The sequence below is a fragment of the Enoplosus armatus genome, chromosome 6 (assembly GCF_043641665.1).
Source record: "Enoplosus armatus isolate fEnoArm2 chromosome 6, fEnoArm2.hap1, whole genome shotgun sequence".
NCBI lineage: Eukaryota > Metazoa > Chordata > Actinopteri > Centrarchiformes > Enoplosidae > Enoplosus > Enoplosus armatus.
Genome location: NC_092185.1, coordinates 22,227,685 through 22,714,193, shown reverse-complemented (window position 1 = coordinate 22,714,193; position 486,509 = coordinate 22,227,685). Strand labels below are relative to the sequence as shown.

General features: G+C 42.7%; 19 protein-coding genes across 26 annotated transcripts; 12 read left to right on the top strand and 7 right to left on the bottom strand.

Annotated features, from left to right (window-relative positions):
* The first annotated feature begins 25,657 nt into the window (after positions 1–25,657).
* pskh1 (protein serine kinase H1) lies at positions 25,658–30,106 on the top strand. 2 transcript variants are annotated; one of them, XM_070907726.1, is made up of 4 exons: positions 25,658–25,726; positions 26,141–26,198; positions 26,232–27,064; positions 29,798–30,106. In XM_070907726.1, exons 1-4 carry the CDS (start codon positions 25,658–25,660, stop codon positions 30,104–30,106), a joined length of 1,269 nt encoding a protein of 422 aa, XP_070763827.1. The 2 variants fall into 2 exon arrangements, with proteins under 2 accessions (XP_070763827.1, XP_070763826.1); XM_070907725.1 differs by having other exon boundaries at positions 26,141–27,064.
* Positions 30,107–34,696: 4,590 nt separating this feature from the next.
* mbtps1 (membrane-bound transcription factor peptidase, site 1) lies at positions 34,697–57,318 on the top strand. Of its 2 annotated transcripts, none has more exons than XM_070907294.1 (23): positions 34,697–34,779; positions 38,694–39,289; positions 40,401–40,664; positions 42,871–43,086; positions 43,456–43,566; positions 43,865–43,974; positions 44,424–44,540; positions 45,067–45,134; positions 46,351–46,453; positions 47,188–47,339; positions 49,053–49,214; positions 50,601–50,745; positions 50,972–51,160; positions 51,592–51,764; positions 51,872–51,987; positions 52,149–52,305; positions 54,141–54,265; positions 54,392–54,469; positions 54,629–54,769; positions 54,864–54,995; positions 55,088–55,214; positions 55,723–55,853; positions 56,290–57,318. In XM_070907294.1, the coding sequence occupies exons 2-23, from the start codon at positions 39,088–39,090 to the stop codon at positions 56,523–56,525; spliced, it is 3,255 nt and encodes a 1,084-aa protein (XP_070763395.1). In that variant the 5' UTR covers positions 34,697–34,779; positions 38,694–39,087; the 3' UTR covers positions 56,526–57,318. The 2 variants fall into 2 exon arrangements, with proteins under 2 accessions (XP_070763395.1, XP_070763396.1); XM_070907295.1 differs by lacking the exon at positions 34,697–34,779 and adding an exon at positions 42,757–42,766 and having other exon boundaries at positions 39,121–39,289; positions 40,401–40,657.
* A 4,509-nt stretch (positions 57,319–61,827) lies between these two features.
* Positions 61,828–72,949, top strand: slc38a8a (solute carrier family 38 member 8a). Its single transcript, XM_070907934.1, has 10 exons — positions 61,828–62,031; positions 66,007–66,205; positions 66,473–66,629; positions 66,965–67,069; positions 68,033–68,090; positions 70,181–70,295; positions 71,458–71,605; positions 71,880–72,082; positions 72,157–72,208; positions 72,772–72,949. Exons 1-10 carry the CDS (start codon positions 61,828–61,830, stop codon positions 72,872–72,874), a joined length of 1,344 nt encoding a protein of 447 aa, XP_070764035.1. The 3' UTR covers positions 72,875–72,949.
* Positions 72,950–79,701: 6,752 nt separating this feature from the next.
* necab2 (N-terminal EF-hand calcium binding protein 2) lies at positions 79,702–181,269 on the bottom strand. Its single transcript, XM_070907956.1, has 13 exons — positions 180,943–181,269; positions 175,632–175,656; positions 149,775–149,883; positions 146,427–146,452; positions 146,039–146,136; positions 128,262–128,398; positions 127,794–127,915; positions 116,336–116,415; positions 109,618–109,674; positions 89,878–89,990; positions 82,335–82,412; positions 81,424–81,515; positions 79,702–79,730 (listed from the first exon to the last, which is right to left on the bottom strand). Exons 1-13 carry the CDS (start codon positions 181,267–181,269, stop codon positions 79,702–79,704), a joined length of 1,293 nt encoding a protein of 430 aa, XP_070764057.1.
* An 823-nt stretch (positions 181,270–182,092) lies between these two features.
* hydin (HYDIN axonemal central pair apparatus protein) lies at positions 182,093–247,504 on the bottom strand. Its single transcript, XM_070907073.1, has 90 exons — positions 247,409–247,504; positions 246,294–246,419; positions 244,571–244,690; positions 244,069–244,203; positions 242,710–242,909; positions 242,214–242,338; positions 234,485–234,690; positions 234,007–234,198; positions 232,970–233,069; positions 230,820–230,941; positions 230,361–230,584; positions 230,087–230,154; positions 229,660–229,901; positions 229,147–229,247; positions 228,208–228,343; positions 227,359–227,523; positions 227,109–227,261; positions 224,152–224,390; positions 223,756–224,041; positions 223,477–223,620; positions 223,025–223,168; positions 221,829–221,921; positions 221,158–221,378; positions 217,206–217,356; positions 216,694–216,903; positions 215,589–215,810; positions 215,288–215,462; positions 214,707–214,837; positions 212,681–212,808; positions 211,994–212,130; positions 211,226–211,353; positions 210,997–211,110; positions 210,325–210,405; positions 210,023–210,172; positions 209,623–209,862; positions 208,891–209,020; positions 208,322–208,492; positions 208,052–208,156; positions 207,459–207,601; positions 207,169–207,247; positions 206,989–207,003; positions 206,726–206,884; positions 206,457–206,598; positions 205,940–206,106; positions 205,440–205,548; positions 203,931–204,063; positions 203,276–203,485; positions 202,949–203,152; positions 202,452–202,693; positions 202,184–202,366; positions 201,653–201,772; positions 201,386–201,545; positions 201,089–201,261; positions 200,713–200,911; positions 200,503–200,608; positions 200,252–200,345; positions 199,993–200,161; positions 199,821–199,903; positions 199,340–199,495; positions 198,665–198,773; positions 197,696–197,900; positions 197,218–197,450; positions 196,985–197,133; positions 196,624–196,819; positions 196,296–196,404; positions 195,959–196,198; positions 195,651–195,793; positions 195,007–195,231; positions 194,750–194,910; positions 194,369–194,457; positions 193,975–194,203; positions 193,635–193,835; positions 193,417–193,543; positions 192,785–192,950; positions 191,595–191,742; positions 191,192–191,399; positions 190,867–191,082; positions 189,927–190,096; positions 189,613–189,811; positions 188,329–188,481; positions 187,257–187,427; positions 186,982–187,091; positions 186,605–186,827; positions 185,469–185,678; positions 185,182–185,345; positions 184,903–185,053; positions 184,574–184,804; positions 184,254–184,478; positions 182,794–183,075; positions 182,093–182,459 (listed from the first exon to the last, which is right to left on the bottom strand). Exons 1-90 carry the CDS (start codon positions 247,502–247,504, stop codon positions 182,250–182,252), a joined length of 14,610 nt encoding a protein of 4,869 aa, XP_070763174.1. The 3' UTR covers positions 182,093–182,249.
* Positions 247,505–250,212: 2,708 nt separating this feature from the next.
* Positions 250,213–257,486, top strand: pnp6 (purine nucleoside phosphorylase 6). 2 transcript variants are annotated; one of them, XM_070907485.1, is made up of 6 exons: positions 250,213–250,247; positions 253,113–253,276; positions 253,386–253,489; positions 256,205–256,380; positions 256,480–256,670; positions 257,290–257,486. In XM_070907485.1, the coding sequence occupies exons 1-6, from the start codon at positions 250,213–250,215 to the stop codon at positions 257,484–257,486; spliced, it is 867 nt and encodes a 288-aa protein (XP_070763586.1). The 2 variants fall into 2 exon arrangements, with proteins under 2 accessions (XP_070763586.1, XP_070763585.1); XM_070907484.1 differs by having other exon boundaries at positions 253,107–253,276.
* A 5,130-nt stretch (positions 257,487–262,616) lies between these two features.
* Positions 262,617–277,842, top strand: calb2a (calbindin 2a). 2 transcript variants are annotated; one of them, XM_070907602.1, is made up of 11 exons: positions 262,617–262,710; positions 266,840–266,916; positions 267,001–267,090; positions 268,134–268,214; positions 270,232–270,288; positions 272,441–272,518; positions 273,898–273,953; positions 274,093–274,132; positions 274,319–274,372; positions 276,563–276,634; positions 277,729–277,842. In XM_070907602.1, exons 1-11 carry the CDS (start codon positions 262,617–262,619, stop codon positions 277,840–277,842), a joined length of 813 nt encoding a protein of 270 aa, XP_070763703.1. The 2 variants fall into 2 exon arrangements, with proteins under 2 accessions (XP_070763703.1, XP_070763701.1); XM_070907600.1 differs by having other exon boundaries at positions 277,726–277,842.
* An 8,637-nt stretch (positions 277,843–286,479) lies between these two features.
* On the top strand, positions 286,480–289,768 carry LOC139287083 (C-signal). Its single transcript, XM_070908061.1, has 6 exons — positions 286,480–286,632; positions 286,871–286,922; positions 287,433–287,620; positions 288,805–288,978; positions 289,226–289,336; positions 289,655–289,768. The coding sequence occupies exons 1-6, from the start codon at positions 286,480–286,482 to the stop codon at positions 289,766–289,768; spliced, it is 792 nt and encodes a 263-aa protein (XP_070764162.1).
* A 2,295-nt stretch (positions 289,769–292,063) lies between these two features.
* On the top strand, positions 292,064–299,996 carry syt19 (synaptotagmin XIX). Of its 2 annotated transcripts, XM_070907690.1 has the most exons (10): positions 292,064–292,212; positions 292,477–292,625; positions 293,788–294,022; positions 294,133–294,206; positions 295,091–295,210; positions 295,868–296,053; positions 296,197–296,337; positions 296,553–296,672; positions 297,379–297,490; positions 297,582–299,996. In XM_070907690.1, the coding sequence occupies exons 3-10, from the start codon at positions 293,821–293,823 to the stop codon at positions 297,887–297,889; spliced, it is 1,263 nt and encodes a 420-aa protein (XP_070763791.1). In that variant the 5' UTR covers positions 292,064–292,212; positions 292,477–292,625; positions 293,788–293,820; the 3' UTR covers positions 297,890–299,996. The 2 variants fall into 2 exon arrangements, with proteins under 2 accessions (XP_070763791.1, XP_070763790.1); XM_070907689.1 differs by lacking the exon at positions 292,477–292,625.
* A 2,738-nt stretch (positions 299,997–302,734) lies between these two features.
* Positions 302,735–313,765, bottom strand: LOC139286745 (myosin heavy chain, fast skeletal muscle-like). Its single transcript, XM_070907647.1, has 39 exons — positions 313,559–313,765; positions 313,340–313,483; positions 313,087–313,243; positions 312,975–313,002; positions 312,789–312,894; positions 312,596–312,688; positions 312,434–312,497; positions 312,257–312,355; positions 312,061–312,164; positions 311,797–311,935; positions 311,540–311,658; positions 311,206–311,355; positions 310,950–311,120; positions 310,554–310,854; positions 310,345–310,421; positions 310,152–310,239; positions 309,906–310,023; positions 309,702–309,825; positions 309,127–309,263; positions 308,783–309,038; positions 308,455–308,697; positions 308,192–308,368; positions 307,966–308,111; positions 307,783–307,873; positions 307,294–307,683; positions 307,059–307,185; positions 306,853–306,971; positions 306,571–306,767; positions 306,075–306,258; positions 305,810–305,975; positions 305,546–305,670; positions 304,648–304,956; positions 304,349–304,552; positions 304,130–304,255; positions 303,870–304,040; positions 303,673–303,777; positions 303,494–303,589; positions 302,884–303,015; positions 302,735–302,755 (listed from the first exon to the last, which is right to left on the bottom strand). The coding sequence occupies exons 1-39, from the start codon at positions 313,763–313,765 to the stop codon at positions 302,735–302,737; spliced, it is 5,811 nt and encodes a 1,936-aa protein (XP_070763748.1).
* A 3,698-nt stretch (positions 313,766–317,463) lies between these two features.
* Positions 317,464–328,003, bottom strand: LOC139286747 (myosin heavy chain, fast skeletal muscle-like). Its single transcript, XM_070907648.1, has 39 exons — positions 327,797–328,003; positions 327,578–327,721; positions 327,315–327,471; positions 327,203–327,230; positions 327,017–327,122; positions 326,821–326,913; positions 326,659–326,722; positions 326,482–326,580; positions 326,286–326,389; positions 326,022–326,160; positions 325,763–325,881; positions 325,429–325,578; positions 325,173–325,343; positions 324,777–325,077; positions 324,578–324,648; positions 324,395–324,482; positions 324,136–324,253; positions 323,932–324,055; positions 323,479–323,615; positions 323,118–323,373; positions 322,797–323,039; positions 322,534–322,710; positions 322,308–322,453; positions 322,125–322,215; positions 321,636–322,025; positions 321,401–321,527; positions 321,195–321,313; positions 320,913–321,109; positions 320,417–320,600; positions 320,152–320,317; positions 319,886–320,010; positions 319,088–319,396; positions 318,799–319,002; positions 318,580–318,705; positions 318,322–318,492; positions 318,132–318,236; positions 317,930–318,025; positions 317,701–317,832; positions 317,464–317,484 (listed from the first exon to the last, which is right to left on the bottom strand). Exons 1-39 carry the CDS (start codon positions 328,001–328,003, stop codon positions 317,464–317,466), a joined length of 5,805 nt encoding a protein of 1,934 aa, XP_070763749.1.
* A 3,773-nt stretch (positions 328,004–331,776) lies between these two features.
* Positions 331,777–342,490, bottom strand: LOC139286744 (myosin heavy chain, fast skeletal muscle-like). The gene is made up of 39 exons (XM_070907646.1): positions 342,284–342,490; positions 342,065–342,208; positions 341,812–341,968; positions 341,700–341,727; positions 341,514–341,619; positions 341,318–341,410; positions 341,156–341,219; positions 340,979–341,077; positions 340,783–340,886; positions 340,519–340,657; positions 340,262–340,380; positions 339,924–340,073; positions 339,668–339,838; positions 339,272–339,572; positions 339,067–339,143; positions 338,891–338,978; positions 338,645–338,762; positions 338,441–338,564; positions 337,866–338,002; positions 337,522–337,777; positions 337,195–337,437; positions 336,932–337,108; positions 336,706–336,851; positions 336,523–336,613; positions 336,034–336,423; positions 335,799–335,925; positions 335,593–335,711; positions 335,310–335,506; positions 334,810–334,993; positions 334,545–334,710; positions 334,281–334,405; positions 333,383–333,691; positions 333,084–333,287; positions 332,865–332,990; positions 332,605–332,775; positions 332,413–332,517; positions 332,212–332,307; positions 331,984–332,115; positions 331,777–331,797 (listed from the first exon to the last, which is right to left on the bottom strand). The coding sequence occupies exons 1-39, from the start codon at positions 342,488–342,490 to the stop codon at positions 331,777–331,779; spliced, it is 5,811 nt and encodes a 1,936-aa protein (XP_070763747.1).
* A 4,617-nt stretch (positions 342,491–347,107) lies between these two features.
* Positions 347,108–377,502, top strand: nlrc5 (NLR family, CARD domain containing 5). Its single transcript, XM_070907204.1, has 55 exons — positions 347,108–347,435; positions 349,487–349,537; positions 350,276–350,356; positions 350,970–351,155; positions 352,794–352,948; positions 353,777–353,908; positions 354,861–355,176; positions 355,947–356,421; positions 356,699–356,855; positions 357,137–357,267; positions 359,086–359,317; positions 359,429–359,670; positions 360,999–361,082; positions 361,226–361,309; positions 361,446–361,529; positions 361,660–361,749; positions 361,842–361,892; positions 362,016–362,045; positions 362,278–362,361; positions 362,709–362,792; positions 363,027–363,116; positions 363,456–363,536; positions 363,827–363,910; positions 364,130–364,213; positions 364,591–364,680; positions 364,907–364,954; positions 365,042–365,074; positions 365,164–365,247; positions 365,343–365,426; positions 366,058–366,147; positions 366,258–366,317; positions 366,796–366,879; positions 367,015–367,098; positions 367,696–367,785; positions 367,894–367,962; positions 368,412–368,495; positions 368,884–368,967; positions 369,126–369,212; positions 369,338–369,397; positions 369,741–369,788; positions 370,181–370,264; positions 370,373–370,441; positions 370,527–370,610; positions 370,993–371,067; positions 371,264–371,347; positions 371,483–371,566; positions 372,372–372,470; positions 372,588–372,671; positions 373,548–373,631; positions 374,734–374,817; positions 374,934–375,017; positions 375,137–375,214; positions 375,363–375,446; positions 375,672–375,755; positions 375,883–377,502. The coding sequence occupies exons 1-55, from the start codon at positions 347,108–347,110 to the stop codon at positions 375,962–375,964; spliced, it is 5,838 nt and encodes a 1,945-aa protein (XP_070763305.1). The 3' UTR covers positions 375,965–377,502.
* Positions 377,503–382,413: 4,911 nt separating this feature from the next.
* Positions 382,414–418,375, top strand: cpne2 (copine II). The gene is made up of 15 exons (XM_070907933.1): positions 382,414–382,590; positions 388,735–388,914; positions 389,240–389,314; positions 389,487–389,558; positions 390,143–390,226; positions 390,477–390,566; positions 391,207–391,305; positions 393,411–393,497; positions 395,254–395,313; positions 405,075–405,208; positions 405,922–405,976; positions 406,379–406,430; positions 408,804–408,937; positions 415,028–415,264; positions 418,268–418,375. The coding sequence occupies exons 1-15, from the start codon at positions 382,414–382,416 to the stop codon at positions 418,373–418,375; spliced, it is 1,644 nt and encodes a 547-aa protein (XP_070764034.1).
* Positions 418,376–421,585: 3,210 nt separating this feature from the next.
* psme3ip1 (proteasome activator subunit 3 interacting protein 1) lies at positions 421,586–431,515 on the bottom strand. Its single transcript, XM_070907512.1, has 8 exons — positions 431,419–431,515; positions 429,706–429,842; positions 429,509–429,607; positions 428,642–428,763; positions 424,752–424,891; positions 423,988–424,079; positions 422,591–422,797; positions 421,586–422,031 (listed from the first exon to the last, which is right to left on the bottom strand). The coding sequence occupies exons 2-8, from the start codon at positions 429,830–429,832 to the stop codon at positions 422,027–422,029; spliced, it is 792 nt and encodes a 263-aa protein (XP_070763613.1). The 5' UTR covers positions 429,833–429,842; positions 431,419–431,515; the 3' UTR covers positions 421,586–422,026.
* A 2,486-nt stretch (positions 431,516–434,001) lies between these two features.
* LOC139286326 (involucrin-like) lies at positions 434,002–436,832 on the bottom strand. The gene is made up of 2 exons (XM_070907072.1): positions 435,483–436,832; positions 434,002–434,058 (listed from the first exon to the last, which is right to left on the bottom strand). The coding sequence occupies exons 1-2, from the start codon at positions 436,830–436,832 to the stop codon at positions 434,002–434,004; spliced, it is 1,407 nt and encodes a 468-aa protein (XP_070763173.1).
* A 3,302-nt stretch (positions 436,833–440,134) lies between these two features.
* LOC139286096 (cytochrome P450 2F2-like) lies at positions 440,135–449,269 on the top strand. Of its 3 annotated transcripts, none has more exons than XM_070906776.1 (11): positions 440,135–440,296; positions 441,278–441,440; positions 443,044–443,196; positions 443,417–443,577; positions 444,777–444,845; positions 445,102–445,197; positions 445,376–445,511; positions 446,796–446,881; positions 447,198–447,299; positions 447,462–447,603; positions 447,704–449,269. In XM_070906776.1, the coding sequence occupies exons 1-11, from the start codon at positions 440,135–440,137 to the stop codon at positions 447,889–447,891; spliced, it is 1,458 nt and encodes a 485-aa protein (XP_070762877.1). In that variant the 3' UTR covers positions 447,892–449,269. The 3 variants fall into 3 exon arrangements, with proteins under 3 accessions (XP_070762877.1, XP_070762874.1, XP_070762876.1); XM_070906773.1 differs by having other exon boundaries at positions 445,093–445,197; XM_070906775.1 differs by having other exon boundaries at positions 445,093–445,215; positions 445,391–445,511.
* A 2,139-nt stretch (positions 449,270–451,408) lies between these two features.
* Positions 451,409–458,456, top strand: LOC139286089 (cytochrome P450 2D15-like). The gene is made up of 11 exons (XM_070906765.1): positions 451,409–451,570; positions 452,463–452,625; positions 453,459–453,623; positions 453,847–454,007; positions 454,326–454,394; positions 455,533–455,637; positions 455,781–455,919; positions 456,644–456,729; positions 456,910–457,011; positions 458,015–458,156; positions 458,263–458,456. The coding sequence occupies exons 1-11, from the start codon at positions 451,409–451,411 to the stop codon at positions 458,454–458,456; spliced, it is 1,488 nt and encodes a 495-aa protein (XP_070762866.1).
* A 2,253-nt stretch (positions 458,457–460,709) lies between these two features.
* Positions 460,710–477,272, top strand: hsf4 (heat shock transcription factor 4). Its single transcript, XM_070908047.1, has 12 exons — positions 460,710–460,835; positions 464,403–464,511; positions 464,616–464,743; positions 465,332–465,456; positions 468,837–468,912; positions 469,780–469,847; positions 471,090–471,189; positions 472,631–472,749; positions 473,029–473,259; positions 473,386–473,503; positions 473,707–473,772; positions 477,213–477,272. Exons 1-12 carry the CDS (start codon positions 460,710–460,712, stop codon positions 477,270–477,272), a joined length of 1,326 nt encoding a protein of 441 aa, XP_070764148.1.
* The last annotated feature ends 9,237 nt before the right edge of the window (positions 477,273–486,509 follow it).

Sequence of the window (486,509 nt, the reverse complement as noted above, 5' to 3'; positions counted from 1 at the left end):
TTGACAACTTTTGTTATTCTTGTGACACAGAAGCTCGAACAGAAGTAAACCTTTGACCCGTTTTACATCTCGACCCTGGATTCGTCACTGGAGTGTTGAGAATAAAGCCAGTCGCTATAGGAGCCCATTGGCAGAACAACCTTCGAGGTAAATCCAAGTGCAAGGCTAAAGGGACTGTGCAGAAATAAAGAGAGGACTCTTTCAAAATGGAAAAAGAAAAAACCTCCAATCAGCCCACAGCTATTTTTTACATAAGAGACTTAGCCCAGAGATATGCTTGGATGGTTTAAAGAGGCTGCTGTAGTTTTGAACTTTAATTAAACTGACAGAATTAGCAATTAGAGGCCTCAATGGCTGATTCACCAACGTGCAGCAATTTGACCTATCTCTGCGGAGCTCAGATAAGATGTTGTCACTGGAGGCTAAATCTGAGTAAATCATAAACCTGAGGCTACATAGGAAGATCAGATTGGACGTGTTTGTATAAATACAGGCCTATAGTGAGTCCAGTCGTCAAATCCATGCTTTTATGCTTCAGATTAGATTATAGTCTATAGTCTTAGTCTGTTTTGCGCAGAGGTGCTCTAAAACTTTTATGAGAAGATATGTTTCATGTAAGGCAGGTGGACAAATCCGATTTCAGAGTGGTTTTCAATACCGCTGCAGGGTAAATGCGGGGAATTATTTTCCCACTCTGCGATGGAGACCGTACATCTCTTCGCCTCCGGCAACAGCTTGGTGCTCTGACAAATAGGTTAAATTGGACAGAAACGACTGCAGGAGAAAGGGAAACATTCTGTAAACACCAATACATCAATGTCACATTAACGGTACAGTTTGTTTGCTGTTATTACAGTGAGCCAACGGCAGAGACGATTGGTAGCCTCTATATCGCGCGGTTGTAAGTGCTAATGTTCCTTCACATTAAGACATTTTACATAAACCCTTTGCTGCGTGTTGCAGCTGACAGTGTCTCCCTCCTCTGCAAGACTCTGTGTTTAGGGTTGGAGGTTTGATAGCATTTTATTGAATCCAAATCCCTTATCAAAGATTCTTACCCCGGAAAATTCAATTTCGATGGACTCGCCATCGTCGTCTTACCGAGTCGAGTTTGCTTCGCTAACAAACTGCCAAACTGCATCAAACATCATGTCACGCTCACCGACCCGAGACTCAACAGCACTTTTGACCAGCAACTTTGAGTGTGAACAAACACAAAGTTAGGCTTGGAGAGATGCAGCAGATGGCAGTAGTGAAAAATGCATGACATTTTGACCGGAGGTTTAAGTGGAACAGCGAGGATCCGACTCGAGGCAAGACAGACAAGACAAACTCTCACCTGGGAACCAGATTCATATACTCGCCTCCAGCAAGTGGCTGCAAGCACAGCTGTGTTTCACAGACTCAGTTCGAGCCGGTGACCTCCCAGTTTTAATTGCTGATAAGACAAAGACAAATTGCTAGAGACTGACAACTTGGGAAAGTAATGCACAAGATAAGTGTGGCGCTGACCCATGTACGCCGTTGAAGATGCATTTTGTGAAGATTGAGGAGGGCGATGATAGAAAATACTTTTTACCTTTTCATCTTAATTTTACTGCTGGTATAGAGGAAGAAGAGAGAAGTTAAATACATTTAAATGGCTCCTTTCTCCTTTTTACACACACACACACACACACACACACACACACACACACACCACTTAAATAAACTGAAACAGCTATTTCTAAATATGGAAAGTCAAATTACTGTTTTATGACAAGAAACGCACAGACTAACAATGAGTTAGGTCACATCACTGTGTATAGTGTGAATAATTACAGCTCTATGAATATCAATTTATATAGCAGTAAAGTATTTCATATGTACATAGACATATATGTCATATATGCCCTGCAAGTGCTACTTTTAAAGCTTCAACATTTTCTGTCCGTTGTGCTTTACACCTTATCCACGTTCTTCGTAGGCCCAATATACCCTGCGCGAATTATGGGTGGGACTTCCCTAAAATGCTAAAATGTTATGAGTTTGGGGACAAGTTGCACTGTTCACTGCTGCACCAACAATCAAACTGAAGTAATGCTGTCGCACGCGGCAAACGGCAGTTGAGTGAACAAGGCCGTCTGCAGAGAGCCGACGTTCTGTTCCAGAAGTAAGGCGACTTCATTTAAAACCCGGCTGACGTTTGTAATTATGCTGAGGACTAAACATCGAGCCGCGGAGCAGAGCCCTTCTCAACTGTTTTTCGTGTGGCTCGCTTCATATATGTGTAAATCAGGACGAACTTAAAACAATCTAATATTGCTGTTTATTTAATGTCTAATATTTAATATCAGGTGTCGCGGAGAGAAGCGAACGCTGTACAAGTTGGAGAAATGGCTGCGGAAGAGAGCTGTGGTGAATTTTATGTACATGAACGACACCTAGTCACGATGATTTACGTGCCCGTGCAGCCACGCCTGTAGCTTTCCATGGGAGCTGTAGTTTTTTTCTGTGCTCACAAAGTAATCGTTGCTTAACTTTAAACATCACGAAGGCTCTCAGTTTCTTCTAGCGGCTGCTGTAGTGGGTGCCATTTTGTTTATTTATGATATGGACAGGAGCACGCAAAATCTTTCAAGAAAGACAGATTGAAGAAATCCTGAATGGCAGATTACATCGAGTTACAGAAGCTAGTGGAACAGAGGTCGGCTCGGACGTGACGTCATGACTTCGGCTCTCTGTAATCCACACATGGTGTCTTGGGGCTAGGAATAAGGTGACATACAACTAGTCTAACGGGAAGTTAAAATCCTGCCACGCACTGGACCTCCACCTTTAGTCAAATGCACAGTAAACTGTTAAAAAAACAAAACATAAACTCTATGAAGATATTTAACTTGATTGTCCTTTTCTCACTATATTGTCGTCTTTGTACCGCAGATGGTGATTGTTTTCTGTGCTCAAGGTTGTGCGCAAGTGTGTGTGTGTGTGTGTGTGTGTGTGTGTGAGAGAGAGAGAGAGAGAGAGATCAAATATCTCACTGTGGTGTAAATTAGCTTGTGGAATCATCCACACAACACGCTGTACATTTCATTGTTGCTGATTAAACCGCTCTTCTCCAGCGCTTTCCGTTCCAAATGTCGCTCCCTAGCTTTTGTTTGTTTGTAGAAATAGCATGCAGTGCTGAGCGTCTTTGCCTTCTTATGTGTGACAAACAGGACTAAAGCCAGTGTGCTCAAGTATGATCCTGTGACACACACGTTAACTCCGCACATACATCACACACCTATGTGAAGCTGACAGACAAAGAGAGTGCGCTCCTCTGGATGAAAAAATATCGCATCCCGGGCCGGCTTCAAAGTGGCGCCGCTGTTGCTGCTTTGGGCCTCCCATCAAACAGAATGGGGATCCAAACATCTGGGATCACGGATGAAGGATGGACTTTTCCTGGGATGAAAGCAGGGCGCTGTGTGCACATACAGATGACATAGCTGTGTTTTTCCTGTGGACAGTAACAAACGCTCTGTATTGTACGTCAGCACATACAGCCAGGATTCCTTTCAAATGGAGCAGACGCAGCACTTTGTGCTTTCAAAAGGAACTTTGTGAAGACTTTCTGTATTTGTCCTTGGCTGTCTTTCATTATATCTGCTATTCTCCGTCTTTTACCTCTTCATTCCTTCCTTTCTTTGCCCTTCATGTCCCATCTCTCTGCCCCTCTTACAGGTATTTTCTCTACCCCCCCACCCCCCCATCCTTCTATCCATCCATACGTAGTAGGTTTTGCTACCTTTATAGAAAATCATTAAACTGGTGCTGACTGACTGACTGACTAATTGAGTGTGTTCACATTGCTCTCTAATATTCAAATGAATGTTTCTGGGTAGGGGATTAAGTGCTTGGGGTGGAAACAAGGTTACTTACACTACAAAAAAGAAAGAATATTATTTCATCTCCTAAAAATGGCAGATATAGCTCACCAGAGAATGAAAAATTGGAGTGGTTCGTGACAAGGTTTTATGAGCTGTATTTGGAGTATTTTTTTTTGTTTTTTTTATGGACCGAATCCTTTCTAGAGACATTACTTCCCTGAGTGTGCCTGTTTGTCCTCACCATCTAAAGCTCTCGGGTGTGAAAACAAGGACAAATATGGAACCAAAGTGTGGAAAGAGCACAAGACAACATTTAAACAGAAAACATCTGCAAGTCAACATTGAGGAGGAAAAGGACAAATTTCAAGTTTTGAGAGAAAGAAATTCCAACTTGAATACAAGCAATACAATACATTTAAGCCTGGACGAGGAACAGTGTTGTTACATTTATACCATTAATGCAGTACAGTAGGCATTCCTTTGTTCAGCATCTTCAAAGCTGCCTACTCTCCGTTTTAGCAGTGCTGTGTAAGTCAGATTCATTGGATTTGGACCAAAAACAAAAAGTGGCACCCATCTATTCAAAGGATAATTCTGGTTTACTATAACTCTGGTAATTCTTTTTGTAGTTTTGGTCTTCATTTTGGTACATTGAACTCACCTTGTTAATTGCTGAGATGTGAGAACGTGGCACCATAGCTAAAAAGAAATCAGTCGACCAAGAACCACGGACAGGTTTTAAAGAAAACAAAGGGCACAGGCCAACTCCCTCACATTTGATTTAATGTACTTAACCGAAGTTGTGCACCCATGGAGAGAGCCAGGCTAGCTGTTTCCAGTCTTTATGCTAAGCTAAGCTAACCAGCTGCTGGCTGTAGTGTAGCTTTATATCTAATAGGCAGATATGAGAGTGGCGTCTCATATCTGTTGAACTACAGTGCTGCTCTAATGCACACTGCTGTACATCTTCACCTCCCTCACCTTTCAATGTTTGTGTCACGTCGTCGAGACTTGGATGTCCCCGAAAAGTTGTTCGACCTTTTTTTATTTGTTTATTTTTTATGTGACATTTCATAACTCCTGATTAAAGCGTGACCGGGCAGCATGTTTTGCAGCAAGAGATAAGTGCTTTTGAACTTCAATACCCAGAAATCCTTTAAGGTGACATCAGTAAGCAGAACAACATTCTCGTCTGCCATGCTTTACACCAAAGGAGAGCAAAGTGATGAAGGTGGAAAAGGTCTTGCATTGCTGAGTGTAGCCCTTTTCCGGACAGAGTGCCGCTCTCTCTGCTGCGTGGGAGTCAGATTGGATTTCACTCTTAAATTTTGATTCTTCATTTCCTGTGGCCAGAAAAGTCAGCAGCACATCCAAGAGCAGGATTTTATTTGGGCAGACAATTCTTTGTTGTAGCCACACTTCATGATTTATTCTTATAAATAAAGAATATTTGTCGCTTAAAATTGCGTCCAGTGTTGTATAGCACAGTGTTTCTGGATGGATCGTTTTTTCGCAGGCAATTTGTAGTTGAATTCGGAGGTCTTACTGCACCAAACACCATGGAGGAGTTCTGACCGAACGTGTTTGGAATAAAGCAAATGAAGAAGTGAACTCGCAGCATGCGGCTGACAATAATGAGTGCCACCAGCTGAAAAAGGGAAATGTTCTGCTTCTTTTCTGTTACAGCAGCTGAATATGAGCTCTGAACACATGGCTTTAGTCTAGTTGAATCTCCTCTCAGTCTTCCTGCTTGAGCGGTTTCTCTGACAACCTAAAGATGAGACACACACACAACATGTTGTGTCTTTTTCTTGAAAATAAAATAACAGTCCCCCCCCCCCCTTGGGTTGGCGCTTCAGACTGGATTCCAGGAACACTATTTTTGCACATTATGGTGATTATGTGAAATCTGATTCCAGGATACTTACACACTGCCTCGACTCCTCATGTTCATGCAAAACCACCACAGGGATAGTTTTACTCTCAGGGCCTCCTAAAATATCTCCTGTGTGAATGTGGTGAGAGATGTTGTCCTGCACTGGCCACGCTGCCTCCTGGCCTCTCACTCCTGTTTGCATACAATTGGCCAAAGATGTGGATTGTAATGTAAGCCATACATAAATATATGATACATAGGCATATAGACATTTACATAGATGGTGCATATGTATGTCTCTCACCAATAATCCAAGGTCACATAAATGTACATATTTTATATACCACATGTATTTAAGTCTAATACATTTCTACAGTCATACACATATATATTTTCTGAATGCAAATGCTGATATATGAGGTGTGAATACATTGTTTCCTATATTATTTACACATTCATCCACCCAGCTTGTTGTATCCCAAAATATGGACATTTCTAATATGTGCACTTAAAGCTGCAACATACTGGTTGATGTAATAAACCTTTTTATACCTTACCTTTCATTTAAGCATTGCAGTCTCCTTAAAAGGAGTACTCTTCACCCCTGTGTAAAAAAAAAAAAGAAGAAGAAGCATGCCTTAGATAATAATAGATAATTTCATGATACTTAAAACTGCGTATATTAAGATTTTCGTATGGGGAGTCTTGAACATTAATTCTTAATTCTATTCCCATTTGAAACTTTATTATTAAGTCGTTTATTAAGTCATTACAATAAGTTCATGGGTTAAGGACAAATGGGTAAATAGAAATATTTTTAAGTACTTTTTAATTTTGAGCTGTGAGTTAGAGGGTATGTTTCTGGTTTGTGGAGGTGTGCAAAAGAAAAAACAAATGTGTATGTGAAAAATGCATAGTGCGTATGATTCTGGTGAAAACAAGACTAAGAGTCCACAGCCCCGCTGGTCAGCACTGTGAGGCTGTGCTGACCAGCGGGGCTTTGAGCTAAATGCTAACACGGGCATAGCAACATGCTCCTAATGACTATGCCATCTTAGTTTAGACTGTTGTCATGCTAACATTAGCTAATTAGCACTAAACACAAAGTACAACCGAGGCTGATGGGAATGTCATTAGTTCTGGTCAACATGATTACAGTAATTGCGATACATCCCGAGGGGGACATGAATGTGTGTACCAAACAATCCCATAGCTGTTGACGTAGCATGGCTAAAAACTGCAAGAAGCAGCATCTTCGTGATCTAAATTTGCAAGTCCTGGAAGATTTTTTTTTTTTCCTGGTAATTCAGAGGTGGTCCCTCAAGCTGTAAATGCAAACCTAAGAAGGAAAGAAAGACAAGGGTGCAGGTGCCACTGTGAGTGTGTGTGTGTGTGTGTGTGTGTGTGTGTGTGGCCCTGGTTCATCCCTGCCCTGAGCTTCATCATCGCCACAGTGTGGTGTGAGAGAGCGTGAGTGAGAGTCTCAGGTGAAAACCATGTATGTTATGCAGGAGTTGCTCGCAGTTATTTGGATGGTTTTTTTTTTTGCAGATGAATATTTTATCACTGCCGGATGCCTCAGTAAACAGAGAAGCAGCAGCAGTTTATAGAGCGAAGATGAAGTCCCAGACCTCTTCGGGTTTACACAGTAAGTGCATAAGCACGTGTAAACACACACTCCACTGGTCTGGGACACTGGCGCACAAATACGGACTCAAACACTTCTGCACTTATAGACACTGTGAGGGTGTTATAATGTTGGATTCGGACTCAGCAATCAGCTTCAAAGGTCATTTTCCTTCCCGCAGTTTCCTCAGTTTTTCCAACAGGCGATGAGCAGCAAACCTCCAGCTCCAGTGGCTTCAATTATAGTGAAAGCTTCTTCTCTGTGGGTAGAAATCTGTGTCAAAGTTCGTTATTTATTCATTGTGACCTTGAGGTGCAAAAGTTTCCGACACAGCGGCAGCTCTCCGGCGCACACATATAGGAGGCAGCTGTGGGAAGCACAAGATAATACCTTTGATGAAAGCCAGCACTAAGATGCGGCAAGATGCAATCCTAATAGCAATTAATTGTGAGGGTTTAAAGGGAAGTTAAAGCACTCTCAAGCTCACTTACACTCATGTATTGTGAATGATGAAGAGACGTTCAGTTGAGTTTAAAAACAATCATCAGGAGATGTAGTTGAAGGAGAGATCTTACACTAATGAGACCCGTGCTTTACAATGAAACCCACTGATCTGATGAAACTATTGATAAATGTAGCTTTTTATTGAGAATGGCCACGGCACATGTAATTAAAGGCTTTCGGTCTAAAGTATCCATCCGTATATATTTTCTATATCTGTCCTTTTGAGCATCATGGAGCGCTGGAGCCTTTCCCAGCAGGCATTCGAGCAAGAGGCAGCATACACCATAGAGAGGTTGCCAGTCTATCATGGGAGTACACACTGGCAGAAAAACTGAAAAAAGCCAGTTACCTAACATGCATGTTATTGGACTGTTGGAAGAAACCCTCACAGGCACGGGGAGGAAAAAGAAACTGCAGAGAGAAGCCCCAGATAAGTAGCTTTGAAATATTTCTACAACTTACCCACAATTGCGTGCTTGTATCGTTTTGTAAGATTATTGTCGTCTTCTATTTATTGGATGATTTGATGGATATCTGATGGTGAAGTTGAACAATTCCATTACACAGAGGTCTATTCGGGTTCAAGACGTATCCATGGTTTGAATTACGGGGGGGACTGGGGTGTTTCACCCACCTAATTAAGACTTTTAAGACATTTAAGCACTCACCCCTTGCTGCTGCTTGTCTCTCAATATTTTGAGTGGTGGCAGGACGGTAAGAGGACACTTCTTTACCTGCTTTGCCTTTGATGAGAAAGAAATATGATGCATTGGTATACATAGCTAGACTATGTAACTTTGACCAGCAGCCACTGAAAGTCAGTGAACTGACTCCATAATGTTTGCTGCACAGCAATATCAAGCGAGATTGCTAATATATACCTCAGCCACCATAAACTGCCGGTGTGTTATTGCTCGTGAAATTCAACTTTTCACTTTCAAAAAGATTGTGTTATTTCATCTTTCAAAAGTTACATAGTCTTGAGTGTTCCCTTCAATAACTTAAAGGGAGCACTCCTCAGCAAGAGTACTTTTTCTCCTTCTGAGCGTCAACATTCACAGCAAGTAAAAAGTACAGCGAAGAGAAGGCTGTGAAGTAGAGGTAATCAGATATATTAAATGTACAGTTGTCAGAGGGAGCAGCTTGCCTGTTGCTCTCAGTTTATTTTGCTGATAAAACAACATTGTTTGAATGTATGTTGAGCAGGGAGAGTGAAGGAAGCATGAATGGATGGGGGGAGTGTGGTGACGAAGAGAGCAAAGGAAAAACAGAGAGGGGAAGAAAAAACATAGTGAGGGTAAACGAGGACTTGAAGGACAGATTATGAAGATATATGCATGGGAGGAGTGAACACGGGGGAAAGAGAGAAAGAACAGAAAGCGAGTGAAGGTTATACTAATGAATGGTTATACTGGGGAAGCCAGAGAGAGGAGGAGGAGGAGGAGGAGGCGATAGAAGAAAGCAAAGAAGAAGAGAGGAGAGGGAGGTTAGCGAGAGAATGTGCTGGTGTCAAGGGATGTTTAAAGAAAGACGGTTTGTTATAAGAAATAAAAAAAAAAGAGGAAGGTCTGTTTTTGTGCGTATGTGACCTTGAGCCACCAAATCAGTAGCTACATGTAACTGAAGACGTTTTACAGAAGTGCAGAAACACACACGCGCGCACACACACGCACACACACACACACATACCCTGCTGTTTATCTGATTGTTCTGAACATTGGATCAATCCTCCTCATGTGTAATGAGCCTTGCAGACCAATTTACCACTCAGTTAGATCATCTTCACTGACACCGAATATGTGTGTGTGTTAACATTGTTTTTTCTCAGCTTGACATGTTAAGTTCTGCTCCTCCGTCTCTATTGGATATACTGTGTGTGTGTGTGTGTGTGTGTGTGTTGGTCTGTCTCCTAGAAATTACGTTTATATATTTGTAATTTGCAACAGCAAATACGTTTTGAGGTTTTCTATTGCCATAGTGAGGAAATGTTAATTAACATTCCTGGCAAAAATATTGACACTTAACGTATCATTAAATTGTAATATCCGCTCGCAGTGGCCACAGCATTATGCAGCTGTTTTACGGTTATATTTCGGCACTGGCAGCACTTGGTTAAGGTAAGGGAAAGATCGAAGGTCTGTTTTAATACAGAAAACGTCCACAGTGACTTGAGACATACGATTTTCTTTTATTAACATTTAATTTTAAATCACAATCTCTCCATAAAAATAACCAAAGCGCCTTTGTTGCCCAAACCTAACCACAGACAGGAGTCTGGACTCAAACCCAACGTAATTATGTAAACAATTTAGTAATATATAAACATAATTTCCGGGAGACAGGGTTGGTTGGTTTGATCCCGCATGTGTGATGTGCAAGTGTGTGTGTTTTATCGCTGCAGTAATCCCAGTGACAGCAGCCTTTTTGCCCCAGCTGTGGCCTGACCTTTTCTCTAATTGACTCTAATCAATTGAGCTCTATCCTTTCTATCACGCCGCTCTAAAGGGGGATGATGCTCCTCTTCACTCCCTGCATGTTCCAATCAAGCACTTTAAAGAGGGATGCCACTTAAGTCACCATCCACGCGCAGTGTTCCTGCTCCAGAAACTGGACGACTCCACATAATACACTGCCGTTTGGATCCGAGTGCAGCAGACGAACTTCACTGAACCCTCAGCAGTTCTGCGGCTACGTGTACTGAGGAGCAGTAAAGTGGCGGATTTATTGTCCATTCGTGCGAAGAGAGAGTTCTTTTCCAAGTGCAGCTTTCCGACACTATTTTGTTATTCTATATTCTGAACCCTCTTATATCCCCGTGGGTAAATTAGTTCACGCTCCTTCTCTTCAGAAGGGAGTGACACTAATTGCAGTGCAAATGAAAGGTTGTTTCCCTCAACTCAACTTTTTCCTGAGAGCCAAGCTCGCTGTGTTATTCTTCCTAATTTTGTCCTTGCAAAATCCTTTAAGAGTATTTACTCAGTTGACAAAACAATCTCAACTCGAGGTCCACTTGTTCGCTTGTTCTGGAGCTTTCAAGCGCATCGCGCCGTCTTCATCAAGCGTAACTTTAAAGCCAACATGGACGACAAGCACTGAAAGCATTCAGAGTAACAGTTCCTTGACAACTGAGCAAACTCCATCTGCTGATGACAGCAGTGTGATCTGGTCAAACGCTCCAGAAGAAGTGAGTTATATTCAATAAAACTTATATTTGAACGACATGACGTACAATCCTGAGAACAGCAAGCCTCGTGAATCTTGCCATCTTATAGAGCATCTTTGGTTACATCAAATAGAGAGAAGCCAAATTGTCGTATATTTACGTTCAAATGTTACGGATTATTACTCACATGTAAGTAAGTATAAAGATGAAACAACTTCTCACTGCATGCAGTTGATGTGTGCTTTAGTTGCAACATGTTACACTAGAAAAGAGGCTGTTGATAAATTTGTAATGCAGGCAAATCTCAGCAGACGTTCCCCTATAGCTGTGTATGGTAGCTGTGAAGTCCCCCCACCTCTCTCTGTCTCTCTTTTACCCCTACACACACACACACACACACACACACACACACACACACACACACACACACTTTAAGTACTAAGTAAATGTGTTTGGTGACATTCACTGTGCTCCCAATCCCTCCTCTGGTGCTCACACTGAGAGCCACTCGATCCCTGATCAATACACTGCTTTCTCCTCATTCACACACACACACAAACACACACACACACACACACACACACACACACACACACACACACAATACTGTGCCTCTGCTGTATCTAGTCGTAATGGTGGAAGCCTGAAACCCTCCCACCCCCCTCCTATGTTATCTGCTCTCTCTGTCCTCTCTTCACCTTCTCCATCTTCCTCTTCACTTTGCCTTCCTTCATCGTATCATATCGGTGACAACCGGATTACTGCCAGTCAAACAATCTCCTCCTCTTCCTCTGATAACAAAAATATTCTGATAAGAAATATCTGATAGCTGAATGCCATGTGGAACATCCGTCTTTTGGTCTAAAAGTATGTCTGCGGGTGTTTTAGATGTGTGTGTGTGTGTGTGTGTTTTAGGTGTGTGTGTGTGTGTGTATGTGTATTCGTCCGTTATCACGATCGCTGCTAGAGTCCAGGTACACTGCTCAGCCACTGGGGACACGACGGATCAAAGAGAGGCTGCTGGTGTGTGTAAGTTTGACATGAAGAGTGTGTGAAACCACAAAAAAAAAAAAAAAGTTTGAGAAAGTGTGCCTGCTTATACGTTGTGCAGCTCCCTAAGTCTGTGTGTGAAAGTGTAAAGTGAAGGAGAGTTATAACAAGAAGCAAGAGAGGAAGTGTGTACGAAAAAAGAGTAAAGTTAAGAAGAACGCTCTCCTGTGCGTGCGTGTGTGTGTGTGTTCATGCGTGTGTGTGTTTGAGTATGCGGGTTAGTATAAGGTGGCTGTGATTAATTTCCCTCCATAGCCGTGGCTCTAATTCCCGGCTGAGGTGTGAATGGTCCCTGAAAGAGTCCCAGTGGAAATCACAGTCGGCAGGCAGGCAGACAGCAGCTCTGAGAAACACTGATGAATTATCCATAGGGGGGGAGGGGGGGCTGATGGTGAAAGAGATAGAGAGGGGGGGGGGGGGGGGGCTGAGGTGTAAAGAGGTAGAAGGAAAGCAAGCAAAGTCAGGAAGGAGGTTATAGAAAGACGGAGAGGAGAAAGTGCGAAAAAAGCAACAAAAAAACAAAAAAAAAGGATGGAAGGATAGTAAATACAGCAGGGAGGGAGGGGAGGAGTGTGAGAAAAACAGAGTGGGTGAGAAACATTTTAGAGGGGGAGAATGTTTGCTGATGGATGGAGGGAAAAGTGAAAGCCGCAACATGTTTTTCCCTCCTGGAAAATTCACACTTACACCCCCAGTGTGTGTTCCCTCTCACTGCTGGATCAGAGTGTGTCTGTTCCGTTGTATTACACCTCAGTACCAGCGGCTATCCAAACAGTCTCAGGTGCAGCTCAACTGGGAGGCAAAATCCACCCTGAAGCTAATTCACCACAGAGAGCAGAGGTCAAGCAAAAAACTGACAGGAAGCATTCAGACCCGAAATGGAAAAATCTGCTTCCATGACATTTCTTTTTTTCTTTTAGTTTCTCACCTGTATGTAATTAGTCAATAGAGCCAGGGTCCAAATAATTTGTGGCAAATTATATGTGATGGACGGACTTGTAGCTGCAGGTTTCAAATTTAGTGCTTAAGTGAAAGACATTTTTAGTTCTAACCTGGAATTAAATCTACGACTAATTTGAAAATAAATCAAAGAACCAAACCTGGCAGTGCGAGATAATTTCAGACTGGCTAATGAAAAGCCTGAAACTATAAATGGGCAGGAGTGAAAAAAGGAAACCAGGAAATTAAGGACTTTTGTGTTTAGCAAGGCTGATACCATGAACAAATCAACACACATGTGTTACAGGTTGTACAGCCAGTGGTGGACTGTAGCTAAGTACATTTACACATGTACTTCTGAGGCACTTTCATGTGCAAATATGGTACTTTTTATTTTACACGTTTCACCTATTTGACCACTATACTGTATTTAGCTACTTCCAGATGGATCTTTTTCCCAGAAGACATTTTGACCAATCCCAGTAGGAAAAGCACATGTGTAATTAATAGCGATGGCTGAATTCCATTTAGTTGCTTCCGTTCAGTCCAGGGGTATTCTGCATGCTTTTAGCTGCAAGCTAAAAGTGAGAGAATATTAGACTTAACATTCGTCAGGTGACCAAAAGGACAATTCTGCATCTCTGAATTTGTAAATGGGCAACCGTTTGTTAACACGTTGGCCAACACTATTTTATAATGTGAGAATATGCCAATGTGTTGTTTACAGCCTCCCCTGCCCCCAAATAGGCAACACAATAATAATTCTATGAGGCTAATGCTGCTTTAACAAGCCAGTAATATATTGAATAATAATAAAACACTCTCAGTGGGCATTTTTCTGCATTGAAATCACTTTAGTACTTTAGTATACTGAGTACGTTTTGCAGATAAAGGTTATGTACTTTTCCTTGAATGTGTATATTTTCCTTGTGAAGGAGTATTTTTATAGTGTGGTATTGCTACTCATACTTAAGTAAAGGATTTATCATTGTCTTCCATCATAGTGTATAAATCAGTATTAAGCTGTTTTAATGTAAGAGTGGACAAAGCAAACTGTCATGATACAGAGGCACAAATGTGTCATAACGGTCATCTCTATGTATTAGCGTAAAGAATAGTAAAAGATTAGATTGACTTTTTTAACACATATAGGGATCAATTATGTGTGGATGTGTGTGTGTGTGTGTGTGTGTGTGTGTGTGCGTGTGTGTGTGTGTGTGTGTGTATCTTCGTGCATGCAGCATCTCCCCCATTTCAGAATTCACAGGCTAACACACTCTGAGCATTGCAAACATATCTTCTATTCATATTTAATATTGCGCAAGGTCTAATGTATGTATTTTTCATATCCCTTGAAATACTGCCTGTCTTGATAAACATGATGTTCTTCTGTACAAAAGATTTGGAGTCGTAGAAGGTGCTGTGAGTGAGTGAGCAGCATGTTTGTACATAACATGTAACACCCGGTAGTGACTTCTGCCATTTAAAAGTCATTTTCTGGACATTATGCACAGTGACATGGACGTAATTAAACCGCATCGTTGACCTGCCACGTGAATCATTTCAAATAGAATGCGTTTGACCAAATAACAGTTGTTTATGGCTCTCTGGTTATTTCTGTATGACCTGAAGTCCTTGGTTTACATTGAGTACACTGCTGTGTTTCATTATTAATACATCTCAAAGTTACATACAATCTGTCACCACATAATACATTATAGATCTGTAATGACTGTGTTATGAGGGTGTTGCCCACAGAGTTCCTTCAGAAGGTACTCACTGCCTCGAGGTCTTAGACATTGTGCAAATTGCACAGAAGATTATTATATCATGATCATTATGCCAGTAATGAACTCATAAGCTGCTTTAATGTCTCATGGCCAGTGCCGAGAAGAGTAGGGCACGGGCATTTACCAAAATACAGGGCGTGAGGTATTGAGCTCTTTTGTCAGAGCTCCACAGATGTGACAGGAAGAAACTTTACTTCTCGCCGTGGGGAGATGAGCTATATTTTTTAAAATTAACCAGCAAGTTGAAGGAAGTGGTGAATACAGACATGTCAGTATTTTATTCCTAGACTTCCATGACAATTGCCTCACCAAATTATGCACCTGACACCTCCTTATTTTGGATGGTGGATGCCTTTGTGGCCTTCTCAAATCCCTGACCACAAATCCTCCACTCCCTCAGTTATGTAGATGGGAATATGGCTACAAAGCTGCACCACCCAAACAGGGTTTACGCTGGCTTTTCAGCCTGACGTTCAGCCTCAGCGGGTACCTTGTTGAACCGAAGCGTCTTCCTTTATTATGCCTCATCTAATACACCTTCCCATGACATGGACACCCCTACAAAATAAACAGTCCTTTGAATATTGCGCCAGGATACTAGGTCAAATGTTAAACTGGTGCCGACTGTCCCTCATGGGAATATACTGGCCTAAATCTACCAGTATTCCTCGATCCCTGGCTTACCACATCTGTCCTACAAAACACCCCGTCCAACATTCAAAGCCAGTGTTTCAGGTTTGCTCTCATAACTGCACAATAATTCACATTTGTTTATGCATCGTCATGTGCTGCCGTCAAAGGCTTGGCAACTCTAACAGCAAAGACTAACTTTGCATCCTCACAAGACAAAGTCATGCGTTGCAGTTGTTGAACATGGGTCACGTGGGAATTCAGCATCATGAGTGCCCTCACCTTTAGACAGACCCAGGTAGCTTAACTTTTTCCCCATTTTCAGGCTTTATGCTAAGCTAAGTTAACCAGCTGGCTCCACCTACAAATTTACCACACAAACGTGAGTGTGATATCAATCTTCTTCTCTGACACTGTGCAAGGAAGCGAGCGTATTTTCCAAAAACGTCTTGACTGACAAGCGGCCTCTTACAGTCATGCGAATTATCTCATGTGGCAGAAGTATCGTGACGTTGTTCCCGCAAAATATCTTTTGAGGAGTTGGGAGTAGAAGGTTTGATGCTAGATGCCTTGATGCCACTAGAAAGCACTCATACGAATAGTTTTTGGTAATGGCCTTATGGGTTGTTTTAGGAGGCGCAGATAAAACGGAGCCTCGCGTTAGTTCAGGCTGGCACGTTTTATAGCCACATGTTCCATACGTCCTCCAGTCAGGCGTATAAACACTTGGTCTGCGTTCAACAACACTGATCTCTGCGCTGCCGCCTGCTATCAGAAATTGAACCTCCTAGCAGCGACCCTCCTGTGCCTGCGACCTCTTTTCTAATCGCATCGCTTTGTTTAATGCAGGTTAACCCTTTTCCAGGCCAAGATCAGCACAACTTTGCACTTGTAGTTTCACCCTGTGCAAGTACAGATTGTGATGAACGGCTTCTTCCAAGTTTGATTTCCACTCAGTAATGAGATCATGCACCCGTACTGTCTACTATCTTTCCACTCTGGTGGCATCAATTCCAATCAAACTTGAATCTCTCCATTCAGCTATACAGAGGTAACTCAAAGACCATACTCCAAATGAAAACTGTGAGCCATTTATGAACAAATGCGATGATCATTCTCTAATCTACCATTGACCTCTCTGCGGCACTAAAATCCTCTCCTTTTCTATTTCATACTTTTCATATTTTCTGATAGGTTGAGGAAGGCTCACGTAACTCTTTCAATACCAATTGGATAATGTCAAAAATGTATTATCATCCAGCAAAAGTAATGCTTCTTTTGTGATGTGTGCCTTCTTCCCCCACCCACAGCTCACTTCTACAACTTAACAGTTACTTTGGTTTTGGAATATCATGCTGTTGTATAACAAGCATTGTATTGTATGACTTGAAAACACTTTAACTTTAACTTAACCAACTTAACACCGGCCCCCGGGACATCATCTGCCCCCGGGACATCATCTGCCATGCCCTCTACCTCTAATTCAGTGCCTCTCTAACCTGCTGCCACTCCCTGAGTTTCTCTCTCCCTCTTTCCCCCTATGTGTCTGTGTGTGTGTGTGTGTGTGTGTGTGTGTGTGTGTGTGTGTGTGTGTGTTGTGGAGACAAGTGAGCTAGCAGAGCTTTTTTGGTTCAGAGTTCTCTGATATTCGACCTCCGATCCAAAGCTTCACCCGTGTGCATTATTTTTCTCGGAAGCCATCATCTGCAGAGAGAAATGATGGCATCGGTAACCAAGACCCAAGTAACCTTGGCAGTCAAGCTGGCGCATGAGCAATGGTGTCACTGGTTGGAAGCTTCTGTACATCCCTTCGTCTTGTGGAAAACACTTATCCTACATCCATACCACCAAACTTTCATTCAGATTTGTGAAATTCTTGCTGTTCTATTACATTAAAAGGGGAACTGCGCATATTTTACACATCAGAGTCTGTTTACAGGTCTTGTGAAGTTGCTCCAGACGGAGCTGTGCAAAATCTGACAAACTGCCTCGAGTGATGTTGCTTGAGTCAGCGTCGGTTGGGGCTGAAGTTTGAAAAAGAAAAAAATCTGGGGATGTGGAGTTACCAGACCTCTGCAGCCTACTCCTCACGTCTGCTTGAGGCTAGTGGCTCGAGGCTATATTAGCCGCGGACTGTGGATTTCGTCCCATCTCTTTGTGCTAAGAAGGGAGGCTTTCACAGCCAGTATGAAGAGGAGGAATGATGACAATGACCAGTAACTCTTTAAATGTACATATGGGTGTTGTCCTGTAGTATGAGTGTTGTATTAAGAGAGACTTTCATGTCGGAACTTTATCTTTTCTATATGTAAAAGGCACATGAGCTGAAACTGACCTACGTCTTAATGTTTATGTTGGCGTCCACTATTATCTGACTTACTTGTTTCTTCCTTGCTGCTTTAATGAGCCTCCATAAAAATCACAAGGCATCTGGTGCACTGTATACAGGACAGGAGACTCCACTGGGCACTGGGACAACTCTTATATGTCCTGTGCCTCATTTTGCACCTCAGGATTCAAAGCCATTTAGGTTTTATTAACATATTTCAAGCAATCCTTGTTCAGTGCCTTGAATCCTCTATTTTTCTTCTTACTTTCGAAGAATTTCCTCCCACCTAAATGCTATCAAGTTGTAGCAGAATACAACAAGAAGATATTGCTGATACCGTCTTTTTCATCTGTTTCCATAACACTTGGAGAAAACGAATCTAAGATCATATAAAACTAATTTAAACCAATCCATGCTCTAACTTCAGAAGTTCCAAAAGCTTTTCCTTTTGACAGCTTTAAGACTATACCTGAGAGTAGTTTAAAAGTAACCTCTGCGAAGACAAAAACAGAGTTGAAGATCAGATCCAGCTCAGTGGGTTGTTTCAGTGTTAACAGGATGGCAGATGTCAGCTTTCAGATTCTCATCTACCACCTCAGCTGAGAAACAGTAAGAAGAGAGAAACATTGATGGTGGAGGGTCGTTCAAAACATCCTGTCAGGCCTGACTTTTTGGTCTTTGTTTGGACATTGCTGCCTGTGCAGCAGTTCAGCAATCACGCACATTTTCCGAGGTTCGCAGCCCAGTCAAGCATACCATGGAGATACAAATGGCTGGACACAAGTAATAGTTTGCTGCCAATGAATCAAATGGCTTTTACCTGCTGTGGAGCTCATATGAAAGTCTCAAATTTGTATCTAGGCTACTACCTGCCGAGTAGCGGAGTAAATTTACCTGTGTAAATCTGGTCCTTCTCCCCAACTGTGTCTGTGGTTTCTGAAACCCGTCTGATCCATTTATCTCTGCCTGCCTGTGGATCCCTCTGTGCCTGCCTTCCTACTCCTGTCTCCTAAGCTGAAAGCTAATGAATTAACATCTACCCACACTGCACTGTCTAAGGAGCTCTTAAGCACTTTATCGCCACAGTAGTTTCTTATTCACTTGAAGTGGTTTATCAGGCCTTAAGTTTAACTGGAGTAACTTGTTTCTTTTACTTAAGGGCATCTAAAATAATGCTCTCTCACCTCCGCTCGTCTTCTCACTTTCCAGTGTTGTCATTGGACAGAAGTTGGTCCAAACTTGGTTGCATTCGTCATTGTCACTGTGTCTGCCTGACACTCTGTTAGCTCTGTTGGTCTGCCATTCAGTCCATCTTAACTGTCAGCTTACAACTCCATCTACCAGCTGTCTACCTGTCAGTCTTTCCAGTCTTCCTCTCCATCTTCTTCTTTTGATGTTTTCATTGTGGAGAGATTAGGTTTTGGGTTTCCATCTATCTTTAGCTAAAGTATTATCCATTCCATATGTTTTTATCATCTATTCATCTTTTATCCATCGTCTATTCTCTCATGTGTTCTTGACTTTATATCCTCCTCTATCTGGGCCATAGTCAGGATTTCAGAAATATTGAGGTCATGTTTCCATTTTTATTTCCAAACATGAGAGTTCAAAAGTTTAAAATTCTGGTGGAGTCCTTTATCGGGCTGGGTATATATATATATACGTATATATATATATACGTATATATATATACACACCATATGTAAATGTATATTTATTGAATCCTTCTTCAGATTCTTGCTTGATTTATTTTGTGATCAGAAATGTCCTGATCAGGAAACTTTATTCATTTTAGGCAAAGCTTTTAAACACTGATGCATTCAGCAGTTTGATATATTTCAATTCAAACCCTGATTATATTCCCCAAAGTAATGTGTCACATCAATATCGATACCCAGTTCTTTATTTATTTATTTTTGTCAGAAAGGTACTAAAAGTAGCCCAGTTTAACGCTGCTGCACATTGCTATATCCTGTTAGATATATTTACACTGGATCAAATGACTACATGTAAAGTGAAAAGGGGTCACTTGTAGCAACTTTACTATTTAGGTTCAGTCCCACCGCTCTCATCCGCATCTTTTCGGCCTCAGAAGGGAGTTGTTTCTGTAAAAAAAAAAAGTAATAAAAACCCATTGCACGCTACCTGCCTAGCACTAAACAGCACATCGACAAAATTAGAAACTAGCTGGTGAACATAATGGAGCTTTTTTATTATTATCATTATGCTTCCCTCAGGAGTAGGTGGAGGGCTAAAAGTAGTGAGTGAATATTGGACTTAAACTCGTCAGGTGGCCTGAAACACAACTCCAAATGAATGATCATGTCGGTCAGTAACTGCTGGATGTGTAAATAGGCAACTGTTAGCTAACGTTTGCCAACTTAATTAGATGATAATGTGTCAATGTTGTGTTTACAGCTTGTTTCCGCTGACCCCAAGTGGCCAAAAAAAAAATCAGTATATCAATATATATAAATACATCTGCCTGTTAGCCTCCCTATGAAGCCTTCTTTGTCTTTCAGTGTGTTGGCTGCTCTTTTTACATTCCTCTGTAGTGAAAGATGCTTTCCCGCTGTGAGCACCTTGGATTTGAATTTCAAGGACACCAAGGACATTTTATCTGTTACATGGTGATTTGGAGAAATTTCCAGAAATGCAACAAAGAAATTTGACACCGCAGGAGCGGTAACGTATGGACCGTCGGCTGGACCATGAAAGTTAGTACCACAGGTGTTCAACAGGGACCAAATAAAACCCTGCTGTCTCAAAGGCCCCTGCCATGAAGACGCTGCACCTTCTGACAAGAATAGAGGGAGAAAAAATCACTGTAATGTTCTCATAATATTCCCCTGGAAACTAATAGCTTGCCTGAGGTGGTCAATAATATCCCTACAATGAGCGTGACGTAGTTTATGATATTTTTATCTCCTGCGGTGTCAGTTTAGTATAGTCACACAATATTTCTTCAGGGAATTATATGCCTGGAGTAATCAATAGTTTGAGTTTATGACCTGATTGTACTGATGACATGCAGCAGTGGTCCCTCTCTGTCTTTTTCTCTCTTTGTATCCCTGGACTCTCTGGGGGAGACCCCTGCTAGAGTAAGGGGGAGAAGGGGGGGGGGGGCACAGAAATAGCAATATCCTCCAACTGGGATCATATCTGACATAGGAAGTCATTTTGTGTATCTGCTCTTGTCCCACTGCACCGGGCTGACTGTAAACACACACACACACACACACACACACACACACACACACACACACACATAAAGTTGTCCACTCACTGTAAACCTTTCCTCACTTGCTTACTCATCCTCTGCAGCCTTTTCACAAACACACAGAAACGCGTGGCACACACACACACACACACACACACACACACACAAACACACACACTTTAAAACTCTTCTCTCTCACACACGCACATGCACACAAATGAGGGGGAAACCATCGTGGGGATATTAATGGAGCCAGAGACACAGACGGAGTCAATTGAGCTTTTAATAGAGCAGCTCCTCTTCCTCTCTATGGATAAATAATACAGCAGTCAGCAAATCTAGATCTAATAGATGATATTGACCTTTGGGGGTGGGAAAGGGGAGAAAGAGAGCGACACAACAACACCAGCGGTAACGGAGAGAGAGATAGAGGGGGAGAAAACAGAGAGTTGCGACGCAGAGGAATACACACACACACACACACACACACAAGTGTCAATAGAAGCGGAGCGCTCAGACAAAGCATCTTAATCAGAGTGCGACAAAGCGGTGATCAATCACGAGGATGACGATGTAGCAGCGAGTTGCAGAGCCGGAGAGGCCCTGACCTCAGCTGCACTGCAGATAGAGCAGAGAGGCTGGCCGGGCAGCGCTGGCCCTCAGAGACTCTCTCTCTTTGTCTTTTCTCTTTCTGGCTGCATTGTGTCTGCCTCTCCTCCTCTATCTCTCCGCGTCTCCCTCTTTCCATTTTGATTACTCTCTGCCACTTCATCTCTCCTCGCCCTCTTCCTCCTCCCTTCCTTCCTCCCTATATTTCTGTCTGGTACCCACCATCTGTCATCCGTTGTCTTCCTCTGTCACCCCCACTCCCCCCCCCCCACCTTCTCCCACTCATTTTCACTCCCTCAATCCAATTCTAGGAGCTTTATTGGCATCATAAGATGAATTTTTACTGTCTCTCTGACTCTCTTTCTGGAACATTTGTCTTCCTCTTACTAATTTCCCACTTTTAATGATACTCCCACAAAACTCTGCTGCATCCTGCGCAGGCCGCACAAGTCATGGTCAGTGTACAATGAGTCCAGTACACTCTGTCACATCAATATTGAAGTCAAGGCCATGCATTCTTTATGTAACCGTGCTCATGAAGAAGCAGGGTGAAACTGAGTGCTGCTCATCCCAGGCTGTTTTACAAGCGCGGTGGAGGTGTTGGGATGTAAAGGCACAGCCAGCCTAATAAATGACTTAAAAGTAGCCTCACAGTGATGGCTTTGAAAGAGACTTTTATGTGTACAGTGACACCATGTGGAAATGCCCTGCAACACCAGTATGCTACGATGTGCTGCCCATGCTGCAGGAACTGCAATTGCATTTTCTTTTTTTTCTTTTTTTTTGTTGCTCTGTCCTCTTCTGCAAATTAACATCTTTAAATGTAACCAAAATATAGCTTTTAACCACTTGAACGATGTTCAAAATAAAAAAAACACATGTGTATATGCATAGACAATTTAATACACCGTGAAACACATGTGTAAACATATGCTTGAGTCCCGTATATGTGATGTTTTCAGACTGGAGGCCTTGTGAAGTGGCTTTACTGTGTATAGGATCCATCTGCATGTCTGCTGTGAATTAAGTGGCTTAGTTGATCCCCAAAAAGAGGCCCATGGACCACCAGGGGTCCCTGAGAGTGTCCCAGTGAGACCCCACCACATAAGGGAATAACAAAATAACAAAATGATATATGTCATTTTCATGTCATTATAGTTCCATATCATCCATATTTTGCTCAGATGTCTGCAGATGGATGTGGCACTGTGCTTTACATCACAGATTCTCTCAGATGTTGTTTCTTGAGGCATGATCATATCAAACGGGGGTCAGATACGAGTCACTATGTGCAACTCGTCTAACTTGAACTTGTGAGTTCGCTTGAAGTTAGTGCCTCCCAGACTTTCTAGTACTTTTCCAAGAGAGAAGTCAGCACTTTGACAGAGGGACTTCTCTCCGTATCCAGGAAGTGACGGCGAGGACTTTAATGGGGTCGAAACAAGCCGAGGGAGGTCGTCCCGTCTCTACAAAAGAAGTTGGGTGGAAGAGGAGCTCCATCATGCTGGCCAGAGGCAGACAGGAGCACACGGGACGTTGAATAGTCGGCCCTTCAAATTAAGAGCATACAAAGTGAGAAGTGGGAAAAACAAATATATGTATTATATGAGTTATCCGCTGCTAAATTACTCAATTTATATAATTTTCCTCGCAACGGTAAAATAAATAAATAAATAAATAAATATATATACTGTATATATATAGGCTTAATATCTGGTGATAAGTAACGTTGGGTAATTGGCTGAGGCGGAGGGCCCTCTGCCTGAGGCACAAATGACCTGTTGGGTCCCCTCCTGCTTCCTGTGAATTTTTTTTCTCTCTCTGGCCCGTGATTTGCTTTCTGGCCATTTGATTCAACACGGGGATTTATGTATGTGTGCAATACTATGCAACATACACGCACAAGATTGACAGAAGAAGGTCTTCAACGCCCTGTCAAGATCGTGTAGTATAGCAGGACCCGTCATTAGGTATCATGGCATTTATTGTGCTTAGAGGCTTCCTTATACCGAAACTACTTTTCAATGAAGGAGCACAAACCAGGGGCCCCCGGGGGCAGTTGTCCGCTTTGCCCTGTTGGTAGTTCGGCCTCCTCACTAATGTGACTTTTCATTTTAAGTGTGTATCTTTAGTGTTTTGGTTTGCTTTCTCCTTGAAGAAAACCATTTCGTTCCACATAAAATCCTTGCGAAGAAGTCTCACTGCGAGCGTTTTACTTTGAAAATGTAAACCGGAACAGCTGGGTCGCGTTACGTCTCTTGCCGCTTCTCCCTGGCTGTGGGAAGGTGGTCCCGGTCGAAAAACACCGTTCAGCGAAGCAAGCCGACGGGGCAACCTTGCATGTTTTCGCACTGTCCCTTCACACTTGAAACATCTCCGAAGCAAGCCATGAAAGTCCGGAGTTGACACAAAATGTTGCCAACAAGGGAAGTGGCGGATTTGACTTGTTTGTCCTCGGGAATAAAGTTGGGAAAGTACGAGGTGAAAATGGAGAGTCCAGCTGAGTGAGAGTGGGGTGAGGAGGCTGGATTTGGCAAAGTTGGGAGTCCTGCCCTGCTGCTAGCAGGCTAGCTAGCATGCTCAGACACTTCGCTGTCTCGGATAAGTAATGAGGTGAGAAAGTCATTTTTGCACTTAAAATGTCGCCGGGTTGTTTTCGGAGGTTTATGAGACACTGTCCTGGCGTTAACCCAAGTGTTGCCGAAAAATAACGGTCAACTGTGTTTTTGGCTAAAGAAAACATTGACATGAGAAAGGCCTGGCCATTTTTTTCTTTTTACATCTCAACTAAACTTGTACATTAAATTTCTGATATGAATGTATGGATGTGTCATGGTTTCTTCGGCGTGTACAGTACTTTGAAATGTCTTTTTAGGGATGTTTCCAGCTCATTTTCTGTTGTTTTAAGAGAAAAAAAAGTTGATAAACATTTTGTACTGGAAACTTTTAACAGCATATCAAGCAGACTTCCAACACTCGGATATAAGTGACCATCTGTGATGGTGCAGCTATTTCCCACAATGGCGAAGCTGTCCCTTGTTTTCTTGGCCATTTCAAAACATGTCTGGAGAGCTGTAATCATGTTTTGGCTGAAAGTTTCACAATATGGCCTCATCACGCAACTTCCACACACACATGAAAAAATGGTGTGTGTGACTTAAGTACTAAACTCATCAATCTGTTTAGGTCAGTCCTGCCTTTGAGTGGTTTGGCCTGGATGAAAGCTGCCCCCCCCCCCCTCATGGCAGCATATACTCAGACGGGGTGCCCATGTGTTTGGTGAGCCTAACCATAATCACGAGACATTCATGTGTCACTTTTGTGTTCTGCATTTCAGGGCGTCCCTCTGCTGTTCTGCAGCCTGTGATTCTCCAGGGGAGCTGCTTTATCTGCGGCGAGGCCGCTGCTGACATTGCAGCTTCTTCCCAATGGAATCGGAGCAGAGTTGATGATCTTATTTTCGGTGGAAGCTCTGCCTGAATCTTTCTGCATTTCTCCTAAAGGCAAACCGCACTTAAACTTGTTTCAGAGCTCCCCTCTCCCTCCCCTGCCCCCATCAATCATTTTTATGTCATGAACATCCATACTAACTATACTTGTGCAATTTCCTCTCGAACCTTCAACACATTACGCCATCTGAGATGGGGCCCTGGTAGGTTCTATAAGGGGCTCGAGGGTACCCCCTGCCTGCCTGCTGTGCAGCCTGGCTGTGTGAGCGGCACAGGCCTGTAAAAGAATATTGTTACAGAAAGACAAGCAGTAGCACAGTACTTGCTGATGGAGCCGAGACACACAACGTGCTTGCCAAAAATATATTCATGAACTCTTGGACTTTTTAAACTGGACTGAAGTGGATGTATCAGGTGTATTCATGAACTGTGACGGCTGATGCCAGCTCTTTGGGGCTTGAGTGGGTGTAATCGGCTTTATTCATGAACCCTCTGTCTGAGTCTGGGTGCAGCCTGGATGTTGGATGCCCTGACTGTGTTGAATCAGCTGTTGCGGTGATGAGGCAGGGCTCCTGGTGGCCTGTGTGGCTGGCTGGGCAGTGGCCCAAGGTGATGTGATGGGGTGCAGGAACAGTAAGGTCCTCCCTGAGCCTCCAGGGGATGTTCAGTTGGACCTGGTCAAAAAGGTCAGTAGGACAAAGTTGTTACTGTTGTACTGTTGTGTTATACTGTTGTTATCCCCCAGAGATACCGTTACTATTCTTATCAGCAGCAGTAGTACCATCACTGCTACACTATGTGCACTACTACCAGTAGAAATATTGATAATATTAAATAATATTCTTATTATTATGCTATTATTATGATTATTAGTTTATGTCATGTTTTTATGTAGAAAATAATTACCATTTAAACTCCCAAATATCGATATCAGTATTGGCTTCAACAATCCAATATCAGTCGGGCTATACCAAGTATAGACTAAGAAGCTATACATCAGTGCGTCAGTGTTTTTACACATGACAGGTATTTAATCTTTTGTTGTTCTACTCTGGTTTGCAACTTGCGTCTGTGATGAACTGTTCTCCTGTATTTTTCAGGTTGATCCTCCCCAACCTCCTCAGACAGATATTTATAAGCACTTCATACGAGGGGATGGTACTAGGAGCAAGACGGGTGTGGCCGGTGGAGGGGGAGGTGACAAGGCTGACTCCACCTCCCCGTATCAGGCCCAGGCCCAAGCTGCCACTCCCACCGCTTCCGCTCAGCCCCCTAAGGACCCATCCGAACTGTCGGACCCTCAGCGGAAGAAGGTGGCAAAATATCGAGCCAAGTTTGACCCCCGGGTCACAGCCAAGTATGACATCAAAGCTCTGATCGGCCGCGGGAGTTTCAGCCGGGTCGTTCGCGTGGAGCACAAGAGCACGCGGCAGCCGTACGCCATCAAGATGATCGAGACCCGGTACCGGGAGGGGAGGGAGGTGTGCGAGTCAGAGCTGTGCGTACTGCGGCGCGTTCGTCACACCAATATAATCCAGCTGATGGAGGTCTTCGAGACGACGGAACGTGTCTACATGGTGATGGAGCTGGCCACTGGAGGAGAGCTCTTTGACCGGATCATTGCCCGCGGCTCCTTCACCGAGCGGGACGCCACGCGGGTGCTGCAGATGGTGCTGGACGGCGTCAAGTATCTCCACACTTTGGGGATCACTCACCGAGACCTGAAGCCAGAGAACCTGCTCTACTACCACCCCGGGGCCGATTCCAAGATCATCATCACCGACTTCGGTTTGGCCAGTAGCAGGAAGAAGGGGGACGAGTGTCTGATGAAGACCACCTGCGGCACGCCCGAGTACATCGCCCCCGAGATCCTGGTGAGGAAGCCCTACACGAACGCTGTGGACATGTGGGCGCTGGGGGTGATATCGTACATCCTGCTGAGCGGAACCATGCCCTTCGAAGACGACAACCGCATGAGGCTCTACCGGCAGATCCTCAAGGGGAAGTACAGCTTCTCTGGAGAGGTGAGGAGTTAGATCTCGTACACACTTTAGCTCACACACACACACACACACACACACACACCCTAGCAGACTTCACCCATATTTGGAATACATTCCTCACACCGCATGAGGCTTTGTCAACAGATTTTCCAAGAAGTTTGTCTTATGAGGTGACATGGTTCAACACAGACACACACTTTCACACCCCTAACCCTTTGCACTTCTCACCTCCCAGTTCCCGTCCACATACTGCCACTTACCTTTTACCTGGCCACACTGGCTGTCATTTATTTGTCCTCCCTGAGTCAATATGCCCCCCCCTCTTAAGTATGTGTATGTGTGCCCAATAATTTATGCACCGTCTGTGTCTCGAGTTGGAAGAATGCTGAGTTGCTCCGTTCCTTTGTTTCACAGCGTGGGATGTTTACGTTGCCAGTGAGCTTTACAAAAGGGGCCCTTGGTTAATGTTTGCCCCGCATACAGCCGCTCCGGCGCAAATAATAGCTTTTGTAATATTTAATGAAGAGCAGTTGAATCATCTCGGTTTTCTGGGGATGCGTCCAGATTTTAACTTGTCACGTGTCTGACAGGTGACCCAAGGTCAGATCCGACACTATTTAATAAATTAAATCACTTCCAGGGAGCCCATATTTTAGCTGAGGTCTGCAGTACTGTAGCAGAGGTGCTGGATGAGCACTAGGTCTGTCCAGCAACTCTTTCCTGGATTTAGCGGGAGAGCTTTTCGCTGGAATCAACCATTACGCCTTTTTAGGATGACCTGGCTATTGAGTTGATGTTGTGGTTTTAGGCGTCACATAAAAGGCTGTAAGTGTTAAAAAGGAAGAAGGGTTCCCACGGGAGTAACGACAGAGCAGTCATTATTCTCTGTCAACATGAAAGTTGACTTTTCTGTTTGAAAAAAACAACAGGGCGAAATGGTGGCTTGATATGACAGGTTTGTGAGCAGATGTGTTAGCACGCCGCGTTGTAGCTTCCAAGGATCCAAGTTCAATGCCGTGCCCCTTAAAGCTGCAATAACCGATATTTTTGGCTACTTGGCAGCAGCAGAAACGAGCTGTAATCACAACCCTGACGTATTCCAACCTTTTAAGTTGATATGGCGAAGTTGTTAGCCAACTTGTTGCCTATTTACACATCCAGCTGATACAGAACGACATGAGCATTCATATGTGGTTTACAGCCAGCCGGTGACTGTAAGTCCAGTGTTCTCTCTCTTTTAGTCCTGGTTTTGGTCTCCGTCTGTTTTGCAGCTAAATGCTCCACTATGCTCGCCAGCTAGTCGCTAACTTAATCTGTCCGCTGGTGCTGGGCAGGTGGTGTACGGTGGTTTTATCAGACCTTTCCCCACTGAAAACAGCTGCCTGCTGCAGCTGAAAACAACATTTCCCTCTGTTTTATTTCATTGTGCATTGAATATCTTTGGGTTTTGGACAAAACAATTCCAAGCAGTATAGTCCCTTTTTGGTATTAGTGTTGATTCTTGGTTAAAATGAACGCTTTCAGATGCATGCCATAGAACTGCGATGTTTGCTGCAGGTCATATACCTTTCTGTTGTCACCACGTCTCCTGTCTGTCGCTATAAAATAATGCCAAAACATAAATATATGCTCTGCTGTGTGACGCTTGTGCATTGATAACTTGTGTTTTACAGCGTGGCAGAGAACTTAAGGAAGCCCGGTCCTGAGGGTAAATGAGAGGTGGGGCAGACTTAAATGCACTTCCCATGGAAACATGTGTCTTTACAGCTGTGATAAATAATGTTCACATTTACAGCTGCAGTCCAAGAACTAGATCTCACAGCCCGGACATTGTTGTAGGGGGAGGAGAAATGTGTGTCTGAGGGTTATATATGTGTCATGCATCTTTAGCCAACACTGGTGATTTACCTGCTGTGTGCAGGGTGGGGGTGGGGTGGGGGGGGGGGGTATGCTGTCTACTGGGAGACTGAAAACACAGCTGGTAGCCAAGCAGGACATCATGTACAAACTGTGGCATGCTGCGTTGATATTCCCAATTCCTGTCTAAGTAGGGGGTAGAGTTTGACTCACTACCAGTCACTCATACTGAAGAGAGCGCGTGTCTCAGAGAGAGAGTCGAGAGCAGTTGTCAAGAGCGTTTGCTTTAAAGGACGTTTTATTTCACATGGAAACAAACAGGCGGAAGAACGTCAAATTCACTACCCCACACCCGTGATTGAGTCTGACAATATCAGAGGACCAAGAAGACTCATTATCACATCGAGTGGAATAAATCAAACACCTAACGTGGTCAAATAAGCGAGCTTTTTGTCCGATCAGAGCTCAAAGTACTGTCCTTACTCTGTCGTCGACAGTCTCAGCTTTATATCACTCTGCTGCCCTCTTGTGTCCAGGGGACAAAGCTCTACTGTTGCCAAACAAACTATACACTTTTACACAATTACTTAAAGCCCCCCCTCCACTCAAAAAAAGTGGTTTGTTTATTGTTGCTTCACTTGGATGTTTGAGCTTCGCTGTGAATGTTGGATGTGCTCAGAGTTAAACACATTTCCATGGTAGGCCTCTTATTACTTCCTTCTCTCTCTCACTTTATTCTTGAGTGTTTTCTCCTTTGTATTCCTCAGGTATTGTCAGATTAGACATTTTGACTTTTATAGCAGAAAGAGCACAGTGGTTTAGACTATATAGAGTACAGACATTGTACTGAAATGCACAGTGTACAGTTTTAATTACAGTCTTGTCTCCCCTCTCCAGCCGTGGCCCAGCGTGTCCAACCTGGCCAAAGACTTCGTGGAGCGGATTCTAACGGTGGACCCCAGCGAGCGGCTCACAGCAGGCCAGGCCCTCAAGCACCCCTGGGTCGTCAGCATGGCCGCCGCCTCCTCCATGAAGAACCTTCAGCGCTGTATATCTCAGAACCTCCTGAAGCGGGCGTCTTCACGCTGCCACAGCACCAAGTCGGCCCAGTCCACTCGCTCCACCAAATCCAACAAAGCCCGGCGGGTGCGGGAGAAGGAGCTGCGCGAGCTCAACCGTCGCTATCAGCAGCAGTACAATGGCTGAAACGGGGGGGCCATGAGAGCCAACGACCGTAGCGGACCTGATACTCTTGGGGGAAACAGCACTTCAGTGACTGAACTTTTACAATGGCTACCACCATGCGAAAGTTGCTGCCGACGTTAGAGTCCCAAAACATTGCCTTAAAAAAAAAAAAGAGGACAATGACTTGACTCAATCCATGGCTACCAGCAAAAGTAGAATGAAGGTTGAAAACTGCTGCCAGTTCTGACTATTGAACAAGTGATCATGAAGACAATGTAATCTATGAATTCCTTTGGCAGCGTGTCTCCTGATGAGCACAGAAAAGGACAGACCAGTAAAGTTCTGAACCCAAAAGGTTACATCATCTCTCCATCCATTCCTTCTCTTTTTCTCGGGCAGGATGGTGCCTTCCACTCCTTTTTGCTTTTGTTCTTTCGATCCCTGTGTCTCTACATATTTATTTATTATTGTTGACATGATTATTAGTCTCCATTCAAATGGTCACTGGATAATGACCTTCCACGAGGATCTGTTGAACAGAGTTCTGGGTACTGAAGTTTCTAAGAAGAAAGGAATACTTTAAGAAGAGGGCAATTGCCCTCGCTCATTCCTGATTGAAAATTGCTGTGAATTTATTATTGTACTAATTGTACAGACCTTGTCTTAAGATGTGGGTAATGGAAACACTGCACCAAAACCACACCCTTGGAGGTCAAAATGAAGGCGTATTTTTTATTAGTCAATTTTAAGCTCATCTAATCTTGCCATTACTGCTCTGTTAATATCATTGTTCTAAAGCTGTCAAAAGATTGTGAAGCTGTTTTGTGTCAGTGTTAAATCTTTAATGCATTGTATTCGACAACAGGCCACGCAGCACCGCTCCCAAAGATGTTTATAGATCAATAGATTCACTGCTGCTGGTTGCACCGGCTCTTGTTAAGTTCAGACTTGGCTTCGTTATAGCACGCGTGCTTAATTAGAACAGGCTGCAGCTCATAAACAAGTTCTTACATAGAAATGAGTTGTTACTAAATATGAACTACTACAACTTAACCGTAGTTAACTGGGAAGACTTCAAATTGCATTTGACAAATTAACATCAGTTTATGTTTGCCGCCTAAAACATTTTTCATTTTTGGAAGTTATGCTACAGCTTTTGATGCTACGGTGACTTCCTGTTTCCATGCACATTATATAAGCTTCGACAAGCTTAATGGTACAACCTGCTCTAGTAAATCACTTGTTGAAACTAGCTAGCAGTTAGCTAATGACTTAGCTAATAGCTGGTGCAACCCAACTAAAGTCCTCTCCAAGCTAGCCTCTGTTCCGTTAGCATTCAACAGCAACATATCCCACCAGTATCAGCCATGCGCATGCTGTCACAGTAGTTGTAATTATTTCTTTTTCTAAAACGACAAAGTGTTCAAACTTCAACTAGCCATTGAAAGGGGTAGCAGATACGCATTCAGAATCAGAATCAGAAACTGTTTATTGCCAAGTAACATACATTATAAGGAATTTGCCGTGGTCTGATGGTGCTATTGTTTTGACAACAAACATGTAAAAATAAAGGTAAAAGATAAAAGCATTAGCACGACATGTGGAGAGGAAGTCCCGGGAACATGACTCTGCTAGTGGAACAGAGGCTAACTAGCATTTTGGGGAGTGGGGAGTCTGCAGAAAAACAGCCGTCCTAAATTTGTGTACTAGTCTCATGACCAAAATGAAGGAAACCAGTGAAGATGATGAGGAGCACGTAGAGGTGAATGAAATGACCATTAGTATATATGACTTGAATGAAAGATTCTGAATTACAAACCGAGCACATGCAATCTTATGCATACGTTTTCTTAATTTTGGAAAGGTTACCCTTTGTCTGTAAGTGCACTTAAATCTGAATAAATTCCAAAGGCTTGCTTAGAGGTGAACCCCAGTTCATCAGATACACCACACTGATAAGTAAAAGATCAATAGATCTTAGTTCTGCCTTTTTCAGTCTGAATCATAACTAGTCCAACGCAGTCCAACACCTATCATGTGTGTCAATGACCTTATAAGGCTCTGTGACTACTGCATTACTCAGAGCCGCTGAGATGATAGCAGTAATCTGAAATGAGACTAGGGACTTTGGTTTTTGTAATGTGGTATAGTTTAAATGGTAAAAGGCTGTGTTACAGTAAAGTCACTTGCTGAAAGGCCACGTGAACTGAATAATGAATGCCATCATATCCATGCTTAAATGATTGATTGCAAGTGGTTCGCCCCCAACTTGGTCAAAATGATGGGATATTTGATTTCCCAGATAGCACGACGACAGAAAAATAGTTGGGGATTATTTGCCTATTTTGCCTTTGTTCCCACTTTAAGCTGGCGAAGCACTTCTTCCATACAGTTGAATTGAATTTTGTTAGTTTTTACAATTGCAGTCTTTCTCCTCAACGGACCTGTTCACTGCGTTGTTACATATTTTGTCCCTTCGTTGTAAATCAGTTGCTACAGTGTGGTCTTTTCTTCTTTATATGAGCATTTTGCTGTGATCTACTCCAGACTTTTAAAGTTGCTGTTGTGAACTATTTAACACATACTGGAAACCTAACCGAGCCATGTCAGCTGACCTCAGTTTTTCCTTTCTTTTTGTCTTTTGTCCTTTGCTTGTTCCAGGGTGCTCTGTCATCTTTCTGACGCTACTCTTTCCATTCTTCTTGATGCAAGTCAGATTTAAAAGCTTGTACTCCTTTGTCCTACGGCTGTTATCTGTCCTGAACTCACACCTCTTGGTGGGACTTAAGTGCTTAAAAAGTGAGGCTAACATTGGAACTGGTATTGGTACATTCAAATGTTCATATTTTGAGAGATACTCCACCCAAAATGCGTCTTCTTGATATCAAACACACTCGGTAGGCTTGAAAAGGTGCATTTTAAAAGTCTGTAGTTGATTTCTTCACAGAGAAAACAGCTGTGGTCAGATCATATTTTGGGTTAAGTATCACTTTAAGGTGTCATACTTTCTGCAACCAACAGCACAATGAGGTGGCCTTAGTTCTGATTGCTCCTAGAGCATAGCATCTATGTGAAAGAAACATTTTTAACCTGTTCTAAAATCTCAGCTCAAAGACTCACAGTCTCAAAGTAATCATTTGGACTCAAAGGAATTGCTGTGGTTGAATTAGTCAGCAACATTGTTGAGTGCCTTTTGTATACCAAGTTCAATGAATAACCAAATCAGTTCATTAGCCGTTTTGCAGAATGTCAGCACATTTGTAGACGTGTTTCCTGTCATGTTTTTTTATATATCTGTGTGATTTTTATATAAATGCTTTCGTCCTAAATGAAGTAGCCAACTCAACGCTGTTGCCTGAAAACAGTTGTTCATCTTTTGTTATTGCGTGTCTAAATGAATGATAACACTTTGATTCTTCTACCATTAACGTTTTTTTTTTTTTTTGTTAAACGGTGAGTTGTATGTGCCAATAAAAACACTCGAACCTGACTGGCTGGATTGCGTTTGGATTTTAGCACAGATCCCAGGGAGAGGCAGCAGGCTCGTCTGTGATTGGTTTGACAGATCACAGCAGTTTATGTGCAAGCTGATGAGTCAGCGTGCACAACAAGACGACATATTAGTTCTAGCACAAACTGTGGCTGTTTTCAGGTTAATTGGTAACATTTGTTATTCCTTCTTCCACCTCTGCACATTTACCATGATGTGTTATAAAGCTGAAACACAACTGTGTACATCAGTTGTCTTTTTCTTTAAGGATTTTATACATTTCCACATTTTTTTGTAATAGAAATAAAATGTATTGAAATTTCATTTATATGCTTTAATTGATAATCAAAACTCAAAACGCTAGACAGCTAACAGCATATGGCTTTTCTTTTGATTGTTGAAATCTACTGAGCTATCAACCATTTTTGGAATACACATTACCTAAAGTGAGGCTGAATGACAATGAAAACACCAAACTGCTCAAAGAGTCCCACTGTGTTTGATTGTATCTTAGCCACTTGGGACAGTACAAGATCCATTTAAATGTCTGACTACTTAAACGTTAAAGTTATAGTTGAAGTATTACAAGCTATTGTGCAGCTGTGCCATACTGCATCTGGGTTAGGGTTAGGGTTGGGGTTAAGTACTAGCAAAGATACTTTATAACAACTCTATAACTTTCTAAACTGTCTCTGGTACTAGTGCGATGTCCGTCGACAGTCCTCTGTTCTGACGGTAAACAGCGCCCTCTGCTGGCAGAACCGCAGCATGACCGTGAAGGCTTAGACTACTACAGGCGGCCTTGTGGGTTGCCAGGTTTGATACAAAGCTTCACGCACTATGATCAAAGGTGCCTCTGAAAGGCGAGGAAAAAATCATCATGACATCAATTTGTTTGTGCGAATTATAGTTAAGTTTCTACAAAAACAATATGGGGTCACAGTTATCTCTTCACGATGTCTTTAATCTGAACTGTGTGAAGGTGCTAACTGTGCTCGGCGGTTTAGATGGATAAGTTAACCACACCTGGCAACCCGTCATAAATAGACGTCAGTGGTCTGCGGCTAAAGCGTTTAGTGAGTTTGCTGCTAGCTTTTGTTCGGTGGACATTAAACTAGCAACCGAGTAGCTATCAGCTCACGAATACACGGGCAGTAAACGATACAAACAGATAACTGTGACATGTGAGCCGTTGTTCAGCTCGGTGAGTATAATCAACACACAAACCACCGGCAGATGCTAGAAAATACTACTAAGCTAGCTAGCTAATGCTGTACATGTGATAGACTGCTGGGTCTAAAAAGTCTGTTAGCACGTCTTCTTGTTTACAACACCAATTTCACATGGATAAGCGTAACGCTAGCTTTGGCGACATTAACACGTACGGTAATGGTTTTCAAATAACGCTATTTAATGTCGATAAAAATAATTGGTCTCAGCCTCCAGCATGTGTCTGCTGATGCTTGCATTGTTTATGCCGATAAAGTCGTCACTTCTGCGTCTACATAGCTTTGTTACCAGGCTTAGTTAACTAACTAGCTACAGCTAACGTGTTCGGCTTTTAGATTCCGTGTTTTTGAGTAAAGGCTGTGTCGCACTGGATAGCAGTAGACTGTTATTTAATCGCGTGGCCCTATCGACGCTGAAATTGTGCATAACGTAACGTAAATCCTGATAACACGACCTTTTACGCACCATCCAATGTAAACTATAGGTATTTAAACGTGTGTGTGTTTTGTCGTGTGCTTGGTTTGCTCAGGGAGTTAACCACGAGCACTACACAGAACAAAATAAAGTCTGTTATATTATTGAAACAGTGGAAGTAAGGATGTTGTGTGCCATGCACCCCAGAGACCCTTTATGTGAGTCACACTGTAGACAGATTCATACATGTTTTCTTTATCAACAAAATATCTGTTGTTAACCTCTGGTAGTCTATCTTTCCAATATTTATTCCTGCTTTTGTCTCATTGTTTTCGGAGCAGGGGTGGTTCCTGACAAATCAGTTGCAATTACACCAAATGTCTGCAATATAAAAGTCCTTCTGCTAACATCCACTCCAAACCGACTCCACTTCACTGCCTGTAGATGACCAACACTGCTGGGGATCTCTCCTCTGATTGTGGTGGGGGTCCTTTCCCTAGCTACTAATCTATATTCGCCTGGAGCTTTGGTGCCATTTTTGTGGCTTGGTGTTATGTTGACACAGGTAGTCCCAGCCTGTCTTTTACAGCCCTGCCCTAACCAGTGGGGCTATTTTTACAGCCCTGGGTCTAAACCACTAGTCGTTGGCTTGTATTGTTTGTCGCACACAGGCAGGGATCCTGCCCCGAGTCGGAACTAGCAATTGAGACCAGACCAGCCAGGGGCTTTTAATTGTATCACTTGTATAGGCCCATATCTGCAGGTATTATCTACTGTATCATTAAGGCTGAACAGGAGTAGCCATGTGACCACACACATACAATGAAAGTAAGGTTGAGGATTCTACGCAATATCTGATGAATATAAACATATTGAGTATTTCTGTTTTAATGTGTGCTCCAGTGTGTCCCTCACAACGCAGGAAACTCACTTATACTTGAGCTTTCGTCATAGTTTTATTAATATCCCCCTCAGATAGTATACTACTACAAAAGCATTGTCACCGTGTTCGTAGAAAAGCCACATTTACTGTAGTTCAGTCAGCTCACCCCTCTGCACTTGGGCACTTTCCAACTTCATGCATATTATGAGCAACTTGGTGCTAAAGCTTAAGAGACTGAGCCAAATTATATGCAAATTAGAATAATGTCGCACAATGAACATAATATATCATGATAACTTGAAAGGCCAGCTACAATGTGGTATACATAATGTTTACTAGTGTTACTACAGTCTCCACAGAGGAGACGAGGGCATCAACAGGAGAACCAGACGGCTTAAATGATACTCAAGCGACTTGATTGTTTAATAGCCAGTTTAGATTTCATCACCATAAGTACAGCCTGTGGCTGAACAGAATCTGGACTTGTTTATGCACTGCTGTGTCATGTAAATCAGTTTTTTTGTTTTTGCCTCTCTCTTAATCGCAAGTCGAACCAACTAGTACGCCTGCTGTCAGATAGCGCACACACCTTTACAATAATTGATGGGGTGGTTAACTTGCTGTCATCCTTTTGATGGGAGTGTTTGATTTGTAATGACAATAGATAAATAGACTAAAGGTATACACGCGCGCATTGCTTGCTGCATAACTGCACACTCAGCTCTGGAACATGTTGCACACGTGCAGCGATAAAGCTCAGCCCTCAGAGAGCAGCTGGTCCGCAGCACAACAGTCGTTGAGTGGGGTTTGTGAAGGCTAATCAATGAAATCAATCCCTAAAATGTATGAGACTGGAAGTGAAAGCCCGTCCTCGGTGTCCCTCTGGTGTAAGGCAGGAGGCAGTTACAGGTTCTGCAGGAAGGGAAGGTTGTCTTATGTAACCTGGGCTGGACCCTCAGTCAGTGTGGTGGAGCTGGTTCTCATGAGCTCTCATGAGGTGTGCGTGTGCGTGTGTGTGCGCGTGCACGTGCCTTTGTGTTTTGTAGTTAGCGGTGTGTCTGTTGATGTGTATTTTATTACTGGTTTGTCCAAGCCTTGGGCCAGAGGGAAATGATCCTGTACCTTCCCAGAATTTCCCTTTGGATTCAGCCCAGAAGGATACTGTGTGTGTGTGTGTGTGTGTGTGTGTGTGTGTGTGTGTGTGTGTGTGTGTGTGTGTGTGTGTGTGTGTGTGTGTGTGTGTGTGTGTGTGGGGAGTCATATATCACACAGTGTCAGGGCCGTCAAGGCAGCCTAGCTGATTCTTATTGCGCTGGTTGGTGTTTTTGTGTATTTGTGGCATGTAGGTGCTGCGTGTATCTAGGCGGAAAGATCTCTGTGCGATGTAGGATGAGTTTCATTGCAACATAAAGATGTTTCTAATGAGAGCTTGTTTTAAAGCAGCTCACTGTGTGTCAGTTATGTGTTGAGTTTCTTCAGTGGCTCTGCAGTTGGTTGTAAGTAAGCCATCCCTGCAATCATGCTTGCAGGTAAGATAAAGTTTTATCTCGGTGTACGTGCTCTATCTAGTAACGGAGTTGTTCCCCCGAGGGCAGCACAAACTCTTCCGTGGTTGAATGAGGAGGGAGTGGTGAGCACCACATTCTACATCTCTCTCTCTGCTCCCAACTCCTACCTCCCTTCCCCTTGGCACAACAGAGGCAACACTCCTTTCTCTGAACGCTGCACGACGGGATAGAAACGTAAACAAAGCCTCTGTAAGGTTGTGTTCCTAAACCCTGGTGTTGTAGAGGGTTAGAAAATAAACTCATTTGCTAAATCTGCAAAGGTGATGTTTTTGCCACGAGTTTGGTTTGTCAGTCAGCAGCAGATCTCAAAAACATATGAACAGATCTTCGTTACGTTTTGACACACCGACCTGAGGCCAGGGACCCGCCGAGCAGAGTTTGGTTGAGAAAGATGAAGCCTGGCTGATGTGCTGTGCAGAAATACATGTTTATAGGCTATGTTGTTATGCTTATTTGAATGTAGTTTTTCTCAAATCAATTTTCAAGTGAGACTTTGTAACTTTTGAAAGAAAGAATAACACAATCTCCCTCTAACAAATGAAAAGTTGAACAGATAAGCAACAAAACTCATCCATGCTCCATTCAATACACCATTACAGCTTTACTTGGTCTGGTATAACCAGTGTCTAAGGTTGCTAATGTTAGCTAATTTAAAATATATGTTGCTGTGTAACTGACATTACTGATTAAGTTTGCTGACTCTTTTATACTTGTGCTACTGTTACATTATGTTTTGGCGTTTACCATCCTGTAATTCCCACTGTTCAGGCTCACTTTAATATGTTTTTGTTTTATTTTTATTTATATTTATTATTATAATAATGTAATCCCAGTTGACTTAAATGTGAAAGATTAACTTTGTGTTATATGAACTGTGACCTTCATCTTTACTAACAGAACTTTTATCTCTCAGCTATAAAATGTTCTGCCCCAGACGTGTCTTTATAACCCCCTAAGTGTTATGTGTTGATGTTTTGAGGTTTTAACTCTTCATTCTGGTTGTTTGTCTCTTTTCCTTTTTAGATAAAAACAAGAGGGACAGCAGTGGAACTCTGAATAGGCACCCGCATCTTCCTCCATCACTGCTCCCGCTCTCCTTCCATCCATCCACTGCTCTTACTGGTTGCCTCCTCCGGTTCTCAACATGGCGACTATGTTCCTACTCTGGCTGTGCCACTGACCTCCACCCTGGACTACCACCATGGAGAGAAAACGCAGAAAGAAATTAATCTAGCTGCTCAGGCCCGTTTGCAGTATGGACTCATTTTTGGAGCTTTGGACCTGAAATGCACTGTCCCAACCCCTGACCCTGAACCAGGTTTTAGCTGCTCATTTTTCATATGAAAAGGCACACCTGCTGCTAGAGTGTCAAAGGGCCTGGTCAAACTTGATAGTCCGCGCTACTTCACCGCTCAAAATGCTCCTGCTTCCTGTGTGGGCGTCCATGCTTTTGGGGCTGCTGGTGGGCTTCCTGCCTTTGGTCGGGATGGAGCCAACGGGAGGAGCCAAATCTGGCTCTGACCCCGCCCCCAACCCGGAGCCCCTCCCTTCTTCACCTGGCTCCAACTGCTCCCAGTTAACCCTTAAACTGGAGTTCTCCTCCAGAGTGGTGGAGCACGGTAAGAGGAAATTGTTCAAAGTGGCGGATATGTTTTTGGTTGTATCTTTGGAAGCCGTGGAAACCCTGGTCCCTCACAGGAAAGTTCTGCGGGCAAGTCAGGGAAAATCAATGATAGGGATGTCCTCATCATGTCTTTTGCCCCTTACCGGCGTGTCTGAGTCAATCAAATACATTTTTATTTTTACATAATACCGCAAACAATGCACAATTAACCTCGGCCTACCTTAAGATTAGGAAAATCTGGTGGGAATACTGCTTTACCATTTGACATACTGCTATTTCCTCAAATGAATTGCTGACTCGGGTCCATCTAATGTTAGGGAAAATCTGGGCAGAGACTCTTTCTCTCAACAGTCACCTCTGAAGGTTGATGGGGAAAGATGCTTCACCCCCAACTGCTCCAGTGGAGTTCCTTATAGTTGATGATTGCACTGGAGGAGAAATAGGTTTTGAATAAAAAAAAAAACTATGGAGATACAAAGAAGTGCTTGGGACTTTGTTGAAATGCAGTTAAATTATTCATTTTTTTTGTGACTGAAATTCATTCATGAAGAAATGCTTGTATTAATTCTTGCTGACACCACAACAATGTAAGCGAGAGATCAATATGAAATGCAGCAAAGCCTGATCATGCTGCAGGTACTTAATATGTGCCTTTATCTGCTGAATATCAGGACGCAACCACAGCCACAAGAGCCTTACACACCCAAGTGTCAGTCACATCAAATCATAACAATGTAGTTGTTCTGCTGAGCTGAGAGCATACCCCATTCAAGCAAGTTGCACAACATGCCTTCAGTACTCTGTCCTGGTATTATTTTGATACAGATGATGTAAATACTGACAAAGGAATACAACCACGCTTGTTTTTCCTGTTTGGAAAGCAAAGATGCTTTTGTTGTTTTTTCAATCCATCATCTGTCTGTCATCTGAAAGGAACCAGAAACTTACAAGCTAATATAAAAGCCTGGTACCAAAGTGTTCATAATAACTGACAACAGGCACTTGAACCTGCTTGAATTGGTCTCTGAATACACACTGTGTATGAGCACATCTCCTGTCCTGTCTGTTCTTTAAAGCCTTCTCCTCTGCCCTCCCTGTCTCTCCAGAGTACATCATAGGATTTACAGGGTATTTCTCGGCCAAAGCTCGCAGCATGTACATCAGCAGCGCCCTGCGGAACGCCGGCGACGGAGCGCTGCAGTGGCACATCGTTCCCCGAGAAAACCCAGCCTCCGACTTCCCCAGCGACTTTGAGCTGGTCCACATCCGCCAAGCTTCGCCCAGCAGCCTGCTGACCTTAGAGGACCACCCTTACATCAAGAGGGTGACGCCGCAGCGCAAAGTGTTCCGCTTGCTCAAATACGTTCCCTGTAAGTCTGACAATATGGTGTTATTATGTGGGAGTGGGGGGGTGGGGGTGGGGGGGTAAAAAATAAATAAATAAATCACAGTGTCTGTAAGGTTGGCACGTCCACCCAAGAAATGTAAAACGCTGGGACACAGAAAGCTGTTTGTCTGCTACAGTTCACAGAATGTCTCTTTGTTTGTCGAGTCAGAGGATGCATTTCTGCCTCCACTGTGTCTGTGGTGTAAGAAAGGATTGTATATCTTCACGAGAAGTGCAGGCCAACTTGGAGGTGTTGATGCTGTGTGTGTGTGTGTGTGTGTGTGTGTGTGTGTGTGTGTGTGTGTGTGTGTGTGTGTGTGTGTGTGTGTGTGTGTGTGTGTGTGTGTGTGTGTGTGTGTGTGTGTGTGTGTGTGTGTGTGTGTGTGTGTGTGTGTGTGTGTGTGTGTGTTGGGGGGATGGGAAGAAGGACAGAGAACGTCTGTTTGTTCACCCTGAGCGGGAGTAGGTGAGTCAGAGTAGTGGGGGCAGGGGGGGACACCTTGTGCCTGGCACTGGATGAAAGACTTCAGTGTGCCCCCAGCCTGCATATACACATGCTGCATCAGTATGGAGGCCATGTGTCACACACCAAACCTCTTTTTGTTCTGAAGAAGTTCTGAGTCGGTGTCTCTGAAACGCAACTTGTTCAACTTAATGAAAGGGAATCTCCTGTGCAAAGCAATCGAGATAATAAAACATTTATGTTAGTCATTTAATAGGAAGAGTTTATTAGTTTTATAGCTTGTCGGCTGTGTTTCAGCTGATTTAGGACATAATTGCAATTATTCAACTTATATCTCTTTCATACTTTCAGCTAGAAACATTTTCAGCAACTTTTAAGTACCCTTCGTACTTTTCAAAATATTCAACCTTGAACTTCAGTTACCTTCAAACCCTTCCTTCAAACTTCAAGCCGGTCGGGACACACGGCACTTGCAAGCATTAGTTTTACTTACTTGCCTTTTCATAGATTTTCTGTCATCTCAGTTCAAGTTTCATGCTTTTTATACTTTTCTGTTTTGAACAGAATGTTCAAAGTTTTCAAGTGTTGCACATTTTCCAACAAAGTTGTCCTCAACCTCCTCTTGCTCCCACAATTTCCACACACAAAATGTCAGCATCAAGACAAAGACGAATAAGTCTTCTCTCTCACGATGTAATTATTGAAACAACTGGAATTACATATTTTGCAATTCTTTTATATGCAAATGCTCTAAAAAAAAAAAAAAAAGGCTACGTAGATAATGCTGGGGACTGCATGCTGTCGCACAACGACAGATGCACATAGCTAAGGTTGCTAGGTGACAGTACCACTGATTAGCACTCTGGAGTAGCTAATGGACATACTGCAGAGCAAGTCTTTCCATGTTTAGCTCAGTAAGTAACCAAATGGTTTGTTTATTAAGTGAAGTGTGTGAATTTGTTCTGAATGCACGACAGAGCGTGAGTGCATGTTGGAAGTGATTTACATTACGTGCACTGTAATCAGCGGTTGGAAAGTGACTGAAGCCTCCTGGGAATGCAGATTGCTCTAGATAAGCCTTATAACCTGGTTATACAGTGGGGTAGCTGACACTGGGTACCAATACCAACACTGGATTTGTATTGAGTCCATGAAGCAGCTACCTAGTGAGGTAATTAATTAGCAGGAAAGATAAGAGAGAAGACCTCGCCCCTGCTTTTCACTCCTACATTAAAGGCATAAAAAGCCCCGCAGGGCTCTGCTGCTGTTTGCTAATGACCTCGTGATCATTTGTTCTGTCCAAGTGATCCAAATGGTGATAAGATTGGCTCAAATGAGGCTGGTGTGATCAGCCTCACATCACAGCTGAAAGATGGGAGGAGGGAGGGAGGCAGAAAGAAAGTACGAGGGAGAAATGACTTTAAATGAGGGATCAGAACATGATAAGCATGATTAGGTTAACAGGAAGATTGTGGTGTCTGCTGGAGGGGCTGAGGTGGCAGACAGCAGGAACAGGGCTTGTCATTATTAGCTGCAGCCCTTCATGGAAGATTGTTCATTTAGCAACACTATAAGTAAAAAATATTTCATCTAGAATTTAAAACCATAAAAGCAAGATAGCCGTAAAGTCTAAAAATTGACACCTGTAGTCACCTGAATACAATATGTAGAAGACTTTTAATCTGACCTTTCGCTTTCACACGTTTGCTTGTGTCTGTCTCCGTAGCACCCGAACCTGCGGCGCCCTGCAACGCCACCCGAGGGACGCAAAAATGGCAGTCGTGGCAGTCATCCCGCCCTTTCAGACGAACCAGCCTGTCACTGGGCTCGGGTTTCTGGCACGCCACTGGTCGCCACTCCAGCCGGCGTCTGCTGCGTGCCATCCCCCGCCACGTCGCCCAGATCCTGCAGGCAGACGTACTCTGGCAGATGGGACACACCGGTTAGACCATGGACCTTTTGGCTTGACTTCTTGAGGGCTGGGATAGCGGGGACTCGGGCAAACATCTGTCACTAAATGTTTATATGGTCAAACTGAAATGAAGATTTTCATTTAAATAAATGTCTGTTGAGCCTCAGAAGTGAGGTCCAAAATTACACCTGCAGTTACCGCTTATCGCCATAGGCGCCGCCAAAGAGCGATTGTTAATGATTGTTAATGAAAGAATGCTCATGACTAAGAGAGAACATCTTTATCTGTTTTTGGTCTTTAAAATAGTGCGCACTTGTCGCAGCTTGCTGCTGGAGTTATTGGCAACACCTTTTTTTCTTTAAACGAAATCCATTTAATCTTTCTCTTCTGCGTGTGCAGGTTCTGGTGTGAAGGTGGCAGTGTTCGATACAGGCCTGAGCGAGAAGCACCCACATTTTAAGAACGTAAAGGAAAGGACCAACTGGACGAATGAAAAGACACTGGATGATGGTGAGGAGGAAAACATAGTGACGATGATGATGATGGCTGATACGATAAAGACAGCTATGTTAATAATGTTATTACTTGTCATAAATTATCAGGATGTACTGTGTATGTTGTGTATTGGAGCGTTGTGGAAGCCCGAAAGAGGTGTGTGTGTGTGGTGTGTGTGTGGTGTGTGTGTGGTGTGTGTGTGTGTGTGTGTGTGTGTGTGTGTGTGTGTGTGTGTGTGTGTGTGTGTGTGTGTGTGTGTGTGTGAGAGATAAAGATGGTTGGATGATCATCACTCTCTCGTGCTGTTTTTCAGGTCTGGGCCACGGTACGTTTGTAGCGGGAGTGATAGCCAGTATGAGGGAGTGTCAGGGCTTTGCCCCCGACTCAGAGCTGCACATCTTCAGAGTGTTCACCAACAACCAGGTACACACTTGCTCTCAACACACCAAATATTTTGGAGTAATACGTATGCTGCACATAACCTCTGCAAAACCACAAATGATTCTAGTTTCTGAATGGATTAAAACAACAAGGCTAATTAGTGAGCTTTAGAGGTGGTGGTATGTGCACTGTTTATCTTGTCTACCTTCAATCTTCTCATCTAACTCTCGGCAAGAAAATTGTAGTTCCCAAAATGATATCAGTGTCATTTATTACTCATAAATGTCAGGATGCACTGTTGTGTTCAAGTGTCGTGAATTCCAACTTGCTTGTTGTACGTCAAGGCTGCGGCTTATTTAATTTGTCGTGACATGCTCCAGTGCAGCCTCATGCACAGTAGTTCTGTTGTCTGACCCGACAACAAAATAACCAGGAACTATGGTTAGCCTCCTGCACAAGTCAGTGATGTATCAACGTCTGTCTTAAATCAGGTATCGTACACCTCGTGGTTCCTTGATGCTTTCAACTACGCCATCCTGAAGAAGATCGATGTACTCAACCTCAGCATCGGGGGGCCTGACTTTATGGACCACCCCTTTGTTGATAAGGTAAAAGACACCAGTTCTGATCCAGATACGGGGACTGACGAGAACTGGTAGCAGATGTTTTGATGTTTATCTAGGCAAGAAATGGTTCCCCAGCCGCCCTTCCTCCCTGTGAGTTACACCCTTTTCACAATGTGTTCGTGAGCCGGAAAATGAGCGAACGTCAACTGTCGGCGTAAAACGGGTCAAACCAGGTGAGTAGACACGTGCACGGCGACGCTTTGAACTCTGCTCTGCAACGTGTTCGCTGCGCACAGATGGGCACAAAAACACCATGTCGTCTGCTACGTAAAACGCTGAATGTAGAAATGTCTCATTTTGTTGTTACAAGTTGAGGCATTTGCCCATTTACAGGTCCTTTTGGGAACCACGTACTGAACGACAGGAACGTGGATCTGCATATCATTAAGATTTAAATGTAGAGAGTGAAAGGAGCAGACCCATGACCCTGGAAACCTTCCACCAGAGTCAGTTGTCTCGTACAATGTTCTCTATGTGACCTTATTTCATTTTCTTGTTTGACTGATAGGTGTGGGAGCTCACCGCCAACAGAGTGATCATGGTCTCTGCTATTGGCAACGATGGACCTCTGTATGGGTATGCTAATCACTTCCTGACAATGACATTTGTTCTTATGACTCTTAATCCAAACCTAAAATATTCTGATCTCTAATCATCTCATTCCCGTTTCGGTCACGGTGTCTGCAGGACTTGAAAAGCCTTAAAAAGCATTGAAGTCAGTTCCCTCAAAAAAAAAAAGGCCTTCTGTTTTTAAATGTCATTTACAAATATCTTGCCTGCTTGAGACAGCAACATTAGTGATACAGCTCTTGGGGGACGTCTATAAAGTACAAGTGAGACTGGTGCGACAGTGGACTGGGCACGCAGGAGGCTCATGAATCCTTTTTTGTGTAGTTTCAGTCAGCTCCATCAGACTTGTAGTAAACACTGTCGATTTTAGCAAACATTAACATGAATTTATGCTAGGTCACGTTCATTGATTTTATTATATCAATGGGAATCGATATTATACTGCTGGGCCATATTACTGTATTGTACCTGTACCTGTTGTAGCTGATATGACAATGAAAAAGGTCTTAACTTGCTGACCCCCTGCAGAAACCCCAGTCAATGGATACTGTAATGTTTAAGTTTGTAACACCACTAAAGATACAGCAAGGTAGCAACAGCTGTTGACATCAGTTTTCTTCTGGGCAACTGAAGCGCACGTATCTCTGAATAGTTAAAGTGAGAAGAAACGCATTCTTATGGTGGCTAATGTTAGCTAACCCCTGTTTAACGCAAATTACTGAGTCAGTTTGTCGACTTTGTTTTCCACTTGTGTGACTTTTGCCATAGCTTAGCATTTTAGCTAATTGCTAAACGGTAGCAGCATTATCCCACAATTCTCACTTTAGCCGCCTTTTCAGCAAAAGTAACACACTCTCCCTGCAAGTCTTGCGTTTGCAGCCGAATCACGTCACCATTAGTTCAAATGGATATGTTCCTCAGTTTTAAGTGTTCTCATTTTAGAAGAATTTCTCTGTAGTTGTTTAATGAAATCCGTGTTTAATAGCACAAAGATGCTTACCTCCATATACCACTTTGACCGCTTTAATTATCCAAATGACCCCCTGGCCAACTGGGTTTTATGACTCTGCTGAATATCTGCTGACTCTCTCCCTTGTCTAGAAAAGATCATTAAAAGGTCAAAAACAGGAAAGAGAGATATCTCTTGCTCTCTGGTGGTGCAGTGCTGAGATGAGTGAACTGTGCCTTTTGAAGTCTTGTAAAGTAAGTTTCTGTCCCTCAGCACCCTGAACAACCCAGCAGACCAGATGGACGTGATCGGGGTCGGGGGGATCGACTTTGAGGACAACATCGCTAGGTTTTCCTCCAGAGGCATGACCACCTGGGTGAGTATACCCCCCCCACACAGACACACACCTTATCATTTATCAGTTTCAGAGCAGACATCTACCTCACAGACCTACCCTCTGCTTTAGAAGCTAGTCAACCATAATGTAAGCTCCTGATCCCTCATCCACATCCCATCAGCTTTCTCACACACACACACACCACTTTTATTTTATTTTATCAGTCATAGCCCAAAGCAGACATCTGATTACGGCTTCACTCTCTGATCCAGTCAGTCTCTCTGCCCCCTCAACCACTGTCAGCCAGCCGTGAAGGGGCCAGAAGGAACAGACAGCACCCGCTCACCCACTCAGCTCTCCAACCTGAATACATCAAAAACAGTTCAAAATGCAACCTTTTTAAATGCAGTTTTCTCTACTTTTGTTCTTTTTTTTTTTCTCCTGTCTCCCTTTTTGTTTCTCTCCCTCTATTCTCCTAATCATTTTTGCTGTCTGCTTTTCCTTTCTGCCTCTGTTTGTTGGCTTTGTGTGGCGTCCTGTGGCTTGATGCCCTTGTTTTCAACAGTTTTGTCAGAGCTGTATGGTGGCTTTAAATAGCCTCTCTGACTCTGGGCTTGACGTCATTGTGTAGGTGTAACGACATGAACTGAAACAAACATTTAAGTGTGTGAATAAGAGCTATTTTAAAATGCTGAATTACAGCTTTAGTTCTTGCTGTCCAGATCACGACTGATGTGCGTGCGTTAAACTGTCCGTCTCCCGTCTCTGTGCAGGAGCTGCCAGGGGGCTATGGCAGGGTGAAGCCCGACATCGTCACCTACGGCTCAGGTGTCCGGGGATCGGGGATGAAGGAGGGATGCCGCTCTCTGTCTGGCACCAGTGTGGCCTCTCCTGTGGTGGCTGGTGCTGTTACTCTCCTGGCCAGGTCAGTATCATGAACGGGACTGTGTTTTCATTAAGTGTCCGGAGTTCCAACTTTTTATACTTGGTAGAAAGGCAAGAATCTTAAACTGCTGGAATTTTATTTGGTTATTGTTGCACTGTGTGTTTATCTGCGTTTGTCTCGTGGCTCTTTCAGGTGTATTTTATCATAAGGTTAGTTGTTAAGTTGCAGCTGGAGCTGTAGATGGTGATTTTATTTTATTATTAAACATCACAACTCTAGTAACCACTAGTCGGTAGGACTGGTTTACTTTTTGAAGTTTTTAATAATATAGAATATAATACCAGAGTTTCAGACTATTAGAAAAACATAACTTTTTTCACTGCCATGCTTCAAGAAATAACACTATTTTAGCCATGCTAGCGGCATGGCTCTAGTGTCGGTGTGTTGATCAGTTGCTCCAGACTAAAAAATGTTGACTGTTGGATAGATTGTCCTGATGTCGACATTGTGGGGCTAGGACAGCAAACTGTCATGATTTTTGTTGAGCAGTGGCTGGGTCCCCCCTCATAGTGAGGTAGTAGCAAGCTGATTGGAAGTAGCAGATCATAGTGGACGGGCTGGGGTGTATAGTGTGACCGTGCCCTGGATGTAGGATTGGCCTCAGCCGTTCGCAACATGGTAGGCAAGTACCGGTGTCTTGAATCGGATTGGAGCAGCCACCAGTAGCCAGTGCAGGGTGCGAAGGAGCGGTGTCAAATCAGGAACTATCTGGTCAAATATTAACGATAATTACTCATTTGACCAGACCATCGACGCCAGCTTTCGTTACTTGACAGTATTCGACACTCTTTAGTCGGTACGTAAAAAGTATTTAGGTTCAATACCTGAGCTTAGCGCTAGTAATGTACACTATATTTGGCTTCCAGGGGCCGGGGGGTCAGATGCAGAGCAGCAGCCCTAAAGCTGATACAGAAGTAGTGTCTCCTACTCGGGGACCAGTCAGCAGGACTGATATCTGCAGTTCTCTGTTTGGAGAGCGGTCTGACTTCTAATTAGAAAACCCAGCTCTCTGCAGTCTTGTGGGCTTCTAAAGATTTAAATGTCAAATATTTCATATGTAAAGCAGCCAAAATGTTGAAGTTGTATTCTGGCAATCTAGTCATGAAAACGTGTCTCTTGTAGCGCGGAGAGTCCCTGGAAACAGTGCTGGGTAGTTTTAGATGAAGCGTGGAGCTCGCCGAGGCTCTTCTGTGGTGGCCGAAGTGACGGCTCTCCAAGTGAGTGTGCCGTTACAGCTGACCTGTAGAGGAGTTTGACATCGGAGGATACATTTTAAAGCTTGATGTGGTGTAATTACTCTTCTGCTGTAATACTACAATGAGCAGGCAGTGCAACGTGTCCCAGGGGAGGGAGGTGTGCCGCTGATTAATGTTGGGTATTATTCTCAGTCTGTCAGTATCCCGTCTTTACATGGTGAAAGCCTTCCTGTTGCATAGCTGTAACTGAGCCGATTTAGTGAGCTCATGTTGCTGATTTAAACATCGTACCACCCTTGTTGACAACAGGCATTTCTCCCTTTCTCCCAGGAGAATGACACACACACACACACACACACACACACACACACACACACACAGAAATACCAGCCCATCCCTCTTTCCTCCCGCACTGTTCTGAATTACAGCTGTGGAATCTGACACCATCCGACTCACAGATACAAACTCATCCAGTCTGTCCTTCTTTGTCTCATAGCACCGTCCTCAACAGGGAGTTGGTGAACCCAGCCTCCATGAAGCAGGCCCTGATCGCCTCGGCCCGCCGGCTGCCAGGGGTCAACATGTTTGAGCAGGGCCACGGGAAACTAGACCTGATCCGAGCCTACCAGATCCTCAACAGTTACAAACCTCAGGCCAGGTAGACACGTCTCAGTGTGCACAGATACAAAAATTAGGCAACATGAACGGGTGTTGGACACTAGTGCCTGGCTTAAGACGGCTACAATGATCTAACTGTGTCCATAAATGTAGTCTTGCACATGTAGGCATATACACAACAATTACGTAACGCTAAAGGAGACCACGCCTGTGCTGTCACAGCCTTCTCTCCTGGGAGGAATGGGACTGGCAGAATCACAGTTGTCCACTTAGGATCAAATACTCGCCGCCTATAGGCTGGCAATGTGGCTCTGACAAGTTTGCAGCCGGCTCCGTCATGAAGGACGGCAGCTTTGAATTACAACAGTCACAATGGATTCCAATGGGGACCCAGAGTCACAATAAAAGTAGACATCGAAATCCATTATGGAGAAGTGGATTATCCTACTGCATACCAGAGTAGCACCAGCGCATTCATCCGTTATTAAAGGTTTAATAAAAAGATTGAATGCCTCAATTAAGTTTTTATTATTGTGTCATGCATGCAACTATTACCCAGCCTGTGAAGGCTTACAAAACGCCAAACATTCATGTGAGCCACATCCACAATGCTGCGCGTACATTTTCAAACAAAACTTGGAAAAAGGCCAACAATATAGAAAACCAATTTGAATAATTTTGACAATGTTATCTTATCATTAATCACTCACAAAAAAACAGTTACTTGAAATACTGAAAAAACCAGAGTAAATACTAATGATATAGTCCATCTTTTGCCTCCTCTCCCCGGCTTTTGTTTGGTCATCTGTATATTTCAGTGTTTTGTCAAGTCATTGCATGGAAAATTGACATTCTTAAATCATCATAGTGTGTACAACACAAAAGAAAATGGCACTCCACTTCTCCAAATCACACAGCTCAGACACTCAGTTTTCCTCCTGAATAATTTTGAATCTGTCAACCTCGACGGTCAGAGCAGCTCTCAAGTGTGCGACTAAAGATCTTCGGCATCTAGATAAGCTAGAAGTTTTTATTTAATACACAAAAATGCTCTTAATTTTGGCTTTGACAAGATACTTTGAAATCACTTGTCTTACATAATACGTATTTGCATATGTATTTGTGTATGCTGTTTCTTTATCTTTATCTTTACATTAACACATAGTATATATTAAAATATATGGAATGCTATCAAATATTTGTATTTATTAGTTTCAACCTAGAAATACTGACAGGGATATAATGACCAGCACAGTGGTGGAATCACCCCCCCCCCCCCGTCACTGTCTTCTTATGTAACCTTGTTTCTGCAGCTCTGGTGGTTTGTCTCAGAAAGATAGCACATAACAAGCTGGTTTCAGAAACGCTAATGCAATGCAAATACAGACTTATCCAGCATCCTTTTCCCGTCCTTGTCTCCTGCCAGTCTTTCTCCCAGCTACATCGACCTGACAGAGTGTCCGTACATGTGGCCTTACTGCTCGCAGCCCATCTACTATGGAGGAATGCCCACCATCGTCAATGTGACCATCCTCAACGGCATGGGTGTCACTGGCCGGATTGTCGACAAGGTGTGCACACAAATCAAGAGAAGTATATCTTTTTTCCTTTAGCTAAATGCTTCTCTACAAAGAACACGAGTTACTGATTATTTCCTCAAGTTCTGTGAGAGGACAAGTGAAGGACGAGGTTCATCCTCGACTGACCTGGTTTTGCGTCGTGATCAACTCATGACATGTTATAAAAAAAAAAACATCTTCCCTATAAGCCTTCTAAAGGTTGCTCTCTCCTGTTCAGCCCATCTGGCAGCCCTACCTCCCCCAGAACGGCGACCACATCGACGTGGCGGTCTCCTACTCGCCCGTGCTCTGGCCATGGGCCGGCTACCTGGCTGTGTCCATCTCCGTGGCCAAGAAAGCGGCGTCGTGGGAAGGGATCGCTCAAGGTCATGTGATGGTCACTGTGGCGTCGCCTGCAGAGAACGATGTGAGTCACTGCAGCAACACCTGTCTTTTAAGCAGCTGTAGCTTTTAGCAGTGGTTCTCAAACCCCCACATCCCCACCCTTTATCCTTTTCAGCCAGTTACTTCAGCTGTTTGTCCATTACTTTTTTCTGACTTTGTCAACTGTAAGTTACTTTTAGCTATTACAGCTGTTTATCCATTTAGTTTTCATGCACTCTCAATGGCAACATTTGACTTCAATGTGTTGCAGCTGACTCAGGTTTTTTGGGTGGGGGGGGGTTACTGTGACAATACATTTACTTTGAGATCAGCATAACACAGATTTCTAAGCCTATTAGGGTGTTTATTTTTCTCTTACCCCCGGTTTTTAATCACTGTTCTAGCTTGTGTAATTAATTACTCCTCTGCAGTTCTGATGACCCATTTGTGTTGTTGACCTTTGACCCCCTGCAGTCAGAGGTGGGAGGTGAGCTGACCTCCACAGTCAAACTACCCATCAAGGTGAAGATCGTGCCGACTCCCCCGCGCAGCAAGAGGGTGCTGTGGGACCAGTACCACAACCTGCGCTACCCGCCCGGCTACTTTCCCCGAGACAACCTCCGCATGAAGAACGACCCACTAGACTGGTGCGTGTGTGTGGATGTTTACTTGATGCCTGTAGCCTCTTTCACCACAACCATCTTATCTGCCACCTCCGATTTGTGAAGGTGTATTGATTATTTCATGTTTGCAGGAATGGAGACCACATCCACACCAACTTCAGGGACATGTACCAGCACCTGAGGAGTATGGGATACTTTGTTGAGGTGCTCGGAGCGCCCATCACCTGCTTTGATGCCAGCCAGTATGGTAAGAATAGAGAGACTGAAAACAAACAACAACAGAATTAGAAGATTACTACCGCTCCAGGCAGTTAATGAAGCCTCTTTTTTTTTTCTCAGAGTGCTGTTTGCTTACGGTTGAGCAAAAGATAATGAGCTAATGGGCTGTTTGCCGTCGTGTATCTGCAGGCACTTTGCTGATGGTGGACAGCGAGGAGGAGTATTTCCCTGAAGAGATCACCAAGCTGAGGAGAGACATTGACAACGGCCTGTCGCTCATCGTCTTCAGTGACTGGTACAACACCTCAGTCATGAGGAAGGTCAAGTTCTATGATGAAAACACCAGGTATTCAAGTCTTTTTGATACTACTGCTGATTATTGATATCATAGCAATAACACCGGCTAATGTTAAACTCCTGAAGTCTTACTATGAGAGATGGGGTCACACATAAACAACACCCTTGTTATTAGACTTTAAGGATTTCTGTATGTGTGTGTTGCTCTTCTCTGCGGTGGACTCGATGACAAAAAAAAGTGACGCCACGTTTTTCTGTGCAACCATCACAAATTCATCAATATTTGAACCAAATTCTGAAGTTGTGGGGTTGTTTGCTCATGTTGCTAATCGTGATGAAGCAGGTTAGCTGAGTTTCTGACTGTTAAACTTAATTGTTAAGACACAAATACATGTTACAGTGAAATACTTGAGATTTGAAACCAAGCTGTCGGAGACTCAATCAGTCAACATAAGCAATGTGTAGCTCCACTGCAAGAATTCAGTGACAGTTGCTGGACTTTGACAGAAACAGCTTCTACTGTTGTAAGAAATTCCATTGTATCAGTATATATAACATGCAGCTAACTCCTAATACAAAATAGTCTAAATAAATAACATTGAATGCATTTTCTTTGTCACACATGAACAATAATGTAGGAAAAAAGAAATAACTGTGAAAGGTTGAATCAGTGTCTTTTGGTGCAACCAGTTCTAATTTCTTTTAGAAAACATGTCAAATCTCAAATTAATAATTAAAGCCCTGAAAACTTGGCAGTAGTGCTCCCCGAGACCTGGAAACAGACTTTGAAGTGTAACATTCACTCGAAAACTAAGTTCATGTGCTTCATCACGACTTTGTTGGTGTGCTTCTGTCAGATTTGACCGACATTTACCAAACGACGCACCCACTGTCATCCGATTCTGACTCAAATGTTGCTAAATTGCGATTGGTGGACAGACGCCAACTGAGCCTGGACCACTTTAGACCAGTGAGCGGAGCAGCGACAAAAAAACAGCCCAAGCTGTTGGCTGAAAATAATGTGTTCTTGAGCTTGAACCGTATCGCAGTGCCCCAGTGCTCTAAAGTCCTCTCTGACTGACTCCTCTTCCCCGTGTCTGTTTCTTTAAAATGATCTGTGTGTCCTCTTCGGATCAATGATTAAACAGCTATCACCTCAGAAGCTCCTGCGTCCACCAGCAGCAGCAGCAGCAGCTTTATCACGTTATAATGATAGCAAGATAAACTGCGTTGTGCAGTTAACGGCCTGCTCTATGGCAGTGTCTGTCCGACTCGCGCTCTGCTGTGTTAGACTCTATTTATGCCCCCTCGCTCAGTAATAGATGTAATATATCACGACTGTCCACGTTCGGAGCTCCTCACGCAGAGCTAAGAATTACTCATGATTCCTTGCTCCTCCATTCACATCCCACTCAAGCTGTCGCACAAAATCCACAGGATAAGAAGTCTTAAATACAGCTGAATATAGCCTTTGTGGCTTGAAAAAATATTGTGATTCAGTAATTCAGTTTTAATTGAATGGCAGTGGTTCATTTGAGATTTGTTCATTCACTGCTGCCTTGTCTGGACAAATCAACTCCGATGCAGAACACTGAATTAGGAGCTCAGCTTCACATTATGAATGTTCTGCTATTGTTAAAGTTTTTCCCATATTGCCCCCTTATGCTTTTTTAAAGCTGCCATTGTATCCTTGTTAAACCTGCTGACAACCTTGAGCTCTTTTGAGCCAGGTAGGGCTGGATGGCCTTTTATTTTCCTTAATAAATCTTCTGTTTGTGTAATTTACGATAGTGGGTGATTTCTTGATTGTTATTATGCACATATTATATTTTGTGTTGCCTAAATGAATAGTTGTAGAGAGGATTTTCTTGGTCTAACTTGCAGGCAGTGGTGGATGCCAGACACAGGGGGTGCTAACGTACCAGCCCTGAACGACCTGATCTCGGTGTGGGGGATGGCTTTCAGTGATGGGCTGTACGAGGGAGACTTCACCTTGGCTGATCATGACAGTAAGACACACACAAACTTCACATTATGGCATTATTCCTCTGGTCACCCTAGCATTGTTTTAGTCCCACAGTTTTTTTTTTGTTTTTTTTTGATAATGAAGATGGTTGTTTCTCCCTCTGTCTCAGTGTACTATGCCTCTGGCTGCAGCATCGCCCGTTTCCCAGAAGATGGAATAGTGATTGCCAAGAATCTAAAGGACCAAGGTACCAGCACCCCTTTTAAAGTATTGAACCCAGCTTAGTGCAGCACAGTGCTGGCCAGTAGCCATGCAGGCTGACGGGCAACTTTTTAATCTCTGTGTCTTTTAGTTCAGATGTAACACCACTGTGTCTGTGTGTGTCTGTGTCTGTGGTTTTTCACAGGTCTGGAGGTGTTGAAGCAGGAGACGGCAGTGGTGGAGGGGGTTCCCATCCTCGGACTGTACCAAACGCCGTCTGACGGGGGAGGTCGCATCGCTCTGTATGGTGATTCCAACTGTATAGACGACAGCCACAGACAGAAAGGTAACACCTCCTCAGTGTATGCTGGTGTGTGTACGTTTTGTCCCTTTTTACATAATAATACTAACATAATATGTTGTTGTGTCTGATCTCTCAGACTGTTTCTGGCTGCTGGACGCCCTCCTCCAGTACACTTCCTACAGTATGACCCCCCCCAGCCTCAGCCACTCCCACAGCAGGGTAGCGCCACCCACAGGCGCCGAGCGCCCACTGCCACAGAGACTGGAGGGTGAGGAAGGAAGTTACACACAAGCATCTCAAATACTGTATATGTCCCGGTCCTTGTAAGGCATATAAAGGTATATTCTTTCATTCGTCCAGGCAACCATCTTTATCGCTACTCCAAGGTTCTAGAGGCTCACCTGGGAGACCCTAAGCCCCGCCCACTACCAGCCTGCCCCCACCTGTCTTGGGCAAAGCCACAGCCTGTCAACGAGACAGCACCCAGGTAGGTCTGATGAAGCGCTTAATGCATTCTCTTCTAATGACATCTGTATTTGTGATGCTGAATAATCGCTCGCTCTCCTCCCAGACATCAGCTGTCAGTGACAACAGCCAAACGAGTTTCTGTGTGTGGTGCTTGGCGGCGTTCTCTGCTCATTTCCCAGGTGTTATATTTCTCAGTGTGTCTGAAGGAGATTAAAGCGAAGTTATCTTGTTTGTGCAGTAAATATTTTAGTTACTTCTCCTTCAGCCGCAGCTCTATATAGAGGAAAGAGACATGTCTCTCAGTAGGTGGGCAACACATTTCAGTGGCACAATGATACTTGGAATCAGTCTTTTCCGCAGGCCGTCAACAGAGTGAATCCAAGTAAAAACAAACTTGTGAAGTAAAGCTTCGTTTTTTTGACAGACTCGACACACACACACACACACACACACACACACACACACACACACACACACACTTATTACACTGTACACATGTCTCACCCTCGTCTCTCTCTCCCTCTCAGCAACCTGTGGAAGCACCAGAAGCTTCTCTCAGTGGATCTGGACAAAGTGGCTCTACCTAACGTGAGGGCATACCGTCCCCAGGTCAGACCGCTGTCTCCTGGGGAGAGTGGGGCCTGGGACATCCCTGGAGGTAACGCACCGTTCAGAGCGGTAACTTTAAGCAATCTGACTTGGGATTAGTTTCAGAGCCAATTAGTATTGTACACTGCATTTGACTACATTGTTTCAAAGCAGCGTTTGCAGTGGAAATGGTACTAATATCAAACATGGAAGGTTGCATTTGTCTCTCATCAGTTTTTCTTAAATTTTTCTGGTTTATATAGATTATCAATAGGGCAGAAAGGTTGAATATTCTTCCAGCATATAGTTACATAAACAAAGAGATCTTTTTTTTTTTACAACAACTTGGAGCAAACTTGAGCATGCTTCTTTAAAAGCGGCACATTTGTCAGTATGTATGAACTAATACAACAGCACATAACAGGGCATTTAAATGAAAGGAAAGACTACAGTGTGTAAGAATAAAGGTGTGTTATGTGACATGCGCGCCCCTCTTCCCCCCTCAGGGATAATGCCCGGTCGCTACAACCAAGAAGTGGGCCAGACCATCCCCGTGTTTGCCTTCCTGGGAGCGATGGTCGTCCTGTCCTTTTTCGTGGTCCAGCTCACGAAGGCCAAGAGCAAACCCAAGCGCAGGAAACCCCGCATCAAGCGGCCCACATACCTCCAGCAGCAGCAGCAGCAGCAGCAGCAGCAGCAGCAGCAGCAGCAGACGACGACTGGGAAGAACCCCACAGTTTGACTGGGAGTGCAGCTCTGGACTGGTGCTGGAGCACTGGGTTCACCTGCATAACTGAGACGCTGTTAAAAGGCCAACGTGTGTTGAGCAGCAACATTGGAGATGTGGAATTACACGGAGTCTAACGAAGTGTGGAGGCTCTTAAACTCTGCCGGGCGCCAACGCACTGCGACTCTAGGTGTCTCTTGGATGCTGTTTTTGTGCCTCTCGTCTGTTCAAGGCTGTCCGTGGGTGTTTTGTGTGTGTGTGTGTTTGTGGACTAATGAACAGTATTAGACAGTGTTACACACATGATGTAAAACACACAGTATACACACACCTGGCCCTAAATATGCCTGTTTGAGACGGACATGTTGTCTACATTTCCCACTCTCTTCTTTGACCAAACAGTTTCTTTATGACTGAAATGTGTTCGACTTTTATATTTATTGAATTTGTTCATACCCTAACACATACACACACACAGAAAAACAACACATACTGTATGCACTTTAAGAACAAGGAATAAAGTTGGCATACACGCGGACAGAAACACACCCCTCTCACACACATGCAATCATATCCAACTTGAGGACCATCGGATGATCAAGCTGTCTTCACCCTTCCGCTGTTTTGTAAATCCTGTCCCGTGTCCGTTTAAAATTGCTGTCTTTTCATTGTTTTTATATTTTGTATAATGAATGAACTCTGGCCAGGCATTCTGTTGATATCCTCCTCCATGATCTCACGGTCAGTAGTAGCATTGACAGACTTGTTCCAATATATCTCATCAATTAAAAAGCATAATCAAAGTGATCTGCTTGGTTATTGCTGCATTGTTTCTGGGGTTGCTTTCAAAGTCATTTCTGACGGAAATTCAAGATGAGAAAGATACAGCCCTCTCAGACATGAGATTTGTGAATCTGTGAAAGTGATGATTTTTGTCATTCAGACAAAATTCCATGTTGAAAGTGGTATGAACATGTTACTGGTTCCATGGCCTGTCCGAGTTCAAATTTCCTCTGTCAGTAATGATATACCAGTGTATTTTTGTTCCACACTTTCAGGTATAGTATCTTCTCCACCCTCTAGGGCCCACTGTTTTTCTTTTGTTCATAAAAAGCAGCTAAAGCATACAACTGTGGCAACAATTATTTTCCTCTCTCTCGTTTTTTCCCCCCCTCCCGTGGGTAAAGTGGAAATCCGTGTGCTATTCTAATAACCGCTGAGAGTTAGGTCAAAACCTGAGAGCATAGACGCATCTCCCACCACCAAAAAGTAGAAAAACCAATTTTCAGATTTCAGTGGTTATATCATGAAGAGTGCCAGCAAAATGTGATCGTCGGAGCAGAATCATTTCGAGGATAGGATTGTTGTATCCAACAGTGGGCAGGTGAGAGGTGACGGAGGGGAAATGACGTGCAAAAAGGTCACCTGCCAGAATTGAATTAAAGGTGTTGGGATTACCGTATACTGTATGCATTTTAACCACCAGGACGCCCTGAAGATTTAGTGTTTGGGGGTTTTTTTTTAGGAAGAGCTTGCAGTACACATGTAGACTGAATAAGCATTATTTATCCAGTTATAATGGTAAATAATTGGGAATTGCTTAGTCAACAATAGCAATCACTATCATGCTTACAGTTTTAATCGTTATTTTTCTTGCAAAGTTGCTCATGACTGCACTGTTGGCATCCCAAAGATGTGATGGAACCCTCCAAAACATTTGGCTACAGCCGCCACAGGCGAGGCTGAACCGAAAGGTGGAGGTTAAACTTGTGACATGAGCTAATTCCTTTTTTACTCTGCAGGTTTCTGAAATGCATTCCTTGGCGGACTTTTGAGAAGGAGTAATTGCATATTTTTCTCTGGAGTAATTATAGATTGAATGGACTAATTCCATCTCACTTGTGGTTTTAGTGTTGGTTATGGGCTGAATTCAGTGATGCAGGTTGATTTCATCAGAGGTGATATGTGTCGGTGTGCTCGGGGGGGTCTGAGCTTTGGCTCTTTATCCGAGCCTAATAGGCCAGATCAGCCTGTGAATCTGTCACCCGTCCTCTTGGATGACGGCCCCACTGGAGAACTAATCTCCCTTGGAACCTTGGGAAACTGGGAAATGACCCCAGAGCCAGCTAGCTGCGCTAACAAGATTTGGGAAAGCTGGTGGTGAGTGGAGGTCACATGCCCTCTTTCCCTCCACGGTTCCCAGATGCCAGGACTTCTTGTCGGGCCAATCGGGTCGCCTGCTCACATCCTGGACAGCAAGTTGAAAGAGACACCGCGGCGGCTCTGAGCTGAACCCTGAACCCCACCCCACCCCCACCCCCTTCCGATTCATCAGTTCTTCCCTCATCATATGTCCTACCAGCCTGTACCGCTCCCCGTCCACTTTATCCAACGTATGTGGGCATGAAAGGCTGGCTAACATCTACACTCCTGCTTCCCCTCCTGTCACACCTGTTCACGTGTCCTTCACACTGCTTTCATCAGTCCTCCAACATATCTCCAAGTTGTTCCCTTATGACCAAAGACTGTGTCGCTGATCTGAGTTTTAGTGAACAAACTTTTTAAAAAAGAGTCGCGACTCGAGTCAGACTTGTGGCATGAATCAGATGACTTTAGACCTGACTTGACAAAATCAAAAAAGACTCAACGTGGAATTTAACACAAGTGACTCGTAACTTTACTTGGACTTCAGCCTTTTAGATAATTGTAATTGTTTGTATCACAGGAATAAAATAGAGTTTTAAAATGTCATTAAATTTATTTGAAAGTAGTGAATGCTAATATTAACAAGACAAAGACACGCTAGCAGCTCTGTGAGGCTGTAAAACTGAGCTAAATGCTAATGTCAGCATGCTAACATGCTCACAGTGACAATGTTATCATGCTGATGTTTAGAAGGTATAATGTTCCATCGTAGTTCAGTGTATTAGCATGCTAATATTTGCTAATTAGCACTAAACACAAACTGCAGAGGCTGATGGGAATGTCGTTAGTTTATCAGGTTTTGGTCATAAACCAAAGTGTTGGACAAATGAACATTTTTGACCTGATGATGACACCAAAGTGTTGGACCAACCAAGTGACAGTCCCTGGAGCCATTGAAGCCAGCGTGGCGAATTAAAAACATTCATTATTTCTGTAGATTTAGTAAATGAACTGTAGTTTAGGACCTAATTTCCCTACCCTCTGAGATCTTAAGGTAGGTCTGCAACACCAAAGCAGTGAAAAGACCCCCATATTTACACTACCCATGATCTCAACGCGTGAGATTCATTTTCCTCACTCACACCCACACTTCCTTTAAATTGTAAAGGTTATGCATGCAGATCAGCATGTTACTTCCTGATTCAGTCCATGTCCTTCCTTTCCTTCAGAAAGCTGGCTTTGACCTACGGGGCTACAATTTGTTACCCGGTGACCGTACTGCAGGAAATTGATTTGTGTTGCTTTTTCATTTTCATCCATGAAATTAAAAGGCAGGAACTCAATTTCACATTTCACCAGTGAAATAAAGTGATGTTGATGTATTTCTTTTTTGGGGGGAGGGGGGACTCAAACAAAAGTGTCTTTGGCTTTTCTACCACCACTGCTGCTGTGCCCGTGTTACTGCTACCCGACACTATTCGACTATCATTGTCCTCTCAGTTGAGTAATTCTGACTGCTTCATGTTTACTTCTTCCAGACAAAGCTGCACAACGATGAGTCATGGACAAAAACAATCTTTTTTTGTGTTGACGTCAAAAGACCAAGAGGATGAAAGCTTTTAATGCAGAGGGAAGACGGTGAGGGGGACAGGAAGTCGGCGTATTACCCATTAAGTTGTTGAAACTTTCTGTGAAGATGAATAACACTAATGGAAAGGCTTTGTGCTTTACAGACAGACCACATTCACTGACCCCTCTCAACAACTTTTCCTCAACCTTTAAGTCAAAATCTTGTTTGAAATGAGCAACCCCCTCCTCCCCTGACCTACTCGACATCGTTTATGGCAAATCTTGCTAACATTTTGAACCTTTTGTGGATTTAAGTTTTCATCACAGCCTGAAGTTGTGAGAAAACAACCAGGACAATCTGGCCCCACACAGACGTCCTCTTGTGTCCCCCACCCCACCCCTCCGACACGCTTCTCATACCTTTTTAACTTCTCGACTTTTCAGATTCTTCCTTTTATATGTCTGAGCTGTTCTTTGCTGTTTTATCCATGCAGCTCCCTCCATCCCTTTCCCATACTGACATCAACAGATTTGACAGTGAGCCAGGCAGCCTAACACGCCCCTACACACACTCCCACACAAACACACACACACACTGTGTCTCTGAGTTATATGCGCACATTTGAAGGATTTTGACAAAATTCACAGCCAAAAGATTTTATTATATTTGCTGTTTAACTTCTAACACAAAAATATCACAATTGTGCATTTTGTTATGACACACAGACTTGCTCTCAAGTTATGGGAAAGTTGAAGCACTCTCATCCATAGAAGATCCATTGAAGCTCGTCTATTACATTTGGTACACCACTCCACTGCATCTTACTGTGCCACTTATATTCTTATTCTCATTTGTGCAGTGGTGGAATGTAATTATGTACATCTTAAATACTAGTACTGTATTAGAGTATCATTTTGAGATTTATTTTTTACTCCACTGCATTTATTTGACAACCTAAGTGACTAGTAACTTTGCAGATCCACATTATAGATACAAAATATAAATCAAACGATAAATGATGATACATTGTTATAGAGCGCTGTAGCTGCCCAGTACTCAGTTGAAATCAGCTCCAAATTTGCCAGTTGCAACATTGAGGAGATTCTTACACATAATGCATCACTACTTACAACCCAGTAACATAATATGTCCTGCTGCATAGTGAGGACTTTTGGTACTTTAAGTACATTTTGATGTTAATATTTTTTTTTAATCAAAAGACATTTTGAATGCGGGACTCATATTAAATAAAAGTTCTGAGTACTTCTTCCACCACTTTGTGTATTAAAATGTAATTAAAAATGTAGCACAGACAGCCCCATGTGGTTCTCCCTGAAGGGTTCGGTACAGTTTCCGAGCAGCACCTGAAGGGAGCAGCAGCAGCAGCAGCAGCAACAGCAGCAGCCCTCCGGCAGGCCCACCCCTCCCTCCTCCTTCCACCCGGCTCACCTTGCTCAGTGAGCGGCCCGGCCCACAGAGAGCAGCACCGTGCCCGGGGAGTGATCGAGAGCTGGCCGCCAGGTCGCGTGGGTGTATGTACGTAGCCCCTGAGCGCGCGTGTGCGTCAGTGTGTGAGTTTGTGAGTTTCCCGCCGGTTGAAGCATGGAGGAGTTAGCCAGAGAGAGTATCAGCCTGCTGGCTTCAGCCTCGGCCAAACCCCCGCTGGACGTGGCCGCCGGGCCTCGTCTCGGCTCCATGGGGGCCATTTTCATCATGCTGAAATCCGCCCTGGGCGCCGGGCTCCTCAACTTCCCCTGGGCCTTCGAGAGAGCCGGGGGCATCCGCAGCGCAGTCACCGTGGAGCTGGTGGGCATTTTTATTTTTTAATATAAATAATAGATATTTCTACTCTTAGAAGATACGGTTTCTCCGCGTTACTGGGTTCTGGCAGAGAAAAGTTGATAAACCCAAACTTAAAGGTTATTTACCGAAAGTGGAGGTCAGGTTTTTATATATATTTTTATTGGAAGTTTGTTGAAGGGAGAGAAGCATCTTATCTACTGAGGGCTGAGGTCCACTGAGATCAATTAAGCAGATTGTGATCTGTGACACCTGACAGGAGAGGCCATGTTAGACTTGACCTCAGCACCTTTTTTAGATTCACTTTGTCCTTATCACCTCCTTTCTCCAGTCTGCCACCCACACCACTGCATGCATGTTGAAATTGTTTTGGGGATTTTTATTGCGCACTCAACCTGTCTCAACGTTTTTAGTTTTTATTCCTCTCCAGTGTGGATGAGGGAAATTCACTGTAGGTTTGGACTAAAGTATGTGTTCCCTTTTTTATTTTTACTTCTTTTTGTATAACTCTAAAGATCAAACCACCGTCAAATAGCCGGATAGAAAAATATAAATCATTCCCTTTATTCTCCCGGTGTCACTGCCACTGTCCTCCTTTCTAACTTCCACTGGATAAATCACCCAGCAGTAGTCCTTCTTTTTCCTCATCTGCTCTGTTTGAAAAGTCCTCCGTTCACTGTATCTGCTTCTTTGCTGCTTCTTCCTTTATCATTTGCCTTCCTGCAGACTTTGATCAAAATAAGGCTTGAATGTGTTGTAATATACGTTGTCTGTGTCCTCTGATGTGTCAGTTGTAATGTTTTCTCTGCTTGTAGGCTGTTTTGATTTGACACTAATATGGTGTCCTCCAATTCTGAAACAAAGAACGTTTTTATCCACCAAAACTTGTAAGACATAATTCAACAACAATTTAAACATTCAGTTTAAAGCTGCATGTGTTTATTTTTGGCCACTAGGGGCCTGAAAAAATGTCAAAACAAGCGGGCAGATGCACAGCCACCACATATCACAAGCTCATAAAAATGTTAACATGGCTAACGCGTTAGCAAACAGTTGCGTAATTACACGGAGCAACATTAGCATTCATTTACTGTTGTGTTTCTGGCAACCTGATAATGTAAGTCCAATATTCACTCAGCTTTTAGCTCCGTTTACAAACTCCTGAGGAAAACGTGTCTCTTTAGGTGCGAAATGTTTGACTAGCTAGTTGCTAACTTTGTGTGTCTGCTGTTCGGTGCTGACCAGGTAGTGAATAGTATATTTATCTGAGTTATTCTGCTGGATGCAGTTGTTTTTCAGGTAGTTGGATTAACCACTTTAGATGTTCTGTAAAACCAAAACAGAAAAGCTTAATAGCCCCTTGGCAAACACCCCTCGGTTTTATGTAGTGCCATTATGAGAAACCTCTTTCACACTACAGTCTTTTAACTCTGTCGTATTAATATTAATATTAGTATTAATGCAGATGTTTTTTTTATTGTTGTTATTATTATTTATTCCATAAGGTTTCAAAAGATTTGCTAATTGGCTGGTGTTTTGCATCTTTTAAATGAATACTGTAAAGTTTGAGACTGTTGTTCAGACAAAATGAGCAGTTTGATGCATCACTTGGGCTTTGGAAAATTGTGACAGGAAAAGGACATTGTGACAAAATTACACGATCCTCCCCGACACACACCGCCCTCCTCTGAAATGAATCCTCTGCATCTTGATCTGGGACGATGCCCTGCACTGCTCAGTGCCTAAAGATTAGTACCTTTTGTTTACACATTTCGGCAATCAATATCGGCATTAAAAATAGTTGCCGGACAATCTCTGCCAGTAAACGTTTAGCTTGTTGAGCTCTGGCATGGTTTTACTTGACAGTGTAATTGGTGCTAAATGAGGTCAAAGACCAGAATTTTCTTTACTTACCAATTAGGCCAGACATTACACTGCAACGATTCTACATACCTGCCTGGACACTTGACAGGGACTCTAGAGTTTAATTGGATCACAGACTTTTGTGTCCGAGCTTTCTCTTTTACACTCTTCTAAAGTCACTCCCAGATATTTCCCCCTCAGATCTTCTTTAGACCTTATTTAGTTAATGTTGTCATTGGTATGTCCATGTTGTGATGACTAACTCCAGACTTTGACTTCATAACTGTTCAGCAGGGATCTTTAACCCTGAAGGATGTCTCCTCTCTCCTGTGTTTTTCCCTTCTCTTTATTTAGGTTGTGTAGCTGGTTTTCTTATTGTTATTGAGGAAACACTTTATCTTCCACGCCTTTCATTAGAGTTCAGTAACTCACTGCTTCTTATCAGCATATTGACCCAGAAGACACTGACATTAATCCTGATACATAGCAGGGATGGAGGGGTAGCCTCCTGGTGAAGGTAGTTGCTTGTTACATGTCTTACATCCTTTTGATGTTATGTCATGGCAGCTGTAAAAAATAAAAGCCAAAATTGGTTAATATGGTTAAGTTGGCCTTGTCGGTTAATCTGTATCCGTTCCCTTTTCTCTATCCCAGGCCCCCGGCATCCAGAGCAAGCATTTCTGAGAGCACAAGGGTTCACAAAAGACATACACTACATATTCCATAGGGAGGCCTCTTAAATAGTTCCTATCCTTTTTGTATTAGTTTTCCTTAGTGTCATTTTCCAGTATCATCAGGTTCTTTCACAAAAGCACTTTTCATTAAATCGGCTCGTCGCACTGCTTTACTGCCGCAGAACGACAAGCAGCCATCCAGGCATTCACTAGTTGTATTAGTGTCATTTGTGTTATTAATCAAAACTGGCTGCCTTAAATTTAGATAAGCAATAACAAATGTGAAGACCAGACAATGGAACATTTTATTTTTACAGAAAAATGTGAAACTTTTTTTCTAGATTTGTACATGCAAACAACAAATGACTACCATCTCAACCTGTGCATAACTGGTGGCCTCAGATGGGAATTAGTTTTTAGTTATATATGTGGCACAAACGTAGTGTGCATTGTCCCTGTTAAATAAACAAATGAATAATGAAATATACAATCTATCTAGAATCTCTAGAAGCAGTTTTCATTCAAGCCACTGCTCTGTGTGCAGGATTTGAAAATGTATGACTTTGACACCGTCCGGTCGTCAGACTTGGTATTGTTTTTCGAATGTATCCTGAATACGATTCCTGGCATTCAGTGTTGATATCAAAAATGCTTTTTTTCCCCATTTAACAAAAAGAAGAATATTGTTCTAAATGAGAGCTAGACCGATAAATCCGGCTGACACATGAGGTTTTGAGTGAAATGTATCAACAACTATTGGATGGATGTCCGTTAAATTTGGTAGGGACATTCAGATGTGTTCACCTCCAGGATAATAATAATAATAATAATAATAATAATAATAATTTGGTGATCCCTTGACTTTTCATCTAGCGCCATCATCAGGTTAAAATGTGTCTATGTATCTGTATGTACTTTACTTTGGTTTATGACTAAAATATCTACAAAACTAATTACATCAGCCTCAGCTGTACTTTGTTGTTAGTGCTAATTAGCAAATGTTAGCCTGCTAACTCGCTAAACTAAGATGGTGGACACAGTAAACATCAGCTAAACGTTGCCATGTTAGCATTGCCATTGTGAGTGTGTTAGCATGCTATCGTCGGCTCAAAGCACTGCTGCTGTAAGTACAGCCTCATAGAGCAGCTAGCATGGCTATTACAAATTAAAACTGGAGTCATCAGAATGATTTGTAAGATGCTACGATCAAAAGTTCTGCGTAAAGTAGCTTTAAGGGATGGGTTTGTGGGTTGCCTGGTGTTATTTCATTTGGATCAGGCAAATTGGTGGAAAGACACGCTAAGGCAAAGTGATAATTTGAAGCTATGAGGTCAAAGTTTCAGTGTGTGTGTGTGCATACAGATATACAAATATCCTGCCTTTTTTAAAAATGTTTCAACTGCATCTCTCAGCTCCGTCATTCTGCTCTCCCTCATCCACTCAGGTCTCCCTCGTGTTCCTGGTCAGTGGTCTGATCATCCTGGGCTACTCCTCGTCCATCAGTGGCCAGTGCACCTACCAGGCGGTGGTGAAGGAGGTGTGCGGGCCGGCCATCGGCCAGCTGTGCGAGATCTGCTTCGTCTTCAACCTCTTCATGATCTCTGTGGCCTTTCTGGTTATCGTGGATGACCAGCTGGAGAAGTGTGAGTCGTAGAGCCAGCAGAGTGTGCAGGCCTTAGCGCCAAGTACTTTTTTGTAAAAATCTTTTTTAGCTGTATCATTAATATTCATTTTTGTAAATAACCCGTTTGAGTTTGAACAGACCTGCGTTCTAAACTGACTTGTCGTGGAATCCATGAACTGTTGAAATGAGACTTTTCTGATCATTTAGCATTTTCTGTGCTTCCTCCAGTATATTTTGGTTGCATGTGCTTGCATGTCATGTCTGCGTGTTGTCGTTGACCCGTCAGTGTGCGGCTCCCTGTATGAGCTGGTGACTGGCTTGCCGGAGTCAGAGATGCCGCACCACTTCTACACAGACCAGCGCTTCGCCCTGGTGCTGCTCTGCATCCTCCTCATCCTGCCGCTGTCCATCCCCAAAGAGATCAGCATTCAGAAATACATCAGGTCAGGCGTCGCATGTGGGAGTGCGCTGCATGCACAATTTGTCTTACATTTGCAAAGATCTTCCACTTTTTTTAGTTTTTGTCACAATGTTTTTGTTGTTTTTAACACATACTGCGTTTATGCTGAGGCTTCTAGTCGTCTTTGTTTCCATTCACAAAGCATTCATGTGGATAAATGGCCGGCTAACGTGACCCTATTGAAGGATCTGACCCCTGTGGTCAGTTTCCAGTAATCCACTCATCCATTGCACTTTGGCTTAAATGTGTCAGCGTTTTTGGGGGGTTTTTGTTGTAATTTCTGTCTGAATCCGGCGTTTTGTCTCTGTCCTCTCACAGTGTTCTGGGCACTCTAGCTGCGACCTACCTGACCATTGCCATCATCATCAAATACCACACCACGCCTTCTGTTCTGGTTCACATCACCCCTCTTTACACCAGTGGGTACGTATGCGCGCGCGTGTGTGTGTGTGTGTGCGTGCGTAGGAGGGGACAAATGATGGCTCCAAACAATCTATTTGCTCCACTGGTCACAATGGCTTGTGAACTCAAAATTAGTCTTGAGAGTAGATGTGTCCAGTTGCAGACAAATTGGTTCCATCAGGAGTGCAATGCTGACGGCTTCCCCCTGTTACCAGCCTTTATGCAAAGCTAAGCTAACCGTCTGCTGGCTGTAGCTCCATATTTAGCGAGGAGATAGCAAGGAGCGGTATTGATCTTCTCATTTAACTCTCGGCAAGAAAGCAAACGGCAGTATTCCTCAAAATGTCAAACTATTCCTTTTTAAATTTGTTTTGCTTTCTTGTGACGACAACAGAGTCTGTAGCTGTCAAAATAATTTTCTGTGAATATATATGCTCAGTGATCTGTATTTACTCTTGTCTGCATGACTGAAGCAATGTGTGTATAATCTGCCTTCAAACCTCAGCAGTTTGGGAGGAAAAAAACTAAAGATAATTAGAACAAAAAGCTAAACAGTAGGTTTTTGTGTCTTTTTTTAAAAAAAAAGTAAAGTTTTGTCTTTGAGGCAGTCTTTTCTATGCAATAAATAAACTTAATCACCAGAGCAAGTTCATGTTATGAGGTTGCTTCCAGGAAATATGACTGCCATGACTCTTATCCATAAATCTGCTTTGAATCCAGGACAGACAAAGTAGATCAAACCCCTCTGCTCGCTCCTCTCCTTGAACCCCTGTGTCTCTGCCAAGGTGCTGTGTCTGGCTCGCCGACTTACCTCAGCTGCTCTTGTCAGCTGTGCGCCTGTGATTGACGGATGAACTCCGTGGCGAAGTGTCTCTAAATGCCACGGCATTATGAATTGTGCCCTAATAATAGCTTATTTTTTCTTCTCGTGGTATGTGTGAACCCCCGAAAATGACTCTTGTGTCTCCTCCCGTCTGCGTGCAGGATCAGCTCCTGGGCCTCCATGTTCAGCGTCATCCCGACCATCTGCTTTGGTTTCCAAGTGAGTGCAACAATTTGAAATGTATTCATGTAAGACCCTGTGAGACTTGGTTAACATGTGTGTGGAACATTGCTCTATGGTGAGGCTGGAGGCCACTGAGTGTGCAGCTGTGTGTGGGAAGGTTTATGTATACATGCATGCTTCAGTAACGGCTGCAAAATTGCAAATACATGCATGTGACTACATTTAAAAAGTGATTACCCAGCAAGTTAGGAAGGTATTTTGTTTTGGCCTCGAGGATAGTTTGGGTTTGAGAGTATTTATCCAGGTCCATCTCAGATTTCTGCCTCCACCCTGAAACAATGGAGGTGAATGGAACATTTTGAATGAAGTTGCATCACTCTCCAGAAACCTCCTAATGGTCTCTTCACATTACAACAGAAAAATAATGTCAGTGCAGCTTTATGGGGGCAGTGGGGGAGTCTATGGGATTGGAGTTTTGGATTCTTAGTTAAAGCTGGAGTGTGGAACCTTTGGCTCCCCCTTCTGGCGAATGCCCACAGGTTTTTCCGTAACCCAGAGCCATGTAGAGAGAGAGAGTTGCGTCAACTCCATTCTCTAACTAATTAGTAAAAATCAGTTCTGTCTCTGTATTTGTATGTATTATATTTACGCGTTCTAATTGAGATTCACCTGGCGGTGATAGGGTTAATCAGCATTGCGTGAAGCCGTTTGGGAACAGCTTGAATGTAACTGACGTTCGTTTATATGTAAAAGTCCCGCGCTACAGCTTATAAACTGTTAAGACCTAGCTTTAGAGGTGCTGGTAGATAGATTTTGTTATCTTTGAACAGAGCCAGGCTAGCTGCTTCCAGTCTATATGCTAAGCTAAGCTAAGCTAAACTCAGCCCTCTGGCTGTAGCTTCATGTTTACTGTACAAACACGTGAGTGTTAGCAGTCTTCTCATCTAACTCTCGGCAAGAAGCGAATATGTAGGTCTGTCCCTTTTTTTTTTTTTTAAACTCGCACTCGCAGTAGCCTTCAGCCATTGGCTGTGCTCAAAAAGGTCAGTTTGGCTCGGTGTCAGAGTTCAACAGGTTTGGACTTTCGGCTCTGTGTGGCTTTGCACATTGCATCGCACACAGCTGGACGGGCCTGGTACCAAAGAAAAAACACCCCACGTACACAACAATAGAGGAGGCAAAATCTAAAGATGTGTCCGATGTGGTGATGCTCTATGCTTTACTCTTCTTCTTTTTACCTCCATTGTATGGGGGGTGGAGGCAGTTAATGAGGAAATAATTTTTGGAGTTTGGTTAGTGCTTCATCATATTTCTATGTTGTAAACAACGGCAGACATTGAAGTGATGCCGAGTGGGTTTTCTCAATAGTCTTCAGGACCTGGACTTTCTCAGGAGAGTGTGTTTAAGTGTAGTGTAAAGGTCAGCAGGCTGGCGCTGCTCGGGGCCGCTGTGCTCCGCGGGAGCTCAGCAGAGGTGAGCTTTTCATATTTAATAGCAGGGTAGAGTACGGGAAAACGATCATTCTGTCAATCTAAAGCAGGACTGACTGATGTGTAACTTCCCACGTTGCCAAGGTGTAACCCCTGAGGGATGCTGGCGGGATCTAATAAAAGGAGGGGAAAGTGCGAAAGGACTGATGCATGTCCTCTCACACAAACACGCAGGGACGCTGCCTCAGGGTGAGCGATTGCCCTGCAGAGGGTTGAAAACAGAGGTGATGAGATCCTGAGAGGAGTGGAGGAGGGGAAGGCAGGAAAGGGGAAGCGAGATTTAAAAAAAACGGGCGATGGCAGCTGGGATCAAGTGGAGACGAGAGTCTGCATCCTGACCTCTGTGATGGTTTAACTGTGCCCCTCCAGGAACCGTAGCCTTCATTTAATTCCCTATCTCATCTCAGTTCATCACACCGGCAGAGAGGTCAGAGATAATAAGACCTCTGAATCCTCACGCTGCACTGCGAGCTCCAGACAGATGAGAAAAATCCAAGGATGGCGGCTAGAGAGGCACACAATCTGTCTGACCAACAACCTCATCTGTCCCTGGATCTGTAATTAGGCTCACCCTGGAGTTTCCTCCAACAAATCTGAGATTGTTAGTTCACTTTCTCGTCTGTGTGTTTGTTCCAGTGCCACGAGGCGTCCATCGCCATCTACAGCAGCATGGAGAACCAGCGGCTCTCTCATTGGGTCTTCATCTCTGTGGTCTCCATGATCTTCTGTCTCGTCATCTACTCCCTCACAGGTCAGACAGGTTTCTGCGCCCCCCCTCTCTTCCATCCACTCTCCCATGATTATAATGCTCTGATTTCACTCCATGCATTTCCAGCGCAGCATCAGCACCAGAGCAAACAGGAGAGAATAAGAACTGTGTGTTTCTGGGTGGTTTTGATAGAGAAGTGTGGTCTAGAGGTATGATTGCACCCCCCCCCCCCTTTTTTTTATGTTAATCTGTGCAGGCCACATCCAGGCGAAGTGAGGCGAAGTCACAGCCTCTATGTTGTAAAATGACACTTGAAAGCAGTTGCGTCCTCATGAACAATATTTGGCTCGGTGTCGCTCGGTCCAAACTGAAGAATCTCTACAACCTTTGAATGGATTGCAGTGTAATTTTTCTTTACAGATATTCAAGGTTTCCAGTAAATGAACCGTAATGGTGTTCCTGAACCCCTGACTTTTCCTGTAGCGCCACCATGAGGTTGACATTTGTGGTTTTGAGAGAAATGTCACGACAACTTCACTGAGAATAGATTGTTGTGAAATGATCAGCAAGTTAGCTTTACATAGTGTGTTCACACTACAATAAAGTATACTCGTAACAGGCATACTAAAAAAAAACACAACTTTTGAGTGAGCTGTTGATGGACACTCGTCTCCCAGGAAGAGTGAATCGCAACATTCAAACTCATTGTGGATGATGATGATGATGATGAAACAGTTCCAGGAATATCTCAAATATTTCTGCTGTGTCTTTATTAACGTAAATCGTCAGTAGCACAAATTACATCATTTCCTGTTGGTATAAAAGAGCTAATTTCTTTCTTACTAACTTCCATATGTAGATACACAAGATAAGTGTCCATACAGTTAGTATGTTGTATAGAATTGGGACACAGCTTTAGTCTTATTTCCTCCAGATGGCACACGTTGAGACATTCTTAGCTTCACACCTATAAGTCATGTTCTATGAGACAGATTGCTCATGCTTCAGGCACACTGCTCCACTATCCAAAATCCATTTAACTTCATTCATACACCCACCCAATAAGAAGAGTTATGTGTCTGTTGATTCACGTTCAGACAAGCATGTTTTGTGAGTGAAAATGTCAGTTTTTCCATTTGGCTTTAGATACACCGCATTTGCTGCTGATGGATAAAGGAGCGGCGTGCTTCTCTCTCTGTTGCAGGGGTTTATGGGTACATGACATTTGGAAAGGACGTGAAGGCCGACATTCTGATGTCGTACACCGGCGATGACATTCTGATGCTAATCGCCAGGCTGCTGTTCGGAGTCTCCATCATCACCATCTATCCCATCATCCTGCTGCTGGGCAGGTCAGGGACACGGCCTCTGGGAATTCATACCGCTTCAGTTGAATCAGACTCAATCTGTCTCACTGTATCTCCTAAATGAAATCATCCAAAGTCAAGATAAAGTTTAAAAGTTTCCTCTTATTGACAGTATTGAAGTAGTACATATAACCTCTGACCTCCTTCAATTCTCTGCCTGGGTTTCAATGTTTACTTTACAAAGACAATGTTTTGGCTGCATGAAAGCTGTCTGTCTGTAGCCGTACTGATCAAAAACACACCCGTTCCTGCACATCAGATCAGTGATCCAGGACCCCCTGCTGAGCTGGCGGCGGAGGCGTGACGGCGTCGCGACGCCCGAGTTTGAAAGCCGCAGCCGCTACGCGCTGACAGTCCTGTGGATAACGGTGACGCTGCTCATCGCCACGTTTGTACCGGACATCAGCAAGGTCATCAGCGTCATCGGAGGGATCAGCGCCTTTTTCATCTTCATCTTCCCAGGTAACATTCCGGTTATAGATTCATATTCTCCCTTCTGTGTTGCAACCCTTAATCCCTGTGATGTGTTTGAACAGGACTCTGTTTGATGTTTGCCATGCAGTCTGAGCCAGTGTCCTTTAAGACCAGGTGAGGGGGAAAAAAAACTTCATTTAAATGTTAATGTAATGTAAATATGTGTCTGGGTGATAATCCAAAGAAATGCTCAAGAGACAAAGAAAGAATGAATGGAGTAAAAAAAGTTGTTAATCAATGTCCTCACTTAACAGTAAAACTGTACATGTTCAAAGTTTCTCTAATTTAAACTTTTAAGTGGCTTCTTTGAAGCATTTTAAAGTAGTATTTAAGGGTTCTGTAATTAGAGGTAAAAACCTTTTTTCATTCTGAACTGCTAAACCTAGTTTACGTTAACATTGCATAGACCAGAGGCTTTCAAACTGTGAGGTGTGCCTCCCCAGTCAAAATGTTCACAAATTTAGGCAAAAAAACAGGGCTGACGTTGTAGCCCGCAGCTAACTGACTGACTCCATAGTTGGTGCCGCAGATTTTTGTCTTAAGAGAACGTTCACAGTGTCAGACCCAGAATAGACCAAAGGGATACATTTTTTTTTCTAGTGACTGATCGAAGAGATGCTTGCAACATTTGCTTCAGTTGTTACATGTCTCTGACGCTCGTGCCTTCTCCTCTCCAGAGTCATCCTCACGCTTTGGGGAGTGGTGACCCTGATCTGCGGAGCTTTCATCTTCGGCCAGAGCACCACCATCGCCGTCATGCAGGTCCTCGGGAAGATCTGATCGGATCTTTTCCTCCTCCCTCACCGATCCAGGGTTATTTTTCATGGAGACAGTGGTGACTAGATCTTAACTTGTACCCCCCCCCCCCCTTCCCTTCATCTAAAAAAAAAAAAAAGCCCATGGAAAAGGCCGCCATGGACTCTTTAATAATGGACATGACCCCTGAACAATCAAGAGGCCCCTCAAATCTCGCAACTTATGGCCTTTATCACGATGGACTAAGCCCGGTACAAACAAACAGACCCCTCCCGCCTTCAGTGTCGAGGTATGTTACTTTCATTTGGGTTAATTGTTCTTAGCTGCACTCTGGTGATGAGATCTGGCTCTTGAAATCCTCAGGTATTTCTGCAGTTTGTTGTATTGTGGTTGATCTACAGAGCATATCAGTATTAGACCTGCCTGTATGCAGAAACCCTATTCATACATACAGTCTGTGGGTAAGATGGAGAGCCTTAAACTGATAGTGGGCAGGGTGTTATATTGTTACTGTTCTTTGAAGTGATCATGTTCTTGAGCACTATATTTCACTGTAATGGTGGTCACTGTTAAAATTTTTTAGTGTAACGTAAAAACCAGCTAGAACATTGTACCAATGTGAGATCAAATCAGTATCATGTGTGCCAAACATTTGCTACCGTTTCAGTCATTTGCACAGTCTGCGTGTTACCACTAGAATATGTGATGAATTGGGCCTGAAGTCCTGTTGGTGTCCGCTGTAGAGCCACATGAGACTGAGTTGACAGAGGTTGGGGAGGATGGGGAGGGAGGACATTTAGACGTTATATTTGCGTGTGTGTGTAAATAAGTCTTGTTATATCTTTTTTTGTTTTGTATGTTTAAAAAAAAAAAAAAAAAGCTGCATTCTGATGTTTGATAAGTATGTAATGATGTGTCTAGTAGTCACGTTAACAGTGAATATTGAGTTAATGAAAAGATAATTGAATAAAATAATTTTTATATGAAACCCTTTTGTTGACTGTGTGGAAGTGCGGCAAGCGATTCCAACATTGATGTTTACACAGGCGCTACAGTGATTTAGTATTGCCCCCACACAAAGTTGGGGGACTCCAAAGAAACAGATTTTTTTTTTGTAAATGGTCAAAAGCTGAGAGATACTACATACTAATCATACTGTTTTAGCAGTTGGTATACAAAAAATATGATATACTTTGCCATTTCATACTAACAGGAAATTGTACATGTGACATTGCATGTCAATCAAATGGGGTCTTTGTAATGTCACTGCCGATTTAAACTTCACAAATGAGCTGCAAAAAAAACCCTTTTCTTGAGACTGTATCACATCCTTCCATCCATCCTAATTTGAATGCGCATCAAACCATAAATGAAGCATCCTCCATCAGGACAGAAAGTCCACCAAGTTCAAATGATTGGCGGATCTGCTAGAACCGTTCAGCGTGAAGCGAGCAGGAAAAACCAAAGGCACCAAGGAGAGTTTTCAGTTTTATAGTTTTATTGAATTGCATCACTCTACATCGTCTAGAATTTCAACAAGATATTCTTTAAAGACCAAATATAATACTTGCATCCCTGCAATAAGTCTCTACACTTAAGAAGAGAAAGCTGTTTTACTGAAACATACATTAAGAATTAATATTTCATTAAACATTGCCATAAAAGTGAATGTTCATTCTTGTATGCCATTTTTCTAGTCATATATATTTCATAGAATAGATTTTAGTCTCTGTCTCCTTCATAGGAATACTAGAAAAGAAAGAAGAAGGTAAGAAATGCACAAAACCCATTGAAGAGTAGCATGGCCTAATACTACAGCAAATAAGTTACTGGACATTCAGTTGACATGCACTCAGTTGAAGGATAGAAAAGAACACGGCCATAGAAGGGAAGAGTTATGACCTTGACGTGGATCAGTTTGGCAAATTCCTGATTGACACTTGTTGAGGTAAACCTGGTGACACGCTTCCTGTCCACCAGCTCCCCTACAGGAGGCCTCGTCCCCACACACTGTGTGTCCTCCCGTGTTTAATCTTTTTCATGTTGCCAGGAGACATTTCAAAGACATAACTCTTTCATTGTATGACGAAGCACAGGTTGCACTGAGGAGTAGGAGGATAGAAAAGAACAGGTTGCACAGTCTGAGGGACATTCAGGAATGTATCAATAGGAAATAGTATTGGCATTTCTGACAGTTCACTCACTATCTACCTCATATACACAACCCAGGCTGGGCACAATGTACAGGAAAGACACCCTCGACCAGAGCGTGTGGGCTGCATTCAGCTGGGCACTCGAGTACTGTAAAACTATGGCTATCAGTATAGTAAGTCACTGACATGTAAACACCAATCCATGCAATATGGCTTTATGTTTCTATTCAGAGTACAGCAGCTCCTTCTTGAACGCAAACAAGATTTGACACAGTTTGTAGTGGCACAGGACTGCAAGTAGTTTTATTTTTTTTTTAAAGAAGTGAAAGGTTAAAGGTGCCCCCGTGGAGTTTTCTTGTAAACCAACCAGACTCGTGTTTACATTCGGCGTTCCCATCAGTCATTAGCTTAGCTGCAGTTTAAGGTGTAGGACGAGTTTAAACCTCTGTTGTCTGGAACTAAACCACGTGGTCTCTTAACCCTCGTTGCTGCGTCCTTTATGAAGTGAAATGTGAAAAACGAAAATGCAGCTTTTTTTTTTTTGGACTACTGACAGAAGTCAGACAATTATACAGACCTTTATGATGTTGTGTTTGGGCTGATCTTAAGCTAACCTCATCGTGCATCTGATTTAGCTGCAGGTTAGCTCCGGCTCAGCTGAACTTGTTTTGACACAGCAATTATGTCCAGTGTAGCCTGCAGCGGCATTTTAAACCACTGCTAGTTCCGGTTTAGCTGGAAGCGTTCTAAGACGCAGTGAAGCTAGTCGCATGTGAAGTGACAGCGGTGTGCATCCTTGACGTCTAACAAATGACTATTTGAAATCCTTCATTGTTTACATCCGTGTTTGCTAGCTAGCAGCCTTCGTCTTCCTTGCCTTTGTTGGTGCGTCGCTACATTTCCGCCACTAACTGTTGATCAGAAAAATAGCATGAAACCAGCAGCGAGAATGTTAACCCTGTCACCCACGCCGTACAAACAAATCAGGGACACGCTTGTAAAAAAAACATTGCTCTTTAGCGCTACTAGTGGTGAAAAACTCCACAGGGTACCTTTAACACTGACACAGAGATTAGTAGAGACATTTCACAGATAAAGCAGCAGCGCCTTTGCATGCCTGTTCTATAAGCCTACTGTAATACGTGTTTCTGTCACAGTATATCTAACAATATTCAACACTTCCACATTCCACGCAGTCCTGCCCTGCTCAATGCAGCCCAGCGCGGTGCTGGATCGATGTTAGTTATCAGTGTAGCTGGATCCCCACTCACTGCTACCACAGTACTGCTAGATGACAGACTGGCTGTCATTCACAGATGAAAATAGAGAAAATAGACTCAACAGTGAGGTGGATGGTAAGATGGCACCTTTTGAAAGTATAGAGCTATAAAGAAGGAGTGATTCATCAACAAACCTTCAACCAGATAACAGTAACATATATATATATATCTAAATACTCTCATACTCAACAACCTCTAATATACTCTTTAAGTCACAATATTCACTCATTTTTACATTGTGCTTTCTGAGTGACAGTCTGATTGTTTTACAATGGTGGGCTTATAGTGGTGGTGAGGTTAGGTGAAGCGTCTGGGGGTATTCAGTTGACCTCAGTTCATCCCAGGGTGAACGGATGAGATTTCAGTTTCGAACATGGTGAGATTTGTTCCAAAGATCAGAACACACGCCGGGGTGGATCTGATCGATTTTCAACAAATCCGCCAAAAAACACAGGCCAAACACAGAAAAGGTGGCGATAGACTTAACCTCGATTGATTCAGTTAGTTTCTAATCATTTTTCAGAGTGTATCCCAGCATGAATTGGGCTGAAGGAAGGAAAGCTTGTCAATTTAGCCAATTTGTAGACACATGGTCACATTTATTTATAATTTACTGTAGAGGTTTCAATCTACTTGTATGTAGTTGGATCATGGAAAGAAACCAAGGCCAACATGAAAACTATGCACAGGAGTCATTTGAACAATATCATCACACGGTCTTATTCTCTGACGGACAGCTGATCAGACCTATCCCACATGTGATGCGGATGGTCGACATTTTTCTGTAATGTCCTCCAGTTGAGCTGTAGGTATTGTCTCCTGTAGTTGGGGTTAATGGTGGCAAAATATATGATCATTGTGTGTTACAGATATCGATGTTGAGGTGGTTGATCTATCAGCTACTGTGTGCTAAACTGATGTGAAGTCCTGTTCTAAAGTCAAGGTTATTTTTCCAACTGAAAAAGTCTGGTGTACAGAAATCTAATGCAATGGTGAAACTGTCTTTGCCTCAATAATACGTCGATGCAACACCAAACTGGTGCTGCGTGATCTGATGCCAACAGGTCCAAACTGAAAAGACCGCTAGTGGGCGTTCCCCCGCTTACTGGGAGTTTACATCACATCGAAAAAGAAAAGTCATCCTCTGAAAACCCTCAAAACCTCCTCTACCATGTGGTGATGTTTAAGGCTTCATATTCAAATGTCATTCAGGTGGGTGTATCTGTCTGAAGTTTCGGATGGTAGGTATTTAGATTCAAACAAACTGTTTACGAGAAGCCGCAGTGCCTAGAAAGCTACTGCCACTTCCACTGAGGAAAACTTTGCACCATAGCACTAAAAGATACAAATATAATCATAATAGAACAACATTTTCATATGTACAATCTCTACTAGACATACACAGCTAATATAAGCTACCCATCGCCAACTCAGACAAGGAATACACAAACAGGAGGCGGAAATAAAACAAACTTCAGCTGCATGGAGAACAGTGAGGTGCTGCCTTCATCTCTCTACTTAGTCCCTTCTGTCTCAAGGTAGCAGCAGACTCTTGTCGAAGTCGGAAATGATCCCTTGACAGCAAAACTATTTATCTCACCTCTTGCATGACCCTGATGTCAATGCTTCGAGATTCAACTCTTAACCCAAAGTGTTTCGTTAAATAAAAGCTGCATGAAGAAATGCAAATCACAGACAGTTACGTGTCTGTCAATCAAAAACTGGCATCTACATACCCAAATACAACCTGTGTGGTGTTAACACATGCTAAATAAGGTCATACCATCGTAGAAATTACTCCCACAGCAGCCATTGGTACTTGGGGTGAGGAAACTCGGCAAGATAAAGCTCACACAACAGAAGACATGAGTCTGAATAAGAATAAAGGTTTGTAGTTTGAGGTAAAATAACGTGCCGATATATATAAGAGAATGTTCCCCCCCCCCCCCCCCCCGAAATTACGCCTGAACAGTGCCGTCATTCATTCGCAGACTGGCATAAATGTAAGTAAAACCTAAAGTTACGACCGTAACCCTGGTTCTCTGATAGCATGAGTGTGCAGAGGACTGTAACCTATAGTGAGAAAACCTCTCTGTCTGTCTCTCTCTTGTTGATAAAAATACCTCAACTAGTCCAACAGGTTCTCTTTGAGATGGTAGAACAGTTTTATCTTTTTAATTAGATACATTTAAAAGATGTCTGCCTTCCTTGTATTAGAGCTTCAAAAAGCTTTGTTGTTTTTTTTTCCTCCAAAAACAGGGGTTGCAAAATAGGGGTTGTCTTAAATTCATGCTTATATGACATTTGGCCTCTTACAGCCAGCTATCACAACCTAACGATGATGCTGTCTTCAGGTCCTTCTGGGAAACTCCTGCTTGCTAGTTGAAAATTCCCAAATTGACATTATGTGGTACGTATGAATATTGTGTGTACTAGTATATTGTATGAATAGATACAAGTTAAGTCAAGCCACTAGACGTGCGACTATACTGCTTTTTGCTAGATCTTGTCCATGTGAGTGTAGAAAATCTTAAACCACGCGTTTTGCACTTTTTCATTTCTAAAAACACGCTCACTGCTTGCAAGGCCGTCATGGTTTTCACCATAATATATCTTTTTTTTTTTCTTTTTTTTTTTTACACAACCCCAACCACACTTACTTAGTCTGACAGCTAGCTAGGGAGCTAGCTAACCTTCAAGCTAAAATTCAAGCGTTCAGTTTTCCTGAGATTGCAAGCTAATCTGGCAACTAGGTCTGTCGACAGTCCTCATTTTGCTCAACATGTTGACGTGAGTTCGGAATGGCTGATGTGAGAATAATGTCCAAAGCATTGCGTCAGTTACAAAACAAAAGAAACTGAATTATTTGAACACTGTGTGCGGAGGCAAATGTGGAATGAGCAGCTGCTACGAAACAACTGCTAAACAGATGAGCTGCCTGTTGTAAATTCAACCCCAACAGGAATGTAGAAATAAAAAAATGCCACATCCCAAATGCACTACCCCAAAAACAGTAACTGCTACATGAAAAACTCAACGCCAGGGTCCGTGCTACATGACAAACTCCACTTAACAGTGGCTCGAAGCTACTTGAAACATGAACATGACCTAATCCAATATCTTGAGCCAGCAAACTACTATGGTGAGATGCAAACGCATGTCAGTAATCTCACACTGTAAAATGCACTGTTTGTTCAATTTTCACTGCAGTTGACACCATTCATTTGCACTGTGTAAACATGTACTTACAAAAAGAGTTGAGGAATGTGAGGGTGGATAGAGGAGGGGTTTGGGTTGGAGGGTGTGAGAGCGGGTGAAATGCAGGGGTGGGGGAAAGGGTTTTTAGGGTTGGAGGGGGAGTTGAAGAGGAAGTGGGGAGTGTCCGGGAGTCTTGGCGTGTAGTTGAATATCTTCATGCTCAGTCCCTGTTCACACTGCACCAGGCGGCTGCAGAGAGAGAGAGAGAGAGAGAGAGAGAGAGAGAGAAAAGAAAATGAGGGGAGCAAAGAGAGAAAGACGTGCGAGGGAATGAGAGGAAGCAGATTGAATGGAGATGAGGAGACATTTGGCAAGACAGAAGACAGAAGACAGAGGACCGAGAGTGAGAGGACAGGGTGAATAAAAAAAAAAGAGAGTTAGACAAGAAGAAAAGTACAAATGGCGGTCTGCCAAGCACCACCTCGAGTCACTGACGGCCCATGCCTCAGAGCGGGGATGCGTGCCAGAGTCAGACGTTTCAAATGGTGCCAGGCTGCTTTAGTTGTTCAGAATGCATCTGAGCTTCGAGTAATCACACAGCCAGACGTGCTGACGAAACGCTAATCACTTTCTCCGGATTATGAGGAGACGGTATCGCTGTTCAGCTCTGCTCTGTAATTGGGTATTTTTACATAATTTCCTGTTCATCACTGACTAACTTCTGTTCTGTTTTGTTCTATTGTTTTCTACTTCAATTGTTTTTTTTGAGGGATAATTGGTTAATACTTTAAGTCACTTATCAAGAAAAAAAAAAGCCAAGCAGTCCCTTTTTTTTCCAGCTTCTGAAATGTGAGTATTTTTTTTATAGTTTTATATCTTTATTAGATTGAATATCTTTGGGCTTGGACTGTTGGTTGGACAAAACAAGCTATTTCAAGACGTCACCTTGGGCTCATGGAACACAATTTTCTGATATTTTATAAACTAAACAATGAATTAAGTGAGCAAACTAGGCAGATTAAGTAAATCAACAATGCACTCCATTGAATTTAGTATTGCACTCCCATTGGAGGTCCTGCCAGAGACTGAGGCTGAGATATTTGGTCTGTCCCAATACCCAAACTTGTTTTCTCGAGCAGTGTGTGTGTTCATGCACGGCCAGGTAGCAGGAAAGCCTCCTGTCTCAAACAAACCTACCATACACTTAATTCACAAATACTCCTTTGGAGCAATATTTAGAGCTAAGTGTAAATCATGTTATGCCTCTTTTATGTACAGTGGGTCTACAGTACATGCTTCAAGACAGCAAGTTTACGTGCTTTATTAGTCCTCCTGAAGCTGAATTTGTTTTTCACTGCCATCTGATTGTAACGGCAATACTGTACACTTCACCCTACTCCATCTCTTCATGTGGAAATAAAATAAAAAATTGATTGATTGAGTCATGTGTTAGAGTGAGGACTCACTGACCATGTCTGAGCAAATACAGCAAGCGTGGGTGTTGGAACAGACCCAGTCTACTACTTTTAGTCCCTCGTGTGGATCACTCACTTCCCCAGTGGTGGAAGAAGTGTTCAGATCTTTTACTGAAGTAAAAGCAGCAACTCCACAGTGTGGAAATACTCCGTTACAAGTGAAAGTCCTGTATACAAAATGTTACTCGAGTAAAAGTACAAAGGTGTTAACATCAAAATGTATATAAAGCACCAAAAGTAAAAGTACTCATTATGCAGAATAATGTAATTGAGTAAATGTTACACCACTGCACTTCCCATGATGCAAATTCTCATGTGTTTCAAACCCAGACCCTGATTTGACCCAGATAACAAGTAAACTGGTCTAGATGTATAAAATCATTGGACTGCTCCTTTAATTGACAATAAAAACAATGTCCCTTATTTCATTCTATTACTGTTTCATTGTGTAGTGTTTCACCACTGACCTGGCACGGCTACAGAGGACATGGCCTCCGGCTGGCACAGTGTATCCACCTTCACATGCTGAAAGGCTTTGTTGGGGGCCGACTGGAGGTGCCTGGAATCAGAAGGGAGAGTGAGAGAGCGTGCGCGCGCGCACACACACACACACACACACACACACACACACACACACACATAACACGTACACACGCATCTGCACAGGCACTCATAAACGCACGCAAGCACACATAGCCTCCAAACGCTTAGCACGGCCCTTAGCCTTTACTGTAAGAGTTGAAATATTAATGGATGCAGCGAGCAGTGAGGCAGAATCTCTGATCAGCGGGCAGCTACATCAGCAGCCTCTCCTCATGCCCAGCACCGGCACTACATCACTAAATCATGATGGCCTGACGCAACTCAAGTGCCTCAGCCACTCCGGGGGCGAGCGGATGGCTGAAGAATGATAATTAAATGTGGATGGAGGAATTTATCCAACAGGCTCGTGACAGTAATGGAAGAAAAGTGAGCGCCCTCTCTTTATTTGGCGATCGCCAATCAATGAAAACAATGGCAGGAAGGAGCGCTCAGCTCCAGAGAACTTTCAGAGGAGCTGACGCAAAGGCATTTCCAAAAACAAAATGAATGGCCACACTCAGTAATGACTTTTCATACTTTTAAAGCAGATCAGCACTGGGAATGAAACGGGCCTCCTCAGCATCTACAGATTCATTTCACTCTTTTTTAGTCTCACAGCAAGACCGCAACTTTAACTGCATTAACGCTCTTATGAGAAGCTTGTTCACACAAGTCACAGAAAATCAAAAAGCTCTTAATACTGGCATGAGTGACAGGTATTAGCCAGGGGCTTGGGCTTGAGATTGAAATATTATTCTTTTTAAGTCCATAAAGCCACATGCGATTGAAAACTCACCTCTTCCACTCCTCCTCTCCATCCCAGAACTCGTAGACGACGAAGGACAAACCGTCCGGGAGACGCACCGCAGTCACACTGGGGCAGAGACGGAGGAGAATGGGGATGAGTGGATAACAGAGGAGGGAAGGTGGCGTGGAAAGTTAAGGGTGAGGAAGTGAGAGTTGTGACAGAATGGTTAAGTGGATCATGGAGGGGGGGGGGGTGAAAAAAAGAGGTGCACGTATACAGAAGATTGATGGCATGAGTGATGGTAGAGGAGGGCGACAGATAGATTCGACATGGCAGAGGAGGGAGTCAAAGAGAAAGATGGAGGGTGGAGAGGAAACGTAAGTCATCACAGGTGCACATTAAAGGCATATTATTGAAATGAAAAATAGTTTCCTCGTCCCGCACAATATTGATGTCGCAGCACTTAACACCAAGATGAGGGCTTGGAAGTTGCCTCCTATCTGTAAAAATGAAACTTGCAATAATACAAGTAAACAATGTGAGACCAGGTCAGTGCAAACGGGGGAAGTTGGATGTTATTGGCCAATTCTATGAGGCACTTTACAGGGTACACTTTGCTGTAATGAACAACGGCTCCATATTGCCTCTGGAGCAGCGTGAATGTGTTGAAGTGAGGGTTCAACAATAATCCACATGGGTTCCTTGTCCATGTTTACTTGCCAGTGTCACTCACACAGCCGCACTTAAGCGCTGCGGGGCTAAACTGGAACCACTTGTCACGTTGGAGCAATCTTGAAACTCTGAGAATATGAGATGGTGCAAGAAATGTCGATTTGACAAAAATTAAACAACCCACAAAAAGGACTGCATCTGGTCAGCAACAATGTTTTAGTGTCTGGGGGCAGAAGAATGGTGCTCAAGAGTTGATATGAGCCCAAATGGATGCGGGCACTACCCACGTCATCAAACCGCATGAGCTGGTTTTTTGCCACTTGGGGGCAGCACAAAAAGACATAAACACAACACTAACACACAGTATTATCACCTCATATGGTTGATACATATGGTTGATACATTTCTTGCACTTTAGCAGCCAAACACTTTGCTCACCGGCTAATTGCTAACTTTGTTTATGTGCCGTTTGGTGCTGGGCAGGTAATGTAGCGGGTTTTTAGAGCATTTCTGTTGAAAACAGCAGCCTGCTGCATCTGGAAACAACACTGAAGAGAGTGAGCCAAACCAGTAAAGTCGAACGGCACTAAAACTCTCCGTTGAGCTGAGCACCCTACAAGTGACTTCTTTCACATTACACAGTCATTTGATCCATTCTTCATGTAGAAATATTTATTATAGCAGCTTTAAACCACCACTGTAACCTCATTCCAATGTTTGCAGTTGGAAGAAGTCAGTGGTGTTCCACTGTGTTATGAAGCATTAGGTCATTAGGAATGTCTTCTATGTAATGAAGCCTTTAAATCAGTCTAACCATTTGATACAAGACTGCTGTGAACTACTCATTATAAAAGACAATCCTGAGGTACAAAGACCTCTGCTTTAGTGCCAGTAGAAAGCGGAAAGTTGCACCAACGCATGCAATCCCATTTTCATTGGACTCAAGTCCATTATTTGCACCTGCTCCTGTTTGGTCATTTTCTGTCTCTAAACGCATCGAGGTGAGAGGAGTGGAGCAGCTGAGGTTGTGTTTATGCAGATCAGGCTGTGCAGTGCAATTTTGGTACTTGTTTCGGCATGAAATTACACTTGCTTTTGTGCCTGCTCAGGGTGCCTCTTATCACAAACACAATTTCCATTTCAATTTTCAAAGCAATTTTCATGGTGCAAGCACTAGACCAACCTAAAATCGTAAAAAAACAAAACAAAATCACCTTTCGTGCATGTTGAGTTTTGCCTCTTTCCCATTGATTTTTTTTATCTGACACAAATTAAAATAGACAGGTACATGACCTTTTTTTGTTTTTCTACACAGCAGACTGGTGAACTAGTCCACAGAGAGTCTGTACAGTGAATGCAGGTGGATTATAACAGCCATCCTGAGCTTTTCATAATCACTCAAGAAGATTTTCAGAATCAGGTTTTTTGCCAAGTAGCTTTACATATACAAGGAATTTGCCTTGGGTATTTTGGTGCACAACAATAAACAAAGTAAGTTGAAAAATATAAAGATAGACAGTAATAATGCGAAAATATTTCACTGATAAGATCAAGATTCTTAAATAACTTCACATCTAGGTGAGAGGAAAATTCAACATAAAAGGGACATTGTTTGCACAAAGCGCATTTGAAGTGCTGCATATTAATATTTGTGGGCTCCCCTACCGACCCATAAAACTGTCTGCTGCTTTTAGAAGGGACGAGAGGAGCTGATGTGATGGGCCATTATCAGAGATCACTCTCATCCGCTGATACTGTTCCTCCAGCTAATAATGTTTTCACTCAGCTGTAGCCTGATCGTACGTCCTCAGGTACTCTGTATTGAGAAAGGCCTTCTGTCCTTTTGCTCCTCACAAGGTTATGACTCTTTGTCTGAGTAACAAGCTGCTGAAGTCACTCTGAATAAAGCAGCTAGCTGCTGCTGCTAACAGTCCATGATCAAAACCTTACCTCGCTAATTAGCCGCCCGGGTGGGTAGCATGTGTAGCCTTGTTATGTAAAATAAGGTTAGTTACTGTGTCTGTGGACTGTGTGCTTATCTACAGCAACAGACTCCAGCTGGTTGATTCAGGTTTACTGTGGCACCGTTGTTGCTCTAGCTAACAGGAGCTAGTTGGCTAAATTTGGTAAAATGTATTGAGCCGGCTAAGAGAGGCCCGAGGCATAGCAAGGGGAAGGGGTGGTAGCTCCATGAAGAGTGACATTCAATAGACGTGGAAAAAAGGGCATTTTGAAATAAACATTTCTAGAATGAGATCAAAAATCAACTCTGATTAAAATCTTGTTACTTCAAAAATAAAAATAAATGATGAAATAACATTTTTTTTAGAGTTTTAATGATTTCTCAAACGATTTCAGAGTACTTTTTTTTGCGCAGTTTGTTAATATGATTATTTATCATCATTATTATAATATCGAACACTTTGGGCCTCCATAATACACAACTAATTCATGATGAGGGAAATATGAAATGCTATGCTGTAATGAACAACGGCTCCATATTAAATGGTATTCAGTCCCTCTGGACAGACGACTATGACCAATGACATATAGAATACCAATAACTTGCAATTCCTTGTAGTTTCTGTCATCGGAAGATTGGACTTCATCACTTGGCCTGCGTAGTGTGCACACAGATTAAAAGGTAGTTCTTCCCTGAACCTGAGGAGGGCACTGGGGGGACAGGCTGCTGCCTCCCTGCTCAACAGTTTCCACGGGCTTCAAAAGAAATAACTTGAGTTGTGTGAGCTCTGCTGGAGGATATAATAAAGTGTTTGCTCATGTAATCACACGTTCACCCTAAAAGATAATGAGCACGGAAGGCAGAGACTAAATAAACTTTATATATTACAGTTTGTTTGTGCAAGATTAAATGAGGAAATGAGGAGCGAGTAAAGGAAAGACATGCAGTGGCACAAAGTGAGAAAGAACGACAGAGGAGTGAAAAGTCTATTCAGAGGTAATGAGCAGGCTTCCTCCCTCAAAGCTCCTTCTCCCTGGTGTATTATTTACCTCAGCTACCTATAAGCGTTGTGCTGCCGCCACGTGTGCTGATAAAGTAAGAGAATAATAAAGGTACCAACAAGACAGTAAAAAAGCTAATGCTAAAAACAACTAACGGCATCATCAGAATGACTGACGTGTTTGTATGTGTGTCTATTGACCTCAGCTGAAACATTTAATGGCTTCATTTCGTCCTTCAGGACCAGAGCGTGAAGTGGACTGAGTGTGTGACTTACTGCAGTTGTTATCTGTCGGGAAAGGGGTTGTTAAGGTTCCCACAGACCTTGGAAGTTTGTTAATTACAAAAAACTGTGTTTGAAAATGGACGGATGACAAAGTCCCTGGTCGTAAAATATAGTATCCAAATCCAAATCCAAAAACGGACATGCATACTGACCAAAAACAATCAATGACTTCATGTTCCAACTTCATGTTCACCTCAAAATACCAAAAATGCACGAAACAAAACCAACGTTCTACAGGCACACTAGCAGCTCTGTGAGGCTGCACAGCGGTGCTTGGAGCTAAATGCTAACATAAGCATGCTTAAATGCTAAAATACATGCTGCTGTTCACCATCTTAGCTCAATGTGTTAGCGTGCTAACATTTGCTAATTAGTGCGGCTGAAGCTGATGGGGATGTCATTAGTTTTGCAGCTATTTGGTCATAACCCAAAGTATTGGACAACTTATAATTTGGACCTGATGATGGCACTAGCTTAAAAGTTAAAGGATGACCAAAGTTACAATTCATTCTGAAAGGAACATGAATGCCCGTACCACACTTCATGGCAAATCCACCTTATAGATGTTGAGACATTTCACTAAAAAACACAACTGTGAACCTGAAGAAAGTGGATCAGTGGATCTCTAAAGTCAGCAGGATTTGTCCTCTGGGGACCATGAAACAAGACTTTTTATACACATACACGTACAGGTTCTCCACAGGTACATGATATAGAGCATGGTCATGGTGGTCTGTCCAAAATGTTATACCAATCCATCCAATAGTTGCTAAGATATTTCAGTCTGGACCAAAGTGGAGGGCCGACCGACTGACCGACCAACAAGGACACCGCTGCAGCCACATGGCTAAAAGGTTATTTTAAATTGTCCTTGAGTTTGATGTCTATCACACTGAGAGTGGCTACTGAGAGTGACATGGTTCCTGTTTAAATTTATATCCCTGGTTTTAAAAATTCTGCTGTCTCAATAAACTAATTACTGCATACTGTAAGCAGACTGATTATTGTTTACATCACAGACATACAATCAAAGTATTTGACAAACAGCGATACTGGAGCAGCTTTTTATAAAGGAGGTAAATGTGCTTGGAAAACAGTGCAGGGACCAGCATCAGTAAGTCAAGGAGCCAGTTGCTGAACTTTCACAGGAGCAAAAGAGGTTTATAACATAGAGTTTCAAAGGTCAGGACATGCAATTTCAAGCCTGTCCCTTGACAGCCGGGGTAGAGCCATGGGTCACTACAGGGCTTTGATTGTGTGGGACCAATTTCTCCCTAATAGTGTGAGCCTGCGGCACTACGGCACTTCATAACCAAAACGATAAACAACAACCTGCTCGGACTCCAAAACCTTTGCTCTGTTCCACTTTCCAACATCTTCCATCCAGAGGATCTTAGGACATTATTTGCTCTGAACCCCCCCCCCCACAGTCACCCTTTTATTACAAGATATGGTGGTGCTATTCTGTTGGGAGGTCACAAAAAATGGCAAACTAAATTGGAATCAGGGGAATGCAAACATATAAAATATGGATTTATCCTTTTGCTGCTTTTCCTTTGTTCAGTTGTTTGCTTCTAAATGTAGGTCCTCTGAAAACATTCTCACCATTAGACCTTTCATGGCACTTGCCCAATTAGAAAGCCACTGCATGTATTCACCCCTCTTTAGATTGAGTTCATGTGGATACTATACGCTTGTCTCAGCTTTGCACATCTGCACACTGTATTTCAATTCATTCCTCTGACAGTCCTGCCATGAATTATTCTGGACTGGAATGAGGTCTGGACTCTGACTTGGCCCCTCCAGGACATGAACTCTTTCTTGTGTCGATGTCATTGCTGTCTTGCTGGAAAAATAAATGTCTTTTGCAGCAAGTTTTCCTCCAGAATTTCAGAGTCTGCTGCAAAGAACCAGCCTCACAGCATGATGCCGCCACCGCCAGGCTTCATGGTGTGGATGGTGTGTCTCTGCTGCGTGGTGTTTGGATTACATTTGTTTAGTATGATTGCCAAAAAGCCCACTTTTTCTTTGTTTCTCTTTGTAGTTTCCTACATGTCTCTAGCCCTAAAGTTACAACTGGTAAAGCACCCGGCCAGCAGTTATCCCGTATGCACAAAGTCTCCCATCTCAACCGCTGCTGGTCTCTAGTTTGGAATAATTGTTTTGAGATTTGTTTTCAGTTTGACGTTAAAGAGTCTTTTTACTGCTTTGAACTCTGTAATAGAAATGGTCCAGCAGTGCCTATATTGGAATTTTAGCTTATTGTGATGTAATTTCTTTGGAGTATCTTCAAATGCTTCATATTCCTAAAATATGTACAACCTAAGCTAAAAGATAATGTAAGTCTATATACGATAATAATTGATTATCGTATTGTTTTGAAATTGTGTCATAAATAAAACTAAAGTCTGACATGTTTTTTTCATCATATAAACACACAAAACATTTTGATCCAAAAGATTTCTAAATGTAGAAACATGATCACAAATATTAACACTCTATAAGTTATTTGAACGATGGACATTTTTTAGTTTCTCAGTCTCTCTCTCTGACTTTCCAATCAACGCAGCCACCGTGCGCCATGCCACGTTTCGCACCGCACGTAACGTAATGACGTCATCACGAGCGTGACAACATGACGCGACATTTTTATATTAACAATGGATCACATGAGTACTTGCAGTGATGAACCCTCAGAGAATTATCACCCTACTCTGCAGTTCCTCTTAACTCTGCGGAGCGTTTTAGCATCTTTTAGCTAATTGTTTTGATTTTACAGCCCGCAGCTGTACTGTTTCGGTTCAGTCTCGCCGCTCTCAGTGTTCTATCCAGACTCAAACAGCTGTTTTCAGTGACAAAGCCCTGATACACCCAGTGTGCACTACCTGCCAAGCAGCTAAAGAGCCAGGTATTTCTTTCAGGAGTTGGGAGAGACCAAAAACAGAGCTAAAGGGAGGGTGGATATAGGACTCAACATTCATTAGGTGGCCAGACACACAACTTCAAATGACTGATGGTGTTCTTCTGTGTCTGCTGGATGTGCAAATAAATACTGTTCACTAATGTCTGATGTCAGTGTCAATGTCGTGTTTATGTTATTTCTGTTGGCCCCAAGAGGCCCCAAAAAAATCAGTTAACCAGTTGAACAATGTTCTTTTTTAGGCCTTGAATTACTTGAATATTATGCAAGAGCACTATACATACAGACGGCACTAACTGGTGGAGTAACACAAATAGAAGAAATGCAGTAGAGCCAAAACCTTGAAGTCTTGCCAAGGGCATATTCAGAATATGACTCTGGACTATGCATACAGCATATTAAACCTGGGATTTGGAGAAATCTCTCTGGATATTAGACTGTTCCACAGCACCCTGAGGCGCCAAGTGGGAGGCACAGGAGGTTTGTAGTAGGTATGGCATGTTTTGTGTGTGTGTGTATGTGTGTGTGTGTGTGTGTGTGTGTGTGTGTGTGTGTGTGTGTGTGTGCATGAACACTTAAAAATACTGACACAATCCAGGACCAGAGAAGGGAATATTGGAGGTAGTGCTTAATAAAGTGAGAAAAACAGCGAGGTCCTGACACATTAAATATTAAAAATGATTAGGGTTATGGTGCTGCACTCTGCAGCAGCAGAGCAGTTGTGAAAATGTGGAGCAGCAGTGAGACTTACTGAAAGCAGTCTCTCTGAGTGGAGACATTCTTCAGGTACTGCTTCAGGGCCTCGCAAAACTCGCCGAGCTTCTTCTGGGAAACCACCATCTCTTGACGAATCAGCAACAAGGACTGCAGAGGAGAGGGAGAGAGAGAGAGAGAGAGAGAGAGAGAGAGAGGTCAAATTTGTACTGATATTTTAATATTATTGTAAGCCATTGTGTTTGTTACAAGCAGACAGATACAAATACAAACAATAAGGTTCGGTACCAAACAATGAAGCTTAACTTGACTTTTTAATTGGCTTACTGTTTGTCTTTATTGGCTGACATTTCTCATTTTTCAACCCAAAATACATTTATATTCTTGTAATCTGCTTTGCCAAATACATTTGGGAGGAAATGTAATTACTGCTTGGATTGCGGTCACTGCATCATGTGTCAAGCTTCAAGTCAGCCCTGACTTTCTCAGTAATAACCACAGTCTTTGCCTAACCGCAGCCAAGTGCCTACACAGAATTACATGAATGTTAATCATGCTGTGGTTTCCAGGAGTGGATAGTAAACTGTAGGAAAAGGAATAAAATGGCGGTATCTGAGTTGGCAGATACGTTTCCTACTTGTACAGTATTTGCTAATGCATATTAGATTAATTTGCTTAATTTATCAAATTTGTTCATTTCCAACAACTATTGGATGGATTGCTATGAAATTTTGCCCAAACGTTCATGGGCCCCAAAAAGATGAATCCTAATGACTTTGTTGATCCAATACTGCGAAACCCAAACACCTGTGAAACTAACGACACGCTGCACTTTGTGCTTAGTGCTATTTAGCTAATGTTAACATGCTAATCTTACTGCCAAAGTAAGACTGTGAACATGGTAAATATTACCTGCCAAACATCAGCATGTTAGCATTGACACTGTGTGCATGTTAGCATGCTGACGTTATGACACCTCGCATGACACCAGCTTGTTAACTGGTTGTACTCTCAATACCAGCCTGTTGGCGAGCTGCAAAGTGGTCAGCTAACAAGCGTGCTCTTGCTGTAAACACATGTCATTTGTTAACATATGTCATCTTCAGCTATCTGCTACTGTGTCGTAGTTGCATGTGCAGTTATGTGTTGCAGTTACCAGGAGATCTGCGACTGCAAACTGCCAATCCTGCCTTCATCTGTGGCTGAACTGTTATGCCTCCACTACAGATAGAAGCAATTTCCCTGATGTTGAATTGCAATGGGAGGGCGAGGGCATGAGGAAGCGCCCTTCCACGGTCCCTGTGAACCGCAGGTAATAGCAAAGTGTTCATAATCTCACACAGCCTATAGAAATGTTGATGGAGGCTTTCTGGGGACCCAGCGGTTTGTTGTGTGTGTGTGTGTGTGTGTGTGTGTGTGTGTGTGTGTGTGTGTGTGTGTGTGTGTGTGTGAGAGAGACTGGACAGATCTTTTGTTGCATCATTTCGTTTTATCTTAACTTTCTGTACAGTGCAGTAGCTCGCATCCCAGTAGAAGCTTTAGTGTGTGGAAGGTGTGTGTATCTGCGTGCGTGTGTGTGTGTATGGTGTACAAAGTGCTGTACAATTAGTGCCTGGAAGATTTTTTGCAATTATTTGTTTAAATCCACTTGATAACAAGCAGGACCAAAGAACTGCTGCTGCATTGGTTTCAGACCAAGACGAGTTTAGCTGCTATCTGCGCCATCTTTACTGTAGCTCACTACAGTACAATTAAAAATTAAAAACATCCACTATGACCTAGATAACTCCAGCAGTGTTTCACTGAGGCACACACACACACTGACGGTCACGCTACACACATTCTCCCTCTCTCTCTCTCTCTCACTCACACACACACACACACACACACAGTCGACTGGGTTATAGTTCTTTAATAGTATACTAATACACACACACTGTAGCAAACATACAAACACACAGCCACAGTAAATCAGCCTGCACACACACCCACACCGGTGCGCTGTGGAAAAAAACCTCTGTCCTCAGATAATCTTATTCTGTTAGATATAAATTCATGCTGCTTCCCTGCAGTTGACTTTAAGTGTTATAATTAACTTTCTTGCTACGCCTACTTTCTCTTATTCTGCCATGTCTTCTTCTTTCTTCTTCTTCTTCTTCTTCTCCCCTGATTATTTCCATTTTATCCTACTGTTATTGTACTTTTTACTGCGCTACATTTACATTTGTCACAGCTGCAGTTACTGCTCACTTTTCTTTAACATAAAAAACATACCGTAAGCTAATAAATCCAATGCATTGTTATAGATTACGGTTGGTTTGTGAACCCCTCAAGGGCCATTTCTCTGCAGAATGACTACATTTACTTTTAATGACCACAATTTGCTGATAATGTATTTTTACTTTACTTTTTTAGGTTATGAATGCAGGACGTTTACTTGTAATGTAGTATTTTTACATTAATGTATTTTTTACTTATTAATTATGTAAGAGAACACATTTCTGGGGACTTGTTCGGTGCATCTTTGTCGAGAAATATGTTGTTGTTTCTTTCTGGATGACGGATAACCGTTTGTGTAAAAAGCCATGCAAGAAAACATTGCTCTTTGCTTTTAAGGGACTGGCACCACAGTTGCACCCAGACTGCACTGCACGTATTTACAGTAACGTCACATATCTCAACAGGTTTCCACGTGATTTGTGTTTGCCCAGTTTTATGCACAAATTAGCAAGATTGTAAAAGACTCTTAATGTGCTGATTGAAGTTCGGGTACTGATCAACTCCTTTCTGCCGCTGACCCTCCTCCAACTCTTCTTGTCCTTTCTGGACTTCTCTCTCTGTCTGTCCTCACTCCTAGTCTCCTCCAGGATACAGATGTGATTAAGTCCTCTTTATCTGCACGGAAAGCACTGCTGCTCCATAATTCCTGTTGGCTGCTCTTTCTCACCACGGTCTGGTTCTGGTTTTAATCTTTCACTCCTTCTCCCTGAGACATATTCCAGATCATCTTTAAGATACTGGCAGTGACTGCAGACACAGGAGGTGTTGTTGCTATCATCAGGACAGATATTAGATATCAGATTATGTAGCTGTTGTGTGACAGGAAATAGCTTGCTGTAAAACATCCCAAGAAGAGAGCTCTCTATATTTAGCAGACATTAGCGACAGCTCTCGCTGCTTGTGCACATGCAGGCTCTAAGTATTCATCACATCTGCATCCACTTGTGTGCTTGTGTGCCTCTGTCACTTTGTCTCTTTTATTGGCATGCAATGACAGTATATCTGCTGCCATTAACTCAAATTGCTGTCATGAACACCTGGCTGTTCGTCAGTGAAGATTATTGTGTGTGATTTATGAGGCAATGATTACATGTGTGTGTGAAGCACCCGTAACAGTGACAGAACGTGAAAGCCGCCATACATGAACACTCCCACAAATACACGCAGACATCATACCAACTTAATTAGAAACACTACATTGCCCTGCAGCCTCTGTTAATCTAATGACTACCACTCCATCGACCCTCCTGCCCCCCTGACCGAATCAGTGCGATTACATCGGTTACGCCGCGGCCCTGCAGAGGTGATAAATCTGGAGCCGCTAACTCTCCGGCTCTGTTTTCACAGTACCACTAACCTGCGTTAAGGGTCAGCATCAAAGCTACATCCATGACGGGAACAGACAAGAGTTAGATGAGGAGGTTGATATCGCTCTCATTGTCTGTATGCTAAATAAGTAGATGGCGCCTGAAGACGGTTAGCTTAGCTTAGCATAAAGACTGGAAATCTTGTAGTTCCAGGAAGTCACTGCTCCCGGACATTAAATAGTTACAGCACATAATCCTGTAAAACCACACAACCTTTTGCTTTTACTATTAGGGTTTTTGTACGAATTGAAAAACAAGATATAGATGTTCATTAGTGAGCTTTACAAATGCTGGTAGGAAGATTTTGTTACCTTTGCACAGAGTCAGGAGGATAGCTGTTTACGCTAAGCTAACCGTTTGGCTAGCCACCGAAGAAAAGTCAGTAAATCTTTTTTTTATTTTGCACATTTTCTATATTCATTTGACTGCTAACATATTTTCTGTAAATACCATATCCCTTCACTTGTACAAATGTCTTCTCCACAATGCCAGAAATACCCCGATTTTACCTGATTTTATGGCTACCAGAGTGAAAGTGAAGAATATTGACTCTACAAACTAGTTTTCAGAATCAGCCTTCATGTCTAATGTGTATAATTGTGGAATATAAATGTCCCCAGTGTGGTTGGTTACTGTATTGTTTGAGACACACATCAGGCACCTAACTGATGCCTTCATTTATTTTATGAAATCCTTTCAGCAAATATGACCCATTTACGGAAACGGATTGAGACATCAGTTGAAGGCCTGACATGAATTTTCATCATTCATTGCGCCACTGCGGCAAAGTGTTTGCTAAATGCTGATTTCCTGAAGTAAAATGTCAGACAGCATTTTCCATTTTCTTTCCGAACACATGCATCAGAATACGACTCCTCAGGAAAAGGAATTTATGAGATGCACTTACAGGAATCGTACTGCAAGAAGAAGAGTGAGAGGGACTAAACAATAACAGCTATATTACACCTATTATGGACTATTTTCTTTGTTTTCTCTGTCCACCATTAGTTGTAATATCTCTGCTGGTATTGAATATATATGAATATAAATTCCAACAAAACAGATACAAATTACCTTTTTTTTTGTTGCAATAACCGTTAACAAACAAGTTCAGTCTCAAGGCTTTAAAGTCTGATTCAAGTTCAAGTCCCCCGTCAGGCCTGTAGCTCTGGGCTTTGGTGAATGAAAAATAAAAAAAGCAATAGGATGAAAGGAACAATATTGAAACCTCTTCCCTGAGATCAAGCCAAACATTTGAAATGATTAACAAGATTGGTGCAGTTACAGCGGTCGGCACGTTTGAGAGTGTGTACGGGGGGATTTTCCCCACCAGTTTTGAAATATGCACAGACGCCTGTCAGAGGTTTGCAGCTCATTACTTTCTATTGTTTAAGAACTGCCTTGAGCTTTCAATACAGATCATATAATGGCATTCAGCATGTGTGTGAATGTGTGCTGTGTCAGCAAGAACATCTATAATGATTCTTCTTCTTGCACCTATAAAGCCTGCAAATTATTACATGCAGTGTGTGTTTCTATGACAGTATTGACTCCACAAGTCTGTTTGATTGGACAAGTGGCTGACCATTACACTATCACCATGTCGTAAAGGTACGTGGGGCCTCGTTCATAGGCTCATAAATATCATTGATTTCTGTCTTTTCCTGGGCTCCATCAGCGTCCTTCCACCCTGTTTTTTTTCAGTCTTCAAAAGGACGAGTTCTTCTCCTGTTGGCAGCAGTCTATCTAGAGGCTTTCGTGATATAATGTTGACATTCTATGTTTTTGTACCCTCTAATTTCTCAGAGTCTGATGTTGAGACACTCGGCTCCCCAGCAGGTGACACTTTCTCTATTCAAACTGCAGCTAACAAGACTTTAAAAGTGAAAAAAAAAGGAATCCAAACTGAAAGTGATCACCAAGTTTGACTATAGAGTTTGGGTTCGTCCCAGAGGAAATGGTTTAAATACATTGGAACGTCGGGCAAAGGAGCTAACAGACTGAAACATGGCACCAGTGATATTTTCTTTCTCTTCCCTGTTTCATTTCTTTACATTCCTCCTGTCCGTTGTTATAGAAACAAAGTGTATGAATTCTCTGTCTTTCAACGTACAAAAACATAAAGTTACTTCAGGTGAAACTGTACTTTCAATAATCCTAGTGGTGTACTATCTCTCAGTGAGGTGTATTGTGGGGTGTTATTGATGGACTGCATTTAAAGACACAGTGTCCCTGTCATAATTTTCTGTGTGTCTCTCTTTTCTCACCCAGCACTGGGGGCGTGTATATATAAATGTGTCCAATCAAACGAGGTTTGGGGCGGTGAGCTAACTCCGCCCATCGTATAAAACTCCACTTAACTGTTGGCTCGTGGATCGAAGGGGCTAGCAGAGCGATATCATGGATCATCGGGTGGCGAAAACATTAACATTTCCAAAGACCATGGTTGAGGTTACATTTATTTCTCCCTCCTGATCGGACAACATGACAACATAACAACTCCCTCCCTGCCACCAGTGTCAAGGCCCCGTCCACTGCTCTCTGATTGGCTCCATCTCTATACATCTATCTTATGGACAGGGTCAACATTTGCATCAAATAAAGCGTCTGCATTCATTTTGACTTGTGTCTGACCTGATTGAGCTAAAAATAAAATAAAGGGTTGTATGCTCAAGCATGAAGCACAGCAGCCAGGGACACATTCTGCTCTTTGCTTACGTGATCATCATTGAAATCCACTATGCGCACGATGAACATGCGTTTGTAGCATCTTTTAAATGACTCTTAAGGCACCGTGATGGTTTCAGTGCCTTTGAAAGTTGATGCAGTCCATGTTGCTGCTTTCAGCCCACGCAGAGTCATTTTGCACAGAACCTCTGGGGGGCGCCAAAGTCAGAAATTCCACACACACACACACACACACACCATGGGACAAACCATCAAAAACTTGCTGTACCAGAGTGAGGACACACACTGGCAAATGTGAGTGAGCTGAAAGTATGTCACATGTAAAGCATTTAAACTGATTTCATGCTCTCTCTCTCCTCACATCTGTATGCAACCCCCCCAGTGAGGCTTTGCACTGACAACTGTGTAAAATATGCAGAGATCATCACCATCTATCAAGGACACATACTGTTCTATATGTGTTAAGCATGTGTGTGTGTTTAGCATGTGGTAGTGTGGGATGTTATACCACTGGGTATGAAAATGGGAGTAGCAGAAAGATGTGTGAGTATGTTGTAGAGAGAGGGGGGGGGGGAATCAGTCTAGCGTTACCATGGGAACTGGGAAATACCAGTTACCCACATTCAGGTCTTCTTCTCTCATTCTCGACCCCCCCCCCCCCCCCCCCCCACACACTCTGTCTTCTCCTCATGCCTTTCTTCCCCACATCTCTTCATTGCCCCAGTTCTTGTTTTTGACATCTCAAGGCTCTGCCGCCCTCTCGCTTCTTCTTTTTCTCCCGTTTTTTTCCCGACCTCCCAACGTCCCTATATTTTCTCACTCTTATTTCCTCCCCTATACGTCTCTTCTCTCCCACTCATCCTTCCTCTTCCTTCATCATCCCTGTCTCTCCTCCCTTTCCCCCTCTCCTCCTCTCCCTCCTGCGAGCTCTGGGCTCAAGGAATCCCTCATTTATTCAAACAAAAGAAAAAGGAGCCCCTTCATTAGTTCAGGGATGATTTGCATATCTCTCCTTGGGCTACATGAATAGATGGATGACTACAGTATGCCTTACAGTGCCCCGACCTGCTGACTGCAGCAGCGGGAGAAGAAGAATAAATACCTTACAATAAGCAGCGGCAGTACACTTACAACAGTGGCTGTCATCACTTTTGGCCGGCAGTAACTTGCCAAAGGATGTTGCTCTGTGTTTTCAGGATGTTTGACTTAAAGTAACTGGTGTAGGTTGCCTCAAAGTAGTAGGTATGTAACAAGAAACGAGTATGATTTTAGGTTTGCTTCATTCCAAGTCAGTGGACCAATGTAATTCATATGGTAAGTTTCTATTCAGTCAGTAGAGGAAATGGCTCATTGTGTTACAAATAAAGCATGCCAGTTTTGTGTAAAAAAGCATTTTGGTATAGCTAGTAGAGGAAGTGGACATTTAAAGCTGCACTGATATTTGTTTTGGGTTTTTTTACTGGAAGGCAGGACTACAAAACCACCTGAAAATCCCACGTTTGACATATTGTGTCCTTATGAAAGTTGTGATGACTATCGCCTTAGCAAACAATTGGCTGTACACAACTACCGAATATTTTAATCCTTATTTTAGCTCTGGTTTGGTCTCCACCAGCTCTTTAGCCGCTAAATGCTAATGTTATCTGTCTGCTGTTACAGTGTACAGTGGCTGACAAAAAAAAGGTTGATGAGAACAATGAGACTGAACCAAAACAGTGAAGTCGCGGGTCGTAAAACCAAAACAACTTGCTAAAAGACGCCAAAACGCCCTGTGAAGCTGAACTAATCTGCAGTCGGGTGATAATTCTCCGCGGGTTTAGACCGTTGATCCATCTATCCTTTACAGGGTCACGGGGGGCTGGAGGCGATCCCAGCTGACATTGGGCGAGAGGCGGGGTACACCCTGGACAGGTCGAGATTGTTCATTGCTCATACAAAAATATGAATTAGTGGAGCTTTAACTTGAGTAGCCATCATGCCGTCTGTAGGTTTCCTTTGGGTGTTCCCTCCCTCAGTCCAAAGACATGCGCAAGGAAATCTAAGGGAAAGGGAATCACTATCTGGGAAGTGCCATGCAGAAACAGCGATCAGCTCTTAGCATCAAAAACAAGGCACAAAAGCAACAGCAACACAGATCACTTGTGACTTGGAACCTTCAATCGCAGGCTGTATCTGTGGTGTGCAGCTCCCATGTTATCATGTGTATTAAAATCCCATCGCTGAGACTGTTGCTGCAATTATAAATGGGCCAACTTGCCTGGTGAAATTAGAGTGAATGGCTGCACGGAACACTTTGAGGTTTCATAATGTACTAATGCGCTGCGGGACAGCAGATCCACTCATTCATATTTTGCCGGATAAAACAACAACAAATCTCTTTAGACACGCTGCTATTTATAGGGCAATTACAGAGATGAATGCTTTACCTGCACAAACCACTTGCATACAAAATGAACATCTAAAAAGCTTCTGGAAAATTGTAGAATAATACTTTACACACTTTTTTTTTTACCCAACTTGAATGCATGCTCACATGTTCATTAATGGTAATTCATTTCCACTCAGTGGTGTATTTGGGGGTGAATCCCCGTGGGGCCATGAAGTTGCAAACCTCATAAAGAAGACAGAAAATGAAACGGCAGCTGCTGCTGATGCCCTGATAATGCAACACCATCTGAAATATTTCCAAGGACAAATTCTTCTTTATTGCCGCCACCTTCACTCAATCTCTTTATCTGTCTCTGCCTGACAGAGACGACACTAACACATTCTCTCTAAAGCTGCATGTCTCTCTTTATCCCTGTGATTGTCTCTCTCTCTCTCTCTCACACACACACACACACACACACACACACACACACACACACACACACAGATATCTTACATACCAGCTCCCTGTGAGCTCCACTGATGCAGCCTGCTCGTATATCTATTCAGCAGCAGGAGTATCACTGTTCTGTAATGCTCTCTCTTCAGTCTCACTGCTACATAACTCACTCTGTCTTCTTTCAGACTGCATTGCCTCGATTGTTCCTCTGCGAAACACAATTAGCTATTTTACATACTGTAATGACTTCTAGGTAGCGGCCATCATGATGCATAACAACTGATTTTTAAATGACTGCATGTATTTAATACATCAGGACTCATTTAACGTCTGCCTCTTGCTTATCCCAGGTGAATTTCTCTGCTTATGGATTCCTCCCAACATCAATAAATGTACTCTGCCTCCTTGCTTTTCCATCTATCTTCCAAATTATTCCTTTAATCGACGTCAACATCTCTTGACGAGGGATGCACTTTTTCGCTGTGGAACTTCTCTGTGTGCGTCTTAGGGCACGTTCACAACCAGCGCGTTTCCGGAAAGATTTGAGAGCTCTGAGGAGTTCACGCCTCCAGCTTTCAGGTTTGTTTACGAGAACAATATGATCTGAATTTTAAAAAGAAGCCAAGTACCTGAACCAGGCGTTGGTCCTTATCCAACAGAGCTGCGGTGCAGTTCGGTAGGAGTGAGAAAGTCAGGAAAACTTGCAATGTTCTCAAAACACGAGGTTTTAAGCAGACAAATGACCGGAGGATGAAACACAGTTTGGACTGATGCTCATATTACATCTCTCCCTGTGGTGAGACTTCGTAATCACAAATGAAAAGCTGCATTCATAAGCAATAAAATGCACCTTTGATCAATCGAATACCCTCAGAAGTGTTACAGCTGCTACAGCATGACTTGCTCTTTTATGACCAGTGCCTAATGTTTAAGGCAAATGTGTATGAAGCTTACTTTATGAAGCTAGAGCATGTTTTTAGGCAATTGGAGGGGGGGGGGCTCTCAAATCCAATATACATCTGCAGAACCGCAGTATGGGGTCCACACAACAATGTAAATCACGTCTTGACAGCACCAAAAGATGTCACGTCAGCAAAACAATATAAAAACAGCCTAGTTAAGAAATTGAATTAAGCAATCGGGATGAGTAGGCTGGCACACTTTCCACAGAGTATTTTGTTTGTGCCGAGAGGCGATGGAAACCCTGTCCAAACCTTCCTGCCACAACACAGACAAAATACAAGGGTCACTAAACAAAACATTAGTGGGAAAGCTTACGCTGCTCCCAATAATTACACACCAACTATTAACCAATAGTTACACGCTTATTCACTGTGGGAATTTTACGCCTTGGCTGATAGTTAACAGTAGACGTGACAGTTGTCAGACGTGAAGCAGGGAAGTTTGCGGTTCATTATCGGCGCCGTGAGAAGCCCGAGGACCTACTTACAGAGACTGTAATCAGTGTGTTACAATCATTTGTGTGTGTCAAGTGAACAGCAAATGCAGTGTCTTATTCACTATGCCTCCGACCTTATCTGCATTCACTGTAATGAGAGAGAGAGCTCTGTCTCTCTGGATCTATACATCTGCCTCACTGCCCAAACTACCTGACTCTCTCTCTCTCTCTCTCTCTCTCTCTCTCTCTCTCTCTCTCTCTCTCTGTCTATTGTCCACAGTACCTTAGTTACACTGACATGGTGATTCACATTCATTGAGCCCGACATGTGAGTGAAATAATGCTGTGCCGGCTCCAAGAGACGATTATATAAAAAAGAAGAAGACAAATAGCTGACACTATACTGTGTGTGTATATGTGTGTGTGAGAGAGAGTGTGTGTGTGTGTGTGTGTGTGTGTGTGTGTGTGTGTGTGTGTGTGTTCAGGGCTTTGATCCAGATTTTTTTCCCTCCTCCTCTGGGTAATTCTCTTGTTTTGCTGTTTGCTTCTATACGCTCTCACCTTCTGTTGCATTTACCAGGATCTTCGAAGAGTATTCTTGTTAGTCGTGAGGAAAGGAGCCTACAGTTTTGCTTTTTTATTTGGTTTACACTGTTTCAAGGTTTGTTAATAATTCAATAAGGATCATAAAATGTGTTATGGTTGCAGAGAGAACAAGGTATGGCTTCATTTGGAAAACAAAAACAGATTAACGGGGCCTTTCAGTACAGTTAGGTAAGTAGTCGGTTGGGTAAAAGCCTGCAACAAAATGGCCAATGAAGTCAATTAAAGAGAGAAGGGAGGCAATAAAGGCAAAATATGTGGAATTGGAGGAGAGAGAGAGAGCGCTATCCACACACACACACACACACACACACACACACACACACACACACACACACACACAGAGCAACAGATACAGTGAGCAAGCTGTCAGTTTTGCAGGCTAAGTGGACTAAATTGTGTTGCAGTAGAGACAGAGCGAGGTGGGGGGGGGGGGGGGGCAAACAGAGGGAGAGAGAGAGGCAGTGTGGGTTGGGGTTGATTAATGCACGTAGGAGCGGTTATTGAATTTACAGAGAAAATCTCCAGCGCCGCAAACACACAAACAGCCACCAGGGGATTGGTGGCCATTCAGGGAACGAGTGCAACCGCTCATACAAGACGGGAGACAGTGAAAAGATCCAGATCTCATAAGACACTCTTCAGACCAACAGGCCTGTCAGACAGGACTGACTCTGATGAGGTTTATACGACCCAGTCACATGTTTCTTTGGTGGTTTTTATAGTGTACAGGCTATTCATGCAATGCGAATAAGCTCTGAATTTACACATAATCCGTCTAGTACCTCTCACATTGTTCCTTCAGATGTGCTACATTAGCGTTAGTATACCATAAGCAGATTCATTTGGAGATATATTTATGACTGTAAACAAACAGGACTGGCCTCCTCGGGTCTTAAAGTAAAAGTCTGGCGCCTTCCCTACGCTGTCTGTGGCACTCACCCCCCAAAGCCCATTCATTCTTACTGAAGACGTAAGTCCTCACAGTTCACAATCATAGAGTTTCAAATCTAAATCAGGAAGCTTTCTAAGTGATGTTGAGTTGATTTTGACAAACTCTAGCACTTACGGTGAGCGAGATAAGACTTCTAAAGATATCACATTCGGTTTCACAATGACACAGTGAGATTCAAAATGCTACACATGACACCATTAGCCGAAGCTCATCCTGCGACGCCGTCAGCAGTCCTGCGCTTTTCAATGATAGTCCATATAAAAAAACAGATGTACTGATCCCAGGCAGAGAAAGTCTCTTTCCTCCCTCCACTGGGAGGTCAGAGGTCAGACCATGCAGCAGAACCTGTAGCTGATTCGTCTTGCTCAAGGACACTTCAGCAGGGGAGGGGTTCTTGCTAACGAAGAGTCTTGCAGCTATAGCTCTCTGAGTACAGTTCACCACCCTGCTGCCCTCCCGCCTCCTTTAACGCTTGATGTGGTTTGAGCCGCAGGTCTGACACATGAGCACTGTGGTAAATTCTTTTGAGTTTCCAACCAATCACTGTTCTCCTCAATATTTCAAGAGTTCCTCTGCCGAGGGCTGACCTGTCTCTCGGATGCTTTCTCACTCTCAATAATTCACTGTGTCATAAAAAATGGACATAAATGCTGCCAAAGCGTCGCCCTCTGCAATATCCACAGTGATATTTGATATAAGACATCAATCTGAATTCAATAAGGAATCATCTCTCATTCTTTTGTGTCGCTTCCTTCTTCGCTTTGACATAACCTTCAAATATTAACAGTAGTGCTTCACATTAAAACCCACAGAAGAGTATCAAGCAACTGACAGGCCGTTGTGCTGAGAAACACCTGGTACCTACTCTTCATCGCCCATGTGTGGCTATTTTATGAATCATCTCTTAAATAAAAGCACCTTGTATTCATAAGAATGCCCACACGAGAATGGCTTGGGTTATTTCAGTAAGGTTTTTGTGAGTTGGGGAGATGACAGGAGAGCTAACTGAACCGTCACCTGCTGCTTCACGACAGGAGGGTGATTGTAACCTGACGTCCAGAGAAGTGGTCAGAACGGGAGGATGTGGATGGAGTAAATGACTGTGGGGGGTCGTCTTTACACAAGCATCTTCACCACTGATGTTAAATCAACTGCTCCACTGGAGTACATCTGTAGGCTTCAGAAAGCCATATGTAATACTTTTAAGACCTTTTAATGCTACATAGAACTGCAATTAAGATTAGTGTAAAACCCTGAATACAATTAAATGTACAATGGTAAAATAGTCTGTCTCTGATTGAAAGGTCTCAAAACATCACTGGGAAATACAGGACGAGAATACATACATGCCTTATGTATTTCAATGAATAGTTTGACATTTGGGGAAATACACTTAGTCCCTTTCTTGCAGAGAGTTACCACTCTCATGTTTGTACGCTAGATATGTAGGTGGAGTCAGCAGCCGGTTAGCTTAGCTTAGCATAAAGACTGGAAACAGGGGGAAACAGTTAGCCAGGCTGCGTCTCCAAGTAACAATATTTGCTTACCTGCACCTCTAAAGCTCACAAACGTATTGTTATTATTATTCATTGTTGTTTTTTTTTGTGTGTGTGTGTGTGTGTGTGGGGGGGGGGGGTTAGTGAGCTTTTGAGGTGCTGGTGGGCGTTTTTTGTTACTGTTGGACAGAGCCAGGCTAGCTCTTTCCCGCTTTTCAAGTCATTGTGCTAAGCTAACCAGCTGCTGACTGTAGCCTTGTACGTACAGAGAGCGGTATGGATCTTCTCATTTTACTGTGGACAAGAAGGTGAATAAACAAAATTCCTACTAAATTCCTAAGTAGATGAAGCAGATAAAAAAAAAAAACTGGCATGCTTTATTTATTAGTATTTTTTTGTGGATTTGATACTGTGCCTGTACATATTTCGGAAAACAACACAATTCATGGCCTTCATTCTTTCATCTTCCAACTCTGCAAATAATTATTCTTATATTTGAATTTTACATTACACAAGGACGTCTGCTGAACGAAATGTACGAAGCACCATTATCCAACATTGTCCAGTTGACCTGCGGTGGGGGACCGATTTCCCACTGCGTCTCCATCTTGTCTGAGTCAGCACTGGTGGTGTTTGAGAATTATGGTTAATTCAAAGAGCAGGCCCATCTGAGGGAGAGCTGCTGTAGAGTGCGTGACCCGTTCATATGGTAATATCCATATTTATAACCTCTTGATTTATTTTTCATTAGGGTCTCCACAGCGTCCTGAATGTCCCTCCGTGAACTTCACTTCCTCCTCTTGCCTCCTGTCTGTTCCATTTATCTGCATCTTATTGGAGCATACATTATATATTTGAGCCTATACAGAAGCTCTTGCTCATGTATCACACAGTACGAATTTGCTTTCTCAATTGACATCTTTTCTTCCTTGATCCCATTCTTTAGCTTTAATTTTCTCACTATCCTTCCTCCCTCTCATCTCTGCTTTGTGTATCTCAGCCTCCGACAATTATTTTTAAATGCTGGCTTGTCACTTAGCCTTTGTTTTCCCACACATTCCTTTCATTAATTTGTTATTGTTTTTTAATTGGTCTGTTCTGCTAATGAATTTGGAAAGTAGTATCATCTTTGTCTGCTTGGTTGTTGGCAAGATATCTCAAAGTGCTACAGAAAATTTGGCAGAAATATCCGAACCCAAAGATTAGTTCAGTGCGATAGATTTATGTCCACATTTTTTTTAGCCAAAGCAGTGGGTTAGTCCACCACTTTGGTCGTTCAATCTCGTTCAGGCTTTCATGGTGCCAAGAGGATGATTCCTAATCGTTTTGGTGATCCCCTGACTTTTCATCAGCAGTAGCGCCACCAGCAGGTCCAAGTTTTCACTTTGCCTGCAAAACTAATGAGGTTCCCATCAGCCTCAGCTGCACTTTGTGTTTAGTGCTAATTAGAAAGTGTAAGCATGCTAACATGGTAAACTAAGAGTAAACATTATACCTGCTACACATCAGCATGCTAGCATTGTCATTGTTATCATGCTGACGTTCGCATTTGGCTCAGAGCACCACTGTACCTAGTACAGCCCATAGACTGTCTACAAAGATGGACGACATGACAGCTGAAAGTGAAACTGAAAGTGAAACCAAAACGTCTCGATCGCCTCCTGGTGGCTGGCTGCAGTATAGGTCATAAGCCCCGCCCCATGGGCCAGACTACAAAATCTAAATACAGGGGCCACCCTGGTAGCTCACCTGGTGGAGCGGGCGTCCAATGTATAAAGAGTATTACGGCAGCGGCCTCGGTTCGATTCCAGCCCAGGCCCTTCATATAAAAAGGGGGTGAGACGTCATGAATGGCAGCTGTGATTGACAGTGGTGATTGGGTCGGGCGGGTGTATGGGCGGGACCTTGATACCGCGGCTCCACCCCCGACCCGTACTGCACAGACTCGTCGCGTCGGCCATCTTTATATACAGTCTATGGTACAGCCTCATAAATTTGCTGCAGTGCCTGTGGACTCCTGGTGTCTTGATGTACTGTATGTGCTAGTGGGCAAGTCTACAATATCCAGGTCAGCTGTTAAACATCACTGCATTCATGAGGTGGACAAACGGTCATTTGGAGGCTGCAGCTTTGCAAGATGGGAAACAGTTGAGCGTTGGCGTGGGTTTGTGCTCTGTGCTGAGTGCCTTCTAGCTGATTATGTGTTTTATTTAGATAAACATAGCTGTGCAAAGATATTGGATGCAATGGTAAAAAACAGAGGAGGAACGAATGACAAATTTGTGCTGCTGAGATTTAAAAAAACACCTCAGGCGCTATTAAATTAACATCCCTTCTTAAGAACAGAAATGCACTCGTATCCCTTTGGCCTTTTCTCTTTCTCATTCCCTTTCTTCATTTCTATCATCTCTCTGTTATTACACTGTAATTTTCCCCTCTATCCCACTCACCCTTTTACATTTCCTTATTCTCTCCGCCTCAGCTTCTCCTGTTCTTATTGCTTCTCTTCCCTTTCCTGATGTGCCTCCAGAGGATCAAAAGACTGACAAGATACAGTGTATGTGATTGATTTGCCCACTTCACATGACAGAAATCATTGTCAGCCAGCCGCTCACTGCTCACGAGTGTCCACTACAAGTGAAATGCACATGCTAATTCAGCTCCACGACTGCACTTTCAAAGTATCTTTGTGTCTCTCATACAGTGCATGATCTTATTATGATCCCCTGTGTGGTGATATGACTCACCAAGGCGTCTTTGTGCAGAGAGGAGGGATGATTGCTTTGACAGAGAACTGTAAGGGAGAGGCGGGTGACGGCTAATCGCGTCTGAATCTTTCCTCCTGGTGGAGAATGGAAGGTCAGAGGGGATGGATTGAGCCTGCTGTGGTAGGAAATGTGAAATTATGTAAAGGTGAGGAGGGGCATGACCTTGTTAAAAGTAATCTGTGTTTAGAGGCAGCAGAGCGGGGTTATCGAGGAACAGAGGGCTCAAGGGGTGATGATACACTCGGTTGCAGGATAAGAGGGTGAGATGGAGGGGCGAGGAGAGGAGGTGAAAGGTGGATGGTAGAAGCTTTAAAGGAAATTGTAATTGTGTTTCACTTTTTAGTACACATATATCTCTTTTTGAGATTGGGAATAAAAGACCAGATTTAATAACCCTTTTCACTTGGTTGCAGAAGCATACCGTGCCTACAGACGTGTGATTTATTTATCAAACAGGCACACCAGTGATCAGTGAAGTGTGCCTCTTTTTAAGGGAAGATGCAACTAACAGAAGGAAATATGATACATCTGGCTGCTTGATGCATTTCCCTGGATTTATTAAGGTGCGTGCAATCTACGCGGGTCAGGTTTTCGTGGAAATATTTTCTGCCTCCACAAAGCAGATGTAGATTTGCGCTGGCAGGAGAACCAGAAGGTTGCGGTGGGGGGAAAACAAAACAACTTATTTGAAAGGAAAAGAAAAAAAAAATAGAGGATAATAAATGTGCACAACAACCAACCATTCCATAGGACCAAACAACGAGCAGAGAGGGAGCTGTGGCTCTGAGCTTATTAAACCTGAACCTCTGGTTCACCGGGCCGCTACATTTACATTGCGGCGGTTGCTATTTCATACACTATCTTTTTCTTTGAACGTGATTTCATCTCGGGGGGGGGGGGGTCTGTGTCAACCAAAAAGTTACGTTGTTTTAAAATATGAAGCTAAAATCTGCACAAAATGTTAGTGCTTTGAATCCATGTGTTGGTTTTCACATCTAAAAGCATTTAATTGGACTGACTGTTTGGTATCCGATAAGCCATCGACTTCAGAGCAAGTCAGATGAAGCTCCTGCTGCATTACCATGGGAACTAAAGCAGAGTGTTTTCCCAGTCTGTGTGTATGTGAGTGAATATGATAACCTCAAAGGCAAAACATTCTCTGCTTGCTCTGTTTTTGTAAACCACCAAACCACCTAATGGACCCTGGAAAGCGAGGTAATTGCTGAAAGTGATTCAGGGGGATGTTTTCCTTTAAGACGGTGGAGTAATTAAGCTTTCCTTGTTTAAAGTTCATTATTTTTACTTGTTCCTCAATTTAATTTTCCTGTTTCTGACTTTTGCCGGTTCCTTGTCTTCTTGTCCTTATAAGTGCTCCTTGTTGGGTGTTTTAGGAGCGTTTCTTTGAGATGCATTTTAAAGGCAAAACCCAACTTGAAGCGTCTCCCTCTCAGTGCATGCGAGCGGCCTCTTATAATAACCTTTCGGTGTCCGTGCCCATGACAACTGGACAATTTAGTCAGGGCTCTCACTGCTCTCCGGCAGCTAATGGGGAGACATAAGTGGCCCGACTGCTGTGGGTAAAAGTGCAATAGGTGATTATTACACCGGTCTCCTGCAGACAGAAGAAGATCTGTTTTTTTAACTCCTTGTGGCGCAGATCTGGGGCCAGATGTATTTCACCGATAGAGTGATTTCTTAGCCACACTAGCAGCACGGCTCTCGGGATGGTGATGTTGGTCAACTGATCCAGACTGAAATATCTCAGCAGCTATTGGACGGATTACCATGACATTTTGTCCAGACATTGACGGTCCCCAGCAGAGGAAGTGACTGTGGTCATCCCTGACTTCCTCTAGCGCCTTCATGAGGTTGACATTTTTGTTTTTTAGTGAAATATCTTGACAAATATTGGATATGGAATGTTAGCATGCTCACAAACAAGATGGTGAACCTGATAAACATTATACCTGGTAAACTTCAAGTTGTTAGTATTGTCATTTTGAGCATGTTAGCATGCTTTTGTTAGCATTTAAGTAAGTACAGCTTCACAAAGACACTAGCGTGGATGTAGACTGACAATTTTGCTACTTGTCGGTGATCAGCTTTGTCATTTTTTTTGCAATGGTGACGTCATTTTCAAGTTTGTCCGTCTGTGTTCAGCGTTTCTCTCGTTATGTCCCTTATTATGAAGCACTGTTTTGATAGCGGTTCTTTAAACTGAATTATTGATTATCTTTTCTGACGTACAGATCACAGGTACATGTGATGAATTCATAATATGCCCGCTTTAAATAGCCACGGCCGAGAGTAATGGTCTCTTGCACCTCTTTGACGCTCTTTCCGTTGACAGGTCTAATGAGCGTCGACATGCAAACGGATGATTGAGAGTGTGTCTTGATCCATTTGCAGCTAGCCGCATGTGAGAACATGTATACACAGCTTTATATTTCTGATGGAGTTTTATGCATGTGACTGATGCTGCAGTGATTGTTCATGTTTATAGAAAGCACATGTACATATTTCCAGGATCCATTCGTCACTTGTTCAGGTTTAAATGCAACTAAACCTATCTTTATACTGGTGCCAGTGATCCCACAGCCTGTTTCATAAGCAAGAATCTTCTTTGCAATACAGCAGGTTTCATGAAAAGCACATGTGAATACAATAAATCTACATTCCTCTAAGGTAAAGATTGCTTATGGCTTTTTGCAGGCATTCAGACCTGTCAGATAGTTTTTGACTGTATCTATTGCACTCTTGCACTCTTATCTCCACTTCACTGCAGGCATACAAGAGCTGTATGTGATAGCAGTCTTGGGTGAAATTATATCTGAAAAAGGTGTCAAATAGTTGAGACTCTAACAAAAAAAAAGAAATTCTGATTCATGATTCAATCCAAACACAGCCTGAAAAGAAGAAGTCCACGCGGCGCTGGTGGCTTTTCACATGAATCATTGATCACTATCTCATTGAATATCACACACCCTGAATATGCTGTATGTTTCTAGGGCAGCTGATATGTTGTTTTCTCTGGGTGTTCGATATTGTAAGATAGTGTGTGAAGCTATTCATTCTTCCTGCGAATACTCAGAGTTATTATTCAGGTCTAGACAACTAAACAACATCAAGCACATTTCCTGGGAAATCATTCAAAAGATCGGCGCCCATGGGATGGGCACTGAGACCTGGATTATTTTTGGTCGGCGCTGGTCGGGCAGAAGTGCTGTCCCGTGTTAATTACATCAGAAAGTCGTGTCTCAGCCTTGTAACACTACAGCCTGAGGCACTGCTGCAGTGGCTGTTGGCCTTTGTAAGGCAGCAGTAAGTGATGCTGCACCTGGGGCTGCGTGTTGCAGTGTAATGTACAACGGTTATTCATTTAGTGTCTACTTACTGCGCTGGTAGTGCCATCTGTGTCTGTTAGCCTCTGGTGCAGATCAAACCAGACCGTCTGCAAGGAGAAGCACAACAACAACAACAGCAGCAACGTGTCAGTCAACAAGACCAACGACTACAACAACCACAGCTTGAAGCAGACATTAGTCACTCACAACGAGAGCTATTAGTGGCCACGGTGAGAGCAGAAACAGGCATGAAAGCAGGACATGATGCCTTTTTTAAGATGAAAACAAAGTTCAGCAGGGATTATGGGAGGAGGCTTCAGAGAGGAGGTGGGTGCATGCCAATAAGAGAAGCCCGAAATGAAACAGAATGACTTACATCAGCATGAAAGAAGTGAACATCATGATGTAGGAGCTATCGACGGCATGAATTGGTTGAAATTCATAAGCCTGTGTGCAAAATAAGGGGATGTAGCTTGTAATGTTATCAACTGACCATCGCTAAGCCCCAACCCTGTAGTTACTGTTGCTATGCCTGTCAAGCTTTCCATTGTTGCACATATGTGCAGATTCACCAAAATTCAAGTAGTAGTAAAAAAATAAAATAAAAATGGGTGTTTGATTTCAGACAGAAGTAAACAGAAAGAGGCCCCTTGTTTCTAGCCAACACCTTTGGATGTTGTCTGCTGAAATGACGACTGTCGCTATGCAGTGCGCATGCATGTGCGTGTGCATGAGCATGCAGTGTGGGTGTTTGAAATTATGGTCACCCTGGGCTACATGCATGATATATATCTATATATAATACCAAAAGATTGAGGCTAAAGCTACATGTAGGCCGAGCTGGCAAAAAGTCAAAGGAGCTGCACTGTTAGAGTCAGCACTGGTGTTACTGTACTACTAAAGTGTTTTTCCTTCTAATTTAAACCTTAGATGATTTTGAATTAGAATTTTGCCATTGGAAATTACTACTGTAGGTCGTAAGCGAGTTAGCAAGACATGGTTGCAGCTTATGTTAGAGGAACACTATGTAATCCATTTCTTACACTTTAGTTCTTGTGGGGGTTTTTTTGGTTTTGGAAAGGCTGGTAAAGACACCACCCTCCAAGCTCTTCAGATAATGACTTTTGCTCTTATTAGATCCCCGTGCTTCAAGGGAGGGGTTTAGCGAACGGTCACTTAACAGGCTCACATTCAAGACTTACGGGGGCACGATTAACAGTTCAGTTCAAACATGCTCTTCAGATAAGACATCAGTAAAGCCAGGTGGGCCAATGGTACGGCGTGCTTCTGTGTGTCTCCGTGTGAAGATGACGAGACATTGATTTCTAGTTTTCTCCTCCTCTCTCAAAGCCTGTGAGTCAGAGTTATATAAACCTGTTCCAATAAATCACAGTGAGCGCTGCGGGTTCCTGTCACCAAGGTGACTGATGAGTATCACTGTTGCTACTGTGAATGAATAGTGTCTGCATCGCTTGCAGGGGAACAGAGTTTTACTAAACGCAGCAGGGAAAGTCAAGGCAATGGGCTCTGGCACAGTGGGCAGGTGAGACACACACACACACACACACACACACACACACACACACACACACACACACACACACACACTGTAAAAACTACCGGAAACATACTGAGCTCCAGGATGAATGATTTGAGCTTGATGTGTCACAGTCTGGTCACAGCTGGACTGAAATGGAAGTTGCTGTGTTTTGTTGGTTGTGGCACATAAAAGGCGGGAGAGGCGAGGACTCGCTGTCTGCTATTTTCTGTACCAACCTACAGCTGAGCAGTTCAGCCAGTAGACTTTAGGTAAAGTCAAAGTCAAAGTCAATCACCGGTGCAACCAAATAATTTGGCACACCCACACACAGTGCAGCCAACTGTCATTAAGGAGAGCAGCGCTGCAGCTCTGGCAGGCTGAGGTGGACAAACACAGTACAGTTAAGTAAGGATCGGATTTTGATCAGCTTTAGCCCATAACAATCCATTAAAAAAAAAGCCCCGGATCGACTCAGATACTGCTCCTTAAGACCGGCCCGGGACAGAAAGCTTCTGGAGGACAGTGTAGTTAACGTTCACCAGTTCATCAAAGGCAGCAAAAAGAGAAGAAAGCCGCATCACTTTGCTTGTCAGTATTCAGCCTCAGTATCACCTATACCAGATGTGCAGCTGCAATCAAAGGCTGTCATCCTGAGACAGACTTTTCCAACGGCACACAGAGAGCAATAAATAACGATATTTTGTAACCAAAAGAAGGAACAAACTCCCCGGGGAGCGTGGAGGAAGACAGCGGGGGAACCTGAGCGACAGAGGCAACGCGAATTTGCCACTTTGAGGAGGGTTTGCAGGTAACAGGATTTCCAGCGTGTTATCACAGAGCAGTGGCGCCAACAAAAGGCACTATTTTCATCTCGCCAGGCACCACATCACTCAGTGTGTAGCTGGCTTATTATTCATTCAGTAAACAATTCATGATTCACTCTGACGCAGTGTGATAATATCATTTCCTCTTCCAGACTCCTGCACAGGCTCAATACTGAGATCCATGCAGGTAATACCAGGCCAAACAGAGAGACGAAGACAAAGCCACGTTCAATGCTCCTCCTCAGAGCCATACTTTGCTTTGATTACTGCAGTACACTGTCTGATCTTCTGAAAATGTAATCCAGCAGAATGTCTATTCATTTGCTCTGATTATTCTGAAAACACACTTTCCAACATAAAAGTTTGGTGACCTATTTTTTTTCCCCCCAGTGTGTTTTTCTGCTATTCTCTGTTCTCTGTCGTTGAAAGGGTAATTTCAGGGGTAATTTCTTCGCTACACAAACAAACTCTTTCACCAAAAATCATATGAAAATGCAGCAACGTTGCAAGACCTCCACGTAAAAGTAGGACAGTATAATGTATCTGAAATAAGCTGTGCTGTGTTCTTGGATGGATTCTAAGTTTGGAAAGAGAAAAAAAAAAAATCAGCATTAAGGACCGAGATGCTCAGAGTCATCCTTGAAATCATTAACAATCATGACAATTAGACTTTCAGCAGAAGGGTGGTGGACTTGAAAGAAAAAATGTTTTACTCTGGTCTTTGAAAGACATGTAGGCGATATTTTCTTCCAAATTATTAGCCGTTATATTCATTAATTATCTTAATCTTTCTGCCTTTAAGGCTTTGAAAGGTGCGGAGATAATATTTGAGGAAAACAAATACAGGAATATTTTGGGAAATACTGCTATTTGCTTTCCTGTCAGGAGTTACATGAGAGGTTCGACACCACTCTCACGTTTCTGTGTTAAATACAAAGATACAGCCATCAGCCAGTTCGTTTAGCTGAACATAAAGACAAGAACCCGGGGGAAACAGCTAACCTGGCTTTGCCTAACAGCACCTCTGAAGCTCACTAATTAACACATTAGATGTTTAAGCCGCACACAAACAGAAACACGTAGTTATGCGTGGAACCATTTCTCGGCCGAAAGCAGTGACCTTCTGAAGTCTCGTTGTCACCGTTAGGTTGCCAGACAACCAGCAGAGACTCCAGGACGTGGTCCTGGCCAGGAAACGGTCCACAACAAGATAAAATGTGTTAATTAGAGCGCTTTACCTAGCACAAAGCCAGGCTAGCTGTTTCCCCCTGCTTCCAGTCTTTATGCTAAGCTAAGCTAAGCTAAGCATCTGCTGGATGTAGCCTTTACCATACCGATATGAAATCTATCTTCTTACTCTCAGCCAGAATGAATAAACCTATTTCCCAAAATGCCCATGTTTTCATTTAAAGGTAGGACTGGATAAACCAATAAAAACTCTCAGTCCGACTTTTCCTTCCACCTCAGCTCTCCGACCTGGTTTAAATATCAGAAAAACCAGGGCCGTGATTGCCAAGGTGGTTTTTGGGAGCTCAGTTGCCAGGAAAACCAAGACCAGACCCTATCAGAAAGTCTCCTGGAACTAATCACATCCCATTTCCCTACTGTAAACCCCCAACTAGGCAATAGATCTTCAGTGATGTGCGGCCTTTTGAACTTGAAACCGCTTCACCTAGCAAACATTTCTGACAGATGTCGTCTCTCAAAGAGAACAATAACTGATTCTATATGACAGACAATCTTGAAATGCTCATGTTGAAACCATAACCTACATTTTGAGAGGAATTCACGGGGAAGGATACACCGCAGAGTGATTGGACTTTCATTTGGGAAATGCTTTTGTTCAAAGCCACTTAACCTGTTTTTCCCCAACACACACACACACACACACACACACACACACACACACACACACACACACACACACACACACACACACAGGAGCAATGTGGGGTTCACTGTCTTTCAGGTACAATTTGACAATGGACCCCAAAACTACATGACTGATATTTTATTATCATTTCAAAGCTTTAGCTACAGCTTACAGGTACACCCTTCTTCTGAGCCTCTGAGTTTTGTCCCTCTGTAAAAACAATAATGTACATTATATTAATAATATTAAGGGCACCATATTTAAAAATGTTATGTAATGTACAAAAGTATTTGTTTATTGTAAGTCAATCATGTTGCTTATGACTGTCTTGTTACCCAATAACAAAAGTACTGTAATTAATTACAGGGCACTTATTCCCTTGCCTCTTGTCTTCTAACCTTGTACTTATATATTCTGGTATAGATACCCAGTAAGTATCTTAGTGATACCAAACAATTACACTGTAATGTAAAGCTTAATCTAGACTTTTCCTTTAATTTTACTCTCATTCACTTTGACTTCATTGGTTGGTTACTGGGACAACGTTGGGAGCTGACTTGACTATAAGACGTCGCTTTGGATGTAGCTTGTTGATGAGATGGAAAAAACACTGGATGAATTAAAGCAGCGTCACGGTCATTTCTTCTCCCTTTGTGCACATTTCAGACTTCAATTTATTACTGGCTACTTTTACAAAAAATAGAAAATAAGAAAATAAAACTAAACATAAAAACAAATCATTCCTATGGAGTTCCATTCTTCTTTCCTGTCTAAACAGGTAAAAATCAAACTCAACCGTGTTTAGTCGTCCGTGAGAAGATGTGCCTTTGTGCATCAGTCACTGTAAACAAGCCTCTGAGTAGAGTAATGGGCTCTCAGGAGGGCTTCAGGGTCACAGGCGATTATTGAACAATTCTTTAGTGGAAGGCGTTTCGATCATTTCTTCTAAAATGGAGGTCACTCGACTGAGTGAAACAATTCTACTTAAACCTGGGCAATCTGTTAGAAGTGTATTAAATTAGCATCTAGGTGGAAGGGCTAAAGGTCGTTTCTGAACAGGGATCAGGGTTGTAGACACAGATCTGTTCCCACAAACTGGTATTCGACCATATAAAACATGATCAAACATTCAGTTTCTCTCTTCTTTTTATTCTTCTCCTCAATTTCTATTTTCTTTATGTGATTCCCTTTGTCTCATCCACAATCCTCCCTCCCTCCCTTCCTCCCTCCCTTCCTCCCTCCCCTCCTCCCTCCCCCCTGGCAGTACATTGCGTTTAGTTATTCTTAGATCTTTCTGCTGTAGTGGCCCCGCTCTCCCAAAGACAGCTGAGTCGGTTGGGGCTCCATTAGCCTTAACATGTTCAGTACTGGACAAGAAGCGGGCAATGCAGAGAAACGGAGAGACAAAGAGGGAGTGGGAGGAAGGGGCAGGAGGAGGGGAGGAAGAGGGGAGTAAGGGAGGAATGACATATGTAAAGATGGAGGAAGGGAGGGAGGGAGGAGGACGACGCGGCATCTGGGACTGCTACAAAGCGGAGGAAGAGTGGAAAACGGCGCATTGCAATAGTTTGAAGGCTTTTAATTGCCTCCTCTGTCTCTTTCTTCATCCATTCCCTTCATCCTTTCCTCTCCATCACTTAGTGTTAATTAACTCCTTATCCAACCCACTCCTTCACCTCCTCCTCAATCCCCTGCGCCTTCCTTCTTCACCACTTTTCCTTTCTGCAGACCTTCAACTTCAGTATGCTGCTTCAGCATCGCCCAGTTTGGCCAATGTAACATCTCAGGCTACCAAATCCTCCACATGCTGACAAGTTGGTAAAAGAGTTTAGAGAGAGGACGAGATCACTGGCTTGTGCTGTTTGCAGACGATAGAGGAGTTGCAGCAGTCTAAGGGATGAGTAGGGCTATAAATAAAAGGAGAAACCAACAGTGCAACAGAGTGGGAAGTCCACCAGTCTGTCTGGTTAAAGTCTGGTTGAACTCATTTTTTGTCATTTCTTTTGTAATTTATTCTCTGCAGAACGTTTAATCCTTTTAAACAAACTGCACCTATATCCCATGTACACGTATATTCTTTAATTTATAGTTCTTTACAATATGGCTACTAAATAAGTTTATGTACATTTGATCTCCTTTAATGATGTTCATGGTAATGGATGAACATGTCACCCAGTGCAACAGTGTGACTCATTTGTGTGTTTTTGGACAACAATGGAGCTCTATGGCACAGAGGAATAAGATCAGGCTTTGGTACACACACAATACTTGTTAACACACTCAATTAATTGTTGGTTTGGTTTGGTTGACAATACGAATATTGAATATTGCCGGCCTTATCCTTTAAGACTTGGGCTTTTGGCTTACGGTTCGGGTTGTTTACAGTCCGATTAGCAATCTCAGAACCCAGATAAATCAAATTAAAGCTAATAAAAAGCTCATCTCTAAGCTAAATCGCCATCGGACAATAGCCGATGGGTTCCGTGATTGCATTTCACCCAGTGTGTGTGTCTCTGCATAGTATATCTTACCTTATTCTCCAGTCGTCCGATTAGCTCAGCCAGGCGGTTGATCTGAGCCTCCAGACCTTCTTTCCTCACCTCTACGGCACCTGCAAAACACACAAACATACACCAAGTCTAAATACACTGAATGAACGAGTATGAATACACATTTACTTGCATTCACTTGTTGACTAGTTGATGCAGCTGGATTACATTTACCCATATATGTTTTATACATATTGAATCAGATTATATATATATCAGATTTCCTCAAGCCTAACCACAGGTTGTAACCTCACTTCCTCTTGCAATACGTATGTCCTTTAAACCTGAGAACAAATAGCTCGTCCATGAATATACTGTCAATTTATTTCTGACAAGTATGTCACCACCACGTCTTTCTCCTGTTTCATTTGTTTTTATAATTGGGTATCATGCTTGCATGACAGTAGCATGCATTTCTCTGTACAGCTTCAATCTGTCTCATTCTGAAATACAATCATATGATCAACAAACTGCACACAATAGGTACAGTAAAACCACAGCTTCACTGAAGCAGGTACTGCCCAGTACATTAAGAATTATACCGCCTAATACTACACTATCTTTGCTCTTTCCTTCTCATCTTTCTCTCTTTTCATTTCCATTGTAATGAATATTGAATATTTCATGTAAAGTGGGAGTTCCAAAGAGGCTGATAAACAGGCAATTATACCTGTTTATCGGAAGGAACTTTCTGTCTGTTCAAAGATAGTAAAGAAATGGACGGATGGGAATCCAGCTCCTTTGAGGTGCCCTGCTTAATTGGCTCTGACTCCGGCGTGATTTTGGGCTCTTCGTAATTAGCGTTTCTTAAAGCAAAATTTCACTTTCACCGAAAATGTTGACTGTTTAGAAAGGAAGCCGGTAGAGGAACACGTCTATCATTCGCATTGATGCTTAATCTCATTATCAACAACTGTAAAACATAATGGAATGATATGACCTCTCCTCACCATGTAAGTGTGTTAAGAGACAGAAACTTTATCAAAAGAATTAAGCTCTATTTGCAACATCTTTAATTGGTGGTACAGATTGGTGCTTCTTGTAGCATTTTATGGACACAGTATATGATTAATTATAAAGTAGAATGATTTATGTAAAAGAAAACTGACACTAACTAAGACTCATATGTCATAGGGCTTGTTAGGGTATTAGCAAACATTTCTCAAAATTAAGACCACATTTCCCATTAAAACTGGACGCCTCTTGTTGTGAAGAAGATGCTGCTACCTGTCCCCCCTTGCATGACACTCCTCTGCACAAGCACGTGGACGACCCAATACAAAATTCATGCCCTTGGCTTCACGCTATACTGCTGAACAACTGTCGGTGGCGGTAACGTGCCAAGAAATGTAGCAATGCACCAATAAAGGCAAGGAAGGAGAAGACTACCAGCAAGCAAGCAAGCAATGAACCATTAAAAAACAATCAAATGTGTTCAAGATGTTGTCAAGATGCTGTTAGAGCTCAAGGATACACTGAATGTAAACATACAGTAACTTTTGTTTGTTTACAAAAAAACTCCACAGGGGTCCTTTAATGTGTTTACAGTGTATTTATGTTAAAATGCTTCATATTGCACCTTTAACTACTTTTTAACTCCCACAGTGAAATGTCCAGTGTTCCTGTTTTGTTCCTCACTGTCTTTGTTGATGATGGTTGCCTATTTGTGTGTGTTTGTGCGACTAAAAAAAACGGTGAAAAAACCCTAAAGAACGCTGAGAAAACACGTCGTTTCCCTCTCATTCACCCCATTTTGGATGAGCGCCTCTCTTTTCACCCTCTTGCGCCCTGTGATTCTCTCTCCCCCCCTCGGTTCCTTCGTCTTCTTCTTCCCCCTCTCCTCCACTCTCTCCTGAGCTGCCGTCCTCTTTTCATCCCCAGATGGCCTCCTCACAGCTAATTGGAGAGCTGGCTGCCCACTCTTCATTAAAAGCTTTAACAGCCAGTCAATTAGGAGCTACCTCCCTCTGCCCCAAACACACACACTCATCCACTAAACCATAGTCTGTAACCATGGAGACAGTTGGAGATAAAAGCCCAGTGGTCATTTCGATGGACTTAAAAAATAAGTGTCCCGGTCAATTATAGAAGTGTGAGAGGAATTACAGCCTTCGAATCTAGCAGCGGGATGAGGGGCAGGAGGTCTCTATTGACTTTCTCCTCAATTAAACCTGATTTGAGTTATTCCACATTCACCTAATTTAACTTTCCATTCTGTGTCAGCCAGTATTTAAATGTGTTGACACGAATCATGACAAAAAGGTCCACTGTCGTCACAGTGCCTCTCAAATTAAGTGACTGAAAAGTTCACAAACGTTTGTTCTGTTCGTCTTTTATAGGACACCATTTACAGCAGTCACTACACACCAACTCGTTTAGGAAATAACAAATACTTTGAAAATGATTTCCCTTTAGAATAAATGGTACAGTCATCATTATTAGTTGAACTGCAAAGCCAATTAACTCTCTGGACCTGACTGAACAGGCAGCCTAGTAATGCTAGAAATTATGGTCACGTGTATCACCTTATTTACTTTAAATGCCAAACTTCATTGCCAAAGCTGCACGTTGTGTGCTGCATGTCAAAACGTTCTTTATCTGACTGCATTCATTCTGCATTTTCTCTTGTTGAAACTGGAGTTTCTGTAGATGGTGAGTTCTGTGATACTAACTAGCAGTTTTTTTTTAAATCATATTTATGTAAGATAATCTCTTTCTCCACAGCATAAGAGTTTATTTTGCTGTTAGGAGCTGCCAGATATCTAATTACACAAAACAGAGTAGGGAGCCAACATTTACTTTATGCACATTACTGTAACTAGCCTTTCCTCTGCCCTCCTCACACTGGCCCACTCACCCACTGCCACCCACTCAAACACCGTCTCCAGCTTTTCCAGGACTGAAGATGTCTTGTCATGGATAAAAGCATCACCCCAGTGGTTCAGAACAATTGATTGCTGATTTTACTATAATAATCAACAGTATCTACTTCTAGGCCCGTGCAAAAGAGGAAGGATGATCAGCTTGTTGTTTATGAGATCAGATACGTTACATTTTTAACAACAGTGTGCAATATATTATATCTTATTGGTATTAATTACCAGCTACTGTTTTTCCTACTCTTACAGACATCTCATCTGTCTCAGCAGGTGGGAAAACATATGGCAGCTCCATTCTGTTCTCCATCCCAGTCACATATTGTCGTCAGGCACAGCTGGGCACACACACACACACACACACACACACACACACAAATGCACACAATGCACGTGTGCTTAAAGACTTCAATCCGTAGATACAATACAAGGAAGAAGATTAACGTACGAAGACCAAACAGCAACCACCATTACTAGGTGTTTGTTGGGGGAAAAAAGACAAAATGAAACTAAAACATTTTTTTGACAGGCCTTTTCAAATGATTACGTTTCCCTAGTGTCTGATTTCTCGGGATGTTGAAGCGGTGTGCATGGGGCTGTAGTAAGATACTCTGCATTTTAAGATTCTGGAGGGCGGTGTCTTTGCTTTTAGCCTTTCTAAAACCCCCAAAACAACAAGACAAGAGCAAAAGTGTGAGGAAAGAACTGTGTGTGTTTATCTGCTGTAACGTCAGCCGCAGGCAAAGGGGCATCTCATTAACTAACTCCATTTGTTTGTGGGCTTAGGAGTTATGTTTAAAAAAAAAGGCCTGTTTACGATTAGCACATTCACTGTGTACTATTTCCCCACTGTGTGGAGGCCAGTCCTGGATGCTGTTAGATTTTAACAGCTCCGTTATGCTCTTTATCGGAGCGTTATGTTTCCTTAAACTCATTAGTTAGTCCGCATCCTAAATATTGATAATAAATATTTGATAATACAAACATGCATGTAAGTTAATTATGTCCTGTAAGCTAACAGGGTTATATTAGAACAAAATGTTTTTTATGGTACATATAATACTAGGACTAACTAATTCTACAGTGCAGTACAAGAAAAATGCATTTGATGTGTACTTAGATTTTTTAGTTTGGCCCATGTCCCATCCGCTAACATGGATGGGGCGGGGTTCATGACCTATACTGCAGCCAGCCACCAGGGGGCGATCGAGATGTTTCGGCTTCACTTTCAGGGAGCTGTCATGTTGTCCGTCTTTATATACAGTCTATGGGAAGAACTAAAAGGTCAGCTGGAAACTTGTGGAACTAACGTTAGCTTAATTAGATAGCTAGCTACAGCAGAGCAAATCTGCTTGCAGGACAGTTGTCACTTCAGCTGGCAAAGTGGACCCAATTTTCGAAACAATTTTGACCCATTGTTTCAAAAATTGCTACCAAATTGGTTGTGGTACACCTGCCACCGTTATCACGTTGTCATTGTAATGAGCCATGTGAAAAGCTTCACAGGGGTAGCAACAGTAACTAAGGCTCACTGAACAGCCAATTAGGGATCACAGGAAAACATGAAATGAAACATATGGATAAGAATGTACAGAATGTACATCCATGTTCTCCATAAGCGAGGACACACACATTCCTACAGTATATATATACATACATTAACACATACACACTCATAGGCAGTGTATCGGAGTGTACCGCAGTCCATACACAATTAAAACTCGTCAGTAAAGGGCCAGATGCACTGAAACGTTGCACACAGCAACGATATAGCATTGCTCGACTTAAAGATGGTGGTGGATATTTTTAGCTCTCTTATTTCCTTTCCCCCTCTTACTCGTTTCCTTACTCTTTGTCTTTTCCACCCTCCCTCCCACCCACTCCCATCTCTCTGTCAGTCTTTGCAGAGAAAAGGGAGATAACAAAACTCCAAAAGAGACTTCATATGTGTGCATACAGCCATAAGTGGAGGAGAACAGTAAGGGAGTGAAGAACTGGCCCAGGGGTGCAGGAGTAAATCACATGTGTTGGAGGAGGGTGGGCAGTAGGACCGGGAGAGAGAAGAGAGAGGATTTGGGAGCCATTAATCAATCGACTTGTCCTGACTGAAGACAAAGCACTGCTGACATCAAGGTCCTCAGCTGTCAGAGCTGCTTTACAGTCCACAGTACAGAAGAGAGGAGGGGGGGGGGCGGCGAAACTGAGAGACGAGGTAGGGGGAAAAGAGTGTGAGATTGACAAAGAGCATTAAAGGCTGCTATCCCAGCTTTGACTTTGGAATTACAGTATTAGTTAATAAAGTGCATAGTGTAATTATAGGCAAACTCCATTAGCTGGTGCGGCTGAAAGCTCCAGAAGAAATCTAGTAAGTTGACCTCTAGTTGAGACGCGTTTATAAACATTTTTAAACCCTGTGAATGATTTTGTACATGTGTATTAGCAGTTAATAAGTGCTTTATAACAGACTATAGGATTTGTTGTGAGTAATTATATATTAACTATGATTACAGCTTTGTTATTCTGCGTTATCACTCATTGGTAAACAGTTTACACATCAGCTGTGTACTTTTCAAAAATACATTATTAACACTTTAAAATGTCCTTATCTGCTCACAACTACACAGTGCCTTATAAACAATTCATTAAGTGTTGATATACTGCTTATTAATGCTAAATGGGGGTGTGGGGGGGGGGGGGGGTTCAAAGTGTTTTAATTTTAGCCTTACAGTCAGTGGGCTGAAAGAGGAACACCTTCATTATCTGTTGACCTCCATTCATGCAACATGTCTTCATGGCATGTGTGTGAACTAAACAGTGCGGCGAGCCCAGCAGTCTGGCTTATTGCAAAAATGACAAAAACATCTTTTATCTGCTGCGGACACAAAACAGACCACAGCAGTTCGGTTCAATATCACTAAAGGTCTTCATCAGAACATGGAGGCTGTACAATGACCGGAAGCGCTCCGACTCGAATTCCCAAAGCCGCCGCTGAAACGCTGCAATCAAGCAGCACTTTGTCCTCCAGCAACAGCTACTGTCCAGCCATTCTGATGGTGAATAGCTGTTAATGTGATGACTACTTGTGCTGAAATCAAACCTGGCGGCGGCCACTGTCGCTCGGAGCTGAGCCGCACGCTAATGTTTAGTCAAATGAGGGCTAAAATGACTTTTTACTGCACGGTGAAAACGCAGTGCTTGTTTGGGTTGATGTTGAACTCGTCCACCTCCTGCACATCCCCATCTGTCGAGCTCGCTGGGTGCCGCTACGCCCTGAAGCAAGGCACTGAACTTCACGGGGACCCAGCGCTGTCGCAGATGAACTTGGCAACTCTGAGGTTTTAGAGTGCCCAGACAGAGTCGAACAAATGATGCACAGGTGGTGACCAAGACAGTTGTCTCTTATGAACCAAATAAACCATTTAAATCTCACCCGAACCATTACTTGTCTGTTCATTTTTACTGCAGTGTGTAGCTCGGTGGCCTTTTCTGACACGCTGTGAGCTCAAATACATCCCGGGGTATACTCCCCTGACAGGTGACAGATGCTTGGACTATGAAAAGAGGAACTGAAAAACCTGTCAGTTTGAGCTGCCGTCTTTGTGCGAGTCATCCAACATGAATCCATTTTCCTTCTATGCAGCACCAGAACTGAAGCACTTCAAGAAACTTTTCAATTGCTGTAGATCAGACCTGCGCAGATCACTGACACAAAACTTTTGATGTTAAACCCGCCATTCTTTCTGCACTTTTGAGGCTCTGAGAACAGCAAGAAAAGAGAACAAGAAAAGCTGGTGTCGTGCGAACCAGCAGCAATCATTACATTTGTGTGTACAGAACGAAATGTGCGTAACCTCCAATAATTTCTTCATAATGAGCCCATGTCTAGTAGGCTTACAGTGTGCTATCCTCATTAAGGAAGATGTTCGTGTTGAGGCAGACGGACCATCTGAGGACAGCCGTATGATACTGAAGCTCTCCGTCAGTGTCATGCACTGTTTTGGTGAGACTCCTCTGAAATTCTGTATGTATTGAAATAGGTTTTCTGTCAGATTTATTTCATTTATTAGCCGCAGAATGATATATAATATGCACTTTGAACAGGGCTTTGAACATTCACTTCCAATGAGCAACAGAAGGAATAAAAAGCAGGCCAAATTGAGACGAAACAAGCCAAAATGCATTACATTTTTGCTTTTAGTGTGGACTCTCTTCATTACTTAGAATGCTCCACTGGTTTACCACAGAAGCTTTCTAATCATAAAAAATAACTTTTTTTCTTTACTTTTGACTCAGGTTGAAAGCAAACGATTTATTATTTATCTCAGATAATCTTAAGACCACAGAAATGACTGAGAAGATTTTTATTTGGATTTTTTTTTATCAGTATGTTTCTGCAGTGCACTTGATATGTTGTTGCATTTGGAGGGGTCTTCTGGAGAAGTGAAAGGCTATGTATTTAAAAATACATAGCAGCACATATGTTTAGTTATGTCTATAACACAGTCATATACAGTATTCACTGGAGGTGTCTTTATTACCCAGCAGCACTTTGGTTTTGTTTTATTGGACCGCTCTGTCACTATCAGTGGCCTGTGTCATCTCTTGCTCATATTGTCTCTATCAACACATCTGTATCTGGGTCAGGGTCAAGGGCCACATATCTTGGGGTGAGAAAATGTCGCTTATTCTATTGTCGCCCAGGTAAATCAATAATTTAGCAGAAAGAAACTCCCAGCTTGAAGGTATGAAGCAGCCAACAAGGACTCTAATGAAAAAAATGATACATCTCTTATGTCCGTGAAGATGTGAAGCCACAGACAGCAGCCATTTAGCTTAGCACAAAAACTGGAAATAGGGCGGAACAGCTAGCCTGGCACTGTCCAAAGGTGTCAAAAACTGTCTACTGACACGTCTAAAACTCACTAATGCTCACTAACTGACACTCTTGTTTGTTTAATTTGTACAAAAACTGAAGCATTAAAATGTCATGTGGTTTTATGGTTGGTTAAGGTACTACAGGAAGAAATAGTTGTTTTTAAATGGGTTTTTTTTTTTAAACAAACGCCGTTCAACATGTTCATTTGTGAGAGGCGCTGGTCGGCGGACTTTCGGACAGAGCCAGGCTAGCTGTTTCCACTTTTCCACTCTTCATGCTAAGCTAAGCTAAGTGGCCTAGTGTTTTAGCTTCATTTTTAGTGTGCAGACATGAGAGTGGTATCGAGCTTCTCATCTAACTCTCACCAAGACAGCGAATAAGCATGTTTCCCCAAAATATGTCAAACTATTCCTCGAAGTGCAAAGAGGGAACAACATCCAAAAATAAGACTAGGATTTTCCAACAACCACTCTGTACTCTCAGTGGTTTTGTACACACACTTGGATATTCGCTGCTACAAACAGTAACACAACAGCACATTGTGTATCGTGTATGAGGGTGTATTCTTAGAGAAAGCGTTAGCTGTTCTTTGGCAGCATGCTGTCAGAACCCAGGCTTGGTGTATAGAATAAAGCGCCATCGCTGCCATGCCACATCCAATCTGACAGCATTGTCAGAATCTGTGTGTGTACATCATCCCAATGAAGGTTTACAGAGACCAGAGTAACTGTTGGAAACACTCTCCTTACGTAACTGTTTCAGCGAGGCCAGAAATCACAGAAATTCCTGTCAAGGCAACCAAATCTTGTAAAGAAATGTGTGTTTTATGTTCCAATCTGTGTTAAAATATGTCAAGTCACACACAGCTGGCCTTGGTATAGATACTGTGTATGCTGTAAAAGTGAGCATTTCCACTTCATGTGACCTCCTCTGTGGTTTTCTGTGTCACTTCTGATTTATTGCAGTGTGAGTGACCCTCACACTGTTTATTAAAACAAAGAAGATCAATATCTGCTCTGCTGATCACTCACTAAATCAATAATGGCTTCGACATCAACTCTATTGTTTGTGCATCTGGTGGCTCCACGATGTAATCACAGAAACACCAGCAGCTTTATCCATTGACAAATGGACGTTTTCAGATGTTTTCTGATATGGGTGTGACGGGATGCTCATGTGCTGTTGGTATTTCAGCGCAGAAGATATCGTTTGCTAAATTGTATGACATTTTTATGTTAATAAATCATTATCACGTAAAAATTATCACTGTAAATAGGATAAGTAAGATTTTGTGGAAAGTATGCTGAAGAGGGTGTTGTTTTGCAGTACAAAACATAAAGTGGCAGGAGACAACGGCCAGTGGTTTAGTATGTTTTTACCTATATGCTATAAATCATGCACGCTTTAAAAACACGTTGTCTTTTGCAAAGCATGCCGTAACTTCAGTGGTGTGTCCATGCAAACTCTTATATCTATAATTTGAGAGTCCCGTGAGCTACAGTATGTTGTCAGAAAGGTGTGATTCAATTCAGAAAGTCACTGGTTGGCAAGAGTGGTAACTGTTTCTAAAAACAGAGCTAAAAACTGTGCATCTGTTTCATTAAATACTGTAATGTAAATTCTATTATTTACAACAAACAGTGAAGAGTGTTTCCACAAAATGGCCATGGAGCTGGAGGACTAGATCTGAACATTGAATATCTTTGGCACATAAATAAGAAATGAAACAAACTAAATAATATCAAACATGTTCCATTATAGTGATAGTGGGAGGGATAGTGGCAGAAATAGAAAATAGAAAGTACTGCCAGTAATAGCCAAAGCATTTCATATTGATTATTGCTGAGGCGAAGCGATTCAATCGAGTTATTTCTTTTAACAGACCAATGCAGTTGAATTGGCATGATTACAAATTGACGCATTGATACGGCTGAATGAATGGTTCCACCCCTACGACAAAGAACAAGCAGTCATGACATTATGTGAAGGATTAAGAGAATGAGGTTTCTTGCTTTGAAAAGGTCACTGTTCCACACCTCTCAAACCTTAGACCGCGAAGCATGAGCACGCAAACAAGGAGAGTTTCCAAACGCTACCTGCTAACAGCTGCACTGCCCGAGTTTGTGAGGGAGGAACCAACGTGGAGCAGACTTCCTGTCCAGAACATGTTTCAGGTCTCTGCAGGTTGATGCTCATAGAGTAATGTTAAGCGGAGACAATTTGTAGCTGGTGGGGGAAAACAATTACGTGGTCTATTAAATTGAGAGGATAATAATAATTTGCTATGTTTTAAGAAGAAGGAAATGCATTCAACGTGTTTGTTAAGGACACACACAAAGCGTTTCGGTGAGGAACACAACACAGAGCACCTTTAAGTTTAATGACGTAACAACAGTGAACCAGTGCTGCTATCTAAAGGTGTTCATTATTGGGACACACAGCTTCTACAATGCTTTCTACTGTATACAGTTGTTATACAAACTGTTGGCCACTGCTATGCAAATGGCAAAAAGTAGAAGAGATGCATTATCAGTGGCATTTACAGCGTTTACCACAGTGGGTGTATTTTTCAGGCTGACTTTAAGTTGCCATGGTTTAGCCATCAGTTTTTCTAACCCTGCTCTCCACGGGCAAAATGACACACTGACCCTGAAACAACAGCACTGAGCACCTTTAACAGACACTTGTCAATAACAACATCTGAGGAGTGATTGATTATGTTTTGTTGCTGCCCTTTGAGCCCTTCCTGTCGCCGAGCCTCGACTCAACTGTATTGTTTTTTGTTTCGGTGAAGTTGCGATAAAGAGATGCCATATCTCAATGACTTCTGAAGTGTCATTTCTTCAGCGAGCAATTTGTTCGAGTGGGAGCAAAGTGTCATGGTGAGCGTGCGCTGCAGCGTTAACTACCAGCTGGTGGGGGGGGGGGGGGGGGGAGAGAGAGGATGACTGTAACAGAGTAAAAGTGACAGAGGACCAAATGTATACAAAGAGAGAAAGAATAATGAGGGTCCTGCACAGCCTCAAAGAGAATCACCAGCCTCAATCAATTTGTGTGTGTTTTAGTTGCTGTAATGCACACGCACACACACACACACACACGCACGCTTCATAAAAACAGCACTACATAGCAGATTTTAAGTAAGTGCTGACTGGACTCCTAAAAACTCACAGGTTTGACTTTAAAACGTACAGAGACATATTAACCAAGTCTCTACCTCCTCCCGTTGCTTCCTCAGCCTTCTCACCATTTCTTGTCCCTTCATCTTTGTCTTCCTTCCCTCCTTCTCCCTCCCCCCTTTCACCCTTCTAAACCCTGTTCCCTCGTTTTTTCAGCCCGTTTATCTGTGCTGCCCTGACCGCGGTAGGAAAGCTACATCAGACCTGTGCAGGTGGCTGATTGAGGTGTTTTACAATGGAGAATAAATCACGTTGGGATGAGACTGTGTGAGTGTGTGTGTGTGTGTGTGTACAATGGATGACAAACTGCTGAGTGGCAGTCAGAGTTTGATTTCTGCTCACCAGGAGTGATGTCCCCTCACTAAAGGTGGTGGATATGAGGCTACTCACACGAACGCATGACGGATGGCCTCCAACCATGAAGTCAGAGGAGGTGCTGCAATGTATAAGTATGTGTACTGTATGTGTGTGTGTGTGTGTGTGTGTGTGTGTGTGTGTGTGTTTGTCACCTGAAGCAGTGTTGATGGTCCTGACAGCCTCCCTGGCACTGACTCTGTTGTTAGGGGGATAGTCAGGGACGGTGTTTTCGCGCCTCTCTGACATCCGTGGGCTCACCTTGGCAGGTAGGTGACTGTAAAACAGAGAGAGGGAGTAGGAGAGAGAAGGGTGGGAAAATTAGATTGATGAAAAAACAATGGGGGGGGGGGGGGGGCATGAAAGAATTTAGATGGGGGATGAAGAAGAGGAATGAGGGAGACAGAGAGAGAGAGAGATCGACAGACTTTTTAACCAGAAAGGATTTGTGCTTGAAACACTTCCTGGTTTCAATTATGACCGCTGACAATGAGTATACAAAATGCCATGATACATGTGTACGGTCATGAACACACACACACACACACACACACACACACACACACACACTCCCAATATCCACACATAACAGCCTGACACAGTGATACCCTCATTGCGCTCACCCTGACTGGCTGTGCTGCTCGTCAATGGCGTCCACGGCACTCTCCACGGAGCTCAGGAGAGACTGGATCTGATTGGCTGATTCCTTCAGCAGGAAACGGGTCACAAACTGCTCCACGTTGGTTCCTCTCTCATAAACCTGAGGGGGGGGGGGGGGGGAAAGGATGATCGTGTTTATGTAATTGATAAAACCGTATTTGAAAGTGAAAGTGAGTCATTCTGTCAAAAGTTTTAACATCAACAGCCTGTGGAAGCCTCCCTGCTTCTCGCTCGGCTCCCTTCTCTTCTCTGAAAAGATTTTCCAACATAAATCTCTCTGAGTTCCTTCCTTGCATCCATTTGACGGTTGAAGGGATTCTCAAGGTGGACAGGCAGCATGCTGGGAGGCCAAAATAACAAGTAAAAATAGACGAGTGCCTTTCCCTCACTCTCTCCTCCATCTCCTCCTCTTCTCTGATTTACTGTTTGGACTTTGGTCTGAAAGTTTGTTCCAGGCCTGATGTAAACCATAAAAACTTTAGAGTCTGAACTCAAAGTCTGACCCGTGGGGAATTAAAAGTGCTGTTTAGTGGGTTTATTGATTGCATATTGATTCAGATTCAGCGGGAATAACTATCCACCTTCTCTTATTAAACACAACAGCATTATGACCAAACCTGGAAATCAATAGAGTCTTCAGTCACTGCTCTAAACAATACGGATTCACATAGACAAACTGAGCATTGTAGCTCGCGCAACATTCAGCTCAAAGCGTATTGATCCATAGGTAATCAATCTGTTTTAAATTGTCACAGCTGCTGCAATGAAACCTTGAGGGGAAATATGTCCAGAAACAGAAGTAACTTGTGTGACAGACCTGTGAATGTGGACAGTTTGAACTGTATCAATCTGAGCGAGACTTTCTCAAAGAGAGGAACGAAAAGAGAGGACGGCTGCACTTCTGACGGGGTGAAGATGGTGAACTATCGGAGGAGTTGACTGTTTCAGATAAGACTGGAGCTCCTGCTTTAACTGTAAATAGCTACCCTATCACTGCCACCTTTTAATCATTTAGGGATTTGAAACACCTCCCCCAAAACAGCGACTGTCCAATCATAGCTTAGCTACCGTAACTAGGCACAGCAGGCCTGTCAAGCTTCGGATTTCTGCTCAGGGCAGAACTGCGTGCACGACGACACACTATGTGTTTGCTTGCTCTAATGGAAGCTGCAATTGTTTGCATGCCCGGCTAACAGCGACAGTTGCCTTTTCAGCCGAACAATCAACAGTCACTCGCTGGAAGTGAAAAGCCTCCTTTTGTCAACCTCATCAAGGACCACTTGATTCAAAAATTTGCATGAATTTCAAGTGGTAAATCTGCCACTATATGCACTACACTGCATATGTGTGAAAATGGAAAGCTTGACAGGTGTAGCAATGGTAACTAAGGGGGAGGGGGGCATGGCGAACAGTCAATTGACTTTGATATTTCACATTTGATGTCGATTAAAACTACGAAACTAAAACTTTCACATGCCTCTCAGACATGTTTAAGGCCACAGAATTGTCAGAATAACATGAAAACCTCAGGACAAAAACGCCCGGCCATAATTGACTACATATACTCCAGAGAGCGGAGTCAATCGGTCATGTCAGCTTTACCGTCAGAAGTCACAGCGCGGTGATTCAGGGAGACAATTAAGGTTCCTGTGCAGTCAGCCATTCTCTGCTGCGCTCTAATCAAAGACAAAACGCTCCCAAGAGACGCAGAATCACACAGACCAGTATTGACTTCCATTATCAAAGTCAATGGCTTTTACTCACGCACACACACACACGTGTCCGCACACAAACATACAAACACACAGACTTAGGAGGAGGCTCATCCTCATCGGCTCGTGTGCGTAACAGTGCAGTCAGCTCGTTCTGGTTTTCAACAGCATCAGATCGGAGCATAAAACACGCAACTGTCTGTGGCGCCACCAACAGAAATCACTATGGTTACAGAGATCAGGCTTGACTCACTGATGACTACCATGCTGGGATTCAATTACCAAAGTGGGACGCACGTCTGAGTGAACAGATGACAAACAGGAGATTTGGCAGTTTTCCTGAGGAGATTATGGGTCCATTACGGGCACTTAATCATTCAATAAGAAAATGCTGAAAGATTCTTGATACAGCATGCCATTTATTTGGCATATTGAGCGTGCTGATGTATTCTTGTAGTTATGCAGGTTAAGCGCTTACATTTATTTCAAACGATACAATGAAACAAATAGAGTTGAGAAATTCCCTAAGGTGGAGCTCTACAGGTAACCGTGCAGCGGTTATAGATCCAGGAGAAGAAATGATTAGAGGCATGATGGATGGTGGAGGAAGGCTCCCCCGATTGGTGAAAGCTGAGACAGGAATGAAACATGTTCGCTTGTTTTTTTATGGTCAGAGTGAAGCCAACTGCACATACACAACACACACACACACACACACACACACACACACACACTGGCTGCATTCCAGTCTGTGGCTGAGTTGTGCTGTGACCTTTGAGTAGTGATGATGTGGAGGTGAAGCTTAAGTATGGGTTTGCACAGACACATCTTCAGCTGGATAAACACTACGGGGGGAGAGGGGGTGTGTGTGCTCACATACTGTACATGTATCTGTGCTTGTTCATGCGTGTGCCTGTGTGTGTGTGTGTGTGTGTGTGTGTGTGTGTGTGTGTATGATTGCTGACCATAACTGTTTAACACTTGACTGCTTATGCGCCTGGACTCAAACTAGGCTAGAGAGATTAGATTTGAATGACCATTATAAGTAATGGTGCCACTGGAAGCGACATGTACGAATGAAATATTAAAGCAACCACCTCAGCAATTTGACAATTCCCGACTTGTGCTCTCTCTCTGTGAAACATATGAGCACAAAAAAAACCCTGAAATCATAAACTACACAAGGATCCTCCACAAGACAGGGCCTCAAGATCAGGTAACAAAGTGGGCCTTATCAGTTGACACTGTACTTCAACACATTTGCATAAACCAGTCGACGCACACTTCACGCCTTTAGGGGACCCTCAATTTCTGAGGACCCGGCCCGGTCGGTAATCCAGCTTTGCTTCTGAGAATCAAGGAATCCAGCGTCAGCAGAACATCCAAACCGCAGAGGACGGACTCAGTAACGCAGTGTGAGTTTATTTGTGCCGACTGAAAAAAAGTAGCGCGTTGTGTGAAATTGTAAATTCTATTTTGACAGATTTGCTCCCCTCACTTTCCTCCTCTCTCTCTCTCCCTCTCTCTCTCCATCCTGTATGTGTCTATCATGCCCTCTCTCCCTCAGCCCGAGCGTGTCCCATGGGCCCGGCTACACAACCCGGGATAGAAAAAGCTGTGATCTATAATTCACACAGATCACTGACCCAGGAGGAGATACGCCGTCTCTTACCTACAGTGTGTATTATTGTTAGCATCTGTTGGTGTGTGTGTGTATGTGTGTCTATCTGCTCAGATCTGTGTGTGCTTGTGGATGTGAGGACAATGCAGGAGGAATGTGTGTGTGTGTGTGTGTGTGTGTGTGTGTGTGTGTGTGTGTGTGTGTGTGTGTGTGTGCCCGCGCTTGTCTTGATGTGCCTGGTTTTGTGTGATGATTGATGACAGAGCTCTCTAGAACTTATCACACCCACGAGGTTCAACATTGTCATTTCTCACACATCACCGAAGGCTTTCGTTTGAAATAGCACACACACACACACACACACACACACACACACACACACACACAGCTGCAATATGCCCTGAAGTCAGTTTAAGCATCAGTTTATTACAAAGTGGAGGTGACATGATTTTTTACGAGATCTGACAAAATTGAATCTGGTGGGAGTAGCTGACCGCGCCAGCAGGGTCACCAAGCCTGTGAGTGTGTGTCGAGCGTATGTGTGTGTGTATGTGCGTCAGATCTTGTGCATGTCTTCTCATCTTCCTCAGGTTAACAACAAATCTCTTCATTATCATTCACCTACGCATCTGCACACATGGATGGCACAGCCTTCCTTGGCAGCGTGTGTACACACACACACACACACACACACACACACACACACACACACTCGCCAACACACAGAGTCTTTTGTGATAAGATGGCGGTGGCTGATTACAGGGGGTTGCAGAAGGTGGTAATCAGTGATTACAGAGGTTGGTCTAGTTAGGGGAAATTATTCCATCTTCAGTGTCTCAGATGGGGATACAGAAGCTTTGTAGCGGGGTGGAAGTGACAAAGGATGTAGGCCTCATGCCCTCGTGTTTTCACTCAGACAGAGTGTTAATATTCTAATGACTCTTTTCAACTTGACTGATGAACTTCACAAACAAATCACTTCTGGACAGGAAGCACTTAGTGTATATTCAAACCAGCCATATAATATCATACTGGCATCTTGTCAGGAAAATACTCGAGCTTCAACAGAGAGTATGTTAGTGTATGCTATGACAAAGAAGTTAAATGATAAAGCATAAATATTTCTAATATTTTAGCAGCGTTAGAAATTAGATATATTAATTTAAAACATATTCATGTCAAAGCGAAGTCATTTATTCTGAAAAGACCCTTCGCCGTGACGACGTAGATGACAACACAGGTATTGTTTGTCCAGAAAATCGAAATCAAAAGAGAATCGAAATTAAATTCACTCACTTCACGTAAATAACCTTCTTTCAGTCTGTATTGATGACTATTGAACAGGCTGCTTTTAAGGACAATCCTGCATATAATCATGTACACAAGCAATCACTGTTACCGTTTGTAAGTTCTACAGTTCTTCAGCCATATTCAGCTCTTCTCCTGCTGTACTTCATAAAGCCACAGCAGGGAATCCCATCGACTCAGAGGTCAACATAAGAGCCTCGGGGGACAATACTACTGCAAGACAGTGAGAGGCTCTCTCCTCCTTCTATTACTCCCAATCAAGGATAATGATTGGGGTCATGTAATTGATTGTAGTGTTGTTCAGTCATAATGTCACAACAGCCTTCCCAAAATGCTGGAGTGTCTAGCACGGGGCATTTTGAAGGTGTTGCAAGCTGACCATCGCTGAGATAGACGGGGGGGAGAGGGGATGTAAGTGTTGGTATTGATCCACTGATAATTCCCTACATCCCTCAGCTTAGCCTGAAGGAGCTTGATCAATCTCACAGGAGGGAAATCACGGCACCTCAATCAGCTCTCAGAGGAGAGGAGAGGAAAGGACAAGAGCCTTTCCCTTGCCCCACATTTAGGTCAGAAAATAAAATATACAACTCCATTGAAAAGTCCAGCCCTACACTATGGGACCATCCCTCTAGGTGTAAACTTTGCAAATACTTGTAAATAACCATCAAGGTGTGCCAGATCAAGCCATGCTTCCTGCGCTGTTCAAAATAAAAGCTCATGCCACTCTAAAACACTGTAGATTACACACATGTTCACATGTGCGTTTACATTACTCCGCACCCCCCTTACTTTAAGTTCAAAGCGAAACTCGACATGATTTCGAGCTTACAGCTCACGGTTCATTCGTAAAAAGTCGGTGTGAAGCCGAACAGGGCCAGAACTAAAAGGCAACAGCGGTTCAAATGAACCCAACCACAGGTGTGAAAGCACCCATCGAGTGTGCAACACACGCAGCTGGAATAACAGAGCTTTCTTCCCAATAGTGTCAAGCTCCTCCAGCTCAGGAGTTGTAAAGGAGGGGACGATACCCCGCTCCTCCTTCATTTCTTCTGGCTTCTGAAGAAAAGAAGAGGGAAAGAGAAGAGAAGAGAGTGCACTGTGAGCAGTTTTCTGTTCTTCCTTTCAACTGGTCTTCAGCTTCAGGCAGTACAACGCCTACATCTACACCTACCCAGGTGTGCTCTCTGGAGGCTTCCCGGGCTGCCTATTTTTAGAATCTGTATTACTTTTTTATTGGTTTTGATCTTGTTTTGCCATGGCAACCAATAAAAGTTGTTTATGTTGCATCAAGTCTGAATTGCCTACTGTAGGAAAACGGTTGGTTTTCAGAGAGGTGTCAGCTTTTCCTTCACCAGTCTGAGCAGAACCAGCAGTGCCTCCCCACAGTAGGTCTCTATCTGCCAGGATAACAGAGGTTTGATGTGTTAGGAAGCACAAGCGCAGTTCCCCCGGCTGGCCCGCTACCCCCGAAAACCCCCCGCAGCCCTGCCTCAGCTTCACACATCAACCAATTAAAATGGTTCCCTAGCAACCCCAGTCAATATGTCTCTAAGCAACACCATTTTAGCAGTATGCAGGAAATGATATCTGAGCAGCAGACCTTTTGCACTGAGAAACGTTCCTTTAAAATGTCTCTTCTCCCTTCTCACTGTCCTGGCCTCCCTTAGTTATCACAAACTCTCTCAGCCTCTCTGCCCCCATCCTTTCTCACTGTACCATCTTGGCTTCCTCATGTGATGAAGACATCCCAGCTGCAACACTTGCTGACCATAGAGAGTTCATCCATGTGTGTGTACTGCCTGTGTGTGTGTGTGTGTGTGTGTATGGTTGTGCGTGTGTGTGAAAGTGTGTGTCTGTGTGGTTGAGCACTAATGGTGGACTAGTACGACTGACCACCCGCTGCTCCTCCTCTGGAGACATCTACCCGTCCATTAGCAGGACACTAACCTGCGCATGGACACACACAGGCAGGCACACACACACACACACACACACACACACACGCACACACACACACACACACACACACACACACACACACACACACACACACGCACACACACAATCAGCATCTAATCTCTGCTTGGATTTTTGTGGCCACTGTTTGTAGCTGTAGCTGCTTAGAGAAAGAGAAATAAATCAGACAGGATAGACACACACAGGACTAACCTTCCCTCTAAGGTGTGAAGACAGTACTCTATACTCTATGTGCAAGCTAGTGGATAAATAACTTTATTAATGAATCAGGTAAATAATAATCTGTCAGCTACTAATTGTGAAGAGAGAAGGCAATGAGAGCTGTGATTGTGATCCAGATGGTAGAGATCAGATCCAGCGTTACATTAAAACCTACTCTAAAAGGTCAAACATGGAACATACAGTATATTTTCTACAGCATTCTGCAAGTTTAGGGAGTTTTGGCATCATCTTTGGCATCATCTTGTGGTCCATCCTGTGTTGTTTAGGGCCTTCTTTTCTTCTTTCAAACACATCATTAGCTACTCGTGCTAATTATCCGTTCTCTTGTCTGCTTATTTTGAACAAACCAATGTTTCAGTGTGCATTTGGCAATTAAAGAGTTTGTAGGAGCAAAAATTGTAAGAAATGGATTCAAGTTTACACCCCAGCAAGCCGTTAGCCAAGGCAGCGTTATGTTTGCCCAACTCATTGGTTAGTCATCATTCCAAAACGCTTTTCTCTCGTAGCTCATGTCAAAGGTGAAAACATATTGTTAAGTACTACAGCTGTAATTTCAGCCAGCAGCTAGAAATGAGAAACCTGTTTCTGTCACAGTCTGAAATCAAGGGACCATTGTTTCAACAAAAAAAAAGTTATCATCACAAACTGTATGTGAGCCACAGAAAGCAGAAAGCTTACAAACCAAAACATATGATATTAGAATAACTTGAAAGAGGCTATGACCACATACAAATACACACAGTATAAGACATTTTAAATCGAGTTAACTTATCATCACGGGGGACATTTGTGTCTGCAGTCAGGACCGAACGCAGCTATAAAAAGAAAAAGACGATACGTTACCAAATATTTGGTTTATTGGAGAGATCTAACTGTTGGAAGTGTGGACGTGGTTAACAGCAGGCAGCGCGCCTGAGTTTGTTTCTAAACAGAAGGCGAGCCCACTAACAGGCATCAGAAACATACAGACTCTTCAGATATCATGCCAGTCTCGTCGGCCTTCGGAGAGAGAGCGACGAGAATGGTGGGTGGCAAGGGGGAGGGTGGAGGTCGAAGGAGGGGGGGGGGGGCTGGGGGAAAAGGGAGGTAAGAGAGGAGAGGAAGAAGGAAAGACGAAGGTTGACGTATGGTGTTGAGCTTTCTGTTTCATTTGTGTGTTTTACTTTCTCACTCTCTCAACTCTATATTAAATCCCTAAGTGGAGTTCCTCTCTCTCTGTTCTCCTTCCACCCAATTACCCATCCACCTCTCCATCTCTCTCTCTCTCTCCATCTCTCTCTCTCTCATTCTCTCTCTCTCTCACACACACACACACACACACACACACACACACACACACACACACACACACACACACTCTGACTCTCTCTTTCTCACTCCTACAGTCCTCTACATTATTCATGCTTTGGGTGTAACCTCATCAGTCAACACACACCCAGCTGACAACACAACACACACACTCTGCCAGTTCACTTTCTCTCTCACTCTCTCTCTCACACACACACACACACACACACACACACACACACACACACACAAATTATTAATGTCCACAGCGTTAACAGTTGTCGGAGACACTGCGGATGCAGCCACTCAGTCGCATACTTGGTGGATTCGTCGCTCACATGTCCACCTCTGCTCCGTACAGAGCGACACCCTGAGAGAGTAAACAGGGGAGAGGCGGGCGTACACACATTAATACGCAATCTTACGGTAACACGCTGGCTGCTCCTCTGCTGCACTGTTGCTCCAATTTTGAGAGGAGCTGACTGGAAACACTCTATCTACAATGCTAATGCAGGAGAGAGAGAGAGAGAGAGAGAGGGGAGGGAGGGGTTGTAATATGATGGCCACGACTGTTACGGCACAGGCCGTTTCACTGATGAGATCAAAGTGGTTTGATTCTGATCCAGGAACGTCTGCAGGCTAGAAATCAACTGCTGCCTTATCAAAATGGTACTCAAGCCTTTTGTTAAACTGAACACACAAAAAAAAATATATATATAAAAGGTCAACAAGCTGCATATTTACGCTCTGCCACAAACGGCAGGGGCGCGACGAGGCGCTGAGCGTCTCTGCTTACGCTGAGCGCTAAACGTTAAACAGTCTTATCGGTGGCTCTGTCTGTAGCTCAGTCAGTCGTGTGCCAGTGCAAAGAAAAGTCTTCGGTGAAAGAGACACGCTAGACCATGCTGAAGTGGAGTGGTTTAGCAAAGTAATGGACCACTCAGGAGCTGAATGATGAAATGAAACCATGGGATCAGTAGTCCGTTTCACTGACTCACCCAGACAGCGATGGCAGCCATGAGAAAGATGTCAAGCTGCGTGTCTGACCTCCCTCACCTCCTTCTCTCACTGTGTCTGACCTCTCGCCTTATCTCTAGCTCCTTTTCTGTTGCATCACCTCCTACACTTCCTTCAGCTTCTTGTTTGCTCCTTCGCTATTTCCTTTCTATATTTTCCCTAACTCTACCTCCTCTTTCCCCTCTTCCAGTCTGTTTCCGTCTTTGCCCTTTCTGAAATTCTCTCCTCACCCTCACTTCTCCTCATCATTAACCCCCCCCCCCACTTGCCTCCTCTCCTCATTCCTCGAGTCTAACTCGACTTCTTTAGCATCCAGCGCACTGGCTACAGCATCCTGCTCCTTGGTTACAGTAACCCTGGTTCTAGAGACCGAGGGATATCAGGGTTGACACCACTTAGTGATACATGTGTTTTTAATATATGTGCAGGAGTGCCCCAGACTGAACTCCTGGCACACACACAAGCCTTACAAACGCACACTCAGGAGGACACACTACTGCCTGTGCAGTAAAATCACCTGGGGACATTCAGCAATTTGTAATCATTAAACCTGCCATGTATGAAATTTATAAAGTGCCCTCACATTCTGGAGCAAATTATCATATTATGGTGAAGGCAGACGTCTGCTGATAATATTTCACCTGAGCTAATTCAACTTAATATAAACAACTACATGGAGATTGGATGTGATTTTGCCACCCAATGTTTCTTCCTCCCTTAAATTTGCAATTTGTATATTTCATATTGTCATAGAAAGGAGTTAGTAGTGAAAATATGGAGGGAAAATATATATATATATATATATTTTTTTTTTTGCAATGCCATTTATGGTTCGCATTTTTATTAGCAATAGCTATTCAATGTATTTAGGTAATTACCTCTCTACGTGGCAGTTTTCATTGTTAGTGGCGGAGTCTGCCATTGCCTTCACATGCACAGGGGATTCACGGGAAAAGCGGAATGCATGTAATCAAGCGTTACTGTTCATTATTATCTTAATGATATCAGGCTCACTGTTTATTGTTCACTCTTCAGCAGCCGTGTCAGAGCTGTACTACACTAGTTGCTCTTCTGTTGTATTTCTGACAACGTAACTGCTCACGGTGTGTTAGCTGTAGTATTAAAGTCCAACTCAATTCACTCAATGTGCTTGACTCTTGTTTATCTTTTACAAGCAAATTTCTATCTTTTTAACTTCTGTTGTCTTTTTCTTTTGGTCTCGCACACGTTTAATCATTATTTTTTATCCCCGGTTTCAACCATGCAACATTTTCCTTACCACAATTCCACATTTCCTTTTACTAACATGAGAATTAGTTAGGTGTGTCCATGTGCTTACGTACCGGCTGGTTGGTTATAAATATTATTCGTGTATTCACTTCTACTTTTTCGGATAAGCTTTGGCTGCCCATTGGCAGTTTTGGGGCACCATGAAAATGATCACATTAAGCGTTTTGAAAATCAATCTAGCTCTCACACGGATAAAAGTTCAAGAGCGCAGGCTCAGCTCTGACTGTGCACCACTGCAGTCCCAACATGCTGCACTGCACATGCACAATTTACATCCGAAATCCCATCAAATCCTGATGAATAAATGATGAATACAACGCAAACTCATATTGTGCCCACTGACCGAGCCAGCTGAGATGGTTTACACGCTGACTTCTGTTTCATCCTCTTACTCATCGCCATCTACACTTCCTGCCAACCTCTCGCCACACCCCCTTTGCCTCACCCACTCTCCCCTTCCCCTTTTCTTCCCTGTTGCCCTTTGTGCTCTGCCCATTCTCCTCCATCGATCTTCCTCCCCTGTTACTCTCCTCATCACACGTTATTGTGTACGGCCTCCCTCTGCCGCCGTGATCCGCTTCACCTTAATCTTCATGAAGAAAGGAGGGGATGAAGAGGATGAGGTTGGGGGAGGCGGCGATGGCTTGGGGATGGAAGAAGACAATAGAGCGGAGATGAAAGAGGAGACGATGAGAGAAAAGAGGGGCGAGAGGAAGAGAAGGTGGGGAGGAGGAGTCAGATGAGGAGCGGCTAAAAAGCTCATGGGGGGTCACTCACCGGCGCGAAACAATTTCCTGAACAGATTTTGAAAAAAAGAGAAGCTTAACAAGATTTTCGTCTGAAAGAAACTCTGTGTGTGTGTGTGTGTGTGTGTGTGTGTGTGTGTGTGTGCGCCTGTGGAGTTGTCAAACGAATGTGGTGGCTCGCTCAGTGAAAGCTTGAAAAAATAAAGCGCTAATGAGAGTGGCTCATTAAACACAGCGTTTATCCAGGACAGACAGGACAGGAGATTTAATGAATTCCCCCTCTTCTCTTTTTGTTGCCTGCTTCAGCTCTCACGACCCCCAACACACACACACACACACACACACACACACACACACACACACACACACACACACACACACACACACACACACACACACAGACATACACAGTCCTCATGGGAGGGGCCGTTACTTATCTCCACCTGCCGGAGAGCCAATTAAAATTGTTTTCTGGAACCACTTCTGACTCTGATAGCGCCATAAAAGCTTTCACAAAAAAAAGAAAGAAAAGAAGAGTAGTTAAAAACAACACTGAGATTTGAAGCATTTCAACGTGTTTGCTCCATCCCCGTGGATTTTATATTTGTCTAACGCCGTCTAAACCATGACTTTCAGAGGCGTCATCTGGGAATGTGAGTACGATGCAGACATGCAGGGGGGGGGGGGGCTTTCTCACAGCCCTTCACGGCCAAACAAACTCACTGTCAGCCTTTCCTGTCCGAACGTTTTCTCTCACACTTTCCTCCGCTGCTCACGCGTTTTTAAAAGGCAGTCATCTTTCATCTTGTTCACAAAATTAGGAAAACGTGGAAACGAGTGCTGCCAGAGGAACTACAGTGAAGTATGAAACTGTCAGGAAGACGTCAGAGATGCCATGCGAAGACCCGCAGTCTGTCCTGCATGTGGTGCCGGGTGGCGTCATGAGTGGGACCTGCTTGCGAATACAAAACTTTGGCGAAAGTTAGCTGAGCGATCTCTTGTCTTAACAGGCTGGCTCGAGGCAGACTGACAGCAGCTCAACTCGTCTCCAAGACAACAGTCTTCAAAGTGTCCTCCCTCCATGGCAACTGTCACCATAGTAACCCTGCAGGAACTCTTGAGGTGGTGCCATGCTGACACAGTGGTGCAGTGGGACGGTACGGGCCGAGTTAACAGTGGACACCTTGTTTGTTTTACTGTGAAGATAAAGAAGTCGAGGAAGCTAACAACAGCAACAAACGTCAACAAAATTACATCATTACAACATTTTTTTGTTTTTTGGCCTTTGCTTTTCTCCAACTTAGAAGTTTCACGTCTGTTAACTTACTTTAAGTTGGAGTGATATAATTCTACATGGCCTTCAAGTCCTCAATGTACCTCGTACCTGTAAACCATGCACACTTTTTCTGTGCTCGAGCTAGATTTTCAAGTTTGTGTGCTATGTCACTATGAAAACGGTGTGACGTCTAGTTTTTTATGAGCTACTGCATGTAATTGTTTGAGCTTCTGCTACATTGGAACCACACTCCAGGTCCAGGACCAGGACCAAAGTTCATAGATATAGCACCAAAGTGAAGCTTCATGAATGTGCAGCAGCACAAAGTGCAAAAGGGCTGGCTGAAGGAAGGTGTGGTGAGTTCACAAGGCCGGTCACATCACTGCTGTCATATGTCTGAAACAGCTGAGCCCAATCACACTGAACCATGACAACAGGGACTCATGTAGGGAATCATTTGGTCGTCTGGATGGAGCAGAGTAACACGACGTGAGCACACAGCACCACAGATCTGCAGCCACAGGCAGACAGTGTGTGTTTCTTAGTTCATTAGTACAACGACGATGGAACCGAACAACAGGAAAATAGTTTGTTGACGCCGTGATTGAATCAATCCATCATTCTACTGTATCTCTACCTCTACATCGTAAATATCATGTCACATTATATCACAACTGATAGCGTTTGTACCATAATGCATTTCAAGAAAAAAAACATGGAACCTAATCTAAAAAACAAAGAGTACGTTTTTTTTTGTTGGGTTTTTTTACAGTTCCACAGTTCCAGTCTACGGGTCCCACTAAGCCATCTCAGTTAGCGAGCATGCACAATACCAAGACCCTGGAAATGGCTCACCTAATTGGAATGCAGCCAGCGTTACTGATTACACCTATTATCTGTTTAAATGTCTGATGTGAAAAAGGCCTATTGTTGGGTTACATCTTTTTTTTCTTTTTAAATGTTCACATTTTCTAAATGTTGAAAATATAGATGTCAAAGTTATATATAACGGATTGTAATCCTTATTTATGCCAAGGAATAAAAGTTTTTCCCACTCTTGTATAACCAATCTGACACCAAAAAAAGGGACATATTTTCCCACGATTTTGCAGTGTCAATACATTAATGAGTCATAAAACGGTCAACAAATAGCACAGGTAACAGACACAGGGCAGATCATACTGTTTACCATCTCTTAAGTTGCTGCCGTAGTCTTACCATCGAAAGATAAGTACAGTATGTAATACTGTATGTAATAACTCTGCTGTGTCCTTTGTGTATTAGCGGCATAATTACAATTAATACCTGGGCCGATCTGATGCAAGGTCAGAGGTGATCCGAGTTTATTAATCACCACTAATTACTTTACGATCAGCTCATTTGCAGAATCTCATGAGCCCCTTAAAAACAGGCAGCAGCGACGGCTTCCACTAATTGATACCTTGACAGTCAAAATAATGAATACTGCATGAAGTGAATGGAAATATCACATTTGCATGAATTATTAGCGTGCTGGCTGTCCCTCTGGGAGCACGACGGGAAGGATGATGAGCGATGGTGACACAGACAGAGAGTATCGCTGTCTCTCTCTGGTTTCTAGCAGTTTGTCCAGCTGCATGGATCACAGCTGTGGATATCAAACTTTGTCTGAGGGGAGACGATTTATATTCTTGTGAGAAAAACAATGGCCTAGAAGATTATACAGGCACTATATTGGCTACTGTAATGTGTTTTATTCCAGGAGCAGCGTGTCATTTTATTCATCCTGTCTTACATTGCAAGGATTTGGCAAGCTTTTTGCACCACAGCAGAGCCAATACTGCTGGGGTATGAATTTGAGATGAATAATCTGGAGACCCATTTTTGTTTTCAAGAACAAAAATGGCGTTGCGACCAAGCGCTTTACAGGAGGAGAAAAACCCCACTTCTGTACAGTACCGTGGATAACTGCAGAGTACAAAGCCTGCCTTCCTGTTCCACTCAGTCTTTCTCTCTGCGTCTATATCCACTGAGGTAGATGGAGAGTTAATCAATTCTCACTGGGCTCTAAAAGGCCAGGGCTCAGGCTACAGCCTCCTGCTCAAGCTAATATCACGCTCTGTCTTTTAGCTCCACCCACTCCGCCTCCTCACATCTGCCTCAATTTGGAGATTCTCTCCAGTTTTTACATGGATGTTGTCTTGAAACCTTTTTTAAAATAAATACAACCCACTGGATGCATTGATTCTACTGTTTTCTAATGCAGGGCATATCAGTCACTATATGTTTCTATGTCTTGACGTCTACAGTATGGGATTATTTATCTTTTTTGAACATGACCGAATGGGGGGAAGAGAAGAGGAGAGAAACAGAGGAATATAGTGGGGAGGGGGGGGCAGCAGTACGTAGGTGAAGACAAAGAAGGGTGCAGGAGGAAAAGATAAAGAAATGAGCGCCGCTGGTGTTCCTTCTTTTCAGGGTAAAGTTAAATTGAAACATGCACAGCTATTACTGCCAGCCCAGTGACTTAGGCTCTCATCCCTACTCGTGGATTAGCACTCAGACAGTCCACTTAGACCTTTGCCGATAAGCTCCAGCTTCTGAAGAGGCACTCTTTGGAAGAACTGGCTAACCATGAAATACCAAAAGTGTTGCTCAAATTATATGAAGAGTGATTTTGAGTAAGAGGTTAAAATGTGGTAGATAATCTGCACCATTTGACTTAAAGCGGACAAATGTAATTTTTATCTTTTTCTTATGTAAATGTAATTACTATAACATAGTAAAATAAAAGAAATGGATCCTTAAGTATTTCTATAATATTTTATAAAGTGGCGTGAAGTGGCCTGCGTAGCTGTCTTTTCTGATACTACCACTGGCTACCAAAGTAAGAAAATTCTATTCCTTCTTAAACCACGGTGCACAAAAAAATCTTTTCTGACAAAGTTTTCTGACAATATTTTCCAAGGTAGCCATTACTATATCCCTTTACTTTATGAGTAGTCAATGTTTGTGGTTTTTTTGGGCCAACATGGGAAAGTATATATAGCATGGAGTCCCGACTCCAATACCTCCACTCCAGAAACCAACTGTTCTCTTTCCTTTTTTTTTAATTTAACATGTGTTTTCCTCTCTTTTTTTACGTATCGTGACATGAGGCCAGGGATTGCTGTTGTTTAAGGTACTGGTGAGTCAATAAATATGGAAGTCCATTTACGTTTAAAGGCTTATCCGAGCTGCAGGTTTTCTACTGAGCTCATAAACAGCTCCAGTGGTCAGTAGTGCTGTGGAACACTGCAACAGAGAATCTAATAATACAGGTTTGCTAAATGACTGACAGCTGCGGCCTCTGTGTTTGAAACAAAGATACTTTGGCCTCCAATCTCTGCTGTCTCTCTCTGCAGTAAAATCTACTGTAGCCTTGAAATCTGAAACACACACACACACACACACACACACAACCTCCATCAATATTAGACTCGTCAGCAGCGTCTCTGCTTCAGTTTGGCTATTTGACTCTTTGAGCTGATCCATCCCCTACGCAGCACCGTTAGAGCTCTTTCTCACTGCCCCTAACAGACAGTATAATGACATCACAGCCCTAGACAAAAAGGAGTGTGTGTGTGTGTGTGTGTGTGTGTGTGTGTGTGTGTGTGTGTGTGTGTTACAGGGAAAAAAACAGTATGAATGAGAGTGAGAAGAAGAGAGAGCACAGGAGATACAGCTATAGGACAAGAGAGACACTCGACTGATTGATTAAACAATGGCTGCTCATTAGAGAGAAACCAGCCCGAGGTTGTGTGTGAGGGAGGGCAGGTGTGTCTGTGAGTGTGTGGGTGTGTGTGTGTGTGTGTGTGTGTGCGTGTGTGCTGTGAATGGCCTGCAGCAGAAAGAAAGATTAAGACAGAGCTGGTGGATAGAGATACAGAGACACACAGAGCAGAGTGCTAAACACACACACACACACACACACGCACACGCACACGCACACACGCACACACACACACACTGAAGCAGAACTCTAACATGAACATGGATATGGGAGTGTGGCTGTGGACCAGCTGCTATATATAGCACACGGGAAAAACTAGGATAACACATTACTGTTCTCCAGCTGACTGCCATAAACACACACACACACACACACACACACACACACACACACACACACACACACACAATCACGCACTCTGAACCAGCACAAGGGAGAAACTTGACATACCATTATTTTGCCGCACTCCACAATGCACACACTAACACACACACACACACACACACACACACACAGATACCATCCAGCCCCACAAACACATACACACATCATTGCACCGGCTCTATGGGAACAGACTCACTGGACACTGCGCTGTATGTTTGGAGGCACAAATGTGGACACACTGCTTCCACATCTGTACAGCTGATGCAGAAGACACACGTACGTAAACATGTGCGTTCATCTTCTCATGGCAGTAAAAAAAATTAAAAAAGAAAGGTTTGACATTCGGTTATTGTGAGAGCATAGTGCTCACCAATGAAGTCGGATTCGAATTCGACTGGGTTACAAGCCAACTATACCGAAAGACAAACGCAAATATCATCAATATCAGTCATTTCCATTTAAAAGAACACACAGCATCGTTTAACTCATGAGCAATAAAAAACACACTCTTGCGCAAATGTATACACTCAGGGTTTTTGCCGCTACAGCCTCACTTGGTCTGTTATGACCATGGGTCATGATGGCTAATGTTAGCTCATGTTAGCAAACTTTAGATAGATATTGCTGTGTAACTGACACTACTGAGTCAGTTCGCTGACTTGATGACTCTTCTCTACTTGTGTTACCGTTACACTATGTTATGGCCTTCACCTTTACCTGACACTACAGTAAAACCTGCCGCAAGCGCTCTCATTTCCCCCCTGTACCTGCTGTCACACAACATACTGTAAGCTAAAGTGTTAGCACGGTACACAGAGGCCAAAACTCCACTGGATGGTGGACTTTGGTCTTTGTGTTCTCATCACTAAACGTAGCCTCGATTTCCAAGGGGCGTTATCAACGGGCGCAGGCCAAAATGCCTCTGGACGCTGCAACCAGTCAGAGCAACGTAACGTGTGACGTAGCGGTAGGCTGCTAGGCTAGGTAGCTAGTTCCAGCATCCAATTCAAATGGCTTCTAGTTCAACAAAATACGATTGGCCCGAAATCTACCATAAAACTAGTATGACCCAAAAGATACATCAGTTCAATGACAAGAGTCGAGTCGCTCACACACACACACACACACACACACACACTCTCTTACCTTTTTGGTGAAGTCCATAGCTTTGAGGATGGAAAGGTTGAGCGTTTCCAATGAGGCCAGAACTCCCTCATAGTCCCCCATGTGCTTGGCAAAGTAGTCTGTACACACACACACACACACACACACACACACACACACACACACACACACACACACACAGACAGGCAAATTGGCACATTACAAAATTTGTTCAACTTTTGGAGTCACAAAATAATTTACAGTTGTTATCTCAAAGTAGCTGAATTAATATAATATATTTCAATTCAAAATAACTGCATTTGAACTGAGAAGTACTTTTTAATATTAGATAAGAGAGAGAATGAGGGCAGCGGCAGGGAAGTGTGTGTGTGTGTGTGTGTGTGTGTGTGTGTGTGGGCAGTCTACTTACCGCAGAGTTCCTTAGTGTCAACATTACTATCACAGCATAGCAGAGGAGCAGCAGAGGGAGAAAAGGGAGGGAAGGAAGGAAGGAAAGTAGGAAGAAAGGAAGGAAAAGGATGGAGAAGAGCAGGGTCAGAAACAGAGGAAAGACTTTCTTTGCATGCAGTCTCTCTAACTCACACACACACACACACACACACACACACACACACACACACAGAGCTGGAGTTTGGCAGGCAGCGAGGGATCTAACAAGACCCTCTGACAGGAGTCTGAATCAATCCACTGCCATCATTCATGCTCAGCTCACTGTGTGGGGACTCATTCGGCAGCAAATTCTTCACCGCCGTAAAAGAAGACTTTCTCTGGCTGACTGACCAGGAGAGAAAGAGGAGAACAAGGGAGGAGAGGCCGTGATGGAGAGGAGGAAAAAGACGAAGCGAGGGAATGAAGGAAGGACGAGGAAGCAGCCTAAAACAGGGATGTGAGGTGTAAGTGATGATGGGAGAGCCGGGGACAGAGGAGGAGACGGGCAGAAAGACTCCATCTGTGCATCCTAATTACTGTTCAGTAAATGCTGCACATTAAAGTGAATGTAACGCAGTAACGGAGGTTTGAGAGTCACTTCTTCACTGCTTTTTGAATATTTCAAATATTAGCAAAAGGCCATGCCCTTTATGCTCTGTGCTCCTTGTTCGACAGCCTGGTTTGATAATGGCCCATTTCATTTCATTACAGCAGCAGTTTCATTTAAATGCACGGGTTCTGCCAGAATGAACCCTGATCCATCACTGTGACAGACGGGCTTAAAAAGAATATACAGCAAAAGTCTAGTTTTACACAACTTAAATATATCCTCATGTTTACTCATGGCATGTGCACTTGGGGATGTTTGTCAGTGTTGTAAATCTGTTTCAACATTTAATCGGCTGAAATAAAAGTGGCAGATTGTTTACACTCCAAATGGTAGATCCAGATGCCGCTTTTCCACAGGGGGGAGTAAATCAGCAATTATTTACTTCTATGCAAGTGATAGAGGCGCCTATTGGGTTTGTTAGGATTAGTTAGTTAGGTGGTTAGTTAGGTACTAAGATTTATCATCCCTCCATGTTGCATTAGTCTTTGGGAATCGACCTTGTAGGAATACGCGAGAGGGATCAACCACATCGTTTACAACAGACAGCCTGCGTTATGAGCTGGAGGTGTGGAGTTTGAAAGACGGGCTTTTACCAGCCAGGAGGGGTCTATTAAAAGATGCTATTGAGTTGCATTTTGGGAAATGCAGGAGACTGACCCATACTAGGGAGTGATGGAACAGAACGCTTCTATTTTAATAAATCCAGCTGTCTACACAGGCTGCACAACGGCTTGTGCTTCACTTGTGCCACACATTCTTTTCTTCTTCTGTTTTATGCTCGTGACTACGGTGATTATTGGAGTATTGGTTTCTGAGCGCAGGCTGACCCACGCTTCCATACTGCTCACGCTAGGCGTCCGGCGTCTCTTACGAGTCCCTCGACTTTATGATGCTCTAGTGATTTAGGGCAATGCTAAATACCCCTTCAATGATGATGACCAATCAGAAGCAACACCGGGCAAAAAATGCGACAAACTCACCCTCCAACAGGGACAAAAAGGGGAGGGTTCAAGTATTCTATGTAAAAACATACTGTAAGTAGTTTTATTTCTTGCATTCATCTGCTTTGTTTGAGTGTATCCGCAGTGAAAGAATGACTTGTTACTCTTAAAACTGTTTTTCTAATAAGATTTGGAGTGATTGTCAGTAAAGTTATGCAGATTTCAACAGGTGCCTCTCTCCGTTGGGACTCCTGGGAGATTTACAGTTTGTTTAATTGACTAAATAATAAGTCTGTCCATGCAATTGGGTAAAAGACAATTTAGTAGGAGCTGAACGAAACAAAAATGAATGCACAAATGGATAAAAAAAAGAGAATTAAAACATGATTAAAACATCACAAACATCAGTCCGGATATCACCTGAGATTTCATGTTCTGCCCCCTCTCCAGCACCATTTCGGGGCACAATGGAGTCAAATAGATACAGAGGAGGACAGGGAGGATTTGAAGCCAGAAAGGGCTGAAGACAGGAATGAGTGGCAGATGGGCAGAGGATGGAGCAAGAGAGAGAGTGATGGAGAAGGATGGAGCATGGAAACAAGAAGAGCCTGGCAGGAAACAGAGACAGGAATCTAAGAAAACAGCCCGACAGGGAAAGAAAGCTGGAAATTGGAAGAAACCAAAGAGTGACAGAGATGGACGGACGAACGACTGGAAGCAGGACAGCGCTCAGTCTCTGCCTGCTCCGTCCCTCCTCTCCATCCATCAACTTCCTGCTTCAACAGGAAACGCTTACGCCCTCATTTCTTCTTTTCCCCGCACCAATCAATAACCTTATCTGCTGTCACATGATAATGCTGAGGCCCGGCGCGCGGCTGCCAAGTCTACTTAACTCTAATGAGTAGAAACTTTTCTGACTGCAGTGAACAAGATTTATAAAGCGCGACCATCGTCCAAGAGGCAAGATGGCTGACGTCAGAGGGATGGCGGCGGTTGCACGGTCCACTTACCGCACTGATTTAAAAAAGAATCTCCACTCAAGGCTGAGCCTGGTGGAGGATTTATATATCAAACCTAATTCAATTCTACAACCGCCATAAAGGTCAGCTTTTGTTCTGCTTGGTTTCATTTTATTTCAAGGCCCCGCAGGTTTCTGAGGGTTGTGTAAATTAGCAGAGCCCGTCTTTTGATCACTCAGATCCCACTGTGTCAGCACACTTCTCCTGATTGCAGGCCGGAATGAGCTGATTGGCTGATTATAAAGGGTCAATGAATTGATTTAATGAGAGCCAAACAAAGCGTCCCAGGGAGCAGCAGACGAAGAGAAGTTAATGTCCTGGAGGGTCACGATGACTATTGCGGAAAACTAGACGATGAGACGGAGAGTAAGAGAAGGTGAAGGACGTAAAAACAGGCAACATTTACTTTCCTCAGTTTTCACTCTTCTTTCATCACTTTCTCCCACTGTTTTATTTTTAAATCTCTTCTCCCTTGATCATTTTTTCATTTAGCCATATTCATATTGAAAATGTCACTTAACGTAAAGGGCTTTGGTACAAAAGGTTCCCCATAAAAGGAGCTTTCAGAACTGGATGTGACATTTTCAGGCTGCTGGATAAATTACATACATTTTACCTTAGCATGCACACACACACACACACACACACACACACACACACACACAAATGTACAAGCACTGTATGCAGATTTGTTTCATGCAGCGACACAGCCATCACACACACACACACACACACAGTGGTGGTGTAGCAGTGCTGACCTGGTGTTATCAGAGTCGATGGTGTGAAACAGCTTCTCCAGCTCTTCCTCGTTCAGCGTGCCATCGGAGAAGAAAGCCTGGAACTCATCCAGAGACAGCTTACCGTCATCTGCAGGAGACAGACACACACATCACATCACATCACATCACTGTGAAATCATTTGGAGCATCCTCGCAAGGAGACCTGAGTTCCCTCAAAGATCTTGACATTTGTTTGTGCCAAAAAGCTCAACATGAGAAGATATTAATGTGGGGAGCCGCCCGTTTAAGCTACCATGTAAATGACTTCACTCTGGACAGGTTGGTCTGCTGCTTTTGAAGGGGATTACAGGAGATAAAGAGGTAATTATTGAAACCTATGATACTGTACTGTAACATTTGTTGCTCTTTGGGGATTCTTTCAAGAGTCTTTCCAAGTCATAGGGATCGAGCAACTACATCGGACTGCCGTGACATTTTGTACAGACATTCGTGGTCCCCAGGGGATGATGATGCACTGATTTTGGTGATTCCCTGACTTTAACGCTGGTGCCACCTTGAGGTTGATGTTTTTTCTGTTTTTTTGTGAAACGTCTCGACAACTATTGGATGGACTGTCGAATAATTTGTTACAAACCCAAACTAATTGTAACCTGGTTTCTCGGCAGGCATCAACGTTTCATCAAGTACTCCCCTCATGGGAACAGTTGGGTCTCTGTGAGTATTATGAAGAGTTCAGTCTAGACCTGTGTCTAGTGTTGTGATTTGGCGCTATATAAATAAAATAAAACTGAATTGAAATGAATGATACTGATCTACATCTCAGACCTTTCCACTCAGTACTGTATGAGTCAGAGAGACGCCTGAGATACTTTTAAAACTCCTCTGGCTGTTCCTCAGTCTGGAACCTGGTTTACTCCGGATCCAGAGAGGGCATTACAGCCATCCACTGTGGGTCAGCTAACCAGAGGATATGACAAGTCTACCACAAAGTCTGTATTACTTGAAATCCCTGTTCAAGGCACACTATTAGTGTTGTCTATGCAAATTGTCTGTCTTCAGTTGCCCCTATTTTGTTCTAAATCACTTGATCATGATGAGGTTTATCATTTTTCATCAGATCTTGACATTTAATACCTGTTTGCTTTGCTGTACCATGTTCCCCACCCTCACACACACACACACACACACACACACACACACACACACACACACAGGCTCAGTGAGGATTCCTGCCTTCTGTGCTTTCTAAAGCTGCTGTGAAATCAATCCAGCATGCGCTTCAGTCTGCTACAAACCTTTAGCTGTATCCCTGCTGTCTGTCTGTCTGTCTGTCTCGGCACTTTGATGAGCACACAATGCCGAGTATGTTTCCAAACCTCAAGGCCTTTTGGAAAGCATTGGGAAGCAAAAAGCTCGTGACAAGATACTGGATTTCTGCTCTTGTTATGTAACCTCCAATGAAAGGTTTGTTTTTTAAATGCTGATGTGTGACGTGGACAATATTTGACACTTTGTACACGTAGGCTTGATCCATCATCGTGAATCCATATGCACACAACCTGTCAGCTCAAACATCAGGAGCGATCTATGGTTAGCAAGCTGATAAACAGCGTTCCACAAGTTTACAATCAAAGATCTTTTGTATCAGACACTGTTATCAATGTCCTTGTGCTCACTGCCAACCATGCAGCATCCCTCCTGCTTGTATTATTGGAAGTAAATAATCAATTCTTCCTGAACAACCGATCAATCACGCTCTCTTTCTCAAATTGTTCGCACACTGATGACTGGACTCGAGTACTACAGCCCTATGTTGCCACGGCCCAATGTTCCCAGGGTGTTTCAGTGTGACTTTTTTTAATTTAAACTGAAGACAGCACCATGATCCCTCAACGTTATGTTGCAAACATAAAGAAGGCCGCCTCTTGTATATCAATTTCTGCAGAATTCTCCCTAATTTATATATAAATATATTTTTTTACTTTATTATGTTTAGAAAAAGTACAATGTTCCGAGCCCAAATTGGCTCTTCATCATTTATATCTCTGGTTCATCTCTGGTACGTTGACGGGTGTGGTCAGAAGTGTGCTCTGTTGCACCTGTGACCACACCCAACAGTGATGTCACGGTGTACTGCCACACCCTGGAGTACACTTCCTACATCACAGCAGCAGGGTGAGAAGTTTAAACACTAGAGGTCAGGAAAAACAAGGTTTTTTTTTACTAATATCTACCCATGACAACAATCATGTCCTAACAGTAACTAAGTAGTTTGAGTTGCCTAACCAGTTCTGCAGAGCCCTTTTTCTCTTACCAATCCAACCAACAACCAGCCATCATCTCTTTTTTTGCTGTTTAATTGTAATGCAGCGTGAGCTCTTTCTGTGGTGGAGTGGTGGCTCTGCAGTAGGGAGTGGTTATTCGTGGCTTTGACTCCATCCTGTATCTGCTTGCCAGTACGCCTGACTGTCTGTCTCACCACATGATGCAGAGCTAGATATCAAATATTAATTCCCTTGCCCTCAAAGTGTGTTTGTCCTTGAGTGTGGCTGACTGGATGCAGCAGGTTGAGCTGTGGGACCACTGCAGAGCGCTGGGAGAGCACAGCGACAGGAGGGACTGCAGAACTTACAAAGGGCTGAATTCAAATGTGCTGCTCTTACGTCTGCCTCATGTGTTCCCCGCTGCTGTTTCTCAGTTGTGGGATTGGGCAAGCATATGTTTATGAATTCCCCATTTTACCGACAAGAATGCATCCCTTTTTTTTTAATTGCCCCTTGCTACTTTCTTCTGCCTCTGTTGTTTCTTTTGTGTGGCTGACACACATCCAGCAGAGAGACAGCGAGCTGCACCGCTCTCTGGCTGTGGCTCAGGTTTTTGACCACTCGGGAGAAAAGGCTTTGCATGCCTCTTTGAAACAGACTAACAAACTGTCAAAACAACAAACTTCCAGGAACTCCACAACCATAGTGGGCCAGCCACACTCCTTTTGGCTCTCCTCCTACCTCCTCTCCATCTCACTTGGTACCCCTATTAGTCTCGCCATCAATTTTAGCCCTCTTCTCTTCGAGCTCCTTGTTAGAGAAACACAAAGCACAAGCGGACTCTCACATGTTGTGCCGTGTTGATTTCTGCTGCACACAATGACTTTCACAGGCGGCTTCCTTTTGGTGAACGCTTGGCATAACCTTTCCTTGACAGAAGGCATGTTTGTTTGCGACGGACTTCTGAAATGCCACTTCTTGTGTCCACAGCACCAGTCCCACTCTCCCCGTCCGCCCGGGCTCCACTATTTATTTGGACTCTGCGGCCGTGACTATTTCTAACCTGCCCTTCTCTGGCGCAGCAGTGAAGCAGCACTGAAAGCAGAGGCACTGGTGTTTAATTCAGCAGTGACCCAATTTACTGCATGCAGCCAGCTACCCCAGTTAGACCCACTCAGGAATTCTCCAGTAACACACCAGAAACGCAGCAACAAACACACGCACACACCACTCAAGCAAAGCAGACAGCTCGCTAACCCAATTTCCCAAAGCATGAAATACACATGTCTAACAAAAAACTACAGCTTCAATAATCCCTAGTCTATACTATACCACTGCCAAGTGCTGGAATAGGTTTCTTTTTTTGTCACATGGGGCCTTCTCACACATACGTAGCGTAATTGAATGTGCTACTTGCTTGTTCTCCATTGCATTCACCCAACAGGACAGCCAGGCTATCCTGGTCAGCATCCACAGACCATTTCAGCTGCTTCCCGTTAGCCACCAACCGCCCTCCTCACTGACCTCATAAGGTGGCAACAGAGGAGGTGACACAACAGCCAAGAGCATCCTGTCCCCTCCAAATGAGACACTGTTGATTTGCCCCTGTTTGCTGAAATGACCTTTATTTTACTGTCCAGAAATGGCCCACGGAGGGAAATCATTCTGATGCAAAGGAAATGACCCAATCTCAGAAATGGCTTCTAAAACAACAGGGAGGTGATGAGTCGGCAGTCCAGGCAAAAACCACCGTCTAAATACAAGATTTGGGACAAAATGTTAAGAGGACAAATCGCCGTATTTTACAAAAAGGGGTCAAACTTATTTATTAATGAGCTTTGGAGGTGCTGGCAAGTGGGTTTTGTTACCTTTAGGCAGAGCCAGGCAAACTGGCAAGTTAGGCTAACCGGCTGCTGGCTGCAGCTTCATATTTACTGTGCAGTCCCACTGTGTCAAAAGCTGTGTTCCCCCACATCATTTGCTCCCCGCGAATATCCAAGAAAAGGGAGGACACAAGGCATCATGGGACTAGGAATACGGTGGATGTGCCATTGTACGATTTCTGCGCAGAGCCCTGTAAAGTCAACAGTTACCTCTCACTGAAAGTTGGGCCTGCCAACACACAACAGTGCAGCTCTGAGTCAGTACATCATGTCTCCTCAGGTGAATTTTATTCCCTGTTTGAAGAGTCTTTTCATTTTGTGCAAACACAACGCCCTGCGCTGCTAATGTAATGGCACAGCGAGATTAAATTATGGAAATCTCTCTCACACACACACACACACACACACTCACTCAGACCTACAAGGACAGAGTGTACTGTGTACCAAATCAGTGCAGGGGGCTGAGGTAAAGAACCTGCTTCCTGTCTCTGTCTTTGTTCTGTCTGTTCTTATTTGTTTTCTACGAGTCCCGCATGACTCAGACCTCAGAGAAGAGATAATAGTTTGTTGTTATATTTACCCACTTTCCCTGACAGCCTATTGTTGTACAGCCTGCCACTTTGTTTTAAGCACAATGTAATGCAAACCTGTGCCACAGTTATTTCAGATCTGCCTGTCAGCCAGAGATTGATAGTTATTAGAATTAGATCAAATGCAAATTTTACTTTTGAGAGTGGATACTGACAGCAGGTAACGATTTTCTGAAAAAAATCATACAATGAACAAATTAACAATCACTGCGTGCCTCACAGGACAGTTGATTTGGAATTGCAAAGGCAAAAACAAATCTTTCCTCCAAGAGAATGAAACCCTGCTTTATTTCCCCGTAATGCCATTGGGGTGTCATTATAACGCCCCGAGGAGTCGTCATAAACAGGATGGCATTTTCACACCTCTTCTTTCATCAAAGGTCTTCATTTAGAAAATACCAGAGAGGAAAATCATGCAACCAAAAAGAACTCTTTGTTCTGCCAATCATGGAAAGAAGGCAGATCTGCCATCTGCGCTGTCGCAAATTACAGGTGGTGAAAATGCCGTCGAGACGCACCCCGTCATTTTCAGGCTGACGGCAGTGAAGTCGTTCAAGATTTGATTCACCTTTGTAAACACGGCAGGTCCGAGTGCTCGTCGCAAGCATGAGTGATTTAAGTTCAACGTTCCTTTTGCAGAGCGTCACCGTCAAGCGACACAGACTGCGGCTGCGCGTTGTGTCGACTGGCTTGTCTGTAAGTATGGATGATGATTGGACCTGGCAGTTCCAGTGGAGCTGATTTGACTTTAAAAATACTATTAAAATGTACAAATGATTTGTAAATAAACTTGTACTACCCAGTCACACCTGTTGTGTACGGACCATAAGCAGACCTCTGTGGAAAAGCGCAGAGGGCGCAAACAAATGCAGGGTCGTCTGGCAATTTGACGCCACCCCTCCCGTCCAAAAAAATGCTGCGGTGCGAGCTCACATTACTGTCCGCTGTAACGTGGACGCCCTATTCCTACTGTCTGCCTCGCGACCCTGACTCAAGATAAAATAATTGCCACCATGATCTTTTTCCAGAGATGTAAAATGCTGTCTCTGGGTATTGTAAACCTTTGCCTCTACCTAAAGGTCTACCCAGTTCCTGGAGGACCAACATGGGACCAGTGTGGTTTTTTTGTACACGTTGCTATTTTGGCCTGAATGCAGCTCTGCGAGTGGAGCCTCTGTTCTGGACAGCGCCGAGGGGGGCCACGTGTCCTGGACCATCAGGACAGCATGAAAGGGTGGAGGTTTGAACACTCCGGGGTGGAGACGACACAAGATGTTCACTAATACAGACCTGGAGTGCATGGTGTGTGTGTGTGTGTGTGTGTGTGTGTGAGAGAGAGAGAGAGCGAGTGAGTGAGGGGACGGTCAGAGCGGTGGACCTACTGCGCTAACTGCTCCCTCTTTTCTCAGTGGAGACTAAAGCGAGGCAATTAGCACTTCCTTCTTCCTGCTGGGCTCCACATCCTGCACACAGCACTGAGGAGGAAGAGCGAGCGAGCGAGTGCGCCTTCACTGCTCCTTCCTTCACTATATGTCTGAGACACACACACACACACACACACACTCAGCCCGTCTCCACATGTTTTTACATACGTTTAATCATGTTTGTTCTGACAGCGGATCTTGGTGCTTGGTTTCCTCTCTCTCTCTCTCTCTCTCTCTTTTTATCATATTTTTGGGGGGCGCTACATGATGGGTTGTCATAGCAACAAGAAGAGGGGAATTGACCCTCCTTTCAGGCTCATGATATCACCATCTCTTTCTCCCTCTGTACACCATTAACACACACACACACACACACACTTCTGCCTCTTTTCCCATTTCTTGGTCCAGCTCCCCCCTTCAGTTATTTCTCTGCTGTCTTCTTATCTTCCTCCCTTGCTCACATAACAACTTGATTTAACTGTTTCTCGTCTTTCTCTCTCTCTCTCTCTGTCTTTACTTCTTCTCCAGCCACAATCACCTGCTTTGTCAGGGAGATTTAGAGATTCGTTCTATGAGCTGGTATTTCCCTCACAGTCTCACAAATCTCACAAATAATTCTTATCAGCAGGAGAGGAGTGTGTGTGTGTGTGTGTGTGTGTGTGTGTGTGTCTGAGGCTGCTAGTGAGCTGTTTCATCTGATAGATGAGGAACAGGAGTGATTCTCACTGAGCTGTCAGCTCTTGTCCTTTCTCCCTATCCATCACTGCAGCCCACCTGGTACACACACACACACACACACACACACACACACACACACATATATATAATTTGGCAGCTCACTTAGCACTCCCTCAAGAAACATTGTTTTAAAAACAGGAACAGCAGTGTCTTACTTTCTAACCAATCCGCTCCCTCAGCTGTTGGCTCTCGCGGGGCGGCGGGATCTTCCAGCGTCCGCTCTGCTCACGTGTCCTCGAGCAAGACGCACAGCATCGCACACCATTACTGACCGGCTGTCTTTGCAGTCTGATTTCACAGTAAGCATAAACAGATGTTCTCACTGATTAGCACGGCACCATCAGAGCAAGTGAAGCCTGAGACCTTGGCAACAATCAAACTGGCCCTCAGTGCAGTCAACACTTCATGTAAGCTTTTAGCACAGACGTCCGTTTGTCCGTCAGTCCAGGCCGGGCGCCAGGATGCCAGGATTAAAAATTGCGAGGGGGGTGGGCGATTTTTTTTTCATATAAATACAATTAATTGATTTAACCATGCAGTAGCCTCAGAATGGCTAAATAACAACAACATAAGGCTACTGTTTTAAAATACAGCAGCACTGGCAGAGAGCTGACTATTTTTTGAATGTATGAACGATTCTCTGTCAAAATCAGCAGGGGGAGCGCGTGGAGACAGCTGTTTGCAGCTGGCGTCTCTCTCTCTCTCACTCTCTCCCTGTCGTTTCCCTTCCAAGTGATGTGTTCTGTCTGTCTTTCTGTCCGTCTCCGCTCCGTTTCAGTGCTGTGGACAGGGACAGCGCAGCGTACACCTATGCAAATATCCTAAAATTATACCGACAAAGTATTTTTCTATAGATAAAGCTCAAACCTCGTGGTGCCGGGCCCACGTCAGTCTCCCCTGGCCTCACGGAGTCGACTAGTCAGCTGACAACCATGACAACGTGGCAGCACTGCGAGATGATCACTCCATCACTCTGAGACACATGAGGCCCCAATAAATAGTCTTAAAATAAATACTTAGTAAGTGATTACCCACGACCTGCGTAGAACCAGGAATATTATAATATGACAACATACACATTGTTCAAATATCCAGGAAGGCACACAGTAAGAATTCATACACAGTGTGTGATGAGTCTAAACTCAACACGCTGCTTTGTGTGCAGCTAAAGAATCACCGTCCTCCTAATTTCCAATAAAAGCAGAGACGGGGGTCATAATTTGTCTTAATGAGATGGACATGATCCTCTCTCTGTCTCCCCAGTGACAGAAGCCCCCCCGGGGTAAACAATCCGCTGTCTGTCTGTCTGTCTGTCTGTCTGTCTGTCTGTCTGTCTGTCTGTCTGTCTGGATGAAGAGATGAGCCCCAGTAGCTGATCATCATTTACTCTTATCTATTTTCTGTCTCAGCAGAGAGTGGAATGATATGTAATCATCATCAATCTGCTGGCTGAACATAATAATGTTATTATTAGAGGGGAGTGTGGCTGCACACAATACACTGGGTGTAATGGTGTGGAGAAGATGTGTGTGTGTGTGGTTTATATGTACAGTTCAGGAGTTACTCTGTGTGTAATGTGTGTGTGTGTGTGTGTGTGTGTGTGTGGGCGTGTATCCTAATGATGAGTAATCCTAGGTGATGGCAGATAATAGCAGTAGCGCGAGTGAGGATGATGCATTCAGGTGCCTGCCTCCGCCGCAGGGCCTATCATCGGAAACCCATTGGCAGCCTCTCCTGCTTCAATCAGCCCTTTGGGGAGGCCTCATTTGCACAAATGGTGTTTTATGGTTCCTGTTACAGCCAGATATGCTCCTTCACCAGCCAGTAATTGACTACCATTGCCCACAACGGTGCTTTTTTAATGCAGCGCGATGGTGTTTAATGGCAGATAATAGAGCGTCAGCGGGCTAAACGAGGCCACTCCTTCGTGTCGTGGCGGCGCTCCTTGTTGTTAATGTTATCACACGGCGCCCTGGTGGCCCGGCAGATTAACAAGCATGCCAATGGACGCCGTCCATATTGTGTTAATTCATAGGCAGATTTGTTCTCATTACAAGCATCAAAGTGTCTTGTTTTATTCAAAAGCGGGCCGCTTCACATGTGAGCAAGGAGATGCTACTATTATTATTATTGCCTCTGACTACAAGGGAATCACTTCCACTGAGGACAAAGTCCTGTTGTTGTCTCCCAGATTTCACAGTTTCAGTTTGATTTACTCACTAAAGAGGTTTCGTACTGTCCAGCTGCCATTAACCAGATGAAACAAGAGAGGAGTTGCTTTGCAGACTTTCTCTGCCCCAGTTTTTCAGCTCTCAGGTTACGTAGTCTAGGCTACTGGCCTACCCTCTCATTGGTGGAGGTCGTACCTACAGACTGAGAGGAGGACTGGAGGTTCTACTCAGGGCTGGAAAAAAGAAAATCGCTCTGCATGTTTTTCAAGTCACAGTAAAGGACAGTCCTTAGTTTGGGGTATCAATGTAGATGTAAATGTCATTTTAAGTGGCCTACTGTGGCATTATAATTTTGTTATTAGACTACCATTCATTTGGAAAGCTTGAGAGCCAATAATCATGTGTTTATTGCTAGATTGATATAACTATATAAATGCAGCATAATGTGATAACTTTTTTCATTAGATTACAATTTTAAAATCAGTAAGAACATTAGAACTACCGGCTGGCTTATTAGCGTTAGCCAGGGCCTACACTCTGGAATCACCTAGTTTTGTTGAGACTTGGGAGGGTGTGCGAGCCCTCAGTGCTGCGGTCAGTCACCGGGGCTGACGTTACGCTAGCTGCTTATGGTCAGTAAACACTTGTTAAATGTAGACTGGCTGCTTGTTAAAACACCACCTGTTTTCTATTTCTGCATCAGTTAAATCTGCAATAGCTGATTTCTGGCCACTTGGGGGCACAATATTGATACATCATCATACGGTGAACTTATTTACATATCCAGCGGAGACGGAACGACATCATCATTCATTATAGTAGCCTAATTAGTAATATATAATGTGTAATTGATTCCATTTTTCAAGTAACTTGGCCTATGCTCGAAACAAGTCCCATATCTTTTGAAGAGATAAAGAGAAAGGAATGCACGCCAAAACAAAACAAAACAAAAAAATCACTCTCATAATGCAGTTTAAGGACAAATGCAACCGCCTGCTGAGCCAATCCCACTAGAGCTCAAACCTCCAGATGTCCAACTCTTCACATACATCAGGGAGCTCCACTCACAACGCCAGCCTTCTCACAAACGGGCTGCATCTTGTCAGCTCCATGTCCAGCTTACAGCCAGAGGGTCCCAGATGAGACATTTCACCTCAATCTAACCCGATGTATTGGACGACACAAAGTGCTCCCCGATTACACTTAACAGGCCGGAATGGCAGTTTAGTTTACACAGAGTTTCACACGGCCGGCACCTGCGCAGAGTGATGATTAACAGAGCTGTAGAAACGGCTGACAGGTAGAGAGAGAGAGAGAGAGAGAGAGATGCTGAGGAGGGGAGGGGATGAGAGGCTCAGGGAGGAAGTGAAATAGGAGATGAAAATGAAAATGTTAGGTGTGTGTGTGTGTGTGATCAGGGATGTGTTTTTAATCATTGTTTGCTTCCCTTTTCCACCCTGATCCTTCTTCCCTCCTACCTATACCACCAACTATTGTCTCCCTCCTTCCTCACACAGAACTACTAATGAAAAACTCCCCTTTTTATTTCCATAGGGGATTCAAATGTTTCAATTATATTTCCATCCCATCCTCCCTCCCCCTCTCCCTCTCTCTGCCATGGTAGGCAGCATCCTCATCAAAGAGAAGATAAGAGAAGAAGAGAGCAGAACAGATGGGTCAAAGTTTGCCTTTATTCGTTTTCTGTCAGCGAGCGAAGCCGATGGGCTGAAGGAGGATGAGAGGCTTCGAGGAGACAGTTAACAAGCCCCCCCACACACACACACACACACTGTCAACAGCGTGGATGACACTAATGCAACACCGGTAGCCTTCAGAAAGTCACAAAAACAGCGAAAGGCGAATAATGAAACTTTACATTGACAGCTACTTTCCTGTGAGACTTTCTATTGGACGCTGGGACCCCTCCGGCAGCATCTAGATGACATTTCTTCATACCAATTTAGCGACAGAGTATTCTTTTGTCAGCCTGCCCTGTGGTGTCAGTAAAGAGCAGGGGATGCCGCGTGCCTCGCCACCTCTACACCATTCAAGACTTCCACGTCCGTTTTTAGCCCCGAGTCGGCAAATCAGCTGCAGAGGATGGAGCGTGTGCGGTGTGTCGTGGCGACCGAATTTATACCAGCTGCTAATATCTGTCAGCTGAGAATGGAATTTGTGGCCTTTGACCTGACACACTGTTTTTGTCTGTTCATCTTGGCAGCAGGGTGATTTAAATAGAGAGACAAGATGCTGCGCAGGGACAGTCAACACGCTGATTTATCATCGCTTCTGTTGTGGAACTGAACCCCAATAATGTCAGAATGGATTGCTCTTCAACATCAAGTATTTGCATGAGAATGTCCGGTGGCGTCTGTCAGATGTAAAGAACTCAGATGTATTAAATGTATGCTTATTTGCATATACAGCAATGCATTGATTTTGAAGCGAGAGGAAGGAAACCTCATTCAAACTCTGACTTCTATACACATTGAAAAAATGAAAGAACAGCTGAACAAACTGACGCCAGCTCCATACAGAGAGGACCCGGCCTGGGATTTAAACCCAGGTCGCTCTGGCTGCAAACCACTGAGTCGCTGCGTCACAATTAGAAATTTGGAAACAATTCTCTGGGTGACGTGACGTGGGCGTATGTCTGTAGGTAACAGATGTTGCACAAGATGCCAGCTGCGGGGTGAATATTAAATCTAACTCGACAGTAAATCAGTGAAGTGGGTCGATAATACGGGAGCAGCTGTGGCGCGAGGGCAGAGGCAGAGCTGCAGGTGTGGAGGGAGGCAAATATCAAATAAAAATCAAAGTCACACTAAGAAAACAGAAACATTTAACCAGCACATGACAATGACCTCTTTAGTTACTTATGGCCACGAGGCAGCTTTCTGGGCTGAACTCGGGCTGCAACTAACTATCAATTTCATCAGCATCGATTAGTCGTACAAAAAAGTAAAACGTTTCCTGCCACAATTTCGCAGGGTCTTCAGTCCGTATAACTTTAGCATTTAGCTCACATTGATAGCAGCGAACGCGCTGATGTTGAGCACTGCAGGAGCTTTGCAGGTATTTGGTCATAAACCAAAGTACCGAACAAAGGAAATGCTTTAACTGATGATGGCGCCAGATGGAAAGTTAAGGGATCGCCAAAGTTATAAGAATTCTGCTCTTACAGTTTGAGACATTCCACTCAAAACCACCAAGATTGACCTGAAGATGAAAAGTCAGGGGATCTCCGAAGTGATTGGGCTTTATCCTCTGGGCACCATGACTTTCTGTACAAAATTTGAAGGCGGTAGCTGTTATTTCAGTCTAGACTAAAGCGATGGACAAACACACACGGCCATCCCCAGAGCCATGCACTTAGCTAGCATGGCTAAAACGTACACAAACCATTAATCAATTAGTAAAAAATGTCGATTTCTTTTTCTTGATCGACTGACTGTTTAAGTGTCCTTTAGTTCCAGATGAAACCCACCTGATAAAGAACATTTTGTCACTCAGCTCAGCTCGGAGTGTCCTCACACGGTGGGCGACACCTGAGTGCAGATTCTGAACTGAAGGCCAACAGCTGCCCACAGTTTGTGACAAAAACAAGACCTCAGCAAAGTGCTGTTAGTCTGGTGCAGAATAAAATGATGGGGATGGGGGATGGGGGGGCATAGGAGGGTGGGGAGGTTAACTCTTTGGTGTCATGGCAACAGCAGCCCATAAGGCCTCATGGGAGGAGAACAGAGGGATGCTGTAACCAGGGGCAACAGAGTGGTAACTGGGGTTAGTGTATCCTTGATCTGAGCAGAGGTAAACTGCTAGTTTGGTGCTACAGGATGCTAAGAGAGGGCAAGAAGCATTATCTTTACCTTCATGTGCTTCTTGGCTCCGTTAAGAAGAATTATCGCTGGGCTCTTTCATTTGTTAGCCCGTGAATTTGAATCTAAAAGCGTTTGCATCGTAAGTCTTAGTGGTGAACATTCAGCAATACCTGCAAGTTCAGTTCAAGGGGTTTATCAGTCTCACATAACAGTGCAGATGATGCAAAGAAAAGTGTGGGAACCACAAATGAATGCAGTCACTGTTTGAGTCTCCTCCACCCTGGTTGATTCCCCTGAGAGACCTTTAGGCAGAGTTATTATGCACACACACACACACACACGCTGACACAGACACACACACCGAGGCCACAGTGTTAATTATGTGGCACGTAAATGTCATGTCTTAAGTGCCCCTGGTGCTTTCAAGCTCATAACAGAAGACCCCCACTCTTTCAATAATACACACAGATGGTGTGCACAGATACTAATCAGAGTCCACACACTCTCTCCTGAGTGGCAGCTCCCAACCACTGCTCATTAAGAGAGAAAAAGTCAGGAATTAGCAGCCGCTGCCAGATTCCTCTCCCGATATGAAGCCCGTGGAAGAACAAACACGGAGCGGCTCTGCTTCTGATCATCAGCGCTGCCAATCATCTGCTGTAGCTGCGTTTCGCCATGGTAACCCTGCTGCTTTTTGATGCCGAGGCGCCTCACTTTCCAAGTGCTGCGCCAGGTACTTCCTCTGCCACTAATGGCGTAATCCAGCAACAAAGCGCATTTCGTAGCGAGATAATGGATGCGGCTTCCAAAATCCGCATGGTCAGATGTCAGGTGATTACAGTGCTTTCTCTCCCTCACGATCCACACCACTGACGTGGGCTGAGATTGTAACTTTAAAAGGGGACGAAACACATGTTGCAGGCGGATTTCATTCTCTCCAGTTTTGCTGTAGCAAGCGCTGTACAAGTGAATGAGTAGTGGCATTATGAAAAGGATATGAGCTAACTAAACTGTCCTTGTTCTCAGGACTTTGGCTCCGTTCTTGTGAATTAAAGCCACAATTTGCAAATCAAGTGCAGACTGAACCAAACACAGTCACTCTTGGTACCTCGACTGCACATTGTCATTGGATTGCGTCTCGCCACCCGCTGGGGCGTGCTCAGCGTCACCAATATACCAATCCAGCGCAGGCTAGCAAACGCCTCTGGAAAATGCAGGTGCAGAGCTGCTCTTCTTGCCATGCACCTGCACCAACACAGAGCCCCTGTACGTTACCGTACGTTAGTTGATTTCTGTTTTTTTTCGCAGAAGCTGCAGTAGCGGTTGCTGGGAGCGGTTAACCCGTCTGAACGTATACTGACACACTGACTATACAAGCGCGGAAACTTCGTCAGCAAAACCAGATCTAGAAAAAAAAAAATAAATCCAGATGGGGAAAAAAAAGGTCTGCTAAGTAGCTCCGCTGTGAGTGTGTGTTGCAGAGGAAAGTCCATTATTTTCACATATCACACCTCATCATGTATTGTCACTTTCTCATCAATTCATTTGGTGCTACAAGACATTAGAAACCTTCTTATTACACCCGTTAGACTTCTGCAGAGCCGGTAAAGCACAGGTGTAACTAACCCCATTAATGACGCACAACACCAGCGCCTTGGAACTGGTTAACCTAAATGTATTTCCATCAAAACCTGCTGCCAGCTGATCGTCCTCGCCGTCTTTTCAATTATCTAATGAAAAGTTTAACGTGCTTTACTCAAACACACACACACACACACACACACCCACATACACACCACAGCACACACAATCACTGGGTGCAATCTATTCAGGACACAATACAGCTCTGATCCCATCACTGTTTGTTTGTTCAGATTCTGGAGAGGATCTTTGTGTGTGTGTGTGTGTGTGTGTGTGTGTGTGTGTGTGTGAGAGAGAGAGAGAGAGAGAGAGCAGCTGAAAAGGTCACATCAGTGAATCAATGATTGCCTCTCACACCTCCGGCACTTAAGTAGAGAATCTGGTAGGACTGATTAAAGGCTTTGCTTTGTTCCTGATGACTTGTTTAGACTCATAATTTCCTTGGCCTTTGGTTTCAATCTCTTCCTTTCTCAATCAATAGTCGGGCGACTGCTTAAGACCCTTGCGCAGGTCCAGTGAAGGCGATGGTGAAGGCCTCTGACAACCGGTGAAAAGGGCCAATCTGATGACGCAAACATGTATTTTCCACTCGGGGCTCTATTTTGTTCAGTCAATAATAGATGAGGGATTTTTAGAACCACATGGTTTAAGTGCTTTTCGGTTAGTAAGTCTATGATTTACACAAGGGTAGAGTTTAGAGGCTTGTTTACTCCACAAAGAACACAATTGAGTGGGACAGTGGATATTTCTGTGCTTTGGTGTACATCAGGAGTTTGTCACTCCTGTTATAATCTTTGTCTTACTTCTATTCGGGGGATAAACGTGCTCCAAGGTCCAGAACTACCGCTGGGGGATGTAAACAGGAAGTATAATGTTGCCATGGATTCAGTGAGTTACATTGTGGGTTACAACTTGAGCCTACATTTGTTTACTTTGTTGCAAATTGACCGCATTAAAAGTATGCCAAATGAGCTTTTAGCGGTTCCGTTATGCAATGTACCCATGGATGTAGAGACAACAGTCACTGGATTACTTTGAGACTGAAGAAAACTGAAAAACGTGATGATTCTCAGGCAAGTTCTGGAGTTATAAGGAGTGTTTTTTCTAGGATTTCTAAGCAGATTTAAACTCTCCCATGGGAGGCATGGCTCACAGTTTGGAAACCAGTTCTACACTGATATCTGCCTTTAAAGTGGCATATTTGACCAAATCTTACGTGAGATAGCATTTCATAATCCCGAACTTGTGCGAATCTTTTTAGATCTCCTGTTATTTGTCCGCCCCTTTCCTCTGTTACATCCCTCTGTGGCACACTGAGAGCTCTGCTTTGGAGAGGAGATGGGGGAAAGATGGAGAGAGGAAAGCGACGGAAGAACAGAAATGATAACACGGAGCTGGAGGATACACTAACTGAGAGAAAGAAGACCAACCTGAACAGGTAGAGAGAGCTGGGAGAGACAGAGGGGGAATACGAGGGAAGAGTTGGACAGGGAAGGGGAGAGAATATACAGAATGGGTGGATGCAGTGAGAGGGGACAAGGGGGAGAAAGAGAAACAGAAGGGGAAGGAAGGATAGGTGGGTGAGGGTGCCAAATGCCCACTCAGCCCACAGGCGGCTCAGCTTTGTTTCAGCAGCGCTGCCAAATGTGGCTCGGCCAGGGAGTCCTGCCACGCGAGCACCAAAGCTAGTTTAAAAAGCCTTGGTGCATGCGGATGGGGGGGGGGGGGGGGGGGTTAAAGGTGGAACAGAAAGGGAATGAAAGAAAAGAGGGGAGGAAGGAAAGAAAATGCAGTTAATTGCAAGGATTTTGCTTGACTAACAAAGAATGAAGAGAAGGAAGGCAGTGCAAAAGAAAACTGCCAATAGTTCCTCAGGAAACACAAACCTACAGAAAAGTGTTGGAATAATAAATCATATTATAGAGTTCATATATTTTGAACCTTTTGAAATCAAAAACAGAAGCTCCACAAGATAAAAGACTTCATTATATTCTGCTCTCACTATATCGGACTGATTTCAAAATGTTGTGCCAAAATCCTACCACCCCCTACCTCCCCTCTTCTATACTTTAAAAAAAATAACAGTTCTGTATCTAAAGGCTTCCATTTCAGCTTTTTTTTTTATACCGTGCAAATATTCCAAGTGAATGAGCCGTAAAGGGGGGGGGGGGGTTGATCTCGACCCAGCAGAGGGAAGAAAGCGTCAGGTGAGGAAAACGTCTTCAAAGGGGCGTCTTAACTCGCAGCCTTTGATCCAAATCCAGACGACCAAGACGGCGAACAAAGAGACTCCAATCCCCTCTGGCCTCCCCCCTCCCTCGCACAGGAACCTGCACACAATCCCTTTTTTTTTCCTTCACATCACATCCCTTCACTCATTCAGTGTCGAGTTCGGCTCGTTACTGAAAACTACAGGAGCCATGTTGTATGATGTAAAACTGGCGGCCTAGTCAAGTCATTTTATGTCTATTTTGAATATCTCATTTTGTAGACCGGGCGTCCACATAGATACCATTTAGTTATCATACTAAAGAAAGAGTAGTGACCTGGTTATGTTGCCTTTCTGCTGCACGCTGCCAATCATGTGTTGATGAGAGAAAGTCTCTCCTGAACCCGAAGTGGAAACGCCGTCAAGGTAAGCAGTGAGGTCAAATATCCGGCTCACAGTTCACACACGACTTAATGGCTGATGGAGACACGTCTCAACAACAGCCAGAGGATATGCTCCGGGTAACACACTTTTATGTACATTCTACATGTGCTAAACTGATCCAGGGTCTGGCTCTTCAGGGATTACTGTGGCATACTGCGCATCTGCTGTAAAGAGCAGTATAATGACACTCCGAGGATGTTATTGTGTGTGCCAAGATCTGATGCAGCTCGTCATCAGCATAGATGTCAGGCTGAGTTTTGGATTATGGTTGTTTGTAATCATATATTTCATATAACCGTTCTGTATCCTGACTACGGGTATGGAAATACAATGAAATGAATATAATCATTTTACCGCCTATATAATAAGTAATTAAGTAAAATGTTTGCGTCAATGCAGAATTTTGTTTTTTAAAGGCACATATTCCTCAACAAAGAGGCTCACACAACAGAGACATGCGACTTGAAGACAAAAGCTTCTCTTCGTCTAAAGCGAATTAAAAAACAATGTGAGTTGACGCAGCATTTATATTTCTTTCTTCTTGCTGTAAGAATTGGACTGAATGTGTGTTCAGGTGTTTTAATGAAGTCATTTTAGAAGAACCAGCCACCCGTCCACGACCCTGCAGCCAACACACACACACACACACACACACACACACACACTGAGATACTGAGCGGGCGTGGACAAACTTTCTGTCGCCCCCGGCTTTCTCTGCAATCGCTCATTTGAAACCAATCACACAACCGCCAGCGCCATTAAGGCCTATTTGTTTATTTTGTCAGATGGTTCACGAGCATTAACATGGTGATTTGATGTCTTGGTGCAGCGGCGAAGGAATACTGTTTGCCTTGACAGCTAACATCCATACTCAGTAGTCTTTTTCCTACTGTGCAGGCTCGTCACTGTGCACAGAAACCTTGCACGAGTGTCATTCGCACATGTAAACGGCATTTTCGGATTGAGCTGGTTTTCGTGCGGGCACAGTCTTGCTCCCAGGCTTTGGGACTCAAAACTGGATCAATGTTACAATGAGGAAGAGGTAGGATTTGACACTGGAGGTAGGATTTTACACTGGCAGCAACGACAACAACTGTAATTCACACCTTTCGAGTCTTTTCAGGAAAACAATGTATTGGGTTCTCATAGAACGCCCTGACAGCAAAAACACTTTCCTCTCTGTGCTTTTCCTCCCATTCCTGTCACTCCGACAGAACTCCCCCTCTGTATTCTCTCGTCTCCTCTCCGGCTCCCTCGGCGTGCGGCACTCTGGGGTTAGCAGCCGTGTCAGTGATTAAAGACTGCAGGTAATTAGATACACATGACACCATTCTGACTGACTGGCTGACTGACGAGCTGCAGCGTCGACGGGCCCACCGTTTCACTGTTCACAGCCAAAATCATTCCCACTTATGATTCCGGAACGAGACCTAACGTGCATGCATAACAGATCATTCTGATCATTTGGGTTTCATTTAAATATTCAGGTATGTGTGATAATAAAGCATGCACGTCACTGTAGTTACAGCGGGGTTTCAGCCCTTAAGCCCTCAAGACAGTCAGTTATTCTAGGTGAATCAATTCCTACTACTCTACTACTTACAAAATATATGAATTATACATTTGCTACAGCTGGTAGTGCTGGATAGCCTTATTCAGGTAATTCTTCCTCAGTCGAACCCATGGGATTTATTTATTGGTATAGAGATGCTCTATCGCAGCTACAATGTTGGAGTCGGAGTGAGTTCTCTCCACAGCTTTGCTCATGTTTCCAGTTTCAGTCCGTATGTTCTGTGTGGTTTCACACTGATGGTCGACCTGCATATTTCCCCGGTTACTAGTTCAACATGTGAGGGCTTACAGTATGAGCGGCAGATGAACTGGTATTCCCCCCGAGGAACAGCCTGGTTGATATGAAGCCTGGCTGTCTGAAAACCCAGGCGCCCAGCCAGGCACGACTGCCCGCCCGATGGACTGGGACATTTTAGTGTTTTACAGATATCCGTCGGGAACCGGGACGTCTGGTCGCCGTAGACTTGCTGCCTGCCATTTAAACACTGCTGTCAAGCCAACCAATCAATACAAAGTTATGTCGAAATTAGGATGGATGTGATGGAATTTCACTTTAAAGGGATAGTTTGAAATTTTGGGTGAGCTAGACGAGAAGATCGATACCACTGTCATATCTGTCTGTCAAATATAAGGCTTAGCTTAGCATAAAGATGGGAAACAGCTAGCCTGGCTCTGTCCAAAAGTAACTAAATCTGCCAACTAGCACCTCTAAAGCTCACAACATGTTGTATTTTATTTGGCATATTTTGTTACCTTTGTACAGGGCCAGGCTAGCGGTGTATGTTAAGCTAATTTACTTCTACGCAAGAGAGCGAATCAGCATATTTCCCAAAATGTCAAGCTGTTGCTTTAAGGCTCAGCTTTTGGGGCATAGGAGTCAGAAGAAGTCCATCTTCAAGACTAAGTAGAAATTGTTTAAGATGAGAAGGTTGATACCTACCACTCGCATGTTAGCCTTGTGCTAAGCTAAGCTAAGCTAACCTGACCAACTCCTGGCTGTAGCTTTATATTTAGACATGAGATTGGTGTCAATCTTTTCAGCGGACACAAGGCAAGAAAGCGAATAGTACTTCCCAAAATGTCCTTTAAACTTCCAAAGTGCAAAGACGTCGACCTTAAAAACTTCTACCACAGGTTTTTGGAAACAGACAGCTAACAGAGATGTTAGATGCCTCTGTGTAAGACCGTGAATCAGCTGGCTCCTGTTGAATAAACCATGAACTAAATGCTCCAGTACGGGCCATCATGCTGTCTGTCTGCACTGCCTCATCTCTCCCTTGTGCCTGCCACTTGTCAGTTTTTTTCCTCAACTGACGTATGTCTTGCTTTCCTCTCATTGTCTCATTCTTTCTGTTGACAGCGATACGGCAAGCTCTCTTCATCCAAACACTTGTCCTCATCCTCCTCACCTCCTATTCATATTCCTGCTCCTTTGACACACGCCATCACTCTGTCGCACTCTTCTGTCTCTTAGTTTTCAGTTTCTTGACTTTTGTCTTGCTTTAAACTTCTATCCTCTTCCTTTACTATTTTGGTCTGTTTGATCATCACTACTCATTCATCCCTGTGCTCCTGTAAAGGCTTTGCAGTTGTGCCACAAATCTCTGAGCAACTACGCCTGGCCTCATCATGAAGAAAATGATCTTTGTGCAAATATTGGCAATTTGGGACTTAATCCCCACCCAGTCACACCAGAAAGTGGCACAGTGAAAATGATCCATATGTCTTCGTAATAGGCGTTAATGGAGGTTTGGTGAGATAAGGACTTGCAGGCTATAGTGAACGTTCACCAAAGTTGAACTCTAAACAAAAGTTCACATTGAGTTACTTGTCTCTGCAAGTGATTCCACAGATTTCAATGAAAGCTTGTTTGAAAAGTTCCTAGAAGTCGCTTGATGACATACACACGCAGCAATTCGGATATGGACAAAAAAAACCAAGTAAACTAAGTAAACAAATTAAATGGTCAAAGGAGAAGGAGTTCCCCAGGCAAACAATGGAGATCAGTGATTGGTAAACACGTTCACAGCTCTGCTGTCTCCAACTCACTCAACACAGTCAATCCAGAAAGTTGCAGCCACAGTGGGCGAGCGGGTGAGAGCGCATTCACTGAGAAACACTGATGACTCGATTCAAGGGAGAATACGTCTGCTCAAAAGGTTCCTAGTGAGAAAGTCGCAACACCAACTTTTATATGACAACCACCGAGAGAATGAGATCACATAATGCTGAACCCAAAGTGCCTGGAATCGAGAACACAGCGGTCAAGTGATAGTAAGTGACGATGACTAACTGTCACAAAAAGTAGAACCAAACTTTAAAATTTCGAGCAGAATCTAGGAAAGCCGTGGCAGGATGACTGGAGTAATGGCAACTTGCTGTACTGTATTAGGCAGCGTGCAAATATTGTTGACATGTCGGGATTTTTTGTCCAAGCACCAGAGAGATCTGATGTACGATGTAATCAGTTCATCAAGAAGAGCAGCGAGAAGCTGATACATACATAAAAAAGGGTGAATACGTTGAAAGTAGTTCAGGACGGTGGTGGGGCTAACATAGAGCTACACCCTGTCTGCAGAGGCTTGCTATGGCCAGTCGAAAGAAGACGTATTGGGCAGAGAAATCAATAACACATCCCACCATCTTCTATCGAAATCTTCGTTTTTCTTGATTTGACATCATCCCTGTTAAAACTAACGATTCACACTTCCTCTTCAATAAGGAAGAGAAAAGCTGTCTTATGGAATTACGTGGCAGTAGTTGTGAATTTCAGCTTTTCAGGGAGGTAAAAGTGTCTGTACCAGGTAGCACAAGCTATGATACGTGGCAGAAAAGAGAAAGAAAGAAAGAAAGAAACAGAAAACCAGAAACAGGCAATCCAGGAAATGGAGGACAGACTGACAGGTGACCTGACGGGTGGAAGTGGAGTGCACAGCTACTAAACACTTTGGCACCCAACACCCAGACAAAACCAAACGAGGAGGCCACTTTCATGAATGAAACAGTGATGAGCTCTGTTTGGCCACGCTGGACAGAAGCAGCTGCGCCCTCCTGTTTCCTTTTAGCTGGAAGGTTGTAATTTTGTCTCGTCTTGGCAGCGTGGATAAACAAGCCTCCCTTAAACTCCGTCTGCTTTCTGTCTTTCTGTCAAACACTGTGACGATAATTAGCAGATGGCTGATGAGTCGCAAGGCAAGAAGCAAGAGGAGGAAAAATAAATAAATACCCGCCAGCTGATGAGATGAGATGAGATGCAAAATGCTGCTTGTGTCAGTGTCTCTCCACCGGGTTGTCAAAGTCCAAAGGTGCCATGAAAATGTTTTCCCCTTAATTAGATCAGGTGTCACAAAGTGTAAAAGTCACAGGGCTTTAGAAAGAAGCCCAGGCAGAGGCTCAGTGATGCCTATGCCACGGGGCCCGGGACTGTTTGCAGAAAGTAACGCACATGCTATGGACACTACTTGTTTCATGGGAATTTGTGACACTCACATGAAATGGTGGACAGTAAATATAGTAAATAGGCCTTTTTCACGGCAGACATTTTGACTTGTCATAGTAGGAAAAACACAGGCGCTGCTGATGACATTGACAATAACTCATTCTCTTCAAATGTGCCCGTAAATAAATAGATGCATCAAATACAACAGAGCCATTGTTAATGTTATAAGTAACACTTGTTTTTCCTACAGTGACAATTAATCAAAATGTCTACTGTTAAAAAGTCTATACTTACAATGATGTGTTCAAACACATGTACTAATTAGTTACATATTAAAGGTCCCATATCGTATGTGTAAAGCAAGTGAGATCCCCATGTCTTGTTTGATTATGATGATGATGATTACTAAGCAGCTCTAGGTGCTGTATAAATACTGTGAAAGCATCAAAGCGCTCAGTCCACCGAGAAATGAAACACAGCCCGTATTCAGAAACCCTTAAGCGCGCCGTCAGGACTTCCGTAAGGTTGTGATGTCACAACTGTGCGGTCACCGCACTCAGCCACGCCCCCCAGCAGGCCATCTGCTCCAGGCACAGCACCACCCACCAAGTACAGGGACCTTTAATGCTGCAAAAGCCTAATGAAATGTTGTAGCTAAGGATTCGGGGTTGAATGCGGTTTCGAGTTCATTTTTAGAACTCGGAACTTGGTTTCCTTCCTGCAGCAGTTACACAACAATGCAGTTAAACCAGCGACCCCGAGTTATTATTTCATGACATTTCCGTTGTACTTGGCAAAGATGACGTTTCAAAGAGCAACAGCAGCTCCGCGGACTGTGGCATATTAGAGGTGCTGCTGCAAGTGCAAACAGTAAACTAAGTGCTGTCAAGTGATGCAACTATTTCAGAGAATTATTGGCTTCTGAAACACTCCACCAGCTGCATAACAATGGCTTTGAGTCAGCCGCGATGATCACAGACAACACACACACACACACACACACACACACACACAGACACACACAGACACACACACACACAGAATGCACACGTACACGCACAAGCCAACAAGCTCAGGCGTACTGATACACTTATACTTCTATTTTACACACCAGCACACACACAAAAAAACTCACCGATGCATGCAAGTTGTGTTTGAAGCAGGCATGGATGCATAATGCACACACACACACACACACACACACACACACACACACACACACACACACACTTCCCTGGTTTGCTGTTTCAGCAGCTTGCGGGCGGGGAGGCCGGCCCTGAAATCTGTGCTATGAATGTAAAGACAGAACTCGGCCAATTAAACCTCAATTACTGCCCTGTTGTCAGATATATGATCCTCTCTCCTCTTCCTCTCTTGGCCCTGCTCCTCTCTCCTCTCTCCTCTTCCTCTCTCTCGCTCTCTGTCCTCCTCTTCATTGCAGACGCTGCCACCTCCTGCCTCTCCGTCTGTCAATCTCTTCCCTCCCCTGCACCTTCTTTTTATTTTAACAATTCTCTCCTCTCCACCCGTTAGCATCTCCCTTCTCCCTCTCTTGCTCATTAAAAACAGTTCCCCGGTCTTCTCCCGGGAGAGAGGAGGAGGGTAAAAATAGCTCTTCGTCAGCTTGTGCCTCGCTGGTTCTTCCTTTCCAGTCTGCCTCCCATACATCACATAACTAGGCTTCTTCACGATAACCGTCGTTTCTTCTTCTTCTTCTCTCCTTGTTGCTCACTGCAGCTCTTTTACGTCTGCCTCTCTTTTAAGACACTTTGCAGCTGTGCGTCTCTAGCAGCCATGGACCCCCCCCCCCCCCCCCCCAACCCCACAACAAGAGACTGTTGTCATTAAGTTGCACACAATCAGCACTACAGCTTGTTTGAGGTGGAGAAAGAGCTGCTTTAGCGTTGACACAACTGGTCTGCGCTCGCGATGAGATCGGCATGGTTCTTGTTGCGTCTCGGCTGACGTTCCGTGTCGGAGCAGTTGGCAATTAGGTAGTGCAAGCATTTAAAGTGTTGACAGCCGATGCCACAGCCTGTCGTAGAGGCACGCTGGTCTCCTGGAATAACCCCAGGCGCCATGACAATGTCATCTACAGCAATGGTGTCAACAGTTAAATCATCTGGAAAAATTGTTTATGCTCGCCGGCGTCCAACTTGAGTTGACAAATGGATTGTGTGCATTGTGCATCTGCCCACGCCGACACACACACACACACACACACACACAGCTATTGTGCTAACAACTAATGAAACAGAGGTCGGACATGATGACTAAGCAACGACTAAATAAACCACCATGGTAGTGCACGTTAAAGTGAACAGACATCTTCTTTACAGAGATACATTTTGGGAACATAGCTGTGCTGGAGAGGAGTAATCAGCTTGGATAGCAGAGAAAACCCCCTCCACACACACACACACACACACACACACACTGGAAGAGCAAATGGCCATCTGGCTGCCATAAAAGCAAAGCTTTATATGCTGTTTCCTCATTAGTTCAATTCTTTTTTTTTTGTCAGTGACAAAAGTGATAAAAGAGGCGCGGAGGGAGAGGATGAGAAAGGGGAAAGATGGATGGAGCAGGAAGGGATGCAAAGGGAGAAGATGAAGCAATAGAGAGGGAGAGAGAGTAGCAGCGCGTGCGATGCCAGAGGGTATAAACAAACTGCTCGATGGCACCGCTACACAGCAAGATAAACTTTCCCCTTTGAAAACACTTCAGTGTCCCAACATGCTAAAAATACAGCACACTGCAGCACACAGACGGAGCCTCGTGCTCGGTAGTTTCCCGCTATACAAAAGGCTTCAGAGACAATAAATCTTAGGTCTGTGCTGAAACACAATCATCTGTCTGAAAAACTACCCAACGCGGCCAAAACAGTTCAGGAACAGGTTGTTAGGTTCACTTCATGCTCATTTTTGACCCTGGAAAGCAAACTGCATGAAAACAATGGTAGAAAGCATTGAGAGAGCATACATACCTCTGCCAAGGCCGTGCAATCCTCCTCTCTATTTTACTGATAAACCTTTCTTAAAGCACTGACATTTTGACTTGGTGTAACTCAACTTGTACCAGTATGCACAGCACCTGGGCCCTGAAACACCTACGTGGAATGCAGCCATTATTAATGATATTAGACAGGAGTGAAGTAGAGTGATAAGTGCTAATGTCACCAATTATAAAGGCCAATCAAGAGGAACACGTACCATTTTTTTCCCCCATTCAAAAATGTTCAAAAATGTCCTTTCTTATGTTCAGTGTTGAGAAACCCTTAAAATGATTGTAGTCTTTGCGTGTTGCAGGATTAAAACATCATGGTGAAAGACGTACAACGATAGGGCATCAATGGATATGTGCAGGGAGGATTTCCATTGACGCTCTACTATTCCATGTTTTATGATTCTTTTCATTGAAATCTGGTTTTAGATTTCCTGCCAACTATAAGACAAACAGAGAGGTACGAGTACTGCATACCATGTGTAAAACTCTTAAATCAGATGAAATCATACTGTTTACCAACATACATCAACTTAGGCTACGTTATTCAGTATATCTCAGATAGTTCTTCTAATGGATAATGTTCGTTAAATACATTATACGAGCTAACATTCTCAGATGTGTGTTCTCTCCAGGTCTACAGAGAGCAATTAAGATAGTAAATGAATTCACTCACCATCTTTGTCAGCTCTTCTGAATATCTGTGAACAGAAAGCAGGACAGTGTAGTTAGTATCCCCGAAGGTGAGCTGCAGGAGGTATAAACAGGAAGGACGTAAAATCACATAAAAGACATCGAAGGAACTCTGTTCCAACACTCAATCAATCAATTCCAAACCGGAAAGTTACTTTTTAGTGAATAATCAGTAGTTACATGGGGTGGACACAATAATATACATGCAAATGAAAATTGATTTGAGGGGCATGATTAAAAGATTAAGTAGTTTAATGAAACTGAATGGTTTCAAAAGCTGTGGTAAGCTCCAATAAACGTGGCTATGAGTTGCTTGCGTCCGCTGTAACTAAAAACCAAAGTGTGGGGAAGCCTGACCGGGAGAGTGGTACGAGGCAGACGCGAGAAACTTGGTCCATGTAGAACAAAAGGTGTTTTATTTACAAAAATAACGGCGGCACCGTGACACACGTGTGTCCACAAATATGCACAAACAAAAGAAAAAAGTTAACTTTGCATAACTGAACAAAACTCAAATCATAGTAATGTGACTTAAATTAACTTGACGGCACGTGCACACAGCTACACACTGACGTCCAACCCCCCCCCCACAGAGCAACTGCTTAAATAGACCCTTCCATCAGCAGGAGCCAATCTAGGCTGCTTGTACCATTCCTGCAGGTAAATCCAATCCCTCTCAGGAAAGCAGGTAAGTGGTGAAGTTATTAATTCTCAATAAAGTATAAACACTTCACATAGCTCACCATATAACATGCATGGATTACATTCAACATAAATAACAGGCTTAACCTACTTTACCCCCCACCCCACCCCACCCCATAAACACACACACACACCCATACTTGGTCTAACCCAGTGTGTGTGTGTGTGTGTGTGTGTGTGTGTGTTCCCAAAAATGTGGGTTAGTATGTGAACTGTAACTGAACATGCAAAACACAAACAAACCCGGGGTGGTACGCGTCTGCAAGTTACCGGCCAATGATGATGGAACTACGGCTAAAAGCAAACGCTTAACAAGCATGGTTAGACTAGTAAACACTACGGCACGGCGAAAACATGTGCAGTAGGAATCCCTCAGGCCTGCGAACACACTTTGATGTGTGAAATCAGTGGAGTTCAAATGTTCTAATACAGCTATCCGTCAGGCTATAAATGACAAACATCAAAAATGTAATATTAGAAAGCATGTTCAGAAACAGACAGAAATAGTAACATGGAAATTGGTGGCTAATTGTTTCGGACAGCAACATAAGCTACGGCATCCTGAAAACAAAGTCATTTCAAGCTGTTAAGCCATTAAATTCGACCTTCTTTTTTCATTTGTAACTTGGTGAGCGCCTGTAAGTACACTTTTACTTTTAATGAGGTTTGTAAATGGAAACCTTGGGCTCTGGGGCAGAACGTTTACATGAAGTCACATTTCGGCTGAAGAGACGGATGGTTAAACGCGCATAATGTGATTGTTGTTTTGTTGTTTTTTTTTAAGCAGAACAGAGCGGCCCGAACAGAACCCAGCGAGCGAACGAACTGGAAAACAGACATGTTTGGTCTTCCATTCAGTTTGTTAACCAGCGCAGCCCGATTCGCTGAGTCCACCACACACAAGCTCTTAAACAAAGTGTGACTCAACCAGATAAGGTGCAGCAGTGTGTGGTAAGACGCGTTAGGAGCCACGGGACTGAAGAGTTTATTAGTGTGACAGAGGATAAAAACTCTCAAATGTTATGCACACACACACACACACTGACTTATTTACTTGCTGTGTGCGTGTGCACCACATGCTATGCATGTATGAACACACGCGATTCTGGGAGCTAATTTATAGCTTCAGTGAAAGCTTGCCTCCCTATGGAATTGAAAGTGGCAGGTCTTTTACTTTCATCAGGGCTTCCGAGTGTGATATAAACTGTTCCTGCTGACAACAACTGCCAGAAAACAGCACAATGACAGAAGAGAGGTGGAAGGCAGAGAGAAAGACATGGTGAGGGGGGGGGGGGGGGGGGGGGGGGTGCATAAAAAGAAATGAACAGCCGGGGGAAAAAAAGTGGGAGGGCTGATACTCGTTTTCTTCAGAGAAAACCTGTCACCAGCGGACTGTTGTCGCAGAAACTGTTCCTGTGAAGGACAAAAGTGACACCTTTAACAGACGTCTTTCCCAACCTACAGGGGAGGAGTGAGTGCTACTGAGAGGAGGGTCTCCTCAACTCAGCCCCATTACACAGGCAGGATGTGGAAGACTGTGATGTACACAGATTTCCTTCCATCACACTGGAGAACAGAGCCGGAGCAGAGCTCAGAAGAATTCTCACCTACAAATGTACAAAACTGACAGAGGGAAATGCCTCAAGACTTGTCTCTGACTTTCATAACCAACAAAGTACTTGACTGTGTAAACTTTTACACACATTCAATATTTCAAGCAAAGCTGGAATGGTGAATCAATTTGTTGGTCAGGAGGAAATCAATCGGCAACTATTTAGACAGTGAATTCATTGTTTCAGTCAAATATGTTCTGTTTCCAGGACCTGAAATGTGAGAATCTGAGGCTTTTCTTTGATAGTAAATTGAAGACTGTTGGGTATGGGACTGCTGGTTGGATAAAAAAAACCAAGTTGAACACATCACCTTGGGCTCTGAGAAGTTATAACGGGCCTTTTATTACATTGTGTAGGCAAAACTTTAAAGGAATCAATTGAGAAAATCGTTTGCAGATTAATGATAATTGATAATGAAAATAATCGTTAGCTGCAGCCCTAATTTCAACACAATGTCGATTGAAAAACGTTGACAGCAGTCATGACTGCAGTTCAAACATCAGAACGGACGCTGCAAACGAATTATTAAGTAATGTGCACTTACAAAAATACATGAACCCGTCTAGAGATCCTTCACTCGACACATTTATTGCTTATAAGTGTGTGGTGCATTCAGGCGCTGGCTGCAGCCGTCTGAACAGGCCAAAGTGAAAGTCAGTAACGGCTGTGACGCGCGGCGTTCCAAATGACAAGCTGTTCTGCATTGTTCTGCTCTCCGGCTGCACCCCGGGGTGCACTCGACTCCACAGAAAACAGCCAACTCTGGAGCTGCTGGAGACAGACGAGCTTGGAGAGGAGGGAGAGTGTCGCGGTGAGGAGGCGTGTGTGTGTGTGTGTGTGTGTGTGTGTAGAGTTGTAACAGAAGAGTGAGAAGAAAATGAGAGACAGCCAAAGGAGAGTGAACAAAATAGAGGCAGAAGACAGAGGCAGAGGGAGGGGGGAGGGTGTTGCATCCATCTCCTAACCTTATTAAGAATGGATGTTTTCTTGGCCTGGCTGAGGAGAGAGGAGAGGAGGAAGAGGAGGAGGATATGGGGGAGAGGAGAGAGGGAAGGAGGGGCAGAGTACAAAGGATGAAAGGGGTTTAGATAATAGAAAGAAAGGTGCGTCAGGGTTAAGATGAAGGAGAAGACGGGAACCGCAAAGGATGAGAAACAAGCAAGCACAGAGGGTCTAATGAGGAGGATGCTGCCTGCGGGGGTGCGGGGGCGCGCGCGCGCACACACACACACACACACACACACACACACACACACGGCAATCACTAAAATCCCTTTGGTGTGGACTTCTCCGTCGTGATAATAATGCCGGGGTCAATAATATTGGAAAATGGCAAAAATGATTAACATTTCAAAGTTCAAGCCGATGCAGGAAGTGAGCTGGAGAGAAAATGCCAGAAAGAGTTCACTACTGATGTCAGAAGGCGCGGCTCGCACTGCGCACCGACCAATCAGAGTGAGTACAGCAGATAACTGTAACGCTCGGGGGAATGCAACAAAAAGGAAACAATCTCACGGAAACACTTCGATAAGAAGTGAGTGGCAAGTTATCGCAATAAGAAATGCATGTAGGCGACTGTGTATATGCGGAAAACCAAATCTCTCCCCAGCCGATTCAAATCTATTCCAGCACTGTTTCCCAACTGGAACTCTGGCTGAAATGTGAACCAACGTGCAGCCTGTGTGTTCACTCAGCCTGAAAGTGGGGAAAGGAGGCATGTTTGTGGGGAAAAAAATGGGATGGAAATTCAACATTTCCTGCCCGTAACCCAAAACGTCAGACATACAGCATCTACCCGAGGCCAGGCCTGCTGAAGACAGACCAGCTGCCCCCGTGTCACACATCAGAAACAGGTCCAAGAGCCATTCTGGCTCCTCCTCACTCAAAGCTTACCAAACCCTGCTGCACTTGCATCTGCCTGAGTGGACAGTCCCCTTCTCAAGGAGGCAGCATCAGCAGCAAATTAGGCTACACCCCCCACCCCCATCAACCCCTCCACACACACACACACATACACACACACACACACACAGACACAGACAACTAGTTTACTAGGGTACTAGGATATATTGGCCCTCTGGTCTTGATCATAATTAGCTTTCCATGGACCCCTTTTTTATCAGTCTATCAGTCTATCTGGGTCGTGGTCAGGGTCTGGAGAAACTGAACTACTTTTCTCTTTTGTTGTCTACTCCATTAAGGCATTAAAGCGCCATCAGGTGATCCCCAGGGGGGAGCTTTAGTGGGGCGGTGTTGAAAAATAACCCAATAGTATTGATGAGCTGACCTAAATCAACATGGCGCTGCGTAATTGGCACTTCCAACACGGGGGGGGGGGGGGGGGGGGGGCTGCGCCTTGGTGCAGGTTTATCCGCTGACCTCTGCGCGCGGTAAAATATCATGTCAATAAAGAAAAGATGGCAGTAAGACATTTACAGGAATAATTAAAGTGCAGTGATCCAACATCCTTACGCATCCCAACAGACTCTGTGGCTGACTGACGCCGTGCGGCTGTGCGCGCCGGACTGACAGTAAAACCATCAAACCACCGAAAGTAACGGTGTACTGCACCGACCCGGACCTGCGAAGACCTCTGTGTTGATACAGTGCAGGACTGAACTACTCGAGACTAAGCTTAAGATGCGGGGAATGGACAAGGGGGGGGGGGGGTTTGGACGGGGCAACAAGGAGAAAGACGGGAATGCAGCATGAGACGGTCCAGTTGCAGGTTTGATCCCCGACAGCCACCTGACCCCACACCCCCTCCCCCCAAAAGTACCGGTAGAGCAGGGACACCTCCTGCCTGCTCTGCTAAGCTCGAGCTGCAGAGCCTTAACAGTGCATTGTCAGATCGTTTCTGTGCGTCAGTGCGCACCGCACCGGTCCGCACGCACCGCTCACCGGACGTCTTCATCCCGCGCGCACCCTCCACACCCACCCCGCCGGGCGGACCACCGCCTGCTGCCTCTCCATACTCACATCCAGAATGACGGAGATGCCTCTCCGCGGCTCCGGGGCGAAGAACTGCTCCTGAGCCACGGCCACCTCCTCCTTGCTGGAGGCGTACTCCCGGCTGGAGATGTTCTTGTTGTCGCTCATTTTGGTGACGATCCAGCGGACGAGCCCGTCGATTCCACCGGGCTGGGCGCCGCTGTTTCCGGACTGCGCTGCCGTCGCGGACTCGCTGTCCTGACCGGCTACGGGTTTCGGCTGCTCGCGGCTTTCCTGGGCTCGAAGTTTGGCTTGTTCTTTGTTGAGCAGTTTGTGGACTCCGTCCCTACAGTAGCGCGCTGCCTGCTCACACATCCTTTTGCTGCGGAGCGCTCATGCTGCGCTCTATGGGGGAGAGAGAGAAGCCCCCACCCCACCTCCCCATTACATCACAGCACCCACCCGAAAAACACACCCACCCATCCGACATATCCGACATACCCCCAACACTACCTATCGACCGCGAAGTGGTCTTTATATCCTAATGGGGACTGATATTTCTGAGGTGGTCTGGAGAGTTTATAGCGACTTTCTTGCACTTACTCCTGTATGTGGTGATGGACGACGACACTGCAACGGGTTCATATCCTTACGGGGCACAGTGCGTGTGTTTGGAGTGGCTGTAGGCTGCTCTGCCCTTCTAGAATGTAGAAATGTAGGATTTGCTGTTGTTTTATCTCGGGTCTAGGTGTTGTGAGCCGTCAGGTAGCGTCCACACAGCAGAACACTTCAGACTATCTGGAGCCAAGAAAGAGGGGGGGGGGGGGGTACCAGTCTTGTGTGGAGTGAGGAGTGTCTCTCACATTGTCAGTCCAGCTTCCCATTACACGTTTAGACGTGTGTGTGTGTGTGTGTGTGTGTGTTAGACAGATCTAACCTTTGGTAATGAGCGTGTCCTCCAGCTCGCGCTGCCCTTTCAGTGCTGCCTGCGATGTGTCTCCGGCAGCACGCGGAGCACTTTGGACAAATGAACTCCGGGTGGAAAGTTGACACTTTGACACGCAGGTCGTCAGGGCGACCAACTCGGACAAACGTAAAGTAAACGATGTCTCTTCTTCCCTCATCAGTGGAGCAGTGGTAAACTCCATTTGACATGATTGCCCCCTTGTGGAAGCGGGTGTGCAATGACAGGCCTGGGCAGGTTTTCTCTGCGGGGTTTATTCAGTTCATTATTACAATATTTATGAACATATCATCATTTAAATAAATATATACACACAGGGCAATTCTGGCTCGTATGTTTGGCATTTTAATATATTTGTTCAACCGAAGCGTCGTAAAAATCTCTCTAAGATCTAAGATGACAGGGGGCGGTGGCCCCTCAGGTAATAGACCCAAGAGCAAGGCTTGCTGTGGCCCTCGGAGCGCTGGCTGGAGACGGTCAGCTTGCCAAACCACGGCCCCGGAGAGCCTCCCGGGGGGGGCTCACAGGATATCAGGATGTTTTGGGTCTTTTTGGAGACGATGGTGTCCACACCTTTGACAGTAAAACAGGGGTTGTCCACCTAAGAGCAGGGAAAATAAGGCTTTGGTTAAGTCTGCAGATGTGATATGAAGCGAAGCAAATGAATGGAAACTGGAGGCATGAAGAGTCAAAGTCTAAACGTGAGAGTTTATAAAAGCCAGACTGCACCACTCTCTTTACTGGAACTGTTCCAGGCTGCATTTAAAGCAGCTTGCTTCATGCTGACTGGTTGGCGGTGCACCCCGTGAAAACGTTTGAAAGAAAATGTTTTCCTTGGATTTCAAGAAATGTCTCGGCTTTCTGCACAGATGCTCGTCCAAAAAGATCACGTTTTTAACCTTTCTTCCTCTCTTCAACCTGGTGCGGTTCTTTACCTGAAAAGAGAAAGCAGTGGTCTGCAGGAAGACATTCTTGAAGGCGATGGTGATGTTGCGGCCGGTCCGGACGCTAAACGGGCCCTGGGCTTTGGGAGGGAGGCAGGTCCCGTGCAAGGGAAAAATGTATTCGCCACCGATTCCTGAGGACAGGCTGAGCTGGCCTCTCACTTCCCCCAGCTGATGAGGTTCGAAACAAACCTCCACGCCGGCCTCTGACCCCGCCTGGAAACCCGGAGAAGCACCAACAGTCTTGTCCACAATGAAGTCTGGGCAATCAGTCTGCAGGAGAGAGACAACAAGACGGGGATAAATGACTGTAAAACACAACACCAGTATTGCACTGGTATTTTTGTAATTTTGAAACTCTGGTGTCATAGGCTGGATCTGATTTTTCATTACACCTTCTCTATAATATAAACACACCATGTTCACAGAGTGTGAGTCCCACAGCACATTTTCAGCATTAATTTGCAGTTTATAGTTTTTACTGCTCTTTATTTAAACCAAATGTCAGAGAGTTCAGAGTCTTATGGCAATGAATGGGTTATTTAAACTTGGCCTTTAAGCTGTCCGGCCCCTGAGTCAGTCACTTCATGCCTTCTATGGAGAATAAACTGATGTTAGCAAAAATAGTTCATAGCATATTACGTACACACGGAAGCTGTCCTTATGCAAGAATGTCAAGTGCTGGAGTGTGTGTTGTTTTATTCATGTAAAGGTTGAGCTCCACAGTGTTGCGTGTGCGGTAGGTATGCACATCAGTGTGTCATGAAGAAACCAGAAGCACATTCTCTCCTTGTGTTGACAAGCAAGTACAGCGTCAAGTTTTAAATACAGTTATGACTCGACAAAGAACAGGTACCCACTGAAAATGCATTGTTACCACTTTGTGACAAAGGTTGACAAAGCCAATGTGTAACAAGCATATTGCTAGGGCAAATGCATCTATATAAAAACACAACTGCTAAATCAGAAAAACTGACAGCCTTAAAGGGGCACTCCGGTAATTTAGTATTGCATTTCTATAAAGACTGGAGATTCACAAGAGACAGATTCAAAACTGAAGCAGCAGAGGCCGAGATAGACTAGCCTACTTCTAGTCAGGCTCACGTGTGGATCATACATTTCCCAAAATGCAACTTGGTAGCATCCATCATTACACCTTCCCTGCATGGTAAACATCCACATCTTTCAAACTCCTCCTCTCCAAGCTGAGATGACCCTGATGACATCACCAGCTCCTCCAGAGCCGCACAACACATTACACAGCCGCCTTCGCAGGCTGAGTGGCAAATTGATGTATATGTATAAAAGTGCCCCTTTCAAAATGTCCACAACTCTCTGTCACACTATAAGGCGCCCATATCCATTGTAAAGAGAAAAAGAGAACGGCAGGAGCCAACAGAACATGCAGTATCACAAGAATATGGTGTGCACCTTCAATTTTAAGTCATTACCTTGCATGAGTACTCGGTTTTGACGCGAGAGTAGTTGATGAACTTAACAAGAACAGAGTGGCTGCTGCCCAGACAGGTGTTGAAGTGGACGGTTCTCTCTGGTGGTGGGGGCAGAGCTCTGAGAAGCAGATCGTAGTGGAAGGAGCCCAGATCATTACTACACAGAGTCAGCCGGGCCGTAGTCTCACCTGCACGCAGGGGCTGGTACTCGAAGCTCAGGGAGCTCTGAAGGGAGGACACACACACACATATATAGAGTATGACTTAAAGTTTGTTTGTGGGCATGCAGCAGTTAGCGGATAGATGTACTCAGTATCCACCTTGGACTGTCCTGGCACAGTGTGCTGAGGTGGGGCACTGATGTCAGGGCATTTACACTCAGCGGTGAGGCAGGTAGCCGTGGTCAGGGGGTTCTCCACCTGCACAGTGGCAGAGGCCGTCCGACGGACACAGGTCTCCAGCTCTATGGTGGACAGGGCTCCTGGAGACGTGGCCTTGAAGGTTACAAGGTAGAACAAGTACTCGCCGGACACCACGTTACGAAACGACACCTGAGGAGGAGAGTTCAAGGGTGATGTGAGCACAAGGCTCAGGAATATATTCAGAACTGGTCACAGAAATGTGTGTGTGTGTGTGTGTGTGATCAAACCTTGGTGTTGTACTGCCCCTCTCTGTATGCAAAGAAAGACATCTTGTAGTCTCTCTTGGCCAAAGCGGGGACATCAATGTATTCTAGACCCTTGAGGGACACTGTAGCATCTGGCTTGTCAGGTTTCAGGATCTCTATCAGCACACGGAACCTGAGCACACAGAAACACTCATGACTCTACTGTACAGCTGTCCTCACAGGATTTGCTGAATTAAAGGGGTAAGATTTCCACTTTACTGTTCACATGGGGGGACTTAAAGGTGAGTGTGTGTGTTTTACCGCTGTTGCTTGGAGAGCCAGTTGTGCACAGGGAGCAAGTGCGTGTGGTGAGTCTTGGCAGGCAGTTCGTGCACGGTGGCGTCCTCGGCCTTGGGAGGCTCAGCAGTTCCCTGCAGGGAGTACAGTATTCCTGTCCCATCAGGGAAGGAGAAAAAGACTGATCCCTGTGGAAATAAGAAGGAGGAGATATAACAAGTTTGTGTCTGAGATTAAGCATGCACTGAATATGCACACAGGAGGCTGCATGTAAATAACCGATTGTGTTGACATGTTTGGGGCTCCTCTACCAGGTGTTTCTTTCCATCAGCAGTCATGGTCAGCGGCCGGTAGGTGATCTCGTACGTCTTGTTTTGGAGGGGTTCGAGGACCACGGCGGGTGCGGCGCTCCACTGCTCTCCCTCTATGACAGGTCTGAGGCTACATTGCTGGTTTGTGGGGTTGAACACGGGCAGGGTCAGGGTGTGACAGCCACGAACTGGGCAAACAAAATTCACCACCTGGAGACAAGAGATCAGAAGGCCTGAGGAATTATGCAGTGGGCGGTACAAAGGCAGTTACAGTCAGCAAAAAGCACTGCAGTGTTAATCACCTTCAACCTATTCTAAATCCAGTGGAATATGACTCACTTTCCAAACCCCTCTCTCAGACATTAGTGGCTAATCAGCTAAATGAAACCGACCGAATGCTTTTTCCACATTTTCACTGCTCTTTAAATCTGCCAACACTGTTCCAAAACGGAGCCGAATCAATGCCTCACATTATCTGATGCTGGCCTTTAACCATCACCCAAAATGAGAAGCTGCACTGCTGACAAGGCAGCTCGTAGCGTTTATGCCTTCTGGAGGAGCCTCGAGATCGATATCCAAAATGCGAATGAAAAAGAAGAGTGTGAAATCCTTTTACTTCATGTGGCTGGTCAATGGAAATGGAAAGGTTTGTCCCTTCATAAGGCGGTGCGCCTGTGTCAGAAATCTTGTTACGACAACAGTTGCTGCAAAGATACAGAACATAACCATAATCTGATACTTTATTGATCCCCTTATGGAAGATTGTAGTTCAGGGTTGGATAAAGTGGAGCATCCTGGGGTAGTGTTTATTTCGAGGAAATATGTTAGTTGAGATGGGAAATTAAACCCTTTTGTTATGTTGAATATGTGATACCAGCCATTGTTTCTTTCGTACCACAGAAAAGAACACTCTTGTAGTTATTGCAATAGTAAATATCACAGATATTACTTAATATACATGAACATTTATTTACTTTATAATGGTAATCATGCTAAAAATCTAACCACGGGGATGTATATAAAAAATAGCTAAATATATATGTCACCTTGTTTTGACTACACTATTTGAGCACATAAGGCACATAGAGGAAGTGTGATGCATAATTTCCCCCACTCAAATGTATACTGTACGTAACCTCTTTGCTAGTGGAAGCCACGATGCAGGAGCCCGTCACAGTGAGGGTCACGGGTGAGGAGGAGCCCTCCACGCAGCAAGACAGGTTCTCATGTCTTGTGTCATTACTCAGTTCCACAGGGGCAAAAGTCACTTCAAAAGGAACCTCCATGCCAGGACAGATATAGCCTTTAGCCGGTGCGATGGACAACTCTGGGGGGAAATGAGCTGTTTTCCACTGGAACCTGGTCACAAGGTAGACAGATAAATAAAAAGCAAACGACAGGATATAAATCCAACCAGAATGAGCCATAACTCTGTTTGTCTGTGTTTCTGCTGCAACCTCCGTATGAGTTGTTTTAAAATCTTAGATAACTACTGAAATTGACATTGGATCACCTGGCACCAATGTCCCCAGTGTTCATCATGACAATCCTCTTCCTGGCCTGGCAGCGCTGGACAACAGCTCCAAAAGCTAGGTGGTCCGGGTCCAGCTGGACCTCCACACCCTGACAAGTTAAAATCGGAACTAGTGGTTTAACGTGACTTTATCCAACACACAGTCCAGGAGTTAATAGAAACAAACCTTAACAGTTCTTAGATACAGATGAACTACTTCAGAAATTGCATCATTTGCACCCGCCTTGTAAAATGACATTTACTTCACAGCCTACCTGGCAGCAGCCTTGGACGGTCAGCAGGGGGTGTAACAGGCCTGCCAACTCCGCCTGCAGCTCAGCAGTGAAGGGGGGTATGTGCTGACGTGGTGAGAACTGGATCTCAACATCACATGAGCCACCGCCGGCTTTCAGGTTCAGCTCACCTGCTGGACTGAATGACAGGTCCTGGAGGAGGAGTGGTGGAGAAGATGATTTTCGGTGTAGCTTGTGCAGACCAGCACAGGCGTAATTTGGGATATGTCCCTACCTTTCTGATTACCTAAAATTGTCCCCACCTCTCTACAAAGGCTTAACCCCACCATGTTCCCACTGGATGAGAAATAGAGTTTGTGTTGGTGTTTGTTGGCTCAGTTTGGAATCAGAAACAGTGCAGTCAGAGGGGAGAGCTGCAGACAGTCCAGGCTGTCTGCCGCTGATGCTTCTTTGCCTTCTGTGATCATAACGTTATGGCACTGATATCAAATTGAACACGTTGATTGTTCAGTGATAAGAAACACACAGCAAATAACATTTGCCAGTAAGCACGTGCTTGGTGAGTTACCTTATTATCTAGTGTTGTGCTGCAAATCACTTCGACTCATTTTCATGTGGCTTTGGAAGGAAAGGAAAGAGAGAAAGCCCGGGCCAGGCAGGGACAGAAAAGAGGAGTGGACAGGACAGCTGTAATGTTCCCTCAGACAGCACGTCCTTCTGATCTGAGCACTGTTTTAAACCAGATGCATGAACAGAGTGTTGAACAGAGTAAGTTAAGGTGTATCACGTCGTGGTTGTCAGTACAGGTGGACGAGAGACGAACCTGTGTGCCACTATTACCTCATTGAGCACATCCTTCTGATGTAATTGGTAAAAAAAACAATTGATCTCATGTGAAAGACCAAAGCTGGACAAATACAGTCATAATACATTGTTAAGAAATGCTACGAAAAATCAAAACATTTTTTTTGCCAAATTTATGACCCCACCACTTTCCAAATTAAACCTACACCCTTGCAGACCAGTGTTCATCATTGTGTGTGTGTGTGTGTGTGTGTGTGTGTGTGTGTGTGTGTGTGTGTGTGTTACCTACCCTTGGGTCCAGTGGTGGGTTTGTGTTGAGCTGCAGAGTAAAGGAAAGGCCTACAGGGCTGCGGTTGACCAGAACCACTTGTTTTTTCACCTTCTGACCCAACATCAGAGATCTCAGTTTCACTTTCCTCTGCCTGGGGTCCTCCACCTCCAGCTACATCAGAACAATACATATGCAGGACAATTAGATGAAATACATCAAATTTTAATAAGTGATATAGTCAAATGGGTAGAGTCAGTGGGACCTGTTTACAGTGGGCGGGACACTCATTCTTAGGGCATGAGGTTTTTGAAAATCTGCTATCACTTAGCTGACTATTTGGCTTGATTTTATTTTTAATATCATGCATAATATTGCAAAATTAGACACCGAATAGATGTAAGCCCAGGTTTAAAATGATGTTTTCAAACAAGCCCTAGCAGTTGCTTCTTAATCCAGTTTGGCATCTCTCACCAGGAGACATCTACAGCGGGAAGCAGCATTCCTGAGAGGCGTTTCAACAAGGCACTGAATCCCAAAGCTGTGAACTCTACATTTTTTAACAAAACAATTCCTTGTATAAATTGGTGACAAAAGTAATCTTAAAGTGAAACTATAACTTTTGTTATAAACATACAAAAAAAAAAGCATTCTTTCACATAAAAAAACAAAAAACAAAAGCTAGATTTCTAAGCCATAAAAATAATGTACCACACTCACCCTAACTTCTGTTTTAGCAGCTACAGCCTATTTATCTGAAGTGGTCGAATACGACCACCCTAACCTGGAGCGTCACAAGTCAGAAGAAAAGAGTGAAATCGGCAGAGGGTTAGTAGGCAAAGAAGAAAGTGAAAGTGAACCGCTAAGTTAGACTAAGTTAACTCCTGGTCCAACAATAAGACGATGGAAAGAAGCGAAGCAACAGCTGGGTTTTCCGAACAGACTCAGAGATGCCGTCTGCTTTACTCGGCCTGAAAGTGGCAGTTTTGTGTGGGGATTACAGTCATAGGCGAGGCGAGACCCCTACCTGTTGCTAGCCACTCTGTCAGTGATTTTGGTGAGTAATGCTAACAGTTAGCAACTACATTTTCAGATGTTTTCAGTCACAGTAATCTAGTAATCTGATCAGCCAAAGTCTTTTCACATCACTTGGGAGTTTTCTGTCCCGGGTTTTGTTTGTGTTCCAAATTGTGTTTCCCTCCTCTAGTGCGGTACCCTTCATTGCTCGTATATGAAGAGACTTAAATTGGCCATCTCAGCAAAAGTTACAGGGTCTCGCTTCTTCTTCGGGGTCTTCTTTCTCACCTTCATCTCGATGCCTTGCCCCAGTATGTCCACCACTTTCGTGACATAGCTGTTTAAGATGAAGGTGAGTTTATCGTGGTAACGGCATGCCTCACGAGGATAGAAGTTGACCGGCACCTCCATCACAGCACCAGGGGACAAAATATCTGGTTGGAAGTCCATCTCTAGGTAAGAGGTGTTCCTGAACTGGCACTGCACACTGAGGAGGGGGAAGCAGAGCGCAGAAGGCTTTCGAATCGGAGTTGACGTTTAACTCTCACGTTCTGAGTAGAATAAAAACATGTCTCTATGCAGTAAACGCACACACAACTTACCTGATGTCCTTTTCGCCTTTGTTGCTGATCACTAGGGTCTGGGACGTCGGCACCATGCCAGGACAGTACAGGAAGCACTTGCCAAAGTTGTACTTGGTGAAGGAGAATTCAAGGCTAGGTGCCACAGCCCTGCCTTTAACGGCAAAGGTAAATGTCGGCCCGTGCTTTACCTGACACGAGGAAACAAGAGGGCGAAACACAGGAGAGAGAGTAAAGTTATCCTTTATTGATCCCTGTAGGGAAATTCCTTCTCTGCACTTAACACATCCTAAGTGTTAGATGCAGTGGGCAGCCAACATGCAGCGCCCAGGGAACAACACCAGTTCTAAGCCAGTGCCTTGGTCAAGGGCACTGACAGTACGGAACATGAAGACTCTATACTACTATATATACAGTACAGTACACATGTGACACTGCATTTGGCGACAACATACCAATGGTGGGGGGTTAGGAAAAAGAATGGAAACACTGGTGTCAGTTTAAACACAGGTATAACTCAGGATCTGTTTGTTCCACCAAATGAAACAACTGAATATTAGCTAAATGTTCCCTCTTATATATCTTTTTTGTTAATTAAATGATGTAGTTGTTGACCAGGTTTATGAACAATATAGTAAAAGACTAGTACAATACATTATCTAATAATGTCATAATTTGGCAGTAATCTTAGTATTTGTCTCTGAAGATGATGAAGAGAAGAGTAGATATAGTTTGTAGGTTTGAGTCGATTTTTACTTTCTGTTTACTTTACTGTTCAACATCCCTTCCATGTCAACTCACTAATACTAATACTTCTTTATCAGCGTTTATAGAATATTCATGGCTATACAACTTCTTGTCCGTGCAGAATGAGGCCAAACTAGCCTGCTGATCCTTTAAAGCACTGCTACCTCTGTAAAAAAAAAAAAAAAAAAACCTTGATAGGAGATCAATATCTCACCTTGATACTCAGCCTGACGTCCTGGAGGTTACAGATGCTGCGGGGACAAAAGAAGAGTGACGACTGCAGCTGCCTCCCAACCTCAATAGTAGCATTTTGCGGTTTTGCTTCCAGGAGTTTCAGCAGCTCGCTGGGACCTGTTAGCTCAAAGTTCACTTCCAGGCTGAACCTTGCCAGATTGGACACCAGGAAATTAAAGGTGGACTGCTCAAAAATCTCCACCTATAGATAGTGACACATACAGGAAGGTGACTGTCATGTTTAAACTTCACCCGTAAAGGCGTGTGATCGTGCACGTGTGTCTGTGATGTGAGAGTGTGCCGACCTGTCCAAAGTCCAGAGTGTCTTGGTGGTTAGGGTCGATGTCTCTGAGGCCTCCGTCTGGCTTCTCGACTTGAACAGAAGTGCTCATGGTGAAACAATCGGCCTTAACTGTGAGTGCAAGCGGCTCTGACTTCCTCTTCACCCTCAGAACCACTCTGAAGCTCACGTAGCCCTTCCGGCAAGGTGTGAGGGACAATGACAACGGCAGCCTGCACCAAAGAGTTCACAACAATCCACTGATACACTGTATGACTTTCTGCAGTATGCTGTGATCGAGGCACCAAAGATGCATAATACATCATGCGCAGTGATTGTGTTTCATTTTAAACCTCAAAATGAATATATAGCATTTTGGTATGAACGTCTTTACATTTAGTTGTATTTGGTGTTATAGTGACATTAACCTGTCTTTGGGTGCCACTGTGCCGGTCATGGGCTGCAAAATGAGGCCGGACTGCTGGTCATCGCAGAGAAGAGACGACTGCATGACAGAGAAATGGAAGGGCTCCTCCTCTCCATTCACCAGATCGACTGTCTGTTCCACTTTGCGACCTGTGCAAGCAGGCACGCACACACACACACACACACACACACACACACACACACACACACACACACACACACACACACACACACACACACACACAAACACACACACGTTAGTGCTGCGTTCAGAATACGATCTCTCTCTATTGAGGTATCATCTAACTCTAACCTTAACCAATCCTGGTGCCTCGAGGAGGATCATCTCAAAAGACAAAAAGAGATTGAGGAACACTCAACACAAAGAGGTGTCAGTGGTTTGAACCCAGCTTTCCAGGTTCACACCATATAATTTTACTTTAGCAGAGATCAGTAATTAGGTTCAACCAGGGAGGTTTTTTTTAATCAAGAGTAGATGTCATATTTCCCATTATTACATAAGTGAGGGCTAAGTTAGCAGCGTGTTAACACTCATTTTGTCAGAAAATGAGTCATGTAAGTACTGATAATTGACTAAGTTATCCATGCATGATAAACAATGTCCTGCTTCATCAATGGTTGAAATCTGTTACGGTCACACAGACTTTGGTACTGTGTTTTAACTCCCTTGGCGCTTGTTCCATTTAATCAACACGGATTATATTACTTATCTGTGTTATTCATCTCATAAATGTATTAGACTTCATTTCAGCACCACGCACAGTTCAAGTAGCCCGGAGGCACAGTGGCTGCGGTCTGCATAGCCTCTCTTCACACGGGGGCGGAATTAGATGTTGCCAGGTCTAATTCATTGGGATTTACAGGAGCCTGGTATTTACTCTGCTATCTACAGTAGATTTATGATGGGAGAGATTTTTGATGTAAACTATAAAATTTTTGTTGGAGGGCCAGATTTGCACAGGCAGCAAGGGTCAGTCAGGTCTTATATTGGAAATAATTTTCATATTGTTCATATTAGTTAGCCATGACCGCAATCTTTTCTTAACCCCAGCCAAGTGGTCTTAGTTGCCTAAAATGAAATAAACAAATAAGAAAAAACTTTGAACAGATATATGTTTAGTATGTGGTGTAAGTACATGTACGAGCGTGTGTGTCTATGTATGTTACATACCAACAAGAAGTTCTCCAAAGTCAAGGTGAGGTCTGTCAAGATAGACAAGCGGTTCTCTGGTGGTGCCCACACACAGGAAGGGGACAGACAGCGACAGAGTCTCAATCACAAAGCTCCAGAATGACTCCACCACATCCGGCTGCTCAGCTACATATTCAAAACACACCTGCGCACACACAGAGACAGACCAGAGGATTACAAATGGCTAACAACTTAAGAAAAAGAGGAGAGGACATATCTGAAAAAAACAAAAAACCAATAAGGGGGAGAGTGCGAGGAAGACGAGGAAGAGTAGAGGGGAAGCGTGATGAACAAGCTGGAACAGATTAGATCAGATGAGTGGAGCTAGAAATTGAAAAGATTTTGATCAAACTAAATGTAAATGGTATTAGATTAAATGGATGGAACGTGATTAGATTAGATTTGTTGTGATAAAGTGGGACATGGGGAGATGGGGAAACTGAAAGTAATGAGTAGTAAGGAGATGGAGACCAAAACTTCGAAATGAAAAAAGAGATGGATAAATGAAGAAGGATGGGAGGAGGTGAATAAGATGACATGAAAATAAATGTAATAAGATACCACCCCCCCCCCCCATCTAGAGATTTCACTGTGTGTGTTTCCATCCTTACTTCCACTTTCTTCCCAGGCAGGATGGTGCCACATGGGGTGAGGCAGTGGAATGGGCTGCCACCTGTGTCTTCACACCTCCACTTGAATGAGTAGGGTTTACTGGTGGGGTTCACCACACTAAAACATCTGTGGAGTAAAACCAGACCACACATATTCAAAGTGTTAGGGCTGAGCCTGGGGGAGATAGAAAGCTCTCCTCTCTCTCTCTCTCTGTTACCTTGTTGACGGAGCAGAGAAACCAACGGCGTTGAACTCTATGACCCTGGTGTTAGGGTCCAGAGGGCCCCTGAATTCAGGGTTGCGGTGGTTCCCACTGATGTACTCTGAGTCCTCCAGGTCAAAGTGGCAGTGGGGCAACAGACTGCGGCCACACACCGAGATACAGGGAGCCTGATCCCCGTCCTGCAAGTTGGGGATACTGAAAGAACAACAAAGTCAACATCATTCTGGTGAAGGCATTCTTCCTTACAGTCACCCTGTCCCTCAACACCTCCAGGGGGTGTATCACAGAGGTAAACAACTTTAAAATGTCACTTTTAAAGAATTATTCACTGTACCTGCAGAACAGCCTGCCCTGAAACTGCGCCACCTCCAGAGGTGAAAAGCGAACGCTGAAATTCTGCATTGCACCGGGCTCTATGGCCCCCATGCTGGGCTCAACGCTGAGGGGCGGAAGCTCAGGATTCCCCATCAGAAGAGACATCACGCTGGCCAGAGCGCTGGCAGGACGGGCTGCAGTTAACACTCCTGCTGACCTGCTGCCTGGTCGAGAGGTAAGGGTCCCATCTGTTTCACATTTACATAAAGTTCAAGCATTAAAATGTAAATAGGTAGATCAAATTACATGAACAGTTAAGGCTGACATTCAAGGTCAAATCAAATGCTGACAAGTTTACCTCATGATATACAACAATATTACAGTAATCATATATATATATCATATATACATACCTCCTTGGTTCACAGTGCTGTTGCTTGGATCCATGAGGACTTGCAGGGAGAATTCCAGTTTGACAGCACCATGATTCACTATCTGCAGTCTGCACACACACAAACAATAAACATGATATTAATGTTATTAGCACTTTACTGAACACTGTTGTGAGCACTGTGATAAGGTGTCAGGAAGATGTGTAATGGGATGGCATGCCACGGGGTCCAGCTTGAGCCCATAGCTTCATTTTGATTATCAGTATTTTTTATCATCTTTAGTATCTGACCACGGACGATTTATTTGTGAAGTTGAACATTAAAAATCTTTTTGTGCTGTGTAGTTCATGTTGGTTTAATGAAACAGCATTTAATACTTCATATACACTGAGCCGGACTTACTGGTGGAGCCTGGTTTGGTAAAGCATGGTGTCTTTGAAGTGGATGGTGTCGGTGTTGCAGCTGAACTTCACATAGTCACAAACTGCACTGACACGCAATTCCAACTCCCACTGGGAGCCCTCTACCACAGAGCAGCAGGGCTCAGAATCTGTCTTTATCACCTGCATGGAAACATACACATGCGAGCTCAACTATAATTGTGAACTGGTAACTCTCCCTTCAACATCTCTATTCCACATCACAGTCAACATGTTTACCTTATTCTTCATAGGCTGCTGTGGGGCTCCTGAAGTCTGCTTGGAAGAACTCAGCCACTGGACCGTCCGCTGACGGTCGTCCCAGTCAGCCACCTGCTCTAGAGGCTGCTGGAACTCCACCTGACAAACCTTGCATCTCATCAGCTGGTTGGTCAGAGTCACTGGCTCATTGGAGGAAAAGGTGATGGTCACTTCCTTAGAACAGCCAGCATGAAGGTGTCCCACCTGTGAGAAAAAGCGGATTAGTTTTTGATTGCATACAACCAAGTAACATTCACAGATATTATGCTGTACTTTATGATTTATTTGAGTTACAGCAGAGGCTGGGCCAGAGGGGTGGCCACAAAGAGCTACAAAACAACCACAGAGAGTCTTGTTTTATGACTCACAAAGATATCAGTCAACAACAAAAAAACAAAAAAATAAAAAAACAAAAATATATATATATATATACATAAAATAACTAAGTTAATTGGGCATTCATTTATTACACTGAATAAATAATGTAACTATTAATAATGCACAGTTTATTACTTCCAAGAGTGATACATTTTTACCAGTTTTAACACATTTTTACTTTAAAACGTTTCTAAGCCCGCCCCTGTTCTACAGCCACACCTGCATTCCTTCCTTCAATGCTTTACCTGTGGTGAAAAGAAGACATGGGGTCCGGCAGGAGGCCACTCAAACCTCACCACCTGGCTGCTGCTGTGGTTGGTCATGGTGAAACTCTCTTGGTAGGGACAATCTACATGGCAGTCACCAAAATTCAGCACCTCATAATTACCTGTGAGAGAGAAACAGGCCTTGTAGACACTTTGACACTTACAGCCTTTCTCTGTGCACAATCAGGGAGTGATTGCTACTCTGGCTGATTCATGTACCTCCCTTACACCTCTTCCTCTCTATTCCTACCACATGATTAGTCTCCTGCCCTCCTTTCTTCCCTTACCTTCCTCATCATCTTCCTGATCCGTTTCCTGCGATGACCTGCTGATGTTGTCAAGAGAGACGATTTCCTGGTAAGCCTCTCCGCTCACTCGTATTGAGGTATTGCTGTACTGGTTGTCCTCCACCTGCAGCGACATCTTGGCCTTGACACTCTGGGGCTTGTCAGAGCAGAAGCCGACTTCAAACTCCACCTGCTCATTAACATTCAGCCTCAGGATGGCTCTGTGCACCAACTGATGCTCTGTGGAAGAGGAGGAATATGGGGATGACTGCCTCTAGCGCAGGAGAGAAGCCCATGAGATGCATTCTACTGCAGACAGAGATTTACAGGGGTGTACCTGAGTCAGCGGTGTCCTCAAGCTGCGTGGAGTGGATGGAGCTGCAAGTGTTGCCAGGAGCAGCTTTGAGGGTGAACACTCCATATTTATCCAGCAAATAAATCTGGACCTATACAACCCAGACAGCCACAGTGCACCTTTATTGACAAAATCATTATCTAAGCGTACCATATCTACTGTATTATGTTCATGAGAGCTCTGTGAAGGTGATTGTGGTGTTCTTGTAATTGAAGTAAGTAAATATGTAATGTTGCTCAAAGAACTTTGATTAAAAAAAATGGTTTAGGGGTGCCTCAAATCAATAATAAAACAGAAGGACTCCTCTCACCTGAGCTGGAACATTTCCATCATTTAGCAGTACCAGGGGCAGGGTATGTCTGCGCCCTACCAATACCCGTCTGAACTGCAGCATTGGGCTTCCTCTGCTGTTCCTCAGAGCTGGACGCACCACACACACACTGGGCAGGTTGCCCTCTCCCATCAGGTCAAACTCTAGCACCTTGCTCTTTAATGTGGGTGTCATTCTGGATCCGACAGAGAAAAAGAGGAGGGTGGGCAGTGGTCAGCAAGGCAAAGGCAAAGAGGTGATGCTATTCTCTTACTGCACTCACAGTAGTATTAGAAATGAATAGACAGACAAACAGCAAAGAGAACACTAAAGTAGCATACACAGTGCTGCACTCATATACCTGCTAGTCCCCTCCATTGTGGCCTCAAACACGGCACTGTAGAGCTGCATCGTCTGGGGCGTGAAGGTGACCACAGCGAACGAGTGTGACTGGCTGGGAATGCTCAGTGTTGTAGCAGACAAATCAAAAACCTCCACGTGACGGGACACCTGTGAGGAAATACAGGATGGTTGGACCATCTACCACAGTCAGTGATACTCCTCCATGTATCCACAGAGCTTTCCATGCCTTACCTTAGCGCCAACATATTTGATGGCCAAGCTGAGCACGCAGGGCACCTTGCTGTTGTTGGTGATTTTGAAGCGGGCCTGAGCGGTTCGCCCGACCAGGACTTTGTTGAAAATAAACTTGTTATCGTCGCGAACGTAAATTCCCTCAGCGTTGCAAAACTGCTCAGAGGAGAGCTGACTGCTGCTGTGGCACAGATGGTGTTCCTCAAAAATGGAGGCCATGTCTAGCACTATGCCTGGGAAACAAAAAAAAAAGTAGAGAGTCAGGTACAGTATTAGTCGAAGGTATAGCACTTGATGACTTTGATTGTCACATGGCACAGACACGGAAACAACAAGCACTGTTTTTCTGAATAGTTTGTGCCCTTCTTAGTGATCTCAGAATCTGTGCAAGTATGGAACTGAACCATTTGGAAGCAAGCCACAACTTTGGTCGGGTTTATCAATCAGATAAGACAGAATGAGATCATTCAGCTCTCACCTGGCTTGCAGACTTCAGCCAGCAGTCTGTGCGGTATGCCGTCAGGCTGGTCTGAGGGGTCACGGCCGCTGATGTCAATGAGCAAACCTTGGTTCCAGTTGCCCAGCTGTTCAGCTACACAGTCCACTGTCACCACCTGCTGAGACCCTGGCTGCAGACTCCCTGTGCAGGGAGACACTGAGAACACCCCCACGGTGAGGCGATTCTGGAGAGAGACATGGGAGGATACAGAGAGGTACAGATGAGGATAGTGAGGAAACTAGTGACAGAAGGAGACAGCACATTTAACTTGACTCAAATAGCATAATCAAAAAGACAGAGCAAGACAGGCTTCTTTCTTATCGCCTGAATAAATCTTGCAAATCTGAACCTTCACAGCCTTTCTAGCATCACAGCACTCGACTTTATTTATATTGTTTTGAAATGAATCAGATTCATGGACCTTTTCACAGCAGACAGTTTGACTTGTCACATCAGGAAGTGCACGGGCGGAACCAATAACATTAACGATGGCTTCGTTCCAGCAATGAATAATTTGTTACACCGGTGTTGGACCTGTTCTACTTGAATAAATGTGTAAAAATCAGCAAAGCTAACAACATGTTTGATCAATTAAAATACAAAGCAAAAAATGAAATTTGGTTTGATTAATTAAAAAACATGGCTAGGCTAGATACGACTAGAGGTAAGTGACAAAATATGCTTTTTTTGTCATTTGGATGAACTGACCCGTTCAGCTGCCTCTAAATCAGCAGTGGCAAAGTCTGTCTTGCTGTGCTCCACATGCATTGCCACAATGAGGACAATCATCCAAAATGTAAAAGAACACACATGATCAAACGAGCTAGCAAGCAGGTCATGTCAAAGTGTGTCAGCACTTTCCATATGAGCTCTCTTACATTAGAAAGACAAACATGGAGAGGACGGAGAACTGCTCCGTTGTTGTCATCTCCGCTAGCAGTCTCTCACCTGTGTAACACTTCCAGTGTCTTTCTGGAAGGACTCGCGTCTCACTTTGCTACCGGCACCAGTGGGCCTCCCTGAATGGCTCTCTCGAGGCATCTTCTTCCCTGGACCCCTGAGACCAGGACACATGGACACAAACCACACAGTTTAATTCAAACCTCTTTAAAAAAACTGATACTGGAGAAGGACTATAACACTTTCAATTTCACCATGTCATCACTTCAGGCAGCAGTTGACACCTCCAACAGTTCAGTGTTAATGGTGGACAATAAATTGCACTCTCAAGTACGCAAACATTTTTTTTTTTCCATTTTGGGAGTCCCTAACTGATCAAATTAGTAAATATTTCAGATCCACAATGCATATTGCTACATTTTTGATTGCAATATATCTTTCAGTGCTTGTTAAAATATTCTTAGCACTACAACCTCAACTTGAAAAAACAAGCAACAAGAAAACACTAATACATTTTTGAAGATGTCACTCGTTAAATAATAATCCTGTGTGTAATGAGCCATTCAAAGGAGTACCAGATAAATCATTTGCAGGCATCAGCAACACAATGATGCTTCAACGAAACTTCATTTCTAAGGTGTATTACATTTTAATATGGGATTCTAACTTTGTATTTGGAAACGTGTTCGTGTCTCTGTTTGGCTGTGTGCTCTGTTCTCCTACCCTGGCCTCCCTGGTGGAGCAGGGTCGGTGATCATGCGGCAGATGGTGAAAGGGGTCTCAAAGACTCCAATGTTCTCAATGGAGAAGCTCTGGCTTTTCTTGCTGCCGTAGACCAGTGGACCAAAGTTCATGTCACATGCAGGCGTGATCTTGTACCTAAAGAAGGACAACACAGGAATTCACAATTTGTGCTAAGACCCAGGGACGCTGGAAGTCAGACAGAGTTGGGGGTGCTGATAGAAATTCAATTCTGGGACACATTCATACTTAGTAAGTGATACATTCTGTAAAGCAAAAACATGTACTAACTGTGATGTCAAATGGTACGAAAACAAAGAAAGATGATCATTCAACAGAATCCAAAAATAAGGTTTAGCGAGGAGTAATGTAAAACACAAGGTAAATCAGAATTGATCGTAATATTGTTTCTGAATTACAAATGAATATTACATGAAGGAGACAGTATGAAACAAGCCTTAACCTGGAGAAGACAGATTTGACTGAAACTTTGATGGCTAAGATGGCTATGGTTTCTCCTCCCTTCCCAATGTTGGGTTCAATCACCTGCCGAACAGAAAAAGAACCTTGAAGTAAAAGTAAAATCAAATAAATGCACAGCTGTGTGATCATCAGGACCAGTGCATGGCTCAGACCTGGCAAGGCAGGACAGGTTGCTCTCTAATTAAGACTTCCGTGTTGGGTCTGCAGAAGACCTGCACTGTTGTGGGCTTCTCGTGGGGCATTAGAGTACCACTCTGGGGGGACACCGTGAAAATGGAGTCTAGGTTTGGCTGGGTTGGGTCGGTCTGCTGAAATGTAAACCTTGTGGAAAGAGAAGAATGCAAGTGAACTACTTCACTAGTTCCATGGTGAGTACACTGTTAAAGTCAAAAACTAGCAGTTCAAACTCACTTGTAGGCTATTTCATATTTTCCTTGGTTTTTCATCCTGAAAGACAGTTTGGCCTCTTCAAAGACTTTGATGGTTCTAAAGTCCAGACAGCCCTCTACCACAGACACACGAGTACATCGTATATTATTTTCAATTATCATGACATCAGGACTGCAGCTCAGTCACTCAGTGGTTAACAGTCACCTCACAGCAAGAAGGTCCTGGGTTATAACCTCAAATGAACTTTTACATGAAATGTTTGTAAGCTCTACCAGCATACCTACCTGGTGAGATTTCCAGAGCCATATTGTAGGCTTCAGCAGTGACCTGTATGTTTTCAGTATGTACGATGCCTAGAATCTTCTCCACATCGGATACCTGAAACGAAACACACAGCACATGCTGTACATGCACACACAAACACATAATGTGAAATAGGCCCTGCCCATTTCCACCTGTGTATTTCTATAGTTTTATTCTACCTCCAGACGTAAGATCTTCTTAATGTGGAGCGGTCTCCTGGCAATGAAGTGCAAGCTCAGGGGGAAAGAGGAGTTAGGTGAGATGATGCCCTGATCCTGTGGCACACTGAACTCATCGCCCAACTCCTCCACACCCTGCAGTCTCCAGGATACCGGCAGAGCTGTCTTATTGTGCAGCGTCACACTGCGGCTGTCCCGCCTAGAGAGAAGGATGGAAGAAGGTAGGTTGAGCGGAGTATTTTATGTAGAGCATTTTGACCTTGTCATGCGCCTTCTTTCTTTAGAGGGGGTTCACTGTGCTTTGTGAAAATCACTTGCAAAGCTAAGGTGGAAAAAGAATTTGCCTTCCCTGGTTTAGTATTCTGTATTTTGGTACCTGTGCAGCAAAATCCTGTCAAAGTGCAAATGCTTGCTTTCCAGCTCCAGTTCGGGCTGAATGCCCCAGCAGGAGAGGCTGATGACGACGAGCTCTGGATTGTCCTTGATATGGCAAACAACACTGTCCTTCATTTCTCCCAGTTTTGTTGGGTATGCCCACACTGTCAACTCCTAGTAGGACAGAATATTTACACGTATCGATGATATTACAGTCGTCTGTATCACTTAAATATCAGTGATCTGAATGAGAGGTGAGACCACTGTTAACAGACTACGGTATGCTAGGCTATGGTACCTGTTTCTGGTCAGGTTTGAGAGTCATGGCCGGGGGGTCCAGCAGATAAGTGGTGGCCTGGGTATCATGCTGGAAACTGAACTGGATTTCAGCCTCCAGACCTGAATTGTTATGAATCACCAACCGCTCTGTGTTCTCGGGGTACCTGTTTTCCTTGTACCTACACACACACACACACACACACAGACACATGTGAACCTTTAAACACAAAGGCAAAGACCGATACAAACACACTAAGCCATTCACCGCCATCACTCTGCCTCTCACCTGTCCCTGGTCTTGCCACAGAGCAACGGTCCAAACTCAAAGCATCCAGGTTTGATGACGTAGGTCTTCTGGAGCCCTTCTGCCATCTGTGGCACCTTCTTACTGAGGGCAAAAAGAGTCCTGGAGAAACCACATATGATAACTTTAAGTCAGACTGAAGTCATCGTTTTTCTTAAATACATTGTGAATGGTATTTCCATATCAATAGTTTTTTATTATTAAGAGGAGGAAGAAAAGGACAAAGAGAAAGTAGCAGTAGTAACAAACTGCGCTGTGACTTGTAAGCCATGGCCAGACAGTGTGTTCTAAGCAGTAGCATCTAACCAAAAGTGACATTTGTAGGTGTGTTTACATGCTTTTTAATGTGCTGCAACTGACATTAGCAGTGCACACAAGTAATGGGTGAAATATCAAGACCAAAGTGTAATTAATGTGTAGTATGTATTTTTATCTGTAATAACCCTTTCGCTCCCTTCCCCTTTCTTTACCATTTATGTGACTGCATTACGGTATTAAACAATGCTGACTGACATGTAGTCTTTGCAGATGGAGGGATAGGTGCAAAGTCCTCTACAGAGGAGCTGGTAGTGTCTCTGGGTCCCCACTAGCTCAAAGTTGAAGGTCTGTTCGAACTTCCCCGGGGAGTCCGAGTAGAACCAGATCTTCAGAACCACCTCACCGTTGGCTGGTACAACCCAGCGAAATCCTGTCACGCTGCACACAAACACACATGCTTAGTAAAACAACAACAACAGCAAAGCAACAAACACACAATATGTCTGTGCATGTTTTCTCTTGCCTCTGGTTGCGCTTCAGCTTTAAGTTTCCTTGGTGCTGGTCTTGTTCGGTGCAGTCAGACGCGGAGGAGACGTGTAACAGAGGTGAGACAGACCGGTCTGAGCCCTTGGCTTTTGTCTTGGCTGAAGTTCGTCTCTTGCTCCTCTGACTCTCTCTGCCCTTCTTATCCTTGTCCTTGGTTACTGCACTCTCCTTAACGCTGCCCTTGCCGCGACTTTTTGAAGGTGTTGCTGCTGCCTCTTCCTTTAGTGTGCACAACACAACACCATTCCGATTTTAAAGTCTTTAAGGATTTACTGATTGTTATAATTTGGTATCATAAACCTGTGTGACCATGATAGAGATGTAGTAGTTGTACTTGATGGCAGGTACATTCTTAGCACTGATTATTATTATTCTTGAAATGAAGACCACGCTGTAAATCCTGCTGCTTCTTTGGACAAGTTCATCACTTTCACCTTACTAATTTCGGTGTACATTCATGTGGTGTGAAATTACCTTTACAGCTGATGCTTGTACATCTTCCTCTAAATCTTTCCTCTCTTCACCCTGTTCCTCCAGCGAGGCAACCAGGAAGGTGAAGCAGTCACAGGTGAGTTGACTGTTAGGGTGCTCCCTGTTTTTGGGGAAAGGAACCATGGAGAAGGTCGTGGGAGGAGGGATGGGTGGACCGCTGGGTCCCAACCCCAAATCATCCAACACCTAATGAGCAAAGGAGAGGAGGAAACAGATTAGGCTGTGATGAAAAAATTGGTCTACATTTTGGGAAGACACATACAGCTAATTATACAAGCTACAAAAACAGAAACATCAGGCGAGCCGTACCTTGTCCAGTGGAGGCAGGGTGCTGCCTCTGAGCAGCTCCGTGGCACTCGGATAGTCTTTCCCTGTTACATTCAGCACCACGTGAGGGATGATGTTCAGTGGAGACACCTTGTCTCCTGCATTGTCTGCTTCAGGTGGCACTGCCATCTGACTGGGCATTGGAGACAAGATCTTGCTATTGGCTTTCTTGCTCCTCTTGCCAACGGGGGTCTGTGTACACAGGGTCATGATGCATTCAATTGATGTGTTTCAAATTTTAGCTGTAGTAATACTGAGGTGTTTTTTGTCTGTGTAAGGTAATGAGGATCTAGCAGTTAATGCTGGAGGTACCTCTTACCTGTTTATTTCACTCTGGGTGTCCAAACATGCAACAATACCACTAAAATGGTTTTGTATGACTGAATGCATGTGCCACCAACATTTTTGGTGAAAAAAAACAACAGTTCATGACTTAAACTACAAACTGCAGCTTCCTGCAGCACAAGCCATCCCTTCAAACTGCAGACAGTCAATCACAAATGTAACTAAATTCACAGTCAATAGTAGTGTCCCTCTGGCGCTAGCCCCACAGGAAATTTTAATTTGAAAGGCAGCCTGCAGCCAGCAGCCTTAATTTAATTATAGAGCTAATACAACCGTCAGTCATCAAACTCACTTGTTTCTCTGTTATGGCATCCTCTGACACTGGTGGGCCTTCTTCGCTGGGGAGCGGCACCAGCAACAAGCCCTTTGCTCGGTCCCAGTGCTGCAGGATGTGCTCCACCTGTTCCTGGCTCTGCTTATAAGCACTGAACTGAGATTGCAGCTCATCCGCACTGGACTGGATAGCAGAAACAGCAGGAAGATTACAAATAGGTCATCAGCGTTAACATTTATTTTTCCATTCTTATGCTGACAAGTATTTGTAATGAAATGGGTCAGCAGTGACACTTAAAACTCATTTGACAATATGATGGAGTGCATTGCTGTGTGGGGTTGACTGTGTCACAGCCTTTGCTCCTTGATAAACTCACCATTTCTCCCTCCAGCTTGCCTGCAGGTTGAGGAGACTCTGGTTGCAGTCCCTTGGCCTCTTCTGTCTTCTTATGTGAATGATCAGCCTCTTTGCTTTGATGCACTGTATTGGCAAAGAGGACCAGTAACAATAGTTGGCTTCACTTTTGATCATGACTTTTATCATGTAAATGGTATGGGCTATATATATATATGTATTTTGATAATCAGGATGACATTGATTTCTTGGTATATTGTGTTTGTGTATACCCTAATTGGTGGGCTGAAACTGATATCACACAATTAATTAGGTAATCACATCAGGAGTTAATCTTGGCTTTGGAGACCTTCTCCGGATAATGAATAAAATTGTTTGTTAATAAAACTGTAAGCCTTGGAAATCAGTACAGCGGTGAGCTTAAACAGTGTGTATTATCCTTTCTATGTCCTGCATTGAACCCTGCTGGGATTCCTTACATCTGCTGGCACCTTCATTTAAATGATGCTGCTCTCTGGCGTCCACCAGTGACTCTTTGTTACAGAAAGACATCCGCCGACCGTCCAGCGCAACTGTGGACTGGAGAAAAAAAATTAAATGAAACAACTGAAAAATCACTGACGGTGCATGTGTGAGTGAAATCTGGTTGAGATGATGTGGTTCACAGAGGAATCCCTGATCGCCGTGCGTGTACAGACCTCCTTTCCACCAGGCACCAGGCTCTCTCCCCCCTTTCTACTTTTCTTCAGCTCTTTCTCTTCTCTTCGCCTCGTCATCTCTGTCGTTTCTGTACTCTGAGACCCAACCACAACACATACTTCATGTCAGGTACACAAATGCAAAGGTCACGATGTGAATCCACGTATCTATAATTCCACCTGTGAATGGGTCCATCGTGAGACTGAAGACAAATATTGGTAATGCTTTAGATTACGTCCGCAACGTACAGCGTAATGCTTCTCAATGTACAGTGTCATTTTTACAGGTGCCTGGTAGCTAAAAAATACCTACAGTATAACTTCTTTTTAAGTTCCCACATTGCTAGCCCCTTTATTTCCTAACTTCACATCTTGTTCCCTTGAAACCCACATGTATGTATCGGTACATACTGTACTGGTGAAGAGAAGAACGACACTGTGCATGGCGGGCAGTAATCTAAAGCGTTAACCTAACATTATAGGGGGCAAACCCACCTTTTCTCTCTCCAGCTTGTCTGCGGGTTGAGGAGACTCTGAGACTTTTGTCTGCTTTTGCAAATCATCAGCCTCTTTGCTGTGGTGCACTGTAGAAGCAAAGAGGACCACATGTCAGCAACTAACCAGTCAGATTACAGTCTACATACTATCATTTACTGCCTGTTATTCACATTTTCCTGGTGGCCAGATGTTAACAAATCATTTACACTCCTATGTGCAGCATTAAACATAAGTGGCCTTCTTTACAGCTGCTTGCACCTTCATTTAAATGATGTTGCTCTCTAGTGTCCACAAGCGACTCTTTAGAGTTGTCACAGGAAGACATCCGCCGCCCATTCAATGCATCTGATGACTGGAGAGGAAAATGAAACAGAAGAATTCTCACCCATTGGGAAACTGAGTAAGTGTGTATTTGGTTTTGGCAGTTTGCATGTTCACATAGGATTTTGTTCATAGAGGGGTATTGGGATGAGATACACATGCAGACCTGCTTTCCCTCCAGCAAGCTCTTCTTCCTTGGCACTTCCTTAGTATCCTTCTTTCCACCCTTTTTGGTCTTCTTCTTCAGCTCTTCCTCTCTCAACCTCCTCATCTCCTCTTGGTGCCTCTTTTCTTCCTGCACTTTCACCATTCGCTCGAGCTCCCTTACACACACACAGGCGCGCACACATGAGTACGCATGCACACAGTTTTTTGGAAATGGTTGAAAATATTCCCACTTTTTGGTGGAAGCTGTGTCCACTAAGGGCCTGAACAGTCAAATTAGTATTTGTAAACAAACAAAACTCCAAAAAAACTGGACTCTAGAGGGGACTTCGAACAAGTCTTTTTTTAATCTTTGCTAACATTTTTGTGAACTTGTGAAAATTGCCCACTAAGGTGGCCTTATTTGGCAGTTTTAGGGGCGTTGATGATGGCATGACTTGGAGAATACATACAAGCAAACCTCATAGCGATACAAAACGAAAATGTTCTTGAACAAGATACTCAGTACCTGAGTTTCTGCTGTCTGAGCTTCTCTCTGTGTCGCTGGGACATACGCTCCTTCTCCTCCACTGGCAGGGCGTCGTACTCCTCCTCGTCCAGCTCCTGCAGCCACCGCGCCTCCATGTCGGCCTTCTCTTTCTGCAGAGCCTCTGAAGGACATACACAAACAGTTCCACGTACTGCGCAGTGTCATAAACCTTATTGAGTAGAAATAATAACACAATAACTTGGACGAGTTCTGTCCTCTGTGTAATTCTGCACTGGTTCATTTTTTACCCTTGATTTCTCTCCGTGCTCTAACCCGTGCCTTCAGGGCGGCGTAGGAGTCAGACAAGTTGACTACATGGATGTGTTTGCGGTTGTTAAGGGCCTTGAGAACAACCTGCAGTGTGCTTGCCGCCGACTGAGTGTACACAGACTCCAGGCCGCCGATCACTATGCCACGGTAACAGTCGCTTAGCTGTTGTCGCAACGGCAGTACCAACAGCAATGACAACAACAGGAAAAAGAGAGCAGACATAAGAAGACACAAATGAAACTTAGACATAAGACATCTGACAGGCTATAAGTACAAGTAGCTGTAAGCCTTTTCGATGTACGCATGAAGCATTTGTCTGCACTATTTTAGATTTAACTTTAACTTTATGTGCAAGATCCTGTAACAAACTGTTTTGTAATGTGTCACACAATATACTACAGCAATATCTAAAGGAAAATACTTACCTGAAATCTTTCCGCCAGGATATCAACCAGTAGCTGTTCAGGCAAGAGATTTCTGAGTGTGGTCACATCTCCTCCCTGAAGTGAAACCACACCAAAGAAACAATTTTATATTGTATATATATATATATATATATATATATATATATATATACCCAGATTTAAAGATTTTGCTTGCAAAGATACAGATGTATCCAGTAGGTTGATACCCTTAATTTATACAGCCCAGTGTGACACTAAAACACAGGAGATGACCAGAGGACTTGAGAAAATGTACCAGGCAAAGGGCAAAGTGTGTGTTTTCAGTCTCCTGAGCAGCCTCTGAGTCATTTCTACTGTCCTCTCTGGGTTTTGCAAAATCTTCCACAGTATCGCGTGAAGCCGGAACTGAATTTGGAGCCGGACCCGAGGCTTCAAGGCGTGCTGCAGGTCCTGGTTCTGTGGTTTTTTCAACGGCCAGAGCTGGAAGCAGATGGATACATTTATTTTCACCTTCATCTTACCAATTTAAACTGAACACGATGCTCTTCTGCAGTAGTGTCCTCTCTGACTATAGAAGATTTCCAATTACAAGCACGAGGCTGCTTAGTACAATCACAGTCTTTCGCTGTTGACTGCTGAGCTGTTCCTGTGAAGCGGTTGGTGATTAAATCCCTTGTTGATTGGCACATTGACAGTGAGGGAAAGCATTACTAGCATGTCCATCACAAGCCTCTTCTCTGACTTGTAGGCTACTGCAGCTCCCCAAACAGATACACAAACACAAAAATACCCCACATGACTATTTAGACTTGCACTGAATGCACAGTATCTTACACCTACCACCCTTCCTCTCAGCATACTCGGCAGCAGCACAGTCATAGAGGTGTCTTGCGGTCAGGCTAACAGGCGAAGTGCCATTCATCAGCACATCTGTAACCACAGCATCAACACTCAGACACGCCCCTCCGTAGTGACGCGCCAGAGCAGCCGCTGTGCCGCTCTTATCTGGAAAAAAGTGGGTGGAAAAGGACACACACACACACACACACACACACACACAATTTTACACATACATAACTCATCAATCCCGGCTAACTGAGTATATTTGAATGATATATCTTCAAATGAGGTGATTTACAATACAGAATCTACTGTTTTTAACTGCTTCACCTGTCAGCGGGGCTCCATACACAACAATAGCAATGCCTCTGCGGTTGCGTGCAGCCTGACCCTCAGGTGACATGTCAACACACATGTGGCGGGCAATCGCTCTGGAGACGGGGGTCATCTCTAGCTGCCCCAGTTTCCCGCTGCTTCGCTCTTTAGTCATCTCCAAAACGACTGAATGCACAAAACACGAGCATTAGAGAGAAAGCAAAGCCACGAGTTCAAAGTTTGTTGTTCTGGGACAATAAAGTTCAGAGAAAATACACAGCATGAATGACACGTCGCCTCATGTCAGGCTACTTTCATAAGAAGTTCTGCTTCTGAAACGGTTCTCACATAATTCAGCTGGTTTAACACTTGTAGCGTGTATTTTGCCCTGTTTGCTGTCTGGTGGCTGGGCATCGTTTTGTGGGGAACTCCTCTCGTCTTTATGTGTGTCAACGGTTCCATATTCTTTTTCATCTGCACCTGCCTTCAGCTCTTCTGCACACAGGTAGATTAGATTAAAACAGGTATGCTCTAATATAGTGTGCAGACACTTGCAGATGAACAGTGTGTGTGCCTGAAGCTACCGTCATCTTTCAGCTGGGAGCAGTACTCCTTATAGTAGTCGAGCAGTTCTGTAGGAAGACTTTCTCCAGGGGCCCGGGGAGGCAGCAGTAATACGTTGTTCTCGTCATAACCCTGCATCAGACGGAGGATCTACATGGGGTGAAGTAATGGGGAAGAAAATTTGATGGATTTGAGATAAGGAAAGAGAAAGGGCTGGTCAGGAAATGGTGTTAGTTTTTGAGGGCAGCTCATCTTTTGTCAATCTCACAGAGGGAAAGAGTGGAAGGAAAGATTAGGTGAACATTTGTGTCTACCAGATAAAATAAAACTAAACTTTCTGTGACTATCTGATGCATTCAAGGCCAGAAATACCCAAGGCACCAAAAGGCCTGGTTAACGGCCAAAAAGTTGTAATGTGTCATTAACACATATTTCAGAGTCACCTGTTAGAGATATTAAATGATACAGAACAAACAAGAAAAACGTAAGAAGTAAAGTGGTTTATACATAACAATCAGAATCAGAATCAAGTTTATTGCCATATAAAGAATTGGTCATGGCACTGTGCACATGCCTCTCTTAGTCACAGTTTAGACTGAGCATGATTTGTTGAGCTGATGGCTTTGCTCCCCCCTGGTGGATGAAAGGCTTATAACTTCTGATTTCTGTTTCTTATGTCTTGCCTTTCACAAATGCATATTACAAAATGTATTAGTGGCATTATTTCTGAAACTTGAGATAAAGACAGCTACCTTTTCCTCCTCGAGGTACTGTGTGTCGAACTCCAAGGAGTAGAACTCAATGGGGAAAGAGCATGGGTTTTTGACGGTGACCTCAGTTTCAGCCTCCGTGCTGACAGGCAGGCAAGGCCCCAGCTGCAACACCGCCGGGCAGAACTCGAGCCGTGGCTCTTCACCCTGCCCCTGGGCAGTTAGGAACACCTGCTGGGTGCTCTCAGCCACACGGACCACTAGCTGCCTGCTGTAAGCATGCTGCAAAGACATATACAGTAGGTCATCGTCCTTGTCATTATTTAGTAGCTGTTTTACACAACAGATTTCCACCATTTCAGAAAGCAGTAGCTCATGTGATGCCGTGATGCTCTGATATGTATTGTGACAAACTCTAAAATCAATTTCACAATCAATTTACCCCCTCAGCAGGGCTGAACTTTATCTGGACGGTGACTCGTTCACCGGGGAACAGCATGCCAGAGCAGGGAATCATCTCAAAAACCACTGGAGGTGGTCGCTGCTCCTGCAAGACCTTTTTACGCTGGTAGAGAGGCAGGAACTTATCTACCTGAGTGACAGCAAAAACAGAAGCTAAGCTGGTATCTATCATCTTTTCTAAAGCTAAAGATAATAGATACCATGTAGGACAGACATCAAATTACAAAATGAAAAGAACTGGAAAAGTTCATTGAAATTTCCATTAAATGACAACTGTTTTACCTTTTTGAACGGCTTAACCTCCTCAGCTATGCTCCAGCAGCAGGGCACAGACTCGTGGTTGATCAGCTGTATTGTCCTCATCTGATGGGGGAGGTCATAAAGCACAAGATTCAGCATTCTCACATCTGTTTGGCTTAAACTGAAAGGATTGATTTTCACTTAACTCATGGACTTCATGTTGCTTCTGCATAAAATCACAAAACATAGTTTTAAGCTAATGTTTTGACTTCTTTAAAGATGTGTAACCACAACCAGGTTTAAGCCCTTCAAGTGTATCAGCTCAGTAAGAGAAGTGCTCGGAAATGATCAACCATAACCTGATCTGACCGCAAGATGGCACCACAGTGAGGCAGCATACTGGCCTCTCATTAGTGCCCCTAATTAGTGTGCCATGCACACACTCATCAGTGTTAAGCTGCCTACAGTATTTGTGCTTTCATCTACTTTCCTATTCTCCTACTTTTGCATGTTAACAACACAAAATAAAATGACGGGATTTGAATTTGTGTAACCATCCAATTTGAATCAAATCAGTGTAAGAGATATATGATATATATAATTATACAAACTTCCAACGCAGAGCATTTTTCATTCAATCATAGAACACAACAAGCAACCTTTGCAGGGCTACCTGATGGTATCTTGTTATTCCATGTTATCATGCTGTATTACCTGACACATGCCACACTGCACAGTGCCAAACTGCAGTGTATCCGTAGAAACAGTGATGGCCGGCACAGTCACCACTGCACACAGTCGCACCTGGACCATCGGACCACCTGCGACCTGTGAAACCAAAAAAAAAAAACATCTTAGGAACGAGGTCACAATGCTACTGATCGACAAGTGAGACAAGGACCCCGTTGTGTAGATGTACATGTTTGTGTGTGCCCATGTGTACCTGTATTGGCATGACAACACCAATGTCTCCCGCCTTCAGGTGGGCTCCTTGGGGGTCAAATTTAACTATGAAAGTCTGTGCCTCGCCGCAGGGCAGGTTTTTCACTCTTTCAAATTCTGCACTGAAACCTTTGAGGAAGCAACAACACACTCATTTTTATTTCATAAAGGCAAAGTGTAGCACATTCTGAAGAAGCAAAACATAAAACGGCCTGGTGAAAACACAAGGATTAATATCAGAAGACGGGTAGAATATTATCTCATTAATGATGCAGCACTCCCTTTGAGACAAACAACAGCATTTTATCTATTATCCATATCCTTTTCCTCTACTGTCCCACCACTTTAAGTTATTCGCTTGTCTCGCTTACCCACACAGGCAAAATTCTAAATCTGTAATCTGTAAACACCCAGTTGTGGTTTCAAGGGGGATTATATGCTGGACTATTTCTCTTTATCAGGTGCAGTGACTTCCTGGAGTCGCCACCATGAAGGTGCCAGGGTACCAGAGGAGCATACAGGAAGTCACTGCTAATCCAATAGTGCAGGTTAAGCTTTCGAGGTGCTGGTAGGTACGGTTTCCAGTCTTTATGCTAAGCTAGGCTAACGATTTCTCCAGCTTTGTATTTAACGGACCAATATGAAGAGATTTTCACAGTTCCATATTCTTTGCATCGTGGTGGTACAGTAATACTGACATATCACATGTGGATAAGGAACAGAGATGAACTGAAAACGCCACAGGACCTTACGTGATGTATTGCGTTACCTGTGCCAGCTAGAGGTTTGCAGTTGGCATGGAAGGACACGGCCACTGACCCAGTATTGGTGACATTGACAGTGTGACTGAGGACTTTGCCTGGAATGACATTACCAAAATCCAAAACATACTCCGGGAGCAAGAACCTGTGGGAGTGGAAAGAGGTAGAGATATAAATAAGACATCAATAACAAACAACATCCATGTCACACATCAACTTTCTTTTACTAAAGCAGTGGTATTAATTCAGTTTTATGATACACTGAGATTTAACATAATTGTTTCGAGTTGTTGTGATCATATTAGTCGAGTTGTTGTGATCATATTATGTTATTGAAATTCATATTTCCAAGCAGATTGTCATTTAAAACTGACCAAATTAGTTATTTAATGTTTTGGCTCTCCATGGGTTTTTTTTTTATGTCAGTGGAACACTTTATTATTTTATATGTCATAATTTGCAGTACACATTTGAGAAAGTTAAACAAGGGATCACAATATGCAATGCACACCGTGACATCCATCCATTTGCCACAGAACAAAAACATAAACCCACAAACCCAGCTAGATATTATTCATTAACCCAAACTCTTTGAATTACACAACACAGTTCTCATTTCAGTCCAGTGAGTGGACCATCTGCTCAGCTAAAGTGTGTGTGTGTGTGTGTGTGTGTGTGTGCGTGTTTGAGCATACTTGCTAAGTTTGTGCCACTTTCTGGAGGCACCTTGCGAGTTTCTGCGCTCCAGCAGGCCGCCGGTCACAGCGAGAGCGTTCTGTTTGACCAGTGTTCTCTCGATCTCCATGTGAAGCAGCTCTTCGTACTACAGACAGCAAGCAGAAGAAAATGGAAGAGGGAGAGGGACACAGAAGGAGGGGTACACAAACACTCAAGTTACTGAAAAAGTACTGACGAGTTACGCAGCACAGTCTGGCTGGTGAGAACAACAATTCAAGGTACTTTGAACTTGTCATTCTACTCGTCACACTTCGAGTACTGAATGAAAGCTGAATCTAATTCAGTTTTGAATATTCAAAACGATACTTTTGGATATAGCAATGGATGCTGGTCTTGTAAAGCAGAGCTGACCGTCAGTTTAGATTACAGCCACCACCATTTCATCCTGAGATTTGCAGATTCAGGATGATCAATTGCCTACATCAGATCATTTTTAAAACCACTGCTGCAGTAAGGGTGTGACAATTACATGCACAGTTTGGATCTCATAAATGGTAAGTAAACTACTCAGAATGATAATTGAAGGAGGCAAACAGATATATTCCAACTAGTCAGAATGGCAGTTGAAGATAATCTGTCCAGTCAAAACTCCCCTCAGGATATTGCTTAAACCCTTTTCACTTGTAATAATTAAACTTCAAGCTATCTCCGCTTTTTACTCTCTGAATACACCCGACATACAGTATATCAACAAGTAGTGTTTTAGCTTTAAATATCCAAAATGATAATGAAGATATTTAACTGTGAGGAATTAACACGCTCAAATGCTACACATGGAGACTTTAGTCCTAAGTCTACTAGTCAGAATGTAAGTGGTGATGCCTTAAATTAGCATTTTGACCAGGCAAAATATATTCTATATTATATATATCTAGTTCATGTCTGTCCATCCTCCTCTGTTGCTCTTCTTAAGGTTTCTTGCTTTGTTCCCTTGTTAAAGGGTTTTTTGGGGGGAGTTTTTCCTTATCTGGAATCAGGGTCTAAGGATAAAGGGTGTCGTATGCTGTCATGTGTGAAGATTTTAAAGCCTTTTGAGGCAATTTTGTTTTTGTTTCTGGGGGGGGGGCGGGGGGGCTATATAAATACAGTTTATTTGACTGACTTGACAAAATGTTATTAGAGGCATCTTACTGTTTTGACCAGACAAAATGAATTGCAGATATCTGCATTATGTATGACATTATTTGAATTGTTGCTCTTACTAGACGAATCATAATTACAGTTATCATTCTGACTGGTCACGTGTAATAATGACTTTAAAATGCATTTATAGATGTATAAACATACTGGATGATCAAGCAAAAACTTTTATGAATCAGTTTGCCATCCTCTTCCCTTAGTTCTACAGCACAGCAACAGAGAGAAAGTCACTGAGGTCAGGGGGGTTTGTGGGTATGGTGGTAATGTTGCCAATTTGTCAGGTATTGCAGATTCTCTTGGGGAACTCTTGGTCTTTGTCCTTATCTGCTATGAAAATGTTTGCATTTTCATTTCGGTGGCGGGGGGGAAATGTCAGGGATGTTGCTGGGGCAACACACAAAGCCATGAGTAAATGCTGAGGGGATAAGCAGAAAATAGCTATGGTTCTTGTCTACTCGCTAGAAAATCAATACACAGATAAGATGCAGGGGAAGCCCTTCAGAATGAGCTGGCTATTAACACCATTCTTAATACATATCCGTAAACATGATTAGAACAAGCATATATATTTAATCGTATGTTAATATTGGTTTTGGTCCTTGTAGAGTCACGAATTCACCCTGTACTAAAACGAAACATTGTGTAGTTTTCACTACACTACATACAGTATGCTTACTAGTAACCAACATGACCGCAATTGTAGGTCAAAAGCTCAATATTTTATGAGAACATGCTGACAAAACAGAATTTAAGATGCTTTTTTCTTAATCCTTAAAAGCAGCACTTTGGAAGATACAAGGTTTTCATTGCATAACATCAATGTTGTTAATTTCAGACACTGACGGTGAGTGTGGTGTTGGCCTCGGCTGTCGCTCCTCCACCAGCGCTAATTCCATTCGTAAGCTCCTCTCTGACTCTATCGGTCTCCACAGCTGTTCTGGCCTGCTGCACCACATCACTGTAGCACTCCTCCGCTGCAAGGGAGGAATCACAGCGTCACAGCAGTGCAGAAATACAGAGTTGTACCTGTGTCTCAATGTTTGTCACCATGGAGACGTGATTATCACGGGGACCTGTCCATCAACCATAAGATATGGGCTCAGTGCTTTCTAGTATAAATGGTGTTGGAAAACAAAACAGCAAATGGATTACCTACTACAGGCTAAATTAAGTTCGAAGTTCGAACAGCTCAATGTGTCAGAGAACTTTGTTCTGATAATTTCCTTATGGGGATCAATAAACTATCATCATAAGCGCTTTCTGTTCACTGCTGTATACTGAGATTGACTAACCTACCTGCATTTTGGCTAAAAGGATAAGCATAGTAATAGAGAACAAACTTGTATATTTCATTATAAATTTCCATCCTTTGGCTTGTTGAGTGAAGACACTGTTATACATTTGCTGTGCGTGTCAATGCATACACAGGTTTTGAGGCAAATTCAGGCTGATCCTTGGGAACACCCCCTCTCCGGTCAGAGTGATGTCCTGCGGCGGCAGGAAAGCCACCTGCAGCTGAAGCCGCCTCTCAAACACCTCAGGGATGCCCGGGAGGTAGAGCACACGCAGACACTGTTCCGCACCAGCATCGATGTAACCCTGAGACACACACACACACACACACACACACACACAAACAAACACACAAGAAAAGAGGTTAAAAGAAAAACCTTGTACTTCATAAATGAGTCTCCTACGTCTCAAACAGTCCCAAGATGAACTCACAGCGGTGGGGATGACCATGGGCCGGCCAGGTCTGACCTCCTGTCTTTCCTCGCTTCGCTCATTGTCTTTTTGCTGCCGTGCATCTGGCTGCTGCTCTTCCTCTTCCTGTCCCCCTGCCTCCTCATCCGCCTCCTCTCTTTGAGGGTGTGTGATGCTAAATTGGAAGCCAATCTTTCCAGTATTCCTCAGGGTCACCTCAGCTTCCTCTTCATGGTCAAACAGCTGGAAGAAAAAAGAGGGAGATTGAGAGGAGAGACGCAACACTGCCCATTCCTTTCACTGAAGATAACGTGAATTAGCGTTACGGCGAGGTTTAGGTAAAACTACTCCACCTAGTGTCTTTTAGGTGGAGTGGGTGCAATGTAAAGGTGAAAAGTATGCATGATGCACCAGGGAACTGTTATTTGAGTGCAAGCGACAGACAGAGATGGGTAGAGACCGACTAGAAAAGAGATACAAAAATGTGGAACTGTTCAAAGTTGCTCACTTGTGGACACGCAAAGGGGGTTGTTTCAGGACTTCCTAACTGATCTGGATAAATCAAATCTTTGACTATGAGAAAACAACACAGATTAAGAGAGAGGGAGAGAGAATAGTGCTGAACAGACAGGAAGGTCAGAGAAAGGTTCTGCTGAATCGCTCATTTCAACTAAATCAAAAATCAATATGTCCTTGTTTTGAATATCAATGATAACTGGTCCCGATGGCTTGCATACTTAAAGAGGGAGTGGAAGTGCAAAAGACCAAAGTATGAAAAACTGTGCAGTGACATTCAAAGTTCCTCTCACCCGTCCTTTGATGCCACTCTATCATGTCTTCGTATTAGTTTTGTCTGAGATATCGTGCAACAAGGAGGCAAATTAACATAAAATAATGAAGAGTAGCTTAAAACATAGCAAAGGAGAGTTTTGCCCTGACGTGAGCAACTTAAGCAGTGGTAAATCCTGCCTGCTTTGCTACAACCAGCAACTCCAGTCATGGCCCTTACCCTAAGCCTTTACCATCTGCACATACTAGGCTGAAACATCACTATTTGATTGGTAGAGCTTGTTGGCATAAAGAACTGAGAAGCTAAACTCTGGGTAAAGGAGCCCTGTATACGTACCAGCAGACCAAAGTCCACATGGGTGGAGTCAAGGCTGTAGCTGACTTCTGACGCTTCTCCTCTGAGCTTGATTTCGTACGTGGGCCCCTCCTCTACATGACACTGCGCTACCACCTCTCTGCTGACGTTTGTGTGGCCATAGAAAGAGAAAGTGACCAGCTGTTTGTCCCCAGGTTTCAGGTGACCATATATCGGCAAGACATCAAACACCTACAGACACAAAAAGAGAACCAGTAGAACTTACAAGATTTATTCTCTTTTACTGATCCTTCCAGTGCACTGCTGTGTGTGTGTATACCATAACACTTTGTTTTTTGTACAGAATAAACAAACAAGATACAACATGTTGATTAGTAAAGTTTAGAGGCCAAACAGGCGAGAGTATGTGTATGTGCATGGGTGTGTCTACCTCCACAAGTAATAGCACTGCAGCATAGAGGCCGGGAATGACCCCTGACGAACTGGAAATATAAAGGAAACCCTGATTTGTTTACCTGTGAGCATTTGCCTACCTCTTCCACAGGCGCAGGGCTCTGGGTGGCGCTCTGTTCACCTGCACCAGGCCCAAGGCTGAGAGCCACTGAACAGGCAGGAGAAGCCGTTGTAGAGGAACTCCGACCTTCTTCAGTCTCATTTTCCTCTGCCTCCAGCAACTCTGTCTTTCTGTGAGGGCAAAGGGATAATAAAACACCCCTGAAGTTAAATATTTATTTTCCCCACAATGAAAGTAAAGCTGCATAAACTGACAAGATGTCCCAGAGGTAGCAGGGTAACACATATACACAGAACATGCAACCAGCAGCTAATTATATAAGCATCTATTGTGTAGCCAATATATCATTAACACATATTGTAATACCCAAGTGGATGAGAAAATCTTTAGCACCCACACCCCAAGGAACTCTGCCTCTCATTTTCGCTCGCTGTTCGACTCTCTCCTTCCCCGTGGGATCAGACTGGGTGCATCCATCAAGTTAATTAAACAGAGTGTTCTATAATTAAGAGGAATTTTAATAGGCAAGCAGCAGGAAACAGGTCAGGATAGATTGCAGCGAAGTGCTGAATAAACATGGAAGAGAATGAAAGAGATTTAGTGAGTGAAGCCATCTCAAAGCTGGGCTGGACAAGTTCTATATTAAATCACCAAACACTGGCTACGTTATTGCCATAGTGTGTGTGTGTGTGTGTGTGTGTGTGTGTGTGTGTGTGTGTGTGTGTGTGTGTGTGTGTGCCTGTGTGTGAGCTTCAGGGTGTATATACATGTAAGGCAGCATTCAAGTCTGCATACAAATTTGTTCCCAAGAATGCTCCAGCACTGGTGTGTCAGCTCATAATGAGAGGATGGTAGTGGTGCAACCAGCAGGGGGCACTGTTGTATGGTCAGTCTGTGATGAATGCTGTTTTAAGGAACAAACTGGCCTGATGTCTGGCCTTGGGAAGATCACAAATTAGTACATTCAGCAATGTGAACAAATACTGTAGGTCAATGTCCTCAAAAAATAGGGTGCATAAAAACCTTTTTGCCTGCTCTTGTGGGGGGAAAAAAAGAAGCTTTTTAAAAACGTGGGTCCTCTAAGAAAGAGTTTAAAAGCCACTGGTGCGGACGGAGGAACAGATGGTGAGACAGCAGATGATGACTCTGCAAGAGCTCGGCTCAAAACAGAAATAGCCTACCCTGACATTCTCACATCTGTCTCTCTCTCTCTGTCGTCCAGCTATTCTTTACTCCATGCACACTCTGGGTGTGACTGTGTTTCACCGTGTTCAGTCTCACTAAGAATCTACACATCAAAGACTACAGAGCCACACACATCCTGCTTCCAGCACACTGTCGGGGAAAGAAATGAGTGATGGGGAGCGAGTACGAGAGAGTTTGATGCTGAAGAAATTATACTGGTACAGACAAATGGCTACTCGGGGTTCCGGTTAATGAGTGGGAGACATAGAGAGAGAGCGAGAGAGAGAGAGACAGAGAGAGAGTATTGACATAAAGTATTTTATTGCATATTTATCGTCTGACAGCACAAATATCACCCGTGCTTTTATTACTTTCACCATCTCCAGTTAGTTTTAGTTACATTTAACTAAAATCACTAACAAGGATGGCCAGTTTCACTTGTCTCCCATGAAAATGAGCTTTGTCAAAGACTTGTCATTTTTTTAATGTAAGAGGAGAAAGTAACTATGTACGTTTACAAAGTACTGTATTTAAGTACAATTCTGAGGTACTTGTACATTTCAGAGGGAAATATTCTGATTGGGCAATGACAATAAATCTAATCTAGTATGGTGAGCCTCCCTCAAACCTCAGGAACAGTCCCCAGTTTAAGCACTATAACTTGTCTCGTCTTATGAGACAAGGAAACTGTGCTTCAGTCACTTCTGATTGGTCTGATTATACTCAACAATGTTTCCATTCTTGTACCTAGATGCTTTCAAACAACAATGTCTTTTCTCTCAGGCGTACAAGTGACAACACAAAGCAGCCAGCTTACATTACAGTGCAAAAAGAGGGAACTGCTGTTTCTGACTCTTGTACTGTTTGAAAAAAAAGTGGCGTGATCATGGAAAGTTTCTGAAGAATCTTCATCTCGCCATTGCATAAGCCCCGCTGTACACCTTGGCTTAAACTCAACATCCTCTAAAGCACCTGGAGTAATTAGTTGTGAGTGATCAGTCAGTCATTCAGTTGTCCAGTGGTCTCGTCAATCATGCTTACAGTAGCTACAGTGCAATCAAAAAAGGTGGAATAAGCTTTCCAGTTTACTTCTTGCTGATAGACAGTCCAAAAGATGGAAGTTACAGTACTTAAACGTATTGTACTGCCTCTATCTATCAGTGGGATAGATGGATAGAAAAGAGTTGGCTCTATTGAAATTCCCCTCTCCAAGGGCTGCGGTGTAATTACTGATAGAGATGTAATTAGCTGAACATGGCTAGATAGTGCAGGTTTCGTGAGGGAGGACGGGAGACTTTAGAGAGAGAGTGTGTGCGCGCACAGTGAGGTCTCCATTTAATTAGCGGGACGGCCTATGAGACAGATTGTTAAGAGGGGTCACAATCTGAGAGGGAAAGGGTGAAGAAAGAGAAGAGAAGAAGGCTGATAAGGATTTGGTAGAGAGCAGAAGCAAAGGCAGCGGAGGAAGGCAAGCAGGAGGAGAGGAAGGAGAGGAAAATTTAAAAAAAGAAAAGAAAAGATAAATAGGAAACGTAAAAACCCTAAGATGAGGACAGGGAGGGGAGCAAAAAGGAAGAATACCAATAGATGAAAGAGGGGGGAGGGAAGAAGACGGTAGAGGGTGATAAATCTTGTAGAGCTATAGCAGTTAGTTGGTTCATGGCCATGGACAGGCAGACTACTACAGTATTCACAGTCCATTTCAAGGGAGGGGGAGCCAAAGTTAAGGCTTGAGAGAGGCACAATGTAACATTAAGTACACAATCAGTAGGTCTGTCTTCCCCAGATAATTCATAATGGATTTGGCTTTCAACTCAAGAGGGTTAAATGTACTGTATAAGCGACTGTACCAAATCACCCCCATGGACAGTTTTGATATATGGCTGAGATCCATTTTGTTCGTGTCCCTGAATCTTGTCTATTCAGGATGCTACAGTACAAAAAAAATATTTTGTTCTATAACAAAAAAAAAAAGCTGTAACATAGGAATCAAGCGGCTGCAATTCAGTCTTACATAGCACGGGTGCTTTAGCTTCCTTTAGAAAGTAACAACAAAAAGGCTGCATGTTCCGTGGACTTCAGTTGATGATAACATAGTCTCATCACTAAAGGGAAAAGCTATCCTTGGGTATTATGCTCTTAATTTGTGATCAAATGTTGTAATACATTTTTGCCTATTTTTCTTAACCTTTTGGTTATTTCTGACCTCATAATTAGTTTAGATAGCTGAACGTTTTCTGTTACCAAATCCCTGCGTTGCTTTGCTGCTATCATCACATCATCTGTGATAAGAGGTAAATCCAGGAACAAAACTACATTCTCCAAACAATCAGATGGGCATTGATAACTGATATTTGCTGTAAGAGGAAATGAGATGTAATGTAATGGGACTATGCAGCTTTTCTGGCTTGGATAAGATCAGCTGAGGAGTTGAAAGGACTTTTCAGCAAAAGAAGCACTTTAGGCCAAAAATGCACAATAAGCCTGTTTTGTATTTGTCCCTTCAAGACACATCACACCACTATTCTCGAGCTATGAGATATATCACTGTAATCAACATTGTTATGTGACACTAGGGATTCTGATTATTGTAATACTGTGATGCAGCTAAAATGTGTGTTTTACTTATCTTTAAGGCTGTTCAGTGACAGTGATTTCTGAGCTTATCTAACTCCTCTTGCTCGATGGAATGAAGGAATATTCCACCTGCTTACTCTGTCATTACTGTAAACACAAGTATAATATAACTGATATGACAGTGCATGGACGTTTTTCAGTGCATGTACCTGATGGTACAGAGTTTCTGGTCATCCAGGAAAACCCAGCGGTAGGACACAGGCAGCGGGGAGCAGTTGGTCATCAGGATTTCTCTATGAGTCTCTCTCCATTTGAGCACACAGCCAAAATCCACTGTGGTGGAGGAGAAGTGCAGGTTGGGGAAGTGGACCTCAGCGTGCAGCTCGATCAAGTCTTGCTGTGGGTGTCCCTGGTAGTGTATCTCAAGGAACTGGGGAAAAAAACAGTCAAGGGAGGAAATGTATTTGTCCAAAATGGCTGATACTACAGGTAAATACCTCAAGTATTTAGCAAGAGTAAGTAAACAGAGATTGTTTTCACTTCAATGGTTCCCAATCTTTTTTGACTTGTGATCCCATTAATAAAGCAATGCTACTCATGACCCCTAATCACAGGTTATGGCCTTAGTGAAAAGTGATTTTTCCTTCTCAGATTATTTCATTTGAAGGCCTTTTAGAGGCTTGCAGAGGTGAAAATATCCAGTTTTGAAAGATAAAAGCAAAAGAGAAAAGACAGAAAGGTTCCTAAAACTCAGGTTGGGAACCACTTCACTACGCGCTAAGCTATGGTGTGCTCAGAGGGACACAATATGACCAATATGATGAAAAAGCAAAGCATTATGTAAGAGATTTTACACACAAAAAAAACGCATCACTGTTACCTCATCCACGACTTGTGACACCCAATCCCGACAGTAGGCTGGATTAAAGCATACCCACAACTCAGCCTGCCTCCCGTCACCTAAAACAATGGACTGGAAAAAGACATACAGCAGTTAAAATATATAATGCAAATGTATTGAAGGCAATATTTAGGACTATAGACTTGGTAGATAAACTAATCAACAGAACAGAGACTAAAGACTGGTTCTTCATTTTTTTGATAATCTGGTTTTGCATGCTTGATGAAAAAATGGCTCCCAATGCACGAGTTCATAACCCTTTTAAAAACCTCCCCACAGTTTTATGAAACGTTTATTGTAATCCCGCCATGGGACCCAGGCTTATCAAAATATCCTGCTACTCTTTTGCTTCATTCAGAGACCTGCCGGGGGCTCGAAAACCGTTTTAATGTGGATTCCAATCCCACGTTTTAATCACCTCTCAGAATGGAAGTCAGAGCTATGATGATGATGAAATGAAAACATGAGTATCATGGGAATATATGACCTGAACTTCTATCACGGTGGGAAAAAAAAGGTGTTTATAATAAACAACGGTAAATCACAGCCATGACTGTCATTTAGAAGGCAAGAGAGAGTATCTGATTCAACTCATTAACTGTGATCAGTAATAATAATGAGTCCACACACAGCCACTACAGACAAGATGGACAGTAACACAGAATTCCACTGAACTTGGTAAAACGTCAGCTGTTCAAAATGTGCCCTTAGTAAGTAAGTAATGAGCAATAAGGCCAATAGGGATCTTTCCCTACAGTCTGTATGTTCCCGTTGTGCTTGCATGTTAAGAACAAGTTCCTGCCACTGCCTTTGAGCAAGGCGTTACTAAGTTACTTAAGATAGGACGAGCTACAGGCATCAATAATTGGCCCCGCTATCACAGATCAAACTCTACATAGGAAACTGATATCCCTCACAAACTGATTGACGGGCTATTCAATATATGACACGAGACAATAACGAATCTAAGGTAAAGTTAATCTAAGTAAAAAACAACAGATTTCCAGCAATAATATCGTCAGTTAGTGATTACTTTCACAGACAACATCGTATTGGTAGATGACAGAAGATTCAAGTTAAGTTTCAAGTGTGCCACCAAAATCACTAGGTTTCTTCCTCCTGGAACTTGACATGAAAAACAAAAAGACAAATAACAACGAAGAGGGAGTGTGTACCTTAGTGGTAGCCGAGCTGTGGGCTCCCGGGTCCTGACACAGGGAGAACGGCTGTTCAAGAGCGAGCTCCATGGATAGAGACAGAGACGACACATTCTTCAAGATTAGCTTCTCATATAGGGGCATTAGACTCTGTCCTGGGACCTATAAAACATAAACACCATTAATTAATTTAATCAATTAAGCAAAAAGAGGAACAGAAAGCGTAAATGAAAGGCTCCCCGTTTCTTTTTTTACACACTGAAAAAATTAAACAGCATTCACTAATCTTTACAGAGTTCCTTTAAATTATTTACATTCCCACCACGTTCTTCCCCAAAAGGCATCTGACTTATGATATCCCTACATAACAATTAGATAACTGCAAGATACAGTACCGAACTAAATACTAAAAATATATAGTTTTAAATGAAAATATGCTGGAGAGTACTGTTCATGATCTTTTGACCAACCTTCTCAGTGTAGAAGTTGAGCCGCTTGGGGGAAATGCTGAGCATAGGAGCCACAAAGCGACAGGTAACATTTACAGACATCATGTGCTCATTGCAGCCCTGGCGACCCACAATGCCATGGCACACCAGACGCTCCCGTACAACCTGGCAAGATAAGAAAGCATGAACTGTACATGTACTACAACATGCTTCCAATCTAATGGACACACACTTGGCTATGCTTATGACATTCACAGCATGAGTTTATTCCTTTCTGGGCCTGGGAGCAAACTGTCTCACCTTGGGGGAGTCTGAAGATCCCGTCAGCACCATGTCAGCGGAGCAGCCTGGGAAAAGCTCCACACGAGAAGGGTTGAGGCTGAACACCGGCTTCTCTCTGCTAGAAGATCCACGGCCCAGAACCTCCTTCTTCCTGGGAGCTGAGATGGGGGGTAGGATGGTTCGGCCAGATAAGTTTTCCCCCTTGGTTTTTGTGGAGGGCAGGAAGCCATCAGTCCTCCAGTACATCCGGTGTGTTCGCTGGCCATGGTTGGTCAGCCTGAAGCGGTACTGGCATGGCTCATGGCTTATAGGACAGAAAGGAGGTGGTGCATACTGTCAGGACTACATTTTCAGGTCTAAATCACTATATCATTATTATTAAGAGAATTATGAGTGTGAGCTCTTTCATTCTACCTGAAGCATGTGCCTAGATCAAGGCTGGGAGCAAAAGGCCTGTCACTGACAATTGTGGTGCCAGTGCCTGTGGCAGACAGTGGGACCGTGTGTGTTTGGCTGTCCTGGATGGACACTTCCAGCCTGTCTTGGAAGTGAAGTGTGTCCTTCAAGTGCGCCACGACCCTGAGCTCCAGCTGGCTCTCTGGTGGAACTTCCCCTTCACTGGGCTCAACCCGCCAAAAGGACCGTGCATGGCTCTGAGGAAACAGAAACACAGAGTTCATTTACGGCCTGAGCGCAATGAGCTGAAGTGTTTGCTACTACAGGATGCCTGCCTGCATCTGCAGAGTGGCACAGTAACAGTTTGAGCAGCATGAGTGAAACTTGATGCATGAAAATATATCCCTTGTGGGGGGCACTTTCCTCTAACATGCCATTGAGGCCTGTGCTACGGATGGACCTGGAAAGATAGATGTGTATATCATATAGCTGCATAATCGCATCAACATTCCGGTGCAGCATGACATCCTAGAGGTGTAAGTAGAGCAACGGCTCCCTGTCTGACATAAGTAAGACAAAACATCTCCCTACTATGATGACGATAATGGTATGGTGTGATATACAGATGTACAGTAAAGGAGTTAAGATGAGTGTATCCTATGTTAAAATATGTTTTAAAATACACAATGGATAGTTTAATAGTGTCAATTATCACGTATATCTGCAGGGACTGCTGCAAGACAAAATTCTATTTCCCAGCTGGTTCGATTGCATTTATTTGAATGTAATGAGAAAACAGATGTAAATCTAATGTTCATCTCCAGTCCGTCAACAAAGCCCTTCACTGTGCTCACTGTGCTGTATATATATATATATATATATATATCTGACCAAGCAGTGGACAGGCATCACAATCAATGTTCCATACAGCGTCTCTGTTGATGAATGGCTGGAACATAAAGTTTTAATTGGGACTTTGAGAATGAGCTTCCTACAGATGCAGTGAAGCTTGGGCTCTTTCAGTGCCTATAGGACAACACATAGATTTTAGATCAATAGAGAGGAATGTCTGCACTCAAATACTACAATTGACATTTGTGTTGCCCTTACTGAAATAGAGACAGCACTAAAATAATACTGGACAAATCAAATAGAAGGATTTTGTTTGATGTCTCAGTTCAAAGCCACTTCATTACAGAAACAGAGGCATTTGAAGAAAAACACAACAGGCAACACTTGGCCAGTGAGTGACTTTAGGAGTCACAGATCACTTTCTCAGCGTCTGCATGATCAGGTGAAGGAGCCGGTGAAGGCGAACTTGGTGTGGGTCGATACTGGGGTGATCACGGTTAAGGAGTAGGTGGAGTCAGAAGAGGAGAAAGAGCAGGGGGTCGACTCCCCGGAGAGAGGAGCAAGATGACTGGAATCTCAATAATCACATCAAACCCGCTGCATCCCACAGCTTGATTAGCATTGATTGCTTTTGAATGCAGCACAAGTCAGATGGGCTTAGAATCCAAATCTGTGCTGTGTGCTGTGCAGCTATCAACAGTACATCAACCGGCACAAGTCCTGCATTGGTGCTGCAGTGACTACTGATCACAACAAGATCAACATATTGTAACGTGTATTCTTATGTGGCTCATGTTTCTGGTTGCCGGTGAAAAAAAGACATAACTCCACATCATGTATATATGCACTGTTATGCAATTTCTATTTCTAGCTCTGTATCTGTTCATACTCTGACAACAGAAAAGAAACATAGACTACAGAAAAAAGGTAGTACGTTAGGTAAAGGGTTTGCTTTGCAAACGTAAATACGCTCATGTCCGAACTGCAGTGCTTGGCCACTATTCTTCCCACTACACACTCTGGCTGCCTAGATATCTTTGATACTGTATTAAATAATCTATAAAAGCCTGGGCTGGTGAAAGGATGGAGTCATTCTCACAGATGGCCACTTAGATGACAAGCAAGTGTGGATACCTTCCGCAATATCCCCGCAATCTTCAGTCATCAGGTCTGTGTGCGTGGCTCTCTGCCAGCTTATTGAGCGAGATGTAATGTAATTCTCGGAGAATCTGCATCGATTGATTCCCGAGAGTGCAGGGGGAAACTCCTTCCCTCAACACTGCCTCAGAGGAGAGTACAGGGTCACACAACTGCAGTTACACCGGGGTTGCCTGTGTGTGTTTGAATTTGTGTGCGTGAACGGTCGTGTCTATGCCACCTCAGGAAGTACTGAGGCATAGTTCCAGTCACAAGTTTGTTCGCAGTGGATATCAGGCAACAGCGAGAGACGGTTTCCTTTACGCTGAGTAAGCACGATAAATAAAAATAAGTGGAACATTCAATCAGTTGTTGGTATATCAGTCTTTGTGACACCTAGAAAAGGCAACAGTTTCTGAAGAAAATGTAACCGTGAGTGCTTTTGCTGAAAATTGCAGGTTTAAACACTGCAAACAAGTTAAAATGTCTTAAGATTTTAAATGTTGAAAGCAGTTGAAGTGTCATTGTATTGTGGACGTTAAATTACCATTTTGTGCATAAAATGCTACAAATACCAGAAACAGCAAGACAGGCCAAGTTGAGCATCATTGAGTCAGATCACATCCATCTACTTCATTCATGTTATTCTGAACGTCACCATCTGACTGGTTCATAAAGGGAGCGCACTCTGAGGAAAATCACTTCTCTCAACACTCAAGGGGTAGGACTCAGGTTTAAATGGCAATTAATTATTTCAAGAGCTAACAAAGCATTGAACCTATTAAGTCATTAATTACATATCGAATTAGACTGAAAATAAATTAGTCACAGGAGCAGACGAAGACAGACAGAGGGTTTACACAAGAAATCTGGCCACTGAATGGGTAGTGAGCTGAACAGGTATGTATTCAATCTATTAAATACACTACTAAAACTATTTCTACCATGTTCCCATTACTGTGACACTGCAGAGTGTGTGTTTGTACCATGAGAGCAGTAAAGCGGGCTGGAACAGGTGACTGGTTTGACAGGTGCAGGGCTCTATTAATGTCCGTCAGAACCGGGATTCTGCCAAAGTCCAGGTGTGGGCTCTGAACATGAACTATTGGTCCCTGCCCAATACATAACAAGACCACCTCCTGGAACAGAACAGAACAGAGTTACAATTACACCCACAAGTACACAGTTTTTAACTTGTAACAGAACTCAGAAGCACACACACAGACTTCCACTGACCAAGGCTGGCTGGACGCTGCCGAACACAGCAATGCGTAGAGTGCGGCGCATCCTTCCAACGGCCTTAGCCAGCAGAAACACAGGAAGCTCCTCTGAACTGTGAGGAAGAATCACTCCTCTGGGCGCCGAACTGCCAAAACTCAGTGACGGACTCTCCTCATATTCCTGAAAAAGGTGCCACAGACAGAAATGACTATTGTATCTATTGTACGTATAGATTCACATCTAAAAGATGGAATTCATTCGTTATTTTGATCCTAAATATGTATATTAATTCTACATTTTACAAAATCTCCTGCCGTAATGATTCCTCATCCCTTCCTACTGTGCTTTCAATGACATGCCAAATGTCAAAATCCACAGTCCTCGTTCCAGTTCAGCAAAAGCTAAAATAAAGCTTTAGCATTCTGACTTGGTCAAATCAAGTGGATAACGTCAACATTTACTGTGTCTTTAGTACAATAAACGGGATATAATGTGTTCATTACTCCTTCTACTACTACTACTACTACTACTACTACTACTACTACTACTCCTTTAAGGTGTTATTTTTGTTGCTCACCTCTGCCACATAAATGTTGCTGTATTGAGCTGGAAATTAGTCATTGTCTCGAATATGCATATGAATTTGTGTGCATGAACGGTCGTGTCTATACCAGATCAGGAAGTATTGAGGCATAGTTCCAGTCACAAGTTTGTTCGCAGTGGATATCAGGCAACACTGATAAGGTGGTGCATGCGTCGGGCCTTGACAGGTTTTGTGCTTGTTTATCTCACTATTCTATGAGTAACCCTCCACATGCAGTGTACGTACACAAATAAACCATTTACTGCAATGATCTACTGAACCTGGGCAAGCATGCCGTAGCAGGCAGGCAGAGTGCTGCTGTTGGTCAGCCGCACTTTCTGTTCGTAGGAGCAATCGAGGAAACACTTTTGAAAGTCCAACACTGGAGTCTCCACCACAATATCAGGAACAACACACCTGTTAGCAAAGTGAAACAGAGGGGAGGCAGACAGAGAGAGAGAGGAGAAGAAAAGATCTGAGGCTTATTTATGAATCACAACAGTAATTGCCTCGCGTCATGCCAAAACTGCAGTCTATTAATTAGAACTGATTCATAAATTTACAATGGCGGTGATTGCCGTGAGGAAGTCAGATACCGGTGCCCTATTCTGAGTGATGTCGCAGGTGACATTCGAATGTATTATTATGCAAATTAGCTTCTGAATATTTAACACATACTCCACTGATTTGTCGACACCTGTATGGAAGTTCAATGGAACACATTCACAGCTTGTCAAAGCATCAGAGACAGCCAGAAGCACGGCAGAGGTTACTGCCAGAAAAAAAGGCACTTTACTTTGAGAGAAAGGGTGATAGGAGAGTTTGTTAAAAAAAAAAAAGAAAAAAGCAAGATGAACCTCTGCTGTTTTCATGCCATCTTGTTGTAACACGTCAAAACATATTTTCATATCTAAAACTTATTTTAGAAGAAGAGGAGAATATTCCATCTTACTAGGACAGAGGGATGGTGATTCATTTCTATTCATTCATTCATTTTTCATGATGTATCTTTTTGAAAATGGAAACGATCAAACAGTGTTATGGCACAAGAGAGAAAATGCAGAACTGACTCAATATCTGTTTATGGCCTTAATGGGCAAAGGCAAACCTAACTATAATATTTGGCTGCAACTTTTGAGACACCACACAACTAACGTCAACTGATGTGTGAGTATGTTTGATCATGTTTGCATATTAAAGGGTGTGTGTATGTGTCTGACCTGGCATTGATAGGCAGAGTCATGATCTCCTCCCCGACACCCTCAACATCTACCACCAGCGGCAGCCTGTATCTCCCGAGCGTGTTGGAGCACAGCGTCACCTGTACACATAATACACATACACAGCATGAGACCACAAAAAGAAACAGTGAGCATTACTCAAATCAACACCATCAGTTGGGAGGTTTTCGTTTGTTGCCATAGACTTTTTGTTGAATGCATCACAGGACAACTTAATCCCCTCTGAAATGAATAGTTTGATGTTTTGGGAAAAACACTTATTTGCTTTCTTGCAGAAATTAAGTTCGAGAAGATTGATACCACTCATTATTGTACTGTATGGATGTGCTAAATATGAAGCTGGAGCCAGGAGACAGTTAGCTTAGCTTTACATGAAAACTGGAAACTTGGAAAGAGCTACTCTGGCTCTGTCCAAAGTTAACTAAATCTACATATCCACCTGCAAAAAAGGTTGCAGTTTTACGGGTCGCCCCACATTTTTTTTCTCTGTACCTTAATGGTCACATCTGACATGGCACGCACAGAGCCCGCAGCAGGGCTGATGGTGAACTCTGCAGGCCGCGCATGAAGGTCTCTAGCAGCACTGCCTTGCCAATTGTTCGTGGACAGGTCAGATACATGTTTGGCACAAGTCACACTGGGAGACCCCAACCCATCTCCCGGGACACGCAGGGCGAAGGTCATAGGCACCAGGGAGGTGTTGAAGAGGGTACAAATCAATGTTAGAGGGAAACCTACACAGAGAGATAGAGACAGAAAGACAGAGGGCCAAGATGAGAACATAAAGACGAGGCTGAAGTGGAAGACATTTATTTCTGAATGCTGTGATTCTCTCGAGTATAATATGTTATGTTAAGCTACTTAGAAAGGAATAAGTTTAGGTAAAATAACGAAGTAACTAAGTAAATAAGTAACTCACCAAAGCATACATCTCCAAAATTGAACTCTGAAACATTAAAGTGAAATGTGGGGCCGATGACACAACCCCTGAAAGAGAAGACAAAGACATGAGCCATGAGATCCTTGGACACAACAACAGCAAGTGGAAGGATGCTAAAATAAGTACTGTGACTGCAGTGGAAAATGGCTAATTGGTCTTTTGATTAGTAACACTGCCACCACTTTTTTTATATTTACTTCGATAACTCTGAATGTTCCCTTACAGTCTGAGTTATTGCACTCGCTAACTTCACCTGAAGGTCAAGGTAAGTGGCTGAGGCTGTCCTGTGACAGTTAGCAGCAAGTCCTCAGAGAAATTTCCCAAGATGCGACTGTGGAAGGTGACTTCCACAATCTGGCAGGCCCCAGAGGCGACAACACCTTCCTCAGGACTTAAGGAGAAACAGCGGCCGAAAGCGGTGTCGGGGCTTGACAGCCTGAAAGGGGCATCAATCAGTCCACTGTTGGACACCAGCACCTGGACAAAAAAAAAAAAAAAAGAATGAAAAAAAGATGCACGAATGCATGAATTTCTATAATTGGATTTTTTAGCAGCCTAAACTATATGAAACTAGACTTACTTTTAAAGGTATGCCAGACACAAGCTGTTTACTACATCCAGATCCACAGTTTTGGTAATAAACTGTACTCATGTCCTAACTGATAATGTTCTGAAGGGACACAACTGCTCATTTTGGCTTAAACTGTCTTACCTCGTAACAGTTTTTGTCACCGATGAATACTTTATATTTCATGTCCATCAGGTTAAAGCTGAGCTGGAGTTCAGGTCCCACGCCCTCACCCTTTATTGTGAGAGGTAACCGAGCTTCACGGCCTGAGTGCAGACACAGACAGACATGGGGAAAGATTCATAGCAAAGACAGACAGAGACAGAGAAACCCGAAAGGAAAAGTACTATTGGGTCAGGAGAAACCAATCAAGAAGATAGGAGGTATAACAACACAACTATATAGAAAGTGACAATTTAATGTTTAGAGAGAAAAGGTGTCTCAAACATATTGAACATATCTAACACTGATTTTATGCAGGTGAATTGGAAAGGTTGCTTTTATGTATCTAGTTTAAAGTGCATCCAAAGTTAGTCCAGATACAAAATGTCTTTCTACCTCTCTCTCTGTGAACTTATTAAAGGGCAAGAGGTCTATCCTTCAGTTTTTGCTTCATAAGCTTCTAAAGCTTTTTGCAAAGTGAGGATTCAGGGTACAGTAGTCATTGGCCTAGGCTGGTCAGGTCATCACCTGCCTCAGAAAACATGGAAATTAATGTAAATCTGGCCTCCGGCTCAGAAGACACACATGGCGGCCACATGCAAATTTCCCAACAACCTTTTACTACCTCTGGGACGAGATTAATATATTTTGGGTCCTCATGACTGCATTGTCTAATATGAAAATGAGATCAAATAGCAACGAATTGTCCAGTGGTTAAAGCATTTAGGCAGATTCAGGAGTTCTTCAATTGGTGGTGCTTCAACCAAGTTTGATTGTGGATATCGTACACTGAAGGGGAAGGGGAACATAAAAGAGACATAGTTGAGAGGAGCACTCGTCCTCTGACAATAAACAAACAGACAGGCACGGTTTGTTACCCAGACTTGTCTGTCTAACCTTTGTCTGCACCAGCCCACTGAGGGAAGGGGAATCTTTTATGAGAAAGCCAAAGCTATTGATTTACAGCTGGAGTGTGCAGTCTGCTTGAAGTTGTTAATCAATTTCGAGGTGTTGAAGAACAAACAAAAGAACAGAGAGTTATCCTCTGGTTCTAAGTGGGAAAAGAGGCCATACTTTGTGTTAAGTGTCGCTAAAAATTGCTGTATATGTAAGCCTTAATACAGAATCTTAGCATGACCTTCAACCCAACATGCAGTTAGTTATAATTTGATCCCAAATCCCACCCTTAGCCAAACTCAACACCAAAATAATATAGAAATATTCATTTATAGGAGCATGCCTGTACATAGCAGAGATGGGATAACATGTCATGTTCTTTTCTCACATGGTTGTTTATGTTGTTAGTGTAGCCAGTGGCCAGTTACAGTTGTTGGACAAGAGGGGACATTTTTGGATGAAGTGTATTCATTTTTCTCTAAGGCTGTATTGGGATTGACAAGTCACTACCACGGTGACCTGTCAATCAGGATAGCGGTCTTCGGTTGTATTAAAAGACACTCTAGGAGCCAGCTGTTCATTGACAAGCTAACTTTGTTAGCAGCTACTTTGCACAGTGAAGCCAGATGCAGTCAGGTTGCCGGTATATGTAGACGTGCATATTGTCTTTGCCTTCTCAGATCCCCAGCGTCACCCTCTCATCCAAATATGGTCACTTCAGGTTCCATAAAGCAAAGATAGCGGTGGCCAAAATGACAAACTCAAGTCTTCAAAACAATAGCCCACAAACCAGTACGTCCACTTCTTTCATACAGTCTATGATTTAGGCAGAGTGGTGCTTTAAGCTAAATGCTAACTTGCTCTCACAATGCTAACATGCTGACGTTTAACATCTGAGCTGAGGTTAAGCTGGGAATGCCATTAGTCTTGCAGGTATTTGGTCATAAACCAAAATACTGCACCTATTTACAGTTTAGAGATAGATTAAAAGTTAAAAAATCATCAAAGTGATTCGATTTCTGAAAATCAAAATAGTCAACCTCCATCCATCCTCAACCCATCCATATGTTGCATCTGGACCCACCAACCGAGATTGCCCTCCGCAGCGCCACACCAGCAGCATGGCTAAAAACTAGACATTGTTTGGTCGTTACTGTATTGTAAAGATACATGCAATACTGTGCTTTTGTATGTGAAACCTTAATGTGTGTTGTATTTTCTAGATAGGTACTGACCCGTGACATCACAATATATGGTTTGCTGGTAGAGTTTGGCCTCCTCGGGCTTGAAGACAATGTTGAACCGTGCTGTGACGTTGGGCCATATTTCACCCTCCTGAGCCGTGTAAAGACAAGAAGAACTGGTTGCTTTACTTAAAGGACATAAAGCAGACGTGCACACACACTGTAAATGCATATTCTCGCTCAGAGAAAGAAGAGATGGGTTTGAAGACCATTAAGAGTTTATGTTGTGTGAAAGTTCAACTGCATTCATTTCAGTGTATAAATCAATATGGAAGTTGATTGGTTCTTTTATCCGCCTCAACTCTGCACACACACTAACTGTCTCTAACACCAACTAATACCTGTGTGTGACTGTGTGTTAGGGTGCATGGGTGTACTTGTGTGTAGACTGCTGACCATTTCTCTCAAATGCATTCTCAAAGTTTGTGTTGTGAGAGGCCTACAGACTGTTTGCTCTCTCTCTCTCTCCCCCGCACTTTCACTCTCTCCTGCCCTCTCCTTCTGCTCCTCATCTCCCTCTGGCCAGGGAACCTGGCTGAGTTGAGCGGAGGAGACACCGGCAAAAAAAAGGGAAGGCGGTGTCAAAACAGGTCAGGCTACCTGAAGGTCCCTGGGCAGAAAGCGCTCAGTCCGTAACCCGCCCGTCACTGAGGAGTCAGACTGGATTTACATGCAAACAACAGAGGCGAATCTTAACTCTTTGTGACAGATCTAATTACAGATCTGATCTTTTCGGGGGGAATCCACAAAAGATTCTGTCCTCCAACCTAAGAACCATGTTTCAAACATCCAACCTGTTCAACTGCCTTTGGACAAGCTACTGAATCCCTGCCGGCTCAGAGAAGGCTGTATGTACGTATGTTTCCCCCCTTGGCATTAATACAAGTACTCAATTATTTAGACACATCATGAGAAGTTATTATCTCTGCAGCACAGTATTAACGAACAGAGAAACTAGGCTGCAAATCCATGAGTAGGGTGTGGGCCAACAATTAGTTGGTCGAGAGATACTGGACACACAAACACACCGCTGGTTCCACAGTTATGCAGCTGTGTGAAAGGGCCAGGAGGTCGTCCTTCACAGCCTGGCTTCTGCGTTCCTGCAGGGCTCTGGACAGCAGCGGGAGGCGATGGATCGCTGTCGGGTCGGACTCGCACTGACAAAGCAACCGTTCCTTCTCCTCCTCCTCCCCCTCCTCCTTCTGCTGGAGCACTGAGCTCTCCCTAGTGAAAGGGACGAAGGGAGGGAAGGTGAAAGGCAAAAAACAAAAAACAAAGAGCGATCGAGGAGGGTCAGAGAGAAAAAGAGGCAGAGAGAAGAACAAAGAGTTGGCGACAGAAAAAAAGTGACACCTGAGGTTATTTTTAGCAACACATGGTACATCTTACTTGCTACATGAGGGAGAGGGTGAGCTCATACAGCCCACACTTACAACACCTAAAACAAATCTTATCAAAAGCACATTCCTGCATTGTCTGTGTTAAACCCCTTGTGTGCATACATACACACCTCAATAAGCTCAGGGCCTCCTCTTGCAGGCTGGGCCACGTCGTCCAGCAGTACCGAAGAGGGATATCGCTCCTGTTGGTGAGGGACACTGTGTGTACGCTGGCCAGGGAAATGTAAGTCCTCTTCAGCAGGACAGAGTCAGGTTCAAGATGGATGTCCAGTTCCTCACAAGCCCCATACAACCTGATGTACACGTCTTCACCTGGACAGGAGACACGCAGAGACAGCAGAGAAATGCAGAAGCACACACACACAGACATCACTGCACAGTCTGTACTAGTACACTTCTGATTATGAGCTATTATGGTGAGACTTCTTTCTAATCCCGATTTGCTGAAGTTGATTGACCTACTGTTATTAATATATATAATAATATATGTCATTAATATATTTGTCCACATGGGGAAAGATTTCACTTGGGACAAGAGATGCATATACCTTCTGCTTTTTTAAAGTGCATACCATTTATTGTGGTCTATGTATTTATATTGCAGCAGCACAAACAACAAGCTCAAACAATCTATGTAATGGTGTAAAGCCACAACAAATCAGTTGCCTGATCAGCCTGCATGTATTTGTTTCTACATTTATTTAAACATTCATCTATAGAACTGAGTCACAGAGAACATCTGAGAAGTTGGTAGCAGAAGTCTGGAACCGGGCTAGCAGTAGTACTGTACATACAGTACTAAACTGGGAGCTGCCCAGCACAACAAAACTCTATCCACTGAGCAGCCACTGCTGTTCCCCTGGGAGTCTCGGGCCTAATGGGGCAGTGGATAGAGGAGGAACTCGCAGTGGAGTCAAGGACACACTGCAAAGTCTAGCTTTGAAAGACTGGATCTGGATCAAAAGAAGCCTGGCAGAGAGATTAAAATGGCTCTCAAAATATCCAGGAAAACTGGCATCTAAACAACTCACTTTATCGTGCTGCCAAAGCCTTTTTGAGTTGGAGTAATGTGAAATACATCAGGCTGAAATAAATACGAGAGGTTCAAATTATAATGTAGTAGATTTAAGGTAAATATGATTCCCCAGCACAGCATAATACGATTTCAAAGTATGATTCTCTGGAGTGAGGTCTCAAAACCACAAGCCACAAGAGACGAAGTCCTTAATGGTGAATAGGACATCTAATGAGTCTCTGTGGTAGTAACAAGGGGTACACAGTGAGCGTACATCCAACAGTGAGAGAAAGAGCAACAATAACCAGCAACAAAAATAAGATGCAAAACAAGGTTTTGTATAAAGCCACCAAGAACAAGGGCTTATGTAAATCCAATGAGTGTTTGTTTACATTCAAATCAGAAGGACTGGAGCTTCGGCCTGTAAAAACACACTTAACCTGAGATTATTTATATTTCTATACCTGCAGAGGTCACATTTTTCAAAAAGAGACAAATGTCCAGCAGAAGTCCAACTCCACACACGCAGGGACCTCTTTTGGATACAACATAAGGGGAAGTCTGAATGGTGATTACTGAGTTGTCTGGACTCTGAACTCTACAGGGTTCTCCTCTCCATGTGTTTCTGTGGTTCATCATTTCTCTGATGTAACATCTCCCTGGCGTAAATGAAAACACAGACACCTTGGTCAATAAAATTACTAGGAATGAGAACTGAGATCAAAGTGACATGGAGGATTTTCTCATTTGCAACTCAATGAGGCCAACAGGTATATCTATTTACTGTGATTGTTGTGCTTTTCAAAGCATGTCTCTAGCCAAGACCAACCATGGAAACTCTCCATTAATTACTTTTTTTTCACAATTGTATTTTCCCATGTTGTTTGAATGGAGTGAACGGATTGAGTTACGCTCTGGAGCGCAGGTTTATTCTACAAATGACAAATGATTGGGAGGATTGATGGTTTCTCTGCAGGATGGTTGAGTGAAATCCTGCTCTTGGCCAAGGATTAGAAATGTGACTCTGGTTTGACAGTGCAAAAAATTGTCCGGGTCCAACAATGTTTAAATAAACAAGGGCACGGTGTCATTGACGCAAAGCACCTAAGCCGAGGCCCAGAACAAATCATCCGGTTGCAAGGCTGCAGTGCCAGCAGCTTCAGGGCTGCAGTTCCACTCCAACCTGCGGCCAGGAAACCAACAGCAGATTCCTCTTCAAGCGTAGAAACGTCCAAGTGTGCCATGGGCAGGCAAAATAAGTATAAGCCTCTGAGATCAGTGAGTGTTACATATTTTTATAGCTGCTGTTAATGTTGTTTTTAGCCACTGAAAAAAACATTGAGAAACGTTGAGAAACTCTTTACAAGCTAACGTTTGGACTTTTACAGCACCACCACATGCTGAACTATATTTCTATTTGAGTATTTAGGAGCCATGTGGCACGATGGTGTTTCATCATGATTGTTTATTTTACTTTAGCTAACAAATAATACAGGTGGAAAGTGTGAGCCTCATGCATGCACATGAAAAACATGCACACCAAGAAAACAGCCACTTTTTCATTCATTGTTTGGGGAATGTCTGTCTGGCTTTTATTTTTCAGGAATTAGAGATATTTAGTGCTTTCTCGTCTTGCTCATTTTTCAAATATGATTTCACACCGACACGGTTACGGTTGACCAAAGCATATTGGCTGACATTTATTTTTTAACATTAACAAACACTTTTGACATGGATCCCTCAAATTTGGTAATTAAGTACTGTGACCAAGATACGTACTGATACTGATGTACTGGCTGACATTTTACACCTTATCTGTCACAGCTAAAAGCAGTGGATAATATCATTAATGCCAATGCATTGTTCATAAATATAAATGTAAAGGAAATTGTATTTCATTTGCCTAGAGAAAATAAAAACTTGATATAGAAAAAGTGAGAGAAACTGTGACTGTAACATGAGCAACTATTAAAAAGGCAGAAGCTTTCTTCTTTGTCTACATTTGCAGGTCTAAACTGCTGCTGCCATGACCTTCCTTTCCTATAGGTAGAGCATGTGTAGTCCAGGTACCTCTTGGCCTTGTTTGTTTCAGGCTATCAACCTGTTAATAAATGCTACAAACCTAACATAATCCAAACTGGAGTGCTCCACATACACTATAACAAATGAGCCTGCACACGTATCAAAATCCACTCAAAATGAGTGAGCAGGTGCAGGCAGGGATTGAACATGACCTTCTCTGCTTATGCCGCAGTCCCTCTAATAACTTAGTCTCCATGTCATAACCCAGATGAAGGAAAATCTGAAATGTACTTCAACTGCTTAATAAAAAGCCTCAGTCGTAGTAAAACTCTCCTAGTGTGATTTATTTAGCCTTTACGACAACAAACTGGCCCCAGTTCTGGTTGAGAGTAAAAGACAAAGCAGACTGTGAAGAATGAGGGCTGCTTAAACCTACACAAGGACCCTACAGCAAAAACATATTTTAGAATTCCAGGAGCACTCGCGTTTGCTTCCAGCGGGCCAATTATCAATGAGATTTCCATCACGTAGAAGTAGACAGAGGGGACACAAGAAAAAGACTGGCACAGTTCTGCAGGAAGGCCAGCTCTTTGCTTTCTCTCTGCTAGAAAGACTACAGAGCTGTGAGATATCATCGGACAAGAGAAGAAGAAGAGAGGGAAGAAAAACATATGAGGACAGAGGATGAGTGATAGAAGGAAATGAAGGAGAGGGGACGAAGATTCGGGGAAAGTAGAGAGAGAAAGCAATTATCTCCCAGCATCCGGATGCTATGACAGCAGTTGACAGGCAGGGAGAGCTGCAGCTTATTGCTAAGCTTTCATCACCACTGTCCACCAACCACCCCCCAACCCCCCCACCCCACCCCAACTCGCTTTCTCTTCCCATAATTTCTCTATGTACACAGCGAGAGAACTTCTCAACCCCCTCAGCTAGCTTTGATTACGGCACAAACAGCTCTGCAGTGTGTGTGTGTGTGTGTGTGTGTGTGTGTGTACGCACATGCTTGTACTTATATTTTGAGCGTGTGTGTTTGTTTATGTGCAGCTGCTTGGTGTGAGTGTGTGTGTGTGTGAGAGAGAGAGAGCTGCTTTTGTAAAAGGCTGCTGTGCTGAAGTCCCCTCGGTGCTATAGCCCTGTCAAAGCAGATGCCTCAGCGCTCCCTAAGAGCTGTCCGTCTTTTCATTTAAATCAGCAGCAGTGACAGAGGAGAAGGGGGGTGGGGTGGGAGGGATGGAGGGTTACTGGAGCAGCACAGAGTCTCTACTCACTTTTAAGACAGAACAAGGATTTTCTAACACACCATGATGGAAAACAAGCAAGATGCACTGGCTTTTAATTGACAATGGCAGATAAAAATGTCGTCTGTACCTGCGTTAAGTACTATGGTGTACATGCAAATTGACACACAACACACTAACACACACATGCACACGCAGCCAGCTTATGCCGAAGGCTCCAACGGCCCCTCTGCAGAGTAAAGCCTTTTGCAGCATGCTGACCTGAAACATACATGAGCGTGAGGGAGACAGGGAAAGGTGCTAAATTAAAAATGATAGCCTCTTGATGGGCTGTAAGTGGTGTTCTGGACCTGGGCTGGCCCTCCCACTATAAAAGCTTAATGTTGCCGAGCGTTGCCACTCCTTCAGCAGATCTGCCTGTTTACGTAGCCACATGGCAACCCTGCTCCTTTAAGGTCTCACACACACACATACACACACAGGTAAAAAAAAATGAATTATTTTATAGTACACACAAAAAAAACCCTCTCATCCACAGATATTTTCTATAGATCCTTAAGTTTTTTACTCAAAACAATTATCATTGAAGAGCTATACACAAACACTGCTCTGGGGGAATGGCATCACAATAAATTAAATGATAAACTCAAAAATGGATGAACGTGAATCTAAAGTCAGAACGGTTCAGCTCTTATCCACCATTATCCAATCATAAACAGGCAGTTTTCTCACAAGGTGACTTTGCCGAGGTAGAGTTTCAGGACTACTACTGATAACAGAATGATTGTTGTGTCAGCATGCTACTGAATTTTCCCTCTCTCTCACACACACACACACACACACACACACACAGTGCTTCACAGTAGAAATGGGGGTAGTGCACCGTGGAATATCTACCCAGGTGATGCATAGCTAACAAGAGTGAACTCAAGTCCTTTTTTCTGCATGGTGCACAGCTGTTCTACTGTATTTGTTTAACACCGTGGGATTTGTCTACTTAAACGACTTTTAGGGAGCTGTGTAGCTTAAATCAGCTTTAAAGGAGACTTTGATGTGCTTGGTCAAGAGTAAGGCCGTCATGTTTGCTATCGCTATTTTCAGCTACCAATTTTTAGTTGGGAGTACATATGAAACATGAGACTAATTTCTCTTCTCTCATCATAACAAACTACAATGTAAAGTTTTGTTAAGTTACTGTAAGCTGCGGTTCTGCATTTAAACCTTCTGTATTTAAATTAACATTAAATGTTTGCCATCCATCAAAGTGATCGAGAAAAAACACAATTTTACTAGGCCATTCGCTAAATGCATGTAGGGCGTTCAAAACGGGGTGAGCTAAAGCAAAAAAAAAAGAGAACAGACTAAGCCCCAGCACTGATGTTTTCCAGCAGCTTTCTCCTTTTACCTCTAATTGATCCCCTCGTGTGTCGACAGGAAAAGTCAAAAGCTTCGTCTTTTTCGCCTTTGATGTTAAGGAGTCTGGCTAATTGTGCAGGCAACCGAGATCACCCTAAGAAAAACGTGTGACCACTGAGTGTTAAACTGCAGTACGGTATAAGTAGGGGTAGAGCCCAGGAATCCCTCAAAAAACACTGTTCCTGTTAACAAGATTATAACAAATGAGCAGATTTATCACAAAAACACAAATTTGGAGAGCATAGATGCGATCAGTCACCATAAAAACAAGCATTTACCAAGCAACAGTATCACATTCAGTAAAATGCTTAATTAATTAAAAAATGAATCATTCATTAGTTTACTGCAGTGGACTGATGCGAGTACCTACAGTAGGACAAATAAAATGAACTAATATGGACTGATTAAGATGTGATTTTGTCTAGTTATTCGTCTAACTTTTTTGTGAATTAACATTGGATTTGTTTCCATGGAGTGGCAACATTAATTGCACAATCTTTGTGATCGCAAGACTGGCATTATACTCGCCTGTTTGTGTGCGCTTTAGTTTGCAAATAATCAAGCTTTGAGTCGTCATTTGCAAAAGGTGGAGCCAGTCTGCCCAATTGTCAAATTTAGTGTACGCTCAACCCATTGAGATGTCATTTGAGACGAAACCAGAGCTGCAGAGACAGAGGAGAGGAGAAGAGAGATGCCAGGTCCTCAGAGAAAGCTGCATTGAGCAGTAAATACAATACACCACAGCCATCATCGGATAAATCACCACTATCACTCGCAGCCCAATTCCCTGAGGATGTTATAGATTCTCCTCTCATTACCATTACTTATGTCACCTTTGACTGCAGGGTCCCAAGCGCACACACACACACACACACACACACACACACACATAACCTCCGAAGTACCTCATTAGTAACCTGTTAGTATCTACTCATCTGCTGCATCCAAGGTTAAAGGATCATTCTGAATCCAAAAGCAGCCATATTCATACAAGCAAATCGTCGTACACACAACGTATTAGGTTTACATCAAGCAGCAGAAAGAAGACGATTAGAAAGGAGACGATGCACAGTTAATTGGATCAGCTCTGGGAATCTTTTTGTGCTGGGCTGCTACAGATAGGTGTGTGGATGGAAAACACTGATAAAGGCTGTGCATGTGACGGACACGCAGTGAAACACACACCTGCAATAATACTGAAAGTACAGAATGAACTGGCTTCCCATCTGATCACAGTGAATGCCTGTCTACCTGCCATTATCATCAAATCCTGAGATGGACTCAGGGAATTATAGCAACCATTGTTTTGTGTGCGTGTGTGTGTGTGTGTGTGTGTGTGTGTGTGTGTGTGTGTGTGTGTGTGTGTGTGCGTGTGTGTGTCGATGGTGGGCCCTGTTCAGCAGTCCCGTTGTGCTTCAGGGTCACCATTGCTGCAGAAAGAGAATCTCATTACGGTGTTTACCTCAGTGATTATAGTAAACACATTCATCCTTTTAGTTCCACTCCATTTGCCAGTGTTGATTATGCAAACTCCTCTTTTTGTAGATTATTATAGAAAATCTCTGCTTCCATCTGAGTGTGTGTGTGTCTGTTGTGCATGTGCCAGGCCACAACAGATATAATGAGACAAAGTACTTTTGTTTATAGAATACGTCTCACTATGTGCAGGTTGAAGTCTGTGTGTGCATATTTGGGTGATACCAAAGGAAAAAAAGTTATATTGATACGGCTGTCAGATTTCGGAGAAGCCAAATGAAATCTCTGATAGAGGAGAGACGGCAGATTTAGAAACACATTCTGACAAAAGAGAGAGAGAACGTCTGAAAACCCACCGCCTCTCTTCTAAAGAGGCATTTAGAGAATAATAGAATAGAAATGCTATGACGGAAACTAACACAGCTGATGAGAAACACACTGCAACGAGGTCCTTCTTATTGTAAATCTGTATATCTGGATATGCTGATTAGGACAGCTGTGAATATTTCACCACAGCTCTGGGAAATGAAGAAATTATGCTACTGTACAATTGACACTAGCTTGACCAAAAGCTATCATAACTTCCTTTTAAGTCATTTGTGTCATTAGCTTGCTTACGGTTTCCCAGTTTTGTTTGCTTTCAGAGGCCTGAATTTTTTTCTCACCAGTGTGGTAGTGCAGAAGCAGGTCCTTGCTGTGGTCTCCTACAATCATGGGGTTGAAATCCACAGTCACCTGCATGCCCTCGCCTACATCAAGAGTCCCAGAGGAGGGCATCACTGAGAAAGGCCTGGAGTAAAATAAAACAGAATAGAATTTCACAGGGTGGAATAAAAACACAGACGTTAAGGTGTGGCGTTTTCTAACAGCCAAGGTTTTAGAAACTGGCAGAAGCAACCCAAATGTTCGATAAAACGTTTAATTGTAATCAATAGTAATTACTGTAAATGAGAATTAAATGTCACCAAGTACAGTAATATAGTTGCTATGAAAAATGTTTGCTGTCACGTTGTGATTCTGGGTGACAAATATGAGTTTGCAGTGTTTACTGGGTATCTAATAAAAGCCTTTAAGACTGAAACTATCTGCTGTGTAGTAAAATATAATAGGCTACATCACTCAAACAGGGCAGACATAAGGCCATGCTGTACTGACTCTCACCTCTCTGTGTGCAGCTTGAACATTGCCTTGCTGTTTCCTATGTTGCAGACAAAGTGAGTCCTCTGCGTGGAGGCTTTCACAGGACAGGCCGGTAAATGGATATCGTCGCGAAAGTCGAGAATGGCTCGAGGCCCGATGGCACGGATTGGGACCTCAAACCGCTCTCTGTCTGTCACAAAAACCAGTCTGTGGTGGTAGTCCTAGATGGATAAAATGGAAAACGTGTGTCAAACCCTTAAGCTCCATGTATGTTGTTGAAGTATTTGTTAGATGATGCTGAGCCACCCGCCTGTCAGTAAAGTTAGTCCTGAATGGGGACACAAGTTGCAAACACACACACTCTCTGATTCTTTTTGTCAATTAGCTACTAAATCATTGTTTTTAGTATTTTCTAATATGACGTGTGTACACAGCAGCCACAAATCCTGTAATAAGACTAACAGCCTACAGCCATGCTAGCAGCTCAGTGAAGCTGTAGTTAGGCACAGCAATACTTTGAGCTAAATGCTAACATCAGCATGCTCGCAATGTTTAGTAGGTGTAATATTTTACCTATTTTACCTGTTTAACCAGGAACACTGTTGTCTTCCTGCAACAACTCACCTCTCGCGAGATTTCAGAGTAAGACTTCTCCTTGAGTGAGACTTCTGTTTCTGGTTAAGCAAAAATTATCTTACTCTAACAAAAAGGTCTATCTCTGTAGGGACCCTTCCCATAATGTTGTCAGACACTTAGAATAACAATGAGACGGACAGTGGCAAAAACGCTTCACTTCACAGGTGCAACTGCCCACAAGGATTACGTTGCAGCCATTGCAGCCTGTTGGTTGAGGCGATCTACTGGACCAATTCCAAAACTTTTGGTAACTATCACTCATTTAGCCACCAGAATTTCCCTTCAAGTATGGTGACCACTGTAAAAATAACCAAGACACACATGAGGGCTAACGTTACCTTTAATATAATGTTGCTGCATTTAATGTTGACCTTTGCTTCTCAGGTTTCACTTTCATCCACAGTATCAGTAAGAGACGACAAAAGGATGTGCTGGTGTAACCTAATGCCTGACCCTTGAACCTTTTAACCTTAACCATCTTAATGTGTAATCAGTCATTGATTTCATACTATCTATTTAATCTATGTATTTTTTGCTATATTATTGTCTTCAGTATGAGTGCTTACATAGAGAGTACTATCTCTCTAATTTCACTCTTACCCACATCCCCTCCTCTGCTTCCCTACAGCTGATTACAGCTTCATCTAATCATCTAATCTAAATTCCGAGTCAGTCTCTTAAGTGCAGGTTACCTTGATACTTCATTGTGCTCCCTGAATCTAGCCTTCTGTGTATGACCAGTACCTTGTTCTCCTGCGGGGTGAAGGAGACAACGAAGGTAGCAGACATTCCTGGTGCAACCTTGCTACCTGCCTCCTCTGGGCCGAGCACATGGAAATACTCGGAGTCCTGCAGCTCCAGCCTCACTTGTCGTGAAACCTTGACAAAAAAGAAAATAAATCACACAAAACTTTATAAAATTGCACACCCCACCCAGCAACAAACACAGAGCCAGACACACACACAAGTGATGATTTATTTATTATTACTTGATGGTGTCTTGTACAACTTGCAGTGATAAATCTCCTCCAATCCCCCCTGACCTTTTCCAATCTTTCTGCTCTCCTTCCACGCAAACTACAATCCATAACACACACACACACTGTAAACTCTCCCTTTTTCTGCTGCTGTGGTCAAAGCTGTGTGAGAATAGGACTGTTTGTGTTCCATTTCACAGCTGTTCTTGACTGTAACATCAGCTCAGCAGCCATGTTGTTAGCATATGAGTCATCACTCATTCACACACCTTGTCATTGTTGAGGAGGAGTAAAGGTAACTTGTAGGCCTGTGCAGGAGTAAAGTTCTGGAAGACCAGCTCAGATGGGTAGGGTTGGAAAAGCGGCTGATCCGTATCTACCAAGGACAACTGACACAGACACACACACACACACACACAAAAAACAGTATAAAATAACACCAGTTAAAGTATGCCTTTCCTAAAAAACACAACATATACAGTATATAATATAATATATGATAAAACACCCATTACCATCCCTGTCATTGTGTCCCTGTAAGGACACACAGACAAGATGACTATTTCTGAATGTTGTTGAAGTCACCCATGTTAGTTTCTGGGTATGAGTACTCCTGGGTGCTCTAAATGTGGTTTCAAACCCACACTGGTTTGGAAGGAGATAGGTGGATTTTGTTATCTTTGGACAGAGCCAGGCTAGCTGTTTCCCCATTCCCAGTCTTTGTGTTAAGCTAAGCTAACTGGTTACTGCTGCATATTAAACGGACAGACATGAGAGTTGTATCGACCTTCTCAACTAGCGCTCTGCAAGAAAGAGAATTAGCATCATCCCCAAATGTTGAACTATTCCCATAACCAAGATTTCATAATATGTATGAGATAATGTGCCCTCTTGAAGTTAACTTGAGTGATTTTCATTTACCCTCTCTCGTTGCGTCATTGCCAGTCAAAGTGAAAATAATATTGTACTGTATATTAAAGTATGCAATTGTGTGGCTTTCTGGATGACCTAAAAGGATCCTGCTGGTCATTGCTCCCGCTTATCACCTGCAGTGGCCATTCACATTTGCATATTTGACAAGTCAACAAAAAATGTGAAAAGGGTGAGATGCAAAAATGGGTCCTCCTAATTATGATGAGGCTGCATTTATTCGTCTCCATAGGCATTCCACGAACTTTTGATGGCACGATGGCCCTGTTAAATTCTGACTCCACTAGTACGGAGCATTCAGTCACATTGGCTGCCCTCCGCCCATCAATTAGTGCCTGCTGACTAAGGGGAAGCAGCTTTGGTACAATGTAAATGACAGCGCATGCTCTGTATGCAGGGAATTAATGATGAAATAATGAGACGTTTGAATGCATTGTCGTCCTTCCAATAAGTCTCCCATATCCATTCATTTTATTGATATATATGTATTCATTTATATATCAGTTCAGCCCAACAGACTTGGCCAATTGTTAAACCAAGTATGATAAATGGAGTGTATGTACACAATACACAAGTTAGAGTGCAAGTACAGCATAGGTAACACTGGGAACATTTACCTTATTATATATCCTTGTGGTCTGGAAGTCTTTTGTAGTGAGGAGACAAGTTGTCAAAATCAAATGTAGGTTTCAATGTATTTTTGAGACTCAAATGTTATAGTGGACTCCCCAGGGTTTTATTCTCATAAAGATGAAAGTCAGCAGCTCAGGCTTGTCCGCAGACGGAAGTGGTAATGGCAAACTCCTGTCCAACTTTTATCTTTTGCTACAGGCTGTTGTCACTGTCATGGTTGTCAGGGATGGTGCTGGACCAGCCTCTAGTATAAGCTTCAAGCTCATATAACACAATGACACGTTTAACCAGTTTCATCATCCTAGTTATCAGTGCCTACTGTAGCCGTTTGTTTCTGGTTGCTCTCTGGTTTCTACTTTTATTTGGGGGATATTGAAGGCATAGCAAGGTATTAAGCTACTGAGTTATCACAACATTGGCGGCATTTACTTTGTGATGCGTAGTCTTGCTCATGTCGAGCAGTTCCAGGATGCGGGGCGGGTGCACCTCGTTGGTGTGGGCCAGGCGCTCCTCTGTAGACTGCAACATCTCCTGGGTGTAAAGAGATGGAGTAACCTGCAAACACACAGCAGCACAGGGCTACAATGTTACATGCACTGATAGCCTGTTTCCTGTCTCTTAATTCAGCAGTGATGAGGCACCATATCAAACAAGACTGCTACCACTGATGGAACGGAAAAAAGATAATGAGCACAAGGGCTGTAGACTGTCACCTTAAAGCTGTCGGCTGTGACAGACGCCTGCATCAAGAACATTTAAATGAGCTGATTTTATGCGCTCAAAGAATGTTAATATTCCCCCCTGTCAGTGAGGACTATCTGAACCATTTTGCGGTTAGTGTCCTCTCCACACAATCCTCTGGCACCTCTTTATCAGTGCACCAGGAGCAAAGAAACATCTAACTGCACTTAACATGTTTCAAGGTAAGGTCAGAGAGGGATTTTAGCTTCAAATCAAAATGAATAATGTAGCAGAGTGGGTTATTGTATATGCAATATTCAATAGCTGCCAGTCAGGTGTGTATTTATAATACACTCCTTTCTATTATTCAGAGACAACAAAGTTGCTTGAGTAAACACTATTCTATAAAAAGCCAAGCTGTGAAATAATGTGGCTTCTCTCTCTGAAATCAGTAGAATCAACTGTAAGGACAGATCATCAGTTTTATGTGGATCTCATATTGACCTGAGAAGTAAAGTAAAAGTTCTCCCTACTCCTGTCACCTACTCTAGGTACAGACACAAGCAGCCAAGGAGAGAGCAGAGGCTTAAAATTGCTGAGCTGAGGTCATTGCAACAAAACACTGCAGTCAGATATTGATTTTTCTCCCCTTTAAGAACCCAAAGTAATTATTAGGACAATCTGTCATTGGAAGCAGCTTCTTTAAAAGAACGGGACAATGTCCAAACTGTGGGTCACAGGAAATTGGGCCCCTGTTAATTCATGAGAAGACAAAAAAAAACCTGGTTTCAACATCTGACCAGCTGGATTCTTGCCATTCAAGTTACAAGCTTACAAGACATTACAAGACATGATATCCTCACCCTTCTTGGCTTGTCCTCCTTTAGAGCAGGTTTATAATTGCAAGGCGGAGACACTTTGCTCCTGAACCACTTAGTTCTTGACTGAATGGCTGTCATTTTGAATGAACACACGCTTTTGAGGCAAATTCACCTGGAAAAAAAAGAAAAGAACGACACAGAAGAGAGGAGAAGACGTGTCATGTAAGTCAGTTACACTAACTAAGTCCCTGAGTATACTGTAGTAGTGTAACGTAGTAGTATCCGAAATTACTTACAATTAGAGTTACACATATATTATTTACTCGCATTACTTCGCATTGCCGAGGCCTTACTGTCACTCATGCTGTCGCTGCAACAAGCTAACTAGCTAACCTACACGAACGTTAGGCTGTAAACTCCATCCTACCTGGCTGAAAAATTCACTTCCGTCACTTTACGTTAGAGTAAACTTAACAAGTCAAACTGTTGTTTTCTTGCACCGACAAAAAAAGTATTTTAAAAAAGTATTGCCTCTCCGTAGGTGAATAAGCGGCGGTTAGTTCGCGGCTAGTTAAAGTAGTTAAGGTTAGACAGATGAATCTCTCCGAAATTTAGTCACAAGCGCTGGAGTCTACTTCGTTGTGGTCTGTTGCCGTGGCAACGCACTCACGACCTCCCAGTAAACGGTTTCCTGATTGGCTACGGGCTGCTACATTGACTAAAACTGGCTGCAAAAATCTGTAACAAAGTTGCCTCTCACGTGACACAAACAAAACGTCTATTTGAAAAAAAGGCTTTAAGAAAGACTGAAGGGGATACCATTTTCTGAGGAGTCATGAGAACACATACGTAACAGGCTATAGTGAGATTATAAATTAATTAATTAGTAATATTATTTCTTCAATTTCGCATCGTTTCTCAAAATAATTCGACTTGTTTTGGATGAAACCATAGATTAGCTACTTGACTAACTGACCTGATTCTCACCAGTTAACAGACCACTCAGGCTAAAATTGAGAGAAACATAGATAAAAGAGGTATTTTACTTGGTGTAAGTGGGAATATACTCCATTACAAGTTGAGGCTGAGGTCATTTTAACAACTTTATATGATGTGTAGTTTATCTATGACAGCATATTTTATAGGTGGAGCATATTTTGTTTAGTAGCCAAGTAAAAAGTACAAAAAGGTGTAAAAGTATGAAGTGACATCAAATGGAAACAATGTGTTTTTCTGTTAATACGTTATGTCTGATTTTAACTTGGAAATTAACCACACAGCTACTGTCTGCTAATCTAATGTGTAACGTCTGAAGAAGTAATGTCTCTAGATTAGCCCATTATAGAAATAATAAGCAAAACACAGCTATCATATTAGATGATATGCCCCATCGTATATCTATGAAATGCACGTCTCACTCCAACTGTCTCTTACACACACACACACACACACACACACACACACACACACACACACACACACAAAACCAACACCAATTGAGCACTGTGCATGTTCAAGGGGGTCATTATAAGGACAAGTAGGATCACAAAAGGGATTTGAAACCCCAGTGAGCTTGATGACAGGGCAGGAATTTCTAGTTTAATCTACAACTTTACAAATCCACTTATTTATCCCTCTTGACTGACTGTGTTCATGACATAGGCTACATATCTGGAGCCGTTTGGAGGTTACTAATCTTTTTAATTCTCCCCAAGTAGAGACACTTGGACCCCGATCACCACTGAGAATGTTTTTTTTTGTTGTTGTTATTTTTGCAATATATTGTCAGTTACTGAAACTTCTGATCAGTCATTATCATATAAATTTGTCCCAGTGCTCAGAATGAAATGGTGATGAAATTTAAATCATCTAGGCATCACTATTCACATTAAGGTCAAACTGCTATTTCAGAGCCTTCTCCACATTGCAAGGAACTGATTTTTTTAATTCTTTATTAAATGTTTTGGTGACCTAAAACTAGTTGGATTTAAATATAGGCTACTCAGTCTAAAAATACTGGCATCCGCTTATACATAAAAAAAAATACCCACTATGTGTTAGTTTTTATCATAGAATACTACAGTGTGTACTCCAGCTACTCATTCACTTCACAAGGATTTAAATCATAAAGTCTGTTAATTAGTTAGTTAAAGTGCTACATTATAGGCTGCATTGCAGCTCTGCTTATAAAAGTTTATTTGATCAAGTGTCATTATACCGTATTGGTTTATAGTTCTCTTGACTAACAAGTCAGTATTATTACAGCTGTTGGTTTCTCTCACTAGGACTGTCTCTCCTTCTAACCCATGAGTCAGCACCTTTAATTGTTGTGTAGCCTGTGTGTGTGTGTATGAGAGAGAGAGAGAGAGAGAGGAAGAGAGGGAGAGAAACTAGTTGTACCACATGTTTCAGTCCAAGATATCATGCAGAGCTCCCTGGGTTTGAGGCGTTTAACCAAACTCACTTCTTAGCATTAGGTCATTTTTTAATTTATTTCAAAAATTATTATCAAAAAGTTGTCACTGATCTTATTATTTCCCTCTCTCTGCCGCCCTCTCATTGTTTCTCCCTCTGTTCCCAGCCCTGTCTCTCCCAGTGAACGGATCAGTGAGCTGCCCAGTCTGGTAGAAAATTGGATTTAGTCTTCTTCAAAGGGACCGGCAGTCCGTTTAGGCCCCGCCCCTTCGCCCGATACGCCGTGACGTCCGCGCGCAGCATGATCTCCGCCGCTCCGTCCCGCCGCAGCAGAATCTCCATCAGCCGCTCCAGCACCGTCAATTCAACAGTCTGTCAAACACGACACAAACAGCGTCCTATCAGTAGATTGGTGCCGCTCATCATCAGACATGGAAGCGGCGTCCTCCTCCACCAGTCAGTGCAGGTAAGACCGATAAGGCTGGACGCTGGTGGACCGCAGTGAAATGAGCCTCATGGTTGTCAAGGCTACCATGTAGCCTAATTAGGCTATATTAAGGGATATCCAGTGGTGTTCAAAGCATAATACGTGTGTAATCCGTGAAGTTTGCAAGACGCATCTTGGTATGAACTGTAGTGTGTCAGAATCGTTTACAGAAGCCAAGGCAACAGTAATATGAACTCATTGTTCCGAGGATTAGCAGCCTGTGGAGGCTGTCCTCCCAGGATGACACTTTTCACTCTGACGTAACCGTGTATGTTACAGGTGGTATAGCCGACATGTCTTAACTATAATGCTTTCTCTGTACATAAACACGTCGAATTCCGTTCATTAATTATGCGTGTGTCTGCTCATTCAACACGCCAGTCTTGTGTTTCTCGTTCACTGACACCCGCCGAGCTTAGTCATTGCGCCGGCCGGTCGGACTCCCTCGTGTTTTACTGAACGTGCTGTGTTGTGTATGTCAAAAATGCGTAGCAGAGAAGCCTGGAGGCCGTCACCGCTCCGCTCCCTGCTCCGCTGCCCCAACACGACGTTCCGACAGGACCACGGACAGCTCCGCGCGCAGCTGGCTGGTCCGCGAGAGCCGGAGAGGTGAGAGCCCTCGAGCTCACTTCCTGCTCTGAGTTAAATGGTTAACTTTGCTGTTACGTAATGCATTCTGGGTTTTCAAAGGCATATGTGTGACCTGCACGGTCTGAATAGAAAAGAAGCTTGACCCATACTAAAAACACTGGAATAAGTACATTTAAATCCACAACAATTAATGAATTAATGAATAGACATTACTCCTAGAAGCAAAAAATAACATTTGAAAAAAAAAAGAGAAGCTAGATTAAAAAAAAGTTAGCATCAGCACCTTGTATCAGTGTGAACAGTTTTAAAACAGGAGAATTGTGCAACCAACTGACATGAGGCCAGAAATATCGCGTGGACCGGAAACATCATATATTTGCTCTTTTATGAAAGGGGGGTGAGATTATGTTGGAGGTTGAGCCATTGTCAAAATGTCCATAGTTAAAACACTTTTCTCGGTTGTTTGAGGTCAGTTTGGTCAGTCTATTTGGCTAATAGTAAATTCAGCATTGGGACACTTTTACACCAAACCTTTAGTATTGCTCTTTACCATCCTCCTTGTTTTGTAAGAGCAATTCACTGACGCTCATTCAAAACAGATATAAAGCAGAATTACAGAGACATGAAATGTCATCATGTTTTTGTTGGATAAGAGATGTTGTTGTTTTCTTCATGGCTAGGCTACATATTGCACAGCCCTGCTGATGTATGTTTCAGTTTCTTCGGTTTATGAATCACTGATTACAAGAAGATGTTCAGTTGTCAGGTTAAATGACCTGAATTGCTGTCATTCATTCCCCACCTTCTGCTGACACACCCCTACAGAACAGCAGCAGTTGAAGCAGTAACCTGAAGCAGTTTGCCTGTGTGTGAGTGTAGTTGTGTGTTTGTGTGTAACATTGCCATCACCACCTGAAGAGTTATGTGAAGTGGAACGTCTGCAACTGACAGGCTGGTAATGACAGCCATACAATACAAAACGCCTGCTTTATTTTTTTGTCTTGATAAGGTTTTAATGGCTCACTAAGTCACCTCTCAGATGGTTGGTGGGAGCATTACTCTCACATAAAAGTTCATCACTTTGGCTTTAACCTGTCCCAGGTACCAACATGCCTGCTGAGCTTGAGCTTGAATTAGACAAAGAAAGAAGGGGAAACTGTGGGAAAATTGAACACCCAAGGCTAGTCTGATGTAGTTGTCACCTTAGATGAGCAGCTCTAAAATGGGCTAAAAATCATCAGGCTCTCTCCCGCTGCAGATTGGTCTGGTAAAGGCTGCGGCCTGAAGTGTCATTGTGTTTTAATAACAAAGCTTGAGGCATAGAGGGGACATTAACAGCTTTACAGCTTTACAACCAGATTTATAACCAGAATTACAGACTGTTCCAGACTTTGTATAATGTACTACCTTGAGGCATTTCCAATCAAATCAGCATGCCTGAATAATAATGTGGCTGGCATACTTAAAATGGCAAAGTAAAAGTTGCACAATGTTATATTTGCTTATATTTTTACCTTTCCTTTCCATGTGCTTTTGCATTTCCCTCGAGCTGATCTTTTAACTGGTCTTTAACACAGTTGTTACAGAGTATTGGATAATATTATCATGACAATGAGCAACAGCTTGGCGTGATTTTTCAGAAAGTTGATTTGTCATCATGACAAAGACATCCTGAGGTTGAATATTGCAATAGGAAAGGTGATGGTAAACCTTTAGCAGACGTATCTCTGTGGAGCTAAACTGACTTTTCTTGTTGGCAGTGTTTTAGTTATTGCTTATGCGTTCAAAGAAGCTATCAGTTGAGACTGTTCTACTGAAGAATTGGCATACATGTATGTGTGCACAACTGTCAGTCCTCTCAATGCAATACATTGTTGTTTTTTTGTATTGCTTCCACATAAAGCTTATTGCATTAATTACATTCCTCTCCTGTTTTACACATCCAAAGTTGTCAATACTTTCCGCACACGTCACTTACGTTACCTTACCTCACCCATGCTATTGTCGAAAGAGACAGCGCTGTGTGTTTCCTTCACATTGTGTGCTTTCATTTATATTCCTACCTGCTCTCCTCAGACAGTGATGACTCCATGAGACTGATGTTGTTTAGTATTTATGGTGTTTATTCCTTGGTGATAATTATGATGATGGTTATGGCGATAATTATCATAGAGATATGCAAGTGTTTTTATCACTGTCAGAGCTCTGGTTTAGTAATATTTGACATCTCCTTTTCATTACTGTCAGATACAGTTATGAAGAGTATAAGGAGACTGCAGACTGGCTGCTGGCCCACACAGAGCAGCGTCCTAAAGTGGCCATCATCTGTGGTTCAGGCCTGGGCGGTCTGGCTGACCTGCTAAGTGACAAGACTGTGGTCCCGTACAAGGATATTCCACGTTTTCCCATCAGCACTGGTAAGTTGTCTCCGACAAATTTCATTTTAATGCTCATTTTAAGTGTAAGCAAACTGTACATAAGACTGACAGCAGCTGCTCATCCTGTATGTGTGCTGTGGCTGTACAGTGCCGGGCCATGCCGGTCAGCTGGTGTTCGGGAAGCTGCAGGGCCGCGAGTGTGTCTGCATGCAGGGGAGATTCCACTTCTACGAGGGCTACAACATACACACGGTGAGCTGTAGTACGCAAGGTATATAAAATACTGCTGGCGGGACTTTTTTACAAGTAAGGCTAAGACAGTGTTATCGCTAAAGGTGAGCTGTAAACAACCTTTAGAATTAACTGGTTTTGTAATGATGTATTTAAAAAACCAAGACGTACAGTCTGCAGCCATACTATTGGCTGTGTGTAATTGCTAATGTCGGCATGCTAACATGCTCACAGTGAAATATACTGATGTTTCAGGTTCACCATCTTATTTTAGCATGTTAGCATGCTAACATTTGCTAATTAGCACCAAACACAAAGTACAGCTGAGGCAGATGGGAACGTCATTAGGCTGACATGAATGTGTGTATCAAATTTTATGGCAATTCATCTAATAGTTGTTGGGACATTACACTCAAAGCCACAAATGTTCACCTCATGGTGGCACTAGAGTCTGAGGATCATCGAAGCCAGTACGATCCATTATCTGGGAACCATGACTGGCTGTACGATGTCTGTGCCAGTCAATCTAGAAGACATAAAGTCAGTGGATCGCCAAATCTTAGGATATCTGTACTAAATGTCAAGGCAATCCATCCAATAGTTGTTGAAATATTTCTGTCTGGGCCAAAGTGGTGGACCGACAAATGACATTGTTTGTCTATTGGACTTGTCTACTTTGCTATTCGTTGTTCTGGAATTATATTAATGAATTAAAAAATTCTAATGAAATTGAATGATATCCATGCGAGCACAGGATGGTGCAGAGATGCAGTCATATCTATTTGTCTCAATTTCTGTCACAAGTCAACTTGCTTCTGCAATTTTGAAACCTTGCTGATGTGAATGATATACTACACTGGATGACTGAACTAAAGCTGGCAGTTTAAACTCTGACTTTGTCTTTTCTTTGAGAAAAACATTTATAGCTTCTGTGAGTGTAGGCCTGATCTTCACACCGTGGACATGCGCAAACACTTCCTTTGTCATTCTTGTCACAGAGGGAGGCTCTTTACAAGACAGAGGATTCATTTTGTGCCACATTTTAAGTTCCAGCAATAACATTGGCTTAGAGATCATTGTAGATGCAGTATTTGTAACTAGTACTTTTATCAAACTGCCTGTAAAATAGATTACAACTTTAAATTCAATGGCTCACACTGGACTTTCTTTCATATAGTTTTACATTCCCTTTCAGAGAATCTGCTCTCAGAGACACTTATGCTTTTATCTCATTCTCATTCATGATTTCTTATCAAGCTGTTTCAGTTGCTTTTTGCCTTTTGGAGTATGACAGACCATAGCACGGTGCACAACTGTGGCTAACAATTTACTATGTATATTGAATGATCAGCTGCAGAATTAAGATGACAGCAAGAAAACCACCCCGTGTGTCAAAGTGTCGATCTGGGACTGGCCTTTGGCCTGTGGAGACACTGTATCCTGGTTTTATTTATTTTATTACCAGCTGTGATGTGCCATCTCCACATAAAATGATCCATATAATCCCACTGAATCATAAAATCCAGTTTCATACTGTAATAGAAAGCCAGATGCATTATGGCCTTCCTGACTTTCGACAGCGATATACGGTACTAAATGCCTTGAGTTGAATCACCATAAACTGAGCTGAACTCAAAAAGAGTGAAGTCAGTTTTCACCAGACAATATATATTACAAATATGTTTTTCTAGGAAGTTGTGTTAGACTTTGCCCTGTGTGTGCTTAAGCCCTTCGTGGGAAGCTGAGTAAAATCCTAAACGGAACAGAAGGTCAGATGAGGTGAGGAACAGAGACAAGAAACATTTTTTATTTGTGTAATACTTTGCTTAATGACCAAACACCTGACAAACCCATCAGCCTCAGCTGTACTTTGTGGTTAGTGCTAATTAGCAAATGTTAGCATGCTAACACGCTAAACCGAGATGGTTAATATGGTAAACATTACACCAAAATGTAAATGCTGATCAGAAGCACCTAAAGGCTAACCATTTACATGCCAGAGTGGCTGCACACTTTTAATCTTGTTCTATTTCCCGTGTGATTTTGTTTCTTTCTCCTTGTCAGGTGACATAAATAATCAACGCCTGAAAACTAGCGTAACACAGGCAAATATGTATTGCCACCCAAGAGCCTAATAACGTCAGCTCACCATTAACAGCTCCCTGCTACAATTTAACCACAGACAGTCCTGCTGTTACGTATGCAGCTTACCATGCTTACACTTCATCCCTAACAAGGCCACAAGTCAGCTTCCAACACGGTCCACCGTTATAATATGCAAAACTCATATCAAACAGGCCAATGTTCCAAGATGACAGCACTGACCTTATCAAGAAAGCAGGCGACTTGAAAACATTTCTGCACTAACTGGCAAAACACTTTCACAGGCAATTCAAGCTGTAGAGAAATGTGAGTGAGAAAAAGCAATTTCCAAATGTGACTGCAGTGAGAAGTAACAACAGTCATTTATGGGCCATCAGCTGCCCTATAAAGGTTAGTACAGAAGCACAACTGGTTCACACATGCACAGTTCAACAAGGACCTACAGTAATAAAAAATCCTAGAGCCTGTTGACATCAGCGTTTGCCGAAGCTGTCCCTTTCAAAATATTTGCTTCTCATGTGATGTGTTTCCTCCTCCATCTTGTAACTCCCATTTGTAATAATCTGATATTCATCAAAGCAATAAAAGAGCGGCAGTATCTGTCTCTGAAGCATGCCATGTTTGTCATTCCAGGTGACGTACCCGGTGCGAGTCTTCTTCCTGCTGGGTGTGGAAGCTCTGATTGTGACTAACGCAGCGGGGGGACTCAATGGCAACTACAACGTGGGAGACATCATGCTCATTAAGGATCACATAAACATGCCGGGTTTCGCAGGGCAGAACCCACTGTGTGGGCACAATGATGACAGGTACAGCACAAACACAGAGGCGGGACTATGAAAGTGAAACTTGCAACATTCGTGTCTTGTAGACTATGGCTGTGTCCCAATCATTTGATGTCTCTTCAGGTTCGGCGTGCGTTTCCCTTGCATGTCGGACGCGTATGACCGTGACCTCAGGAACCTGGCCAAGAAAACAGCAGAGGAGCAGGGCTGCGACAGCTTCCTGCAGGAAGGGGTTTACTGCATGCTGGCTGGGCCGACATACGAGACGATTGCAGAGTGCAGAGTCCTGCAGACGCTGGGGGCTGACGCTGTGGGTTAGTACAGCTCCCTTATGCTCACTTAAAGGGATACTGATGTTTTTGGGGAAAGCCTCTCTCTCTCTCTCTCTCTCTCTCTCTCTCTCTGTACAGCTGAAAGTTTAAATGAATGTGAATACATTATTCGGATAAGCACAGATAATGTTCTCTGAACAGATACACACAGCATTTGAATTTTGCTGTTGTATTCCCCGTGGAATAAGAACTGCTTATAGGAATTTGCCAAAATGCAAACAAATAAGCTATAGGCTGGCTAGCTATAGGGCTATTTTGGTTTGGGCTTAAAGACCACAAACAGAGAGACGGTGTTACAGTTTGAGATTGGAGTTTGAAAACAGGTAGAGAGGATCTAACAAAAGTCGCTGTCAAATTGCATCATGGGAAATGTAGGAGCCAGGGTTTTCCAAGCTTGAACCATACTATATACTGAAAATGAGGATATCTTGGCCTCTGCTCCACCAATTTTGACCATTCTTTTTTTAATCTGCCTCTTACAAGTCATCCAATGTTGTGAAAGTACAATGCTAAATCACAGGATTTCCCCTTTAACATCCTATGCATATATGTGATTAAGTCATGTCAGTGCACCTTAAACAGACTTCTTCCCTCTGTCTAGGTATGAGCACGGTGCCAGAGGTGGTGGTGGCTCGTCACTGTGGCTTGCGTGTCTTGGGTCTGTCTCTCATCACCAACAAGGTTGTGACAGATTATGACAGCGATGAGAAGGCAAACCATGAGGAGGTGCTGAGGACTACCCAGCGCCGAACCCTGGACCTCCAGAGGCTCGTCAGCCACCTCATCACCAAGATCTAGTGCCTTCGCTGACAAATTTTATTTTTCTCCCGCCTCGCAATTAAGTAACTAATGACAGCTTTGGGCAAAGAGTAAAAAGTATGTACAGGTGGTGAGCTGGTCAAGTTAGTGTGGATAACTTATTTATTTGGGTGTTGTATTGGCTAACGTGATTAACTGGAGCAGTAATTGAGAGGTTTTTGAGGTAGAGAGCGGAGTAAAGATAAAAATGTTGAGAATGTCAACATGCTGCTTAGAGACGCTTGTAATAGCCAGAAATGTCCATGGCATTTGATGAATGTTGACATGGTATGTGTCCAGTTCAGCGCTGTCACAGAAAGACTTTCACGAGACAGGAAATGTTAGCCTGGATCCAGTCCCCATGAATCACATTCATAGAGATCTAGTATATATTTCTGACAGCTAGCTCAATGTGTTCTTCAGGAAAGCAAAAACAAGGTCTTTAAGGGGTGTTAAAGTGGAGCACGTGAATCATGAGATCTGGAATGGGTGTCTCTAAAATCTGTGGGTGACATGTTTACTTTTGTTGTGTGTTTCCAAATCCACATCCAGGTGGCTAAGATTACAGTGTAGCATTCCCTTATTTAGAACGACCATGCTCTCATATATCCCAGATCATGGATCAATAAATGTAATAGGAGTAGCGGTGGCTATTGTACAACCCAACGGGTATGTATTTCTATGCTGCATCAGAGCTGCAGGGTTGTTGGGGTTTTCCCTTTACTACCTGTTAGGGCTGGAGTGGCATTTATATTCAGAATCAGAATCAGAATCAGAAACTATATATAACATATAATCTGACAGACAACAAGCATGTAAAAACATAAAGGTAAAATATTCGAATACGTCCGAACAACATAATGAATATAGAACAATTTTGTGGTCAGTTTATGCTACTGATTGCGAACGGACACATATACTCACATATACTGGGATGATTGTGGTCAGGGTCAGCAGTTCTGATCATTCTGGGTAGCACTCTGTTCCTGTTTACAGAGAAACTTTTTTACCTCATCTTTAGAAGATAGTCTGTCATTAAGATGTCGTCACTGACAACCTGTCAATTCAGCCTGCTGCTAATGGAGTGATACCCTCTATTTATACTTACATGAATACAGGCTATATGTCTTATGTTGTGTCTTTAGCAAGAGCAATGTATACAACTACCACTAATGGATGCATCATCTACTGTACTAGCTTAAGATGTATTCAGAAGACACTGTGCACTTATGCGTTGGCCTTGACATGTGCAAGGCTAGAGGACACAGCCCATGACTTCTCCATCAGGGAATTAGAAATTAGTCCGCATAAAAATAGCTGCTAATCAGAGAGACTATAGAATCATTCTTGTGATCAAACAGGCTCATTGGGACCAACTGCCACCTACTTTCCTTTATGTGGTGAATGCTTGTTATTAATGATGTGCAATAAATACTTTAGCTTTATTTTAGCTATAAATCAAAGTAGTTATATTTGCATTGCACTGTGATCAAATCAGAGTTATTTATTTTGGAAGTAGACAGATCACTTATTTTAACTTTTGATGGACTTGTTGAAAATGTGACAAAATGGTAATGGCATACTCTGTCTAAGCCTGTCCGATCATGGGGGGTTCTTCTTTTTGGTGATCTTATATGGGTAATTATATAGAGTTATATATAAAACGAATGAATCACTATAAAAAGAAACAAAGGCTCAATCAAAGGCTAATCTGGCCAAGCAGTAGTGATGTATGAAGGTTTTTCTGCGGTGGACTGCATTTGGATTCAGTTTTGTTTTGTACGCCAGGAGACCACAACACTGTAATATCAGGGAAGGGCTCTAATACCCAGGCTTGCAGTTTTCAATCTTCTCGGTGCTGATCTGGAACCTCCTGCCAGGTTCCCTTGACCGTCTCATTCATTAGAGCTGGAAAGGCCGGGGAGAAATCCGAGATCAGCAGTCCACCTCTTAGACCATTTGTATCAGGCTTAACATCAAGATGCTAATGGGAGTCTTAAACTGGAATTCCACTCAGAACGAAGCGCCGTCGAAATGTAAAATCTGGAGCTGCTCCAAACGCAATAAACAGGGAAACATTTACATTTAATTCATTTTCAGTTGCACTACTATGCTGGCTATTCTCCTGTATGAGCACAACTCCAAATTTTGTTTGTCCAAGTTTTGCCTCCTTCTTAGTCTTCTGTATGTTTGTATTTTTTAAACTGAATAACCACCATATATATTGTCTCACCTGAATCATTTTTACTGCATCCAAGTCTCAGGTTAGAGTCTAGCTCACTTACAAGATAAACCGACTACATCTCTATTGCCTGGAAAACATTTTATGCAAATGTTGCTGCTGTCAAATAAAAACTACTGCTATGAAACATCTGGACGCTGGTGTTTTCTGTCATGGATGAGTGCACGCGTTTGTGTGTGTTGTATGTACTGAGGGGGTATTTCCCAGAATCAATCAATACACACACACACACACACACACACACACCTCATCAATGCATCCACACTCTCTCTCTCTCTCTCTCTCTCCAGCTTCACTCTCTCTGTCCTTCACTTTAAACACACCCTCAAACAGATGAAGACGCTGTGAGATTGAGATGAAGTGGAAATGGCTGCTCCGTGCCCCGCTCCTTTCTGTTCCATAATTAATCTACATACAGCGGCGTGTGGAGGTGCAGCCCACGGTGGAGCTGAAATATTAATACAAATGAACCAGGCAGCCCAACAACACAAACACAACACCTATGCTGGGCTGGGCTGTATTTACACACATTCACACGGATGCCTCACAACTCAGTGAGACGTCTACAAAGACATGCGTGCAGGATGCAAATCGCAGGCTCTCTGCTTTGAATGGAGGGAAGTGGTGGACAGGACAGATAAAGACAGACGATAGGAGAGACCAAAGAGAATGAGAGAGGAGAATGAAGTGTGTTTGAGTCGGCAGTCCCCGCAGGCTGGCGACAGGCCTCATCTGTAATGTAATGTTGATCTATCTATTGTCGCCGTGCCAACTGAGGCCAGAGGCCCGCTATTGATTATTATAGGGTGAAGGGGGAAATAGAGCAGGACAGCTCTGCTGAGTTTACACTCTTAAACACTGTCACACACCGTCACACACACACACAAGCTGTTCTTATGCACTGTCATGTACCTTGAGCTCGCACAGTCTCTGAGACAGCAGCGCTCCTGTTAGTGAATGTGACTTGTACAAACGTAAGGAATAGCTGTTAGTGAGGGAATGTCTCTGCTGACTTTCACACGCTGCCTCCAAAAGGAGTCGGCTGGAGGATCTGGAAAATTACTGCTCCACCTCTGAGGAGACGTGACAGGTCAAGTTCAACAATGCATTTAAAGGCATGATGGTGCCAACTTGGCTTATCCGGATGGTAGTAATTAGGCCTAGCCTTGATTTATAGCACTGAAAATGCAAAATGTTAACACCCCAGCATGGACTGCACAGGTGTCACAGCGGTGATATGATGTCAAAACATGACTGAAGACCTCCAGCGCTGAAATTGTTACTCAAACTCATGTGTTACTTGCAGAACATCAGGTTTCAACATCATCAAACTCAGTGAGCTCTAAAAGGCTCAGCTCAACATTTTGGGAAATACGCTTATTCGCTTTTTCTCCAAGAGTGAGAATAAAGGATGCCACTGTGATGTCTGTGAGTTAACTATGGCGGCGATTAGCTTAGCGCAGCATAAAGACTGGAAGCAGAGGGAAACAGCTAGCCTGGCTCGTATTCAAAAATAAACAAAATGTCATGGTGTTTACTATTGTACTTGAGGTGGTTGCCAGGTTTGGTACCATTGTGCCTGTACAGAGACCTTCACTGGAGCTAGGCTCAAGACTGTATGGCAACCTGTGCTGCAGTCATTGACGCTGCCAGTGCTGGTCATATGGATAAATTGTTGTTTGCCAAGAAGTAGTTACGCCACGTAATATGAACACACACACACACACGCATATTTGAATATATATGTACATATCTGTTTAAGTTTGGATTAAAGAAACAAGTACAGTCCTTATGCTAAGCTAGGCTAAAAGCCTCCTGGCACCATGTCAATGCTGTATTTTCAGTGTGTTCTGTTGCTGGAACTCACCCAGTTCTCTTAACAGGATTCCAAAAGCACGTGAGTCAATTGAAAAGTATTAATATTCTTCGTGTGTGAAAAGCTGTCTCCAGTTTTCAGCCCACAGCAGGAAAATGCTTGCAGGGATACTTGCCCTCCTGCTCATTACAGCCTTATTACTTCATCCTGAATATTATCACCTCTTGCAGTAAATGAGTTGAAGAAATATATATGAGTACTTTTTTCCCCCCATCCTCATTCTCCTAATAGGATCTGTGGCTTTGGCTGCCCCTCTGCACAGTAGACTGGCCATTAATGAAAAAGTTCTTCAGAATTTACATTTATTATGTGGGCTAATCACTGCTGGCTGCAGGCAGTGTGGGAAATGTGATTAGTGTGTGAGTTCTAATTAAGTCTGCGAAGCCTCACACACTGGCAGACAGGCTCGGGGAGCTGCATGCTTAGATACACACACAGATGTAGGAAGGAACACACACACACACACACACACACACAGGCATACAGAAATATGGGAATTCACATGCATGCACGTGCACTGCATCAAACACTCTCACACACATGGGATCTACTGTAAAGCATGATGATGCAACAACAAAACAATCTGCTCTCTATCTGCATCTCTTTCATCTTTACCTCACACACACACACACACACACACACACACACACACACACACACACACACACACACACACACACACAAGTCTGTCCACTGCAGTACCCAAGACGTCCTATCACTCAACTACATCAAGCTTGGAAGCATACACACACACACACACACACACACACACACACAGCGAGAGAGAGAGAGAGAGAGAGACAGGGACGCTGACTCAGATGGATGTTGACGGTGGCAGTGCGCCCCCAGCGGCGGTGCGGCGGTGCTGCCGCTCCTGCGCCGGGGTTAAAAAGCGGCGGGCGGCGCGCCGGGGCCACAGTGAGGGGTGTGTTTGAACAAGAGACACAGAAAAGTTAGCAGCGGATTTTGCTTCCCTGGCGTCTGACCTGCAGCAGCATCCGTCGAGAGCATCATGGCAAACAAAGCACAGCAGCCTCCTCACCTGCACCTGGCCGAGGTCACCGCGTCCCAGTTCCTCGACATTTGGAAACATTTCGACTCTGACGGTAGGACACTTTTTTCCCCCCTCTTCCTATAAAGTTATTCCAAAGTCATAATCCATGTAAGATCACCGACTTGTATATCGCTGCTGTGCAATACAGCCGATTGAAGGAAGGTTAGTAATGAGCATACAGAGAAAAAGACTGGCATGCATCCTCCTACAGTGGAGGAAAACCGTTATGAAGTTTAGAATAACAGATTGTAACATAACAGCAAAGTTTGTCGTTTTTGGGGGTATCAAAGCGACAGTTTGGGAGATTCGGGAAGACAAAAAAAATAAAATAGGCTTCTGTATGCTCAATTCTGCGCTGATATTTTAGGAATATTATAGGGACTATTTCTTCTCTTCTCTTATTTTATTTGATGTTGTATGTGTGCTGAGGCAGAGACATTATTTCTCGTGAAAGCACAAGTTATTCTATTAAAAGAGACAATATACTGAGATATGCATTCATTCCATACATTCAAACGTATATAAATCAGATGTGAGGTGGATGCAGCCTTTCATCCGTCAGTTTTTATGAGCGCACAGAGAAGTCCTCTCATCAGCAGCGAAGGCGTTTGATTTAAACAAGGAGAGGTAAGTGTTAATTTTGCAATCAATTCATCATTTAATTGGTGTTTCCTCTGGGTTACAGTAACATGTAACCATTGACAGTTTGGGTGTTGCCCATTGCCCATAAGTAATTGGCTCTGAGTGATGCTCCTTGTATTAATATTGATCTCCACTGAAAAACTGGCTTATTTAAGTGTGTGGGTGCTGTTTATGCAGTATTGAAAAAAAAAAGGATTTTTATGATATTGATGTCTGTCAACATGAAATTGTCCCATGTATGACCGCCTAAACCGCCACACACACACACACACACACACACCCTGTTTCTTCTCCAGTCTCTCAACCTCGATCTCCTTGCATCAATCCTCTGTTTGTCGCCGTACAGATTTGTCTGTTCAGTCTGCAAGCGCCTCTGTGTGCACGTGTCCGTGTTGCAGTGTGACAGCATGACTTTTTATTTCAAGCCTCGCAAGTTCAATCATGGCAAAGTTCATACTTTCATTTCACTTGAGGGCCTGCAGACTCCTCTGTGGATTAAGGTCAATCTGTGACCTGATGAAAGTGCTGAACCCTTTCGAAAAAGCGCCGGACAGAATCAAAAGTCCACAGTGGTCAATCTATAAAAAGGAGGCCGTTTTTTTTTGTTTCCTTTCAAACTTTGAGAGTCAGACTGGGACTGCAGCTGGTCGTTATTAAACAGAGAGTCCTCAGCTTTGCTTGTTCAATCAACTCTCTTGTCCATAACACACCTGCAAACAAGGCCAGTGTGTTGCACCTATTTGTTTTACACACGCGCTCCTGGGGATTCATTGTTAACGCGATCTGTTTTGATGCCTGCTTACATGTATTCCACAGGGAAATCAGGGTGGAATGAGGAGTCGGGTGGGGTGGGGTGGGGGGGGGGCTCTGCAGCTGACCTCCTCCACATGAGCCAATGTGCAGACAAAGTTGTCATATCTGTTATTGTTCTGATTTTCGTGGCCTGTTTAGAGCGCACGGTTATCAGTCCTGCCACCCAGGTGTTCAAGTCCCACTGTGGAGGTATTTTACATATTGAGCTTTGCAATGAGCCACTTTGCAAATCAAATACAACCAGTGTGCACCAACAGATCTGGCTGCAGTGTTTGATTTCTGCTCTCATTACTGGGAGTGTCTTCTGGCTCGGCAGAAAGAAAGGCGAGCTAATTTGTTTGCTCAGATTGAGTAAACATCTCCGAGTTGCAGATAAAAATACACAGGAGGCGATGCGCCCAGAGATGATGAAACCACATATTCCCCTGTTGGCCCAGGATCAAGTCTCATCTGGATTGCGTCTCTCGCAGCTCCTCCGCTCTGGTGCCCCTCTCATCTTCTCTCTGCTGTCTCTGTCAGGCCTTCTCAATTCGATCGCTTCAAAGCCGAAAGAGGAAACAACTGCAGCTCCTTTTGCTAATTATAGAGCGTTTGCTGTCAATTATTTTTATTAACCTGGATATGGAAATTCAGAATATGAAGCAAAAACCCACCTCCTGGATTGACCCAGCTGTGATCCCAACACAAAATATTTGAATAGACAGGGCTGCACTCTCCTTTGAAAGGCAAATGCACTTTATATAGACTTTGAATATGCACTTAGTCGCCACAGCTGCTCACTTTGAGAGTTTTCCTGTGTTGGGGTTGATTTTTAGAATCAGAAACCAGAAGAGTAGAGAGTCTTTACCAGCGTCTCTTGGGGCTGTAATGACGTGGCATCCCGAAGAGTGTTGTATTTGGGACAAAAGTGGTTTTTGTGAACCTTTTATCTTGCTGGTTGGTGCAAGCTTTAAGTGCTTGTGCTGAGAGGCCAAACGTATATGAACGTAAGTTGGCAGGAGCGCGCTCATTATGACACATAAAATTAGTTATTTGACATTTAAAAGGAATGATCGGGAAGTGAGTTGAAGTCAGCCATGAAAATGTATCCGCCGGCATTTACATTAATACAGCATCATTATGTATATATGGAAATGTGTTGATTTGATACTGGATTTGGGACAGTTTACTGCAAGATGGACACACTGTAATTAGGCTGCAGCACATGCAGCATTTCATAGAAAAAAAAAACCCCATATGGCACTCATATATATGGTTGTGGCTTAAAGGCTGTGTGGAGCAGAAAGAACATCTGAATGAGCACGGCACAAACAGATGCTCCCTTATGCACAAATATAGTGGCGTGTATGAGTCTATTGCCGCGTTTATTGAACGTATGACAGCCCTCCGGCATGATCTATTCATGAATCTATTTTTATGGTCATGTTATGCCATTCACTTTGTCATTAATCACATCTTATCCTGTTTAATTATCAAGCAGGCTGTTTCTCTCCAGAGTGCTAAATGTCAATAAGACCCACAGGAGAGAGGCTCAATAGCAGCGAGGCATTTTACTGGCCCACTTATTGAAACAGCAGAGCTTCTATTCATGAGTTTTGATAACATCGCTAAGGATCGCATGCGTGCCCACACACACACACACACACACACACACACACACACACACACACACACACATACATGCACAAAAAATTCCATGGATAGAACAAAGGCACTAAGATGTTGGTTGGATAGAGAGAGGGAGTTAGATAGAAGGTGACAGAGGGAGGCGGTGAGTTAGAGGAAGAGGAGAGGAAGTAGATGGCATAATAATCTTTGTTAGTGTTTAATGAGGCAGCTCTGCCTTCCAGGGTTTTATTGAAGCAGCTAGTCACATCGTTTTGAGCCATCTGTCCAGCCATTCAGCATGCTTGTTGATAGAATATTGGCACAGGTTCACAGACTACCTGGGTGAGGCGGGCACACTCGTATGTACTCTGAATGGGTACTGTCAGGGCAACAGAACGCCTGGAGTAAGGACAGAATGAGATAAGATACGAAGGAAATCAGCTTTATTGTCCGCAAGCTAAATTTGTCACGACAGAATGCAAAAAAAAAAACAATGTCTCAGGATGAGCACCGTTTGACAAAAGTGACACTTAGTCTGTCAAAATGATTGATAGCGCGCAGTAAAACAAGGTTAAGACATTTTCCGAGGGATAGTAGGAAGCTGCAGTTCCTCATGACAAGATATCACTTTAACAAGTCTAGATAATCTTAAAAAAGCAAATTCAGGCAGAAACTGTCACAGTACACTGTTATCCATATTGATTCGTCCCGTTTGCCAAACTCCCTGCTGAAGGTAGTATTGATCTCTGTAAAGTAAAAGAAGCCGCCGGTGGATCATCACCTTCAAAATCCTAGAAAAGCAATTTTCCATATATAGCCTCTCCTTGCGTGCAACCCTGTGAACACACAGTCTTTGAGGAGTGATCAGTTTGCATTGTGTCAGTCAATAGCCTGAGCCATTGAGCCAGAGGGGAAGGAAGCGAGTTACTGGTAAAAGGCTCATGTTTGAATCAATACGGGGGCAAAACCGAGCCATGCTGGCATCTGTTTGACAGTGTGACACCGTGACCACATCTGCAACGGGGTGGGGGGGGGTTGCATGTCAGCAATACTGGGGGGGGGGAAGCCCTTTGTGGTATGTTGCGATTACATTCCGTTATGGTCTGTCTGTCTCCCAGGTAATGGCTACATCGAGGGGAAGGAGCTGGAGAACTTCTTCAGGGAGTTGGAGATGGCCCGGAGAGGAGCAGGGGTGGTGAGTTCAGGGACTAGAGATTAAACACAGACACACATACCGACCGCTCAGGTTTCACTTGTATTGAGTACAAATGTCTTTTAGGACCCTTCAAACCCCACATTCAGAGAAAAGATGAAGGAGTTCATGCAGAAGTTCGACAAGAACAAAGACGGACGAATTGAGATGTCAGAGGTAAGGCCTCGGAGGTGCTTCTTGTATTATGCTTGGAAATTTCATCTCTTCTCATCTCACTTTCTTGCCGAGAGTGAGATGAGAAGATTGATACCGCTTTCACTCATATATGTAGCCACAGCCAGCATCCGACTAACTTAGCTTAGCATAAAGACTGGAAACAGGAGAAACAGCTGGCATCTTCCAAAATGATCTGTTGATGAATGAATGAATGGTCTCAATGATGCTGAGAAGATTGATATCACTGTCAGGTCTGTCCGTCAAATATGAAACTTGTAGTCTTTTTGCTAAGCTAAGTTAACAGGCTGCTGGCTGAAGCGTCATACTGAACACACATGCATGAGAGTGGTATTTATCTTCTCTTACTCTTGGCAGGAAAGTCCCAGGTTTCCTAAACTATCTCTTTAAAATTTAGTAGAGAGCAACAGAGCTGTTCTACTTGGGCCAGGTTTTTTGATGTGCTTTCACAATACATTCACTGAAATGTGGCTCAGACCCAAAAATAACAGTAGAAAAGGTTTGAGTCGGAGGGTGAGAAAAAGTTGTACAAAGAAAAAGATAATTCGAGCCAGAGGAATTACAAGTGAGAGGCTTCAGAGGCCCGGTCAATACTCCGATCGATGCATAAATACAGTCTTTATGATTGTCTCTATGGAGCGTCAGTTTGGGATATTGCCTTCCCTCGATTTTACCATTTTCAGAGTGTGATTTGAAAGAGATGCAAGGAGAGCTTCTGCAATATCAATAATCCACCGCCCGCATGGCAGATCTGCAAATGAGTTTTAGGTTCAATTGTTGGAGTGAAAATCAGGTGCAAAGGCTTTGTCTGAACACCCAAAGACAGGATTTGAAAAAAAAAAAAATTCAAATTTAGGCATAACCCGGCCTCTGAGGTTATGGCTCTCAATTATTTATGTCTGAGCTGCCCATTTGAGGCGCTGCAGACAAAAAGCTCCCCAGTCTCCATCTCCTCTCTCCCAGCATATCAACCCCACCATCTTGTGTTCTCACCACTCCCATTTTCCTGTCATTGCTCTCTCCAGCTGGCCCAGATTCTCCCAACTGAAGAGAACTTCTTGCTCTGCTTCAGACAGTTTGTCAGCTCCAGTGCTGAGTTCATGGCGGTAAGAGTGTCTTCCTATGTGTGAGAGTGTGTGTGGAGGGGTATATTTTTTTAATGCAAAGCCGCTGTCTCCTCACGATGAACTCAGTCATTTGATCGGCCATTTGCAATACTTTTTGTACAAAAGCTTCTTGTTCACCAAGAAATGCCATTAGTCGGGACATAGGCTACTTGCTTAACCAACCATACATTACAGACCAGCGTCAGTCAGCCATGCAGGGGAGACAGCCTGCGTGTTCTCCCTCCTACCTACCAGCTAATTTCACGGATTAGTTCCCTGTGTATGGTTGGAGGTGTACTAATCAGTGAAATTAAGTGGAGTAGTCTGGAAGGAAAACCACAGTCTCTCGGCCTCCATTACACATAGTCGTTTCTGGGCAAAGGAGCGGCCACACCTGGTCCATCGAGAACATCGACTGTCGAAGTTGCGGAGCAAAAACAAAGGCTAATATGTGACAAGCGAGGAAACAGAAGACAGATAATGTACTTGAAAAAGTCCAATCTGTAGCAAAATGTTTGGCTTGAGAGGACTTAGCTAACTTTACTTTGGGTGTTCTCCAAGGATGCATGTATAAGTCCCTGCTGGTCTATGCAAAGAAGTTATGGGTTGCTATGAGGTTTGCAGAGGAGCTGACTCGCACAACTGCCACATCTCAACGCGCAGTGCAGCCCTGAGCATCAAGCGTTCAAGCGTTTAATTGGTTCATTCGGTTTCGAAACAAAGGGGAAAAAACAAAACAAAACATGTAAACTCCATGCCTAGAATCAATATGAAAGAAACAGCTACGCGAATGTTTTTCCGAATGACCGCAGGGCACATTTCTGCCAAAGTCACCATTGGCAGAATAGAAAACTAAGGCTCCCCGAGTGGCATTGTTAGAAGGCATTGTCACTTATATGAGATGCTACTATACTGAATAGCATAAAGACTGTGAGCTACCGGGGCGCCCCCCAAGTTGTGTGTTTAAGAAACCATTTATATATGAAAATGTCCAAGTACGGTATAAACAAGTGTAGTGCTGCTGAGAATTATGAATAATAAATTATTGTAGGAGTAACAGAAAGCCTTCAGCAGAGCAGGATGTGGGCTGGCAATATGTGGCGATAGAAAAAGGAAATCATTTAATCCACAAAAATACTTACAGAAGATAAGAAAATGGCAGATTTCATGTTAGATCTGCTGCAAAGAAAGAATGGAGCCAATTAGAAACCAATTTCATGTGGTGGAAGAGGCTGTTCTTGTCTCCTGTGTCATATCGAGAAGGATTAATGAAATGAGAGAAGGAGGATGGATGAAGGAGAAGGTGTGGGGAGAGAAGGATACAAAGGGCAAACGAGAGAAAGCGGAAACAGAGAGGCCGCAAATGAAATGTGGATGGGAAGTTGAGAGCTGGAGTTAGAGAACATAAAACAAGAAAGGAGGATTAATCAGTTTTTTGTTGAAGGGTGCAGGGGGGAGGAGGAAGTGGGTGGAGAGGTTTTTAAAGGGTTAGAATGAGGAAGCAGAACCTTCTATTTTCAGAGTCATATATAATGGATAACACCACTGTAGCTCCTCTCTGCAGAGCCCAGAGGAGGAGAGGAGGAGCCGAGGGGGAGGAGGAGGAGGGGGAAAGAGAGGGAGAAGGGGGAAGGGGGAAGGCCATCCATCTTTGATAAGGAGCCCTTCTTTGGACAGGGACAGCTGCTAGATTAAAACATTCATTAAAATGACTTTCTCTCCGTCCCTCTCATTGCCCTCTGCTCTGTATGCGGGCGAACGGGATTGTATTGAAAACTGAGTGATTACAGTGATGGTCCAGGCTTTTGTGGTCGTCCCCTCTGGAACGATTTCTGCTCTGCACCAGAGAAAAATCAAACTCTTAGCGCACTTAAAGAGCAAGCTGGGGTTCGATCAGAGAGGATTTATGTATGGGGGGGGGGGATGTAAATCACTCTGGAGAACAGTGTCTTTGTGCATCGGTGCTGAAAAACTGCTTCCAATCCAATATTTGTTCTGTCATGTTGGTTTCTTGTAGGCATGGCGGCGATATGATACAGATCGCAGTGGCTACATTGAAGCAAATGAACTGAAGGTATGTTGTTGCAACTTATTATGTAATATTTCTGATAATGTATCTACATTTGCATCCCAAAGGCTAGTATAACCTGCAGTGCCTAATGTACAGATATTACAAATACCTGCTATTTATTCATCTGCTTACTTGGTCATACTTATTCTTATTTTGTTATGTCTTTTTTTCTTTCTCCCCCCCCCCCCCACACACATTCAATTGCACATCAACACACACACACACACACACACGCTCGCTAACAGAGCACCTACCCTAAACTCTAATTATCAGATAGTAGAAGCTAATAGCCATTCAAGTAGCCACTTAAACCATATTTCCTGTCTTTTCATGTAATCATTTACATTTTATTTACATATATTTATACCACTGTAATAGTCGTATTTTTCTGTTTTTTATGTTCCCTTCGGTGTATACCTTTAATTCATTGTGTGTAGACAAAGTCTCTTAACTTGTATGCATTTTTGTATTTACGTTAAGTCACCTGCTAGATGTTATGTTGTTTTGCAGCAATAAAAAGAAAGGACAGAAAGACTGAAAAATAATCCTCTACATTTTTTTGTGTAATGGTCAGTAACTACCCTATTATCATACTGATTCTGTGTGCTGAAAGGAATACTTATTTGCTTTCTTGCAGAGAGTTGAATTAGATACCACTCTCATGTCTTTATGCTAAATATAAAGCTCGAGCCGGTAGATGATTGTCTTAGCTTAGCATACAGACTGGAAGCAGGGGGAATGCCTACCTAAGAAATCCTCCATGCCTGGTCGCTTCCTGCCACGAAATAGTACCTAGCAGGTAACTTCCTGCAGAACCACAACTTGTCATTTTTACATTTCTGTTCTTATACGGATTAAACAAGTAAAGATAACAAACTGAGATACTGACTATGGCCCAAGCTGTAGTCTTTGCACGCGACATATCAGCTAAAAGCTGCCACAGATACTCAACATTTCAAAATGTTCGACACTGAGGAGTAAATTCAGGCAGCAGCTTTGACAGAGGAGAGTTAAGATGCTGCTGCCCGGGAAATTCCTCAATGACCATGAGTGTTTTTTTCAGGTGAGGATTCGGATGCAAAAAGCTGAACAGTTTGCACAAATGTTACCGCAGAATAGAATAGAATAGAAAGCCTTTATTGTCATTGTACAGGATACAATGAAATTAGGAGCGCGACTCCTGATCAGTGCGTTAAAAGGCAAAACAACGCAGGTTCTAAAATAATACATACAAATACAGTTCAACACCTCTCGGAGATGTTGTGTCAGACCGTATAGAGGAAAGCGCTCCACACTGGGGAGTAGAGCATTAACGGGGTCAGTGGTTAGGCATCATGTACAGATCAGGCTGCTTGGGTTGCCCTGGGATCACGTTTCTTCCAGCTGACCAGGTGCAGATGAGTTACTCAGGTGTGGCTTTTTTGAAAGCTTTGGAAAAATGCAGATGAGATCGCAGGCAGCAGACGCGCCTCACCTCACGACTGTGAGCAGACGTGGAAAAATGTATCGACTCAAGTACTGCACAAGTGTTGTAAGAACAGATTTGAGACAATGGTACCTTCGTTTTAAGATACCTTACACTTTTACTGCACGAGAGGGAAATTACTGCACTACATTTACTGTACTATATAAAAATGTACTGTAGTGTAATGGCTGTAGTTACTCTTTACTTTGCAGATACATTCATACCATTGATATCATGTATTCTTTCATGTGCTTTCCCTGCCTCTTTTATCTTACCTCTACTGTGTCTTTCATTATTTTGACCTTTCCTTCATATTTTCCTTCTTCATTTCTTCCTTTTCTTCCTTCGTCAATTATTCTAAAAACATGGAAATCCACCAAAAAAAAGAAAGAAAAGAAACTAAACCGCTTCTCTATCACTACACTATCATTACTTTTACTTTGGATACTTGAGTTTATGTTACTGCTACTACTTGTTACATCATTTTTACTTTGTGTCAATAAAAACCTTTTTTGAGATTTCAGAAAGTGATATTAAAAAACTAATGCTACAGGTTACCAGAGTGTGAATAAATCTGTAAAATCTATGACCTCTGGTGGTTCAGTTGAATCCCCAGCGACATCCCCAAACATTAAGTAAAGGTCTCGCATAGCTGTGATTTATTTTTCATTGGTGTGTCTCTGTCCTCAGGGCTTTCTGTCAGACCTGCTGGAGAAGGCTAACAGACACTATGATGACCAGAAGCTGCAGGAGTACACACAGACCATAGTAAGAAACACACACACACACACACACACACACACACACACACACACACCACACACACACACACACAATAAAGAATCCCAGGCACACGGTGTAATTGGACAGTTCTCACTATTCTGCTAAACTTTATGCTCAGTATGAGGAACATAAGACTCATCATTTTCATTTTTATTGATTTTCACCAAAAATACCCAGATTGTTTTGTCCGGATCCAGAAGTTGTTGTGTATTCATGAGGACATTGTACCCCACGGTGCAGTAAAATAGTTCCTCTCTCAGCTCAGGAAACACCGTAGAGGTGCTGATTTTGCATCAGTCTCTCAAAGTAATTAAATTAAAAGTCAAACCTTGGAAACGCCAATGAATCCTGCAGGCGCACTGTGGGCCTCATGCAGTCTCTGGAAGGTACATGTCCATCTGGCGCGGAGGCCCTCAGAGACCTATCGTGTTGGTGGCAGCGGCGCTGTGCGGCTGAGTGGTCGTGGCCCACCGTGTCCTGCAGGTTGTGTGTTTACAGCCCAGATGTGCCCACATCTGCTTCTTCCAGGAAGCCCCAGAGTTGACCTGACCTGATTTGCTGGAGCACTTCCCTCAACACGCTCACAAACCCGGCCATTATTGTGCCTTGATTACACATCAGACCCACAGAGAGTAAAAGCTGCGATTGAGGGAATGCAGCGAGGTGATGGAGATTTGCCAGATAATCCCCATTGAATAATGACAATAATAGCCTATAAAATGTCAAAACATTCATAAAAAATGTTTTTAATAAATCTGCAAGCTTTATGACTGCAAGCTTTTCTTCCATCGGTTATATATCACCCAACACGCCTGTTAATCCCTAATATACACCTTTCATTTAATTCACATTTCAAATGGAAATTCCTAGTGGTCCCATTTTAAATGAATGGTTTCATACCGACTTGATTTGCAATAACGTGTGCAAATATTAGAAGGCCATCTTCAGCTTTTCTTTGAAGGGAAACGTAATATATAAGAAAATCAGATTTGGCAAACTCTTCTGTATTCTTTCCTCCTGATGTAACTTTGTCCTAAAAAAAGTTTTAGGTTATTATTCTGTAAAAAAAAAAGAAAAAGTCACCATCTAGTTGCATTGGCTGAAATCTGAAATAGTTGAAGCAGGTTTTATGGGCAGTCCCTTTACTGGTCCTCTGTTTAACATCTCGAACTATGGAGGGGAAGAAAAGTTGTAGATTTATAATAAAGGAAGAAACTTTCTGGCCGTCCATTCTATTTCTCAGTCAATGAAATTCATGGGACCACGTCTTCCTTCATCTTGACAGCATATACCTTTAGAAAAAACTTTCCTTTCAGTCTCTCTCCTCTGTCCCTCCCTGCCTCTGCTCTGCTTCCACTTTGTAGCTCCGCATGTTTGATCTGAATGGAGATGGGAAGTTGGGCCTGTCAGAGATGGCAAGGTAATGTGCAATTTTACTTGCTTCTGTTCGCCGTATAAACGCTGAAACACATTGCACGCTGAAGCTCAGTCAGCGCCATCGGATTTGAATAATTTAACAACTATTGTGTCCGCTAATGAAGTCCTTCTCTCCCCCACAGGCTTCTCCCTGTTCAGGAGAATTTCTTACTCAAGTTCGAGGTAGGGAACAAACATGGTGCGGAAAGAAATGCTCATGCAAAACAAAAATGGCTACATTATGCACAGTTAATGTCACTGTTTCTGAATATTTCTGATAGACTTCACTTCTTTGATTGAGTTTTGTCTTACTGTGACTTCTGCCCTTTGCCAGTGTGTAGCCTGGTAATCAAACCTTGTTTTTTACAGGGTGTCAAGCTGACCACTGAGGAGTTCAATGCCATCTTCACATACTATGACAAGGTAGGGGACGTTTCATTCCCAAACGCAGCTTCCCCTCCACTAGCTAGCACTTTGGCACGTTTCATTTCATACATCTGAACACTTTATTTTTCATTAGAAACAGTTAGCAAAAGTTATTTTGAGTCTTAGCCACGGGGGAACTATTGAAACATCATGGGAGCTGTTGCTGTTGAATGCTAATTAAATAATTGTTTTTATCTTTAATTATTACCCGAGACTGAGTAAGTGTAGGTGTAGAACGGTTATGAGGGCCGCTATATACTTAGGAACATTATAAAATGACAACACGGAGGCTCTGCAGTCCGGGCCAAGATGAACTTTGCTGCTCCCAACATTGACAAAACAGCCCGTCCACCCCCTTCACAATAAAAGCCCCAAACATATTCATTCAGAGCTAGAAAACATAGACTAAACTCTCCAGTCAAGTTGTTCTGGATGACTCAGCGTTTGTTTTGGAGTTTCCCCTTTTGTTAAAATCTTGAATATGCAAATTCCTTGTTTTGTACATAGAGCGCTCCCCAACTCCCCAGGGAAATGAGTTGGGCTCGGCACACCTGTCCCTTTGTAAACAGCTCGGGGTGGTTGAGTAGCGGTTCCGTTAATGCTCACATTTTCCACATTAGCAGCAGATTGGCGTGGAGGGACCACACATGATACAAGGCAGACGGGGAGTTCCAGGGGAGAGAGCTGCACGTTGTGCTATCTGCTAAATCATTTTTCTTATTTATGATATCTTGTGAATTTTTGTCAGCCTGAGGGACCGGCCGTAATCTAGGTAGCTGTGAGAAGGCTGACTCAATTTTTGAGGAAATAAACAACTCAGCTTGATGTGGCACAGCTCCAGTGCTCTAGTCAGCTCGGTTGTAAGCTCATATGCGCTGAATGCTTCTATGTTCCGCTATTGTTAGTTAGTAACATTTGAATTGAAAATCAGTTGTTTTCTACTCTCTCATGCTGTTTTTTTAAGTTTCTTTTTTTTTGAGCAGTGATACGATACTAACGTCCAGCATTGATACTGCAATTTTTATTTTTGAGTGAAAAATAAAACATTGTTTTACATTTGCAGTGCAAATAGCAAAGTGCCACTTCACACTGTCAACAGTATTACATAGAGAATATTGTACTATTGACCACAAAACAAAGAAATTCTTGGTACAAGGTCCACTTACTTGAAATGTTTATGGCTGAAAGATCCAGAAAATGAACAGTAATTATTTCTTGCCACTGTCTTGGCCTTAGTCAATATACCATTCTTGGAATTAAGCTTGAAGAGCAAGAAGTCAGAAGGGGTGGGGGGTGGGGGGGTGGATTTAAGGCTAGCACTCTCTCTAGCTCACGAGCAGACTACAGGGTTGAATGTTCAATTATGGATTAGCCACTGCGGTCCATTCATGTAGACTCTCTCTGCGAACGGAGCGCTACCATTTACGTGTGTAATTAGTTTAATCATTTTGTTATGAGCTCAGCCCCCGCAGCTGAAACACAGGCAGCTGCCACTAGCGTGGCTCACGGTGCCGCAGCCCCGAACTGTGCCTTGAAAATGTCTGAAATGCCAGATGGCCCGCAACCTAGACAGCCTGACTGATACCTGGTGTTGCTCTGCTTTCCCATAACGCGCAGAGTCGCGGGTCTTTCATTTAAAGTGAAAATAAATAGAATTCACACTTTATTCCCAGGATCTAGGACACTACAGTCTAGCTTTGTAAACATCAAAGGCCATCTCCCAAAGTAAAAAACAAGACTGGCAAGCCTCTCAGCTCTGAAGTCATCTTGAGACCGAGCCTAGATGAACAGAACATGGTTTTGTGCCGCTCGGGAAAATTTCCCGATTTTTTTTTGGCCCCAAACTCCAAACACTACTGGGAGACATAACTCATTAATTAGCAAAGCGGCTCCATATTGACTTTACAGCTAACCCCCTTTACAGAGTTGTGAATGGAAAAGTCTTTTTTAAATCATCATTCATGAAGGGCCATTTGGCTGGTGCATTCATGATGGCTGCCATAAAATATTGAATGAAGTTGAGCAGCAGAGCAGGGCAAAAAAAAAAGAGCAAGCTCAAAATCTAAACATAGCTGGTGCACGCCGCTTAGAGAGCAAAGCATGGAAGAAATCAGGTGTAATAGGCAGCTACATATTGTTGAGCTACAGCTTATATGACTGCACTTTCATTATGTTTTGCTCTGTCAGGATGGGAATGGCTACATTGATGAGCAGGAGTTGGACGCCCTGCTACGAGACCTCTACCAGAAAAACAAGAAGGTGAGATGGGGCATTTGTGGACCAGTACATACTGTGGCCTGGCACCTGATGCCATTTCTCTCCAGTCGTGTCTGCTCCTCTCAGCTGTTTACTCCCTGTACATTCTGTATATACGTACCGTGTTTCAGAACAGAAACAGAAACAAAAGACAAGTATACCTAAATATACCTGTCTTAGGTCGGTGTGATATCACTGAAGTCCTCTGTCTTGTTGTCAGGACTTGAGGCCGGAAAAGTAACACAGGACAATCAGAAACGTAAATTTCAAATTGAACAAGTCACAGCATCTTAACTTTAAAATGTCTTGGTGTCACATTTAGTTTAGTTGACATCGTAAGGAGAACATTAAATCACAACTACACCCATGTCAAGACTTGTCAACTTGTTCTCATTGTGGTCCTTGATGTGAGAGATTATTTAAACGTTATTAATATTAAATAAAATAAAATACACACAAATGTCAGAATGCAATAACATTTTACTTGCATTTTAATTCATAATACTGTACTATAATCAGATTTGAGGGGGGATGCCATCCCCCTTTTTAACCTGCCACCCCCCCTCTCCATCCCTAGCAGAGAGAGTAAGGGGCAGAGGGGTTGTTTAGTTGAACATGTTAGTGTAGTCTACCTGACTCATTGCTCCTTTATCTGACTGAGGTTAGAATCTGTGGCTCCGAAACATCAGTACCCTAACTGTGCTGTGTATGGATGAGTCCATGGCGCTGTCCGTGGTGCTGAAGTCGCAGACGGCTTTGTAATTGTGCTCAGTCCCGCCCTTCTGTCAGTTTGGTCTTGGATCTCTAATACTCTCTGAACTACACACTATAAATATAAATACTGTATTGTAGCCTCTATACTGTATAGAGTAGTGTCACCTTCATGATCAAAGTGACAAATAGCAACGTGTAGTCGAGGAAGAGCGAGAGGATCATAGAGACACGCTGCTGCCTGCAGTATTCCTATAATATCTCTGTACATCTATGTGGATCATTAACTGGTGAGGAGGCTGGCTGTTTTCCTGGAACGTGTAGTTCTAGTTGGCCTCTTCAGCTTTCACTGACTCTGTCGTACCTGCCTTTCTCTGGTTCAGGAGGTGGACTTGAAGAACCTGTCGGGCTACAAGCAGAGCATCATGAGCCTGTCTGACGGGGGGAAGCTCTACCGTGGCGAGCTGGAAATTGTCCTCTGCAGGGAGCAAATTATGTGACTCTTCCTCCTCTCTTGTTGTATATCATAATTTTCTCTGCCTGCCCCGCCCTCTTGCTCTCCCGAAACCACACCCACCTTCCAGCTGCCTGGCAACATATACCAGGTGCATGTGCCAGATACCCCCCCCTCCCCCAACCTAATTTCCCCAACGCCCCCCTAAAGTTACAACCTCAGAATGAATGATAAATGCACTGTCAGCCTGCAACAGCTCTTCTTCCTTAAACCCACATTCTCTGACTTCTCAACCCTAACCATGACCTGTCTCTTTTCACCTTCCCAACTCTCCCCCATGTTCATTTCTGACCTCATCCCTGTCCATGCTGTGCCTGACTTGCAACTCCTGACCAAAAGCCCAAACCTATTATTCCACAGAAATGACCTTTTGACCTGTTGATAAGCCCTGAACCTTGACCCCGGCTTTGTTGACCCCTCCATCCCCTCGCTCTTTCAACTTTGCATTAGATACAATATATAGTCAAACAAAACTGCAGCTGTGTTTGAATTTATCTCATATAAATAGTGTGTGATAGAACTGGTATTGATTTTTCCACCTCAATTTGTCCTCAAGCCCTCTTGTTCCATTGCCCTGACATGATTTTTCATTTTCAATGTTTGTTTTTGGCTGATACTGTCAATTGAAAATATTAATAAAATGTCTTAAGATAAAGTCAGTTTTGACATTGTATGAACATGATTCTGTCAGTGGTGGTTGTGCCTTGATGAAACCAGCCTTCTTTGTGCCTTACAGTCTGACTATTTCCACATCAGAGTAATGCAGTGCTGTGTCATTCTCTCAAAGTTACATTTCCTAATTACTTTCTGTTGCGCTGACCTTCTGCATACCAACTTCTTTATTTTATCCAGGCCTCCCAGTTTTAAACTGCCCCACACTAGCACAAGCATAAAAAGAATTAATGGGAGATGCAATCACAACAAGAGCAAGACGGCGTACAACTTAAAGCTTTTGTAAAGTGAGTTTAGAAAAAAACCCCACTACAACTGGACTCCGATATTGATGTTGGTCATCTGTGTTGAGCAACTCAACACCAGCAGCTTCTGACTACTTCTAATACGTTCCCTGCAAATGTATTGCTTAGTGCGCATAGGAGTCAAGAAGATGATAGAAATGATGGCTGTTTCGCAGTAGGACCGACTCAGACAGCTTTATTTGCAACATGACGTCTTTCTCCCGGGTGCATAATGAAAATGACGGAAGAAACAAGTGGAGTGATATTGCTGAGCCTGCACTGCAAGGCATTGCCTGTGTTTTCCCCTCTTGTGAATGAAATGAGGCAGCATGACAAAACACTTCTCCCCTCCCTTTGAGTTGCTGCCAGCAGACCTGAACTGCTGCATAAAACCAAAGCTGACCTAAAGTTCCAGTTAACATACAGTTTAAAATCAGTTTCTAATGGAAGTACAGTTTATATCATGTTGGTCAGTTGAATTGTCCATTTAAGCATAAACAGGCCAAATACTGAAATTCATTTAAATAACACCCAAGTGCAAATTGGGAAACACTTAAAAACTAACCGAGGCCTGATTTTCGAAACTCATAAATGACCAAAGTGAATTTAAAAGGGAGATAATCTGATCTGACATCACCCAAAAGGAAAACCATGGTGTGTCTCAGAAGCTTTAAATGGCAATGGAAACAAGAATGCAGAGCCTATTACATAGTCAGCAATAAAATATAACTACAAAACTTAACCTCAACAATGATCTAAACTGACAACCAAAAAAAATGTGCCTGAGGAAATTCCAGTGGTGCACCAGAAGCCTCCATCTTTTCCAGTTGAATCCGGGGTGCGAGGTTTTCCCTTCTCCCGAGCTGAGATGTTGCTCCTGAGATAGTAGGACAGGACATGATATTTCTCGTAAAACCCCTGTAATTGGGTTGACATGCTTTTAAAGCCGCCTGAATAATACAGCGAGCACCCAAGCTGCCATCGCGCTGTGGAGCTGGTGCAAACCCACATCAATTAATCAGAAGCATTTCAATCTTTGTATGGCATGCAGCTGCACGAGGAAAAGGTGCCAAAGGAATTTAGCTGATAAGGAGTCCGGTGTGTTGTAATAATACGTAATATTGTTTTAAGTGAGACTAACTTTTAAGCGTAGCACAAGTGTAAGAGTCAAACAGTCAGCACGCCTAAATAATTACACAGAAGTATACATATCTTTGTTTGCTAACATTAGCTAACATTAGCCACTCATACAGCAATATCAATCTGACATTTGCTAACTTACGCTAGCATTAGCCACCATAAGCTAATGGTCACCCCAGCTAGCAGGTAAGGCTGTAAAAGGAAAAACTCCTGAGTGTATTGAGTTGAGCATGGGGCCGTTTTATTACTTTTAAGTAAAACTTCATCACAAGGATGAGATCGTCCTCCTGTCAGAAGTTACATAGTCTGACTTTAAAGCACAATTAATGTGCAGCAGATTGCTACCAAAATCCAGAGCTATAAGACTGATGTCATGCTATATTTGCTTATGTATTACATGAAATGATGTTTTGTCGTGTAGGTTTAGCATCCATAAACCTGCACACAATTATTTCAAAGCGTTTTTATAACCAGTCAGGATGCCACGTATGCACACCTGCAGCTGCTCTGTGAGAGCGTCTCCAGCCTACAGGTGGGTCCCTGTATCCCTGATGAAAGCCACGTCTCCCTCTCAAACGTACATGCACTACTATCTCAATCTAATTGACAAAGTGAGATCTTTAATTACTGTTTGGCAGTGAAGTATAGAGATGACTCAGCTGTCGTCGTCAGACTTTCAAACAGGGGAGAGTGCTTTGAAAAAAGGCTTCAGGGAGTGGGTGCATTGGTGTGGGAATAATTTCCTACAACTCCTCATGATTAAAAGAAAGGCGCTGCTGATGGATTTTGGAAAGGAGGCACATGTAATTAAACATTTTGCTGAAGATGCAGTCATGGAGAGATTGGACAACTGTAGATACCCCAGTGCCACGCTTGATAAGTCTCTCTCCAACAATATTGTGTCAGTCACCCACAAATAAAGAAACCATCTCCACCTGTTCTGAACCTTCTGCATCAGCAGGGAAAGGCACATGTGGTTCCTAAGATACTCTCTTGCTGCTACAGATCACTTATAAAGAAGTCTCACCAGTCCTCTAAGAAAGACCGTCAGTTGTGAGCGATAACCTGCATGGAACCGCAGGAAGTGTCTGAACTAAAGGCACTGCAGAAGGCAAGAAGCATCTACAATCCCTGAACGCAGTCTAACTAAGCACTGCCTTCTGTTACCATTGGGGAGTAGATTTTAAATTTAAAATCAGACTGTTCTCAAACAGATGCAGGATGAACGTAGTTCTTTAGCTATAAATCAGCTAAAAAGACAAAAAAAAAAAAGACAAACTAAATTTCTAACTTACTACAAAAAAGGGTAAATCTAAAATATATTTTTATGCTGAAGATTTGATTACTGGTAACATTTTCTTTCCTATGCTGCCCACTGTTAAAGTTTTATAATGTACTGTGTATACAAAATGTTATACTGATATAATAGCAAATGCAATATTAAGAGAAAAAGCATGTAGCATTATACTGTAATAAGGCTATTATAACATCTCATCCTCCTACGTTTCCACGTGGCTCTAGGGATGGCACTGTCGGTCGCTCCACCGCTTTGATCTAGGCTGAAATATCTTAACAACTATTGTATTGCCATGGAATCCGGAGGAGGAGGGTGAATCCTAACGACTTTTGGTGATGTTGGTGATCCTCTGACTTTTCCTCGAGCGCCACCAGCAGGTTGACATTTCTGGTTTTGAGTGAAATGTTAAATCTGTGTTTGAACATCGACTTGAAATGTTGTCTTGCTGAATTTAAAGAATTCACGTCATGTAGCCAGAACAGCTCCGTTTATTGCGTGTGATCGTGTGTTACTAAAAACTGGATGCTAACTGTTGAACTTTCCAGAACAAGACAGAAAATAGTGCAGATGAGTGGACAGCATACAACACATTTAAGGAAAAGAATGCTCTCAAACCCTTAAACAAGGAGAAACTCACCCATTTTATAATTTGCAATATTGAGCATGAAGGTTCATTCTTGAACTTGGAAATAGTACTTTGACAATCTTAACTTAAGGTCCACTTATTTATTTCCCCCCAGAGGAGCTTTTAACTGCAACTCTTGGTCTTCATCAACAAATGGGGTTTGTTTGAGGTGCAGCCTCCTTCTGTTGATGAAGACCACAAGATGGAGCTGAAAGCCCTAAAAAAAAAAAAAAAAGTATTTGGACCATTTACATTATATTTCTGCATATATTATATAAATATGATACACGGTTTTTGATGGGGCACATTGTTGACCTATGCGCTTTTTTAAATCAGGGTCTGTTGCGTTGATAATTCCAAATTATAAATTCAAGAGCTAATTCTTCATATTCTCAATTTGGGAAGGAGGTTTACGACACTGCATTTGAGGCAGAGACATAACATGAATTCTGGAAATGGAAGGCGTTCTCCCTCAGCACTTCAAGTGTTGGAGGGTGATTTCTTCTTCTGCTGATATGGGTTTTACTGATTGGCACATTTTTCTGTCGTGGTTTGGCAGACTGAATTTTCTTCAGGACATTAAACAGTACTGAATATTAAATCGTGTTCATGGTCCCACATGATGGGGTTCAAGAACTCATCCAGACTATTGTAAGCAGTATTTACACGAGCAAACTCAATAAGTGAATAGCTGAGTTGACAGAATAACCAAAGGATAAACACGCTTAATCAGACATCCAGCCCGCTGTGATACAGAAATGTGATAAAGACTGGAGGCAGCCAACTACACTGTGTGCAGGGGAGAAAGAGAGAAGAGAATATGAATATAAGAGGATAACGGCCATGATTTATTCATTGATGAAAGGAACCCTGGTATTTTATTTATGATCTCTTTAAATATAGCTCATGTGACTTAAATAAGTGATTGAAAATGGATGTTCCAACCTAGATTCTTGTGTATCCCACACACCCGGGCACATGCACACGCCGAACCACAGGCGTGCACACAAACACAGCACTACACATGCACACATTCACAAACAGATACAGGTTAATACAGGCACACACACACACACACACACACACTGACTCTGCTCCTGACTGACAACTTCATCACTCTTAGCGCTGTAACAAAAAAGGCAAACTCACACTGCAGCTGGATTCACTGCTGCTGAAAAGAACATTTAAAAAAAATCTGTAACAATTCCTTCACAATTCATCGGGATTAAAAAACAGAATTCTCAGGAAAAAGTCATCCAGCATTTGGTCTGGAGGATTCAAATTATTATAGATAGCAGGTTGGCCAAATGACTTTTACAGCTCATCGCTCACTTCATCTAAATAAGTCTAGTTCTCTGGTGAGCTGACGGGACTCACTGAAACTCACAGTTAGCTATTTTTATGGTCGTGTCAAACAAAAAGACATTTTGGGGAATACGCTTGTTCACTCTCTCTCTGGGAATCAGGTGAGAAAATCAACGTCATCTCCTACATAAAGTGACAGTGACCCAGAGTCATATTGGCCCACATAAGCCAAGGCACTCAAGTTTTCTGCGAGAGCCCTGTATTGGAAATCCAAAACACTGAAGTAGTTGTAGATATGAATACCTTTTCCCTTGGTTTCCATGCTTCATCCTTTCTTAGGGCTCTTGGCAGAGTCCCAACGGCCTGTTAATGTTTATTCCTTACCACCGAGCCAATATAGGATAATTCAGGAAGAACATATGAAAGAGGATCTTTAAGGGATACAGGGAAAGGAAGTATTATAAAAAGATCAATACCGCCGTTTTCAGTGGCAGGAAACCCTCTTGGAGTGACTCCACCTGTCTTTCGTTTTGGTTGAATGTCACAGAGAGTGCTTAATGTGTAATCTTCAATCTGCTGATTTTGCTTGAACGGTTATCGTTCAAACAGAAAGGCACCGATGCAAAAAGACAGACAGCCCCCCGGAAGATCTACGGTCGATTACATTGCACATTAAATTGTAAAATTCTACTACTGTAAGGAAATTCACTGTGTGCTTCAATCTTGATGTATCACGATGTAATCAATGCCTGAGAATGCTGACTACATATTAAAGAATGTATCTTAAAAAAAAAACATCCAGAGCTTCACACCAAACTGAAAAAGACAACATTGACGGTCCTGAATACAAACTACAGCGGCACCAGCGGTTACCAGGCTGTATAACGTCATCCTGGGTTCAGATCCAGTGCCTTTGCTGCACATGTCACTCTGCCTTCTTTCCTCTCATGTTCCACTGTGTGCAATGGGGTTAAAACAGTAGCTGTAACACAGCTCAATAAATATATTCAGCTAAAGAATTTGAGGGTCCTTATCAGTTTTTCATTTTTCTGTATATTTTTCAGTATGTTCACTAACTGTATTTATTACCCTTAGTCAGTCATAGAGTCAATATAGCTCCAAGGCAGCTATTTGGAGTAATACCAGTGTTAAATGGACTCTGGCGGACATGGTCTGTATATTACTCATTATGAGATTTTGTTGAGTAGACAAATGTTTAGTAGCAGCAGAACTGTCAAAATATAAACATCACATTCTGTTTGGCTGCCGTAGCTCCGCGCTGCTTACTGGGCAGGCCGACTGCAATCTAAGCCATTAACTGATGGCTGAATTTTCTGTAAAGACAATACCTCACTATTGTGCATGCTTAGGAGAACCAGTTAACACCCTCCAGCTTCAGGAGCACAGCTCTGCACCGCACATTGTACCATGACCAACCCCATCATTTGCTGTGTTCACTGTGTGCTCGGTGCCAAAGTAATGTGTCTGTAAATGGAGGAATAGAAGCCAAATTCCAAATTAACTGACCTGAAGCAGACCAGGGATATCTGCTGCTCCCAAGCACCAGAAGCTTCAAGAAAATCTGGACTCAGGAGGCTGCCAGAGAAACCATCTGTGTGCTGTGACTGCATAAGCTCCATCAGCTGTGCTGTCACCCTTATCTCTGCACCTCCATCTCAGCTTCAATATTTTTCAAAACCAACTGAATGCAAAAGCAAACAGTGGATTCCTCCCTCCTTTACCAAATGAGTATTCACGAAAGCCATCATAAACATACCCCCTTTCATTTTGTCAAGAAATCGAATAAAGAGGAAAAAATAGAAGCAGGCACATCATGCAAACCATGAGAAAATAACAGCTACTGACTGTAATGTTTTAATAAGCACTGTCACATGGTGAAAACATTTAGCATTTCTATATAACAGCAGCTGGAGGTATACAGGTAACGTAGTGCAATGTTTCTTACATTCATAAGTCCATTTCGTGAAAGTCATGAGCACACATTTACGCACTGTAGGTGTCTCCCCCATAAAACTCATTATCAAAACATTTAATAGTTTTATGTGGTACCTCCACATGATATCGCTCATATTTTATGCAGTGTCTCGTTAAGCTAGGCTGTAATCAAATATAGATTTTTGTTTATAAAATTGCCATATTTTTGGGGACTTTTTAAATAGAATTTTGCTTTGCTTAGTTTTTAAAGCCATAACACTTGTCTTAAACAATGTAAATATTGTTTTATAATCTAGGCAGACAGACTCAATAAGCTCTTGTGTGGGGTTTTTCCCCTCTCCCTGCACCTTGATTTCCATTGTCATTTTGTGTATCACCTGTTTGAGTCTAATTTCTTAAAACTCAAAATAACAGTATTTGGACCATTTGCATTATATTTCTGCATATATTATATAAACATGATACACGGTTTTTGATGGGGCACATTGTTGACCTATGCTCTTTTTAAAATCAGGCTCTGTTGCGTTGATAATTCCGAATAATAAATTCAAGAGCTAATTCTTCATATTCTCAATTTGGGAAGGAGGTTTAAAACACTGCATTTGAGGCAGAGACATAACATGAATTCTGGACATGGAAGGAATACTTTTGGGGACTTTTTAAAAAGAATTTTGCTTTGCTTAGTTTTTAATGCCATAACACTTGTCTTAAACAATGTAAATATTGTTTTATAATCTAGGCAGACAGACTGAATAAGCTCTTGTGTGGGGTTTTTCCCCTCTCCCTGCACCTTGGTTTCCATTGTCATTTTGTGTATCACCTGTTTGAGTCTAATTTCATAAAACTCTGATGAACTATCCGCTTTGAACGGGATCTGTCATCTCACCAAAGAGACTTAAGCAATGGTGAATCAGCTGCAAACACAGCTGTGTGGGGTATTTTTGTGCGCAATGAATTGTGGGAAATATGAACCTAGAGGTGCGGAGCCAGAAACGTCCGGGAAAACCTCCCTATGTCTCTGACATGCTGCGCATTTCCCACTGCTTTGTGCGGCGGCTGAAGTTCAGTTCCTGCGACTTTATCGTAAGAAACCGTCGTTTTAATAACTCCACTTCAGTTCCCCAACTGTTTCCAGCCCCCGTCGCCGAAGCTGTGCTCTGTCGAGCTATCTCCCTCTCGTACAGCTTCTGGCTTGTTTTGGGACAAGCGGAGCAACCCCCCCACCTACCGGAGGAGTCGCGCGACGACTGCAGATTTAGCAAAGCCCTGTCACGAGACCTGTCTGGGCAGAGAGCTCATCCGCGGGGCCGCCGAGAGCAGAGTCCGTCGCGAGCAACATTAGCAATGAGTGGCGCCACGAACTTCAGAAACTGCGGCTCCGTGCTGGTGACGGGAGCCAGCCGAGGGCTCGGGCTGCACATCGTCGACAGCCTGGCCAGTGGAGGTTTCTCCCCCGGCAAGATTATAGCCACGACCAGACAGCCCGCCAGCGCGCAGGTAAACGCCAACACCTACTGATGGTAGCGTTTTCTAAAACTAGCCTGTAGCCACAGCACCTGCAGTGTGTACAGGCTCGCTGTTTTACAGGGATAGCCTAGTCCTGCACGACGCTGAGTCGACCTAGATGATGGGTGGGTTAAGTAATGACATAAAGTTAAGCGACGCAGAGGGCGCCATTGTTCCCTCACTGGATGTTTGATGATGGCCGTTGTTGTGACGTGCTTTTCACCTACAGAAACTTCAGGAACTGGCAGAGAAACACCCCAACATCCACATCATCACTTTGGGTAAGACGGAGAACAATGGTTGGCGTGTGGAAACAACTAATGCTACAACATATAAAAACTATCATAATAGTTTTTTTTTTTGTATGTGTGGGAAAAGTAACAAAAACAGAAAACCCCAACTTTACAGCACTAGGGCCTGTATACTTTAGATGTGAGTGAATAAATCAGTTTAGTGTCATGTCCGCACATTAACATAAACAATCCCTCTTGAGGTTATTTAGACATATTAATCACCAACAAACACAAAGTCCTTTGTATGTACCAACCACCATCCTACAGCACCACTACTGACCTGAAGCACATGTTGGCCTCATGCATGTTGAAACACTAAACAAACAGCAGCAGCATACATTCTGCACACGCACTGGAGACATCCGAAGTTAAAAACATCACTTGATGTATTTATTCATGAATTTTCCTCGTGATAATGTCCAGCTTGTTTTTACTTCCATTGTGATTGATCTTTGTTTGTTCTTGGTAATCCACAGTGTTGATGTGTCTCTCTACCAGATGTAGTGAACCAGGAGAGTATAGAGAAGTCTGTAGAAGAGGTGGGCCAGCTGGTACGAGAAGAGGGTCTGAACTGCCTGATCAACAATGCAGGGATCAATGTGGTGGCCGACTTCCATACCGTTACTGCAGAGAAGATGATAGAAAACTTCCACACTAATGCTGTGGCTCCTCTGATGATCACCAAGGTAATGTTCATTATTAGATTTTGTGTTTCCTGTTGACTCGGGTGTTGTGGACCAGCTACTTAGAGACAAAAAAGATTTTGTTCACGAGGTCTTAAGCTCTCACTTTAGCAGATAGTGAAATAAAAAAGAAAAGAAGCCACACTTTTGTTTTCTCCAGTCACCAGGAGCAGGACCCGTGTGTGGTTCATCTCCTGAATGCTGCAAAGTAGCACAAAAGGGATGACCTTGATGGACAGAAGTAACAAAACCCCCTTAGCCCGGGGCAGACTGCGTTTCATAAATATTAATTAAAAGTCTGATTTCAGTTGGCCTCAGAGTACAGGGCGGACTACAGAGCAGCACCCTGTGCTTGTAAAAACTCAGGCGCTGATCAAGAACATGTCAGCAGGGCAGATGCTTGCTGACACACAGTTTGCTCCAATTGAAGGACGTCTCTTTAACTACAAGGTCTGCAAAGATGGGAAGGGGGGGGGGGCTGAGACTTTGAAACATGCTATACTCACGTTTCACATTTTAACACCTCCTTCACATCAGAAATTAAACTATTAGTTGATGATGTTATTAGTCGATCAACAGAAGTTTTTCGCTTAAGCTATTTTCCGAGCAAATATGGCAAACATTTAATGTTTCGCACTATTTGAGGATCTGCTCTTTGTATTTTATCTTATATAACAATACAATTGTTATATTTGGCTTTTGGATTGTTGGTTGGACAAAAGAAGCAATTTGAAGACGTCATGTTGGCATCTTTAATCAAGAAAATAAGATTAATCCATCATGAAAATAATTGTTCGGCGTAGCCCTAATTCAGATTAAATATGTCCAGGAACTACATAACCGCCCGCCCTCAGTTTTGTGGTGCTGTTGAATTGCATTGTATTATACTGACGGATGTTTCCGTTCTGTTTAGCCTACCCTCACTGGTTTAAAATGGGGTGGACAAAGTGAAACACCTGTCAGCATGATGCAATACAGAGTGTGAGTTGGACATGCTGCCACCAGAGGGCACTATTGTATCCCTCTCCGCAGACTCAACAGTGTGAAATGTTTTACTCTGAACTGGAACTGCTCTCTTGTTTGTCAAAAGTGCCAGATTAATCACATATAAATATATTAATCACATATCACAGTAGGTCGATTCCAGCTTCAGCTATAATGTGTGTTTTTTGTCCTGCCCCTGCCAGGGGTTCCTGCCTCTGTTGAAGCGAGCTGCGTCCAGAGGAGGCGCAGGTGGCGCAGGGAGCATGGGCATCCAGAGGGCAGCGGTCATTAACATAACCTCTCTGCTGGGCTCTGTGGAGCTCAACTGGGGGGAGCGGGCCAACAACTTCAAATGGTACCCCTACAGGACGTCCAAGGTATTGTTACCGTGGGAGGAATACCAATTAATAAAATGTACAAGACTGTTGAGGCATGGAGGGAAACTCTGCTTTGGTGTGGCTACAGAAAGGGAGCTCCTCTTATTAAACATTTTGCAAAACTTGATTTGTAAAATATTTGCTGCCCCCCACAGATCCCCTGCTGTGGTGTTGGGTTAAACTGTGTTGTAGTGGGCTGCGTTTTGCACTGTGCTGCATGGTGACCTGTTTCTGCTTGCCTCCTCAGAGCGCCCTAAACATGGTGAGTCGCTGTATGGCTGTAGACCTGGAGCCTGATGGGATTCTCTGTATGGCCATACACCCTGGCTGGGTCCGCACTGACATGGGGGGTTCTGAGGTAAGGGCCTACTCTGTCTAACTCTATCACGGTCTCTGGGATGCTGTGATTAAAGCATACAAACACCGAGACAATTAGAATTTCCTTGCATACTCTCACTTTTTTGAGTGAGAAAAAAAATGTTTAAGAAAATGCATTTGACTAAAGTGTTTCAGCTGTTAGACCATGTTGCGTGGTGAACATGGTCTTTTACATTCAGGAGCTGTTGCACATCATATATATTTTCACATATCAGTGTCCTGAGTGATGTGCATAGGGATCATTGTATTCAAATTTCTAACAAGTGTGTCTGAATAGAACTTTTCCGTCTCTTTCCAGGCTCCACTGAGTCCAGAGGAGAGTACTTCTTCCATCTTGTCTGTGATTGGGGGGCTGACTGAAAAGGATCATGGGTCATTTCTGAACTATACAGGAGAGGTGTTGCCTTGGTGAACCTGATCATCACGGTAATGAGTAGGATGGTTATAAGCACTACAAACTGATCCTAATGGCTATTTATTCAGTCTGTGATCAACTTCAGCTATGCAAAGATGAACGTGTGCACAGTGTTAAATCTTAATGGAGCTCTGCCAGTTAGTAGAAATGGTGCATATTTCACCTAAATATAACTTCATTATAGGAGACTGAACAGTATTCAGTTTCTAATAAGGAGATGGCTTTATTACAGTGTTTATAAGTACTACAGATGGGCAGGGTATGCTGTGTGCTGTAGCTTACCTCTTAGGCTACATACTCAGTATACTGTTAGGCCGGTGCAGCCCTACATACCTCTCACATGTTACCCAAAAAATGATCCAAGTTGTGTCAAATGTAAACATGAAATGTTGCATTTCTTTGATCCGATAACATGTAACATGTAAATCGGTCATTTCACTCAGGAGTCTCCTGTATTTAAGCATATGCCAACACTTTAAGTGTTCACTATTAAGCATTCTTAAAAACATTGAATAAATGGATAATAACACACTATAATGTAGTTGGAAGCAGATATAAGTGTTTATTAATGTGGGCAGCCGTAAGTGGATGCTGGTATATAAACAGATGATAAATGACAATGTAGAAGACACAGTTGTAATGTAACATGTGTCTTCATAGAAGTTAAAATTGTTGGCAAATCTGAATAAACTCTTTAAAATGTCCTTATAGCTGCGTAAAACTGCATTGTAGTGTGTTATTATATGTCGTATACTGTTTGTAAATGCTAAATAGGGCGGACCCTTTAAAGTGTACTGATGTATTCTCCTGTTCACTTATTTCATTTCAGAATTCAGTCAATAACATTTCAGAGTTGTTAAAAAGCTGCAGGGAGCCACTGGGCTGCCTGAGAAGGAAATAATTGACCAATTTATTTGGCCCTTAAAACCATTTCTGACCGTTTTTATTAATGAGGGTCGTGTGTGTGTGTTTGGGAGGGGGCATGTTTGGATGTGTGTTTGAAAAGGTCCCTCTTTCAGAAGTTTCAAAGACAGAACAAAGTCTGGTGTTAATTTATCCCAACTGATTTTCCTCACTATGGTCCAACCTTGTGAAATTGACTTAATTTACTGATTGCTGTCTGCATACCAGTCAGTCAGTTGATAATATGGTTTACATTTGTGTGCACAGAAGTGAGGTGAATTACCTGCAGTGGCTCTCCAATTGCTGTCTGTTCTGAGTTGTATGGTTTCTGCAGTTTCCAGTACACAACTGCAATATAGTATATCAAAATATATACTGTTTTCCATGTGTGCACTACTTTGCACTTTTAAAAGGAAGTGAATACAGAAATGTGTTACCTATTTTTGAGATTGTTACTTTTTAGAACATTTGATTTTCCCATCATTGTTGTAAAACAGCAATAAAAGTTTCCATGAGCGTGTCTTCCAGTGAAAGCCGTGTAGCTTTTGTCACAAACGATATGATTTAAAGACGATCTCACAGTGGCCGTGTTAAAGGGATTTAAGATGAACTTTGTCAAACAAGGAAACAAAGAGTCAAAATGTGTTTCTTCCTCATTCCTGGAATGGCAAGTTTTGGGTTCTTTCATAACTTTGTCTTCCAGCAGGGTGACTTGACATTATGTCGTTATCATTGAAGGTGTATTTTTAAGGTACATTTCCTCTTTCCCATCGTGTGTGTGTGTGTGTGTGTGTGTGTCTCTCTCTCTCTCTCTCTCTCTCTTTCAGCAGCAAACTAACAGGTGACGAGTTTGTAAGATAATGTCAACAATGAGAAGCTGTCAGGACAAATGCTACGTACCGTCATGATCCTGTTTTAGTGGCACTCTAGCTGTTTCTTATCATTGCCAGTTTACAGCTGGTTTGGGTACAGGTGGATGATAAAGCAGAGCTGCCACTGAACAGAGCAAAGCAGAGCTGAAGCTGGAACGTGCCGAACGTGTCGAGTGTATCAAACCTCCATGCAAAGCACGTTTAACAGCGAATGAGCTGAACTCACTGGATGTAAGAGTTGCTTAACAGTGCAGTAGAAATGTTGGTGCAACGACTTCACATGTTTTAATCCCCCATTTTGCTCGTAGAGGCTCTCTGACTTGAACATTTGGTAAACAGGCCTGCAGTGGAATCTGTAAGAGGAAGAGGGCGCGTTAACCTGAAATGGCATTTAAATCTTATCAAACCAGTTTGCCCAGTATGGTGTGCAGGACGTCATATGCTGGGTGTGTGTGGAGAGAGGAAGGGAGAGGAGAGAGGGAGTGCGCCCAGAGTGCCAAAACCAGGAGGAACTGTTATATGATGAGGCGCCGCTTTGAGTTTCTCTTGCGCACAAGTTCTTTTGTTTCTGTGACATTTTGAGAGCTCAGCATGGATTTACAGCACAGTCATTATTTTGCATGACTGAAGAAAAAGATGAGCTGAGTTTTCATTACTTTACTACAGGTAAATGTTTGTGTGTGTGTGTGTGTGTGTTCAAATGGAAAGCAGCAGCAGGCCTGCACACTAGTGAAGCAGAGTTTTACCGTTCTCTGGTCTTTAAAAAAAAAAAAAAAAAAAGGTTTGGAGCTGAGTGTCTTATGTCAGCTGTCTTTGTTTTAATAGAAATACTAGTTGCGTCTTTCAGAGGTTGTTCCTTGCAACGTTCGATCTTGTTTTGCATGAATTGTGAGCAGGACAAGTGCTATTTGACTAAACCGCCTCTGATAGGAGATGATCATGTCTTTCCGACCGCGCCACGCTTCCACCGGTTTTCGTTACCTCAGAGAACAATCTGACAGAAAGACATTTTGACCTGATCACCCGTACAAACCGCATACAGCTCCTGTGGGTGCACGGCTGTGCTCTTTGGGATACAGGTATGTGATCTTGTAAGCGGTTACCTTCTGAATCTTGTAGCTTTTTGTCAAATTGTTGTTGTTTTTTTTAAAACAATTTAAGAAGGTTGCAGAACTGAAAATAGCCTATATTTTTGCCAAAACCCAAAACTGACATTTATACCAGTTGATCGACTTTTCTAAGTGGCTCACCTCAAACTGAGGTTAATCTACTGCTCCATCTTGTGCTGTTCGGCCAGCAGGCCTAAAAACACAGGTGTTACTAATAACACTAACAATGACTCCATCCTACTTAAGTGTGACAGTGAGCCAGCATGAAAAATGGTAGGAAAGATAAATGGAGTTCAGCCAGCATTCATTTTGTGATTCATGCCTGTGCGCTTCCTCCTAACGCCACATTAGTATTTAACTCATCACTTTGGCTGCGATCTTGATCCACTTTGACTGGCAGTGTGCCATCTTCAAGTATGATGTTTTTCTTTGTCTGTTTCGCCACCCCTAACTGAACTGAGAAACGCTCACCTACGAGTTCTGAATGACCAATAAAACGTTTTTAGCTCCTACTAGGGCTACAGCTAACAATTACTTTCGTGGTCGGTTAACCGGTTGATTATTATTTATAGTGAAAAATGCCTGTCACATTTTCCCAGAGGTGACATTTTTGAATCATTTTGTTTTGTCACTACAACAATCCGAATGTGGCACTGTGGCATTTGCGCTTGAAAAATGAAAAATCACTTATCACTTCAGGTCACTGAGCTGGGAATTGAGATTCTTCGTGATTACAGTCACAAACTTCACATGCAGTCTCCAAGCACACCGTCGCTCCCCATGTCTATTCCGTGGCTCGTGGCTTTGGTATGAAATCTACCAGAGCAGCTGGTCGGTCAACGCGGTTGTGATCTTGGTTTGTGCCGATGATTACTTGGGTATTGAAGGTTTTCGGTCAAACAGGTTACACCAGACAAATCCTGCATGATGGTCACAACACTCTGCGTGACTGTCTGGGATCTGGGCTATATGCAACGTTGTCGTGTCTAGCTTTAATGCAAGCATGCGACAGCTAGCTAGTGTAAACGCCGTAGTTGCTATTCACCACTGCTACTTACAGTGACCGAACCTCAAAGTTCCATAATCAGCAGTATAGTCCCATCACGTGGTCCCATGCCCTCCTGTGTTGCAGAGGTATGTATAGGCCACATGGAGGTGGAGAGTCATGGTGACGCTGATGGACTTTCCGGCCTCTGTGGGGCTGCAGTCGGCAGCTGGAGAGCTGAGGATGCCGTTCTCAGACACGGTCAAGTACTGCATCCTGGGCATCTCGGTCGCTCTTCTCCTGCTGGCGCTGGGCATCATGGCATGGCAGGCCTTCAGATGCTGCACGCAGACACACAGCACACACACCCAGCAAGATCCTAGTGAGTAGAGATTAGATTGCAGTACCAAACAATGCAGCACATTAATGATGGTGGTGGGTGTCTGAGCAAGAAAGTTATTGCAGAATGCAAGCGTGTGATTTCTGCTGCAGTGAACGGTGATCTGCTGTACTCGGACGAAAAGGCAAGAACAGCAGGAAACCACCCGGGAGCTCCAAGTACGAGGGTAAGAGGAACTTCTTCTACCCTATTATATCAGGTGGGCCACAGTTCAAAGCGGCACCCATACTATACAATGTTGGCCTTGACCATCAAATGTATAGATGTTCTGTGGCTTTGTTTGGCTAGTAAACTAACTGAAACAGAGCCACCGCTGGCAACCTTTGGAGGAAGCTGCTGCCTTTCAGTCGGTGTTCAGTTGCGTTCCTGGATGTACGTCTCGGAGAGGTGAATCTGAAACCAACAAACAAAGTGCAGAATCACGGGGCTCGTCTTGGAAAATGGCGATATACTCAGGGTGTGATCTGCCAAATATATCTGTCATCTGAGTGAATTTTAAGTCTGAAATAAGTGCAACAGGACTTGGAACACCACATACCAAGGAATTGTCTTTAGTGTAGATTTCTATCCTGACATGGATTATTATATCTGCAAGACAAGTCAGGTTGGCTAAGCTATCTGTGTTGATCTTATGTTGTCCTACATGTGAGCTGTGTTTGAGAACTCACATTTTTCACATTTTATTTGGATAGTCTACTGCTTCCTTCCTTCCTACCACGTGACTCATGTCCTGCTGAGTTTAAAAACAATTTCAATTTCAACATTATAAGTCCCACGAATACTTTATTCATCTATACTTTTTAATTCCATGGTGCTTGTAAAACATTGCATTATATTGTTAGGCGTTCGTGTTATTTTGTCCAGACCCTGTAGTCTATGGAGATGCTCCGAATAGGCAACATTGTCTATGTACATAAAGATTAAGGAGCATACTTGTTCAAACAAAGGAGAGTTGGGACTTGTCCCAAGTCAAATAAGAGCTGGAGTTGCTGTAGTTGTTGATGGAAGCACAGCTGATAGAAATGGTGTCTCTGTCTGCATGATCCCCAGGTGGAGGATGTCGGCACAGAGGTCTGCAGGCTGAGTCGCTGTCTGTCTCAGGCCTCCTTTCCCGCCTCAGGATCCAGCCAGGGAGACGGAGACACGGGGGAGCAGGCCAACATTAAAAAGGTGGCAGACATTACTGTTTAATCCCGTCGTCCCGTGACAATCTTGCAGCTCCAATTTGTCTCTGAGGTTTTTTGTTTTTTTTAAATCTTCAAAAACCACCCATGGCTGACATAAAACATGCATTTTACGCCGTGAGTGTGGAGTCGGCCTCACACACGAAAGGGCTTCTGCACAGCAGAATGCTAACATTAGCATGCCAACATGCCCACAATGACGGTGCTAAGATGCTGATGTTTAGCAGGTAATACTTACCACCATCTTAGTTTAGCTTGTTAGCATGCTAACATTTGCTTATTAGCACCAAACACAAAGTACGGCTGAGGCTGATGGGAATGTCATTCTTTTTGCAGATATTTGGTCATAAACACGTATACAGTCATGTCCCTGCCTTTATCCCAGCCCAGACTTATATACACAACACATCACCGACTGGCAGACTGATTTTAGTTTTCGGTTGGCACCTGTTCTGAATTTTGTTTGGTGTGTGGGCTACTTCTCATTCTTGACATCTAACTTAAGGCACATTTTAAGTGAGATGTTCAAAAAAAAACGTTTACAAAGATTAATCCCCAAAAGAAAATACAGAACAGTACATTTCCCAATGTTACAGCAGCATTAGGTGCTCGGCATCTTTCCTAACACACCCTCTTATACCAGGTGGATGGATCGCTGCGTTTCTCCATCTATTACGACCAGCTGCAGTCCCAGCTGGTGGTCACCGTCCTGCAGGTGGAGGGGCTTCTGGAGCACAGCCAGATGCGCAGCCTCCAGCCATTTGTTAAGCTAAGTCTCATGTGGGCAGCTTCAGAGGGAGTGGAATTGGAGGGCTGTACGGATGAGGAGGTAATTTTGTCTTTATTAGTTATCACACACTGTACTGTATGTCACTCGACAAGCGACATCATTCAATTCTGCAATTATTCAGGGAAATATACAGCTTTTCTTTGTTTTCCTTTTGTGCTTACTTACTGCTGTGACCCTCTTAGGGCGACGGGACGGCACCCATCCTGTGGACGGTGCTGCAGGAGTGGCGGACTCGCATTGTGAAAGGCAGCTGTAATCCTTTATTTGGAGACCAGTTCAGCTGTGTTCTGCGAGAGCTTCATCATATCAACCTGAGGATGGAGGTCCTGCAGCACACAAACCCCCTCTCTCACTGTTTTCTTTTAATGTGTGATCATGTAAGTAAACGGTCTGTCTGTGGTGTGTGTGTGTGTGTGTGTGTGTGTGTGTGTGTGTGTGTGTGTGTGTGTGTGTGTGTGTGTGTGTGTGTGTGTGTGTGTGTGTGTGTGTGTGTGTGTGTGTGTGTGTGTGTGTGTGTGTGTGTGTCTGTCTGTCTCAGGTGAGGGACTTTGATAAATTCTCCAGACACACAGTGTTGGGAGAGGTGAGGGTTCCTCTGGGGCAGCTCAACATCTCCTACCCTCTGGAGCTACAAGAAGATCTGCAGACGCCCCAGAAGGTACAGCAGGACATCATGAATACGAACACACACACATGCAATCAAATATTTTCTCATCTTTTAGATGAGGCGAATTAAGGAATGCCAGTCTTATACACATACACACACACACACACACACACTTTAATAGGGAGGGAATAACAACACCTTGGTCCTTGGAGTAGGAAAAAGTACACATTGGAGGGGCTCATTTATTATCATTATGTCGTGTTAAGGATTTGTATGACTGCTCATGTGCAAAATGATTTTCATCTTGAATTTGAGTTCACTTTCATTTTCACTGTTTCTGAAACATGTTGTGTTTTTTCCATTTTCTGCAAATCCCACTACCTCCCCTCAATTACAAAAACAAAGAATTATACAAATGTTATATATATGCTATTCTACATTGGAGAAGCTGAAATCAGAGAATGGTTAGATGATGAACAACTTAAGTGATGTATCCATTATCAAAATTGTTGCTGTCAATTGTTTCAGTTCTACTACACTTGATTCCAACTACTAAGGGATGAAATCCATACTTTGAATTATTACATAAAAGTATACGGTAGCAATTGTTGTTATTTCATGCATTTTTGTGTGCTCATGTAGTATTTTTTTTTTTTTCCGGTTGAATGCTGTTATTTCAGGGCCTGCAATGATGTCACCATATTTGTATATGGAGGTATATTGTGCTGAAGTGTTTATCCTCTCACTGTCTGGACAGGATCTTGTAGGAGAGGCTCTTCTGTCTCTAAAGTTTCTTCCCACTTCTCAGAGGCTTGAGGTTGGACTGCTAAAGGTCAGACTGGTCCTCAGTGAAATAGGCTCGGATGCAGGTAAGTAACTAACTAACACCTTCATAATAAGAAAGCCACACACATACAGTATAACATACAGCTACTAATTTGCCTTCCCTGTGTTGTACAGCCCTGTACGCCAGGATCAGTGTGCAGTGCAACCAGTGCAAGTTGAGGTACCAAAAAACCTCTGCAGTGGCCCGCTGCCTGGTGACTGTCTTCAATGAGGTCCTCATGTTCTCCCTGCCCGAGTTTCCGCTGGAGCAGTGTAAAGTTTTGGTGTCTGTGTATGAGACTCACACGACTAGGAAATCAACCAAACATCTGATTGGACAGTTGACTGTGGGGAAGGAGAGGAGTTCAGAAGACAAACACTGGAGCTTGATGATGCGCTCAGTCCGCCAGCCAATAGCGAAGTGGCACGGCCTGCTGATCTGACTTTATGCCACTATTTTACCTTAAAATAACAGCTTCAAATAGTACACTGACTTGTAATAGAGAGAATGACTGCCTCCTTCACTTCACTTCACTGCCCTGCATCCTGAACGCCTGTTGTTGTGCTACGTAACTTGGGCTGAGTGGGTACGACCTCCCACAAGAAGTGCATAAAGATTTAAGGCACTACGTCACACATGGGTCTAGCTCGGTATTCTCAGTACGAACATCAAGGCAGAGACGAAAAGACTGAAGATGACGTTGACGGAGGAAGCTAAGAAGAGAAAAAGAGAGAGTGACCGAGCAAGAGTTCAGACAAGAGAAAATCTCAGACTGGCTTCCAGTCGTTGGCGAGAGCCTCGCTAAATAAAAAGCTGCGAGGCAGACGCCGAGCTGGCCTTCTTGCTGTTGTACAATTAGCTTTGTCTTGTGTTGCACTTGCTTAGCAAATTTGTCGTTTCGCTAGTTTATGATCATAAGCCAAGTCAGCCCACCAAATCCAAATCCTTCAGCTTGTCAACAAATGCTTTGGACTCATGCTGCCTACGCTCCCAGGGCTTCATCACTCTCTCCATCTCCTCAGTCCGTACAGAATTTGATAAAAAGGCTTGGAACATGTTACAGCAGGACCTGAAGCTGTCCAGCATGATTCCCCTCAGGGATTTTAAACTTCTTTTAAGAAATCTGGAGAGCGCGTCTCTAAAAATCTGACTATTTGTGTTCGATTTTGTCTCTGTATTGAATGTCCTGTCTTCTGCCGCTGTTGTCTTGACCAGGTCTCTCTTGAGAATGAGACTCGGTGTCTCATTGAGATTACCTGTATAAATAAAGGTTAAAAAAAAGTAGCCTCACCGTGAAAAAAGTAAAACAAAACATAACACTATTCTTGCACATAGTGAGCAATTATAAATATATTTGATATTTCTTTAACCTTTATTTACTCAGGGTAGTAAAGCCCTCTTTAACCTCATTACCACCTAATGTTAGTCCTTTGGTTAGCTTTGGGCTGAAAGGTGTTTTTGCCTTCAGAGACTCTCCCCTGAACGCGCCACAGTGTTTTCATGCATTGATTTAATTACAGGCCTTCGCTGCCATCTGTTGGTTGGTTTAACAGTTTATTTTGTTAGTGAAACAGAAAAGTACTGTACTTCCGAACTCACCTGTAGTATGTGTTGGCTTTCTATTGTGAGCAGCCAGTAACTGAATCAGTCAATTAGGGCTGGAACTAATAATGATGATAATTATTGTTGCAAATGTTGCTTGTTACATTATTTTGCACTCTTTTTTTTGTTAACAAATGAATAATTTGGTCTATAAAATGTGAATATATCAAACAACAATAAATCCACATTACAAGATGAAGCCAAAAATGTTTAAAACGTGAATTGAATGGATACAAACAGTAATAACACGTTCAGTTTACAATGAATCTTTAGCTCAACCCAAAAAGGCCACAGCAACCCGTAAGCAACCCCTGAAAATTTCAGTTAGTATTTCATGCAAAATGTACTTGGCTGCTCAAAATCTTTGAGTGAAAGGTCATGCGTCAGAGAGAGCAGTTTGGCTGGATGAATTAGTTAAGATGGTACACAGGAGGAAAAAAAGAAAAGTTTTTGCGCTGTGGCTGCGTGGTATGTTGTTTGCTGTTCTGTTAAAACGAGCACGGGTGGAAGTTGACTGTGATGCAGAAAAGTCCAGGTAGCTTATGAGTGTTCAACTATATGCATAAGAGTAAATCCATGATATGAGGACATGTGCATAAAACAATTGCAAGCACTACTTATTGCACACTACAGAATGTGTATGTGCAAGTACTTATCTTAGGTTCTTTTCAAGGAGTAGAGGAATAAAAAAAATACCAGGACACCTGCTCATAATACTCAGAACATATAGTCCACATTTATTTAACACAAACTGAACACATGAACATCACAAATTGTTAACCACAAAATCACCCATGGTTCTATTTGAGTTCAGTTTGTCAGTCAGTTCAGTCCTCATGTTTTTTTTCCCTTTGCTCCTTCAACCAACTCAGGTTGAGGAGAAAACAACCAAAAAAAAAGCTCTGATAAAATAACTAATCAAATTAAATAAAATCAATGTTCATCTACCCGGGTAGTGTTTTTTTTTTATTTTTATCCTGTTTTAGTGCGGTGTAGTGAAATCTCAGTTCTCTCACGTCCTCTGCAAGACTGTCGCAAATCCATCGGCGATTCGTCCAATGAGCTGTCTCCTCTCATGAACTCTCAGGTGCACCAAAAAACAACAACCGGAGAACAGAACACACAATCAGTAAATCCTCAGGTGCTCTTATATCCCGTCTCAGGACAGAAGAAACTAGATGCACCTCTTAATCTTGCATTTACTTATGCTCTGTGTGGTCCGTTCCTCTTTTACTTGAGCTAGCTACCGCTCTGCTGCACTGCCCTCTGCTGGACCAAAATAGCCACTGCAGCTGAGGAAGAGCTAAAAATAAAATCACTCAGATTATATGTATTTTTTAGTGGGTTACACAATGAATTCACCACGATATTGACAACAGTTCTTAACATCTCCAACATAATTATCACAGTATCATACGTCTTTCACTAAGTTTCAGAAATAAAACTACCCATACTTTGCCACTCAGTCCAACTTCTCACGTTCATCACGAACGTGTACTGTCACGGAGCTCGCCGAAGCGTGCACTGCCACGTGCAGCAAAACCACGCCCATCCGCGTGTCCCGGCGCGCGCTACCAGTTGTAGAGGGCGACGCATGCGTGAGAGGCGCCTACTGGCAGAGAAAATTCCAGTCTTCTCTTTGATGGTAAGGGCTAACTTAGCGAAAAGGTGCCGTAAACTATGACAATGTGTCTGTTTAATTAATGTCAGTATCATCATGTTGTTTATTTTGAACATTTAAAAGCGAATATTTTAACTATGACTAGTTTAGAATTAGCATATATACTTTTTTTAATTATTATTTTTGTTTTAGCTAGCTAGCTAGCTATGGTTAAGTAGCGGTAAGATAAAAAATGTGTTTATGCAAAGATGAGCATTTGTGCTTAGCTGTGCTGACAAACACACAAGTGTAAAAATATATGCACCTAATTATGAAGTAACCTCAGTGAAGCTAAAAGATTGAAACAATTTTAACATTGACTTGTTAATGAAACTTTGTTAATGCTAAAACCCATTAGTGCAACTCACACCACTGTCCATAGCACACGCATGATACATACACAGAAGTATTCAAGGTACAGTAGTCGGGATGTGCCCATCTGCGAAGAAAATGTGATAATAAGCCTGAGTTACTGGAGTGTTGACACACGCGGACATCGGGAAACAGGACCAGATGCTACTGGCTTTACATGTGGGTGCAGCTGTTTCAACGTGCGTTTATTGGTCAGAGCATATTTCATCATCATCAGAAGCCATTCTTACCTCAACCACTACTCAAGAATGATTGTCCATCCAGAAAAAGGTATGAGTGCGAAGGTGATGCATCAACAGTAATGAAATATGTGATTAAGTAACCTATTTGAAATTAATGTATAATTATGCCATTGCTAGCTAGCTAGCTAGCTACTGTTAAAAGAATCAGTAGCTAGCATGAGTTTTGAAGTTTTCAATAATTTTATTGTCGTATTTTATTGTTTTATTGTCATTTTAGGTTAGACAGGTTAATTTAGTTGGGTAAAGTTCCTTCTGTACCTCTAAATGACAACATTAACGGTGAAACTTGATAATTATTTGTTGCCATTGCTGTGATTCAGTATTACTGGCAATAGGAGCTAATGTACACACATAAATATTTTTGAGGCGGTTTACTGAGAAGGAGTGGAAAGGTTGCATATTGTTCTATGGTACAGACAAGCAGGCAATAATACCTACCTAGCAACGTTATCTGTTAAACAAGTATGGTAAACCATTTTTTTTGTAGTTTGGAACTTAATGACTAAACTGCTTGGTAGGAAAGTGGCTAATGGTCAGGTGGCAGACGTGGGAAAACTAAAGAGAAGCAATTACGAGACAGGTTAGGAATGACAGACTCGGGGGGGGGGGTTGGCGCACCAAATCCAGGTACGTAGCCTGGCCTAGTACCAGGCCTACCAAATTAAATGGGTGGATGTCATAATTATATTATGGTCAGTGAAAATTATAACATTAATGTGGACATGGTTCAAGGGTAAGAGTCTGCATCCCCACCATCAGATTTGTGTACCCTTGACAAGCCACTCAATCAACCTGGCATAGCTGCGACTGTCATCTTAGTAAAATTGTATTACTGTGATCAGTTACTTGTGATCAGTCTAGGCCCAGACCTACATGTGACTACCCCCCCCCTGATTTTAAGTGTTTCAGTTGGGTGGGAATGCTACAAACCAAGACATTAACTTAGAGTACCACTGTAAAATCAGCACAGAAGCATAGCTGTTTATTCAAAGTACAGATCAAACTTGTGAGAACTCAGATTAAGCCACACATTCATCCAGTTTTTTGACACCAGGGCATGCAAAGTCACACTCTTGACTTTGCTTGAGAATTGATAATGTAAAGGGAAGCCACAACCGATAGTTAAGACATAAATGACAACTTGAATCAACATACTTAATACCATAACCAACAATTTTATTCGAATTTGTGGGCTTTTGCTTGGGCTGCTGTGTAGTATATTACTTCTTATACAAATATGATTTCTGAATAGCCAGTTATCCCAGTCTGACACTTATCTCTTGGGGGAAACAATGTGATGAAAAAGAGCAAGCAGACATCAATTTAAGGGTGCCAAGTAAAACACTTTATTTCTGTAGTACATTTCACATTATATTATATAATAGAAACAGCTGATCAGCCACTGTGCACTTTACTCAGCTGCCTCTTTTCCCTAAAAACACACAAATAAAAAGGGGGTTTGATCAGTTTAATTTCAATCAACTTCAATTGGCAGTAATTATCTGTCAGATTATATTTTAAATTTGATTTGTTTTTGACTCAACAGAATTGTATATTTACCTTTCCAGAGTCACGGCTCTTGGCTCTCAGTTTGTTGACCTGGGACTCTGCAATGTCAGCACGCTCCTCAGCCTCCTCCAGCTCATGCTGGATCTTCCTGCACTTGGACAGGTGAACGTTGGCCTGCTCCTCCTGGAATACCATATACAAGGTATAGACATTTTAATGTATAATGAAAGGGGTTTTTGTTCACTTTTAGGTGTACAACATGAATATGACCAAACTGTCTATACTGACGAAGTCATATTTTTTTGAATGATGACTCACTTGCTTTATAATGAAATAGCTATCATGCTTGATAGTTGTCTTTTTTCCAATAATTCTTCTCAACATAATTGAATACTATGTTACAGTATTGTATGTGCTAACCACAATGTCAGTTTTGCTTAATAGTCTTACTTACGGACTTTTGAGTATCAGTTTTAGTTATTCTAAATTATATGTAATTTTAACTTGGTAGTGCAAGTGATGTACTTTTACTTTTCTGTACTTTGTTTTTTACTTTAATAATAACAGATAATTAATCTGTGCATATAGTGTAGTACATATTATATAGTACAAGGACATATTATCTACCTATCAGAATTGAAAATTAGTATGTTGTCCTTACCGCTTCCTCAGCCTGCCTCTTGTAGGCCTTAACCTTGAGCTGCAACTTGTCAACCAGATCCTGCAATCTGGTAACGTTTTTCTTGTCCTCTTCAGTCTGTGATAGAAGGTACATTTGCACGTTTAAATGTTTTCAATAACATATTTATTTGTATATGTTAAATGTCAAACTGACTGTACCTGATAGGTGAGCTCCTTCACTCTCCTCTCATATTTGCGGACGCCCTTGACAGCATCTGCTCCACGTCTCTGCTCAGCCTCAACCTCTGTCTCCAGCTCACGCACCTTCAAAAGAACAGACAATTCGTAAAATGTTTAGGATCCATATCTTTAATTAAATTTGTTTGACTGTGCAAATCGTAACAAACTTGTGTTACCCGAGACTCAAGTTTCTGCAGCTGCTTCTTGCCACCCTTCATGGCCAGGTTCTCAGCCTCATCCAGGCGATGCTGCAGGTCCTTGACAGCAACTTCCAGGTTCTTCTTCATCCTCTCCAGGTGAGCGCTTGTATCCTGCTCCTTCTTCAGCTCCTCAGCCATCATAGCAGCCTAAAGGAGACAGCATGAAATGTTAATTAGCAATTTCTTGAAAAAACACATTTTACTTGAAGTTAAGAACAAATAAAACTTGAACCTACATCAGTGATGGCTTTCTTGGCCTTGTCCTCTGCATTCCTTGCTTCCTGAACTGTGTCATCCACTTCACTCTGGATCTGGACCAGGTCAGTCTCAAGCTTCTTCTTGGTGTTCAGAAGGCTTGTGTTCTGAAAGGTAAAGCGATTTAATCATCACATTCCTGATTTTTACATGTTATTTAAAAACTCATTCGATTTTTGAAGAAATTATTGTTTGTTCACCTGAGAGTGCAGAAGTCCAACACGCTCACTGGCGTCAACCAGCTCCTGCTCAGCGATTTTGCGGCTCCTCTCTGTCTGTTCCAGAGCAGCTCTGAGTTCCTCAATTTCAGCCACCATGAGACCGTTCCTGCGGTCCACCATAGCAGCTTGTTCCTTGAAGTCATCCTGGGCTCTGATAGCATCATCAAGGTGCAGTTGTGCATCCTGGTGAAAAAATATCAGGAAAATATTCACAGGAGTACCGAAATGTAGGTGCACTGACTATATAGTCTGTGCAACAACTCAAAGTCTTACAATACCTTCAGCTGTGCTTGCACATTCCTCAGCTGCTTCTGGGACTCAGCAGCCTGACGATTGGCATGGCTCAACTGAATCTCCATCTCATTCAGGTCTCCCTCCATCTTCTTCTTGATTCTCAGGGCGTCGTTCCTGCTCCTGACCTCAGAATCCAGAGTGCCCTGCATGGAGTCAATCACCCTCTGGCTGTTCCTCTTGATCTGCTCCATCTCCTCATCTTTCTCTGCCAGCTTTCTGTCTACCTCACCCTTAATCTGGTTGAGCTCCAGCTGGACACGCAGGATCTTAGACTCTTCGTGTTCCAGAGTTCCCTAATGATATCAAAGAATAAAATGTTCATTTCTGTATTCAAACCTTTTATGATACGGTATTTTGTCAAGTAAAGCCAGGTCATCTAATAATTTCCAACGGCGCGGTCACCACGAACAAATAAAGAACGGTCCCCAAATACAGTGCAGGGGAAAAAGACAAGGGTCGGTAAACTCCCGCTGCCCGTTGTATGTATTATACATATTATATATATTTTATCATTATATATTATGTGCACGTCAACTAAACATAATGTACGATGTACTTTGATTTAATAAATTCAACGATATAATCATGGTATTTTCAACACTGGTCTGGATTACTCATCTAAAGTATTATTGTCTTATTTCAGTCACTGCGGGTGAATGTGTGTTAAGTCCCAGCCAAACTGTATTTTGTAGTAACATATATGTGCCACAAGATGGCAATAGCTACATTTGAAGTGCCGTATGGGAACCATGTAAGTCACTGAATTTGCCACAACATGGTACTGCAAATGTTCCACAATAAAAGCCTTGTTGAAATTAAGGGATTCTGTCCACTGAAACACAAGAGTTTTTTTTTCCAAAGATCGCCCCAGAGGAAACTTACCTCAGCCTCTTCAAGAGCTGTCTGGATCTCAGCCTTCTCGGTCTCCACCTGCTTCTTGGACTTCTCCAGCTCATGGATGCTCTTGCCAGTCTCTCCAATCTGTTCAGTCAGATCTGAGATCTCCTCTGCAGAGAGATGCATGTGTTTTATATTGTTAAACCTTGAAATGTGAAATATAAATACTTTATTCTAACACATACATGTGTTGAATACAATGTAAGACATACACATATGTGTTGAGTACAATGTAATTGTTGAACTCACGTTGCAGGTTCTTGTTTTCACGTTTCATGGTCTCCAGCTGATCCAGAGCTTCCTCATAAGAGTTCTTCATCTTGAACAGCTCAGTGCTGAGAGTGCGAGCCTCCTTCTGAGCTCCCTCAAGCTCTGCCTGACCCTCCTCATACTTCTGTTTCCACTCTGCCAACACCTGAATAACATAATTAATAGAGTTTACTTAGTTATTAGTCAAATCATTTTAGTTGTCTTCATCTTCTTTTTTGTTGTGGTCGCACAAAGTAAACGTTACCTTATCAAAGTTCCTCTGCTTCTTGTCCAGGTTGGCAGCCAGCCCATTGGCTCTCTCCACATCAATCATGAGGTCCTCCACCTCACTCTGGAGCCTCTGTTTGGTTTTCTCCAGAGAAGCACACTTGGAATTCACAGCTTCAATCTGTTCCTCAGCCTCCTGAAGGCGCTGGGCCAGCTTTTTCCTGTTTGAAAAGGGTGCAATTTGTCTCTCTGTAAAAACTTTAAAGTTAAAAATACTTATACTATACTTTATATTTTCCCAGACAGTTTTGCATATGTGAAATACAAATAATTACACATCTTTAAGAGTCTAGATGAACATATTAAAGCAGTGCTGCACTCTAAGATGTTTTCCCCCAAACAAATATATATATATAATATATAATTTAATGCTTGGATACTTTTGTTTAAATGCAAGTATTGATACAAGCAATACCATTGTCAGTTGAGCTACGCTAAAATGTTAGCCATTTAATTGTTTGAAAGTTACTCACTTGGCTTCCTCCAGCTCCTCAGTGCGCTGGATAGCATCAGTTTCATACTTAGTTCTCCACTGAGCCACCTCACCGTTGGCCTTGGACATTCCACGCTGCAGCTCAGCCTTGGCCTCCTGCTCCTCCTCAAACTGCTCCCTCAGCAGATCACAGTCATGGCGGGCTGATTGCAGTCCATGGGCAAGAGCATTCTTGGCCTGGTGTAAGAAATAATATTCAGTGTGCTAATATCGAAACAACACTCATGAAATATCATCAATAGACACTTAAAAGTTTCCCTACCTTAACCTCCTCTTCAATCTGTCTCTTCAGCTCCTCAATCTGCTGTGTGAAGGCCTGTTTGCCTCTGGTCAGCTGAGAAACAAGAGCTTCTTTCTCTTCAATTTGACGGCTGAACTCACCTTGTGTGAAAGATGTCATGATACATCAGTTTGTGTTACATTTCTCAATAATACACAACAGATCTTTAACTGATAACTTGTAGATACCATTTTCTGTCAGGAGACGTGCTTTCTGTGCGCTCATGTCATTGATTTGACGGCCATTTTCATCACCCTTGGTCTTCAGTTCACTTAGTTGGTCCTCAAGAGTACGGCACATCTTTTCAAGATTTCCCTAATGAGGAAAAGAGAGGTCAGAGCTGTGATCACATTTTACTTATGATATTAATAAACTTAACTATACTAATTTGGGATTTAAAATACCATTCACTCCATTGTGTACCTTTGCTTTAGCAACAGCCTCCATGTTGCTGGAGAGATCATCAATCTCCATTTTGTATTCACTCTTTTCCTTCTCAAGCTTCTGCTTGACACGCTGGAGGTTGTCGATCTGCTCTCCCAGCTCAGCAACGCTGTCAGCCTGCTTCTTGCGAAGAGCAGCAGCAGTGGCTTCATGCTGCAGAGTGGACTCCTCAAGGTCACGACGGAGCTTCTGGAACTCAGCTTCACGCTTCTTGTTCATCTCAATCTGAGCAGCAGTGGCACCACCGGCCTCCTCCAGCCTCTCACTGATCTCCTCAAGTTCCCTGGAGAGGTCAGCTCTCTGCTTCTCAACCTTGGCACGAGCAGCACGCTCAGCCTCAATCTCCTCTTCCAGTTCCTCAATACGGGCCTGTTGAATGTAGGTGTGTTGTCTTTCAGTAAACTTTCACTTTTAATATACAACATAGGAAATGTATGCTGTAATGTTTTATATAACACAATATGTCACCTGGAGCTCCTTGATCTTCTTCTGAAGCTGAGCACCCATTGACTGCTCATCCTCAATCTTGCTAAGGAACTGACTGATTTCAAAGTCTTTCCTGTGGGAATAACACATAACGTACATAGTAAGACTTCATGCAGTTGACCATAATTTTTTGAAAGAATCGTTGTGCAAATTCAAAAGCATTACTTTTTCAGCTTCTCGTCAGACTGCTGCTTGTCATTCTCAAGATCCATGATAGATTCCTGGGCAAGTTTCAGGTCACCCTCCAGCTTCCTCTTGGCTCTCTCAAGGTCCATACGCAGCTTCTTCTCTTGCTCCAGAGAACCCTCCAGCTGAACATTAATATGAGTTTTTAATTATCACGTTCAAGAAGAAGCTTCCTTTTCCAATCCAAGTAACTTTGTGAACTTACATCATCCACTTGCTGCTCAAGCTTGGTCTTGGCCTTGGTCAGAGTGTTGACTTTGTCTTCCTCAGCCTGCAGGTCATCAAGAGTCTGCTGATGAGCCTCCTGAAGGGCTTTCTTTTCCTTGGTCAGCTTAGCAATGCTCTCATCCTGAGAGGCCATCTCCTCAGTCAGGTTCTTCACCTAAGTTTGCAGAAAATCTGTTGTTATTACATGGTAATCCTTAAATGTTACTTGATCTGCTTGATGATGTATTCATATTTACAAACCTTGTTCTCAGTGGCATGTTTCTCTTTCTCCACTTTGGCCAAGGTAAGCTCCAGGTCATCAATATCTTTCTTGAGCTCAGAGCATTCATCCTCCAGCTTTCTCTTCTTGGCAGTGAGCTCAGCATTGATTTCCTCTTCATCTTCCAGTCTCTCAGTTGTCTCTTTGAGTTTGGCCTCCAGCTGAATCTTACTCTTGATAAGTCCCTCACATCTCTCCTCAGCATCTGACAGATTATCTGATTCCTAATTCAATTTATGAAAATACATATTAGCACATCAGCATTGATGAATATAAAAAAAGCTCAACTACCTGTTGATGTGTACTTACAGATGCTACTTGCAGCTGCAGATCATTCTTCTCCTGCAGAAGGGACACCATCTTCTCCTCCAGTTCCTTCTTCTTGGCCAGGGCAGTAGCCAAGTCTGTTTGCATCTTTCCATAGTTCTCCTTCATCTGGGCCAGCTCCTTCTCAGTTTCAGCACTCTTCAGCAGAGGCTTGATCTTGTAGTACACCTTCATCCATGGCCAGTGTTTCACATTCATGAATGAGCGGACATTGTACTGGATGGTATATATGGCATCCCTGTGGACAAGAAGTTGCTGTTATAGACAAAGTCATCCGTAATGATTGATACAATGACTACACTCAAAATGAGCTATTGTCAACATGCCTCCTGGCTGTCATCTCCACAAACTCCTTTCTCATGAGGTAACCACGGCAAAGAGCCTGAGTCATGGTAACCAGAGAGGCCAGTTTTTCATCTCTCATCTCCTCAAGGAGACCCAGCAGACCGGCCTTGAAGAACACCTGAACAAACAGAAAATGGAAATTTACTGTCTACACTTTACACTATAGTATATCAGAATCTGTATCAAAATACTGCAGTGAAAGACAATTATGCTAAATGGCTGATGGCAGCTGTGATTTTCCAGGAAAACTTAAATCCTGTGTAGGCACTGTAGAACCACATACTCTAGGGCAGAATGAATGTGGGATCTGAGCCTCTTGGTTCAAGAGTAACAAAGAAAAATGTAAAATGCTTTATTTATGAATGTTTTTCCTCTCTTTTTCATTGTGTGTTCCCTGGACCATGGCATAATTTCCCATCAAAATGTATTAAAAGTGGGTAAGATGTTTTCACGACACTCTACCATTTAACAGACCAAAGAAATAACACATAAGACTAAAACACATACCCTCCTTGGTAAGTACACTAAACTATATGAATGTAATCATTGTTCTTACCTTGGTGTGTCCAAATCTGTACTCATCATGATTAACATCAATTGACCCGAGCAGCTTCTCTGAAGCCTTCTTGTTATCAATGAACTGGCCCTCAGGAATGACACTGGCATTCAGCACCTTGTACCTTTCATGAGAGAGTTAATGGTCAGTGTGAACATTTTCTTTCAATCTGCATCAAAATTCTGTTAGATTATCCATTGATACCTCTGTTTGAAGTCACCATAGAGGATTCTGCTGGGGAAACCTTTTCTGCAGATTCTGATACCCTCCAGTACACCGTTACACCTGAGCTGGTGGATGACCAGGAAGTTCTCCATCAGACCTGTAAAAAAGACATTTATTAATGACTAATTTGAATAAATAATTTGTCTCTTTGTTGACGCAACAAAATTAAGTAAACCATCCCAACAAATCCAAACCACTCGGACCTTTTTCAGATTATTATTATACCTGGAGTCTTTGACTCATTGGGAATGAGGCAGCGCACAAAGTGAGGATGGGTGCTCCTCAAATTAGTCATCAGCTTGCCCAAGTTCTCCTGTCAACCCAAAATGGTAACACTTGTCATGAAATGTAACAATTAGGAGTTTGAGTATGAACTGAGATATCATTTTATACCTAAGCTTGCAATGTCAAATCTTACCCTGAACTGTGAAGACACAGTCTGCATAGAACCACCCTTCTTCTTTCCTCCCTTCTTGCCACCACCACCGCTAGCCTCTGTTGATCAATTAAAGTAGAAACATTTTGTTAGAATCAATATTTATATGAACACATGCTACAGTTAAAGGAAATGTATAGTATCTACAACCTTGAAAATTATGTTTGAGTTTACTGTAGTTACTATCATACCTTCAACAACAGGAGGATACAGAAGAGACAGCAGTTTAACTGAGGATTTCTGGTAGAGCTGCAAGACGGACTCGTTCAGTGGATCCTTGTTCTTGTCCAGCCAGCCAGAGATATTGTAGTCCACGGTACCGGCATAGTGCACCAGGGAGAAGTGGGCCTCAGCCTTGCCCTTGGCGGGCTTTGGCTTCTCAAATGCTTTGTTTTTGCCAAGATGCTGGTCATACAGCTTGTTCTTGAAGGATGTGTCTGAGGCCTTGGGGAACATGCACTCCTCTTCAAGGATGGAGAAGATGCCCATGGGCTTGAATAAAATAAGTAAACAGAAGTATGTCAATAAGTGATGCATTACGTCAAATTATCAACAATTATATAGATTCACAAAACTTAAATGATTACCTTTTCAATCAGCTCAATGCAGGCAGCCAAGTCCATGCCAAAGTCAATGAACTCCCAGATAATACCCTCCTTCTTGTACTCCTCTTGCTCCAGGACAAACATGTGGTGGTTGAAGAACTGTTGCAGTTTCTCATTGGTGAAGTTGATGCACAGCTGCTCCATGCTGTTGAACTATGAGGGGACAAGTAATCAGCATAATATCTTGCAGACAATAAGAATGATTCTCAGCTGCTGAATTGTTGGAAATGAAGCTTACATCAAAGATTTCAAAGCCAGCAATATCCAGGACACCAATGAAGTACTGCCTTGACTGTTTAGTGTCCAACATCTGGTTGATACGGATGACCATCCACAAGAACATCCTCTCATAGATAGACTTGGCCAGGGCAGGTACTGAGTTCATGACCTGAATAAAAAAAAGGATGTGATTTGATTAGTCAACCAATTTGTAGAATGCTGGATTACTCATATTCTAAACTTCTCCTAATGAAACAGAATATCATTTCATATTTGTCTTGGACATACAAGGAACGTATCAAAAGTAGAGCTAACTTGCACACAAAAAATTGATACCAGTGTATCTCGATTACCTGAGGTACAGTCTGTCCCTTGGTGACAAACTCATTTCCGACCTTCACTCTGGGATAGCACAGAGCCTTCAGCATGTCAGCGGAGTTCAGACCCAGCAAGTAAGCAACCTTGTCAGCCTCTGAAAATAGTTCAGTGATTTACAGTTAATACATAGTTTGTAACCGTGATTGTCCATAATGATATAACAGAAACCAGTCTCATAAAGAAGCTTACAACTGTTGTTCCCAAACTATTTGAGCTAACATTAAATACTCACCCTCTGTGCCATCGGGCTCAGCCTGCTCCTCACGCTGCTTCTGCTTGAACTTCATACTACCATGGTGGAGCACAGCACCAGTCATCTTGTAGATGCTCATCTTCTCTTCATTAGTGAAGCCCAGGATATCAATAGCATTCTGTGTTCAAAAGAGGTGTCAACACAAAACACAATCACTTCAGGAAATGCATTTAAAAAAGCAGTTTTGATGTTGCATTTAATGCACAAAATATAATGAAATATTTTGAAGTGAAGATCACTCACATCAGTGGCTTCCAGCTCAACTTTGTCATCAATGCTGGCCACAGTGATCTGACCCTGACTACACATGGGGAAGTCGTAGGGGTTGGTTGTGATGAGTGCCAATTCTGGAGATCAAAAAAGGGTGACAGCTCATTATATTGTTTTGTATGAAAACTGTAAATAGGTTTAACATTGTGCAACAACTCAGTCTGCTTACCAATCAGCTCAGGTTTGTGGTTGGTCATCATCTGGTAGAAGATGTGGTAGCCTCTTTCATCAGGAAGCTGGAATGTCACTCTAGACTTCTCCAGCAGATCTACAAATGTTCATAAGTCACAGTCAGGCCAATTTCCAATTTCTGTTATTTGTATGTACTATGACGATTGTTACTTACATGTCTCAATATCAGCACTAGCCAGTTTGCCAGTTGTGCCGAAATGGATTCTGATGAATTTACCCTGTTTGGAACAAAGGAAATTTTAACATCCCTCCACATGGGCGATCTGTAACAAGACCTTTCTGTGTCATTTATGTGTTGAAATTCCTCCATACTTACAAAACGAGAAGAGTTGTCATTCCTCACAGTTTTGGCATTACCATAGGCCTCCAGCAGGGGATTGGCTGCAATAATCTGATCCTCCAGTGACCCCTATAATCCAGTTGTAAAATTGATATCAGAAAGTTACTTCATTTTTTTCCTCCAGAAATATTTTATTACACTGAATTGTAATCATCATACAGTAACAAACTCCCACCTTTGAGGTGTCCCTCTTCTTGTCTCCACCAACTGAGATTGTTGCAAAGTACTGGATGACACGCTTGGTGTTCACAGTCTTTCCAGCACCAGATTCTCCACTAGGTATAGACATAGACTTATAAGAATTTGATCAAGATATTTGACTATGTTAAACAAAGCCAACAAATGTGAAACTTACGTGATCAAGACAGACTGGTTCTCCCTATCTGTTAAATGAAAAGGGAATTAACTGTGTTTTTCACAACAGAAACCTCATATACTGATACATTCTACATATAATAATGACTTACCACAAAGCATGAACTGATAAGCGTTGTCAGAGACAGAGAAGATGTGGGGTGGAGCCTCCATACGCTTCTTGCCTCTATAGGCAGATACAACTTCAGAATCGTACACTGGGAGCCACTTGTAGGGGTTCACAGTGGCACAGAACAACCCAGAGTAGGTCTGAAAGTGGTCATAGAGATTCAACAGTTAACTCAATGACTCTATGTTATATAATTTTCAATATTTCTTTTGTTATGATTAGGCAGATTGTCTTACGTAGATCATCCATGCTGCATAACGCTCTTTGAGGTTATACAACACAGAGGCTTCATTGAGATGGGTCATCATGACCATGTCCTCAATTTTGTCGAACTTGGGAGGGTTCATTGGAAAGACCTCATCTTCTTTAACTGTCCTCTCCTGGAACAGGACATTTGTCACAATGAGAACTGATCATATTGAATTCCCAGTAGACTCTGACTTCATCATACTAACCTCAGCATTGTCCAGGAGTTTGACGGTGGCTTTGCCACCTTCTTTCTTGATGATTGTTCCCTTCAAGTACAGCTCCTTGGCATCAGACACGTAGCAGGCAGCCTTGGCATCAAAAGGTTTACTTTGAGCCTCAATTCTCTCCTTCTCTGGCTTTCGGAGGTAAATGGCAGCTTTGCCGTAAACGGCCATCTCCGCGTCCGTACTCATGGTGGCGGCTTATGTCTGTCAGACATTTACAAAGGAGTTTCCATCTTACCCAAATGTTACTTAACTTACCCATGTAATTAAATAGCACTCGAACTTGAAATGCTGCTGAATAGTACATAACCACACATTTAAACCATGTCTGTGTATTGTTACATTTTTCAAACATCTTTTTTAATTTTGTCCAAAGATTTGGATGAGTAACTGCAGACATTCAATAAATGAGCAATATATTCATGCATATAATTTTAATTAATTAATTAACAATAATCATAAAAAAGTTATCCTTACCAGACCTCCTCCTTGTCAATAAGTTCCACCAATTCTGTTAAAAACAGTTTTTGTTATTAGAGGAGATGTAAAAACATAGATTCAGTGAAAAATGTTTCCATTAACATAACTCATTACTTAAATGAAGAACACATTCAAGTTGTCTAAAGCATAAGAGAACATAGTTTTACCACAAGCAGGAACCCACAGGTCTTCTGTCACGGTGGCATTTCCTCAAGGACTCCTTATATTGAAGAGGGTTTTGCTGACACAGCCAAAGTTAAATGTGGTATCCATGCCAAATGTGGTAAGGCAGACAGCCAAAGTAGAGATCAGTTAAAACATGTGTTGCAAGTTTAAACATCTGATGTTTCAGGTTTCAGTTAGTATGGTCACTTTTTGCCTGACCATACCAACTGCTTAATCAATACTTCAATTAAAGAACAACAAACACCCTGTACATTGTACACAGCATATTCTAATTTAAAAATATATCGTGCTCTGTTTACCTAAATTGTTTGATTCATTTAATTTACATTAAATCATTAAGTTAATAGTATAAGTTGTGTAATAATTTTCACAAATTCTTAATTCAATCATACAATTGGAACTCAATAACATAATAACATTTGTCATGAATGACAAAGTGTATTTTTTAATTTCATGAGCATCCTTAAACATAAATTAGCATTACTGATACTGGGTTTTAAGAAATCCTTCTGTTTAATTGACCCTTGACCCCTTTTCTTTGGAATTTAGTCACCTCTTCAGGAGTTTGTCATGAAGAAAAGGAAGCCTGTTATCTTCCATAACAAAATATTAATTCCCCACAACTTTAAAGTAGTACAAGAAGATGTACAGACTGAATGTGGTAACAAAAAAACCCAGTGAAATACTACTTAAAACACAGCATAAAGCATGAAAACAACAAATAATGTGGAGCTCTGTACTGTGTACCCTCTGTAGTGTGTCAAACTACAGAATGTTTTACGACAACCTGTATAATAATGTGTGTATATAATTTTTTTTTCACATTCTAAGCATTCAATATTTTCTCACACACAAATAAATAGCTCTGTGTCTTTGGCTCCTTATCACAATCGATCTATATGGTAAAGAGAATCTCCGCTCAGAGGGCCTTAGAATTAATTCTAGAAGAGAGAGAAGCTAGTGTGGAAAGTGGAAGACGAAGAATTCTCTGAATATGAGGATCGCGTCTTTTTCAATTCTGACTCTGAGTCTGACAGTGAGTTTGAAGAAGAGGATGCGATTGACCTTTAGCCAGCCCCAAGACCAGCCCACCAGGCTGCAGGAGGAGAAACATGGGTGTCTAAAAATTGTGAAATTGCCCAAGGAATGCGCCAACCCATATTGCTGCAGTTGCAGTTAATTGCAGCATTCCAGTCTCCAGTGGGCTGACACAGCTCAGAGAGTTAAATTGGGAGCGGCAGTCTGGAAAAACATTTTGACCGAAAATCATACAAGAAGAGTGAAAATTGTGGGAGTTAGAGTAGGTTTCAGAGATTTTTTTAGTTCAGGTTTTTGGTCAAAGACTGCAACTGCAATCCTGCGTTACGCAGCATGGATGATCTACATTCTGTCGAATGCATTGATGTACATTTTATGTTTGTGGTGTTAAAAATGTGAGAGCAGCAGCGAGTTAGAGATCTGAGGAGAAAAGAGAATCCTCCCCCTACTGCCAGGGACATCAGTGCCCCCACCCCCACCTCCACATACTTCAGTTTAAGAATAGACAGCTCTCAAGCCCTGCCAAGAGTCTCCATACTGCAATAGCTAACTAGCAACTGCAATAGCTAAAGCTAGCTAGCTTTATCGTTTTTTTTATATTTTTATTTATTAATTCTCAAATGCATGTATGTGTGTATTATTATCATTATTTCTTTTTTTTCCTCCTCTTCTAAGTATAACTGTGTGAGTTAGTAACATTTCTGAACTTGTTTTCATCATTCTAGGTTGCAGCCAGTAGCAACAAGAAGAAGCACTGTAATATCTGTAGACCCAAGAAGGACAGGAAGACTGTATTTCTGCATCAAGTGCAAGAAATACATCTGCAGCACACACACAGTTAAACTCTGTCCGTCATGTGATGTGTAGACCAGCACAAATTTGTGTTCAATAATTCCCATACAATACTGTATGTTAAATTTGTCTTAAGCAATAAACACGATTATTGATGAAAACCTTGTTTCATTTGTTTGATCAAGATGAACATGATTTATTCCACCATGTCTTGATTATAATTTATTTCACAAAAATCCCATTTTATTACAAAAAGGAATAGCATTGTTGTTGATAAATCTGATCTAGCAGTGGTAAATGGAAAATATTAACTATATATACTGTTGATATACCTTGTAATTGAGATTAAATCAACATCTGAATTTTTACATACAATTGTTTAGGCTTTATTGTTTTAAAATCCCAATAATGTTGTGGGTCCACCAGACCCGCAAACATTGGGTGATTAACAAATCAAATAAACCAATCCTTTAGAATACCACCTTCTACTGTAGAAATGTTTGGTTACCATTAAGTAATTAAGATATTGTGACAACAGTCTTTGAGTTATGTTGCAGCATGAGACTATAGCATGACACAAGTACAGCAAGAATCAGTAATACAAAGACACTATCAATATGGGGAAAAATGAAATAATTAAAAACCTCATTCCTCTTTCTGGGCTACTCCTCATGTGCTTTCTCTTAAACATTCCTATTAAACAAATACAACTCCTCTCTTTGACACTTTTTTCCACTCTTCACATTCTGTAGCTGGATGCTTTTGATCTGGGCCAAAAGTGAGCACTAAAGGTGTCATTCTAGGATGCCAGAGTTTATTTAACTGTGTATTTTTTAAGTATTGTCTGTGGCCTCCAAAGAAAGCTTCTAGTTTATCTTGAGCCAACTATTCATTCATTTTTCATGTAGGGATTACAGTGACGTTAGTGAAACCACTTTTCTCCACGTTTCTCCAACTTCTCCTGAGGGATCCAAAAGTGCTCCTTCTTGATAATGAAGTCCCTCTGGAGTGTTGTGGCTCTCCTCTCTGTGCTCGGGACAAATATGCATTTGCATAATGGGGGCACACTTGCAAATTTTTAGACCACATACATCAAATGTTACAGGTGGTTACAATAGATATATATCTTTCGGCATTTTTGACTATAAACTGCCCATATCTGTACATCAAACTATGCAGCATACTTTATGTTGTAGCCATCCATTCCATTAAAGATTGTAGAATTTTGTTTTGCTTTGTCACAAATTATCCAAATCTGACATTTGCTCTCTCTTGGAGGACACAATGAGATCAAAATATCACAGACAACAGTTTAAGATCAAAAACTATTTTATTGTGGTATATTTCACATCATATTATATGATTAGAAACAGCCCGTCACCCGGAGTGCTTTACTCAGCTGCCTCTTTTCCCTGTAAAACAAAATAAAATCAATCAATACATACAGGATCATCATACATCATACTCTGCATACATGTAGAGGTTTTCTCAGTTGTTAATTTTATGAAACTAATGGTGATTATGGTAATATTTTTTAGGCATGACTAAAGTATGGCGTGACATAAATTAGAGTATGGGGAATTTCAATTTATTTATTTTTTGTTAAGCTGAAATGTGAATACATTTACCTTGCCAGAGTCACGACTCTTGGCTCTCAGTTTGTTGACCTGGGACTCTGCAATGTCAGCACGCTCCTCAGCCTCCTCCAGCTCATGCTGGATCTTCCTGCACTTGGACAGGTGAACATTGGCTTGCTCCTCCTGGAATACAAGGCATAGAAAAATGTTTGAATGTTCAAAAAGGCCTACTGTACATGAAATAACTTGTCATTGTTTAAAATAAATGTTTTGTCCTTACCGCTTCCTCAGCCTGCCTCTTGTAGGCCTTAACCTTGAGCTGCAACTTGTCAACCAGATCCTGCAACCTGGTAACGTTTTTCTTGTCCTCCTCGGTCTGTAATAGAGAATATAGATTTCCATGTTTAAGTATTTTTTTAATGTTAACTTAAGTTTATTAGATTGATTTGTAGTGTACATGCTGACTGTGACAGTGACTGTACCTGATAGGTGAGCTCCTTCACTCTCCTCTCATATTTGCGGACACCCTTGACAGCATCTGCTCCACGTCTCTGCTCAGCCTCAATCTCTGTCTCCAGCTCACGCACCTTCAAAAAAACAGCAATTCATAAAATATTTAGGATCCTTTTCTTAAATTTGTTTGACTGTGCAAATCGTAAAAACTTGTGTTACCCGAGACTCAAGTTTCTGGAGCTGCTTCTTGCCACCCTTCATGGCCAGGTTCTCAGCCTCATCCAGGCGATGCTGCAGGTCCTTAACAGCGACTTCCAGGTTCTTCTTCATCCTCTCCAGGTGAGCGCTTGTATCCTGCTCCTTCTTCAGCTCCTCAGCCATCATAGCAGCCTAAAGGAGACAGCATGAAATGTTAATTAGCAATTTCTTAAAAAAACACTTGAAGTGAAGTTAAGAACAAATAAAACTTGAACCTACATCAGTGATGGCTTTCTTGGCCTTGTCCTCTGCATTCCTTGCTTCCTGAACTGTGTCATCCACTTCACTCTGGATCTGGACCAGGTCAGACTCAAGCTTCTTCTTGGTGTTCATAAGGCTTGTGTTCTGAAAGGTAAAAAGTTTTAGTCATCACATTCCTGATTTTTACATGTTATTTAAAAACACATTCGATTTTTGAAGGAATTATTGTTTGTTCACCTGAGAGTGCAGAAGTCCAACACGCTCACTAGCGTCAACCAGCTCCTGCTCAGCGATTTTGCGGCTCCTCTCTGTCTGTTCCAGAGCAGCTCTGAGTTCCTCAATTTCAGCCACCATGAGACCGTTCCTGCGGTCCACCATAGCAGCTTGTTCCTTGAAGTCATCCTGGGCTCTGATAGCATCATCAAGGTGCAGTTGTGCATCCTGGTGAAAAAAATATTTACATGAGTACCAAAATGTAGGTGCACTGACTATATAGTCTGTGCAACAATTCAGAGTCTTACAATACCTTCAGCTGTGCTTGCACATTCCTCAGCTGCTTCTGGGACTCAGCAGCCTGACGATTGGCATGGCTCAACTGAATCTCCATCTCATTCAGGTCTCCCTCCATCTTCTTCTTGATTCTCAGGGCGTCGTTCCTGCTCCTGACCTCAGAATCCAGAGTGCCCTGCATGGAGTCAATCACCCTCTGGCTGTTCCTCTTGATCTGCTCCATCTCCTCATCTTTCTCTGCCAGCTTTCTGTCTACCTCACCCTTAATCTGGTTGAGCTCCAGCTGGACACGCAGGATCTTAGACTCTTCGTGTTCCAGAGTTCCCTAATGATATCAAAGAATAAAATGTTCATCTCTGCATTCAAACATTTTATGACACCGTAATATGTAAAATAAAGCCGGTAGTCAAGTAGAAGTTTCAAATAATTGCCAGGGCCGTTGTCGCCACAAACAAATAGAGAAAGGTCCCAAATACAGCGCAGGGGAAAAAGGATAGGATGAATAAACTCCTGTTGCCTGTTACATGAGTAGGCTAACCAACTATAATGTACATTTCCATTTTCTTTCATTCAATAAATTCAACAATATAATCATGGTGTTTTCAACACTGTTCTGGATTACTCATATAAAGTGCCACAAGATGGCAATAGCTGCATTTGAAGTACTGTATGGGAACCATAAAAGTCACTGAATTTACCACAACAAGGTCCCACAAACGTTTCACAATAAAAGCCTTTTTGGGAAATGTAGGGATTCTGTCCACTGAAACACAAGAGTTTTTTTTTTCCAAAGATCGCCCCAGAGGAAACTTACCTCAGCCTCTTCAAGAGCTGTCTGGATCTCAGCCTTCTCGGTCTCCACCTGCTTCTTGGACTTCTCCAGCTCATGGATGCTCTTGCCAGTCTCTCCAATCTGTTCAGTCAGATCTGAGATCTCCTCTGCAGAGAGATGCATGTGTTTTATATTGTTAAGCCTTAAAATGTAAAATATAAATACTTTATTCTAACCCATACACATTTGTTGAATACAATGTAAGACATACACATATGTGTTGAGTAGAATGCAACTGTTGGACTCACGTTGCAGATTCTTGTTTTCACGTTTCATGGTCTCCAGCTGATCCAGAGATTCCTCATAAGAGTTCTTCATCTTGAACAGCTCAGTGCTGAGAGAACGAGCCTCCTTCTGAGCTCCCTCAAGCTCTGCCTGACCCTCCTCATACTTCTGTTTCCACTCTGCCAACACCTGAATAACGTAATTAATAGAGTTTACTTAGTTGTTAGTCAAATCATTTTAGTTGTCTTCATCTTCTTTTTTGTTGTGGTCGCACAAAGTAAACGTTACCTTATCAAAGTTCCTCTGCTTCTTGTCCAGGTTGGCAGCCAGCCCATTGGCTCTCTCCACATCAATCATGAGGTCCTCCACCTCACTCTGGAGCCTCTGTTTGGTTTTCTCCAGAGAAGCACACTTGGAATTCACAGCTTCAATCTGTTCCTCAGCCTCCTGAAGGCGCTGGGCCAGCTTTTTCCTGTTTGAAAAGGGTGCAATTTGTCTCTCTGTAAAAACTTTAAAGTTAAAAATACTTATACTATACTTTATATTTTCCCAGACAGTTTTGCATATGTGAAATACAAATAATTACACATCTTTAAGAGTCTAGATGAACATATTAAAGCAGTGCTGCACTCTAAGATGTTTTCCCCCAAACAAATATATATATATAATATATAATTTAATGCTTGGATACTTTTGTTTAAATGCAAGTATTGATACAAGCAATACCATTGTCAGTTGAGCTACGCTAAAATGTTAGCCATTTAATTGTTTGAAAGTTACTCACTTGGCTTCCTCCAGCTCCTCAGTGCGCTGGATAGCATCAGTTTCATACTTAGTTCTCCACTGAGCCACCTCACTGTTGGCCTTGGACATTCCACGCTGCAGCTCAGCCTTGGCCTCCTGCTCCTCCTCAAACTGCTCCCTCAGCAGATCACAGTCATGGCGGGCTGATTGCAGTCCATGGGCAAGAGCATTCTTGGCCTGGTGTAAGAAATAATATTCAGTGTGCTAATATCGAAACAACACTCATGAAATATCATCAATAGACACTTAAAAGTTTCCCTACCTTAACCTCCTCTTCAATCTGTCTCTTCAGCTCCTCAATCTGCTGTGTGAAGGCCTGTTTGCCTCTGGTCAGCTGAGAAACAAGAGCTTCTTTCTCTTCAATTTGACGGCTGAACTCACCTTGTGTGAAAGATGTCATGATACGTCAGTTTGTGTTACATTTCTCAATAATACACAACAGATCATTCACTGATAACTTGTAGATACCATTTTCTGTCAGGAGACGTGCTTTCTGTGCGCTCATGTCATTGATTTGACGGCCATTTTCATCACCCTTGGTCTTCAGTTCACTTAGTTGGTCCTCAAGAGTACGGCACATCTTTTCAAGATTTCCCTAATGAGGAAAAGAGAGGTCAGAGCTGTGATCATATTTTACTTATAATATTAATGAACTTAACTATACTAATTTGGGATTTAAAATACCATTCACTCTATTGTGTACCTTTGCTTTAGCAACAGCCTCCATGTTGCTGGAGAGATCATCAATCTCCATTTTGTATTCACTCTTTTCCTTCTCAAGCTTCTGCTTGACACGCTGGAGGTTGTCGATCTGCTCTCCCAGCTCAGCAACGCTGTCAGCCTGCTTCTTGCGAAGAGCAGCAGCAGTGGCTTCATGCTGCAGAGTGGACTCCTCAAGGTCACGACGGAGCTTCTGGAACTCAGCTTCACGCTTCTTGTTCATCTCAATCTGAGCAGCAGTGGCACCACCGGCCTCCTCCAGCCTCTCACTGATCTCCTCAAGTTCCCTGGAGAGGTCAGCTCTCTGCTTCTCAACCTTGGCACGAGCAGCACGCTCAGCCTCAATCTCCTCTTCCAGTTCCTCAATACGGGCCTGTTGAATGTAGGTGTGTTGTCTTTCAGTAAACTTTCACTTTTAATATACAACATAGGAAATGTATGCTGTAATGTTTTATGTAACACAATATGTCACCTGGAGCTCCTTGATCTTCTTCTGAAGCTGAGCACCCAGAGACTGCTCATCCTCAATCTTGCTAAGGAGCTGACTGATTTCAAAATCTTTCCTGTGGGAATAACAGATAACGTACATAGTAAGACTTCATGCGGTTGACCATAATTTTTAAAAAGAATCGTTGTGCAAATTCAAAAGCATTACTTTTTCAGCTTCTCGTCAGACTGCTGCTTGTCATTCTCAAGATCCATGATAGATTCCTGGGCAAGTTTCAGATCACCCTCCAGCTTCCTCTTGGCTCTCTCAAGGTCCATACGCAGCTTCTTCTCTTGCTCCAGAGAACCCTCCAGCTGAACATTAATATGAGTTTTTAATTATCATGTTCAAGAAGAATGTTACTTTTCCAATCCAAGTAACTTTGTGAACTTACATCATCCACTTGCTGCTCAAGCTTGGTCTTGGCCTTGGTCAGAGTGTTGACTTTGTCTTCCTCAGCCTGCAGGTCATCAAGAGTCTGCTGATGAGCCTCCTGAAGGGCTTTCTTTTCCTTGGTCAGCTTAGCAATGCTCTCATCCTGAGAGGCCATCTCCTCAGTCAGGTTCTTCACCTAAGTTTGCAGAAAATCTGTTGTTATTACATGGTAATCCTTAAATGTTACTTGATCTGCTTGATGATGTATTCATATTTACAAACCTTGTTCTCAGTGGCATGTTTCTCTTTCTCCACTTTGGCCAAGGTAAGCTCCAGGTCATCAATATCTTTCTTGAGCTCAGAGCATTCATCCTCCAGCTTTCTCTTCTTGGCAGTGAGCTCAGCATTGATTTCCTCTTCATCTTCCAGTCTCTCAGTTGTCTCTTTGAGTTTGGCCTCCAGCTGAATCTTACTCTTGATAAGTCCCTCACATCTCTCCTCAGCATCTGACAGGTTCTCTGATTCCTAGTTCATTTTATGAAAAGACACATTAGCAAAATGAAAAACATGAAAAAGCTCAACAACCTGTTGTTGTGTACTTACAGATGCTACTTGCAGCTGCAGATCATTCTTCTCCTGCATAAGGGACACCATCTTCTCCTCCAGTTCCTTCTTCTTGGCCAGGGCAGTAGCCAAGTCTGTTTGCATCTTGTCATAGTTCTCCTTCATCTGGGACAGCTCCTTCTCAGTTTCAGCACTCTTCAGCAGAGGCTTGATCTTGTAGTACACCTTCATCCATGGCCAGTGTTTCACATTCATGAATGAGCGGACATTGTACTGGATGGTATATATGGCTTCCCTGTGGACAAGAAGTTATTGTTATAGACAAAGTCATCCGTAATAATTGATACAATGACTACACTTTTTTCAAACCATTATTCAGAATTTGCGGCTTTCAACATGCCTCCTTTCCATCATCTTCACAAACTCCTTTCTCATGAGGTAACCACGGCAAAGAGCCTGAGTCATGGTGACCAGAGATGCCAGCTTTTCGTCTCTCATCTCCTCAAGGGTACCTAGCAGACCAGCCTTGAAGAACACCTGAATAAAGAATAAATACAAAATAATGTAGGATTAACTGAGATAGTGAATACTTCCCACTGTGTGAAACAAACAAATATTTTCACCTACCCCATATAGTTCAAGTTTTCTAAGGTAAAGGTGCTCGGTTTCTATACTAACGATTAATCACTTTTTCCTTGGCACATGATCTGACTTGATACCAAATTCATTACAATCATTTAAGACGTTTTTGAGATATCCTGCTGTATTATTAACTGAACAAACACACTGGACTGAAAAACATCCTCTCTTTTGTCAGTACACTAAACTATATGAATGCAATCATGGTTCTTACCTTGGTGTGTCCGAATCTGTACTCATCATGATTAACATCAATTGACCCAAGCAGCTTCTCTGAAGCCTTCTTGTTATCAATGAACTGGCCCTCAGGAATGACACTGGCATTCAGCACCTTGTACCTTTCATGAGAGAGTTAATGGTCAGTGTGAGCATTTTCTTTCAACCTTCATTAAAATTCTGTTAGATTACCCATTGATACCTCTGCTTGAAGTCACCATAGAGGATTCTGCTGGGGAAACCTTTTCTGCAGATTCTGATACCCTCCAGCACACCGTTACACCTGAGCTGGTGGATGACCAGGAAGTTCTCCATCAGACCTGTAAAAAAGACATTTCTCAATGACTTCTTTGAATAAATAGTCTCTTTGTTGAAGCAGCACAAAGTTAAGTAAACCATACCAACAAAACCAAACCACTCATAAAAAAACTCTATTGACATTATGTTCTCTATTTATGTACCTGGAGTCTTTGACTCATTGGGAATGAGGCAGCGCACAAAGTGAGGATGGGTGCTCCTCAAATTAGTCATCAGCTTGCCCAAGTTCTCCTGTAGATCCAAAATGGTAGCACACGTCATTAAATGTAGTTTGAGTATGAACTAAGATATGGCTTTATACCCAAGTTTGCAATGTCAAACCTTACCCTGAACTGTGAAGACACAGTCTGCATAGAACCACCCTTCTTCTTTCCTCCCTTCTTTCCACCGCCTACCTCTGTTGATCATTTTAAGAAGATATGTTTTGTTAGGGCAAGTCCCAATGTTTACATGAACCCAAGTTAAAAATATACGGCATCTACAACCACAACAATATGTTTGAGTTTACTGTAGTTACTATCATACCTTCAACAACAGGAGGATACAGAACAGGCAGCAGTTTAACTGAGGACTTCTGGTACAGCTGCACGACAGACTCATTCAGTGGATCCTTGTTCTTGTCCAGCCAGCCATTGATATTGTAGTCCACGGTACCGGCATAGTGCACCAGGGAGAAGTGGGCCTCAGCCTTGCCCTTGGCGGGCTTTGGCTTCTCAAATGCTTTGTTTTTGCCAAGATGCTGGTCATACAGCTTGTTCTTGAAGGATGTGTCTGAGGCCTTGGGGAACATGCACTCCTCTTCAAGGATGGAGAAGATGCCCATAGGCTTGAATAAAATAAGTAAACAGAAGTATGTCAATAAGTGATGCATTACGTCAAATTATCAACAATTATATAGATTCACAAAACTTAAATGATTACCTTTTCAATCAGCTCAATGCAGGCAGCCAAGTCCATGCCAAAGTCAATGAACTCCCAGATAATACCCTCCTTCTTGTACTCCTCTTGCTCCAGGACAAACATGTGGTGGTTGAAGAACTGTTGCAGTTTCTCATTGGTGAAGTTGATGCACAGCTGCTCCATGCTGTTGAACTATGAGGGGACAAGTAATCAGCATAATATCTTGCAGACAATAAGAATGATTCTCAGCTGCTGAATTGTTGGAAATGAAGCTTACATCAAAGATTTCAAAGCCAGCAATATCCAGGACACCAATGAAGTACTGCCTTGACTGTTTAGTGTCCAACATCTGGTTGATACGGACGACCATCCACAAGAACATCCTCTCATAGATAGACTTGGCCAGGGCAGGTACTGAGTTCATGACCTGAATAAAAAAAAGGATGTGATTTGATTAGTCAACCAATTTGTAGAATGCTGGATTACTCATATTCTAAACTTCTCCTAATGAAACAGAATATCATTTCATATTTGTCTTGGACATACAATGAACGTATCAAAAGTAGAGCTAACTTGCACACAAAAAATTGATACCAGTGTATTTCGATTACCTGAGGTACAGTCTGTCCCTTGGTGACAAACTCATTTCCGACCTTCACTCTGGGATAGCACAGAGCCTTCAGCATGTCAGCGGAGTTCAGACCCAGCAAGTAAGCAACCTTGTCAGCCTCTGAAAATAGTTCAGTGATTTACAGTTAATACATACAGTTTGTAACCGTGATTGTCCATAATGATATAACAGAAACCAGTCTCATGAAGAAGCTTACAACTGTTGTTCCCAAACTATTTGAGCTAACATTAAATACTCACCCTCTGTGCCATCGGGCTCAGCCTGCTCCTCACGCTGCTTCTGCTTGAACTTCATGTTACCATGGTGGAGCACAGCACCAGTCATCTTGTAGATGTACATCTTCTCTTCATTAGTGAAGCCCAGGATATCAATAGCATTCTGTGTTCAAAAGAGGTGTCAACACAAAACACAATCACTTCAGGAAATGCATTTAAAAAAGCAGTTTTGATGTTGCATTTAATGCACAAAATATAATGAAATATTTTGAAGTGAAGATCACTCACATCAGTGGCTTCCAGCTCAACTTTGTCATCAATGCTGGCCACAGTGATCTGACCCTGACTACACATGGGGAAGTCGTAGGGGTTGGTTGTGATGAGTGACATTTCTGTAGATCAAAAAAGGGTGACAGCTCATTATATTGTTTTATATGAAAACTGTAAATAGGTTTAACATTGTGCAACAACTCAGTCTGCTTACCAATCAGCTCAGGTTTGTGGTTGGTCATCATCTGGTAGAAGATGTGGTAGCCTCTTTCATCAGGAAGCTGGAATGTCACTCTAGACTTCTCCAGCAGATCTACAAATGTTCATAAGTCACAGCCAGGCCAATTTTCAATTCCAGTTACTTGTATGTACTATGAAGATTGTTACTTACATGTCTCAATATCAGCACTAGCCAGTTTGCCAGTTGTGCCGAAATGGATTCTGATGAATTTACCCTGTTTGGAACAAAGGAATTTTTAACATCCCTCCACATGGGCGATCTGTAACAAGACCTTTCTGTGTTATTTATGTGTAGAAATTCCTCCATACTTACAAAACGAGAAGAGTTGTCATTCCTCACAGTTTTGGCATTACCATAGGCCTCCAGCAGGGGATTGGCTGCAATAATCTGATCCTCCAGTGACCCCTATAATCCAGTTGTAAAATTGATATCAGAAAGTTACTTCATTTTTTCCCCCAGAAATATTTTCCGCATTACACTGAATTGTAATCATCATACAGTAACAAACTCCCACCTTTGAGGTGTCCCTCTTCTTGTCTCCACCAACTGAGATTGTTGCAAAGTACTGGATGACACGCTTGGTGTTCACAGTCTTTCCAGCACCAGATTCTCCACTAGGTATAGACATAGACTTATAAGAATTTGATCAAGATATTTGACTATGTTAAACAAAGTCAACAAATGTGAAACTTACGTGATCAAGACAGACTGGTTCTCCCTATCTGTTAAATGAAAAAGGAATTAACTGTGTTTTTCACAACAGAAACCTCATATACTGATACATTCTACATATAATAATGACTTACCAGTAAGCATGAACTGATAAGCGTTGTCAGAGACAGAGAAGATGTGGGGCGGAGCCTCCATACGCTTCTTGCCTCTATAGGCAGATACAACTTCAGAATCGTACACTGGGAGCCACTTGTAGGGGTTCACAGTGGCACAGAACAACCCAGAGTAGGTCTGAAAGTGGTCATAGAGATTCAACAGTTAACTCAATGACTCTATGTTATATAACTTTCAATATTTCTCATTTCTCATCATATTATCATTCGTCGTATTGTCTTACGTAGATCATCCATGCTGCATAACGCTCTTTGAGGTTATACAACACAGAAGCTTCATTGAGATGGGTCATCATGGCCATGTCCTCAATTTTGTCGTACTTGGGAGGGTTCATCGGAGTGACGTCTTCTTCTTTAACTGTCTTCTCCTGGAACAGGACATTTGTCACAATGAGAACTGCTCATATTGAATTCCCAGTTGACTCTGACTTTATGATACCAACCTCCTGAGTGTCCAGGACTTTGACGGTGACTTTGCCACCATCTTTCTTGATAATTGTTCCCTTCAAGTACAGCTCCTTGGTATCGACCACGTAGCAGGCAGCCTTGGCATCAAAAGGTCTGTTTTGAGCCTCAATTCTCTCCTTCTCCGGTTTACGAAGGTAAATGGAAGCTTTGCCATAAATGGCCATCTCCGCGTCTGTACTCATGGTGGCAGTTTACTTCTGTGAGGTAATTACAAAGAAGTGTAATCTAATTAATCTAATCTAATCTTTTTAAAACTAATGTCTTCAAGCCATATGACAACAACAACCCAGAACAACCGAGATCAACTAAATAATTAACATAATCCTATCAAGTGCATCATCAAAAGTGACTACACATTAGCTCATTCAATATCATTTTCAAAACTATATTTCTCAATGTTTGAGCTGATAGTGCTAAGATTAACACTAACATGAGTTTTGACAAAATTGGATGAACAAAATCTTTCCAGCTGAATTAAATGTTTCACATAGGATATATACAAATTAAAGATAGTTGAAAGATCTTCATACCTGACCCTTTCTCTTTCAAAAGTCTGTTATATTCCACAATCCTGTTGAAAACATATCACATATTTTCAGTTATAGGTTAAAGGTTTGAAAGCAAAGATTTGTTCAACAAACATTTCAATAGTTCAAATCTAGAGGAGATAAACGATAAGCTTACCACAAGCAGAGGTCTCCTAGGGTCTTCTCCCACACACTGCTCTGTCCTCCTTGACTCCTTATATTGAATCTGGCTTGCTTACGTAGCCAAGTTAAATATGGGACTTAAGCCAAATGTGGTGTGGATCGCAGTCAAAGCAGACATCCATTGAAACAGGTGTTGCTTGTCCATACTGACTAAATAAATTTCAGTCTGTAAGACCAGTTTCTTTTTCCATTTCTAAGATTTTATCTCAATACTTTTTTAAAAAGTAAAAATGTATCTTTCATGACATGTCAATCCAAAGCATCATATCAACATAATAGAAAGGAGAGAGATCCGCAGAAAGCAGTTATATATTTTTACATGACTTAGTATTGTAGAACAGATTTAATATATATGAAATTGCCTCTGATCATGGTCCTGTGGCTTCCTTGATTAACACAATGTCAACACAGAATGCTTTTCAGTTGCATTTTTCAATTGTCTGTTTGGCTGTGTAGCAGCTCACATTTCACACACGTTTTACGAGCATAACCACAACCCAAAATATCTTTATAGGCTTCAAGTCTATTTTCTGCTTTTCTACAGGCGTAACTTCTTTCACTTCAAAGTGTTAATCTTTTGGTTGCAAGACAGCCCAAGTAAAAGTTATTCATTATTGTTCATCACTGTTGTCAGTTGTGCATATAAATATAATTTAGACCAAACTTTTTCTTGGCTTCTTCTAATGCTGAAATATTTTGCAAATATTTTTTGAAGTATTTTAATTTGACTATTTGTCCATAGTAATGATTCCATTCCAACAAGTACCAAACATGTTCTCCTGATGTGCCAAATAGAGCAGGAGGGCAAAGAAACCTCATCATTCAGCAGAGAATTTGTTGGAACATTGTTTTCCAGATATATCCAGATAAGACTGCAGTGGTGCTCACACACTCTGAATTGAATGGTAGATAACAGATGAAGATATCTCGGATTCCAAACCCTCTTTCAACCAGAATAGAGGGACCTAAATAGAAGAGCAACTATTACATGTGCAAACTTGAGCAACACATTAGTTTTTAATATTTCAGGTCTACCCACAGAGACTGAGGCAGGGTCATCCATTATTTAAAATTTTAGATTTTAGATTTTTTTTAAAAATACTGGGCCAACCTGGGCCAAACAGTTGCACTGTAATTGTTGTGCTGTAAATAGTAAATGAAAGCAAAGAGTAGTAATTAGTGTGAAAATAATCTGACAATACTGTAACACATACTAATCAAAAATAATCCACACACATAGTAGTGGATTATGCTTCAGGAATGCTTTGAGACATTGAAAACATATATATTTAGACATTTTTTCTGTGACTCTGAGTCACCATTAGAATCCACTGCAGCTGCCATGAATCCAAGTTGACTCCAGCTGTCATTGTCCTCAGTAAGTGATTGAAATTTGAATGTTTCATTGGCAACATTCAAGCCTTCAGGTGGTGGATATTGCATGGGGGAGTGCACTGACTGATGCCAGGTCATCCCAAAATGTTCGGATATTTGGAGCATGTCAGATGTTAGTTTTCCTGTCACCCCATTTTTAGGTTGCATAGCTCTCATAACCCCAGCAGTGACTTAACTTTGGAGCAGAACCAGGTCAGCCTCAAGCCTCAGTTGTATTCAAAAGGCTTCTGTTCTCCCTGATAAAAAAATATTTAGTCACTTTAATCTTATTTGATTTGTGAATTAGTGAAGAAATGTTTGCATGAGGCTTGAAGTCCATCTCACACACACTAGCAAGACCAGCTGCTCAAACACTTTGCACCCTCTGTCTATTTCAGAGCATGCCTTCCACCTGTTGACTGACTCTACTCATAGTGGGTAGTTACTTATGTGTGTTTATTCCTCTGTTATTTTCAATTAATGTAATTGAGTTCTACTAAACAGGAAATGGATTCACAAAACAATGTAATGCAACACCATAGTTTGATTTACTTAACATTAAACTATTTAATCATGTGTGAAATTAGTTAAAAGTACATAACTTAAGTTAATGTAGCACTGTTGCTTTTATACACATCATTCTGTATAAAAGTTTTCTTTATTATTATTTATCTATTTGGAGTACTGTACTACAAGCCTGAGCTTCATAGGTCTTCCACCACACTCACAGACTTGAATTGGAATCCTTGCATTCAACGTGTGTTGCTTACAAAGCAGAAGTTAAATACAGGACACATGCCAAATATGGTTAGGATGACAGCTGATGCTTGCGTGAGTTTGGCATTTGCTGCTAGTACATACATCTTATGTTTCAGTTTCCCATCAGCAAAGGCACATCCTAAATTTGTGATAAGCCCTACTGAAGAAAGGTAACTTTAATTTGAGGTCTTTTTACAACCTTTTTATTCATTGATTTGCGCAATTTATTGAAACATACCAGTTACCGTAAAATACACATGTATTAATCCTATTGTTTAATTTGTTTGATGAAAAAATACTAATTTAATTTTACTAAATGGAGCAAAATACTTCAAAATGAAATAATTTGAGCAATGCTGTTTAAATTAAAACAATTACGGTGTAAATAGTTTCACAAGAAATAAATAATGAAACATACATAACTACTACTTGTGATAAGGTGTAAGAAGATATGTCTGTGGCATTCGCACTCATATGTCAAGCTATTAGCACTTTAACTGACTCTGCAGACCTTGCTTCAAGTCCATATTTGGCTCCACGCACATCACTGCACTTTGAATGTCAACCACTCCGGTTGTTGAGCGATATCATTTTTAAATGTCACAGGCAATAGTATTGAACTCAGTGCGAAAAGAACCTTTTTTTATATTTTATAGTGACATGATGTTGTAATTTGTGTGTGTAATTTGTGAGTGATTTGCATTCACAAAAGTTTTATTTACTTTGTCCTTCTGCAGGGACAGGCTTGTTAGCTCTCCATACAACCTTCACCTAAATGTCAAGGATGATTTTAGCATTTTGAGTACTGGTTGGCTGAAAACTTTGTAAAGTAGTGTCAGTGATCTTATCTCAGGGGGGCAAAAATTGTCTGCATTAGTCAATGATTGTAAGAAATGTTTGGTTACAGTTTTTTTTGTTTTGTTTTGTTTTTTTTACGTGATTTTCATGTGATTGTTAAAAAAGCTTGAAATCTCACATTGGCTACCTTTCATGGGAAGCAAAGACATGAAAGTATTACAGACAGCAATTTAAGAGCAACAGTTTAATCTTTATTGTGACAGCATGAATTATATCATATTATATGATTCAACACAGGGAACACTCAGTGTGCTTTACTCAGCTGCTTCTTTTCCCTGTAAAAAACAAATAAATGGTTTGTGTGAGTTTGATTTTAATAACCTTTAGGTGACAATAATTTTGATCTGTTAATGTTTTTGTATTTAAAGTTAGGTGAATATAATACTCTAAAAACATATTGATAGATATCAATTAAAAAATACTGATAGCGATTTCAGCTGTTTTTCTCTAGAAGGACTTACCTTGCCAGAGTCACGGCTCTTGGCTCTCAGTTTGTTGACCTGGGACTCTGCAATGTCAGCACGCTCCTCAGCCTCCTCCAGCTCATGCTGGATCTTCCTGCACTTGGACAGGTGAACATTGGCCTGCTCCTCCTGGAATACAAGGCATAGAAAATGTTTAAATGTTCAAATGTGCCTACTGTACATGAAATAACTTGTCATTGTTTAAAATAAATGTTTTGTCCTTACCGCTTCCTCAGCCTGCCTCTTGTAGGCCTTAACCTTGAGCTGCAACTTGTCAACCAGATCCTGCAACCTGGTTACGTTTTTCTTGTCCTCCTCGGTCTGTAATAGAGAATATAGATTTCCATGTTTAAGTATTTTCTAATGTTAACTTAAGTTTATTAGATTGATTTGCAGTGTACATGTTGACTGTGACAGTGACTGTACCTGATAGGTGAGCTCCTTCACTCTCCTCTCATATTTGCGGACACCCTTGACAGCATCTGCTCCACGTCTCTGCTCAGCCTCAACCTCTGTCTCCAGCTCACGCACCTTCAAAAGAACAGACAATTCGTAAAATGTTTAAGATCCATATCTTTTCTTAAATTTGTTTGACAAATCGTAACAAACTTGTGTTACCCGAGACTCAAGTTTCTGGAGCTGCTTCTTGCCACCCTTCATGGCCAGGTTCTCAGCCTCATCCAGGCGATGCTGCAGGTCCTTGACAGCAACTTCCAGGTTCTTCTTCATCCTCTCCAGGTGAGCGCTTGTATCCTGCTCCTTCTTCAGCTCCTCAGCCATCATAGCAGCCTAAAGGAGACAGCATGAAATGTTAATTAGCAATTTCTTGAAAAAACACATTTTACTTGAAGTTAAGAACAAATAAAAGTTAAACCTACATCAGTGATGGCTTTCTTGGCCTTGTCCTCTGCATTCCTTGCTTCCTGAACTGTGTCATCCACTTCACTCTGGATCTGGACCAGGTCAGTCTCAAGCTTCTTCTTGGTGTTCAGAAGGCTTGTGTTCTGAAAGGTAAAGCGATTTAATCATCACATTCCTGATTTTTACATGTTATTTAAAAACTCATTCGATTTTTGAAGGAATTATTGTTTGTTCACCTGAGAGTGCAGAAGTCCAACACGCTCACTGGCGTCAACCAGCTCCTGCTCAGCGATTTTGCGGCTCCTCTCTGTCTGTTCCAGAGCAGCTCTGAGTTCCTCAATTTCAGCCACCATGAGACCGTTCCTGCGGTCCACCATAGCAGCTTGTTCCTTGAAGTCATCCTGGGCTCTGATAGCATCATCAAGGTGCAGTTGTGCATCCTGGTGAAAAAATATCAGGAAAATATTCACAGGAGTACCGAAATGTAGGTGCACTGACTATATAGTCTGTGCAACAACTCAAAGTCTTACAATACCTTCAGCTGTGCTTGCACATTCCTCAGCTGCTTCTGGGACTCAGCAGCCTGACGATTGGCATGGCTCAACTGAATCTCCATCTCATTCAGGTCTCCCTCCATCTTCTTCTTGATTCTCAGGGCGTCGTTCCTGCTCCTGACCTCAGAATCCAGAGTGCCCTGCATGGAGTCAGTCACCCTCTGGCTGTTCCTCTTGATCTGCTCCATCTCCTCATCTTTCTCTGCCAGCTTTCTGTCTACCTCACCCTTAATCTGGTTGAGCTCCAGCTGGACACGCAGGATCTTAGACTCTTCGTGTTCCAGAGTTCCCTAATGATATCAAAGAATAAAATGTTCATTTCTGTATTCAAACCTTTTATGATACGGTATTTTGTCAAGTAAAGCCAGGTCATCTAATAATTTCCAACGGCGCGGTCACCACGAACAAATAAAGAACGGTCCCCAAATACAGTGCAGGGGAAAAAGACAAGGGTCGGTAAACTCCCGCTGCCCGTTGTATGTATTATACATATTATATATATTTTATCATTATATATTATGTGCACGTCAACTAAACATAATGTACGATGTACTTTGATTTAATAAATTCAACGATATAATCATGGTATTTTCAACACTGGTCTGGATTACTCATCTAAAGTATTATTGTCTTATTTCAGTCACTGCGGGTGAATGTGTGTTAAGTCCCAGCCAAACTGTATTTTGTAGTAACATATATGTGCCACAAGATGGCAATAGCTACATTTGAAGTGCCGTATGGGAACCATGTAAGTCACTGAATTTGCCACAACATGGTACTGCAAATGTTCCACAATAAAAGCCTTGTTGAAATTAAGGGATTCTGTCCACTGAAACACAAGAGTTTTTTTTTCCAAAGATCGCCCCAGAGGAAACTTACCTCAGCCTCTTCAAGAGCTGTCTGGATCTCAGCCTTCTCGGTCTCCACCTGCTTCTTGGACTTCTCCAGCTCATGGATGCTCTTGCCAGTCTCTCCAATCTGTTCAGTCAGATCTGAGATCTCCTCTGCAGAGAGATGCATGTGTTTTATATTGTTAAACCTTGAAATGTGAAATATAAATACTTTATTCTAACACATACATGTGTTGAATACAATGTAAGACATACACATATGTGTTGAGTACAATGTAATTGTTGAACTCACGTTGCAGGTTCTTGTTTTCACGTTTCATGGTCTCCAGCTGATCCAGAGCTTCCTCATAAGAGTTCTTCATCTTGAACAGCTCAGTGCTGAGAGTGCGAGCCTCCTTCTGAGCTCCCTCAAGCTCTGCCTGACCCTCCTCATACTTCTGTTTCCACTCTGCCAACACCTGAATAACATAATTAATAGAGTTTACTTAGTTATTAGTCAAATCATTTTAGTTGTCTTCATCTTCTTTTTTGTTGTGGTCGCACAAAGTAAACGTTACCTTATCAAAGTTCCTCTGCTTCTTGTCCAGGTTGGCAGCCAGCCCATTGGCTCTCTCCACATCAATCATGAGGTCCTCCACCTCACTCTGGAGCCTCTGTTTGGTTTTCTCCAGAGAAGCACACTTGGAATTCACAGCTTCAATCTGTTCCTCAGCCTCCTGAAGGCGCTGGGCCAGCTTTTTCCTGTTTGAAAAGGGTGCAATTTGTCTCTCTGTAAAAACTTTAAAGTTAAAAATACTTATACTATACTTTATATTTTCCCAGACAGTTTTGCATATGTGAAATACAAATAATTACACATCTTTAAGAGTCTAGATGAACATATTAAAGCAGTGCTGCACTCTAAGATGTTTTCCCCCAAACAAATGTAAATAATATATAATTCAATGTTTGGATACTTTTGTTTAAATGCAAGTATTGATAAAAGCAATACCATTGTCAGTTGAGCTACGCTAAAATGCTACACTTCTTGCCATTTAATTGTTTGAAAGTTACTCACTTGGCTTCCTCCAGCTCCTCAGTGCGCTGGATAGCATCAGTTTCATACTTAGTTCTCCACTGAGCCACCTCACCGTTGGCCTTGGACATTCCACGCTGCAGCTCAGCCTTGGCCTCCTGCTCCTCCTCAAACTGCTCCCTCAGCAGATCACAGTCATGGCGGGCTGATTGCAGTCCATGGGCAAGAGCATTCTTGGCCTGGTGTAAGAAATAATATTCAGTGTGCTAATATCGAAACAACACTCATGAAATATCATCAATAGACACTTAAAAGTTAACCCTACCTTAACCTCCTCTTCAATCTGTCTCTTCAGCTCCTCAATCTGCTGTGTGAAGGCCTGTTTGCCTCTGGTCAGCTGAGAAACAAGAGCTTCTTTCTCTTCAATTTGACGGCTGAACTCACCTTGTGTGAAAGATGTCATGATACGTCAGTTTGTGTTACATTTCTCAATAATACACAACAGATCATTCACTGATAACTTGTAGATACCATTTTCTGTCAGGAGACGTGCTTTCTGTGCGCTCATGTCATTGATTTGACGGCCATTTTCATCACTCTTGGTCTTCAGTTCACTTAGTTGGTCCTCAAGAGTACGGCACATCTTTTCAAGATTTCCCTAATGAGGAAAAGAGAGGTCAGAGCTGTGATCACATTTTACTTATGATATTAATGAACTTAACTATACTAGTTTGGGATTTAAAATACCATTCACTCCATTGTGTACCTTTGCTTTAGCAACAGCCTCCATGTTGCTGGAGAGATCATCAATCTCCATTTTGTATTCACTCTTTTCCTTCTCAAGCTTCTGCTTGACACGCTGGAGGTTGTCGATCTGCTCTCCCAGCTCAGCAACGCTGTCAGCCTGCTTCTTGCGAAGAGCAGCAGCAGTGGCTTCATGCTGCAGAGTGGACTCCTCAAGGTCACGACGGAGCTTCTGGAACTCAGCTTCACGCTTCTTGTTCATCTCAATCTGAGCAGCAGTGGCACCACCGGCCTCCTCCAGCCTCTCACTGATCTCCTCAAGTTCCCTGGAGAGGTCAGCTCTCTGCTTCTCAACCTTGGCACGAGCAGCACGCTCAGCCTCAATCTCCTCTTCCAGTTCCTCAATACGGGCCTGTTGAATGTAGGTGTGTTGTCTTTCAGTAAACTTTCACTTTTAATAGACAACATAGGAAATGTATGCTGTAATTTTTTATGTAACACAATATGTCACCTGGAGCTCCTTGATCTTCTTCTGGAGCTGAGCACCCATTGACTGCTCATCCTCAATCTTGCTAAGGAGCTGACTGATTTCAAAGTCTTTCCTGTGGGAATAACAGATAATGTACATAGTAAGACTTCATGCAGTTGACCATAATTTTTTAAAAGAATCATTGTGCATATTCAAAAGCATTACTTTTTCAGCTTCTCGTCAGACTGCTGCTTGTCATTCTCAAGATCCATGATAGATTCCTGGGCAAGTTTCAGGTCACCCTCCAGCTTCCTCTTGGCTCTCTCAAGGTCCATACGCAGCTTCTTCTCTTGCTCCAGAGAACCCTCCAGCTGAACATTAATATGAGTTTTTAATTATCACGTTCAAGAAGAAGCTTCCTTTTCCAATCCAAGTAACTTTGTGAACTTACATCATCCACTTGCTGCTCAAGCTTGGTCTTGGCCTTGGTCAGAGTGTTGACTTTGTCTTCCTCAGCCTGCAGGTCATCAAGAGTCTGCTGATGAGCCTCCTGAAGGGCTTTCTTTTCCTTGGTCAGCTTAGCAATGCTCTCATCCTGAGAGGCCATCTCCTCAGTCAGGTTCTTCACCTAAGTTTGCAGAAAATCTGTTGTTATTACATGGTAATCCTTAAATGTTACTTGATCTGCTTGATGATGTATTCATATTTACAAACCTTGTTCTCAGTGGCATGTTTCTCTTTCTCCACTTTGGCCAAGGTAAGCTCCAGGTCATCAATATCTTTCTTGAGCTCAGAGCATTCATCCTCCAGCTTTCTCTTCTTGGCAGTGAGCTCAGCATTGATTTCCTCTTCATCTTCCAGTCTCTCAGTTGTCTCTTTGAGTTTGGCCTCCAGCTGAATCTTACTCTTGATAAGTCCCTCACATCTCTCCTCAGCATCTGACAGATTATCTGATTCCTAGTTCATTTTATGAAAATACATATTAGCACAGGAACATTGATAAATATAAAAAAGCTCAACTACCTGTTGATGTGTACTTACAGATGCTACTTGCAGCTGCAGATCATTCTTCTCCTGCAGAAGGGACACCATCTTCTCCTCCAGTTCCTTCTTCTTGGCCAGGGCAGTAGCCAAGTCTGTTTGCATCTTTCCATAGTTCTCCTTCATCTGGGCCAGCTCCTTCTCAGTTTCAGCACTCTTCAGCAGAGGCTTGATCTTGTAGTACACCTTCATCCATGGCCAGTGTTTCACATTCATGAATGAGCGGACATTGTACTGGATGGTATATATGGCATCCCTGTGGACAAGAAGTTGCTGTTATAGACAAAGTCATCCGTAATGATTGATACAATGACTACACTCAAAATGAGCTATTGTCAACATGCCTCCTGGCTGTCATCTCCACAAACTCCTTTCTCATGAGGTAACCACGGCAAAGAGCCTGAGTCATGGTAACCAGAGAGGCCAGTTTTTCATCTCTCATCTCCTCAAGGAGACCCAGCAGACCGGCCTTGAAGAACACCTGAATAAACAGAAAATAGAAACTTGCTGTCTGCACTTTACACTATAGTATATCAGAATCTGTATCAAAATACTGCAGTGAAAGACAATTATGCTAAATGGCTGATGGCAGCTGTGATTTCCCAGGAAAACTTAAATCCTGTGTAGGCACTGTAGAACCACATACTCTAGGGCAGAATGAATGTGGGATCTGAGCCTCTTGGTTCAAGAGTAACAAAGAAAAATGTAAAATGCTTTATTTATGAATGTTTTTCCTCTCTTTTTCTTTGTGTGTTCCCTGGACCATGGCATAATTTCCCATCAAAATGTATTAAAAGTGGGTAAGATGTTTTCACGACACTCTACCATTTAACAGACCAAAGAAATAACACATAAGACTAAAACACATACCCTCCTTGGTAAGTACACTAAACTATATGAATGTAATCATTGTTCTTACCTTGGTGTGTCCAAATCTGTACTCATCATGATTAACATCAATTGACCCGAGCAGCTTCTCTGAAGCCTTCTTGTTATCAATGAACTGGCCCTCAGGAATGACACTGGCATTCAGCACCTTGTACCTTTCATGAGAGAGTTAATGGTCAGTGTGAACATTTTCTTTCAATCTGCATCAAAATTCTGTTAGATTATCCATTGATACCTCTGTTTGAAGTCACCATAGAGGATTCTGCTGGGGAAACCTTTTCTGCAGATTCTGATACCCTCCAGTACACCGTTACACCTGAGCTGGTGGATGACCAGGAAGTTCTCCATCAGACCTGTAAAAAAGACATTTATTAATGACTAATTTGAATAAATAATTTGTCTCTTTGTTGACGCAACAAAATTAAGTAAACCATCCCAACAAATCCAAACCACTCGGACCTTTTTCAGATTATTATTATACCTGGAGTCTTTGACTCATTGGGAATGAGGCAGCGCACAAAGTGAGGATGGGTGCTCCTCAAATTAGTCATCAGCTTGCCCAAGTTCTCCTGTGAACCCAAAATGGTAACACAATTATGAGTTTGAGTATGAACTGAGATATCGTTTTATACCTAAGCTTGCAATGTCAAATCTTACCCTGAACTGTGAAGACACAGTCTGCATAGAACCACCCTTCTTCTTTCCTCCCTTTTTGCCAGCACCACCGCTAGCCTCTGTTGATCAATTAAAGTAGAAACATTTTGTTAGAATCAATATTTATATGAACACATGCTACCGTTAAAGGAAACAGTATCTACAACCTTGAAAATTATGTTTGAGTTTACTGTAGTTACTATCATACCCTCAACAACAGGTGGATACAGAAGAGACAGCAGTTTAACTGAGGATTTCTGGTAGAGCTGCAAGACGGACTCGTTCAGTGGATCCTTGTTCTTGTCCAGCCAGCCAGCGACATTGTAGTCCACGGTACCGGCATAGTGCACCAGGGAGAAGTGGGCCTCAGCCTTGCCCTTGGCGGGCTTTGGCTTCTCAAATGCTCTGTTTTTGCCAAGATGCTGGTCATACAGCTTGTTCTTGAAGGATGTGTCTGAGGCCTTGGGGAACATGCACTCCTCTTCAAGGATGGAGAAGATGCCCATGGGCTTGAATAAAATAAGTAAACAGAAGTATGTCAATAAGTGATGCATTACGTCAAATTATCAACAATTATATAGATTCACAAAACTTAAATGATTACCTTTTCAATCAGCTCAATGCAGGCAGCCAAGTCCATGCCAAAGTCAATGAACTCCCAGATAATACCCTCCTTCTTGTACTCCTCTTGCTCCAGGACAAACATGTGGTGGTTGAAGAACTGTTGCAGTTTCTCATTGGTGAAGTTGATGCACAGCTGCTCCATGCTGTTGAACTATGAGGGGACAAGTAATCAGCATAATATCTTGCAGACAATAAGAATGATTTTTAGCTGCTGAATTGTTGGAAATGAAGCTTACATCAAAGATTTCAAAGCCAGCAATATCCAGGACACCAATGAAGTACTGCCTTGGCTGTTTAGTGTCCAACATCTGGTTGATACGGATGACCATCCACAAGAACATCCTCTCATAGATAGACTTGGCCAGGGCAGGCACTGAGTTCATGACCTGAATAAAAAAAAGGATGTGATTTGATTAGTCAGCCAACCAATTTGTCGAATGCTGGATTTCTCATATTGTAAACTTCTCCTCATGAAACAGAATATCACTTCATATTTGTCTTGGACATAAAAGGAACGTATCAAAAGTAGAGCTAACTTGCACACAAAAAATTGATACCAGTGTATCTCGATTACCTGAGGTACAGTCTGTCCCTTGGTGACAAACTCATTTCCGACCTTCACTCTGGGATAGCACAGAGCCTTCAGCATGTCAGCGGAGTTCAGACCCAGCAAGTAAGCAACCTTGTCAGCCTCTGAAAATAGTTCAGTGATTTACAGTTAATACATAGTTTGTAACCGTGATTGTCCATAATGATATAACAGAAACCAGTCTCATAAAGAAGCTTACAACTGTTGTTCCCAAACTATTTGAGCTAACATTAAATACTCACCCTCTGTGCCATCGGGCTCAGCCTGCTCCTCACGCTGCTTCTGCTTGAACTTCATACTACCATGGTGGAGCACAGCACCAGTCATCTTGTAGATGCTCATCTTCTCTTCATTAGTGAAGCCCAGGATATCAATAGCATTCTGTGTTCAAAAGAGGTGTCAACACAAAACACAATCACTTCAGGAAATGCATTTAAAAAAGCAGTTTTGATGTTGCATTTAATGCACAAAATATAATGAAATATTTTGAAGTGAAGATCACTCACATCAGTGGCTTCCAGCTCAACTTTGTCATCAATGCTGGCCACAGTGATCTGACCCTGACTACACATGGGGAAGTCGTAGGGGTTGGTTGTGATGAGTGCCAATTCTGGAGATCAAAAAAGGGTGACAGCTCATTATATTGTTTTGTATGAAAACTGTAAATAGGTTTAACATTGTGCAACAACTCAGTCTGCTTACCAATCAGCTCAGGTTTGTGGTTGGTCATCATCTGGTAGAAGATGTGGTAGCCTCTTTCATCAGGAAGCTGGAATGTCACTCTAGACTTCTCCAGCAGATCTACAAATGTTCATAAGTCACAGCCAGGCCAATTTCCAATTTCTGTTATTTGTATCTACTATGACGATTGTTACTTACATGTCTCAATATCAGCACTAGACAGTTTGCCAGTTGTGCCGAAATGGATTCTGATGAATTTACCCTGTTTGGAACAAAGGAAATTTTAACATCCCTCCACATGGGCGATCTGTAACAAGACCTTTCTGTGTCATTTATGTGTAGAAATTCCTCCATACTTACAAAACGAGAAGAGTTGTCATTCCTCACAGTTTTGGCATTACCATAGGCCTCCAGCAGGGGATTGGCTGCAATAATCTGATCCTCCAGTGACCCCTATAATCCAGTTGTAAAATTGATATCAGAAAGTTACTTCATTTTTTCCCCCAGAAATATTTTCCGCATTACACTGAATTGTAATCATCATACAGTAACAAACTCCCACCTTTGAGGTGTCCCTCTTCTTGTCTCCACCAACTGAGATTGTTGCAAAGTACTGGATGACACGCTTGGTGTTCACAGTCTTTCCAGCACCAGATTCTCCACTAGGTATAGACATAGACTTATAAGAATTTGATCAAGATATTTGACTATGTTAAACAAAGCCAACAAATGTGAAACTTACGTGATCAAGACAGACTGGTTCTCCCTATCTGTTAAATGAAAAGGGAATTAACTGTGTTTTTCACAACAGAAACCTCATATACTGATACATTCTACATATAATAATGACTTACCACAAAGCATGAACTGATAAGCGTTGTCAGAGACAGAGAAGATGTGGGGTGGAGCCTCCATACGCTTCTTGCCTCTATAGGCAGATACAACTTCAGAGTCGTACACTGGGAGCCACTTGTAGGGGTTCACAGTGGCACAGAACAACCCAGAGTAGGTCTGAAAGTGGTCATAGAGATTCAACAGTTAACTCAATGACTCTATGTTATATAATTTTCAATATTTCTTTTGTTATGATTAGGCAGATTGTCTTACGTAGATCATCCATGCTGCATAACGCTCTTTGAGGTTATACAACACAGAGGCTTCATTGAGATGGGTCATCATGACCATGTCCTCAATTTTGTCGAACTTGGGAGGGTTCATTGGAAAGACCTCATCTTCTTTAACTGTCCTCTCCTGGAACAGGACATTTGTCACAATGAGAACTGATCATATTGAATTCCCAGTAGACTCTGACTTCATCATACTAACCTCAGCATTGTCCAGGAGTTTGACGGTGGCTTTGCCACCTTCTTTCTTGATGATTGTTCCCTTCAAGTACAGCTCCTTGGCATCAGACACGTAGCAGGCAGCCTTGGCATCAAAAGGTTTACTTTGAGCCTCAATTCTCTCCTTCTCTGGCTTACGGAGGTAAATGGCAGCTTTGCCGTAAACGGCCATCTCCGCGTCCGTACTCATGGTGGCGGTTTATGTCTGTGTAGAAAGTTAAACAAGCAATCTTAGACCAATGTTTAATTAATTGTCTATTCATGTGATCGAACAGTGCCTGGTGTCAGCCTTTCAGATTAATTGCTGTTACAATTAACCCTAGCCATTATTTGAGCTCAGTGATTAAACATTTATCCATTATCTATACCTGCCTATTCTTTCGAGGGTCACGGTCACTAGACACAGACAACCAGTCATACTCACATTCACGGGCATCATACGGGCAATTAAGAGTAGCTAATTAACCTAACCTGCTCTAGCTGTAGAGGACACCAGAGCATCCTGAGAAAACCCGTGTAGGCACAGGGAGAACTTACAATTTTACACCCCTAGCCATCCCATCTAGCCAACACGTTCTAACCCAGAACTTTCTTGCTGTGAAGCCAACCAGTACAGCACCCACTGATTGAAAACTTATGATTATGTAAGTATTCTATGGTAAAAGTTGTACATACCTTACCCTTTTCCTTTGTGAAAAGAATCTTATATTCCACAATCCTGTTGAAAATATCATGTTTTAGTCAGTGCAGGAAACAACCATAAAATGTATTGTAAAAATGTAACTTACACCTACACATATTGTAAAGTTAAAAGGAAAATTTCATCCTCTGTCAAATGAAAAGTACAGAGTGCAAAGAATAATAATACAGATATATTTTCACTCTTACATGACATTATAGTTGTAAATTAATTTCTAAAATGAGGAATACATTAAAATGATACAATGCATTATAGTAGATAACCTCACCACAAGCAGAACTTCACTGGTCTACCACACGCTCGGAAGCTCGTCTGGGACTCCTTATATTCAGTCTGGTTTGCTTACAAAGCAAAGCTTGAAGCAGGACAACATGCCAAATATGGGTGAGAGTGACAGCTGAGTCTTGAAGCATTTGAAATATTTTGCTGGCACTAGAATCCTTACCTGAAGAAAGTAACTTTTGAATTGAACACTGTATATATATATATATACATTTATATACATACAAGCAGTAGATGGAATAATGCTTTTATATTAAAAAGAATGTGAACCATGCTTGCATACGTCCCACAGGACTATGTGGTATTATCACTCACATCTTAAGGTATAAACACCTTTAAGATTCATTCCATCAGCGTGTTATCTTGCCCAGTAACCTCTTCTTAGTTCTTTTGAAAGTCAGTGGGGTTCTCTGTGACGTTTTTTTCAACATAAAAAGAGTGCTGGGACAAAACTTTCGGATTTGTTTTGCATTATATGGTACTGTAATAAAACCTGGGAAAGTCCTTAAGCTCTTAAATGGCTGAGCAGAATATTATGTCTTATATCTTTATTGTTTACATGTGAATATACCCAGATATGACTTAGTACGTAATCTTTTTAATCATTAAATAAGCAAAAATGTTATTGAATAAACATTTTTAAATTGCACATTTATTATTGTCTTCTAAACTAACATAACATGATTTCACCAGAATGTCTCTTGAAACGTAAATTCAACATGCTCCAAGCTCTGTGATGTCTTCTTAAAGATTCAGTCTACGTTAAAGGGTGAGTTTAATTTAGTGGTCTGTGGTGTGAGCCAGTTGCCAGCTAACTTGGGGTGCATTGAGGAACACATGTTATGTCCCTGTGAGCCGCATTTGTTAGGGGCCCCTCTGTCATACTCCGTCATGTAATTGGAGTAGTTTTGAAGGTTGCTGCGTTGAGGTGAAAGAAGTGGGCATGTCATTAAAGAGTGGGAGGGTGCAAGGCTCGCCCTGGATTGGTTGACTGTATATTGATTAAACCGAAAGAATGTTTTGACCAAAATGAATACTGCTTCAAACATTAGAAGACATACTGTAAGTGTTAACAGGAAAATGTTGCCATGACGCTGCTTTTACTCACTTGGACGTCACTAAATGTTTTATTGGTGTAGAGACGTGGTTATGTGGACTTCATGGAAAATATGTTTGCCTATGCTGTGAATGATCCAGCTGCCCAAAACTAATTTTCAAAATGTAATGTTAACACAAATGTACAATCTACCAAAGCTATGTCAGGCGGGAGAAAAACAGATAATTAAGTGAGGTACAATGAAAACACATCATGCCTCTTTCTGCTTGGAGATCATTTAATAGGATGCCAACTATTGACTCATACAATGCATCTCGTGTGCAAGTCCATTTTCTCAACAAATTCTGTTTGATATTCAGGTGACGGTTTGCCCACCCATGCAGTCACAGTGAGCATGCAGCTGACTGATGGCTCACAGCAAAGCCCTCCTACTCCAGGGTTTGCCTCACTTGGTCAGATGTAAGAGCCTTACTATTCTGGCTACTTTAAAATGAAAAAGATCAAATGCTAACATTTGTATGTGCTCACCAAACATTTGGCTGAATTCAAACAAGAAGTTCACTTTTTAAAACCCAGTCCAGCTGACAAAATCTGTGTCATCAATTTATGACAGATTTTGATTTGAGTTTCTGAATCAACCTGCCCAGTGGGGTCCCACAAGGAGGTCAGATTAAAGAGATGGCCATTATCTACTCATAATAGTCTGTCTGCGTTGAGTGCATGCCCATGAGCCATTCAACATTGTAATAAAAATGTGTTGACATTTTTTCATTGCGTTCTCTTGAATGTGCACCTCTATCTAGTTACGCCAGCTCACGGTAATGAGATAGGTGTCGGAGTACTGAGAGACGGGCTAGGAGGTCAGAGGTCGGGTGGTGTAGTGTGGTGGGGGTGGAAGTGTTTAGGCACAAGGCAGTTGTAAGCTTCTGTAAAAGGCCACTCAGCTGATTAGTTACTCACAGTAAGTGAGATAGCATAGTGTCGAACACTTTGACTTTGACCACTCATGGTATAATCTATTTGTGCCTGAAAAAATATGAGGATAAAAGGGACTGCCTCCCACCGAGGGTAGAGAGGGAATGAGCAGACAGATTCCCCTTCTGGTTTGTTTGGTCTCCCGAGTGCAACAGTCGTCTGTGAGCATTAGACTTCAGTTATGGTGATCCATTTTTGTTGTGGGGCACCACAACAAGAGCGTGTTTCTCAGGCAACACAGATCAGCTTCAAACATACATTCAAATACTTGATATTGACTATACATTGCGACAGGCACCAGTTCTTTCTCTGGATCATGGCAAATGAACAGACCGCAACAATAACTGGTCATGTCCTCTCAGAATCTCAGACTGCTCGAAATCAGATCGTAGTCACAAGTATGCATGTATATGGGTGGATAAAGTCATATTGCATAACTACACAATTTAAGCCATATAGCTCAAGAGTCTGCTACACGTCCTGCAGTGGATCCTGAGGGGGCTGGGGCTCTTCGGCAAGACAGTACAAGGCACTTAGGACGCTGCCAGTCGGTGCTTGAACATGCGACTCCTTGCTCTCTCTGAGAGATATTAAAGTAAACCAGATTGAGTGAGTAACTCACACTCACTTGCCTATCTGCCCCCTAATGACCTTACGCTACCATCAAAGCATTGTCTGAGCCAAGTTAATTTGTTCGCCCTCTATGAAATGGGAGCCATACTGTGGGTCTGGCAACTGAGCAGCTTTGCTTCATGTAATCATCATGGACCTCTGTCCTGCCGGAGCTGAGCTCATCATTTGTGAACTCAACAGGTCTTCTGCCAGAATCCCAGGCATCCAAAGTCATTTTCCCATCCATCCATCCATCCATCCATGTGACCGATCGTCTGTCTGTCTGTCTGTCTGCCCGCGATTATTTGAATGGGAGTTGCTGTGTAAAAACGAAACCAAAACTAACGTTAAACTCCCTGCTGCCTTTGGTTTCGTTTTTTTTGAAATAATACAACACCCTAGCTGCAGAGAGATGCGGTCCACGACAATAGTTGCTGGTAAGTGCTTGTCTCAGTGTTTAGTGTAAATATTTTAAGCATCGGCTCACTTTTAAACGTCCGGACTGCGCCATCCAGTGCAACCTGAAAGCCGTCTCTGTTTGGCCGCAGACAAAAGACGCGGCGCGACGCCATGCTCGTTACCTCGTACGACCTCGGCTCTCAGTTATTGCAAGGCAGGCTGGATGATATGAGGAGAAAAGCACACTTTATGCCCTCATTCTTCCTGGACTTGCATTTGCAGCGAAGGCAAAACAAACGCACTGAAGTACCGTCTGACCCCTGAGCACGAGCTGCACGCGCTCCTTGTCTGATGTCCGTGATGCATTTATTCTTCTTCTGTTTTTCTTTCTTCTATGAACTAATATAAACCAAAAGCCGAAGGAAACACGCAACGAGGGGAATGGTGAGATACTTTAAAAAAAAAAACGTCCTGAGGGAGCAAACGTTTTTAAATGAAAGCAACATGCCCTTGAAGTGGCTGAAGGAGGCTATGAATGAGGTTCCATCAGAACATGAGCTGCCTTGAATCAATAAAAGTGCAGCACCTGCACCCTGCAACCATATTGCAAACTGTGGCATTCAGTGTGATGATGATGTGTTGTTCGTGGTGATAAGGTCCCCTTTGATGTGTGTATGAAGTCCCCAATTGGTTTAAATGAGGCGCTTCTCCTCAGTCAAAGCTGTCTTTTGTCAATGTATCTATGTGTGCCTGTTTGTGTTGTCAGCTGATGGAGTCTGACAATGGATGGGGAAGTCCACCCTGACGTCGAAAATGTGAACTCCGTCTTGGCTCAAGAGTCCTCAGAGCTGTTCCACATCCTGAGCGGTCAGTCGCCCGCAGTCATAATGCAGCTGTGCCAAATGATGCCCAGCGATGGTGGCTGGAACACCAACCGTCTGGCCTCCTCTGCAGCGGCAGGAGCAGACGTCATCGAGGCCATGTTGGAGTACTTCAGGGTGGCCGCCGCAGCAGATTGCTGCAACTTCCTTCAGAGCTTGTGCATCATGTGCGAGAACATCCCCATGCACCTGGAGTCGAGGCTCATGTCGGCGGCTGGATATGAGTACAGTGAGTATAAAGGGATGCTACGAATGTCGACAAGTGATGCTAGTCCTCGGCTAGAAGGTTTACGCATTGAGTGTCTACTGTTTGCTATGTGAGAGCATCCTCTGTCACCTACAGTCCAAAACTCAATTTCTCATTGTGGACCATGTCAACATGACAAGTTAAATGATCATTTTGCCTTGTGTATTCGTTACCAGTATCGAATCACCCTTTGATTATAACCATGCAATATTTATATATTTTTCAATTCTTTATCTTTATTTATCACATAATAACAGCAGTTTACACAGTCGTCTTTAGCTAGATACCTTTACAGAGTGATCTTTTCAGCTTTTTACAGTAAGATTATAGAACATAAAAACAGAACATGGGTGTTTTTTTCATTCAAAATAAAGAGAAAAAGAATAAATTACATAAACAAATTCAAACAAAAGAAGGACGTTTCAGAGATACATACACTATCCACTACCACACTCACCAAATTTCCTCATGGAGAAGGTGATTCTTTCCATGATAAAGATTTCATAAATGATATCATACCAGACTTCTATAGATAGGGTGGCTGGCAGCGACACCAAGTATTCCAAATAAGTACTTTGTTTTAATATTTGAAGATGTTCAATGTAAAAGCCCAAAAAGCAGTTAGTCTCAATTAAAGGTACAGTTTGTCCCAAGTAAATTCGCTAATTCTGTGTAAATCGTGCACCAGAAAGTATGTACTTTTGGACAGGCCCAAAACAACAGGTGGTAGTGATTTTCTTCCTGGGCGCCACCGTTCCTCCAGCAGCTGGAAGAGCCTGAATGGTGAGACTTCTGAACAGGTGTTATAAAACATCTACTAAGACTCATTCAGCCGAACGCTCTCCATGAGATTAAGCTTGATATCCTCCGTTGAAATTTACAGTATTTTATCCAGACTTCCTCTGTAATTCCCGTTTTTGTTTTATGTAGTTGGTACTTGCTATTTTAAGTCCCCTATATAATCTTGAAATCTGAATCTGTCCTACAGGCACTAATAAAAACGTTCAATAGGTTGTTCTCAAACGTCTTTTGACCCCCCCAAGTATCTGAAGAATTCACTATTATTTAACTTGTGTAGTCTTTTCATTGTCTGAAAATTGCTGAGTAGTGTGAGGAGAGGCCCTGATTACCGCTCCCTTTATAGCTCACACCCACTTTATTTGGGGTAAAGTCAAGGTCATGAGAGCACCGTCTCAGAATCTTTATCTCTTCAAACAAGCCACTCTCAGATAATATTTAACCATGTTTTCAGAGATAAGTTGATCCACGTCTTACCTGTTTCCATTAAGTTTATCATTTGTCTTTTTTTCACTCTTACTGTGCCTGAATTGGAACTGTCCTGGACATGTCCACTTCAATTTCTTTCCATCTCGCTTGATAATCAGAATTGTGATGACAGAACATTGGGCCGACATATAATAGTCCCTTAGGCAGGAGAGTGGAAGTCTTCCATTGGTCTTTGCCTAATGATGAGTTTGAAATCACATAGTTGTTTTTTCCCCTTGCCATATGTACTGCAATATTGCTTTATGCCATTTGTTGAATTATTTCAACTCAATTCGTGACTCAAAACTTAATATTGGAATTAAATTCCATCTCTTTATGTCCTCCGATAATGATTCAAATTGAAGTTGTACAAATGTACTCATTCTTTTGGGATGTTTACGCCTAGATATCTCATGTGGTCCAAATCCCAATTTTCCATGCAATATTTTTGATGACCATAATGTTGATATTTTTGCATTACTTATTTGTAAGAGTCATAGCAGGCTACAAAAGTATTATTGCTTCAGTTTCTTGAACTGCAAATCATGGAGTACTTGCAACCTTTCCAGGTGGGGGTCTTCCTCTTATTTCCGGTCTTTCCGTGCATGTCATTTGCCATAAAACCATAGATGCTCTGCTTTTCGTTCTGCTCACTGCCTGGAGTGGAATAATGACTGATAAATGATACTTACTTGCTCATACTAGTAAAGAAAACCTGTCTTTGTGCTGGCCTGGCTGACAGTTTGACTTTGTGTTTAACTCTTCAGCTGATGCCATACAGCCTCCAGCCACAGAACCAGCGTCTCTGAGAAACACAGGTAGTCAATGTTTGTTGATGTCTGTCTGTGTGAGTGTGAAAAAACATGACTTTGTGTGTGTGTGTGTGTGTGTGTGTGCGCCTGGCTGCACTGGCATGTATAAATACATGTACAGTCTGTAGGTGTTTTCCATTGATTTGGTGTTGTATTTATTAGCGTCTAATGATTTTAAAAGGCAACGTTTCTTCAGTTCACTAAACTTTACACGTCCTACTTTTCCACCAAACACTCAGTCGTTGTTGACTCTGTGCTGCTGTTGTGTATTTGCATGTTGAGCACACCCAAAGCAGTTCCCTAAATAGATTGTGGCCTACCTGGAAGATTACACATATTAAATACGATGTAAGGCAAGTGATCCATTGGTCTGTTTCTTTACTTTTGATTTGTTGCTTCATCTTTTCTTGGTTTATAGTAAAGCGCCCCACAGCAGATATAGTCTGATTGACTAACTAAAGTGGGAAAGTGAAAGTGAAAGACAGCTGTGGGGAGAAGCAGCAGTTTGTTCACCAGCGATCAGCATTCAGTAAATCTTGTGACTTTTCACTTTTGTTTCACTTTGGGAATCCCCAACATTTCCTTTGATTGGTCTCTTTTCATCTGTAGATGATAGATGGAAGAAGTTAAAAGATGAAGGCCTGATTATAGCATGCAACATGTGCAAAATTCTTGCAGTTTTTGCACATTTTCCAGTATTTATTCAGTGCTGTGTGTTTTATATGTGTTTTGTCTGCACTGTAGATGTTTCCAGCCCCAGTGTAGCTGATGAGCAGTCGTCATCGCTGCCCGCAGAGCTGCAGCTCATCAAACGCCCTCGGATTGGTAGATCATACACACAACACTTCAACTTGTTACATTGCAGCTACATTTACATGCACAAGCCAGCCTGGCAAATGGCCATCTACTGGTTAAAGTCCACGTATTTATTAAGAGAACTAGATACAGTGGGGGAGAGTCAGCCTTGCTGCCAGTTTGTCCTGATGGTGTTTGCAGTACTGTAACAAAAAATTCTCCTTCACTCAAGAAAGCGTTTTTCCACAGAAGGTCATTTGTTTATTATTATGCATACTTTTAAAGATGTAATATTTGAAACAGTGTTAAAAGTTAAAAGTACAGACTACCAAAAGTGAGACCTTTTCATTCCAAAGTGATGTGCTAATTATGGGACTAAAGCAGTCATCTTAGAAGTGCCTGCTTATTTTACAGGGTATTGCGTTACCAGGGTTAACCCACTTTTCATGTTTGGTGCTGAGCCAAAGCAAGATTACTTGAATAACTAAGAACCAACACCCTGTGCACTGTACTGTTAAAATGATTTTATGTGTGTCATTATACAAGAACAGGAAAGTGTCTGTTTAACAGGAAGTTATCTGTTGAAAGTGCAATCAAATGTTAAAAATGTGGGCTGCTGTTCTGTGATGTATTCTGCCCACAGACCACTGGGAGCAGTACGTTGCTACAGTGATGAGTTTACTGCAGAGGAGGTGGGAGCGACTCAGTGAGCGCCTGGTGAGGGAGGTTCAGCTGGAGAATGTGTGGGTCAGCCTGGGAGTGGCAAACAGAGGTAGGGACAGACCTGATCAAACCCCTGGATCAGCAGACAGAGGGAGCAGAACACCAGGTGAGTGTTATTGTACACCAAGAATTTCTTTGAAAGTCTGCAGCTTGGCCATACAGACAGAAAACTTACCAACTCATGCAGACATAAAACTTACCGGGGCTTTATTCAGGAGAGTGCTCTTTCAATTTGAGAGCATTACAATTACGTAGCAATCTGCTTCTGCCCACACGGTCTGCTTGCACTCAGATATATTGTTGCTTGCACAGATTTCCTGCCCTCCAGCTTCAGCCCTTCTCCTCACACTCCGGCTGCTTCTGTGCACTCGAGAAACATCTGCTCTCAGATTTCTGCTCTGCGCTCTTTAACCGGGTTCATCCACTCCACGTCCACTATACGGCTAATAGTATATGTAGCTATTATAGCAAAATAAAAAGTATGGGGGCTTTTTTATAAGTATATATGAAGTAGTATATGAAGGGAAGTACAAAATAAAACTGTGGAGGGCAGGAGTGGATGAACCCAGTTAGAGTATTCGCCGTACAGGCCGCTCTAAGAAGTGTAGGAATCACTGAAGCACTTATCTTTCATTTACCTATTTTTAGGAATATAGCCAATAGTTGCCTATTCTAATAAACGTTCACCTTTCTCCCTCATCTCCCTCTTCTTATCTTTTGAAAGTAGGCTGCAATTGTGCCTGCTCTCTTCGTGATCAAGCTCAAAACAAAACAAAACACTGAACATTTTAAGAACCAACTCCAAAAAATTGTTTCCAGGTATTCCAGTACTTGATTTTGTTTTTCGCTCACTTGAAGTAGACTAACGTCACTTTAACGACCTCATGTGAACCCTGACAGAATAGAAATGAAATGACAGAACTAGCTAGCTGTAGAGGTAATCCGAACCCCCCCCCCTGAATGGCTAGTACGAAAAGTTCTGGCATAAAATATGTATACATATTTATAGCCTAAAGTTACTCATGATATTTATAAATTGAAAACAAGCTGAATTTCATTTATGCTGATGAGATGAAGGCGGCTAACGTGGCTAAACTGCCCAAAGAGCTGGACTCTACAGCCTGACTCTTGACGATAAAACTGAGATTAAATGCTGCCGTTAAAACCACCGGGAGAGTCCGGTACAGCCTGACTCTGGATGGTAAAACTGAGATCCCGTTAGCGCTAGCTTCAGAGTGGAGCGTTCAGTCCCAGTCAAAACAATACAGTTTATCCAGCTGTGGCTCATCGGCTGAGAGATGAGAGTATTTAAATTCTGCTTGATCAACAGTTGTTTGCTATTATTTGGAGAGGATTTTAATTGCTATTTTTTAAAACCTCTTTTGGGGGACGCCAAAAATTCCTCTATGCAGGAAAAAAACTGGCAGAAATCTGAGAGCAGACATCTCCCGGGCTCACAGAAGTAGCCTGAGGGCGAGGAGAAGGGCTGAAGCTGGAGCGCTGGAAATGACAATATGTGACATATCTGAGTGCAGACTGACAGTCTGAGCAGAAGCAGAGCAAATCTAAGCGCAAGCAGGGGGCTATTTGAGGGAAAGCGTTACAAAATCTGAAGGTGAAATCAATAAGTCGTGCTCTCAAATTGAAAGGCCACGCTTTTGAATAAAGGTAGGAAAAAAGTCCCATACTCATGCATATTTATAGTCTGCTGTACACTAACTAAACACTTTCCGCCCAACCTCAGAGCCTGATGGGGATTATGGGTCTATGGAGTCCAGAGTAACATTGGAGACCTTCCTCCAGGGATGTGCAGGAAAGGTGACAGTCCTTGTTGGCCGGGCTGGATCAGGGAAAACTCTGCTGATGTCCTGTTTAGGACAGCAGTGGGCATGTGGACTAGTAGGTTTTCATTTTTCTCATCATTCAATATTTACTTTTTGGTCAGGCACAAGAGCACATTCAGTGGGAGACTCATTCCTCCCAAATGTACAACTGAGCGGCCACAGGAAATCATTCCTGCCTGTGGCCATCAAACTGTTCAACTCCTCCCTCAGACACTGTCAGACACTCAGAATAAACAGATCTGGACCTGCTTCTTCATATACTACCTCATTATTATTTATTCTTTATTCTTTAAATGTCAGTGCAATACATATATATTCATGCGCAATAGTGCAATACATATATATGTACATACATATACATTGTTATTGTATATATATTTTATTTTTATTTTTCACTTAAATATTTTGTAAATATGTAAATTTATGCTACGTTCTACTCTTGAATGGGAGCACTGGTACTATATAATCCCCCCCCCCCCGGGGATCAATAAGGTATTTCTGATTCTGATTCTGATTCTGATTAAATACTACTACTTCTAAATGTAGCACTTGAAGCAGTTTTGATGAAGTTGATGTACTTGCATGATCCTTGCAATTCTTTGGTTGTATCCACATGTGTCGCCAAATAAAGCTAAAGAAATGTAATGTACAGGTCTTGGGGAGTACCAACTACTGCATATGTGGAAATAAGTTGCATAAAGCCTCTTATTGCTCCAGATGCAGGTGCGCAACATTGATTGGGGCTGAACTACCAGACCTCTGGAGTTCCTAAAATTGGTGGAGTTCCCCTTTAATTTTTCCCGCTCTGCTTGGTTCATTCCCTCATTTTGTCTTTATTTTATTCCCTCTGGTTCTATCCTCTTCTCTCTTACATATCATCCAGGGCCCTATCCCTTCATCCTACCTGTTTGTCCTGCTAGAGTTCCGTCAGCTCAACTTGCTGTCCCGCCCTCTCTCCCTGTCTGAGCTGCTCTTCCGACACTACCTCCCTCCAAAGTGGGGCGACGTCGAAAAGGTACGCAGGTGGCAATACCAGAACATTCATTCAGTACTTTATTGCTATTTCAACAAGAAACAGGAACCACCGCTTCATACAGTGACCACCTTAGGACATAGTAATAATAAGAAAAATATTAAAACAAGCATTCCCACGGGGATGCTATCAGTACCACAACCACCTATGATGTATACCTTTGGATGTGTATATATTATTATTATGTTATTATATGTACACCGTATAAAGTGGGACTTTTCTGATGTTAAATTTGAAAGTTTTTAATAGCAGTCCTGTACTGAAATCAATGTTCAAACTGCTCTCAAGTTGATTGGCAGGTCATCCCTCTTTCTGTCTCTCTCCTGTCTGTCTGTCTGTCTGTCTGTCTGTGTCTCTCTGCCTCTCTCTCTCTCTCTCTCTCTCTCTCTCTCTCTCTCTCTCTCTCTCCCTCAAACCCAACCGGTCAAAGCAGATGACCGCCCACCTAGAGTCTGGTTCTGCTCGAGGTTTCTGCCTCTTAAAATGACGTATTTCCTCGCCACTGTCGCCATAGTGCTTGCTCATGGTGGGAACTGTTGGGTCTCTGTAATAACATTATAAAGAGTTGGTGAGATGTCATGACATAACTTTTGTTGTGATTTGGCGCTATATAAATAAAATTGAATTGAATTGAATTATGGGCTGTATTTATAATGCTGAGTCGTGGCAAGAGTTGGTCCTGATGGTAAAATATACATAATATACAAAATACTCATACACATTTATCTCAATCTAGCACACAATGTGTATTGACGTATTGATTGTCCATGAGTAGTACGGTCAGAGGACTTTTATTTGGGTATTACTTAGTACAGACTTATGCAACCCTATTTGTAACAAAGGAATCACAGCCACGAGTGTACGTCTTTTAAGTTCAGCTAGGCCAACTAAATACATTTTCTTTGTTATTCTCACATTCTGTGTGTTTGAGCAGCGAGCCGTCGTGGATTACCTCCTTTCCAATCCAGAGCAAAGCTGTTGGGTGCTGGATGGCTATGACGAGTTTCACAACAAACTCACCAGACGAGAGGTGCAGGGAGAGCTGTTGGGCCCTGAAAGCCCTCTGCCTGTTGCAGACCTCATCTCAGGGTTGTTAAATCGGCAGCTTCTTCCCGGATGTACTGTGGTGGTCACCTGTCGCGCACGCGACGTCATCGATATGGAAGGCATGTCAGATAAAGTGGGGCAGCTGCTGGGATGGGACAGCCATGACATCGAGGAGTATGTGCACAACTTCTTTGGAGTAAAAGGTGAAAACATTGATGCATACAGTAGAGATAGATCAATGTAGATTTAACATCATCGGGAGTACTAATTATTAGTACTTAAGTATTTAAACAGTTACATGTGTTATGCTGCATAGCATAGTTAGCTTCAACCTCTAGAGTTTGTCTGTATATACTGGCATACTAAGTGTTTCCCATCCTTCCTGCTGATGCCTGTATCCACGTTTGTCTTCTTAAAGGTGATTGTTTTTCAGTTTGGCAGCTTGTAGTGCATACAAGAACTGTAGTGCATCCCACCACACAGCAGCTTTTAGGCATTTTCCTGTTAATACAAAGTCAGGGCAGGACTTAATTAAACTCTCTATGCAAGTCGTCCAACTTTATGAGCATATTTAGTGTGCAACACCTAATTGCTGGTGTATCCCTTTAAGACTCCAGGGGGTACTAGATCAGTTTTTATGGTAGTTACATTTTTACATTTAATGTGTAATTGCATGATTGTTAGCTTTTAGAATGAATTGCAAATACAATATGTTAAAGCCAGTTTTGAAACAAATGAGTTGAACTCATATAATGCAATTTCCTCATGTGCGCTTTGAAATTCACGCACCCACACACGCATGTTTTAAGTTATTCTAGCTGACCTCTGCTCGGCTTGAAGTCAATCGAGCTCAGTCTGAACACGCCCTCACAGTCATAGAAGACATCTGATCAGGCAAAACAAGTGCAAACACCTGTGTGGGTCTACTTTAAACTTATGTTGGCTTAAACTCATTTACGTCTCAACTGCAAAGGTCACTCGGCTCTTGGGCCGCAGGCAGCGGATCTCCTTCTTTCCGCTCGACACCTCCTTGCCATGTCATCCGTCCCTGCCCTCTGCAACATCTGCTGCATCTGTCTGGAGCATTTGCTGCTGGAGGGGAGAGACGCAGGCGCGATGCAGACACCGGAAGAAAGAGGAAGTGAGGCAAGGAAAAAAGCGAGAGAAAAAGAAGAAAAGGGAGAACAGATGCCAGCAGGAGGAAGAGGAGAAGAAGGCAGTAGAGGAGGGAGTCAAGCACAAAAGGCAGATCAAGGAGGAAGACGAAGGGCGAGTGAAGACGTAATGGTGGATGTCACAAATGGTAGAGTCCAGCTACCTCCCGCACAAGTCCAGATACCCTCCACCCTGACCCAGGTCTACCTCACTGTTCTTGGTGGATTTCTGAGCCGTGACCCTGATAAAAGAGGAAGAAATGACACGCCAAAGACCACGAGACCTCCACAGAGGTGAAGGCTGAGTAGAAACACCATTTCATGACACTAACACAACATACAGTACATAACTGACAGTACGTACATTTCAATAAAGACATTTCAATTTCAATAGCTATTAAATCCATTTTAGTGTGTTCACCCGAAGGGAGAAGTGATCCAGGAAAGATTTATGTGCGATGGTCATTTTCACTCTCACATGATCTTTGAGTGTGTAACGTACCAAAGCAGCAAATGTTGTTAGTTAGATAATGATCAAATGCAAATGAGTCTGTTTGTTTTCTCTGCGCAGTGCTGTGTTACCGCTGACCACTGTGAATCGACCGGAGTTGTGCGCGCTGACTCAGCTGGCCTGGAAAGGCTTAGAGGGCGGCAAGATCCTCTTCATGGAGGAAGACGTTTCTCACGATGTTTTGGAGTTCGCAATCAGGACAGGCCTCCTCTCACAGGTCAGACATGGTTGTACAGTGTGTGTGAACGTTCTCTACACAACATTATGTGGCCCGGGCTCCTTCAAATGAGCTTTTGTACCTTTCTATAGATAACTGGAAAGAAAATGTCTACCGCCTCCTTCATTTTGATGTCAAAACCAGGAGTTATTGTTGTAATTCATACATTATGGCCACATTGACATTCATGCTCCCCAGAGGATACATTGTAATAACTTTGGTGATGACATCATAAAAACTTACAGGTGGTTTTATACATTGACCTCTCTGCTTCCTATCAGGTGGAGCTCAGACGTGAGGATGGGGCGCTGGTCAACTCCTACTGCTTCATTCATCTGACCGTGCAGGAGTTTCTGGCTGCACTCAGAATCATGACCAGTAAGGATGTTAGTGACACGCAGCTCAAGAATAGGTAAGGAACATTAAACATTAAACAATATTATTACTCAGTTGTTGGGCATTTCCTTCAAGTATTTAGTTTGTGCCTGTTGACAGAATCACCTAATTATCAGAGCAGAGTGACGTACTGGAAAAAGATGTATATTTACGGTGCAGCATGTACTGTATGACCCAACACCCGTTTCATTTGAATGACACCGCTGTCTGTTTGCACCTGTCCACCCACATTTGTGCTGTACGGTATGTGCTGGTACCGCAGAGACAGGAAACGCTCTTCTCAGGTCAGGTTAGCACCAACTGGTTGCAGCGCCTGTGTTTTAAATAGAGCCCTGAGCTTGAAAGATTAACTAATCAGCGCTGGAGGAAATATTTAGATGCTTAACTTAAATACAAGCACTAATAACACGCTGTGACAACACTCCATTACAAGGCAAAGGGAGTGAGAAGTCGTGTTGCTGTACATGTATATATTGTTTTGTACAGTGGTTGATCTTAATATAAAATAATCTAAATTTTTAAACTAACTGGTAAGTAAAGCTGTCAAATAAATGTAGTGCAGTAAATATGTCCCCCTGAAATGTATTGGAGTAGAAGTATGAGGTAGAATAATTAAGTAAAGTATTGAGTAAATGTACTTTCCACCATATAGAAATAAAATAATTGAGCAATACAATAATAACAGTAATTCTATTCAAGCATTATCCAATCTTGGAGCTTACATCGAAACTACATCTCTCTATAGAGGAATTGCTATAGAATTTGACCATACAGAGTCACACTCCATACCAGGAATAACCTTGCTATGGAAGCAAGATGAGCCGTGTAAGTTGAGCACACTGAGACGTGTCTGACCTTCCGCCCTAGAAGGACGCCAGAAATATGCTGACGCGGGCTCAAAGTGGATAGTCCAATCCCAGTAGTGGAGGCTCAGGGGGATTCAGCAGAGGGGCGAGCGGAGGCGGCTACTGCCACCCAGTATATATCTATAGCCTCATTCTAAATTATGTTAACAGTCTTCCTAATATTTTCCTTGTAGAGGACAATAAACCCCAATGTCAAAGACAAGTCGGGAAGACAATCTGACTTACTTTACTGTAACAGGGTGCAATTAATCCCTGTTTAAAGCCCTGTGAGTGCACATGTCGAATGAATTAAGTTTAGATCCTGGGTGTCCGGTGGCCTAGTGGTTGAGACGCAGGGGCCGGGGACTTTTGTTTTATGTTATACCCTTAAATGTAAACATTTGGTAACAGTGGTAACACATATGTACGTGAGTGCGGGGATTTTCCCTGATCAGTCAGCAGTCTGCTGTGCTCGTATACTACTCTGTGTACTTTGACAGTTCGTTAAGTCCATTAAAGTGTGCGTGACTGTATCTGTATCTACCTGTTAGTTATTTGTCTTAACATGTGGTCGATTTGCGGGATGACATCACCAAAACTGTCCAGTTGAGTTACCTGTCAGTCTGTACAACCTCATGTTTACTCCTCTTTGTTTGTATGTAAAAAGCCAGTGCAAACACAAACCGGACCAGAACCAAAAGGCAACAATGTGTCATTGTCCCCCTTGGTCCAGACCAAATGATTTCTGAGTAAAATTAGTTGCTGGTTTGCTTCTGTAAACTAAGAAATACTTTTAACTGCTCTCATGCCAAAATGTGCCATTGTCATGTGATGATCACTAGTCAAAGCAGGACAGTGTGCCTACGGTACATCATGTGAGTTCTTCTTCTCATCTGGCTGGAGAGGCTAAGCAATGGTCCTGCACACGGCAATATGACGTCGGTGTGTATCTTGACTTTGCTCTATCCTCTTCCTCATTGCTCTCTCAGATTCAGTCTGAAAACTCGCTGGACGACCAAGTCGGACCAGAGGACAGTCTTCACTGAGTCCCTGCACCTGTATGTGTGTGGCCTGGCTTCCTCACACTGCACTCCAGCCTTAGTTCAATTAGCCAGGACCTCTGATGGAACAGGGGGCCAAAGTTGGGTCCAACAAAGACAAGCCCTCGTTCTGAAACTGCTGAAAAAGCTGTGTCACAGCAACACTCTGACTGGACCAAAGGTAGAATATGAACTGAAGTGAATCCAGATAAACGCATGTATCGTTTTTTTTTTTTTAACCTGTTCTCACAGTTTCTTCCCTCACTGATGCTTCCCTCTTGCATCTCCCCAGATGTTGGAGCTTTGCCACTGTGTCCAGGAGAGCCAGGACCATCAGTTGGCTAAGCAGGTTGTGGGTACGAGGCCAACTCTGGAGCTGCGCAACATCCGCCTCGTACCTGATGATATTGATGCTCTGGCTTTTGTAGTTAACTCAGTGGGTGATAATGGCATTGGATTGGACTTTGGCGCGTGTTCAATGGAGTTTGAGTGCTTAGATGTCCTGCCCAGGTGTCGGTACATTCACTTCCTCTGGTAAGTCCACACAAATACTCACACAAGCAAAACAATACATAGCATCAACAGAATTCAAATTAAAGCTGTTATTTAAAAAAGCTTCAGAGGCTCAATCTGCTCTACATTTCATATTATATTCATCTTTGGGGCATTATCACTCCATTAGAGGCCATCAGTCACGTAAGGTGCAAAATGCTAGGTGCACACAGCATGGGAGGAACTATTTTTAAAAGCTGAGGCGCGGTGCACTTGAGAAGTTGTAGTTGTAACACATGGGAATGGTGAGGTGGATGGTGCTGACCTGTAAAGTATCTGAAAACACGTGTTCAACTTGCGGACGGTGAGAGGGAGCAGTTGAACAGCGTCAGTGAATGTAGAAAAAGCTGCTGCTCTGCCTTTGACATTCCCCAGTTGATTGGCCACCTGCTCTGTGTAGCCGACTGAAGCTCTCTGCTTCCTGCCGTGTCAATGTGGTTGGCTGAGCCTGTTCGTGACAAGTAGCGACTCAAGTGCAGAGAGACGACGGCTGATGACTTTGCGGGACATTTTTATTAGACCAACTCAAAAGAGAACAAAGTCCTTCGTGAGGCGAGATCAACTCAAACATAAAACAATAAACAGTAAAGCCACAAGGCGTCGAAAGCGAAACTAGCCAGTACACAGACTGAGCTGCAAAACAGATTCTCATCTGAAAGACAAACTAAAGCACTTGTTCACAGGCTCTAACAGCAGCATGCAAACACTGTGTACACTGTGTCTCCACGTGAAGGCAATCATGGATAATGACAGGAACAAGCCAGTGAACTAGAAACTATACTGTGCTATAGCAAATGGAATTGGTAATATAAACACAGCAGCATCAACAATTATTCGATGAACTAAATTAGAGTTGCAACGATGAATTGATCAAAGAAAATTATTTGCCAACTATGTTGACAGTAATTTTTCAAAATTATTTTGCAAAAATGTCAAACGTTTGCTGGTTCCAGCTTCTTAAATGTGAAGATTTGCTGCTTTTCTTTGTCGATTATGACAGTAAATGAAGAGTCTTTGGGTTTTGGGCGGTTGGTTGTTGGTTGGACAAAAGAAGCAATTTGAAGGAGTCACTTTGGGCTCGTATTTTTCACAATTTTTTTTTGACATTTTATAGACAACAACAATTAATCGATTGATAGGGACAATAATTGGCAGATTAATCGATAATGAAAATAACTGTTCGTTGCAGCTCTTAACTGTATAGAAGTTAATAACCAGCAGATCAAATCGTCGGCATGTTTCTCAGTCTCCAGTCCATCATCCACGCTTGTTTCATTGTTGTTTCTTTTTCTCTGCTTGTGTGCCTCCAGCTTTCACGGCCGCAAGTACGGTGACAAGTTTGCTGAGAAGTTGTCCTCCATTTTGCCCAAATTCACAACCCTGAGAAAACTAGAGTAAGACCCCCCCCCCCCACACACACACAAACACAAACACACACACTCTGTCTTTTGTATCTCTGTTTTATTCATATCCAGCTGACACAGAGCGGTCTAGTTTTAAATGGCGGTCGCTGATTTTGATCTTCTGTCCTCTCAAGGTTTTGTGGAGCCAGTCTGACTGCCACAGGAGCAGCTAGTTTGGCTTCTGCTCTCCGGGACTGTCCACGCATCACCAAAATCAAGTATATTAAGTTGCACCTTTTGTGTTGCGTTTCTGGCTGAATGTGATTCCTGACGCTGCTGATATCTGATATGACAGTGAGATATTTTGAATGGGGGTCTAAAATTTGACACCGAGTGTTTGTTTTTGCATCGCAGTGTGAGTGACAACAATCTGAAAGACGGTGGGATCGAACACATGGCCGATATTTTTACCCAACTACCAAGACTGGTCTCAGTAATGTAAGTACATGAGATGCTATTTTTAAGTAACCACAATACTCTCATTTGGTTGTGTTTTAGCTGTATAGGAGTTATGTGTGTGTGTGTGCGTGTGTGTGTGTGTGTGTGTGTCTGTGTGCGCACCTTGCAGGCTGGGTCGTAACAACGTCTCCCTGGAAGCGTTGGACTATCTCATCAGGAAAATGTCGTCATGTTTGAACATCCAGCACATTCACGCAGAGTATGAACAACACACATTCACACACAAAAAGTAAGCAAGTAAACGTTGTTATAAAACTGTACTGTACAGTCTAGATTTTGTTGTTTTTGCAGTGGGATGAAGGACGTGACAGTAACTTTCTTCCAAAACTCTGATTTGAAGAGGTGAGTTTTTTGATAAACATAATGAGTAAATACAGACCAGTAATTAACCATATAGCGTGTCATCAAATTGATTCTGCACATACTGAAATCCTGTGTAATTCATGCATTTATTCCCCTCTGCAGCCATAAAACTGAGTCTGAACGAACGATCAGGTAAGACATTAGACAATAGCACTCTCATCCAATGTTGACTTCTTTCCAGATCTGTACTAACTGGTTTCCTTGAAGAACTTTGCTCCTCCTTTGAAAAACAATGGCTCTTAACCTTGACCAGAAAAGGCCTGTGAATCTATGACTTATTAAAGCTGTTTAGTTCACGTGGCGATTGGATGATGGTTTTCAGTTTGGAGGTTTAGCACTTTCTTTTTTTATTGTTGCTCTCCAGCCTGTTGAACCAGAAATGGAGCGAGTCCGAGATGCAAACACTTGCAGAGTCATTGGCACGTTGCCCTGCCTTGTCTGTCCTGGAGTGAGTAACCTTTAAATACAGCCCCCCTCCCCCCTGCCAATGATACAGCATAGTGAAACAGAATAATACTGCACTTAGTACTTACTGACTTATTTTTTTATCCTCTGTTCTGAACTAAACATTTAATCAGGTTTAATCTAAGTTCTTTTTTATGTGAGCCATCACTTCCAGTCAATCACCATCATATGACACTGCCAGTCAGAGTGGATCTTCTGTTTGTGTGTCAGATTGGGTGATTTGTAACAGTACCACTCTAGTGTTCCACCGATAATACATGTAGTATATTTATTCAAATCAAATGCTAATGAAGTTCTGTATGTGTGTGTGTGCGTGTGTACACACCCTAGTCTGTCTGGAGGCCAGTGGGATGTGGAAACTCTGAGGATGCTCACTCAGTTTTTGCCAAACTTCAATGTCACCGAAAAGATCATGTAAGACTGGATTCAAACCAAACTACCATCACAAAGCTCCTGATTTAAGAGCGACATGAAGCTACATGTATTCTGCATATGACTGATTCTTACTTCACTGTGATATGCCATTTTGCTATCCTCTGTTTTTACCTAGCTCTGTCTTAAAGTACCATGAAGTCATTCGAAGCTCTGTTAAATTGTTCAGCGTCCGTAAGAACTGAACAGCAGCACTCTGTTGACTTCTCTTCTCAGTTTGGATGACAGCTGCTCTTCAGTGGAGGGTTTGGTGACTCTGACTGCTCTGCTGTCTGATTGTCCCGCTGTGACGGCGCTTCATATCAGGTACACGCACACACCTGTGATGTACACTGCATGCTATGAATGCGCACACAGATGCACACATTAATTCACTCCTTTAAACATACTGTACCAACAAATGCAGGGAGGACCATCATGCCTTTCTTCTGCAACACTCGCCACTGTGTAAAACAATCAGCAGCATGTATAAACTGTATTATTTGCCACAGTTTTTCCATTTATTAGACTGCTTTCTTCTTTGTCATGAAACATTGGGAGCATTCACAAATACTTAGTAATAATAAGCCACATAGATAACTTAATATAACTCTTAAACAGTGGTGTCGCCGCTGCTATGTAACTGTATTTTTCTTTTTGTTTCAGACTACAGAGTCCGGTGCAGGTGTCTATAGTGTTTGCTGGAGGGAGAGAAAAGCCTGCAAATGAAGTATCTAAAACGCTCTGGTATGTATTAAGTTTTTGTCTCAGTGTCACTGTCACCAACTTTCAGAGCATTTGGTTGCAACAGCATATGTTTATAGAGAGAGAGCATTCAAAAGTGTTAAAAAAAAAAAAGCTGTTTTCTTTGTTCAGGTTTGTTTGTAATTCAAGTACGTCTACAGTTAAGAGAGATGGCAGGGATATAGATAGTAAAAAGGACATGTTTAAAGACACTTATTTCATAAATTTCTGTGACTGAATATCGGTATTACTGGTGATGATGGTGGTAATCATGGAGCTATTGCCTCTGTCAGTCTCAGCTGCTGCGGCCTGCTGCCTGCTGATCTGGAGAAAGTGTGGAGGAGTTTGGGAACCTCCTCTGATCTCACTTTGTTGGAGTAAGAACCAAGCATTTACCAACCTGTAACAGTAGCTCAGAAATACTCTCTGTACCAAAGACACAAAGGGAACACTGACATACGTGTCTGGCACCCCTACATTTACAAATGTGTGTTCAAATCTGGTGACTGGGATATTATTCTCTACGGACCATAACTTATAACACAGTGTTATTTTTATGATCTTTTGTCTTTTAACACCACGTACTTGTCTGTCAGCATGTCCAGTAACTGTTTAGGCAACAAAGGTCTGCGGAAACTGTTGGAGGTCCTGCCTCGTCTGAGTAGCATCCGGGAGATCAAGTGAGACTCGCGCACACAAAATGACACATAACAACTTTGTAGCAACACCCCCCCCCCAATATTGTATGATGTATATTTAATAAGAATGACCCTGGCAGCAGAATGTAGTGTCATGACTTCTTTCTTGAGATAGGAGGAAGTGTTTTAAAGGAACGAACTCTGTGTGGGCCGTGTTAGACAGAGCTGATCTAATCTTGGTTAGTTGGCACAAAGCAGGACTATTATTTTCTCATCAAACAGGTTCCAAACAAAACACTGGCAGCTACCACGTTTACCCCAGGGGCATTATTCCACATAAATGGCTTATTTAGAGCTAAATTATGTCCCTCCTGCTAGTGCATTGTTTTATTTTGTGTGTGTGTGTGTGTGTTTTTCAGTGCCAGTAACAATGGGATCAGCATGGAGGGAGTGGTGATGCTGGCTGCTGCTTTGTGCTCCCATAGCAACTTAACACAAATTCACACCAGGTACTCTTTGTTTTACATTTTGGGCATTTAATGATTTTATCAGAGCAGCAACACACACACACGCACCTGCTTCACCAACGTGGCGAGCTGCCAGGACTGCAACAGCTGCGATTGCTGCTCATCTTTGTCTGTTTATAAAACACACGTATAAATGCCAGAGTATAAATGACTGGGGAGACAATGGTCTGGTTAACTGGTGTTAAAATGTATCCCGTTGGTTTTACAGTGATGGAGGCAGAGAGGAGGTGACCCTGAAGTTCTGCCCTGACAAAAGGTAGAAGATCTGTGAAAACCTCCACACACACATCTGGATACTGCATTTTTGTTTGTCGGTTAATAAGCTAATTCTGTGCTCTTTTAGTAGTGATGACAAACAGCAGCTGAAGATGTTCAGGTACAGCAAGCTGATAAAGATGATTCTAACTACCTAACAGTTTACCACAAGTCATTACTTGAAATAAATGATCCTCTTTCATGCTGTAGGATATACAACAGCAGCCTCCTGCCGTCTCATATGACCACACTATGTAGACGTTTGGTCCAGTGTCGCTCCTGTTTTGAGTTAGAGTAAGTCGTCGTGTGTTTATCCACTCATTGTTATTTCAGGATGAGGCTCAAACGGGTAGACGTCAATGAATAACCTTTCATGTTGGTTGTGTCAGTTTGTCTCACAGCTCGCTGACAGACGGGGCGTTCGAGAACCTGCTGAAGGTCCTGCCGAAGATGACGTCGCTGCAGAGACTCAAGTAAGAGTTGGTGCGGATGGCTTTGTGTGTGAGAGCGAGTAAAGGTTTCTCCAGTTGTATCCAGTTCATTTACTTTTATTATGTGAGACTTAAATACACACAAAAAAATGTGTATGCGTATGAATAATTGAAATTGTACTGACATGTATTGTTAGTTAATATGATGGGGAAAATATATAGATGATGGCGCTATCCAGAAATGAGTCCACGCGTGCTAATATTTTTTTATAGATAAAAGTGGCACACGCACACACAGAAATCAACACCAGTTTTAAGATAGATCTGTACAGGAGTGTGTGCGGGGTATGAGTTGTTGTGTGAGTTGTTTCAAATTGGAAATCTGTTGCAGCTCTTACAAAACCAAGTCAGATGGACCTCATCTGACAGCTAATGAACATGTTAGTCGACGCCACTGACAGCCGTGTGAGATGGCAAACGTAACGAAGCGTTAGTGATGCCATGGTATCTAATTCAAATAAAACACAGTGTGAAGTGTGCTGTCATGCTCAGAAATTGCACAAAACGTTACCACAGTTCATTAAGAACCCTCAAATATATTGAACCCAGCTGTTATTTTGTTTGTGAGGTGATCAGCTTTAATTTAAATCCACCCTGTCCTCTTCTTCCTCAGTGTCAGCCACAGCATCGCGTCCACAGCTGGAGCGCTGATGTTGGTCAGTTGTCTGACCGTCGGTCAGCGAGTCACATCGGTGGAGCTCAGGTACGGGATACTTTCCTGTGTTGCATCTATCAGCTGTTCTGTAGTCACCACATTTAATAGGAGTAATTGTAATAAATAAGTCTCTGATCATGATTTGAACTCTTTTTCAGGCCTGCAGCTGAATCCTTCATCCATTTTGACAGTGTGAAAGCAGAACATGCCAGCTGCAGGTCTGTGATCAGCAACTGATATATTTTGACCGCTCACTTTGCATTCATCGTACACCCAGTATATCAGATCTAGCTTCTACTTTAAAGTCGAGAGGCGAGAACATTTACCCTCCTTGTCTTTATTTTAGTGTCGGGACAGAAAAATATGTGCTGCCAACTTTACATTTTGCCGTCTTTATCCATCTAGCTATCGCTGAGAATCACCAAAAACAACTAGATTCATTATAGATATTATTATTATGAGTGACCTTTTTTTCTTTACCATAAGGTAAAATAAGGGCGTACTTTTTCAGCCAAACAGAATAGTGTGAACACACCAGAGCTGGCTGTGACCTCCTTGTAGGGAACAATTCATTGAAATATTATCGAAAATAATTTTTACATATTGTTCAGCCCTACTTCCTAGCTTAATGCCCTAAAATGGTGTCTGTCTCTGTCTGTCTGTCTGTCTGTCTGTCGGACTGTTTTGTGCGCACAGGTTAAATCATTTTAGCCTGAACGGTGACAACGTGGAGAGACTGCTAGAGATCCTACAGCAGGGTCCCCAACTGTCGGACCTGGAGTACGTGCCACACACACACACACACACACACACACACACACACACACAAACCCAGTCTTACTCATACATTAGCTTACACCCATATGCATATAGTGCTTCTTCCAGCACACCAGTTGTTCTTTCTTTTCTCTGCAGTTTATCAAGTAACCAACTGGAAGATGAAGGAGTGAAGCGTTTTTTGGATTCTCTGCCAAAGCTTAAAATCACCAGCTATGTCAAGTAAGATACATGTTATGACATATTGATGTTCACCATTTCCTGTTCTATATTCATTTGTAGCATTTTTTTTTTTGCTGGTTAAAAATAGAAAGGACAGGAAATTCAGTTGATCCCTTTTACCAACACTTCAATTTGCTTTAATGTTCTGCTTTATTTGGACATGCAGCCAGACCTGTGGTGTGGAATACTACAAAATAATACCAAGTAAAGACTGTCTTTAATAGATAAGGCATGTTCTTCGTGAGGCAATAGGTCACACATAACGAAGCGTTCAAGAGTGCGCAGACACAGAGGCAGCCCGTCATGTGTCAACAATGTGTATGTAGTGCTTGTTTTTAGTCCATTTTCTGCCTGAACCACGTATATATTTTCCGTATTTGCAGCCAGACCTGCTGTGACATGTCAGAATGTCTTCAGTGAAAAGGGCCTCTTGTCAATGTCAATGTCAGATGTTTCTCCTTTGCTGTCTATCAATATCAGAATCAACAGCAAACGTCACTTACAGGATGAAATCGTAGTGTTGGGACATGGTTGGCAGTAATATAACACACATGACAGTAAACACCCGTCTGGTCTTGAACGTGTCTTCATCCACAGTTTGAGCAACAACAGCCTGACCCAGCGGGGGCTGCTGGATGTGGCCAGCACACTGTGCGCCTGTGGCAACGTCTCTGGTGTGGAAGTCAGGTGAGTCTGTGCGAGAGGAAAGCAACGGAAATGAATTGCTGAAAGCACGAAAAGCTTTTATGAACTAATGACCTGTACCTGATCCCTTGCTGGCGTCTGCTGGCACAGTAGTTTGGGAGCAGAGGAGAGGTGTCTCATCTGGTTCACACAAGAGGAAGGCTGTGAAAAAACTCTGAGGTAGGACAATAACCCAGAATAACAAGCATGTCATTGTGATTCACAACTTAACCTGCAGACAGTTAACACACCCCTTTGAAGTATTGGTATGTGAGGTTTTCTTGATCTAGAGCCCCATTCACCAGAACTTCAAATAACGTTTCTGTGATGGTTTCAGAAATGTCTACATGGTTTAAACCTCATTTGTATTTTAGCATCTGCATGGTAGCAAGCTCTGACAGATGTTGTCATATAACATGATGTCACAGTGAACGCTACAATAGGTCAGAGCAGACAGTTATATGTCTCCTTGTTGTCTGGTCAGGTAGTTTAAAGGTTTCAGTGTTGGATTGCATTCATGTGTTGGGCAGCAGACACCTTTTGAAAAGTCCTCACGTGCTGAGTCATTCTCTGTTTGCTCTCCCCCCCCACCCCCACCCCCACCCCCACCTCTTCTGCCTCTCTGCCAGTGTCAGAGAGAGTGGTTTGGAACGTGACTATCTGGTCAGATTAGCAGAGATCGTGTCTGCCTGTCCCAGTCTGACCAAGCTGGAGTAAGTACACCTCCACCTTTAATTCACTTCTGTAGCTGTCAGCATATGAAAAGCTTCTTGAACAGTAACTTGTTTTTATGGGGAACATAAAAATGACAGTTCTTTGTCTTATGAAATTCTCTCAAAAACGAGTGGGTAAATAAAAAAATGCACGAGTGACTACGAAAACAGAGCTATATTTCCATTTATTTTAAACACGGTTTTGGTTCATTTTATTTGAGTATGGAGCTTATAGAAGGTGATCAGGGGGGCATCTGCTGATTAAAGACCTGACTCATTATGATGAGTGTCTCAGGTTGTCCGGTGTGTATTTTATTTTCCATGCCAGACCCCGATGCTTATCGCTCATTAGAAAATCAGTAACGATTGCTCTGTGGTTGGTCCACAGGCTCAGGAACAATTCGCTGCAGTCAGATTGGATCCAAGACTTTGTGAGACAGTTGAGCAGCAGCCAGAGAGGATTCAGTGTCAGGTGAGAAGCCGTTTGTTCCTAAAGGTGGAGAATTTTTTAGCTTTTTAGCTTTGCTTTTGCGCAGCATACAGTCCACATTGTTTTTTAGTCGTGTGTCTGAGTAGCTGAATGATATCGTTGAAATACTGCGCTGCGTCACACTCTCTCTCCCTTGTCAGCGTTGAGGAGCGTTGGATCCGATCTGCGGAAGCTGTCAGTTTGGTGTGCCGCTGTCTGGAGCTCAGCAGCAACATACACGCCATCAGGTGAGATATGCAGATGCAAGCAAGTAAACGCACACACACAGACACACACACACAGGTAGAATATCCCACATCAAACCACATGTCTGTCGTTGTGTGTTACAGCACTATGCACATTTCATTTGCAGGGTCCACCACAGCACGCTGCACCTGTCTGTGATGAAAGCCACTGAACTGACTTCAGTCAGGTAATACATTTCAGCCTGCATATTTAAATTGAAGCCCCGCGCCTCTCAAAAACGCGTTTTGCTTATTGTTCTTCCACTTGGATGTTTGACCTTTTAAACGTTTGAAATACACATAGATGTGGATTTTTCAATGAAGGAGGAATTCTAACCAGGTGATTCATTTGTTTGTTGTTGTGAAAAAAACATATCCAAGTAACATTCAAAGCAGATTTGATGATTTTTGTATGTCTTTAAATATGTCTGGAGTTAAATTAAGTGTAAAACAAATACCAAACTTCAAACATTAGCTGAAGGCAGAAACATGATCAGTGCACTTTGGGTTCGTGTGTTTTTGTGTTTTCAGGGACGACTCTGCAGATCTGACTCCATCGTTGACCACAAAGAAAATAGGGTACCTTGTTCCTTTAAATGTGCCACCCAACACACACACACACACACACACACACACACACACACACATACATCACATTCACACTGTTCTTCTGGCATAATATCAACATCACGTTTGCTTGCCTTGCGAAAACAGACTTAATATTGTTTCTCTTGAAGACAAATTAGCAGAGCCCCGTCAGGTTATCCTTACTTTCATGTGAACATAGTTTTTGTAAATTGTTGTCTTGCGAAAACAAAATGCTTGCAGATGTTGCACCTTTGAAATAAAGATTTGACTGTTTGAAAGGCTTATGAAGGTTTTTGGGAAACGAAAAGAACCAAACGTTATCTGTCCGAGTAGCTGATAACAGCAGGAAGGGAGTCAGTGTTAATCTCTCCCCTCTCCCCCAGCCTTGTGGACTGTGCAGTAGAGGGGTGGCAGCTTGCATCGATGACGAGCATCATCCAGAGGTGTCCTTTACTGACAGAGCTGCAGTGAGTACTCTGAATGTAATATAGTATACACAAGTCAGTGTGCAAGGGAGACGTAGCTGTAAAAAAGAAGCCATTTGTTGCCATTCCTCACAGTTTTTCCCACCACAGCCTGGATACAGAGGGAGCTGAGTTTCTCTGTTCTGTTCTGCCGTCGCTGCCAAATCTCACTTCTCTCAGGTGAGAGCTTTTCCACGTTTGACACGCTTACGAACGCCTGTTGTGCAGTAAACTTCCAGCAGTAAAATCATTTGATCTTTTGCAGTATTGGTTCCAAAGAGACTTGTGTGACTGTGGTTGAGAAGCTCTCGGAGGCCTTGCTGCAGGCTGCAGCCATTCAGAGCTTAAAGTGAGCAACGCAAACACATTTTGTTACTTGTCTGGAGCATTTTTGTTTTGTTTCCTCTCTCGTATTCTTCTTTCATAGTTTGATTTAATAGCGCTCCTCCGCTCTGACTATCAGTGTTTACGTGCATAGTGCATTATAGGCAGTTCAGGGGAGGTGGGAGCATTCACAACAAAACCATGGCCATGTACATTAATACAATTTACCAGGGTTTTTTTTTTTGTTTTTACATTTTTTATCCAGTTATTGTTCAGATGATTCCAATATTTCATGGCTCTGTTTTGTATCTTGACGCGCTTGTAACTAACTCGCCAGTGCTACATCACAACATTTCTGTGCTGCGCTCATGCATTGTAATGAAATCTTTCCTTTTCCTCCCTCCCAGTCTATCCGGTCACGTGATCAGTGACAAAGCCGCTCAGATTATGACCAGATCGTTGCCCCGTCTGCGGTCGCTCAAGTAAGCATTCAGCGCGACAGTATTCCTGTAGAAGTGTGCATTATTTTCACAGGTAGATATGCACATGATCAATCGCCAGCGTGTCAAAGAAATAAAGTGCTCATGAAGTGGAACTAGTGGGATTGTATGAAATGTTTCAATCATCATCTCATACAGAATATGAACGTTAAACAATGTCGCCATTCGTCTTCTCCAGTCTGTCTCATTGCATATGGTCGGCGGGTGCAGGGCTGCAGCTGGTCAAAGCACTGGGAGAGTGTGTCAGTCTGGAAGGCCTTCGGTAAGACACACACACACACACACACACAAGCATATAGGTGAACATGTGGACGGAAATGTCAGTCATATAATACAGATAGAGTGGCTTCTATAATGTCTTAAAGTTCTAAGTTTGTCTGTGTGTTGGCACCCTAAGTCTGGAGTCCTTGCAGCTGAATGAGGAGAGCCGGGTGTGTTTGGCACAAGCACTGAGGAATGTCAACTCTATCCGCAGTCTCAAGTAAGAAACACAATCTCTTCCACTGTAGCAGTCCCATCAGAACTTGATGTTCCCAACCACATGAAAGAGTCGCTGGCAGAAGTTGTAACAGTATAAAGATTTCACTATAAAATGCATTCCTGATCCAAAATCTGACCTGTCCAAGTGATTCGGAAGGCTCATCAAGTATCGTGTGTCCTGTTTACAGCCCCTCATTATGTGGCTAGAGTTTGGTAAGTATTTATTTAATCTGGGGAGCTAAGCCTGCCAAGCTATTTAAGGCAGGCGTCTCCACGTTGACTGCCACAGCCCACACATCTCCAGCAGCACTCTAATAATCCCGTCTATTTATGATGCATTTGCTGACACTGTCGCTGCCAAAAGTGCTCGCATTGCGGCAGCAGCCCATCATGCCAGCGTGTCATCGGCTCCATAAGAGGCTCGTCATTAAATGGTCCGATGCCACGATCGCCCTCCCGGGGGAGAGATGTATCTCTCCCTGTTCTCTCATAGTGCTAAGCTGTAAAGTGTTTGCTCGCTGATGAGCTGCGAGGTCGGAACTTAGACGTCAAAATGTCAATGCTGTTTATACGTTATATGAATACATGTCATATTTACATGGACATAAATCCTCCTCATGAGAGATGTCCATTAGTTTTACTAAATGTTTTGCATTCTCCCGAAGGATATCCACTCCTACCTTGGAATGGATATCGTTTCAGGGTCTGATTGCTTGTTTGAACATTAAATGTAACCTTTTGCTTGTGCAATGTGTGTGTGTGTGTGTGTGTGTGTGTGTGTGTGTGTGTGTGTGTGTGTTTTTCAGGCTGAATAAGATTGCCACAGAAAGGGGACAATCAGGAGCAAACGATGTGCTGGATCTCCTCGCTGCCATGGAGGGACTCACGTCGCTGGAGGAGATAGAGTGAGTTTTGGGACCCGTACATAAAACATGCTGCACGTAAACAAGTGTGATTAACCTCACTTTAGTCTGCCATCGGAGAGTCATCAGTGATGTTGGGCCTCTCTCTTGTGGATCCAGGTTGGAGCGCTGGAGGATGGCTGACAGAGGAGTAGAGCAGCTGGCCAGACTCCTTCCTGTGTGGACGGAGCTCAGGAGGATCAGGTAGGCGGGACGGTCCTGTTGGCAAAAGAGTCAACAGATTATTATGAATGTGCCAAAGACTTTTGGCTACCCATGTTATCTGTCTCGTATGTCACTGTGCATGTTACGATTTTATTTATTATATAGTGTAGTATTGTGTATTGTTTACTTAATTATCTTCATCTTTTCAAGCTATTATGAGCAGGTTGTGTGCTCTCTCCACTTTATTTTATACATATATATATACATCATTCGTGGTATTATAATCCTGCAGATCATTATTTTATAGTTGATGAGCAGTAGAAAGCGTGTCTTAGATCACGTGAGCAGTCTTTCTCCATTCCCACTCCATTTCCCTTTCCTTTTCTAAACGTGTTGACTGATAAAACAATCTACTGCCTCGGCATTTGTTTTTGTCTTAACACAAGAGCACAGATAAGCTGTACCTACAGATCACAGGCTTGCCCACTGCTTGTGTGAAGTGCCAATCACTCGAAACATGCCAGCTATTTATTAGCCAGGCATGTTTATTGGACTGTCATGGCCTCTTTTTTATGGACAACAGCTGTTAGACCATTTGGCTGCAGGTTCCTCCGTTGTCAAGTGTGGGACTGACGGCCACAAAGTCTTTTGGCTCAGGCTGTCATTAGGTGGTGCTGTATTTATGCAAAGTGCTTCACGGTTCCTGGATAAGTCACTTCCCACTGCAGTACACCATGTGTGTAGAATTTAAACACTTCTGGCTTTAGTGCCGCACAGTGGTGGTACCAGAAAACACACTGCGGCAGACAGCTATGCATACTGCCTCACTCAGGGAAAAGCTACTCATTTTACATTTAATGTTGTGTGTGCGTGTGTGTGTGTGTGTGTGTGTGTGTGTGTGTGTCCGTCTTCCAGTCTACCAAAGAACCTTATCAGCGACCAATCAGGAGACAAGCTACTGGAGGCTTTGACCAGCTGCAGGCACCTGGAGGAGCTCCAGTAAGGACACAATGACATTTTTTTTTTTTTATAAATCAGTGAAACACCTTGTAAAAATCTGTCATGCATTCATTCACATTTTCAATCAATCTTTCATTCAACCTTCATTTAAGTCTTGAGGAATCACCGAGGGCATGCCCGCACTTTCAATGATGTCTTGTTGAGTACAATTAGAACAGAATGAATACATACAAAAAATAATTAACGAGAAAACAAACAGGCGACAGAACACAGTTTAAAAACAGTTGCATTCAAGAGCGGAGTAGTTTGTAATCATGGTTTTAAATTGACCCATAGGTACAATTGTGTTGAGTTTTAATGAGGGTTGTATAATGTTCTACGTGTGTGCAGCACAAAAACTAAAAGCAGTTTTCCCAAATGTAGTTTTTGCACGCAGGACTTTGAGCATTAGCCAACCACTTGAACGAGTCATGTAATGATTATAGGACCAATGTAATGTATTAAGGAAGTGATGGTGGTAGGTTGCCATTAAGGGCTTTATAAATAAATTTGTACATAAAAATGTTAGAGATGCCCATCCAACCTTTTCCTACTAAATGCAACGATGAGTAGAATAACTGCCACCGGTAATAAATCGTAGGGCGGAGTGATACACTGAATCTAGGGGTTTGCGCTGCTCGTACACATGCGTGGCCAAAGACGCTATGTAACATTCAAGCGGGGGGAAAAAACGGGGCCTGGGGGATTTCAAAGCCCATGTCCAAGGGCCACACCTTGTGCACTGTAATGACCTCAGAAACAAAATATCACAGATATATGAGTTAAATGAAAGGAAACATGCCAAATCCAAGAGGCTCGACTGTTATCTTGTGTGTCAGTGTGCTCCAGTCGCCCTTTTTTTCCCCTGGAAGTTTGCTGTCCTCGAGCTGAGAAGCTCCTGACTCAGCTGCATGCTGCTGAAAGATGCTCGTAGAGTACTACCTCATGTAAACACTTCTAGTCTTCTAAATTGGGTTCTTTGCTGGGAAAAGGGCAGTTTTCCATAGAAACTTTTTGTGTTTTGGCGAAAGAGAAGAAAGGTCTTGTCTTTCGCATATTTATATCAGTGCAGAATTTAAAACGTGTCTGTTCTGTCTTCCAGCCTGTCTAGTAACAGTCTGGGAGACCTCACTGCTGCCAGGATGGCCCTTGTCCTGCCATCACTGACACGCATCACGGTGTTGGAGTGAGTCACACACACACACACACACACACACACACATTCGGATTTCTGAATGTGACATTTATTACATTTGTCTGACTTGTCCTGAGGTTTATGTTCTTTATGTGTGTCTGTTCTAGTATTTCAGAGAACCATATTGGATCTGAAGGGTCAGTGAGTCTGTCCAAAGCAATAATGTGCATGAAGAACCTCACCAAGATTCAGTGAGACTCTCTAGCTCCCCCTGCTCTTTTGGGAATCCCAACTCTGATAGATGACTAGATTGACTGATTATTCATTTTATATGAAATAACGTGTTTCTTTTTCTTGTGTGGTCCGTCAGTCTGACCTCTGTCGGGACTTCAGAGCTGTGTGCAGTAGCTGCCAGTCTGGCCCACTGTCCCCTCATACAGGATGTGGGGTAAGATGTGTGGGGCATCAGCCTCTATGGGACCTAAACATGACTGATTCTGGTCTTTAATGTGAGGTCTGTCGGCCCGGACCTAAATGTTAAGAGGGAGTGTTTGTTTGGAAGTGCTATACGACTGTGTGTCTCTCTCTGCCTCTAGTCTGGGGTGGAATAACTGTGATGACAAAGTGGCGGTGGAGTTGGCCAGAGTCATGCCTCTCTGTCAGAGGCTGACCAACATAGAGTGAGTTTGTGAACACACACACACACACACACACCAGTGTTTGTTATTTTCATGTTTTTATTTGTTGATTTAATTTGAGTTTCAGGTGTTATTTTTGGTTTCTGCGTTTAATTCTAAGAATCAGTTCATGATTCATGCTTCCAGATTCACCATTTTTTTCCCATCTTTATTCGTTTTGGTTAGTTTGGGAATCAAAGTTGAAGTTTTTAATTCCCCCCCCCCCAGCCTGGAGTCAAACACTGTGAGCGTTTTTGGAGCCGAGGCCCTGCTCCGAGCCTTACAGTCGTGTCCTGCTGTGCAGCTCATCAGGTAAACCTGCTGTCAAACTGCCTCTCGGGCAACGTTTGGCTCATTCAGGCACAAATCAGCATTTGGATTTTAAAAATCTATTTGAAACATTGAGAATATTAAAGTGTCCACCGCTGTGCTTCTTCAGGCTGTGGAGGAACCAAGTGCCTTCCAGTGAAGCCCAGAGGCTCAGTCTGAGGGACAGGAGGCTGAATTTCTCATCCACCTAACGTGGTCTGTGTTGTTGGACGGTGGCGGTGAGAAGTAACGTTCCAGCTCATCAGGACCTGCAGAGGTGAATCACTGCCACAGTTCAGGCACGGAGATTGTTTCCAGGAAGGATCTTACAGCAAATAACTAAGATCTTTAAAAGTCTTTATCAGCTGTAGCCGATGACGGCAGCAGCTGGTGTCTCTAATAGTATGAATATTTAAAAGACCAACATGTGGTCTAGGGTTGGAGGGGACTCATTTAGATGTATATATGTAGATATCTATATGTAAAAGACTCTTGCCTTTTTTTTATCTTAAGGGCTGCTTGTGGGAACAATGTAATTAAGTACAGGTGTACAGTTGAATGTCTTATTTTTGAGACTATTCGAATGTATGACTATGCACTTCTTGGCCTCCAGTTTCACGATGGTAAACTGGCGTGATGTGTTCCGGTGACACAACGGTGGCCCATCTTTGGTGGTCCTGACGTGGGTGTGTTACGAATGTATGAGTCTCTGTTAACTGCAGAGCCTCTGGACAGGACACATAAAGTTGGATAAGGACAGGAGGTACAGTGTAGACACAATACTGATGAAAGTTACTTAAATAGAATATTTAAGTAACTTAATATTTGAAGTGAAATAAGCCACTGAAGAAACAAAATGCTAATTTGAGGTTGTACTCATTTTTAAGATAATGAGCTGTGCGTTCCTATCGGGAGCTGTAGGTAAATATGATTCAACTGTCCCGAGGCTGACGGGTTTTAGAGGTGAACTGAAATTATACAGATCTCAAAAGTTCTGTAAAACTGTGACGAGGTTAATGATCACCATCTATCATCTGAGACAGCTGGTAGAGGGATGTTTTGCACATTCTGTCCCTTCCTGTTCTTTCCAGTAGGTTTTCCTGTAAGAAACTATAGTATATGCACGCAGACTCCGACTCACTGAGTCACTTTGCACTGTCATGTGTTTACAATAAATGGAGGTCACATAAGTGAAAACACAATAAATCATTAACTCGCAGTAAAGAAGAGTGGAGAGGGGGGACACCCCCCTCTGCTGTCGGTTGTGGTCTCCATCCAATGTGCGTATTTATTTCTGCTGTTGTAATGTTGAGAAATCATCAGGGTTTTTTTTTTAAAGTTATTTATTTGTCTTTCATTCTAACTAATTTCAATGTTTTTTACATTAGTAAATTATAGATGATAATAATTAGAATTGTGTATATTTCATGGCGGAGAAGGGGAAAAGCACACACTGACACTGACTCTGTTAGAATGATGCACTCATTCTGAAACGAATGCGCAGTATTTCCTTTCCTGTTCCTCTGTGTTGTATTCTAGCTTTCCCCCTTCATTCAGTTTCACTATAATCTCTACAAAGACTTTGGAGACTTTGATTAGTACAGAGATGTTCCTGCAATACTCATCTGTTAAACGTAGCTTTGCTTTTTAAAAGTTTGTGTTCAGGTTGGGCTTTGAGTTCTCACATGACGAAATGTCATTCTGACTTGCACTGAGATGTCAATTGAGAATAAAAAAAAGACTACTTTGAGTTTTTGCCTTTATTTACACTTTGCACAGTTATTTTATCACTCTTTCTTTCTTGAACAACTTGCCGCTGAAACGTGGTTTTAATTCCTCGATTCCTGTCATCTCAAAGACAAAATGTTACCAGAGTACAAACTTTCAACATAACCTTTTTGGAATATCACATTCATTGCTCACTTGTTCTTTCGAGGGGTGCTTTGTCTGCTTCCTCTTACCGTGGTGACACACACACACACACACACACACACACAATCTGCACGTCAAAATCTACTGAAACTGTTAAATGTACAGCATTTTATTCAGTCAAACACTAACCATGTTCGTGTTGCACATCTAGGAGTTGATTATTAGTTGTTACAGATTTCACTGTTTAAAGGTGACATGTCAATATGACCTCTAGTCTCTGGAGTAGATGAGTCCTGGCACAAAATGTGTTTTGTAACCCACTCCTATTTCATTCTGTCTGCTGCCAAGACGAGCAGCTGGAAGTGAAGTTTGACCCAACACGCTGGCAGGACTCAGGATTCATTTGGCGCTCTCTTGTGGTGGAGACCGGTGGTGCAAATGTGGTGCCGTTAAAGATACACTACCCACAGTGACCCTGATGTTTCATGACTGAATCTATAGATACTGTTGTTCTTATCACCGTCTTCAGACGATAGTTCATTAGCACTGTGCAACACTCATCCATCGGTGCTATTAAGTTGTTTTCCTCATGTTCTGGGAAACGTGCAGTGGTGGAATGTAACTGAAGTACTTCTACTCAAATGCCATACAGTTTTGAGGTACTTTCGAGGTACTCTGCTTGATTTTCATTTCTGCTGGATATATTGTACTTTTTATTCCACTACATTTATTTGACAGCTATAGTTACTAGTTACTTTTAGGTGGAGATTTTACATACAACATATGTGATCCGTTTATAATCCATTGTTATGGATAAAACTACCCAACACTATATCAAGCCGCTTCACCTCCACCAGCTCCACCAACATGAAACATGGATCCATCGGTAATAATATCACATGTTGCTGAGTCATTCTGCTGCACAATGAGTACTTTTTGCTTGTGTTACTTTAAATACATTTTGATGTTAATACTACTACTTTTACTGAAGTAAAATATCTTAACACTCCACTGGTAATGTAACTGCAGTGTACTGTGATGAACACACTTGGGTCGTGATACCTGTATGAGCCACAAGAGGGTGCCAGAGTAACAACACATTTTCTATATTAGAGTTTAGAAAAACCATATTAACATTACAGAAACGACAGGCTACTGTAATTTAGAATATCAGAATCAGCTTTATAGTGGTAGTATACAAGTATATGTTCACATACAAGGAGTTAGACTCGATTTTTTTCATTGCTCTGCATCCACGGAAATAGATATTACAGCAAAGGACAGAACAACAAAGCTGAACAAACAAATGCAAAGAATAGACAGGACTGTTATGTACACAAATATGTGAACAGAAAACGGAAGTGAGTGGAAGAATACGCTCGGCTTTAGGAAAAAGCACACCATAGGACGCGACAGTCACACAAAGTATGCGTATATGAGTGTCAAGCCTACCGTTGTCACAGAAACAATATGTGGCTGTACTTTACTTACACCTCAGGCGGAAGCGCTTTACGTATGCCAGACAGCGACGCTTTTATTTTGTACGTGAACTGGCTGTACTTCCGGTCGTACGCTAGTCCCGTTAGCTTGATTAGCTCCATCCATCAGCGGCGCCGGGCAGCGAGAACACAGTCCAGGTGGCTGCGAGGATGGTTTACGTTCACACACTGTTGCGCCGTTCAGGATACTTCGGATAAAAATGGCCACGGCAACTTCAGTCTTCACTCTTTGGTAGAAAAAGAAAGAAAAGAAAAGACAAGAAAAGAAAGAGCTTTGGGGGATTTCATTTCTCCTGACTGTGCGCAGCGATTAAAGAAGAAATTATCAACTGAAAAGCGGCGAAGAAGTTGGACGTCATTTACTGAGGCGAGTGTGACATCAGGTTTCACATTTTGTTCTGTGGAGATGTGACAGTTAGCAGCTGTGCATTGTTTGCTGTTTGAAGGACAAGATGTGGCATTTTGCTGAACACCTTTGCACGCAGGGCTGTGCGTCAAAGGAAACACACAGGGGTGCGTGTGTGTGTCCGAAAGAGAGAGTTGCTGTTCATTTCACGTTCAGACACATCTCTAAATGGTTACTGTTTACACTTCATCCTCTGTCGCTCACTTTGGCACAAACACGGCAGACAGGACTCAGCGAGTAGACTTACTGGCTGTGTGAAGTCTGAAACAGCTGCCATGTTTACACACTTAACCTGCCCTCTCTGTCAGGTTGTGTGTGGGGTTTTTTTCAGGTGTGTGTGTGTGTGGATGTGCAGTGTGACTGGGTGTAGACGTCTTAAGCAGGTTCAGCAGGTCCAGCACAACCAGAGAGACCTGGACCTGGACAAGGCAACCACACTGAACTTTGGCTTTTGTTTTGTTGTTGTTTGTGTGACCCTGCAATATAGGCCACGCACACCTGGGATGCACTCTGACATTCAGTACAGTGCTGCTGCTCCACTCTCCTACACACAAAGTGCAAATGGTCTCCATGTAGTGGCGCGTTGAAAGGGAGGTGATGTGGCCTCAGCGGCAGGTCCAGGGTGTTTTCAGCTGCAGTAAGTGATTTCCAGCGGAGATGGTACAGCAGGTTATGGCAACAGCAGCTTCCAGTGGAAGACATTAAAATGATGTTTTGTTTCCTGCCTGCAGCTTTGAAAGTTGGGTTTGTGTTTCCGCCTGATCAAACTAAAACACATGCTGAAAAAAAACAACCCCATACCATTTTATTACAGAAAGAAACTACAGCACAGATCTCTCGAGCAGTAGAGATGTAGTTTTTCTCTCCTGATATCAGCCCTAATAATCATTCTTGACAATTATAGGCACATTTTACTTTTACTGCAAGTGAACTGTGTAAGTCATGTCTGTTAATGGCGGGTTTGTTCGAAACAACGAATGGCCGAGTAAATGAATGAAAATATCACACTGGTGTTTTTGCAGTACATCAGCACTACACACCAGTGTGACGTCACAGGAGCAGGAGCGGCAGGAGCACGCTGCTTATGACACATTAGTATCTTAGCAACAGACGGCATCCTTTTAGCTTGCCGCTCTGAGAACAAAACCACCTTTATGGACACAAGGTGCTTTGCTGTGTTTTTTTTTTGTTGTTGTTTTTTTTCTTTCCGTCCTCAAAGCCTCTAAGGAAGTCATTTCAAATAATGACGTGAGTTGTTGCTGAGGACAACATGTTAACAACACCCAGTTTTTATTACGCTCAAAAAGCGTGTGTTTTCTCGTCGTGTCTTTTCTTTCCCCGCTCCTTGCCTGAGGCTTCTCCATTTTGGAGGTTCTGCGCTGGCTTTGATCTGGGCTCAGGGCATTGTGTGTGTGTGTGTGTGTGTGTGTGTGTGTGTGTGTGGGTGTGTGTGTGGTCTTTGTAATGTGTCACTTGGGTCATCCTGCATGGCCATGGCCTCACATTCTGCGTGTGTGTTTACGCCCGTGCCTTCCTCAGTGGGTATTTCTAGCTAAACAGTGTCATTAGTCTAATTAATCTGAAGTCTTCAGGGCTGTAGAGCCACAGGTGACAATTTGTAATTGTGATTCATTGATTATTTGCTCAGCACTCACTGGTGTGCCTTTCCCCTCCACACATTACACTTCTGAAAGCAGTAAACACTGAAATGTTACTCACTTTCAAACTCTTTTTTTTTCTGTGATGCACTGATTTCTGTAGGGCAATGCACACTCTGCCTGGCAACAGACACGGACACCCAGCGTGTTGTTACTGTAGCATCTTATTTTCTCTCTGCAGCGGCGTTTCCAGTCATTTATGGTTGTGTCGGCTGTCAGCGTAAGACACACATAACACACACACACGCTCCTGTAAAGTGTTAGAGTTAGGCACGAGCCCTAACGAGAAGCGGCAGGTTATCCTGGACACCAGCCATCACCGTGTATGTAACAGCAACCAACAGTTCATTTCTCAGAGACGGTGTCAGGTGAACCTTTCATCTTTAAATGATATTATGGCCATGTGTTTGTTCAGTCATTGTTCATTACTTTGGGCTGGCGTTGACCAGTCATTAAGGAGGACCACAGGTTACCATAAATATCTATACAAACATATTGGTACTTTGAGCATTTTTTTGTTGTTGAAATTCTAGACAGTACAGCGGTGACATGAGGAGGAGAGAGATGCCACAAAGGCACTGGGGCTGGACTTGAAGCGAGGAGGTTGCAGGAAATGGTCGGCGTCTTAACCCCAAGGCTGCATGGGTTTTGCATTTTAAAAGCCTAAATTAGGTGAACATTAGCGAACAGATCCACTCCTGTATTGTGGTGAAAGCGGAGAGGACATATTGGTAATGAACTGTGTTGCTCTGTGCTCCCATGCGTCTGTTTGTACTGTCTTTTAGTTCTGTGGTTTTTAGCCACACTAACTCTCAAATTCCTGGAAAACGAATGACATCCTCAGCAACCTCTGCTGTGCTTTGTGTTTCGTGCTGCTAATTAGCATGCTAACATGCTAAACTAAAAAGTGCGCGTTAGCATATTGATGCATGTAGCTCAAAGCACCACTGTGGGAGGTACAGCCTGACAGCTGCTAGCGTTGCTGTAGACTCTGACTAGTTGTTTTATTAGTTAACAAAACTATGTCTTTCTCTCTGGGGAGTTTTGTCTATTCCACAGTTTAGTTTTAGGGTCCAAATGTTCAAAATGTGTAACTTTGCTGTTTAAAGATTTTAAGGGTCATCCACCCAAGAAACAGCCAGTGTGGGATGGCGTGTGGGCGTGTATGAAACTAAAGTTCATTCTGCTTGTTTCCTCCAGGGTGATTCGCTGTGACCTCAGACCACATGGCCTACACTCTGGGCTCGGCCACTGAGGGCCAGACGCGCAGTGTCGCACCTCAGCACTGCGTCACCCGGGTGGAGCTGTCCGTCACCGCAGCCAACCTGCTGGACCGAGATGTGGCCTCCAAGTCGGACCCGTTCTGCGTTCTCTTCCATGAGGTGGATGGAAACTGGGTGGAGGTAAGGATGGAGGGTGTGATGGGATAGGAGAAAAAAAAAAACCGGATAGATGGGGAGAGAGGTGGAGGAGGAGATGCTAGAGAAAGGGACAGCAGTGAAGAGAAGGCGTGTTTTGCCTTCATAAAACAGGTGGAAAATGGAGAGAAAATGGCAGATTGAGGAGGAAAGGCTGAGCAGAGAGATAACATAATCGTGCTCGGATCATATGGAGTCAAACCCATTTCTGGGGCTTCTCCATGCTGGGTATTTCAACTCCAGGGAGGTGGAGAGGAGAGGATAAAAGGCAGGCAGAAATAAAAAGAAGATTGAAGGGAGGATGGAAGATTTGAATAAGTGTTAGAAGTGCTTTGAAGGACAAATCCGCCGTGCTGGCTCTGCCGGCAAAGGAAAGACCAGAGGAGTTTGTTTGTCGTCTGCAGACAGTAGATGTTGTGAGCCAGATCCAAACTCATGATGTCTTGACCATCTGGCATGAGCCCCAGCGTGCTGAGCCCAGGAGGATGTTGCAGCGTTTGTGAACGTTCTTCCAACGTTGGTCTGGCTCTGGTTAAAGGCGCTATGAGGGCTTCAAAGTTAATAATATAATGTTCCCTAATAGGCCTACTGTTATTACTGATGGCGTTGAAAGTAGAGCGAGACCGATAAATCAGCCAAGCTCTTAAGAACTTTATTCCCTATTTAATGTAAACTGCTGAACACGACACAATGTATATGGATATTTATGTATTACATGAATTGTAATATCTAGTAACACAGAAAGTAAAGTTCATGAGGAATACAAGGCTGGAAAAGCTAGTTTAGAGCTTCTTCAAACAAAAGAAAACACTGTTTTGCAGAATTACAATTTTTGCCATCTTTATAACTTTTGGATAGAGCCCAAAATTAATTAAATACATTTTTTTATGCCAAATATTCACATCATATGTGATGATCATTCCCATGTTTACGCCACCAAGCCTCCGGCCCCACCTGTACTGCGTGGACGACTGGACGATGGAACACTTTGTGGTGTGGATTTGTTAAGGAGCTAAATGAATGAGCGCCGACTAGAATCAGAATTGATTATATTTAAATGATACTTGACTACAGATTTGATGCATAGAGCTGTTCAGTGCTCCTGCATCAGCCAGCGGGGGCCCAGGCACTTTGTACTTTGTGTTGTGTCTCTTCTGCCTTGCTTCAGTTCTATAAACAATGTGCGATGTGAATGTATGATGTACAGTATTTGCATGGCGTAGAAAAAGAGAAACACGAGCGCTAAGTTGGAACACGGTGATGAAGTTTTGGTGTGTGTAGGCTGCTGCCTCAAGGCTTTTTTGTAGCAAACAGCTGGTCAACAGGGCACGCTGGCTTTTGTGTATGTATGTGCGTGCGGGTGTATGTGTGTGTGTGTAGGCGAGTGCCTCGGGTTGAAGCTAGCTCTCGGTCAGCAGGGCATGTGGCTCCGATGTGAAATTGCCAGCGGTTACTATGGCAACAGGAAGGGAAACAAAAGCTTAGTGCTCCTGGAGTGAGGGAACGATGGAGGAGGCGAAATGAGGCCCAAACCTTTTCTCGGATATTATCCACAGCTCGCTGTTTCCCTCACACCCCGGCTTTCTCACTTTCTCTGATCCCCTCCTGTTAGCTCTCTCCTCCGATTGTCTTCCTCATTCCTGTCACCAGCCTTCCCCTCTCTGTCTCTCTCTCTCTCTCACTGTCTGTCTGTCTGTCTGTCTTGTGAGATAGAGGTGTGAGAAGAAGCTGGGTCCACCAGGGGGTAAGAGAGAGAGAGGGGGGTAAGAGTGTGAGAGCGAGGAGGTGTGAGAGAGGCAGATGAAAAACGGGTGGAGGGAACGAGAGGGTGGTGGTGGGGGGGGGGATTAATGAGAGAGAAGAGAAAGACAGAGGTGAGAGAACGTGAATGAGCTTTAAAGAACATGATAGGCCCACAGAAATATGGACCTATGTAAATGACGTGGCACCCAGTTAGCAGACTACTTGGGCTATTTTCTAGATTCCCCTTTCTTCTGTCTCTCTCTCTCTCTCTGAACTCCAAATCCTCAAACTAATCTCAACACGTGTTATCGACACAGATATACGCCTGTAACACTGCAAGCGAGAACTCACGTTCGTGTTTTACCTCGTACAGTAGGGATGCCAAAATCAGTGGGGTTTAGTATGTAGCCTTGTGACATCATTTGCTGGATCATTTCTTCCGATACTGGACTATGTTTTTGATGACATTTCCGCTTTCTTACGCACACATTTAAATGGAGCGTCTAAGGGGAAGTTATCTGAATGACAAGGACTTCACCAAACGCGACAGTGTTCGTCTCATTTGGTGGGTTCCCTTTTTGGTTTTGTGGTTTAACAAGTCAATTAAAATATCCTAACCCTGGATTATTAAAGCTGCTCTAATCACTATTTTTATGTTAGCAATGGATCAAATCACTATGTGTAATGTGAAACTCGTAGCCGCCAACCAACAGAAAATTATCTCTCTATTATCTCTAGTTCCCCTCAGCTCTAAGGAGCATTTTAGCGGAGGTCGGAGGTCAGAGCGGTATGGTGACGTAGGTACGGATGCCAGCACGTTGTACGGATTGCGTTTACACCTACCTAGGATCCGAACACAATGCGAGCCAGACTACCTCCAGATGTGGTCCGGGCAGATCCCATCACATTCCGATAACACCTTGCATTAACACGCATTTTTCCTTATCTGGATAATGTGTCCGGATACAGAGGGCATTACCAGGTGTAAATGGGGTGATAGAGAGGAGTCTCCAAAAAATAATAAATAAATAAATAAATATAATAAAAATGCCTTAAAAAATGCCTTAGTTTTGGCCATATTCAGAATCAAGACAGTACAGCACCTCAGCACATTGGTAATCTAAAATAAGCAATTACAGGAGCCCATCAGTTTAAAAACACGTTTTGCACAGTTATCTTTTTTTGTCATCAATAAAAGTATATGCGGTAAGCCTTTCTCTTTTGCATAGCTCCTTCAGAGATTGCACCTATACACATAATACACTGTAACTGACATTTTGGCTGCAATTATGTGTTTGTTTTGGTTGCTGCAGGTTTGTCCAAGTGTTTCCTTTCTAACAGCAACTTGACGCCCGAGTCTTTGAAACCACTTGGGCTCGCCTCATTCATTCAACCTATTAGCACTGAGCTGTTTGTGGTGTCTCTCTGTTTTCTCTCCCTGTCTATTGAACACCAGAAATGAACACACAAACTGTACTCAACCGCATTACATTCATACCGGTCATTAACACATTTTATAAATCCCAAAGTGCCCGCTCAGCTCGAAGCCACACACACACATTTACCGTGGATAGCCACAAAAGTCCTTTTACACCCATACAAACTGTAAAAATCACATTAGTGTTCGACCTCACTTTGAAAAGGTTCGGATAGCTTTGAGCAGTCGAATTCCAAACACGGCCAGGTCAAACACCTTTCCAGTCAACACCAGGAATCCCCAAATAATTACAAACACCTGTAAACGATTGGAAACAGTGTGGTCATGAGGGAGGTGGCAGAACACACACCAGCAGCAAAATGGACAAATAGTGGGATGTTATTGAAGCTTGTGTGATATTTATTCTTGAAGTTTGTTTGTTATCATCATCATAGCCCTGTAGTAAGCTACTGCTGCATCCAGCCGCTCATATTGTTGTTATTATTGTATCTCAGAGGAAAATGCATGTTTCAGTTTCCTTATCTGATAGTAAACATGGGGGGAAAAAAAGAGAGCAGAAAGAGGATGAAGTGCCACAAGGGTCTGATTCATTTCTATAGCCCAGTGAGCCAGGTTCAAATCCACAGTGGCACAAATGTGAGACGTGCACTTCAGCCTGCCGGGCTGCCATGATGCCCCAGTAATATCCGTTTTTTTAAGCCACGAAGTGCAGCCATTCTCCTCTGCTCTCTTCCCCTGAGTCAGACAGATGGATAAGTGCTGTAAGCACTGTTAGCAGGCTGAAGTTAAACCCTTTTCCCTCCCAAGTAGGTCTGCAGCCTGCCTCCTCTCAGTTCTTTAGTAATAACAGTGTCTACACTCAGAGAACTGTAAGACATTTTAGATAAAAGCATTCATAATGGCATGAAAAAGATACATAGATAGATACATATTAGATACATATTAGATACATATTATATGTCTATGCAGTTATTTGATTTATTTGAAAGTGAAAACAGTGAATCATGTCAAACAACAGATCGACCAGGACAAAGTAATATATATGTTTTTTTCCCACTGTGACCCAGTGCGAACAGTCTAGCTACACAATAGAAGAAAATAAAAAGATAATGCATGAAGAAAAGACCTGTTTGGACAGTCTAACTCTACTCTGACTCAGACTAAAAGACTCTGCAGCCTTGCTAGCAGCTCAGCGATGCTTTGAGCTAAATGCTAATGTATGCTAACATGCTGACGTTTACCATGCTCACCATCTTAGTTTAGCGTGTAAGCATACTAGCATTCGATAATTATCTCAAAACACAGTAAGCACAGCTGAGGCTGATGGGAATTTCAGTAGTTTTGCAGGTATTTGGTCATAAATAACTTGAATGTCTGTACTAAATTTTCAAGATGTTTTACAAACCAACCATACATGACAACCTCGTGGTGGCACTAAAGGTCAAGTCAGCCTGCCTGTACAAAATTATTATAGCAATCCATCCAGTAGTTGCTGAGATATTTTAGTCTGGACTAACACTTTGGACCGACCAAGTGCTACACCTCTAGAGGGGCTAAAAAGGACCTATAGGTGTGCGGGTCATCACCAACTCTGTACTGACAGTAGAAGCACTTCATTCTGTGTATGACATAGTTCAAATCAGCTCACTTAAATGTATGTCCAAACACGGAAACACCACATCACAACAAAGTAAAGTGCTTGGTCTGGTGCCTGTGAATTAGCAGAGGGACAGATGTAATTCAGTGCCAGGGTGTTGACATCCAGATTCAAAAACTCAGGCTAGACGTATACTGACCTCATCTAATGGTGGACAAACACACTATGCAGTGTGCTCTGGGTGAGTCAGACTGGAGAGTAGCGCGGCCACTGAGTGTTATCCAACCACCTGGTTTAGAGGACCCAGAGCAAATAACTGACTCTCACAGTGCTCTTACAGGCACCCACGCACTCTGATCTGTCTGGGTGCTATTTTTTGGGGCCATGAGAACTCATCACTTGTAATACCTCAAAGCTGAACCCACCAGGGAAAAGCAGTTGAGAATGAGGAAAATTAAGTTCAGGGTTAAAATGTTAACAATCTATAATAATCGAATCAATTACTTTTCACTTTAACATCGAATGACTAATGTGAAGAGACCACCGAGTTTACTGAGCCGTGGCCTGTTTCAGCTCTTTGTTGTGGTTTTAGGGTACATTTACCATTCGGGTCAGTCTATATTGTACTAAATATACTATACTATATTGTACTTTGACCTGTTTCCAGCAGTAGCAGGCTGAACATTATCTACCCAGCACCAATGGCAGACAGACAAAGTTATCAATTATGTGCACAAATTACTAGAAACACAGCTGCTAACCTATTGCTAATAGGAACTGAAGTTACAGGTTGTTGTTGCCAACCTAGTCAGTTAGAGAGGAGCACAGAGTGCAGGGGAGCAGCTGTGCTTTGGTAAGGAGTTGCCTACTAGTGCTCAATTCATTCTTTCACCTTGACCTCTTTTTTTATACAGCTGTGATGCTACAGTGGATGTTGTTTCAGTAATACTGGCCAGCCTTTGCATTGCATTACTGCATTCAGCTCAGTTGGTACAGAAACGACAGAGAGAGGCTGGATGTGGAGGAGTCAGAGACAAGCCTGCATAATGTTAGAATAATGGGATGATATAACAGGTTGCTCTGTTTTCTATGTAAACACGATGTCTTGAATGTGGTCAGAACAAAGATAAGACTTACAATATAATATGAACGTGCCAGATTTAGTTAAATGGCTTATTCTTATCCAGTCTTTGGGCAGGTTGACGTGAAAAGTTCAGACTGACTAATTGGTGACCACTGTACAGTGCCTTTTCAGTAAAACCTCACTTTCCCACTGGAATGCCGCCACAGTCTATTTGAATTGCATGCGTTTAAAGGAGTTTTTCCTCTCTCTTTGTTTCGTGTCTTTCAGCTCGGTCGCACTGAAACAGCCGTGAACAACTTGAACCCAGTGTTTGGAGTGAAGTTTCAGGTGGACTACCACTTTGAGGAGATCCAGAAGCTTCGCTTTGCCATATTTGATGAAGACAAGTGTGCCACCCAGCTCTACGAACATGACTTCCTGGGAGAGTTCATTTGTACGCTGGGAGTGGTATGGAATGATTTCTCCTTTTCAATCCAAAGTTGGTTCAGTATTAAATACGATTGTAGTAGTATAGTATAAGTTGCCTTAAAAGGTATTGACCTCATGTGGATGCTTAACTTGTCAGTATGATGACGCAGATTAGTGTTAGTAACTTGCTGAGTTTTGCTTTGTTGTTCTGCAAGCTGATTCAGGTTATTAGGTTTACATGGTTTCGAGTAGGCTGGAATGAAGATGTCCAGTGGGTCAAACCCGTGTTGCTATTTGTGTCTTTGTCTTATCCGTTCTTAAAGGATTCCTGAGTCCTGTGTGTCTCTCTTTAATTGTTCACTAGATTGTGTCCAATAAGAAACTTCATAGACCGTTGATCTTAGCCAATGGGAAGCCAGCGGGGAAGGGATCCATTACGGTAAGAATCAGTACGGTCTTTTAAAGGCGCTCTCTCTCTCTCTGTATCTCAAACTCTCTTTCTTCCTGTCTCTCCTGACACACACACACACACACACACACGATGTGATGTGAATGCTAATAGTTGGCGGTATTTTTGTAGCAGCTAATGTTGTGTTGTAATGTTATTTTAGATAACAGCTCAGGAGCTGTCTGACAACAGAATCATCACTTTGACCCTGAGTGGGCGTAAACTGGATAAGAAGGTAGGCAGTTACATCCACACACACACACACACTTGCAAATGCAAGCACACACACTCAGAGTGCATTAGAGCAACACATACTACTTTAGGACACACAAGCAAAGCCCACGCAGACAACGTTTACAGTAAATGTTTTCACACCCTTCACCTTTATCTGCCAACTAATGGGCTGTCAGGTGCACTGATAGTTGGAAATGAAAAGCGTGCCGTATTTTCATTTATTTTTATAGGAGTTTATTTTCAGTCTTGGGCCTATGGAGTAGCTGCTGGTCTATGGTGAAGGGTAGAATGACAGTGGGTCAGAAAGTGCGCAGCATGAATTGTGATTTGAACTAATGCTGATGTGCGCCTGCTGTGCACCCTCTGGTTAAACCACCACAGTACACACAAAACACAGTAATTGCAGGAGTTCAGAGTATCTTTTAATAAATGTTTTAATTAAACAAACAAACAAACAAAAAAAGACTTGTCAATGTAATATGCTGGGGGGGGGGGGGGCGGTTCGGCTGAGGAGAGGAGGAATTAGGATAAAACAGGAATCGTCCACAAAAAGACTTTACAACAAACTGTCTATGTTCCGTGCAGGACTTCTTCGGGAAGTCAGACCCCTACCTGGAGTTTCACAAACAGGGAGAAGACGGCAAATGGATGCTGGTTCACAGGACAGAGGTGAGTCATCGGTGGGGATTAAAAGCACCTTCACCTAACTGTCATTATTGTCAGCCATGAGCTGTCATTGTCGGCTGAACGAGGTCTTACAGAAGGTCCTACACTGTAACTTTAGCAGCAAGTGTAGAAGGCTGGATGAAACAGATTACAGCCCCTGGTTTAGGTAATTCTACTGTGGCTACAGCTGCATTATATACAGCGTCTGCTGCGGCGTTATTCAATGATTATGTGCCTGTGTCTGTGATTTCAGGTCATAAAGAACACTTTAGATCCAGCATGGAAACCCTTCACTGTGCCACTCATTTCTCTCTGCAATGGCGATGTGGACAGAAACATCAAGGTTAGTGGTGACAGGTTCATATGTTACAAACCTGGTGTGGTACTGTATGGATTGTCTACTTGATTAAATGTTAGCAGTGCACATTGACAATGGCCAGACGACCTAACATGTTTATGCACTGGTTAGCATTGCATCAAAGTCATTTGATCGCATTGTTTCGTCATCAGATGCTGAGTTATAATCACAGTCTGGACTTGCAACAAAGCATTTGAGTCCAAAAAGTGTCACTGTTCATATAAAATGTAACCAATTATTCATTTTCATAAAAGTTAAAACATTTTAGGATGATCATACGTAAATGGTCTTCACTGATATAGCGCTCTTCAATCATACCGGTTCCTAAAGCGCTTTACAGATTAGGCCTCATTCGCACACTGATGGGGACCAATGCCATGCAAGGTGCTGGCCTCCATCAGGAGCAACTTAGGGTCGACACTTCGACATGTGGACGGGAGGAGCTGGGGATGGAACCCCCAACCCGCTCTACCCTGCTCTACCTCCCGTGCAAGGGTGGGCAAGTACAGAGACGTGTACAGAGGGCAAAAATACCAGAGAAATAACCACTTGAGTTTCAAAAAGGAAGCTACACAAGCTAACCACGGCATCATGGCATGATGTGGTGTGTTCTACACAATGACAGGTCCTGTGTTACGACTATGACAATGATGGAGGCCACGACTTCATTGGAGAGTTTCAAACCACGGTTGCAAAGATGAGTGAAGCCCAGAACTCAGTGGAGGTAAAACACATTTGACATTATGTGACTAAGTGTGTGTCTGTATGTAACAGCTCTGAACTATCGCTGTTCTCTCATTCAGTTACTATTTAAGTACAACTTAGAGCTGAACATTTCCAGTTGTCTGTGTATTTGGTTTGTGAGTGGATACCTGTTTGGTTTGGTTACAGTGTAACCCCAGTTCTCTGAAAACTATGTGAGGCCCCTTCAAATGGGCTTTGAAAGAAAGCTAGTTAGCCAGTTCCCATCAGCCTCAGCTCTACTTGCACGTAACACACTTAGCATTAGCATGTTATACTACCATGCTAGATGCACACATATTAGCAAGCTAACATTTTAAATGTTACATGCTCAACATCAGCACGTTCACACAGTATGAAATAGTAAAATATATGTTAAAGTACTTACATTAACATGCATCTCAGCTTGAGGGTGGCAAGTTAGCATGCTAACATTACCATTCCGCTTCAAGCAAAGCTGAGCCCAACTACAGCTGAGTCTGATGAAGCGTACAGTAGACTGCTTAAACCAATGGAAGATGAGCTACCCTGACAGTGTAGAGCTGACGAGTCTGACATGTCCTAAAACATAACATAAACATGCTGGATTTTGCACCACCAATCAGGCCAAATTTTCCCCACTAATGGTCAGGATCTAAGAATATTAACATGTCTCATTTTTTTATCCACCCAACATGTTTCTTTCCTGGTGAGTAATGAGCATTACAGCTCACTGGGCTGCTCGTGTGGTTATAGACTTTCCAAATCCTGGGTTACCAGGATGTTAGCTTTAACTTCATATATCTATATTAATATTTATTCTTTACTATTATTATTTTTGTTTGCATTATGCAACAGACAGAAAAGATGAATTTGAGACAGAGAGGGAAGGTGAATAGCGTGCAAAGGTCATGACCTGGATTTAAACCATTATGTCATCCAGTCTGCTGACTCCTTTTATATGAGAAGGTTTGATTTTGAAGCGCTAAATAAACGCAAAATCACTGCTCTGTCATCAGCCAATGGATAGCAGTTTTATTTTATCTTTTAGCCATACTGAATTAGCCACAACTCTGCCTGGTAAAAGCTCATTTGCAGTTTAAATGCATTCAGTCGCATCTATCAACAATGAAGCCGGAATAATCATGCACAGATTTGCATTGCTGCGTTTTTCACACGTTATGGCCACTGAGGACTGGTTGGGTCTTAAGTCTGAGTTGCTAATGACTAAATACTATTGAGATTTATTCTTTTCACTTCTGAATTTCTTGTCTGCTAAAGATGCAGGGATCAGAACACCGTTCATTCATTAGCGGCTCTGTGTGTGTTTGCGTGTGAGCCAGTGAGTGTGTGTGCGTGTTCATTTGTGAAACTGCGTGTGCGCGTGTGTCAAAGCAGCCTCATGACTTGTTCTCCCACTGAGTCTCTTCATGTGTGGTAATGTTGTGCACAAAATAACAAGTGAATAAAGACAGAGGCAGGATGGAGAGATGGGGGATGGAGAGAAACGAGAGAGAGAGAGTGTGAAAAGAAGGATGAGAAAATGAGAGGTGCTTTTGAGATGTAAAACAGCCTTTAGCGGAGCCCTAGTAACACGACAAGGCATTTAGAGCTACCTGTCATATGAATCACCAGCTGACTTAAGGCATGCTAGCCTGTGTGTGTGTGTGTGTGTGTGTGTGTGTGTGTGTGTGTGTGTGTGTGCATGTCTGAAATGTCTCTTTTAATCAAACACGTTGCTATCTAAAGTATGATAGTGTGAGTTACAGTCCTACGCTTGCTGTGTTTTTAATAAACAGTATACTACAGTTACAGTTCCTATCTACATGTAAGTTCCCAGGTAAACTGCAAACTACACTATTAGAATATAGTTAGCTTGTGATACATCTCCAAGTTTGACTGTCAAGTTGCAGATACTGTAGGCGGCGTGTGGAATATGTGCTGATCCAAGTCGCCGTCGTCTGCTCATTTCCCCCCCAGCTCACCGCTACTCTCTCCAACTCTGCTGTCATCTCTACTTCTCCCATCATTTCCCCCCTCTCTTTCTAACTTTTTTCGCGATTTCCCCTCTTCTGATCCTGATACTTGTCATCTTTCCTTTCTCTGCAGGTGGAGTTCGACTGCATCAACCCCAAGAAACAGAAGAAGAAGAAGAATTATAAAAACTCTGGATTTATCATCGTCAAGTCATGCAAGGTGAGGGTGGATGGAGCTTGTCGTTTTCCAGCAGCATCCATGTTTGCGGTACAATCTCGCAGAATGTTTAGTAGAAAGTAGAAATGTAACACTGTGCTGCTGCGGAATCCACAGTTGAGGTATTACAGTAATTAATGTGTAATTTATGATAAATAAAACCAGGAGATCCACCGATATTTTCAATATTTAAGAGTCAAGTTACAACAAAATATAACACAAGCATTGTTGCAGTTTCAAGTTTTCGGATATACTTAAAACAATCGTCATTCATCATTATGAGATGTTGTTTCCTGACGCTTCCACCTGCTCTTGATTAAGGTTTTAAAGTAAAACTGAAAGCTTGAAACTGCAAGCTACCGTTCTCTACCTACCATTTTGACTCTACTCCAAAAATATCTGAAAACAACTGACGTTATATTCCGAGTAAATCAAAGAGAAAAGACAGTAGAATGGGCCATTAACCAATGGCTAAAGAATGCTAACTAATTTCCATGATCTAGAAAGAGATTTTGTCAGGCTCCACTGGCTACCTTCCATCCATCCTATTAAAAACAAACCTCACCTCTAAATCGTAAAGTTGCTGTAAGCCATTTCTGACCACTAGAGGGCAGCAAGTTTCCAAAACAAACTTTCAGAAACACAGCCCAAGTTGTTTTGGCTAGCATGTTAGCAAAGACATTATTACTTGCAAAGTCTAAAAGAAACACAGTCCCAGTTCCCTCAAAAGGAGGAGGATGTATTAGAAATTATTAAAAATGTGTTTTTAAAAGGTCTTGAATATTTGTCAGCACCATCAGACCTGCAGTAAACACTGATGCTAGTGCTAGCTATAGTAGCTAGGAAGCTCATCGACTCATAATGTAACCCTTTTTAATGGGTTAATCCATCCATTAATAATTAACTTGCCCATACTCTCGAGCTCAATGAAACATTTGATTGAACCATTGTGGTTTTTGATCAGCTGACACGCTTCTAACTGGGCGTTCATAACTCCCTCTGTATAACTAATTAGTGCGGCAGCTTTGAGCCCCTCAGAGGACACATTAAGCTGGAACACTGAGTCTTTAGATGCCTATTGGAATGACATTAAAGCTGTGCGCATATGATGACAAGCTTTCATAATTGATTCTTTTCCTTCTTCCTCGTTTCATGCGCACAATCATGAACAAGCCTTTGTACAGGCATGTGCACACGCACACATCCAGCGCATGCACAAAACTACTAATACAGTAATTATATTTGTTGGCTGCCGGCAGGGATTAGACTAATGACAGTAAAATCCACGCTAAATATTCTTTGTAATTGGAGTGGAAATTGTGTTCAAACATGATAATAATTGGTGCTCCGTTGGTGGTACCTTGAATCAGAAAAAACGTGGGCTGTTTTGTCATTTTAAAACAAATTTCAGGACTTATGAAAAGAGTTTATTTATTTTTACAATGTGCTGTGTTTAGTTAGGTTGTTTACCGCATCATCTGTGGTTTTAGAATAAGCTGACAATCAATTAGTCAAGAAAAAGTGCTTTCAAAGGACAAACCGGATCAGACACCGTATCTTAAATGAAAATAACAAACAGCCTGTGTGTTTATTTGTAGCAGAGTTAACAGTGTATGATGCCGGTGAGATTTATAACAGTCTAATGATTTCATTGATTCGATCAAAAGTCTCTTTTTTTCAATAGATCAAGATCTTCTCTTGCTGGCTGTAGTTATTTTCCTGAACTGTTTTTTTTGCCCTGTGACTCTTGTGTCCCTAGATTACAAGAGTCTACACGTTCCTGGATTACATACTGGGCGGATGCCAGCTCATGTTCACAGTGAGTACGACATTAGCATCCCTGTTTTTTTCTGCCTCTGCAATGATGTGGTAATGAGATACACGTTTCCGCATGCTTTGCTCTCGAGAAAAAAACCCCAGATAGAAAACATTCAGATTTTCTATTTTCGTCTCCCGGGGTTACAGTTGGATCACGATCATTTACATACAGAAAGCAAAAGTGTGAGGGACGGGGAGAAGGTATAGAGAGACAGGAAAAAATGAGCGGAGAGGAGAGTAATGGGGTTTTGTGAAATCGTGGAAACAGGAGGGCAGAAAGAGAACAGGGAAAAACGGGTGAATACAAGAAATTGATATTTTGAAATGGTGAAGCTTGAAAGTGAGAGTGAAATTAAAATACAGGGATAAAAAGAGAAACAGGTGAAAAAAGAGATTATTTTACCAGAGGGAGGGAGAGAGACAGCGAATCGTCTATTTTGGTCTCTCGTTGGGAGAAACTCTTGTGTGTCCCTGGTGATGTCACACCTTTGTGTGTGGAGAGTCCTGTTTTATAATAGCCAATCACACACACACATTGAGTTGTTTTTATTATCCAGGGTGTTTTTGTCCAACAAATGCAACTTCCCTGCAGATAAATCTCAGGACTATTCAGACTGGCTCACTGGTTACTGCAACACACACACACACACATACAAATATATACAAAATTGTGACACCACCACTCTGTGCCAGCTTTACATATGCACATACACAGTGTGCCTTTTTTCCCCGCCTCTCTGTCTCCAACAATTTCCCAGCTTTGTGAGCTAGAAACAGGCTCCAGGTGTAGCAGGCCTGATCTGAGATTAGACACCTGTGCACCTCCTTGTATTTTAATATTTGTCAAGAGTCATTGCACTGGTTCTTTCAGGATGTATTGGAGTAAAGTTGTCTCTTTTCTGATGGGTCATTTTGAAATGAGAGGTTCAGTGAAACTAGTGACTAAATACTTAGGGACAAACCCTGAGTTTAAATGTAGTTCTGCATATACCTTTCTTAGGCGTTATGTTGGTTGAAGCAATGCCTCTGACCCTGGAACAGCTACAGTATTATTCAGATGGAGAAGTTTAATGACATGTCAGCTATGTATTTAGGAAAACAGGAAGCAGTTCTGTCTTTAGGTTCTGGACATGGACAGTGGACACGCACACATTTGTAATCTATACTACACTGGGTGTCAGAACTGGCGGGTGTGTTCACACACGTGTAGCCGGTGCGTAGGGTCTGTGTGTACAGTCCCAATGCACGCAGATGTCGACAAGTCATGTCGCAGCTATGTGGGTGGCAAAAGTATAATTTGAGCTTTACTCTGTTGCACATGATGAACAGCACTGGGAAATTGTGATTGACCTTTTATTCCCACTGTAAATCACCATTTCAATAATAAAACCTGATGAACCTCAAGGATTGGTTTATGATACTATAGCATCACGTTAACCCTGCACCTCACTGAATTGACCCATAACTGATTTGATTTATTCAACATGATTTTTTTACGAATGTTTTGTTGAATGATGAAGAGCTGTTCGAGACGATTGCACATTGTTTGATTTTTAAGTCAATCGACGTGGTGGAATACAAAAAACAGCTGAACACACGACATTATCTATGGAAAGAAAACTGAAAGGTGTATTTCCTCCTGGAGCCCTGGCCGGCTGTTTTAACCCCACCTGCCTCACTGCTGTATTGGAAAACATGGCTCCACAGAAGTGTCCTTTGTAGCATCTTGTACGTTTCACCTCTTGTTCTTGTTGAAGGGAATGCTGGGATTGTGTGGAGTATATTTCTGGCTCAAGGTCTTGGTCAAGTACGAGAGAGAGTTGTTGTGCAGAGGTGACTTCACTCGGGCTCTTGTGCAGACTTGCTGCCAGCGTCAGAGGATGTGTTCTGTGTGTCTCCTGGGGGTGGGGGGTAGCTGCTGGGTCTTCTGTTCATTTCAGGGCATTGTGCAGGAGCACACACACAAACACAGACAATGACAAGCTTCACCGTCAGCCTGTTGTTTTTACCTCATCGTATTGTTGGAAATTAGGCTTTAAGGTAAAGAGCATAGTGGTGTTGCCATAGTGACGCTTTGTGCTGTTGATGGCAAGGTTTGCACCATGATAAATGAGGGAGCGTGAAAAAGAGTATTAAAGCTGAATGGTATAATGTAGGTTTCTCTGTGTGTATGAACGCCGTTTTCTGTCACTGAAGAGGATTTTACCCTCATACTGTATTCTCAGTTCAACACAGGTTTACTTTCAGGAAGACAGCTCTGCACTGACAAAACATTTAAAGCTAATGAAGATTTTTAAATGTTTATTCTTGTACTTTTGTTGTCAATTAAATAATGTTGATCCATATCTGCTGGATGCGTAAATAAGCAGCTGTTGAAAGATGATGACATGTCAGTGTTGTGTTCACAACTTGTTTCCGCTGCCAAGCGCCCCAAAAAGACGAGTTGCTGCAGGTTTAAAAGTGAAAGAAAGGACGGTTTGAAAATAGCATACAGTACACCATCTCAGCATGTGAGCCAAGCTGCCAGAGAGATTTTAGTCGTGGCAAAATAACATTTTGATTTTTACGTTTTACCTCTTCATGCTTATAATACTAGAACTAACTAGTTCTATACTGCAACACAAGAACAGTGCTGTTTCTTTATTTCCAAGTTTTGTACTTGAGTTGTCAACTGGTGAGGATGCAGACTTTTTCCTGGGACATGCAGCTTTGGCCTCAGTCTCATAAGACCCCTTTTACACCTGGAAACATTTTGTAAGTCAATTGCAACCAAATATCTACTGAAGATGCAACTAGATGGGAGCCTTACCTTCTTCATGCTGTAGTGTAGGGCCCACTTAATTGCTGAATATGTGATGTGGTAGTGGGTAATTCTTCTCGTCTATGCTCTGGTCAGCTCTTGATGACCAGTTAAAAACAGAGTGGGGAGTTTTGACCTGTCCAGCAGTGATGTGCTCACGGACTCTCTACATCCAGCCGGCTCTCCTTTGGATGACTGAGGTGAATGGGAAACACTCCCCTCCGTCGTCAGCCAGCAGGCGAGTGCCTCAGTAAAAGGTTTGGAAACGGTTGATCGGCTCTCAGCCGTGGAAATATTCCACCGCTAACTGGGAATCCGAAAATTACTAAAAAGGCAAACATCCAACATACCGAGTTAAAACAGAAACATCACAATTTGTAGAATTTGCAAATGGGGGCTTGTAGTTATTGGTGGACAGAGGGATGTAAATGTTTTAATCATTTCCTCATCAGGGCCTCGCTTGTTTGTAGTGAGCAGAGTTTCAGTGCAATGGGAACATTCGCCTGTTCTGGTGGTGGTGAGATGAGCAAATTTAAGGCGGAATGGGAACTCTTAAATCCTTGCTGCTCCCTCCTAATCTTTTGCCTTTTGTCACAGACCTGCAGCTCTTTCACACACACACGCACACACACACACACACACACACACACACACACACACACACACACATACACACATACACACATACACACCTAATTCTGTCTTAACACAGATGCTTCCTCTCTCCTGCTTACAAACTAATTTACATACACACATGTGAGCACAAACATATAATATCCTCGTCACACTCTCTCTCCTGCTTTCACGCTCACACACTACGACCGATTTACATGCAAACTCCCAAACTGACTACCAAAATGACTTTGGGACACACACACACACACACACACACACAAATCCAATCACAGTATCTTCTTCATACAGACATTTTATCACACATACTTCTGCACTCTGAACAAGACTTATACTGTAGGTGTATACACACACACACACACACACACACACATGCAATATCGTCAAACATGCACCTTCCCTGCTTACACATAATCTCACGCAGACGCTCAATCACCGACGACATCTTCTTCTCACATACACATATGTACACCGATTTTCACACACGTACAGTGAGAAGCAGTCGTGTACGAAAACACACCCCGCGCTGACACACACACATGCAGAAAGAGCTGTTCTGCGGTGTTCAATCAGACTTAGTGTGGCTCTAATCCTAATCTCCAGGAAGGGAAAGTCTCTCCTCGGGGCTGTGGGAGCTGGAGGCGAGAGCAGCGTCTCTCCGTTACACACTCCGACACAAAGAGAGGCTGCTACTGCTGATGGGCTGTTTGTAAAACACTCATTCCGACTGAATTACGCCATTATTCATATCTCATGCTTGATAGCACTCAGGGCTGTGTAGGGTGTAGTACTCGTGTCCCTGTGGATTCACAGGGAAAACAAACTTTTCATGAATGACAGCACAGACAAGCGTCTTCACAGCCACGAGATGTTGATAGTTGATACAGACAATATCAGTTAAGACACATGGCTGTTTTTTTCAGTTTCCTGCTTCCTACTGTTTAGAAATTATAAGTCAGTCTCACAGCAGAGCTCAGGGCTTATCGTTTTATTCAGTGAGGCCATGCGGCATTCACAAAATATTAGGTCGTGATATGTTTCTTAATTCCCAAAGCCTGACGGTATCTGATGGTACTTTCTTTTTTGGTAATAAAAAACGGTGTTCAAAAATGGCCAAGTCTAAAATAATAAGATATGTGTATTTTACACACACGTAAAATGTTAATAACCTCCTGTGGCTCTGGGAAACTTTCCAGCGTTTGAAAAAATAACCTTTATGATGTCAGGATGGTGGGCTATCTTGAATTGTAGGATCGAGAGAGACAGAGAGGGGATGACATGCAGCACCGGGTGAGTCCCTGGTTTTCACTCACTCATTAACTGCAGTCAGTCCCACTTTGCTGTCTTTGTGATCAGTGCTAATCTACTGTCAATGACACACATTAAGTTTATGGAACATCTGTGCAGGTTTCATTGACAGCGGCTTAACACCGATGAAAAAACAGCATAGAAGAATAGACTCCGATGAAATAGCGCGTGAGAGGAACAGCGTTTCTGTTATGGCATGACTATGTAGCTCTACTGACTGAATTAGTGCTGTGGAAATGTACAATATGTAGCCCGAAGCATACGTCAATATTTGAGAGTTTGAAAAAATCTGACAAAGATTTCCATTTTCTCGTAAAAACACATAACATGAACATTTTGATAAGGATCTCTTGCTTATTATTGTGATTTGTTGAGTTTGCATTTAAAACAGGAGCAGATCAAATAAACTAGGAAACCTTTTACTAAATTATGACCAAATATACTTAAATTACTTAAAATACTAGGCCTGGTTCTATCTACAGTTGAGGTTAAATTAAAGGCCCCTTTTTGAGTATTTATATAATATTACGTGATGTATCATTGGAGGCAGCATAAAATCCAACCACATTACAATATTCTCATTGTTATACCTCATATCTCTGCACAGCACATGACACATCCCTACAGCTACTGTGAGCCGTCCGCCGATGTATGCTTGGAACTACCTGCAGGGATTTCTATTGTTACATACAGCACAGTAAAAGTCTGGCGGCGGACAGCAGCTCCTGGTTGTCACCGGGAACACCTCAGAGTGAGACAGAGAATAACTCTGTTTAACTGCAAATGAGTCTGAGAGGTCCTGGCGTGAGAATTGGCTGATACTCGACATGGCACAGCTGAGAAAACTCCAACTTGAATATCACTATGTCAATTATTTGACAGTAATTTGGCAGTAGAGGAATCCCTCTAATTTATTGCAGTCACAGACGTTTTACGCCACATCGCTGCTCTGAAATGTACGGTAATGAGATGCTGCTGTGTCGCCCGCTATTCATTTTAATCCCCTGCACTTGCTTGTTGAAACTGTGTGTTTGTCATGTTGTGTTTAGTCTACTTGTGTGTTGGCAATTGCTAATAGCTCGGGGCGAGGAATAAGTTGGAAACAGAATGGTGTCATCTCCCACAGTCATCGAATTCACAGCCATCGAACTAAAAATGTCTGTCACCGGAGAGGGCACTGGAGGAAAAATGCCGTAATCGTTTCTTGGATGATCTTGTGGCATCGGCTCGTCAGTTTGGGAAAACACATTTTCAGGTTCATTGTAAGACAAAATGAACGGATACCAGGGCTGAAAAATCACTCATAACAGGAACAAATGAAAAACTACACTCCATTCCTCCTTAGCAGTGTACACATCCGTGCCAAGTGATGTTCAGCGTGCTATTCGTAATGCAATTTCTCATCTATCATTAACTATTTAGGTAAAGGCTAGAACACATTTCATTGTAAGAAGACACTGTAAAACATTGTCATCTTTAGTAAAGACAGGATTGTAAACTGAAATGTAATTCCGGCCGTGTTTGATACAGTAACCTCTGAGTGATACGGGTGCACGTTCGAGAAGACTTACAAAAATCTCACCCGGAGCAGGGACGCCTCCTGAATCCAGGCCTGAGAGCGCTGTTCGAAGCTGAGAGCCCGTTGGCTGGGTGATTAAAGCAAATCTGAATATGCGTTCTGGGTCTCGTTCAACACGTCCTGTCTCTGGGTAAAGGAAGCCATGGTTGGTGCAGGAGCTTCAGCAGGAACATAGTCATAGCGATGGTACTAGGCATCTTGATGGGAAGGAGGAAAACTGTCAGTTTGGAGTATTCTTCATTCTAGGAGACGGAGGGTGGGAGAGGCTTTGCCCTTTCTGGGGCTACTGGGGTTATCTGTCAGGTCAGTGCTGGAAGTTTGGAGACACACCGCCTACTTTTGTGTTGTGAAGTGGCCGCCATCGGTCGAAGCAAAATGGAAATGAAGACAAAAGCAGTGTTGCTGTTGCTTTTCGTTCAGTAAAAGCAGGGTTGTCTGCACGGCCAGAAACCTGCAGCTTTTATGCTCACGCTGTACTGGATCAGTTGACCGGCCACAACGCGGCTGCTCACGCCGAACGTTAGCACAGGAACAACTGGTCGGTTTTGTCCAATTCCAATAAAGTTTATTTAAACAAGACGGCTGCATCCTCAACAATGTTGACAAAAAATCAAATGATTTCAGTCCATAGTGTCGCTGTGTCGCCGAGCTCAAAGAAGGACGGTCTCCCTGAGCGGAACCTGAGTAGTGTCATGATGCTGAGTACGGATAGCAAACACAAGTCGACCGCACGGAGGTCCATAAGTACACGTGGCTCTGAGCTCCCTTGGCAAACGGATGGAGAAAGGTACGCTGACCGGGCAAACACTGCTAAAACGTGCTCTGAAGCCAAACAGGCAGACAGCAACCAAGTACTATTTCGTTTTGTGTTGTGATAAATTGTCTCACCACTCAGAGTGTTTTGATTTCTTCTCTAATCCACACGCTTTCTCCATTTTTTATTGCAAAGGTTTGAAGGGCTGCAACTAGCAATTGTTCTCATTATCAATCAATCTGCCGATGATTTTCTCGATAAATCAATTAATCTCATTTGGCCTGTAAAACTTTAGAAAGCAGCTAGCATATTACGATACCCGAGAGCACAAGGGGGCACCATGGAATGTCTTGTTTGTCGACCAACAGTCAAAAACCCCCAAAAACATGAAACTCACTGTAATGTAAGCAGCAAATTCTCACACTTGAGAACCTGGAACCATCGAATGTTTGGCCTTTATGCTTGGAAAATGACTTAAATGATGAATTGATTATCAAAGCAGTTGCAGATGAAATGTCTTTCGATCAACTAATTGATTAATTGTTGCAGCTCTATTTGACTTTTAGGTTTCTACTGTAAGCTATACGCGTCACTGTGTTATTGCATTTCCCTGGTTTCCTTTCAAGATTTATAAACTGACAAAATACTCAGCACCCCTTTAAGTTATTAAGCTGTTTCCAGAAAGTATCAGAAAGTCATTACAGAGGAAATGATTTGTCTACTTGGCCACCCTGATCCAAGGGCAGTGTACTATATGGGTCTTTTTTTCACACATATGGTGTTCCAGGACTAACACACATGCAAAATACACAACGACACCCTAATTCTGTCACCCTGCATCTCTGTGTCCGTCACTCCTGCTCTGCTCCTGCTGCGCTCCGTCCCCCCCCCTCTCTCTCTGTCCTCCCAGTCTTTACCTCGTTTGCCCAATTTCCTCTCTCGTACTCTCACATCTACCACCTTTGCTCTCTCTTTCCGCCCCTCCTCCGTCCTCTCTTTCCTCGGCCGTAGTCCCCATTGAACCAGAACGCTGGTGTTTTATAACACTCTGAACAAAGAGACAAAGCAGGAGATGCTTTAGACTATCTTTAAGCTGATAGGAGGGGGGGCGGAGTTTCTGGGTCGGGCTCTTGTCAGCACACAAACCGCTATTCACCGCCCGAGGAAAAGCTTGTCACTCTTAATCTCATATTATGTTAGGCTGTGTGTATGTGTGTGTGTGTGTGTGTGTGTGTGTGTGTGTGTGTGTGTGTGTGTGTGTGCCTTTGTACTTTGGGTACATGTGTTCAAAGCGCCTGCGTGTTCATATTTGCGTATACTGTATGTCACCGCAGTGTCACCCTGCGGCCATCTGCGTTAAAAATATGCCTCTGCGTGGTTTCAGGGCCTTTCTCTCTTTTTTAGACACGGCTGCGCTACAGTGTCTGATTTTATCTGTCCCCAGATGAAAACCTCGTGTGTCCAAGAATGAAAAAAAACAAAACAGAAACAGATGCTTTTGAAACAACAATGTTTGTAATGTGTTCGATGAATTAGGAAAGTTGCTCGGTAGACAAAGAACCGTGTGCATTTTCAGTCAAGTTAAATGTCAAAATCGCAGGTTTGACAGACGTAAAGGCTGTGATGACATATCATGGCACAATATGTTGTGATACAAAAACGCTGCAAAATGAATCACAATATCAACTAAATCATATCAGTTGTTCACATCTCGAGCCAGGTATGTGATATGTATATGTATGTGCTATTGGACTGTCGATGTTCTCTTACTCAAAGATAACGAGATGTTCCAGCTCAGACACTGTTTCCAAAAACTTGCCAGAAACTCCAGCGTCTCTTTTTTTCCTTCAGACCTTCGCTTCGCAATGTGTAATGCCAGGAACAGGAATAAACAGGAACTCTGCTTCTGCTGTCATTGTTTGTTTTCTGTCAGTTTGTTAAAAATAGCGTGTGTGTGTGTGTGTGTGTGTGTGTGTGCGTGTGTGAACCTTGTGTTGTGTTTCATACTGAACCCCATGTTCTCAGTGACTTCTGAGTCACCAAGGTGTTGTTTTTGAAGACGTGAACATGTCAGCAGTATGAACCAAATGGCCTAACCTGGTTAAACTTTAAGTGAGTTTATTTGGACGAAAGGTGAGAGGGGATGTGACATTTTTTCTGTTTGCAGCCTCGCTTCGTGAGCCTGGACGCTAAAGACAGTTAGCTGAAGCCATGTCATTTTACATATTCCAGGTTACTGCACTTTTAAACAGAGAAACAACCCCAAACCTTAAGTGGCTCCAGCTACGTGATTGAGGCATCAATGAGAGCAGCATGTGTCACACTGAGTGTTATGTTAAAGTCCACATTCAGATGATAAACAGTAGAGTTGAACTGAAGAAATATATTAACACTCACAGCTTGTGTAGTTGCCAGATTAGTCTTCCTGTCGATAAAACTGGGCTCCCCCTGCGACATTTTTCATTTTATGTCAAAAACGTTTCAACCTGTTTGTCTCTTCTTCCAATATTCAGCTGTCATTACATTATTGTAGGTGAATCGGCTTTGTTGTACTTAGTGGAGAAGGAAATAAAGGAAACAGATTACAACAGTTACAGTATTTTGAGCCCATTAAAATCATCACTGTTGTAAATACACAGCAGGTTTCTAAGGCGACCTCTGATCTGTCACTTCTCTGTATTCCCACAGGTCGGCATAGACTTCACGGCCTCTAATGGGAGCCCTCGTGAGCCGTCCTCCCTCCACTACATTAACCCACTGGGCAGCAACGAGTATCTCGCTGCCATTTTGGCTGTGGGACAAATCATACAGGACTATGATACGTGAGTATCTAAGGCAGCCTTGTTTTTAATCAATTAGGACCACAGTTACCTTAAGATAGTTTGACTTCTTCACTTAAATGGTCAAATGTTGAAATCTGCGCTTTTTAAATACAACTCAAGATATGAGTGATGTTGGGTTGACTGATAGATGGAAAGTACCGAAAATATTTCAGTACTGGAATTGTGTTAACAGTGACAAAGTAATGGTTTCTTCTGTCATTCCCATGTACGTCACTGTAGGCTTTACAGTAAGAATTAATCTGGTCTATCAGTACCTTAATCCCATCATCTAGAGAACAGAGCTTTAACATGAGCATCGGTGGTGCACACCAACGCGCGGCCATCTATTTTTACTGTTTTACTTTATATGTTAAGATTTTCAGAGTAAAGGCCTACGTTTGTGTCACTGAAAACATACTGAAGACCATGAATTAAGTGTCATGGAAATCCCTGTAGGTCAAAAAGACAATAGGCCTTCGGGAAAGAGGTGCTACTTCTCTTAGTGAGAAGCCATTTTACAAGATTGCTTCATTTTTCTAGCAGCTCTCTGCTTGTTTCTCTGTAAATGTCATTGCATGTGTTTGTTTGTGGAGAAAAAGGTAACAGGATTTCCTCTGCTGTCTAAATCCAGCTTGTTGAGTTTGGATGAAAAAAAAAGAAAAGAAAAAAGGTTTAACTAACGTTCCAATCTGTTGTCATGGTTTCCTCCTCAGCGACAAAATGTTTCCTGCTCTGGGGTTTGGAGCCCAACTCCCACCAGACTGGAAGGTATGTGTGTTGTTGTTGTTGTTGTTGTTGTTGTTTTGTGTGTGTGTGTGTGTGTGTGTGTGTGTGTGTGTGTGTTAGACACAGATATGAGTGACACGTGCAAACTTACAGTTAAAGCAAGCCTATATTATACATGCATTTTACACACACACAAACACACACACAGATAAAACTGTAAGCACTATACATGCATATTCACATGATTACGCAACTGTCAACCCATCTGTGTTGCCATGGCACTGAGCTGATGAAAAGGACAAAGGAGAGAGAGCAGCACAGAGAGAGAGAGAGAGGGTGGGAGGGAGGAAGTGTGGGAAATATGGACAGTATTTCTCAACAATATTTTACAGTGTAGTGAAGGATGAATATCAAGTTTATTGTCTGTGTTTCTCATCTCCTCAGGTATCACACGAATTTGCCATCAACTTTAACCCCACCAACCCCTTCTGTTCAGGTGAGTCACCTGTGACCCTGCTGCAGCCTGACTGAGCTTTTCTAACATAAACACACAATACTGATAAGGATCCCCTAAATTTGTAACATTTGACCGAAATATGTTCTGGCTGGGACATTTTACAGTTGAAAGAAACACACTTAACACATATCTTTGTCATTTCTGAACTGCGATATCTTTTATGTATCGTATTGGCTGATATATATGCAGATACGGGAAAGCTATCGCTACCACTGCCTGTTCTCGACGCCTCACTGGCACAGTGACTTGTTTGTTTACAACTCTATTCCATTTATAATAGCATCCGCTGAAAACACTGTCGCTTATCTAAACATATAGGTTGTGGTCTTCTTCGAGGCCTGGACCCACATCTTCTGCCAGCAAGCTGCATGTACAGATAGGAGTTGCTAAGCTGTTTCTTTGCCTATGAAGGTGGAATGTTATTTGTCTAAAATATACATTCAGGCCCATATTACAATATGACTACACTCGTGTTGCAACAGCAAAAAGGTTGCCGCTGCTTGAGAGACTGAAACAGAAAGTTGTGGAAAAAACTGGAAAAAGGTAAAACATCACTGCAGTAGAAACTGGAGTATTCTTCAGTTTAACAAGAACGCAGGACACCCAGTAGAAAAGACACGCCATCTCCAGATCATGTGACAGCAGCAGGTGCTCCACTCCTCAGTCTTGCTGAGTCTGAGTAAATAACACCTTCACACTTCACCTACACTTTCTACTCACGACGTTTGTCTAAATTGGCAGTATGAACGCCAGTGCACACTGTGACACCAAACAGTTGCTCCTGACAATCCCGACCGGTGAATGCATGAAAGTGCATTCACATTTATTTGTTTATCTTTACAAACATTCATTGAAATTGCCCATCTCTGTGATGTTTCAACATTTAGCACGTTGGCTGTTGAAGACAAAGAGTTCCAGATTGCAATCTGCATAGTTAAATAGTATCAGGCTAATGATCAAGCTAGCTCATTTTACTGCATGCTAGCAATGCACACCTGATAAAATCATTTACAATTAGTATTTTTAGTCGCGCTAGTGGCCGGTGGGTCGGTTTCCTCTAGCGCCAACATGAGGTTAGCATGTGATTTTGAGTGAAATGTCAAAACCACTGTTGGATGGATTGCTATGAAATTTGGTACACACATTCATGCCCCCCTGAGGATAAATTGTGATCACTTAGGTGATCCCCTGACATCTAACACCATCAATAATGGTATACAATGCAATGCAATAATTTCACTTCCGCGCCATCTAGTTACATTTGAACAGAATTGTAAATCGTCAGTATCTTGCACCTTGTTTTAAATGAACTTCTTAATATGGTGCATTCTGATCCGTCAATGCGCCATTAGCATTTGAAATGTGTAGGATGCAAATGTGTTTATTGACAAATGCAAATAACTTGAGTACCAACTGCTGAGAGCACAACTGTGAGACCCAGAATGAAATTATGCAACACATATTTTAGCCTGACAAAGGCAGGAGGTTATACTGAATAAGAACATTCATACTCAGCCCTCTGCTGAGCAAGACCTGTGTCAAAACATTAAGTGCTTTGTGTTTCATCAAAATAGATGTGCTGCTTGTCGTTATTAAAACATCAGCCTCCACATGTGCCCTTTCTTTTTAAGGCTAGCAGATGAACCACTTCTCGGAAAAGAGAGCATTTACAGCTCGTCTTTTCTTGGAGAGGCCAAACAATAAAACCTGATTCGGAGGACTGCAGTCACAAAGTGCTGCAGGAACTGCGAAATATAACCTTTTCATGCAAGTGCAGTATGTAACCATCCTAACAAGGGGTCCGCATTATACCTGGGAACCAAATGTTTGTTTGCTCTCAACCACTGATACACATCATTTTGAAGTATCTTATAATGTTAACCGTTTGTCTAGAGTATTTTACTCTGAAGGTGTATATTTTTTACCAAATTGAGATGTGAATGAACTCAACTTTTATATCAATAAATAAACATGAAAACTAATCTAGCAAGTTGCAGCGCTGACTTCCCAGTTCTCTGAAAGAAACAAAAAGACATGCAGGATGCTGAGGCAGGAAGCTAGTGTTCAGCAAATGCACCCTGTCTGGGCACACATTCAATTGTCTGGTTGTTTAAGCTGATTGGAGTCTAAAATAGCAATGCTGATGAGAAACAATAATGTCTTTTCGTGAGCTTCCCTAGTTGAAAATGTCTCATTTGAGTTGAGAGATACGCGTGAAAGCCATTGTTTTCACATGCGGCCCATCTTTTTTCCCTCCCCATCACAAACCTCTCTCTCCTGCCCTCACCGTTTCCCACCCATCTTTAAATTGGATTTTGAATTCTTTCTCTCTGTCTTACTCTGTGTGTGTAGGTGTGGAGGGTATTGCCCAGGCCTACTCCGCCTGTCTCCCCCACATCCGTTTCTACGGCCCGACAAACTTCGCTCCAATCATCAACCATGTAGCGCGTTTCGCTGCCCAGGCACTTCAGCAAGAGAAAGCAGCGGTAGGTGACGACAACTCGCCTATTTGTCCATCTTTTCCGTGCTTTCATTTACTCTCCAGTTGAACCTGTATCAAGCAGACGAGGGGGGTGAGGCAACTCGGCTCTTCTTCCTCTCTGTGCATCTCTCATTTGTCAACTCCTCATCTTCTGAGTCTGAGGTAGAATATGTTGCTGGGGTGGATCGTCGTGGGTCTCCAGACACAGCTGCTGACCACAACCATAACCACCACTAATCCATGCCTAAACACAGCCAGCCATCAGTCTATCAGAACGGCCTCTTCTGACGACACACCGGCCCATAACGGCCCGCATGCGCCTCTTTCAGACATAGTCACAAAACCTCATGTAGCACTGTGATGTTACCCATACGTGTTTCTATCTATCTATCTGCTGCTGTTTTGTTTTGTTTTTGTTTTTGATAGGTGTATTTCATTATTTTTTTCTATGTACTTATTAAAAACATATTTGATATTACTTTGATGTCTTTGACTATCCGAGAAATTGAAAAATAGTATGATTCCCCAAATTATTTTCACATTTAACAGTAAGTCAAACTCTTAGCTGTTTATACGTTATATTTTACTTCCTGCTGTTGTTGCTCACATTGTCATTAGTGAACACTGATTGCATAATGCTGCCCTCTGTCATTTCATCTCTTCACAAGACTCTCTTCTCGTCTCAGCGCTATCGAACAGCTCTTTAGGTTTACGTGATCCCTTCACTGATATCCTCTCTTTCATCCTCTGATATCTCACTTATTTTGTTCTCGGCTTGAGCCTGTCTGCTGCCAAATCACTGTTAGGAGATTCCCATTGTCTACTTTCACTAGCGCTGAACCATTTCCCTTAAGGTTTGTTGAATCGGTCCTGCTCTCTATGGCGGTTTGCTGTCAAGACTCCTGTGTTTCTGTGTTATGAGTGGTTATAAACTATGATCTACTGTACGTTCATACCTTTCACTGTCTGTGTAATACACATTCCAACTCGGACAAAGGTTTGAATAATGATAACCCGTATTATCATTATTATTCAAGAAGGGAAAGAAAATACAAGCAAACAACTAGATCATATTATTTACTCTGCAGAAGTAGAGGAGCAGTAAGTTGTGAATGCCTGCGAGGGCAGTTTGTACTCATAATTCATCTACTCTGTTTAGCAGCTTGATAGCTGATGGGACAAACAAGTGTGTGCATCTGTTGGCTCGGAGTCCTGGCATGTTGACCAGAGTGTCAGGGAGGAGGGTGACAGACCAGAGTGACAACTTCTGTCCTCTCTTCTTCCTCATCTCACACCTCTTTTCAGCTGAGACACTGACCAGGCATTTCAACAGCATGATAGGGAGACATCCTCCATCTCCTTTTCTCCTTTTCTGTGTCACTTTCTCTGTAGTCTTCCTCCTCTCCCCTCCACCCTCTCGCGTGGTGGACTCTTTTATGCTAGCAGCATGGCCCCAGGGATGGCGATTTCGGTCGGTCAGTCGGTCGGTCCGTCCACCACTTTTGGTTATCTCGACAGGTACTGAATGGATTGCCATGAGATTTGATACAGACAGTTATGGTCCCCAGAGAATGAATCCTAATGACTTGACATTTTACTTTGTCCAATACCCGCAAAACGATTCAGCTGAGACTGATGGGAATGTCAAAAACACAACAACTATTGCCACAGCATTTGGTTGTTATTATTATTCTCATAACTTTGGTGATCTGCTGACTTTTCCTCTAGCACCACCATCAGGTCAAAATGTAACTTTGTCCAGTACTTTGGTTTAGGACCAAAATACCTGCAAAACTAATGACGTTCCCATCAGGCTCAGCTGTACTTTGTGTTTAGTGCTAATTAGCAAATGTTGCATGCTAACGCACTGAACTAAGACGGTGAGCATGGTAAACGTTATATCTGCTTAACATCAGCATGTGAACGTTGTCATTGTGAGCCTGTTAGCATGCTGATGTTAGCATTTAGCTCAAAGCACCGGTGTGCCTAGATACAGCCTCACAGAGCCGCTAGCATGGCTGTAGACTGTCATACTTTTCAGCGTGAAGTTCAGCTGAATACATGTTTTTGAATCCCACCAATATGAAAGGACCACTGTATAGTGGAATGGCTACAAGAGTGAGATTATACATGAAAAGTAGCTACAGCTTGCGTTTTAAGAAACCAACAAGAATCACAACACGGGTCAGACCAACCTTATTTGGTCTTGCGTGACTTCACTGCAGCTTAAACCAGACAAGTGTGGGCGCAAACAGAGGTCTCACTCATGTTGCTGATGTCTGCAGGGCAGCAAGGCGGCAAACAGCCAGACTCGAGTGAGGACTTAGATTACCTGTGAAGCTCAGCATTCACACAAAAAAAAAGTACCGACGTGTGAAACTCACAGGAGCTTCGGATCTACAAACTTTCAACAAATGGTACATGTTCACCCTCTTGTACGTATCCAGTGGCACGTCTCCTGCCTAAATCTGAAGAGAGTGCAGTAGCCGGGTATCATTATGCTCCCACGGTGCTTTTTGTCCCTAATTGTACCCTGTCACCCTGTGGAGAACAAATACATGAGCAAAACACACAAAGGACTGTACTCGACTGTGTGTTGTGTGCCAGAATCCTTTTGTTTCTGTAAGGAAATGATTGCAGACCCTTTTCTTGTGTTATATTACAGTGAGTTCAAACAGGGGTGGAACAGAGGAAGGAGTAACAGACAATAAGATGTGACAGCCGCAGCAGAAGTGTGTGTGTGTGTGTGGACCACATACTGGGGTAGTGGTTAGACTGGTGTGTATGTATGTGTGTGTGTGTGTGTGTGTTGGGGTAGGTGGGTGGGAAGGTTGTAGGCTGCACAAATCGGCTGCTGCTTTGCCTCAGTGTTCCTCTTCCTCAGATAATGAGAGAACCTGCGACTGCAGACTGTGTGACTGTGTGTGAACACACTGCTACTGACACACACACACACACACACAGGCTGCAGGCCAGCGCAGTTTGTGCGCGTCCCAGTGTGTGAGCGACCCTGTCTGTCTGTGTGATAATGATTCTCTAATGAGCGCTGCTGTTAGCACATTAAAGAGACAGGCTTCAGAGCCCTCCCTGCGTGTGTGTGTGTGTGTCTGTGTGTGTGTGTGTAACGTGGAAGTGTGAATTTGTTCCGAGTAAAGTCAGTGTGCGTCTTCATGTTGTCTGTTCTTATCATGGATAAGAAGTTATGTTCACTGTGTGTGTGTGTGTGTATGTCTATATGACCGTTTGCTGTCTCTTACTGAAATTAGGCATAGCTTAAGACAGAGTAAGACAGAGCACTGAAGTCGTGTATTGGCTAATCGGCATCAGCTGTTTGGAATATGCTTTACAATGATTGGCTCATTCACAGCTGTGTATTCATGCAGGCGTATAGCGCGGGCATTATAACTGTTAACGCTCTCATGCCAACGCTGTTTCCCTCCACCACCTCAGCCTCCTCCTCATGTGGTATTTCAAGGTGTTGGTTTAACTAAGATTGAATGTTCACGTATGTGTGCATGAAGGGGGGTTAGCTCTCTCAGCAGGTTCCTCGTCACTAGTCAGATTCATTGAGAGCTCCCTCAAACAGCAGAGCCTTTTCCGCCAAATCTAACCGTGAAACCATTTGCTATAAATGGTCATTTCCTTTGGTTTAAGTGTCTCTGACTGAACTATGGAGCGCAGTTTTTTTTTTCACAGCCAGTTTTAAGTTGTATGATGAGTAATGATCTGACTCCCTCACGTATTCCGTTGTCTGAAAAGCGCTCAACATCGCCGATCCTTGATCATGATCAACTGGCTCATTTAACTCTGGGTTTACCGAACCACCTATGAGCACGATCACAACAGATTCACAACAAACAACATCATCAGAACCATATGAGAAATGCGTGATGTGATAATAGATGAAACGGAAATGTTTCTGACAGAAAGACAGGACTTTCACCTTGTGTCCCGTGTGAAACCGAAAGTCCAGCTGACTTATTATTTTAACCCAAACCAACCAAACTGTCCTTAACCTAACCAAGTGGTTTTGGTGCCTAAACCCATCCAGACTGCCACCGTTTCACAACGTTAACCGCGTGTTAGAAAGGCTTTCTGGCAGAAAAGCCTGAGGCCAATTAATGTTTGTTTATTAACTGCGGCCCCTGGCCTTGTGTCATCTTGCAAAAGTGGCCCCAGGGCACTAGAGGAAAAAGGAGGCGGGGGGGCAGAAAGAACCAGTTCAGTCAGCGTCTGAGCTGAACACAAAAAAATTCTATGATTATGATAGAAATTAATTGAAAAGCTATTTTAATGGTATATTAAAAATGTCGCTTTGTTACTTATCACTTCACTGTAAACTCAAGCTTTTTGTCCCTGTCAGGAGCAGGTTAGCTGTGCAGCATAGGTTACCATGGTGATGTACACCGGTTAAAAGAGAGTCTATTTCGTGACGCTAGAAAACCTGAGCTAAGCCCAAAGATAGCTGGCTAACCCGCTAACCTGTTACATTCAATGGAACCTGATTTGTGTTTTCATTAGGTTAACGCTCAATGAAATGACTCTAGAAGTGGCAAACGTGTGTGTGTGTGTGTGTGTGAGAGAGAGAGAGAGAGAGAGAGAGAGAGAGAGGGAAGAGATGCATTGTGTGTGTAAGTCATGTTTGATAAAATGGTAAATTATAAGCATTACAGTCAAGATATATGATTGATTTTTTTAGAAAGATCAAATGATATTAAAAGTCTTTTAAGTCCAATGGTCCAAATAGTCCTCAACTGCAGATGATGTTTGGATGATTGTGGGTGAAGTGTCACGTAAATGCCTTTGGTAAGTTTACTGTATGAACAATGTACAGTTTGCTGGCTGGCTGCACATGGTCTTTTACATATTTCTTGGGCAGAGATGTTTGTTGGTTTACATCTTCACCTCTTACGCCTTGTTAATACCCTCTGCAGCAGCGATTCAGCACTGGGGTTTATTTTGCTCTCTTATAAGTCCAGATCTTATTTGCTTTATACCTCTTGAACCTGTGGGTCTTATTTTGAAATGCGTGATAATGCACTGTGGCATTGCATTTGAGAAACCGGCTTGACCTTTCTAAACTCTGCTCAGTTGGGGATGGTGCAGGGCGGGGGCCAAACAAAGGGGCCGTTAGTGTCTTTAAAGCTGCACTGATCAGTCTGTTAATTACAGTGAGTGTCGCCTGCAGTGACAAACCAACTGAAAATGATCATAGAACATATTCAATATTAGTTGTTTTTTTTGTGGCTGCTGCATTAAACAAACTTGACGCTACCTTTTTTCTTCATTCGTTCATGTCAGAATGCAATACAGCAATGATAGTCGCCCCCTGAAAGTGTATTTCATGGACAGGACATGGCCTCCTATTTATCATTTGTGCATGTTTGTTTTTTGTAAATAAAGATGAGAGAGACAGGATGAGTGCCATCTGTTTGCACAGCTCATCTCCAGACTTGGCCATGAAACATTTTTTTTTTTCTGACAAATGTTTTCATACTCGCACAGTTGAATAACCCCCCCCCCCCCCCCCCCCTCGTGCCCTTTATGCATTCATTATGTGCCTCCACTCATTTATTCAGGTTTGTCCTTTAATGTCCTTTTTGTGTAAATGTATATAAAAAAATTAAAACAAGAAAAAACTTCATCACATATCGATTACAACATGCTACAGTTTATATGTATTTCAGTCTTATACCGAAGCCTGATCCTTTTTCCTTCTGATTCACTTCAAACTGTTGGTTCTTCCTTTCTTTTCTCATCTCTGGATTCATTTTTTCCCCCCTGAACAGATGGTGTGCTCTGTCATATGAATGGTGCCCAACTTTCTGTAATGCAGGAAAGCTTTCATTCTGGTTTCTGTTTTCCTCTCCCTCACGCCGTGTTGTCTCTGCCTCCTCTTCACTGTCACTCCTAACACTCTCTGAAATGTCCTTTATCGCTTGTTTGTCTTTCATTTCTTCCCTCCATATTTCTCTCCAGGTGACTTTAGAAGAGATTTGAGGTTAAGCAGTGACGTCACATGAAAATGGGATTTCTCATTTCTCTTTTTATTCGTCTCTCCCTCCTTTCTCTCTCCATCTCTTCCCCTCTGCAGCAGTACTTCACGCTCCTCATTATAACCGACGGTGTCATCAGCGACATGGACGAGACGCGTCACGCCATCGTACAGGCGTCTAAGCTACCCATGTCCATCATCATCATCGGCGTGGGCAACGCAGACTTTGCCGCCATGGAGTTCCTAGATGGAGACGCCAGCGTTCTGAGGTCCAACACGGGAGAGGAGGCTGTTCGGGACATTGTGCAGTTTGTCCCTTTCAGGGATTTCCGTAATGTGAGTATTGGTCTCAGGGTCTTTAAGAAGAAGTTTTTTTAAGACTTACTGCACTGTGCGATATAACAAAGCCCAGTTTAGCAAAAATATAAATGCACATATACAGACACGTAGAAAAAGTCCTGTCAGAGGTATACTTGTTCTCTTAAATGGGTATTGCTATCCTCAAATCTTAGATGCGTGTCACAGTAGCTGTTGGCATCATTCATTGGTTCTACTGCAGTTTGATGATGGGCGATCTTTTAAAAGTTTAACACCTTAAAACTCAGCTTCTCTGTTACATCAGGACTGCGTGGGTGTGGTTTGATCAGATCTGAGTGACAGTAGCCTGACAACTAAAAGCAAACTACCCCACAACTGTTGCCAGATTCTGATTCAAATTACATGACAGCACCGTTTTTTTTCAAGTACCGTCCGCTTCAAACCAGTGAGAAGAGCTCAGAGCATTTTGTGTTCATGTAGGATCCCATCGCTAACAGTCAGGTGAGAAAAGAGGTTTTCAGGATCTTTCAATGTTTTTCTATCCAGAGCTGACTCTGAAAGTGCTATATCCTTCACTTAAACATCAGTGCCACAATTTAGTATATAGTATTAGTATTTACATTTATTTCAGTAAAAGAAGAATATTTACAGTACAATGTACTTTAGTAGTAGTAGTTTAGGTGGACACAAGCTCTTCAGCTAACAAGGTCTAAAAACCCACTGTAAGCTACATGCCAACCAAACAGCAAACAGACACAGTTAGCGACTCTCTAACTGTAACTGTGGGTTAGGGGGTAACTGAAAGTACCATTTAACAGCTAAAGAGCCAGATTCTTCCCCCAGGAGGTGGTGGAGACCACAAACAGAGCTAACAGAGAGTGAAAGGTGGCCAGAAACACACGACTCTGTAAGCACCTAAAACCTTTTTGTATCAGCTAAAACAATCCTCGAGTATGAGTACCTCAAATCTTTACTTGAGTAAATGGACCGTTACCTTCCAGCTGTAGAGTGTTCAGAATACAATACACAATTGTCTCTTTACATAGATGAGAGTGTCTGGTGAATCAAGCACAACATTTAACAACCAAACAAGTTTCAGTGAAGTTTGACCCATTTGCTGAGATGCCACCTAAGCTAGTGTTTGGACCTGCTAATGTGATTTGCAGCGTCACTTTGACTCCATCTTAGTTCTGCGGTAGAGGCTTCACCTAATGACATGATGTCATGCTGTCTGAGTGTGAATGTGTTACCAAATGGCAGCCCGTTGCTACTCGGATTGTAGCATCTCACACACCCCACACATACAGGGTCTGCTAGATAAAGAGAGCTGCCTGGTTGTCTCAGACACTGTGAGACACTATTTCAGACACTGTGAGTGTGTGTGTGTGTGATGTGTTGATGAGCATACATAGAGTACACGTAAAAAGTGTTAATGCGAGTGTTCATACATGTGTGCACATTTGTAGGCTGTGCACAGGAGACAATTTTTGGTAATTTCTGTATATTCTGTGTGTGTGGGCTGGTGGTGGGCGAGCTGACTTCCTCTGTAGTGGGAGGAACACAGTGTTTGCTGGCTTCATTCCAGTTTTCGGTGGGAGGGTGAGAGACAGCAGCAGACATAATAGAGAGGAAGAGGGAGAAATGAAGCTGAGAGAGACAGAGAGGAAAAGAAATAAAGACTAAATAAAGAATTTTTATCTCCATCAAGTTGCTATAGTTGGTGATGAGATACACTGAAAGTTAGTAGCTATTGTTGTAATAAAGCTTATTAGCTTTTAGGTCGCATAAAATAACTTGAGAATAAATTGGTTTGAGGTACGTCTTGAAATACTCAACAGAGTTGAGATGCTGATGTGACTCCCTGAGGGAGACTGTTCCATAATCTAGGCGCAAAAGTTGTCGCCTTGAGTCTTTGAGTGCGGCACAACCAGGAGCCCTTCTTCTGATGACCCGAGAGGCCAAGTGGACCTGTATGGAATCAGCAACTCACTGATATATGGTGGAGCCAAATTGTGTAATGCCTGAAAAGTAATTTGAACGATTTTGAATTTAATCTTAAATTTGACAGGAAGCCAGTATGACGAAGCGAGCCTCGGGTTGATAAAGGAACGCTGTAGAGTTTTTGTTAGTAGTAGTGCAGCAGATATGTGTGTGCTACTGTTTGGCAGTGTTTCTCATTTGAAAATAACAGGATTCAATAACTGACTTAAGGTGGTTCTCAAAGTTTGACTGGGAATCAAAAATGACCCCTAGGTTTCTGGAAACCAACTTTGGGTTAGACATCAGGGAACCGACCAGAGAAGTGCTGTTGAAAAATTTCAAAGGCCTGATTTGGTGCAAAGACCAAAACTTTTGTGATTACACTGCAGGAAACTAAGACATCAAGGCATTAATCTCATTAACACAATTATGTAAAATGGGCAGATTTGAATACATAAATCTGGATCATCAGCGTAGCAATGATAAGAGCCACAACCAAACTGATGGATAATTCGGGAGCATATAAAGGAAGAATTAACTGGTCCCAGGATTGAGCCTTGAGGAACTCCAGATGCCTTTTGGCCGTGGCCCATGTTTGTTTTCATACAAGAACACGCTACAGTTGGTGTTCTTATGGGATTTGCAGGTTTGTTTCCAGTGGTTACTGACCAGTCCTTCAGTGTGTTATCTAGTGTATTCATTCAGTCGTAAGGTTTATGCTCCTTCCTGTCAAAGAGCCAGTTGGTCGAAACAACCTACACGTGTTCCCTTCATTGGATATAAGGGGCCAGAAAAAAGACTAACAGTACACAAACATATGCATATACACTAGTACAGTAGACATCCCACAACCATCAGCCAGCTCTAGGTTAGTGCACTGGACATGCAAATGTCAGGGCTAGACTGGGAGACTAGTCACTCAAAGCAGGACCAAAAAGAGACCACAATCACCAGTATTCTAACCCATTTCAGCCTTCATTTTGCTCCATGTTTTTGTTTTTGTTGAAGTTAACGTGCTCTCTTTCTCCTTTTCTCTCTCAGGCACCCAAGGAGACCCTCGCCAAGTCGGTCCTGGCCGAGCTGCCTCAGCAAGTCACCCAGTACTTTAAACAGCGGAATCTTCCGCCCAGCAACACGGCACCGGAGTGAGACGCCCCGAAGACAAGAGTCCACGCTGTACAATAGCTCAACAAAACCTCTCTCCTCGTTAACGGCAAACAATACAGAATCAAAGTGTGTATATCAGCTGTGAACAAAAATGAGTTGTGGATAAAAAAAACATAAATCATACATTGAAGACATCCCTGCCATTATATCTGCAACGTCTATACTGGTTAAAGAATGCTTGGTCAGTATCCAGTGTGAATCCATCAGAAATGATATTCTCTGTTTCTGTGATGGCAGGTGTCTCCAAATGATGTGAATATGCAGGTAAAACACTGGCCTTTTTTTTTTTTAGAGAAATGAAAAATATCTTGATTTATCAGGATGTAGGTTTTGTTTTTTGCATGTGTGTGTCTTGTGATTGATACCATGTGATACATACAACTCCTTGGTGTAAAGTCCTTTCTGATCTGAAGTGTATCAGTGGTTGAATCCCCTCCCGTTGTCGTATGGATCCTTTTCAGGTAGCAAATCAGATGAAGGCTGTTTGCGTTTGTGCACAGGTGTGGCGGACTCAGACTGAACAGAGCTCTATTTCTTCACCCCTGCTCCGTCGTCAGGGGGAAGTTTTAATTTTGACCTTTTGATCACGAGGCGGGTTTTAACGCTCCACTGTGCTTGTTTGATTCAAGAGGACAGAATCAGAGGAGGATGAGGTGGCAGCTGTAGCACTAACACAGGATAGATGTGGGATACTGTGTGAACACATTAGGCTGTTAAATATGGGGCCATTTTGCTAGCTTTTGCAAAATCCTTTGATTTCTTATGACTTTGGTTCATCCTGCATGTTGCCAATATCTACTCACTGTTTACAAACTGATGCCTATGATCACAAACGCATGAATTTTTTTTCTCAAATGTATTTATTAGATTTTGTAAATATTTTACTGAGATTCTGATGAAGGAAGAGAAGGTTACATGGCACAGAAAGTGTCAGAGAAGGCTGTTAGTGTCAGAGTTTTAATGAGTGGAAGCAGAAGAGGATTTCTGATATGCATATATATCGAATGTATATTTATATGAAGCTGTTTATGTTCTGATAAGCCAATGTTTTTAATGTACTTTTTATGCAGTGCTGAATTGTGTACTTAATATGTGTATTGCTGTGCATCTTTGTACTAAATGTGTTGCTATTGATTTTATAAAGTTGTGTCTATGTCCACTCAGGTTAATAAACTGAAGGATATGTCACGTTCTCTGTCTCTGTATATATAAGAGCAGCACACCACAAAGAGACGCAAAACAACTGCAAAGAGACACTGAAAGACCACAAAAAGACTGTAAAGGACCACAAAGACACACAATATGATCACAAAGAGGCACGAAACAACCACAGAGAGACGCTGAACAACCACAAAGAGACGCAAAAGAAACGGGTGGGTGGTGACAAAAAACACTCAGCAGCAGATTTGTGTTTTACTCCACATGACTCAGCTCAGATTTTTTCCCGCTGTTGTTTTTGCTTGACTGAAGAGATAATGAATTACAGCCTGCTGTCATCAGTTAAACAGACAGACTGAATTCAGCTTACACAAAATGTAAAGAAACAAAGAAATCATTGTAATAATAAATTCAGTCCAGAGTCCATCGCACTTCCATCCATCAACCTTTCTGGGCAGCATGTGGACGTCTTGCTGCTCTGGTTTAGTGCTGCTGAACCACCCTGAACATACTCTTAACGATTGCCAGGTTGACTTTCCTTTAAAACGCCCCAAAACTCAAATCCTGAACTGATATGTTCTTTATGTATATTGGTTATATTATTTGTTGTCATGGCAACTCTTTTCACAGCTACACCAGTGATACTGAGCTTCATCTGTCGGTTCCACTGAGAAACCCACGGCTGCCTTAATGATGTCAGCAAACTGTCCTTAGACAAAGGGAAATGCTTGTTACTGGCCATGAACACAAGATGAAATGATCCTCCAGTCTCATCATCACTCTGTTTACAAAGGCTTTGAGTCACTCTCATACCTTGAGCAACACACTCTCACACAGACGTGTTGGCCACTAAAGAGAAGTACAAACGTTGCACTGCTTAAGTTGTTTAATGACTCAGAGACTTCAGTACATTTTGATATCATCTCACCTTGACTGCCACCCTGTTTCTCTATCTCAGCTAACTGAGCTCAGCTTCAGATTTTCAGCCGAGGTTTTAATGAGGACTGAATACACATCCCAGAATCCAATTACCCAAATTAGTTTTGATCAAGTCCAATTTCACACATTCATTTTATGGCCCATGTAGGCCTGGCTCCGGGCTACATCTCAGGTCTTTTAACCCCCAACAAACCGGCCATCCAGGTCTTCATGAAGAGTCGAAGCATAAGCACGTTCTTACAAGGCCAAGCATCCATCTTCATCTTTCGAACCTGTTCAAACTACTTTTAAAGAAAGGCTTTGTATGGTGTGTTTTATACCTCAGTGCAGGTAGTTTGTTTGGTTTCTTCTTCTTCATTTCTTTGCCTATAGATTTCAGATCTCACTCTATGCACAGGCTGATGTGATGCCATTGCAAGATGGTCTTTAGTTTAGACTGTGTTTAGAAAATAGGCCCCATGAGGGAAAGCACCAGGAATAATTTGTCTTCAGAAGTCTGAATTAACTCTCTCTCTATAGCAATATGTAGCACATTGTTGCTAAATACGTGAATTACCACTTGCACAATATTTTCCTTATCCAGTAGTATCCCAATAGGTCCCAGGATAGATCCGAGGGAACGTGATTGGGAGATTTCTAACCATTGTCTACAAATGTGTCTACGAATGTGCTTATATTATAGCCTCCTGTATGATATCCTGGCAAATTAACAGTAAATTAGCCAAGTTAAGGTACTCACAGGAAACAACTATACACTTACAACTTATTGATTTTGACACACCAATTATGAAACTGCCACTCATCTGAGACAGATGGGTAGGCGCCTGTAGTTGGTGTCCATGCGGTTTTTTTGTTGCATGGCTGATGGCAGAAATGAATGTTGTTAGTATTCCTTTCTGGAAGGAGTATTCCTATTGGTTGTTCAGGGCGAATATTCTCGGGTTGTGAAATACTCCAAAAAACATTCCAGTGGCCGTCTTTGGCCACTGGCAATACAAGGTGAAAATTTGCTTCGCATTTGATCTGAACACACCTTTACTCTCTCTGTCGCACACACACACACACACACACACACACACACACAAATACACACAGTACAAGGGAAAGCCAATATCATTTATTTCTCTCAGACTTTGACCAACAAAACAAAACTCCAACGCCTGAGACAGCAGCAAACAGTCCGGCATCTTTCCAGCACGACGTGACTTTGAGACAAACTACTGATGAGAAAACACATCACATCACACAAATGAAAACAGCATTTTTCAAAAACATTCAGACTTTGCATTTAACCCAACCAGTGAGAGAGAGAAGCGTGTCCTGCCCCGGCTCTCTCTCTCCTCTGCTGCTGATAGCTAAAAAGGTGTGAGTCATGTGACACAGTCTAAAGCAGTCTCTTCCGTGCTCCACAGCTGTCAATCACTGTTCCCTCAGCCAACAGCACAGCTTGCAGTCGCTGTGGCTTGGGTTGGGAGGGGGGGGCGTAGGGGGGGCAGGATGTCGTCGGGGTAGGTAGTGCGGGATTGGTTGCTCGGCTTAAACTGCGTGAGATTTGATTGAGGAAAGGAAGGGTGGAGGTGTCATGTTTGAGTGCCACAATCGCAAAAACCACAAATAGATACACAGATTTAGTTCAGAATAGAGTTAAATGGGTCTTAAAGTTACTGTTTATCAGGGTTATATCACTTGGCTGAACTTTGTCTAATGACAAAGAGCAACAGTTCAACTCACAGCTGTGAAAACAACAGGAATACTGAAAATGTTTGCTGGGTGCGTGTGTGTGTGTTGCCATTGTATGACTAACATGATATGAACTTGTGTGGCCTGTAGGTCGTGCGCGTGCCATTACCTCATCAGTGTATATGTATGACCTTTAATCTGTCTCTGTGTGTGTATCCTGTGTGAGGTTACCTTTTCTGACTGTTTGCAAGCTTTACTGAAGGCATGCAAACGTACTTCAGGTTGTGTGTGTGTGTGTGTGTGTGTGTGTGTGTGTGTGTGTGTGTGTGTGTGTGTGTGTGTGTGTGTGTGTGTGTGTCTGTGTCTATCTGTAGGCCCTGCTGTGCCGGGGGTACGGCAACATGATTGCGTCCACGCTACCTTCGCTGTCCGAGCTGCTGTCAGAGTCGCTGCTGCCGGAATAAACCCAGAGTCCTGGCAAAACGCCCACGCACACGGCTGCTGACGGCAGGTGCAACACGCCTTGACCGGAGCTCAGGGGGGCCGAGGGGGTCTTCGCCGCCAGGCCGGGGACTGTTTGTTGATCTTCAGCTCGCCCTGCTCCTCCGCCTGCTCCGTCCTCCTGTTCTGAACAGCACAACATACTGTCAGATTCTGAGCTTGTACATGCAGACATCATTTAAAAAAAAAAAAAGGTCAGAGGTCAATATTTGGAGAGTAGGAAACAAAAATCAATTACGTTACCAAGGACCAAGAAAAATTAAATACACACATTTCATCAGTAACCAGGCTATTTCTAATGCTTTAGTCTGTACAATTTCAGTGGAATACAGAAAAAACAAAATTGAAATGAAGTTGGTAAAAACATTTGCACGCAGGTTATTAGCACAGAAAAGTGCCTGTACACCGTAAATAAGACAAAGTATAAGGCAGGCAGTTTAGAGCTGGGACGCAAATGGAATTAACTAGTTGTAAAGAGAGAAAATCAGCTGTTAGCGAGTGCCTAATTAGAGTTATGAGATAGTTTAAAGCTGCACTCATCAATATTTTTATATTAACAATGGATCAAATAATTATGTTTAACGTGAAAGTGTCACTCGTGTTGACAAATCCAAAGGAAATGTTCACCCAACTCTGCAGTTGCCTCATTGTTTTGGTTTTATGGCCCACAACTTTACTGTTTTGATTCACTCTCACCGTTCTCATCAGTCTGGTTTTGCTAATACCCATTGCCATTGCAAAGTGAAAATGAATACTGAATTGAGGCGTTAGAACGGTTGCTGTTATTTTGTTCTCAACAGTGAAATATGAAACATGACATCTGCGCACACACACACACACACACACCTCATCTTGGCTAATATATATATCGCTTAACCAGGTAACAACTACCATTCTTCAGTGCCAGTCGCTCTGAGAAAGTAACTCAAGTGTGAAAAAGATCACGCTAGCCCTGGGCTTTCTGTATACTTTCTTCTTGCAAGTTTCTTTTCTTCTTAGGTATACATTATGAGGCAGACTGGCCTAAAATCTGAGTAAACGTGGTTCCACTGAACCTACATCGCACTGCCACTTTGCAGATGTTTTTCCAATTTTCAAGGTAATTCCAGATCTGCGTGTCGAAGAAAACCTCGTATGTATATATGCCATCAATGCATCATTCAATCACAAGCAGTGAGCTGTGTACCAGTTTGTGTTTTTCTGGTCTGGTAGTTCTATCATTTAGCTATTCCAGGAATTGTCAAAGAGGTGCACAACTCAATTTCTGTCCACTTCAGACAGACATGCTTCCGTGTAGGCCTCAGGCTGCAGCCCACCTGGGTGTCTGTCTCCATTTCCTGTCGTTGCTGTTGCTGTTGTTGTGATTTCCACCTTCTGTTTCTTACTGCTGTCTGACGACTGGGAGGAACTGGGTTAAGAGAACAAAGAGATTTTGAGGATTTAATGCGGCTCTAATCAAGTTTTTCATGTCAAAAATGGGTCAAATGAGTGCAATGTGAATGGGGTCATTCGCAGTGACAAACCCACAGACAATTATCACCCGACTCTGCAGTTCCCCGCATTTTAGCGTCTTTAATGTCACTGTTTTGGTTTTATGTCCCGCAACTTTACTTAAGCATGGAGGTTCAGTCTTGCTTCAGGAAAACCTAAGTGAGTGAATCTTGTTTAACTTTACTGTTTTTAATTCACTCCCATTTGCACCATTTTTGGCCGCAACAGCCAGCAGTTATCTTCTCTGATAAAGCGACGCTGCGTGACCAACACCAAACAGCAGACAAACGAAGTTAGCGACTAGCTGGTGAACGTAGTGGAGCATTTAGCAGCTAAAGAGACAGATATTTTCCTCATGAGTTGGTAAAGCTTAAAAAACAGCACCAAATAGGAGAGAATATTGGATTTAAATGATCAGATGGACACAAACACAACTTCAAATGAATGCTGATGTTGCTTAGTGTTTGCTGGCCGTGTAAATAGGCAACTTTCTGCTAAGTTCACCATGTCGACTTTATAAGGTGATAATGTGCTGAGCCCAAAAAGAAAAATCTGTTAATACAGGTTTAAAGGAAGTGTATCTGCGTACCTGCGCCTCTTGACAGCTCCAGCCAATAAATGGGCCTGAGACAGGTGGCTGGTCCTTTGCTCCGCCCCTGAATGTTTAGGTGCCGCCTTCTTTTCTGGCTCTTTGCGGCTCTCGGTGGATGCTTGCTTCACTAGAGCGCTGTGAAAGTACCAAGTTAAGGTGAATAAACCATAATGGAGCCCTTGGGAGGGAGCGAAGAGTGGGCCTCGGGGGGGGGCAAGTAGAAACACACGACCCATTCAGCTGCAGTCTGTCCTCCCTTCATGGGGAGCCATTACATCTCTCCATCAGTGTGCTGGAAAAGGTGACACAGTTCTGAAAGGCTAAGAAAAGCACTCCGGCAGAGAGAGGTGACACAGATATAGAGCCTAAAAGAAGAGCAGGACATGGACAGAGCTCAGGAGACATGAAATCGGGCCGAGATGCAGAAACAGAGGAAAATAGACCGGGACACACAAAAAGACGTAGCACACGAGGTACAAGACAAAAAGGAAGGTGGACCGGAGTCAGCCGACACAAAGTGGGACATTAGGTATATGTGGGGTAGTGTTAAGTTTTCTCTGCATTAACTAAAGGTCTGCGCGTGGACTTTGTGTTCACAGCCACTGCTTTTAACGTCACCGTAGTTACCAGCCTATGATACAGTTTCCACGACAACCCATTCTCTTCTTCATCTGCAGACAAACCTGTCTGTCTGCAGAGACAAAGAGAGACTGACAGAGGGGCATAGACGACAAGCACAGAGAGCAACAAAAGTTCACTGTGGACATGCAGGAATGTCATATGGCTTATAGGAGTCCTGTTTATAAATGAGGTGGTCTGTCCTAAATACATGAATTCTTCCCAATTGATTGTCATATCAATATTAAATCAGATTTAATTAGAGGACAATTCCAAATAATAGCTGAGGGACAGCTGACAACTGTAAACTGTCTCTAAACAGAAATGGACGGAAAACAGAAACCGGGGAGCTGACTAACCGTAAACACACAATGCGCCTTTTACTTTAACTAGTAAATAATGTTTATGTACTGTGCAGACAATCAGACAATGCTGCATGTCCTGTAATGTAGTGAAGAAACAAAGAGCACAGTCAGATGAAAAACAAAAACCGTTGACCTGAACCTCCTCAAAATATTCTTATGATTCTTTCATGGGCTAAAATGTGAGGTTATGTAATGCAGCGATATAACGCAGACAGGATTTGGCAAACAAGATAGATTGGTCCCAGACCTCCGACTCGCTGCCCACATCTAGATTTGTTCAGCGATCGCGCCCACTCACAGCTGCTTTCTCCAGTTGGAGAAACAGTTGGCCAATAAGAGCTCAGTAGGCAGGATTAAGAACGGGGACGCCATCTTCCTACGTAGCTAGCTGGAGCTGGACTGATAAACCGTCCGATATATCGGTCGATTTCAAATTATTGCAGATATATCGCTATCTGTGTTTATATGTTAGCTAACAAGTAACACGACACGTCAAACTAGATTTTAAGTTTTCAAGTGTCATAATTACATAGTTTGTCCACCGGAGAGCACTGACAGGTTTATTTTTTTCACTCAGTCCCACAAAAGGGACACAAATCAAAATGAATTGCTTACGTGAAAAAAAACATAAAAATACTGTTGGCTGACACATTTGCTGTAGGATTGTTTTTACTCCCAAATATCTGTAAATGTCGGTATCAGCCTCAGAGTTCCAGTATCGGTCGGGCTACACTAGCTAGCTAACACAAGTGTGGATGAGATTGATGCAGCTGTACAAGTTGTTTCAAGTCAACACACAGAAATAAGTCATAGATTGACATATTTCTTTGATCAATGTGAAACATGTTTAGTTAACTGCTCCACGCAACCGTTAACGCGGACGTTGGCAGGACGAATACGTCACTCGCTACTGATTGGTTAGAGGGAGAGAAAAAATCTCCCTCACAACAAGAAACCAGGTAACATGAACACAATTGTCAGACTGAATGAATGAAGCGAAACTAAATGGAATATCAAGCTAAACATTAAGGAACGAGGAGAAGAAAATCCCTTGTAAATCCCAAAGACATTGCTTATAATAATTTTGACAAAGTTATAGACGGGTGAACTTGTGTACAGCATAGTGCTGGCATCATGCATGACGATGGACCTGTGTGTGGTGAGTGAGTGTGTGTGGTGTGTGTGTGTGTGGTGAGTGTGTGGTGAGTGTGTGGTGTGTGTGTGGTGTGTGTGTGTGTGTGTGTGTGTGTGTGTGTGTGTGTGTGTGTGTGTGTGTGTGTGTGTGTGTGTGAGATGTATGCACGATGCAGTCCCAGCAGGAGCTTGAGTATGGTGGAGCTGTGTCTGCCTCTGCCAAAACACACAAAGCTGCTTATCATATATAGACTCCCATATGAGCAGCATGCACGTCCCTCAATTGTTAGACAGCTTGAAGTGCAAAAAAATGTCCAGAAAACACCTTCACTGTTTAGCCAGGGAGATACTGAAGCACTTACTGAGACACACTATGCAATATACGGCACAATACGGAGCCAAACTGTTACGCTGCTAGAACATTACAATCACACTCATCACTATGGAGACCTGGCTCCATAGTCGTGTAGCTTTTCCCACCAACACGTTTAACAAACATTGACACTGTGATAGGTTCAATGTCCAGCTCACGCTGTGCTAAAATGATGCATTGATCCATCAATTATCTGGCTGACAGAAAATCCAACAATCAATGGTTTTGTTTATTTAGCATATAAAATTCTGCTCGCTTTTGTCAGTTCATTTTTCAATTAAATGAATACTATGGGTTTTCTGCTGGGCTGCGGTAACTTGATGGGTCTCATTATTTGTTACTTCACAGCCTTAAAAAGAAGTTACTTGAAAAAATAGATCAATAAAAAAACAAAAAAAACAATGGATAGCTGCAGTCTTAACTACATGACACCAGGTGATGTGACGCTTTATCCTGCTGTCCATCTCAGTGTATGAGGGCAATTAGCATGTCCCAAGTGCAATGATAATGTATGACTTCTATCAACCTCTATCAGCAGGAGGTAGTAACTGCATCAACACTAACAGATCTGTGGCACAGCTGATACCTCCCACCCCGTCATGTACAGTAGCCTGTGACTGACACAAATGATAAAGTCACATTTTGACAACAGAGATGAGTGAGCTAACCAAATAAATCCAACAGGAAAGTCTACAGAAGAGACAAAGTGGTCGCAGACTAATTTGCATTAATATTATGGATATTTCTGTAATAGCGTTGCCCTAGATTTTTAAGAGCTATAGCTGAAGGAATGCATCTTCTTTTAAAATTAGCTTTGACTGTCTTGTTCTGGAGGCAGTCTGAGGGTTTCGTTTTCAGTGATATTTGTTTTCATATAATGTAGTCATTAAAAAAAACAAAAAAAAAAACATACAAATTGTGATAAAGTGTCAGCATGTAATACATTGACACTGGTCACACAGAGAGCCTGAGTATTTTTGCAAACATGTGTTTAGCATTCACATGAATTGCAACTCTATTTTCATTTAGATTTGTTTTGAAACGCGTTGTGTCGACACTGCACTGGAAGTGGGAAAGGGCTTCAGAATATTAAAACTGTACGACAATTGCTTCAATCCCAAATGCCTTTTTTTCCCCCCTGCCTGTGGAGCACATGAGGTTTCCATTCTCAATTCCACGATTAGTCTCCTCCAATCATTTCATAAGCAACAACATAAACAAGACAAATGAAGTGCAACTGCTGTGACTTCAACTACATCTCAGTGCTCATTTTAGACCTGCAAAATCGCTCTCTAAAATGGGGGAGAACGATTACCATATTTCGGCAAACAAGCACAGAGCGATACTGGCTAATTAAAATGTTTTTCATATAAACAAACACGATATAAAAAGGATATTCTGTATTCCAACAGTTCCTGCTTCTCCTCATCCCTGCGTTGCTTCTCCACCAGGCACTGTTGCCGGGAGACCTCGTCCAGGAAGCTGGACTCATCCTCGTCCAATCCTCTCACCATGTTCCCTGTCACCATGGAAACAAACATGCTCTCAACACATGGCGGTCGAGTGATTGCATTTTTCAGAAAACAAACCTCAACAGCTTATTTCAAATGCACACACGAGTGACCTTCATGTGGAAAGAAATCACGAAATGTAGAGTACCGCTTGGCAGATGTCGCTGTCACCTTTTTTTAAACATACCAACAATTGTTTTATGAATGCTTGAACTGAATCTCTTCACCAACATCTGTGAAATAATGTACACACAGGACAGACAGGATATGGCAGATACAGATACTGCCTTTAAATACTTTCACGATTGTCTTGCAGGTCCTGCTGTAGCCCAGCCTTTGCAGAACATCTTCACATGAAACACTTTCGGACATAACAAAACACCTGAACTAATATTGCTGTAAATACAGTGCAGAGATGTTTAAATGTATTAAGTTATACACAAAATGCACTGATTAGTAAATCAATATCTAATGTCTGATATCTACTGAAAACAATCAATTCCAAAGGAATAAGGCAGAAGAGTAACATCATTGTGAGTCAAGCTATCGTGTCACTGTGTGTGTGCATGTGCGTCCTCGTGCCCATGCACAAGACGAACAAAATTGGGATCCAAAGTGAAGAAAACCGCTGATAACAGTATTTGTCTTGGTAGAGTAGCAGAGGAAATGTGTTAGTTCAAACCTAAATGACTAATGGAGGTAGAAGTCCTAATGATGGATATAATGAAGAGAAACAGAGAGACAAAGACCCACTGAATTTGAATTGCTCCTCATATTCCTCTTGTTTCTTGTCTTTCTGCTCCTGCAGTCGCTCAAAGAGGGAACGTGGGTCATACTCCTCCTCCGGGGCATCTGAGGAGCACACAAACAAACGTGGATGTACGCACAGGTATATGGATTTCAGAGGTTTGGTGCGTTTTGGATCTGTGTGTCAGGGTGTGTGTTCTTACCCTCTGGGTCGTCAGGTTTCCTGACTTTCTCCCATTCCTCCTGTCTCTTCTTCCTCTTCTCATCGAGCTCAGCTTCTGACACAAACTTCCTGCTGAGGTCCACGCCCGCTGCCCCTCCCCCTTCCATTACAACTGACCTACACGCAAACACACAGACGCAAAACATGTTTTTACTCAATACACAGTCCATTTCTGATGGGCCATGAAAGACTGCTAGCTGAAGGAGTCTATAGCGGTGGTTTTCCTCGGGGCATGCACGCTGAGAATTCCTGGATTCAATTAATGTATTCTTTTTCTATGGAGTCCAGCAAAGCAATAAATCAATCTAATCCATGAATACTCGGCTTATGTCCCCTGAGCGCACTGATGTTACTTACCTGTGAGTGTTAACCTATCAAAATAAAGCGATACTACAATTCAATGATGCATCTTTTAAATAAAAGCATGTGCAGACCCCTTACAGGGCAGGGTAATAACATGCTACTGCTGTATTCACCAATATAATATGAATTTGTCTTTTTGCCACAGAGGGCCCAGTAATGAATGAATCTGTTTATATGTAATGTGAAACATAAAGGCACTGTTAGAGAACAAGAAAGAAGTAACAGAGCTGCTAAAAACACATCTAGATTGATGCTTATAACTTATGCATATCTTGCCATATAAAAAAAAATGTGTTGGATTTCTGTAAGACTGTAATTACAAGAGGTGGACCAAGGTCAAATTTAACAAGTCATAACCCTGACGTGGACGGTCACAAATATGTCACCATGTTTCGATGTGTAGGCTGACTACCGAGAATATATGGAAACAGGTGAGATGCACCAAGAGAGGAATTCACACAAACAAATTTGTCTTTGGTGAAAATGTGTGTTCAGTATTTGTTGATTGAGCCTGGACCACAGATTCAACTCCATGGTGATTTTTAAGCCATGGTTCATACTGGTGTCACAGCAGAATCACTCTGTATCATGTTATTTTCTATATTTTATGGCTTTAGTTAGGTGGTGATGCAATGTTGCAGTGAGAACACCAAGAGGCAACACGTGCAAACCACAACAACTACATAACACACAGCCTTTTTCAATTGATGTTTTTAATACTGTTATTTTCAAAGAGGCCTGAACTTCACTCAACCTGTGAGGTTTTGGCTCTCCCTTGTGGCCATCTTTAATCAGCACAAGTAACTGACATGCAGGCAATTCAACGGAGTTTTCTTCAACGAAGACCGCTCAAGAAAACCACAAGGATGCCACAACCGATTTGCAATGGGCGATCGAGTTTAATACGAGCTCTGCTTAACGGACCAAAGCTTTTCGTTTGGCCCCGTTGATTCACTAACCGTTTGCCTAGCGCGACGACAACAACGTTAGCCGCTAGCCTTTTAAGCCAGAGGACACACTCGATAACGATAAGATGAACCGATACAGCAATCAATCTGCAGTACAACAGTCAGAGTCACTGGCTTCCTGTTGTTATAGTTCAGATGGTCGAGAGGTAAAGCTGTGAGCACGCAGATGCCTTACGTGCCGCAACCCCCCGGCTAGCGTTAGCTTCATTAGCATCCCAGCAGGCTGTTGTCGCCGCTGTCAGTAACCGGACATCGGGTCATTACGGAAAAACAATACTTTCAGATGCGCAACCGAACATACTGGAGTTTCCGCGTATGACTGTTTGATTTCATGTTGAATAATTTCTCTGTCACTTACTTACCAAGCTCGGCTTGTCGATATGATATTGCTGCTCCAAATCAATGACGTTTCGTGTCACTGTAAAAATATCCCGTCACGGTTTTGGACGTGCGACTTTAGTTCCGACCTGCTTTTCTGTAGCAGGGCCAAGCTCCGGGTAGACCCATTTCTTTGAATAAACTTTATTGCTGAACTCAAGTGCAGTTTACAAGGCAACAGTGCTATCGAGTGGTGACACGAGGAAACAGCAATACATGTGGAATCGGGGAGAATCAGAATCAGAATTAGAAATACTTTAGTGATCCCGGGGGGAAATTATACAAGGAAGGAGAAAATAATAACTGGAAAAAAATAAAATAAAATGATTGAATAGAATGAATGTGTTGTGACCTCTGAGGGGTGATCTCTCATGTTCTGTCTCCACTATTAAAACTACGTCTCTTAATGAAAGGTTGCAAACAAACACCTGTCTAACTTGCAAAAATACATTCATTTGCGACGTTTCAGTGTTAGACCCCAAAATGCTTACATTACATGGCTAGATTATTATAAAAGGAATGCTTAAAGCCCCAATGGCTAAACTGCATTCTCAAACAGATACATTCCCAAATATAGCACTCTGTGTTTTGGTGGGTGTCAAACACAGGACAAAAGCCACAACATTCATGATTTGCCATGGCCACGAGTCAGTTGCAGCATATTACAAATACTGTCAGCATTACAAACCCCGAGGATTAAGAGTCTCAACGGTGACAAAAATCGCCCAGAGAAAACAACCAGCGATGAACTCAGCCAATCACTGACATATTCGTCCAATCGCCCAACCCTAGTGTACACCTTTGCTTTGTGTAGTTACAAAATGTATTGTTGACTAAAATCAACAAAGTTACACCAGTTAGTATCATGGGTCACGTTAGCTGTTGAAATAATTTGGCAAGCAAGACAGACAGTATTTTGCTACCGTGCTAGCGATATCGCAAGCTAAGGTTAGCTAGCTAGCTGTAATTTAGCTACGCTACACAGATCTACCGCATGTTACTTCGTAACGTTAGCTGATTAGGTGATTCGCAAATGGCAAGCTAGCCAATTCACCAGCCAGACCAGCACTGGAAGTTTGGATGAATTCGCTGAAGCTATCCACTCAAGACAGTATTTTGCTACGTTAGCTAGCTAGCAATTAGTCCGCGTTAGAAAGCAAGGGACGCGGACTTTGTGTTGGACTATGTGTTGGCCGTTTGTTCACCTTAGCCGAAACATAAATGACAGTCAGAGATTGAGTAACTTTTTTTTCCAGTTAGCTAGTCAAAAAGAGAGATTTAAACATGTAGACAATAACATAAGGCCTCATGCGTAGTTATGGCGGTACTCACAGTATAATTTACTTATTTCCAACTGTCACTCCATTGTTCTACTGTACCTATGGTCAAGTACAAGTAAGAACTGGCAAGTCTTTTATATGAATGCATTCATAAGACGAAATTACAAGGTAGAGATGTACATTTAAAGCCATTATGTCCTGCTGTGTAACTCTTTTATGATTTCATATTAAGTTGCAGTTATAAACGCTCATCTTTGGAAGAAAAAAAAAAGACTCTCTTAAAAGTAAAAAGTCTATGCTACACATCAGTCGTAAGTTAGAGCACCAGTGTTACAGTGGAAGAGTTGGAACTTAAAATACAATTGTTTACGCCCTTACAATCACATGAGAAGCATTATTTCACATGTGGAAAAATTAACATGACAGCCTGTAGGCACATATTTTCACATCTTTTGAATATATCACACATGAAGACAACAACTTCACACAGTCAAGTGTGCCTGTGTGGTTTTTGCACATTCCACATTCCTTCATGAAATGAAGCATTTTGCATCTTTTGTACATTATATTTACACTGTTTCAACAGTCAGACCTTTCAACCTGAACAAAAGTCCAGAATTATTATTAGAAAAATATATCAAATATATTAATAAGTATCAAAAGTAGTGGTTCTGCAGAAAATCGGCCCCTGTAACATAAATAATATTCTACCTGACATTAGATTATTAATACTGATCAGAGCAGCATTTTACTGTTGTAGCTGCTCAAAGTGGAGCTTGTTTTAACTACTTTATATAGAGTTAGCTAGTTTAGTCCAGTCGTTCCCAACCTAGGGGTCGGGCCCCTTCAATGTGTCACCACACCAATATAATATATTTTTGGACACAATGATTTGTTCATGATTATAAACTTATATGCTTTTAATGTAAAATCTTAATTTAACTAGTAACTAAAGCTGTCAAATAAATGCAGTGGAGTAAAAAGTATAAAATGATTGAGACAATGACTTGTTCATGATGATAAACTTATATGCTTTTAATGTAAAATCTTAATTTAACTAGTAACTAAAGCTGTCAAATAAATGAAGTGGAGTAAAAAGTATAAAATTTTCTCTAAGAACTTAAAAAAGCAGTATGACAGACACCAGTACTTGTACTTTATACCAACCGTAATGTCATACGATTGTATTTATACTGTATATTGTTATTCAGAGAAGCAGACACATGCAGAAATATGATTGAATTTTTATTTGATTGATTGTTTATTTGATTTTTAATGTATTTGGGGTCAAGTTAGAGTTTCCAATGAGCCTAATGTGCATGTCTTGGGACTGTGGGAGGAAACCTGAGTACCAGGGGTAAACCCACACAAACACAGGGAGGAACATACAAACTCCACACAGAAACAAGATGGAGGTGTTTCTGTGAGGCTGCAGTGCTAATCACTGTGCCACTGTGCTGTCCACTGAGGGGGGGATTGAAAGGGGTGAAAGGTGGAAAAGAGAGGGTAGAGTATAGGGGTGAAAGGGTTAGGGGAGATAGTAGAGAGGGTAGGGTATAGAGGTGAAAGGGTTAGGGGAGATAGTAGAGAGGGTAGGGTATAGGGGTGAAAGGGGTTAGAGGGTAGAAAGAGAGAGGGTAGGGTATAGAGGTGAAAGGGGTTAGAGGGTAGAAAGAGAGAGGGGGTATAGGGGTGAAAGGGGTTAGAGGGTGGAAAGAGAGAGGGGGTATAGAGGTGAAAGGGGTTAGAGGGTAGAAAGAGAAAGGGGGTATAGGGGTGAAAGGGGTTAGAGGGTAGAAAGAGAAAGGGGGTATAGGGGTGAAAGGGGTTAGAGGGTGGAAAGAGAGAGGGGGTTAGGAAGATAGAGGCAGGTGGGGGATAGAATAGTGGAAGGGTGTTAAGAGAGAGGGTGTAGGAGAGAGGAAGTAGGGCAGAGGGTTGCAAGATGGAGGGTGTAGGAGAGAGGAAGTAGGGCAGGGGGTTGAAAGATGGAGGGTGTAGGAGAGTGGAAGTAGGGCAGAGGGGTTGAAAGATGGAGGGTCGGGTGAGGGCGTCAGGAGAGGGAGGGTGGGGAGGTGAAGGGAGAGCTACTGTTGTCCAGCCTGAGCCAAACATCCAGCAGCCTCCATCTCCACTTCACTGATGCTGTCACACTTCTTCTTGTGCATCCAGCTCCAAAAACCCTTCTTGTTCTCCGTCATTACCTCTTGTCCCTTTTTATGTTTCTCCTCCTGTTCTTTCTTTTTAATCTCTGCCTTCTCTTGCTTTTCTTTCTTTATCATCTCCTTCTTCTCTTGTTTTTCTTTCTTTTTAATCTCTGCCTTCTCTTGCTTTTCTTTCTTTTTCGAATCTGCCTTCTCTTGCTTTTCTTTCTTTATCATCTCCTTCTTCTCTTGCTTTTCTTTCTTTTTAGTCTCCTTCTTCTCTTGCTTTTCTTTCTTTTTAAAATCTGCCTTCTCTTGCTTTTCTTTCTTTATCATCTCCTTCTTCTCTTGCTTTTCTTTCTTTTTAGTCTCCTTCTTCTCTTGCTTTTCTTTCTTTTTAAAATCTGCCTTCTCTTGCTTTTCTTTCTTTTTAGTCTCCTTCTTCTCTTGTTTTTCTTTCTTTATCATCTCCTTCTTCTCTTGCTTTTCTTTCTTTTTAGTCTCCTTCTTATCTTGCTTTTCTTTCTTTATCATCTCCTTCTTCTCTTGCTTTTCTTTCTTTATCATCTCCTTCTTCTCTTGCTTTTCTTTCTTTTTCTCAACCTTTGTCTGTCCAGTCATCACCTTCTTGCGAGACCAGAAACCTCTCCTCTCCTGCATTTTCAGACAGAGCTCCAGATCTTGCTTCTCTTCCTCGACCTGTTGTACTTTGGTTTCCGAGCTCTGTTCTGTCTCGGCCAGTTCTTTCGTCTCGTCCTGGACCTGTTTTAGACTGGTTTCCAAGCTCTGTTGTGCTTTGGCCAGTTCTTGCTTCTCTTCCTCCACGTGGTTAAGACTGGTGTCCAAGCTCTGTTCTGTCTCGGCCAGTTCTTTAGTCTCGTCCTGGACCTGTTTTAGACTGGTTTCCCAGGTCTGTTCTGCTTCGGCCAGTTCTTGCTTCTCTTCCTCCACATGGTTAAGACTGGTTTCCGAGCTCTGTTCTTTCTCGGCCAGTTCTTTCGTCTCGTCCTGGACCTGTTTTAGACTGGTTTCCCAGGTCTGTTCTGCTTCGGCCAGTTCTTGCTTCTCTTCCTCCACGTGGTTAAGACTGGTGTCCAAGCTCTGTTCTGTCTCGGCCAGTTCTTGCTTCTCTTCCTCCACGTGGTTAAGACTGGTTTCCAAGCTCTGTTCTGTCTCGGCCAGTTCTTTAGTCTCGTCCTGGACCTGTTTTAGACTGGTTTCCCAGGTCTGTTCTGCCTCGGCCAGTTCTTGCTTCTCTTCCTCTACGTGGTTAAGACTGGTATCCGAGCTCTGTTCCGTCTCGGCCAGTTTTTGCTTCTCTTCCTCTACGTGGTTAAGACTGGTATCCGAGCTCTGTTGTGTCTTGGCCTGTTCTTGCTTCTCTTCCTGGACCTGTTTTAGTCTGGTTTCCCAGGTCTGTTCTTTCTCGGCCAGCTCTTCCTTGAATTTCTCCTCCAGAGCGTTGTATTTTGCCTCAAAAGCTCTATTAGTCTCGAGGAATTCAGCTTCTCTTCTCAACAGCTCCTGTGAGAATTTTTGTTTCTCCTCCCCCACCTTTGCTTTCAGCTCGTCATACTCCTTCTGGTTCATGTGCTGGATGATATTCACCTCGTTCACCCGGAATCGCATACTTTTATTGAGGTAGACGATCTGTGACTCATAGTCTTTGATGGTTGCGCCACTCATGTTGCATTCCTCCTGGAACTGCTTCTCCTTGGCCTCTAAAAGCCCCTGCAGCTTCCTTAGTTCAATTAGACCATCGTGGCTCTTCTGGGAAAGCGTCCTCTTTTGGGTCAGTAAGTTCTTGTTTTTCTGCAACAGGTCGTCTATCTGCTCTTTCAGGCGATAGATCTCCTGGTGAGCGTTATAAAGATCATGTTGCAGAAAGTGTAAGTTCAGAGGAGGTGTTGGACGGCCCTGACGAGCATCGTCAACAAAACGAACTCTTTTTCCTGGGTTGATTCTTCGATCCATTGAACTGTCTGCAGTAAACTGTCTTTGTCTGTGGTAGACTTTATTTTTCTGTAGCAGACTGTCTTTGTCTGTAGTAGACTGCATTTATCTGTAGTAGACTGTCTTTATCTGTTGTAGACTGTCTTTGTCTGTAGTGGACTGTATTTATCTGTTGTAGACTGTCTTTGTCTGTAGTGGACTTTATTTGTGTGGAGAAGATTGTCTCTGTAGTAGATCCTACTTGACTGGTAACGTGTGTGTTGTGTGTAGTTGGTATGAGTTAATGTCACTCCGTGTGTGTCCTAATGTAAGCCTGTGGTGATGACTCAAGCAGTTGTAGAATCCTGCATCAAAGCATCATAGTTGGTTCCATTCCTTTGATGGAGCATTCTAACAGCTTTTTCTCTGTAGACTGAAAAAGTGGGAGGAGCTATCCCAGTTGCCCCCGGTTACGGAAATTCAATAATTTTTCCCCAAACACGATGTCAGGTGACTGACAGTTGAAGCACTTCTGTAGTTTGGAAATGCACCAGCAACGATGTTAGAAAACATCTGGTTCTCTGATAAAAAGTGGAAGGTACAAGAAGCCTGTGGACACAAAAACTGAAGCAGAGAAGTCAACTACAACTCCCAAAGTGATTACTGGCACAAAGCATTCTGCTAATTGTGGATTAAAGCTAAAGATGATACTGTTTATAATGTACCGTTTCAAATAATTCTTTATTAAAACTTCTGGTCTCTGGGTCCATTTTGGATGAATTCAACAGCTGTAGCAACGTGTTTTGTTTACAATTTCAACAACAAGGCCTTTTGAATTCACTACAGCTCTGATTCACACCTTCCTCTTCATAGCAAGGGTGCCTGAGGCCCTTGAGTATTTTTACCTGTCCCCCAAAACCTCCAAGAAACAAACTTGAAATAAACAAACTGGTGGTCAGAACATAAACCTGTGTGATCGTCACATTGTCCAGTCCAGGAGAGTCCGTGTTTATGTGTTCAGTAGCATGTGTGGCATCCGGGACATTTTAGTGGCTAAGATTATGCCCAGAATTATTATCATCTTAGATTTTGTCGTTACCTTGGTCCCCCTTTTTTTGATTGTATTTTCAGTACAATAAAGTACCTCTGGCACCTGGATGGACGTTTTCATCATTCAGTGTGTAACACATGGAGGAGACCATTAGAAGAAAAACCTGAAATGGGAATACAGCGCAGAATACACTTTGCGACTCTGTAAGCAAAATAAATGAGTCTGTAGCAGTTGTGGTCGTATAAAATGAAAATACTCAGTTAAACTATTAAAATGTCTGTGTGTGTGTGTTCCAAACAACACAAATATATCTCTAAAGTCCACTGTTGTACTTTTTCTTTGAAGAAAGTTCATCATTTCAGAGCATTTGATTGATTTGAAGGTTGTAGTTTTCAGAGGGTCGTTGTAATTAATTACAGGGGTGGTCGCTGAGTGAACAGCAGTCAGTCAGAGCAAGTATCCCGGGCATCAGCCAGAACAGTGAAGTGACAAACACCAGAGTGGTTTACAATCATATTTAGCATAATGTTACCATCTGTAATGGTTTTATTTGGACCATTAGCTCAGGTTACAGTTAGCCACTGGTCCACCCCCTGCCTTGCTTCGCTCTTGGCTGGTAGAAAGCAATCGTTCGTCACACACTGGGGCCAGGCGATGTCTTCATGACTTTTTAAAAATAAATTCACAAAATGCTAAATGAAATACTCTTACACCTACTTTCCTTATTGAACAGACACACTTGCATGCATACTTTATGAATCCAAATTTCTCTCTTCCACTGAAGTAATACGAGCTTAATCGCCTTGTTAACTCTGCAAATTTACCTGCTAGCCAAATTAAATTATTCACCACTGCACTGGTCATGAGCTTTTGTTTGCGTTAACTACGTTGGACTTAAGCCTCAGGCGGACCAAGAAGACATGGGAATCACGCAGAATCACCCAGAATATTCTGCTACAAGTAACAATCCTGCATTGAAAATGTCACTCTAGTAAAAGTATGTAAGTACAATCAGGAAAATGTACTACTGTGAAAGTAAATTCAGAGAAATGTCCACAGTGGTGGTTATACTGTTAAATATTGTATCATTAGATTATTATTAATCATGCATTAATGTAAAAGCAGGATGTAGCTGGTTGAGGTGGATGTAAATGTGAACTGTTTTGTATCGGACTGCAACTAATGATTATTTTCATTATGGATTAATCTGCTAATTATTTTTAGATTAATCGATTGATTGTTTGGTTTGTAAAAAATCTGAAAATGGTGAGAAAATGACTCAGTGTCCAAAGTGACACCTTCACAATGCTTTGTTTTGTCCAATCAAACAGTCCAAATGTAGTAGGATAGAAATGCTACATGTTCAGTTTTTATGTGGAAACAGACACCCCCCCTAATTTTTGTCTTATTATTGTATCAATCTAACACGAACATTGTGAGTCTGAATTTAAGGGTAATACACCTCCATACCAGAAGATGGCGGTCTGTGGCCTCTGTGGATCCAGTAGGGAGACGTTTTAAGAGTTCGCTCTGCTCGTGCGCAGCTCAGTAATAAACACGCTGTGGCTGGAGCAAGAAGTTAACTTTAGTCCTCTCTCTCATTAACCCACAGCTGATATTAGGCTACACAGGCCTCCTCAGCTTGTGTAGCCTTTGCCACCGGCCTAGATTTCCCCTAGGTCTGGTGCCGGTAACACAAACCTCAAATTTATTACAAATACATTCAAATTATTAAAAGGAAAACCATCAAATGCTCACATTTGAGAAGCTGGAACCAAGAAATGTTTGGCATCTTTGCATTTAAAATGACTTAAATTATGAACTCACACTTACACTCACTAGCTTCTGGTTTTCCTAGTTTTCTGTCCATTGATTAATTGACTGATCCTTTTTTCAGATTTACTTGTATATACTGTTTGGCAGTTTCATTTATAACAAAACATCCCGTTTTATACACTGCTGTAAAATGTAGTGGTGTAGAAGTATGGCATGAAAAGAAAAGATTCGAGTAATAGTGTTTAAGTAAATGTGCTTCATTACATTCCACCACTGGCTGTAGCTATGTTAAGAACTCATAAGCCATGACATTAGCTCAGTTGACATTGTGGCAAACTGATGGTTAATAGTGGATCGTTCAAGCCTAAGCCTGTCAGAGACAGACCCGTTTCTGTTTGATGTTCCCATTCACCGTTAGCACTGGGAAGCAAAGTACACAACCAGAAGGGGCAGGGCTAAGAGCCGAGCTCCATTTTTCAAGCAAGTCCCTCTTCAGCTCAATCCAGTCCATTCCACCATGTTCGCTTCAGTCATCCTGCTGTGCCTCTGCATTGTCTTCCTCTTCTTTCAATTCAGATCCCGGAGGCCCAAGAACTTTCCACCGGGACCCACTGTCCTGCCGATAGTGGGGAACATTTTGCACATAAGCCTAGAGAACCCCTTGAAGGACTTTGAGAAGGTAACAAATACGCTGAAGTGAATGATGTTGCTCTTCCTGTGCCATAAATTGTTATGGCATTGATGTAATTACTAATATTACTGAGGTAAATGTGTCTAAAATGGTTAAATACTTACACTTGTGGCCACTGTGCTGCTTTTCCTGACAGTAATAGTTTCAAGAATTGCTCTGCCACTACTCTTTTAGACTATTAATGAAAAGCATTGGCTGCAAGTGTAAAATACAACCACATGTGAAAGCCACTAACATCTTTGCAGTGTGTAACATGTATTCTCAGGGCAAGAGTTACTCACAACAGTGACACTACTGTTTCCATGTGATTGCATAACATGTCGCCATTGTCTGTACAGAGTTGACTGCCTGTGAACTTGGACTGTATCTAACCAGTAGTATAGGCCATTCACATTCCCCTTGTCTGACTTAACACCCAATACAAAGGAGGAGCTATTTGTGAGGAGATTTTGAGAGATTCTGAGATCTCAATTCAGTGCAGGTGAAAGGGGCTTGTTTTTTGTTTTTTTGTGGTGCTCTCAATGCATCGAGAAATCAAGCAGCAGGCTCTCTTTAAAGAAACAGCGTCCTGGAGGATAATCTACAGACTCCACTGTGGAAAGAGACATTGCTGTTGATTATTCAGTTTTAGTAACGCAATGAAATCACTTAATTTGCACTCCAGCAACTAATTTGCGCCCTTTGTAGTTACCAGTAGTTCTTATTTTCAACTTATTTGCTGGTTTTGCCTGCTGTAATTTGTTTCTTAGTGCTTTTATTATTATTTTGTGTTGCTCTGTTTATCTGTTATCGACGGATGAGTGGCGTGTTTGTTTTTGCCACGCAGCCAGCCGACTTTCCCACGTCAGACAATACAGACTGAACTGAATTAAGTGGGCAAATATGTTTTTGTGATTTCAGTGAATTTGCCCCTGCTAAGAGTCATATCCATCCACGAGTTATGCAATGTGTTATCTTGTTCTCTCCCAGCTGAGGAAGTCTTATGGAAACGTCTACAGTTTGTTCATCGGTTCCAAACCAGCTGTGGTCATCAATGGGTTGAATGCCATGAAGGAGGCTACAGTGACCAAGGCCAATGATTTTGCTGGACGACCCCAAGACCTGTTTGTCAATGATTCCACCCGGAGGAAAGGTAGAACAGACATGATGTGTCAGAAGGCAGAGAATGTATTACAAATGTCAGTAATGAGTCAGAAATGTGACAGTTATCAGTATAACTATATATCATGATAAAAAAAAATATTGCAGTTCAAGTTTTCATTGCTGTCATTATCACAGTAAATGAAAATGTGCCCTACCCACACACACTGTGGACACAGTGGCACATGCCGCAGCATGCTGTGTATCAAGACATTAGTTTTTACAGTAAATGTTCTCAGTTTATCACAAAATACATGACAAACTACAACACCACACAACTCAAAGGAGGGAAGAAGAAGAAGAAACGAAAACAAAGGCAAGGGTTAGAGTTCATTTATGAATGAACTCTGAGCATAATGTATGTTTGTACAGTAAACTATTCAAGTTGCAGGCTGGTAGGGCTGTAACTGATTATCTTCTCCATTTATCAAAACCTTCAGCAGGTCTACATGTTGTTCTAAGCACGAGTCTCTTGAATAACAGGCTACTCCATTTCTGGGGTCACTGCAACTCCCAACGTGATCCCATTCATCATGTTGGGCCGAGGAAACACCCTCCTTGCATAACAATGAACATGTGGCCAACTGTCTGGATGCCACAAGCTTTATAAACTGAGTTATGAGCAGTAAATGTTCATTATTTAGAGTACTTTTGTCTCTGTTTGCCTGTCGTGAGAATAGGACTACATCAGATGGGACAGGATGGGAGAGAGAGCACAAAAGTACCCAAAAGTAACCTAGAGACCAATTTATGTAAATTGTACCAATGGTAGTCATACTGGAAACTAAGTTCATTCTAGGGGGATTATCCATCTTGATTATGGAAACCATAAAACAGAAGGCATATTGGAAAAGTCATCCATCTGTTCAAGTCTGTTATTAAGTTCAATATGTTTTTTAATGTCATTAAACTTATTTGAGACCACAGACTGACATGGAGGGTAAATATCAATGCCATTTATTTAAAGGTCTAATCACTTGAATATGAGATGGTATGGTGGAGGTTTCAAAAGAGGAATTTTGTGAGATCAGGTGGGAACTAAATTGTCCGAAGACATACAGTAGAATATCATCTGCAATAGGTAGGATTGTAAAGTCGGATTTAAAGGTAGTGGTATTGAGAAGGATTGCTTCGCTTTTATTTGGCTCGATCTTGTACTTGATAGGCTGCCAAATAAAAGGGATTCAGAACTGGTGGTGTAGAAGAATCTGGTCACTTAGTAACATATTCAATTTAAAACCAAAACAATGAAGATTTATAACACAGATATCATTGCAGACATTCATTGCACGTTAATGGTTTCATGCCACTGAGGCCGGATGAGGCAGAGTAACTTACATGGACAATTACTATGAATAAATCTCTTGTTGTCTTGGATCGACTCCCTAATACTGAACTGTCTCAAGTTTGAAAGCAAATAAAGAAAACACATTAAAGTACTGTGGAGAGTAAATACTAAAACAGAATAGAAAATATCTTAGCTTTGGAATAGAACAGCTGTGATCACATTGGACTGTGATATTTAGAGAAAATGTTACATTAGATGACCTTTAAGCTCATACTGTGTGTTCTCTGTGTCACTACACCGGCTGCAGGAGTGATTCTGGCCGATTATGGCAGTAGTTGGAAGGCTCATCGTCGCTTTGCTCTGATGACCTTGAGGAACTTTGGTCTGGGGAAGGATTCCATGGAGGAGAGGATTCATGGAGAGATACAATACACCATTAATACACTGGAAAAGAGCATCGGTATGTCATGTTAACTTTAATCTGTGACACCATAGATATTCTAATGTTAATCAGTAATATTACATTTTGATCATACATTTCCAATCATGGATTTCACTTTCTGCTCACTGTGTCAGCTTGTGTTGACTGCTTGAATTTTGCATTGTGCTATTGTTAGTCGTTTAATGTCCTTTTGTATTAAGCTTGTGTCGTACTTCAATCCACATTCTGTCTTTTGCAGGCAAAACCTTGAGTCCTCAAGTTATGTTTCATAATGCGGCCTCCAACATCATCTGCCAGGTTCTGTTTGGCACACGCTACGAGTATGATGATGACTTCATCAAAGTGATCGTTCAGTGCTTCACTGAGAATGCCAAGATAGCCAACGGACCATGGGCTATGGTGAGTCAAAGCATGTTTCTAAAGCCCCTTTTATACAGCCTGTGCAAGGCAGGAATGTTGCGCCTTTATTCCGCCTCGCCGTCTGTATGAATGTGCCAACAAGGAATAGGGGGGCATTGTTGTTCCGCCGTTAAGCAGCCAGCAGCGGAGGTAGTAACAGAGCCGAATCATCGCCTCTGTAAAATGGGCAAGACTGCACACGCCGACTCTGTTGTGTTACACGTCACACCTCTTTTGACTCCGGAATGCTGACGTGCTATCTAAAATCACACACTGGGGCAGCATTATACTGGCGTTATTTGGTTCAGTGTAAAAAAGCAAAGCCGGCATGATGACGTGTCTTCTTTAAGGCAGTGTTGCAGGATATCTGTTTAAAAAGGGCTTACGGTAACAACCCTGGCTTGGAAAGTGTCGTCAGCCACGCTAACGGCTCTGTGAGCCTGTACTTAGCCACAGCGGTGCTTTGAGCTAAATTTGTTAATTGGCACTAAACGAAAAGCACAGCTAAGGCTGGTGGGAATGTCATTAGTTTTGTGGGTATTTGACAAATGAACACTTTGACCTCCAAGTTGCGCTAGATGAAAAGTCAGTGGATCACCAGAGTCATGAGGAGTCCTCCTCTGGGCACCATGAATGTCTGTATCAAATTTTATGGCAATCCAATCCAGTAGCTGTTGAGATATTTGAGTCAAGACCAAAGTGATGGACGGACTGACCTTGACCGACCGGCATTGCCATCCCTGCATTAGATTTTTTTTGGCATGGTTAAAAGTTATTTCCTAAACCTAATACACATCTTAAATCTAACATGGCCTACAGCCATCCTAAAAATACTGTTATATTGTTATAGGAGTCAGAATAAACATTGAGTGATTGAGCACTGTAACTATTATTCTCATTCTTGGTGGTGCTGATAAGTGTCGCGCTCGCCTGCAAAGTGGGTTTTGCCACATCGTTCTCCAGAACCTTTGAGGCTGCCTTAAATGAAAAAATGAAAATTCAAATCATCCATAGTTCTGCAACACTTAACTTCAGTAGCTGTTGGTGTCTTGGTATTTCTCAGGGTTGCCAAACACTCCAAAGACCTCTGTCTTCAGTTTAACAGACTTCCTCACGTTGCCTCACAGATATTTGCCAGGAGGCAGAATCTGCATGCTTGTATTCAAATAAACTAATGATTTATCCTTTTTTTCTTACAGCTGTACGACACTTTTCCCATGATTCGCAACCTGCCGCTGCCCTTCAAGAAGGCCTTTGAGAATGTTGAGGTACGTTAATGTGGACCAGATTTATAATTAACTCTGAAAAAAAGCCTGAAAAAATATTAAATTGAAGATTAAACATATGAAGGGGGGACAAAAAGACATGACCATCAACGGTGCAGTGGATTCTTTCCTCTAACCTCACGCACATACAGTGTTACAGTGACAACCACACATGTGCACTTTGTCAGTGGAAAGAGAAAAAAAGAGATGAAATGAATACAAATTATGAATATTGACTTGTGTTTTTCAGACTTGTCAGAGTCTTGCGAAGCGCTTGTTGGCCGAGCACAAGAAGACCAGAGTCCCTGGAGAGCCACGGGACTTTGTTGACTGCTATCTGGATGAAATGGATAAGGTGTGTGCGTGTGTGTGTGTGTACGGGGTGTTAAAAGAGTCAGCTCACGACCAAATGCGTGCAGGTTTGTGTATGTGGTAGTGAGGTGACTCTTTTCACACCTTGTGTGTGTGTTTCAGGAAGGCATAATTGCTTTTAATGTCTGTTTGTCCTAAAACAGCCATTCTCCTCTTTTTAGAGAGGCGATGATGAGTCATTTTCAGAAGAACAGCTGACTATGTACGCTCTAGATCTTCACTTTGCTGGGACTGACACTACCTCCAACACCCTGCTCACTGGTTTCCTCTATCTTATGACTTACCCACACATACAAGGTATACCTGCACATACATGGGTTATTACTTTTTCCGCCATTGGCTCTATAGTTTTTACTATTGTCTACTCACCCAGCGATTGTTCTGCCTAGCTAGCTGCCAACTATCTGTGTGAAAACGACGTATATATGATCATATAGAGCATTTTGGTATAAAAGACTGAGTTCACCCTGTTGGTCTGTTTGAGTCCCGTTTGTTCCTCTTAAGAAACCATCTTCGGTCGATGCTAAATAGCGCAGACGAGAGCCCGGCCGATAAATTAGCTCCTTGCAGATGTATTGGTATTGCTGTATATGTCAGCCAGTAAATGACAAGAAATTGAAGTACAGAAATGCGAAAGGCTTGTTTTCAAACAGCATCACCATTCTATAGTTTGTCAACCGAGTTTTTCTTTTCAACAGTAAAATGTCCTGCTCTGTACATTTTGTTGGGTGCGTGTTACAAAAGTTAGTAGACGTCATTCAATTTGAACTTTAGGCCATTCCACCTGTTGTTCTAGTTTCCTGACTGCATTCACTTTATTTGTTTGTTTATCAGAATGATGGAAATGTGTCAGATTTAGCCAAAAGGTTCATTTTCATCTGCCGTCCCCCAGGTCAGTGTTTCCCACCTTGGATTCAGAGTTCCACCTGTTCCCGTAATTAAAATAGACCGTACTCACAGTGGACGCAGTGGAAAAAGGCGTGCCAGTAAGCCATGCAGTCAAGCTAGCACATTACTAAGAATGGAATACAGCCATTATTACTGATTTGTTCTCATTTTGATCAATACATTGGCCATTCATGCCATCTATCTTTGTGCCATTTACCAGCCTCTCTATACATACAGGCAGGGATGGAGAGAGTACTACAATATATTACTCAAGTAAAAGTAAAATAATTTGTTTAAAAATGTACTCGGATAAAAAGCCCGTCAGTTAAAATGTACTAAGAGTAAATGTTTAAATTAAAGAACACCTTGTTTATCAATGTATGCGTGGAACAACACCACAGAGTCCGCATGTCCAAACCAACAATAAATTCCCTTTCTATAGACGGACATTTGCCTGTGCATACAACAGATTATCAGTTAAAAACCTCCGCCTGCCTCGCTGTAGCCTCACTGGAATTAACCGGAAAAGAGGTTGTAATGTTCAGTTACTTCCACCCCTGCACACAGGTTTACCTTTCGCCCACTCTCATTCAGGTTGGTCATCGAGTCACGGCCTTTGCATTTCAGTTGTCTCTTTCAAAATTGTGGAACGCAACTTGTGATGTTAACAGTATCATCTTCTGTATTGCTCAGAGCGCTTTCAGCAGGAGATAGACCGGGTGTTGGAAGGGAAGGATCGGGCCAGTTTTGACGACAGGCACCGCATGCCTTACGTGCAGGTATATCATCTGATAGATTTTTTTTTAATAATTTCACATTTATTATGATTGGCATATTTGCTACAGTATGACACAAAGTCTGCTAAAGGTATGGGGATCATTTGCCAAAGTGTTAAAGTCAAACCATAAATCTGGTGAGAGAATCTGTTTATGTTTGGGTCCTTGCCACTCCGCTTATGTTACAGGCCCTTTAATATTGGTTTAGTTTATTGGTCGGCTTTTCTGCGGCTGAGCTTTTGAGAGTCTGCGTTGTTTTTCTTCCTCCCCAAGTCAGATAAAGCATAACAACATGTTGTTTAAATCCCTCCTCGTCCAGGCTGTGATCCATGAAGTGCAGAGGATAGCCAACACTGTTCCACTCAGCGTCTTCCACTGTACGACTAAAGACACAGAGCTCATGGGATATTCCATTCCCAGGGTAAGGAGCAAAGTAGATTGTAGGAGTGTTGTGGAAAGGAACCTCACAGCGGTGTATAGCAGCTGTTTGTACAAAAATTACTTTCACTTTACTTCGGTAACTTAAGTAAATCTTAACCTCTTCCTCGATGCTCTTTCTTCTTTTGCCTCCTTTTCTCCTCAGGGTACGATGATCATCCCTAACCTGACCTCAGTGCTGAATGAGGAGGGACAATGGAAATTCCCTCATGAATTCAACCCTGAAAACTTCCTCAATGACCAAGGAGAGTTTGTTAAACCAGAGGCCTTCATGCCTTTCTCCGCAGGTATGAGAGCATAAAAAACACGGGTCTCATCATATCACACCTGCAGTGGCATGTACAGCTGGGGTGGGTTTAATCAAACTCTTTTTTTTTTATGTCTCAGGTCCTCGTATGTGTCTCGGAGAGGGTCTGGCTCGTATGGAGCTCTTCCTCATCATGGTGACGCTGCTGAGGAAGTTTCAGTTCATCTGGCCTGAGGATGCAGGAGAGCCGGACTACACTCCTGTCTATGGGGTCACTCTGACTCCCAAACCTTTTCACATGCAGATCCAGCTCAGGGCAACGCAGTAAGGCGGTCTGCAGACACACGACAGAGAATGACCCAGATAAACACGGGCAGCCATTAACTCCTGAGAACAAACACAATGAAAACAATAGAGGGCTTTTTGTGCTACCCTTAATGGCAGTTAATAATACGCATAGTGCCAAAAGGTGGGTGAGCAGTCTTATGGCAGCCCAGAATAATGTTGAACGATGTTTTGATCTATCATTAGGCCCTGCAGTAACAGGCTTTGCCCTCATTAATCTACTGAGCCCTCTTGACAGGTGACACCACTCTCTAACCCTAACCTAATGTAACTTTAAACTGCTTTAAATCCTTCCAAGCTAAGAGCAGATACTGGGCAGCTTGACCGGCCTTATATCGACATTGTGTCTACTTAGGTTAAACTACAATATCTTAAATGGGCAGCTTCATCTGAATGCCATGGCCCGCTCAGTAGTCCAGCCACCATCACTGTCAATCTGGTTCCACTAGCCTTGTTTTTGAGTGTACGAGCGCAGGCAGGTCTACAGGATCATCAGGCGGGCACCCTCTCAGTAACCAGTGTTTGGTTGAGTTTGGTCCACGACACAGAGAAGGCTCAACAGAACCAGGCCCGTCTTCACCTGCACTCAGCGGATTATAACATCACCAGCCAACAACATGCTGGCTAACAACATATTAAGCCACCTGTTGTGCTGCCTTCACCGGTAGCATATCAACTCATATACCTCAGCTAGCTTGCCTTACCACACCACACCATAGCAGTCAACAAAACATACACCTGTTTCTATGTTAAGCTAAGCAGCATGTTGCCAACACTGGCAACCTTAACCACGTGTTTATTACTGTAACCATGACAACAAAGGTCCCCTAACCTTAACGTAATAGGAATCTTATGTTAAAGGACTTATTTTAACCCAAAGCAAAATCTTAATCATAATCTAAACTAAACTAAGTAGTTTTTGTGCCTAAACCTGACCAAACCTTAAATAAATCATCAAACGATGATTTCAACAGGGATTTGCAAACGGTTTTGCAATGAACAGACAAATGATGTTGTCCTGCAGATAGCGGCGTCAGAAAACGCTTCTGTGTGTTGTTCTAGAGGGTGCGGTCAAATAACGTATTTGTTCATTTGGAGGACTTGTTGATTCCGTTACATGCTTTAATATGTACTACTGCTTACTCATGTATTCAAATGACCTTATTTGATATGTATACTGACTGCTTACTCTTATATTCCATGACATGCTTTGATATGTAATGATTTATATGGAACTGATATGATGGGAGGCCTTTCTGGCACGGGCATTTGTCATGTTTGTAGTCTGGTGTGTAACATTCCCTGTATTTTAATCATATGCATTTATTGGTTAAAAAAAATAAACTGCAATATGAACAGAATCTTATCAGTCTTCCCATTATGTCTGTTGTTTTGGTTTATAGACCGTACATTAAACACCACAGTTGCATGATGGGGTGATGGTGACAGAGGTCTCAACTGCAGCCTGAAAGATGTTCTCGGAAATGACCACAGAGTAGAATCAACACCTCCCTGTCTCAGTGCCAATGGAAACTATACAAACCGTGTTGTTTTGCAGGAATAAAGGAAGATAAAAGATATACAAACTTCATAAAGGCTCTGCAGTTTTACAGTGGGGCTGTTCTAGTGGATTGCATTATACCACACATGTACCAAGTGGACGTAATTCATCCCTCATTGTTTAAAGCTGCATTTGACAGGAGGATGTAAAATCTCAGTATGTCTTATTGTATTTTTGAGCCAAGCATGAAAGTCAGCAATAAGTATAATATTTTTCTTCTGCTTTCTTTCCAAGTCATTAAAAAAAGACAAAAATAAAGTTATCCTGGTTTAACCATAGGCCGTACACAAAGTCAGCAGTATGTGTAGTAAAACTAATTGTGTGTTAAAGTTAGTCACAAAATGTTGACGTTACAGAAGTGTCACTAGAAAGCTGCAATAACCAAGTGTCATGGTAAACAGCTTCAACCTATGAAGTAATATGGTCATGGCAGCCACGTGCATCGCCTTCTACTGCAGACGGACAGACGCCCTCTTCAGTGTTCACTGTGGCTCTGGGATGAAGCAGTTTTGGGTGTTGCTGTCCGTGGTGCAGGCCAGATGTCATTTACTGAATCTTTTGAAGCAGATGCTCCTCGTGTCTATTCACCCTTATGGTATGGACAACATCTCAGCATAATATAGTTAGATTCTTCAGACCATTTAAATGTTAACACAGCTTGGTCAGTGCAGTGTCTTTAATGTGGGGGAGAAAGGATAAGACAACAGATAGTTAATGGCTCCCTCATGTGGACAGCATTGGGTAATGGATTCAACATTCAGGTTGATTTTGAACATGAAAACCGCTTTATGCACATATCAAGATGTATATAAAATAGATCAAGATGGGGGAAAAGGCATCCATCTTTTCTCTTACTCACTTACTAAAGCTCAGATCCTCATTTTGGCCACTCAAGGGCAATTCTTACTCTCATTCAACAAGTGTCAGATAGAATAACCTACATTGTGTTGTTGGTCAGACGGCATACGAAGAAATCGCTGGATGAGTTTTATTTAGGTCTATCTTATCAGTATTTTCAGTGTGGACTGGTTTCTGGTAGTTTTACATTGCATGCAGGATCGTCCTTGACTCTGCAACTGGGTGGTTTGTTTTGTTTTCTCTGTTTTGGGAAGCTTATTTACAAACGTATTGATTGAATTCATCCCACTCTGGCCGGGGGTCACGGTGTCCAGCAGTCAGCTGGAAATCATCCCAGTCTAGAAAACTGGCAACAGTAGGCTAAACTCACTCAGACACAAACTGTTAATAGAGTTTGGGGCTCTTGACTAATTAAGGGAGTAGTAGGTGGTGAGAGTTATATACTGTGTTTGTTTTAAGGGTTTTTCAGCAATAATCCATGCTACAAGACTAGAGTTCAACTTTAAACAAGGGATGACTCCTCCTTGGGCTCTATAGGTTGACCCAAGGCCCAAGGTTAGATGCTGGGTGGAAGGGACTACAAATGATGTAGCCCCTTCCATCTGTTTGTGGTTGTTTTGTGTCTCTTTGCAGTCGTTGTTTTCCTACAGTATCTTCCGTTTTAATCTTTATAGAAAAAAGTGCATTTATGATGAGAGACGTGAGTATCTTTGGTGCAAAGTAAGTTCGTTGAAAAACCAAGCTACCATTTGCGTTATGTGATCCCTCCACTGTGATCTGGGCACTCAGAAGGTACATCTAACATTAGGAGCGTGGAGCATTGCTCACATCAGACGGGACTTGAGGATTGAGGCATGTCCAGCGAGGAACATTTGGCACGTCTTTAGATTTTGAGTTGTTGATCTGTCGTGCCAGTGATAACTGTGGTGGCAGGACTCTTATCTTCAGATCAGATTAGTGGGTAAATGACCTGCAATGACTCTGCAGGCCACATGACTGTGCAAAGGTTGTCTGTTTGTAAAGCTAATATAATGGCAGAGCCAGAATGAAAAGGAGAGTGTAAATTAATCACAACTTTACCATGTGTGCGTCTGTGGCTCTACTCTTTGTGGCTGTTTTGCTCTTCCTGCGCCTCTGTCAGACCCACAGGGCCAAAAATTTCCCTCCAGGCCCCCGACCCATCCCCATCTTTGGAAACCTGCTGCAGCTCAGTTTGGAGAGTCCCGTCGCAGATCTGGAGAGGGTAATCCTACTTGCTTACAATATATCTATATACTGAATTCATGTACTGATGGATTATTCAAGATTTAATAACACAGTCTTTTAGTCCAAAAAGGGGTTATTATTCAATACAATTCATCTAATAGCCTCTGTGTCACACCAGAGGCACTCTAACCCTAACCATATACAGATATATAATACTGTAGATATGTATAATGTTCTTCTCTCATTAAGTAAAAGAAGGGCTGCATTTCAAAATAAAATAGAGAAAATTAATAAAATCTCCACATAAAATATAATTTTATGTGGAGATGATGGTGGGTCAATAGGCAGCTCAAGCAGTTGTTACTAATAATATGGGCATTGAAAATTCGTAATACTTGTTAAATGTATTTGAAAGTGAATACACTTTTCCTTCCAAGTTCTAAATTGACCTTTTGTCTTATCATCTGTCACTCGCCTCTCACCTCTCTCGTCTGTCTGTATTCAGGGTCGCAGTGTTTAGCGCCTGGAATGCACAGATTTGATTGGCTGAGTAGCATCACGTGGGTTGGCGTAACTCGCATGCAATTGGTCTGTGAGTTTCCTGAGCCGGTAAACCAGTGCCGTAAAGACTAGAAAAGCTGCGCCGTTTAAAATAGGACCTAGGGTGACTTATTCTGTCATCATGTACTCAATTATTTGTCAGCATTGAAATCCAGAGGAACAAAAGTGCTTTAAAGTGAGGAAGTTAGGTGAGGAATATCTATCAAAGTGGATGTGTCAGTAATATGTGCTGAAAATAAGGTCCCTCATTCTACTGCTACTAACAACAACTTGTTGATTAGCTCAATAACGTGGCTGATGATTGCACTGAATAAAGGCCATGTCACCCATGGCCCAGTAATTATAATCTACTGTGTCTCCGTCCCCAGCTGGCAAAACGCTATGGTAAGGTCTACAGCCTTTTCATTGGTTCCAGGCCTGCGGTCGTCATCAATGGGCTGCAGGCCTTGAAGGAAGCCCTGGTCAACAAAGCTGCTGACTTCTCTGGCAGACCACAAGGCCTGTTGATCAACCACGCTATACAAGTGAAAGGTACAGAGCAGAGCTCTGGCTTTCTGTCTGAATGTATGCCGCCGTTCATTTGAGTGTGGTGTCCTGTCAGCCATCTTACTCTTACTTACTCTCATCTTACTTTATCATGGAAGAAGAATTCACTGGAATCAAGTTTTATTTGCAGAATTAAGGTGAACACGTGCTTGCCCAGTCTGTTGCAACATATTACTGTAGCATCCTAATGAAACGTACGTATTTACAATCCATATATATGCAGTATGTGCACAAAAAGGCAGCCCCAACTGAAAACACAGGATCAGAACCTGCTATCACTTTCACACTGACTGACTGGTGTTGATATAGGAAGTAATGTTAAAAAATAATGCTAATAAACTTTTCTGTTGCTGCTGAAGATTTATTTGCATCAGTAAATTGTATAATGTTGTACGATACTAATAATATATCATACGCAATTAAACACTAAACTAAAATCTCTATTCATTGTTTGGACTCTGGGCTGGAAACTTTACTTTTATGTGAAATATTTTTATGTGGGGACTAAACCATCGAAGAAGTTTAGAGAGGACATCACTAAGTATTAATAATGACGCTGATTAACAGCAATGCACTCTGCTGGGCATATTTTCCCACCAGGATTCCTTTGATTTAATTCATTTTTCTACGCACTTAAACCATCAATATAATTTTATGTGGAGATGATGGTGGGTCAATAGGCAGCTCAAGCAGTTGTTACTAATAATATGGGCATTGAAAATTCGTAATACTTGTTAAATACTTTAATACTTGTTAAATGTATTTGAAAGTGAATACACTTTTCCTTCCAAGTTCTAAATTGACCTTTTCGCATGTAGCTCATGCTCCCGGAGTGGTTCTATCAGATTACAACCCTGGCTGGAGGGAGCAACGGCGCTTTGGGCTGATGACCCTGAGAAACTTTGGTCTGGGGAAACACTCCATGGAGCAGAGAATTCTGGGAGAGACGGGTCGCATCATAAAGTCACTGGAGCAGAGTGTCGGTATGTCCATTTTGTCCACAAAGAGGACACAGGGATTGTTTGTTATATGGCTAAACATTGATACTGAGAAGGACATTAGGATCTAGAAGTCAATACTGTTATCTTGTTTTTTTTTCTCATTACATTACATTTATTTTATTTCAGTACATGAGGTTTAGACCATGAGTGTCTCTATTTTGGTCAAGGTCATGCCCAAGAATCATTGTTCATGTTGTTTTTGCAGGCAAGACCACGGATCCACACCTGCTGTTCCACAATGCAGCCTCCAACGTCATCTGCCAAGTTCTGTTTGATCGGCAGTTCGACTACGACGATGAGTTCTTGAAGTTTTTTGTTAGCTTTTTTCACGAGGCCTCCAAAATAATCAACGGGCGCTGGGGTATGGTGAGTCATACATTCATACATGTTTGACAACAAACCAGGCAATGACGTAGCATCACTACTGTAAATGTAGAGCGAATAAAATAATGTAAACCTGCTCAGTAAAAACAGTGTGAGGTAGATGATGAATACTGAACCATTGTGTTAAACTGAAATCGTCAAGATTACAGATGTACATGCAAGAGCAAAAGGACATTTTATTATTGTGATATAGTTAAGTTATTTAGCAAACCAACCAATTTATCATCGCATTGCCACTGAGAACTGCTCGGCTTTCTTAGGCAACGCAATCGTAATTTTTAACTTTTCTCTCCCATACAGATTTATGACTCTATTCCTCTGTTGCGCAACCTGCCGCTGCCCTTCCAGAGAGCCTTTAAGATGTTCAAGGTATATGTTATTAAGTGTTCATTCCAAAGTCTGGTAAACACCCATTAAAGTATGTTTTATTGCAGAGATAATGGCTTATGGGCTCAATTGATAAGTACCTAATCATTTCTGTAGTAAAGGCCAAGGAATAACAAAAAGACCTGCCAACCAGGAAGAATCATTCTGCATTGCCCGGCTCAGTGAAAATGAGAATGAAAAAGAAATAAAGAATGAAATTAGAAAGGAAATAAGAAGCAGTCTGCAGCTATGTTAGTGGCTTTGGGAGGCTGCTTTGAGGGAAATGCTAGCATCAGCGCGCTAACATGCTCACAATGAAAAGCATGTTAACTTTAGCTGATTAGCACTAAACACAAAGTCATGAACTAAAGTATTGGACAAATTGAACATTTGACCTGATGATGGCGCTGGATCATCAAAGTTAGTACAATTCATCCTCCGGTGACCGTGAATGTTTGTACTAAATTTCACGGCAATCAATCCAACAGCAAAACAAAATCCAACCTTCTTGTGACGCTACCTGAAAAGTCAGAAGATCACCAAAGTCCTTTGGATACATCGCCTGAGAATCATGAATGCCTCTACTGATGTTTTTTCCCTGTCCATCTTGTAGAGTTTGAGATATTTGACGCTGCTAGCACGACTAGAAAAGCGGGAAAGAATGGTGGAAAAACAGACCAAGGGAATAAATACAAAATAAGGGAAGGAAGGAATGAAAGAATGACTACGCTGTATTAATGTTGGCAGCACATGAGCGGTTAAGGATGATTCTGCCTGATAAGCAGTCATTCTGACTCAGGCTATGCAGGAAAGGCACTTTAGACCATGACACAACAATTCCAACTGAATGGGTGCCAGTCACCATGACAAGGTGATTACAGATTTACTGGAAACGGCATGCTGGGAAATCAGACAGAGAGACAGAGCAGCCTAGGACATGACAGTGTCATGTCGTATAAAATGCCTGTGTCAACGTATTTGGTTTACATTCATCGGTAGAAGTTGTGGCCCTGGAAAATAAAGCCTTATTGCACGATAGATACACTTGAAAAGAATATCTGTGCCGCTGAGAAACCTTAAATCTAAACATTTATTTCAAAAATGTTTCTAAAACTTGATGAACCTGTTTATTTCTTGCCAGATGGCACACGAACGACGCTTGGAGATGTTGGCTGAGAGCAAAGAGACCCGAGTTCCTGGTAAACCGCGGCATTTCATAGACTGCTACCTGGATGAACTGGATAAGGTGTGTGTCTCTTTCTCTTAATATGATTTCTGTTCAGAGCGGCTGGTATGAACTGGCAGGCCGTTGGTCTGTAAGGCCTTTTTAGCTGCGGCAGTGGTGAACAGTATTCATTCATTCTTTCTCTCTCTTGTCTGGCTGCAAAGAGAGGAGACGATGGCTCGTCATTTTCCGAAGACCAGCTTTGTGCGTTTATTTTGGATCTTCACTTTGCTGGGACTGACACGACCGCCAACACCATTCTCTCCGCCTTCCTCTACCTAATGAACCATCCGCAGATACAGGGTGGGTCCATCTGTCATCTGTCAGTCTCCCCCTTTATTTAGCCGTGCTATTCGTTACGACGCTACAGACGACTTTGATGATCCCCTGACCTTTCCTCTGGCACCACCGTGAGGTTGACATTTGTGGTTTTGAGTGAAACATGTCGACCACAATTTAGTGAGTCGCCATGAAATTTGGTACACGCATTCATGGTCACCGGAGGATGGATTGTAATCACTTCGCTGACACAGACCAAAGTTTTCATTTGTCCAACACTTTGGTTTATGACCAAATACCTGGAAAACGAATGATATTCCCGTCAGCCACATTTGTAGTTTGTGTTTAGTGCTAACTAGCAAACTAATTCCTGCTAATACCTATACCTGCCAGCCATCAGCATGTTAGCATTGTCATTAGCATTAAGCTCACAGAGAAGCTATCTTGGCTTTATGGTTTGACTATTCCTCTATTCCAGGGGTTCAGTCCGAGACAACAACATGGCAAACTGATTCTTATCCAGGGACAAAAGCTCTTTTAAACATACTTTGTTTTTGCCACACGGACAACAGAACACGCCTATCCTTCATGTCATTTTGTATCTCTCCAAACAGTTTCCTTTTGGATCAGCTGTCATCAACGGTTCATGCTGCCATGTCGCACACATCGTGTCGTTCTCTCTTTTTTTCTAACTGTCTCACTCTTTGTCTCCCTCTGTCCATGCTGTCTGTCTCTCTGTATTCCTCAGAGCGCTGTCAGCAGGAAATAGACAAAGTTCTGGATGGGAAGGATCAAGCCACTTTTGAAGACAGACACCAGATGCCCTATGTGCAGGTACAAGGATTACTGGCTCATATTCAGATTCATTCATTACACCTCTATTTTGTATCTGATTTTTTAAATTTCAAATTGATGCGAAGTAGTAAGTAAAATTTCTATGATCTAAAATATATCTATCTAATAGATGTTACGACGCTACAGTGTGATGCTCTAACAGTTGTCTCTGTCATGCAGGCTGTCCTTCATGAGGTCCAGAGGACGGCCGACACTGTTCCTCTCAGTGTTTTCCACTGCACCACTAAAGATACAGAGTTAATGGGATACTCCATACCCAAGGTAAGTAGAAAATATAACAATATAGAAAAGGCTTATCATAGGCATATCCCTCTGAGCACTTACAGGTCAAATGTACTTCAGAGGAAATAGTTGAGAATTTTAAGAGAAATTGATGCTACATCTCCTGCCTTTACAACCATCTTTACGATGTGGTTCTGTGAAGCACTATTCAAAGCCACAGAATATTAAATTCAGGTGGAGATCCATGTGTATGAATATATCACTCAGTTTAAGCATCGTACAACATTAAACATGCTGCAACATCAAATGTAACTTCGCTGTGAAATCAAGCGCTGTCGCAGTAGAAATATGGCCCATTTCAGTTGATCCATTTTGCATTGAAGACGTAAATTGTAATATTAAAATATTACATGCTGGAATTGGCATCAGCAGCTTGTGACCCAGTGAAAAAGAATAATTAGTATGAATGAAAGAATGATGGCAGTGTGTCTGATTTCCAGCAGAACGTTACATCCTCCCCACGTCTGCAGGTTTCAGATGCTGTAGACTTTCTGTCACCATCAATGACTTTTGCTCTCTGTTAGTCCGACACTGTGCAAAGCTGTGCATGTGGCGTAATAATGCCATAGCTGTTACAAGGGGACACTTTATTGTTAGATCAGATCGGTGTCAGATACTTGCCAGATAACAACATATCCTCATTATGTGGATAAAAAAAACATTATGCAGGCAGCATTACATTTCCTCCAAAACATATTTGCTGTTGTAAATTAGTAATTTAGACTCAGCACCATGTCACATAAAACAATGACAGAAGAATTCAGACTTATTCTGTAATTCTTAGGGTTTTAGTTGCAGAGCATCAAATGGTGTTTCATACCTTTCTGTGTACTTTGCTTGGAAAGTTGTGTGTATTGATGTTTGAATTGTGAGTGAATTATTTTTTTTATATTTTGTGTTTGGCATCCAGACATAGGGGATGTAAAAGAAAGTGTTGAGAGTCACAGTAGACCTCTTTTCTTCTTTGTTGTTTGTTCTTCAGGGAACCATTATCATCCCCAACCTGTCCTCAGTGCTGAATGAGGAGGGACAGTGGAAGTCCCCCCATGAATTCAACCCTGAAAACTTCCTCAATGAGGAGGGAGAGTTTGTGAAGCCAGAGGCCTTCATGCCGTTCTCCACAGGTGAGTGAAAGTGGTTATTACATTCATAGATAGACTAAAAGATTGATTGGGAGGTTTGATTGAGGAAATGTGGTTAAAGAAAATATGTTGGTATTTTCACCCGCAGGTCCTCGTATGTGTCTCGGAGAGGGTATGGCTCGTATGGAGCTCTTCCTCATCATGGTGACGCTGCTGAGGAGGTTCAAGTTCATCTGGCCTGAGGATGCAGGAGAGCCAGACTACACTCCTGTTTTTGGGTCAACCCAGACCCCCAAACCTTATTTGATGAAGGTCCAACTCAGAAAAACTATTCCAAAATAGAGGCTATCCTAATGCTTTAATTGGCTCACTGAGACATCGAACTAAATTTTTCGATGTAAAACCATAATGGATCAAATGAATATGTGTATGTGAAAGACCACAAACAGAGCTAAAGGAGCGTTGGACCTACGTTCATCAGGTGGACACAAACACAACTCCAAATGAATGCTAATGTTTCTCCGTAGCTGCTGGATGTGTAAATAAGAAACTGTTAACTGCTAACAAGTTCACCATGTCGACTTGAAAGGTGATGATGTGTCAGTATACAAATTGTTTCCGCTGCCCCCAAGTGGCCGAAACCGTGATCTTTAGTGAATGAAACAAAGCTGCTAATGGTAGTCACCTTGTAGTTAGTTAGTACAGTTTGTAAATCATAGGATTACATCTTATCAGATGAAACTAGAATCTTTTCACTTACAGATGATCAGCCAGATGTTATGATTATCATAAAGCGCATTACTCAGCGTTCCCTGGGTGCCAGTGTAAAATTGTCAAATAAACAAACAAAGTTGTGCAGCATCAAATGTGTAACTTTGTCACCTGCTCAACAAAGGCTAGGAAAGGATGAGAGTCTCCACAATGGAAAATGTTCATCGTCTGGGGGCCATTCATTCATCTAATAAAGTCAGTGGGAATCTGCCCCTTAGATTTTGATATAACTTGTGGACAAGTGGACATTTTGACCTGATGGTGGCGCTACAGGAAAGGTCATGGAGTCACCAAAATCACCAGGATTCAATCTCTGGGAACTATAAATATCCGCAACACATGTTGTGGAAATCCAACTAGTTGTCAAGGTGCCTTAATTGTTCAAGACTAAAGTCAGCGGGGGAAAGGAACTAAGTACATTTACTCAAATACTGTACCACTTGAATTTCACTTGAGTGTTTTCATTTTATGCTATACTTCTATTCCACTGCACTTCTGAGGGGAGAATTGTACTTTTTACTCCACTACATTAATGTATAATTTTACAGCTGACAACTGTAGTCACTAGTTACTTTGCAGGTTAGTATTTTACATTCAAAACCTGTGACGACCTTATAAAATATGATGCCTTGTCATAGTTTACACTGCCCAAAAATATATAAAGTAGTTAAAATCAGATCCCCCATGACCTGCCACAAAATTAGAATAATAATAGTGTCATAATAGTATGACTCAGACAGAAGCCATTCTGCTGCTTAATGACTTACTTTTGATATTTAAAGTATTTTATTGATAATACTTCTGTACTTTTACTTAAGTAAGATTTTGAAGGCAGGGTTTTTACTTGTAACTGAGTATTTTTCTACTGTGTATTAATACGTTTACTTGAGCAAAGGATCTGAATACTTCTTCCACCACTTAGTAAAGTGTTGGAAACTGACTGTCATGGATTTACTTGGATCCTGTTATGTCCCCTTTCTAGTCTGTAGTCTGACCCTACACCACCCCAGACGATGAAAAATAACATAAACCTACGTCTCTGCCTGTGATTGAATCAGTTAGTTGAAAAGTTGAATAAGTGGGTCAGTATAGCTGCTGTGGTGTTACTGCACAAACAGTACACTGCGGCCACTTCACAACAATATCAAGACATTTGTGATAATTCTCAGAAATAATAAGTGACCTGTCTTTTCTACCTGCCATAGAGGCGCACTGAACCCTGCACTATTCAGTGTAACCAGCAGCCTTTTGATGGTTGGACAGTGGTGCATTATTGACGCTTTTGTGTGGATGCTGTATTGTTTTACTGGGCGGTCTCTTGATTGTCAGCGGGAGGCCAGGGGCGGGGGGTGGGCTTGATCGTGTGTGTGTATGTGTGTGTGTGCTGACGTGGACCTTCTGTGATGACATTCGGTTGGATGACTGGTGTGGCAGGGAGGACGGAGAGAGGAGAGCAAAAGAGAAAAAGAAACTGAAAGAGCCACAAAGATAGATTGAAGGAGGACATATTAAACAGACAAGTCAAGGAAAGAGGAAACAGCAAAGGAAAAACAAAAAGTGAAAATCAGAGACAAGGTGAGATTGTGCCGACAAGGACGTGCAGAGACAGTTTGACTGACTGAAATGGAATCGAAGAGACTGAGACAAACTTGGGATTATCAGTAACGGATCATCAGAGGTGGAGTTTCTTAAACATGGACTAGTCTGGGAGTTTGCACATACATACACACACGCACACACACACACCATCTACACACACACACACACACACACATTTTCACAGTTTCCTGTCTTGGGCCGTCTTGGCAGTGGACAGGTGTCAGTATGCAGGAGTCTCCGGGTGCCATGGGTGTAGATGGCAGCTACGCCAGCAATGTTCCAGCCTTTCTCACCAAGCTGTGGACCCTGGTGGAAGATCCAGATACCAACCACCTCATCTGCTGGAGCGCTGTGAGTCAGTCCTCAGGCCATACTGCACATGATGCTGTGGTAACTCTATGAGGAATGTAATTGGCTGTGGCATTAAAGTTCCCCTAGGTGTGTGACTCTTTCAGTGTTTGTGGGACACATTCATCAAAAGTAATTTCAGTTTAGAAAAACCAAAACTAAAAAGAGTACAACGTAAGAACCATGTCCTTTAAACCATCATCCTCTTCCTCAGTGAGCACGCTTCAGTGCCAGTGTTCATCATCTGCCTGCTGTTCTTTGTTTAGGAACAGCCCGTTTTGATCAGATGATCAGCAAGTGTTACTGTCAAGTTGAAAATAAGTTGTGACCGTGCACCGAACAATTTTATGTCCTGCAGAGGAAAAATGACATTGATATGACCTGAGGAAACGTACAGACATTATTCACAGAGCTGATCAGAAAATAGGTTTAGCACCAACAAGCAAACAACAAACATTATGAGGGTAATACACTTGAACAAATAAGATCAATAAAAAAGGGAATACATATTAAACTAGCGATTAAAATGTCCAACAGGAGGTGAGCTAGCTCCACACTCAGTGGGTTTGTTTTGCCTCGCTAACGAACTTCCATATCTGTTTAGCCTGCTAACACTCGCTTGTTTAGCAACAAGCTAACTAGCGGAGTCGAATGGCAACAGAGAAAAAGAAGAGCACTACCAGCGGGTCTGATTTGTATTTTATAATATTATAATATAAATATAATAATATGTACAATATAATATGAATCAATGACACAACAGACAGTTAAGAACGCTGATGTTTTGAAATAAGGAATTGTGCTTTTTGGGTAAGTTGTTTCAGTCTCGCTGCACTGATGGTAAACTCCTGGTAAGTTGTGGTTGTAAGTGTAGAGGGAGGAAGCCCAGAACAGTAGTGGAATAAGTACTCAGATCATTTACTTAAGTAAAAGTAAATAGTAAAAATAAAAAAGTAAAATACTACAATGTACAAATACTCCTTTACAAGCAAAAGTCCTGCAGTCAAAATCCTTCAAGTCCCCCTCCACTCAAAAATATATTCTTTTGTTCCTATACAGTTGGATGTTTGACACTAAAGGGCTGTTTTCACAAGTTTTTTCTGTGCTCATTGAAAATCTGATTTTAAGGGGCGGGGCCTATGGACATGATTTGTGACATCACAAATAGTAAGAAAGCCAATCCTGGTTGTATCGAAACACCCGTATAAAGCCTGCCTGATGCATTCTGTGTAAGGTGGGTGTAACACAGATTCACAGCACCACTTTACAACACTGTGAACTGAAGAGCTCATTGGTTTTATAAATGGTTATATTATTGGTTGAAGAACCATTTATTAGTGACATTTCACTGTATTTTACAGTAACGAGCCATCGTAATGTATACGTAAAACTCTCTGTCTGCTTGTCAGGCTTTGAGCATGCATTTAAGTGAGGGATCTGTTTCATTGGTGTGTATCCTCTGCCACAGTAGCATGCTTTCTTTGGTGTTAAAAGTGAATTCTGATGAAAACGTTTTTACAGCCTGCTACCGTTAGCACTTTACTTTTGACCTTTGACCCAGGAAAACCGGCTCAATTAAAAATTCTGCGAACAAATAGAAGTACTTAATCATTGTTTAATCCTTTTCCATCGGGAAATTCTTTTCTAAGTAAATTCTGATAGCATCGTCGAGATGACAGAGACCACATGTGGCTTTCCGCGTGTTTGTCCTCTGGAATGAGATGTGCAGGACTGATTCAGGCTTTGGTGATAAACAGGAGGAGGACAGCTTCTCTGTTCTTCTTCTTAGGGAGGCAAACACACAGACAGATGCTGTCCAGTCCCATGACATCTGTAGCTAGAGTGTGCAGCATCAGCTGTTGCATTGTCAGACATTGTCAGACTAACGGTAGGCAAGTGAGCATCACTACATACAAGGTAACAGCTTATTGAGGTCTTATTAGAATTGTTATAAACGTTATATTGTTAGATATGCGTTATAAATTTCACACCTGTTGTGCGAATGGATTTTGCTAACTTCCGATGTAAAGAATTCACAATACTTTGCACAATACTGCTTATCAGAGTAAAACAGAGATACTGGAGTTGCTGTAACGTTGGAAGAGAGAGCATGACTCATCGCTCAGAGAGAGAGAGCGAGAGAGAGAGTCTGTTTGATTGGCTGAGCTGAATTTGGCTGCTGATGAACTCTGGGGAAAATATATGACCTCCTTACAAAACTCCTTCCATCGTGAAGGTAACATTGTTTCACGTAAGAAACCATCTGGTAACAGGTGGTGAGTCGCGTTTACGACCGCGATGCAGAACATTATCACATCAGCAAGAGTGTATGTCACCGGACACTTAGTGTTGATTATCAAATGGAATAGCTACGGGAATCCAAAAAGGGCAGAAATGACCACAAAATGACAGCTCATGTAGAATAATCAGCATTATTTATCTGCGATTCTGCTTTGGGTTCAAAAGTGCAATATTTCTTTGATGTTTACAGGCACATTAGTATCCCAGTTATGAGTCTTACGTCACATTTGGGATATGGAGCACAGAGTAACGTGGTTAATAAACCCGGTGTAACCCAGCTAGAGAAGCAGATCTGGGTTTTTAAAACCAAAATACGGCCTTATCCAGGGGTCTGAACCTGTCCGATATTTAAAGGCACAAATGGAACCAAACTCAGTACATTTAGTGACATGATTTAGTGACATGTCAAAAATATTTTGATATCTTTTCTTATTCGACTTCTGTTCCTCTGGACTGTCCCCACCTTCACCAACAACAGCCTTCAAATCCTGTCAAAAATATTGTAATTACTGGCTAAGCGTGCTCAAATAACCCACTGAAGTGAAACACTAAACAGTGTTCTGAACAGTTACTACACACATGGGATTCTTGGTATCGACTCATTTTATAGTCGTCTCTTGTCTTTTGGAACTTTTTGGAACGTGCTCCAAGCTCCTTCATTTATTTGTAGAAGTCTGACAGAGCTGCTACTCTTTCGCAAGTTTCATTTTAAGCTCCTTATCACTACAAAGGTCGTCACTGGAAGCGGAGTACTATATGTGCTGTAGTACATCATGTTTTTATCTCTAAAAAGCAACATCCCATTGGTGCCACAATTTGTAAGCTGGCCCTGTCTTTCCAAAGCAGTTTCAAAGAAACAGTTGTCTACAGCAACTCTCCCATCTTTGTTGCAGTTGGAGCTCATTTCAGCTACTTCTGATAAGTTAGATTTCAACGTCAAAACAACACGAAACGTTGGACGGTAATGGACGCTGATTCCTTTGATGTTTGGCTGATTTTCTGGACCAGTATTTATGATAATAACACAATACATCATTCACTGGGAAGTTCTGGCATCTAAAAGTTTGTGTTTTTGCTCACACTCGACAAGTTATCATGCTGATTGTAAAATCTATCATTAGAATGACCTGATTAGATAAATACTGCATTGCATTCATCATGTATAGGCTCTGTCTTGTCTGTAAATGTCTCCTCTCTCTACATTGGATGAGATATGATTAGATATAACGTTAACTAACTGTACATTGCTGACTCTATTCTCTATTTCAGACGGGGACGAGTTTCCATGTGTTTGACCAGGGACGCTTTGCCAAGGAAGTTCTGCCAAAGTACTTTAAACACAATAATATGGCGAGCTTCGTCCGACAGCTCAACATGTGTGAGTACACTCTTCTCTTCCCTTTCTCTCATCTGCAGTATGTATTTATACTTTGTGCCTGTGTTTTCTCGTATATATATATATATATATATGTGTGTGTCTAGATGGTTTCCGTAAGGTGGTGAACATCGAGCAGAGCGGTCTGGTGAAGCCTGAGAGAGACGATACAGAGTTCCAACATCTGTACTTCCTCCAGGGACATGAACACATGCTGGAACACATCAAGAGGAAGGTATGGACACGTGCACAATGTCTCAAAGACAGACAGTCCAGTATGTGTTGCTACTTCAAGCACCGCCGCCGTTACCGCTGTGCAACTGAACACCTTTACAGTAACACATGATACTATGCAAGTGGAAGTTCGGCCAGGAAACGTAAAGAGAGTCCCAATCAAAAAATGAGGATTCAGTGATTTCATGGAGGATGAATGGAGGTTTGCGGCTTCTACTTTCCGTTCCTTTCTTAAGTCTCAGTTTGGTGTGGGAGCAGCTGATAACAGCATGAGAACATCTAGCCCTCTGGACTTGATTTCAGTGAAAGGTTTTGTAGATTAAAAAGCTTAAAAAGTGAAATCCTTTACATACATTACAGTGTCATGAGGATTTAGAAGTGAGGTGCCTCTGCAGTAATAGTCTAAGCTTCTGCCTACAACATGGATTTGTCTGTAAGGCACAGCAGTGCTGTGAGCAGGCCGACACTGCCGTCCCTAGAGCCGTGCTGCTAGCGAGGTCTCTGCTCACAAACACAGCAGAGGGAAGGTGTGGTTGTGTGTGCTGCATCTGAGAAAGTTGCCCAATCAGGCCGTACTTTGTGTGTTCAGGTATCCATAGTGAAGAGCGAGGAGACCAAAGTTCGTCAGGAGGACCTCAGTAAACTGCTGTATGAAGTTCAGCTCCTCAGAACACAACAGGACAACATGGAGTGTCAGATGCAGGACATGAAGCAGTGAGTACACAGGTTTTGTGTGTGTGCCGTGGCCCCACAAGCCCTCAGCCCCCCAACAAAGTCCGTCCCCTTGACCTGCTGTCAATGTGTGACACTAGCAGGGTAATGGTTGAACGTACACCAAGTTTGAACATCAGTAACATGTTCTCTTTTCATAATATAGTTAACCTTAATCTCCCCCAAAACGCCAAAAATGCTATTAGTAGTTCAATTTGTGTCAATTGGTTGTCCGTTATTTGGTTAATTGCAAATTTGTTTAGGAATTTTTGGATTAAATCAACACATGCATTATTATATTATCTTGAGGCTCTGTCTCGTGGAGGAGCCTAAAGTCTAGTTTTAAGACCTGGATTATTTTGGTTCATTTCTATGCTTGTGTTGCATTAAATGTCCCCCCATTAAGTGACACACAGGAAACCTGGGGCTAGGTAGTACTCAGGATTACTGTTTCAGCAAATAATTGAATCTGCCATGTATAGCCTGTAGTGTGCGCACTGTACTTGAACTGCACCATCCCGCAAAAAATTACCTGACAACCCTGCAATGCAGCATCATCTGGCAAGGCACTACATTGGTCAGTCAAATACGTACATTGCTGGTAGATTACTTTGAAACAGCGAACATTGTTTTTCTACTGTTTACCTTGCGATTATTGCGACTAAAGATAAAATTGTTGCTGCCGTGATAACCTTCCAGATGTGTTAAATTCTTTCTTACAATATAAACCTCTGAGCAGTGTTTCAGTGTATGATAATAAGACCTCAAACTCATGGATCTGTCGGTCAAACTGGAACTTCCTGGATCTTATTTCTTTACCTCACCAGCAACTTGACCCACACGCCCTCACCAGCACGGCCCCTTGTGTGGTTTTAACGCTGTTTTCTGTCCCAACACCCACTCAGTGGGAACTTGAAAGTGACAGAGTACGTACCCAATGCACAGAGTGCACAAGTGAGGGGTGGGGGTCAAAAGGGGCCCAACAACAAATGTTTTGCCCCTGGGCCCCCTTACAGTTTGATGCGGCTATGGTGTGAGAGTTATGCAAATGAAAATAGAAATTCTTAGGTCAGGTCAGTTTGACAGTAATTAGTGCGGCTAGTGGGCACTAAATATCTTACAAACAAAAACTTCAGACGGTTAAATTTGTCCACCGACTTTGTAGCCTGACTGTGACGGTTAATTACCAATAAAAATGTCCTTAAAACTCAAAAATACAAAATGTTGTTCCATGATTTGTTAAGAAAATACAGTTATGATACTTTTTTTAGTTTAAATGTACCCCCACCCCCACTCTTTTTTTAACCATATTGTAGGGGGAAAATGTGAGAAGAGCGATTGACCTCTCTGTTATTCCTCTTGCTAAGTTGGAACAAATCACCCAGTGGATGAACTGACTTTTTCTCTAGAGGCTATTGTTTCTGAAAATAGCTGCTGTGTGTCTATTGTGCGGTGGAGCTGCTTTGTGCTCAGTATTGTTTGCTAATGAGAGGAGAGAATGTTCACCTGCTCACCTGACTAACACACACACACACACACACACACACACACACACACCAACAATGACATTCTTAGAAAGGATGACCAGATGTGTGCATGTGCACATGTGCGGACAATGCTCTTAGACCACCACAGACTTTTGTCTTTGGTCCTTTGTGATGTTAATTAAAAGTGGATGGAAATCTAAACCTACATACACATCTTGGTGTGCAAAGCCAAAATAGTTTTTTGTGTTTCTAGATTGCTTTAAATGAGCCACTTTCAAATCCAAACTAGCAACATGTAAGTTAGTTTTGAGCAGAAAAAGCAGTTTTTTTACACACAATATGAATTCACCTGTCACCTGTATTGACATCATATGCCAACAAGAATCTATGTCATTATGTGTACAGTGACAAAAAGAAAAAAATATTGTGCAGTTCCTCTTGAACTACTTTAGCTTTGTTTGGCCCAGTGGCAGCAGTGACACACTGCCCCCCCCCCCCCCCCCTCCGCTCGCTATAAGCAGGGTGGACAAGTCTTGCCAGACCCCAACAATGCAAGACACCAGCATAACCAGCACATTCCTATTTTAGTGTGTTTGGTTTGACCTGAGAAAGACCCAAACTGAAATGGCTCACAATGGAATAAGCTGCCACTCCTCACCTGCCTGGGTGCAGCCATGGGGGTCTCACTCCCGAGTCTAACTTCATTTGTTCAACACCAACCTGGAGAAAGACTCAGGCACATCCAGCGCTGCTTGTGACTTCTGACAGTCCAGCCACTTTGCATTACATTGAGAGGGTTGGACTGCACATCCTAGAAAGTCTGCTAAACAATCCTAAAAACACAGACCTGTCCCTCCCAATATCCCCGCCTGGGACTGCTCTCCAGGCACCATATGCATGTGACAATACTCCTGAGTAGCCTACTGGGGAATTAGCCAGGTGGTGCAACCTACCACGGTGCCACCACACAGTGGAAAAACCAAAACAACTGCTCTTCTTTACAACTCTTGACAAAAAGACCACAGGCGCAGCACCTTGGGTTGCACTGTCTTGAGGCAGAACTAAAATAGGGATAGTTATATAAACACACTGTCTTTTCCTCAGTCAGTTCTGCCCTCTGGATAGTGGAGTCTGACAGATACAATAAAGCACTGCTGGTGCAGACTGACTGTAATGACCAAGCCTGGGCAGGAAGAGTAAAATCACACACTCTCTTGTGATGAACCCATCCGTAGCGATACTGTCGTCTTCTGTTTCTGAGGACGAGGAGGTTTATATATCAAAGAGCAGTGGAGGCCCCATAGGGCTGAATGGGCACACTCTTCTGTTCAGACCATTCCCAGTGTGTGTGTGTGTGTGTGTGTACAATCAGTCAATAAGTCATATCTGAGTCAAAACACAGCAACTTGAGTTGCATACAATACTCTGGAGGAAGTCTTACAGTCAGTGGTGTAGTACAGGATTAAAGGGGAACTCTACTCATATTACTGCATGTGTGAAAAAAAGTTGCATAAAGCCTTTTGTGTCTCTAGAGGGAGCTGTGTGAAGTAAATTGCCTCAAGTGATGTCACCGCTACAAGCATAACACACCTGTATATGCGACTAAACTCTTGACGGTCGAGTTGCATTGTGGGTAATTCCAGGTTTTTTTGTTTACCTGTTTTTTGTGCGCAGCAGGCTTTATCACTTGGAAATAGAAAAAGCATATGGACATACCCACTTTCGTGTTTTAGAGCTGATCAACTGACGGCCTGTAAAACAAGCTGCTGTATGTTCGGGGGAATAGGCTTCAGATTTTTAACCTGGTCAAACTTCCTAATAAACATGATCTTGTTTTCTCTCTTTTCTCCTTTTTTTCACCTCCTCCCTCTACCGTCTTCCTCCTCCTGTTTTCAGGCAGAATGAGGTGCTGTGGCGAGAGGTGGTCTCACTGAGACAGAACCACACACAGCAACAGAAAGTCATGAACAAGGTCAGTCTATGTGTGTGTGTGTGTGTGTGTGTGTGTGTGTGTGTTGTATGCCATGAATGACAAGTTATCTGTGTCACAACACAACAATTTAAAGTGAATTACATCCTGATCTTGCTGATGGTTCTCCTCTAAAGCCTTTAACACTGAAGTTACACCCTCACAAGTGACCCATGTTTATATTTCTGCTCCTACTCACGATCATTCGATGAATAATCCAGAGATACATTTCTGTAGTATTACTACTTCCTCTGTTCTCCTACTACTAGTACTACGACTACTACTACTACTATAACCAACCAGACATCAGCAATTTAGTTCCGCCTCAGTTACATTCATGGGAGTTGCTGAATTGTATTTGGCATCCTGGGATCTTGGTTGCTAATTAGGTTTGCTGTGACTTATCGCACACGAATGGTCAATATTGTTCTCTAAGCTTTTCACTGTTCTTAATTGAAATATTTACAGTATATTGTGCCATGCAGTGCAATTGCTCTCAGAGGGATAACAGCAGTGGTGGAAAGTAACTAAATATATTTACTCAAGTACTGTACTTTGACTTTATGCTGCTTTATACTTTATACATCTACTTCACTGCGTTTCAAAGCTCAAAACTTTAACTGGCAGTTAGTTGCGACACTGTAAACGTTTCTGCCCTGATAAATCCCGCTCCGATTCTTCACAGGGTATGAACTGTGTATGTGAAATATTGCAAATCAGCATTTCGTCATTGCTCCAGGTGTGTTTGGTTATGCAGCGTATCACAACTTAGGTTCAAGGAAATAAGGTGTGTGTGTGTGTGTGTGTGTTTTCTGTGTGTGTGTGAGAGGAGGATGCTGATTCATGCTGTGCTTTTTCTCTCTTTGCCAGCTGATTCAGTTTCTGTTCAGCCAGATGCAGTCCAACACACCCAGCACTGTGGGCCTAAAGAGAAAGCTGTGAGTACATGCACGCATGCACACACACACACACACGCACACACACACACACACACACGCACGCACACACACACACACACACACACACACACACACACACACACGGTGGAGCAATCAACAAAAGTGAGACAAACAGGGCCACAGTGGGGCAGAGGGAAGGGCTGGCTCAGCTGACAAACTGAACAATCTAACTCAACAAGCACTGTGAATGGAGACAAGTGCTGAATCAGTCAGTCAGACACACACACACACACACACACACACACACACACACATTCACACACAGTGAAGGCAGAGCAGAGTGCATGACCCTGCTACAGCCTGTGTGTAAAATGCTGGTTCAGCTTAGCTGCTGAGTGTGAACAAGGCCGACATGAGAAAGGAAAGGCATGCTGGAACACAAAAGTGCTATAGAAATGTGTATTTCAGGGTCGCTGTGCTACCACGCAAAGGTGCAATTTTGCCCCATGTTTTAATGATGGTCATGTGTGGACTTCAGGCTTCAATACTCTGTGTTTAACATCTACCCACTCTCATGACTCACTCTTCCCCTCACTCTGCCCCTCCCATTTCCGGTCACATCTCCACATCAACTTTCTAAAAAGGCAAAGAGTGCTCCAAAAGTCTTTAAAATAGAAAAGCCTGAGAGTCGACAGGCATGCTAGCAGCTCTGTGAGGCTGTACCAGGCACAGAGGTGCTTTGAGCTAAATGCTAACGTCAGCATGCTAACATGCTCAACAATAACAATGCAAACACGCTGATGTTTAGCAGGTATAATGGTTACCATGCTCACCATCCTCACCATCACCATGCTGCTAGCGGGCCTAAAAGCTGGTATTCAAACTTAATGTCCCTTATCTATCGTGTTATCCAGAGGCATTTATGTCTACCTACATACTTAGCTTTAATAATACAGAATGTTAACTTAACAACGGATCAATAAACCACAAAAACCAAACGAGGAATCAGAAGGAGTCGATGAGCTTTCACAAATTTTGTCATGCATTTGAAATGATGTGGCAGCGACATTCAGCTTAAGTAGTGAGAGAGTCAAGATAAAAATCGAACATTTGCACCGTTCAGCACCTTCGAAAACAGGAGAAATGACTGAACAGATGTCTACCCAGCAAAGCTCCCATCAATTAATTAGTACTCTGATGACGATGCCCTGCTGTCCTTGACTGCGTATAGCTGTTATGACTCCAGATGCGTAACTGATTGAAAACTAACGTTCCCTCCAGGCCCCTGATGTTGGACGATGGCTCTCCCAGCCCTCCTGCCTCCAAGTTCAGCCATAGTCACCCGATGGAGGCCATGCATGAGCCCTTCTACATCCAGTCGGTGAGAAAATGTGAAAATGATTTACCACTCTGCTTCATAACCCCTAAAGTCCCTAGAGTAGCAAAAAAAAAAAAACGAGTATCTTTTCCAAAAATGAATCTCCTTTATTAGTGCTCAATGGCACATTTCGCTGGGAACTATAATGAGTAAACTACTGTGCTGCTGACCTTCCACATTCAGCACAAATGCTGCTGGCAGCCACATGCGGTAAACATCAACTTTGAAGTTACTGGCTGGCCTTTCTAAGTGCTTGGCCATGTTGGGATTTTAAATTTATCTTTGAAGCCAGTTGATTTAAGCGCACACCATTCCTCATGCGGAGGTTATCACTTTCAAGACATTTATTTGAATCTAAATTTAAAGTGTACTTGGAACATGGCGTGTTCACTACATCATAGAGAATATAAATCTCCCTTAACCTGCCGCCAGCAGTCCAGCTGTTATGTCATGTCACCACCAGAGGGAAGCAGTGCGCAGTGACAGATTTGGAGGGCTATAGCTGTGATGTGTATGAGTGTACATTATTACAGGCTGTGAAAACTAAAGCATTGGACTGAGGTGAATTGACTATTTTTGTATTGTAGTTGGTAAAGAATAGGGAAAATATACTGTCCTACAAAGGAAGAGAGCAGTAACTACAGTAGTGGTGAAGTTGAAAAAGGCTTTTCTGTCCATTTGAACTAGTTTGTTTTAGAAACTATATTGTGATTATTTATAGTTTCATTGACATTAAGTGTATCTCTGTTTTTGCTATGTGTCTGTCTACTATTTACTATAAATATGTGTTTTAAAACTAGCTTAACCAAATAATGGAAATTCCAAGAGTCAAAAGCTAGCAATTACTGCTACTCTGCTAAGCTAGGCTAGCCAGCCAAACTAGTTTAGCTGTTTTGTTTTGTTTTGGTTCTTTATTACAATTAGATTTAGCTCCTGCTTCATTTAGTTACGGTGGATATCAACCTGAATTACAACATCTTGGTCCATAAAAAAAAAAGAAGTCAATTACAGAGAGAGCAAGAAAGCACATTTAGCTTTAGCTGAGGCTAGCTTGTGGCTATCTCACCAGCTTGCTTTAACTTGTCTCTTTCGCTTTGGCTGTCTAGTTGTCTGTTTCCCTGTGAGAGTGCAGTTAGTGCAACGGTGGGTTTTATAGCCCAGATATTACCCAGCCACAGAGCAGTTATTGCTGCCAGGGCAGCACAACAAAACCAGAATGCAGTAAGTGCACAGCTAGGGTGCAGTTTGACTTGGTTTTTAGCTCCATATTGTAGTCACTGCAAATTGTGTGCTGTAGTTCTGTAAATCAGCAATGTTACATTAACAACAACTGTATTCATTCTAAATGAGCAGCACCAAAGAGGGGGGTGATAGCAAAAGAGAGTTTTTACTATAGAAGACAGCCAAGAGCAAACACACATCACAGTCCTCTCCTCTTCCTCAGCCATCCAGTGAAACTGCTTCTTGCTCTACCAGTGGGCTGACAGGAGGACCAATCATATCAGATGTTACTGACATGTCTCAGGCCACCATGACCCTCCAGATGCAGCCTGATGAGACCAGGTGAGTGATGCCATATAACATTACAATTTCACATTATAGATTTAATTAAACACATTCAAAGTCTGCCTCCACCATCAGCTCTACATCTGTTGCAGCATCAAACAACCATTTCTTCCCTAGAATATTGTGAAAGAGACGGATATTGGGTCATAAAACTTTCATTGTAGGCAATGTGTAGTATGAAACCACTCCTCATAATCTATTGTCTGTCTTGGGAAAGTGTTTTCTTTGCCCCCCTTTGCACTACTTCTGACTCACAGTATTCGACTCTACCGACAGGGAGAAGTGCATGATGCTTATCAAAGAGGAGCCTGTGAGTCCAGGAGTGAGAGGAGGGGGAAAAGGAGGCAGTGTAGGGGGAGGAGAGGCCGTAGCGTTGACCACCTCATGCGAGGTGTGCTCCTCAGAACCTCCTGTCCTCCCCGTCGCAATGGTCCAGTCTGTTCTGGAGGGGAGGGGCTCTGTGGCCTCCATGGTGGAGAGGAGGAGTAAGAGGCCTGCCCTGGACAGGTAGGTGCTCGCACAAGATCACAGATGGACACACACACGTAGAGAATGCAACGTACACACAGACACAGACTGTGTACTTCCTATTAATGTGTGTGTGTGTGTGTGTGTGTGTGTGTGTGTGTGCAGAGTGGAGGTTTCAGATGCAGTGGAGAACGTGGATATGAGCCTGGAGGAGCTGCAGCAGCTGCTGCTCAGGAGCCATCAGCAGAGTACTGTGGAAGCTGGGACCAGCGCTGTTATGGATGTCAGTAGATCTGTGCTGCACGTAGACGCACGTATAGGAACACACCGACAGACAGACAGCTTGTTTGACTGCACATAGATTCAGATATGTCTCATATTTGACATTTCAAACTGGTAGCTGTATGTTACTGCTTTTACACAGTGGCCAGTGAGCCACCCTATTCCTTCATACTGACCTGTCTCTCTCTCTCTCTCTCTCTGTAGCCCTTCAGTTTAAGCCTGCCTCTGACTGAGTGGAACTTCACAGAGATGGAGTCCAACCTCAAATCAGTAAGTCATATAGCGTGGCGAGGAAGATGATTTCCAGCTCAGGAGAAACCACCTGCTCCTTTAATTCAATTTTATTAACATAGCGCCAAATCACAACAGAAGGTTTCTCAGGGCACTTTTCATAGAGCAGGTCTAGACCGTACTCCTTAATGATGTAACGTGGTGGCAGTTTCTCTGCTTAACTTCTTTGTTGTCGTCCCAAGATGTACCCTTACATATTACATTGCTTATTGATAATAGTGGATCATAACCACAATATCAAAGAGGGGCAAGGGTTAAACAACATGCTGTTAACCTTTGGTTATTTGGAGGTCTTTTTGAAGACTAGATGGAGACTGTCTTCTCCAGAAAAACAACTGCATTTGCAAAAGTGGAGGTAGATGGACGCTGCATTAACTGATCTTTCTGACCACTTGAGGGGCACATGCTGCAAACACCACACTGACATCACCTCATAAAGTTTGTATGGTGAACGTGTTGCAAACAGTTGCCCTGTGACACATCCAGCAGACAGTGGAGTTTTGCTTGTGTCCTCCTGATGAAACGCAGCTGATGAGAGCGGTGAAACTGAACCAAAGGGCCAAAAAACCAAAACACTGAGCTGAATGTAGAGATGAAGGGGACTGCAGAGTCGGGCGCTAATGATACTATTAGACATCATTCAAGTCATCATGGCAGCGATCATTTTATCTTCAGTTCCAACAACCGTGAAGTAAACAGAACAAAACGCAGTGCTGTGCTGGACAACCCTGCAATGTTTTGCCCCCCCCCCCCCCCCCCCCCGCTCTTTACAGTTTATACCTCCAGTGTCACAGAGCTGAATGTAATGTCACTGAAGTCTGATTTTGTGGCCACCTTGCGTTGAATAGAGAGGATGGTGAGGCTGTTCAATCTGTCTTGACACATTGTGGAGCTTAAATAGTCTTTAATGCGACTCACTCTGTGAAAAGCTCTCTCACCACCTGCAACTGTCGCAGGAAGAAGAAGAATAAAACAGCCTAAAAATATACAGTACCTCTCCAGAAATGCTCTGCATCTGCATTTTAAAGATTGTATTTAACAGCTGAAGTGGAGAGAAGTTAGGTGGGAAGTTGTTGCCATGAAATGATAAATGATTTAGAAACTGGTTTCAAATCATTGAATACTTGTTTGCCTGATAAGCCGTATGGCAAAAATCCATTTTCTAAGTCTGATATAAATTGTTTTCTCTCCTGTGTTTGTGACAGAACAGGACTTACTTTTTATGTTACTACGTTGTGTGCAAGTTATGTAACATTGCTGTCATGTCTTTCTTTTGGCTAGAAATGTATTTTCGTCAGCGCTAATCTGCCAATATACAGGATGCACACAGGATGTGTTTAGACTGCATGGAGAAATTAAAACTCACCAGGAAGAAAACTTTAATGTTTTTAGACCTATTCAGAACATGAGGTAGTGGTGCACTTCAGCCTCTTGTGGCTGAAATGAGTATTACGACAACAAACAAGTGAAAATAATTTTTTTCACCTGATCCAAAATTTAAGGATCTTAGAAAAAAACTTTTTTTTTTTCACCTGCTCTTAACTCATAAACACATGAGAGAAAACTATTTAGATCAGACTTAGAAAATGGATCATCATTCTTCACTTGCCTCTCAGAGCTTCCGTACATTTGACATCAGTGACCTGAGTGTCAAACAGCAGCTACTTCCTTAAATGACTCGACCGTTTTGTAATGTCCAAGTCACTGATTATGCTGATGCAACATAAAACACTGTGTTGCAAAACACACCCGCTGCGCTCTCTTGAACTCATCTTCGGCCGCCTCGTCATCAAAATGTTGTCTTTTCCTGTGACAGCTCGTGTGTCTCTGTCAAGACAAATATCTGCTGATTGGAGAACACTTCTGTCAGGGCACTACAAACTGTAAGGAGGACAACTGCACTGAAAGACATGAAGTATTTCTACAGACTAATTATCAGTCATATCTTGCCTCACTTGTTTGACAGCATGGAGAGAAGATGCCGTTTAAGAGGTCATTAACAGACGGCGAGTATGTGGCCAACGGTTGGAGTGGTCTGAGAGGCAGTGAGGAGGACAACCAGTCTTAGGTAGCAACAGTCCACTGCTGGGATTCAATAGATAGACTAGAATGTTAAGGATGTTGTTTCTGGGCAACAAATAGAAATGTGAAACGACAGCAAACACAAATTGCGGTTTTATAGTGAGTTACGTTGTGGAACCTGCTTTTAAAAAGGTCTGCAGTTGTAAAATGTTATACGTAATAAATAGTGATTAATAAATGGTTTGCAAACCTTTTCCAGAAGGTCAGAGGTCAAGTGGTCCTCCTCATGACCTGCAAAGCTAAAATGACTAAGCAAGTGTAGAACATCCTGCACATACGCTGTATGGCTTCCACATACTTCGTTGAGCTCACTCTGATCGTTGTCCTCCATCACCCAGCTGCAGTTATCCAGCGATACCTCATCTAAAAGAGAGCCTTTTTCTCCTCTGTCTCTGTTTGGTTTTGTTTGTGCAGCTGACAGTCAGTACGACTCCCAGTAATTAGAGAGTGCTGCAGGTTTTTCCACTCCCAGTCGCAGTCCTGTGTGTGCCGTGTTTGCCCCGTGTTCTGGCCATTTATCAGACGTTCAGTGACATTCTGTGGGCATCTTCAGGAGCTGCTGCACTACTTGAAGATCTTTTTTGTTCATGAGGGAAAATCTGATATGGGAGGCAATACACTGAATATATTCCAGTCCCATTACATCTTCCTTCTTCCTTTGGCTGACTTTAAACTGAATATTACTGAATGACCACTTCTCTCAAGTGGTTCATTCACAGGCAGCCATATCTATCACATTATAACAGAGAAACCACAATATTCCTCTTTTTCCATTACTGTCTTTAATCCACTCTTTCCTCATGTTCCCTGCTGGTGCCCTCTCTCTCTTTCTCTCTTCATTCCTCAGCTTCCTCATTACTGCTGCTGTTTCTCTTCCACCTCGTCTTCCTCTTTGTTGTCTGACTGGGCTACACTTCCTTCAGAGACGCCAGGCTCTGCAGAGCAGATGCACACAGCGAGAACTGCTGACACATTTATGTAGCTTAACAGAAGCACTTGAATGCAAGAGGATGTGGTGGTCAAAGAGACAGGAGGAATTGAAATTTGTGTTAATGTGCTTTAAGAAAATAGCCGTCCAGTCTTTGTGAGTTGGAATCATCCCTGGCCACATAGCCAGACGACCACAGCCAGGGCTCACCTTCTATATTAGCAACAAAGTGGAGCAATATGCGCTGTACCAGGGTCAGGTGTTGAACTTGATATCGCTGGTGCATGTGTTGGCAACCCAGCTTTGATAATAGATAGTCGACAGAAAGACAGAATAGGCACAAACATTCTAATAGTTGTTATAAAATGAAGGGTGAAGGTGCTAAATGTGAGTGTTTTTTCCTTCACAGTACATGTTCCAGAACCAGGAAGCGGAGGCCTTTCCGGCTACTGGCTGTGAGGAACAGTGATGGATCCGTGCTGCAGACTGTCCTCTCTGAAGTGGAAGGTAACAATCCTGTGACGTAGTCTGTTAGTGAAGTGGCCATTATTTCAGCAGCTGGAGGACAAACTAATGTTACAGTGTTGAGCCATCAAAGGATAAGGCTAAGCCAATGAAAACACAAACACCAACATTGTGTTAGTCTGCCTTTAAATACTTTCTGAATTCCGTCTGTGGCACTCAGCCCTGTGCTCATCGGTTCCTACTGAAGACATACAGGAATAATAATTACCCACAACAGCAAGGCACTGTGGTTTGTAGTGTTTGTTAAGTTAGGGATTAATACATATTTGGTGCATTAATGAGCAGGACAGAGTATGTGGGACTGACTCAAAGAAAACCTATATAATAGGTATATGTTCAAGGTAATAAAGGAACATGTTGCCTAGTGTGGCTCATTGTGTTTGTAATACTTACAATAGTTATAATAGTAACAATTGAACATGAAATTGGTTGAAAAATATAGAATATCAACAGCTGTGTCCTTAAAAAGAGGAATAGCTGATAAGTATGTGTCAAACACCATCCATATAGAGCAACTTGCAGTTTATTTCAAGGACAACAGTGTTTAGTCCAACTGCTTTGCTGAAACTGCGCATCCTGCTCTTCAACAAAAAGTATGTCATTGCCATGGTGACAAGCAAACCTTGCAGGTGGATTTTGAACAGTAGACATAATGACAGATCGACCGTTTTGATATTTTACATATTTATATTATTTAAGAGTATGTTTAAGTCCATCTCAATTCAATACTCATAAGCCACATGTATGTTGAGAGAGATATTGCTGCAACCATTCCCTCTGTCCATGCTGGCCATTAAGTGATCCCTTCCTAACTTGACTACAAAGAAAAGTAAAAAAAAGAAATAAATAATAATCCACAGTCGTCGCCACAGCAGACGGACACATTCTGTCCTCACACTGGCAATAAACCTGAACACGACTGCAGGACTGCTTAGGGAGAGATAAACATTGTGCCCTCACTGATCTTTACTGATGAAAATACAGTGTCCCTGGTGCGTTTTCATCCAAGAGTTCCTTAGTTATTCAGTTAACTGTTGTTCTCCTCAGCCCCATTCCTCCATGTGTAAACATGGCGGTGCTGTGCCTGCCCACAGACTGACTGTCATCTCCTCTTGTTTCTCTGCTCAGGCCACAGAAGCCGCTGTTCCCCTCATTATTCCACTCTGCATGAGTTTGATCCCACGGCGCTGCCAGGCTGTTCCTTACACTTTATTCACATTCACATACCTACAGAACGCAGCAACGAAAAAGCCTGTATCCTTGTATTTCCTGGTCAGCTGACTGCCAGTGGACCTATGAGCTACCAGCTCTGTGGGCATGAGCGCTGCCTGCATGAGGAAAGACGCTGGTCTAACTTTTTCATAGTTATCCAAACAAACAAGTGTGTTCTGACTTAATCATATCTAGACTCCAATATCAAGCCAGCTGGATGCAGACGGTGCATTCTTGGCTCCAGCACTTTAGTCTTTGTGTGAGAGGGAGTTCCTGCTTGTGGACGTGACTTTTTCTTCCTACTGTATAAAGAATCTATTACGGATGTACAAATGAATATTTTTATCATTTTATCCTCATTGCAAACATTCTGTATTTGTATCCAAGAGAAAACTTTGGCAAAAAAAAGTCGCTGTAAAACAAACATCTTGGGGGACAATGTAGCATACTGTATATTACAACTTATGTGAATTTATTTAGTCTGTGTAAGGGTGCAGAAAACTTGAGGGCTCCTCATATACTTCATGCATTTCAAATCATGATAAATGTGTTGAGATAGATCAGAGGTGAGTTAGCCTTCCTTGAGATGAGGCTCTTCCAGCAAAATACATGGATTCAAGCCACTCTAAAATCCATTAAGAAGCCTTTAGTTTTTCAAGCATATGACGACAGGAGGTTTTACACACTTAAGCACCAATCTAATGTGTCTTTGCACAGGCCTGACATGTAGCCAGAGACTTAGAGTTACTTCTCTTCTGTCCATTTAAATGTGAAGTTTAAAGGAATTATTAAAAGATAGACTTCTCATTTGACAAAACCATGAACACCACTGCATTTTTGCACAATCTGTATAACTAGTTATATAGAGTTATGACAGCAGGTCATTTATTTTCTGTTTGTAGATGACCGACACTTTGTTGCTCCACACATGCATGTCTAAAAGAGATACTGGCCTGAGTGACAGGGCCACACGTTGACTTTAGACTTGAGTGTGCATAGAACGTAGAAACCCTGATAGACAGTCAAGACAGTGGGATGCTGCTTTTCATACTTTGTAAAAAAAAGAAAAAAGAAAAAAAAGAAAACACAACTGTCTAGGAGCCAGTCTTTAAAAAGATTTCATTATGGTTGACTGCGTTTCATTAAATGTATGGTGGGGTGGTTACTTGAGAATTTAATCTGTTATAGAACCATAAATACCTGCTTGAAAAAATGCATATTAATTCTCTGGATTACTAAAAATCATGGATAATTCTGACTGATTATGCCATTTGATGTAAGATAGTAGTTCCCGGCACTGGTTGCAGGCAACAGTTTAAAGGTTAACTTAGTGATAAATATTCTTCTGCGAAACCTCCAGGAGATGAGTTGAATCGTGCAATACTGTACAGAACTGTGAGAACTCACACAATTGCAATACATGGATGACCATAGGAATGTAGGAAACAGCAACTGTGAGTGGTGGACTGGGACGCACCACAGTAAGATGCACTGCAGAAGGACGATGTTAGCCTGTGAGTCTAAAAGCCCTGCTATCTCTTTACAGTGAGTCGGACGAAAGCCTCAACTTGCAGTTACAGTTTTGGGGAGGCCAGCTACAAACGTAGCCTCGGGCCAGGGTACGACGGCTCTGTGCACTGTAACCCTTTAACACATAAACAAATCCAGCTGAAGGAATGCGTGTTTGCACCGAATAGCTGTACATTTGGTCCCCTGTGTGAATCTAAAAGCCCTGCTAGCTTTCTACGCCGAGTTGGACAAAAAGCCCTGATTTGTAGTTAAACGTTTCGGGAGTTGCACATCAGCTACAACATAGCCTAAAGTGAGGCTACGGCAGCTATGTGAGTAACGCCGTGGCTACACCACAACCCCTTAAACGCAGAACTATAAATCCAGCTTTAGGAATGCTTTTTTTGCACAGAATTGCTGTACAAGGGCTAAGCATTGCATTTTCGATGATGTACTTTTGAATCTTTTGTGTACTGCCACGACTACTTATTATGACTCCAACTACTTTAACTTTCTCATTATCAATATTATAGCTACTGAATTTATAATGCTGTAACTTTGCATCTAGATTTGGTACAGTGTGACTCTGCAAAAGCTGGAAAACAGAGTCCTCTGACGTAGACGTCAGGGAAAAAAAACGAGGAAAAAAGTGAAACATGCTAAGAAAGACTAGCTCAAAGAACTGGTAAGAATGTGTTAATATCGTGTGGACTTACCTAAATATCAAATCAAATTTGCCAAATTAAAAAGCTGACGCAAACTGCCCCCTGCAGGTTAACATTTTTGGGTCAGACCTTCCTTCTCAGTGCATGCTTCGGGAGAAGGGAGAAAGAGCAAGCTGTGGTGTATAACAAGTGAAATTGCACTAAAAAAATCACAGTTGTATGATATTTGAGAGTATACGGTACATTTTAGACATAGCATTTATTCTTGTTCCTCATGATAATATGAGTGTTAACGCTTTTTTTTTTTTTTCAAGGAGTGATGAATACATACATTCAGTTGCTGTTGTGTTCTTAATTTATTCTGTTTTCCATTTTAATCACTTGCACTGGAAATGAACGGATGTGTGTTCAGATGACATTTATGCTTGTCAGGATTGAGAAATAGATAAGGAAGTATTTTTGTTAACTGAGTGAAAAGATCTCTGCTGTAACAAAGCCTGGCATCCCAAAAGCACTTCTGCACTATGAACGGACAACAATACATCAGCACATGAATACATAACATATATTAACAAAACGATCTGCAAAACCCTTTCTTGTTACAACAAAGCACACCTGCTGTCAACAAAGACACATAGGCGATCTTAGTGCTTAGATGCTTTTGAAAGTGGGCCACAACCTTATGAAAATGTGAATTGTTTTAAATGGTTTTTTGCAAAGACTAAAGTGTATTGTTACAGAGAGTCAAAGAAACTGAACATGTACTCCACCTGTGTATGAAATATTTAAGCCGTTAAAACAAATAAAAGTGAGAGAAAGCAGACTCAGAGACACTGTGATTACTTTCTTTCAATTACTGCTTGAATTGTTGTGCATTTACTACGTGCAAATGCATGGCCTTGCGCATGCAATTGACTGTTGATCCAGCTTAGCAACTGTAACTGGGCACAGCAAGTGTGCCAAGCTTTGGGTTTCTCCGCTTGCTGAAGCGGTGCGCATGGGGCTGTAGTAAGAGCAATACTCAATACACCAAGAGTTTGGAGAGTGGTCCCAAAATCAAAAATCCAAGAATAGAAGCGTAAGAAATGGATTAAACCATGTATTCATCTGCTCTAATGTAAGCCACTAACATTAGCCTGCCCGGCAGTAGATACCTAGAGCAGTAGCCTGTTAATCATTAGTTAACTATGTTATTATGTGGGGTTACAGGTTATGCTAGAAAAAGCCCCATATAGGACCAACACATTCACTCTGTGGGAAGAGGTGTAACAGCGGTCCAGGATGCTACTCACCACTATATCAGAGTTTCGGATAATGTTATGTTCTGTCCGGCTGTAGTCGAGTTTCCAACTCACTGAGTTAGTTAGCTAGCTATCTTGAGCTAATAAACTATAACAGCGACAGTTGTTGGTCATCATGACTACATTGGAAAGCTTGACATGGGTAGCAACAAGTAACACTTGTCAACATTTCATCTTCTGGCCTTTATCAGATGACCCTGACTAATGGATAAATGTTTCCTTATAATTCCTTATAATGTTGCCAAGTGGGAGCATGTGTAAATTAAAACTTAGTAGTCCAAAAAGTGACCCCTGTGGGACCCCTGATAAAAACGTTTGTTCGTGAATCAACAGCTTGAAACTGACCGATGGGAACAGAGAAGCTCCTGTCCTTTAACACCAGTGACAAGTTCTTCAAGAAAGAGGAGATGGATGTTAAAATGTTATTTAGCAACATCATTTTTTAAAGATATCAACAGATTTCTATGATTGCATCTAGCTCAGTTTTCTAGATCTATGTATTTTAGATGGATAGAATAGATAACTGCAGATGGTAGCTTTTGTTGTGGTTCTAAATTATTACTCAAAATAGCATTCCTGACAGTAAATATCCAAACCTTAAGTACCATAAATAATACCCAGGATCAGGATGCAGTAATTCAATTCAATTTATATTGCAGACAATAGAGAATTGTCACATATATTCCAAAAATATTGATTGCCATACTAAATGTTTGAATGATGTATTGATTTTCACACTCGCACTGATAAATAAGCCTGAACTGCAACAGAAATGGGACAGATTTGACATTTAACAAGGATTCTCAGGCTCAGCGGATTGTCCCCAACATGTCCAGAGCATCCACATGTAATAAACACATTAGTGCTGCACAGATGAGAGCTACTTCAGAAAACAGTTTTCTTCTTGCCTCCAACGCCTAGAAGAGATCTCCAGCAGCCTTTCATCAGCTCAGTCACAGACTGTCTCATTCTGAATGGTACATTATATGTCTATGTCTGTCTGTCTGTCTGTCCTCTGGTTAGCTTTGTCCACTGCTGCCCATTTTATTTTCCGTTTCTGTCATTCTTTTATTCCTTCAATTGCGTTTTCATTTTATTTACATTGCTGTCGCTTTAAAGTAGTAGCACTACACAAATCAAGTTATTATCTTCACATGATGTCTGAGGAAGTACAACAGAGGCTGAGGCGGGGTCACCTGTAATAGCCAGCACACAATGTCTGACATGTTCACATAATGTTCATTTAGGAATGCCAATTATCTTTTGTCCTCCACATGGCACAGACAAGCAGCACTTTAGAAGCTGCCAACCTGGACCGTAGCGTGTCCTGGATTAGGTAGACCTGCAATTGTGGTCCTTTAACAATGCTCATTTACAAGGCTGCCAGATATCAGTGCACTGCAAAGATATATTTAGCAAAGGGTTGGCACAGTGTCATTTAGTGTGAAAAGACTATTTTGTCAAGCATGCAGTCTCAACGATAAGAACCACAGTCTTTTTTTAAAATCCCTTTGGCTCTGTTGGCAACACAAATCTCTTGAGAGAGTCGTGCTAACATGCTACATTTTCAGGTTAGCACCTGTCTGTTAGCGGCAGCAACCAGATCAACATGATCATCTCGGGTCTGACCGAACAGTACCTTCATACCACGAGGTTTCCAGTCTGTTGCATCTTCATCATCTAGGTGTGGTCAGAAGTGTGCTCTGTTGCACCTGTAAACACACCCAACAGTGATGTCACAGTGTACTGACACAGCCTGGCGTACACCTCTACATCACTTCAGAAAGGTGAGAACTTCAACCAACTGGAGGTCGGCAAAAACAAGACTTTCAGCTGGTGTTAAGTTACTCTCTTTTTTTTGGTTTTACTTGTAAGCACAAATATGTCACTTTGAATTTTACCTGTTGATGATGGTGCTTGTGAAATTTGAACATGTAAATATTTCAAATTCTTTATGAAGTGTAGAATACGTTTCCTTTATCTGTAGCATATTGTGTAATACAGAGCATAAACACAGGACTAAAGTAGCTGTGTTATTAGAAATACTGTAGTTAGAAAGCAAGGTGTGTGAGCCATGGCAGTGCAGTTCTGCAATGGAAATCCAAAGCTCTTTTGCGAATTCCTCGTGTGAAGTTCCACAACATTTCACCCTGCTTCCCTTTCATATCCACAGCGTGCTGCAGTGTGTGAGAGGTTCGAGTTCCATGTGTGTGTGCGCACAAGGCGATGTGCGATTTCCAAGTATGTATGCATTATGTTTAAATATAAATAAAAGTATCAAATGTGTGAGGGCGAGAAAGAGTGAGAAATTCATATAGGTGTGGGCATACTTTGAGGTATCCTCATTGATCCTCTGCAGTGGCCATGTCATTGACTGCAGAAGTCTGGATTCCAGTTACATGACTTGGACTCAAGTCAGACAAGACATGAAACTGACAATGAATCGGTGAACTTCAGACTTGATTTGAAAAACAAACAAAAAAGACAACTCGACTTTGACTTTAACACCATGACTTGTGTCTTCAATTGGACTTCTGCCTCTTGATATGGAATGACTGGATATCCTGCCCAAGCCCAAAGATTATAAAAGAGCATGCAACGAATCAACTCTTCACTTTCCTGATAACAGATGTGCTTTGAACCAATCAGACCAATTATGTGGGACAAGCTGGAAGAAAAGCACAGGCAGCAATGGCCAGCAGTAAGGAGGATACTTTCACATTTCAAGTCTCATAATGTCTACATGCCCGTACAGTATGTACATCGAAAGTGTTACAGGTCGTTGTAATTGTTCCTCCTTCATATGAATGTGATAAATGTCCCCTTTTTGTCAAAATAAATCAATTCTACAGTTCAGCTGAAGTTAAAATGATCAAATCAAGTGGGAATCACAAAAGTCACAATGTTTTTAGTACCAAGTTTTCTCTTTGTGTTTCCACAGATAGTGTTTGCTTGAATACAAAGAAAAAGAGGGAATTCCATCCTAAAAAGACTAACATTGGAAGATACTCACTTGATTAGTCTAACACAGACTGCTGAAGCCTCATTAGCTTCAGCTAAACTGTGAAAGTAATTTTTGCACAGAAAAAGAGAAGGGATCTCACACAAGGAACAAATGAAGCGGCCAAACGGCGTGTTTATTTGAGCATTTGAGTATTGACAAAAAACCCTATCCTTTAATGTGTATTTAAAAGTAATAAAATCTAATTTTACTTGCAGCACTATGACAGTGGTCCACCTCTGAGTGACAGTAATGACAGCAAGCTGACAGTGTTGTTGTTGTTGTGAACAGTCCTTTACACATCTGTGCTGTTGCAGTGTTGTCGCTTTGATTTCTCACCAGAAATCTGCCCCTACTGTAATATTCTGTAACCATGTGTTTTCATGACTTCTGGTGTATTTTTAGAACAAACATTCCCTAAGTATGAAATGAAAGCGGCAACATGGTTTGGATACGCAACATTACAACGACAGCGGTTTGAAGATGACATTAATATCAAAATCTTATAAATTTGGCATAACCATCAGTTATACTGTGTGATCCAACACATTTTAAAGGCGTCGTGTGTGTGTGTGTGTGTGTGTGCACAAAAGCACACACACACACACAGACGGGAAGTATAGCTGCTATAAATATCATTACCTCCCCTCTCTCAACTTGTGTATCTCTCAGGTTCTTTTCGTCTCGTCTTCTCCTCGTTTCACGGCGGCTGAGCTGCTCTCCTCTCCAGTTACTCACACTTCCCATTTGTGAATCCTCCAAATTAGATTCCAGCCCTTTTAACCAGCCATCACCCTGAGAGTGTTTGTGGTGAAGTCACTGTCTACATCTTTCTTTCAACAGCGATGTCAGAGAAAGTGTTGCTTTTCTCTGATTACTGGCGTGTCTTTCAGCGACAGTCAGGTATGAAGCAAGATGAGTGCAGTTTCTCACAAGAAGGTCATACTGAATATCACCGTGAAAAGTCACACTTTTCTTTCTTTTGTTCTTTTGAAATGTACAAATGAAGCAGTGAATTTTCTAAATTTGGACTTCAGTCATGGGTCTTGTTTTGAATGTTTCTAATCTTTCTGTTGTAATCGCTGCTGCTGTTTGATGCTTTCAGCCTTTCACGAGGTCAGCCCCATTAGCTGTTATTGTTGCTGCTGTTTATATTCACTACTCTTAGAAGCCTTTTATTAATCCTAAAATTATGCCATTCATGTCCGCCTCACTGGATGATTCACACAACAAAAACATTTGTTTGTTTTTTTCTGGCACTTTCATATAATTGAACTAGTTTGTTGGAGCTAGAGTCTGTTCAGCAGCAGTGTGGCAAATATTTGAGTAGCGTGACCATGAAGGTGGCTTCATCCGCACTGTGTTGTCTAAGGTTTGCTGTTGGAGATTTAGGGACATCGTGCCTGAGCGGTTTAGGCTTCTAAAGGTTGCCATGTCTTCGAATCTCCTTGTCAGAAGAATTTTATGTAGTCGATTTCCAATATTCTTTATGT

What these genes read in the sequence shown, in the direction of transcription:
- pnp6 (XM_070907484.1), top strand. Translation starts at nt 250,213, where the DNA reads ATGGAAGCGGCGTCCTCCTCCACCAGTCAGTGCAG. An exon ending in AGGGCTACAACATACACACG is followed by an intron (nt 253,490 to 256,204) that starts GTGAGCTGTAGT and finishes TTGTCATTCCAG; the next exon opens with GTGACGTACCCGGTGCGAGT. An exon ending in TGTGGGCACAATGATGACAG is followed by an intron (nt 256,381 to 256,479) that starts GTACAGCACAAA and finishes ATGTCTCTTCAG; the next exon opens with GTTCGGCGTGCGTTTCCCTT.
- hydin (XM_070907073.1), bottom strand. Translation starts at nt 247,504, where the DNA reads ATGACAGCCATTCAGTCAAGAACTAAGTGGTTCAGGAGCAAAGTGTCT. An exon ending in GCTTCTGCACTACCACACTG is followed by an intron (nt 234,691 to 242,213) that starts GTGAGAAAAAAA and finishes TCTCCTGTCCAG; the next exon opens with GTGAAGACGTGTACATCAGG. An exon ending in AGCACGGAGAGAAATCAAGG is followed by an intron (nt 206,599 to 206,725) that starts GTAAAAAATGAA and finishes TATGTCCTTCAG; the next exon opens with AGGCTCTGCAGAAAGAGAAG.
- necab2 (XM_070907956.1), bottom strand. Translation starts at nt 181,269, where the DNA reads ATGTGTGAGCAGGCAGCGCGCTACTGTAGGGACGGAGTCCACAAACTG. An exon ending in ATCGACTCTGATAACACCAG is followed by an intron (nt 146,453 to 149,774) that starts GTCAGCACTGCT and finishes ATGCTGTGATAG; the next exon opens with TAATGTTGACACTAAGGAAC. An exon ending in GAGCAGCACAGCCAGTCAGG is followed by an intron (nt 127,916 to 128,261) that starts GTGAGCGCAATG and finishes TCTGTTTTACAG; the next exon opens with TCACCTACCTGCCAAGGTGA.
- syt19 (XM_070907689.1), top strand. Translation starts at nt 293,821, where the DNA reads ATGGTGACGCTGATGGACTTTCCGGCCTCTGTGGGGCTGCAGTCGGCA. An exon ending in ACACACCCAGCAAGATCCTA is followed by an intron (nt 294,023 to 294,132) that starts GTGAGTAGAGAT and finishes TTTCTGCTGCAG; the next exon opens with TGAACGGTGATCTGCTGTAC. An exon ending in AGCAGGCCAACATTAAAAAG is followed by an intron (nt 295,211 to 295,867) that starts GTGGCAGACATT and finishes CTCTTATACCAG; the next exon opens with GTGGATGGATCGCTGCGTTT.
- LOC139287083 (XM_070908061.1), top strand. Translation starts at nt 286,480, where the DNA reads ATGAGTGGCGCCACGAACTTCAGAAACTGCGGCTCCGTGCTGGTGACG. An exon ending in CTCCTCTGATGATCACCAAG is followed by an intron (nt 287,621 to 288,804) that starts GTAATGTTCATT and finishes TGCCCCTGCCAG; the next exon opens with GGGTTCCTGCCTCTGTTGAA. An exon ending in CTGACATGGGGGGTTCTGAG is followed by an intron (nt 289,337 to 289,654) that starts GTAAGGGCCTAC and finishes GTCTCTTTCCAG; the next exon opens with GCTCCACTGAGTCCAGAGGA.
- LOC139286089 (XM_070906765.1), top strand. Translation starts at nt 451,409, where the DNA reads ATGTGTGCGTCTGTGGCTCTACTCTTTGTGGCTGTTTTGCTCTTCCTG. An exon ending in CCGTCGCAGATCTGGAGAGG is followed by an intron (nt 451,571 to 452,462) that starts GTAATCCTACTT and finishes CTCCGTCCCCAG; the next exon opens with CTGGCAAAACGCTATGGTAA. An exon ending in ACCAGATGCCCTATGTGCAG is followed by an intron (nt 456,730 to 456,909) that starts GTACAAGGATTA and finishes TCTGTCATGCAG; the next exon opens with GCTGTCCTTCATGAGGTCCA.
- cpne2 (XM_070907933.1), top strand. Translation starts at nt 382,414, where the DNA reads ATGGCCTACACTCTGGGCTCGGCCACTGAGGGCCAGACGCGCAGTGTC. An exon ending in TCATTTGTACGCTGGGAGTG is followed by an intron (nt 388,915 to 389,239) that starts GTATGGAATGAT and finishes ATTGTTCACTAG; the next exon opens with ATTGTGTCCAATAAGAAACT. An exon ending in TCATCGTCAAGTCATGCAAG is followed by an intron (nt 393,498 to 395,253) that starts GTGAGGGTGGAT and finishes TTGTGTCCCTAG; the next exon opens with ATTACAAGAGTCTACACGTT.
- LOC139286096 (XM_070906775.1), top strand. Translation starts at nt 440,135, where the DNA reads ATGTTCGCTTCAGTCATCCTGCTGTGCCTCTGCATTGTCTTCCTCTTC. An exon ending in TACACTGGAAAAGAGCATCG is followed by an intron (nt 443,197 to 443,416) that starts GTATGTCATGTT and finishes TGTCTTTTGCAG; the next exon opens with GCAAAACCTTGAGTCCTCAA. An exon ending in CCAACGGACCATGGGCTATG is followed by an intron (nt 443,578 to 444,776) that starts GTGAGTCAAAGC and finishes TTTTTCTTACAG; the next exon opens with CTGTACGACACTTTTCCCAT.
- nlrc5 (XM_070907204.1), top strand. Translation starts at nt 347,108, where the DNA reads ATGGATGGGGAAGTCCACCCTGACGTCGAAAATGTGAACTCCGTCTTG. An exon ending in CAGAGAGGATTCAGTGTCAG is followed by an intron (nt 368,968 to 369,125) that starts GTGAGAAGCCGT and finishes CTCCCTTGTCAG; the next exon opens with CGTTGAGGAGCGTTGGATCC. An exon ending in GCAGCCATTCAGAGCTTAAA is followed by an intron (nt 370,611 to 370,992) that starts GTGAGCAACGCA and finishes CCTCCCTCCCAG; the next exon opens with TCTATCCGGTCACGTGATCA.
- LOC139286747 (XM_070907648.1), bottom strand. Translation starts at nt 328,003, where the DNA reads ATGAGTACAGACGCGGAGATGGCCATTTATGGCAAAGCTTCCATTTAC. An exon ending in TCTGACGAGAAGCTGAAAAA is followed by an intron (nt 322,216 to 322,307) that starts GTAATGCTTTTG and finishes TTATTCCCACAG; the next exon opens with GAAAGATTTTGAAATCAGTC. An exon ending in AGATTGAAGAGGAGGTTAAG is followed by an intron (nt 321,110 to 321,194) that starts GTAGGGAAACTT and finishes TTCTTACACCAG; the next exon opens with GCCAAGAATGCTCTTGCCCA.
- mbtps1 (XM_070907294.1), top strand. Translation starts at nt 39,088, where the DNA reads ATGCTCCTGCTTCCTGTGTGGGCGTCCATGCTTTTGGGGCTGCTGGTG. An exon ending in CTCCAGAGTGGTGGAGCACG is followed by an intron (nt 39,290 to 40,400) that starts GTAAGAGGAAAT and finishes CTGTCTCTCCAG; the next exon opens with AGTACATCATAGGATTTACA. An exon ending in AGTTACAAACCTCAGGCCAG is followed by an intron (nt 49,215 to 50,600) that starts GTAGACACGTCT and finishes GTCTCCTGCCAG; the next exon opens with TCTTTCTCCCAGCTACATCG.
- slc38a8a (XM_070907934.1), top strand. Translation starts at nt 61,828, where the DNA reads ATGGAGGAGTTAGCCAGAGAGAGTATCAGCCTGCTGGCTTCAGCCTCG. An exon ending in GGATGACCAGCTGGAGAAGT is followed by an intron (nt 66,206 to 66,472) that starts GTGAGTCGTAGA and finishes TTGACCCGTCAG; the next exon opens with TGTGCGGCTCCCTGTATGAG. An exon ending in CGTCATCTACTCCCTCACAG is followed by an intron (nt 70,296 to 71,457) that starts GTCAGACAGGTT and finishes TCTCTGTTGCAG; the next exon opens with GGGTTTATGGGTACATGACA.
- LOC139286326 (XM_070907072.1), bottom strand. Translation starts at nt 436,832, where the DNA reads ATGGATCGAAGAATCAACCCAGGAAAAAGAGTTCGTTTTGTTGACGAT. An exon ending in GTTTCTGGTCTCGCAAGAAG is followed by an intron (nt 434,059 to 435,482) that starts GTGATGACTGGA and finishes CCTGGTACTCAG; the next exon opens with GTTTCCTCCCACAGTCCCAA.
- LOC139286745 (XM_070907647.1), bottom strand. Translation starts at nt 313,765, where the DNA reads ATGAGTACGGACGCGGAGATGGCCGTTTACGGCAAAGCTGCCATTTAC. An exon ending in GCATTGAGCTGATTGAAAAG is followed by an intron (nt 310,855 to 310,949) that starts GTAATCATTTAA and finishes ATTTTATTCAAG; the next exon opens with CCCATGGGCATCTTCTCCAT. An exon ending in AGCAGAGGAACTTTGATAAG is followed by an intron (nt 305,976 to 306,074) that starts GTAACGTTTACT and finishes TATGTTATTCAG; the next exon opens with GTGTTGGCAGAGTGGAAACA.
- psme3ip1 (XM_070907512.1), bottom strand. Translation starts at nt 429,832, where the DNA reads ATGGAAGGGGGAGGGGCAGCGGGCGTGGACCTCAGCAGGAAGTTTGTG. An exon ending in GAAACCTGACGACCCAGAGG is followed by an intron (nt 429,608 to 429,705) that starts GTAAGAACACAC and finishes TGTGCTCCTCAG; the next exon opens with ATGCCCCGGAGGAGGAGTAT. An exon ending in TGAGGAGCAATTCAAATTCA is followed by an intron (nt 428,764 to 429,508) that starts GTGGGTCTTTGT and finishes CCATGGTGACAG; the next exon opens with GGAACATGGTGAGAGGATTG.
- hsf4 (XM_070908047.1), top strand. Translation starts at nt 460,710, where the DNA reads ATGCAGGAGTCTCCGGGTGCCATGGGTGTAGATGGCAGCTACGCCAGC. An exon ending in AAGAGGCCTGCCCTGGACAG is followed by an intron (nt 473,260 to 473,385) that starts GTAGGTGCTCGC and finishes GTGTGTGTGCAG; the next exon opens with AGTGGAGGTTTCAGATGCAG. An exon ending in TGGAGTCCAACCTCAAATCA is followed by an intron (nt 473,773 to 477,212) that starts GTAAGTCATATA and finishes TTTCCTTCACAG; the next exon opens with TACATGTTCCAGAACCAGGA.
- LOC139286744 (XM_070907646.1), bottom strand. Translation starts at nt 342,490, where the DNA reads ATGAGTACGGACGCGGAGATGGCCGTTTACGGCAAAGCTGCCATTTAC. An exon ending in AACTCCTGGACAATGCTGAG is followed by an intron (nt 342,209 to 342,283) that starts GTTAGTATGATG and finishes GTCCTGTTCCAG; the next exon opens with GAGAGGACAGTTAAAGAAGA. An exon ending in TCTGACGAGAAGCTGAAAAA is followed by an intron (nt 336,614 to 336,705) that starts GTAATGCTTTTG and finishes TTATTCCCACAG; the next exon opens with GAAAGACTTTGAAATCAGTC.
- calb2a (XM_070907600.1), top strand. Translation starts at nt 262,617, where the DNA reads ATGGCAAACAAAGCACAGCAGCCTCCTCACCTGCACCTGGCCGAGGTC. An exon ending in GGCCTGTCAGAGATGGCAAG is followed by an intron (nt 273,954 to 274,092) that starts GTAATGTGCAAT and finishes TCTCCCCCACAG; the next exon opens with GCTTCTCCCTGTTCAGGAGA. An exon ending in ATTTCTTACTCAAGTTCGAG is followed by an intron (nt 274,133 to 274,318) that starts GTAGGGAACAAA and finishes TGTTTTTTACAG; the next exon opens with GGTGTCAAGCTGACCACTGA.
- pskh1 (XM_070907725.1), top strand. Translation starts at nt 25,658, where the DNA reads ATGGGGTGCAGGAACAGTAAGGTCCTCCCTGAGCCTCCAGGGGATGTT. An exon ending in AGTTGGACCTGGTCAAAAAG is followed by an intron (nt 25,727 to 26,140) that starts GTCAGTAGGACA and finishes TGTATTTTTCAG; the next exon opens with GTTGATCCTCCCCAACCTCC. An exon ending in AGTACAGCTTCTCTGGAGAG is followed by an intron (nt 27,065 to 29,797) that starts GTGAGGAGTTAG and finishes TCCCCTCTCCAG; the next exon opens with CCGTGGCCCAGCGTGTCCAA.